At 41.0% G+C, this 434,378-nt stretch overlaps 2 protein-coding genes across 2 annotated transcripts; both read right to left on the reverse strand.

Moving 5' to 3' along the window:
• Positions 1-74,706: 74,706 nt before the first annotated feature.
• Positions 74,707-76,541, reverse strand: LOC126262992 (UPF0449 protein C19orf25 homolog). Its single transcript, XM_049959944.1, has 2 exons — positions 76,345-76,541; positions 74,707-76,188 (listed from the first exon to the last, which is right to left on the reverse strand). The coding sequence occupies exons 1-2, from the start codon at positions 76,481-76,483 to the stop codon at positions 75,956-75,958; spliced, it is 372 nt and encodes a 123-aa protein (XP_049815901.1). The 5' UTR covers positions 76,484-76,541; the 3' UTR covers positions 74,707-75,955.
• Positions 76,542-145,143: 68,602 nt separating this feature from the next.
• On the reverse strand, positions 145,144-378,915 carry LOC126262285 (peptidylglycine alpha-hydroxylating monooxygenase). Its single transcript, XM_049958803.1, has 10 exons — positions 378,737-378,915; positions 231,210-231,267; positions 223,832-223,919; positions 212,735-212,807; positions 206,452-206,584; positions 205,802-205,850; positions 186,102-186,247; positions 172,493-172,635; positions 151,947-151,996; positions 145,144-150,759 (listed from the first exon to the last, which is right to left on the reverse strand). The coding sequence occupies exons 1-10, from the start codon at positions 378,860-378,862 to the stop codon at positions 150,597-150,599; spliced, it is 1,029 nt and encodes a 342-aa protein (XP_049814760.1). The 5' UTR covers positions 378,863-378,915; the 3' UTR covers positions 145,144-150,596.
• Between the last annotated feature and the right edge of the window lie 55,463 nt (positions 378,916-434,378).

Genomic DNA, 434,378 nt, shown 5'->3' on the forward strand with positions numbered 1-434,378 from the left:
CTTTGTGGGGGGGATCTACAGCTACAGTAAATTGAGTATTGTAAAGAAAAATCAGTAGTTGGAAGCTTTTGTTCTATTAACATTGCACTTATAGTGCTACTTGTATATTGAGTCACACCACAACATAATTCCTTCTATCTGTATATATTCTGTGAAACTGATATTTGTTAATGTGTGTGTGTATATATATACACTCTTGTTGCAGAGTTATTTAGGCCATAAAAGGGAATTGTCAGGGTATATAAGCACAACAGATTTCAAGGTGGGCAAGTTAGCCTATATTCACAAGTGTAATAAAGAAAATTCTGTCTACTTACAAATTTGTGCCATATCTTGTAATATTGAAGATTTGTATCATAGAGCTTCAATGTAACCATTTTTAGTGGTATATACACATGTTACTGATTTGGTGTGTGCTATATATAGTGTGTACAATCTGTTGTATAGAAATTCCCAACAGTACCTTTTTGTCTTATCAAGATTATCTGTTAGTGTAAGATGCTATATTTATTTCAATTTGGATCACTACAGTTTGCCTACAACATGGAAATCTAGGTTTTGTTGTCCTTGGTTTCATTTATGTGCTTAAAGTTGATAATACTCTTATTTCTTATTCACTAGAATACTCACAAATGCTTTTTTTTTTACCGTCTTGTGAAATGGGAAGCAATTTATGTCCATTTCAGAATTCAGTTTTGTACTTAAAATATGATGATGTAAATGATTGCACACATCACTGAATGAGCCAGGTTGTCATTTTTACTGTTGATTTTGTCATTTGGTGCTAATGTTACCATAGTTCTTGCCATTTTATGTACAACTTTAAGTATAACTAACTAGAGTGTACATTTCAGAAAATAAATATTTGTGTACAATGGATTTCTTATTTTGAATTGTAGTAGCTGAGTGAAAGATGATCCTGTATATACTACTAAATATATTCCCAGTATGCAAGTTATATTGAAATGTTTGGTCAGTGATGATACAAAGCATTTGTAAAAAATAGTTCGGGTTCTATTGACAAGTGTGACAGATGTCACCGTCAAGTTTTTAACATGATGAAATTACAAATTTAAATATTTGTGTTATGTACAAAATGACCAACTCTGTAAGACCGGTAACAGCCATGTTACCAATCAAGTATAAGAGGGCAAACTTTCTGATGTGTACACTGTGATGACAAAAGTAATGGGATCCCTCCTAATATTGTGTCAGACCTTTTGCCTGGAATAGTGCAGCAGCTCAATGTAGCATGGACTCAGCAAGTCTTTGGGTGTCCCCTACAGAGGTATTGAGCCGTGCTGACTCTATAGCTGTCCATAATTGTGAAAGTGTTGGCAGTGCCGTGTTTCTGTTCAACGAATAGACGTGGTCTGATGACATGGTGCATTGTCATCAGTAACAATTCCATGGTTGTTTGGGACTGTTAAGTCCATGAATGGCTTCAAATGGTCTCCACGTAGTCAAACATAACACTTTCCATTCAATGTTCAGTTCAGTTGGACGAGAGTACCCATTTCATTCCATGCAAACACAGGCACACCATTATGTAGCCACCACTAGCTCGCACAGTATCTTCTTTACAACTTGGGTTCATGGCTTTGTGGGGTCTGTGCCACACTCAAACCCTACCATCAGCTCTTGCAAAGTGAAATCGGGAATCATTTGGCCAGGCCACGGTTCTCCAGTCATCTAGGATCCAATTGATATGGCCACGAGCCCAGGAGAGGTGCAGCATGTGATGTCGTGCTGTTAGTAAAGGCGCATGCATCGGTCATCTATTGGCATAGCCAGTTAATGCCAAACTGTGCAACTCTGTCCTAACAAATTTCATTGTATGTCCCACATTGATTTCTGTGGTTATTTCCCTCAATTTTACTTGTCTGTTAGCACTGACTACTCTGTGAAAACTCAACTGCTCTCAGTCGTTAAGTGAAGGCCGTCGGCCACTGCATTGTTAGTGGTGAGAGGTACTGCCTAAAATTTGATATTGTCGGTACACTCTTCACACCGTGTATAGTGAAACATTGAATTCCCTAATGATTTGTGAAACAGTGTGCCCCGTGCCTCTAGTCCAACTACCACTCCACATTCGAAGTTTGTTAATTGCCGTCATGTGGCCATAATCACGTTGGAAACCTTTTCACATGAACCACTTGAGTATAAATGACAGCTTCACCAATGCATTGCCCTTTTATAAGTTGTGTACATGATACTACTACCATCTGTATGTGTGCATATTGCTATCACAGATGAATTGGACTTGCGATTGACACTGAAGATGGAAATCTGATCTCATTTGACTTATTTGTGAATAAATAACATTTTGTGCGGCCACAGAGCACCAGGTATACAAAGAAAGCAGAGAAAGAGTCGTAAGGGTTTGGTGAATTTGCTATGGATATAATTAAGGCTGAGGCTGTCTGAAATACATACACTAAGTATTCTTCACCTTGACTGTAAATGAAGTATCACATGTTTGAAGAAAGGAAAATTTTCTGGTTAAAAACAGTAGTATGGCTGTCTCTTGTCATATTCTCTGCACATTCTGGAAAAAATAAGTTGGAGGAAAAATAATTGCAAGTAAAGACAAAATTTAAGCAGTACAAAGTTCATATTCCATTTAACAATAACAAAATAAAAAAAATATGTAAATAATCTGTTGAATTTTTGGAATGTGGAACATAACTGTGTGAATTAGGCGCTCAGTAAGCGTGCCACCACGAACCCAAAAGTCTGAAGTTTGATCCTTAATCAGTCCTAGAATTTCTTGTTTCAATTATTGCATCTCACTTCTGCAATGATTTGTTAAGATGTAAAATGCCAAGTTGCACCATGATTTGAAATTGACATTAAAATATAGGTTCCTGTCCAACCGGCTGGCTGTGAGAGTTCGAAGTTCATAGGAAGGCAAGAGTGTAAGACTCGATAGAACCACACCAAGTAAAATTAACACCAACTTTTTGAGTTGTGGAAGCTCTATGTAACTACCCTTATAACAATAATGTTCTAAAAGAACAAAAGACAGGCTTGGGAACATGAACATGACAAATTTAGTTTTAATGAGATGTGTCCAAACAGTTGAATGGTGAATAAGTAGCTTGAAACAGTTTGTTATGTTCTGTTTTTACTCTTTTTCTTAGAGCTGACTCAAAAACACCCCCCATGTTGTGGAGCAAATCATAGATTTATATTAATTGTACTTGAAAGGACTTAAGTAAATGTATTTATCAAATGTGGTGTGAGATATGGTTCTTCACCAGTTGGTTGATCATAGTTTCAGTAAACACCACTGATGCTCACATACTATGTAAATAGATCCTGGTCTAAGACTTGTGTGTTACTGTAAAAATAAGATAATTGGTAAATCCTAGAATTAACCGGTGAAACCTAAGATTTACCGTCGCAGTGTGGTAAAAGTCTGAAATTTCTCATTATATGCATAGATTTCAAACTTTTACCATGAGACATTCGTAAATCTTACAATTCACCAATGCAGACTGGTAAATGCAGGATCATAGGCTCCCAACTCTGTCATGCAGTCTTAGACAAGTTTCATTGTTGCCAATTTTGTGTTCGGATAAGTTTCTTTGTTGGCAATTATGAGTTCTCAGTCCGCTCACTGCTGTGTTGTTTCAATTAGTGTGAAGCATCATGCTTACAGTCATCTCTGTGACTCGTTTTAGTGGTGTTTCTCCTGCAGCTTTGCATCAGAATGAGTGATATTATGCATAACAGATTTTATGAACTTTTAACTGAATCAGTGAATAAGAAGGACATTAACAATTTTTATGTAACTGCTGAACAATATAATATTCCGTTAAGTGAAGTGGTAAACAAAAAAATTGTTTCCAATAAAACATCTGTTCACTACAGACATTTGAATCGATCTGATGTTCTCAACATCGGAGATAGCACTAGTGTCTGCTGGAAAAAAAGAAATTTGTTATTACGTTAGTTTTGATGAACTGTTTAACTTACTAAGTGAGACCCACATTTCTATAGGCCATGGCGGCCAAACACAGATGATTGTGGAACTGAATCGTAAGCACAAGAACGTGACTGTTGAATCAATCGTTACTTATTTGAGATCATGTGAACCATGTCAGAAAAAGCAATAAATATTGAAAAGGGATGCTGTAGTGAAACGTATCATACACAATGAAATGAACTCACTATACGAAAGTGACTTAATCGACACGCAGGCAAACCCAGATAATTAGTCAAAGTTCACACTTGGATATGAAGGGCATTTGGCAAAATTTGTTATCCTCCGCGCACTAACTTCCAAAAAGGCTGATGAAGTAGCATATCATCTTCTGGACATTTTTACAACCTTTGGTGCCCCCAAGTGTCCTTTATTCTGATAGTGGTAGAGAGTTTTATAATCAAATCTTTCAAAGTTTATGTGGTTTTTGAAGTGATATAAAGATAGCCCACGGGAAGCTGAGGCACAGCCAGTCTCAGGGATCAGTCGAAAGAGCAAATCAAGGTATCAAAAATATATTATCAATTTGTATGGAAGCAAATGAAACTTCAAAATGGTCTGAAGGGCTGAGGTTTGTGCAAGCAATGAAAAATAGGGCTTATCATGAAGGGATCAGATGTTCACCTTATGAAGCCATGTTTGGGGTTCCAATGAAATTGGCATTACGACCTCAGTTGTTCCACATGATTTTTAATACCAACACTGAAGAAGACTTGGGAACAATGTTAAACACCACTTCCACTGACTCACAGGAAATTGAAAATGACGGTCAAGGAATTGGTGCCAGTGAATCTAGTACTGGAACAGAAGGAACAGAGGTAGAAAGTGCAGCTGCAGCAAGGGAGGAAGCACCAGAGATGTAAGATTTGACAACAGTTAACAGTGAGACACCGGCATCAGCTGACGGTTGTGATGAGAAGCTGACAACTTCCAACAGTGTTAATAAAGTGAAACGGATCTGAGAAGCTGCCAAAGAAGGTCTTCAATTGCAGGTAAAGAACATGAAAGCAGCCTCATGCAACAAAATTCAAAAACCTTCAGTTGGACAGAATGCAAAAATTAAAGTACCAGATGTACACAGGGTAAAAGTTAATGCAAAATCTATAATAGCAGTAGTGTGATAAACATTCAGGATGATGAATTTTATCAAGTTGGTACCAAAGCTGGTAAACTGAGGTCATTGTACACTAGGAACCAATTTACATTCATCATCATCATCATCATCATTTAAGACTGACTATGCCTTTCAGCGTTCAGTCTGGAGCATAGCCCCCCTTATAAAATTCCTCCATGATCCCCTATTCAGTGCTAACATTGGTGCCTCTTCTGATGTTAAACCTATTACTTACATTGTGCAAGGAAAATTTGATCAATGTTGAAGAAGCAGCAAGAGAAGAAATTAGTCTATGGGAAGTGGTTGGCAAACAATCTTTTGTTGGAGGACAAGGATTCAGCAAGAGAAGAAATTAGTCTATGGGAAGTGGTTGGCAAACAATCTTTTGTTGGAGGACAAGGATTCAAAAAGTGCAGTTGCTTAAAAAAGTGTTCACCTAAAAAATGCTTGTGTAAATTGTCTCCCATATTATGTAATTTGAAATGCCACAATAGCCAGCCTTGTTGTAACAAAAATTAATGTTGAGAAGGTAACATTTTGTGCAACACTTTTCATTAATATGGAATATTGCTCATTATCATCACACTGGAATGAAAGAATGTTTAAAATACATAATTTTACAATAAATACAAAGTATTTCAATAAATTGCTAAGCTTATTTTTTTTAGTGAATACGGTTTCACCAGTTGGTATGGATACATGTTAAGATTTACCAACCTCTCTTGGGAAAAGTTCGAAATCTATGCATATAATAAGAAATTTCAGACTTCTACTGCACCGGCTTAGGTTTCACCAGTTAATTCTAGGATTTACCAATCATCTTACTTTTACAGTAACATATGCACTTCATTTTACAGGTGGTGTAATGTCAGAAGAAACAAGAGAGCTGGTATTTGTTTAACCAACTGCTTGAAAAATGGTCTTAAAAGTTTAAATTAAAGATTGCAAGTACTGACACACACAAAATGGCACACTGTACTAATGGAACAGTAGAAGCGCTTAAAAGTTTAAATTAAAGATTGCAAGTACTGACACACAAAATGGCACACTGTACTAAGGGAACATTAGAAGCGCCCACACACACACACACACACACACACACACACACACACACACACACAGAAGACAGCCTTGAGGGGCTGTGTCAGCTGAAGTAGTAGACAGAGAAGAGGCTGGAAGAGGGAGGGAGGAGCAGATTGGGAGGAGGCAACAGGTCAGAGGAAGAGGACTACAGTGAAAGGGTGTGGGTGCAGTGGGCAGGTGGAAATTAAAGCCAGGTGGATTACTGGAATGAAGGATGTATTGTAAGGATAACTCCTATCTCTGTAGCTAAGAAAAGGTGATGCTGAGGGAAGGATCCATATAGCATGGGTTGTGAAGCAGACATTGAGCTTGAGTATGCTGTGCTTAACAGTGTGTTCCACCACTGGGTGGTCAACTCTGCTCTCAGCCACAGTTTGGCAGGGGCCATTTATTCTGGTGGATAGCTGGTTGGAGGTCACGACCCATAAAATGCTGGGTAGAAATGGCAGCAAGCTGGTATATGACATGGCTGCTTTCGCAGGTTATACTGCTTCTGAGTGGAGAGGATAAGCTTGTGAAAGGACGAGAGTAGGACGTGCTGGGTGAGTGAATCGAGCAGATCTTGCACTTGGTTCTTCCATAGGGATATGACCCCTGTGGCAAAGGGTTGGGAGTGAGAGCCATAGGGATGGACCAGGATGGTGTGTAGGTTGGGTGGGTGATAAAATGCCACTTTGGTTGGGGTGGGAAGGATCTTGAATAGAATGTCCATCATTTCTGAGCATGGTGACAGATAATCAAGCCATGGTGAAGGATATGGTTGAGTTGCAACATTATGGGATGACAATGGGTGATGAGAGTGACACTTCTCTGTTACAGATTCTTGGGAGGTTGTGAGGGGTTAAGGCTTGCGTGAAGTAATGGCACAGGAAATGTTTGCAGTATGAGTTTTGGGGAGTGCCTGCTTTGGAGACCTTTGAAAGACATTCAGCATACAGGGTGTGAGAATTCTCATCACTACAGATATGTCGTCCACTGGTGGATGAGATGTGATGATGTGTAGGTTTCTGTAGGCACTGAAACACTGCTTTGGGAGGGTTCAGAAGGATTGTCTGTGCGTTTCCACGCATAATGGTTGATAGTTGAAGAACTGATGAAGGACATTGTTCTCTTGATCCTGTCTAGGATGATATTAGGTGATGAGGGGGATGCTGCTGTGTGGCTGGTTCTTGTAGGTGGTGGAAGGATTAGGAGTGTGTGAGGATATCGTACAGGGAATGTGTTTTCGGACTAGGTTTTGGGGATGGTGCCAAGACAGGCCTTTGCGAGATCTACAGGATATTGCTTGTCACCGCAGATATGCTGGGCATGGGTAGCCAGATTGTGTGGGAGCAACTTTTTGGCGTGGGAGAGATGACAGTTGTCACAATGCTGGTGTTACTGTGGGTTAGTGGATTTGGAACGGATAGTATTATCAGACAGGTGGGAGTCAACATGTTTCATTAACAACTGTAAAGTTACATTGCATCAGTTTCGGTTAAGCTATATTGAAACTAATGACTTCCTTTATGTACATTCCTTTCGAAAATGACCATTGCCTGAAATGTGTCATGAAATTAATAAAATATTTATGGTCCAGACAAAAATATAATTAAACTAGCAATCCATGCTTCTAGCACTAAAAATCTATGGCTTGACAACATGTCTCATCTCACGTAGCTGTTGATGGCCACTGTGCAGAAGGGTGTGATAAAAATTCAGAGAACAACATTAGGTAAGTGAATATCACCACTTGCATGTAACTTAAACTATTAAACCAGCACATGCAAGGAAAGTACTCAAGAGGCACAAGTTTTATTTTTTTCCATGTTTAATTGGCATTTGGAGTAATATCTTGTGCCAATGATAGGAGCTGCGAGCTACTGTGCTGCCCAGTTTTCCCAACTGGAGCATTGGGCTGGGACGAGCTACAGCCACTTGCTAGCTCCCTGATTACAATGTAAGTATGGCATGGTCCAACTGACCGCTACAGAATTTGGTGCAAGCTACAGCCACTTGCCGACTCCAGTGCCAGTCCAGCACGTGCTACATATTCTGTGTGACCTACTGCTGCATTTCCCAATGTAATATCGCTACGAAGCACCCTCTGCCATGCAACATCGATAGGATGGAACCTCTGTCACAGAACATTGGTCTGAAGCATCCTTCACTACATGACATCAGTTAGAAGCACCTTCTGCAACACAACATTAATAAAAAGCACCCTCTGCCACTCAGAATCAGTAAGGAGTGCTCTATATTATGCAGCATGGTACAAAGAACTCTGTTTTACAAAACATTGGTACGAAGCAATCTTTGCCATGCAACACTGGTAAGAAGCATGCTCTGCCACTCACCATGCGTAAGGAGCACCCCCTGCCATATCACATTGTCATGAAGCATCTGCTGTAATATAACAAGACCACAAAACACCATTTGCCATGCAACATCGGTACATAGCACCCTCCGTCACACACATTGATAGTGCAACCACCGGGGTGAAAGCTATATGGGAGAAGAGGCAACAAGCCAGGTAGTTCCTTCCAGACCACTAGAGGCGCTATGGGTCAAACGAAACTGCAATTGACCAATGAGAACTGTCCAATGGCGGTTATTGATATTGTATCGTCTTGCTCTATACTGAAGTCCACGGTTACAGTCGTCTTTGTATGTGTTTCATATTTACATACTACTCATCTTCATTATAAACAGATTTATTACTTTAAATTTCATAAAGTTCACTGTGGAACTGAAGAGTTTTCCTGCAAAAAAATGTCCACAGTTAATTCTAAGGTAAGACATTTAATTTTCAGTAAATAATCTCGTAGCCTATAAATGAAATGTATTCTCTTCTGTCATGAATGAAGCAGCGTGATTTCTGTTTGCTTACTTAAATAACTTTGATATGTCAGTAGTAGTTTTATTTGATGAAGAACTTTATGTTTTTCAGAATATTCAACACAACAAATTGACGTAGAAATACTCCTGTAAATTCCCTGTCTGTTCATCTGGATATTACGTCGGTTCAAGGGAGAAAGTTAGGAACAAGCATTTCAACAGGTTTCCAAAACTACTTCAAGGATTGCTTCTGAAGTGGAAAAGTGTTTGTAAACTGTGACCTGATGTGAATTGTGCCACTTATTTTATTTGTGAAGATCATTTTTTCGAGGAAGATTTTATGAATAAAACTAGGCATAGGCTAAACAGGGGTGAGTTTCCAAAACATGTGGTAGGTGTTCCATGTGAAATTGTTAATATCAGTAGTGAATCAGGTGAAACTGTTGCTCATAGTGAAATTTTTATTGTGTGCTTAACAAATAAAAAGTAAGTTTGTTTTCATTTCACTGTTTTTATCCACCTTTCCTATTTTTGGTACTTAATATTGATGTCTTCTTTTTTGTGTTGAAGCATTTACAGTGGTAAGATGTAGGAACTTTTTTAAGAAATTAATGGTCAGTAGTGCACGTTTCCTGGGCAATTACTCAGAAATTACAGTCCTGAAACATAGTTGCAACAAATTTTAGAGTTCTTCATTCAGTAATTTCGTTATGCACTTGAACATAAGAGGTCTGTCTGAAGGAATGATCAGGAAGCTTTATGATATAGAAATTTTGCTAGAAAGTGTGAAACAATCTGTGAAAGTAATATGCCTTAATGAACATTGGCTAAAATCTGAAAATATCAGTCTCCTAAATAAACTTACAAGTTATAAAGTGGCTACCAGCTTTTGTAGGACCAATGGGTATGGAGGCTCTTGCATATTAGTTCATTCCACGGTAGACTATGATATCAGACAGAATTTTAGCCATCTGAATGAAGAAGGCACATTTGAAAGTAGTTGTATAGAACTTAAAGAGTATAACACACTAATTATCAGCATATATCGCACCCCTGGGTACCATATAAGCTCTGTATTTTTAGAAAAGTTTGATACATTGCTACATAAATTAAAATGTGAGAAACTGTACAAGAAAGTGGTTATACGTGCTGACTTCAACATAGATGTAAGGACTGATGACAAATTTTCTTCACACTTAAAGAACCTGGCAGCCACAAATGGGCTAAATCTCAATTTCGATCAGTATACAAGAATTACAGCAAGCTCTTCAACATGTATTGACAATATCGTAAGTAGTTATAATTATTATGTAAAAGAAAAGTTTCTTCTAGATTTAGGAGTATCAGACCATAAAGCACTATTTGTATCACTACCGAAGCAAAATTCAGTCTGCACAACAAAAAGATGTAGGAATTTCAGTCAAGAAAATGTGGAAGTATTTTGCAAAAAACTAAGCCAAACCAAGTGGACAGTCAGCAAACACACTTCCACAAGTGACAATTACAATAACTTTTTAACTGAATTCTTGGGTATATTCAATGAATGCTTCCCTTTTGTAACAGTGAGGACCAGGTCCCAAAAAAGTAGATCCTGGGTAACAAAAGGAATTAGAGTGTCTAGTGCTACTAAGAGGAAACTGCATATGGAGGCAAAAGTAAATCGAAGCCCTCAATTTCTTAAGTATGTAAGCACATACAAAAAAACATTTGCAAAATAGTTAAACTAGCAAAACGTACTGCAAATAACGACTTCATTTCAAATGCAAAAAACAAATCAAAAGCTGTTTGGTCTGTTATAAAAAGTTAAGTTGGCAGTGAGGCAGAGAGAAAATGCCCTTCTAAAATAGTGATAAATGGTAGTGCTGTTACAGACCCCAGTGCCATTTGTGAATCATTCAATGACTTTTTCATAAACTGTAACAAATTTGGTGACTGTTCACCACCAAATACAAAGCCCAATATGACAGATAGCAATTGCACATGTTTTAAGTTTTCTCATGTTTCCATCTCAGATGTCATCAAAATCATAATGTCCCTAAAAAATTCAAAATCTGCGGGGTGGGATGAGGTCCCCACTGAAATAATAAAAATAGTCCGTCACAGTATTGCATATCCACTCTCTTTCATAATCAACAAATCATTTGATGAGGGATGTTTCCCAGATCGATTAAAATATGCAGAAATTCGGCCCATACATAAAAAAGGCAAACAAGATGAATTGGGCAACTATAGGCCAATCTCACTGTTACCAATTTTCTCAAAAATATTTGAAAGAGCTGCATGTGATCAGATTGAAAATCACAATTCATCTAACAGCATTATCTTAGGCAATCAATATGGTTTCAGAAAAGGCCGCAGCACAGTCCATGCAATAAATGAATTAGTCACAAAAGTTAGCAGATGTCTTGATGATAGAATGTGTGTGTCAGGCATCTTTTGTGACCTGTCCAAAGCCTTCGACACAGTAAATCATGACCTGCTTCTCCAAAAATTGGCACGCTATGGTTTTCAAGGCAAATCTCTTAGCTGGATGTCATCATACTTGGCAAACAGAAAACAAAGAGTACTTATTAACATCAATGGCAAGAAATTTCTCTCTGGCTGGAAAAACACTCTATTAGGTGTTCCATAAGGCTCAATATTAGGGCCACTGCTTTTTCTATATTATATTAATGATATGCCATGTCAGGTCCAGTCTGATACTATCCTCTATGCAGATGACTCAACAGCTGTAGTCTGTTGTAAAAATGAGGTAGACCTAATTCGTCATATTGAACAAACACTTGGGGAAATGGAGGCATGGGTCAAAAACAATAACTTGACATTAAATTTTACAAAAACAGAAATTGTTCATTTTACCACAAAACAATCTGCACAGTCTATAAGTGAAATAAGGTATATGGACAAAAAATTAGAGACAGCAGACTGTATCAAATTCCTTGGCGTGTTAGTCAATAAAAACCTGTTATGGAGTCGCCATGTGGACAACATACTGGGTCGACTGAATAGCCTTGTATATATTATGAATATCTTGTATAGTATTACTGATTTAGCTGTAAGAAAAACTGTATATAATGCATATTTTGTTTCAGTCATTAGGTATAGTATAATTTTCTGGGGGGTCTGAAAAAACAAATTTACTTAGAGCTTTTAGACTACAAAAAAGAATCATCCGAGCAATGGTGGGAGCAAGACCAAAGCAACACTGCAAACCTTTATGTGTAAAACTGGATCTAATGAGCATTCCAAGCATATACATCTATGAAACTCTCACTTTCACGAAAAGAAACCCACAACTTTTTGAGAGCAACTTCTTCTTGCATCAATATGATACTAGACATAGAACGAGCTACATGTTACCTACCCACCGTTTAAAATCATATGAAAAAACCCCATACTATATGGGCATGAAATTTGTAAATAAAATATGGAGAGATATGGATGACCCAAATGTAAAAGGTACCAAAAGAGACCTGGAAAAATATCTGAAAGATAAATGTTACTATAGTGTAGAAGATTTCATGAATGGTAACAATGCATTATAATTGTAATTAAAATACCTCTTTGAAGATGTTACACCATGTATATTATTAGTTTATTGTCTATTTTTAGTATTGTTATATATAGTGTAAAACTGACAAGTCACCTATGTCACAATCTTTGATTGTATAAGGCATGTTATGTGATAATAAAAATTGAATTGAATTGAATTGAATTGAATTCATTAACACTGTGACAAAGATTTCTTAATTGAACCTCTTTAACTGCCAATTATTCTCTTAATAATAGTGTTTTATCTTCCACTGACCCCACAGCTTATAAGATGTCAAAGTATAACATTATTCAGGAGTATTTGTGGTCCAATTTATATACAACAATTTTTATTTAGGTTGTGACAGTTATTTAGACTACAAGCTTGTTTTGACTTACTGTCAGTTTCAAGTGTTGCGTCTAGTTTTTGTAATGCACAAAACATCCTGGAGCTCTTATATGTTCATAGAAATCAATTTAAGTGTGTCAGTTTGCAAGTCTATTCTTGATGTTTGCACCTGACAGTTGCTGCTCAAGAAAAGATCATAGAAGTAGCGACTGTCAGGTGCAAACTTCAAGAATAGACTTGTAAACTGACACTCTTACATTGATTTCTATCAACATATAAGAGCTCCAGGATGTTTTGTGCATCATAAAAACTAGACACAACACTTGAAACTGACAGTTAGTCGAAACAAGCTTGTAGCTTAAATAGCTGAAGCTAAATAAAATTGTTGCAGCTAAATTGGACTACAAATATTCCTGAATAATAGGTTGTCACTGCTGTATTGCAGTGTGCTATAGCTGTGTTTAAATTATTTTATTATAGTATGCTAGCCAAAATAATTATGCAGTGTGCCCAGAAAACTGAGATAAGAAAATTAAAAGAAAAAAAAAAAAAAAACAGCGTAGATAACCTAGGAGGGATGCAACCCGCAATGTTTATCCTTTTTTAGTTCATCTCCAAACCACTAGAGGCACTGCTATCGGTCAGTGTTTCCCTCTTTTAACACGGGAGTTGCGCTTCTCTTTTTTTGTTGTTCTGTGAGTGCACCCTCTGCCATGCAATGTTGGTAGTACAAAACACCCAGTGCCACATAACATAGGTACCAAGCATCCTCTCCCGCATAAAACTGGTAAGAGATACTCTCTGCCACGCAACATTGTTGCTAAACATTGTCTGCCACGTCACACTGGTAACGAAGTACTGTGTGAGCTACTGAGGCAATCTGCTAGGCCTGCTAGATGGCAATTGCATTGCTTTCACAGTGGCAGGAGACTGTAATTTATCACAGTTCAGCAATCCACATAAATTATTTATGAATTATATACACAAACCTTTCACATAACTCAATCTATCTATTAGTGAAACAGTACCAAAACCCCTACAGTAGGTCCTGAAATTAGCCCAAATATATAGACAGAACTGTAGTTAAGGACTTCATTTTATATATGTACAGACAGAAGACAGATCATATATGTACTGGAAAAATATGTTCTAGGGAAAAAAAAAAAAAAAAAACAAATCCCCCCATGAAACTTGGACCTGGCCATTGATGGGGAGGCTTGTGTGCCTCAGAGATACAGATAGCCGTACCGTAGGTGCAACCACAACAGAGGGATATCCGTTGAGAGGCCAGACAAAGGTGTGGTTCCTGAAGAGGGGCAGCAGCCTTTTTCAGTAGTTACAGGGGCAACAGTCTGGATGACTGGCTGGTCTGCCTTGTAACATTAACCAAAACGGCCTTGCTGTGCTGGTACTTCAAACAGCTGAAAGCAAGGGGAAACTACAGCTGTAATTTTTCTTGAATGCATGCAGCTTTACTGTATGGTTAAATGATGATGGTGTCCTCTTGGGTAAAATATTCCAGAGGTAAAATAGTCCCCATTCGGATCTCTTGGCAGGAACTACTCAGGAGGACATTGTTATCAGGACAAAGAAAACTGGCATTATACGGATCGGAGCGTGGAATGTCAGATCCCTTAATCAAACAGGTAGGTTAGAAAATTTAAAAAGGGAAATGGATAGGTTAAACATAGATATAGTGGGAATTAGTGAAGTTCAGTGGCAGGAGGAATAAGACTTCTGGTCAGGTGACTGCAGGGTTATAAATACAAAATCAAATAGGGGTAATGCAGGAGTAGGTTTAATAATGAATAAAAAAAATAGGAGTGCGGGTAAGTTACTACAAACAGCATAGTGAACGCATTATTGCGGCCAAGATAGACACGAAGCCCACACTCACCACAGTAGTACAAGTTTACATGCCAACTAACTCTGCAGATGACAAAGAGATTGATGAAATGTATGATGAGATAAAAGAAATTATTCAGATAGTGAAGGGAGATGAAAATTTGATAGTCATGGGTGACTGAAATTCAATAGTAGGAAAAGGAAGAGAAGGAAACGTGTAGGTGAATATGGATTGGGAGTAAGGAATTAAAGAGGAAGCCACCTGGTAGAATTTTGCACAGAGCATAACTTAATCATTGCTAACACTTGATTCAAGAATCATGAAAGAAGGTTATATACATGGAAACATGGAAGAGGACTTGAGATAATACAAGATTTTAGATAGATTATATGTTGTTGTTGTTGTGGTCTTCAGTCCTGAGACTGGTTTGATGCAGCTCTCCATGCTACTCTATCCTGTGCAAGCTTCTTCATCTCCAAGTACCTACTGCAACCTACATCCTTCTGAATCTGCTTAGTGTATTGATCTCTTGGTCTCCCTCTACGATTTTTACCCTCCACGCTGCCCTCCAATGCTAAATTTGTGATCCCTTGATGCCTCAAAACATGTCCTACCAACTGATCCCTTCTTCTAGTCAAGTTGTGCCACAAACTTCCCTTCTCCCCAATCCTATTCAATACCTCCTCATTAGTTACGTAATCTACCCACCTTATCTTCAGCACTCTTCTGTAGCACCACATTTCGAAAGCTTCTATTCTCTTCTTGTCCAAACTGGTTATCGTCCATGTTTCACTTCCATACATGGCTACACTCCATACAAATACTTTCAGAAACGACTTCCTGACACTTAAATCTATACTCGATGTTAACAAATTTCTTTTCTTCAGAAACGATTTCCTTGCCATTGCCAGTCTACATTTTATATCCTCTCTACTTCGACCATCATCAGTTATTTTACTCCCTAAATAGCAAAACTCCTTTACTACTTTAAGTGTCTCATTTCCTAATCTAATTCCCTCAGCATCACCCGACTTAATTTGACTACATTCCATTATCCTCGTTTTGCTTTTGTTGTTCATCTTATATCCTCCTTTCAAGACACTGTCCATTCCGTTCAACTGCTCTTCCAAGTCCTTTGCTGTCTCTGACAGCATTACAATGTCATCGGCGAACCTCAAAGTTTTTACTTCTTCTCCATGAATTTTAATACCTACTCCAAATTTTTCTTTTGTTTCCTTTACTGCTTGCCCAATATACAGATTGAATAACATCGGGGAGAGGCTACAACCCTGTCTCACTCCTTCCCCAACCACTGCTTCCCTTTCATGCCCCTCGACTCTTATAACTGCCATCTGGTTTCTGTACAAATTGTAAATAGCCTTTCGCTCCCTGTATTTTACCCCTGCCACCTTCAGAATTTGAAAGAGAGTATTCCAGTCAACGTTGTCAAAAGCTTTCTCTAAGTCTACAAATGCTAGAAACGTAGGTTTGCCTTTTCTTAATCTTTCTTCTAAGATAAGTCGTAAGGTTAGTATTGCCTCAAGTGTTCCAACATTTCTACGGAATCCAAACTGATCTTCCTTGAGGTCAGCTTCTACCACTTTTTCCATTCGTCTGTAAAGAATTCGCGTTAGTATTTTGCAGCTGTGACTTATTAAACTGATAGTTCGGTAATTTTCACATCTGTCAACACCTGCTTTCTTTGGTATTGGAATTATTATATTCTTCTTGAAGTCTGTGGGTATTTCGCCTGTCTCATACATCTTGCTCACCAGATGGTAGAGTTTTGTCATGACTGGCTCTCCCAAGGCCATCAGTAGTTCTAATGGAATGTTGTCTACTCCCGGGGCCTTGTTTCGACTCAGGTCTTTCAGTGCTCTGTCAAACTCTTCACGCAGTATCTTATCTCCCATTTCATCTTCATCTACATCCTCTTCCATTTCCATAATATTGTCCTCAAGTACATTGCCCTTGTATAAACCCTCTATATACTACTTCCACCTTTCTGCCTTCCCTTCTTTGCTTAGGACTGGGTTGCCATCTGAGCTCTTGATATTCATACAAGTGGTTTTCTTCTCTCCAAAGGTCTCTTTAATTTTCCTGTAGGCTGTATCTATCTTACCCCTAGTGAGACAAGCCTCTACATCCTTACATTTGTCCTCTAGCCATCCCTGCTTAGCCATTTTGCACTTTCTGTCCATCTCATTTTTGAGACGTTTGTATTCCCTTTTGCCTGCTTCATTTACTGCATTTTTATATTTTCTCCTTTCATCAATTAAATTCAATATTTCTTCTGTTACCCAAAGATTTCTATTAGCCCTCGTCTTTTTACCTACTTGATCCTCTGCTGCCTTCACTACTTCATCCCTCAGAGCTACCCAGTCTTCTTCTACTGCATTTCTTTCCCCCATTCCTGTCAATTGTTCCCTTATGCTCTCCCTGAAACTCTGTACAACCTCTGGTTCTTTCAGTTTATCCAGGTCCTATCTCCTTAAATTCCCACCTTTTTGCAGTTTCCTCAGTTTCAATCTGCAGTTCATAACAAATAGATTGTGGTCAGAATCCACATCTGCCCCTGGAAATGTCTTACAATTTAAAACCTGGTTCCTAAATCTCTGTCTTACCATTATATAATCTATCTGATACCTTTTTGTATCTCCAGGATTCTTCCAGTTATACAACCTTCTTTTATGATTCTTGAACCAAGTGTTAGCTATGATTAAGTTATGCTCTGTGCAAAATTCTACAAGGCGGCTTCCTCTTTCATTTCTTCCCCCCAATCCATATTCACCTACTATGTTTCCTTCTCTCCCTTTTCCTACTGACGAATTCCAGTCACCCATGACTATTAAATTTTCATCTCCCTTCACTACCTGAATAGTTTCTTTTATCTCGTCATACATTTCATCAATTTCTTCATCATCTGCACAGCTAGTTGGCATATAAACTTGCACTAGTGTAGTAGGCATGGGCTTTGTGTCTATCTTGGCCACAATAATGCGTTCACTATGCTGTTTGTAGTAGCTAACCCGCACTCCTATTTTTTTATTCATTATTAAACCTACTCCTGCATTACCCCTATTTGATTTTGTATTTATAACCCTGTAATCACCTGACCAAAAGTCTTGTTCCTCCTGCCACCGAACTTCACTAATTCCCACTATATCTAACTTCAACCTGTCCATTTCCCTTTTTAAATTTTCTAACCTACCTGCCCGATTAAGGGATCTGACATTCCACACTCCGATCCGTAGAATGCCAGTTTTCTTTCTCCTGATAACGACGTCCTCTTGAGTAGTCCCCGCCCGGAGATCCGAATGGGGGACTATTTTACCTCCGGAATATTTTACCCAAGAGGACGCCATCATCATTTAATCATACAGTAAAGCTGCATGTCCTTGGGAAAAATTACGGCTGTAGTTTCCCCTTGCTTTCAGCCGTTCGCAGTACCAGCACAGCAAGGCTGTTTTGGTTAATGTTACAAGGCCAGATCAGTCAATCATCCAGACTGTTGCCCCTGCAACTACTGAAAAGTCTGCTGCCCCTCTTCAGGAACCACATGTTTGTCTGGCCTCTCAACAGGTACCCCTCCGTTGTGGTTGCACCTACGGTACGGCCATCTGTATCACTGAGGCACGCAAGCCTCCCCACCAACGGCAAGATCCATGGTTCATGGGGGAAGATAGATTATATAATGGTAAGAAAGAGATTTAGGAACCAGGTTTTAAATTGTAAGACATTTCCAGGGGCAGATGTGGACTCTGACCACAGTCTATTGGTTATGAACTGTAGATTAAAACTGAAGAAACTGCGAAAAGGTGAGAATTTAAGGAGATGGGACCTGGATAAACTGACAGAACCAGAGGTTGTAGAGAGTTTTAGGGAGAGCATTAGGGAACGATTGACAAGAATGGGGGAAAGAAATACAGTAGATGAAGAATGGGTATCTTTGAGAGATGAAATAGTGAAGGCAGCAGAGGATCAAGTAGGTAAAAATATTAGAGCTAGTAGAAATCCTTGTGTAACAGAAGAAATATTGAATTTAATTGATGAAAGGAGAAAATATAAAAATGCAGCAAATGAAGCAGGCAAAAAGGAATACAGACATCTCAAAAATGAGATCGACAGGAAGTGCAAAATGACTAAGTGGGAATGGGTAGAGGATGAATGTAAGGATGTAGAGGCATATATTACTAGGGGTAAGATAGATACTGCCTACAGGAAAATTAAGGAGACCTTTGGAGAACAGAGAACCATTTGTATGAATATCAAGAGCTCATATGGACAGCCAATTCTAAGCAAAGAATTGAAAGCAGAAAAATGGAAGGAGAATATAGTGGATCTATACAAGGGTGATGTACATGAGGACAGTATTATGGAAATAGAATAGCATGTGGATGAAGATGAAATGGGAGATATGATACTGCATGAAGAGTTTGACAGAGGTCTGAAAGATCTAAGTCGAAACAAGGCCCTGGGAGTAGACAACATTCCATTAGAACTACTTGGGATAGCCAGCCCTGACAAAAAACTACCATCTGGTGAGCAAGATGTATGAGACAGGCGAAATACCATCAGACTTCAAGAAGAATATAATAATTCCAATCCAAAAGAAAGCAGGTGTTGACAGATGTGAAAATTACCAACCTGTCAGTTTAATAAGTCATGGCTGCATAATACTAACATGAATTCTTTACAGACGAATGGAAAAACTGGTAGAAGCTGACCTCAAGGAAGATCAGTTTGGATTCTGTAGAAATGTTGGAACACGTGAGGCAATACTGACCCTACAACTTATCTTAGAAGATAGATTAAGGAAAGACAAACCTATATTTCTAGCATTTGTAGACTTAGAGAAAGCTTTTGACAATGTTGACTGGAATACTCTCTTTCAAATTCTGAAAATGGCAGGGGTAAAATACAGGGATCAAAAGGCTATTTACAATTTGTACAGAAACCAGATGGCAGTTATAAAACTTGAGGGGCATGAAAGGGAAGCAGTGATTGGGAAGGGAGCGAGGCAGGGTTGTACCCAATCACCAATGTTATTCAATCTGTATGTTGAGCAAGCAGTAAAGGAAACAAAAGAAAAATTTGGAGTAGGAATTAAAATCCATGGAGAAGAAATAAAAACTTTGAGGTTTGCTGATGACATCGTAATTCTGTCAGAGACAACAAAGGACGTGGAAGAGCAGTTGAATGCAATGGACAGTGTCTTCAAAGGAGGATATAAGATGAACATCAACAAAATAAAATGAGGATAATGGAATGTAGTTGAATTAAATTGGGCAATGCTGAGGGAATTAGATTAGGAAATGAGACACTTAAAGTAGTAAATGAGTTTTGCTATCTGGAGAGCAAAATAACTGATGATGGTAGAAGTAGAGAGGATATGAAATGTAGACTGGCAATGGCAAGGAAAGCGTTTCTGAAAATGAGAAATTTGTTAACATCAAGTATAGATTTAAATGTCAGGAAGTCATTTCTGAAAGTATTTGTATGGAGTGTAGCCATGTATGGAAGTTAACAAGGACGATAAATAGTTTAAACAAGAAGAGAATAGAAGCTTTTGGAATGTGGTGCTACAGAAGAATGCTGAAGATTAGATGGGTAGACCACATAAGTAATGTGGAGGTATTGAATAGAACTGGAGAGAAGAGAAATTTGAGTCACAACTCGACTTGAAGAAGGGATTAGTTGGTAGGGCATATTCTGAGGCATCAAGGGATCACCAAGTTGGTACTGGAAGGCAGCGTGGAGGGTAAAAATCATAGAGGGAGACCAAGAGATGAGTACACTAAGCAGATTCAGAAGGGTGTAGGTTGCAGTAGGTACTGGGAGATGAAGAACCTTGGACAGGATAGAGTAGCATGGAGAGCTGCATCAAACCAGTCTCTGGACTGAAGACCACGACAACAACAAATCTCATAGCAGTCATAATCTTGATTTATTTCTTCAGAGTGAAAGAAACAAAGAAGCAAGTACTCAGACCTAAGTAACCATGGACCCAAGAGATTTTTGAAGATGGTAAGAATAAAAAGGAATTTAATCCTTCTGCAGGCATGCCATTTTTCACAACATGAGCAGACACGTGCCGTAGTTTGTGCTCTTGTAAAGAGTAGCTGCGTTTATGTTACCAAGGTAAATATGTATGAGCAAAATCAGAGTGTAATCTTGGTTTAATTAGGCAATGTGGCTTCAGCTGCCAGGGACTGCAGTCGTGTGTGTGTGTGTGTGTGTGTGAGAGAGAGAGAGAGAGAGAGAGAGAGAGAGAGAGAGAGAGAGAGGGAGATATTTGCTGGCCAAAAGCTTATTTGTGACAGTCTTTTTGTTGCGCGTATCTTTGACTCAAAGCATTAAACAGAAAAGTTGCATCAGGTCTCTGTATCATCTGCCTATTCTATTACTAATTATCTTGTAGACAACTTGTTATTATACCCACGTATCACCAGTAAATTTTTAGTCTCTTCATAAAAATTAGTTTGTTTCAAAGGCATCGATGATGATGATGATGATGATGATGATGATGACGAGGCAACCTAAACACCCAATCCCTGGGCAGCAACGCTAGCCACAGACCACGAGCTGCGGACCAAAAGCATCGAAAGGCGTAAGATGTACAAATAACATTTTTACTTATCTTCATTTTCTCATTGTTTGCTGCAGTTTGTCACATCTAGGGGTAGATTCTTCACGCCGAAAATTTTTTAACTTTGTGAGTTCCAGATGATTAGATAAATTTTAAGTAAGCCTGTTGCATGATTTCTGATTGCACCTGTTTTTTATAATGCCGCATTCTTCTATATCATACTGACTTTACAATCTCCACTTACATGAAACAGAAATTTACATTGTTATTGCCAAATATAAAAACCACATCCAATTCCATCAGAGGCATGCCCACTACTCATACTCATTCTGTAGTACTAACAATATTCCAAAGAGTTTACAAAAAAAACAGTTTTCAAACTTTATTGACAAAAGGAGAATCTTCACAAAGTTATAACATTATTTTATAAATAAGTCCAGAAATAAATGTAATAATTAGCGTCAGATTGCATAATTAATAATAGGAATTTTAATTGTATCAGGTATTTCGTAATATGAAATATTTCTAAAAGCAGAGTGATTTTAACTGTACATACAGAGTTAGCAGACAACAATTGTAACAAATTAATTTCTCTTTATACATTTTAGCCTGAAATATAATGCATTATATACAAAATCATATGAAATTCATTTAGTTAAACAGCTGAGATATAAGATTCAAAAATATTCCTGGTATCGACTATTTCTATAAAGAAAGGTAATGTTAGAGGAGGGTGTCCTATTACAATATCCCCCTCACAAAATTTGGAAACAACATGTTTACAATATTTTGTGAAAACTATCAGGTTTGCCAAACAGTGTACAAAATGATGTCAAAAGATAGAATACTGGTGTATAGAAGTATCAGTTACATTACATATTACAGAAAACAGAAGAAAAATCTCTACTATACAAGTCATAATTTATACGTATATCAGGATATGGTATTCAGATTTTCAGATCTGTGGGACATACTGTCACAAGGCAATTGATACAAGGTCAAAACCACAATACCACTAAACTATAGAAATAAAAAAAGAGACAATGTAAATTACAAGAATTACAAATTGTAAGTTTACATCCATAGAATCAAACCTTCAAAATCTTCAGAAGAGAAGAGAAAAAATTCAGAGCCTTGGTGTACGATGTGTGAGCTGACTTAAAAAACTCACAACAACAGGCACAGACCAGAAGAATATAGTACATGTCTATACTAGTAAATGTCTTCCACACCATATGCTAACTGTCCATACAAACTAACCTACATACATAAAAGCCCAGAAGACTCATTTACAATTGATAAAAAAATATATATACTGATTTAAAGTTACATAATGTATTGGAAAGTCAATCATCCTACTTTGGAAAAAAAACATACATTTATGTGAAATAATACTGTCTTTAGCAGTCTTGGCTAACAATTGACAGGTATCAATCACAAAACTGATGTAGTTGACAGATGCTTGAATACATTACCCAGCACCTATGATCTCTTGTAAGTTGACTGGTCCAGCGGGATACAGCCATACAGCAGTCTGGAGAGTGGATCCATCCACTTCTTTCAGTTTCCTCCCTCAAGCTCTCATCACACACTTCAACGGATAGGTAACTTCCTGTCAAGCACTCACATCAAAACCGGAAACATTGTTTTATGACCTAAATATGCTGTTCAGTACCTTCTTCACATCACACGAGAACAAAGATGATGTGACTTACCAAATGAAAGTGCTGGCAGGTCGACAGACACACGAACAAACACAAACATACACACAAAATTCAAGCTTTCGCAACAAACTGTTGCCTCATCAGGAAAGAGGGAAGGAGAGGGAAAGATGAAAGGATGTGGGTTTTAAGGGAGAGGGTAAGGAGTCAGTCCAATCCCGGGAGCGGAAAGACTTACCTTAGGGGGAAAAAAGGACGGGTATACACTAGCACACACACACATATCCATCCACACATATACAGACACAAGCAGACATGGAAACATTCCACGTGGGAAAAATATATCTAAAAACAAAGATGATGTGACTTACCAAACGAAAGCGCTGGCACGTCGATAGACACACAAACATACACACATAATTTCAAGCTTTCGCAACAAACTGTTGCCTCATCAGGAAAGAGGGAAGGAGAGGGAAAGACGAAAGGATGTGGGTTTTAAGGGAGAGGGTAAGGAGTCATTCCAATCCCGGGAGCGGAAAGACTTACCTTAGGGGGAAAAAAGGACGGGTATACACTCGCACACACACACATATCCATCCACACATATACAGACACAAGCAGACATATTTAAAGACAAAGAGTTTGGGCAGAGATGTCAGTCGAGGCAGAAGTGCAGAGGCAAAGATGTTGTTGAATGACAGGTGAGGTATGAGTGGCGGCAACTTGAAATTAGTGGAGATTGAGGCCTGGTGGATAACAGGAAGAGAGGATATATTGAAGAGCTAGTTCCCATCTCCGGAGTTTGGATAGGTTGGTGTTAGTGGGAAGTATCCAGATAACCCGGACGGTGTAACACTGTGCCAAGATGTGCTGGCCGTGCACCAAGGCATGTTTAGCCACAGGGTGATCCTCATTACCAACAAACACTGTCTGCCTGTGTCCATTCATGCGAATGGACAGTTTGTTGCTGGTCATTCCCACATAGAATGCATCACAGTGTAGGCAGGTCAGTTGGTAGATCACGTGGGTGCTCTCACACGTGGCTCTGCCTTTGATTGTGTACACCTTCCAGGTTACAGGACTGGAGTAGGTGGTGGTGGGAGGGTGCATGGGACAGGTTTTACACCGGGGGCAGTTACAAGGGTAGGAGCCAGAGGGTAGGGAAGGTGGTTTGGGGATTTCATAGGGATGAACTAAGAGGTTACGAAGGTTAGGTGGACGGCGGAAAGACACTCTTGGTGGAGTGGGGAGGATTTCATGAAGGATGGATCTCATTTCAGGGCAGGATTTGAGGAAGTCATATCCCTGCTGGAGAGCCACATTCAGAATCTGATCCAGTGCCGGAAAGTATCCTGTCACAAGTGGGGCACTTTTGTGGTTCTTCTGTGGGAGGTTCTGGGTTTGAGAGGATGAGGAAGTGGCTCTGGTTATTTGCTTCTGTACCAGGTCGGGAGGGTAGTTGCGGGATGCGAAAGCTGTTGTCAGGTTGTTGGTGTAATGCTTCAAGGATTCCGGACTGGAGCAGATTCGTTTGCCACGAAGACCTAGGCTGCAGGGAAGGGACCGTTTGATGTGGAATGGGTGGCAGCTGTCGTAATGGAGGTACTGTTGCTTGTTGGTGTGTTTGATGTGGACGGACGTGTGAAGCTGGCCATTGGACAGGTGGAGGTCAACATCAAGGAAAGTGGCATGGGATTTGGAGTAGGACCAGGTGAATCTGATGGAACCAAAGGAAAATTTTCAATTCATGCGAATGGACAGTTTGTTGCTAGTCATTCCCACATAGAATGCATCACAATGTGGGACTGGATCAGATTCTGAATGTGGCTCTCCAGCAGGGATACGACTTCCTCAAATCCTGCCCTGAAATGAGATCCATCCTTCATGAAATCCTCCCCACTCCACCAAGAGTGTCTTTCCGCCGTCCACCTAACCTTCGTAACCTCTTAGTTCATCCCTATGAAATCCCCAAACCACCTTCCCTACCCTCTGGCTCCTACCCTTGTAACCGCCCCGGTGTAAAACCTGTCCCATGCACCCTCCCACCACCACCTACTCCAGTCCTGTAACCCGGAAGGTGTACACAATCAAAGGCAGAGCCACGTGTGAAAGCACCCACGTGATCTACCAACTGACCTGCCTACACTGTGATGCATTCTATGTGGGAATGACCAGCAACAAACTGTCCATTCGCATGAATGGACACAGGCAGACAGTGTTTGTTGGTAATGAGGATCACCCTGTGGCTAAACATGCGTTGGTGCATGGCCAGCACATCTTGGCGCAGTGATACACCGTCCGGGTTATCTGGATACTTCCCACTAACACCAACCTATCCGAACTCCGGAGATGGGAACTAGCTCTTCAATATATCCTCTCTTCCCGTTATCCACCAGGCCTCAATCTCCGCTAATTTCAAGTTGCTACCACTCATACCTCACCTGTCATTCAACAACATCTTTGCCTCTGCACTTCTGCCTCGACTGACATCTCTGCCCAAACTCTTAGTCTTTAAATATGTCTGCTTGTGTCTGTATATGTGTGGATGGATATGTGTGTGTGTGCGAGTGTATACCCGTCCTTTTTTCCCCCTAAGGTAAGTCTTTCCGCTCCCGGGATTGGAATGACTCCTTACCCTCTCCCTTAAAACCCACATCCTTTCGTCTTTCCCTCTCCTTCCCTCTTTCCTGACGAAGCAACCGTTTGTTGCGAAAGCTAGAATTTTGTGTGTATGTTTGTGTTTGTTTGTGTGTCTATCGACCTGCCAGCGCCTTTGTTTGGTAAGTCTCATCATCTTTCTTTTTATATATATATATATATATATATATATATATATATATATATATATATATATATATATATATATATATATATGAAAGAAAGATGATGAGACTTACCAAACAAAAGCGCTGGCAGGTCGATAGACACACAAACAAACACAAATATACACACAAAATTCAAGCTTTCGCAACAAACTGTTGCCTCATCAGGAAAGAGGGAAGGAGAGGGAAAGACGAAAGGATGTGGGTTTTAAGGGAGAGGGTAAGGAGTCATTCCAATCCCGGGAGCGGAAAGACTTACCTTAGGGGGAAAAAAGGACAGGTATACACTCGCACACACACACATATCCATCCACACATACAGACACAAGCAGACATTTTTTTCCACGTGGAATGTTTCCATCACAGAACATAATTATATAGTGTATCATAGATTTTTACTCAGTCAATAGATAAGACAAAACTTTAGAAATCACATCGTCTTACATACTACATTCCTGACAAACAAAACACAATTACATAGTCTTATAAATCTACAGACATAGTGTATATTTTCTTCTAGACTAGGGATCATTATGCATCCTGTTCAAAGCTCTTGTCCTCTATACTAAACATTAACAGTACTTGACATTTTACATATTTGCTTTGCTTACGAGTAGCTCCTCTTATCTTTATACCAACAATAGGCACTTCCACAAAAGTCTTACTATACTTAATCTTGTCTCTAAATTGCTCAGATATACCACAAATTGGGCTACCTGTATCAATAAAACAATTCCCTACCCACTGATCAATCTTAATCTTAATGTAAGGATGCCCAAAATCTGAACCATCATCTCTGTTACTAGACACTTCATGTAAAAGATTACTTTCTATTTCATCAAATGCTACAACCACACTGTCTTTGCAGGGTTTTATCAACTTTACTGGTATCATAGCATTACTTTGGTTACTCATGTTCTCAGGTAAAGACTGAACAGACTGAATGGATTCTATAGCACAACTAATATCAGTTATTACAGAATGAACAAAAAATATATTACTGTCAAAATTACATTCCCTGCTTAGATCTTCTTTCACTTCATTCCACCAAATTGGATACAAATTTTGACTAACCACAGTTAACTTACTCCAGACTCCACATTTATCTATGTTATCGTCAATCTGGTCCCAAACAAATTTCAGAAAGTTCTCACCTTTATTCTCTAGGCTTACAGATAACTCACCTTTACTGTTTGGATTATTACTCTAAATGACATTGATGAAAAACTGCTTTGATATTCCATGACTCTCACTTACATCGTCACATACACCACTTACCTGTGTTCACAAACAACTCTGAAACTTCATTATTCTTAAACTCCACAAATACCTGATACTTATCATCATATTCTTCCAAAATTACTTTATCAAAAACATCATTAACAATACAAGTCTCATCTTCATCAAAGTCACACATGTCACCTACATTCATTTGCAATAAGCTACCAGTCTCAGACTTACCACCCTAGTCATTTCACAGCTCTCATTCACATCTACATCAAAAATACCACCTAATTCAGATCCAATAAACTCATAATCCATTTTACATACATCAGTAACACTGTTTTCTGACCAAGAGAGGAAATCATTAGTACATACTACATCAAAATTCTCCTTACTCTCACATTCTGGTTTGTGATTATTACCTAAATCACTATAATTAAACAAAGTATCCCAAAACTTTTGATCAATACATAAATGATAAATCTGATATTACTTCTGTTCAACTACTGATACCTGTGCCACATTATTAACACTGTTATTATTGTCTAATTGCAAGTGTAAATTGGGGATCCTGTACTTGGTGTGTTTCCTCAGTCCAAAACTGTGGACCTCCAGTGAGACAGACTGCCATTTTCTGAATAGATATGTCTATGATTGTTCCTCCTATTAAATTGCCCATTGTTATTCCCATTATGGCTATTCTGGTGATGTGCAAAATTTCTGTCTCTATTACCACTTTGATCCTGATAGTAATTACTGTTATCTCTGTTTCAGTATTATTACCATTGTGATCCCTAACATTCCGTTTGTTATGGTATAGACTTCTTTCTATTGCTCCATCCAACCAGTCAACATATTGTAAAAATTGTTCAAGACAACCATCAGGTCTGTGTACTAAATCCCACTGCAATCTCTCTGGTAACCTCCTTTCGAGTGCATCAACTAATGTCATTTCATCAAATGTTTTCTCAAGGTGTGTTAGTTTCTTAAGTTGATTCTTGCAAAACTCTTTCAGAGTGCCGGTCCTATTCTTATAATTAGGGCCATTCAAAAATTCACTTTTAATTCTCCCCTGTTCAGCTTCAGAGCAAAATTTATTTAAAAAACTTTTTTCAAAACTTTGATATGTTTCCCACTGACTTAAACTTAGATTTATCCAAGATAGAGCTTTGCCTTCAAGACATTTTTAACAAATTTCATTTTTTGACTGTCACTCATGCCCAACACTAGACTTTCTCTACAGTGGTGCAGAAAATCCACTGGATGTAAATTTGTCTGATGGAAAACTTTTGATTGAAGTGTTGGACCACGCAATACCATTGTTTGAATACAGATTTTTGTGAGTACAATTTCCTGAACTGCTGAAATTTTTTGTTTTAGAACATTTACATTAGTTTGCTTACTGTTTTCAACATTTAAAATTTTTTGATCTAAACTACTGAAGTTCTGTTCCATTTTTCCTACTGCAGCCTTCTGTTGAACTCTGATGTCATTAACATTCTTTGTCTGTCACGCAGATTCACTTACTAGCTCATTTTCCAAAACAATAAATTTACTTTCTAAGACTTCAACTTTTTCATTCACATTTTTTAATCCCTCTGACAACCCATTTTTTTAAGCTCTATAACCTCATTACTAAGTTGGTCTCTTTGTTATGGTACCCTGTCCATTTAACTATTGTTTTCAGCCTGTTCAGTCTAATTTTTCCAAAATCAACTGCAAAATATCAGTTTTTACTGTCTATTTGCTGACTGATTTCACTTGTTTCAAACATGTCCTGGCTGGGAACTACAGCTTTCACTTATACGTCACTACTACCCTCGTCTCTGTTCATTTTGTTAGCAATCATATGAGACCTCCCTTGTCGTAGTTGTAAAGTACTCTTTCAATTGATCTGGTCCGTCATTGTTGGTAGTATCTTGTCATTATTGATATGACTTAGTTGAGCACCTCTCGGTCTTCTTTCTTTGAGTGACTGGAATTTCATATAAACTGCAACTGACACAAATCACTGTCCTTTCTTCTTCTGCAACAGACTTAACTTCATTATCAGTCAATTGATCCCAGATGATGCCCACAATTGTAATCTAACCCTCCCACACATCACCAGTAAATTTTTAGTTTCTTCATAAAAATTGATTTGTTTCAAAAGCATCGAAAGGCGTAAGATGTACAAATAACTTTTTTACTTATCTTCATTTTCTCGTTTTTGGTTGCAGTTCATCATGTCTAGGGGTATATTCTTCACGCCGAAAATTTTTTAACTTTGTGAGTTCCAGATGATTAGATAAATTTTAAGTAAGCCTGTTGCATGATTTCTGATTGCACCTGTTTTTTATAATGCCGCATTCTTCTATATCATACTGACTTTACAATCTCCACTTACATGAAACAGAAATTTACATTGTTATTGCCAAACATAAAAACCACATCCGATTCCATCAGAGGCATGCCCACTACTCATACTCATTCTGTATTACTAACAATATTCCAAAGAGTTTACAAAACAAAACAGTTTTCAAACTTTCTTGACAAAAGAAGAATATTCACAAAGTTATAACATTATTTTATAAATAAGTCCAGAAATAAATTTAATAATTAGTGTCAGATTACATAATTAATAATAGGAATTTTAAGTGTACCAGATATTTCCTAATATGAAATAATTCTAAAAGCAGAGTGATTTTAACTGTACATACAGAGTTAGCAGACAACGATTGTAACAAATTAATTTCTCTTTATACATTTTAGCCTGAAATATAATGCATTGTATACAAAATCATATGAAATTCATTTAGTTAAATAGCTGAGATAATGTTCGCCTATACAAGATTCGAAAATATTTCTGATATTGCCATTTCTATAGAGAAAGTAATGTTAGAAGAGGGTGTCCTATTACAAACTGCCCAATGGAGGGATTGTGCTGCTAGCTCATAGTTTGGGTCATTTTCTAGCAGGGATTATATATTTTTTCTCAACTAGTTCACTATTTATTTTATATAGTTGCTGCTCACTTGGACATATGACAACACAGTTTAATACTGTGTTAGGTGAAGCTATAATGAAGAAATAGGTAGGGACTTGAAATTGTAAAACAACAATGGAACGGTACAAGACAATGTTATTTGTTGATGGCATACTTTATACAGAGGAGCATCCGCTCAAGGGTTAAAAGCATCAGAGGGACTGAAAAGTAACAGAAGGGAGGGATGTAGAAAGAACTAAAGATGAAAGCAAAAGAAGAAATGAAATTACATTAGAGGGAGAGGACAATGTAATAAATAAAGTAAAATTAGGAGGGGAGGTGTAAATTCTAGAACCACTCAGCCTTATACCATCTCGAACACATGATATTCTAGATACGAGTGTGGGATGGTAAAATCCTACCTACTGCACGTCACATGTTTGTGTGTGCGGGTTTAAAATCAGTTGCAAGAAGACACTTTCACACTTTAAGTTGTTGGAATTTTAGAACGTGGTGACCTGTATGAAAGGATCGAAAAAAAAAGAAAAAGAAAAAGAAAAAAAAACAGGAATTTTCAGTCAAAAACGAGAAAAGAAGTTGATATGTGTTGCCATAGCAACCAAACATAATACAACAAGGGATTTACTCTGAGACATTGGAATATGTTCAAGTATCTAATGGAGCAAAATTTGAATGAAAAATGGTGAAGACATGAAAAATTGGCAACGATAAAACAGCAAAGAAGTTTTCGATGTATTTGTCTAAGAAGAAATACTCATAGAACGCCTCAACCAAGTAGATCCAGTGCGGGAAGTATACAGAGCTAATACACATTGCGAGGATGGAGACACAGAAACCAACATACATCTGATGCTGCCAGCACCAACTGCTGTTCACCGGTACTGATCTGACTCCATATACGCTCACCTATGCTACGAGAATTCTACGCCGGGTGAAAAACAAAACTTCATTACTTTAGTACGAAGTGGAACAAGACACTGTTGAGTAAACTTTATTTGTGTAGTTATCATATTTAAAGATAGTTTTAAATGCTTACAAGAACTAAAGCATACAAGAGTATGGAAAACATACAACAGGTTGGGGAAACTAAAGACCCAGCTATGGCCGTGAATGTTAGCAAAGAAGTACCTGGCTGGGCTGAGTTAATAAATTTAATTAAAGCTTAGAGTCTGCAATTAAATGCTGAAAGTGAGACTCTAAGGAAAGAGGTTTGGTAAATTTTCAGAGGAAAACTCTAAATATTCAAACGAGTAATTTAGATTTGTTAAACACCACAGTCAACTCTCAAAGCAAGGAATTTAGTAATCTATGGGAAAGACCTTGCCTAGTACAGTGGTGCGGGTCACCGGGTCACCCGCATCGGCCCCTATGCTCCTCGGAGTATGGGACCACACACACATGGGAAGGCATGGATGTTTTGAAGACTGAATTTGACGCCATAAGTACTACAGTAGAGAATTTAAAAATAGATTTAAAGAACAAGTTGACAAATACTTTGACTACACATATAAATCATATGTTTACTGACCTTAGTCAGAAACGGAATGATACCTTTCAGGATTTGTCAAAAAAGTTGTAACTTAACATTGAGAACAAATGTAATAATGTATAATCCAAACTTATTGAAAAGTTAGGCTCTTTTGAAAATGTGTACAATATTAACCCTTTGACTGCTGGAGGCACACGATCCACATGGCAGGCTGACGCGCTGCGGCCTGCACTGTCATCTGTATACTTGCACTAATGTGGCTGACCCTCGAGCTACCGCCTGGGGCGGAGCGCCCCTCGCTGCCCCACCCGCCCTGTGCTGAATATTTCTGCAGTGACTGCGACTCCACACGAAATATTGTCCCCTCTCATGCCTGATACAGAATACACGTAAATGCTCTCACTACGTAGTTCCCCTGCAGGTGAATTACTACAGAATCAAACTGTCTGGTAATATTATTTTCCGTCACCAAGAATGATATCTTGCTTGTAGTTTTCTTGCACTACTTTTGTAGATTATGCCGAAAGCAATGTGATTCGTTAGCTTTACATCAATAGTTTATTGTTCTTTCTTGGATACCTGTTTACAATGTCTGCATTTATCTATGTGTTCCTCACTGTACTAACTCAAGAACGAATGAAATAAGCCATGGATTATAGATTACTCCACATTATTTTTGTTGTTCAGAACATCGTATTACGAGGTGCATTCAAGTTCTAAGGCCTCCGACTTTTTTTCTAATTAACTACTCACCCGAAATCGATGAAACTGGCGTTACTTCTCGATGTAATCGCCCTGCAGATGTACACATTTTTCACAACGCTGACGCCATGATTCCATGGCAGCGGTGAAGGCTTCTTTAGGAGTCTGTTTTGACCACTGGAAAATCACTGAGGCAATAGCAGCACGGCTGGTGAATGTGCGGCTACGGAGAGTGTCTTTCATTGTTGGAAAAAGCCAAAAGTCACTAGGAGCCAGGTCAGGTGAGTAGGGAGCATGAGGAATCACTTCAAAGTTGTTATCACGAAGAAACTGTTGCGTAACATTAGCTCAATGTGCGGGTGCGTTGTCTTGGTGAAACAGCACACGCGCAGCCCTTCCCGGACGTTTTTGTTGCAGTGCAGGAAGGAATTTGTTCTTCAAAACATTTTCGTAGGATGCACCTGTTACCATAGTGCCCTTTGGAACACAATGGGTAAGGATTATGCCCTCGCTGTCCCAGAACATAGACACCATCATTTTTTCAGCACTGGCAGTTATCCGAAATTTTTTTGGTGGCGGTGAATCCGTGTGCTTCCATTGAGCTGACTGGCGCTTTGTTTCTGGATTGAAAAATGGCATCCACGTCTCATCCATTGTCACAACCGACGAAAAGAAAGTCCCATTCGTGCTGTCGTTGCACGTCAACATTGCTTGGCAACATGCCACACGGGCAGCCGTGTGGTCGTCCGTCAGCATTCATGGCACCCACCTGGATGACACTTTTTGCATTCTCAGGTCGTCATGCAGGATTGTGTGCACAGAACCCACAGAAATGCCAACTCTGGAGGCGATCTGTTCAACAGTCATTCGGCGATCCCCCAAAACAATTCTCTCCATTTCTCGATCATGTCATCAGACCGGCTTCTGCGAGCCCGAGGTTGTTTCGGTTTGTTGTCACACGATGTTCTGCCTTCATTAAACTGTCGCACCCATGAACGCACTTTCGACACATTCATAACTCCATCACCACATGTCTCCTTCAACTGTCGATGAATTTCAATTGGTTTCATACCACGCAAATTCAGAAAACGAATGATTGCACGCTGTTCAAGTAAGGAAAACGTCGCAATTTTAAGTATTTAAAACAGTTCTCATTCTCACCGCTGGCGGTAAAATTCCATCTGCCGTATGATGCTGCCATCTCTGGGACGTATTGACAACGAATGCAGCCTCATTTTAAAACAATGCCCATGTTTCTATCTCTTTCCAGTGCGGAGAAAAAAAATCGGAAGCGTTAGAACTTGAATGCACCTCGTACATCGTTTATAGGAGAAAGCGATATACAGATCATCTTTCATATTGCACTACAACATCGTAATTTACTGTGAGCAACAGTAAGAACAATTTTACTTCATGTCGTTAAATTTGTATTCTGGTGTGATAAGAAATTTCACACGGCCTACTGTCTGTGTCATTGAATTGCCCGAATATTTGTTGTGCTTTGTAATTAACCGATTATGCGTAATTTTGTTTCTTTGACGAAATTTGTACAATACTTGTGATTGTTGCACATAAGTATTCAACAGATTTTCCAACACTTGAAAGCTGTAAAATCTCTGTCTTTTTGTTAGCACATTAAATTCACTTACAGAGAAAATTCAAAGTCATGAACTGTAAATTTAGGTGTTATTTTTACACTTTGTGAATATGTTTCCCATCCTTCTTTTTGATCCGGGCTTTGGACTGGCATTGGCGAAGTTAAAAACATTTTTATTTTGTTTTTCCATTTCAAATTTTTTTTTTTTTTTTCCGTTTTCGAAGTTTTTTTCTAATAGCATTATTGTATTTGTTCTTTGCTGCAATTAGTAATTCTGTCTTGTGTGGTATTTTTCAAAACAGAGTATGGCACACAATGGCATCTTGCAAGTTTTACATTCGTACCTGCTTTCTCGACGCACTTTTTGTTTCCAGCAAACAATGCATCTACACGTTAGCGCACTTTTCTTGGATTGCTCACTTGTTATAATGTCTGGAAAATGCCTTCCCACAAGTCTTAGAGGATTATCATCAGAACACCTTCCTCTGCCAGCTTTTCTGCGCTCTAACGCATACGTTTCTGTAAGCTCCCTTACCAGTGAGAAATGAAACTCTGCTATCGCCATTTTACGACCTGTTAGTGATCTGTGTAGGACATGAGCATTTAAAACACACAGATCTACAATGTGAAAAAAGAACTTTTTATACCACTTCATTGTTTTCTATATACATCCGACAGAGCTAAGCAGCATATCAGAACAGTCAACTGCTCCCATATTCAAGTTATAATCTACGATGCTTTGTGGTTTCTTAATTTTCTCCAGTATTCCTGTCAATATTTCCTGTGTCAACCATTTCTGTGGTGTTACATGTGGTCAACATACACACTTCTCTTTTGTCACACCACTTAATAGCAAGCATTGTATTAGTACACATAAATTGAATATCTCCACATTCCAGTTTCTTCTGAAGTTTCAGCATATTGCGTTTGCTCTTACGGATAGTATGACATGCGTTTATCCCATGACTGTGAAGCCAGGCAAACAAGTCTGGGCTTGAGTACCAGTTATCGACGTAGAGGGTATGTCCACGTTCTAAATAGGGCTTCATAAGTGTAGCCACTATGTCACCAGTTTTCCCCAAATTGTGGAACTCAGTTTCTGTTGATGCCCCTGTATAAACAATGAAATCCAAGACATAGCCAGTCTTACAATCACATAACACAAATGTTTTTATACTGAATCTACTCCATTTCGATGGAATGAATTGTCTGAAAGATAAGCGTCCTTTGAATAATAACAAACTTTCATCAATGCAGAGTTTCTGATGTGTATTAAATGCAGAATGGAAAGCTGTACGAAATTTATTGACAATGTTCCTAATTTTGAATAATCTGTTAATCTGTCTCCTCCAGTATTGGCAGAGTTGTCACTGAAATGTAACATTCTCATAAGTAACAAAAAGCGGTCTCTTGACATGAGTTCACTAAAAATTGGCGTATTTAGAAGAACATCTCTGGTCCAGTATTCGCTAATTTTCAGTTTCTTCACGTGAGGCATCAGATGACAAACAGCTGTGAAACAATACATTTCTTCATATCCAGTATCTTTCCACTTTGAGATTTGAGAATGCACTGATTTGGGAGTGCATCTACATCTACATCTACATGATTACTCTGCAACTCACATTTAAGTGCTTGGCAGAGGGTTCATCGAACCACAATCATACTATCTCCCTACCATTCCACTCCCGAACAGCACGCGGGAAAAACGAACACCTAAACCTTTCTGTTTGAGCTCTGATTTCTCTTATTTTATTTTGATGATCATTCCTACCTATATAGGTTGGGCTCAACTAAATATTTTTGCATTCGGAAGAGAAAGTTGGTGACTGAAATTTCGTAAATAGATCTCGCCGCGACGAAAAATGTCTTTGCTTTAATGACTTCCATCCCAACTCACATATCATATCTGCCACACTCTCTCCCCTATTACGTGATAATACAAAACGAGCTGCCCTTTTTTGCACCCTTTCGATGTCCTCCGTCAATCCCACCTGGTAAGGATCCCACACCGCGCAGCAATATTCTAACAGAGGACGAATGAGTGTAGTGTAAGCTGTCTCTTTAGTGGACTTGTTGCATCTTCTAAATGTCCTGCCAATGAAAGGCAACCTTTGGCTCGTCTTCCCCACAATATTATCTATGTGGTCTTTCCAACTGAAGTTGTTCGTAATTTTAACACCCAGGTACTTAGTTGAATTAACAGCCTTGAGAATTGTACTATTTATCGAGTAATCGAATTCCAACGGATTTCTTTTGGAACTCATGTGGATCACCTCACACTTTTCGTTATTTAGCGTCAACTACCATTTGCCACACCATACAGCAATCTTTTCTAAATCGCTTTGCAACTGATAGCCTACTGGTCTTTGGATGACCTTACTAGACGGTAAATTACAGCATCATCTGCAAACAACCTACGAGAACTGCTCGGATTGTCACCCAGGTCATTTATATAGATCAGGAACAGCAGAGGTCCCAGGATGCTTCCCTGGGGAACACCTGATATCACTTCAGTTTTACTCGATGATTTGCTGTCTATTACTACGAACTGTGACCTTCCTGACAGGAAATCACAAATCCAGTCGCACAACTGAAACGATACCCCATAGGCCCGCAGCTTGATTAGAAGTCGCTTGTGAGGAACGGTGGCAAAAGCTTTCCGGAAATCTAGAAATACGGAATCAACTTGGGATCCCCTGTCGATACCGGCCATTACTTCGTGCAAATAAAGAGCTAGCTGCGTTGCACAAGAACGATGTTTTCTGAGACCATGCTGATTACGTATCAATAGATCGTTCCCTTCAAGGTGATTCATAATGTTTGAATACAGTATATGCTCCAAAACCCTACTGCAAACCGACGTCAATGATATAGGTCTGTAGTTCGATGGATTACTCCTACTACCCTTCTTAAACACTGGTGCGACCTGTGCAATTTTCCAATCTGTAGGTACAGATCTATTGGTGAGTGAGCGGTTGTATATGATTGCTAAGTAGAGAGCTATTGTATCAGCATAATCTGAAAGGAACCTAATCAGTATACAATCTGGACCTGAAGACTTGCCCGTATCAAGCGATTTGAGTTGCTTCGCAACCCCTAAGGTATCTACTTCTAAGAAACTCATGCTAGCACCTGTTCGTGTTTCAAATTCTGGAATATTCCATTCGTCTTCCCTCTTGGTGAATAAATAAAACCGATTCGTTTCGTCAGCTATATATTTCATCAGTTCTTGTGTAAAGAATAACATGAAAACTGACAGAACACTTGACTCATTCCCTATTTGACACACATGCCCCGACAGCGTATCATCAAATGCGTGATTAACTGGCTGAAAATCATTTTCTTTTGACTCAAATATAACACTAAGACGTGCTTTCTTCGTAGGCGTTTCACTATCACTTTCTGATTCTTCAAATTCAGAACAACTAACATCTCTTGTTGAAACATGAGATTGCTTTGACACCCCTGCTGACGTGGACAGTTTATGAATAGAGCTTTTGGACTCTGTGGAAGAACTATCACTTTCATCAAATCAAGTAGTTCACCCTCACTGTCGCTCCTCGTAAGAATCTCCATGATTTCTTCCTCAGTGCAACCACGACGTCTTGCCATTTTCCTTGTAAAATACAGGACGTGAAGAACACCGATGTAAAGTCCGATGAACAGTGAACTGTAGTGTGAAGCCTAGGCTCACAACAAACAAGCTAGCGGCCAGAACTGCGAAAGGCTACTGAGACATGTGACGGGAAGTCCGCTGTCCGAGTTATCTCATCATCGGCACTCAGGTAGCGGTGCACCTATACTCATCATCAGCGCTCAGGGGCAGGCAAGCGGGTGCGACTTAACTTGTCAACAGTGCTCAGGCGAAAACCAGCGGCCGCGACTATATTCGTCATTAGCACCCTGTGAGCGGCAAGCAGCACAACAAGTAAACTCGTCAACAGCAGTCAAAGGGTTAAATATAATGATGTGAGGCATGGGTTGTATACTTTGAAAGAGAGTGTAGAAAAGAGTAATGAATTAATTCTGATCATTCAATTGCAAATTACAGATGTCACTACACGCGTAGATAATGTAGAACGGAATTTCAAAGAGAAAATAGCCAATTCTGATGTTATAAATGTAATTAGCTTGGAGGAACAATTTGGGGAAATTATAGATTGAAAGGTTACCGAGAGAATAAAATCCAGGAATGTATCACCTATTCCTTCTTCCGAACTTAATGATACCAGGAAGTGTATGGACAACCTATGGAAAGAGATTCAGCTTATCCAGGATACAGCAGAAAAAAGAATATCTTCACCTAATGTTGTACTAACTAGTGAAGCTGTGATGGATTTACAATGGGGAGCTAATTCAGGGTTATCTAGCCAATTCCCTAAATTTAAGCCAGACGGAGATGTACATCCGACCCACTTCTTAAAAGGGTTTAACCAAGCATTACCAAAAACTAAAAGATTCTAAGAAGATTGAATTTGCTGTGTGGTACCTTCTAGGGGAAGCCTCAGAATGGGGCACAGTAAATATTGAGAATTTTTCCTCTTGGGAAGACTTTCAAAAGAAATTTAAAGAGAAATACTGGTCTGCCAGTGCACAAGAAAAGTTAATATCATATCCATGGGACCCAGGCGGAGTCATCTATCCCCCAGGGACGTTAACATTCTGAGTAAACGGCCGGAGTGACGACCGCCGAATCCCGAGTTGTTTATGGTGTTTCTTCCAAAATAGTTTTCCTGCACCAAATTCCTTTAAAATCCAAAACTATCCTATAATTTTACTGCTTAAAAAAACTGAATATAACCACAAAATAGAGACCAACTTAAGAGAATCTCAGAAAAAAAGTGATATCTAGATGAAATAAACTGAATAAGGTAGTGTATTTGTAGAAAATGTAATATGACTTGACTAACTGAACAATTGTTATACTGAAGTGTATAGCTTTTCTATTTTGTATAGAGTATTTTATACCTTTTATGAAATGTGATATAGATGGGAGGGTTTGTTTAAATTTTGAAAGGAGTGGGTATTGTAGCTAAAAGCTTGATTTACAAGAACAGGTAAATCATGACTAACACAAAACACACATCACACCTTTCAAACAACCCTCACAAACAAGTGTGCCTGATTCTTCTTCATTTGCCGTTTCCATAGGGTTGCTAGGATTTCCTTCGGGGACCTCAAAGGGTGAAGGTGGGACAAGTCCGTTGTGTAGGAGACGATTTAACACCAAACTTCCTCCAGCGTCTCACTCAAGTACCTGAGAGATAGGGATCATGGGGAGGAAGGTGGGAAGGATTTCCTGTCTTTGGGGCTATCTTCTTTCTCTTCTTTGATCGTAGCAACCACATCTAAATTTTTTCCTTTCTTACTTCTCATCTTGAGGACCTGTCTATCAAATATGTACTTCTAAACATTTAATTATATAAGGTAAAGCCTGTCATGGGGGAAAAGGTGTGTACATAGGGAATTATGCGCACATATGTGGGGAGTTATGATGGTTCTACATTGAATATAAATAAGGAGAGGTGCCCATACATAATGAACAACTATAAAATAGTAATGAGTAATGGATAAATAAGAAAAGGTGTGAGCAATGTCAGTGCAATAAAAACTCTGATGAACTGAAGGATAGTGGGGTGTAAGTAGTATATACAGACATAATATCTATTGAAAGTACAGGAGTTTATGAGTAGAGGAGGACTCTAGGGAGTGAATGATATATTAAAGAATTATAGCTTTACCAGAAGATACTTAATTATGCTTTACATAAAAATATAAATTAGGGTAATGAACTGCAAGGCCTACTTAGAAAGGATAAGGGGGGGGGGGGGGGGGGGCGTACCTGACATTCACTAAGTATAAAGGACAGACGTACCTAAGTGGAGACAGGACGATCTGTGGCCTCAAAAATAGAGATGTTTTGTAAGTGGCATACCTACCAGAATGGAAAGAGGAAGTCAACCCAAAAGCAAGGAATAGATGCTGATCCTAGGAGAAGGGGACAGTATCATGACAAAAGTCACAAATTTCATAGGAATTATTCTGGAAAGCTTAAATTCTATGAACGACTAGCATTATTATGTTTCGTGGAAGTAAATGAGCGTCAAAAGAATACTTTCATTTTGCCCAGAGTTCCTCCAAGCTACAACTAATTAAAATAGTACATACTAGGAAAAGGTAGTACAAAGAGATACAAATAGAAAATAGATTACTCATGTGTCATAAACATCTGAAGTTTTTGATTGAAAAAAGGAAATAAAGAAAAGAAAAAGAGTCCTCACACCTAAATATTAGTAAAGCTGACTAAAACCAGGAGTAAATGCTCATGTCTTAATAACAAAGTAAAATAAGAAAAGAATAGAGAAACAATAAGCAAAAGATTGCTCCAGAGAGCACAGAGAATTGTTATGGAAAGGAAAGATATGTATATAAACATATGTAAGAAATATATAATGTTAAGATATGAAATGTTATTATGAGTGATATTATGTGAATAATTATTATGTATAAAATATCACATGTTCATAATACCACTCAGCCTTCTACACACAATATTCTAGATATATGTGGCGGTCGAATGGCACTGACAGGTACCTGTCAGGCAATCCATAGATGTTTTAGTGCAAGTGTAAGGAAGAACCATGGAGTTTTTATGTCACTCTGTACTTATTGTGTCACTGACTATTATTATGTGAAACAAGAACAGTTGAAAAAGTACTCTTGTAGACTCTTGACTCAGCCTTGGTAGAGGCAAGATGTAGTTTCTGATTCATTTTAAGAAAGTCATGGCAGTCAAGCCAACTTTCTTTTAACTGTAACTCATTTTCAGCCTTGGTAGAGGCAAGACGTATTTTCTGATTCATTTTAAGAAAGTCATGGTAGTCAAGCCAAATTTCTTTTAACTGTAACTCATTTTGTTTCTAATGTTAGACGGTACGAGGTACTTACAGAAAGTTAGTTACATATGTATGCTGAAAGTGTGAATTATATTGTGCATGAAAGTCAAATACATCGTTAACTGACAAAAAGGAAAGTTTGTATGTCTATTCATTTTATAAGTAGAAAGAGTCTTAAAAGTTCCTGTACCTAACACTATTTGATGGAGAAGAAGTCAAGAGATTTTCCAGCAGTCAACTATCCTGTAAAGAAGAGGGGCTGCAAAATTCAAGTCAGTCACCTCGTAATGAAGTGGAATGTGGTTTGGGGAAATAAATCAGTATAACCCAGACTCACTCACACTCACACTTTAAGTTGTAAAAACGTTAGAGAGGGGAGACAGACTTGAGGGAAAAATGAAAAACTGTGGACCATATAACTTGAGCAAGTGATAAGCACAAGAATATGTTGGAGTGCACAGTCCTATCTTCAGAGTTTAGTGACTCAAGTTCTGGGTTTGAGGACTCAAGTGATCCATGTTGTGTATTATGCATCTGGTTCTCTTGAATGGAAAACTTCCTACCAAATGTCTGCAAGTTGCTAACCCCTTCCTCAAGTAAAAGCAAAGAAAAATCCTATGCCTACAACTTCCCACATGCTTCTTCTCCAGCAACTATCTTGCTTATCTTGGTCACAACAAACCATCCCTTTGGCAGTCTTCTCCCTCCCTTCCATCTTAACACTGAAGTTCCTATTTCCAAACCAATGAGAAGCACCTAGCATCATGACCCAGAACAACCTATGGCCTTTAATGCTTAAGTAAGTTACTCTGCCTGGATGTAACTTTATCAAGCCAGCTCTGAAATTGGGTCATCCCTTTGTGATATCCATCTCATACCATCTAAAGTTGCCTTTCATTGTCATCCTAATTTTTGCAACATTCTTGCTGAATTCTTGATATTCATACTTGAAAACTTCTTTATGCTCTCATCCACAACCAAATACCCCAATACCATTAACAATGAAAGCCAAAAAATGCTGTCTGAGTAATTTTTGGGGTAAGCTTCCCAACACTTGACTGAATCACCATGTGGAGAAAAAAAGGTGGACAGACCAGTGGAATGGTACCCTGTCTTTAATGGAAGCCGCCAAAGTGGTCACTGCCGAATTAAGCTCTTTGGTCAGGGCCGGTAGCATGGCATCCATAATGACTAAACCTAATGAAACTACACTTAAAGACTGCCCATGTGGAAACCATTCCAAACTCTTCACCAGTCATGTAGTAACCAACTAATACAAAAAAACTGATCCAAGTAACACAAATATGGCTTTACTCATAAACCTCTGGAGAATAATGGAAATAAGCCTCTCATGACTTCACACATAACAAGACAAAAGAATCCTACAGAAGGTGGAATGTAAGCAATACACAGCACAAGTGGTGTGAGCGATACACACTAAAAGAACATAAGAAGAATGAGTCAGTGGTGCTCTGTGTGTAGCTAGGTGTGAATCACCAGTAGACAGCATGATGGAACCGTACTATGTACACGCTTCCTGCAGGTGGCCTCTAGTGGCTGGCCTGTGCTGAAACAGATGGTAGTTGATTTACACACACACATGTAGCGACAATACACTTTGTGCACTCACACTCACATGCACCAGCAGCAGGATACAGCATCACCTATGTTGTTTCATTATGTATGTTCTTTTCTTGTGTGCATTTCAGTTATGTGTAGTACCACAGTGTACATAAGTAGATTTCCTAACATGTCGATCAAACTTCATAAAACCTCTTGTGCGTTACTCCTGATGACATCAATTCCATGAAAATGCCTAAAGATGGCTGATTAAATAAATAAATAACAATTTAGTCATATTGGTCTAAAACTTTTTAAGGTTTTCATTCCAAATACACTAGTGTTATTATTATTATTGTTGTTGTTGTTGTTTTTATCCCTATTGCCAAACTATGTCATGGAAACTCCAGTGAAGCGTTATAATGACACCTGTAATTTATGCATTCTATATTTTACTGAAATTGGGGGCACTGCATCAGAGGCCACATCAGTGGCAGAATACGCTGCTACCAATTGCTTAAATTTCCATCAGTTTTATCACCTTGCCTACCAGATGTGACCCAACACGTCACTGCATCCAAACTCAGAAATAATCCATACAATTTTTCACAAAAAAGTTAACAATGTTATGTGTTCTGAACTGGAACAAAGTGAAATATATTTTCCTGTATGTAATCTGCTGTCAGGATTAAAATATAGCCAAAATTTTTATTTAATTATACATCCATTATTTTCACCTTATACTGAAAACTAAGGTTACCAGAATGTCACCAACCAAAAAGAGATTACACAGAGAGAGTGTAAATACGTAATTTTGTGCCTTACATTAGTAGAATCTCAGAATAAATGCAAAAATATGAAAACAGAGTAGTCAGTGAAGCTTACCTAATGAACTGTCTGACACTACATATTAATCAATCAAATTACAGATTCATCTAAAAGAAACAACACCTGAAAATTGTATCATATAATATTTAAACAAAAGCTTGGTTACGAGAAAAATCTATACCTTTAATCATTTTTACTGCCAGATATACCACGGAGAAATGATATCTTTTCATCCATTCACCAATACAATTTCTTCTGTTTGGTTTCTAATTGTCAAAGCCCAAGACCCTATAATAAACAGAGACTTTTTTTAGTGAAGTGCCATGGCATTACCAAAGTAGCCACCTGTGGCTGATCATATTTGGCAACAAATTGAGGTTACTAGAACACAGAAAACATACTGGAAACCATCTTCCAGAACATAGATTGCTTGCTTGCTTGGGTTTTGCGGATGGCGGCGAGGCTCTTCCAGAACAGAACCGTAGCATAACTAGGGTACAGCAGCCAGGGGCACAAGCCTTGGGCACACTATTTCTGTGGGGTGGGTGGGGTGTGCAGTTTTGTGCAGGTGAAAGGGAGAAAGAAATATGCAATGTCCTTTTCCAAGGTATCATCCCAGAATGGAAACCATGTGTATTTACCAAGAATTTTCAGTTGTTTATAAAAACAAAATTTTTATCTACGACAGATGGAATGTTGCTAACAAAGAACCTAGATTTTAGGTTACTTTACAGATAAGCCAATCAGCATAGTCAAGATTTTGTATTCACATACATTGGATTCACCAACTAAGACATCAAGGTCCATCTTCACCTACACATATGGCCACACAACAGACCAATTTACTGCCACAACCGAGATTTCAAGGAAAGTGGGCACTAGCAAACTTGGGCCTAAAGTACCTTACTGGATGAACAGTGAGCTATTCATCAACTGTGTAAATAATCGCTGCAACCTGCAACAATACACACACACTTTAACAATCGCAGTACTTACTGGCCATCAAACAGTATTCTTGACTAGAGCAAAAACTGAAGTCCATGAGAAATAACTGAAATAGTAGGAATTGACACATGGATTTCCAGAAATTCAGTTCTGTCACTTGATAATAACAGGGGCAAAGTTCAAAGTATTCCACATTACACAGAACATAGCAGCACAAATATCCATAGGAAATCACTCAGAGTCTATTACCTGTACTTGAACATTGCTGACAAAGTCCTATGACAGTCTAACAAGATGAGATGAAAAATTTACAATTGTCCAGCAAAGTGAATGATTTCATGCTCAGAGCCCAGCAGCAGAGACAGTGACTTAGGACAATTTCTTCTCTCTCTTTTTGTTCCCAGGTCACCAGGCAGCACAGTGTGTGGAATGGTTGACAGAGACCAAATCCAACAACCAGGTCCAGTAGAACTTCCATACGCATTACAGAAGTATGCTACCATCTCATCTGATGATCAGACAGTGGTACACGTGGCTCAAGTAATCCAGTGTCATGAAGAAGACAAGTTCTGGAGATCTGGGCATGAGTGAGGCAGAGGAAGAGGTGCAACAGATATTTATCCAGAGCCAAACCAAATAAATTTGTTATGTGTCTCAACAGTTACAGCTTCTACCAACCCTGGTGCAAGGGTGCTACACAACAGACTGAAGCTTCATGCCTTCAAGGTGCAACTGCTGCGAGTGCTTCAACCCGATGACAGGCCAAAGTTTAAGGCATTTGTAGTTGAGATTCCGAGTCACATCAGTGATGACTCAGACTATTTGAAAAAGGTGATGTTTCACAACCTGCTACATGGTTGCGACCCCAAAATATAATAAATTCCCTTTATTTCACATCTATGGTCACAAATTTTTATGTCCTCAGACTACCAGTTTCAGTCTATAATGACCATCTTTAGATCTTCTTTATAAAAGCATGTCCTAATATGCCGGAACCACAGTGGCACCATCAAATGCTAAAAACAAATGTTTTGAACAGTAGTGCTGCTGACAATATGACTCTTATGTATACTATTATTTATACATGTTTGACAATGCTGGTGCTGATTTTGCATCTAGCATTTGACGATACCACTATGGCTCCAGTTTATCAGGACATGTTTCTATAAAACAGATCTGAAGACGGTCAGTATGGAGCGAAACCAGTAGTCTGATGACATGAAAATTTGTGGCCATAGATGTGGCATAAAGGAAATTTATAGGTGATTTTCACAGACGTAGCTTGCTTTCATGTATCTGTGAAGGTAAACAGACACAGTTGAGAGCATCTAGGCCTCTGAGAATCCCCACTTAGCATGGAAATTGTACGTGACAGTGCAAAGGTGAACAGTCCAAATGTGTGGTTTGCCTCACGACTGTGTGGTGAAATGTTTTTCTTTGCAGAGGTGTCAGTAATCTCAAGTGTTTATTTGGACATGCTGGAACAGTTTGCATTTAGGATGGTGACCCTCCTCACTGGACCTTGACTATTAGGAAGGCTTTGAACGACACACTTCTTGGTCACTGGACTGGCAGAAGAGAACCCATTTCCTGGACACTCGAGGCCTCCAGACATAATCCAATTAAATTTTTTCCTTGGGGATTTGTGAAAGATGCTGTCTACCAGATGCCAGTGTGGGACCTGCAAGCTCACATCAGAGCAGCAATTGCAAATGTTAATGATGATACGCTAGGCTGGACATGGGAAGAGCAGTAATGTCGTTTAGCTATCCTATGTCTACAGATGACACACATTGAGCTCTGTTAAATGGATACTAAAATTTTAGGTCTGTATGAACATCAGCAAACTGCACATTTCTACATATCTCCATTTCCAAAAGTTGTAAAGATCATTTCGAAATACCCTGTACTGCCATACTCACAGATGCCCAAGCAACTGACATGTATGGCTGGAGGTCACATAGTGTAGTTACCACCAACTTGGTGCAGCTGATAAACTTATGATGTCCACAATTTCTGTCACTGATGTATCTTCATCCACTGACAGCAAAGACACAATATCTCTCTTCTACAAGGATGCCTGGTTGGTAAACTTGCATGTGGTTAATGTGGCCAGCAGTATTAGTATTGGTGCAATTGCTGGTAATTGCTATGTAATGCTGGTATCTACCCATGGTGGTGTCAATTCAGAAGTGTTTTGGTGGATCTGGTGTGGTTGCTTCTACCATTTGCAAGTCTGGGCATATGAAAACTCCTCTGGTGCTGCAGCTTATAAGCTGGCTTCTGGGTCTGGTTGTGGTGTTTGTTGTGCTGCTGCTGGCAATTTCAATGGCAGGCACAGAAGCTCTTTGACATTGTATACGGCTGATACATTGCTGAATGATTCATGCCTGGGGTTGTACAGTGGACATTGTTGCCCTGGAGCTTGATTATGGTGCCTAGAAGCCAAAGAGATTGACACACACATTGACGAACAAGGACTAGATTTTGTTCTCTGAAGCTATGTCGGTCTCCTAGTGATGGCTAGTGTTTGTCTGGCTGTAGGAGATTAAGTGCTGTCCTTGCTTGTCTACCATGAAACAATTCTGCTGGTCAGTTTCAGCTGATGGATGCAGCCTGGTGCGCACTAAAAAGGTGGTTGATAGTGCCCCCCTCCCCATTTCTTCATGTGTATGGTCCTAGCTACATGCATCTTAAACATTTACACCGGATGTTCTGTTGAATCCCAGGAACAGGGATGGAACATAGCAGATGGAAGATGCTGGATGCTGTTGAGGGTATCTCTTTAGGGAGGCCTTCTATTGCAAAAATGTGGGCTAAAGCCAAAATGACAGTTTTTCCTGAGGTGGAGGGCATTACTTACCACACAGGGGAAACATGAATAGTCATCTGGTGCAACCATCCAAATACATCACAGATATAGTCCCATGATGATGGAGGCAGTCTCAGGGACCCCACAGTGGTAGGCAGGAATGCAACAGCTGGTGTGGAGCTGGCTGAGATGTAGTGCACATTTGCCAGTGTGCCACCGGTCTCATTATTTGGCTTTCAACATACCCCAGTGTTGCTGAAGGAGAAAGGCTCTGACTTCAGGGTTCTCACATGATCACCTTCTGCAGGTGATGATAACAGAAGTACTCCTTAGTGTCACCAACAGCCTTGCTGCAGTGGTAACACTGGTTGCCATCAGATCACCGAAGTTAAGAACTGTCGGATTGGGCTAGTACTTGGATGGGTGATCATCAGGTCTGGCAAGCGCTATGGGCAAGTGGGGTGCACTCAGCCCTTGTGAAGCAAACTAAGGATTTACTTGACTGAGAAGTAGCGGCTCTGGTCTCATAAACTGACATATGGCCTGAACAGCGGTGTGCTGACGTGTCCTTCCATATCCGCACCCAGTGACGCCTGCAGACCGAGGATACCATGGTGGCTGGTCAGCACTGTTGGGCCTTCATGGCCTGTTCGAGTGGAGTTCAGTTTTAGTACTTTAAGTTGGCAGTGGAGTGAGAATAGGCCTTTGGCCACCTGACAGCTTGGTCATAGCCTTGGTAGCAATCTTTAGCATGTGTAATCCTAAATACGCCAAAAAGATGTTCTTTAGCTGTCCCATCTGACACTTGTATAACTGTAAGGGGAAGATCTGTTAGTCAATTTCTTGGTTTGTCAACTATTTATCAACAGATCTGTGGTGAAATATCAAATGCTTCATCTGTGCCAACTGATTACCAGTATAATGTGTCTGCATTGGCATGGCAAGCCATGGATATATTAGTGCCTTCATGTTGGTAATTACTGTAATTAATGCTTAGGCACTGGGCAGTGCATTCTCAAAGGTTTGGTGATCAAGTGCAAATATTGTCAGCAATGGCTTATGATTAGTGACCAACTTGAATACTCTCCCAAGTAGATACTCTTGGAATTTTTGTATGCCTAGATGATGAGAAGAGCTGCCCTTCCACTGTAAGTAATTTTGTTGGCCAGATGATAGTGTTCTGGATGCAAATACAGTCGGACATTAAGATCTATCATTTGTGTAATGTCAACATATTGTTCAAATTCCATTGGAAGAGTCATCCATTGCCAGGATAAGAGGGCTCAAGGGGCACTACAACAGATATGACCAAAGACTGGATGGAATTCAGTGCAGAATGCTGTGGGTCACAAGAGTGTCGAGTTCCTTACAGACACTGTCGGCATAAGGTGTAGGACAAGCATGTGAGAGTCATGGAATGTATTCTGTAAACTTCAGGAGCAATATCTTCTTGGGAACTTACCTGTGTAGGTACTTAACTGACTAGTGAAATTTTTTCTGCTCTTTGATGCGTTTCTTCTAAGTCAGTGTCTCAAATTTTATGACCTTGATGTTAATGAATTCAGCTACAGTGCTGCAACATTTTCTTTTGCACATATTGTAACTGTCATACCATGTTCAGTTTAGTTTCTTATTTCAACAGGAAGTTAATGCTGTCCATATTTCTTGCACATAACATTGTTTTCAACATGAGTATTTTGGTGAGAATAACCCCCAAAAACTTCTAGAAACAAAATTATCTATGAGAAATCTGTATATTTTACCCTAGGGTTTTTTTAAGTTATTCACACAAACCACTTTCTTTGGCATTGCAGCGTCATGTCTTACAAGGAATTTGCAATACCTGTTGTATTACAGATCCTGAAATGAAAACAATACTGAGGCTAAATTAAAGTTAATTATTTAATATTCAAGTAAATATTGTATCAGTAAGAAAGTAGACCCAATGTGAATGCTGTTCTCATGCCCATTGTGAGTTAATTGCTGTCCTTAAGCTGCAGGAAATCACTCTGATTGCTGCCAAGCAATTGGAATCTGCTATGAATGGGTGTCTGGGGTGAAACACTAAGACATGCATACAGGGTGAATAAATGGTACGCCTTAGGAAAGTAGCATCAAGGATGGAACAGATCACCTAGTGCACTCTCTGTATATGCCTGGAGGCCTCATTCACCATGCTGTAGAAGCTATCTTGGAAACCACAGGGGAACAAGCTGCAACCAACACAAATTGTGGCACACAATGGAACAAACAATGCCTATCATTTGGGATCTGAAGTCAAACATGGATCATTCCAATCAGCAATATTGATTGTTCCCAGCACTGATTGAGGCCAAGTAATTGTACTGACCCAGACACCTCAACAATCTGTAACAAGCTACACTGTGACTTCCTGGACTTGTGCCATACTTTTAATTGGATCATTCTATCAACCACTGGCCTCTACCCTAGATGTCATCAAAAATTTTAGAGCAAAACCCCAGTTTGCTAGTATGAATGTTACCTGACCATACCACAATCGCTGAAGAATGTTTAATCATACACCAGTCAATGGGGAAAATTACAGTTTTGTTATCCTTGAAAACCCTACTAAATGCCTTCAATCTAGAACAGATAGTTCAGGAGCCAACTTGTAATAACATGTATGTCTAAAATCTTTGAGGATTTGCCTACTGAAACTGGTATCAGATATTATGAGGAAGTTGTAGCAACAATGATCACTGAAGTACAAATGACAGCTAAAACAGAAGATTTATATACTCAGTAAGTTACATAAAGAGGCAGTCATGTCACATCTCGAGGAGAAACTCGAAACATTACTTAAGGGCAGGAGCACAAAGAACTGTGTCTCAAGTTTGATAGAATCTTCTTCTTCTTTCTTCTTTTAGTGTTCAACCCCGAGGTTGGTTTGCAGCATAGCGCCATTCCTCTCTTCTATCTGCCTTCCTCTTCATTTCCATGTATGCGTTACATTCAACATCATTCATGACCTGTTGTATGTACGATATCCTTGGTCGCCCCTGCCAATTCCTTTCCTCAATAGCTCCTTCTGCTATTGTTCCAATAACGTTGTTGCGTCTTAGGATGTGCCCTACAAGTTTGTCTCTTCTTGTCTGGACTTGCCTCCACAGAGATCTGGTTTCCTGTACTCTTTTAAATACCTTTTCATTTGTTACTTTGTCTCTCCAGCTGATCTTCATCATCCTTCTATAGCACCCCATCTACAGGGCCTCTAGCCATCTTCTCTCTTCTCTTCCCATTGTTCAAGCTTCACATGCATATAGGGCCACACTCCAAACAAAAGTTTTATGACATATTTCCTTATTTTCTGGCTGATGTTCTTGCTGGTGAATAAGTTCCTCCTCAGATTAAATGCAATTTTGGCCTCTTGTATTCTGCTCACAACTTCTTTCCGTCTTCTCCCGTCCCTTATTATTTTGCTTCCCGTGTAGGTTAAACTCCTCTATCACTTCCAGCTCCTCTCTTCCAATTCTCATTCTCAGAGGTTCATATTCTGCTTCTGTACTGCATACCATCACTATAGTCTATTTCTTGTTTATTCTCATTCCATACTGATTGCATAGAATCCTATCCATTGTTCTGAGGTCTTCCTCAAGATCTGCTTTTGCCTCCTCGACTATAGCAAAATCATCTGCGTAACGTAGCACGTCTACCTTCTACCCATTAATTTTGATTCCCACCTCATTTGTTTCTCGAACTTGGTCCATAGCTTCCTGGATGTCATAATCGTTAGTCGTTTTACTCAGTGCTGAGTGTCATGACCTCATTTCCTCATTCATTCTTACACAGTTGAAACTTCAGACAGACGTCTCCATCCACAGCGATCTTCGGCCTTTCTTAATGTGATGTGAAGGGTTAGGCTGGTAATCTTCTTCGCTTCATCCGACAATCTGTTTGCTGCTTTACCACGTGGTCTTCTGCCTTCAGTTTTTCATTTCCTTCTCGAGATGTGTCCAAGGAACTGAAGGTATCTTTGGTTGACACGAGAAGATAACCTTCTTGTGATTTTAAGTTCTTCTATTATTGAAACATTTGTTCTTTTTTGAGCCCACGGTACACGTAGCATTCCCTGCCAACACCACACCTCTTATCACTACCTTTCACGGTCCAGGTCTCACATGCGTATAAGAATACAGGACATATCAGTGCTTCTACCAAGCGCATCTTCATTGCCTTGGATATTGCCCGATTCTGCCTGGATGTAAGCATTGAATATAACAGAGAGAGCACATCCTTGTCTTACCCCTTTTCTAATACTTGCTTCTTGTTCCTGGTGACAGATCCTAATCACTGCCACCTCATTCTTATAGAAACTGAGTATCACACAGATGTCTTTGTATTTCATTCCACTTTTCCTCAGCACTCTGGACGTCTCTTGTCAGATAACGTTATCAAACACCTTTTCCATGTCTATAAAGGCGATATAAGTTGGTTTATTTTACTGTAATTGCTTTTCAGTGTGGAGTCTTAGTGCCAGAATTGCATCTCTTGTTCCTCATCCCCCTCTGAAATCAAACTGACCTTCACTCAGCATATCATCCACCTTATTTTCAATTCTCTTCAGAATTATTTTTATGAGAATTTTTGATGCGTGTGATATTATGCTTAAAGTTCGGTACTGTTCACATCTTGTAACTGCTGCCTTCTTTCGTATAGGAACAATGGTGCGTTTCTGGAAGTCCGTGCTATCTCTCCTGTGTTACTGTAACGTGTTTAAGCAGCATCATTTTCATCCTGTTGCCAGCATTCTTTACTAGTTCTGCAGGGATGTCATCAATACCCGTTGCTTTGTTGTCCCGTAGTTCTTTTAGAGATCTGTCAAATTCTTATTGCAGAATGTCATCTCCCTTGTCATCTTCATCTACTTGCTCTTCTCTTCCTATTACCTCCTCCGAAACAGGTGTTCCAGCATACAACTCCTCAATGTATTCTTTCCATCTCTTTACCGTGTCTTCACTAAACAGCATTTTCATCTCTTTATTTTCTATTGTACATGAGAGTGTTGTTTTATGTTCATTAAAAATTTTATTTGTTATTCTGTATGCTAAATCAGTTCTTCTGTTTTGCATATTTTCTTCCACTTCCCTGCACATTTCCTCAAGAACATCTTCTTTTGCTTTCCTAGCTTCTCTACTGACTAAATTACTTAGTATTCTGTATTCAGACTGGCAAAAATGTCCTCTGTTCCGCAATATATAGCGTACTGTAACTATTCTGTGCATGCGTCGAAAACTTGATAGTTGAACCACACTGCCCGCCGGCAGCACCCTCGCTGGTGGAATAGCGGAACTCGGTCGCCCTCTGCGTTGCTGTTTGCCACTGCCGTTGACACACTCTGTCATCTTTGATTTGAGCAAATCGTGGAGATGATGGGATTCCATGCACTGTCCAGCTGGTAGCCGTTGTCACGGTTTAACAGATTTTCCGCCAGTCGTATTTCTACGGATTCTTTAATAATGGAGTCCAAGAAAGACGTTGCTGTGGAAAAAATCATTGTTTCCTCATACTCCATTGAATGTCCAGTAGAAATACAATGTTCAGCAATAGTGGACTTGCTTGGCTGCAAAAGGCAGGTGTAACGTTGATGTTCAGTGGAGCGTTCTTTCACGGTGCGTGTTGTTTGACCTATGTACGCCATACCACATTGGCACGGTATCTTCCAAATTCTGGCCTTTCGTAGTATCAGATTGTCCTTAACTGATTCCACAAGGTCCGCAATATTCGATGGTGGGTGGAAAACCACTTTTACCTGAAATTTTCGGAGGATTCTTGCTATTTTAAACGAAGTGTTGCCAACGAAAGGAAGAAAAGCTAAAGATTGTTCCGGCATGTTCTCCTCTTTATTCACTTCCTGCTTCTTAGTTTTAACTGTTAGTGCCCGGTTAATCTGACAGACGGAATACCCATTTTCGCTGAATATTGTCTTTAGATGGGCGAGTTCTTGAGGTAAGCTATCTAGATCTGAGACAGTATGAGCTCTATGAACAAGTGTTTTAAGCAAACTCATGGTCTGCAATGGGTGATGGCAACTCAATGCTTGCAGGTACAAATCAGTATGAGTGGGTTTCCGGTAAACTGAATGCCCTAGAGAACCATCATTCTTCCTTCGAACCAGGACATCCAAGAAAGGCAAACAACCATCTTTCTCTATTTCCATGGTGAACAGGATGTTGCTATGAATGGAGTTGAGGTGATGTAGAAACTCCATTAATTTATCTTCTCCATGAGGCCACACTATGAAAGTGTCATCCACATACTGCCAAAAAACTGTTGGCTTCAGGGCAGCTGATTCAAGTGCTCTATCTTCAAAATCCTCCATAAAAAGGTTGGCCACCAAAGGAGACAGGGGACTACCCATGGTGACACCATCAGTCTGTTCAAAATATTCTTGATTAAACATAAAATAAGTTGAGGAAAGAGTGTGCCTGAACAAAGCAGTGATACCAACAGGAAACATGTTATCACTCAGTGTCAGAGAATCTGCAAGAGGAACGTTTGTAAAAAGTGAGTCCACTTCAAAACTTACTAGAAGGTCTACACTGCTAAGACGAAGAGCCCCCAGTCTATTGATAAAATCAGCTGAGTTTCGTATGTGATGTGAGCACTTGCCTATGAAAGGTCTCAGTAAGGAAGCAAGATGTTTAGCTAAATCATATGTAGGAGCTCCAATGTTGCTCACTATTGGACGCAGAGGAAGACCCTCTTTATAAATCTTTGGAAGGCCATACAGTCTTGGAGGTACACAACCATGTGGTCTTGCATTTGTTTGCAAGAACAAGTACAGATTCTGCAGTAGTTGTACACTAAAAAAACAACTCAAAATTACAAGTATTAAAGTTATTAAAAGTCAAGAAACATGCATACAATGTCAGAAATCAGTAATTCCAATAACAGACTTAAGTTTATATGGAATGTAGCGAAATTAGAGACAGGACAACCAGCCACAGAACAGGATATCATTACTGAACTGAGTGGAATGGCTATAAATTATGAGTCACAGGTAGCAGATATATTTAATAATAAATTCTTAAAAATAGTGAAAAATAAAGGGACAAACAGTTCACAAGAGAAATCACAGCAGTATGATGAAAAAGCACAGCTCATAAAATTCAGTCATATGAATGTATCACCAACTTCTCCTTCCGAAATTAAGAAAATTATATATTCTCTCAAAAATAAAAGCTCATCTGGATTTGATGGTGTTTCCAACAGAGTACTGAAGATTTGTTCACATATAATAAGCCTTGTCTTATCTGAAACACGTAATGCATCACTAACTCAAGGCATTTTTCCAGATGTACTGAAATATGTTGTTGTTAAACCCCTCTTTACGATGGGTGATAAGAGAGATGACAGTAACTACTGACACAAGCACTAAGTAACAAAATAGTGTTGGAGGTATTTTCTGCAATCTATCTAAAGCATTTGACTGTGTATATCACAATATTCTCCTACATAAACTGAAAATTTGTGGGATTGATGGTACAGTTAACTGACAGATAATGTCATATGTAATTAAAAGAATGCAGGGAGTTACACTGACTAGATCAACCAATGTTCTACAGGGACATTATTCAGACTGGGTAGCAGTCAGTACAAGGTTCCCCAAGGCTCAATCTTAGGTCTGCTATTGCATGTCGTATTTGTAAATTATCTTCCATCTAACATAAAACAAGCAGAATTAGTTCTTTTTGCAGATACATTAGTACTTTAGTCAGTCCACGCATACATATGACAACAGAAGAAATGATAAACAAGGATCTTAAAAGTATCACTGACTGGTTTTCTGTGAATGTTCTCACCCTTAATTTTAAGAAGCCACAACATATTTTGATTCTGCATGTCTAGGGGTATTATACCATTAATAAGCATAACACATAGTGAGGACATATCTCAGGTGTCCATATAAATGAGAATTTAAACTGGAGAAAGTATATTTTGGAATTCCTAAAACAGCTTAGTTCTGCCACATTTGCACTTACAATCTGCAAATCTAGGAGAGACGCAAATCAGTAAATCAACATATTTAGTAATTTCATACGGAATAATGTTCTGGGGGTAACTCACCTTTAAGAAAGAAATCCTTTATTGCTTAAAAACGTGCTCTAAGAATAATATTTGGTCCTTGCCCACTATCATCTTGTAGACACCTGTTTCAGGAGTTTGACATTTTGACTACTATTCTACAATACATTTATTCCTTCATGAAGTTTGTTGTAAATAACCCACTACAATTCAAAATAAATAATGATGCTCATAATTACAATACCAGAATGAAAAAGACATTCATTACAACATATTAATGTTGTCTTTAGCACAAAATGAAGTGAGCAATCCAGCAACTAAAATTTTTGATGCTTACCCAGTAATATAAAATGTCTGTCTGACAACAAAAGTTAACCTTAAAAACTATCTGGAAAAGCTTCTGATTCAAATGAGTGAACAGTCTGTCACATTTATGTAATTGTTTTATTAGTTCCAATTACATGTTTCATGTGGTTAGTGCAGCATCAGACTAGAACAATAAAGAAATAATTAGAGCTTGAAACACGTGAATCTAGTGAACAGCAGATCTAATATCACTACAAGGTGAGTAAATTAAAAAAATTAAAAACTTAGTTGGTTGATTGCTGCAAATTATCATATAAAACAGCAGTGGAAAACATGCTTGCCATAAATTTCGAGTTAAAGGACGGAAACCCAAAAAGAGGTAAAAAGTTTGGTGTGGGGGGGGGGGGGGGGCACGCGCGCGCTCGCACACACACACAAGGGGCGGAGGATAAGGAGGTTAAATATAAAGGGAACCTTACATATTAATATGAAAGAATACAAAAGGGGACGTGGTGGGGTAAAAGAGGAACTGGGGCGATGCGAGGTTTGTGTAAGATAGAGGGTAATGTTATAATAAAGGAAAGGGTAATTTGTGGTTTTAGAGGAAAGTTTAGACTTGGTAAGATTGAAAGAAATGTGCCTTAAGAGTTGAAGGAATGGGGAGGAGGCGAGGGAGGAATTAATTTTAATAAAAAAGCTGGATAAGAGAGAAGGAGGGGATGAGTGGTAGTAGGGGCAAGGAAGATTTCATTTTGGAAAAAAGAAGGATAACATACACTATGTGATCAAAAGTATCCTCACATCTGGTTGAAAATGACTTACAAGTTCGTGGTAATGCTGCGTTTCAATATAGTGTTGGCCCACCCTTCGCCTTGATGACAGCTTCCATTCTCACAGGCATACATTCAGTCAGGTGATGGAAGGGGCGGAATGGCAGCCCATTCTTCATGGAGAGCTGCACTGAGGAGAGGTATCAATGTCAGTCGGTGAGGCTGAGCAAGACGTCGGCGTTCCAAAACATCCCAAAGATGTTCTATAGGATTCAGGTCAGGACTCTGTGCAGGCCAGTCCATTACAGGGATGTAATTGTTGTGTAACCTCTCTGTCACAGAACAGGTGCTTGATCGTGTTGAAAGATGCAATCGCCATCCCCGAATTTCTCTTCAAAAGTGGGAGGCACGAAGGTGTTTAAAACATCAATGTAGGCCTGTGCTGTGATAGTGCCATGCAAAACAACAAGGGGTGCAAGCCCCCTCCATGAAAAACATGACCACACCGTAACAGCAATGCCTCTGAATTTTACTGTTGGCACTATGCACACTGGCAGATGACGTTCACCAGGCATTCGCCACACCCACACCCTGCCATCGGATGGCCACGCTGTGTACTGTAATTCGTCGCTCCACACAATGTTTTCCCACTGTTCAGTCATCCACTGTTTATGCTCCTTACATCAAGTCAGGCGTCGTTTGGCATTCACTGGCATGATGTGTGGTGTATGAGCAGCCGCTCAACCATGAAATCTGGGGTATCTCACCTCTTGGCTAATTGTCATAGTACTTGCACTGGATCTTGATGCAGTCTGGAATTCCTGTGTGATCATCTGGATAGATGTCTGCTTATTACACTTTATGACCCTCTGCAACTGTCGGCAGTCTCTGTCAGGCGACAGACGAGGTCAGCCTGTACGCTTTTGTACTGTGCGTGCCCCTTCACGTTTCCACTTCACTATCACATCAGGAACAGTGAACCTAGAGATGTTTAGGAGTGTGGAAATCTCATGTACAGATGTATGACACAAGTGACACCCAATTACCTAACCACATTCGAAGTCAATGAGTTCCGCAGAGCACCCCATCAACATCTCACGATGTCTAATGACTACTGATATGGAGTACCTGGCAGTAGGTGGCAGCATAACGCAGAGAGTATGAAAAACGTATGTTTTTGGGGGTGTCCGGATACTTCTGATCATATAGTGTAGTATCACAAAAATGTTTGATTTGTTGTAATCAACTGCTCATTGAGACTGTGTTCAGCAGGCTGTTCACGAATTTCTAATTCTTCCAAAATTGAAAGCTTTTCGCCTTTGGGTGCATGGTCAAGGATTTGCAACTTATCTAGAGGAGGCTGATTATGCTTGATTCTCTTAACGGGATCGGAGAAGGAAGAGTTGTTTTTGATGGCACCCCTTCTAGCTAGAAGGTGTTCTTGAAATCTAGTCTTAATTTCTCATCCAGTTTGGCCAATGTATGATGAGGGGCACTGTAAGCACATGATTTTGTAGACCATGGAGTGGGAATGAGTCCTTCAAGAATCGTTAGCTGTGATAGAAACAATGTTGGATCTTACCATTAATTGTGATGCGAGATGCCTTTAATAGGTTCCACAACGAAACTTTGTCTCAAAATTTGGTAGAAAATCTGAAGAAATTCTGGTTGTATGTAAAGTACACAAGTGGCAAGATGCAGTCAATACCTTCGCTGCGCAGTGCCAATGGTACTGTTACCGACGACTGTGCCGCTAAAGCGGAGTTATTGAACGCAGTTTTCCGAAATTCCTTCACCAGGGAAGACAAATGGAATATTCCAGAATTTGAAACACGAACAGCTGCTAGCATGAGTTTCTTAGAAGTAGATACCTTATTAATCACTTGATACGGGCAAGTCTTCAAGTCCAGATTGTATACCAATTAGGTTCCTTTCAGATTACGCTGATACAATAGCTCCCTACTTAGCAATCATATACAACCGCTCGCTCACCGATAGATCTGTACCTACAGATTGGAAAATTGCGCAGGTCGCACCAGTGTTTAAGAAGGGTAGTAGGAGTAATCCATCGAACTACAGACATATATCATTGACATCGGTTTGCAGTAGGGTTTTGGAGCATATACTGTATTCAAACATTATGAATCACCTCGAAGGGAACGATCTATTGATACATAATCAGCATGGTCTCAGAAAACATCGTTCTTGTGCAACGCAGCTAGCACTATTCGTACGAAATAATGGCCGCTATCGAGACAGGGGATCTCAAGTTGATTCCGTATTTCTAGATTTCCGGAAAGCTTTTGACACCGTTTCTCACAAGTGACTTCTAATCAAGCTGCGGGCCTATGGGGTATCGCCTCTGTTGTGCGACTGAATTCGTGATTTCCTGTCAGGAAGGTCGCAGTTCGTAGTAATAGACGGCAAATCATCGAGTAAAACTGAAGTGATATCAGGTGTTCCCCAGGGAAGGGTCCTGGGACCTCTGCTGTTCCTGATCTATACAAATGAACTGGGTAACAATCTGAGCAGTTCTCTTAGGTTGTTCGCATATGATGCCGTAATTTACCGTCAAGTAAGGTCATCCGAAGACCAGTATCAGTTGCAAAGCGATTTAGAAAAGATTGCTGTATGGTGTGGCAGGTGGCAGTTGACGATAAATAACGAAAAGTGTGAGGTGATCCACATGAGTTCCAAAAGAAATCCATTGGAATTCGATTACTCGATAAATAGTACAATTCTCAAGGCTGTCAATTCAACTAAGTACCTGGGTGTTAAAATCACGAACAACTTCAGTTGGAAAGACCACATAGATAATATTGTGGGGAAGGCGAGCCAAAGGTTGCCTTTCATTGGCAGGACATTTAGAAGATGCAACAAGTCCACTAAAGAGACAGCTTACACTACACTCGTTCGTCCTCTGTTAGAATATTGCTGCGCGGTGTGGGATCCTTACCAGGTGGGATTGACGGAGGACATCGAAATGGTGCAAAAAAGGGCAGCTTGTTTTGTATTATCATGTAATAGGGGAAAGAGTGTGGCAGATATGATACGCGAGTTGGGATGGAAGTCATTAAAGCAAAGACATTTTTCATCGCGGCGAGATCTATTTACGAAATTTCAGTCACCAACTTTCTCTTCCGAATGCGAAAATATTTTGTTGAGCCCAATCTACATTGGTAGGAATAATCATCAAAATAAAATAAGAGAAATCAGAGCTCGAACAGAAAGGTTTAGGTGTTCATTTTTCCCGCACGCTGTTCAGGAGTGGAATAGTAGAGAGATAGTATGATTGTGGTTCGATGAACCCTCTGCCAAGCACTTAAATGTGAATTGCAGAGTAATCAGGTAGATGTAGATGCGAAAGCTACCTTCAAGTGATGACCTTTAAGAAGGTCTCCTAGAAAAGGTAAGGACCCATATATGGGCTCTTAAGTCCTGGACTTCGGATCAAAGTAGGTGTTATTTTTAGAGTTTTTTTTTTTTTTTTTTTTTTTTTTTTTTTTTTTTTTTTTGTATATTTGATCTACCAGTCTAGAATGGTATCCGTTGGTTCTAGCAATGTGTCCCAGGTTTGCAAATTTTTATCCAACAGTTTCTGAATCTAAGAGGAGCTCACATAAATGGTTGTCTATGTAATAAAAGAAGCTTCTTTTACAACTGAAAGGGTGCCAGTACGTCGAGTGGACAACAGTGTCACTGGTCGTGGGTTTTCTATAAACCCCAAAAGTGGTACAGTTACTGGATAAACTGAGTGTCCAAATCATTGGTGGAGCAATCTGTGGACATGGGTCAATCGTTAAAAACCAGTTTTGGATGGAGATGGCAAAGTTCATCTGTGAGGAGGCATACGTATCTGTCAGTGCACTCCTTATTAAAACCTCCCCTCACCCCTTCTTTCAATGCTTATGGCACCTTTCTTTCCACTTCAAAATGTTCCTCTACCAACACAAGTTTGCCTTTTGTTTATTACAAAATTACCCTCTACATTACATCATAAACCTCGTATCACACCAATTCCTCTTCCCCCCCCCCCCCCCCCCCCACTTTTCCCCATTCTTCCATATTAGTAATCAAGGTTTCCGGTATATTAACTACTTCTTTTCCCTCCTTCCACCCCCCCCCCCCACCCTCCTTTCACATCAGTTGTATTTCTGCTGCTCCAGGGCCATGACATGGACTAGTAACTCATGACAAGCATGTTTTCCACTGCCGTTTAACGTGACAATTGGGTCCCATACTTAACACTTCCAGCATTCAACCCAGTAAGTTTTTTAAATTTTTTTTAGTGATATTAGATCTGCTGCTCGCTGTATCCATGTGTTTGAGCTCTAATTATTTTCTAATTGTTCTAGTCTGATGATATACTAGTGATGAGAAATGAATAACTGGAACTAATAAAACAATTACATAATTTCAACAGAGACTGTTCACTCTATGACTCATTTATCTATTGTTGCTGCGTCTGCCACAATGGAGTGGAATGAAAAAGTATTTCACCAAGAACTCTTGCTATTCTGGAGAAGAACTTCTGTTATTGTAATGTATAAACAACCCTAGAAGAAGCGCAGGAAACAACATAAGTCTTTACTATTTGCCTTCTAACCTAAAAAAGGCCTTTGATACAGGGCCCACTGAAGCTATACAGAAGGTCTTAAAAAGTTTTTGCTCCCCTGAACATTTTGTCAAACTAATTCAATATTTCCATGATGACACACCTGGGCAAGTGCTACATCAGAATGAAACATAGGACGCATTCCCTATTACTAATGGGCTCGAACAAGGATGTGTCCTCGCACCAATGCTGTTTGCTCCATAGCAGGCTGCCATGCTTTATGAGCATGCTATAAACAATGGAGGAGTAGAACACAAATACAGATTTGACAGAGGGCTATTTAATCAGTCTAGACTGTACTCTAAAAGATTCACAAGTCTCACTCAGGCTACAGCACGTTGATGTAAATGCTTCTCCACATCCACAGAGCTGTCTGTAAATTGTTTCAGTACTGCATATAAACAACCAAAAACAAAGATACTAGCACAGCCAGCTCCCAGAACAGCTTTTCCAGATCTCAATATCTCTATTTCTAGCATGCCTTTGGAAAAAATACATCACTTCCTCTATCTAGGAAGTATATTATTAACTAATTGTTCATCGGAAAAGGCCGTGGAGAACAGGACGCATGCAACACATTTGGCTTTTGGACGTCTCCTACATCAGGTCTTCCTGAATAAAGAAATGTTGCAATATGCACCTGATGGTGTATTGAGCAGGTGTTGTTTCTACCCTGCTCCATGGTTGCGAAATGTGGTCACTATATTGCCATGATTTTAAGAAACTAGAACGTTTCAATCAACAGAAGCTTGTATACATTATGAATATCAAATGGGACGAATTTGTATCAAACAATATGGTTCTTGAGAGGGCAAAGACGTGAAGTATAGAAACCACTGTTATTGGGCACATCCGGTGGATGAGAAACAACAGACGTCCTCGACAAATTTTGTATAGTGGAGTGGGCACACGTTGAAGGCTCCGTGCTGCTCCTCTGAAGTGCTATAAGGACCAATTCAAGAAGAACCTAAAGAGTCTAAACACTGACCCAAGTAACTGGCACGCCAAAGTAGAAGACTGTAAACATTGGTGCACAGCTACTTCAGCTGCTGTCTCGTGTTTTGAGCAGGAATATCAGGGGCAGGAAAACGAAACAGTTGGAGGGGCAAACTTTGCCAGGTCCAACCACATCCTCCATCCTCTATTACGTGCAACATATGTGGCCACATGTTTCATGCCACAATTGATCTGCTAAGCCATCACAAGCATCTACATACCTGAACTGCAATGCAATACTGGAAATACAGGAAAAAGTGAAAACTCAGCTACGAGTATCAGCTGACGAATGTGTAAAAGGTGGTGTGTTGCAATTACTAACTCACATATTTATATTTAAAAAACTAACTAACCAACAAATGTGTTTGACTTATGAGAGAGCATCACAGAACTACGAGCCCTGAACTGTCAGGCTCTTGGAGATAGATGCAAATTATCTAGCTAAAGCCTAGTTACAAAATTTCAAGAACCAGTGTCAAGAGAAGAATATAGGGTAAAAGTGCACTTACAGTGTCGGTGCCAATTGGTAACAGTAGGAAACAGTTTATGCAGTGAATAATTGGAAGTGTAAACAACAAATCACGAGTCAGATGATTAGACAAGGTGGTGGAACCAACGAGAAAATGGCGTTCAATAACTGTCATCATGATTTCAAATGTGTGAAATATGTGGGAGCATGGAGGAATATATTCTGCAGACTGCTGTCATATAAAACAGAATATGATCACAAAGCTTAGACTGTACTCGGGGTTCCTGACAAACCACCATCTTGCAAATGGGGACATTCTGAAAATACTGCATAAAGTTTTGAAATGATCATGGGGCTACACAACAAATCAGTCTGTCACCACAGCCAGGTCTCCTCCAGTCACATTAGTCAGTTTTGCCAACTCACAACCAAATTGTTACATTTCAATGTAAAGAAGACCTCATTCACACTGTGCTGTAAATCAGTCTGTCACCACAGCCAATTTTCCTCCAGTCATATTTGTTTGCTGTACTAACTCGCAAAACATAATACTGGAATACAAAACAATACGCCAAGAAAACCTGTAACATTCCAAGAAACATACAATACAAGAAAGACAGGAGATTCAGTAATCAACATTACAATCCACAACAACCAGCTCAATAACTGTCAATCTCATGCTCTCTTTGTCAAAAACAAAAGTAATCAATTCATATCTTCTGCCAAATAGCATCATTAGATTCAGCAATGCTCATAGGCTACCTTATACTATCACCCAACTGGCAAACGTAAATTTATTGCCAACAGCAGTATGCAGTAGATGAGTCGCTGACACCTAAATGCACTTAGGCCAAATCTAAATACACTCCTGGAAAGCCCGCATCTCGTGGTCGTGCGGTAGCGTTCTTGCTTCCCACGCCCGGGTTCGATTCCCGGCGGGGTCAGGGATTTTCTCTGCCTCGTGATGGCTGGGTGTTGTGTGCTGTCCTTAGGTTAGTTAGGTTTAAGTAGTTCTGAGTTCTAGGGGACTGATGACCATAGATGTTAAGTCCCATAGTGCTCAGAGCCATTTTGAACTCCTGGAAATTGAAATAAGAACACCGTGAATTCATTGTCCCAGGAAGGGGAAACTTTATTGACACATTCCTGGGGTCAGATACATCACATGATCACACTGACAGAACCACAGGCACATAGACACAGGCAACAGAGCATGCACAATGTCGGCACTAGTACAGTGTATATCCACCTTTCGCAGCAATGCAGGCTGCTATTCTCCCATGGAGACGATCGTAGAGATGCTGAATGTAGTCCTGTGGAACGGCTTGCCATGCCATTTCCACCTGGCGCCTCAGTTGGACCAGCGTTCGTGCTGGACGTGCAGACCGCGTGAGACGACGCTTCATCCAGTCCCAAACATGCTCAATGGGGGACAGATCCGGAGATCTTGCTGGCCAGGGTAGTTGACTTACACCTTCTAGAGCACGTTGGGTGGCACGGGATACATGCGGACGTGCATTGTCCTGTTGGAACAGCAAGTTCCCTTGCCGGTCTAGGAATGGTAGAACGATGGGTTCGATGACGGTTTGGATGTACCGTGCACTATTCAGTGTCCCCTCGACGATCACCAGTGGTGTACGGCCAGTGTAGGAGATCGCTCCCCACACCATGATGCCGGGTGTTGGCCCTGTGTGCCTTGGTCGTATGCAGTCCTGATTGTGGCGCTCACCTGCACGGCGCCAAACACGCATACGACCATCATTGGCACCAAGGCAGAAGCGACTCTCATCGCTGAAGACGACACGTCTCCATTCGTCCCTCCATTCACGCCTGTCGCGACACCACTGGAGGCGGGCTGCACGATGTTGGGGCGTGAGCGGAAGACGGCCTAACGGTGTGCGGGACCGTAGCCCAGCTTCATGGAGACGGTTGCGAATGGTCCTCGCCGATACCCCAGGAGCAACAGTGTCCCTAATTTGCTGGGAAGTGGCGGTGCGGTCCCCTACGGCACTGCGTAGGATCCTACGGTCTTGGCGTGCATCCGTGCGTCGCTGCGGTCCAGTCCCAGGTCGACGGGCACGTGCACCTTCCGCCAACCACTGGCGACAACATCGATGTACTGTGGAGACCTCACGCCCCACGTGTTGAGCAATTCGGCGGTACGTCCACCCGGCCTCCCGCATGCCCACTATACGCCCTCGCTCAAAGTCCGTCAACTGCACATACGGTTCACGTCCACGCTGACGCGGCATGCTACCAGTGTTAAAGACTGCGATGGAGCTCCGTATGCCACGGCAAACTGGCTGACACTGACGGCGGCGGTGCACAAATGCTGCGCAGCTAGCGCCATTCGACGGCCAACACCGCGGTTCCTGGTGTGTCCGCTGTGCCGTGTGTGTGATCATTGTTTGTACAGCCCTCTCGCAGTGTCCGGAGCAAGTATGGTGGGTCTGACACACCGGTGTCAATGTGTTCTTTTTTCCATTTCCAGAAGTGTATTTCTTCAGGCTCCAGTGCATCATTCTCAAATGGACCATGCAGACAATATTAGATGAATTGCAGCACACTCAGAGGCATTTAAGCAGTCATTCTTCCTGCCCTCTACGTGCAACTGGAATGGAAAGAAATCCTAACATGTGATATCCTGTGCCACCTGCAGTTCGATAGACTGTATGTAAAAGCAGAACTGGCATATACCGGATGAAGCTCCATGTATGAAGTTCCTGGATATCCTGACGGATAATAAACTTAGCTAGCACCAGCAGGTGGATAAGTTAATCAGATTAGATTAGATTAGATTAGTTTTTCGTTCCATAGATCCGTGCTGAGGAGATCCTTGTGGATGTGGAACATGTCAATTTTTTTTTAAGCTGAAATAACAATACTAATAGTATGAATATATACAATACATCATTTGTCTCTATTAAAAAATTCGTCAATGGAGTAGAAGGAGTTGGCCACTAGTAAGTCTTTCAGGCTACTTTTAAACTGATCTTTATTTGTAACTAAATTTTTTATGTTTACTGGCAAATTATTGAAGATGAGTGTTCCTGAGTAGTGGACCTCTTTTTGAACTAAAGTAAGTGCTTTTAAGTCCTTGTGCAGATCATTTTTGTTCCTGGTATTGTATGTATGAACTGAGCTGTTTGTTGGAAAAAGAGATATATTATCTAGGACCAATTTCATTAATGAGTAAATATACTGAGAGGCAGTAGTTAGTATACCCAGTTCTTTGAAGAGGTTTCTACAGGACGTCCGTGAATTTACTCCACAAATAATACGTATTATACGCTTTTGGACTCTGAAAACTTTTGTTTGACTTGAAGAGTTACCCCAAAATATTATACCATATGACATTATGGAATGAAAGTAGGCAAAGTATGCAAGCTTTTTCATTTTTATGTCGCCTATGTCTGCTAACACTCGAATTGCAAATAGAGATTTGTTAAGGCGTTTCTGCAGTTCTGTGGTGTGCTCTTCCAAACTGAATTTATTGTTGTTGTTGTGGTCCTCAGTCCTGAGACTGGTTTGATGCAGCTCTCCATGCTACTCTATCCTGTGCAAGCTTCTTCATCTCCCAGTACCTACTGCAACCTACATCCTTCTGAATCTGCTTAGTGTATTAATCTCTTGGTCTCCCTCTACGATTTTTAACCTCCACGCTGCCCTCCAATGCTAAATTTGTGATCCCTTGATACCTCACAACATGTCCTACCAACCAATCCCTTCTTCTAGTCAAGTTGTGCCACAAACTTCCATTCTCCCCAATCCTATTCAATACCTCCTCATTAGTTATGTGATCTACCCACCTTATCTTCAGCATTATTCTGTAGCACCACATTTCGAAAGCTTCTATTCTCTTCTTGTCCAAACTGGTTATCGTCCATGTTTCACTTCCATACATGGCTACACTCCATACAAATACTTTCAGAAACGACTTCTTGACACTTAAATCTATACTAGATGTTAACAAATTTCTCTTCTTCAGAAACGCTTTCCTTGCCATTGCCAGTCTACATTTTATATCCTCTCTACTTCGACCATCATCAGTTATTTTACTCCCTAAATAGCAAAACTCCTTTACTACTTTAAGTGTCTCATTTCCTAATCTAATCCCCTCAGCATCACCCGATTTAATTTGACTACATTCCATTATCCTCGTTTTGCTTTTGTTGATGTTCATCTTATATCCTCCTTTCAAGACACTGTCCATTCCGTTCAACTGCTCTTCCAAGTCCTTTGCTGTCTCTGACAGAATTACAATGTCATCGGCGAACCTCAAAGTTTTTACTTCTTCTCCATGAATTTTAATACCTACTCCGAATTTTTCTTTTGTTTCCTTTACTGCTTGCTCAATATACAGATTGAATAACATCGGGGAGAGGCTACAACCCTGTCTCACTCCTTTCCCAACCACTGCTTCCCTTTCATGCCCCTCGACTCTTATAACTGCCATCTGGTTTCTGTACAAATTGTAAATAACCTTTCGCTCCTTGTATTTTACCCATGCCACCTTCAGAATTTGAAAGAGAGTATTCCAGTTAACGTTGTCAAAAGCTTTCTCTAAGTCTACAAATGCTAGAAACGTAGGTTTGCCTTTTCTTAATCTTTCTTCTAAGATAAGTCGTAAGGTTAATATTGCCTCACGTGTTCCAACATTTCTACGGAATCCAAACTGATCTTCCCCGAGGTCCGCTTCTACCAGTTTTTCCATTCGTCTGTAAAGAATTCGCATTAGTATTTTGCAGCTGTGACTTATTAAACTGATAGTTCGGTAATTTTCACATCTGTCAACACCTGCTTTCTTTGGTATTGGAATTATTATATTCTTCTTGAAGTCTGTGGGTATTTCGCCTGTCTCATACATCTTGCTCACCAGATGGTAGAGTTTTGTCATGACTGGCTCTCCCAAGGCCATCAGTAGTTCTAATGGAATGTTGTCTACTCCCGGGGCCTTGTTTCGACTCAGGTCTTTCAGTGCTCTGTCAAACTCTTCACGCAGTATCTTATCTCCCATTTCATCTTCATCTACATCCTCTTCCATTTCCATAATATTGTCCTCAAGTACATCGCCCTTGTACAAACCCTCTATATACTCCTTCCACCTTTCTGCCTTCCCTTCTTTGCTTAGAACTGGGTTGCCATCTGAGCTCTTGATATTCATACAAGTGGTTCTCTTCTCTCCAAAGGTCTCTCTAATTTTCCTGTAGGCAGTATCTATCTTACCCCAAGTGAGACAAGCCTCTACATCCTTACATTTGTCCTCTAGCCATGCCTGCTTAGCTATTTTGCACTTCCTGTCGATCTCATTTTTGAGACGTTTGTATTCCTTTTTGCCTGCTTCATTTACTGCATTTTTATATTTTCTCCTTTCATCAATTAAATTCAATATATCTTCTGTTACCCAAGGATTTCTACTAGCCCTCGTCTTTTTACCTACTTGATCCTCTGCTGCCTTCACTACTTCATCCCTCAGAGCTACCCATTCTTCTTCTACTGTATTTCTTTCCCCCATTCCTGTCAATTGTTCCCTTATGCTCTCCCTGAAATTCTCTACAACCTCTGGTTCTTTCAGTTTATCCAGGTCCCATCTCCTTAAATTCCCACCTTTTTGCAGTTTCTTCAGTTTCAATCTGCAGTTCATAACCAATAGATTGTGGTCAGAGTCCACATCTGCCCCTGGAAATGTCTTACAATTTAAAACCTGGTTCCTAAATCTCTGTCTTACCATTATATAATCTATCTGATACCTTTTAGTATCTCCAGGATTCTTCGAGGTATACAACCTTCTTTTATGATTCTTGAACCAAGTGTTAGCTATGATTAAGTTATGCTCTGTGCAAAATTCTACAAGGTGGCTTCCTCTTTCATTTCTTCCCCCCAATCCATATTCACCTACTATGTTTCCTTCTCTCCCTTTTCCTACTGACGAATTCCAGTCACCCATGACTATTAAATTTTCGTCTCCCTTCACTACCTGAATAATTGCTTTTATCTCGTCATACATGTTATCAATTTCTTCATCATCTGCAGAGCTAGTTGGCATATAAGCTTGTACTACTATAGTAGGCATGGGCTTTGTGTCTATCTTGGCCACAATAATGCGTTCACTATGCTGTTTGTAGTAGCTAACCCGCACTCCTATTTTTTTATTCATTATTAAACCTACTCCTGCATTACCCATATTTGATTTTGTATTTATAACCCTGTAATCACCTGACCAAAAGTCTTGTTCCTCCTGCCACCGAACTTCACTAATTCCCACTATATCTAACTTTAACCTATCCATTTCCCTTTTTAAATTTTCTAACCTACCTGTCCGATTAAGGGATCTGACATTCCACGCTCCGATCCGTAGAATTTATTATCAAGTTGTAATCCCAGGAATTTAAGACTGTCAACCTCTTCTATCTGCTCTTCTTCGTATTTTATGCATATGCTGGGTGGAAACCTCTTACAGGTTCTGAATTGCATATAGTGAGTCTTTTCGAAGTTTAATGTCAGTGAGTTGGCTTTAAACCATTTATCAATATCCATGAAAATATCACTAGCAGATCTTTCTAGAACTACACTTGACATACTATTTATTGCAATACTTGTGTCATCTGCAAACAAAACGAACTCTGCTTCTGGCAGTGTAACTGATGAGAGATCATTAATGTACACAAGAAAAAGCAATGGCCCTAAGATGGATCCTTGTGGGACACCACATGTAATTTCTTCCCATTCTGATGATGACTTAATTCACTAGTCCCTTGCACTGACACCCTTTGTTTCCTGTTGGTGAGGTATGACTTGAACCATTTTGCAGCACTGCCCGTGACACCATAGAATTCTAATTTACTTAAAAGGATGTTGTGGTTCACACAATCAAATGCCTTTGACAAATCACAGAAAATACCTGCTGCTTGTAATTTGTTATTTAATGAATTAAGTACACTTTCACTATAGGTGTAAATAGCCTTCTCGATATCAGAACCCTTCAGAAATCCAAACTGTGTTCTTGATAATATGTTATTTGTGGTCAGATGGTTGAGCAGCTGCCTGTACATTACTTTTTCTAAAATTTTTGAGAATGCTGGCAAAAGTGAAATTGGTCTGTAGTTTGATGGTATCTCTTTATCCCCTTTCTTGAATAGAGGCTTAACATCTGCATATTTTAGCCAGTCAGGAAATATCCCAGTTGTAATTGACTGGTTACACAAGTAACTGAGAATTGTACTAAACTCACAAGAACATGCCTTAATTAACTTTGTTGATATTTCATCGTACCCACTAGAATGCTTTGTTTTTAAAGATTTTATTATGGAAGTTATTTCTTTTGGTGAAGTGAGTGATATATTCATGTACTTGAAGCTATTTGTGAAGGCTAGTTTCAGATATTCAAGGGCATTATTTACTGATCCTGAAAGTCCCATTCTATCAGTAACGGATATAAAGTACTTGTTAAATAGATTTGCCACACTATGCCCATCAGTTACTAATGTGTCATCTACCCTTAGTGCTATTTGCTCCTGTTCCTTTCTGGTTCTACCAGTCTGCTCTTTCACTATATCCCATATTGTTTTTATTTTGTTCCCTGACATTGCTATCTTCTTCTCATAGTGCATTTGTTTAGACGTCTAAATTACTTTTTTTAATGTTTTACAGTATTTCTTGTATTTAGCTAAATCATCAGCATTGGAGCTATTCTTGGTCGACAGATACATTTTCCTTTTTGTCTTACAGGAAATCTTTATTCCTTGTGTAATCCATGGTTTTATTATAGACTTCTGTTTAATTTGAGTAACTTTTGGAGGAAAACAGTTTTCAAACATGGTACTGACATTGTTCATGAATGTATTATATTTTTCATTCATGTAATGAGCACTATAAACATCTTTCCAGTTCATATCTTTGAGCAGTTTTGTAAAACACTCAATTTTTGGTTGATTGACTACTCTCCTGTACTCAGATTTAGCAGTCTTGATAATATGCTTAGAATTTACATCTAAAACAAGGAGCTGCATGTCATGATCTGATAGTCCATTTATAACAGGTTTTATGATATGATTTTGTTCCTTTGATTTGTCTATAAAAATGTTATCAATGGCTCTCCTTGAGGATTTAGTGGTCCTATTTGGAAAGTTTACAGTGTGAGTTAGATTGAAAGACAACATTACTAACTGCAGTGAATGTTTACTGGAAGATTGCATTAGAAAATCTCTATTAAAGTCACCAGCAATCAAAATATCTTTGTTTCTTCCTGTTAAATAACCCAGAAGAGCTTCTAGACGATCTAAGAATAGATTATAATTTCCTGCAGGTGCTCGGTAAATAGTTATTATTATATAGGATCTGTTATGGAACTCTACTTCTGTTGCACATGCTTCTAGATGCTGCTCTAAACAGAATTTATTAATGTCAATGTTCTTTAATTTATGGCAGTTTTTGATAAATGTGGCAACTCCTCCTCCATCCATATCTACTCTGCAGAAGTAGGAAGCTAGCTTAAATCCTGAAACGTCTAACATATCTATATCAGTGGTCACTTGATGTTCAGAGAGGCAGATTATGTCAATTTGGTTAGATGAATTCATTTCATCGATACAAATGAGTAGTTCATCAACTTTATTTCTAAGTCCCGGAATGTTCTGGTGTAATAAAGATAACTGATACTGCATACTAATGGGATTGTAACTGCTTTGGCGAATATTAACTGGCAGTTTCTGATTACTTTCTGTTAAACACTGTTTAAATGGAGGCTGTATGATAAAATCTGACTCCTGTTCATCTGTTTTCTCAAACTGAGTGTGTCTGCCAATCTCTCTTAAAACTCGTTTTCTTTCCCCCTTCCCTATCCTAAAAAAGGCATCCCTCTGACACCTGTGACCACTTGTATTTTACCACTTGTGCCAGTGTCCCCCCTTAAGTTTTCTGCAATCAACCCAGACAGTTTTCCCTTCCCCTTCCTACTGAGGTGAAGGCCATGCCTAGTGTAGTCCCACCTATCGATAGCATCCACAGGAATAAAACCAATATGGGACCCTATATCCGTCCTAAGCAGCCACTCCAACTCCACGTTCACCCTCCCTACGGAAGAGTTCAAATGAGGCCGATCATGGCGTCTCAACACAGACACAAATCCCACACTCGTATGCTTCGTTGCTGATGCTATCTTCACCAGGTCACTCTCTATGGAATATTCAGAGTCTCTGTCAATGCTATTTCCCGGACCATCCACTATAACCACAGCATAAAGCACCTACATCCTCTGTTAGCTGACCCAGATCTGCACTAGGCTTGAAAAAGTTTGTGACCTTGTACTCTGGACCTAGATTTTCCTGCAGTAGTTGGCCAACACCTCTACCATGGGAACTACCTAACAACAGAACTTTCTTTCTCTTTACAAATTTCCCTACCTTTTTCAAGTCCTTGAAAGCTTGTTGTGCCCTTTCTACAGCTTCAGCTACATGAGGCTCATCCGATTCTGACTGAGGCAACAGGTCAAATCTATTTTCAAGATTTATGACAAAGCTGTCTGATGCTCTCCTTTGCCTGTTCCCCCTATTACCTGTTGCCACTTCCCAGCTCTGTTCGCCCTTCTCCCTCTTTAACCTGTCCACATCCTCCCTTGCCTTGTCTAGGTCAGCTTGAAGAGCTGCAATTTTCCCTTCCTGTTCCAGTATTTTCCTATCTCTACTGCAGATCCTACAATACCACTGTTATCAAAAACCTCAGTTCTGCCTGCTTTGCACTTGGAAATCAATTTCACGATGTTGACCTGCAGAAAGTATTGCCAGCACATTTCACTCAATTCTGTCCTCTGGCACAATCTTCTGAGGCATCACAGCTATGGTGAAAAAAATATTTATTGAATACGAGTATCCATAAAGTAAATATATCTAAAAACAAAGATGATGTGACTTACCAAATGAAAGTGCTGGCAGGTCGACAGACACACAAACAAACACAAACATACACACAGAATTCAAGCTTTCGCAACAAACTGTTGCCTCATCAGGGAAGAGGGAAGGAGAGGGAAAGACGAAAGGATGTGGGTTTTAAGGGAGAGGGTAGGGAGTCATTCCAATCCCGGGAGCGGAAAGACTTACCTTAGGGGGAAAAAAGGACAGGTGTACACTCGCGCACACACACACATATCCATCCACACATATACAGACACAAGCGTTGATAACCAAACATCTCAGTGGTTAGTAACAAGAGTGAACTCAGGATGAACTCTGCAATTCACAATCACAATTTTACAAGTTAACATAATTGTCATACAGACTACACATCACCCTCTAGGGATAAGAACTGAGTTTCATATTCTAATGCAAAGGGCTATATCAAGTTGTCAGCAGACATCTGGTAGGGGATTGAAAATCTCCAAATATTCAAAAACAAAGTAAAATGATAATTCATTACTCTGGAATGTAAATTCTGTGTAACTTTATTATTTGTAATGGGCACATCTTTATTTTGCCAGATGATAGTGGTCTTAATATAAATGTGTCATTTGAAGTATTATGCAATGCTGAGAAGCATTGAAGAAAGAGCAGTCGACTTTTTTGAGAGTGGCTGTTTCTTGTAACATAGGGTACATGCAGTATTCTAAAAGTAATAACTGTAATTACCAGTGGGAGATAATTAACACTAATTGTAATCTGTTGTTAGTTTACGTCACTAAAGAAGCCAGCAGTGGTAGCTTCTGCCTGCTAATGTATAACCTGGTGTGGCAACATGGATGGTGATTGTGGATGCCCAAACTACAGAAAACCTCAACAAACACTGTTACCATAAGAGCTGCAGTCACTAAAGCTACACTCTTTTATCAGCATTACATCAAGAGAGAAATGAACAAATGATACATAGGATGCATGCATCCCTGTATTCCAATATGTAATTGTAAAATATGTCACTGGATGGCTCCATATTGTTCATGGTACAATTTGACAAGTGCTACATCAATTTCCTAGCAATGGTGTAACTGAACTGACACTGTAACTTGGTTAATAAAACCATCAAATAAATTTAATGTCGCAACACACAACAGTCTCTACCCTGGCTCATGGTAGCATCTCAAAATATCATTCATCTACAAGCCGAGCTACAACCACTGTGCTACATTCTACGCGGGCATAACAGCCAACAAGCTGTCTGTCCATATGGTTTGCCACCGACAAACTGAGGCCTCGAAACAGCTGGACCACCCCGCTGCTGAGCGTGCTGCCCAACACAATGTTCTTTATTTCTATGACTGCTTCACAGCCTGTACCATCTGGATCATCCTCACCAACACCACCAGCTTTTCAGAACTGCACAGGTGAGGACTCTCTCTGCAATATATCCTACATTCCCGTAACCCTCCTGGCCTCAAACGCTACACAGACCCCTATTCCACCAATGCAGCCACAGTCTTTTTACATATCTCCTTTTCTGCTACCCCCCCACCCGCCCACCCTCCGTCTAACCTCCCGACTTAGCATAGCTGCCCTACCCTCTCTCCACCTCGTCTCTGTACACTACCCACTCCCACTCCCACAAGCAGCACTTTACTGTCCCCCACCCCTACCTTGCTTTCCCTGCCCCAGCCTCCTCCTTATCCCCCACCACTTTGCTGCTTCTCCCATCATGTGCTGCTGCTCACAGTCTGGTCCCCAACAGCCAGCGATTGTGGTCATACGCTTGCAAGTTGCATTTGCATGTTTGTGTATTTTTTCCATTTCTGACAAAGGCCTTGTTGGCTGAAAGCTCACTTTCTGACAGTCTTTTTGTTGTGCGTACCTGCACCTCCATTATATGGTGAGCAGCAACTACCCTTTTCATAATATTGAAATAACATTCGTGTGACACTTGTTTAATAATATAGGAAGTGTAATTAAATATCTTTCAGGTACTAACATCATTAGCATCATTTATGGCTTCATTTCCTCAGGAAAGGAGAGGGTACCATCTATAATCTGGCTAATGTAGATATCCATAGACTCATCCACAATGACTTCCCCCATGAACCATGGACCTTGCCGTTGGTGGGGAGGCTTGCGTGCCTCAGCGATACAGATGGCCGTACCGTAGGTGCAACCACAATGGAGGGGTATCTGTTGAGAGGCCAGACAAACATGTGGTTCCTGAAGAGGGGCAGCAGCCTTTTCAGTAGTTGCAGGGGCAACAGTCTGGATGATTGACTGATCTGGCCTTGTAACATTAACCAAAACGGCCTTGCTGTGCTGGTACTGCGAACGGCTGAAAGCAAGGGGAAACTACAGCCGTAATTTTTCCCGAGGACATGCAGCTTTACTGGCATGGAGAGCTGCATCAAACCAGTCTCAGGACTGAAGACGACAACAACAACAACAACAACATCCACAATGAACAAGGGAAATCACAAAAACACAAACGTCATTCGGTAGAGACTGATTTACATCCCCATTTTTCCTGAAAGCATCTTAGTAAGCACAGCAACTCTCTCAGTAGCAGTTTGACTAACATATGTTTTATCTACAGAACTACTAGTGATGTACTAAATTCAGCAAGATGTAGCTCAGATGTCACATGAAATGTTTCACTAGCTTTGGCTGTTGAAAACAAAAAAATTCTAACGGTCTTTATTTTTTTTCTTAACATACACAATTAATGGATAATGTGAAAAGTATGGTAGTATGTAAGTACCAAATGTGTGTGTTCAAAACTATTTACTGAGAATCAATGTGTCTGGTTAATATGCAATTTGCATCTTCCAGCAATCAATTTCACAATATCTATAACAATTTGACAATATCTATGACATGGAATATGTAAACTGGTTTACAAACACATTTTTAAATATCTGGCAACATACACTATTATTGGGAAAAAATATGTACACTACTACCTTCCGTAAATGAAGTTTTCAAATACAACAAAAAGATAAAGTTTCCTGCAATGCAATTTGCAAGCAAAGGACACTGTATAAACAAATACCACAGCTCTTTGATAAATGTTGCCAAAGGCTCCACATACTTGATTCTGCTCATTGTGATGTGAAGAGACTGGTAAACAATGAACTAGGGGTCACACTGGCCTGAAGCAAATCACAAAAGTATTTCTACCTAATGGCCTGTGCAACAACAGTTTGAATATTGTCTCAAGTACTTCAGATTGAACAATGGAAAATCAGGATGGAATGTAATAATATAATGAAAAGGATAGTTGCTACTCACCATACAGCAGAGATGCTGAGTGACAGAATTCACAGACAAAAAAAAAAAGAAAAGACTGTCACACAATTAGCTTTTGGCCAACAAGGCCTCTGTCAAAATTAAACATATACACACGCACTCACTCAAGCAAATGCAACTCTTTCACACACAACCACTTGCTACAGACTGTGATCATATGCATGTGGGTTGCATTTGCATGTGTGTGTGTATGTTGTGTAATTTAGACAAAGGCCTTGTTGGCTGAAAGCTAGTTGTTTGGTAGTGTTTTTGTTGTGTTTTTCTTCGACTCACCATCTCCACTATGTGGTGAGCAGCAGCTATTCTTTTAATTACATTGGCGCCTCAGATTGGCTCCATGAGCTACTATACCCAACCTTCATAGCTACTTGTACTGGAAACAATCATATACAGTTTCATATTACATTTCAATTACTGTACCCACATATTTATGTCTCATGAACAATTTCAAATACATCTCAGTTATTGAAACGCAACAACAGGTTGATACAGCAACATAAACACAAGCGAAATCAAATAATTTAAAACAAAGTCACACCAGCTAAAATTTTACATTTGGTGCACAAGAAATGGCACATCGCCGCTCACTGAACAGCTAAAATACATGGCAATAATAAGTGGAAACATTCACTATGCGTCAGGAAAACGGACTATTAATTCCAGATTAAAGACGCTGTCTTCCTTTTATTACAACTGCGGTATTCCAAGTTCACTTTAGCGCTTGTTGCGCCTGTTTCCGGATCTCTTCCGCTATTCGTTTCAATTCAGCGTCACAGATTTGAAGATTGTCATTTTGTTGCTCCAATGTTTTCACGTATTCGTGCAGTATATTATTTGTTTCCACAAAATTTTTCACCCGGAGATACAATTTTTCTGGATCATTTTCATCATCGCCAGCACCGCTGTCCTCTTCACTGTTTTCTATTTCATTCAGCAAATTTTCTGCGGAAATGAAAACGTTATTTTGAAAGGAACGTCTACCTTCCTCCTACGATCTGAGTGCAAGTAATCAAAATAATAAAACGTATTGCTCGCAGCTGCTGAAACTGGGTTTCACACTGCAAGACACCAAACAGAATACATCTTGAAATTCATTACCTAAAGCAAGTTTATTTCTCTGGAAAACAATGTCATCACTGTCCGAGTTATCTAGATCTGCTATTAATTGAGTTATTCCTGGGGGAGATGGTCGTGGAGGAATGTTTGGTTTCTTCTTAAACATTTCTGTCGAAAACATTGACACCCACGAAGACAATCACAAACGGTGCCTCCCCGTTGACTGTGTGTGTGTGACGGGCCTGAAGGCCATAGAGTAAATATCTCTGGAGTGAGCATTGCGTTCTGCGCATGTCAACATTAAACCAGGATTGTCACGTGTTTTCGGGACTTCGCTGTGCGTGTATGCTTTCTGCAGCGTTTGAAGTTTATAACATCAAGAGTTTTTGTTGTGTTTCGCCGTTTGTTGATAGTGTAATAGCGAGGGTGAAGTACTGTTGTTGCTACGGATGCAAAGAAAAATATGTGAAAGGAGGGATAGTAACTTTTCATGGGTACATACCATGTAGTTCTAATTATAGTTATCATATTAGTAAGAGACACTGTCTATGTTTAAAAATTTCGAGACGCCTTATAATTAAGGCTTGATTCTGTAGACCTATTTTTCTACGATTTTATGACTATAAAACATGTATTACGGCTTGTACAAAAGCTTACAAACAATCGCTTCCTCTCGTAAATTTACTAGTCGAACAGGAAAGGGAAAGGTTAGTTGTTTCAGTAAATACTATCCTCCATGCATTTATCAGTGACTTGTCGATTATGTATATAGATTACTCAGTCTACTATTTATTTAATAAACTGGGAGCAAGTACTTAAAATGCGTTAAATAAATACCTCAAAGTGCCACCAGTAAGAAAAATTGTGCTTTAGGTCGCAAAAAGGAGAAAATAAATACGCAGAAATACAAAAAAATGGACGAATTAGCAGGGATATAATCGCTAATGTGTGGCAAATTCGGTGTTTTTCGGACACTCGCAAAAGTACTAGCGTACTGTCAAGTCGTGTTGCAGGACTATCACTGCAGAAATAAACGTCACACTCTGTAATACCACAGTCTAACATAACAGTCGCGACACTCACTGCTGTAAAAGTTGTTATCGTTTGACAGATGGAGCGATACTAGCGCTTGAAGCGGCAGGTAAGGTGAACGTCAGACGCGTCGTAAGCATAATGTGTGTTTGCATCCATTTCCTACGTAATTTCCGAATTATTCGAGTTAGTTTCTTGCCTCCAAGAGTTTGTGTAGTATCAGAAAGCATATATGTTTCTAAAAATGATTCTAAAATAAGCGCAAGTATGGACAAAAACCATGAATAGAGTGGCAAGCTACAACACATTCGTGAAAAAACACTTGTGACATTGGACAGAATTGCAGCTTACCACGTTGATATCAAAAGAATATAAACACACAGATTCACATGTAAGAAGCACGGACGTGTACCTCTACATGCAAAAGCGATGGACAGCTCGTTTATCGTTCTGTAGGCCTACTGTGTTTGTCACTGTCGCCTGTTGCCACAAGTACGACCTTCATCTTTGTATTATTCTAAGTAGGACAAGCAACTGACAAATAGTGGGAGAAATATGCTGAAAACATTATAATGAGCTGATCACATTACATTTCACGAAAAACCAAATATTTGAATAATTTTCAAACAATCTGCCTGTAGGCACTTTCCTTGTCCCATAATAGTTTCGCTCGAAGTCTAGCAATCTGAACGTTCTGACACTTCACACGCTTTTGTAAGACACGAACAGCTGCACTTAATCTAACCACTTCATCGTCAAAGCAGGTCTGTGTTGATGATTCTCACGAATCTGGCACTAATACATGGAGAGTTGAACTGGCTGCTTCTGTGTCATAGGACTGTTTTACACCTTTAGATTGACTGTCGAGTCTTTGTGGCAGTTTCCTCTTCGTCAGTTGAGATGGCTTATTTGGAATGTCAAACTGCATTCCACACGAGTTTTTATTGTCTGCGTTCATGAACTGGTTTTGTTCGAAATGTAGCGAACAAAACCTAATATTATTATACAGGTAAACCGGGTCTTTCTTCAAAAGGTCTTCTCGTCTGCTATTAACTAGCCATTTTTTTGCTCCTAAAACGAAACATTCATCATTTATACACATACATTTGCAAGTGAATCCTAAAGGAAACCTAAAAAAGACAGCTGTGGTGTCTTCTTCCTATTGCTGCTGCAATTTATTGCGCTACGAACGCTCCCGATGGTAAAAACCATTGTATAAATCAAAATAAACAATCACTATTCGCTTTCACGATCGCGCCGAACTCACAGTTCAACCTACCGGCCGCTTGGAGCGATGATGGCAACAAAATCGAGGCGAAGTGTCGCGACTGTTATGTTAGACTGTGGTAATACTATAAAGTGCCGTATCCTACCGAAAAATACCAAAAATCGAGTGCATCTGAACCATGACAACTATCGCAAAGAAGCAGAATGTATTATCACTTGCCCTTAAAAGTTACGTAGCTGGTTTATTCCCGGTATCAAATGGATACTGTTAAAATGTCTGCGCAACATATATAAATAATCCACGACACGTACGAAAATAATCCGTCTATACTAGGGATGTAGTGACATTCTAAATATACAGGGCGCTATACGGACAAACACACAACGTCCCGAGAACACGTGACCAGGCCGGCAATGTATGTTCATGTGAATGCGGGTAGCATTCATTTCACGCTAGGTGAGGAGATGGCCTGCCTTCGACCATAGATAGTAGATACGTCGAAGCGGCCTGCACACACATGGAGGTATAAGGAGGGGAGATGCCATGACGTCACAAACTTGAAGCCGACAGAAACCGAGCTCCGCCATTGCAGTTTGGTCAGAAGACTCGTTTCCGATTGTGCTACTGTCTAGAGCTGCTGAAGGTTTTTTCATTTTAAAATGCCGGTTTGCGTTGTTTACGGGTGTACTAACCGTTGGAATAGTGCTACCAAGTTAAAAGGAATCACGTTCCATGCGTAAGTGGCCCCGTCCGAAAAATATTGTCGTTTATATTCGTGAGATGTGCGGCCTTGTTTACGTTTTGTGAAACTGTTTTCTTCTTATTTTATTTCAGATTTCCGATCAATGAAGCTCGTAGGGCTCTGTGGGTTCATATGCTTATTTTTCTTGACAAAACACAAACGATGTATGTATTTACAAATGAAATTTTGTATAAGTGTGTAAACGAGTAAGAAATATCATCCGGTATGTAAACTAGCATAGCTTCCGGTTCTGCTTTCAGTTTACATCGACACAAATACAGTAGAAGGTTATTTGAGTTTGAAAAGAGCTTTGTACACTGTTATTTTTCATCATTCGAAGTTCATGTCCAAAAGAAACACTTAAGTTAACGAGACCAAATCAGTTGTATTGCTGGGGCAAAAACGCATTAAAAACAAAACGAAAACACCTGAAAAAGCTATTCTGACGTTGTGTTATGCATGTAAACATTGTAACACTCATCATCTGAAATTATTTCGCAGACATAAAGTTAAATATGAAGAACAAGCAATTCTAACAAGAGCTCTGTCACTGTTTTGACCAATCAAACATGGCGGCCCACCGGCTTCAAACAGACGTACAGCAGACGGCCATAGTGCCATCTCCCCTCCTTATACCTCCATGTGCACACAGGTAAACGTCATTATGACGTTCCACGCTGTATCGATGACGTCAGAGGCCGCTTATCGACTTTCGTTATCGTTCGAGGCGCTAAATTTCTCTTTTGCCATTTTTGCAGGCGAATTAAAGGAGCAGCATATTATATCCTCAACTGATATATTCACTGCAGTTTTAGAAGCTATTGATGTCCTTACTTTCTTTGAAAATATGAACCTGCCAACTTATAGAACAAGTGAGCTCACAATACTTAGTCTTCATTGGGTGTTGACTGTGGTGTGGTGTTTTGCTTGAAAGCAAGTAGAATTTGGCTGTTGCTGTAGCTGTTTTCTGGAACAAGTCCCTTTCTGCGTCACAGATGGTACGAGCTCTGTGGGCAAGCGTGTTTAGCACTCGTTCCCTTTGTGACAAGTAATGACAGCTAGAGGTACTGGTCTGCGTGAGTTTTTTTCCGATACACGCTGTGTCCCAGTGTTCCATCTGGCTTTCTACGTAAAAAAACATTCAAGAATGGCAGCTGTCTGTTTTGCTTCACCCCTATGGTGAACTCAGTTTGATTGCGGATAGAGTTCAGATGTTGCAAGAAAACTTGAAGCTCATCTTTCCATGAAGCCAAATGACGAATGTATCATCATCATATCTGTAAAAGACTGTCAGTATTATGGTGCTGAGTCTAGTGCCTTGTCCTCACAGCCTTTCATTTACATGCTGGATTTCACAGGTGACAGGGAACTAAACACCCATAGGCACACCATCAGTCAGTTCATAGTAATGTCCATCAAAAAGAAAATATGTGGATGTGAGCACAAAACTGAAAAGTCTGATGAATGAGGGCCCTTTCAATGAATGAGGGCCCTTTTCAATGGTCCCAGCGATTCCTCTACTGGGGCTGTCGTGAAAAGTGACACAACGTCAAAACTGACCATGAGATCTGAGCTGGCTAATCTGAATTTTCGTGAACTGAGCCGAGTTCTTGGTGTGGTGCTCACATTTACCAACAAAAGGACTCAAAACTAACGTCGAATGTTTCGCAAGCTGGTATGTGGGTCCTAGAATTCAACTCATTCTTGGTCTAAGAGGTGAGCCCTCTTAGTATACCTTTGGCAGCCAGGAGAGCCTAGGTGGTCCGGCAGCAAATAGGGTCCCTTTTGTATAAGTACTTCGGAGAAGTTCAGTCTCCTTGCACTGCATCCGTCGTCATCGTCTTGTAAGCTGCGTTATCTAGGAATTTGTACATTTTCTCTTCGTATTCTGCGACTTTCGGTAAGACGATTATGTTCCCCTTACCCACTCGGAGGACGACAATGCCAGGACTGTCGCACAGAGAGCGCAGCGTGGGTGTTTCCCATCTGGAAATGTTATGCGTCAGCGGCGCGGACCTGGTGACAGTACAGCACGTTTTCCGCTGTATATCCTGCACCATATAAGGTGGTAGAGTGGAGGCAACTTGTTCTACTCTGCTGATGATTTCTGCGGCAGGTATTTCCCTGTAAGATTCATAATGTTCACCTAGCCTCTTCCTTTGGCTGTTCTGATGCTAGTCGGTTAAACTTTGAAGACTGTTTCATAGATGCATTTCATTGTGCCAACTCTGCTTGCATCCATGATGAACTTTCAACCCCCTCCCAAGAAATGGGGACAAACAAGGACGCCAGTTCTAGATGCAGGGCAAGGAGTTTGTATCCTATGGAGTCAAGCAGGCTGCGTGTTTCTCTGATCAGTCCATGCACTAGAGCCAGGCTGGCTCCTCTAGTAATTTGGTTCAGTGCTTGTGTCTGGATACGATGTACGATCTTGAAAAAGAGTGGCACAATGCGGATATCATGGCACCTTTCAAAAAGGCAAGTGCAGACAGAAGGCATTGTTTCTCTTTTCACATTTTATCAAGCTTCCCTCCCTGTAGAGGAAACTAATGTGTGTTCGTAGCTTTTCATGGCGAATACGCTGCTTGAAAGTCTCTTGGACATGCAGCCAGATTGACTGATCGTTGTAGAACGAATTTTCGACGGCGTAACGTGTCATCACCACCAGGTTACTCCAGCTGATGCTGTCCTGAACCAGTGGGTGCGATATATATATACCGGTAATCTTTGTCCTCCACTGACCTCGTGTATGGACCACATGATGTGCTGGTCGTGGAGGTGACGGTCCGCTTTCTGCCTTTGCCATGCTCAGTGTTCAAATACCTGCCTTTGGAGAATTTTCATTAACGGAGCCCACATTCGACTAAGCTGAAATCCATTGTTCTTATTGCTGAGTTTCTCATGTTGTCGGATGTAGATAGCCTCCTTGTACAGAGTCTCAATACTGGGGTGTGTTGTGCACAGTTTATGTATCTTCGTATTTCATTGTATGGTTGGTTTCAAGGCAATTTTCAGCAGCTACTGATTCTGTGGGCTGCTGGAAATTGGCGTGTCGTTTGTGTTCTGTACATCTTTCTTCCATTGTGTATGGTTTTCTGATGTATGCATTCCCGAACTTGCTCGATATGTAACACACTACAGAGTTCTGGAGCCTCAGGTCGTCTTTTACTATCCCTGAAAGGGATATTTGCTCTCTGCTGGCGGGTGGTACACACATGTGGTATTTCCTCATTATAAACTTATACCTATTTTTCACTATACGTTTCCTGTGTATGGAATGCAGCCTATTGGTTGGTCCTCTTTGGGTGTTGGCTTTGGTGTGGTCATTTGCTAGAAGTCAAGTCAATTTTGGTGGTCACTACAGCCATTTTCTAGAACACGTGTCTGAGGTGGTCCAGTTAGTTATGTCCTTTCTTTGTCAGAGATCATATGAGCTCTGTGAACCAGCGTGTTTAGCACTTCTTCCCTTTGTGATGGAAGTTGTCAGCTAGAGGCGTGTAGACACTGGTCCAAGTGGGTTTTCTTCTGATAGACGCCGCATTCCAGTGTTCCATCAGGTTTTCTCTGTGCTACCTAGGCTCTACAGGCTTCCAAAAGTACACAAAGAAAGCACACCTTCTAGATCAATAGTGAGTACAATAGGAGCTCCAATGTACCAGCTTGCTAAACATTTGACGTTAGGATCTGTTGGTCAGCAAACATGAGCAACCACATCAAGAACTCGGCTCAGTTTGAGGAATATCCATAGAAAGTCAGATTAGCCAGCATGGCTCTCATGGTCAGTCTCAACGTTGCGTCACTTTTCACAAGAGATCCACTGAAGGAGTCACTGAAACTTATTGAAAAGAAATTTGGGCCCTCTTTCACCAGACTTTTCAGTTTTGTTCTTATGTCCACATATTTTCTTTTTGGTGGACATTTCTATGAACAGACTGATGGCATGCGTATGGGTAGTCCTCTGTCACCTGTGGTGGACAATATGTACATGGAAGACATTGATGACAAGGCGCTAGGCTCAGTACAATTCAGACTGAGAGTCTTTTATTGATATGTTGATGATACATCCATCATTTGACTTCATGGGAAAGATTAGCTTCAAGTTTTCTTGCAATGCCTGCACTCTAGTCACAATCAAATTGAGTTCACCTTAGATGTGGAGCAAAATCGTTAGTTACCATTCTTGGATGTTTCGGTATGGAGAAAACCAGACAGAACATTGGGATACAGGGTCTGTCGAAAGAAAATCCACACAGACCAGTACCTTCACGCCTCTAGCTGTCACCACCTGCCATAAAGGGAAGCAGCGTTAAACACGCTGGCCCACAGAGCTTGTTTGACCTCCATTGAAGAAAGCATAAATCCCAAACTGAGCCACCTCAGTGACATGATAAACGACTATAGTGGCTACCAAATTAGATGCATCTTCAAGCAAAAGACCACACCACAGCCAACATGCGATGAAGACCAACCAAAAAAGGCAGCCTACATACCATGCCCCCAGGCAACATATCTGGAAAAATCGGTAGAATTTTACTTTGAGAAAATATCAGATGTGTGTATCGCCTGCCGGCAAAGACCAAATCTCATTTGGGGACTTACAAGACAGCCTGGACTCTGGAGATCTGAAGTGTATTACACACCATGTGACAGCAGGGATGTATACATTGGAAAAACCATTCACACAATTTAAGAAAGGTGCACAGACCACAAATGACACACCAACCGATAGCTGACCACAAAATCAGCAACTCCTGAAATCTGCCTTGAAACCAACCATAAAATTAAATATGAAGATGCAAAAATTCTGCACAACACTTCCCATCATTTGGACTGTATATACAAGGAGGTTACCGAAATCTGACTACATGAGAACCTCATCAACAAGGACAATGGATTTCAACTTAATCAATCATGGGCTCCCACATAAAAATTCTCCAAAGTAGCGCAGATGGAACACTGAGCACAGCAAAAGTAGAACACAGACGGAGGACCATCACTTGACTGGTGAGTGTAAGCTGCCCCAACCACTGAAGCCAGACTAACATGTGGCCTGTACATGAGCTCAGTGGAGAGCAAAGACGACTTGTATATCTATTGCACCCACTAGTCAAGGATGTGAGTCAACAGGAGTAACCGGATGACGCCAGCACATTACGGAGTCGAAAATTGGTTCTATAATGATCAATCCATTTGGCTGCATGCCTGAGAGACTTTCATGCAAGTTCAACTCTATTACCACATATATTATGAAATTTTCTTTTGAAAACGTAATTCAGATAGTGACAGTTGTAAAGTCTATTAGGCAGGACAGTATATTCATACTTGCATAAAAAATACACATGAAAGTTGTGGACATATGTGCATCATTAAACATTATTCAAAATATTCAGGAAAATGTACATTTCTACAACATTCCTAGGAGACTTAGAAAGTGATAGAAGTGAATATGTAAAAGTATGCAATTAAACTTATAAATGATACTTACAGAGTGTTCCTGCAAAAAAATTCAGATGAATCTAGTAGGAATTGACATGTTCTGGCAACTGCCCAAAGCAAAGGAGTGGGAACAGATATACGATTGTTATGGTTGATTTATTGCATGGGTTCATAAAATTATTTCTTTTGAAAAAATTGACAAGTAAGAAAATCATACTGAATATCACACAAGATTACTTTCAAAATGTAGGTGTTCCTGGGGCAATTCTTTCTGATAATGGGAATCAGTTCACTTCTAAAATATCTAAACATGTTATTGATGAGGAAAACATAAAACATATACTAATTTCCGTTTACTCTCTGCAATGTAGTCCAACTGAGGGATACATGAGAAAAAGAGTAGTAACTGCAGTAAAGATTATTCATACTGGACAGAACACATTAGTTGCTTTGAAGACTACTAATTACTTTACAGCCCTCAACTACTGGCTTTTCACCATATGAAACACTTTATGATGAGAATACTGCAGAGAGAGAGAGAGGAAATAGCCAACAAAACCATGGAATGGCATCATAGTAGGAGAAAACAGAGGCATTTCAATAAAGTAAAGGTCACACAAATTGAAATGGTGATCTTGTTCCAGCAAAAAGTTATTAGAAAATCTAAACCATTTATTGTCGAAATTTTTAAAAAATGACATGTACATTAGGCCATTTGAGATACTATAAAACTCTCATCCAAATTAGATTATCCAAGATGAGAGTGTATCCAAGATCAAAGAAAATTTATTAACTGAGAAATGCTACACAGCTAAAACCGTACTAGCACGCAAGGAATACTAATAACTGAAACATCATTTTCCTTGGAGAAGCATCATATATGGAGAAAACACTAAGATTGTCAGGATTTACATACTCAGAAGGATGCACTCATTGCTGTGTGTCACAGTGTCGCAAATGCAAGGGCCCAAGCCATGTGACATTTACTTCCTACTTTCATATTTATGATGACACATTTTCTCATGCTTATCTTTGTGTCTGTCTCAAATAACTCTTTCTACTAATAGCCATGTATGTGTCTGTCTTAGATATTCAGTATTACATAAATAACTAAGGATACAAAGTAGGATAAAGCAATAGCAGAGTAGATGAAAATAAAATATTTACTTTGTCCGTAATGTCAGATGGAGTAATTTTATATATGAAAGATTGCATGATTTGATATTACTTGCTGTAATTGTGAAACCATACACACATGTCCTGTTATGATCAACCAAGTGTTCAACTTAATTTATAAATGTTGGGAAGCTTAAATATATGGAGAGATCCATTCACAAAAATAATTGTTACTTACACAAGATGTTCTTAATGACAGCTTGCTGATATTATTTACAATCATGAAGTAATTATAATGAGTGTGTTGGTAACAGGTTAGTTGAGTTGCTGCAAAACAACAAAAATGAAGAAAGTAGAACACAAATAACTATTGAAGGTAATTCTCACTTTACTGAATATGTTGTAGATACCAATTCTGTAGAAGAGTGAGTCTGGCAGACTATTTGAAACATACATCTGTTATCAAATTTAGTTGTAATCTGTTGTACATTTTTAATTTTTAGTGATCAGTTGTATACTACACCCTGTCCCATTTTAAATATTTTATTGTTAATGTTTCATCTGAGTCGAGTGATGACTGTCTTTTGGTTTGCTACTACCTTCCGATGGCTGGATGCCAAGCCACGCATGCTGCAGACTCCCATTATTATTGCAGGTGTTGTCACGAATTTTTATCTCAGTCACTTCTTTCATAACGCTATCACAGGAACTGTTAGTTCATACACTATTGAGTAGTGCTGTGTAGATGTTTCCAACTTTGGTACATTGAGAAATCAGGTGGCAGAGGATGCTCTAGAAAACACACATAATTTTACTTTGATGAGATATTTGTTACAACATGGACTAGTATTTTCTGGGATGCCATCATAAAAGAATTTATTGTGATAAAAATTTGTGAAACATGCAACCTGCAGCTAAGCATGGCTTGGTCTCTGGTCATTGGAAGGTTGAAGCAGGGACATTGGGCCTATGATGAAAACATTACCTTGTATGGTTCTGAAGCAAGCACCAGTGATTTCACAGAAGGCAGCACGGTTATACACTCCTGGAAATTGAAATAAGCACACCGTGAATTCATTGTCCCAGGAAGGGGAAACTTTATTGACACATTCCTGGGGTCAGATACATCACATGATCACACTGACAGAACCACAGGCACATAGACACAGGCAACAGAGCATGCACAATGTCGGCACTAGTACAGTGTATATCCACCTTTCGCAGCAATGCAGGCTGCTATTCTCCCATGGAGACGATCGTAGAGATGCTGGATGTAGTCCTGTGGAACGGCTTGCCATGCCATTTCCACCTGGCGCCTCAGTTGGACCAGCGTTCGTGCTGGACGTGCAGACCGCGTGAGACGACGCTTCATCCAGTCCCAAACATGCTCAATGGGGGACAGATCCGGAGATCTTGCTGGCCAGGGTAGTTGACTTACACCTTCTAGAGCACGTTGGGTGGCACGGGATACATGCGGACGTGCATTGTCCTGTTGGAACAGCAAGTTCCCTTGCCGGTCTAGGAATGGTAGAACGATGGGTTCGATGACGGTTTGGATGTACCGTGCACTATTCAGTGTCCCCTCGACGATCACCAGTGGTGTACGGCCAGTGTAGGAGATCGCTCCCCACACCATGATGCCGGGTGTTGGCCCTGTGTGCCTCGGTCGTATGCAGTCCTGATTGTGGCGCTCACCTGCACGGCGCCAAACACGCATACGACCATCATTGGCACCAAGGCAGAAGCGACTCTCATCGCTGAAGACGACAAGTCTCCATTCGTCCCTCCATTCACACCTGTCGCGACACCACTGGAGGCGGGCTGCACGATGTTGGGGCGTGAGCGGAAGACGGCCTAACGGTGTGCGGGACCGTAGCCCAGCTTCATGGAGACGGTTGCGAATGGTCCTCGCCGATACCCCAGGAGCAACAGTGTCCCTAATTTGCTGGGAAGTGGCGGTGCGGTCCCCTACGGCACTGCGTAGGATCCTACGGTTTTGGCGTGCATCCGTGCGTCGCTGCGGTCCGGTCCCAGGTCGACGGGCACGTGCACCTTCCGCCGACCACTGGCGACAACATCGATGTACTGTGGAGACCTCACGCCCCACGTGTTGAGCAATTCGGCGGTACGTCCACCCGGCCTCCCGCATGCCCACTATACGCCCTCGCTCAAAGTCCGTCAACTGCACATACGGTTCACGTCCACGCTGTCGCGGCATGCTACCAGTGTTAAAGACTGCGATGGAGCTCCGTATGCCACGGCAAACTGGCTGACACTGACGGCGGCGGTGCACAAATGCTGCGCAGCTAGCGCCATTCGACGGCCAACACCGCGGTTCCTGGTGTGTCCGCTGTGCCGTGCGTGTGATCATTGCTTGTACAGCCCTCTCGCAGTGTCCGGAGCAAGTATGGTGGGTCTGACACACCGGTGTCAATGTGTTCTTTTTTCCATTTCCAGGAGTGTATAAGGATGGTAGCAACAACCAAAAACAGTCACTACTTGACAATGACTGACGAGTACTCAGGCAAAAGCTCATGGATTTTAAACCACTTGATGTGGCTGGAAGCTTGAGGAAATTTTATCATCAGTAGATGATCTCACCTTGAGATTTTGTGCACTTCCATTATTTTTTGCTGTCATGTGTGTGTCCACTTATGACATTATACACTCAATGAATTATTATTGGATCTTCATGAACTCAGTCGCGCCACACCTTTTGTGCTCTAATTGTTTGTCTGTTGGAAACACAGCTCACATTTATCCTTTCTTTACACTTAGAGAACTATGTTCGTTTATCAGCTAATCTCTATATTTCACAAGTTGAATACATGTGTGAGCAATTATATTACTGTTATACACTACACCAATGGAAAATACCTTTTTGTATACATCTATGTGAAGATTACAGAAGAGGTATGATTGCCAAACTAAACCATACCTGAGGTTCACAACCCAAACTTTACAGAAATGCTAATGTTTGTGGTTTCTGCTCAGTATATTACAATATATTTTTACTATATACAACCTATTTTATGTAACAACTGATCTAGAATGGGTTGTCACTAAACTGTTGGATGAGAAGAGGTAACTGAGACATGTGTGTCACGAGATGGCAAATGGAAGGGCCCCAGCAATGTGACATTTACTTCCGTCTTTCATGTTCCTGATGCTTCATTTTCTCATACCTACCGTTGTGTCTGCCTTACATAACTCTTTCTGCTCCCATAATTATCCCAGCCTCAACCTATGGTAACATGCTATCCCCACATTCGCCACCCAGCAGTTTCCAACCCCTCTGTCCTATCATCTCCTCCCCATTCTCGTCTCCCATACTTTTTATTTTCTGTCCTATGCCATCGCACTTGCCCATCTTTCCCCACTCCTCTCCTTTTTTCCCCACCTCCCTGGCCCAAAACCTCCTGCCACTGCACCTGTTGGCATTCTAGTGCCTGCACACTTCACCAGACAGCATTTGTCTCTCTCCCTACTTATACACTACTATCCCTTCCCCCTGCCCACCCACACCAGCTTGTGGTTGGCATCCCACGTGATAGTCTCAGTCCAGCCTGAGATGCAGGAGTTGGCAGTAATGTGTGATGTGTGCTTTCTTGTGTGTATGAAGTGTGTATTTTTGACGTTTGCTGATGAAGGCTGTGGCCAAAAACTTTACGTAAGTGTCTTTTGATATTGCCTGTCTGCAACATATCTTCATTCTACATTCTTAGATTTATGTTGACAAGGGATAACACTCGTTTCAAAATTCCCGCAAACGTGACCTCATTTTGACGCCACACACAATATCGACGACCGCATAATCGGCTATCACCTTCCGTTGGCATTCGACATGGGCCTCTCACAATATTTCATGTGCGCGTACTGGAGATTTCAAAAAATATGACATTCTTGGAATTATTTATTATAATTATTGCAATAATGAAATGTCATGTAATGATCTATCGATGGTTAATGCGTTCATATAAGAGTGCTGTCTTAGGAGTGAGATATTATAATCAATAATTTACAAATTAAAAATGAAACACACTTGTTTTATAATTTTCAATATGGGACACTGAAAATTTATCACAAACACTTCACCATTATCATTAAACATCACTTAATAATGCATCAACAATAAGAGCCTTCAATGTAGAATATTATAACCAAGAAGCGAGTCAAATCTCCCTTGGTTAAGTACTAGCATAATCAATGACGTCGTGGCTTCTGGAGTCGAAAGTTATTGGTCCGCATCCTCTTACACATATTTTTTTCATGGTAGCGTTCTTAACACATTCTGCTACTTTCCTATGAATTTGATACCAGTAAGTTCTGCAATACAGGATGTTGTTTACATTCAGTCTCAGCTGAGAACGAAGGATGAAGTAAATACATAGCAAGTCAACAACCTTCAGTTTTCGTAAAGATCTCGAATAATACTGAAAAATATAGCCAATTTAGTATCAGTTTATCTCTAATTTGGACTCCCACGTGGCTGTGGTGTCAACATATGACTGCGCGACCATACGGCAAGTGAGTGCGGCAGCATAATCAGCAGCAGTGCAGGGGCCTGCCGACAGCCATTCACACTCTGAATCTTCAAAAATTTTTGAATAAAAGACTCTGAGTAAAATGGCCGCGGTCAGCAGAGTAAATACTGTACAGTATATCTTTGATAGGAATGCAGTTAGACTGCCACCATTTGAAATTCATGAGTGGGTCTTTAAAGAACTCGGAATTTTAGAATATGATATATTAGGTATTAAATTAGATTTCATTCAGAATTCTGTGTTCATCATATTTAAAGATGCTGAAAATAGTGACAAACTCGTGACTGCAGGTGGCAATACAAGGAAACTAAAGCACTTTGATGGGTCTGTTAGTAATGGTGCTATAGTACATGAAGGCTATGGAATTCTGAATATAAAAGTTTGTGATATAGGTTTTGAATGGCCAGATGAGGTGATAGCATGGTACCTTAAACAGTATGGCACCAATCTGAATACTGGAAATGATAAATGATCTGGCACGTTCCCAGATCAAATCGACAGTGGTGTACAAAACGTTCAGACAGAATTAAATAGACACATTCCATCTTATGCATTAATTGAGGGAAACAGAGAGTTTATAAATATAGTGGGCAACCGCAGATGTGTTCCATTGTCATTTTACTAACCACCTGTGTAGTAATTGTACAAAAAGAGTACCAGTGTAGCTCCCCATGGGAATAAACCATATATTAGTGGATACAAGTGACATCACCAGTAGTTATGCACAACTCGCAAACAGGATGGTGGTGTACACTTCACTGCCACCAGCTATCTCAACTGTTGCTGTAGTGGATGAGACAACTAACAACTAACTCTGTGCAGGAAATGGCAATGGAAATTCAGAAACCAGTAACAGAATGTGAACAAACCACACAACCCTCAATAGAGAGCCCATCTGTGACTGCAAACCAGTAGTATGTTGACGAGAGTGCTGGCTCAAAAAGCATTGTCGAGTAAAAATTCCAGATTGCAAACCAAGAATCTAATTTCACAGCTTTCCCAAACAAAAAATCTCATTTGTCTAATTTGAAAAAACCAAATTCTCATTCCCTCACTTAAAAAATTTCTCTGATCTAATAAATTTTATTCGTTATAAATAAGAATCAACGAAACGCATTTGCCTATATTGAAAAATCTAATTATCATTTTTTCATTTCAAAATTTTCAAATATATGAAAATTTTTTTAAATTAATAAGAACAATCAAACCTAAAATCTCAAAGGTACATTTTAACTGTAAAGATTTTAATAAAAATAAAAATCAAATTTCATTCAGTGTAAATACTATGTAAACAAAAATGATCAACAAACTCGAACTATAAAATACTTAGAAAATTATAGTAAATCAAAGTAAGGGTTGAGTTATAAAGAATTCGAAAATTATTGTAAAGAAAGTAATTCTTCTAATGTAAGTAGAGAAGATGTGTTGGAATATATTGACTATTTTAATAACAAAGAAATGAAGAAGAAAGAACTAAGCTATAAAAATAAAAGGATAAAAGAACTTTGATCAACTGCTAAAACCGAAAATTTGAAGATTTATTCCGAACTTAATAAATAAAACGTAATCAATCTTGTTGTAAATCTTGTTGAAAATATTAATAATACCAATAACAATAATGTACTGAATAAATAACCTTTAAAAGACTTCTTCAAATATGTAAAATGAAAAAAAAATAAAAAATTATTCTAACTTAGAAAAAGTCAATAACTCGATCTTATAAAAAAATACTGAATGTAAAATTAATAATGATAACGATTTGAATAAAAAAATCCTTAAGTGTTCTTCGTAAACTATGTAAAACAAAAAATTTTAAAAGTTATTCTAATCTTAATAAACAACAATTAATCTATCTTATCAATTCATCTGAGAAAAATATTAATAATAAAGGTAAAGAGAAATATTTTCAAAAACTTGTAGTACAAGCTAAACAAAAAAATTCAGAAAAAATTTACTAGCTTTCAATTTTCAGGATGATGAATATTTTTTCGTATCAGCTAAACGCATTTATAGAATAGTTTCTGCTTTTAAATCAAAAATAACAATTTATAGAATTAATAATAATGACAAAGTCACTGGTCAGAAGAATTTTTTAAACAAATTAAAGAAGAACTAATCACAAAATTAAAAAATATTTTAAATCAAAAAAGGGCAATTAAAGTTAATATGAAATTTTATTGTAATTTTAAAAGACTAGAAGAAATACAAGAATTTAATTTTAAACTAACCAATCACGTTTTATTAAAGACAAATGATTAAGAAGATTATTATCTAAAATCAACAAAAAACTATTAACTGAAATGGAAGAAACGCAAAAGGAAAAAAATCTGGTTGGTCTTTCTCATGCAGATAGTTTCGAATTCAATGTTAATAAACACAATCAAATTTTTCGTTCTTCTTATATCGATTTACCTAAAGTAATTTAGGATAAAATGTCTATAATTAACATAAACAACAAAGACACAAAATGTTTTTTGTAGGCTGCAAATCTGCATTATACCCAAGGTAAATTTCAGAAAGAGTTAGTAATTATAAAAATATTGCATTAGAATTGGATGAAGTTTTTGTAAAAGAAAAAAATTAATTTTATCTGTTCAGTTAGTAGATATTCCAAAATTTGAGAAGAATTCAGGTTTTTTAATTAATGTTAATGCATATGGAAACAAAGAAGAAAAAGAAAAAAGTTGAATATCATCTTCAACATACACAAAATAATCAAGAAAACATCTTAAACATATTTTAATTCGAAATAACATAATTCACACTATTGTTAGATAAAAATCTTTCTTCGTTAATTAGTACACAATCAAGCAAAAACAATGGAATAATTTAGTTTTGTGATACATGTTTAAGATAATTTGATTCGCAAAAAAATTAGATGTTTATGAAAACAATTGTGAAGAATGTGAAGAAGTAAATATAGGTATGCCCTTTAAGGGTAAAAAAAATTTAAAAATTTAAATTTATCATTACGAGTGGCTTCAAACATTCATACATCTATCGAATGTTTATTAAAGGATATTCAAACTTCTCAGCCAAATCTTAAAACATCTTATATTAACACACATCAAAATCATTTACCTATTTCATTCAGTTATTATTTGAAATATTCCAATTGTAAGAATCCTGTTACGTATACAGTTAAGGATGCAGCAAAAAAATTCGGTGAAATGTTAAAAGAAGACTAAAGAGAAGCTGCTAGAATATATTAACGACATATTGCAATGAAAATGACTAAAGATGATGCAATTTAGAAAATTGTCATATTTGTGAAAAAGAATTTCCTTTTTGTGAAAATAGAGCAAGAGGTCATTGTGATTTAACAGGAAACTGTTGTGGAGTTGTACATGAAGACTACAATCTTAATTACCAACATCCTAAATTTATTCCAGTTTATTAAGTTGCTCATTTGTTTAGTAAAAAACTAGCAGTAGATAATAAAGATATTGATGCAATTAAAAATAATGGACTAAAACATATTAGTTTATTAAAAATCTTGAAGATGGATTAACTTTATAATTATTTGATACATTTAAATTTATGGGTTGAACAATTAATAAATTATCTTCTAATCTTAACAAAGAACCCTTTATAGAAACAGCAAATTGTCTTGAAGGTGAAGAATTGGATTAAATAATTAAAAAAGGAGTTTATCCTTACGAATATATGGATTGAGAAGAGAAATTACAAGAAATAAAACGAATGTTTTATTGGAAACTTAATCAAGATAATAATTGTGATGAAATTATAAAAGAAAAAACAGAGTTTGAAAAAATTTAATAATATAATTTAGACAAATCAAAAAACTATGTAATAAATCTTGTGTTTTAATTAAGCAGTATTTTCGCAAATTTGAGAGATACATGATAAAATCTTATAAACTTAATGTTTTTGGTATTTTACAGTTCCAGTGCTAACCTAGGATTTTGTTTTAAAAATGAAAAAATTTAATTAAATCCATTACATGATAATGGTATGATTTTATTTCTTGAAAACGGAATTCGAGGTGGTGTTTCTCAAAGTATTAAAAGATATGCAAAGTAAACTATCAAATATATAAAGAATTATACCGGAATGAGCATTGTAAATACCCACTCTTGACAACTGTGGCTCTGTAAATAGAAATATCTGTACCATTCTTATGACGTGACATAATTTTACAAGTTTTACAAGTAAAAAAAAACTTTTATTCCCTTTGCAACTGTCACAGTATTCCATGTCAAATCCATACCTTCCCTTATGGCAGGACATATCCATATTCTCTGTACTTGTCGAAACACACGCACACACACACACACATACACACATACACACGCACACACACACACACACACACACACACACACACACACACACACACACACACACTCACTCACTCACTCACTCACTCACACACACACACACACACACACACTTTATAAGCCTGATGCTCAAGGTGAATCTATGACATATCTGGTCTTACTAAGTTTAATACTTCGCCAATAACTGAATGTTGGCGACACGAAACAACACTGAATAAAAATCAGCGGTGGATGGACATATCTCGTAAGTCTTTCTTGCGAGTGGTACCTCTGTGTATTAGAAAGACAGGCGTAATCGTCTTACAAGCCGCTAGATGTTAAAAACACTATTGCAGTGACCATTTTACTGTCACAGTCAGTCTTGATTCTACAGGTGCTCATAAGTATCATTCATAAAATCCATGTTACAAACTATACAAACCTCATAAATCGAGGTGTGCCATTACCTCCCAATGAAGTAGTTGTTTCCACACAAATACCGCGACACTGAAGATAGATGGTGATCACCAGAGTGTATATTAGACGGTGATCACCAGAGTGTATATTAACATACCAACAGCGCAGTTACAAGTCCCCAATGGTGTAAGCTTGTAATAAAATAAGGAAATTAAGAGAGTGATTCAACTAAGGAACGTGGTATGCAACCGGTATTTGCAACTCCCTCATGCCGCTGATAGATATTTTTCCAGTATTTTTAATGCATTCTGTCTGGATGCCACGTCAGAGGTTCTGTGATATATCCACTGGGTTATAGGTGGACGATTGATTGAGAATGATCACACACAGTAGATAGTGTGCAATTGAGGTCTTCCGGAATGTACACAGGCTTTTCAGATCTCTAGTGTTACAGTTTCCAGTAGAAATGCTAACTGCAATTTGAAATCAAGTCCTTCCATTCAACCCATTGCTGCATTGTATCCTATGGAGAAGTCCTTTAATGATTACAGCCACTAGTGGATCATATGCATGGTACTCTTATATCTCGAAGTGAGTCACCCTTTTCGAACCTACGAGGGCTGGATGAAAAGTAATGCCTCCACCATCATAAACTGGGTTTGGATGGGAATGTATTAATAAATCAAAAGCAGAAATAATCCTTAAAATGTCATCTTTAATTACCAATATTCACTTTCCCACATAATCACCGGCCTATTAGATACATTTCTGCCAACAATGAACAAGTTTTCTGAAGCCATCGTGGAAGGAGTCGCCATCTGTTTCTGCAACCACAGTCTCACAGTTCTCTCAGTGTCTTCATCAGAAGCATAATGATGTCACCGCAGATCATGTTTCATTATTGGGAACAGATGGAAGTCAGACGGTGCTAAATATGCACTGTATGGCGGATGCCGCACAGTGGTGAGATTCAAGTCTGTGCACTTTCAATTCAGGAGTTAGCATCTGGAGTACCCATCATGCACAGATCTTCTGATAGCCAAGCAAAGGAATATTGTGATCCACACGTTCTTGTGAAATGCCGATGGTTGCTGTCACAGGATGTCCAACACTTTGTTTGTCACGCAGGTCAGATGATCCCACCTCAACATCTTTAAGCTTACTCGCCTAATGACTCACAGTACTCACATCAACACAATCACCATAAGCTGCTTTCATTCTCTGATGAATCTCCTTTGAGGTGACACCTTCTGCTGTCAAGAATTCATTGACTGCACGTTCCTTAAGTCGCATTGACTGACCGTCTGCGCAGGGTTCCATACTTTACACTGTAACAATAGAACTATTTAGTGCTAAGGCTTCCCGCCAACTGGAGCTGTAGAGAAGAGTCTACAGAACAAGCCAGTACCTGCCACATACCAATGCTGTCAACTGTTGAAGAGTCAACCCTCGTATCTGCTACAATAAAAATCTAATATGGCTTTATATTGGCCCTATGCATCTTGCAACTGCTCCTGAGACTCTGCCCTGCCATCCCTGCAGCTTTGTGCATGTGTTCGTTCCAATTTAGGTCGGAACTGAGCAGAAGTCAGAGAGAGTTATCTACCACATTCTGCAACCTGTGTAGAAACAGGACTGTGTTTTGACCATTTGGTGGAAATGGGAACATGTTGTCATAGTCATAACAACCATGCATGGTGTGTATGTATGTGTCAGTGCATGTGTCGTGGATGACCCCTGTGACTCGTTCTTCCCACTGGTTGACCCAACTTTGAACGTAGAACACATCTTCACACATAAAGCATAGCTGGTCCAACTTCGAGCCCTATCCCTGATGTGATGTGTGGTAGTTTCGCCTCAGAACATTGCTTTGGATATAATATATGGCAGATCCACACTCGTACAATACCTTCAATGTGGTATGTTGTGGATCTGCATCCCAACATCGCTCCAGACATCATACTTGTTGGCTCCACCTTCGAGCCCTATTCTGGATGTGGTGTATTGTGTAATCGAATCCCAATGACCCAACATCGCTCTGGATATAACACACGGCAGATCCACACTCAAACGTGAACTCGGGTCTACTGTAAGTCCTGGGAGCGATCCATGACACATTCACAGACCCAAACATTCAGAAAACGGAGCAAACGTGCTGCAACTGTAGAATATGTGGGTGTAGGTGACTGGATGCATTCGAGTGCACTGCTATACTGTGCTGCCCGACCAGTAAAATAGTGTGTTTGCGCTATGTGTTGGCAGCTGTATTACATTTACAAGCAATTTTAGAACATGGAAAGAAGGGATGTCATGATTGCATGGATAGAAGTGACATAAAATCCATAGAATTACGAAAAATGACGGAAAATACGTATAAATTGAGGGAAAATACACGGAAATGCGGGTAAATTGAGGAAGTACTTGCATGTCTTCTAGTTGACAACGAAGCACCGAAAACGCGGGAAACAGTCATTTGGTTTCATCGAGGTAGCTTTCTACTATATGTCTATTGAGGTAATAGTGGTACACACGAGTTGACTGCTGTCTTTGATGCTTTCCTGGAAAAATTAAGAACAATCTGCCTCTAAACTTACTTGTATCCTTGGATGGCAGTGAGTGGATGGAGTGATCGGTTGCAATGGAGTTATAACAAGGTACAATTTAATGGTAGTCTGAAGAGGGAGGAGGGAGATGTTGTTGCAAGCCATTTGACCATTTTTTTCCATTGTTCTGTCAGGATGCGTCCATTGTGTGACATAGCCTGCATTCGACTCATATACAGCTGCATGTTTTGTGTGTGACTTACGAGGACTGCCTACTTGCGATCGTTAACGGCAAATCTCTCGGTCATCACAGGACTTCCATCTCATGTGTCATGAAACGTGACAATCCTGTTTCGACACATTCCTCTAAACGAACGAAGATTTACGCAATGTACTCCATTCACCTGTCGCATCTTGACTATAAAAATCGAAACTTCAGTAAGTGAGATGATTCTAAGCTAGCGATAGGTGTTTGTGAGGCACTGCAATCCCCACGTAAACGTCTGCTTGACAGATGTCCTGTTTACAGAGTTGTGGCCGAATGACGTGTAACTTTACATGTCAAACGCCGTTGCTATGCTTTCATGTGTTTCCTTGTAAGAGGTATTCTCCGTTACTAACGATCATTTTATATAGAACTGATGCGAACATAGTATCATTTCTGGACCGTGATCGGATGTGAATATTGGACGCTATACACCTCTTGAAAGCTATATTGTACATATATCACACAGTATTGATGTTTTAAGGTTGTAGTTTTTTGCATTTTACAGTTTGTCACAATACTTATCGCAGAGAAACCTGCAAGAAGGATGTATGTCGTGTGCTGGAAATATATTTCATGCATTGGAATATTATCAGCGTTTCATTCTACATGACAAATACACCGGAAACTGCCACTATCTAACATTATAGCCTGTTTTAAGTTTAGAACCATGTAGCCTTAGGAGTGCATGTGTTTATGTTCTGTCTTACCAATACCTTCCTGGTACTGACCCCAGACACTAGAACAATACTTTATAATTGACAGTGTAGTTAGTTTACGTAAACTGCTTCGAACTCCATCCTTCTGAAGCTCCATTATGCATAAAAACCTTCCGCTTCCTGTTCTTCTAAACTGTTTGTTATTAATAAAATTATAAACAGCAGACCAGTTGCAATGGATAACGAAATTCTTTACCTAGGTTTCGACAAATATAAATTTGTCTTCTTCTGAAGGTAACCTAAGGGCAATGAACATCATAGCTTACATTAGAAAAGTATGAAACTTATAAGCCAAGAATAAATTTTAAGACAAATTAGAGAACTCTTGCATTACAGAAGTATGATAACGACAACTGGTACTTACAATTTTACATTAGTAAGGACTGATGTACCATCGCCGTTTATACAATTGTCAGCATAGATCCATGTGTCAAAAATAAAATATAGCCCTAGAATTAGGGTTTGTCAAGTTAATATAAAAGAGCACATGGATCTTGCAGAGCTCACAACTGACTGAGTGTAATCGGCGAGCGTAGTTACTCTGAAAACAGGGCAGGTGGCGCTCGTGCCGTGAAACATGTGCCAATTTGCGTACAAAGGCTCAGTGTAAATTACCAGTATTAATAACGTCCTTAGGTAGAGTAACAATAAAAGAAAGGAAGGAAATTAGTACTCCCGTTATAACAGTATGGGACCATTGGTACAAATAATGTAGTTATACATCAAAAAAGGCAGGTGGCACTTACGCCAAGAAAGTTATGCCCAGTGGCATATACAGCCAAAATATAAAAAATTACATTACTATATTAGTGAAACCCACAAATGGTATACATGTCAGAACTTTAAAATTGACAATAATGGCTCTTGTCAAGAAAGAATTACCAACACTGGTACACGATCCTGTTAATACACATTCACATGAAAAACAAAATTTTAGAGCCAGGCAAAATAACATAAGGGCCGATGTAGTAGCAAACGTACATCATGACAAAACCACCATTACATAAGGGGTAGTGAGCTTAAAGCACTGTAGGTGCATCATAGCTTCCTGAGGAAATAAACCACTAAGGTTACCAGCATTATTGTTATACCGTAAACAGTACAGGTTTAAAGCCTTCGAAAAATTGTCTACAAGCAAGGTTTAACTGGTCGTTCAGTATATTACCGTCCTTATGCTCAAGATGTTTGAAAATTTGTAACTCTTCCCACACATCTAATCTACGCCCTTTGTCTTCTCTGTGTAGGATAACAGTGTCTTCTAAATGTTTTGGCATATGACTGGCTATCAGGAGGTGTTCAGCAAAAGTAGAATTGTGTATATTCGCTCCTTTTTTACCTGATAGATGTTCTTTATATCTTGTTTTCACAGCTCTGCCCTTTTGACCAATATAATATGAAGGACAGTTGTTACAGGTTAGTTTGTAAAACCCTGAATTGGAAAACCAATCACCAGCGATCTCTACTGAATGTACAAGATTTCTCTTTACACTGTTATCTGTAGAGAAGGAAACGTTACAGTTATATTTTTTCACTAGAAGACGTTTTATCCTATATGATATATTGCCCAAGAAAGGAATAGAAACAAATTTTTTAGCTTCTTTGCTATCAGTGGGGAGATTGTTGCTCAAAGTCGAACAGTTTTGGAAAGTTTTTTTTTTTACTGAACATGTAGTCAATCATATTCTGATTGTACGCATTATTAACCGCAATCGCTTTGATGACATTCAATTCATTTTGTTGATCGGCAGTTGATAAAGGGGTAGTTACCATACGGTGAATGGCAGAATGAAAACACGCCAGTAGACTAACTATGTGATCGCCGTAAGCTTAGCAACAACAGTGCATCCCAATTTAAGTTATACAATATAGCACTGAAGATGGTCACTCAGTGACAGAAAATCGATTTTGCAATAGTAAAAAATATACGACCAATGCTGTCTCTTTTTTCAAGTCTGAATATTGTTGATCAATTCCTTGCTGTTTTCACCGAAAAATTATTTTCAAACATGAAAGCATCTTTAATTTTAAATTTTAAAATGGAGGCGCTTAGCGAGTTTGTGATGTGGGCTACCTATTCCATTCACTACAGGGCGAATAGGGTGATTTTGTTTGTGCAGTTTAAACTTACTTCTGAGCACAGGTGGTTTCGGGTTCATATTTATAAACCATTTCTTTTGGAAGTTATTGAACAAGCTGACAGAACTAGCTAAAGTACGCCGGATTTCTTTTTGCAATTCCGCAGTTGGATCTACAGTAACCTCAGTGATGTCATTGTCCTCAAAAATTTTACCGTCTTTTCAATATATTCATTCTTATAAGCCACGATAGCAGTGTTCCCTTTGTCACTCTTAGTGACTAAGGCGTTGTGTTCTCTCAGTTTACGATTTATGTTTTTTACTATTCTATATTCACCTTACTGAACATTAGAATGTACTTTAATTTATTTGTCCATTATCTTATTACTTTCGTAGGCACATTTGACTTGCTCGGTTTTCTCTAATTTAAGGGATTCCAAACCGATTTTAAGATCTACAATAAGATTACAGAGAACTGGATCATTATCGAGTTGAGAAGGCAAATTATATTTAAGGCGTTTACACTTAAAGGTGTTCTGAAACTAAATTCTATCGCTAACCAAAGTGTGGCCTCCCCATTGAATGAACAATTAGATAGTGATATGAAGAAAGGCCATTTAGCTCTTGAGACAATTTTTACTATGGTGCAATTTCTATGCTGACAAGAAGTAGCAATTAGAGGGCACGAAGATGTATACTCAAATTTTTTTTCAGTTGTTGGAACTCCGAAAGAATGACATACCTGTGTTTAAAGATTGCTTAGGGCGTTCACTGTATCAGTGGAGGTCCCATGATATTCAAAACGAGATCATTGATCTACTAGGAAAGTCTGTGTTGAGAAAGGTATTGGCTTCAATCAAGAAGATTAAACATTTTTCTGTTATGATTGACAAAACAAGTGATTCTTCGATCCACAAACAAGTGTCATTTTGTATTCGTACTGTTGATGATTCCTTAATCAACGAAGACTTTATTGGCTTATACCTTATCCCCAACACTGAATCACAAACTCTGTTAAGTATTTTAAAAGACGTTCTTGCTCATCTTGCTTCTGAAGAATTTCTAGAGTTTTTTGAAAAATTTTCTGCAGAGGACAAAACAGAGGCTGGTTACAAATGTGCAGGCTACCTTGAGTCAATATTACCATTCAAGACTTATTTCTTTTTATGTCTTTATTGCCATGCAATGAACCCAGTAGAGGATGCGAATGAAAAAATTCAATGCCCTCATCTAAGTGTTGCTGATCGGGAAAAAATATATGAGGGCTCGATTTGTATATGAATGGAAGTCGTGATAGTTTTGAACACTTTTGCGAATTGTGTTTAAAAGAAAAACCTTCACCAGTTTATGGTCCTTCGCTTCCTCAGAATCGAAGTATAGCAAAGAAGTAAGAAAACAACGAAGCCACCTCACTGTACACTTTCAAAACCCAAAGGAATACTACAAAGCTATTTACATTGACGTTTGTGAAATGGTGCAGTCTCGCATTACTGAGCCGTTTGCTTCAACTGGACTGAAACAGGAGATTGCAGTTGAACAAAGGCTTTTAGTCGACATAGGCGAAACAAATTTGGAAAAATCAACTAAGTTTTTCAAAAATGACCTAGACATTGAGAGGCTCCACTTGCACTTGAATATGTTAGCTGGTATCAATAATAAAAAAAACAACTGGTCTTAAAAAACATTTAAGATGTAAGAAAGTACATCACACAAGAGCCTGCAGTTGGAGAAACGTTATGTGAAGTAGTGAAGTGCATTAATCTTCTCCAAGTTTTCCCAATCACTGCAGCAACAGCAGAATGGTCATTTAGTGCCCTTAGACGTCTGAAGTCGTATCTCTGATCAACAATGGGACAGAAGCGATTGAACAACTTGGCTATTCTTCATGAAAACCGAGATGTTTTGGATGAATTCGATATCTGACCAGTCATCAACGACTTCATATTCAGTAATCCAGTCAGATTGTCGACATTTGCACCTTTCTACAGACACTGTAGCCCTAATAATGGCATCTAGAGCAATATTAGAAACCTTTATAAAATAGAGAATTAAATACATACACAATGTTAAATGTTCAGTTTCGAAATATTAGTACCGTTTTAGTACTGCATTACTATAGTACTGTATTAGTTATTTTCAAATACGTAAATATATTTAGGGTATAAGACCCAATTAAAACCCGCTATTTACATATTTTTTGACTGAAAGTATTAGGCATACTGTATTAACTTTATTAACTGTATTAATGCATTAACCTTGAGATATTGTTTTTATTTAATGAACCCTGAATCTTATTCAAAGTAAGCTTAAATTAGCTATTTCACTTATTAATCAAAGTGCTATTACTGTGCAACAGCAATATTTTATCTCTTATTCTTTTAATGATAGTTTATGATTTATTTAAATACAATTCCAGTATTTTCAGAGCTATATGTTCACTGCGCTGTAATAGTCTATAAGCATGATTATTACTGAAAATTAAATTAGCTTTTTAAGAAAATACCGTGCGTGTTTAGGTTTTGTTTCTTTTTTCAAAACCAAAAATTGTGTCAGGCTTGTCGAGTTTCGCAGAGTGTCGAGTTATTGAGAGTGCAGTTTTCGGGGTTCTAATGTTGATCATATCACTCTAAAATTCTTAAAAAAACTTTAAAACTCGCTGTTTTTCATCTAAAAATTAGAAAATTTTCCGAGGCAAGACCCCCAGTATGGGCCCCCAATATTTTTTGTAAGTCGGCGCCCCTGGTAGATGGAGATATAGATGCTTCATAAGCAGACGTGGAGGTTAATGTCCTGCATATATAACATTTTCAAAAGTTGATCTAAAAGCGAGACTTCCATTTTCGACATTTTGAAGACTCAAGAATGAAGTGCAGAAGCTCGTGTCGGAAGAGGATTGTACAAAGAATAGTAAACAAATGTGTCATAGTAATAGGAACCTCAGGAAAATTAGCTTTCGTGTATCCTGGGAAGCATCGAAATCGCAATATACCTCTAACACAAATAGATGGTTTTGACAACGATATTTTATAGCACTCTGTGTTTGAAATATGCATAAGAAGGGAATACCAGACATCACAAAAAATTGATACAGTTATGCCTGAGCAAACTGGCTTCAAATGTAGCGCTTCGTCAATGCAAAGAATTTTAAAAGACATTGGTTTCAAAAATGTTAAGAAGAGAGTTTGTAACTGAAAGAAGTAATATAGAAGCAGCACGTACCACATTCCTTATAAAGATGCACGATCCAAGAGGAGGAGGTAGTTCTACAGTTCATCTCCTTGATGAAAGATGGGTTAATCAGAATATCCCATGAATATGTGCTGGAAAATGAGAGATGGTACTCGCAATTTTAATGACCCCATAGGAAAAGTTTCTCAGATACTTATCTGCATAGTGGCTCTTCTGATTTGGATCCTAAGAGTAAACTTGTATTCAAGTCTAAGAACTGCAGTATGGTTACCTTTTGCAAATGAACGCTGTCACTTTCAAGAAGTGATTCACTGAACAATTCTTGCCATAACTCGCTTCGGTCATTGTAGTTACTACGCCAGTTATCATTCACCTGTTACAGAGAAAAGACCAAGTACGGACACCAGGAAAGGGGATACTGTGCTCTGACTGAAAAATAGAAATGCTCCGGACAATATAAGCCAGACTCGTGCTGAACTGCTGTAGCTCGTTAATGTATAAAAGTGACACTACAGAATGTACAGATCTGAGTTTCTTGCATCTAAATGTGGTCATACAGATTTACATTTATCCACAAATCACTGGAAGTATAGTACAACAGAACTGATTTGAGCACAGATTACCAGCTATGTGCGGAAAAAGAACGAAATATTGAAGGTAACAGACACTGGAACGCTTGTTTATGAAGCAATAGGCAGCATCCCTTCAGCTGGTCACACTTCTCAGCGGCACAGGGAGAAGAGGATGTATAAAAGCCTTGAACTTGTCTTACTAAATTTACAAGCAGATGGTTCGCAAATGGACTCAGATAGCAGATTTAAACTTTGAAACAAAGCAAAGTAATAATTTTTCTTGGTTTTAAAGACTCGTGATTTTAAACCGTTTTTGTCAACATATCGATTGCACACACAGTACACGAGAACTTCCTATGTTTTACTGATTAGAAATATGTAGTCTATGAAGTATTCAGACTAAAATGTTCAACACATTACCCATGGAGAAGTTAAGCTTTTCTGAGGGTGTTGTATGCTCTAATTACTTGCGACAATGCGACCGGATAAATTCATACAAATCTGCAATATTTTGAGAAGTAAGCCCCTGTAGCTTTCAAGGTACGAAATGGGAAACATCTTAACGTGAAAGGGGGGGGGAGGGGTTACCTGTCGAGATATCGGTGATTTTCGACTTTATCGGTGGCCATGTCGTGGTTAATTGTTTGTTGGTTCAATGGGTTTTAAATGCGTTCTCCCCCTGTAATATCGAAAAATTTAAACTCATAATACCTGCTGACACCGAAAAATGTGATAACATACTGACAATTTGTACAATAGTCTTTTCCACTAATCTTTGCTACCAATAGTTCTTTTTTACGCTTAGTGATTTACGTTGAATTGCACTGAGACACACCCACATATGCGCATTATACACATTTTTTAAAAATATGTGGAGTAGAAGCAGTTGTCAAACAAATATAGTGATTTCGGTTGAGTTTGAAGTTCATTTTGTTGTGTATTACATTTTTACTTATAATATACCCCTAATCGAAGTAAATGGCAATTATTGCAACCTTTTCGATGATCTTGTGTTTAGACAATTGCCGTTTTGAGAAAAATTGTACTTGACGTCTTCACATAACTGAGTCTTCTGTTCCGTAGTCTCTCAGATGATTGCTGTGGAGCAGTGGGCACAATCTTAAAGACGTGAAGTAAGATGTCTGTCCTGTAGACAACCAATCGAAATCGGTTTTAAAATGTGTTATTCTCTATAATATAGTGTAAAGAAGGCAAATAAACCTGACTGTTGTTTGCAGCAACACAGTTTGACAACACAGACTTTGTTTGCCCATTCTCTGCCGCCACGCATCGCAGACTTCATCTCCTCCACACATTCATGTCAATTCGCCTCGATGAGCAGAAGCACCGTCCTATTGACGCGGGCTATTCTATACCCTGATAAGAGTGCTAACCTCCTCGAATTGCGCGCATCTCGAGGAATCATGCACTTGGATGGGTGCAGGACAGCAGTTACGAACTTGGCACTCTCCATTCTTTCACGAGGCGGTCTACTTCTGGTACGTTTCAGATGAAATCGGTGACAGTGCTGCAGGGTGGGTTGGTCAAACACAATGAAAGCAGATTTTGCAACCTCTAACTTTATCCTATGAATGCGAAAAGGCTCTGTGACTTCATCCACATAGAGAAAGATCGTAAATTACACACTATACTCGAACCGCTAGAAATACGTGGATCACTGTCTTTTATACTTTGATGTATATCTTCGATAATTAACAATGAAAGGACATACTGTGCAGTCATTTGTCTACATTCCCAATGACACTCGCAGAGTAGAAGAGGGGCGGTTTAACGTTGATACAGAATCTGGGAAGCATGCTGCCGTATCATTGGTCGGTGTTGAAATCACAGTAATATTGCTAAAATTATTCACACTATCAGCTGTGATGCTTATTATTACAGTACATCGATGGTGTCTTCTCCATCCCATCCATCCACTGGTATGCTGTTGATTAACAAACACTAATTGACATCGCTTGTTTGAGACGGAGAGTCTTGGTGGAGGGGCAACACCTTATGGGGCCGGCTAGCACTGAAACAGTGATTGCTTACATGAGTGCAATATGAGGAATCAATCGAAATGGAACACACAGCTATCAGCTTTTTCGTCACTGTGAAAGATGAGTTTAAATGTAGAGGCCATCAATCACCTTCGGACAGCAGTTAGGAAACGCTCCACAACACTGCAAAACTCTTCCAGTTTCCATACATTGTGACTGTCTTTTATTTAAAATCATCCAGTGTGTGTGTGTGTGTGTGTGTGTGTGTGTGTGTGTGTGTGTGTTGTGGTAGCAGCAGCAACAACATTACTTACACTGTCCAACATCTAGTTTTCTTTGAGAGGCAATGGATCAGAACATATTAGTGTCTGTTTAGAACCTGACACAGACCTCAATGTCATGGCGGAAGAAAACAAAATGCATGCCAGTATATAAAGTGTGTCACAGCAGAAAGAAACAATGTTTAAAACAACGACATGGGGACACAGGGAGCCTCACTTGTGACTGATAGTCTGTGGCATATGGTCCTCCTCCTCCTACAGTATGTGCGTAGGCATTTGCACACTGGATCAATACCTGTATATTTAATAGGATCGCTGCACATACTCGATGCTGGCACACATACGGTATTTGTTTTCTGTATATCAGAAGAGGGAGATGCAGTAAAAATCGTATCAAGTTCTCTATTGGGTGAAGTTAGCAGAGCTTTTATAGTTAGTAATTTTTCTTTGTTGGATGGTACAGAATAACGATGATAGAATGTTTGGGTGATAGATATTGTTCAAATGGCTCTGAGCACCATGGGACTTAACTTCTGAGGTCATCAGTGCCCTTGATAGACAAGAATGTACCTTGATAGATGCAGATCTGCTTCGCACTGTAGTACTTGTTTGATGTTGAGTCTTCCTAATTTTCCCGATAAAAAACACCACCATAACTTTTCGTATTGTCTTTACACTACTTCATATTGCAGGAGTGTGCTTCGTTTGACGCTGACCTTACACATCGTACACGGTTGGCGGAGCTATGAAAACATGTTCCCATTTTCACCAAATGGTCAAAACATGGTCCTGTCGCACTAACTCAGCTTAGCCTGTTTCTACATAGGTTGTGGAATATGGTAGACATAGCTCTCTCGAACTTCTGCTCAGTTCTGACTTAAACTGGAACGAGCACATGCACAAAGGGATGGCAGAGCAGAGTCTGTGGTGCAGGGGCTATTTAAAACCACGTTGGAATTTTACCGTAGCAGATAGGTTCGAAAATTGTGACTCATAGGTTCGAAAATTGTGACTCATAGGTTCGAAAATTGTGACTCATTTCGAGATATCAGAGTTCCAAAACTATGATCCATTAGTGGCTGTAATCATTAAAAGACTTCTCCATAGGATACAATGCACGAATGTGGTTAAATGGAAAGATATGATTCCAATTTTCAGACAGCATTTCTACCGGAAAGTGTAACACTAGAGATCTGAAAAGCCTGTGTACATTTCTTACAACCTCAATCAGCATACCATCTACTGTATGTGATCATTCTCTATCAGCCATCGCCTATAACCCAGTGGATATATTGCAGAACCTCTGACATGGCATCGAGACAGAATGTGATAAAAATATGGGAGAAATATCTACCAGCGGCATGAGGGAGTTGCAAATACCGGCTTCATACCATTTTCCTTAGCTGAATCACTTTCTAAATTCCGTGACTTTATTATGAGCTTACACCGTTGCGAACTTGTGTAACCGCACTGTTGGTCTGTTAATATACACTCCAGCGATCACCGTGTGCTTCAATGTCGCGGTATTTCTGTGGAAAAACCACTTCATTTGGAGTTAATGTCATATCGCGATTTATGAGGCTTGTATATTTTTTAACATAGATATTTTTAGTCATACTTGCGAGCACCTGTAGAACCAAGACTGACTGTGACAGTAACATGGTCATTGCGATAGTGTTTTTAACATATGGCGGCTTGTAAGAAGATTGCACCTTTCTTTCTAAGACACAGTGGTATTACTTGCAAGAAAAACTTATGAGACATGTGCACCCATCGCTGATTTTTGCTAAGTATCGTTTCGTATCGCCAGCATTCAGTTGTTGGTGAAGTATTAAATTTAGTAGTAGGAGATGTGTGATAAATTCGCCTTGAGCATCAGGCTTAGAAAGTGTGTGTGTGTGTGTGTGTTCCGACATGTGCAGAGAAAATTGATATGTTCTGTCGTAAGGGAAGGTATGGATTTGACAGCGATTGCTGCAAATGGAATGAAACTTTTTTTTACCTGGAAAATTATGTCAAGTTATAAGAATAGTACAGAGAGTCCTATTTCCAGAGCCACAGTCGTCAGGAGGGGGTATTTCTGATACTTCGCTCATTGTTGAATGTCTTCCGATTGAGGCTGCAATCGTAAAATTTAATTGTAAGTACAGTGATCAAATATGTATGCGGCTGGTATCCTTGAACGATTCTGCCTGGAGGTGCATGGTGCGCGGTGGCGGTGGCCTGTGGTGGGAACGATTCACGTTTCTGGCTTATGGCAGGAGCCGTCTGAATGGAAAGGCCAGCTGGTGTACAGGAATGTAGCCGACCTAACTGTTTCATCCTCTAGACAGCTGAATAGTGAACTAATACCAAGTATGTGTTGGACAGCCTTCGTGATCGCATGTGTTCTCTGTGGAAATTTAAGACGATTCAATGTGCACATGTATTTGCACTGGCGCATTATTCCCTTTCATGTAAATTGTCGAGTTGACTGCATCTGCACATTTCCCATCTTTATTTGGTTGCCGAGCGGTTCTAGGCGCTTCAGTATGGAAACGCGCGACCGCTATGGTCGCAGGTTCGAATCCTGCCTCAGGCATGGATGTGTGTGATGTCCTTAGGTTAGTTAGGTTTAATTAGTTCTAAGTTCTAGGCGACTGATGACCTCAGAAGTTAAGTCGCATAGTGCTCAGAGCCATTCGAACCATTTTATTTGGTTGAGAAAACATCGATTGTGTTGTGTGCATGTAGCAGGTGACAGAAGGAAGGAAGACACATTTGCTCGTTCTCTAGACACGAGAAACACCTTAGTTGACTTCTAAATTATAAGGATGATTTGGAATCTGTTGTATCACCGACATCGGTATTCGCGATTGGAATTATCAGTTTCTTCGAGTTTTCATGTAAAGGTCTTCACAGGCGAGACAAGTTCCTCGTTCTCCGTGGTTTACAGCACGTTCCACCTCGCTGCACCTTGCTGCGGTTTCAGGTTTCTAGAGAAATAATTTCTAGTCCATATCTCCGGAATTATACTGTGCAAGTGATACTGCTATGCAAGCGATATCGCTTTGTGCTTGATATCGAGAAGTTTCAGGTAAATGGTGTGATAATCTCAGAGTCTGAAGATGGGTGTAGAAAGCAAGCAAGCAAGCAGATCAAGGTCAGAAATAGTATCACCTTTCTGTCAAGAGGAACTGAGACAGCCTATGTACAACAGTTCGGAGAGTGACCTGAAGGTGAATCGGGCCAGTGTATGTGGGGGCAGATGATCTGTGACAGTCGGCTGTGGTTGATAACTGCCCGACCTTGCAGGAAATATCTAGTGCTACGAAGAGTATATACGGTGCATGTGCTTATATTCAAGCTTTCTTTGACAATAGCACACCAGTGTAATTGAGGAAGTGTCTTTCCGCATTTGACAATCTGTAGACCACTTTTGCAGAGTTTAACTATCAGTGCAATATGGTGATCAGTACAAAATAGTTTTGCCAGTGGAAACTCTCAAGCTTCTCTAACATTGTCGAGAATCCTGATAGTAAAGAGGCTGGCATGTAGCTATTTGGATCATCCTTTTGCCTTTCTTGTATATTGGCACTCATTTGCTTTTAAGTTTTCTAGAAATGAATGTTTGAATAAACATTTTGCTATATCCAACAATGATTCAGTTGTTTACTCACTTCATCACATGACTGAATATTTATTTGTACCCACAGAATTCTTGGAGTTCGGTCTCTGAATGGCTTTTATGAGTTACTGTTTTGTAAGTGGATCCAGAAACACCGAGCTGACCATTGGCTGCCCGAATACATTTTCACCTTCAGGTTCCTGAAAAATAATTTCAGACTAACAATATAATCAAAAAGAGTTGCTACTCACCATATAACAGAGATGCTGAGTCGCAGAAAGGCACAGCAAAAAGACTGTCAGAAAGTTACCTTTCAGCCAACAAGACCTTTGTCAAAAATACACAACACACACACAAGCACACACTTAGAAAAACGCCACTCATACACACATCATTGTAGTCTCTGTGTATGTTGTCTATTTTTGACAAGGGCCTTTTTGACCACAAGCTAATTTCTGACCGTCTTTTTGTTGTGCTTTGCTGCGACTCAGCATCTCTGCTATATGGTGAGTAGCAACTATCCTTTTTATTATATTTTTATATTCCATCCTGCGTTTTCCATTGTTCAGTTTCACACTTTAAATTTTACAAAGTAGATATGAAAATGTTGAAGATATTAGTAATTTTACTGAGCTGGGTTTTATGTCTTTATTGACTGTCAGTACTTCAAAACTGTTTTGCTTTTATCCAGATTCCGTCACTTCATTGTGAGTATACAAAAACGACAAATATTATTCCAATTTTACTGTCTCAGTTTACATATGCAGTTTCATGTCAAACACCCATCAAATGAAGTGGGCATGGAAATATTGCATGAGGATGGGAAAACACCATATTTTTGGTGAAAAGATGTGAAAATATGTTTTTTCACGTGGAATCTAACTTTTTTTTACTGGAAATGAAAGCAATGAAGTGCTGTCAAACAGGGTCATTTCGAAAGGTTTTGTCATTATTTTGATTATAACATTCGTATATATTGTTAGATTAAATTGATTGTTATGGAAGTGGTAGGGTATATGTGTAAGGAATAAAATATCCCATAACCAGAAAGTGTATGTGCAGGTATATTTATCTGAGGCAGTTAAATAAAGTGTTCAAAGTCACCCCATGGATTGGGGTGATTTCGACCACATGTGTTTTTTAAATCTCTGTCCAAAGTTACAGTATACAAAGGGCGAATTCGAACAGTTATGCTTTTTATTTGTTTTTGGTGACATTTTACACATTTTAAGGTAGCCGTTTCTTACGAATAAGTGATATGGAATGATATAATGAATTTTATATACTACAGATAAGTTTTTATTTTGCAAGATTTTAAATAAAAATTTTTTATAGTTCTTAACTGAAATATTAGAAACAGACAGAAACAAACAAAGTAATTTAACAAAAAGGTCAAAATAATTTCTCTCACTCATCATTCTAAATTAAGTTGCAAACACTTTAAATAAACGATTGTCGTCGAGTCTAAAGCACATCTTCTCGAAAAATGAACATTCCTCTCTACTCAACTGGTGTGGGAAGTATTCTCGAAATTTGCAATTTTTGTATTGAGTCTTGATCGGGGACATTAGGAAACACAAATATGTTTTTACTATTCTCGTGCTGGCGCAAGAATTTCACACTTACTTCAGTAGCACCAACATTTGTGGCCACTCCAACTTACTGCCTTGTTTACTCCTTGTTTCCACGTTTATATTTGTACTCTGCAACAAGAAAAGCCTCTTCTTTCAGCAGTAAAACTTCATTGGATGATGTGTCGTTTTCACTTTCACTACTGCTAGAAGCACTGTCACTTGTTTCAGCACTGTTTTCTTTTCCTTGAAAATCTCGGCCAGTGATTGATTTTCCAGGATGAACGTCTAGTTTGCGGCGGCGGCGGAAGTTACGAAGCCTATCTGGAGGATAACGAATTTATTGGAGCATTTTTTCAAAAGTGGAAGACCATGCGTCTGCATTGCTTTGCTGGCTCTCCTCATTATCAGGCAATTTTCGTAAGACATGAGCTGGATCAAAAGGGTTTAGGCTCGTGGCACGAAATCCATGTTTTCCTTGGAGTTTGCTGAAATCTTAGTCAGTGTCTGCTTCAGAAGAGATGGGAAGGCATCCTTGGAAATGGTCCCACGAGTGTGTTTCTTCCAATCAGTTAATACCATGGAGGTAAAAATAAGAGTTGTCATTATGTGACAAACTTGAAGCCGACACAAGTGAATATCGGCCATGTTAGCTACCCCAAAACATTCGCTTCTGGTGGTTTGATTCCGTGTAGTCATGAAGTGTTTTGATAAAAAAATGCCGGCTTGCGTCGGTTACGGGTGTACTAATCATTCTGATTGTAGTCTAAGCTTTAAACAAATCTCATTTCATTCGTAAGTGGGCTTATTTAAGAGCTGTTTTCTTATGTATACTTGAAATTCTGATGCACTGTAAAGTTTTGCAGTATGGTTTTATTTCTGTGATTTGACTTTAGATTACCAATCAATCCAATGCGAAGAGCTCTCTGAAGATGAGCAATACACTTGGTTTTCATTGTATGGTTATTCCCAAGTAACCGACAAGTCCGGACAAGAAATATCCTGGAAATGGGGACTAACGTTTTAAAATGCGATAATTTAATATAAAAGTAATGTAACTATATGAAGTTAATTAAATCTTCAGTAAAATATGTGGAACACCTGTTACAGTTGTTAAATTATAAGTACTTAAAGGGTTACATATTAGTTAAAGCAAAGTTCCCTATCTATGTCCAGATCTATTTAGATTATTACATTAATTACTGTGTCGTTATGTCACCCTGTAAGTTGCTATTATTTGCCACACTGAATGTCACTTGGTAGGTACAATTTAAAAACAAAGCAGATGTGTAAACTACGATGGGCCTGACAATCTTATATTCTGTTCTTTTCCTTCGTAATTTAACGAATCTTTCCCTTTGGTGACATGACAGCTGGCTTGTTTACATCATCCCTGCATACATCTATGGGACACCAAAGGAGATAAGGTAAGTTTCTTGCAAACTTGAACACTGAAAATTTGCATTTGACTTGAAAATGCAACGAATACAAATCAGTGCCTCTAAACTATCAACCATTGCTTTTGGAGTTCTGCCTTTATTAGTTATCAACACAAACATAATCAAAGTGAATTGAAATGGATTACGAAAGCACACTTTTCTTAGCACATACTTCCCTTCTTGGTTATTCAAAGTGTATAAACAAAAAGTAATGACAGTACTGAGGCCAGAACAGTCATATTTTCGTGCCGTATTACTGTATCGAATACGCATTTAAGAGCAGAAAAACGTTTGAAGTTGAGTTCTAAAATAGTGTAACATTTACTATATAAAATAAATATCCCGTGCACACGACAGAAATAACGAACAAGAAGCAATTGTAAACACTCGTCTGCTAATGTTGTGGGGGATCCAAGATGGCGGCAGGCCCCTACCACTGACTTCAAAACAACGTAGAACCACAGTCTAACATAATTTTATACTGTGGTACAATGTAAGTCTGTAGCGCCATCTCCCGTTATTCTACCTTCATGGTTAATACTACTCGCCACGCTGCTTTCATTGGCCTGAAGAAGCTTACATCGAGCGGTTGGAGGAGGTGTGTGCTATTGGGGGGAAGGAGAATGAATGAAATATTGTTTGCTCACACTCTTCAATAACACGTAAAGACACGAGACTGGATAAGTTTTCTCCAATCATGACTGTTGGCCCGTTTTGCCTCTTCAAATAGGGCTCTGCATGGCTCTGAGCACTATGGGACTTAACGTCTATGGTTATCAGTCCCCTAGAACTTAGAACTACTTAAACCTAACTAGCCTAAGGACAGCACACAACACCCAGTCATCATGAGGCAGGGAAAATCCCTGACCCCGCCGGGAATCGAACCCAGGAACCCGGGCACGGGAAGCGAGAACGCTACCGCACGACCACGAGCTGCGGACTCAAATAGAGCAAAGCAATTGTAAAGAACCAGTCTTCAAATACTGGCAGGTCAAACCATCCACTTTTGTTCCTATTGAAATGGGTTCCTTGTGGTCCCCCTTCTTGCCACGTGTCCCACAAGTGCTCTATTTTGTAAAGGACGTACAGAGGAAGCAGTTTACCATCAGCACTAGCTGCCATCATTATTGAGACACTAGATTTTGATGAGTCCATCACTTTTTCAACATGCTTACTCCCTCGTTTCGTAATTATCTGCTGCTTGCCTGGATCATCTGACATGTTGGTTTCATCATAGTTGATCATGTTGCTAGGTGGAAGATTTTCCAGCTTTGCCTTGATGTTGGAGAAAAACATTTTAACAGTATCTTTGTTCACTTCTACACAAGCTCGTTTAATATTTTCTCTTAAGCGATCGGTAAGATCTTGTGACTGTCGTTTGTGGAATAAATGCACCCATTCTTCTCCTGGCAAATTATTACGAAATTTCTTGTCTTTCGGTCAGATTTATCAAGGTAGCCTTTAACTAAATATCTAATACCCAATTTAGTGAAGGAAAATTGGATCGTGTATTTGTATTTCTTTATTCATCCTGTAAATCGTGATTAAGCGCATATTTTGCACAAACAATACAGGGTAAGTCAGATTTTACATACTACACACAAGTTTACACATACTGTGGTTTAGAAAACAACAGTCAATCTAAGCTGAATTCTGGTAACATAATTATAAAAACAATAAGATGATTAATAGAAGCAGTGGTCAAGAAAGTACTCCTTTAGCTTACTTTAAATTTAGCTACATTTTGTATCTGTTTCATAAGGATGATATATAGTTACATAAAATAACGCCAGTATGATACATGCCTCCCCTACAAATTTTTGTGCTTACTCAACTGACGCGCAGGTACTGCTGCTGTCTAGGATTATAAAAGTGGAAATCGCAGTTACGCTTGAAGATATTTTCTTCTTTTGATATGCTTACTTTTATGAAGATTGGTGCTGTATAGAAATACAGTATAAACAAAGAAGGGGTAGTATACCGAGACTCTTAAATATTGGTCTACCTGAGTCTCTGCATTTAGCATATACTATTACTCTAGCTATCTTCTTTTTTTTAGCCTAAAAGTTTTTCTGCTACATGTGGAGTTCCCCCAAAAGATAATTCCATACATCAGTAGTGAAAGGATACTGCTGTGGTACATTGTAACCACTGATGCAAGACTTGTATTTTGTGAAAGGATTTTTATAGCATATGTAAGTGTATTTAACTTTCTATTTACTTTATTCATGTGTGTCTCCCATTTCAGGTTATCCTGGATATGTACACCAAAAATTTTGTCACATTCGCAGATGAGACAGTTTTTCATCAATGTTAAAAATTGGTGTTGCCAGGTGTGGTTTCTGTGAAGTGTGAAAATTGACTGACACAGTATTTCAGAATTTATTATTAGCTTATTTGTACTGAACAATTGTATTAAATCTTGTATTACGTCTGCAGCTGTTTTTAGTAGGCATGACTTATTTGGGATATTTGTGTCATTTACAAAAAGTGCTGTTGCTCCTTTAGTCGGTTTTTATGATGGATCATTGACACAAAGAATGAAAAGACTGGGCCCAAGGATTGATCCTTGAGGGACTCCATATGTGATTTTTTTTTGGTGCATTATTATAAAAATTAGAAATTGTGCGCTTTTCTGTATCTTTGTATTTAATATTACTGACCTGTTGATGATAATGCAAGTAAGAGTGGATCCACCTGTTTGTTAGGCCTCGTATTCCATAATTTCTTATCTTCAGCAACAGTATGTAATGATCAATTACATCGAAAGCTTTACTATGGTCAGTTAGAATTTCATCTAGGAAGGTAAAAATAGCTGACTGTGTTGATCTGCCAGTTCTGAATCCATGTTGTGAATCATTTATTATCATTTCTTTATTCAGGAAAGCTGTTAGTCCCCTAAGAAACAATTTTCCAAGATTAGATTAGATTATATTTACTTTCATTTCAATTGGTCCTTAGTGAGGAGGTCCTTTAGGATGTAGAACATGTCAGAGAAACAATAATACATGATAAATATTTACAACTGAAACAAAAAAGCTGATGTACCTTCCACAGGTCCCAAGTGGAATGATCATCTTTTTTTTAATGAACACTATATGAAAGAATCATTTTACAAAAACTCATTTTCTAAGTTCACATTAATGCACTGAATTTAAAATATTTTTTTAAAAATTTATTTATAAGGTAATAAACATACAATAGAACTACTACAATACTTTTTTTACAATGAACATATTAATGCACTGAAATGGTGCAGAAGTTAGATTGTACTTGTATATAGACACTGAGAAATTTATCAATGTCGTAGAAGGAGTTGGCCACCAATAAATCCTTTAGGCTTCTCTTAAACTGAATTTCATTGGTTGTTAAGCTTTTTATGGCTGCTGGCAAGTTATTGAAAATGTTTGTTCCTGAATAATGTGCACCTTTTTGTTCAAGAGTAAGTGACTTTAAATCCTCGTGAAGATTATTCTTATTGCTAGTATTGATTCCATAAATTGAGCTGTTTTGTTTGAAAAAGTGATATATTTTTAATGACAAATTTCATTAAGGAATAAATATGCTGGGAAGCAGTAGTTAGTATCCCTAGTTCCATAAACAGGCTTCTGCAGGATGGTCTTGAGTTCACACCACATATAACTCTTACTGCATGTTTTTGTACCCTGGAAACTTTAGCCTGGCTTGATGAATTACCCTAAAAAATAATCCAATATGACATTATGGAATGAAAGTAAGCATAACATGCCAGCTTTTTCGTTTTTGTATCTCCTGTGTCTGACACAATTCGTACTGCAAATAGAGATTTGTTTAGACACTTCAGCTGTTCTGTGGTGTGCTCCTCCCAGTTGAATTTATTATCAAGCTGTAATCCCAAGAATTTAACATTGTCCAATACTTCTATCTGCTTGTCATCGTATGTTAGCCATATAGTCATGGGACACCCCTTACAAGTTCTGAACCGCATGTAGTGTGTTTTTTCAAAGTTTAGTGACAAAGAATTGGCTACGAACCAGTGAGCAATGTCCACAAATATTAATCAGCCAATCTTTCTAAGACTATGCTTGATTTGCTATTTATTACAATGTTTGTATCATCGGCAAACAAAAAGAACTTGGCATCTGGTAATGTTACTAATGAAAGTTCATTGATATACACAAGAAAAAGTAAGGGCCCTAAGATGGAACCTTGTGGGACCCATGTTATAATTAGTTCCCAGTTGGATGATGCCTGATAGCTTAATACATGTCTCTTTCCTAATAACACCCATTGTTTCCAGCCAGAGATATTAGATTTGAACCATTTTGCAGCATTTCCTGTTAGCCCATAGTATTCTAATTTGCTTAAAAGGATATTGTGATTTACACAGTCAAATGCCTTTGACAGATCACAAAATATAACAGTTTTTTGTCTAATGAATTAACTACATATTCGCTGTAAGTGTAGATAGCCTTCTCAGTATCAGAACCCTTTAGAAATCTGAACTGCAACTTTGATAGTATGTTATTTGTGATAAGGTCGTTATAAACCCGATTGTACATTACCTTTTCTAAAATTTTTGAGAATGCTGGCAAAAGTGAAATTGGACGGAAATTTGTTGCTATTTCTTTATTTCCCTTCTTAAACAGTGGCTTAACTTCAGCATATTTCAACCATTCAGGAAGTTCCACTGATAAACGACTGGTTAGACAGATAGCTTAATGTGTTACTTAACTCAGAATCACATTCTGTAATTAACTTTGTTGATATTTCATCATATCTACTAGATGTTTTTGATTATAAAGATTTTATGATGGACATTACTCCTGCTGGGGTAGAGAGGGACAAATTCGTATTATGGAAGTTACTTTAAATGTCTGGTCTGAGGTATACCATAGCAGCATCTACAGAACCTGACAACCCCATTTTTTCAGTAACAGTAATAAAATGTTTGTTAAAAAGTTCTGCAACACTATACACATCTGTCACCAATGTATCATTTACTCTTAGTGCTATTTGTCCTTCTTCATGTCTGGTTCTACCGGTTTCCTTCCTTCACTATGTCCCATATCGTCTTTATTTTGTTATCTGATATGACTATCTTTTCCTTCTACTATATTTGCTTTGATTACCCTCTTGAGCTCAGATTTAACAGATTTTATATCCTGTTCAGTATTAATATTTAACAGAAGGAACTGCATGTCATGTTCTGAGAGGCCATTGATTATTGGTTTTGTAATATCATTTTGTTCATTGGACTTTTCCATAAAGATATTATCAGTGGCTGTTTGTGAGCAATTGGCTACCCTAGTTGGGTACTTTACAGTGGGAATTAAGTTGAAGGACGTGTTACTAACTCAAATAAGTTCATAATGGAGAGTCTTTAAGGAAATCTGCATTGAAATCACCAGCAACCACTATTTCTTTGTTTTTCGTTGTTAAATGGCCTAGTACAGCGTCAAGGTGGTTTATGAATAGATTAAAGTTACCTGCACGTGCTTGATATATACTTAATATTGTCGCAGAAGAAGCTGAGCAGCACCTTGGTGCAGTTGTTATGATACTAAACTGTTGCATGGAGGGTCGTGAGTTCAAAATTCACCTGGACTGTACAATTTAAATTTCTATATTTGGTTCGAATACATTCTATAAGTATCCACAAATGTCAAGATCATTGTACTGGAATGTTCTCTAGCCGTGTATATACTGTTTCTGTTCTGGCCGGAGGCAGTTCGCTCTGTGCTCTTGTATGTACAAGTGCTGAATAAGCCTTCGTTAAGTGAAGTTAGTGTTCGTCATTCATCTGATTACACCTTCTTCTACATAACATTATTATGGTGGAGGCGGTGGGTCTTGGAACTTGTGATAGCGCACATTGTCGACGACACAGTGGCTCCCATCAGGCTACGACAGAGCCCTTTACGTGGCGAGAAACCCGCGTTCAAGCCATATTCATCAGATCGTAATCTATCAGAATCAGAAGAAGAAGAAGAGGACATTACGGTGGCAGGAGCTGTGTAGCACGACATGAGACATCCTTCCGGGTTCTCTGGTGACAATGGCCAAGATCCAAACAAGTGGCTGAAGGTATATGAACGTATAGCTAAATTTAACAAATGCGATGACACCGTGTGTTTCGCTAACTTATTTTTCTATATGGAGGGCACTGCCAAGCAATCGTATGAGAACAACGAGGAGAAGTTCACAAGCCAGGAAGTATTCCAGGTGAAATTGCGCAAGTATTTCGGTGACACACAACGACCAAAGTGCAAGGCTGAAGATAAATTGAAGTGCAGGGCACAGCGTCCAGGAGAAACTACAGCGTCCTAAATTCAAGACATCTTGGAGGTGTGTAAAATAGTATATCCTGGAATGAAGGAAGAAGATGAGGTTACACATCTCATGTAGAGTGTTGCTGAGGATATGTATTAAGCCCTCCTCCTGAAGGAGGTTTTGACAGCAGACGACATCATAAAAGGTGCCAGTATATCGAGAAAAAGCATCAAAAAAGAATTACACACATGAAGTTTGAATGGCTTCCAAATGTCGTATTGATGTCTGTGATGGAGGAAGCAAATGATTTCACAAGTGTTCTTCATCAAATAGTGAGAGAGGCACTTGGATTGCACGGTGAGCAAAAAACTGAGACATTGAAAGAGGTCATAAGGGTGGAAGTGGAACAGACATTGAACCTAATCTCTCGTCCTTCATTTCCCTTTAAAACAGTGAAAAAGTCGAGACCCAGGCGGAGTTACGTTCCTACAATGCCGCATGAGGAACCTGTTTGGGCACCAAGGAAGACTGATGTCTGGAGGACCCAGGATAACCAACCAGTACGTTTCCACTGTGGACAACTGGGACATGTGGTGGGCTATTGTTGAGAAAGGTGGCAGTTATTTGATGATGCCTGTGCCAGAAGACAGCAGCTGACGCCAACTCCAGGATGACGAAGATGAACAAGAAGACGTGGGTGCAGGACAACGTAGGTCACCATCGCCGCAAGCTAGCTACTGGAGAGAATACACCCCACCATGCCAATCAAGGTCTCCATCGCTGTCTAGAAGCTCTAGCTGATCACCTAGCCACCGCAACATGGAAAACTAAAGGGTGAGACCTTCCTTGGAGGTGAGGCCACTGAAGAGAAAAATCCTCTGCTGTCGATCACTACAAAAATGATAGGAAACTACATCGATATCCTCATGGATGGCTGACTAGCCCAAGGTCTTGTGGACTCTGGAGCAGCATATTCAGTTATTTCGGAGAAGTGCCATCGCCAGTTGCAGAAAACCGTATTCAATGACAACAAAAAATCTCTGCTGAACCTGGCTATTGGGAAATCTGTAAAACCTACAGGAAGATGTACCATTTGTGTGGGTATAAGTGGCCATACACAGCACTTGGAACTCATTGCCTTACAAGATTGTAGTCATGACGTCATTCTCAGATGGGACTTTTTGAAAGCTTCTCAGGCAATTACAGATTGTGGTCGCTCAAAGATTATGCTACATGAGATGAGATACTGTGGAAAGGAAGATGTGCATCCGAGTGTGTGGAGACTATGTGCTGGATGAAGTAATCATTCCTGCAGTCAGTGCTAGAAAGGTAACTGTTACGTGTCGTGCCATGCATCAACCCATGGACCTTGTAGTGGAATGTAAGAGTAGCATACCACTGAAAAATAACTTGATCATCCCAGCCTCTGTCATCATTTAAGAACGGATTTGGTGAATTGTGGATAGTTAACTGTCGCCGAGAACCGCAGTCCATCCAAGATACATGTGTGTAGCCAACGCTGAGCTGTTAATTGAAGAACAGCTGAGCATCATAGAAACCTCCCATGCCGAGAGTCTGTGTGCGAAATTAGCGCTACCACTGAGAGACAGTGCTTCTAGTTCGACTATCACCAGATCTCACTAAGGAACAACAGAAGAAGCTACTTGCCATTCTCCAAGAATTCTCTGAATGCTTAATACACAGGTGAAGAGCAAATTAAACAAATCGACGACGATAAAGCACTGGATTAGCTCTGGAGACCATCAACCAATAAGCCAGAGAGCATACCATGTGTCAGCAATGGAATGTTGAATAATTCACGACTAAGTAGAGAAAATAATGAAGAATGACATCATTCAGACTTCACAGAGCCCATGGTCGTCACCAGTGGTCCTCATCAGGAAGAAGGATGGCAGTTGGTGCTTTTGTGTTGATTACAGGAAGCTTAAGAAGATAACAAAAAAGGACGTTTACCCTCTTCTACGAACTGACGATACACCAAATTGTCTGAAGGGGGCTAAGTTTTTCTCAACCATGTACATGTACTCAGGATACTGGTAGATCGAAATAGATGAGGCTGATCGAGAGAAAACAGCATTCATCACCCCTGAGTGCCTGTATGAGTTTAAGGTAATGCCGTTTGGTTTGTGTAATGCACCAGCAACTTTTGAATGGTTCAAATGGCTCTGAGCACTATGAGACTTAACTTCTGAGGTCATCAGTCCCCTATAACTTAGAACTACTTAAACCTAACTAACCTAAGGACATCACACACATCCATACCTGAGGCAGGATTCGAACATGCAACCGTAGCAGTCGCGCGGTTCTAGACTGTAGCGCCTAGAACCACTTGGCCTCAACTTTTGAATGGATGATGGATAATCTCCTGAGGCACCTGAAGTGGACGATGTGTCTTTGTTATTTAGATGACATTATAGTGTTCTCAGAGACATTTGATGAACACATAAAAAGACTGAGGGCCGTCCTTAAGTGTCTCCAATGAGGCAGACTGAAACTTAATTCAAGAAAGTGTCTCTTTGGAGCAAAAGAAATCAAAATAATTGGACACATTGTGTCAAATGAAGGTGTGCGGCCAGACCTAGAAAAGGTGAGATCTATAACGGAATTTCCTATTCCCAAAAGTATTAAGAGATGTGAGAAGTTTCCTCAGATTATGTTCTTATTACCATTGTTTTGTCATAGAATTTTGTATCAAATGCAGGCCACTCCAAGAGTTGTTAAAAGCTGATGCTAAATTTATCTGGGGTGGTGCTCAACAAGATTCTTTCAATGAGCTGCGAAATGCTCTGACGACTGATCCTGTACTTGGTTTATATGATGAGAGATCATCTACAGAACTACACACAGATGACAGAGGGTATGGAATTAGTGCTGTTCTGGTGCAAATTTTGGATGGAAAAGAGAAGGTTATAGCATATGCTTCTAGGACACAAAAGCCGAGAGAAACTACTCAACTACATAAAGAGAATGTCTTGCTATGATCTCAGCCATGTGCAAATTTCTACAGTTTCTCTATGGAAGGCCATTCACAGTTGTTTCAGACCATCATTCACTTTGTTGGTTGACAGTTCTTAAAGATCCAATAGGACGACTCGCCAGGTGGGCACTACGTCTTCAAGAGTAGTGTACAAATGTGGAAGAAAACACCAAGATGCCAAGTGTCTCTCGAGAAACCCTGTAGAAGACCATCAAGACTTTGATGAAGATAGTGACTGTCTCGCTGCACTCCAAGTTCTCTCTACTGAGCAGAAGAAGGACGCCAAGATATCTCAAATTATGCTTGCCTTAAATCAGTCACAGGATGTGAAAGGACAATTTAAGGTAATTAATGGATTACTTTGCAAGAAAAACTTTGATCCGTTTGGAAAGAAATGGCTACCACTGATTCCTAAACACATGTGCTTAGATGTTCTACAGAAATTCCATGACACGCCTGAGGCTGGACATTTAGTATTTATTAGGACATACGATATGATCCACAAGAGATTTTTCTGGCCAGGTTTATTTAGGAGTGTCTGTCACTATGTGTCGGACTGTTGAGAGTGCCAGAGGAGAAAGGCAGTTCCTCAGAAACCACCTGGCCACTCATACCAATTCCACCAGCTGAAACACCTTTCCAGCGTGTTGGGATTGAGTTCCTTGGGCGATTTCCAACACCTGCTAGTGGCAATATATGAATTATTCTTTGCACTGATTATCTGACATGCTAAGCCATTACAAAAGCTGTTAAAAGAGCCGAAGCATCCAAGGTAGCCAAATTCATCGTGGAAGACTTTGTATTAAAGTATGGTGCCCAAAGGTCATTAATTAAGGATCGAGGGAAAGTATTTCAATCGAATCTTGTGACAGAGATAAACCATCAGTGCAACAGTACTCAATCACATTATGACTGCCTACCATCCGCAAACTAATGGGCTTTACTGAACACCTTAATAAGAACTTGGCTGACATTATATCAATGTTGAGCAGAGCAACTGTGATGATGTGCTACCTTTCCTGATGTTTGCCTACAACACCGCCAAACAGGACACCACAGGATTTACGCCATTTTACCTGGTGCATGAGTGTCAGGCGACTACGACGATGGACACAGTGTTTCTGTTGCAGCCTGATGACATGTACGATGACTACATTGGCCAGGTGTTAACCAGAGCTGAGGAAGCTTGGCAGTTAGCTCGACTCTGCATGCTGCAGGATCAGGAAAACGGTTGCCAGAGGTATGGCACGACCCACTGTCCCATTGTCTATCAGCCTGGTGATCTTGTCTGGATCTTCACTCCTGTTCGGAAGGTTAATGTCTCTGAGAAGCTCCTCAGGCGCTACTTTGGACCTTATAAGGTTGTAAGACAGTTGTCTGGTGTTACTTGTTGAAGATTTTGACCCCGACACAAGACAACAAAAGATCAGAGATACGGTCCATGTCCTTTGAATGAAGCCCTATAAGGATCCTGCAACCCAGGGTAAATTCGAAGCTCCAGCGATAGGCAACAAGTGTAAAGGTGATGAAGAGTGTAGTGGCAAAAGAAGTTCTAAGAAGATCACCGCCAAGGCGAGAACCAGTCATCAGGAGTCCGAGTATGCAGGACCGATAACTCATTCCTGGACTTGGAGGACATAATGCCAAGATACTGTTCACTTAAGGAGGGAGCAATTTCGCAGAAGAAGCTGAGTAGCATCGTGGTGTTGAGGTTATGATACTAAACTGTTGCATGGGGGGTCGTGAGTTCAAAACTCACCTGGACTGTACAATTTAAATCTATATTCGGTTCAAATACATTCTAGAAGTATCCACAAATGTCAAGAATCATTGTACTGGAATGTTCTGTCGCCATATATGTGTTCTGGCCGGAGACAGTTCGCTCCGCGCTGTTGTATGTGTTAGTGCTGAATAAACCTACGTTAAGTGAAGTTAGTGTTCATCATTTATCTAATTACACCTTCTTCTATGTGACAATACTATGAAGGTTTTTTTGTGAAATTTTACATCTGTTGCACTTGCTTCCATATGCTGTTCTAGGTAAAATTTATGAATGTCTATGCTCTTAAATTTATGACAGTTCCTGATGAATGTGGCAACTCCTCCTTTCTCCAATTCTGCTCTACAAAAGTGAGATACTAATCTAAATCCTGTAACACTTAAAAGTTCTATACCAGTGGTCACATGATGTTCAGAGAGGCAGGTTATATCAGCTGGGTTTGAGGACTCTAATTCATCTATGCAGACATTAATTCATTAATTTTGTTTCTCAGTCCTCGAATATTTTGATGCAATAAAGATAGCTGACAGTTCACATTGACTGAGTTAAAATTGGGTAGAGTTGAAATTTCTGCTGATTGTTGAAAATCCTTAACCAATAGCTGTTTATGCTGATGTAATAAGATAGAATTATGTTTTTTGTTTCTTTCTCAAACTGAAGGTTTGTCTCAATCCTAACCTCTCTTAAAACTTGGTTTCTTTCTGTCCTTCCTACCCTAAAAAGGGTCTCTTCTGAACCCTATAACCACTGGTATTTTATCACTCATGACAGTGCCTCCCCCCTTTAACTTTCCTGCTATTTTCCCAGCCAATTTACACTTCCCTTTCCTGTTGAGGTGAAGGCCATGCCTAGTATAATCTCACCTATTGAGAGAATCAACAGGAACCACACCAATGTGTGACCCTGCACCCGACATAAGCAGCTGTTCCAACTCCAAATTAACTCTGTTGACAGAAGAGCTCAAATGAGGTCGGTCATGGCACCCAAGAACAGATACAAACTCAACACTAGTATGCTTTGATGCTGATGCAATCTTTGCCAGGTCACATTCTATACTGTACCCAGGATCTCTGTCAATATCATTACCCAGCCCACCCACTATAACCACAGTGTCTTCCTTAGTGAAATCTTTGCAAAGTGATCCTAACTCCTCTGTCACCTGCTCCAGACCAGCTCTAGGTTTAAAAAAATTGGTGACCTGGTATTCTGATCCTAATTCATCCTGCAAAAGTTGGCCAACACCTCTTCCATGGGAACTAAGTAATAAAAACACTTTCTTTCTCTTTACTGATTTCCCTACATTCTTACTTTTCAATTTGCTGCTGAAAGTTTATCGTGCCCTGTCTACACCTGCAACTGCTTGAGGCTCACCAGCTTCTCATTGAAGCAACAGGTCAAATATGTTTTCCACATTCACCATGAAGCTGTCAGACAAACTTCTAGGCCTGTTCCTCCTGTTGCCTGTTGCCACTTCCCACCTCTCTTTACCCTTCTCCCTCCTTAACCTGTCAAGATCTCCCATGGCCTTTTCTAACTCAGCCTGAAGGGCGGCAATTTTCCCCTCCTGTTCTAGAATCTTGCCAAAGCCTAACAACAGCTATGCAGGCCTATAGTTTGCAGCCTCATATTTGTCTCCTTTCTTGTGCAGTAGTGTTACTTTTGCTGTTTTCAGATTTGTTGCGCATATACTGCTCATGGATGACGAGTTGAAAATATCTGTCGATAGTTCTATGATATATACTGCACTTGCTTTGATGATAATATCTGGTATTTCATCAGTGCCTGCTGAATATTAATTGGGCACGGGTGGTCCGCGGGAGCCGGACCACGGTCAGCTCGACAGCGTCGTCGGGGAGCTGTGTCAGTAGCAATGTTAGCCGTAAAAAATCGTCCTTGTTTTGAGAAGTGTATATTGTCTTATCCACTTGTCAAGAAGCATTTGTTTCATATTCCCATTGCTTCAGCATTGATAAAGAACGTACAATGCATCTGCAACAACTACTTGGACAGTTGGATAAATGAAACCTCAACATTAATGTGGGAAATGCATTTCTGGAGAGAGACAGAGAGATAGAGATCTTACTTGGATTATCATGTGTCACACTCAGGAGTTCCACCAGCAGAGGAAAAAGTGAAAATAATCAGAGACTTTCCCCATCCTAAAATACTAGCAGAATAAAGTCATTTTTAGACTGGTGAATTTCTACAGACACGTTACCACATACTGCAGAAATCCAAACACTTTTATTTAATTTGTATAAGAATACCAAGAGGAAGGATAATCACCCTGTTACATAGACCAACAAAGCAGACAAAACATTCAAGAAGTTAAAGGAAGACGTCAGCGTGCTTGTCCCTGAACATACCTTTCCTTAATTGTGATGGTTGATGCTTTGGACTATTCTACAGGTACTTATTTACTCCAGTTCTGGAAAAGAACCACTTGGGTTTTTCTCCGTATCTTTTGCCGACATACAATGTACCTATTGGACCTACAATCATGAATGGTTGGCAGCATATTCAGTAGCCAAACACTTCCATTATCCTCTGGAAGTAGAGAGCCACAACATTCACAGACAACAAGCCATTAACATTTGCCTTTAGACAGTTCCCAGAAAAAATAACATCCAGGCAACTGTGCCATCTGTAATTTCTTAGTCAATTCACCACAGGTATCCTGTACCCTTCTGGAGGGAAAAATATTTCTGCCGATACGTTCCAGAGTTGCAGACATCATGCTGCTGGCCAGAATTTCAGATGAAGATATAACTAAGGCACAAAGTAATGCCTCAGAACTAGCCAAAGTGAAGAATTCAGACTGCTGTTCTTTAGCACTTGTAACAATATTTTTAACTTTTGGATCACAGCCACTTTCTGATAATTCTGCAGGTAAACTCAGCCCATATGTTCCTTCACCCTATCGACAAATAAGTCTTCCACATGCTATATGACTTGCCTCATCCTGGTATCAAAGGTGCAGTGGACATTATTTGACAGTGTTTCGTGTGGCCTTCCTTGTCACAAAGTGCACTGATGGAAGCCCACCCGGCTAGCCCCGCAGTCTAACGCACTGCTTCCCGAGCGGGAAGGCATCCCGGTCCCCGGCACAAATCCACCTGGTGGATTACTGTCGAGGTACAGTGTGCCAGCCAGCCTGTGGATGGTTTTTAAGGTGGTTTTCCATTTGCCTTGGTGAATGTTGGCTGGTTTCCCTTATTCCGCCTCATTTACACTATGTCGGCGATTGCTGCACAAACACTGTCTCCACATACATGTACACCATAATTACTCTACCACGCATGCATTTGGGGCTACATTCATCTGGTATGAGATGTTCCCAGGGGGGAAGAGGGGGGGGGGGATGCCACTGGGGGCTGAACCACACAATAAACTTGGGTTCAGTGTGGGGTAGCGGTGGGGTGGGTGAACTGCTGTGGCTTGTTGTGGGGTTGTGAACCACTGAGGGCTACGGTGGGACGAAGCCTCTCCATCATTTCTAGGTCCCCGATTTAATATACAACAGACTTATGGAAAAAAATTGCAGCACCAAAAAATAACGCATGTAGAGTAATGAAATTTCAGGAATACATTTGACTGGGTAACTTGTTTGTGTGATAAACACTGCAAGATCACAGGGTTAATTTAAGCATGAGATAAACCACTGCAAATGTGAAATGCTGGTAGATTAATAACCAGTGTAATCACCAGAAAGTTGAATTCAAGCATGCAAATGTGCCAGCATTGCGTTATACAGGTGCTGGATGTCAGTTTGTGGGTTGGAGTACCATGCTGTTGCACTTGGTCAGTCAATAGAGGGACGGGTAATGCTGTTTGTGAATGATGCCGAAGCTGTCATCTGATGATGCCCCACTTATGCTCGACTGGAGATATATACAGTGATCGAGCAGGTCAAGGCAACGTGTCAACACTCCGTCGAGCATGTCGGGTTACAACAGCCGTATGTGGGAAAGCACTGTCCTGTTGGAAAACACCCCCTGGAATGCTGTTCTTGAATGGCAGCACAAAAGGTCAAATCATCAGACTGACACACAAATATGTAATCAGAGTGCACGGGATAATGATGAGAGTGCTCTCGTTCTCATGCAAATTCGCACCCCACGTCCCAGACCGTAACTCCAGGTACAGGTACAGTGTGACTAGCGTGCATATAGGTTGGTTCCAGGTCCTCATCTGACCTCTTCCTAACCAATATACGGCCATCACTGGCGACAAGGCATAACAAGCTTTCATCAGAAAACACAACAGACCTCCACCCCTCCCTCCAATTAGCTCTCGGTTGACACTACTGAAGTTCCAAATGGCGAGGGTCTGGGGTCAGTGGAATGCACACTACAGGGCATATGGCTCAGAGTTGTCCTTGAAGTGACCGATTTGTAACAGTACGTAGTGTCACATTGGTGACAACGGCTCCTCAAATTGCTGCTGCACGTGCAATGTGATGCACCAGAGCCATACGCTGAACACGATGATCTTCCCTCTCAGTAATGCCGTGTGGCTGTACGGAGCCCGGACTCCTTGTGAGCGTACTTTCGTGTGACCACCACTGCCAGCAATCACGTATGGTGGCTACAGCCCTGCCACGTCGTTTTGCAATATTGTAGAAGGAACATCCAGCTTCTCGTAGACCTATTACACTACCTTGTTCAAACTCAGTGAGGTGTTGATGGTGGAGTCTTTGCGGCTTAATGGCAGGCATTCTTGACTAATGCCAGCTCAGCTTCACCTCATCTCATCATATATTTAAAGCAAACCTGATTTGCACCCTCTTAATGGTGCTACTAGAGCCACTCTTATGTAACTGGCATGAAATTTGAATAGACCACTTCTTCTAGTTGTAGAAACATGCCTACCAATCTTCATTTATGTCACACAATCCCTTCCCCATGGTGCAATTTTTTTCCTTCTATGTATAAAGATGTGGAAAAAGTATGTATTTGCTGTCAATGAACAAAAAATTTCAAAATATGTAACCACTCCTTGTGGAACTTTCATTGAAGCTGACATCACTTCTCACATATCCATGTTAATCTAGTTAATCTCTCAAGGCTTCACCTATCTCTTAATGGTTGAAAGGCTTACATGTTAGCTGGAGGCAGTTCCAGTGAAGGATATCTCTGCAGAAAGTGTTACCAGTATTATCATATTGCCATTGATTGCATGTTGTGGCATTCTAAAACTCATCACCACTGACAGAGGGCAGCAGTTTCATTGTCAATTGTTCACTCACCTCACAAAGATGTTAGATATTCACTACATCAAAACCGCTGCTTACCATTCTACATCAAACAGCAAAGTTGAATGGTTGCATCACAACATCAAGCCACCATTAAAAACGCGACTTTCAGATGACTATGTCAACAACTTACACACAATTTTAATTGGTTTCCATGCTTATGTGGTTCCAGAATATAACATTACCATTGCAGAACTAACTTACAGCATGAGCAGATTTCCAGCTGATTTCTTAGATCCTATACCAGTGGAATGTGGCATTTCAAGTTTCACTTTCAAGCAGCATATGACATTACCTAAATCAGTAAATGTCCGACATTGTGCTACAACATCTGTCTTTATCCATCCTGAATTTATGACCACTGTACATATATTCATAAGGCACACTGCACAGAGGAAATCTCATCAACCTATCTACAATGGACCATATCTGGTTCATTCTTAAAAACACTTTGTTGTTGAAACACGTAATGGTCAGTAAATGATCTCCATCAATAAACTCAATCCAGCCTTACTCTTGAAGAATGTGGACCCCAAATCACCCAAACAACCAGCTCCAGTCATCAATCCTCCAGAGTGTTATTTGCCAGTCCAGTGCACTTCATGTTCTGGTCAAACAGTGCACTTCCCAAAGAACTACCTCAGTGTTTTGACTGGGAAGGAAGTAGTATGTGGCAGTAACTGATACAGTGAAATAATATACACTGTTAAAAATAGCACTGCACATTGGAGCAATCTGTCTTTTGTCTGTTTATCGTTTCTACTGCAATATGACTACAAAAAATGTACACGTATTTATTGTAATTTTGTTTTGTGGTGCTAAATAAATATTTATTTCACTAAAATCACATCATCATACTTCATTTTTCCATTCTCAATATAATTTCAACATTTGTTCACATTCTGTTGACCGATAATCCTGGCTTTGTTCAAGTCTTTCTTTCTTTCTGTTGTGACAGTGCCACGATATTTAAAAGTGCCGCTACGTCAGTACGCGAACACGGCGATAGAGGCGCTCCGCAACTCGGCTGAGCGCGGGAGCGGCACCTAGCTATGAACGGCGCCGGCCACATGTCACGGCACGGAAGTCTAATGACAGATTTGGAGTAGGTAGCATGTAACCCGCTATTGTTCTACGTTTGTATATCCACGCAATTTATTAGTGATTAAAGGTTATAACACTTTTTGGCGACGAGGTCGGATATTTTTTTTCCTGCGTTGTGGAATTGTGTGTTCGTGTCGGGGCAGACATGGAACAGCTTATGCAAGCGCTCATTGAACAACAAACGCAGCTGACGGCTGCTATTCAGGCGTTGTCGACGTCACTTACTCATCGTCTGTCTTCCTCTTCACCACCTCCATTCCCTCCTTACGACGAGGCCGCTGAAGACTGGGAGGATTATGAGAAGCGTTTGCGGCAACACTTCTTGGCTTTCGGCGTTGTCGACGCTCCTATGTGTAAGTCGTTATTTCTATCTTGGATTTCCCCACGGATCTATCAGCAGCTATCTCAGTTGGCCCCTCTGCGGGAACCTGCCTCTCTGTCCTTCCAAGAAATGTGTGACTTATTGTCTACCTATTACCGAAAAAACACCCACGTCGTTGCCGCCCGCGTGGCGTTCTACCGGTGTCGTAAACAGCCCCATCAATCTTACCAAGCTTGGGCGGCGGAACTACATGGTCTGAGTAGGAAATGTCAGTTTGTCACGGACACTCATCAGGAGTCTTATGCTGATTCAATGGTTAGGGACGCTATTCTACGGCTTGCTCCTGATAAAGAAGTTCGGCAACGTGCCTTACAACTGCCAAACCCGTCGTTGTTGGAAGTTCTAAGCATCACTCAATCTTTTGAAGTGTCTCACGCTGCTGGTGCGCAGATAGACGCGTGGTGTGATGTAGGCGCTGTACAGACCACTTTCGACACGGACAATTTGCCTGTTTCACAGGGGAACGACGATGTGGCGGTGGTTCACTCGCGTCAACAACGTCGCGTTGGGCCGCCACGCTCGCAGCGAAAACAGCAACCACAGAAGCAGGTTCGTTCCACACTTCCTTCTTGTCCACGTTGTTTCGTACAGCATGACAGGGCCGCGTGTCCAAAAAGTTGGGCCACGTGTAATTCATGTAGGAAAAAAGGCCACATTGCTTCTGTGTGTCAGTCCCCTAAAGTTCCTGTCGACGAGGACGAGGCATCGGACATGGATGTTAACTGTGTGCTTTCTCAAACACATAAGTTGTTTGTTACTGTTCGTGTTCTGGATAAAGACATTCGCACGCAAGTGGACACTGGCTCTGCAGTAACTCTCATTAATTCTCGCACGTATTTGGAGTTGGGCTCCCCTCCCTTGTCTCCCGTTACGCGAAATCTGCGAACTTATAATAAGCAGAAAATTCCTATCGTTGGCCAGTTTGATGCTTCCACTGCCTACAAGTCTGTTGTTAGGTCCCTCACGTTTTATGTGGTGGATCATGCGGGCACTGAAAACCTGTTCGGTTATGATGCTTTCCAGTTGTTCGGGTTCTCCATTGATGATGATGTGCACCTCATATCTGAGGATATTCCGTATCAACAGCTGGATGGATTGTGTTCTGAATTCTTGTCCGTGTTCTCTGCTGGTCTGGGTCATGCCAAGGATTTTGAAGCCCACATTACTCTTAAACCTACAGCTCGCCCTAAGTTTTTTCCGGGCACGCCCTATTCCGATGGCGTTGCGTGCACCTGTCAAGGCTGAGATAGACAGGTTAACAGCTTCAGGGATTCTCCTTCCTGTTACCTCCAGCGAATGGGCATCGCCAATCGTGGTGGTTTCTAAACCAAACAGGAGTCTGCGATTGTGTGGTGATTTTAAAGCCAGTGTCAACGCTCAGAGCCTCATTGACACTTATCCTCTTCCCCGTCCTGAGGAGTTATTTACCAAGCTCGCTGGGGGCCGGTTCTTTTCCACACTTGACTTATCTGAGGTGTACCATCAGTTGCCGTTGGATGCGTCTTCCAAGGAATTTCTCGTCATCAACACTCCTTGTGGGTTGTATCAGTACCAGCGGTTACCATTTGGCGTCGCTAGCGCGCCGGCCATTTTTCAGCGGTTTTTGGAACAGCTCACGGTTTCTGTTCCCGGCTGCATCAACTACGTGGATGACATTGTTGTCACGGGGGCCTCCACTGAGGAGCACCTTCGCAATTTGCGTTCACTGTTTTGGGTTCTGCGTTCGGCTGGGTTGAAGTGCAATCTGAACAAGTCACAGTTCTTCCAACCCTCCATTGTGTATCTTGGTTTCCACTTGTCCCGTGAGGGTATATGTCCTCTACGTCAGCACGTTGCAGCCATTGCCGCTCTACCCCAGCCGTCTACGGTCAAAGAACTTCAGGCGTTTCTAGGCAAGATTGCTTATTATCACAAATTCATTCCATCCGCGGTGGCGGTGGCTCATCCTCTGCATCAGCTGTTACGCAAAAACGTCCCTTTCTGTTGATCCGACGTGTGTGAGCAGGCTTTTGTCTGCCTGAAGGCTCATTTGCAGTCGGCGCCTTGTCTTGCCACATTCCGTCCGGGTCAGCACTTGGTTCTGGCGACTGACGTGTCACAGTATTGCCTAGTGGCTGTTCTCGCCCATCGGTATGAGGATGGGTCGGAACGACCCATCGCCTATGCTTCCAAGACCCTCAACTATGCGCAACGGCGTTACTCTCAAATTGAAAAGGAGGCGCTCGCTATCATTTATGCTCTAAAAAAGTTCAGTGTTTTTTTGTATGGTTCCAAGTTTCACCTCATCACCGACCACAAGCCGCTGGTCTCTCTGTTCAGCCCATCGGCGTCACTTCCGGATAAGGCAGCTCACCGCCTGCAACGTTGGGCCTTATACTTGTCTCGTTTTCACTATGAGATTCACTATCGCCCCACGGCCCAGCACGCCAACACTGACGTGTTGTCGCGTTTGCCGGTTTTCGATCGAGATGAACTACTCTGTTTCCACATTGATGAGGCAGAACGTCGTGCGGTCGAGGGTTTTCCACTTACAGGTTCGCAGGTCGCGTCAGCTACTGCGCGGGACCGTCCTGCGTCAGGTGATCGGTTTTGTTCAACGGGGTTGGCCGGACAGGGCCAAGGGCCGGGCATCGGATCCCCTTCGCAACTACCATGCCTTGCGCCTTCGTCTGTCTGTTCGTGAGGGTGTTGTTCTTCTGGCCATGGATGGCGCATCTCCACGGGTCGTGGTGCCAGCCTCTCTTCGCAAAGATGTTCTCAAACTATTGCATGAAGGCCATTGGGGGATTTCTCGGACTAAGTCCCTGGCCCGCAGGCACGTTTATTGGCCCGGTATTGATTCGGACATGGCCCACATGGTCGCTGCGTGTGGTCAGTGTGCTCAACAACTGGCTGCACCCCGTACAATGCCCTCTCCGTGGCCTGATCCGGTGCAGCAATGGGAACGGATGCACGCTGACTTTGCCGGCCCCTTCCTCGGCACTTATTGGTTACTGTTGATTGACGCCTTCTCGAAGTTTCCGTTTGTTGTTCGATGTCCATCGCCCACCACTGCGGTGACGACGCTGGCTTTGTCCAAAATCTTTGCGCTAGAAGGTCTTACATCCACGATCGTCACGGACAATGGCCCTCAGTTCTCTTCGCAGGCCTTCCGTGATTTTTGTACTGGACAAGGGATTCATCATGTTACAGCACCGCCCTTCCATCCGCAATCGAATGGGGAGGTCGAGCGCCTTGTCCGCAGTTTCAAAAGCCAGATGAAAAAATTCCTTAGTGATTTTTCCACAGATGACGCTCTGTTGCAATTTCTGAGTTCTTATCACTTCACGCCTCTGGGTGATCGCAGCCCTGCTGAACTCTTGCATGGCAGCCAACCACGCACTCTACTGCACCTGCTTCACCCTGTCATGGTTAGCATGCTGGACTCGCATTCGGGAGGACGACGGTTCAATCCCGTCTCCGGCCATCCTGATTTAGGTTTTCCGTGATTTCCCTAAATCGTTTCAGGCAAATGCCTGGATGGTTCCTTTGAAAGGGCACGGCCGATTTCCTTCCCAATCCTTCCCTAACCCGAGCTTGCGCTCCGTCTCTAATGACCTCGTTGTCGACGGGACGTTAAACACTAACTACCACCACCACCATCACCCTGTCAGGCCTTGTACTGTGTCCTCTAGTGCGGGAAAATACTCGGTGGGCGCCGACGTGTGGGCACGAAGGTATGGATCTCGCCCTAAATGGATTCCAGGGGTGGTCAAGGCTCTTCGCGGCCGCCGGCTTTGTGAAATGTGTACAGACGACGGCATGGTTGTTCGCCATTGCGACCAGATGCGCCCACGAGTGGTGGCCACGCCGGTGCCACCGCCCGTTCTTTCGCCTCCACCAGCCCGAGAAGCCAGCCCTGTCGCTGCTGCCGATCTTCCGTGCGTGTTGCTGCAGCCGACGTCGCTGCCGCTTCCGAGTACGCCGGAACCGGCCCCAGTCGCGACGCCGCCTTCTCCGGGACCCATCTCGCTGGAGCACACCCCCAGGTCCACGACACCTATGGGTGCTGCTCCGGAGTTTTCACCCGTCATCTCATCCAGGAGGCACGTTCCATGCACAAGCTTCCGTCCTGGACATTTTCGACCATACTCTCGTGTTTCTCCGCGGGATCTTCTCAGGGCCTCCCAAGAGGCAATGGATGTCTCCGCACTGTCCGTGTCTCCAAGGAAGTGAGTGTTTTTCTTTTCAAGGGGGGAAAAGTGTTGTGACAGTGCCACGATATTTAAAAGTGCCACTACGTCAGTACGCGAACACGGCGATAGAGGCGCTCCGCAACTCGGCTGAGCGCGGAGGTGGCACCTAGCTATGAACGGCGTCGGCCACATGTCACGGCACGGGAGTCTAATGACAGATTCGGAGTAGGTAGCATGTAACCCGCTATTGTTCTACGTTTGTATATCCACGCAATTTATTAGTGATTAAAGGTTATAACACTTTCCTTTTGACAGCTCCTATTTTTGTAGATACAACACAATAAACCATGATGATAGGGATTACTGTTAACAGAGCTTTTGTTTCACATTCAATAATTTTAATGTTGTCGATTATGTTATCAGTGATTTTCTGGCTTTAATTAGTTGCTCTTGTAGATATATTTATTATTATTACACTTTAATGATACTTTTATCAGTGATTGGTTTGATTTCAATTCTGTACCTGTGACTATGTTTTAGTCTCTGCATGCTACATCATTTTTCATTGTAAACATCAGTATTAATTTTGTTAGTTGTTTTCACAATGTTATTGCCACTTGCATAGCTGTTTACATAGCAAATTAATTCCCTGCTCATTACCCCAGTAATTTCAAAGTTGACAGGATACATGTTGGCCAGAGACAGTTTCAGTGAAGGACATCTCTGCAGAAAGTGTTACCAGTATCATCCTATCACCAAGTATTGCATGTTTTGGCCCAAAACTCATAACCACTGATACATTTACAGTCCTCAGTGTCTTTCAGGCTATCAGTTTTCTAGTGAGGAGGTGTTGCTATTGACACATCTACTATTCTGTTTTGATCAGCAGAAATAACTGACCAGATCATAATATTTTATTATTAGATGGTAAATTTCAACCATTTTTAGCCCATTCTCACTAATGTGTAATACATCTGGTCGTTCACTCCAGAGCACTTCTAGTTTCTCCTTCTTCAGGTGCTCAATGTTTTTTTTGTAGAACTTATTTTCATTTTGATGAATGGGTGTTTCTGAAAATCTGTTGTACCGTACTTGAAGTTTGAGCTGTGCATAAGGTGCCCTCAGTAGTTTTTTTTCCCCCCATCTCTCTTCTCTTTTATTCACAGAGGCAAAAGTAAAATCTATTCCTAAGCAGTTTGGAACTGCTTGTACTCTTCGTTAACTCAGTTAGGCCAGTCATACAACAGGTAATTAATTTTGGTGTTTGATTACCATCTGCAAAATATGAGCACAAGCACTTTTCTAGCATATCCACATGATCATCCAAATTTTATTATCTGTTGGTCAAGACTGTAAGCTGAATAAAGACAAACAGTTTTCTGAGCCATTTCATTCTGCTGTGAATATGTCACAGCTTGTGAGATGACAAACCCCGCATTGATTTTCTTATTACCTGATGTTTCCTTGCTGGAATTACAAATATATTGACACAAATAGTTTTTGTGTTTTTAAGAAACTAGAAGCAATGTGACAATCTACAGATCCCCTTTAAGAAACTTTCAGCTATTTATGAGAAAATCTAGATGAATAACTGAACTGCCTGTCAGATAAGAAATTTAAAGGTAGGAGTTTGTGGAGATTTCAATGTACATTTCTTACACTTTGACTGTCAGCAACATAATCCTTGCCCTTTCTTAGAATACTGACCATTTTATGTCTTTCTATTTTTTTTATTGATAACACTAAACAACATTAACTGTGATAATAACCTTTTATGAAAGCCTGAAAATTCACCTACTGTATTACGTACTTCCAGCTTCTCTGAATATTTAGTTTTTCCTTCCATTTCTGTACACTATTCTACTTTCAGCAATTGAAAACTTACAATCTAAAACCATAATTATAAGCTGTTATACATTTTCAAATAACATAATGTTTTTCTGTGATACATTTTGAAACAAATCTCTTTGCAAATGACTATTTTGCACTAGCTGCACTGGTATATTGTGTCTTTCCTTGCAGCTTTTCCTGTTTTTGCATAACATAAAAAAATTGTTTCATTGTTCATGAAGAGAAGAATCATAAGAACAGAATGCAATTTTTTCAATGAATGCTTTATGAAATTAGAACAAGAAATACTTACTTGAAGTCTGATGCAATACTTCTTTCACAGTGTTGGGATCATCATGTGAATCGTCAGTATCATCATCCATACTGCCACTGCCAACAAAATCCTTCTCCAATTGAAGCCTTTTTATTGTTGGTTGAGGGTTTTATTTAGCTGCTTGCTCACTGCTTGTAGTTGAAGCTGAATCAGAACACTTCACAAGATCTGCCATCCGATGTAATATCTGATGTATTTACCTTTTTCTTTTACATCTGGTCACCATAGTTGATTCTCTTGAAGAAGAGGTCCTGCTCATTAGTGCCTCTGAAATCTCATGCAGCTGAGGAAAAGCTTGACTTCTTCACCTTCTGCAGCTGTTACTGGAGCAAACGAAGACTACTTCTACTCCTATTATAAAAAAGGCATGTCTACTACTGTTCTTTTACAAACATTTACTTCCATGAATGCGTGTATAAATCATAAGTGCAACTCGTGAATTAGTGTAGAACACAACTTCTCATGCAGCATATGCTTCAAAGGCTCAACTTGACCAACGAGATTACAATATATTTCATTTGTCACAAAACCATGTTGTTTGTTTTATTCATTCTTGGAGAGTGTGGTTGATCTTTGATGGTCAAGCCACTGCCCATCTGCAGTGCCAAAATGTAAATGGCCCGTCCACAGCAGATGAAACCGTTTATTTGTCATCACATCTTGCCACTTTCTCGTGTTCAACACTTCCCGTTTAATGTCTGAACACACGAAAACAAACATCTGCGCACAGTATATTATCCATGACTTACCCCCCTACTTAATATTATTCTGCCATGAATATCTTTTCTTGTACTACACAAGCAATGACACAGCTACCATAGGGTTGTGTGGGGCAGTGCCTTGGGGCTCTGAAGCTAAGGGACCCCTCAGCCTACATAAACAAATTATGAAAATGTTACGTAATATCTTAGTTGCATCGAGATTTTCATCATTTAACTTTTTGGACCCTGACCAACAAACTTCGAACGGCATGAAATGAAATCACAAAAATTTCTCCCACCTCCAGGATATAAACATAACAGGATGTATTGCTTGTCCACTAAGACATGAAACCTGCTGCCATTTGGGTGTTGTGGTTTGATGTCAAAGTTGCCATGGCTGCCAATCCAAGTAACAGTGAGCGGTGCTGAATTACTAGCAGTGGGTTTGACAGTATAGTGTGTGACAACATTTGAGTATGAAGTGTCTACAATATATTATTACAGAGCATTGATGCTGCAGCCTGTCATTTATAGCATCAAAAATGATAGGGACTGTGCACGAAATATGAGGCCTTGCAAAACACTGACCTTTTCTCTCCACATTTGCCAGGCCCTTCCTCTGCATGGTACCAGAATTCTCCAAGGCAGCGAAAGCCCAAGTTGTAGTGGAAAAGCAATAATACCAGTACGGCATGAAGGCTGGTAACTCAACTGTTTGTGTGGGGAATTCCCCTAAGTGAATGATTCTTTAATCATAGATCCTGTGACGAAGCAAGCTGGCGTTTTTTTACTTCCCCTCTTATTTTGCCACCTGCCTCCTTAAATTTGTTTTTCAATTTAAACTGGTTACCATTAACATAACATGAATATAATCTGCATTTTCATAAAAGAGAAAGGTTGGCCCTCAGTTTTAAAGAATTTAACACCAGGTCTAATTTTGTGCTTAGTTTTATGTATGTAATTTCTTTTCTAATTTATTTTGGCTATACCTAGTTAGTATCTTTCATTATAGGGTGAAATCAGTGACTGTTTTGTAACTTAAATTCTATTGTTGATGTATAAAAACAAATTAAATTCTGTACTAATTATAAACATTTGGAGGAACAACTAATAGTATTCTTGAAGGATCTATTTGGCTCTATTTGAAAACATGTTAGCAAAGCCAGCCCTTAATTAATTCCAAAGTAATTAACAGTTTTGTCAAAAGTATTGTTTTTGTAACAATATATGTTAATTTCATCATTTAAACAAATAATTTGGCCTAAACCTTGTAGTAGAAGAAACTATTAAAAAGAACCAATTTTTTGATGTATCAGTTAAGTTAATGAGTTAAGTTTTAACTGTAATTTCTGTAAATTTAACTTCGAACAATGTATAGTTTCAGTACCTATTATTGTGAGGATATATAAGGGCCCAATTTTTGGTCACGAGACGGTCAGTCCTCGGCCGAGTTTCAGACGAGAAACCTGGGTTGGTTAGAATAACAACAATGCTTCAACTTAACTGTGAAATAAGTGTTACAAAATTAGGCTTTGTGTTAAAACAATGACAGTGTCTGCTCCACACGTACCTTTCTGCTCTTCAAGAACTATGAACTTTGTGGTTAGGTTTTTACTGCTTGTAGATGTTCAATAGTAAACTGTTCTAGCAGTATGTGGATGTTCACCTGAAAACTATTAATGAGGCTTATCAAAAGTTAAACAATAGTGCACTGGCCATATTAAATGTGTATATGGGGGGTTGTGAACAGTGAAAGTAAACTACTGTGAAACGCAACTGTGCATCTGTTGGCTACATCACTTACAGTAGACAGTACTGCACTTCCACCCCCTATTTTTTCAGCCAGTATCACAATGAAGTATGTCAACACCGAGGACAATTAATGACGAAATAAAGCAGGAAATGTCATCACAATCCCAGTAAAGAGTTGTAACCAATTGCGCTCTGAATTTCATAAAAGAAGCTAAAACGTGGATCTCGATTTTGAGGACTGTGTTAGCAATCGGCTTGGCATCAGTGTAGCAAATAACAGCTCCAGTGGTGATCTGTATGGCTGTATCCTTCGGATTCATATCGACAGAGTTAACATATTCACAGATGAGTTAATGACGGTAAGTATTGCCTTCAGTGTCTACACTTGCTTTGCCTCTTCTTTTTCTGAACTGAAATGCTTACCACCAGGCTGTTACAGTGGGTATTTTCGAAGTTTTACCATGTTTCAATTTTTTGTCCTAAAATCAATTAGCATTTGCTGTTTTGTTGTTTCTCTGTTTGTCATCAGTTCTACAAATTATCTGCAGGTGTTCGCATAACTATGAGGTAGCTGGCACGGAGGTCCAGTCGGTGCAAATGTGCCGGTAATATTTGTGTAGTTGTGAGATTTTTTTGATCTAATCGGTGATATTACAGCACAACTTGTCTTATTATCGTCTTAACTGAGACTACTCGAGAGGGCATGCTTTAAGCTCCATGTAAACAACTGTCCAATGAGGTAACAGCAAATGTTTACATGAAGGTCATTCTTAACAACATATAAAGTCAGTGCACTGTAGTTTAGTGCAGTGCAGTGAATATTCAACTCAAGAACATGTTAGTAACCAATCATAAGGACTGTTTGTCTAGTTTGCAGTTTTTGTTGAAGTGAACTAAAATTGTGGATTAAAAAACGAAACTCAATGATGCGTTTAAGCAAAAAACAAGTGAGGAAAAAGAAGTGAGTAAACAAAAATTGATCAATATTGACAAATTATTTTACTCGTCCTTCCACAAGTACTTATGGCCCAAACATTTGTGTTGATTGTGACTCAATAATGTGGTACCTACTAAGAAGCCTAGTGAAGAATTGAAGACGATCCAACAATAATTGCTGTTAAAAATACCACTAGTCATGATGACGCCACTGATTGTGTCGACATCTGCATGGAATATGAAACAGGGAAGGAACTGTTGACCTATACACTCTTTGGAAAGGTAAATAAAACTTCCTATGACTTGGAAAATATCACATACAAGACATTGAGTGATAAAGAAAAATGTCTAATTATTGATATGGGATCATTACAGCCTTCAGGACCATTTTCTAAAGATCCCTACCAGAACAATAGGTGTTCTCAACATCACACCATCTTTCAGTTTCTAAGTATGGACCAGTTAATCGTTTTTGGTTGTGTTACTCCATATTTCTAGATACTGCCTGTTGTCAATCTTGCTGGTCGTTTGCTTAGCAAAGGAATAATGTATGGGGTATGGGTAATTGGAACTGGAAGCACTTATCAGACAGAATTAAAGAACATAGTTTCTTGAGTGGCCACACAGAAGCATGTGCTGTGTACAAAGTTTGGAAAAAGAATGATACTATCGACAAGGAAGTTGAAAATGAAATTCGTAAAAAATTTGAAATTTGTGGTAAGTTCCTATGGGACCAAACTGCTGAGGTCATTGGTCCCTAGGCTTACACACTATTAAACCTATCTTAAACTAACTTACTCTAAGGAACAACACACACAGCTATGCCCTAGGGAGGACTCAAACCTCCGACGGGAGGAGCCAGGCAAACTGTGGCAATGTGCCCAAGAGGACCTTTGGCAGATGTTAAAACAAGATTGATGTGTTACAAAAAAGATTTCGAATCATGTGAAACTGCTAAAAAATATGACATAGATCCAAACTTTCATGAAAAATGGCAAAAGAAAGTTAAAATATTTTGATGAACTAACTTCTAAACACCGATTTCAAAACAGGTAAGATATATTAAAAGTTACTATTTTCAAAAATGTGATAGATACATAGACAAGTAAACAAATGTTTACTAGCATGAATGCAATGTCTGTAATATTTAATTTCCTAACACCAATGTTTTGCTCACTGTAGATGAAGCAACTTTATTACAAAAATGTAATAAATTCCAAAGTAAGTGTTTTTATATAATGGGCCCCAATTTTTTGCTTCAGTTTATTAATACTTATCACCTTGTTCTACCTAAACTGACTCCAACATTGACTTTTCATCGACTAAGTAAGGAATTTATAACTACATATTACAGAATTCTCTACTGCAAATTTTTTTATTTTATCCAGTAGTTGTCACTTTTGCAACAACCAAAAGATCATTTAGCAAATTAAAAATAATCAAAACTTATTTAAGGAATAGTATTGGTCAAGTTCTACAGTGGCATTTGACACATAGCAATCGAAAACAAGGCTGCATTAAGTCTAGATTTTACAGATCTTATTGATGATTTTGCAAAAACTAAAGAAAGAGAAAGATTGTAAAATAAATTGTCAAAATAAAATTGTCAACTTTCTTTTATTGTCTACTTGTATTATTAACTATAATGTACTATAGCCACAAACACATGGCCCCTGCCTCTGACGCTTACCGAAAATTACCAGTTGGAAATGATAGCTCTAAACGAAATAGGGCTGATTGGTATGGCGCACAATAGTATGAGTCACAAATGACTCAGCTGTGAATGCCGTAGCTAAAGCGAGCATTAAATGTGATCGTAGTGAGTTGTTTAGTGAATTTCAAATCCATTTTTTGTGAGCTGTCTTCGCTGATTGTGATGGTAATTTATGAATTCTGCATAAGCAAGCAAGAGACATAATTTGCAGGATATATGCTTTCTTCAAGCGGAAAGCATGAACCTGCATGTACCGTAACTGTCGCTTGGCATCATCAACAATGCAATCCCCGTCCATCCCTTGACATGCACGAACCATCATCATTTATGGTTCAGACTACAGTTTAGTGAGAGTGAGTTGCTGGCACTGACAATAGCCTGCCCTCCTGCACCTGTGTGCCACCGCATAGTGATGGGCCAACTTGGATTTAAGCCAACCAAATTAACCGATTTGAAAGGTTGTGTAAACCAAGTCGGGACAAAGAAAAAAATTGAAATACCATTCAACACCATCTCTCTTTTGTGTCGGAGCAGATTACGATTCATTTCAGTTAACCAGCCCAAGATTTGCAGTTTCCAAACTGATGATTGGATATATATTGGTCACAAATGCAATGGATACTTCGTAGAGTGCAGTTTTTGGTCTTTTGGCTTGAAATTTTGTAGACAGACTTATGATAACTTTCAGTTCACATGAGTTAGTAAAGGTATAGATATCTGATTTAGGTTCGATCAGTGCAAAAGTGGCAGTGAGCTCCAAACTAGAGTGAAACAAACCATGTTCAAATCTGCTCAGGTTGTAACTTCTCTTAACACACTGTAACCATCTTTTTTCTTTTTTTTTCAGTTTTTAATCAGTGATTTTGTAGCCAAACGTCCCACCACAAGCATGAAAATGGCTACTGTGCTTTAACCCAAAAATTTAAGCCTTAATAGTGATGTCCCTTTCTACAATGTATGTAATCTCTGTATATAAAAGACAATGTCCCGACTAAAAAATCATCGCCCAGCCCAAACCACGAGGACAGAAACTTGAAATTTGCAGGTGTTGATCTTATGTCATTTAAAAAGTATTATGGGTAACTAAAATATTTCTATTTGCTGATGACACTAGCTTGGTAGTAAAGGAGGTTGTGTGCAATGATAACCTGGTTTCAAATAGTGCAGTTCATGACCTAAGTTCATGGCTTGTAGAAAATAAACTAATGCTAAATTGCAGTAAGACTCAGTTTTTACAGTTTCTAACACACAATTCAACAAAACCTGACGTTTTAATTTCACAGAATAGACATATGATTAGTGAAACTGAACTGCTCAAATTTCTACGTGTTCAGATAGGTAGTAAACTGTCGTGGAAAGCCATTGTTTAGGATCTCGTTCAAAGACTTAATGCTGCCAGTTTTACTATTAGAATGGCATATGAAGTGAGTGATCATTTGACATGAAAATTAGTCTACTTTGGTTATTTTCATTCGTTTATGTCATATTGTATTATATTCTGGGGTAACTCTTCTCACTCTAAAGGGATATTCTTGGCTCAGAAATGGGCAATAAGTGGTATAAGTTCACGAACCTCTTGTTGACCCCTGTTCACGAGTCTGGGTATTTTGACATTGGCCTCTCAATATATATATTCCTTACTGTCATTTCTTGTTAACAATATTAACTTATTCCCAAGAATAAGCAGCTTTCACTCAGTTAATACTCGGCAGAAATCAAACCTGCATTTGGATAGGACTTCCTTAACTCTTGTACAGAAAAGTGTGCGGTATACTGCTGCATCCATTTTCAATAAGCTACCACTCGAATTCAAAAATCTTAGCAACAATCCATGCACTTTCAAATCAAAACTGAAGAGTTTCCTCATGGGTCACTCCTTCTATTCTGTCGAGGATTTCCTTAAAAAATTAAGCTGATTCTTGTTGTATTGTTGATTGCGTTTACTTAAACTTATGGATTGACTTATTTAGATTCATAAATATTTCATTTTTATGTGTTATTACTTTTATGTTGTAATTTCATGTACTGACATGTTCCATGACCTTGGAGATTTGCTCCTCAATGTGGTCCTATGGAACCTGTCAGTGACTCAGAAAGGAGATCAGTCTGTGGCATCAAAAATTTTGATCATTTGCCCAAGTCTATAGCATAAAATGTCTTGCAAGTAGCAAAGCAAGTTTTAAATAAAAATATCTAAAAAATTAAAAAAACTTTAAGTGTAGTTGCACAGGCAGCACAGGCAGGACTAAAAAATGTCTTCATTAATGTGAACACTGATCATGTACATATGTCCTGTAGACTGACTTGTTCCCTATAAAAGAATCACTCAAATTATTTATGGATCATGTAACTAACTAATTAATTAATTAACTGGTTATTGCTTTTTTTGGACTTTTATGTATTTCACATTCTTCTTTGAGCGATCCAGTGTATAAATATCAGCCTAGGGGCTCAACTAGAGGACAGTCATAAGAAGAGTAGTGAATGAAATCTGAAGGTCGCAACTGGTTGTAGGACGGAGATGATGATGTATACATCAAGGGAGGTCAGAGAAATAAACAAAAATACAGGTATCAAAATAAATCATAGTTCTTTAATTTTTGAACTGATACAGTTTTGCTGCCAACAAAAATACACTATTTCCAAATAAAAATGTAACTTGAAAAGATTTTTTGAATACCTCATTCTTTAAGCATACTGACCTTATAATTGCTAAGAATATGTCATTTCTTTCCTCTTGGATAAAAATATGTAACTTCTCAGCACAGTACTTAAAATTACCATACAATGAAGATATCTGTGATATGTCTACTACATTTCCTGCACAATAGTGTTACTCCATAAAACTTATTTTAAGACAGTTCACAGTACAGTACAACATTGTACTAGTTGTTCACATCCATTTTAAACTGTAATTTGTAATAAAATAAAGTGTATTCCAAGAAATCCTTACATAGTGTAATTCTATTTGCTTCATCTGTAGCTACCATATTTATTTAATGATACAGCAATTATTTGTATCTATCTCTACAATACAAATATTCTTTTACATCGTGGTTTAGCACGAATTATGCTAAATGTTACTTCTATGGTCCTCTGGGGAAGGGATGGAAAGTACAACAAATATCAAGGAAGTTACGTGAATACAGAAAGATAAAACTACATGAATAGTAAAAGATGTAATTTTGGTACTGAAACCAGAATTTGAGAAAAAATTATAAAAAAAATTATATATATAGCATTATTTGTGTGAAGAGGATTACGAGGATTTTAACTGAAATACAGGTAAAATGGGAATAAGAAATATGAAAAAGAAAAACTCAATTACACTGCTGGCACACATTAACCACTGATGACAAATAATTTCTATATTACACCTGCTTTTAAGATTTCTCATTCACCAAACAGAGATTTGTTTAAAATGTCTTTTCATATTCATTCTTGCTCTGAAGAAAGCTTTTAGAGAATTCACATTTACTTTCAAGATGTCCTGTTGCCATTGTCATAAAATAACACTGCGAATCACAATAGCCACACTGTTCATTGGCATGATGGTTGCTGAGAATTTGGTGCAAATGCAAGAATGCGAAATTCACAAAAATATCTATCTGTAGCTCTGTGGGTACAGTGATCTCACACTTAATGCAGTCTTTGGTTTTTTATTCCTTTTTAAACACTGAAGATGATACCAATCAAAGAATATGGTTACAATTTCAAGTACAATTTTTATACTTTATTATTTGCCCAGCATGTTCCCATAGTAATGTATTTCATTTTCAAATGTGCATATGTCTCTTTGTAGTCTGTATATTACACAGTAAACCAGCTAGTTACGATCCAATGACCAAAATTAACCTACAGAAATACTACTGGACTTTTAATAATAAAAATCTTGTAAAAGTAATAAACAAAAGGTCGAGACAAATGATGACTCATCCACAGATGAATTATGGATCATAAATGCATAGCCAGAAAGTAGCACTAGCTTTGCTATGGCCATCTGTGCAATTTCCATTTTCATAATATGTGCAGGTACAATACATTGTAATATAAAGTGGGAGACAATATATTGGGCATTTTCACAAGTTGAAGATGATGACAGGAAAAAAGAAAGTAGGGGAAATATCTCACACTATAGGCACATAAAATATTTTTTCTGACAATACTATAAATTCCTTATCAGAAATTTCAAAAAACAATACACTAGTACAAAACCATTGTAAAACAAGTGATCAAAATACTATATATTCACAGAAAAGAAGTTACATATTATTTCACTGAAGTATACGTACAAAAGAGGTTATCAGTATCAGAGGTGGAACTTGTGCTTTCTGTATTGGTATTCTCTATATGCTTCACCACAAAATGTTTTTAGTAGAAACCTCACATGGTAGACACCAAGAATATGGGGAAATATGTAGCATTTAAAAAAATATAAGTAAATGGATTTCTAAATACCTCTGTATTGAGGATACACAGTCACCCAGTACAGTAATGCAAAATTAAGTTCCATGAAAGTAGTGCACATACCACACACTTTTAAGGTAAAGCAAATGCACAGACCTCTCTACCTTGCCATGAAACAAAGGCTCATTGTGGTGAGAATGAAAGTTTCTTTCCCAATACAACAATAAATAATCAGTGAATATGCTACCATTTAAACTCATGTAATCATCAGTTTCAATAGAGACAGCATCCTTTTAATAAATAGTAACTCTGGTTATCAGTTGGCTTTTATCTAGGATAAGTATAAATATGATTTAATATCTGTAGGCAATAAAATAATATGAAATTCAAACTGACAATTCATAACATTTTATATAAAAAACATACAAAACTGAATAACAAATTTATAACATATTTACATAAGTCCTAATCCAATTGACAAGTAAAAAAAATATGATTATTAGTAGTGATTTGGATTAAATTCCTAATCATGTATCAAAATGATCAAATGACTAGATAATTATTAAATCTGTTGCAGTTTCATGGAAATACTGATCACCATTTATGCTTTTTCAGACTATGGTTTAAAACATCCTTCACCAACTTGCTTTTCTTTTTACAGATATTCATGATACAGAAATAAAACTATTTTTAATGAAAATATAGTTTTGAATTTGTTTTATTATTTCCATATTACTATGCAGAGAAAATACAGATACATTGGAAAAATAAAAGTATGCTACATGTGTCATCAGACAGTATTTCATTACCTTAACCAGCCATATTAAAAAGCTTAAAAAACAAGCATCAGAGATGTCAGCTCAGAAATGGAAGTGCACCTTCATTCCCATTTATAGTTCTTTTAATGTAAATCGCAATTGAAATATTTAACATATAAATACTATGAAAGACAGAAGGGCAGTGTCTGCTTATCAACTGCAAGAAGAGGAATGATAGAAGCTGGTCTAGCAATCAGATAAATGAGAAAATGCAACTGTATTTCAAGTTTTTGAAACTTGGTGTTCCTTAATCGGAAAAAGTCATAATTTCTGGTGTTTGACCTCTGCTACAGCTATCATGTTTCAGACACAAGTGAGTAGACACCCTTCATCTATCCAAATACTGTTTATTTTCATTTGATTAATATTTGGAGAATGAGAAACAAGGAAATGATTGAAAAATTAGCCCTGTAAAAATAGCTCAATAGCATGAATGTGATAATCTGTACATAATGAGGACCACTTTGTCAGTAAAGAATGGAAAACAAGGCAAGCAGGTGATACAAAAGAGAGAGAAGTTGGAAGCATAAGGAAATGGAAAAATGATCAATAAATAGAAAATATAACATGTATTCAAGGAGAGAGAAGAGATTATAGAAAGACACAACAAAAAGGGGAGTTGGTAAACATTGTGCAGATTCATTATTGATTAACTACTGCAATGTCAGGTACATTCTAGAAATAACACCCACTTGAGAAATTCAAAGGAACCAATGCGTGAAAATGATTCTTGTGAAAATATATCTCTGAATTGCTAAACTGCTAGTGCAGCATGTTCAGTGACCAGATGACACTTTTTTCTTTATTGGTCAGTGACTGTTCATTGTATACGACATCCTGTGTATTGTCGTGTGTTAGATCAGTTAGTGGGATACAAACAGCAGATGATATATCTGGGTACATTAATGGCTGTTTACACTACCACAGATAATAAGGTCTGTGGGACTGGAGTACAAAGTGATGAACAAAAGCTAAGGCAGAGTCCACATATAGGATGCAAATATTTCAGAGTATGGATTAAAACTGAATATTATTTCGACAAATGCCTCCCATGCGCTACACAAGATTAAATACCAGGGTGGAGTGAAAGGGTGGTGAAAAATGAGTTACCTGCTGGAGATGTGGATGCCATTTACTTGAAAAGAATGTCTTTCTCTGAAACTGACTGATAATGATGAAAAGAAAGCCACCCTTCCAACTTGTTTGTCGACAGGAGCATTGTGATGATTGTTGCAATTAAATCTTTTGTGAGGCCGTCGGTACTGGTGACGGACTATGTACTGCAGTATATCTGATGTCAACACAGATGATATTCAGCATACCTTACTCATGATACAGAATGATAATTCTTTGGATTTTTGATGTATTTCTGTGAATAGATGTACTTATGCAATACAAGGAAGATACAGAAAGGTGTAACCTTTGAAGTGTTGAAGTGGTGTATTCAAAAGGAAAAAGTGAGAATAAAACTGCTTGCTCATGGTGAACTTTAAGGCAATGTCAGAATTAGTTAACTTACAAATACCTTTCACAGGTTAAGATTTTTAAAATTTCTGGGAGCATAACAGTTGTTTACCAAGTGACTAACAATATCCATTAATACATTTTAATTGGTGATGAGAAGTATTCATTGACTGTAGTCATCCAATTGATCCTGTCATGAAGGATCTGGATACAACAGCTGTCACAGTACTGGTAATGAAATGATAACGTATTTACTAGAACTATATCACTCCGTTCCTTTTTTCTGTAGTTACCAGCTCAATGTCTTACATTAAACGTGAACCTCTAAAGAGTCTTCCTTCAGAAAGTGTATCTTTGTAAGATGAAAATATTCCTCAAACACATTTTTGCAGTGTTTCTGGTATGAACATATATTTACTTTGTCAGCTCCTTCCATTCTTTCTTGCGTTTTACAGAGGTATTAAAACATCCAAGTATACACTCTTTCTTCTTTTCTTCATTCTTTACTTTTGCCTACCTTTCACTGCTCACTACATTCAAACTCTTCCTCCCCCACACCCCACCCACCTGCACAGGACTGCACATAACCTTGCTTCACACTGATAATCACATAATTAAAATCCAAGAAAACTAATAATTTAACTGAGATAGTTCTGTGCATACTTTCAATAACATTTACAATGATTTCTATTTCCTAAATTATGTAAAAAAAAATACATTGAATGAAGGTGAATATCACTGATCATTTAGGCTCAAGGCCATTTTTAAAATAAATAGAGAAATAAATTTTCATGTAATTGTTTCAGAGGGCATTGTATATGACAAGTTAGATTAAAAATGTTATTCTAAAAGAATAACAAAACTCTGTAGTGCATCTAAGTAATTTTATCTTTAAATGAATTGCAAATATGTGTAGCAGATCTCTAAATGTGTGGCTCCATAAATTATGCACAGGAATTCACTATTACTCTGGGCTGCTCTTTAAATATATATTCAAACAGTAGCATCTCATACTGCAGGTTTTGAGCAAAAAAAACTTGAAATGTTTTGCAAAATACTAGAAAATGTGAAAATGAAAGTGATTAATTTATATATTCTACAATAGAGGAATGAAAGTACTTGCTTTCATCTATTTTGTTATGAAGTTCCAAATGTAACACATTTACACTTTTCACTTTCAGTGCAGACAACCCTTCTGAAATTGTAAAAAATATTATGCTGCTGACAATGACGCTGATTGTGCAGGGTAGATAAAGGCTTACTTCAAATTCATTATCATTTTCCAAATACTAATACTTTCAGGTTTAGTAATACTCTATTCTTTTCTAATTAGCTTACTACAACTGGCTAGCATCATCTGGTATATTGTTGAGACCATCTGATTCACGCCAACTGTAGAGTGGGGGTCCAGAGCTGAAGCAGTACTTCTTTTCCAGTGGAGATCCATTTTCAACCCAATACATCAAGTAAAAGTTGCACATTTCATCCTCATTTGTAGCACTGAAAAATAATAAATGGTACACTAAGTTATTACAATCAAATATTATTATTCTTTAAATAGTTCCACCATCTCATTGTGCTACATCATTTCTCACACAGAAACCTAGGAATGTGTAACAATTACATTCAAGTTATTTTCATAAATTATAATACAATAATTACTATATTATTATCATTAATTCTCTGTCAGCACATAATTTCTTTCAAATGCAACCCATAAGATAGAAACAAATAGGTTTTTTTTCATGGCAGATTGTGTTCTTCACAACTTTTTTTTTTCTCTCTTGACTTCCTGAGAAACTTTTATGTCAAGGATATCTGAAATGCTTACATTTAAGGAACAACATATATTTAATTGTTGTGTTAATTAGCTAAATTAAATCTGAGGTAGTTCTAATGCATTTACAGCTATGGAAATATTAGTACACTTGTACCTATGAGATTGCACTTCTTACACTGAGGAAAACCTAGGTTTTATTTTGTTGCCATTATGAAAATATTAGTACATTTATGAAATTAAAAGTTTTGTATCACATCAGTATCCATGAAACTATTAGACGAATCTGTGAACTAAACTAATCTCATAACTTCATAGGCTTCAACAGTCACCATCAATCATTTTGAATATTAGGCCATGTCATTATGAGACACTAAAATAACTTTGCAGTCATTCTCTTCGGGACAACTAATTGCTGAATTCTAGTGACAGTCCTCTCCTACATACTGTCTTACTTCATTTGCCAGCCAGTTACTGATGTCACACTCTGGGATCCATTGGACAATTCAAAGTAAAGATTGCTACGGAGGGTGGCTATATGATATGGAAGTTGGAGAGAGGAATAGCTGATCATTCGGACCTAAAGTTGAGAGGTACCCATCTGTTTTAAAGGATGAGGAGAGATCATTTTTAAAATATTGCAATTTTTAATTTGATTGATCTTGTGGTGCCGATGAAATCGACTCCAACATCAATACGCATTCATCTTTGGACTCTAACCATTATCTTTGGCTGTTCCACCATAGTTAATAAACGAACTATTGCTAAATGGGTGTGATTATTGGTGTAACCAACCCGGTAATCCTCCTCAATCTTTAAGGAACAGTTTTTTGGTGTCACAGGCATTGTTAAGTTTTAACACTATGGTAACTATAGCTTGTACAAAAATTTATATACACAAGTTACTTACCCTATTTGAGTCCAGCGATTACGGTTGCTGTACATTGTACACCTGGCTGCCTGCAACATAATTAATTTCAACATTCAGTATAATGATATTAACTTATATGTTTATAATGTGTGTTCTTAAAGATAAACATTAAATATTATGAGAACTAATGACATGTAAGTGAGCCTATTGTAAATAAATTTTACATTTTTCTTTTCTACACCAATACCTAACCTGTTCATACACTTTTGCCTTCAGCCAAACAATGATTAATGCTACAAAGTAACTTCACAAAGTAAGTTATCCTTTATTATGGCAGGCCAAGTAACTTTTATTGAATGCTGCACTATACGTCATAGTGAATCAAACAATGGAAAATCCAGGATGGAATGTAACAATACTATGAGAAGGAAAGTTGCTACTCGCCATATAGTGGAGATGCTGAGTCGCAGATAGGCACAACAAAAAGACTTCCACACTTAAAGCTTTCGGCCAATGGCCTTCTTCAACAGTAGACATACATACGGACACACACACACACTCACGCAAATGCAACTCACACACACGACTGCAGTCTCTGGCAACTGAAACCACACTGCGAGCAGCAGCACCAGTGCATGATGGGAGTGGCGACTGAGTGGAGGTAAGGAGGAGGCTGGGTCCAGGTAAAAGGGGGGGGGGGGGGGATAGTATGGTGGAGATGGCAGATAGTGAAGCACTGCAGGTTAGGTGGAGGGCAGGGGAGAGGTGGGGATGGGGGGGGGGGGGGCAGGGGAAAGAAGTAGAAAAGGAGAGCAATAAATTTAAAAAACAGTAAATAAATAAATCAGGCAGGATCTACAGTCACTATTCAAATCCTTAGGCCCATCCCAGAAACTCAGCCCGGAGTCCATCTCTCTACTCACCCCTACCACTCCCCACACTCCTACCTTCTACATGCTTCCTAAAGCCCGAAAACCTAACCACTCACTGTGCTCCCACTGAGAGAATTTCTGCTCTCGTAGACCAACACCTTCAGCCTATTACCAGGAACCTACCCTCCTATATGAAAGATACCAACCGTTTCCTCCACCGACTCTTCACAGTTCCTGTCCCTTTACCACATGGTGCCCTGCTCACCACTACTGATGTCACCTCCCTGTATACTAACACTCCTAATACCCCTAGCCTTATTGTTATTGAACACTGCCTTTCTCAATGCATAATGGATTCCAAACCAACAAACTTCTTCCTGGTTGCCATGACCAACTATATCCTCACCCACAATTACTTGTCCTTTGAAGGGATTACCTATGAACAAATCTGGGGTATGGCTATGGGCACCTGCATGGCACCATCCTATGCCAACCTATTAATGGGTCATCTAGAGTAATCCTTCCTAAAAACCCAGAGTCCTAAACCCCTCACCTGGTTCAGATTCACTGATGACATCTTTGCTATCTGGGATTGAAGGTGAGGACACCCTACCCACATTCTTAGAGAACCTCAACAACTTCTCCCCCATTTTGCTTCATCTGGTCCAACTCAACCCAACAAGCCACCCTCCTAGATGTTCGCCTCCACCTCCTCAAAGATGGCTACATTAGTACCTTCATCCATATCAAACCTACTAACCACCAGTAATACCTCCACTTCGATAGCTGACAGCTGCCACCCATTCCAAAAAAAAAGAAGTCCCTTCCATACAGCCTATCCACCTGTGGTCATTGCATCTGCAGTGACGAACAGTCCCTCTCGAAATATACTGAGGGTCTCACTACCTGACCGTAATTATCCTCCCGACCTTGTACAAAAACAAATCTCCCGTGCCTTATCCTTCCAGCCTCCCACCATCTCCCAAAGTCCCATTGTCCCGCCACAGAGGAGCATTCCCCTCACAACTCAGTACCACCCAGGACTGGAGCAACTGAATTACATTCTCCGTCACGGTTTCGATTACCTTTCATCGTGCCCCGAAATGAGAAATGTCCTGCCCACTATCCTTCCCACCCCTCCCACAGTGGTATTCCACCATCCACTGAACTTACACAATATACTTGTCCATCCTTACACAACCCCTGCTCCCAATCCCTTACCTCATGGCTCATACTTCTGTAATAGATCTAGATGCAAGACCTGTTCCATACTTCCTCCCACCACCACCTACTCCAGTCTGGTCACTAACATCACCTATCCCATCAAAGGCAGGGCTACCTTTGAAACTAGTCATGTGGTCTACAAGCTAAGCTGCAACCACTGTGCTGCAGTCTATGTAGGCATGACAACCAACAAGATGTCTGTCCACATGAATGGCCACTGACAAACTGTGGCCAAGAAACAAGTGGACCACCCTGTTGCTGAACGTGCTGCCAAACATGATATCTTTCATTTCAATGACTGCTTCATGGCCTATGCCATGTGGATCCTTCCCACCAACACCAGCTTTTCTGAATTGCACAGGTGGGAACTTTCCCTGCAATACATTCCCGTAACCCTCCTGGCCTCAACCTTCGTTAGTCACTGTCCTGACCCACCCAGCCCCTTCCCTGCTCCCTTTCCAGCACTACACACCCATTATTCCATCATCACATCCAGTCTTTATGTATTTATTTATTTATTTATTTTTATTTTTTAATTTATTTTTCTCCTTTTCTGTTACTTTCCCCCGCCCCCCTCCCCACCCCACCTCTCGCCAGCCCTCCGCCTAACCTGCAGCACTTTACTGTCTGCCATCCCCAACATACTGTCCCGCCCCCTCCCAGACCCAGCCTCCTCCTTACCCCCCACCCAGTCGCCACTCCCAGCATCCACTGGTACTGCTGCTCGCAGTGCGGTTTCAGTTTGCCTGAAACTGCAGTCATGTGTGTAAGTTGCATTTGCATGAGTGTGTGTGTGTCTGTGTGTGTGTGTAGCAACTTTCCTTCTCATATTATTGATACTTCATAGTGAAGCAGATTACGATACTATTTTTCTACGCAGTCTCCAAGTGTCTGTAAACAGTTGTCAGAACTTTCTGCCAGTTGTTCAATTCCTCAACAACAGGTAAAGTTCCTTGATATTGGGGCTATATTCAAACTGCTGTGTGAATGTCCTCCCTGATGTTTCAGTTTGTGAAAAGGTGGAAATACCTTTATGCAAGATCTGGACTTGTTCATCAGCATCACCCATGTCTGTGGCGCCCTGGTAAAAGTGTTGCCAACATTTCACTATTGCTTCGCTTGACACTTCGTGTAATCTGTGCAGCATGAGAATTTTATGGTGACTTGTGCAATTCAGAAGTTATCTCTACAAAAATCTTACTGTCACATGTACTTCACACTGTGATGTACCTGCTATCTGTAGCACAGCCAACCTTTGTCTTCGGGAAACTCTGATCATTTACTCTGTTCTTACAACACACAACTCTTCTTGTCAATGGTCTTAGGCTGGAACAAAGTGTGTATTTTTTTCTGGTGTCCTAAGTACTTTAAAACAAAATTTAAGCACGCACTATTGCACATTCTTGATGTTAGTAAAGGTGATTCCTTGAGCAACCAAAATATATGGATGTATCAACAAAAATAATCAATTTTTGAAAATATAAGTAACTGGATAGATAAAAAATCTAATCACTAGGCAGCAGCAGCAGGAGAACACACATATAGAATATATTACAGCTTGCTAGCTTTTGGAGCCAGTGGCTCTTTCTTCAAGGGTTGAAGGGGAAGGATGAGGGGTAAAGGAAAAGGACTGGTGAGGTTTACAAAAAGGGATACATTTCAGAAAAGTTGCCCTGAACTCCAGATCAGGGGAGACTTGGCGGAAGGGACAAGAAGGAAAAACTTTTTCTTCCTTCTTATCCCATTCCCTCTGCCAGAAGAAAAAGTCATTGACTCCACAAGCTAGCAACTTTAATATCTTTTATGTGTGTGTTCTCCTGCTGCCACTTGGTGAGTAGAATTTTTACCTATCCACAATATACGGATGTCACGTAACAACAGGTCCTGGCTGTATGCTGGGTGTTAAAGGGCAGCTCAATGCATATTGGTCAATGTCATTTCTTTGGTGAAAATTTGTGCATTATCGAGAAGCAACACATTCTTACCAGGATAATGCACTTTGTAACAGGAAAGCAATCTTAGACAACTTGGTGAAGATCAATGTAGTTGGCAGAATTAATGGTCTGATGTCCCTGGAGGAAATTAACTAACAGAATGCCAGCACATCATGGCCATGACCACAGTAGAAACCTGATGCTCACTAATCGATTATTTTCATCCAAACTGCATCACTTTCCTCTATTTTTTCATAAAAAGCTTTTGAGAAATTACAGTCTAAGCAGCTTTCTGCTCTTCTTATAAATTTCAGAACCAAATGAGCTGGCACTTTACAGATAAGTTGCAAATGATTACTGAACACATTCACATGAATTGCCAGTTGCAAATGAGTTCATAAATGGTCAAAATGTTCTGCACACTTGCTCACAGTTTATATTCCATTTAGCAAATGAGGCATGGGGATTTGTGCTTTTTGATGCATCTGCCACATCCTTGCACTTTGAAGAATCACTGTTTTTTTAATAGTTCAATTTGACTTCATACACTTTGGGGACCCCTTCGCAATGGTGACAGCTCCTGCCACTTTCTAATTTGTTTTCCTCTCTCCTCCTCCTCCTCCTCCCCAGTACTGTACTATAAGTGACTAGATTTTTTTTTTACATAATTGCTGCTAGTGCTGAATGCAACAAGAATTTTCTGCAGTGAGCCTGTTTTTTAATTACTGATACACTCTTTACACCTAAGATTCTATAAACACTCCTTTGACATGCAAAGAAGCAAATTTAAAAATTTGCTGTCTGATCCATTCCATTTTTATACCATATGCAAACAATCTCAACTAAACCTCAGCAGAATCGGAATGCTAAATATATGTACATAATAAGTACCACACAATAGCAAAACACAGCAGCTGGCCATAAAAACTATTTCCTTTGATCTACACTGACACTACCATGGACAGGTGGTTTTTTCTTTCCAACATGTGTGCAACTTCCCATTTGAGGCTTTCCCAGTTAAGATCTGCTTGAATGGATTATGGGTGTTATGTAAACTGCACAATATTTCCACAAGACAGCTGCTCATCAACTTTGGGAGCTGCCGATGCATTGCTGCTGTGGCTTGCCAGTATATTTGGTGGCTTTCTAGATGAGAACAAGTACCAAGGAGTGAGGCTATAACAAAATTATAGACAAATCATTGAAGATTTTGACATCCAAAGCCACTTGCCAGAGAAACAGGCTGTAATCTTTGCATACACACGATTGGAAACATATTGCTGTAAGTCATGATCCAGTGTACATGTGCTGACAAGGTGTCTGAGCCCAGTTTGACTGGTGTGGCTTTGAACTCCCATCTGTGTAAATTCAGGTAAATGAATGCAATGAGTTTATTTTAATTCCACCCATTTATTTCTATATTTGTCATATCAAATCCCAAAAAATGACACTGTGGAATGAATATATCTGAGATTAGCTAATTATATATACTAAAAACTCTTCTGTGGTAATAGTTAATGGGTTGCATGATTTACTAACATGCCAGTAAATCAAATCCACTTACTCACTGAAAAGACAATATTCCAAATTTTAATGAATTGTGTTGGTACAACTACAAGTGATGAAGGAATGGGGTAGACAAGTACTAATTTGCTTGATTTTGCTGTAAGATTGTAGGAGGGTTGGCCAGGGGGCAGACAGATAACAATCCAACATCACACAACAGTCATTTACAGTGTAGTGTTGGTATGGTGGACTCACGAGAGTCATAGCTAATTCCATCAGTCAAATTGACAACATCTTCTTAGGCAGAAGCAGAAATCTAAACACAACTGTAAAACATATATTAAATGGTCTCTCAGACCATGATAGTCAGCTACTTTCAAATGAAGGTGTTAGCTCTCTTAGTAGGAACAATTCCTAAAGTAAGACTTTCAGAGTAATTAACACACCATCTATCAAGACCTTCTGTAATTTCCTACAAGAAGTTGATTGGACACGTTCGAGCTCTTTGAAAATGTTAATGATAAGTATAATGTTTTTCTAAATGAATTTATCTGCCTTTTTGAAGTGGCCTTTCCTAAAAGGACTGCCAAATTCAAACGTGAAACCTATTATAATAAAAACTGGTTGACTTGGGTATCAAAACCTCCTGCAGAAGCAAAAGGAATCTATATGCCTCACTCAAATACAGTTATAGTCTAGAAAAGGAAAAACATTACAAACTATACCACAATATCCTTAGAAAAATTCTAAGAAGGACAAAGAGTATTTCTATAAATCAGAAATTGATGTTTCTAATAATAAAATTAAAACCATTTGGGACATAATAAAAAGAGTAACAGGTAAAATCCCTGCTGCAGTAAACACCATAGGCATTAAAACAAATGATACCATTCATGAAAAAGTTTAAATAATTATCGACATTTTTAACAACCACTTTTTGGCGTCAGCAGCCCAAACTGGAAAAACATGTTCTGTTAATGAAGCCATGTTATCCCTTCAAAACATCATTAATAAAAAATCAAGCAGATTAAAATGTCTCCTGTCACAGTACATGAAATTTAGAACATACCTAAGTAAGGAGATGAAAAGCAAGAATTCTGTTGGCATTGATGGTATCTCTTCAAGATTACTGAAGGAATGCTATAAGCCAATAAGCAAAATACTGTGCCATATATTCAATGAATCCATACAGCATGGGATTTTTCCTGAGAGACTAAAGTATGTTATTGTCAAACATCTCTTTAAAAAAGGTGATAAAACTGACATTACAACTATCATTCTGTCTCCCTTTTAACAACCTTATCTAAAATCTTGAGAAATTGGTTCACAAAGCACTTATTGACCACCTCATTCATTATAAGGTATTAAACAGTAGCCAGTTTGGATTTCAGTGGGGTATATCAGCAGAATAAGCTATTTTCTTCATCACCCATCATATCTTAGAGTCATTTAATAATAAGTTATCTCCTGCCAGTATCTTCTGTGACCTTTCTAAGGCCTCTGATAGTGTTAACTATGAAATCCTCTTAGCAAAGGCTGAATATCAAGATATAAGTGGATCAGATGGTTCATGGATTAAATCCTAACTGGAAGAAAGCAGGTCATATTGAACGACTCTGAGGGGCACTCTGTGTCATCTAGCTGGTGCTCTATTCACTGTGGTGTTCCTCCGGGCTCTGTACTTGGTCCCATTCTCTTCCTCGTCTTCATCAGTTACATTCCCTTATGCACTAGCTTGAAAACTCATTTTACTCTTTTTGCTGATGACATCTCCATCCTCATAAACAAAACTCCCAAGCACAATCTTGAGGATTTGGCCAGTATTGTCTGTAATGAAGTACTTAATTGGTTTGATAATAATGGGTTATCACCAAATTTTAACAAAACCCAGTCCATTCATTTATAAGTAAGTAAAAAAGTGGAGGATCAATTAAGTATTAAATGTAATGGTAGTGAGTTAGTACAAGTCGAGTCATCCAAGTTCCTGGGTGTACACATTGACAGGAATCTAAAATGATCTGAACATGAAACTTCCTGACAGATTAAAACTGTGTGCCAGGCCGAGACTCGAACTCGGGACCTTTGCCTTTCGCGGGCAAGTGCTCTACCGACTGAGCTACCCAAGCACGACTCACGCCCCGTCCTCACAGTTTTACATCTGCCAGTACATCGTCTCCTACCTTCCAAACTTTACAGAAGCTCTCCTGCGAACCTTGCAGAACTAGCACTCCTGAAAGAAAGGATATTGCAGAGACATGGCTTAGCCACAGCCTGGGGGATGTTTCCAGAATGAGATTTTCACTCTGCAGTGGAGTGTGCACTGATATGAAACTTCCTGACAGATTAAAACAGTGTGCCGGACCGAGACTCGAACTCGGGACCTTTGCCTTTCGTGGCAAGTGCTCTACCAACTGAGCTACCCAAGCACGACTCATGCCCTGTCCTCACAGCTTTACATCTGCCAGTACATTGTCTCCTACCTTCCAAACTTTACATAAGCCCTCCTGCGAACCTTGCAGAACTAGCGCTCCTGAAAGAAAGGATATTGCGGAGACATGGCTTGGCCACAGCCTGGGGGATGTTTCCAGAATGAGATTTTCACTCTGCAGCGGAGTGTGGGCTGATATGAAACTTCCTGGCAAAGGTCCCAAGTTCGAGTCTTGGTCCGGCACACAGTTTTAATCTGCCAGGAAGTTTCATATCAGCGCACACTCCGCTGCAGAGTGAAAATTTCATTCTGGACCACAAAAACTACTTATTTTAGTTACTTCCATGCACGACTGTTGTGTGGCATAGTTTCCTGGGTAACCAGCCACTTTCAAAAAAACTATTCATTGCTCAAAAAGAGACTTATTGCGATAATGAATGGAGTCCAGCCTACACATTCTCATAGAAACCTCTTTAGAAAATTAGGGACACTAACAACTGCAAGCAATATATCTACTCCCTGTTATGTTTCATTGGTAAAAATGAGCACCTATACAAAACCAATGATTCACACCATACCCATGATACCAGGAGGAAGATGGATCTCCATTATGAATTAAAAAAACTTAGTATTGTACCGAAAGGAGTCCATTACATGAGCTGCAAGGTGTTCAATATTCTTCTACCATGACTGAAATCACATGTCCACGAGCTCCCCAAATTTAAACAACAGCTCAAACACTATCTCATAGATAATTCCTTTTATTTGGTCAAAGAATATTTCAATTATGTTAACTCTAATCAATTTTTTTCTTTTAATTAAAGCTGATATACTCTTGTTGTTGTTGTTGTGGTCTTCAGTCCTGAGACTGGTTTGATGCAGCTCTCCATGCTACCCTATCCTGTGCAAGTTTCTTCATCTCCCAGTACTTACTGCAACCTACATCCTTCTGAATCTGCTAAGTGTATTCATCTCTTGGTCTCCCTCTACGATTTTTACCCTCCACGCTGCCCTCCAATGCTAAATTTGTGATCCCTTGATGCCTCAGAACATGTCCTACCAATTGGTCCCTTCTTATCGTCAAGTTGTGCCACAAACTCCTCTTGTCCCCAATTCTATTCAATACCTCCTCATTAGTTATGTGATCTACCCATCTAAACTTCAGCATTCTTCTGTAGCACCACATTTCGAAAGCTCCTATTCTCTTCCTGTCCAAACTATTTATCATCCATGTTTCACTTCCATACATGGCTACACTCCATACAAATACTTTCAGAAATGACTTCCTGACACTTAAATCTATACTCGATGTTAACAAATTTATCTTCTTCAGAAATGCTTTCCTTGCCATTGCCAGTCTACATTTTATATCCTCTCTACTTCGACCATCATCAGTTATTTTGCTCCCCAAATAGCAAAACTCATTTACTACTTTAAGTGTCTCATTTCCTAATCTAATTCCCTCAGCATCAGCCGACTTTATTCGACTACATTCCATTATCCTCGTTTTGCTTTTGTTGATGTTCATCTTATAGCCTCCTTTCAAGACACTGTCCACTCCATTCAACTGCTCTTCCAAGTCCTTTGCTGTCTCTGACAGAATTACAATGTCATCGGCGAACCTGAAAGTTTTTATTTCTTCTCCATGGATTTTAATACCTACTCCAAATTTTTGTTTTGTTTCCTTTACTGCTTGCTCAATATACAGATTGAATAACATTGGGGAGAGGCTACAACCCTGTCTCACTCCCTTCCCAACCACTGCTTCCCTTTCATGCCCCTCGACTCTTATAACTGCCATCTGGTTTCTGTACAAATTGTAAATAGCCTTTCGCTCCCTGTATTTTACCCCTGCCACCTCTAGAATTTGAAAGAGAGTATTCCAGTCAATATTGTCAAAAGCTTTCTGTAAGTCTACAAATGCTAGAAACGTAGGTTTGCCTTTCCTTAATCTTTCTTCTAAGATAAGTCGTAAGGTCAGTATTGCCTCACGTGTTCCAATATTTCTATGGAATCCAAACTGATCTTCCCCGAGGTCGGCTTCTACCAGTCTTATGCATTACGATAGTTGAAATCATTATTAACATTACTATGTCTTTTATGTAGCTATTGAGATCTACTTTCATTTTAACTTTTTTAAGTGTAATTTTGTCTATACCTATTAATGCGTATTTTGTCTTATACCTATATCTCCTCTTGCAAGAGCGTTTTTTATGTGTTACTTTTGAGTGTTTTTTATGTGTTACTTCTGCATAATTTGTAATAATTTAACACATCTTACGTCCATGCAAATTTTAGTGATCTAAATAAATAAAAATAAATTTTATAATAAAGCTATAGCCTGTGCATATATGAAGAGAAATTCCCCTGAAGAGAGTTCAAGGCACTCCATCAATATTGTCTTTTTTTTTTTTTAAGGCAAATTTTTACAGTCATGCCAATACAATGCCTGCTCTTGCTACATCTAAACAGTTATTAAGCCAGGAAACCCTCAAACAACACAATCAATTAATTGTTTTGAACTGTTATGATCTTGTCCTTGTGGCTTTATTCCACACCACAGCATTAACAGTTATGGTACAGTTAGTTTAAGAGGTGGCCTAATACCCTTTCTGTCACCACCCCATTACCCCGGGATAGAATTTTTCTACCTCAACTGTCTGCCTATAATGTTACTCATAAGAAAATTTTCTAAATGTTTGTGAATCATGTAACTGAGGTGGGACTTGGACACCAAACCAGTATTCACCTGGTGGGATGTGGGAAACTGCATAAACCACTTCCAGGCTGGCTGGAACACCAACTCTCATGAATCAGCCAGGCATATTCTGTCAGAGTCCAGAACATCTTCTCATCCCATAAGCAGAGCTTTACGATGCTCTGCTACCCAGGTGGGTGTTTTTGACTGCAGAATATGAGAAAACTAAGGGACAGAGGGGTTGGATAAGTTAATTATGAACAATAAACAACACAGTGCAACACCACCTTTCCCAGCCATGGCAGTCTTAAACCTGATAGGACTTGATACACAAATCCTGACACTTAGTAGATGGAAGTTTATATTATTAGATGGAATTTTATACACTACTATTATTTGTGAAAACTGCTATAAGGCCTTGGGAGTGTCTTAAGGAAGGTAACAGTGCAATAATAGTTTTTATGATTACAGTAGATTACAGTACCATGATAATATTCAGATCTGATGCTTGAGTAACAAGGAAAGTTGTGTTATTTCATCATCAAACACATCAAGTCTTTGACATTTAGAAACACATAAATAAAAGCATTCTCATATTGGGAGATGCAACCCACCTACTGTGAACAATTCGTGCTCAACTGAATGGGCATGGACACCTAAACTGGTTTCACAGACTTTCCAGCTACTTTTTCCTTTCAGTGCTGCTACTGGATCAACAGAAAACTAGGGCATGACTACCCAGATAAGTAGAAAGCCTCCACAGTTTTTCACTGTTGGAAGATGACGATCTTGAGGTGTATGTTTCCCATTATGCTCTCCATATGCAAATACAGTTTGAGTAAGAAACAGTTAGAAAATGACTCAATGGATCATGTCACATTTCCACACGTCAATATTTGAGGTTATGAGCTTCTTGGAGCTTTTTAGATTATTCTTAGCACTCTCCTGGTTAATAAGATACCTGTAAATAGCAACTCTCATTTTCTTTCTGCTATTTCAGTTACATTTTCATTCACACTATGTTCCTTGGATGCATATTAATACATGAGTTGCTTAAGTGGTAATGTATTAAAGGCAACAATTGAATAGGTTTATAGATTTTCTTCCATTATCATGTTTATCTGGTAGGTGCCAGATTAGAGGGTACTGAAAATTTGTCATCACTGAAAGTTTGACATCATGTAAGTCAAATACACCACCACAAATGATAGCAAATATACTACTTACTCAGAATACTCCCAAAGATATTGCAGTACAAGTTTATGCCAAGGTGTTTGTATTATTTTTTCTAACTACTGTGCCAGACTTGTAATCAAATGCACAGTCAGCTGCTGAATCCCATGGGATTTTGAAGCAGAATGTCTGTAAGTGTCCTTGTTCAGGCCACATTTTGTCAAATTGACAAATCTTTCACGAGATCAGAAAGGACTGGTAATGTTAATTAACAAATTAATTGTTTCAAAAAGTGCAGATTCATGAATGGTTTACACCACCTAGGTTTACGGTAAAATGCAAAATGGACAATACAAGCTCTGCAGGGTGAGGTGTTTCTTCATAATGTGAATAGCACAACCATTCTGCACAAGTCAGTAGACCTTTTCTGCTGCCAAGAACTCCTTGCAGATAGTTTTTATGCCATAAAATTGGAGGAGAGTCACTTATTCATTGATTGTGTTCTGTAGATCCCATCAGGAAGTCAAGAATGTGGAGTAAACGATACATTAACAAAGGACATGAGAAGCACTGAAACTTAAACTGCATTATCAATCAACTTTATTATTATTATTATTATTATTATTATTATTATTAATCACAGTGCATGTTGCGCACCCCACCCCACCCCCCACCCCTTCCAACCTGCCCCAATGGATGATGAGTTGACATGTGCAGTATTGCTGCTGAGCAGTACATACAGAGGAGAATGGGCAGGAGTGTGTATCTATGCATTGTGCTATTGAAGTAGCTATACATTACACAAGAAGTACATTATGCAAAAAATAGTATGGAGGTATGGTGTAAACACATCTAAAAGTGTATAAGCTTTGTAATCATTACTTTGAACTTATCACACAGCACATATCAATAAATAAATGCATTTTCACAAATATGTGAAAGATCTGTAGTGACTGCTACACACATCATCTGCTATGGTTGTGCACATTATCTCCATTCACACTTTCCAGAAATGCAGTCATGGTGTGAGTTGAGTGTTTGTGCAGTGACAAATGAATGTTGTCAACTGCCAAGTTTGTGTCTGCCACTTGAAGTGTTGTGTGTGTCAATATTTACTTTATCTTTATTCTGTTCTTTTCTTGCTGTCCACCAACAAGTCATCTATAGCAAATCCTTCTTCCCTTTCTGTTATTTTGCATTAATGAAACTGTTCAAACCTATTCTCATTATGTGATTGAGCACTTATTAAGTATGGGTAGCACTAAATGATCTAATATTCCCATCAGTGGAGATCCTGACATAATCAGCACTGAGAAGACTGGTCCACAATAATATTGATTACAGAATGGAACCTTCAGCAGTATCATGATTGGCCATTTGCCTCCCACTGTTCTAGCCACATAATCCGGTTCTCTGATTCTCCCAGGATGGGGCCACATTTTGATAGGCCAGAATAACAGCAGATGTGCCTAAATTTGCATCAGTAGTGAGTCACCTTGATCAACACTACACTTCCAAAGTTCAGGATATACTCACGACCCCACTGTAGAGAATGCCTATAGAAGATTAAAGACTGAGCTTACTCATAGAGTTGCTGCATCATGGGAAGACTGTACCAAATAAGTACTGACTCAGGAAGACATAGGCAGTAGAATACCATCCCAGTACCTGTGTCACATCTACAGCAGAGTGAACATCTGAACAGTGGGTGACAACCTCCTGCACACACTATGGAGCAGCCGTCTGCCACCACAGCTAAAAGCTATTGTTGCATCACAGACAGAGATGTCTCTCGAAGCTTTTGCAGAACTAGTTAACCACATCCTAGAAGTTATTGCTCCAAATCAACAGGTTAGTGCTGGGACAGTGTAAGGTAGTAGCACATCCATGGCCCTTACTGTCTCACTTGCAGATTACAATGCTCTGTCTGCCAAAGTTGATGCACTGAGCACACAGACTGGCATGCTGATGTCACAAGGGGATCCTAGTTGCTATAGAGGAAGTAGCTATAAGTGATATAGGTGCTGTTCCTCGACTCAGTCAGTATCCAATGCTTACCTGCCAAGTTGCTGATACCACAGAAGATTCAGAGAGCAGTCTAAAAAGTGCACTAGCCCCTGCACCTACCCAAATGCAAACAATAGTTGATTGTAGGCACCACCAACTGCCCAACTATGTCCCAGTGCCTATTCATTACTGACAGGGTATCAGGCTGGAATTGTTTAATAGACACAGTTTCCAGCATTAGTATCCTGCCCAGAGCATCACTGCACTGTTGCAGCCTGTCCACTGTGTTTAGCTTGTCTGCTGCAAATTCAGGAATTGTGACATATGGCATGCAGCATGAAGAGTTGAATTTGGGGCTCAGTCATTTCACATTGGATTTTACTGTTGCAGATGAGGCCAAAGCAATTATAGGTGCTGGTTTCCTAGCTCACTACCAGCTCCTACCAGACATAGCAAATGCCCACCTAGTGGACAATATTACCAGACTTGTGGCCACTGGGGACCATCGTGAGAGAGTATGTATGACATCAAGGTCATACAAGTTGCAGATGAAAAGTACCGCCCACTGTTGCCCGAGTTCCTAACCTTAAGAAGACCTCCAGCTGTGCCACAGTGAATTTTGCATAATACTGTTATGCCTTCTACACCACTTGTTAGCAGCAGACACAGTGGCTGCATCAAAGACTGAGACGGCATGGAAAAAAATGGTTCAAATGGCTCTGAGCACTATGGGACTCAACTGCTGAGGTCATTAGTCCCCTAGAACTTAGAACTAGTTAAACCTAACTAACCTAAGGACATCACAAACATCCATGCCCGAGGCAGGATTCGAACCTGCGACCGTAGCGGTCTTGCGGTTCCAGACTGCAGTGCCTTTAACCGCACGGCCACTTCGGCCGGCAGACGGCATGGAGTTTTACAATTATTTATTGAACTTTCTTTCCAATTTCTCTCTCGTCATCACTGCCCAGCCCTGCGGATCCCTCCGCCTGGCTGCTGCTGTGTAGATTCTCTGACAATGCGCGCAACATGTGCCGCTGATCACACTCGGGAGCCTCAGGCCACCAGTGCTCTGCTGAAGCCAGGATGCTCTGTGGTGCTCTGCTGAAGCCAGGATGCTCTGTGGTCGAGATGAACTTGTCACCGCCCAGCATCCCAGTACAGGCATGCCCACAGAGCCGCATTGCCGTGAGATCAGCTGCCGACGCCTGCTGCACCGGCGGTTGGGAAGCCGTCAGTAGCGATGTCCGCGAGGTTCCGTCATGGACAGACCACGTGCTGTGGGGCCGGGTTGCCATGAAGCCTGGGCATCAGCCCCCGGCGGCGTCTGTGACCAAGACCGCACTGTGGCCAGTCCTGCTGCAAGTTCTCGCTGTAGTTAGTCAGCCACGGTGCCGACCGAACTCAAGCCGACCTCCAGAGCTGAAGTTGACATCTGGCGGCAAATGGATGATTCCTGCGAGCTGGAACAGACTTCCGGAATCGTCACCTATGAAGATTAAACATTCGGACTCAGACCACATCCGTCCTCAGATCTGAACTGCTTCCTAATGGCTTCTGTCTGTTGCTGCCTGTGCTCCACTATTTATATCCGGCAGGAGGATGTTTTTTACACTCGATCGTAGCCTTTTGTGATTACTCCCGCAGTATATTGCAGCATAACGTAGCGTGCTGGCCTCACTTCCCCTTACTCAGCGCTCTCCAGGCTTCGCTTGGCGCTCAGTCTGTGTGCGTCCTTGTGTCAGTCTGTTGGTAGACTGCTGCTGTCAGCAAGGCTATCTGTGCCTGCCTACTTCACAACACCTCGGTCACCGGCATGCCTCTATTTTGCCATTCTCCACTACGTGAAGCAATGCTTACTACATGTGGCCGCAACAATACAGTCTACCATATAGAAACCACAGAGCACCAAAAGCTTAATGCTCAATGCTGGCATCAGTTGCAGACTCCAGTAAGTAAGCCATTGGTGCAACCCTCCAACAATAGGTGGACTATATGCTGCAGTGGCTGGCTTATTTTTCACACAAGCTATCACCTTCTCAGAAAAGATGGAGCACATACAGTTGGAAACTTTTAGCCATATACAGACACTGACTACAGGCCCTTAACATATTCTCTCATGAAAAACTGCAACACTTGCTCCCTGCAGTAGTTGAGCCAATTGGAATTCATTAGCCAGTTCAGTATGGACATGCACCATATATCAGGCATCACTAATATAATTGTGGACTGTCTGAGAGGCCAGTGTCTCTCAGCCTGTGGACATGATGGCACTTGCAAAGGTGCAGCAAGATGATCCCGAGCTACATGCCATATTGCATGACACAGAGGAATTTAAGTTACAACTATCTGGTGAGAACATGAAATTTTATTGTGAGTTGTGACACAGCAAATCACACACTTTCTTCCCCATTGCATTTCGCAGCCTGGTGGTCGAGGCCTCACATAATCTTTGTCATCTTGTAGTCTGACCATCATTCAAGCTAGTATCTCAGTGGTTCGTGTGGCCAGGGATAGAAAGAGACAGCCACGAATGGATGAGAACTTGCCAGTGTTGCCAACTTTGCACAATCATTTTCCACATTCATTACCCGATTTGAGAGTTCCCAGATGCTTTTTCATGCTTTGCTCATGTTCATCTTGACATGGTCAGACTACTTTCTCCATCGGACGGCTGACCTTATATATTCACAATGACCAATAGACGCACACAATGGCCTGAGGCAGTAACAACAGACAACATCTCCACAGAAACACTAGCCAACACTTTCACACTGATCTTGTGAGTTTCAGCTCTCTGCTTCGTGTCATTTTTGACAGAGGCTGACAGTTCAAGACCGACTTGAACGCACAGTTGGCAAAAGTTCTGTAGCTACGTTCATCACAAGATGACCAGTTGTCCTTTGGCTAGCAACAGCATGGTGGAACTCTGGCACTGGACGCTGAAAACTGAGTTCAAGTGCCATAGGACATCTTGGACATCTGTACTGCTCACAGTCCTGTTGGTCTTACAAGCTACATACAAACCAGATATAGAGTCCTTGACAGCAGAGTTTGTTTATGGTAAGACACTGCCCCTGCCATGGGAGTTAGTTACTGGCAGCCTACTGTCAGAAATGGATGATCAACCACAGTTCCTTCTCAACTTATGGAAACATGTAAACCACAACAAGACTACAAAGGTCTCCAGACATGGTTGTCCAATGACTTTTGTTTACAATAACCTCGAAGCTGTTCACGCATCATATTATATACAGACTTCATCAAGCCACCACTGAAACACATACACACCCACACACACACACACACACACACACACACGCACACACACGCACACACATCCACACACACACAGTCATATAGTGAATGGAAAACAGGCCACTGTGTCTCTTAGCAGAGTGAAGCCAGCTTACATTTTCAGGGACATATCATCCACCTTGCAGTCAAGAGTTGCAACATCATGCAGATGTGACACCCTGACTTCCAGCCCTGCCACCACAACAAACTGACACAGAACCTATGTACGCCACCCACTCCATTATATGTCCACTTCCTGGTCTGCTTCAGAGAACTCCACTCTCTGCTTTCACCAAGGAGGCTCCTGCAGCAACCGCTGCACACATCAACTGCTGTGGTCACCCACATTAGCTATGATTGTGCCTTTCAGAGATGAAGTTTGGTGCAAGTTGGATGACTGTGCAGTGACAAATGAATTGCATCAACTGTCAAGTGTGTGTCCACTGCTTGGAGCACTGTGTTAATGTTTGTTACTTACTCCTTGGAGTTCTAACTCATTTACTTTATGTTTATGCTGTTCTTTTCTTGCTATTAATATAAAGCTGTATATTGACGAGTCGCTTAGAGCAACAGATTCTTTCCCTTCTGTTATTTTGGATTACTAAAACTGTTCAAGCCTATTCTTAGATTGTGAATGAGTATTTATTAAGTACAGGTAGCACTACATGATCTAATATTCCGGTCACAAGAAAAATCAAAGAATAAATATTTTTCCCTGATTCATTTAATATTCTTTAAATCAATAAGTGTCTTGCACTACACACTTTTTAAAGCTGCCTATGTTCTTCCTCAGGGATCAAGCTATCTCCACACCAAATTTCATCAAAAGCTGATAAGTGGCTTAATCGTGAAAACTTGACAGTTTCCTTTGCATTCATAATATTAGTATGGATAAAACTTTCAATTATGATATATATTTTTCTGTGTAATGATCTTGATGAAATAAGCCTGTACAGTGCCCAAGCTATGCTCAAGCTGCCTCTGAAAATCCCACGGGAACTCGATTTGAGTTTCCTCAAAGTAATGGGGCGGTGGCACAAATCCGATGGCATCCACATTCCAAGATCATACAAATGATGCAATTAATATATTAATTTATTTTCCCTTTTTTTATCTAGAAGGTCTACCTCAAGTCATAGTAAGACGCAATGGGTCACAACTGACATTGCAACTGCTTACTGAATGTTTGTCTTATAACAGAATTTTGAATGTTACAGCAGCTCCATTCCATCGAATTCAAGTGGACATTCAAGAGTGTGGTTTACACTTTTAAAACTTGAAATTCTCAACATGTGGCCGTAGTTGGCCCTTGCACTTAATACAGTTGACTTGATGAACTAAAAAACACTGGGTCGATGCACAGTACACCTTTGGTACACTGGTCTCAGCACACACCTTCAGACAGTTGTCAGGATGGGCATCTGCCACAGTGGTACAGAGCTCTGTAGCTGCTGCATGTTTGTGATCACAATGGACACTTGTCACTTGCAGTACTATTTCAGTCTGCTGTGACTGAGTTCCAGACCAATAGTTGTTTCATGGGGTTTCCAGTCAGCACAATACAGCAGTCAGCTTCCACTGTAGTTCATCATACAGCAGCAGGTACAGTTACCCCAACCTGCAGTTCATCATACAGTAGCAGGTACTGCTACCCCCAGCTCCATCCCCTCCTTTTCTGTCTACTGTTCCTACAATGTGTCGTCATGTTTACATTTACTGTTTATCTCATGTGGACCACTCAGCAGACATTGCAGTTAATGCTTGTGTCTTGTGTCCCACTTGATCTTGTTGCAGAAGTCCTTCACTGTATATGGTTTTACTAAATAAATGGCTGGAGGCTACAGCTCTACAGTTTGAATTGCATAATGCTTTTCAGTGGTTTCTATAGTCTCATTGAAAGAGGTATGTTCTACAAAACTATTTTTAGGTGACAGTGTTATTCAGTGATTCAGTCAGAGATTTTTTGTAGGCACTTGTCATAGCGTGGCACAAGTTTTTGTATGCATTCTTCATAGAAGGTTGCCACCTATGTATTCATCCATGTGGTAACATGTTCTTTCAGCTCATCATCATCACTGAAGTGTTGACCACCAAGGACAGATTTTCGGTGTAAGAAGAGATGAAAGTCACTAGGAGCGTGGTCTGGGCTGTACGGAGGATGATCAAATGCGTCCCAGTGAAATTCCTGTCAGAGTTGTTAGTTAACATTTGCCGTGTGAGGTCGGGCATTATCATGGAAAAAAATAACACCTTTTGACAGTAATCCTCAGCGCTTGTTCTGTATTGCATGGCGCAATTTCTTAATGGTCTCGAGTAACAATGTGCATTGATTGTTTGGCCTCGTGGTAAGAAATCAATCAGCAAAATGCCTTTTCTGTCCCAAAAAATGGTGCACATGACTTTCTGAGGTGTCAAGATTTGCTTAGGTTTAACCTTAGTTGGGGATAAAGAGTGCCTCCATTCCAGTAATTGCTGTTTTGTTTCAGGGGTGTCGTATGATACCCAAGTTTCATCCCCTGTGACTACCCAAGAAAGAAAACCATTGCCTTCTTCATTGTAGCATGTCAAAAACTGAAGTGCAGTGCCCATCTGGTACCCCCCCCCCCTCCAGTAAGAATTTTGGGTACCCAACATGAGCAAAGTTTTCAAAATTTCAGTTTTTCAGTAACAATTTCATGAATTACTGATTGTGAGATTTGCAGAACTTCCATAGCAAGGGCACTAAGTGTAAACTTATGGCTGTGCTTACTCTTCTCTTCAATTGTGTGAACCTGTTCATCAGTAATGTGCATTTGATCAAGTCCTTCATTGAACAGTCTGACCCATCTTCTAACCTTTGAATCCCTGATAGCATTTTGTCCATAAACCTCACAGATTTGCTGATGAATTTCCTTTGGTTTAACTTTCTTTGCATTTAGAAGATGAATTACAGATCTGATTTCACACGTGGAGGCATTTTCAATTATGGCTGACATTATAAAGAAGCACTACAAAGCATACGTCAGCAGCAGTGATCTGAAAATGGTGTACATGTCTTCTCCTCGAGTCAGAGTAACTGTTGTACATGCTCGGAACTGTGATCATAGTGCTGCCGCGGATAGAAATAGAAACTGAACTTACTTTGTGGACGACCCTCGTATATTGTGATTAAACAGAAGATTTATTAAAAAATCCAACATTTGAACAAAGGAGTGGGTGGGGAGGAAGTAATTCTCATCCCTTTATTAATTTAGCCAAATGAACAGCAATAAAATATTTCTTGAAGTATTTAGTTTCTTACACAGATAATCTGCTTTTCAAGAACTACTTATGCAACAATAAATATATCTGCAGAATGAAAAAAGGTGACTTGCATGCTACTAATCTTCAACACATGCAAAGCAAAATATACAAAAATACTTTCCCAGCATTCAGAACATCAATAAGAATTATTGTATATAGTTTACCAGTCTGTCACCATGATGTATGGGTTCTGTATTGACAACCGGGTAGAACATCTGTGGTGTGAGTGGATCACGCTTTCCTAGCAGGGTCCAGTGGTCTCTACCAGATGAATCTGCACGTACTCGATACCCTGACACAACACGGCCTGGAAAACAACCAATGGTCATAAGAAAACTTATATCTAAGACCAATGAAAACAACATACATTTTGACACGACAAAGGTTTTCATGACTGGTTACCTTATTTGCTGATGAATGTTTCAGGTTTTCAAGTCGTGGTCTACGAAATCTTTTTGTTCTTGACCTTTTGTTCACAGAGTCACTGAACATTTTCAGAGGTGCTCCTAAAACCACAAATTGAAGTTTTCTGAACCAAAATTTTACCTGCAATGACAAACTATTGTCCATGACTGAGCCATTCCACAAACATCTATGCTTGTCAATGTCAGAGCAGCCTTGCTGCAGTTGCTATTTGGCTTCTTTTCTATAGCCAAGCAGGAAGTGAAGCAGCATCAGCTAGTGCAGAATCTTAGCAAGCACTCTGCCTGGGAATGAAAAAGTGTACACACTCTCTGCTGGAGTGAGCACCAAGGGCAGTACCAAGCTGCAGGCAATGAGTATGAGTGACTGGATGTTTCCCTGTATCTCTGCTTTTTACAGAGTAAGGTGCCCTGGTGGATGCTATGCCTGTCATATTCTGATGTGACAGGATTTTGTCAGGAGGGTGCTCAGCTTCATTTGCACGTAGATACATAGCTGCTGTGCCAGTGATCACCGGAGTTGAAGTTATCTGTTAGCAGTTCTTCACCATGCATTCTGTTCTGGTAGAGGCTATTTAGTCTGTATTGTTTAGTCTGTATTCCTCTTTACTGCCACAGGATGGTACAGCAGTGCGATGGGTACATAAGGTGTGGCTCCTCAGTGTGAGTTATGTCACTTTGTAGACATTCTGGTTGACCAATGTGTGAGCAACATTGTTTTGGCTGTCACTGTGGTTTGTTACAGCATTGTCCTTTTAGCTGCATCCTTCCTGTCATGTTTGGGTCATTTGGTGGTTGAGTTAATGTTGTTTCCTGACATGTGCTGATGTTCTTGTTAAACTATATGTGTTAGTGCATTAATCTCTAGTATAATTGAGGGGCTTGTTTTGAATGCCTGCATTCTTTCTTGTTCATCCCCCCATTTTAAAATTAGCAATAAGTTTGGCTCGTCTTTCACTAACCTGTGCTTATAACCACAAGTCTTAAGTGATGCAAAGGGCTGTGACATTTTACTGAGAGAGTAATTTATTAAGCTTGCCACCATTTGATTGTTTATAATAGTTCAGAGATAGATTTTAACAGATGGAGCAATATATGTGAAAGCTATTCATCTAAGGTCAGCACCATTTAATTGTGTAAATTTTGGTGTGCCAATTGTGCCAACGATATTTCAAGAGTTCAGTATGTGCCAAATTAGCTGATCTCTATTTGTCATGTGTTGTTTTAGAGAGTTTTGTGCCAAAGATTTATTTTTAAAGAAATTGCTACCTATTTGTAAATGTCTTGTGATTCTTAAGGGGTAAGTACCACTTGTTGCGAAATTTCTGTAACTGTAACTTTAAATATTTGTCATAACATTCTTTGTTTTGAAACTGGTCATCAGAATTCAGTTCTGTTATCACTTTTGGTGAATGATTGTAACTTAATATAATGCACCTGAAAGATTACAGTGAGCCATATTTTTTACTACCAGTTGTAAGATGAAAGATTTGTTTTCTTATCGCCAAATGTGAAAAAACATCCAGAGATTAAAATGCATTATGATCAGTTACAGTGAAATTGCTGTTACAAAGAAGTGTGATGTACAGATTGCATTTTTTTAATAACACTGACATTAGTACAGAAAAACAACCACCAAGCTCCACTGCCCCACAACCACACTCCCTACTGGCACAATAGCTGGGCAGAGAACCCGTCAATCTATATAAACATAGAGATAATTTTAAAAGAAAAGAAGAACCACAAAACTTGGTGACATATGGATTGTATCGATAGATCGGTGTTATCTCTGACAGGTGATAGTTCAATAGAAAAGTTTCACCTTTGACAAGGATTGTCTCTGTTGATCACGATTCAGCTTCTACCGTGTCCCATTTTCGTGGTGTTTAAGTCACTCCCTGATGTTCAACCCATCAGTTAGCAAGACTAAGTGGAACCAGGACACCTCTGAAAATGTCCAAGATAGCTCTGGACCAAACATCAGGAACGAAAAAGTTTCATGGACCATGACATTACAATCTGACCAATTCACAAGCAGTTAATACAAATTAATTTAAGATACTGCAAAAGCTTGCGTTTAACAGAAACTCCCTGGAGTATTCATGTTTTAAGCCATTACCCATGTAATCCAATAAGGATTCGTGTTTTTGTACTATAGCTCTAGGAAAATATCACTACAGAAAGCATATAACTTACTTTCATGCAGTTGTATTACCTGACCAATTCAAAGATGGTGATGAGTAATTTCAAGCTATGGAAAATCAAGTATGGAGTAATGGAATAACAACATTATGAAAAGGACAGATTGCTACTCACCACAGAGAGGAGACATTGAATGGTAGACAGGTACCATGAAAAAGACTGTTACATACTATTCAGCTAACAGACTATGGTAAGCCCTTTATCAGAAATAGATAAGACAAAACCCTTACACATTCACACAAACATAAGAAATTTCAAGAACCTTTCAGAAATGATTAATACTAAAAGAGAAATATTTGCAGATGGTTGGGTGAAACTTGTGACACGCAGTGCACCAACAAGTGATGCTAACTGCTACACCACACCATCACAGTACACACGGCACAGCTTGCGGCATTGTTCCATCTCCTGGAGAAACAGTGACCCACTATTTTAGGCCACGCATGTGTTTGCATCTGCCCCCCCCCCCCCCCCCCCCACACACACACACACAGTGATCTTTCTGGAGTGAGTAAGGGGGTACAGAGGAAGCAAAGGTGGAAAAGGCGGTGGGGCGAGAGGGGGAGGGTGGTTAGCAAGGAGAAGATGTGCAGGGATGAGGGATGTAGTGGGGACGATATAGTGGGCTGCTAAGTACATCATTGGGAGGCTTTGCTGGGGGAGGGGAAGGCAAAAGGGAGAGGAGACAAGAGGAAAGGACTGACTATACAAGTACGCTAGTAGGATAGAAGCCGTGTGTAGTGCTGGAATGGCAGCAGGGGAGTGGCTAGGCAGATGAAGGATAGGGAGTAGTGAGGGCTGAGGCCAGGGGGGTTATCATTTGAATATGTTCCAGGGAGAGTTCCCACTGTACAGTTCAGGAAAACTGGTATTGGTGGGAAGAATTCAGATGGCGCATGCTGTGAAGCAGTCATTAAAGTGAAGCACATAGTGTCAGATGGACGTCTGCAACTGGGTGGTACAGCTGTCTCTTGGCCAAAGTTTGGAGGCCACTATTCATGAGAACATACAGCTTGTTAGTGGTCATACCAAGTCAAATGTGGCACTGTGGTTGCAGGTAAGTTGGTAGATCACATGGCTGCTTTCACAGCCAGCCCTGTCTTTGGTGGGATGGGACACACCTGTTGTAGGACTGTTGTAGGTGGTAATGGGACAATATATGGGATAGGTCTTGCATCTAGGTCTATTGCAAGCCATAGGGCAAGGGATTGGGAGCAGGGTGGAATAGGGATGGAAAAGGATATTGTCATGTCTTAATACAATCAAGTCCAAATCCAAAAGCAGGGTCATCAATGAGGTACAATACATCACTAAATGCACACTTCTTATGAACACCAACATACAGCTAGAAGAGAATTGGACAGCTGGTCAGAGCATGCTGTTATTTACACAGACATTGAATATTCCAGAATATACAAACATAAGATATTTCAATAACCTTTCAGAAATGATAAATACTAAATGGCAAATAATTGCAGACGGTTGGGTGGAACTGGTGACATGCAGCATGCCAGCCCGTGATGCTAACTGTGACACAACACTACATGCACCACAGGTTGCTGGATTGTTCCCTCTCCCCGAGAAACAGTGACTCACTATTTCAGAAGTTCTCATCTAGGATGACTACAGTGCCAAGGATATTGATCTTGTCAATGGTCCTCTTTATGACATCACTGGTGGGTCCTCACATTTTAATCATGTTGCCACATCTTCTTCATTATGATGACCATCAAAGATAATCCCTCCCATTAAAGTTTCATGGTTACATAACAGGTATTCAGTTTCCTTGAATGAGAAGCCCCCACATCAGTCTGTGCCTCTGGACTGCAGTAGGACTTCATATGGATGTGGACAGTATCTCTGCCCTTTTATCTTCTTGATGGAGGGTCATTCTTCTCAACTTTGTTTGTGACATCTGACAAGTGACAAAGGATATGCCACAATCCAAAGTAGCATTTAAGTAAATTTTCCAACAGTCCCATTTTCCACAGGGGTGCAAAAATTCACACCAAGTCTCCTGAGCTGTACCTCACCAGAAGGTGCTCTCAGTCTTTCTCTTAAGTGTCTAGGGTCCACATGCAAGCCAGCTGTCTTGCTTCTTCTGTCCTGGTATCATCTTGTTGAAATGGGAACAGTGTATCCGCTGTCGTTTCACTCTTGTGACTGTGGAGGAGTATGAATGGTGCGAAGACAGTAATGTCTTGCTTCGCTATGTTACATGCGAGTGCCACAACAGGCAGTGGTAGGCAGTTGTTACTTTGTGGGTGAAATTGCAGCGTGAAATTACCTCTGTTACTAGTCTGGACTGGAAAATTTTTCCACCATCACAGATCATCACACAGAGTGCTTCTGCTTCGAAATGATGTCTTCTACAAGGAACATTGCAATTTCTGGAGCTTTGGCAACAGTGCAGCTTTGGTGACAGTGTAGCAAGCTAGGTAGGTAGTCAGTGCAGACTTTTATCCATATATTTCATTTGTTGACTTTGGGAACCTTCCCTAGAGACCAATTCAGTTTCGGTGGAATGGCACTGCTGCAGATGAAATTGGTATCAGATGCACTGTTCAGCTGGCAGCATTCTATATGAGTGCTAGCTAATTTGTGTATGATCCCCTTTATTGATACAGTGTTTTGTCACTGGCTGATTGGTCTTTTCTTGGCTCCAGAATTGAAAGCATCAAAAAATTGCCATGGAACAGTAACATCCGCCGATGCTGTTCCTTGGTTAGGCCAGAGCCTATTGTATGTGGTGACAGTAGAGCATGATTCACGGATAGCACTAATCTGCCCTTACTGGACTTGTCTGGCTGTTCCTGTTCACAAACCTTTGGGAATGAGCTGTGGTTACTTGTAATGATTAGCGATGAGCCTGAATAGCTCTTTTCAACAGAAAAAAAAGCTTCAAAATTTAACTGAGCATCTGGAATGATGACTGGGACTTGTCTCATTGACAACAGCATGGTACCATAGTTTTCAATGGTACAAAACCGTCCAGAGCAATCTTTGTTGCTTGTGGGAACAGCTTCATCAATCTGAAGGTCTGATCTTCCAGTCTATGACTGCCTGTGATGCTTGCAAGGACTCCCATTTGAGAATAACATAATGATTACATTCTGTTCAAATGAAAAATTGTAAGACTTGTGTTCTGTCTTTTCCAGTTGTTCTTGCTGTACATGTTCCTCATGGCTGGACATAATTCCCTTTTGTGGCCTGTGGCACAGTCAATTTTATATCTCAGAATACAGTCTTCTTGAACTGGTGACAATAAGCACTTGATATTACAGGAAAAGATGCCCCTGAGTCGAGTAGCATCCAGACAGGCTGGCTGTTGATGATGATGTCAATGAGATTTACTGGCACCTTGGTGACTGTATTACATGGAAGACTTTCATCTGTGGCAGCCTCACCTCCATATATGGAGTTTTCCTCAACTCAGCAGCCAGGTGAGTGGCTGGTATCTCTATACAGGGAATGTGAATTGCTAAGGCATGTTGGGGAGTGATTTCATCCAGGGTACAGTGATGGGCTTTGTTTCAGACATTGACTATAACAACAATCATCATATTTCTCTGCATTAGTGTACAATGTGTCTATGGCATCCACAGTGGAAACCTAACAGTGTGTTGTCCTCTGTGCTCCAAATATCTGTTGTTCTGTGGGACATTATACCTGGTGGAGGAGTTGGTTGTACATATATTGGTTGGATGCTGGGTTGTCATTTGATGCCTGCAGCAAAAATCTAAGTTGGCCAAGTCCATTCATCTGGTTTGTTCAACTGGTGGTGGATATTGCTGCTAAAGATTGATACTACACTTCAGCATTCTTCATTACATCCTGACAAAAGGCATAAACATTCACAGCTGCCATCTCTTGCTTACTCAGACCAACAGTTCTGGCTGCCATAAACTGCTTTATTTCTCCTCTTGCTACCAGGTGCATGAGAGAGGTGAGGTTGTAGTGGGCTTCCAAAACTGCCACAAGAACCACATTGGAGAGTCAGTCAGACCTCTTTCATTTGACTTTCTCTGTTGGATTTCCTCTATTCACTGGCAACATTTTATGAATTCCTCTATTGTTGTGACATCTTTTACCAGAAGAGTGTGCTAAATGTCTTGTGTGACTCAAGTTAAACAATGGCAAGTCCAGGGTGGAACATTATTGTTATTCCTTTATCAAGTTTGAGACTTTGTTGGCTTCTGTCATATTCGGATTCATGATTTGGCATAGGGCCCAAGATTCTGTATTTACAACTGTGTCATTTCTCCTTGACATGGGACCTGTTCTTCAGTCATCTTTCCACTAAGTGGACTTTTTGCTGACTCACCAAATGTTTTCTTCTGTTTAGCCTGCAATTTGTCCCAGCTATTGATCTTCTCTTCATTATTCTCTAACCACTGCTTGGTTATGCCATCCGAGTAAAAGTACACATTTACCAGACACATCATATCATCCCACATGTTGTATTTAGTAACCCAGTGGCATCCTTTCAGCCATTTCATCATGTGGTGATCAGTATCTAGAGAAAACACTGATGGATGCCTGAAGTGCAGCTGACTTGTTGCAGTTTTGGAACCCACTGGGTTTCTGAATATCTGAAACTTAGGAATGATGTTTTGCATGTATCCTGGTTCATTTCCATGTATTCAATAGCCATTGCCTAATTGGAACAATGCTGATGCAGGTCTTTTGAAGGACAAAGCACCTCCACCAAACTATGTCACTTCATAACCACAATCAAGTCCAAATCAGACAGCAGGGTTTCAAATGAAGTACAACACTTAGCACTGTCAGCACATTTATTATGAATGCCAATGTACAGACAGAAAAGGACTTAAATCCTGGATGGGTCATTCTTCTATTTATGTTAGCATCAAATAGACCCACAAACAAATATTACCAACTTAAGAAATTTCAACAACCTTCCAGAAACAGTAAATAAGAAATGGTAAATAACTGATAATGGTTGAGTTTGAAATGGCAACTCACAGCACTCCAACCAGCAATGCTAACTACTATGCTCCATTGCACGCAGCACAGCTTGCGGCAATATCGTGTAGGTGGACAGTAGGTTGAGTGGGCAGTGGAATACCACTATGGGAAGGGTGGGGTGCATATTTAACAGTTCAGGACACAAGAGATAGCTAAAACTCTAGTGGAGAATGTAATTCAGTTGCTACATATGTGGTTGGTACCGAGTCACAAGAGGTGTGTTCATTTGTTGAAAGGCGGCAGTGGGTATATGGGGGAAAGTAGATGACTGGGGAGACAAGGCATGGGAGATGTGTTTTGGGATAAAGCTGGGAGGATAATTTCGGTATACAAAGACATCAGTAAGATTCTTTGCATACTTGGAGAGGGATTGCTTCTCACTATTGATTCACTATTGGCTAAGCTTGTACAGAAGGGGCTTCTTGATATGGAATGGGTGGTAATTGTCAAAGTGGAGGTACTGCTTGTGTTTCGTAGATCTGATTTGGATGAAGGTACTGATGTAGCCATCTTTAAGGTGGAGGTCAACATGAAGATAAGTGGCTTGTTGGGTTGAAGAGGACCATGTGGATCAAATGAGAGAGTCGATGTTGAGGTTCTGGAGGAATGTGGACAGCATGTCCTCAATCTTGGACCAGATCACGAGATGTTAACAATGAATGTGAACCATATGAATGATTGGGATTCTGGGTGGTTAGGAGAGATACCTCTAAATGGCTCATGAGTAGTTTAGCATAGGCTAGCACTATGTGGGTGCCCTCTGCTGCACTATGGATTTGTTTATTGGTGATGCCTTCAAATGAGCAGTTACTATTGGTGAGGATATAGATGACCATGGTGACCAGGAAGGAGTTTGTAGGCTTGGAATCAGTCTGGCATTGAGAAAGGTAGTGTTCAATAGTAGCAAGGCCATGGGCATTGGAGATATTAGTGTAGAGAGAGGTGGCACTGACAGAGATGAGCAGGGCAAATGAACAGAAACTGAAGCGTTAGTGGAGAAAATGGCTGGTGTCTTTTTATATGCAAGAGTAGGTACGGTTAATAGGCTGTGAGAGTTGATCCACTAGGTCAGAGCTTCTCTCTGTAGTGGCATAGTAACCAGCCACAATGAGACATCCCTCAAGAGAAGTGAGGGTGAGGAGAAAGATAAGACTTGGGGGAGATGTTCTGGGATGGACCTAAGGAAGTGAGGAGCAACCAGAGGTCAAACTGGATTTCTGGAATGGGATCACTAAGTCAGAGCTTTTAGGTGGGCGTACCTTTAGGTAGATCACATGGTTCATAGCCATAGTGGGGGAACCTTTATAGCCAGGTAGGATAATAAATTTGTGATTTGTTTTTCGGTGCTGGACCATAATTCTTTCTATAGATGTGAGATTGGTTTCCACATTGAGGCATTTGGGGAATGATGATGAGGCATGGTTCCAGGTTGGGAAATTCTGGAAAGTTAATAGGGAGTAATTTGAAGGTAGAGGAGATGGATCACAGATGTATAATGGAGTGAACTGAATGAGGTGGAGTTCAGTACTGCTTTTGGATTGAGTCTGATTGGTAGGGCTAGTTGCAAAAAAATGTTTCCACTGTAGGGACTGGGAGAACAAAAATCTTTAAGAAGCCAAGCACAATTTAATTTGTGAGTAAGCAAAAGGTAAGGCCTTTGAAAAGGACTGATACTTTTATGGAATGCTTTTGGATGACAGGTTCATGACTGTGTTGCAGGTCTGTTTGGGCTCTATGTTCTGTCCTTTAGCAGGAGGGAGTTTCTCAGGTAAATGTAGCATATCTGCAAGGCAGGGTTTGGCGGCTATGATGAGATGTGAGGGACATTTGATGGAGGCTCTTATAGTGGTGGTGGAAAGTGGTAGTCCAATGTGGTAGTATAATGAATTAATTGGACAGTTTTCTTGATTTGGCATGGTGCATACTGCTCTAATTCCTGGAGGATAAAGGTTTCAATTTAGGAGATGGAACACAGGAATTTGGGTTTGTAGTGCACGAGATTTGATAGATGGAGTGGAGATAGTGCAAAAAATTTTGGGCCTGAGTCACATCATTCTGCAGGACTAGATTGGTGGAAGCTATGGGATGACAGAATTTGAACAGAGAGAGATCATTGTGAAAGGGTGGGTTGCAACCAGAGATGAGTAATTTAAGAGTCACACCATTTAGGGTGTTTACATGAGCTAGGGAACAACACAGAAACAGTATGTGGGACTGGATTCTGGCTAGGGATAGGGAAAGTTCTCTGTATTGGCACAGACATAAAGAACAGGCATCCATGGTAAAGGATAACGTTTATTAATACATAAAACTATAAAACAATAAGTGGAAATATTACAAAAAACAAAAAAAACAAACAAGTTGAAAAAGCTGAAGTGTAGTGAAAAGAAAAGATGAACCCTGAGTAGGTACAGTGAAATGATGAAATTGAAATAAAAATCTGTGTGTAAGACCTGTATCACATAGTCCTGTCACAAGAATCTCATACTCCATCAAAGGCAGGGTCAGCAGCAAAAGCAGCCATATGATATACCAACTTAGCTGCAACGATCGGGCCAGATTCTACATGGGCATTATCACTAACAAGCTGTCTGCTTGCATGAACGGCCTCCATCAAACTGTCAAACAAGAGATAGTTACACCACCCAGTTGTTGAGCATGCTACCTAACCCAATGTGCTTCACTTTAATGACTGCTTTACAGCCTGTGCCATCTGGATTCTCCCCACCAAAACCAGTCTTTCTGGATTGCACAGTGGGAACTCTCCCTGTCCCCACAAGCAGCATTAGCATCTTCTCCCACCCTTAACTTTCTATTCCTCCCCCTCCTCACCCCATGCATCGACTGTGCCTGAGCTACTAATCTCAGCAAAGATCCTTGCTCACCTCAGATTCAGTCACAGTCAGGGCTTATCAAACACAGGTGACAGTGGGCCATATGTGTGCAAGTTGTGTTTTGCTTACATCTGATGAAGGACTTTGTCCAATAGCTGAGTAATATTTAGCCACTCAATACCTCATCCATGTGGTAAGTAGCAATGTATACTTTACATATTGTTGAAGAGCAGTTTGATGGGTATACCTACCCAGCATTGTGTTGTGTATACTATCTCCTTTCATGCTGGTGACACCACCATATCTTTGTGGCATTAACACTACAAAATAGAAGTTTTAGCATGCTATACAAAGTTAGCAAAATATATAAATGCTTAGCATAAAGTAGTAAATGAAAACACTACATGAACGAGTAGGGCAAGATCATGATAAGTTCTGCCCTCACCTCCTCCCTCCCACCCCAAAAAATGTAGCTGCTCTTATCTTCTACTAGGAACAACCTAAGGACAGGCACAATGTCATCCCACAAAACTACTGACAATGTTATAGCAACCAAAACATGGGGCTAGGCCACTCTTCAGAAACAAACTTGAGTCTGTATGCTACCAGACTGTAGTGTTGTGACAGATGTGCATGTTTGATGCCATCTAATGTCCTGAATGCTGACAGGCTCATTGTGAGAAGTGCCACTTGGAGTCCATCAGCATAAAAGCCCTCATCTACTGCTGAAGGTGTGGTCTAGCAGTAGGCATGGGCTTGGTCTAGCAGTAGGCTTGGGCTTCTATAAATTCAGCATTATATAATGCCAGTGAATGGCATTTCTGGGCATGGGTTCTCAATATGACCTCTACAATTCTATATAAGTAAAAGTACATGCCTAACTTCAGGATACATTCCTGACACAAAGAAGAAGAAATGTCATGGGCATGGGTACAAAAACACTAATTCCTTGTTAGAAAACTTTCTCAACTATTCGTCGTACATCCATAATCTACATCTACATCTATACTCCGCGAGCCACCTTACGGTGTGTGGTGGAGGGTACTTATTGTACCACTATCTGATCCCCCCTTCCCTGTTCCATTCACGAATTGTGTGTGGGAAGAACGACTGCTTGTAAGTCTCCGTATTTGCTCTAATTTCTCGGATCTTTTCGTTGTGATCATTACGCGAGATATATGTGGGCGGTAGTAATATGTTGCCCATCTCTTCCCGGAATGTGCTCTCTCGTAATTTCGATAATAAACCTCTCCGTATTGCGTAACGTCTTTCTTGAAGTGTCCGCCACTGGAGCTTGTTCAGCATCTCCGTAACGCTCTCGCGCTGACTAAATGTCCCCATGACGAATCGCGCTGCTTTTCGCTGGATCATGTCTATCTTTTCTATTAATCCATCCTGGTAAGGGTCCCATACTGATGAGCAATACTCAAGAATCGGACGAACAAGCGTTTTGTAAGCTACTTCTTTCGTCGATGAGTCACATTTTCTTAGAATTCTTCCTATGAATCTCAACCTGGCGCCTGCTTTTCCCACTATTTGTTTTATGTGATCATTCCACTTCAGATCGCTCCGGATAGTAACTCCTAAGTATTTTACGGTCGTTACCGCTTCCAATGATTTACCACTTATGAGAAGTACAGGTACAGAAAATATCAGGATACCACATGAAATGCTTTCTTACATGAAATGTTCAAAATGCTCTCCATTTATATGCACCAACCTGCCTTCATTTTGTATGCTGGGTGCACTGAGATAAAAAAAAGATGTCTCAGCTAAATTATTTACTATTAATACATATCCATTTCGTGTTAATATGTGAGTGGTTCCATCCACATAGTATCAATTACATAACATATTAGGAACAAGTCAGGCAATTTTCCAATAAAAATGTTCTATCATGTGCAGTAGGGTCCAAGGTTCAAAATTATTGCAATTTTAAGAAATTGTTGTTATAGTTATGATCTTCATCCAACTGAGGAAGAACAGGATTACAGATTACAGAAAGAGTATACATTTTCACCTACTACATGCACCAACCAAGCCCAATATCAAATGGCCGTACTACAAATTCTAGAAAACAGGAATTTGGTAGATGCAGCCAAAACTAGTTGCCTGAAAACCAAACACTAGAAAAGTTGACTGATATGGCAGCTGGACATTCTTTGAGTCACACCTACCTAGCTTCTGTATCCCACATGGGATTGCACAAGTGTTTAAAGTATTTTCATGCACAAGGATTAAAGGTCAATGTAAATTAATCCCAAACGCTAATATTTATAACTGAGAGCTCACACCACTCATGCGTAAATGAGGTATGCGGCATAGTGGCAGAGGAAGCAAACAAGTGTAAATTTCTAGGGGTCCATCTGAACTCAAACCTCCAGTGGATTAGCCACATTAACACTGTATGCAAAAAAGTCAGCAATGGGCTGTATCTTCTTAGTCAAATGTCCAAAATGGTGCCCACTCACACACTTAAAATTGTGTATTATGGGACAATCTATCCCCATCTTAGCTACTGTATAGAATTATGGGGTTGTGCTGCAGCATTACCTTAACAGAGTACTATTGCTACAAAAAATAGGGTTAAGGATTTCACATGGACTATACTATAAAGACTCTTGCCATGATGTTTTCAGACAACACAAGTACTCTTTGTATCTTTATAAATTAATTACTTTTTTTGTCTCACAGAAAACTGAAGTAACTAAATGTAGTGATATACATGATGACAACACCGGGTCCAAAGAGAATTACTACTGACAAAGAACAAGATTAAAAATGATAGACCAGAGCCCGTATACTAATGGACTGATATGGTACTCATATAATAAACTGCCAGAGTCCATGAGAAACAGTAACAAAAGCAATTCAAATCAAAACTAAAAGAATTCTTAGTTGAAAAGTGTCTTTATTCACTCAATGAATTTTAAATGGTTAAGTTTAAGAGCTGTAAATAATGCATAAAAATAATTGGCTGTATTAATATGTGTAAGATGTAATGTATTTTGACAAGCATCAATTTACTGTTTAATTACTACCTGTAAGACTAAGATCTAAATGTACTTTATGTTTGTAACTGTACCCGATTTTTGCAATAGCCATCATATTGATGACTCCATGCAAAAAAATCCAAATAAATAAATAAATATGAATCCTTGAGTGGAGATCATTTTCAAAAATTTTTGTAAATTAGTCATTTCCCTATAATGTTTATTACTTTTTGAACACCCTATATAATTTAACTGAAATTATTACTTACATTTTATGTCTATTTTATATATTAATTACAGTAGAAAGATACTAACTTCAGAGTTGTCTCTTACCTAGGCTGTGTGTATGAGTCCGATATGCGAAGGGATGTATGGTCTTCTTTTCCTTTATAACACAAGACGTCTCCATATATTCTACACCTTGTGGTGGTATAACACCTCCAGTGCCAAGCAGGATCACACCTGCTAGCTTATTCATTCTATAAAAAATTATATTGTAAAAATTTTCATACCATAATGCACAGGTGGATTGGCAAATAACATATTACTACTGTATGTACACCAAGAAAAGTGAAAACTGCAAATCAAAGTAGAAGCACATGGTGAAATATATTAGGTCCAAAATCTATGATAATGTCAACATCTAAAATTATAAGTGCCTCATAGCTTCCTGACTACACCTGGCTGACTTATTCCACCTTCCACTTCCTCAAAAACTTCCTCCACCTTCCATGAAACACATTGCTCCTGAATACCCATCCCATAACATTGTTATCAATCTTTCTGCCAAAACTCTGGCCGCTATAGAAGCCCCAGTGCTTCCTGAAGGCCTTACAATTAGCCCAAAACCTAAGTTTAACTATGCTGGACTTGTAAATGATATTTTTTCTTTTACTCGTTCTCTACAGTGGAAACATTTTCTTCGCTACACATGCTACTGACAACGACTATCCAAAACCCCACACAGAACAGTTCCAATCTCCCTCCAACTATCATCCTTCTCCCCTTCCATCCAGTTCAAATGTGTGTGAATTCCTAAGGGACCAAACAGCTGAGGTCATCAGCCCCCAGACTTATACACTACGTAAACTAACTTATGCTAAGAACAGCACACACACCCATGCCCGAGGGAGTACTCGAACCTCCGGCAGCAGGGGCCACGTAATTAATGACATGGCGCCTCTAACCATACAGCCACTCTGCACGGCCTTCCATCCAGTCATCCCTGGCAATCTTTCAAGACTTCTTCACTTCTCACCTGGCCTCACCTTTCTTTCCTAAAACCCCCTTAGTCAGTCCAGCATCACTCCTACAGAACACTCTGCTATCTGTGACCTGAAAAACAACCGAGGCCTTATCATCCTTGCCGCAGACAAAGACTCCACCATGGCCATGAATCATGGTGACTGTGTGGCTGAGTGCCTCCACCAACTGTCCCACACCTGTGCATACAAACCTTACAACTACGATCTCAAGAAGACAAACAGGACCTCCAGCAGCTCCTCAAGACCTTGCATCTACCCGAAAATCCGACACTGCAATCTATCTTCTTCCTCCTCACACCAGCAAGCCCACTCACTCCTACCTTTAATCTGCTCTACAAACACAGGTCTCTCTATTGAGCATACCATTGTGGCTGGATGCCATATTCCCACAGAATGAACCTCTGCCTTTGTTGACAGACTCCTCCAAACTATTGTCTGTAACATCCCATTCTTCCTTCACTGCCTTTCCGCAGCTCCTGTCCCATTACCAACAGACTCCTTGTTGGTCATTGTCGATGAGACATACTTATACACCAATATCTCCACTACTACTACAACTAGTCTCAACCTACTAACATTATTAACTATGGGAATTGCTTCTAGATTACTTTTTTTTAATGCACCTTAAATCATATTTTTTATGTATTAGGTCAAAAGTAGCTACATTGTTCTTCCTCTTAAACTACTCAGCTGTTGTGATCTATTTCTTACTAAACATTATTTTACCGATTTCGGTAAAAGTTATCAATTGTCCATATACTGGAATATTTAAAACCAATAGGAACATTAGTGTTAACTGGAGTTTACACCCCTGAGTGAAAAATATTTTGATAAATTATACAAGGAATGGCTAATAAGGTACTGTTGCTCAAAATTTAAATATCTTGGGGGGGGGGGGGGGGGGGGTCTAATTTCCTGCCTTACATCTTTTCCAGGAACTGGTTAAGTCTTTTAGCACTAGATGTATAACACTGATCTGAACCTAAGACAGGGATGCAAAATCTCTTTGGAATTTATTTTAATATCTAGTACTGAGGTTGAAAACTCGCTCTTATTAGTAATAAAAAAACACCATTAGAGAGCAAATATAAGACATATAAGTCTGGAGAGGCTTCTGCAAAATGTTCAGCTATCAACCACAGAAAACAGTCTTAGTGAATGCTTCTTTATAATAGATACCTTTTTGTTGTGCCTATCTGCGACTCAGCATCTCCACTATATGGTGAGTGGCAACTTTCCTTCTCACAATACTGGATTTTCCATAGTTCAATAGTTTTCTTTTGCTACCTATGATTGAGCCATACAGTAGTATTATGCGAAAGTATGTCAAAAACCCTGTGTACAGGTCAAAATAGTGAGAAAGATTTGTAACTGCAAACCAGGTAGAACTGATCTCTTCAGCTAACTTATTCTTGATTGTGCCACCTTAATCTTGTCCATCTATATTTCTAGGAATTTTACACACTTCTAGTGTATGTCCATTGAGTGCTTTTACAGATATTTGTAAATCAGTTCTAATTGTCTGGGACTGTAAATCAATCCCATTTATTTGGAACTGAGTAGTATGAGTTTATGTAAGATTACGAGTTAATGGTTTCATTGATTTAACAGTGGGTACTTGGTGAATTCATTTATGCATAAAACACAAGCTGTCGGAGACGGCAGTGATGTGTATGTAAGGTGTGCTTGCTTGTGTGTCAATGTGTGTGTATTCCCTATTTTGAAGAAGGCTTTGGCTGAACGCTAAATGTGTAACAATCTTTTTGTTGTGCCTGGCTGCGACTCAATGTCGTCTTTACAGTGGGTAGCAATTTTCTTTTCCTTATATTGTTGATATTCCAACCTGTTGTTTTCATTATTTGATGTAAACACATTTATTTGCCACTTTTTTCACCATTTATTTTTGTGATCAGATTGTTAGGCAGTACTGCTAGACAATGGGCTAATAACCCCAAACCTAGGCAACAAAAAATAATAATTCATGACACAAGGGGCAAATAAGTGTGCTTTTTCAATATTATTAATTAAATTGTTTGCTGTGAATTAGTTGTAATACTAGTCCCACTATTCTCTTGACTGCTTCTCACACATATATGTTTGGGCCCTTTGTCAGTCCTGTATTTCACATATGTATTCTGCTATGTGAAGTATGTACCACAAAATTTTAATTACTTGTAAGAAGCTGTCTATTCACTTGTAGGTATTTATATTTAGTAAGATAATTTAATTATTGTATGTTATTCATATTCGGTCTGCATCTTTTATATGTATTCTGCTATGTGTAGTATGTACCACCACTGTCATCTCTCATCACAACCCACCTTCTTTATATTTTGTCTATATATCCTATATGTATTCTGTTATGTGAGTTATGTACCACTACTGTCATCTCTCATCATACACCATCTTAACATAATTTTCAAATTGACTAGTCCTATGTTATGGTGTGCTTTGCTGTACAAATTGTATGTTCTATAGGACCAATAATAAATAAAAAATGATTGACTGATTGACTAACTGACCGACTGACTCAGTCAATCAATCACTCTCACATACACATCACATTTCATAAACCCCATATTGAGAGTTTTTAATGATGAGGAAAAAGTCAGTTTATACATTAACAGGCAGAAGCAGCCACTGCACGCTACTTCTGTAAAGTACACTAATAACAAATTATGCTCTGGCAGTTATGGGAGTTACTTCTAGGTTATTTCATATCTGTATATTAGAAGAAAAAGCCACTGCTTCTTCTCTTACATTACTCAGCTTCTGTTTTCATGTAATACTTCAAACAAAGCATTTAATTTACACATACTGTCCCCAGTTGTTGATATACTTTCAGAGTCAAGATCTGTTTAATACAAACATTAGAGTTGTTTGGAATTTACATCACTGAATCAAAGTGTTCTGAGAAATTTTGCAAGGATTAGCTAATGAGCTACTTTTTTACATTGTTTCTGAGCATTTGGGGATTTTTGATTTCCTGCCTGGTGTCTATTGGTTACATTTCACCAAAGTGTAAGACTCCATTCTGAAACCTAGAATGGGATGCATAGTCTGTATGGAAATTATTTCTAGTATTATGATAGTGAATTGTGGAGTTCATCCTAAATTTCCTCTTTCTATTAACCACAAATAGCATGACAGAGTGGGGGCTTGTATTGGTATGGGAGTGTTACACTCTAGTTCCCTGGAGAGGCTTTTTCAAGTTGTTCAGTTATAACTTCACATCATATTCCTACTATATGATTCTATAGGATAAATATTTTTGACGTTAGTTCCATTGGTTCAGATCGTGCCCTAGGGCAATACTCAGGAAATATGCATAGCATGCTAGCAATCTTGTCTGCAGATCAGCACAACGAGAGTGATTTCTAAGTGCAAAGTAGACATTATTGCGCTTTTTGGTTAGCTCATCCATGTGCTTTTGCCACCTCAGTTTATTATCCATCTAAATGACTAGAAACACATGGAACCTCAATCAATGTATGGCCATTCATCTCTAGTTCTGACCCCTGTAAGTCATTATTATCTGTTGGGAATTGGAAAATATGAGATTCTGAAAACTTAAGGGTTAAGCTATTTGCTGTTAACCAATTCGATTATTCTCCTGGTATGAATGTGTTTGTGTCCTTTATAAATATATTCATTGGGACACCAGCATGAGTAATACCTCTAACCAGAGCACAAACATGGTTGAGTTCAATATCCGGGTGGACCCCAAAGAAGTCGTTTCGGTTTAGAACCTTGTACCATGTGGCTGTCTTGTATGTAGGGTTATGAGCAAAAAGCAGTAATGTCTTATAAATATGTTGTCTCCACTATTGGTACAATCCTTGCACCTAATATGGAAAGCTACTACATTGGTGACCCACAGTTTAACATGACGGGGGAGCCATTTCATTCAGTATTGTGATAATACACAGTAACAGTGCAGCCATCTTGCATTGTTTGCACCACATCACCAGCCCCTGGAGGCCATACCTCAACAATTAGTGGGAGTGATGTGCATCATCAGTGTAATAACTGTCAATCAGTGCTCAAATACAAATAAATACAACCACAGATGTTGCTCCTCATAACAACACGTACTCTGGCACTTAACAATGGCCACCATCAAACAATCTACTGTTTGAGTTCATATAAGATTCAACGTCAAGTGCATCGGTTCACAATTCAGCAGGACAGGTCAGACTAAATATGAATAATAATGTGACTCCCATGCCAACCTCGTCAACCATGTTGCAAACACTGTTAGGAAAAACAACTGCTACATATGGCGTAGTGAAGCAGACCACACATTACCCAGATACGATTACCAGATTCACAACCATGCCATGACTGCTCCATGATACTTTGTCAGTTACACCATTTTGCATGACAACTTCAGTGCAACCACAACTCTGTCATACTTCAGTTCAGAGACTCAGGACACAACACAAGATGTCACTGTTCCAGCTGGAACAATCAGCACTTTGGTTTGCAACAGTAAAATGCACGTTTACTTCATTGAGAATTTTGGATAAGAACTCTCACTTTGTGACATTAATTTGCCACTTACTAGAGTAAGCTGAAATTATCAGTTATATCATCCCTGTGCTGCCCCAACAAAACAAATATGAAGTGACAAAATCTGACTTGCCCCAATGCTTGTTACTCACCACAGAACAACTGAAATAGGAAATAATGATGAACCAACCAACAAGATGTCATTCCAGCTGTAGCACTGGTTATGGACATTACTCTATGCAAACCTCATGCCAGACACTGCATTATGGAAACCGTGGATTGTCAAGCATCCTGCCCAGCTACAAGAAGCATTCAGTTACTAATGCAATACATTTTTCTTAAAGCAGTTTGGTTTCATTCAGGAACTAACTATTTGTAGTATCGTTCCCAGAACCGATCGCGGTCCTCTGGTTTGGAGCCAAGTGGAAGGCTTAAACCAGAGGCTCAGACGATTCTGCGGAGATCTGGGGTGCAAATTTATCGACCTCCGCTATCGGTTGGAGAAATGTAGGGTCCCCCTGAATAGGTCAGGCGTGCACTACACGCCGGAAGCGGCTACAAGGGTAGCGGAGTACGTGTGGAGTGCACATGGGGTTTTTTTAGGTTAGATAATTCCCTCCCTAGGCCTGACAAGATGCCTCCTGAGACACGGCAAGGTAGGAGTAGGCAAAATGCAACAGGGAATAACAATATTAATGTGCTAATAGTAAACTGCAGGAGCATCTATAGAAAGGTCCCAGAACTGCTCTCATTAATAAATGGTCACAACGCCCATATTGTACTAGGGACAGAAAGTTGGCTGAAACCAGACGTAAACAGTAATGAAATCCTAAACTCAGATTGGAATGTATACTGCAGAGACAGGCTGGACAGTGAAGGGGGAGGCGTGTTTATAGTGATAAGAAGTGCAATAGTATCGAAGGAAATTGACGGAGATCCGAAATGTGAAATGATTTGGGTGAAGGTCACGGTTAAAGCAGGCTCAGACATGGTAATTGGATGTCTCTATAGGCCCCCTGGCTCAGCAGCTGTTGTGGCTGAGCACCTGAAGGATAATTTGGAAAATATTTCGAGTAGATTTCCCCACCATGTTATAGTTCTGGGTGGAGATTTTAATTTGCCGGATATAGACTGGGAGACTCAAACGTTCATAACGGGTGGCAGGGACAAAGAATCCAGTGAAATTTTTTTTTTTAAGTGCTTTATCTGAAAACTACCTTGAGCAGTTAAACAGAGAACCAACTCGTGGCGATAACATATTAGACCTTCTGGTGACAAACAGTCCCGAACTATTTGAAACAGTTAACGCAGAATAGGGAATCAGCGATCATAAAGCGGTTACGGCATCGATGACTTCAGCTGTAAATAGAAATATTAAAAAAGGTAGGAAGATTTTTCTGTTTAGCAAAAGTGACAAAAAGCAGATTACAGAATACCTGACGGCTCAACACAAAAGTTTAGTCTCAAGTACAGATAGTGTTGAGGATCAGTAGACAAAGTTCAAAACCATCGTACAATATGCGTTAGATGAGTATGTGCCAAGCAAGATCGTAAGAGATGGAAAAGAGCCACTGTGGTACAACAACCAAGTTAGAAAACTGCTGCGGAAGCAAAGGGAACTTCACAGCAAACATAAACATAGCCAAAGCCTTGCAGACAAACAAAAATTACGCGAAGCGAAATGTAGTGTGAGGAGGGCTATGCGAGAGGCGTTCAATGAATTCGAAGGTACAGTTCTATGTACTGAATTGGCAGAAAATCCTAAGAAATTTTGGTCTTATGTCAAAGCGGTAAGTGGATCAAAACAAAATGTCCAGACACTCTGTGACCAAAATGGTACTGAAACAGAGGGTGACAGACTAAAGGACGAAATACTAAATGTCTTTTCCCAAAGCTGTTTCACAGAGGAAGACTGCACTGTAGTTCCTTCTCTAGATTGTCGCACAGATGACAAAATGGTAGATATCGAAATAGACGACAGAGGGATAGAGAAACAATTAAAATCGCTCAAAAGAGGAAAGGCCGCTGGACCTGATGGGATACCAGTTCGATTTTACACAGAGTACACAAGGGAACTTGCCCCCCTTCTTGCAGCGGTGTACCGTAGGTCTCTAGAAGAGCGTAGCGTTCCAGAGGATTGGAAAAGGGCACAGGTCATCCCCGTTTTCAAGAAGGGACGTCGAACAGATGTGCAGAACTATAGACCTATATCTCTAACGTCGATCAGTTGTAGAAGTTTGGAACACGTATTATGTTCGAGTATAATGACTTTTCTGGAGACTAGAAATCTACTCTGTAGGAATCAGCATGGGTTTCGAAAAAGACGGTCGTGTGAAACCCAGCTCGCGCTATTCGTCCACGAGACTCAGAGGGCCAAAGACACAGGTTCACAGGTAGATGCCGTGTTTCTTGACTTTCGCAAGGCATTCGATACAGTTCCCCACAGTCGTTTAATGAACAAAGTAAGAGCATATGGACTATCAGACCAATTGTGTGATTGGATTGAGGAGTTCCTAGATAACAGAACACAGCATGTCATTCTCAATGGAGAGAAGTCTTCCGAAGTAAGAGTGATTTCAGGTGTGCCGCAGGGGAGTGTCATAGGACCGTTGCTATTCACAATATACATAAATGACTTGGTGGATGACATCGGAAGTTCACTGAGGCTTTTTGCGGATGATGCTGTGGTGTATCGAGAGGTTGTAAGAATGGAAAATTGTACTGAAATGCAGGAGGATCTGCAGCGAATTGACGCATGGTGCAGGGAATGGCAATTGAATCTCAATGTAGACAAGTGTAATGTGCTGCGAATACATAGAAAGATAGATCCCTTATCATTTAGCCACAAAATAGCAGGTCAGCAACTGGAAGCAGTTAATTCCATAAATTATCTGGGAGTACGCATTAGGAGTGATTTAAAATGGAATGACCAGATAAAGTTGATCGTCGGTAAAGCAGATGCCAGACTGAGATTCATTGGAAGAATCCTAAGGAAATGCAATCCAAAAACAAAGGATGTAGGTTACAGTACGCTTGTTCGCCCACTGCTTGAATACTGCTCAGCAGTGTGGGATCCGTACCAGATGGGGTTGATAGAAGAGATAGAGAAGATCCAACGGAGAGCAGCGCGCTTCATTACAGGATCATTTAGTAATCGCGAAAGCGTTACGGAGATGATAGATAAAATCCAGTGGAAGACTCTGCAGGAGAAACGCTCAGTAGCTCAGTACGGGCTTTTGTTAAAGTTTTGAGAACATACCTTCACCGAAGAGTCAAGCAGTATATTGCTCACTCCTACGTATATGTCGCAAAGACACCATGAGGATAAAATCAGAGAGATTACAGCCCACACGGATGCATACCGACAATTCTTCTTTCCACAAACAATACGAGACTGGAATAGAAGGGAGAACCGATAGAGGTACTCAGGGTACCCTCTGCCACACACCGTCAGGTGGCTTGCGGAGTATGGATGTAGATGTAGATGTAGAGTCTAAAACAACACATTACACCATAGACTTTTGGCTAACATACCCTTTTTTTCAACATAATGTCTGTTGAATGTGATGGCCTTATGCCAACTTACTGAAAGAGCCTTTATGCCTGCTAAGTACCACTCTACTGGTCAACGTCAGAGCCAACATCTTGCTGCATTAATAACCTCGCCATCATTCATGTACTGCTTCCCACAGAGTGCACTCTTCTTTGGCCCAAACATTATGCCACATCTTTCATTGTGCCACACACCTTTGAGTAACCCAACTGGTGGACAAGCATGTTAGCACTACCAACAAAGACATCTACATCCATACTCCGCAAGCCACCTGACGGTGTGTGGTGGAGGGTACCTTGAGTACCTCTATCAGTCCTCCCTTCTATTCCAGTCCCATATTGTTCGTGGAAGAAGGACTGTCAGTATGCCTCTGTGTGGGCTCTAATCTCTTTGATTTTATCCTCATGGTCTCTTTGCGAGATATACGTAGGAGGGAGCAATATACTGCTTGACTCCTCGGTGAAGGTATGTTCTCGAAACTTCACCAAAAGCACGTACCGAGCTACTAAGTGTCTCTCCTGCAGAGTCTTCCACTGGAGTTTATCTATCATCTCCGTAACGCTTTCGTGATTACTAAATGATCCTGTAACGAAGCGCGCTGCTCTCCATTGGATTTTCTCTATCTCTTCTATCAACCCTATCTGGTACGGATCCCACACTGCTGAGCAGTATTCAAGCAGTGGGCGAACAAGCGTACTGTAACCTACAACCTTTGTTTTTGGATTGCATTTCCTTAGGATTCTTCCAATGAATCTCAGTCTGGCATCTGCTTTACCGACGATCAACTTTATGTGGTCATTCCATTTTAAATCACTCCTAATGCCTACTCTCAGGTAATTTATGGAATTAACTGCTTCCAGTTGCTGACCTGCTATATTATAGCTAAATGATAAGGGATCTTTCTTTATATGTATTCGCAGCACATTACACTTGTCTGCATTGAGATACAATTGCTATTCCCTGCACCATGCGTCAATTCGCTGCAGATCCTCCTGCATTTCAGTACAATTTTCCATTGTTACAACCTCTCGATATACCACAGCATCATCCGCAAAAAGCCTCAGTGAACTTCCGATGTCATCCACAAGGTCATTTATGTATATTGTGAATAGCAACGGTCCTACGACACTCCCCTGTGGCACACCTGAAATCACTCTTACTTCGGAAGACTTCTCTCCATTGAGAATGACATGCTGCGTTCTGTTATCTAGGAACTCTTCAATCCAATCACACAATTGGTCTGATAGTCCATATGCTCTTACTTTGTTCATTAAAGGAGTGTGGGGAACTGTATCGAATGCCTTGCGGAAGTCAAGAAACACGGCATCTACCTGTGAACCCGTGTCTATGGCCCTGTGAGTCTCTTGGACAAATAGCGCGAGCTGGGTTTCACACGATCATCTTTTTCGAAACCCATGCTGAATCCTACAGAGTAGATTTCTAGTCTCCAGAAAAGTCATTATACTCAAACATAATACGTGTTCCAAAATTCTACAACTGATAGACATTAGAGATATAGGTCTATCTGTTCAACGTCCCTTCTTTGAAAACGGGGATGACCTGTGCCCTTTTCCAATCCTTTGGAATGCTACGCTCTTCTAAAGACCTGCCATTAGTGCAGCAAGGTGCTCGATTGTGATTCATCTATCACCTCCAATGAGTGTGTCTGCATGTCCCAACATGCAGGAGTCACAGGTGTGTGTGGCCGGCTGGCACGCGTGATGTTGGACAGACTTGTGCAACCTTGCTCTGATGATGACAGATGCCTCGCCCAATGGCTCCTCCTGCCTTTCTTCACTACTGGCTCTCCATACACAGTCTGCAAGCCCCTATAATTATCTGCAATGCGCTGATTTTCACAAAAAGAAACCCCATGACAGTGCTTTGCTTGAAACACACGTCTATTACAGATGCCATTTTGAAGGCTACATATAGTGCCATCACCTATCGGAACTTCATGAAACTATAGGGGCAGAAGTGGGAATATTCGATGATATCTCATAACAAATTCCTAATTTTTTCAACCTGTGATGCATTACTTATTGAATGCCCACGATACAACTTGCCACAATCGCTCACGAGGCAGGGCCACTAGAGAAGGAGCTGTGCCTAGTGAACGGAATGTTCATGGTGCTACAACATAGACAACACATCAATGCTGAGGCCAACAACATTCCACACAGTGCTAAGGCTCAGTCTAACACCACAAACCTAGTCAGAAACAATGCACTGAGTGGCTCCACTGCCTCAAGGTCACAGAATTATTGATATCATGTGCAGTTTGGCAACACCACACTTGACTGCCAACCCTGCAGCGGTAGGTGCACAGGCCCACGCAAACTCGCCAAGCCACCAACTCTCAGGCATTATCCATGCCATCCCACTATTAGGTGGAAGACTCTATATATTTGACTGAAGCCACATGTAAATAATTCCTCACTGATACAGGGTCAGACATCAGTACGGTACTGGAGGGCACAATTGCAACACTACTGAGCACAACATCCCTACACCTCTGTACTACAAATGACTTGCATACCACAGAGCATGGAACACTAACTGTACCTGAGAACTAAGCTCAGATCAATGGTTTCCACGGACCTTCTTCATTACTGATGTGAGTTTATCAGTGGTAGCAATCTTCTTCCTACAGCACTTTTACCTTTTATCAGATTTAAAAGACGCAGCACTACTACATCATGACACCAGATGACTCCTCCTGGGGCTCTTCTCCCCAATACCTCCTCGTCCATCAAAAACTACCTCATGCCCCACTGGGTACCAGCATGACAATGACACATAACATCCTAAAGGAGTGTGTTACAAGGATGCAAGAACCTAATCATGACACACCAGCTTTCTCTGGACACCAGCAAATCATCAGATGCACTCCACTTCGACAACACAGTGCTACATCAGAGCACACATAACATTTTCTGCTGCACTCGTACATGTGCATGAGCAATGCGAGGGCCTTTTGCTCACCCTTCACACAGCAGATGTCAGCGTTACCTCCACTGCACCCACTCTGGCCAACCATGTGTCACCACCACTATGACCCACAGCTAAGCAGTTAATGAACCTAAGCACCCTCATCTCTCAGAGCATCAGATGAGTTTACCATTTCCCCATCCAATCCAGCACAAGTGAAAACAATGCCTCATCCACTACATTACGATGTACAGAATTCTCATTACTCTCAGTCTGCCAGTCCACCACAAAGCACACCAGCTACCACCCACACACTTACAGCCCACAAAAGTGGTTATTGATGAACTATTGCAATCATGGCAGCCCATGGGCTTCCCCAATAAAACTTGTACCAAAAAGAGACAGTTATATGAGACTCTGTGTCATTACAGAGCTCTCAACTCTTTAATGATACACAACAGTCATCCAATACCATGCATTCATGGCTTTACACACTCTCTAGTGGGCGCCACTATCTCCTGCATCCTTGATACCAGATGAGTTTACCTCCAAATACCCATGAGCCCAGATGACATCTCTAAGGTTGCAATAATGACACCATTCACACTTTATTTCCTATTCATGCCTTAAGGCTAAAGAATGCAGCTGAAACTTAGCAGCTATTCATTTGTGGAGTTCTCTTGATATTTGACTTTCATTATGCTTACCTGAAGGATATCTTAATATTTTCTACCACCCCCATGATCATGAACAGCATCTTTAACTATTTCTCACTGCCCTACAGACACTGGCATGGCCATAAATGAGGATGAATCCCAACTGTGAAAAGCCAAAATAACCTTTCTCAGACATGCACTGAATGCCTCAAGGGATAAAACCTTCCTCAGAACAAATGAAACTCATTAAACAGTTACCACTTCCACAGAATTACCATGATCTTTGGTGCTTTCTAGGCATCATAAATTTTTATAAGCATCTCCTGCCACACATGGCAGCAATACAAGACCCCCACCCTCGTCCGCCCTCCTGATTGACACATTCATCAGTCCAAATACGGAAGAAAAAAATTAGGGTGGGCCGACAGAATACAAAAAACATTCACAGTAGCAAAATTCTGCCTCACAAAACCAAACACTTTGCCCCCCCCCCCCCCCTCCACACTCTACGCACAGCTCACTGTCAGAACTGCTGCTACTCGAAATGGTCCACATTTGATAGTGAATTACTCACTGTCTATGAAGCTGTCAATATTTTAGAGAAGATATTGAAGGGAGACATGTTATCAATATGGATCACAAGCCACTTGCAGATGAAACATGGTACCCCTCAAAAGACATCAGTCTTCACTGCTTCTGTCATCTCGACCTTATTGTGCAATATACGACTGATGTGCACCATCTTCATGGCACCGACAACACTGTTGGAGCACCCAACTTCAGATCCTCCTCCTGATGCACCATCCTAGCTGCCCCAGTCTCCACCACTGCCTACACCACGCAAACCTCTGTACAGCCACCCCCATCATCCTCACCAATATTTGCACCCTACCATCAAGTGTGTGTGTGCACAACCCACCTGCATGACAACCCCCACCGACCACTGGTCTTCTTCCTGGTGCTCCAACTAAGGGGCCTGGTCTCTGTGTGGACACCAGCACAAGTAACACCTCTCACCAAAGAACACACACAAATGAGTGCAATATCTGGATGGACACCACGAAAGTCAGTTTGATTTAGGACTTTGTTCTGTGTGATGGTCCTGAATGTCAGGTTATGACCATTCATTGTAGTATATATGATGAAAGCACAACTTAAGCTGAGTTATTAAACAAATTTCCCAAAATTCCTTCACCAAAGAAGTCAAAATAAATACACCAAAATTTGAACTGAGAACATCTGCCAACATGAGACACAGTTTAAAGCATTTAACAAAAGCTAGTCTTCTTGTTCAGATAGCATACCAATAAGGTTCCTTTCACAGTATGCTCATACAATAGTCCCACACTTAGCAATCACAGCTGAAGACTGGAAACTTGCACAGTTCACACCAATACTCAAGAAAGGAAATGAGATTAATTCACTATTGTCTACTGACACACAGTCGGCACAGAGTCAGAAAATACTGAGCTTGTGAAACACAACTAACTCTTTATCTGTTCCAAGTAATGAGTGCTATTGGCAGAGGATCTCAAAATAATTCCATATTTCTAGATTTCCAGAAGTCTTTTGACACCACTCCCCACAAGAAACTTCTAATCAAATTGTGTGTCTATGGAGTATCGCTTCAGCTGTGTGACTTGATCCTAGATTTACTCTCGCTCAGGGAGGTCACAGTACCTAGTAATCAATGGAAAATCATTGAGTAAAACAGAAATGATATCTGGCATTCCCCATGTAAGGTCAAGGAAGACCTTGGTGACATTTTAAGAATTTTTCTTGTTTAGTTGGTAACATCCTGTATCAGTTTCTCTGTACAAAATACTTACAGAATTCAAATCAGCTGTTGTAACAAGATAGTTGAAAAAGTGGCTCAGTATAAAAACCTATAAAAACTGTGTGATTGTGTTCCATCATATCTTTTCAATGCCCAGATTAATTGCAAGCAAACATGCCACACGTTTGATTTAGTACAAGGACGCAGTTGTCCCTAGGGGAGAGATATTGGTGTGAAGAGGCCAACTTGAAAAAATAATTGAAACTGATTATATTCATGTCAAGCTCATAATTATTTGGAACCACTACACTGATCAGTGACATCCCTGATGAAATTTAACTACTTAGAGTGGTAATGATGGTGATGGAAAGAAATGATATGCAAGGTGTAACTGAAGTAGTCTAAAGTCTGGTTTACACGAAAACGAATTGAAGCAACACAAGCAAATGAACAACTGCAAATATTTCACCAATGTTCATTTCCATTCACTTGTATCTGAGCAAGTGGTTGTACTTGATGGAACGAAAGGGAACACAAGATAATGAGAATGACTTATGAATGCTGCATTATTGTTTTTTGTCACTGCTCATTAGCATACAAGATACACCACTATATACTTAGAACTGAAATGCAAAAGTTAGATATTCAATAATATTTTGCATGGCAAGCACACTGTTTTTGGCAAAGTAAGCAAAATGATATACAGGAAAAGAAATATTTAACACAAATTACTTGTGACCAATGGTTAAAGTTCACTTACTGTGCCTGCAGTTTTTACATGTGCTGCTGTTGGTAACACTATGATGACAATGGGAAATCAAGACAACCGATCGCAAGTGGTGCCGGTAGCCAATGAGAATGTCTTCCTTCATTTCGTTCACTTCATAAATACAGTTAGCTTCAAAAGTTCACTTTGAGTTTTCGAGTATTCATTGTAGCACACTAATGCACCTGCTGCTTTACACACTCATGCTGAATAAGCAGCAGTCATATTTCCAGCCTCACTTGTCAAAAATACTTTGCTGTTTTTTGCAACACAATTTCTGAATGTGAGGTTAGGCAGGAATCTAAGTGCACAGCTTATATTGCTGTGAGCAATGAAATGAGCAGCAGTAACTAAAAATAACTAACAGCAACATTTACGTAAAAGTTCACTTGCAAAGTCACACAATGTTATGTCATGAAAAAGCTGTTCACACTGCTACATTCTTTCATGGCTGCCAAAAAGTGAATAATTCCTTGTATTAATTTGTTGGGTCTCAGAAGTATTTGGCTGTTACTTCCAAAGATGTAGGAATTAAAGTTTTGATACTAGTATGCATGTAATGAAAATGCCATAAATCTTACAACAGCAAGAAATTACCAGCTAACTTTATTTATGAAGTGAAAGAAATGAGATACGACATTCTCATTGGCTATCAACATCTCTCCTCAATTGCTCATTTTTATCTCCCGTGATTCATTGCACCCTTACCAACAACTGCATGTCACAGAAAAACTGCCGACACCATAACTGCACTTTCACCATGATCAACATAACCTGAAGAAATCGTAGCATTTACATTCTAGTTATTAGCAACTGGGAGCATTTAAGTTAGCAATTGTTTCATATTTCAACAGCTGTTACACCTCAGATAGTTTTTTATGCCTGCAGTGATATATGTGAAGCACTTCCAGAATTTTATTTTAGTACACATAAGGAAGACAATGTCAATAAAATATGGTTAATTAAAAGTGAAATATCCCACTGACTTGTCACACAGGCTACATGATAAAAAGCTATATAGAACTTGTTAGAGTGCAGATAACATAATCCTGGGTAAACCATTTTTATTTATTATCGGAAATGTCTAACGTAACGCTGATACACCAACTACATAATTACAGCTACCACGAACATAAGCAATGATAATGATCAGGTATTTCATATATTTTATATATTTTTAATTTTAATCAGATAATATATATTTACACTCATTTACTTTCAAAGAAATTTGTTGTGCTTTTCCTTTCTTCAGTAAAAAGGATTACAAAGCTTTTGCTTATTCTCTTCGTCCCCACCTGATGCAACCAAGTAATGGAATTTCTCATCTTTCTCATGTCACCAGTTTGACCTTTAGTGCTTCAACAATTTTCTACCAGTCATATTTATTTTCCTTCAGGATTTGTGCTGTGGATTTCTTATATCCCAGAAGCACTTATGATATCTATCAGCAGCATTACATTTACTTCAGACCACTCCATCAATAATGCGACTCACATTAACAACAAAGCAGACAAGGTAGAAGACAAAATCTTTCTATACTGCCAGTGCTGAAATGAAGAGGACAAAACTTCCTTTGATGGTCTGCTAAAAGACAGACAACCAGCATAACACGAGTGAACGCAAACTGAATGTGACTGCATGCAGTTCATTTGCAGTAATCTACAGTTCACACCAGAGACAGTTCTTGCTGGATGATGCACATTTGCTTGTGTCCATTCTGGTGTAAACCAGGCCTAAGATCAATATCAGCCACACTTGGTATACATATGACTTACTACCAGAAAACAAAAATTTTTGCAAGACTAATATATCTCTAGGTTTGGGGTAGGGGAGAGATGGGGTAAAAATGTAAGCACACCTGTGGAAGGCATGAGAAATTTCAACCAACCTTGGGATATATATGGCTTAGTATCTGTGAAACACAGTACTACTGTGTAAGTAAATAAGTAATTGAGCAATTCCATGTAATTAGCTAGTATTTAGATAATAAAGTTTTGTGTTAAATTCAAATTAATCTATACTCTAAAAATCACCGAAGTACATGGCAGAGGGTATTTCACTATGTACCATGTATTAATATTTCTTCCTGTTCCATTTGTGTATGGATCGCAGGAATAATGATTGCTTATATGCCTTTGTATGCATTGTAAATCTGTATCATGGTCCCTACAGAAGCGATAGGGGGTTGTAGTGTATTCCAAGATGTATTCCGAGATGCCTCTCTTAATGCTGGTTGTTGACATTCTGTAGATAGGCATTTGTGGAATTGTTGGCATCTCTCTTCAAGTGTGTGGTAGGTCATGTTTTTCAACACATCGGTGATGCTCTCCCACTGGTAAAACAAACTTGTGACCTTACATGATGCCCGGTTTACTGTGACAGACTATATGATCATTCGATGTCATATACACACAAATGGTTATACGCAAGTATTTCATGGCCCGACTGATTCTACTTGTGACTCATTGATATTGTAGTCATAGGATACTATGCTTTTGCATTTTGTGAAGTACAAAACTTTTTGTATCTGAACATTTAGAGCAAGTTTCCACTGTTTGTGCTATTGATATCAAGATCTGACTGAATACTTCTACATATATTTTTTTATACAATGCTTCATTACAGATGTAGTAGCTGTATGATCTGTAAAATGTCTGAATCTACTATTAGTATCATCTTCCACCTCACTAATATAAAAAATGAACAGTAGCATGTGAACATCAGCATGTACTGACAGTTTTGACTTAGGGTAATCATACAATGGCTTCTAATAGGGGAATAAAGATAAAAAAAAAAGCTGAGGGTTACTCAGTGAGCAATGGAAAGATGCATATCATGAATTACTAGGAGAGGCATGAAAACAAGTTTGTTGCTGAAGAAGCAGTGCCATATTCTGGTGGTTTCCAGTGACTGGAGGGAGCAGTGTGGTGCTTGTGTGCCAGACTCCCACTCCAACTTTATTATTGAGGTTACATGGAGTTGTTTCACTGATCTTTTCAGGATAGCCGGCTGCGATTGTCTGCCCAACTTCTTCTCCGAAGATAAGATGCTGTTTTCAATGAATTTTTTATACTCTTTAAAGAACTCCGTACACTCAGGATACTTTTAAACCAATCTCACTATATTTTCACTTCCACAAACAAGACACCATATAAATGATTCATTTTTTGTAAGCCCAGCAATTAACGATTCAACAGATACTCTTACATACTTTATAACAATTACAATCTAGAAAGCTTTAGCAAGCGCACCATCCAGACCTCACGAACGTAAGTCAACAAGTAAGTGTCTTTTCTTTTCTTTAACAACATTCAGCAGTTCTCAATAATGACTGACATAGCACCATCATGGAGTATGGCACGTTTGCTCCTTGTGCTGGGCATGTAACTTCTGAGGCGAGCGCTGTGACTACCTGCCCGCGCCGATCAACTGTCTGATACATGCCAGTCCTGCACTCACATAATCATGGCGCAATAGACACAGTTCCACTTTCACACACTCATCTTTAAAATAACACATGTTCAAGACGGTGGAAATACGAGTGTCTCTAGAATTTACCCCGAAATTCTCGAGGCACTACAATGTGACCGATTCTGTCACAGTTTGCCACGCAAATACAAATCTGCACACAGCAACAGTATACTGTTATTGCTTATTTCATATATCTCCATGTTAGAAAGCAGTTCTTGATCCAAGCCTTTGGTTACTGGAAATGGACAGCATTTCAAAAGAATCTATTTGACAAGAATGAAATTAATTTCACTTGAAAGTAGAATATAAATGTGGAGAGTTGTTATTGAGAGTGATTGCCAGCTATCAGTCACTGCACTGACCATTGATTCTCTGCAGGTCTTCCTACTTTTCACTGGAGCCTTATAGCATTGCAGTCTTGCATTATCTGCAAACAATATTGCGGAGCTTCCAACACTCCACTTACGGGGTATTTCATTCTTTGTCAGATATGCATAATTTACAGACTTTACAATTGACTGTCTTTCTCATCTTTTCAACAGTAGGTCTCTTTCATTCTGTGGTCTGAGTGATTTACCTTCCTTTCCTCTTTAACATTCTGTAATTTATCCCTCCCTCGTATCTGAAGAAGGAACTAATAGTTCTGAAAGTTACTATAATGTCATCACTTTTACCTTTTTTGTGTTTCTATCAGCAGTACTAATCACTTCACCTAATGAAGGCAGGTGGTGGCCTGCAATTCTGCCTCATATTTATTAGTTTTCATGGTTTTTATTTGTCATTTGATTCATCCAACTGCAGAGTAAACCGATAGTGCAAACACAAATAATTTCACTTCTACTGGTAGACCATTGCATGCCCAATGTTACTGTCAACTTTAATTACAAACCCACTAAAACTGGCATATAAAACTATTATAGAATTTGGCATTATATAAACATTATTTATAGAACTTGTAAGTAAGGAGCTAATCTTGCCACAAAGAGGGAAACTAAGAAATCAGAGTACTCTGAAATTGCATAGTGCACCTAATCATGGAGAATGTAATCCACACAACACAGGAAATTCGGTTTAGACCTTTCAACGTCTAACTTGTACTTACGGCCTTTCAGTGTAGTGCAGGAATATACCAGAATCATCAGTGCTTCCATCTGTAAAACAAAACCAAAAACAAATCTTGGTCCTCTGCCTAAATAATTATACAATAGTCTCATTTACTTTACTACAAAGTTATCAGCCAAACTAAAGTTATTAACTACAATCCAGTTTGAGCATTTTGTATTGTCATTTGAAGATAATGAAATAGTGTCATCGTTTGAATTTCTGTGCAAAATACAGTTTTGTGAAAAATACAGGAAGTTTACAATTCTTAAACTTAAAATTATAAACTTTTCATGCCTACCTGTTACACATCATACTGAATATGTTACATACAAGTTTCACTATGCTTATTATACTGACCATCAGATTATTATCCAAAATTACATGAGAAGGAAAAAAACTCATTTTAGCTTATTAAAATTATTTGTATGTTACCAACTGCACAACCTTAAATAACTGAACTCATTTTCCTGTTAATATAAAAGATAAATGAGACTTATTTTCTGTTGGTAAGTATGTGTTTTTTTGCCTTTTACAGTGATATTTTCTTTGGTTTGATATTTTAACATTCTCTACAGATTTAAACATAAAATATGTTGATATTACCACTGTTCAAATCACACTGATAGTAAAAGTAAGGAAAAAACTTACCTTTAAATGCATCAATATGGGCATAATGCACCTGTAGTACAAGATACTGTATAGGGGATTTGCCACCCACTTTAAATCCAACTCCTTCTGGAAGCTCAAGTTTTGGAGCATCTCTAGCCCATGCATACAGGATCTGCATACATACCATCATCATATTAGTACCTGCTGCACTTATTTCAAATAATCTTTAAATGCTTAACATATTTGAATACAGTGTGAATAATAGGGTCAACAAAATGTCACATTACAACAGATAAATGCAAAATAATCTACCTGCAGGCTTTTCTTTTGGTCTCTAGCAACATTCACTAGCACTTCACAGTCACCTATGATACTACAATGATTTATCAACACCATCTATCCTTAAAAATATTCAAATACCTAACTACAGAATGACAAAGCTTTTAAACAATGACAACTGCAAGTATCCTCCCCACCAGTAACATTTTGTTCAAACTGACTCAGTTATAATTTGCCACAATTTCCTTTGGCAGATAGTTATGATCCTAAGGGTATCAGCAGAATAAATGTCATATCACTGACATCTCCTGCTACAGAAGTCTAGAATATGTTCTAAGTTAAATCATAATGACAGGTCTTGATCAAAACTGTATTCTTCATTACAACAAATATTATTGATAATAAAAGCAGTGATCATGAAAAATCCAATCTGCATTGTGCAAATGCAGTATTATGAAGGCTTTGGATCATTATCACTTCACTATTGGCATTTATTTATTTTCATAAATCTTTCAATATAGTGCTTCACTCACACATGACGATAAATTCCATGATAGTTAGAATAACTATATTTGCAATTAGATGGAGAAGTTCTTCATATGCATAACACTGCAAGTTATCCAGTTTGGAAGACTTGCACAACTTGGCAGAATTTCCAGAGATGACAATGATTTGTCAACTAACTTAACACACAATTTGTACATACAATCAGGACACCTTGACAGGGGCCCATCTTGATAGAAAATTTGTAAATTCACCCTAAACACCAAAATGCAGCAGGAATTTTTTTGTAGAATGTAATTAATAGATGCCCAAGACGGTGAGAAGTAACAATACACAACTGAAGACAGTTGTCATATAAATAGCAATGAGTAACAACATACTGTGATTTAAACTTTAATGACTGCAAGGACCTACCACTGCTTATCAACATATGTGGATCACAACATTCTACTTGGCAAACTAAACTGTTGCATTAACCCTCACTGGTTGCACTATTTTTTATAACACGAGTGAGTGCGCAGTGCAGTTTGTACACATGTAAAGAACAGCTCTGTTTATGTTACCTTGGTAACATACACTATGTGATCAAAAGTATGCAGACACCCCCAAAAACATATGTTTTTCATATTACGTGCACTGTGCTGCCACCTACTGCCAGGCACTCCATATCAGTGACCTCAGTAGTCATTAGACATCATGAGAGAGCAGAATGGCGCGCTCTGCAGAACTCACGGACTTCGGATGTCGTCATGTGATTGGGTGTGACTTGTGTCATACATCTGTATGCAAGATTTCCACACTCCTAAACATCCCTAGGTCCACTGTTTCTGATGTGATAGTGAAGTGGAAATGTGAAGGGAGATGTACAGCACAAAAGCGTACAGGCTGACCTTGCCTGTTGACTGATAAAGACCACTGACAGTTGAAGAGGGTCATAATGTGTAATAGGCAGACATCTGTCCAGACCATCACACAGGAATTCCAAACTGCATCAGGATCCACTGCAAGTACTATGACAGTCAGGCGGGAGGTGAGAAGACTAGGATTTCATGGCTGAGCGGCTGCTCATAAGCCACACATCACACTGGTAAACACAAAACAATGCCTCGCTTTGTGTAAGGAGCGTAAACATTGGATGATTGAACAGTGGAAAAATGTTCTTTTGAGTGACGGATCATGGTACACAATGTGGCGATCTGATGGTAAGGTGTGGGTATGGCGAATGTCTGGTGAACATCATCTGCCAGAGTGTGTAGTGCCAACAGTAAAATTCAGAGGCGATGGTGTGGTCATGTTTTTCATGGAGAGGCTTGCACCCCTTGATGTTTCGCCTGGTACTATCACAGCGCAGGCCTACATTGATGTTTAAGCACCTTCTTGCTTCCCACTGTTGAAGAGCAATTCGAGGATGGCGATTGCATCTTTCAACATGATCGAGCACCTGTTCATAATGCACGGCCTATGGCGGAGTGGTTACACAACAATAACATCCCTGTAATGGACTGGCCTGCACAGAGCTCTGACTTGAATCCCATAGAACATCTTTGGGATAATTTGGAATGCCGACTTCATGCCAGGTCTCACCAACCGACATTGATGCCTCTTTTCAGTGCAGCACTCCATGAATAATGGGCTGTCATTCATCAAGAAACCTTCCAGCACCTAATTGAATGTATGCCTGCGAGAGTGGAAGCTGTCATCATGGCTAAGGGTGGGCCAACACCATATTGAATTCCAGCATTACCAATGGAAGGCCCTACAAACTTGTAAGTCATTTTCAGCCAGGTGCGAGGATACTTTTGATCACATAGAGTATATGAGAAAAATCACAGTTTAATCTTAGTTTAATTAAAGAATGATAAAATAAACTTACATTATACAAGCTAAATCACTGTTTAATTTAACAATAATAAAATAAACCTTTATTATATCAGTCTGGTGCCATGTACAAGTGTTACCCCAGAGTAATCACACAATCTAAGCTTTAAACAGTGCAGTTGCATCAGATCACAGCCAACTGCTTATTCGATTGTAGATTGTCATATAAAACTGCATCATTGTGTGACTGTGCCACTAGCTAGGAATCCGGATCATTTTCTTGTATGGTTCATACATATTTTCTCACCTAGCTTGCTGTTTATTTTTTACTACTACTGCTCACTTGTACATATGGCAGCACAACTTATCACTGCCTTAACTGAAGCAATAATGGAGGAATAAGTAAGGACTCACAATTGTAGAGCAACACTGGAATGGTACAACATAATTTTATGGCGCACTTTATACATACATGTGCTCACTCGAGGGTTAATGAAATCCCTTTTTCTCTGATGAGACTTTACTTTCATAACAGAAAGCAAAGGGTATGATTAAGGGACTATCACAGGCATAAAACTTACATCTTCATCAGGAGTCACAACATTTGGAGTGCCACAAATACTGTTGTTGAGCCCCAGTTTTTAACCTGAATGATCTTCCAGTGTCTAAGGAGCAGTTCAAAAACTGCAATGTTGTTGATGACAAGCATACCAATCAAAGATGCAAACTCAGCTTTAGCAGACAGGGTTCAGATGATAGCTGAATGTGCCTATGTGTGGTTCACAGTTAACAGTTCTAGTCAGTCTCATATAATGTACTTTCAAACCAGCAATAATAACCTGTTAGCATCACAAGTAGACACTAATGGTCACACAAAATGAAATACACTGTATAAAATTCCTTGGGGTCCAGTTGTATAATAAGTTAAAACAGAGAGTACCCTGTATAAAATGGAAAGATATAGAATTGGGAGTTGTTCCTTAGAGTGGTTTAGGCTGTATCTCGCAAACAGCACCAAGCAAGAGTAATGCCTTCTCTAAATAGATCATTATTTCAAAATGTGTTCCACAAGATTCCGTTCTGTGTCCTATTTTATTTCTACTTTATATAAATGACTTGACTCTTAACGTAATTCACATTCAGTCGTATTTGCCAATGCTACTTCTGCCCTTGCTGAAAGCAGTTACTCTGAACAAATTCGCTCAGCTGTCACAAATCTGGTTCAAACTAAATGGATCGGACTGAATATTGGGAAAACACATTTTCTGCACTTTAAAATTACAAACTTTAAGGTAAACGAAACTCACATTAACCATCGAAACCAAGAACTGAAAGAAGCCGGTTGTGTTAAGTTTTTAGGAATACACCTGCATCCAAAATTTATCATGGTCTTGAAATATTAAGTGATTAGCAAATAAATTAAACAGCCTGACCTTTGCAATGAAGATTCTGTCATATTCAACTAGCATGGAGATGATAAAATAGTTTATCACAGCTATTTTGAGTCAGTTATAAGTATGGCATTATTTTTTGGAGTAACACAAGCAAAATGACTAAAATATTAAAATTACAAAAATATGTTGTTAGAAATACGCGTAATTCAAAACCGAAAAAAATCAGGATGCCCCCTGTTAAGCAATTTGAAAACATGAAGTGCTCCCTGTTTGTACATTTATAAACTAATTATTTTTGTATACAGTAACTCTAATTATTCATAGACAATAATTTGAAACATCAATACAGCACTAAGAGTAAGAGGAATTTGATGCTTCCCACTCATAGATTATAGCTATATACATAAATCCCAGAACACGTGGGCTTGAAAATTTACAATATTCTAACAAAGAAACAAATCCATAGCCTGGAGCTACAGCAACTGAAACAAAAGCTATGAAAGTAGTTAGTACATAAATGCTATTATTCTTTAGAAGAATTTCTGAATTATCTATTGTTTCTGTAATACATTTGAATTGTAATTGTAGTGTTGGTGAGGCGCCTGTACATTAAATCGCTGATTTAATTGTGTACATTATGGGAGAATATACAATCTGATTTGGATTCTGACATGATCTAGAGATAGGAGTCTTGGCTTGTTTTGCATACCCTCACTCCCTTCACTTAAAGTGAATAAAGTATTTGTTCAACAAAAGTGAACAGTAAGAATATTGTGTTAAATAGATAACCATTTCTCATGTAGAGGCTTTTTGAGGATCTTGGAATTCTTACAATTGCTTTCTAACACATTTACTCCTTAGTGGCTTTTGTTACTGATGATAAAAATCAGTTCCAGCAGAAATATGATTTACAGAGTCACAATAGAAAACAAACAAAAAAATAATAATATTCACTTTGCCTTTGTGGTGGGAAGATATTTAACAAGCTCCTGTCCAACATCAAGCAAGAAATTGGGAAATCCTATTCAAAACAAACTTAAAAACTTCCCATTAGACACTCTTTCTACTAATTATATGAATACCTACAGTTGGGGATTGAAAAGTTTTGTTAGATAGACGGCACATGACAGTTTTCATTGCAAAGCTGTATGGGTAGTAGTAATGCACTACAAATATGACTCAGCATTTACAGATGTACAGAGATAAGTTCTCCAAAGAAACATAATTTAATCAAGTAAACAGCAGACTGAAGATGCTGCAACTTTTTAAAAGAAGTTGTACTTACTTTCTAATTTACTTGAATAAATTTAGAGCAATATAATAAATGATTCATACAACCTACATTGAACTATTCATCAAAGTTACACTACCAGATTGGAGAAAATATAGAACAACAGGCAGCAAAGTGACCATGGATGAATTTGAATTTCAGCAATACAATCCAGGGTGTATTAGAGATGTAAATTTATTGCAGTAACAGGTGGCAACTGTGTGACTCAATATATTTACAAGTCATCTTTTAAATGAAAGAGGTTTATTCATTGTTGGACATTTTCTATCTTCTGCATCACAAAACAAAATGAACCAGCAACTGAAGAAAAGAAAGATAACAAAAAAGAATAAAAAAACATTAATGTGTGTAAGCATAATTTATGAAAGAGCTGAATAAGCTCATGCTGTTTTCTGTTACATATAGCTCTATTACATACATGATTATTTAATCTCTGGAAAAGGTAATAAATCATCTTGAATGTATGAAAAGAGAAGAAATCTTAAGTCAACCAGAGGGAGCACGACAACTGAAAACACTATTACCAATCATCAGGTATTTTATTTCAGTAGGTAAATTGCTAAAGAGTTTTTTAGGTCTGCATTTCAGTACTTTCTTTGTCAAAGCTGGTTTACTAGCTGATGATGCAAGTCTGGAATTGTATTTATGAATTTCTCAGTTCTGCTCAAATTCATCAGTGAATACATGTGCAGTAAGCTTATGATTAATACTCTTTAACTGTTAGAAGACACTTAGAATACATATATATTATATGAAAACCCATAGTTTGTCTGAATACTTGGTTTAAGTAAAGAGTCACCCCAAAATATTATACTATAGTACACAAAAAATTAAAATCAGTCTGATTTATAAGACCATAATCTCCTCAATGGTGTAACTATACTGTGATATACAAATAAGGGAAGAATAAAGATAATATTCCACTTCCCAGTGTCGTGTTAAGATTTTGCAGTACTATGTATAAACAGCTGTATGTAGAAATAAAGAGGTATTTGGTACACAAAATATATCATCACATATTTTATGACTAGCTTACTTGTGAGCCTTTGGAACATGGACTAGCAGCCTCCCAAGCAGAATCAGTTCCCCCTGTCATCTCACCACAGTTCCTGAAAAATTAAGCATGTACAATTAAAGTTTCAGAAACTGTAAGAACATGAAAATTCATAAAAAAGTGGGAATATTTTAAATCTATACAGTGTTTTTAAAAAAGTTACAACATAACGAAATGAGCTCAACAACTGCGTAAACTAAAAAGAACTGGATGATATTCATATGTCATTCAGACTGCCTTTAAACATTATTTATCATGGAGTATGGATTTAAACAGAAGCACAGAAGATGTACAATGGTGTCATCACTCACTTGATGTAACTATAAAGACAATAAATGAAAAAGCTCATAATATAATAGGAAACAGCTGAATGAAAGTGTATAATGGAGGTGATATTCAAGACATTTCAACTGAAGAAGTGCATTGTATCCTATGCAGAAATACATATTACATTACTGAGATGGTCAGTGGTACTGCAGGATGGTCCCTACACCGAGGTGACAAAAGTCATGGAATATGTGCATATACAGATAGATGTAGTATTCTGACATGATTATGGCTGCATGACGGGAATTAACAGAATTCGAACGCTGAACGATAGTTGGCGATAGAAGCATGGGACATTTCATTTCGGAAATCTTTAGGAAATTCAATATTTAATATCTACAGTGTCAAGAGTGTGCCAAGAATACCACATTTCACATATTACCTCTCATCACAGACAGTGCAGTGGCCAACAGGCTTCATTTAATGATGAAAAGCAGTGACATTTGCATAGAGTTTGCAGTGCTAACAGACACATGACACTGCATGAAAGGACCACAGAAATCAACATGGGATATATGATGAATGTATACACTATGACAGTGCAGTAAAATTTGGTATTAATGGGCTATGGTAGCAGACAACCAACATGAGCGCATTTGCTAACAGCACAATGTCACCTGAAGCTCCTCTCCTGGGCTCTTGACCATATTGGTTGGAACCTAGATGACTGAAAAACTGTGGTCTGGTCACATGAGTACCAATTTTAGCTAGTAAGAGCTGATGTTATGGTTGGGATGTGGCACAGGCCCCACAAAGCCAAAGACCCTGTCGACAACACACTGCATGCTGGTGGTGGCTCCATAATGTTGTGAGCAGAGTGTACATGTAACAGACTGGGTCCTCTGGTTTGGCTGACCTGATCATTGACTAGAAATGCTTATGTTTAGCTTCTTTGAGACCATTTGCAGCAAATAACAATGGAATTTTTATAAATAACAATTCAAACTGTCACTGGGCTACAATTGTTTGCAATTAGTTTGAAGAACATTCTGGACACTTTGAATGAATGATTTGGCCACCCAGATCACACACTTGAATTCCATTGAACATTTATGGAACACAATTGAGAGGTCAGTTCGTGCACAATATCCCACACCAGCAACACTTTCACAGTTATTGACAGCTAGAGAAGCAGCGTGCCCCAATATTTCTGAGAGGTACTTCCAACATGGTGGCCATTTTGAAAGTTGTCATATTGCTGCAACTCATTTTTTTTTTTTTTAATAATGGAAAGAGGGTCACATGACACATGAAGTAGATAATGTCTTATACAAGAAAAACAACAGTATCTTTCCTTTGAGTGTAGTTTAAGTCATTCTAGAATTATGACTGATCTCTCTTTGTTACAGGTGTGATGAATGAAGATGTTGCAACTGCCTTACAATCATACCATTGACAGCATACATAAAAAAAATCCAGCTGTTAACTATGAGCCCTGCCCACCAAACACAGCATTTTGGTGAGACTTCTTATTGAAGAACATAATATGTCAAATAATGCCCACTGAGGAGCTGACAGGGACTACTGCAACACTCAAATATAACTGGGAGGTGGTTCACCAAGTATGGCTTGTCACTTACATTGACTGGAAGTTTCTGTTTTGTCACTTCCTGCCACTTTCTAATCCACTTACCCATTACTGCCACATCCAACATTGCACTGGATGAAAATGTCTCATGGTCTACATAATTTTGCCAGTAAGGCACTGGTTGTTCACACCATTCGTAAGAAGGCTGTTATGTGGAGTGACCCTATGACTCTCCGACTCTATTGCCATTTGAAGCTTTCCCAACATAATAATTAATCTAACAATTCATGGATGTTATGCCAAATGGTGTGTAAACTGCACAATATTTTCATAAAGCAGCCGCTCACCATCTTCACATGCTGCTGATGCATAGCTGTTATGGCTTACCAATTTATGTACTGGCTCACAAGAAAAGCACAGACATCAGAGGGCTAGGGTATGTCATCATGGAAGACATCAATGTCCAGAGCATCCTGCTGGAAAATGAGCCATGGGCCACAAACATGGTGCAGAGAAAGTGTAGCTGTGTAGCTGAACTCAACATAGGTGCAGAGGCTATGTGTTGGTGTTCGGCTTAACTGTTCCGTCTTTGGTTCCCCATCTGTGTTACCTCCTGCATTCATTTTTCTGTGCCCAAAGATGCCTTGGTGCAGCCAATGCTGGGTCTCATGTTTTGCTGGGTTGAAATTCCACATCTCTGTAAATTAAGACTTTGGTTGGACATTGGGGGATAAGGGAATAAACAGCAAGCTCATCAGTTACTCATGCCAGGGGTACAGCATCTAGAGTTAGTGAAGTCTGCATCGAACATATTCTGATGATGAAAGTATACAGGAGTAGTAAAATCGAGGCATTCAGGCTATAATGATGCCAGAGCTGGGAAACAATTAACAGAAGTGGGCAGGTACATAGGTCAGAGTAGACTAAGGGTCTATCAGGCTGACCTGTAGCGAAAGAAACTCCACCTGCATCTGATCATTTTCAAACCGACTAAGGGTAAATTACCTTACAAAGCAAAGAATGCCTTCTAGTTGGGAGATTCAGAATGGTAAAAGTGGGAAGGCTAAAATGTAATGGGCATCAGTTGGACTGTCAACAAATGGGGAGGGGGAAGTAGATAAGGCAGCAGGTTAGTCTCCCCAGGACTCTGCACACAGTGGGAGCTGTTCCATCCCTGATCTATTACAGCCAAGGCAATAAAAAGCACTCAATATGTAACACTGCTACCCCTAAAATAGAAAAAAAGGTGCAGCAAACACAGAGGCAAACTACATTTACAAGCAATTAAAATACTGTAAAAGAGGAATGAAAGAGGCAGATGGCAAAGGAGGTAGGGTGAAGGGTGCCCCAGCCCAAGCACGCAGTGGGAGATGCGCCAATCCTAATCACTTCATCCCTGCCCTCAAGGCAGTCTGAAACTTTATATTTGAGAATAAGAACAAAATTCATGGAGAAAATGTGGAATCTGTGGAACTGTCCATGATTTCCCTGCCAATATTAGAGACCAAGAATTCAGAAGACCATGAAGAGCAAGAAGGGTGCATTGCACCAGAATATGAGATATTATCTGCAAGGCTCCAAAATCATGATGTGGGGGTGGCCTGATGCAAAATGAAAGTATAGGTTAGTCTGGTATCGGCTGATTCATAGGTGGCATAGGACAGTGGATTCCTTCTGGCAGGAGTGCCATGCACCAGTAGTTTCCTTGACAGTATGGAGCTTATTATACAAGGCAGTAGTTTACCACATGTTGTTCCATCTCTGAGTGAGTAGATGCCTCATTTGCACCCACAACTTCGAATTTGGGATCATCAAAACCAATAGGAGGGAGGGGGAGGGAAGGGTGAGTAATCACTTTTCTAGACAAATGATCGGCCAGTTTCTTTTCTGGGATACGTACACAATTCAGAATCCAGAGAACAACAACTGAACATGCAGTATGATTAAGGTCAGAGAGTAAGTCATGGGTGGCAGATATCACAGGATGACAACTATAAAAGTGATCAATGGATGATTGTTTAATAAAATACAATGAGATTACAAAGGTCATAGAACCTCCTAATACTGCACCGATCCTACTTCGGCAAGGCATAGTGCAGCAACTCTGTGTGGCATGGACTCAAGTTGTTGGAAGTCCCCTTCAGAAAAACTGAGCCATGCTATGTCTAGCTGTCCATAACTGCGAAAGTTGTGCTGACGTCAGATTTTGTGCAAGAACTGACCTCTCAGTTATGTCCCATACATGTCCAGTGGGATTCATGTTGCGCAATCTGGTTGGCCAAACCACTCATTCGAATAGTCCAGAATGTTCTTCAAACTAATCGTTGTGATCAGCTGAGATGGCGGATAGTCATCCATAAAAATTCCATACTTGTTTGGCAACATGAAGTCCATGAATAGCTGCAATTGGTCTCCACGTAGCTTAATATCCAGAGGACCCATTCCACTCCACGTAAACACAGCCCACACCATTATGGAGTCACCAGCAGCTTCCACAGTGCCTTGTTAACAATTTGGGTCCATGGCTTCATGAGGTCTGTGCCATACTAACCCTACCATCACATCTTAGCAACTGAAACTGGGACTCATCTGACCAGGCCACAGTTTTCCAGTCATCTATGGCTGAATCAATATTTTCACGAGCTCAGGAGAGGCACTGTAGGCGATGTCATGCTGTTAGCAAAGCCACTCCCGTCGGTCATCTGCTGTCATAGCCCATTAATGCCAAATTTCGCCACACTGTCCTAATGGATATATTTGTTGTAGGTCCCACATTTCTGTGTTGTTTGTGTGTTAGCACTAACAACTCTACATAAATGCTGCTGCTCTTGGTCATTAAGTGAAAGCTGTCAACCACTGCATTGTCCGTGCAGAGAGGTAATGCCTGAAATTTTGTATTCTCAGCACACTCTTGCCACTATGGATCACAAATATTGAATTCCCCAATGATTTCCAAAATGGGATGTCCCATGCATCTAGCTCCAACTACCAATCCACATTCAAAGTCTGTTAATTCCTGTTGTGTAGCCATAATCATGTCAGAAATCTTTTCACGTGAATCACCTGTGTAAAAGTGACAGTTCTGTCCTTTTATACCTCATGTACATGATACTACTGCCATTTGTATGTGTACATATTGCTATCCCCAACACTTGTCACCTCAGTGTACTGAGCACTGTTAATGGCGATCAACTCCGCAGTGAAACACTAATCTTCCCGGCAATGAATGTTGTTTCTGATTGCCAGGAGATGTAGAAACATATCTCATTCTATCCATGGGTTTAGAGCTGTCATTTTAAATGACAGTAGCAACCAGAAGCTCTTGGGAAAAAAACAGATGTCAAAAGCTCATGGATGTGGCAAACTTAAGGAGCACAGAATACATTGATCTTAGTACATCTTGAGGAGGTTAGGCAGAGGGCATTCCATCTGATAATCCAACCCAAGAGCAGAAGTCAGAGGTCAATCCACCTTGTATGCACAATGAATGTCTTATGTTGGATGGAGGTAAATTATTGGATGGTGACTGCATAAGTGAGCAACATTTGGGACTGTCACCTCTGGAAAGGAAAGGTTTCACTTTCAGCAAGGAGACTGTCTCTAGGACTAGTCTGGAACGCAACAGTGGCTATTAAAAAGCCACAGTGATGGACTGGGTCCAAGAATTTTGAAGCTGTAAGTGCTGCCGAGCTGTAAACCTGGCAACCACAGCCTATTGGGACAATAGGAGGGCCCGTTAAATACAGAGAAGAGTAGTATGATCCGCACCCAAAGAGAAGTGGACAAGGAAGCAGAGAGCATCAACTGACAAATACAGGGCAGCCAAGTCAGCTTTTTATCCAAAAACAGGCATAAAAAGTGAACTGCAACAATATTCAAGCACTGGGTACCTGTGTAGTGTACTGGATCATTGTGGACCACTGTTTGATAACTGAAATAACAGACCAGAGTTTTTGCAGGACAAACCTGGGAACATGGCAAAGAGTCCAAGTGGAGGCACATTGGCATTTGCTGGGGCTTTGGGGTGGGAGCTGTACCAAATGCAAAAGTTTTTGACGTACAGCACAACTGTGACCAGCGGCCCGACAGATGTCACTAGCACATTGATGGCATTGAAGAGTTTGACACTCAGTATGAATAATGTGAGACACCATTCTCCCGGTTCCCTGAAGAGCTGAGTGAATTACCACCTCCAACCCACAACAACTGGTGGGATAAAAACTGACACAAAAATCAGTAGGGAGCCTCAAAAGCCCCAACCATGCTAGTTAAGTAAAATATGTTGGTCCCAAGTGGTGTTGTAGGCCTTATGTAGGTCAAAAAATACTGCAGTGAGAAGTTCACATTACGAAAAAACATGTTGGATTTCCACTTTCAGCCTAACTAGATGGTCAGTTGTGAATTGTTCCCTCCTGAAACCACACTAATAGATGGACAAAAGGTCCTGCAATTCAAGAACCAAGCATTATCTGTAAGCAACCATCCTTTCAAGCAATTTGCAGAGTGCGCTGATGAGGCCAATCAGTTGGTAACTGTAAACAGACACTGGGTTTTTTCCTGGCTTAAGGATTGGGAGAATGATATTTGCGATTGGAAAAGGAGGACACTTTTGAGTCAAATACAGTTGAAGACACTGAGTAGCTTTTGTGTAACATTCAGATGCTGGATCATCTGATTATGAATTCAATTGGAGCCTGGGGCTGTATCTTAAGATGAGGAAAAGTCTGAAGGCTTAGTATATGATCTGGCTTGGTGAGTGTGTGAAACTTAAGGGAAGGATTTCAACTTGTCATTTCTGTATTATAAAGATAGCCAGTAAGAAGAGTATGCCACCACTGTCGCAAAGTTGATCACAAGGTGTTCAGTAAGAACCAAAATACTGGATCAAAGAGCATGCTGATGGACGAGACCTAGAACAGTTCTTGGTCTTTGATGGCCTAGAAGACTACAGAGCTTGGCCCACATCTGGGAAGAAGAGGCATACATTCTGAAGGAGTCATCACATCACTCAATGCATTCCTGTAATTCAACAGTGAGCCTTAGTGCACAGTCTGTTAAAAGTAAGGAAAGCAGCCTGTGAAGGATGCAGGGACCTATGGCGATCCTGGAAATCTGTTGGGAGACATCTTCCATGACCCTGTCAATGCAATCTGATAAATGGGGTGATGGTGACAGCAGAGGTATACATAAACTGCCAGTTGACTCTTCAAAGAACCTATTATGGCAATTGGTCCATTGGGCAGAAGCAGGTAAGTGACAAGATCTCTGAAAAGTGGTTACTGTCATAAATATCATTGCAAAGCGACAACATTGGGGGAAAAAGGATGAAAAGGCCGTTAGCCAAAGAGGTGCCATGAGCGGTACTGAAATGAGTAGGAGTACCATCATTGAGAAGGCACAGATTGAGATCACATGGAAACTGGTCAATGAAATGGCTCCTTCCAGATAAGGTGAGAGTTACTTCACCACAGGGTGTGGTAGCATGTTGAAATCCCCAAGTAGGAGAAAGGGGAGATGTGAAAAAGGGAGAGTAGGGATCTGTTGGATTAAGATGGACATATCAAAGGATGTAAGTGCCTTGCCTGGAGGTAAATAAATGTTACACATTTTGATTTCTGGGATAGTTTGCACTTGCACCACTATTGATTCCAACATGGTACGGAGGGGAATCCGTTCACTGACAACATCATTGCAAACCTACGTACACACACCACTCCAGTTGCCCTCCCAGGGTTAGTATGTGTCTGACCTACTGTACGGTAGCCACCAGGTGTTCGGAAATGCTCATCAGTGATGTGAGTTTCTTGGAGGGCAATGCGGACTGCAAAATAAGAAGAAACTGGGTGTTGCAATTCCAGCAGGTAACAGTAGTATCCATTACAGTTCCAATGGTTTGTCACATTAAGTGTGTCCCAGTTAGGTATGAAGGGGCCCAGAAGAACTAGTCATGTCTCAGAACCACTGTCTCTCACTGATGTGCATGGGACCATGACTCCACATGTAGGGAGAGCGTCCAGCACACAGACTGGTTGGTTGCAGGACCTCAACGGGCCTCCCGTAGCCAGCACCTGGCCATCACTGGCATTGAGGCAAAACCAGTTTATGTCTGAAAGCACAACTTACCTTTCAATGAGCCCTCACTTGACACCACTGGAGTCACAAAAGGCAGTCATTTGGGGTCAATGGAATGCTCACTACAGGGTGTCTGCCTCAGAACTGTCCTTCAAGTAACTTATTTGTAACAGTCTTTGTGGCATGCTAATGACAACTGCTGCTCAAATTGCTGCTGTAGATGCAGTACGATGCACGAGAGCCGTACGCTGAACACTTTCCTCTTGGTAATGCCACATGGCCTTCTGGAGCCCAGAAGGCCATGTGAAAAGTGAACGCACAATCAGTTTGTTCAAAGTACTTCTCATTAACAAGTTTTGATGTGGTCTCTTTGTTCACATGTGTGCCTCTGATGGATTTATGGTCACAAGACCATACATTCCTACGACCACTGCTGCCAGCAATTGTGTACAGTGGCTACATTCCAGCCATGTCTTCCTGCAATATTGTGGTACGAACATCCAGCTTCTCGTATCCCTGTTACACAACCTTGTTTAAACTCAGTGAGGTGCTGATAGAGGCATTTTTGCAGCCTTAATGGCAGTCTTGACCAACATCAATTCATCATGTTGAAGCTCAAAGGTAGCTAATGCTCATGACCATTATGTGTATTTAGAGCACACCTGATTTGCATCCTCATAGTGGCATTACTCACACCACTCATATGTGACTGGTGTGTAATTTGAACACACATCATCTTTCAGGTGTAGAAACATGCCTACCAACTTCTGTTTATGTTGTACGATTCCTCCTTGATGTTTTGATCTTTTTTCCATCAGTGTACTGTGTTATCCTTGAGACCTATTGTATGCCTCAGATGAAATGTACACCTCACTGCATAAGATTAAGTCATAGCTCCTGATCTGTCTTGAGGATAAGATCTCTGTGAGAGATACCTCCTTGTACCATATTCAAGTTTCATGTAGAGCAATCACTGGTAGGTCACACAGTTTTTCACACGTCTGAAGAGCTTGAGATCGTGCAGCAGAAGAGGCTTTAATCAATAATGATCCACGTCATATTTTTCTTCATGAGTCAATTTCTCTAAATTTATCCCATGTGTGTTAAAAAAAAATGGTTTTGTCACCATAATAATATCCTCACCCATTTAATACACACTAGGTATTTAACTAATTGTTTCACTCCCTCCACCCATGAGGGTAGTAGTCAGAGTAGGGAAAACAGTAGGATTATAGCAGTCCATGTTGTACCTGTCTGTTGTGATGGCTGAATCAGAATGGCCATAGTGCTAGTTCAATGTGATACATTTCTTGCATGAAAAGTCCACTCTGATACTACCTGCTCCGATTAAAGGTTCTCCCCATGGGTGCCACCCCACTACAGTAAGGCTATCTGGCACAACAGCCACTGTTGGGACTCCTGATGCCCCAGGAAGACGGGCATGGAGCTAGCAAACTCAGGCACTATAAGTGTGATCCCTGTGTTGTCAGGGGTCCTACCTAAAGGGTATGCAATGATCCCACCATGTCTGATTAGTTACCACATTAACTTTTGGCCATATATAAGACTAAGCAGTTAATGCGCACAGAGTATTGTTAACACAGTAGACCATAGGCGGTATTTGAGATGTTCTTTCACAGATGGTCCATTGGTCAACACTACAGAAAAAATGTTGAAAATTTTTCAGAAGGGGACCAAAACTACTTCAGCCAAATAGTGAGGTAAGCAAAACAAATTAAAATGTTGGCAAAAGAAAGCAGAAAAGGGGAAATAGCTGGATGAACACTGAAGGCTGCTACCATGAGAAGAAAAGAAGTAAGGATAGTCTGAGGCGGGAGACCGCAGCACAAGAAAGGAAGTAGGTGATGCAATAGTTTAGGTCATGTGAGTATAAGTTGTTGGTTATATGTAATTCAAATGCTTCTTTAATGATGGAGCCCCAGTATGTGGAGACAGATGAGGAGGTATTGGTCTCTCCATAGTTAACTATGTGTCCTATGTTATCACTGTGTTTAGCAACAGAAGATTTTTCTTGGCTGACTCAGTCTGGTGTGGTGCCTATGTTCACCACTTATGTATCTAAATTACAAAACATCTGGGCAATCTAAAATTTCCTACACTGGAAGGGGATTTAATATATTCCTGGTCTCCTTAGATCTAGGTCATCTTGAATGGAATCTAACATCTTTTATATTCACACCAGAAGGTAGAACATACTATGTTTCTTCAACAGCCTACTGACCTTAAAGGACATGCCACCCACATAAGGTAAAAAACCATCCTCATGGAATTCTCCAGTTCTGGCTGCTATTGAGGTTTAGTGCATGATGGCCGAAATGCATTGTGAATCTGCTTATTGGATTATCTGCTCTGGAAAAAGAACGCAGGTGGCAAGGCTCTGCTCATAAGTAATCTGGATCTAAGATAGCTCTAGCACTATGAACAACAGTCCATAATACACCACTGCATTCAGATGGGTGATGACAGTTAGTAGCTCCCAGGTACAGGTTGGTATGTGCAGGTCTACAAAACACACTGTGACCCAAGGAGCCGTCCTCTTTTCTACAAGCCATAACATCCAGAAGTGGGACATCTCCCAGATGCTAAGTGGAGGGAGATGTTCCATAAATGAAGCATTGCTGTCAGATGTGGCCATATCATAGAGTGTATCATCTAAATATCTCCAAGAACATTCAAGTTTAAAAAACAATGACTGAAATGCTTTGTCCTCCATGTGTTCTGTAAAAGGGTTACCTACTACAGGAGACAGTAGGCTACCAACAACAACACAATCAGTTTGTTCAAAGTACTTCTCATAAAGCAAGTTTGATGTGGTCTCTTCTTTCACATGAGTGCCTCTGATGGATTTACTACAACTCTTATGAGCTAAGCTTATCTCAAATTACTTTTTTTAAAAAAGGGATTCCTTTGGCAAGGTAGATCATGACAGCAGTTAATCAACATCATGCAGCACACAAGGCCTGTCTGTACAGTTATTTTTTATGTGTCTTGAGTTATCCTACATCTTCTCACCTTTCTTGCACAGGGACCTAGGGACCCACACAATGATTATGGAACTACTGGAGTAAAAATAAGCAAACAAGTCTGTAGCTTACACTGCAGTGGCATTTTTTTGAAGGATGCAAACTTACCAAACAGGCTTCTGTGATCCAGGCTCTGAGCATCCATACAACAACATGTGATGTGCTGTGGCCATCGTAGCATTTGGTTCAAATCCAACTGTTGACATAAAAGAACTGAATCAAAACCCTGACTATTTTGAGAGTAAAATACATGTATGTCACATTTATAAACTTAGGAATCACAACTGAAACAAAAGTAACTGAAAAAATTAAATGATTACTCTAATATATTATTTATCTAGAACATATGAAAAAGTGGGGGAAAAAAGACATTTTGACACTAAGTACACTGGGTTTCTCTAACAAAATTCCTCTAAGGAAATATACTACACACTCTTACAGGCACAGGTACACTAATTTTTTATCCAAACCATTATAACCACTGCCCATCATGAGATGAGATCGCTGGTGGCACTGTGGGTATGTGACACAGTAAGGAAAGCTTATAAGTGAAACAGAGCTGGATCAGCTTTGGTTTTTCAAAGAGTACTCTACAGCATTGGCCCCTTACTTAGCTTGCATTTATCACAAATCTCTCGGCCACTGCAAAGTCCCAAATGATTGGAAAAAAGTACAGGTGGCTCCTTTGTATAAGAAGGACAAAATTACAGACCAATATCCTGAACATCAGTTTGCTGAGGAATCCTTGAACACATTCGCAGTTCAAATATAATAAATTTTCTGGAGACCGCGAATTGGCATGGTTTTAGAAAGCATTGCTTGTGCAAGACTCAGCATGTCCTTCCCTCACATGATATACTGCAAACTGTAGATCAAAGGCAACAGGCATATTCCATATTTCTATATTTCTGAAAAGTGTTTGACACAGTGCCCCATTTGAGGCCTTTAATGAAGGGACACATATGTTAGAGCATAGATTAAGGAAAGGCAAATCTACCTTTCTAGCATTTGTAGATTTAGAGAAAGCATTTGACAATGTCGACTGGAATACTCTCTTTCAAATTCTGAAGGTGGCAAGGTTGAAATACAGGGAGCGAAAGGTTATTTACAATTTGTATGGAAACTATATGGCAGTTATATGAGTTGAGGGGCATGAAAGAGAAGCAGTGGTTGGGAAGGGAGTGAGACAGGATTGTAGCTTATCCTCGATGTTATTCAATCTGTATATTGAGCAAGCTGTAAAGGAAACAAAAGAAAAATTTGGTGTAGGAATTAAAATCCATGGAGAATAAATAAAAACTTTGAGGCTTGCCTGTGACATTGTAGTTCTGTTAGAGACAGCAAAGGACATGGAAGAGCAGTTGAACAGAATGTACAGTGTCTAGTAAGGAGGTTAGAAGATGAACACCAACAAAAGCAAAACGAGGATAATGGAATGTAGTGAAATTAAATTAGGTGATGCTGAGGGAATTAGATTAGGAAATGAGACACTTAAAGTGGTAGATGAGTTTTGCTATTTGAGGAGCAAAATAACTGATGATGGTCAAAGTAGAGAGGATATAAAGTGTAGACTGAGAATGGGAAGGAAATCGTTTCTGAAGAAGAGAAATTTGTCAACATGTAGATTTAAGTGTCAGGAATTCTTTTCTGAAAGTATTTGTACGGGGTGTCGCCCTGTATGGAAATGAAACATGGACGATAAATAGTTTAGACAAGAAGAGAATAGAAGCTTTCAAAATGTGGTGCTACAGAATAATGCTGAAGATTAGATGGGTAGATCATGTAACTAATGAGGAGCTACTGAATAGAACTGGGGAGAAAAGAAATTTGTGGCACAACTTGACTAGAAGAAGGAATCGGTTAAGAGGACATGTTCTGAGGCATCAAGGGATCACCAATTTAGCACTGGAGGGCAGCACGGAGGGTAAAAATCGTAGAGGGAGACCAAGAGATGAATACACTAAGCAGATTCAGAAGGATGTAGGTTGCAGTAGGTACTTGGAGATGAAGACGCTTGCACAGGATAGAGTAGCATGGAGAGCTGCATCAAAGCAGTCTCTGGACTGAAGACCACAACAATAACAACGAAGGAACAAACATCTGGAACAGGTTTCCAGATATGTGAGTCGCTCAAAGAACCCCGTGTGTTGTCCTCGACAGAGAGTGTACATCAGAGATAAGGGTATTATCAGGAATGCCTCAGAGAAGTGTGACAGAACTACTATTATTCTCTATATACATTAATGATCTGGTAGACAGAGTGGGCAGCAGTCTGTGGTTGTTTGCTGATAATGCTGTTGTGTACAGTACAGTGTACACTATCAACCTAGACACAGATCAGATTGTTGCGGCCCTGCACCTGCGAATGAACATCCCAAACAATAAAGCTCGTTGACATACTACTGCATCTATGGAAAGTGGATGAAGGATGGTGAAGCCACAAGTAGATGACAGACAACATGCTGAACATCCATGACTCGTCACAGAATGCCGACTCCAGGTGGAGGATTGGCCACTTAGTAAAGTGGCATAGGCGGTTATCCATGGCAGATCTAATAACTGAGTGCAGTGTTAGTACATGCGCAAGTGTTACAGAGCACACCATTCAGTGCACATTGTTGACATGGTGCATCACAGCAGATGACCTCTGCTTGTTCCCTCGTTGACCCAATGACATCGTTAATTATGACTACAATGGGCAAGGGACAATGGATGGTGGATCAAGGCAAATGTGCTGCCTGGTCATACAAATCACGTTTGTTACATCAGGTTGATAATCATGACCAGATATGCCCTCATGTGAGCAAACAGCTGCTCAGAATATGCATCACACAGTAGAGAAGTACTTTGCTATAGGGAACATTCACCTGGGCTTCTGTGGCACCTGTGGTGGTAAACCATGCACCGCAACAGCTGCAGAATATGTAAACATTATTGTACATCACCTGCATCCCTTCATGCTTTATGTCTTCCTGGATGGTGATAGCACTTCCAGCTGTACAACTGTCCATATCACAAGGCCAGAATAACGCTACTGCACTTTTAAGATAATGACAGTCAGCTCATGTTGATGTCTTTGCCACCAAATTTTCCTCAACTTAATCCAAGGGAATACATCTAGGACGCTATTTGGCACCAGCTACAAGCCTTCGGGCCATTTGCCCATAATTTATGGCAACTGTGCTGTCTATGCAAATACATCTGGCACCACATACCATACTTCTGGAAACCTACCAAGGGCTTGTTGAATCCATGCCACACACAACTGCTGTTGTATTGTGTAGAGAAATACATCATTAGGCAGGTGCTAATAATTTTTTGGCATATCAGTGTATTTACAAAAAATTACAGTACACAGAATCTGTTAACTGTAGTGTTTCTCAGACCAGAGTAAAATCAATCAAAAACATTTTTAACAGTGTTCTCATGATTCTCCATACAGAAACAAAGACCACTACTATCAAAGAAAAAAACAGCATTGTATTATGCATAACAATATTATTCTGTGAGTGGTTTTCTTCTAGTTTCCTTGTCATCCCTTTAACTTTAATGAGGCTATAAGTTTATGTGTACCTTCTGCTAATGTTCTCCTTTGATTCAAGTTCACAATGACAAGAAAGCCATTTGATGATAATGTATAGTCAACTACTGATCACTGTGAAACAGAACAACAATGTCAGCTGTGGTAGGATAAGCATCAGCCCCTGAATTTATAAACTGATAGTAAAGGTTGAGCTATAGCAAAGAATAGAGGACAACTGTCAATCTATGTTTTGTCTGGTGGTAAATGCAGTTGTTATTCCATATGAGTTGAACAGCAATCATGAATAGAAATGACTACAGCAGCAGATGCAGCTACATCTCTCCTGGTGGTTTATTATTGACTGTTTGTAGAAGAATAATTGCGAAATGACAAACTGAATGGACAAGTACAATGATGACTTGTTCCAACTTAGTGCAAGAAACAACAGTCATGGTAAATATTTGAACTGTTTAAGCACTTTCGAGGAGATTACAAACTGTTTTGTGAAGTTCAATTTTCATTTCATAAAACATGGAACTTTCAATACCTTACTGCCGTTTAATTTATAGTCAGTGATTTTCCATTTTTTTAAAATTTGTATAACTGTAACATGTAAATACATTTACCATACTGGATCTAGCACACACAGTAAGAGTTTCAGGAGCTGTTCCTAAAATTTTCCTGTATCCAAACTTGTTTGAAGTCGCAAGGATTTGCTTTTAATGAAGGCATATCATTAATTCTCGCATGATCTTCAGATCACTGAGAGTACAAATCTCTAATTCTTCATATTCTCAAGAGAATAGATCAATAGAAATCAAATAATTAACATTTCAAGAATGTGTGCTGATTGTGTATAAAGAAAGTTCTACCTACTACATTTTAGTTTTTCTATTGAGTCAATTTGTGACTTTTGGTAATCAGATTATTAACAATGTAAACTGGATATATTCAAGAGATCAAGTGGGACAGTATTTGTTTTTACTGAACCTAAACCTGCTTTTATTTTAACAAATGTGTTATACATGTGATTTTCATTTCACTTCCATGAAGACGTGTAATTGTAACTTGCTATTTTTTTGTATATGAATATTCATTTGTGGATAAAATTCTGGCTAATGATTATTGCATGGACTCTTGAATAAAATATTTTATGGTGATTGTATAAGGGAGAGTAAGGTTTTGCCTGTAAATAATTACCAATTATTCACATCAGAGGTTGGGATGACTTGCATTGTGAACATCAATTGGACAGTGGACAAATTTTTCCTTCCAATTTTTTTGGAAGGTCACTGTGCTACAAGAACAGGCTCCTGTTGAGGTGGCATTTCTTGGCCTTTCACAGGTCAGGATTCCACATTATTAGCCAGTTACGGAGTGCATACAGTTTAACGTGGGAATAAAACCACCTGGCACATTAATTGGGAAAAAAGTCTTACGGCTACAAAGTCTTTAATGTTGGAGGCCTTGGATCCCCAACTTTTAATCACTGTCATCATTGCCATCCTCATATAATCATCATCATCATCATCATCATCATCATCATCATCAACATCATTGGCTGAGAATTCTGGCTCATATACCAAACTCTTGGGACTCTGTGATTAGAAAAACATTGGCAATTACTGTGATAACAATTTCGAGACACACTGATTATAAACTTATCAACGCATGGAAGCATGCATTTGATAAAGAAAGAGTACAGACGAAGACATCTCATAGTTTACTGCATGATGTACATGGTGGTACTGTAACTGACACTGGACAAAGAGTGTGAATGTAATCTCTGGCCATCAAGGGTGCCACCTCAGCATACGTTATATCTATGATGTAATCTAGAAAGTCGGATGCCATCCTCTGTGCATAGAGGGAGAGACTCGCCCCTCTTTTGAGCTGGATGAGAAAAGCTACACTTACTGGGATAGAGGTCCTTTTGCATCAACTATTGATGCAGAATGACCGAGTCATCTATCTGCTTTCCATTCAGTCAGCACACCTAAGAAAGGCAATTTACCATCTTTCACCACCTCTACTGTAAATCTTATACCTAGATGTATAATATTATATCATCAGCTAAGTCTGTCATGAAACTGGCGAGGCTCTTCCTCTATGCACAGAGGATGGCATCCGACTTTCTAGATTACATCATAGATATAACGTATGCTGAGGTGGCACCCTTGATGGCCAGAGATTACATTCACACTCTTTGTCCAGTGTCAGTTACAGTACCACCATGTACATCATGCAGTAAACTATGAGATGTCTTCGTCTGTACTCTTTCTTTATCAAATGCATGCTTCCATGTGTTGATAAGTTTATAATCAGTGTGTCTCGAAATTGTTATCACAGTAATTGCCAAATTCTCAGCCAATGCTGATTGTACAATACTCTTGTGTTTAAGGTGACACTGGTATTCACTGACAATTGGCAGTAGTCCGTATAGACTGACCCCTGTTACTGTTGTCACACTCTCAAGGAACTCTCAGGTCAAGATTACCTTAAACAGGTCACATTTCTTTCATTTTTCTGGGTATCTGGAAACTTGTCTGATTCTTTGCCTATTTGGAACTCTACCTATCTTATTAGTCGTTACACCACAGAATCAAAGCTACTTTGTGTGTTGGTCCTCTTGGCTTGGTCAAATGGCACACTGTGTATGTTTCTTCAACTGTGTAGACCTAATATCATGGACTGAATACTCATTCTTTCTGAACACTGTATCAGATTATTAACCTTGGAGCTGAGGTGATTCTTGTCAGCACAGATCTCTTTTGAGCTGTATGAGAAAAGCTACACTTACTGGGACAGAGGTCCTTTTGCATCAACTATTGATGCAGAATGACCGAGTCATCTATCTGCTTTCCATTCAGTCAGCACACCTCTACTGTAAATCCTAGATGTATAATATTAATTTTGTCACATCACAACCAGAATCAAATTTGAAAGCATGTTCATTGATGAAGCACCACACTTAGCACTGAAATCACATTTATTATGAACACCGACATCATCAGAACAGAACAGAACTCCTGGATGGAGAGTTCTGCTATTTATACAAACATCCAATATTCCAGAATATACAAACATAAGAAGTTTGAAGAACTTTCCAGAACGGATAAAATGAAATAACAGGTATCTGCTGGTGGTCGGGTTTGAACTGGAATCCTGCAGCATGCCAGACAGGAATGCTAACCATTACACCACACTGCTGCTCATTACAGTATGGTTGATGAAGTGCCATGCAGCCAGATTACAAGTTTATCATCAACATATCCAAAGAAGCAGGATGGATGGAGGGGAGCTCTGTTTGACGCCCATTCTTTGAAAATCTCCACTGAAAATTATCTGCGGTTTGCGATGCATAACAATGGCTGTTCCATCAGTCATTTCATAATAATTTCCACCGTACAAGAAATATGTGCTCGTTACAAAGTCAGTAGTTTTAATATGTCCTTTACTAATACTTTTGTAAAAAGGGAGATCACATTGAGGCTGACCATGGCTTCGCTTGGGCCTATCCTCAACTACTGTATGAAACCTACAAATATTTTGAAGTTCTTAATACGGTGTTGCAGTGGCCGACTAGGTGATAACAATTTATTTAAATACTCCACCAGCCTCTATGTAGGAGAGCCAATAGAGCTAACTATTGATCTCAGTAGCAGGCACACTTCGTATTATAGGCAGCCCACTAAGATTAGTCATCAGTACTATTGGCTCTCCTGCATACAGACTGGCAACATATTTAAATATTTTATTGATTGACACCTATTGCAATCATCATAAGCTTAGGACTTTATCTGAATTTGATGCAGCAAGTTAACTGAGAACTTTATATCCAAAAAATCTTACTTTAAAACATGGACTGTACCTTCTGATTTGTAGTCTGACATTTGTCAAGTCAGTCATCTAACCAAATGCTTAACACTAATTTAGATAAACAATACAAAGAAATAGACTCACCAATATAGTAGTTCTTGGCTGGATCAACTTTTATTGGTGTGCACAGATAAAGTTCCGGCTGTGAAAAAAAAGAAAGAGGTTTTTATTACTTTCACCTATGAACAAAATCCATATTCCTGCCTTTTAAAATTTATAAAGCACCATCTATGTATCATTAAGATAGTTATGAATGGACGTTACATTATGAACAAAAATGTTGTGGACTATTGTCCACCTATTAATCACTTATGTTTTCTATATATGAAGGTAGTATCTGTTCCTGAAAGAACAGATACCATTGATGACCGCACAGCTTCTCTAGAATGAAATGACAAATCTTAATTAAAATAAATCTGTTCTTTTGGGAACAGATACTACCTTCATATATATAGTTAAAATAAGGCTACCCAGCCATTGACCTTCTTGTGCGAACGCACACGCTATGCCCCAACTCGTACGTGACTTGGTAGATTAATCTGCCATGAGTAATGAGTGTGATGGGCAAACATCTATTGGGTGCACTACGAATATAGTGGTGTGGATATGTTGGGAATGTGGTCTCACGGGGAGTGTGCAAGGGATAAGACCCTGCAGGCGCACTATCTTCTGGCCCCTTGGTGGCTCAGATGGATAGAGTGTCTGCTATGTAAGCAGGAGAGCCCAGGTTTGAGTCCCGATTGGGGAACACATTCTCACCATGTCCCCAATGATGTATATCAATAGCAGCTAGTGTGTTGATTTAATTATCACTTATGTTTTCACTTAGTACCATCCATATAGCAAACAGCAGTCAACAAGATACAATGCTGTAAGTGAAAGCACAAGGTTAATATTATGGTTTGAGCAGAGAACAGAAACAAAATTTCTGAAAGAGGTAGGTAGGCTGGAAAAGAGAAAAACTATGACAACAGGAAACAACAAAGGCAAAAAAGAGAAAATTTCATCAGGAAGTGAGGATCCAAATGAGGCCATGCCAGTATACCAACCTATCATTTCTCAGCAATCACCTAAAGATGGAAGAAGGTCTCGAACAGTTCACCCCAGCAAAGCTCACAAGGAGAATTAAATTCAAAGAGGAAAATGTAACCTTATAAAATCTCAGAAATGATTGCTTTTTAAATACCAATTGTTCCTGTATCACTCTCATGCATTCATCACACTTCAAGCAGTGCTACTCTTTTGCAACTATCATTTATTTCCGAGAAGCTGCAAACAATTATAAATAAATAAATGAAAAATAGGTAGTGTTGAGATCCTGGAGTGGCTATGTAGCAGTACTGAGAAGGTATGATTTGGAATATGAACTTGTGTCCATAAACATACCATTTCTCTGTAATGTGTAAAATATTAGGTAAGAGCACATGCATGTGTGACAATGCATTGGGAAGAAGCCCAATAATATACTAGGTAAGTGTAATTTGGGGGGGGGGGGGGGGGGGGGATGCCCGGCAGCTGTATCAGAAGAATTTTTTTCACCATGAAGTGCCATTACACAACCTCTTTGTGAAGTTTATCAGTGCCGTTAAGAAATGAGTACATTCACCACAGTCAGAACCAACAATGAAGCTGCAAGTCAGCTGTGTACTACTAGACTGGAAGAGGCTGTATGCCATGCAGTCAAAGGTGAAATATCAACAAGAAGCCAATTCATAAAACAAAGACCTGCTTTGGATAAGACCATGATCTGATATGCATGAACAATTGCTACATTTGTCTCATCTTTTAAAGGCATAGGCATGGGGTATAGTAGATAATTGCAATTTTCTCACAGGTACAGGGTAATTCACCAGACAAGATATTTTCAATTCCTGCAGTAGGAATGTTTGGATTGAGAAAAACTGCATGTAACATGCCCAATCCATTTTTCATAGCAATACAGTACCAGTCCCCAGTGAAAAATGGACCTTGCCAGGGTGGTGTGGGTTGTGCACCTCAGTGATACAGACAGCCATACCACAGATGCAACCAAAATGGAGGGCCGTCTATGGGAAGGTCAGACACCTGTCATTCATGAAGAGGGTAGCAGCCTGTTCAGTAGTTGCAGGGCCAACAGTCTAGAAATTAACTGATTTGGCCTTGTAATGTTAGCTAACACAGCCCTGCTGTCTGGTTCTATGGACGGCAGAAAGCATGGGGAAGCTATAGCCATTATCTTTTCACGAGAGGCATGCAGCTCTACTGTCTGGCTTAATGATAATTGTTTCCTCTTGGGTAAAATATTCCAGAAGTGAGAAAATCCTCCATTTGGATCTTTAGGTGATAACTACTCAGGAGGAAGTTGTCATCAGGAGAGACCAAGGCTGCCATTCAAGCCTGAATATGAAATGTCAGAGCTCTAAATTTGGTAGAGAGGGTAGAAAAATTTGAAAAGCAAAACTGATAAATTGAATATGACTATAGCGGGAATTAGTGAAGTGGCGTGGCAGGAATGACAGTACTTCTCATAAGGTGAGTATAGGGCTATCACTAGAAGTTCAAAGATACAAAGCCAATACCCACCACAGTAGAAAAGTTTATTTGTGAACTAGCTCTGCAGATAAAGGAGAGATTAAAAGAATGTGTAATGAGGTAAAGGTAGTCATACAGATTGTTAATGGAGACAGAAGTTTAATTATGATGGGTGTGTGGAATTCGTATTAGGAAAAGGAAGAGAAAGAAAAATAGGAGAACATGGACTGGGAGAAAGGACTGAAAGAGGAAGATGCCTAGTAGAATTTTGTACAGAGTATAATTTAATAATCTCTACTACGTCATTCAAAAATCGTGAAAGGTGGTTGTGTTGGGGAAGAGACAAGGAGCACTGGGTGGTTCACATTGATCGTATAATCTTAAGACAACTTTTGAAACCACACTTTAAGCTGTAAGACTTTTCCAGGAGGAAATGCAGGCGCTGACTATAATATATTGGTTATGAACTGCAGTTGAAGTGAAGAAATTAGATTAGATTAGATTAGATTAGATTTACTTTCATTCCAATTGATCCGCAGTGAGGAGGTCCTCCAGGATGTGGAACATGTCAGAAAAACAACAATACATGACAAATATTTACAATTAAAACAAATAAGCTAATGTACCATTCCACAGGTCCCAAGTGGAATGATCGTCATTTTTTAATGAACACTACGAGTAATTTTACAAATACTAATGCACTGAATTTAAAATAAAAAAGTTTTTTATTTATTTATAAGGTAATACAACTACTGTAATACTTATTTACAATGAACACATTACTGCACTGAAATGGTGCAGAAGTTAGATTATACTAACACACACACACACACACACACACACAAATTTTCAACGAACACATTACTGCACTGAAATTGTGCAGAAGTTATGTTGTACTTATATACAAATCAGTTGGTTTTACTAAGAAATTCATCAATGGAGTAGAAGGAGTTGGCCACCAATAAATCCTTTAGGCTTCTCTTAAACTGAATTTCATTGGTTGTTAAGCTTTTTATGGCTGCTGGCAAGTTATTGAAAATGTGTGTTCCTGAATAATGCACACCTTTTTGTACAAGACTAAGTGACTTTAAATCCTTGTGAAGATTATTCTTATTTCTAGTATTGATTCCATGAATTGAGCTGTTGGTTCGAAAAAGTGATATATTTTTAATGACAAATTTCATTAAGGAATAAATATATTGGGAAGCAGTAGTTAGTATCCCTAGTTCCCTAAACAGGCTTCTGCAGGATGTTCTTGAGTTCACACCACATATAACTCTCACTGCACGTTTTTGTGCCCGAAAAACTTTAGCTTGGCTTGATGAATTACCCCAAAAAATAATCCCATATGACATTATGGAATGAAAGTAAGCATAGTATGCCAGCTTTTTCATTTTTATATCCCCTATGTCTGACAAAATTCGCATTGCAAACAGAGATTTGTTAAGACGCTTCAGCAGTTCTGTGGTGTGCTCCTCCCAGTTGAATTTATTATCAAGCTGTAATCCCAAGAATTTAACACTGTCCACTTCTTCTATCTTCTTGTCATCGTATGTTAGACATATACTCTTGGGACACCCCTTACAAGTTCTGAACTGCATGTAGTGTGTTTTTTCAAAGTTTAGTGACAAAGAATTGGCTAGGAACCAGTGATTAATGTCCACAAATATTTTATTGGCTGATCTTTCTAAGACTACATTTGACTTGCTATTTATTGCAATGTTTGTATCATCGGCAAACAAAACAAACTTGGCATCTGGTAATGTTACTGATGAAAGGTCATTGATATACACAAGAAAAAGTAAGGGCCCCAAAATGGAACCTTGTGGGACCCCACATGTAATTAGTTCCCAGTTGGATGATGCCTGATAGCTTGATACATGCCTCTTTCCTAATAACACCCTTTGTTTCCTGCCAGAGATATAAGATTTGAACCATTTTGCAGCATTTCCTGTTATACTATAATATTCTAGTTTACTTAAAAGGATATTGTGATTTACACAGTCAAATGCCTTTGACAGATCACAAAATATACCAGTTGCCTGCAATTTTTTGTCTAATGAATTAAGCACATTTTCACTGTAAGTGTAGATAGCCTTCTCAATATCAGAAACTTTTAGAAATCCAAACTGTGACTTTGACAGTATGTTATTTGAGATAAGATGGTTATAAAGACGACTGTACATTACTTTTTCGAAAATTTTTGAGAATGCTGGCAACAGTGAAATTGGACGGAAATTTGATGCTATTTCTTTATCTCCCTTCTTAAACAGTGGCTTAACTTCAGCATATTTCAGCCATTCAGGAAATATTCCACTAATAAACGACTGGTTACACAGATAGCTTAATATGTTACTTAGCTCAGAATCACATTCTTTAATTAACTTTGTTGATATTTCATCATACCCACTAGATGTTTTTGATTTTAAAGATTTTATGATGGACATTATTTCTGTTGGGGTAGTGAGGGTCAAATTCATATTAAGGAAGTTACTTGAAATGTCTGGTCTAAGGTAACCCATAGCAGCATCTACCGAACCTGACAACCCCATCTTGTCAGTAACAGTTATAAAATGTTTGTTAAAAAGTTCTGCAACACTATACACATCTGTCACCAATGTATCATTTACTCTTAATGCTATTTGTTCCTCTTCATGCCTGGTTCTACCGGTCTCCTCCTTCACTATATCCCATATTGTCTTTATTTTGTTATCCGATATGACTATCTTTTCCTTGTAATATATTTGCTTTGACATCCGTATTACAGTCTTTAATATTTTGCAGTATTTCTTATAATGTGCTATAGCATCAACATTGGAAATGTTTCGGAGTGACAGATACAGTTTTCTTTTTGTTTTACAAGATACCCCTATTCCTCGAGTAATCCATGGCTTCTTTGTAGACTTTGCTCTAACCTTGGTAAGTTTTGGGGGAAAGCAGTGTTCGAATAAGGTAAGCACTTTATTAGCAAAAATGTTATATTTTTCATTCATGCCATGAACGCTGTAAACATCAGTCCAGTGAATGTCTCTGAGGAGTGTCCTAAAATAATCAATTTTTGGCTTACTGATTACCCTTTTGAGCTCAGATTTAACAGATTTTATATCCTGTTCAGTATTAACATTTAACAGAAGGAACTGCATGTCATGGTCTGAGAGGCCATTGACTATTGGTTTTGTAATATAATTTTGTTCATTGGACTTTTCTATAAAGATATTATCAATGGCTGTTTGTGAGCAAGTGGCTATCCTAGTGGGGAACTTTACTGTGGGAATTAAGTTGAATGATAGTGTTACTAACTCAAACAAGTTCTTATTGGGAGAGTCTTTAAGGAAATCTACATTGAAATCACCAGCAACCACTATTTCTTTGTTTTTGGTTGTTAAATGGGCCAGTACAGCTTCAAGGTGGTTGACAAACAGATTAAAGTTACCTGCAGGTGCTCGATATACACTTAATATTATGAAGGATTTTTTGTGAAATTCTAATTCTGTTGCACATGCTTCCATATGCTGTTCTAGGCAAAATTTATGAATGTCTATGTTCTTAAATTTATGACAGTTCCTGATGAATGTGGCAACTCCTCCTTTCTCCATTTCTAATCTACAAAAGTGAGATGCTAACCTAAACCCTGTAACACTTAAAAGTTCTATACCAGTGGTCACATGATGTTCAGAGAGGCAGATTATGTCAGCTGGGTTTGAAGACTCTAATTCATCTATGCAGATAGTTAATTCATTAATTTTATTTCTCAGTCCTCGAATATTTTGATGCAATAAAGATAGCTGACATTTCTCATTGACTGAGTTAAGATTGGGTGGAGTTAAAATATCTGCTGACAGTTGAAAATTCTTAACCAATGGCTGTTTATGCTGATGTAATAAGCTGGAATTATGTTTTTTGATTTCTTTCTCAAACTGAAGATTTGTCTCAGTTCTAACCTCTCTTAAAATTTGCTTTCTTTCTGTCCTCCCTACCCTAAAAAAGGGTCTTTTCTGAATCCTATAACCACTGGTATTTTACCACTCATGATAGTGCCTCCCCCCTTTAACTTTCCTGCTATTTCCCCAGCCAATTTACCCTTCCCCTTCCTGTTGAGGTGAAGGCCATGCCTAGTATAATCCCACCTACTGAGAGAATCAACAGGAACCACACCAATGTGTGACCCCGCACCTGACATGAGCAGCCGTTCCAGCTCCAAATTAACTCTCTTGACAGAAGAGTTCAAATGAGGTCGGTCATGGCGCCCAAGAACAGATACAAACTCAACACTAGTATGCTTCGATGCTGACACAATCTTCGCCAGGTCACACTCTATACTGTACCCAGGATCTCTGTCAATACTGTTACCTGCCCCACCCACTATAACCACGGTGTCTTCCTTAGTGAAATCTTTGCAAAGTGATCCTAAATCCTCTGTCACCTGCTCCAGACCAGCACTAGGTTTAAAAAAATTGGTGACCTGGTATTCTGATCCTAGTTCATCCTGCAAAAGTTGGCCAACACCTCTTGCATAAAGGTAGGCAATTAAGGAGATGAGGTCTGGATAAATTAAGAGAACTGGAGTTGGTTGCTGTGTTCAGCACAAGAATTCTCAATGACGGCAATCTGGACTCCTGCCCCTCTACACCCAAGAAGCTGTCCAAGGATGTCATTAAGCATCATCCACCAATCAAAGATTGTTTTCACCTCCCAGCACCGGAAGAATGAAGGAATACAGCTAAGGCCCTCATTAAAGAATCAACAATCTGCTAAAATCAGGCAGAACTTGACAAGATCAGAATTAGTCTGTGGGATTTCTCCTGACCACACATGGTCCCTCGACCAGTCAGTGCTCCCTGGAATTACTCAGGCCTATCAACAACACTACGGATCTCGCTGTGTCGATTCACGAGTTAAGACAGACTGTCACTGAAACACTGGTCACTGTGCTGGCACTCATTATCTCAGCTCTTCAGGAAGTCATCACAGGACTCTTCCACATTATCAGCTACACCACACAGACCAGTCATTCCCAACATTAGACACATGGCTAATATCACCTTTGCAAATAGTAATAGTGCAACATCTTCTATAAATTGAAGTAGTCTGAGCTTTTCCTGCACACCAAAAGTTACTGCTTTCAAGAGCTGAATAGTCAGTGAGACTCACTTGAAACTGTGATTAAGGGCCAATATTGTGAACTGTAGCCGGCCAGTGTGGCCGAGCGGCTCTAGGCGCTACAGTCTGGAACCGCGCGACTGCTACGGTCGCTGGTTTGAATCCTGCCTCGCGCATGGATGTGTATGACGTCCTTAGGTTAGTTAGGTTTAAGTAGTTCTGAGTTCTAGGGGACTGATGACCTCAGCTGTTAAGTCCCATAGTGCTCAGAGCCATTTTTGTGAACTGTATGTGTTACCACACAGATCGCCTTACTGCGGGCAGTGGGACAGCTGTCTATCTACTGAATTTGCTCCACCGCTATGCATGACAGATTCCTTGGAGATTGTAAGCAAAAATCGCTTATTGCTTAAGCTATGTTTAAGCGCGTCGAAATTTTTTTGGTCGTGGAGATTCTGAAACTCTCCACTCAACGGGCTGTGATTTCAACTCCAGTTCAGTGTCTCTAATCCACGTTTCATCAATAGCGACAATTCGGCACAAGAATCCTTAATCTTCACGTTAGAATCGTTATTTGAGCAATGTTGCAGTGTCATAGCGTTTCTGCTTCTCTTCAGCAATCGAACAGGGTGGGGCCCATCTCGCAGAAACTTTTATCTTCTTCAAATCAATTATCAGAATACGGAATTTTGTTGTTGGGGAAATTCTCGTGACATCAGAGAGTCCTCACAAGTCGCACTGCGATCTTCTTCAAGCGCATCTGCCACAAGTTTCATACTTCGTTCATTTGTTGACGTTTCTGGCTCTCCGGGTCTTTACCGACTACGCTCATACGAACACCACGAAAACGACTAACCGAACATGAAACTGTACGGTTCACTGTAAACTCACCACAAACTTCACTTAATGCACTGTAGATTTCTGGTGGGTTTTTGCCGCATAAATTTTCGGTCTTGATGTACGACCCCTCAAAAGTCGCAGTGCCCAAGACCCTTGAGTGTCCATTTCTGCCTTTCACCAATTTTATGTTGGAGTACCCACAGAAAAAAACAAAAACACATCTTGCTTCCTGTAACTCCCAGTTACTTCTGATGTAATTTTCATTGTTGTTGCATCGAACAATCCACAGTAATACCAACCTGTGCATATTTATCGAATGTCTCTCATAGTTCTGGAGACGAGCATGAAAAACAGTCAGTACACAGACTACTGAGTAATGAGTCTAAAGCAAAGCGTATGTAGGGCTGGAGACAGGGAGATGTTGAACGGAACGCATTTGGCTGTCAAGAGGGCAATGCGAGAAGCCTTCAACGACTCCCGTAGCAAATTACCTCTCACAAAGCCCAAAGAAACTTTGTTCATATGTAAAGGCTGATAGTGGTACCAACGTTAGCGTCCAGGCACACATGGACGAGACGGATTGAAATTAAGGGTAAAAAATGATCAACTCTGTTTTCAAATATTCCTTCACAAATGAAAATCCAGGAGTATTGCCCCAATTTAATTCTAGCACCTGTGCAAAGATGAGCGGTAAAGATATTAATGTCAGCAGTGTTGAGAAACAACTGAAATCGCTAAAATGAACAACGCTCCACAGTCCAGTGGAATCCCTGTCATGTTGTATACCGAATTTGCAGCCGAGTTAGTCCTCCTTTTAACCATAATACAGTATACCGGAGATCCCTCTAACGAAAGACTGTGCCGAGGAACTCTAAGAATGGACAGGTCAGACCCGTCTACGAGGAGGGTAGCAGAAGTGATTGTGACAGGTCAAAAGGGAATTGTGCAGGGCGGCGCAGTTAAAGTAGTCCTTGTAAGTACAAAGGAAATGCAATGAAATTACAGAAACGGAGACCTGAAAATGACTTAGCATTTATTTATAACGAAAAATACATTCATATTAGCCATTGAATGTGACCCCCTGTAACATCAGTATACAGCTGTGCACGTCTAAGGATATTCAAATACACCCGGCATAAAGTTCGGATATCGATGGCGGCAACTTCGCGCTGATGTCTTTCGGTTCCTGTATTGTGTGTGGGTTTGTTTCATAGATCTTGCTCTTCAAGTGTCCCCCCCCCCCCCCCCCCCCCAGGAAAAAATCACGTTATGTTAGATCCGGCGAACGTGGTGGCCACAAATATTTGCTGACAGTTCGTTCCTCAGAGAAGACGACAAGGACTCGTTCCAGGGATACCTTACACGTGTGGCATGTTGCACCATCTTGCTGGAAAAAGCAGTATTGTTTTTTATATTCAGTGAGTTGAGCAGAAAATGCATCAAAAATTTCCATAAATGCAACCGTGTTGAAGGTAGTGTAAAAAAAAAATCTGTCCAACGATGTGCGTTCAGTTACACCCCACCAAACGCCGATTTTTTTTAAAATTTATTAAAAAAAAAAAAGAATCATGGAGTGGTTGCTGACACACACCGTTAGGGTTCTCCGTTTCCCAGTACCTCGTGATCTGTGAATTCACATGACCGGAAAGTGAAACCAAGTTTCATCACTTATGATATAACGGAGAGAGTCTAATAAACCATCGTTGGTGCCAGTCGGAAACGTTTAGACTACTGCAACGGGCTTTTGAATGTCATCCTCTTAAATGCTGCACAATGGTCACGCGATATGGCTTCAAATTAAAAATTGAGCTGTCGTTCGCAGACAGTGTGAGCGATTTAGACTACTTTGTAGTGACCGGCCACGAGAAGAAGACTCGAAGGCCATCTAAAATCTAATTAATTGTTAAAAGTAATGGTATCCCCCATGCATTGTTTGGTAAATGGACCCTAAATCGTTTAACATCAGATTAAGTCAGTCGTGGTTGAACTATTCTTGGGGCAAAGTCGACATAGAACAGTTTGGATAAACTGTATTCTCAATACAGGTGATATGTGAATAATCATTGCCAGCTATATTAATGCTAATCGTAGCGGAATAGCAGCTCCTGGAGTGTAGAGTTAATTGGCTTTTTTTGTACATGTACTGATCGACTCTAGTCTAAGAACACGTAGTGCGAGTTTCCGCTTGCGAATTCTTTGTAAATGTTGACGTGGCAAATAGGAAAGGTAACGAGGGAGATACGGCTATTTGATACTGAGGAGTGGATAAAATATTTTACTGGAAGTGAGAGATCAGTGGTGCAACCTATATGATGATCAGACTCTGGCTAATGAGTCTTGATTGTAAATGGGGATCACATACTGATCTGAACGGTTCTCTAAATTCGTATTTGCGTTTCAGTTCCTCAAGCTCATTTATGGTTGAGTGTTTATATAATTCTGATACAACAGTGTGTCCGACGTGGAGAGTTATATAATTATGCGCTCACAGAGGATAGTGTGGTGCGTTATTGTCAAGAAAATAATTTATTTTCGCTTTGAGTAATAGGAACTTAGGGATGACTGGCATTTCGCTGACACTAATTTCGGAAAGTGATGATTGATCGTACACTATTAATTTCGCCCACTTATTGCCAATATTTTATCTAAATAGTATATTAATAATTAGTTAGAACCATTCACTTACGCACGTCAAGGTTTTACCATTAGTTACATTGTTTTGTGAGTGACGAGTGACTTTTAAAGAAGTAGGAGAAGACAGAGGGTCGTGATCAGCCAACATCCGATGATGCATATTCTGCCCGAATTGTTTAACTTGTATGGCATAAAGCGGTGGTGGAAGTAGGTTTTTTTTTCATATACGTATGTATTTTTTAACGTCGAATTGCTTTATTGTGCGTAAGAACTTGTTACTGGTTGTCACGGCTTACTACTGTATACGAAAGTCTAATAATGCCGAGGTATATTAAACTGAAATAAAGAAGTTCCTATTCAGTGTCAAGAAAGAACTGGAATCACCCCCACAAAAGAAAGGAGTAGTGAAAAAGATTCTCTCCCTAGAGAAATGCAAGTGAATTATTTGAACTGAAATAATAAAATTTAATTAAAGGAAATATTTTAAAACGAACGTAAACAGTCTCGCCCGCAAGAAACCGCCGGCCGCGGTGGTCTCGCGGTTCTAGGCGCGCAGTACGGAACCGTGCGACTGCTACGGTCGCAGGTTCGAATCCTGCCTCGGGCATGGATGTGTGTGATGTCCTTAGGTTAGTTAGGTTTAAGTAGTTCTAAGTTCTAGGGGACTGATGACCACAGCAGTTGAGTCCCATAGTGCTCAGAGCCATTTGACCCATTTTTTTTGACCCGCAAGAAACCTTTTGTTTTTGTGGTTATCGATTTCGGTCAGTTGGTGACTGTTTTCAGACCTCATACCGAAGGCCGCAGTGGCCGAGCGGTTCTAGGCACTTCCGTCTGGAACCACGCGACCGCTATAGTCGCAGGTTCGAATCCTGCCTCGGGCATTGATGTGTGTGATGTCCTTAAGTAGTTCTAAGTTCTAGGCGACTGAGGACCTCAGATGTTAAGTCCCATAGTGCTTACAAGGGAACCTCCCCATCGCACCCCCCTCAGATTTAGTTATAAGTTGGCACAGTGGATAAGCCTTGAAAAACTGGACACAGATCAATCGAGAAAACAGGAAGAAGTTGTGTGGAACTATGAAAAAAATTAGTAAAATATACAAACTGAGTAGTCCATGCGCAACATATGCAACATCAAGGAAGCTGTAGCATAAAGAGCGCCGTGGTCCCGTGGTTAGCGTGAGTAGCTGCGGAACGAGAGGTCGTTGGTTCAAGTATTGCCTAGACTGAAAATTTTACTTTCTTTATTTTCGCAAAGTTATTATCTGTCCGTTCGTTCATTGACGTCTCTGTTCACTGTAAGATTTTTAGTGTCTGTGTTTTGCGACCGCACCGCAAAACCGTGCGATTAGTAGACGAAAGGACGTGCCTCTCCGATGGGAACCGAAAACATTTGATCGCAAGGTCATAGTTCAACCGATTCCTCCACAGGAAAACATCTGATATATTCTATACGACACTGGTGACGGCATGTGCGTCACATGACAGGAATATGTTGTCGACCCACCTAACTTGTACACTTAGGGAATGGGTAAAAAGATTCTTCTACCTTGCCCGATTTAGGTTTTCTTGTGGATGTGATAATCACTCCGAAAAAAGTGATGAACACATAAGAGTTTGTCACATAAACTGAAAATAAAAATTTAAACTTTCCGCTAGAGGGAAGACTTGAACCTAGGACCTCTCGTTTGGTAGCTGCTCTCGCTAACCACGGGACCACGGCGCTCCGTGTCAACCATTGTCCTTGATATTGCCTATGTTCGCATGGACTACTCAGTTTGTATATTTTACTAATTTTTTTCATAGTTCCACACAACTTCTTCCGGTTTTCTCGATTGATCTGTGTTCAGTTTTTCAAGGCCTATCCACTGTGCCAACTTATAACTAAATCTGAGGGGGGGTGCGATGGGGAGATTCCCTTGTTAGAGCCATTTGAACCAGACCTCATTCCATGTTGGTAAGCGGTGGCGGTGAATGGAGCTCCACGAACGTCAACTGCAGTTGACGTTCGTTGGAAATAGTAACTGACCGAAACCGATATACACAGAATTAAAGTTTTCTTGCGGTCGAGACTGTTTATGTTCATTTTAGAGTGCTACGAAAAGTCGCTGTTCTCCACGAGAAATATTTCCAAAAATTATTAACGGAAATATCACTGAATGTTATTAGGCAGAGACGTTCTCTGATGCTATTATTTAATTGTACTAAGTAGAAAAACTAGTTTAACATCAAGGCTGAAATAATACCAGAAAATAATTTCTAACTAAAACAATGAAATATACAAATCAGTTCGTTTGTCTTAAAGTCAGGGGATAGAAAGAGAATAATGGTTAATTTGGAGGAGAAATTAGTGAACTCATAGCAAAGACAATTCTATTACGTAAAACAAAACAGACCATTTGTAGCGAGAAAACATATATCGCCACCAGTTACATTTCTTGACCTTTATGTCGACAGATATAATTTATGAAAATTTAGGTTTGTTGAATAAACCCATATGGTAATGAAGAATCGTAGGTGGAAGGTGATTGTTAGTTTTGTAATCAGTTGTAAAAGGTATTCTGATTCCACGTCACTTTGATGCAGGCAACGATGATACGAATGAATCAAATGCGCACATAGATGCACTTCATGACTGCCATTATGTAGGAAGGGTTATTTATTAAGACACGAGACTTTATCTAGGTTCCTAATATTTGTTAGGCAATTGCAAATACATACTGTGAGATTTACTTTGAGTTAATACCGAAAGTTTAGTGCGCGTAGCCCTATTCACTATATGACAGGAATTCAGTTTAATTAAGGGTATACTTTACTTGTGTAAGTCATAATAGTAGCGTATATATTGATGTCCTAGCTTCAATTGTAACGTTAGGATCTATTCAGAACTTCCGATTTTACACTTACACACAAGACGTGCAATAATTCTGGTATCTCTGATCACTGACGATTGAGATGCATGTGCGTACACAATTCTCTGTACGACCTTAATAACTTAGTAAGTAAAATCATCCTGAACTGGTACAGAGTACCCGTAGACGAATAATCAAATGAAACTATATGGTTCCAGAAACCTTTTAAGGTCTCAAACATCTATAATGTTCATATGCAGACTGAAGTGATGAATGAAAATCTGGACCAAGACCAGGACTCGAACCCAGGTCTCCTGTTCACTACACAAATGTACTAACCACTACGACACCCTGATGAAAAATCGGGGCATTTGTACACAATTTTGCCATGTGTAGTAGCTATTACCACACTGTGTTACACTGTAGGTGGTGACGTATAGTCTGCCACTTAGATTACAAGTGATGTTCCTTTTAAGAAGCTTATACTGTTATTATGCTTGGGCAATTAACCACTTTTTAAAGTTAATTCCACTCCATCTAAATCAGTACTAGAAGTGGCTTCCCAGGTAAGATCTGCTCCTTACTACATTGCTAGTAGTATTTGGCCACTAACAGCATATCTCTACTTAGAGTGCTAATGCGCTGTTTCCTGGACTCGGGTAGGCGCGCCGGCCCCGGATCGAATCCGCCCGGCGGCTTAACGATGGAAGCCGGGGTGTCGGCCAGCCTGCATGTGGTTTTTAGGCGGTTTTCCACACCCCACTAGGTGAATACCGCGCTGGTCCCCACGTCCCGCCTCAGTTACACGGCTCGCAGACATCTGAACACATTCGCACTGTTCCATGGATTATACTAGATGCAGACAGTTGTGGTACACTAATTCCATCCAGGGGGAAACGGGGTGGCGGCAGGCAGGGCATCCGGCCACCCCTTAAATTAACCTTGCCAAATCCGATTACCATGCTGACCCTGAGTCATTGCGGGAAAAAGGCACAAGCAAAAGAAAGAAAAGAAAGTATACTTACACTAGAGCACAAGGCGTGACTGTCTGTCAAAATTGTTACTTCTGCATATCAACAAAAGTAGTGACAGTTTACCACGCAAATACATAAGAGATATTCCGTCGCAGTGCGCGATCCAAAGAACTACCGTCCAAAATCATTGGGATCCATTTGCTGCTGCGCGGGATTAGCCGAGCGGTCTGATGCGCTGCAGTCATGGACAGTGCGGCTGATCCCGGCGGAGGTTCGAGTCCTCCCTCGGGCATGGGTGTGTGTGTTTGTCCTTAGGATAATTTAGGTTAAGTAGTGTGTAAGCTTAGGGACTGATGACCTCAGCAGTTAAGTCCCATAAGATTTCACACACATTTGAACATTTTCCATTTGTTATGGAATCTTACAGCACATTCTGAGCACAAACATAATAAGGTATCTCGAACAGAATAACCTTTTCCGCCAACCAGCATGGCTTTCGAAAACGATGATAATATGAAATCCAACTCGCACTTTTCGCACACGACATCCTGAAAGCCATGAATGAAAGCAGTCAACTAGCTGCAGTGTTTCTCGATTTCCGAAAATCATTGGACTCATATATATCTACGCTATTATCGTAAAGTACGATCGTATGGGGTATCAATCGAAATTTGTGAGAGGATTGAGGATTTTTTTGGTACGTAGGAAGCAGCAGCATGTTCTCTTGGATGGAGAATATTCTACAGATGTAGAAGTATCTTCAGGTGTGCCCGAGAGAAATGAGTTGGGAGCCTTGCTGTCCATGCTATATATTAATGACCTAACGGACAATATTAATAGTAACCTCGGCCGCTATCTGTAATGAAGTACTGTACGAAAAAAGCCGCGCAAATATTCAGTCTGATCTTCGTAAGATTTCAAAGTGGTGAAAGGATAGCAACTTACCTGAAATGTTAAAAAAATGTATTATCGTGCACGTCACGAAACGGAAAAAATAGTATTGTATGACTACAGTATGAGCGAGTCACTGTTGGAATCTGTCAACTTACACGAGTACCTAAGTGTAATACTAGAGAGGTATGAAATGGAGTGATCATATGACCATGACATCTGCAGAAATTTTTCCAAGAGGGAGCAAGAACAGAAACTTTCAGTTTTTATGTAACTAATTCCGTGAGTTCGCAACTGTGTCGTGCTCCAAGGACTAAATTTAACAAAAGGACCCAAAAATTTTTGTATCTCAGAAGACTGATACTTACGTACTTAATATTTTTATTAAGTACGTTACTTTGGTACCTTAACAGTACGTATTTTTCAATGGTACATGCAACGTACGTCCTACTATGTTATAAAAATGAATATGGATGCCACCTTTTTTATTCAAGGATGAAGGAAGTAATAAACTAAAACGTGATGCCTGATGCTGAAGTTTTACTGGAAGAACAGCGATCCTGTAATACGCTTTTTTTCGTCATCAGTTTGTGGGGGATATCAGTGAGACAGCTTCGTAAAGGTTTGAAATTATCACCTCTCAATGAGTAACTTATGACACCATTTCAAATTCGGTCAATAATTACGCGAAATATTGAAAATCAAATGTGTTGCCCCTGGAAGCTGTTGGACAGGCAACATGCAAGTGGGAAATGCACCATGAATCAGGCTAGCAATTTGGTAATATTGCTCTGTCCTGTCCTTTTAAAATGGATACAGAATCAGCAAGCCAACATGGGTTTCCCTTGTCTGGAAACAAATGGTAAACTGCTGTCATGATTCCATATTGCAGCAACGGCGTCTTTATGAGAATGGGACATATGACTGACACTATGTGGCCTCCATGTTTACAACTGTCGGAACCTGACGACGGAATCCGTTTGCCTCCCTGCAGCACGGAAAGGGCTGAAGGAGAAAACTACACAAAAACATAGAAGACGTACACTCATGTTCAGGAAAAACAGGACACCTTGAACAACTAGAGTTGGGACGTTCATGTTCACAGGACATGTACTTCACTATGTTCTGCAGAAATAATTAGCATTTCATTCATAGTAGTTCAACATGTGTCCTTTTGTTTAGTAGGCACAGGACCCTGATAACTTGTTCCATGTGTGATGGCATCGGCGCGAATGGCGTCCTGTGGTATAGGCATTCACGCTGCATTCACCTAGTTCCAAAGTTCATCTGTGGCGGTTGGAATTGGGTCACAGTGCTGCAACCAGTGTTTCACTATATCCCACACATTTTCTATTGGCGACAAGTCTAGAGATCTGGCGGGACAGGGCATAAGGCTGGCATTCTGTTATACCAAGAAGGCACAAGCTTGTGCAGCAACATATGGTCGTGCATTGTCTAGCAGAAAAATGGTGTATGCGGAGTTGTGGAGAATGGGTATGGCTACTGGTCGAAGGCTGTCATTCACGTAGGTCACCCTGGTCACAGTACCCTGAACATGTACCAACTGTGATTTGTAGATGTAGCCAGTAGCACCCCACACCATAAGGCCTTGTGTTGGAGCTGTATGTCTTGCGCAAATGCAGTCACTGCGATGCCGCTCCCCCTGTCCACGGCGAACCAAAATGCGGCCATTATTTTCAAACAGACAGAACCTCGATTAGTCCAAAAATACTATCTGATGCCATTCCTGTCCCAGTGACGTCGTTCCATACACCTTTGCCGTCTAGTGTGTTTCTGCAAAGGTAGGAGGAGAAGTGGACAACGTGCACATAACCCATGCCGCAATAAACGGCGATGGACTGTCACCCCCGATAGCGTACGTTGCGTTACACTGTTTCACTGTTGCGCCAAAGCTGAGGAGGTTGCAAATCTGTCCTGCAATGCCATTCGGATGAGGTGTCGATCGTATCGGGGGTGGATTGGGGGGTGCGACCTGATCCATCTCGTCGCGTTTTACGGCCTTCCGTAAACCATTCTTTACTCACCCGTTGCACTTCCAAAACGCTTTGTCCCACACGAGCAGCAGTTTCCCCGAATGGATGCATCATACCGTCTCATGCCAATAATGCTCCCTCTTTCACTGATTTGACGGAATGGTTTGCGCATACGTCTGCGAGGCATCCAGCACATCTACTTAAAGTCACACTGATCCTTACCTTCGGTTTACAGCAACGACGAGAGCCGCAGACCCATTTTACCGGTAGGTGGTGTTGCGCCATGATATCGATGTTTACCTTGAACCCATGGATCGACATGGTTCAAATGCTAATCATTTCTGCGGAATATACTAACGTACATGTCCTGTGAATACGAAAGTCCTATCTCTGGTCGCTCAAGGTGTTGTGTATTTTTTTCCTTTTTTTTAACATGAGTGCATTTCGGAATTGTTGTACAGACAGGAGTGATAAAATTCATAGGATAGCAATATGCACATATACAGATGGTGATAATATCGCGTACGCAAGGTATAAAAAGGTATATAAGGAATTGGCGGAGTTGCCATTTGCACTCAGGTGATTCACTTGAAAAAGCTTCCGACGTGTTTATGGCCGCACGACGGCAATTAATAGACTCTGAACAGAATGGTAGTTGAAGCTAGTCTCACGGGACATCCCATTGCGGAAATCGTTAGGGAATTCAGTATTCCGAGATCCACAGTGTCAAGAGTGTGCCGAGAATACCAAATTTCTGTCATTCTCTCTCACCACGATAATGTAGTGGCCGACGGCCTTCACTTAACGACAAAGAGCAGTGGCGTTTGCGTAGAGTTGTCAGTGGTATCAAACAAGCAACATTACACGAAATAACCGCAGAAATAGCAACACTGCATGAAATAACGCAGAAATCAATGCGGGACGTACGGCGAACATATTCGTTACGATAGTGTGGCGAAATTTGGCATTAATGGGCTGTGGCAGCAGACGACAACGCGAGTGTTTTTGCTAAAGTATGACATCGCCTGCAGCGCCTCTATTGGGCTCGTGACTACATCGCGTGAACCCTAGACGACAGGAAATCCGTGGCCTAGTCAGATAAGCCCGATTTCGGTTGGTAAGAGCTGATGGTAGGGTTCGAGTGGGGGAGCAGATCACATGAAGTCATGCACCCAAGTTGTCTTCTTGAAGACATTGCGCAACCTGCTGGTGGCTCCATAATGGTGTGGGCTGAGTTTACGTGGAATGGACTGGGTTGTCTGATCCAACTGAATCGATGACTGATTGGAACTGGTTATGTTCGGCTACTTTGCGACCATTTGTAGCCATACAAGGACTTTATGTTCCCAAACAACGATGTAACGTCATGTCACTGGGCCAGAATTGTTCGCATTTCGTTTGAAGAACATTCTGGCCAATTCAAACTAATTATTTGGCCACCCAGATCACCCGACATGAAGGGCAGTATGAATCGATAATTACCCTTGCTTACCCCAGTAAAAATGTAAATGTCGTGTGACTACGGTCTCCCGTCAGGTAGACCGTTCGCCGGATGCAAGTCTTTCGATTTGACGCCACTTCGGCGACTTGCGCGTCGATGGGGATGAAATGATGATGCTTAGGACAACACAACACCCAGGCCCTTAGGACTGTCGCGCTGACCACTCAGCTACCGGGGTGGCGGACTATCCCCAATAAATTTTGAAATTAGTGTTAATCCTCTGAAAAGTTATATTCCATGAAATATAAAGCTCTTCCTTCCCTTCCAATTTGTTCATTCATTTTTTTTCCATTCGCAATGAGCGTTTCCTTCATTTCGTGTTGTTCACTGCCACAGAACGTAATGCAGTGATCGTGAATTGCTCATTTCCTGTAATAACTGCACGTCATGATAGTACTGAACGCACACAGGACAGTCTCATGTAGCCTTTGTGGCTGGTCTAAACAAATGCGAATTTTCTCTTTCGTTTTAGTGCGCACTTTAGGAAAAGTGTAAACTGACATTAATAATCCATAGGAGACCAGAATGGAGTCCACAGATATTATAAAATGAATTTGGATATGTGTGTGTGTGTGTGTGTGTGTGTGTGTGTGTGTGTGTGTGTGTGTGTGTGTGTGTTTCCACACCTCCTCCTAAACAATTGGAGGAATTCAACTAAACCTGGTACACACATCCTCTACAGTAAGGCAACAGTCGCTGTGGGGGTAAGAAGCACCTGCCTAACGTAGTTCTGGAAATGTGACATCATAAACAATGATATGTGTGAGGAACAGACGCATTGTTCATGACGTTTGAATTTATTACTTCGTTTCTACCATCTTTGTTCAACACATTTTGCAGACAGTATCCATATCTGCCGCTGAACGTACCTACAAAATTATATCCTGGTACCGAACATAGACCGGCCGGTGTGGCCGTGCGGTTCTTTTTTTTTTTTTTTTTTTTTTTTTTGGGGTGCAAAACTGCTATGGTCATTAGCGCCCGGTCTGTGACATAGGAAACGGTAAAAAACGAAAATGGAAACCAGCAGCAATGTGAATGAAACTCAAAAAATTGGAGAAACTAAAAGCAGAAGGAAAGCTTAAAAATCCACTACAGAAAGGGGTTGGTTGTCCCAAAAAAGAGCTTCAAATGACTGACGTCATCTCACTGGCACTAATAAACTCGAGAACGCGATCGGCTGAGCGCGTGTCATCTGCTAAAATGGACGATATATCAGGCGACAGCTGTAGACGGGCGCGTAACGGGGTAAAATAGGGGCACTCAATTAAAAGGTGTCTTACCGTCCACAGCTGAGAGCAGTGCGGACAGAGTGGGGGAGGATCGCCGCTTAAAAGATGTCGATGGCTAAAAAGACAGTGCCCTATCCGGAGTCTAGTTAAAATTACCTCCTCCCGACGACGCGTTCGGCAGGAAGAGGTCCAAGCACAGGGAAGAGCTTTCACGTCCCGCAATTTATTATGGGGAAGTGTCGACCAATGTGCGTGCCATAAAACACGACGACAAAAAACACTCCGTAGATCGGCGAAGGGAATCGATCGAATAGCTGGCCGAAGAAGAGAGACTGCAGCTTTGGCCGCTATATCGGCCGCCTCATTTCCACAGATACCAACGTGTCCTGGGAGCCAGAGGAACGCCACCAAGACGCGCCCCAAGTGGAGCAAGCGCAGGCAGTCCTGAATCCGGTGGACCAGAGGGTGGACAGGGTAGAGAGCTCGGAGACTGAGGAGAGAGCTGAGAGAATCCGAACAGATAACGTACTGTATCCGCTGATGGCGGCGGATGTATTGGACAGCCTGGAGAACAGCGTAAAGCTCCGCAGTATAAATCGAACACTGGTCGGGAAGCCGAAATCGATTTGGGGTGTCGCCAACAATATAGGCACTCCCTACACCTAACGATGTTTTCGAGCCATCGGTGTAAATAAATGTGGCTTCCTTCATTTGTGCACATAGAGCAGCAAATGCCCGACGATAAACAAGTGAAGGGGTAACATCCTTGGGAAATTGACAAAGGTCACGGAGCAGGCAGATCCGGGGACGGAGCCAAGGCGGTGCTGTACCCCAAGTTGTCAAGAAGGTCGTGCGGTTGTAGGCGCTTCAGTCTGGAACCGCGTGACCGCTACGGTCGCAGGTTCGAATCCTGCCTCGGGCATGGATGTGTGTGATGTCCTTAGGTTAGTTAGGTTTAAGTAGTTCTAAGTCTAGGGGACTGATGACCTCAGATGTTAAGTCCCATAGTGCTCAGAGCTATTTGAACCAAACATAGTTCAGGAGATATGTCGTCATAAATACTGACATGCGTGGAAAACTGTCGCACCATGCTTCATGTTCAAGTTTATTACTTCGTTGCTAATAACTCTATTAGCAACATATTTCGCAGTCAGTATCCATATATGCCGCTGACCGTACCTACACAAATACATCATTGTACTGCGCATACATTGCCCTCTTATAGTTTGGAGACGTCAACTGATTATGGACACTGGAAAGGAAATACATTATAAAATTGCATTTTATTTAAGGCTGAATAACAAATACATTATTTTTGTTCTACCAAGAAGTAAAGGAAGAACCCATAAATAAGACTGAATTTTGTTATTTTCTAAATGTTTATTACGCTCAAACAGGACATCGGCAAATGTAACTTTTACATTTCAGGTTCCTCAAAATAATCACCCTTTGCTTTAATCACTGCCCTGCATACTCTCGGCATGCGACGGGTCAGTTTTGCCAGGTTTTTAATTGGAATTAGTCTCGATTCCCGCTGCAGAACCTCCCTCACTTGTGTCCCACTCATGATCCCTCGTTTTCGAACCATCTTGTCCAACTCATCCCATAGTAGCTCGACTGGGTTACAATCAGGGGACTAGATGGCCACTCCATAGTTCTCACAAGTCGGTATTTTGCGTCGGTGTCTTGCTGCAAGACAAAGCCTTTCACAAGTAGACGCAAACCTGATGTATGGCATGTCGCTGGAGAATGGCATGATAATCCTTTTGGTTCATTTTCCATCTGCTTTCACCAAATCTCGGGATTTATTCCTTCGAAAAAATCCGCATACCGTCATAAAATTCCCTTCATGCTTCACAGTTGGCATTACGCACTGAGGATTCAAGCGTTCGTGGGGAGAACGTCGTCCGAATAGAAGGCGTGTACTTCCAAATGTTTCGAACTTGGCTTCATCGGCGAACAACAGTCTTTCCCAGTCCGTTACTGCCCAGTGTTGGTGTGACGTATCCCACTGAGGCCTTGTTACCCGGGCGCAACAATGATTTCCTCGCTGCTACATAATCCTGGAGGTTTTTTTTCTGTCGGGCGCCGTCTCACTGTTAACTCACTCACTAGTGTATCCCTAGTTGTATTTAACTCAACAGTTAATTCACGGACAGTTTTGAATCTATTACGTTTACAGGTCACTACCAAACATTTTTCCTGGCGTTCTGTTATTTCCTGGGCGTTTCCTGAGCGAGGACGGAGGGTGTATCTCGATGCCGATGTATGCCCTTGACAATTCCGGTGATGGAAATAAGCAATTTTTTTTATATCTATCGGACATTATTGCTGTCTTGGAGGAAAGTGATTATCTTTACCCGTGAATCCTAACAAATCGGGCACCTTGGGTTTAAATGGTTCAAATGGCTGTAAGCACTATGGGACTTAACATCTGAGAGCATCAGTCCCCTAGACTTAGAACTACTCAATCCTAACTAATCTAAGGACATCACACACATCCATGCCCGAGGCAGGGTTCGAACCTGCGACCATAGTAGCAGCGCGGTTCCAGACTGAAGCGCGTAGAACCGCTCGGCCACAGCGGCCGGCGGGCACCTTTGGCCCATTTTCCGTTACTTTCGCTGCGCGTCCTACCTTATTTCGTGGCGTGTCCTAGCTTCATACAAACGGAATTACAACTGAACAGAACTAAGCAACGTATCTGTATACCTTCGTGACGTCTACTGGGGCCACTTGGCGTGTTCAGTAAAATGCTTGGACAGGTAAAGTCAGTTTATATGAAACTGAGCAGGTATGTGTATTTACAATAATTATCCGTAATATACTGTGTCGTCATTGATCGCTATTTGAGCATACTATTCTGTATTGTAACGAGTAGGTCAGGTAGGTCACTCCCATCTTTCTCCGTTGTAATTCGCAGGATGGAGGGTAGTGTAGTTCAAGAGATACGAAGTCATAAACACAGAGGAGTGTGAAATTGCCACACCGTGCATGAAGTTTTAATGTTATTCTTTACTGCTAAGATACTCGTACAGTTGAATCAAAGTACGGAAATACCTAACAACTGACTGCGCTTCGACAGCTTTCAACTACTACATGCAGATAGTGGCGGATACGGAAAAACCTGAAGGAGGGGGCACTAAAGATATCTTGAGTTACCTTTACTTTTACCGTAATAAAAAATAATTAAGTCACGTGGAATGTTTAAGAAAATTTTATTTAAACTGATTATACACATATACAAGACAATACCATCTTATGACATAAAAAGTTACAATTGTGGTTCTCTTCTTTAAATGATGAATTCTGTACACCTATTCTTCCGGCAGATTGGTTAATTACATCTGTGTATGTGTCAGCCATCTATGTGCAGGACATAAACGTATAAGATCGTTGACGCGGACGAGCGTGCGACATAGGAAAGTACAAATACTCGATAACTCGATTCAGTCGACTCGACTGACGAAAGAAACGAACGAACAGCGTGCGCGCTGACTGACGCGGGCGGCGCGGGTGACAATGCGGGTGGCCCCACAAGGAGGGGGGGGGGGGGGGGAGGCGTGCACAGACGGCTTCGGGAGAAAACAGTAGCAGTCTATAGACGTACGAAGAGACGTTGCCGTAGAGACGTCTACAAAATCGCGTTTTAGACACGCGAAGCACCTGCGCCCAGCATACAGAAAATGCCCGGAATCATGATTATACATTTGTACGTTACGCATGTTTCTTTGTATGAGTGGTTCATAATTTCAGAAGTGTTTTCACGAATACATGGAAACGAATTTATCTCGGTATTACACAAACAAACACAGTTCATTTTTTGTTTTGCAACACGTGTCACATACAATTTGACCACGATTAACTGACGCTTTTCACATTGCTGGCAGTACTGGAGAAAATCAGAATTAACTGCAATATATTGATTTGTACTGCCACGCGCCTCACCTCTGCGTTATTATAAGCACAACGAATGGATAATTGTGATAGCATTGGAGGAAGGAATATTTATTTCTTACCCAAGTATCATTTTGTCTTACTAGCAACCAGGCCTGCAACAACGTATAAGCGTGAAAAATTCATGAATATATTATCACTAGTGGTAATAATTAACTCAGAGGTATTTTCTTCACTTACGGTCATCATCATCATCATCATCTTCAACATCATTTCTTCACTTCCCATAATTCTGACACTTATTACACTGGTGTTTCACTTATTTACAAATTGCAAATTTTTACTTGTTAAACCATTTCTTACGCATGACAGTTGTTGCACCACCCCTCTCAACATAATATCAAAATGTGGATGCGGGATAGGGCGCCAGATATAGCACTCTCGTTGCGATCCAAATAACGTAGAGCCAGCACAGGGTATCTAGGCTCACATATAGACATAAACATTGCCCTCTTGGGCAACTGGTTCGCGCCGACGTAGTAGCAATGCACCTGCGCACCAATACTCACACAAGGACGGCAAGTTTCGCAACCCAGTGTAGGTCTGCCAGAGGCTTACGACTGAACTTTTCTTCTAGAAGAAATCTCGAGTGGAGCTGGTCGGACTGGCTGTGTTCCCTGTACGTCTGTCGTCGAAAGCCGCTCAGGTCTGCGGAAGCGTCTTGGTGTGCATTAGACTTCATTCATGTGTGGCCGAAACATTCAGACTACTAGCAGAAGTGCCAGAACATTCAGTTCTAGCTATGTGTAGGTCTGCAGTCGTAAACAAAGTACGAAACAAAGTAAACAATTACACCTTGCAACACCATCGTCATTTGCTCACAGCACAGTGCATACCCCTGTCAGAGTGACCAGTGACGTCGTTTACGCGAATATATTGTTGCTGAATAACTGCAAGGAAAACCAAAACGAATTTCATAAAGTTTCCACTTATATAATAGTATTACAGCATACAGGTAGATCCGAGGCAGTGAAAAGGAAATACGAATCCCATACTACGTGATTGCAGCTCTAATAATACAGCTCTGTATTCAGACACCACATGAATACGTAAGACAAGCATGTCAAATTGAGAGGCAGATTTCGAAAGTACATTACATAAAGGGATAAGAACAACAAATTTATATTTGTTAATGGTTGGTCGTTGGGAGGAAGGGGGGGGGGGGGGGAGAGGGCGCTAAACAGTAAGGTCTTCGGAGCCACGATCCAAGGTGGCAGAAACTACGGAGGGAGGACCACCACCAACATCACAGTCCTCAGTTCTGTCAACGAGAAACGAAATCGGGCAAACAACGAAGCAGAAAGAACATCGGGGCAGCAGGAAGAGTAAAGAACAAGTGGGGGGGAGGGGGAGTGAGGGGGAGGCGACCCATACGGTACTATACCATGATGGCAACCAAAGATAGAACACCCAGGGAAAAGAGGAACAAAACGGCACAAAAAAAGCAAAACTTAGGGAAAGAGGGATGGAGCGGACCTGGCCGGCTCAGAGGCAAGGTCTAAGGCCTCCCAAGCCAGCACCAATGAATGCTAACTAAGGAACTCCACTTCCAAAAGGAAATTCAGATACTTAAATCTGGGATGACAGATCACTTTTCTGAAGTAAAGTATTGACAGAAATAATCATGCAAGGTCATCCTCTAATATCCAGCAAAAGAAGGGTCGTAGGGTGTATTTATTGCTAAGGGTCCAAAGGTAATGACAGTTTAGTAAAATGTGGGTCACCATGTGGTGGGGGCCGGCAAATACAAAAGTAGGGGGGTCTCATTATGGAGCAAAAAACCATGGAACAACCTGGTATGGCCTGCCGGGATGGCCGAGCGGTTCTAGACGTTACAGTCTGGAACTGCGGGACCGCTACGGTCGCAGGTTCGAATCCTGCCTCGGGCATGGATGTGCGTGATGTCCTTAGGTTAGTTACGTTTACGTAGTTCTAAGTTCTAGGGGACTGATGACCTTAGAAGTTAAGTCCCATAGTGCTCAGAGCCATTTAGCCAACCTGGTATGGTCGATACAAAGATGGCAGGATATGCCTGAATCCTGCCAGGAGATGTGGAGGGAAGAACTCCACATGTTGGCAGGGTAGGGAGGTTTCCCCAAGAGTCATCCCAGGACTGAGTGAAAAGGAATTTAAAATGAAGCTGCAAAGCCGGCCGCAGTGGCCGTGCGGTTCTAGGTGCTCCAGTCCGGAGCCGCGCTGCTGCTGCGGTCGCAGGTTCGAATCATGCCTCGGGCATGGGTGTGTGTGATGTCCTTAGGTTAGTTAGGTTTAAGTAGTTCTAAGTTCTAGGGGACTGATGACCACAGCAGTTGAGTCCCATAGTGCTCAGAGCCATTTGAACCATTTGAAGCTGCAAATACACCACCAGAGGGGTCATCGAGAATGGGGATTAGATGGCTGCCCTCAGCCAGATGATTAGCAGTCTCATTATCCAGGATACCCATTTGGCTGGGAACCCAAAGGAAATCAATCGAACAAGCAGCAGCAGAAGGTCTTAGATGGCAGAGACCAAGGGGTGGCAGGAAAAATACTGGACAAAAGCCTGAAAGTTACTCTTCGAGTCTGTACATAACAAAACTTGGGTGAGGGAGGACCATTTAATAAGGTAAATGGCTCAGTAAATGGTCATCAGTTCCACAGTAAACATCTCACATGGCAGACAAGAGATTGTGTTCCAAGCCAAAAGAAGATATGAATTCATATCTCAAGTGATAGTTGGATTTAGAGCCACCTGTGTAAAAAGCAATGCATCCCAAAACTCCCTTAAGAGTAGGTGGAACTACATTACACCACCAGAACAATGGAGGCTTTTTGAACCTTGACGAGATCCATCCCACTCAGGCACAAAGGAACTAACCAAGGAGGAGGGGAACGGGGCTTTGGGGAGAGAACAAGGGAACAGGACAAAGAGTGAAGATGGAAATCACAGCAGAGAGAAGCGAGATGGATCCCAACAGGTAAATCCACCCAAGAGTGGGAAGCAGGTGAGGATGTACCGGATCCATGAATAGAATAGGAGGGATGAGCAGGGAATCGGCAGATAGTGATAGCACAGGTAACCAGGAGCTGGGACCACAGAACCATAAGAGGGGTGGGGGATCCTAGCGTCAACCAGAAGACTGTCGTTGGGGCTAGTGCAAAAGGCATTGAGGCAAAACAGATACCATAATGATGGACCGGGTCCAAAATGAGCAGTAAGGTAGGGGCAGCTGAGCCACAAACTTGAAAACCATAGTCCAAATGGGACAGAACTAAGGCCCTATAAAGGCACAGAAGAGTAACAATCTATGCACCATGAGGTGTGAGCAAGGAAGCCAAGGGCACTGAGTCTACACCCAATCTTCAGAAGGTGGATACGGAGCAACTAAGTAAGCTTGCTGTCAAAAAGAAGACCCAAGAAACGGAACTGCGAGACCACAGTCAGGCAGCAGGGGTTGAGGTAGAGCTCCTGACCAGAGTGGACTGTAGTACGGCGACAAATGCACCACCCACGAATTAAGGGGAGAGAATTGAAAACTGAGTGAGTCCACGTGGAAGCACGCCAGATGGCACCCTGAAGCTGTCACTCCACAGAGGCTACCAAGTGGGAACAAGCCGAGATACAGAAATCATCCACATACAAAGCAGGACTAGCCAATAGTCTGACAAAGAACCCAAGTACATTAATAGCAATGAGGAAAACGACACTTAATATGAAACCCAGTGGAATGCCGTTCTGCTGGGTCTGCGAAGAGCTGAGAACAGTACCAGCCTGAACTCTTAACGACTGGTGGGACAGGAAGTAGAGAATGAAAATAGGGAGAGGGCCCCAAAGACCCCACTTATGGAGTATAAGTAGGATGTGATGGCGGAAAGCCATGTCTTAGGCCTAACAAACATTGAAGAAAATTGCAACTAGATGCTGGTGATGAGAGAAGGTCTGCTGAACTGTAGTTTCCAACTGAAACATATCATCGATCAGAGACCATCCCTCCTGAAAGCTGCACTGGCAAGGAGACTAAATGTTATGAGAGTCGAGGATCTAACAGAGCCTAAGAGCCACCATCCGTTCAATGTCCCCTGCAAGTTATTTGGTAAGACTCATTGATCAGTAAATATTGAGAGATGATGGTATCTTACCAGGGTTAAGGACAGGGACCACAATACTACATCCCACCTTTGAGAGGGGAGGTTTTGAGGCACATGTTGTTAAAAACCTGGAGGAGATATTGTTGTGGGGGATTGAAGAGTTGAATCGATGGAATTGGGGCCAGGGGCTGAAATGTGGGAAAAGGAGAGGGTCAGAAGAAGTTCCAATTTAGTAAAAGCTTCACTGTAGTATTCCATCCAACAAGGGCTACAAAATAGGTAGGAAACTTCGGTCTGATGTTTCTGGAGTAGGAAGGTGGCCAGATAGGAGGCTAACGCAGAAGTTGGCGCAAAATGCGTCGCAAGGTGTTCCGTGAGGACCGACATCCATACAAAGGCCACCCAGAAGGTCAAGGCTCAGAACTGAATATTGCCATCGGCAATCTGGGAGGTTATGGACCAGAGCCCACACATGTGACCAAGGGACAGAAGAACCTAGGGAGCAGATACAGCGTTCCCATCACACGATCTTGTTCTCTTTAAGTAATGGGCTTTAGCGTGAAGGCGTTTACAAGTAATAAGCCCAGTGGCAGACGGGTGCCGGTTAAGGTGATGCAATGCTCAACGGCGATCATGTATGGCAGTGGCTGTGGCGATGGGAAGCACAGCAGCATAATATGATCATCAGGAAGCGGGAAGGCGACGAGAGAATCAATGGGAAGTGGTCACTATCGCAGAGGTCATCGTGTGGCGAGCAGTGTAATGAAGGGAGGAGGGGAAGTAAGCAAAATATCAGAGGCAGAGAAAGTGCCATAAGCTGCACTAATATCGGTAGAGGAAGCGTCATTAGGAAGGCATATGTCCTGGTCCACAAGCAACTGGTCTATCAGGTGGCCCTGATTGGATGAACAAGCACTGCCCCACATGGGGCGACAGGCATTAAAATCCCAGAGGAGAGGGAAGGGAGGAAGGGGATGCTGAATGAGGGCAGTTAGGGTAGCTGGCGTCGGTGGCCTGTCACAAAGATCAAGATCGAAAATTGAGACAGCAACGTCCAAATGGACCCAGACGGAAATTCTTCTAATGTGAACAAAGGAGGATGTATGTGCTGACAACATCCACACAGACGGACATGCAAACGCAAAGCATGGAAGTCATGAAGGGTCTGTGACTGAGCATCAGCAAAATGAGATTCCTCTAGATGATGATGCTGATGATGATGATGATGATTATGATGATTGGCTTGTGGGGCGCCCAACTGCGCGGTTTTCAGCGCCCATACAAATTCCCAACCTTTGCTCAGTTCAATCTCACCATATTCAACAATGATGATGAAATGATGAGGACAACACAAACACCCAGTCATCTCGAGGCAAGTGATTCCTGTAGAATGACACAAGCTGCAGAGTAAAAGGATATAAGGTACCGCAGCTCTTGCAATTGTAGAACTGATGGCCATTTATCGGGCACTTTGTTTTATTAAATGGTCCTCCCTCGCCAGAGTTTTGTTATGCACAGACTCGATGAGTGGCCTTTAGGCTATCACCCTGTGTTTTTCCCGCCACCCATTGGTCTCTGCCATCCACGATCTTCTCACCGATCTCGTGCATGCTGCTTGTATTGTTGATATTCTCTGGGTTCCCGACCATGAGCATGTCCCGGGTAAAAAGTTTGCCGATCGTCTGGCTGGGGTAGGGGGGAAGGGAAGGCAGGCCACCTACCCCTCGTTCTTCGTGACCCCTTCGATTGAGGATTTGCGGCTACACGTTCCTTTCCGCTCATTTGTGGGTCGATTCTTAAGGGGGAGGGGGAGGCACCCATCATCTAAAAATCTTTGTGCGATTAAGAGGACTCCAGCCACGTGCAGTTTTTCCTTCTGCCTCTCCCAGCGGGAATCTACCTCTGCTGTCTTCATATCTCCCATACAAGTGGAGCTATAGTTTTTCTCTATTCAAAAAATGGTTCAAATGGCTGTAAGCACTATGGGACTTAACATTTGAGGTCATCAGTCCCCTAGACTTAGAACTACTTAAAGCTAACCAACCTAAGGACATCACACACATCCATGCCGGAGGCAGGATTCGAACCTGCGACCGTAGCAGCAGCGCGGCTCAGGGCTGAAGCACCATAATGTCCTTGAAATGGACCTGAATGGAGGTTGTGGTTTGTTGGTGTGGGGTGGGATTATGACTGGTGCACTTACACCCCTGCATGTCTTTGACAGAGGAACTCTAACAGGTCAGGTTGTAACACCATAGCTCTAAGCTCTACTGATTTATTTCGCTTTTGTTTTATTTAATATTACATTGTTGAGCTTCTGTAAATATGTTTGATTGAATAGATAACACAAAATTGTATACTCCTTTCTTTGTACAAACTTTGAGTCATGGTCTGATTCTATGCGATGTAGTAATCTGTCGTTTAAACTCTTTGTCCCATTTGGAGGGAACTCAACTTACTGTATATAATTGTAATTTTGTGTGAATAATTTTTTGTAGAGATGTCAATATGTGTAAATGTTTTGTTTTATTTAATGAATTTGGTTGCTGTTATGTAAATTGCTGATCCTCACTTAGGGTTCTTAGTTAGTTTGTATGTAAATGGTGTAGTGGTTCCCCTCGGGAACGGAACTGTGTAGCGCGCGCAAATTGTGGTTGGCCTAGGTGGAAAAGGTGGAACTGATAGTCAGTCGGGGACGAGCCATCAGTCCATCAGTTGGGGACGAGCTACGAGTCCGTGCACTGCCATGTAAAAGATGCATATTGTGCTGGTTCCGAGAGAGGCTTTTCCTGCTTCTTTCCAAGGCCTCGGATGGATGGATAAATAGCTGGAACTATTCTGGAATTTGTATCTATCATCGCCACCAAGAAATGACAGAGTCCAGCAATTCTGCCTGCGAATCCACCTACCAACATGCAGTTGCCACCACGTTGCGCAATCACTGTAACGAAATACTATAATGATGTACAGTGTAGGATCAGCTTAATGGATGTGCTAATGTGCTGAAATATAAGGTAATTTATATCTGAATTTATGTACCTACCTTGATTTTTCTCCTCATCATAACACCTCTCAGGGTCCTCTCCGTTTGAACTAAAGTGATTACCGAGTGTCCTTACTGAAAGTACATTAAAGCCCAGTTTTCTAATTAATGCCCCCTTGGACATAGTAAAGAGAAAGTTAAAGTTAATGTGGCAAGAGAGTGAGTTAAAGTTAATGATGCTTGCTGAAATAATTTGCTTATTAATGTGTTGTTGCCAACTTCAAATTAAAATTTCTCAAGACTGAGGCTTATAGAGTTTTGCTTAGTAAATGATCACATTACTGCCTGTTGTTAATCGCAGAAAGTGAGTCAGTATCTTACATAAATGTTAATTTTATGTCTCACGGTAGTAAAAGTGGAAAACTGTATAGTAGGAAATTATATGTTCATGATTACTAAGTGTTTGTCTCTCTTGTGTATTATAAGGGCATATTAACAGTATAACAGGATCCACAGTTTGTCTAGTGTGCTAATGCGAGATAATAAATAACGGAAAGATCTTTAATTATGAAAATCATAATCTATTTATTAGAAAAACAGTGATAAGTAACCTGTTATAATTTTGCAAATAGTTTGTGCTGCTCCAACTGTTAGTTTCAATCTTATCGTAAACATATGAGTGTGTCAGAGTTCATTGCACTCGCGTGTGGCCAAGTATAGGTTGTGTTTATCCATTAAAGTTACTAATAACTATTTTCTTGAACGAGAATGTTAATCATTCTCTTGCCTAGTTAGGCTGGCGACCGTTTTCGTTATCCGTTAAACAGTGCAGATAGGCAATATTTTGTTTGTCACTGTTTAATTATTTACGTAATTCTGACTTTCATTTCCGATAAGCCACCTCCGTTAGGAATAACACGGTCAACATAACAAAATTCCTCTCAGAGGGTAACACTGCTCTGTTGCTTTATACCATAATTGCTATAACAAAATAGTTTTATTTCACAACCTGTTTCCAATTTTAAGGTTATGGTATAGCAGTAGCAGACAGGAGTGTTATAAGGTGTATCGGGACGTCATTTTGCACCAGTATCTCCGCCTTTTCAGGGGTGCAGTGGGTCCCACCTTCCTCCTGATGGATGATAACACATGGACCCACCGAGCTGCCATCGTGGCAGAGTACCTTGAAACGGAAGATATCAGGCGAATGGAGTGTCCTGGCTGTTCTCCAGATCTATACCCCATCGAGCACGTCTGGGATGCTCTCGGTCGACGTATCGCTGCACATCTTCAAACCCCTACGTCACTTCAGGAGCTTCGACAGGCACGGGTGCAAGAATGGGAGGGTATATCCCAGTAGCTGCTCGACCACCTGACCCAGAGTATGCCAACCCGTTGTGCGGCATGTGTACGTGTGCATGGTGATCATATCCCATATTGATGTCGGGGTACATGCGCAGGAAACAGTGGCGTTTTGTAGCACATGTGTTTAGGGACAGTTTTCTCAACTTATCACCAATACCTTGGACTTAACAGATCTGTGTCGTGTGTGTTCCCTATGTGCCTATGCTACTAGCGCCAGTTTTATATAGTGCCACGTAGTGTGGCTCCACATTCTACAATCAGCCTTAATTTATGAGCATGAGTGTACATCGATACTTCACAAGCCACCGTACGACACGTGGCGCAGGGTGCCCTGTACCACTTCTAGTCGCTTCCTTTCACGTTCCACTTGCAAATAGAGCGAGCGAAAAGCGGCTATCTAATATGACTCCGAATGAGCCCTAACTTCTAGTATTTTATTCGGTGGTCCTTCCCGCAGTGTATGTTTGCGGCAGTAGAATCGTTCGGCAGCCAGGTTCAAATGCCGTTTCTCTAAATTTTCTCAACAGAATCCCTCGAAAAGAACGTTGCCTTCCCTACAAGGATTCCCATTTGAGTTCCCAAATCATCTCCGTAACAATGGTGTTGTTCGAACCTATCAGTAACAAAACTACCAGCCCGCCTCCGAATTGCTTCGATTTCTTCCTTTAGTCTGACCAAGTACAAATCCCCAACACTCGAGCCGTACTGAAGAATAGGTCGCACCAGCGTCCTATATGCGGTCTGCTTCACACATGTACCACACTTTCCTGGAATTCTCCCCATAAACCGAAGTCGACCATTCGCCTTTCCTACCACAGTCCTCACATGCTCGTTCCATTTCACATCACTTTGCAATGTTGCTCCCAGATATTTAAACGACGTAACTGTGTCCAGCATGACACTACTAATGCTGCACTCTAATATTATGGGTTTGTTTTTCCTACTTATACGAATTAACTTACATTTTTCTACAGTTAGAGCTACCTGACATTCATCACACCAACTAGCAATTTTATTTAAATCATCTTGTCTCCTCGTACAGTCACTCAACTTAGACACCTCATCATACACCGCAGCATCGTCAACAAATAATCGCAGATTGCTGCCCATCCTGCCCGCACACTCATTTATGTACAGTCATGGAAATAAGTATTCATACAGTAGGTCAGAAGGTGGTGACAAACTACGATCGTGTGTTGGGATAGTAAATCACCCACAGCGCCGATACGAACAAGTATGGTGATGTAGCGTCAGATAACCTTGTTCTTGGTAATGAAGCTTCCCGTATGCCATGAATCTATTCTGGGAAAATAAAATATGTTACACTCCGCACGGTCTGCGACAGGGCAAAATGTATTCATACAGCGGACTACTTTCAACCAAACAAACGGCTGACGAAGCCCCGGAGTGCATGCCACACTTGCGTAGTCGTGTGGCGGCCGTGAAGCAACAGCACGTCGGACGTGGGTACCGTGGAACAGCAGAATGGGCCGCAAGGGGAAGGAAACGACCATTGAGGAACGAAACATCGTTGTCGCCCAATATCTTCAACACAAGTCGTATGCCGAAATTGCGAACATCATACGACGAAGCCGAGCGACTGTGCAATCTATCACTAAGCGATATAAGGACAGACATGTAGTAATAAACATTGAACGACACGGTCGTCCACAGAAGCTTACAACAAGAGAGTCCAGAATGCTACTAAGAATCATCAAGAAAAACCCGAAAACGACAGCGTCGGCGCTATCCGCATATGTACATGACCACTTCCGAAAGGACATCACTCCAAGGGCAGTTCGTACCATTCTCAATCGTTCGGGCTACAGAGCCAGGGTCCCGAGACGAAAGCCCTACATCAGCAAAAAGAACAGGAAGTGGCGGATGGAATTCGCGAAACAGCATGTATCCAAGACAGCAGACTTCTGGGATACTGTATTGTTTAGTGATGAAAGCAAATTTAATATCGTGCACAATGACGGTAGGATCTTGGTCTGGAGAAGATCGAATACAGACCTCGACCGAAACAACATTCAACCCACGATGAAGCAAGGAGGTGGTGGAGTGATGGCATGGGACTGTATGTCAGCCTCCGGTGTCGGAAAATTAGTGTTTGTGGAAGGTACCATGGACAGATTTGTGTATATGAACATTCTCAAACAGAACTTACAACAGAGTGTTGACGCCTTGGGTCTTCGTAGAAATTATTACTTCCAACAGGACAATGATCCCAAACATGCGGCGCAAATTGTCCGGCTGTGGTTGCTCTACAACACTCCACACACTCTTAAAATACCAGCTCAGAGTACGGACCTGAATCCCATCGAACACTTGTGGAGTGAGCTGGAAACACGAGTGAGAAAACACGACATCTGCAGTAAGGCCTCTTTGAAAGAGGCTCTCCTTCGAGAATGGGAAGGTTCAAATGGGTCTAAGCACTATAGGACTCAACTTCTGAGGTCATCAGTCCCCTAGAACTTAGAACTACTTAAACCTAACCAACCTAAGGGCATCACACCCATCCATGCCCGAAGCAGGATTCAAACCTGCGACCGTAGCGGTCGCGCGGTTCCGGACTGAAGCGCCTAGAACCGCTCGGCCACCCCGGACGGCGGATGGGAAGGTATCAAGCCGGAAACTACAAGAAAATTGGTCCATTCCATGCCACGGAGGTTGCATACGAAGTATTAAACATGTTCTGGCTTTGTTAGACGTGTCATTTTCTGTTGGTGTATGAATACTTAATTCCCAGTGCAGTAGAGAACTTGGCAGACGTTTTTGTATTTTGTTTTGTAAAAGCTTGTTCATTCTCGTTCTATATACCAGCATAGCTGCATTGGCGACTGGCCAATGTGTATAGTGCATATCCAATTAGTGTTTTTGGTTTCGTATTGTCAGTAAAGGCTGTTTCCTTTTCCACGCTCTAGTGTATGAATACTTATTTGCATTACTGTATACAGAGAACGACAGCGGGCCAATCACACTTCCCTGGGACATTCCTGACGATACCCTTGTCTCCGATGAAAACTTACCATTGACGACAACACAATGGGTTCTATTACTTAAGAAGTCTCGAGCCAGTCACATATCTGTGAATCTATTCCATATGGTCTTATCTTCTTTAACAGCCTGCAATGGGGCACCACGTCAAACGCTTTTCGGAAATCTAGAAATATGCCTGTTGCCCTTCCTCCATAGTGTACAGTATATCATGTGACAAAAATGGGAAGCTGTGTTTCGCACAAGCGATGCTTCCTAAGACAATGCTGATTCGTGGACGTACGCTTCTCGGTCTCAATAAAATTTATTATATTCGATCTGAGAATATGTTTAAGGATTCTGCAGTAAACGGAAGTTAGGGATACTGGTAACTTTGCGGGTCCGTTCTTTTACCCTTCTTATGTACAGGAGTCACCTTCGCTTTTTCCCAGTCGTTTGGGTCTTTGCGCTGTTTTTTTCATGTGACAGTTCTGCCATCTGCTTTGGCGAATGAATTCTGTCAAAAATTTGGGCAGTTCTACAATGCAGTATCCTGTTCACTGTTTCTATTTCAACACTTGAAATGAGAGTCGTGAGCGGGCACTGGGACACTATTATACTCTATCTTTCGCAGCTTTGTTTGACCGTTTCATCATTGGCAGGCTGCGGTATCAGTCAGGGGGCGTTATCTTGCGCCAAAATTTGTTTGGCGGTTCAATATGCACACTGCGATAGTTTATCGTGGTGTGACGCCAGGCTGGGCTCAGAGCAGCTGCAGTGTGTTTGCTTTTCGGTGTGGCCTGTTCTTTGCGCACCCTGACGCACGAAGCGGAGCCTCACAGCTGCTTACTAAGTGCACGTCTACGCTGCTTCCAGCCACACTGTTTACCCACAAGTATACTTTGGGCCAGGCGCTCCGTTCCTCTAGATACAAATCGCTGGACTGACGGTCCTGCCGTTTACCTCACCTTCCTTCACATACCTGCAGGAGACAGTTTGTCGGTGACAACCCAACCAGCTTTTCTACTATGGTTCGATTAAAATTACTTGACAGTTGGCGCTTGTCACTTGCCGATACAGTGTTGCCACATCGGCTGCCGGCTACCGCTCGGTTATAGGTGGCGTACGAACACGGCAAGTCACTTCACAAATTCGTCAGTGTGTAACGCGGAGAAATACTGGAAATGGCCGTCGGCGCGAGCTACTTCGGATTTTAAGAGACCAATCACTGAACTGGAGCAGACGCGTTTTGTAGCCTTGAACTTAAAACTTCTGTGCTAAGTTAACCACAACCTTGATACGTGCATTTTATCTGAAAAAAAGGCGGCCAACAATCTGGAGCAGAACTAAAAACACGATCGCTTTTATTATGGAAATTAAAGCTAACGTCCACGAGCAAACTCGAGGATGAAAAAATTCAGTGTCAGCGCAAAAAGGAAACTGATTTTTCGCTATCATTGGTTATCTCAAACTTATACTCTCACTGTCTATATGCGTTACCAACCAATGAGCATCCCTCGATTGCGCTTGGTTTCAGGTCGTAGGCGACACAAGCAGATTCCAGGTGAAGAAAGAATGACAGTAAGAGGAACAACAAATAAAAAAGTCAATACGATGAAAAGTGCCTGACAACGATATGAAAAAATAACATACGTTTTTGAGTGGGGTCCGCCTTTAGCAAAACACAACTTTGTTTTTTGTCCCAGACATGTTTCACTGTAGTTGCAGTATCAACAGCGGGTGTTTTCTATTGTTATGGTTGTTAAAAATAACGAAAGTTCTTTACTGTTTAAATACAAGCCGGCCGCTGTGGCCGAGCGGTTCTAGGCGCTTCAGTCCGGAACCGCGCTGTTGCTACGGTCGCAGGTTCGAATTCTACCTCGGGCATGGATGTGTGTGATGTCCTTAGGTTAATTAGGTTATGTATTTCTAAGTCTAGGCGACTGATGACCACAGATGTTAAGTCCCATAGTGCTCAGAGCCATTTTTAAATACAATCAAATATTAGTTTCTAAATCGTAATTACAGGTTTGTGAGGAGGACACAAAAAATTTTGCATTCATGCCTTCTTACCACATGGTGTGGTTTCCCTGCTGTATTACGTTTTTATAGTGTCTGTTTTTCTTAAGGCTCTGGCTCTGAGCACTATGGGACTCAACTGCTGAGGTCATTAGTCCCCTAGAACTTAGAACTAGTTAAACCTAACTAACCTAAGGACATCACAAACATCCATGCCCGAGGCAGGATTCGAACCTGCGACCCTAGCGGTCTTGCGGTTCCAGACTGCAGCGCCTTTAACCGCACGGCCACTTCGGCCGGCTTTTTCTTAAGGTTTGTCACCTGCAACTATATACAACTTAATGTAGGCAAAACATTTACCCAAAAATTACGATTTCTAAACTGTTGTGGCTATGCCTGAGATTAATAATTTATGTGAAAGGTTGTGTGTATGTGTGTGTGTATGTCTATTTACATTACGTTTCACTTACGGTTTCTTTTTTCATCATCTTCTTCATTGTCAAGTTCAGTGTCACTGCCTATCACCTTCTACTGTTCCACTGTCCGCCATCTTGTTATCACAGCTGACAGTGACAGTGACAACTCCAAACACAACTTGACAATGAAGAACATGACGAAAAAAGAAACCGTAAGTGAAACGTAATGTAAATAGACACACACACACAAAACCTTTCACATAAATTATTAATCTCAGGCACAGCCACAACAGTTTAGAAATCGTAATTTTTGCGTAAATGTCTTGCCTACATTAAGTTGTATATAGTTGCAGGTGACAAACTGTAAAGAAAAACTGACACAATAAAAACGTAATACAGCAGGAAAACCGCACCATGTGGTAATAAGGTATGAATACACAATTGTATGTGCTCCTCAAAAACCTGTAATTACGATATAGAAACTAATATTTGTATATATTTAAACCGTAAAGAATATTCCTTGTGTTTAACAGCCATAGCAATTAAAAAATCATTTATGAAGCTGCAACTGCAGCGAAACATGTCTGGGACAAAAAACTAAATTGTGTTTTGCTAAAGGCGGACCCCACTGAAAAACATATGTGCTTGTTAGAGCAAACACAGACAAAAGAGTTTCAACATCAAGATGATATGAAAAAATTAAATTTAAATGAATTAACTGAGTAAAAACAACAAACTCTTTTGATTAGATTTAGAAATAAAAAAATTTCGCTATCGTTGACGAAATCCGAATCTACAACTTACTACACGACAAATTAATGATCTAACCGTTGCGCTATGATGCAATACTGTGTTACCCACTTAGCCGGCCGGTGTGGCTGTGCGGTTAAAGGCGCTTCAGTCTGGAACCGCGTGACCGCTACGGTCGAAGGTTCGAATCCTGCCTCGGGCATGGATGTGTGTGATGTTCTTAGGTTAGTTAGGTTTAAGTAGTTCTAAGTTCTAGGCGACTGATGACCTCAGAAGTTAAGTCGCATAGTGCTCAGAGCCATTTTGTTACCCACTTATTTTTATGGTTAAATCGCGACAATGAAACGCAACCTTCAATAATTCGGCTTCACGTAATGTCGTTCAAAGCTTATCTAACGTAAGCAGATGTCTGTGACCGGCCGCAGTGGCCGAGCGGTTCTAGGCGCTTCAGTCCGGAACCGCGCTGCTGCTGCTACGGTCGCAGGTTCGAATCCTGCCTCGGGCATGGATGGTGTGTGATGTCCTTAGTTTAGCTAGGTTTAAGTAGTTCAAAGTCTAGGGCATTGATGACCTCAAATGTTAAGTCCATAATTAGGCCCGTTGCACACTTACGCGGATGGTCCGCACTCCGCGTTCCGCACGCGGTTGGCGGACCCGCGCCATGGTTCACACAGTCGGGCGGATGCGCGCGGTTGTGTGCAGTCGAGTGAGCGCGGTCTTCCCTGCACTGCGCTGGATCTCATCTGTGGTGTAACACATCGTTCTGTTTGATCGGATGTATAGAGATGAGCTCGCTGCAAGTAAAAGTCATTTCAGCCTATATGATATACAAAAAGAGAAATTCCACGCGCGAGAGACGGTTTTGGGTGCATCCTATGGTGGAGCAAAGACAGTTCGTCACATTGTATTTTGTACAGAACTACAATAAAAACACAAGGAAAATATGCGTCTTCTTACCACACTTTTTCCGATCTGCCTCGTTTAGACCTTCAAAGCCGAGTATTGTATTTACACAGACGTCTAGCCACGCCTTCAATCGCATTTCACGGTTCTTGTAGTCCCCATGCGATGGATCCCATATGTGATGCCTTCCTTCAACTTCGGCAATTAACATGTCTGTACCGATTTCAGAAGATATTCTGGAAACTTCTTAATTCACACCCACATTTACCACACTAGTCGAATGCTACGGCTGGAATGAGGTACTCTGCTTCTACTGCGCGCGCGGTATCCGCAGGACTGTGCACGCGCCAACTTGTTTCTGTGTGTTCAACTGACGCGGACGGTCCGCGGCGCGCAAGGGCTGCGCGGACGGCTCCGCCGATTGCGGACCGTCCGCGTAACTGTGCAACGGGCCATCAACCAGAACATTGTGACCACATAAGTAATAGCTGGTACGTTCACCTTTGTTACGGGTAACAACGGCAAAGCGTCGTGGCATGCAACCAATGAGGCCCTGGTAGGTCGCTGGAGGGCGTTGGTACCACATCCGCACACACAAGTCACCTGATTCCCGTAAATTCCGGGCAGGGTGGCGATGATGAACTCTGACGCCATGTTCAATCACATCCCTGATGTGTTCGATCGGATTCAGATCTGGGGAGTTGGGAGGCCAGCACATCAATTGGAATTCGCCATTGTGTTCCTCGAACCACTCCACACACTCCTTGTCTTGTGATACGGCTTTATAAATACTGAGAAATGCGACTGCCAAGGGAAACATGACCGTCACGAATGGGTATAGATGGTCTGCAACCAGTCTACGATACTCCATGGCCGTCATGGTGCCTTGTACGAGCTCCACCGGAGCCATGGGTGCTCACATGAATGTTCCCCAGAGCACAATGGAGCCGTCACCTGCTTGTCTCCGTCCCGCGATTACGAGTGGGGAAGGGGAAATCTTTTACGAATCGGTTTGGAAAATCTGTTAGAGGTTGCGTCACCCAGAAGGACACTCCAGGGAAAGCCGTACGTGCGTTAATGGCGGGTGAGGCAGCCAGTACGGAGTCTATAGGTGCCGTTGCTGTGCCTAAAGAGGGTTTCATTTAGATTAAGTACATAACGGTCTGTTTTGTGCCCGCTATTGACTGACGATATTTGCATCGGGCCTGGGTATCTGCTTTATTTTCAACGAATACGATTTAAGGAACATTACCAATCAGGTATTACATGTTGCAGCCGGCCGAAGTGGCCGTGCGGTTAAAGGCGCTGCAGTCTGGAACCGCAAGACCGCTACGGTCGCAGGTTCGAATCCTGCCTCGGGCATGGATGTTTGTGATGTCCTTGGGTTAGTTAGGTTTAACTAGTTCTAAGTTCTAGGGGACTAATAACCTCAGCAGTTGAGTCCCATAGTGCTCAGAGCCATTTGAACCATTACATGTTGCAGTTATTGTTCTGAAGTATTGCTGTACGGTAACGAAACCCCCCCATGAACCATGGACCTTGCCGTTGGCGGGGAGGCTTGCGTGCCTCAGCGATACAGATGGCCGTACCGTAGGCGCAACCACAACGGAGGGGTATCTGTTGAGAGGCCAGACAAACATGTGGTTCCTGAAGAGGGGCAGCAGCCTTTTCAGTAGTTGCAGGGGCAACAGTCTGGATGATTGACTGATCTGGCCTTGTAACATTAACCAAAACGGCCTTGCTGTGCGAACGGCTGAGAGCAAGGGGAAACTACAGCCGTAATTTTTCCCGAGGACATGCAGCTTTACTGTATGATTAAATGATGATGGCGTTCTCTTGGGTAAAATATTCCGGAGGTAAAATAGTCTCCCATTCGGATCTCCGGGCGGGGACTACTCAAGAGGACGTCGTTATCAGGAGAAAGAAAACTGGCGTTCTACGGATCGGAGCGTGGAATGTCAGATCCCTTAATCGGGTAGGTAGGTTAGAAAATTTAAAAAGGGAAATGGATAGGTTAAAGTTAGATATAGTTGGAATTAGTGAATTTCGGTGGCAGGAGGAACAAGACTTTTTGTCAGGTGATTACAGGGTTATAAATACAAAATCAAATAGGGGTAATGCAGGAGTAGGTTTAATAATGAATAAAAAAATAGGAGTGCGGGTTAGCTACTACAAACAGCATAGTGAACGCATTATTGTGGCCAAGATAGACACAAAGCCCATGCCTACTACAGTAGTACAAGTTTATATGCCAACTAGCTCTGCAGATGATGAAGAAATAGATGAAATGTATGACGAGATAAAAGAAATTATTCAGGTAGTGAAGGGAGACGAAAATTTAATAGTCATGGGTGACTGGAATTCGAGTGTAGGAAAAGGGAGATAAGGAAACATAGTAGGTGAATATGGATTGGGGGGAAGGAATGAGAGAGGAAGCCGCCTTGTAGAATTTTGCACAGAGCATAACTTAATCATAGCTAACACTTGGTTCAAGAATCATAAAAGAAGGTTGTATACATGGAGGAATCCTGGAGATACTAGAAGGTATCAGATAGATTATATAATGGTAAGACAGAGATTTAGGAACCAGGTTTTAAATTGTAAGACATTTCCTGGGGCAGATGTGGATTCCGACCACAATCTATTGGCTATGAACTGTAGATTGAAACTGAAGAAACTGCAAAAAGGTGGGAATTTAAGGAGATGGGACCTGGATAAACTGAAAGAACCAGAGGTTGTAGAGAGTTTCAGGGAGAGCATAAGGGAACAATTGACAGGAATGGGGGAAAGAAATACAGTAGAAGAAGAATGGGTAGCTCTGAGGGATGAAGTAGTGAAGGCAGCAGAGGATCAAGTAGGTAAAAAGACGAGGGCTAATAGAAATCCTTGGGTAACAGAAGAAATATTGAATTTAATTGATGAAAGGAGAAAATATAAAAATGCAGTAAATGAAGCAGGCAAAAAGGAATACAAACGTCTCAAAAATGATATCGACAGGAAGTGCAAAATGGCTAAGCAGGGATGGCTAGAGGACAAATGTAAGGATGTAGAGGCTTGTCTCACTAGGGGTAAGATAGATACTGCCTACAAGAAAATTAAAGAGACCTTTGGAGAGAAGAGAACCACTTGTATGAAAATCAAGAGCTCAGATGGCAACCCAGTTCTAAGCAAAGAAGGGAAGGCAGAAAGGTGGAAGTAGTATATAGAGGGTTTATACAAGGGCGATGTACTTGAGGACAATATTATGGAAATGGAAGAGGATGTAGATGAAGACGAAATGGGAGATAAGATACTGCGTGAAGAGTTTGACAGAGCACTGAAAGACCTGAGTCGAAACAAGGCCCCGGGAGTAGACAACATTCCATTAGAACTACTGATGGCCTCGGGAGAGCCAGTCATGACAAAACTCTACCATCTGGTGAGCACGATGTATGAGACAGGCGAAATACCCTCAGACTTCAAGAAGAATATAATAATTCCAATTCCAAAGAAAGCAGGTGTTGACAGATGTGAAAATTACCGAACAATCAGTTTAATAAGTCACAGCTGCAAAATACTAACGCGAATTCTTTACAGACGAATGGAAAAACTGATAGAAGCCGACCTCGGGGAAGATCAGTTTGGATTCCGTAGAAATGTTGGAACACGTGAGGCAATACTGACCTTACGACTTATCTTAGAAGAAAGATTAAGAAAAGGCAAACCTACGTTTCTAGCACTTGTAGACTTAGAGAAAGCTTTTGACAATGTTAACTGGAATACTCTCTTTCAAATTCTGAAGGTGGCAGGGGTAAAATACAGGGAGCGAAAGGCTATTTACAATTTGTACAGAAACCAGATGGCAGTTATAAGAGTCGAGGGGCATGAAAGGCAAGCAGCGGTTGGGAAGGGAGTGAGACAGGGTTGCAGCCTGTCCCCGATGTTATTCAATGTGTATATTGAGCAAGCAGTGAAGGAAACAAAAGAAAAATTCGGAGTAGGTATTAAAATCCATGGAGAAGAAATAAAAACTTTGAGGTTCGCCGATGACATTGTAATTCTGTCAGAGACAGCAAAGGACTTGGAAGAGCAGTTGAACGGAATGGACAGTGTCTTGAAAGGAGGATATAAGATGAACATCAACAAAAGCAAAACGAGGATAATGGAATGTAGTCAAATTAAGTCGGGTGATGCTGAGGGAATTAGATTAGGAAATGAGACACTTAAAGTAGTAAAGGAGTTTTGCTATTTAGGGAGTAAAATAACCGATGATGGTCGAAGTAGAGAGGATATAAAATGTAGACTGGCAATGGCAAGGAAAGCGTTTCTGAAGAAGAGAAATTTGTTAACATCGAGTATAGATTTAAGTGTCAGGAAGTCGTTTCTGAAAGTATTTGTATGGAGTGTAGCCATGTATGGAAGTGAAACATGGACGATAACTAGTTTGGACAAGAAGAGAATAGAAGCTTTCGAAATGTGGTGCTACAGAAGAATGCTGAAGATAAGGTGGGTAGATCATGTAACTAATGAGGAGGTATTGAATAGGATTGGGGAGAAGAGAAGTTTGTGGTACAACTTGACTAGAAGAAGGGATCGGTTGGTAGGACATGTTTTGAGGCATCAAGGGATCACAAATTTAGCATTGGAGGGCACCGTGGAGGGTAAAAATCGTAGAGGGAGACCAAGAGATGAATACACTAAGCAGATTCAGAAGGAAGGTTGCAGTAGGTACTGGGAGATGAAGAAGCTTGCACAGGATAGAGTAGCAGGGAGAGCTGCATCAAACCAGTCTCAGGACTGAAGACCACAACAACAACAACAACGGAAGAAAACATGTCACCTTCCCCGACTCCGAATCTGCACTCTCTCTCCTTTAAAAAAAAATTAAAAAAGTAAAAAAAAATAATAAAAAGACACCACGTAGCCCACGAGACAAATGCGTACGTCCGCAGCTCGTGGTCGTGCGGTAGCGTTCTTGCTTCCCACGCCCGGGTTCCCGGGTTCGATTCCCGGCGGGGTCAGGGATTTTCTCTGCCTCGTGATGACTGGGTGTTGTGTGATGTCCTTAGGTTAGTTAGGTTTAAGTAGTTCTAAGTTCTAGGGGACTGATGACCATAGATGTTAAGTCCCATAGTGCTCAGAGCCACAAATGCGTACGTAAACCAGATGGATAGGAATAGCAGTAGGGTCCTCATAGATTAAATTGGATTATAGCGCACAACGTTCTGGGCAACGAGATCGCTGACACACTTGCTACGGAAGTGGTGACCTCAGATACAGAAGGCTATACACACTTTCCAGCGGACGATCTATTACCGATTCACAGGAAGACGATTCGGACTGGGCGGTACAAAGAATGGCAAGCTTCTCAGACAACTAAAGGAAGACGCTATGCACGGATAACCCCTGTGATACCAACAAGGCCTTGGTACCAGGGGCTAACGTATTCAGTTTGCAGTACCATAGCGTGTTGAAGCTGAACCACTGTCGATTTGCTCAGCACCAGCATCGCTTTATGACTGCGGCCAAGTGGAAGGCACACATCACATTTTTTTGCACACATCAGTCGGTGGAATCTCACACCGAAGTTGATACGGAATTTTGTGAGTAAGAAATACTAGTTACCAACATACATGCCAACATTATTGGCATCTACAGGCTGCACAGTGTATAAATAATTTTAATCCTTTGTAACCCAAAGCGAAAAAGAGAGATGAATCAACTCCCGTACACTAAATAACTGGTGGTGGTGGTGGTTAGTGTTTAACGTCCCGTCTACAACGAGGTCATTAGAGACGGAGCGCAAGCTCGGGTTTGGGAAGGATTGGGAAGGAAATCGGCCGTGCCCTTTCAAAGGAACCATCCCGGCATTTGCCTGAAACGATTTAGGGAAATCACGGAAAACCTAAATCAGGATGGTTGGAGACGGGATTGAAACGTCGTCCTCCCGAATGCGAGTCCAGTGTGCTAACCACTGCGCCACCTCGCTCGGTACTAGATAACTGTGCAATCTCAGTATGTTACTTCAAGTTGTCTTTATTTTATGGTATCACCATTAGTGTGTTTTATCAATTCGCTTTTATATCTATACCAGTTGTATGTAATTATGATTTACTTGCGTGGATGGCTTTATGGGAAATACTCAAAGGCCAATAAAATAAAAGAAAAAAAAGGTGGGCTGCCTCACTAAACAGCACTCGCTAGTCTATGGCACAATTGTATATGTGAACTGACACGATACAAGTTATCGAGATTTTAAATGCGCTATGCTTTCTTTTTATTCTGTAAAAGTGAACCCGGCAATGCTTCATAATTGCTAAATATGTAAGGGAATTGGATATAAGACGTAATCTCCTTCTTCCCCCCCCCCCCCCTCTATCCTTCTCCCTATCTCTTTCCATCAGCTTCCCCCTGCTCCCTGTACATCTCTTATACCACACTTACTCTATCCCTATCCTCGTCCCTTATCTCACTGTCCATATTCCCATTCACCTTCTTTACATCTGTTTCCTCCCCCCTTCTCTGTCCGTCGCCTCCTCTCCCCTCTCTCTGACGTTATTTATTGCCATTACAAAGGGTACCTTGATATCGTTTGGAATCATTAGTAAACGGTGTATGAGAGAGACCTTTCCAGCTGCTAGATCTACGAGGATATAGCTTTAATCACAGTATTTCACATGGTTTTAATCTACGAACTGGTAGCTGATGAAATTTGCCATAAAAACGACTTTCCGGTTTTCAGTTAAAAATGACTGCGAAAAGGACAACAAAACTGCACATTTTCACAACAGTTTAGCATGTTCTTTCTCCCAGGTGGTTTAACAGAAAGTGTTCATTGTATAATATTCGATATGCCTCCAGACGCTGTCTATGCTCTTCGTCAGTCTCATTGATTGTACGATCTTTCAGTTGGCTTGCGTAGCACGAGTGTCGACCAACATTTCAACTCCTCACCGGTGGCATTTTTTTCCAGAGAAATAAACCAGGAACTGAGATCAATTCAGTCTTTGCAACGCATCAAAGATATCATTACTGATAACCACAGACACCGACATACACTACCAGACTGGCAAAGACGTAGCCTTTACTGAAGCTTGGTGAGGTAAGATGGCGGCGTCAGGAAGTTTCGTGTTGTACTAACACGATTTCCTGCAACGAAATAGCGTTGTAAGCTTTATGAGGTGGTTTAAAGAATTACTGCAACTGAGCATATATTTATGTACTAGTATCGTGTTATGAGAAGAACATCATGTTACATATTTACACGTATGAAGCAAACCATATAGTTTTAGTAAGAATAAAGACACTTGTTATCAACGACAAATAGCACGTTCTACTTACAGGAACACTTTCATAACGAGCATACTATTCGAAGGTAAGCCGAAGCTGGTCATAACTGGTTAAAAGCACGTCAAATCATTAGGGGAGAGTGAGGCACTCTGAACCACGGGGCACAATGAATCAGGTAGCATAATTTCAGTATAAGGTGGTAAATTACTTTTTCCTCTGTGCATATGTTGTCAGTATTGCTCTATTGACTGTCATTTGTTTTCTGCAGGATCTAGTTCCCGCCATTAGTGCTGTACTGGTGATATGTTAGTTTCGTGACAGTGAAGTAATTTTTGGAGACGTAGATAGATTGAATTTTGTTCAATCCTTTGTCACCAAATTTTAGAGAAAGTAGGTCATTGTAACAATATCAATACTGTATTTTAATGAAATAGATCTTAAAATATTAACAATGTTCATACATAACCTCACATGAGCTTTGTTTGAAATATGTACTGTTGGGGCACACTGAACCAAGCTCTTCCGGGGCACAATGAGCCATGGTTCGTTGTGCCCCAGGAATATTATAATTATCCAATACAAGCACTCTGTACTTTGTTTGCTTAGCATGAGTAAATACAGAAATTACAGACGTCCAGCAGTCCTGTTTTATATTATCACGTTTGAAGATGGTTCATTTGTACTGCAGGAAGACGGACAGAGGTAAAACTGATCATGATGTTATGCAGGATGCTGTACAGGATGTTCTCAATAAGGGTATGGCAGTTCGCCAAGCAGCTAAATCTCATTCAATACCTTACCCTACTCTTCGACGATATGTTCAAAACATTAAATGTGGTTCCAGTGAAAGATTCACACCAAACTACGAAAATGGAAAGGTATTTTCTGTGGAGCAGGAGAAAGAATTAGTGGAGTATTTGTTGCATTCTTCTAAGATATGCTTTGGTGTTGACACTAAAACATGCAGGCGCTTAGCAAGTGAGCTGGCTGTGAAAAATGGTCTGAAATATCCTGAGAACTGGACGGAGGGAATGGCTGGTGTAGACTGGTTCTATGGGTTCATGAAACGAAATCCCAGTTTAAGTATCTGAAATCCAGAGGGCTGCAGCTTATCCACATCAACATCCATTAATCGGTATTCTGTTTAGAATTTCTTCAAAAACTTGAAAGACCTTTACCAGAGATACCCTACTTTCGCTGACTGTACAAGGGTTTTCAATCTGGATGAAGCAAGTACCTCAACTGTACCAAATAGGCTTCCAAAGGTAGTGGCACAAAAGGGAAGTAAACAGATTTCTCAAGCTACTAGTGGAGAATGTGGTGTCTTAGTGACCACCTGTTGCATAATCAGTGCAGGTGGTTCTTTACCCTGCCCCCCAGCAATGATATTTCCTCGAGTACATTTTAAACAACATATGATAAGTAATGCAGCAACAGGCGCCCTGTGGTTAGCAATAAAGAGTGGCTGGCTGAATAGCGAACTTTTTGTGGATGTGAAACATTTCATCCACAAATTCAGTAGTAGCAAAGACAATCCTGCACTTCTAATTTTAGACAATCATAAAACCCATCTGTCAATTGAGGTAATAGATGTAGCAAAAGCCAATGGGGTGGTTATGCTAACTCAGGTTCAAGTCTATGGATGTTCGATAATTCCAAAATAAGTTACATGACTGTGTGCCTACAGATTTAATTATATGATTCACACATGGAATATATGTAAACATTATGTTTCAAGTACATTTACACTTACTTTGTATGCTAAATAGGTTCTTTCAATGAACGTGTTTAAAGTGGTTCATTGTACCCCACATGTGGGGCACAATGAACCATTTACCAAATTTTCTTCAAAGGTGTGCAGCTAAAAAACAATTAATGACAATGCAGTCATATAAGGCCATTTGATACTTGAATGATTAAACTGTAACATCTGTAGATCACAACTCTGTAACAACATTATTGCATGAGTAACACGAGGAAATATTTTTTATGGTTCAATGTGCCCCACTCTCCCCTAACCTACGTCTGTTAATAATAGATTATTGAACCCACTAAAATATAAATAAACTACTTAAATACTGCTGGTATTTCGGATAAGACAAACTGTAATGTAATTATTAAGGCTTACATACAATACAAAAGCAAAAACACCTAAGATGTTTCTAGTTATGCTTGCATGTTCCTTTCCTTGCATCTGCCGTCTGCGTGCGAAAAATTACAGGTAAAGACGACGCATGTATTGACCAGTATGTCAAAAATCTATAGGTCACGTAGTTTTATCACTTTATTCCCATTTCTTACGAGTATTTCATCAGTAAACAGACAGGTGTTTACACGCCCTTTGCGTTCGCCGCCATGTTGCTATCCTACACTGCTCGCCACCGTAAATGCAACACCCTGAAGGAAGCATCCGAATCAAGTGAAATTTACACCATGAGTTTGCAGCGATGAGATATGCAACTGATTAGAATTTCAGCGCAGACGCACATCACGCGCGCCTGTGGCGCCACCTCATAGCGCCATTTAAGGCTTGGCGATTTCGACGAGTGTACGTTCGGCACGTGTGTTTACCTTGTGGTTGTTTCACAAGACGATCAGTTATGCCTCGTAGACAACAGCGAACATCTTTTGATCAAGTATCCGAGTTCGACAGAGGAAGGATAGTGGCTTACCGAGATTGTGGATTATCATACAGAGAAATCGCTAGTCGTGTTGGACGAAACCAAACAACTGTAATGCGGATATGTGACCGTTGGATGCAGGAGGGTACGACGGACCGACGTGGTCGATCGCATTCACCTCAGTGCACCACTGCACGTGCTGATAGGCAAATTGTGCGCATGGCAGTGACGGATCGCTCAGTGACATCCCGAACCATAGCACAGCACATTGCGTCTGTAACGCATCATCCAGTGTCTGCGCGTACCATTCGACGCCGTTTACAGCAGAGTGGTCTGTCCGCAAGACGTCCATTGCTTCGTCTACCATTGACGCAGAACCACAGACGTCTCCGTCGCCAATGGTGTGATGACAGACGGGTGTGGACGGCAAAATGGAATGACGTTGTCTTTACTGACGAGGCACGCTTCTGTCTGCAGCACCACGATGGCCGGATTCGAGTGTGGAGACACCGTGGAGAGAGGATGCTGGACAGCTGCATTATGCACCATCACACTGGTCTTGCACCGGGTATTATGGTATGGGGCGGTATTGGATATTACTCTCGCACGCCTCTAGTACGCATTGCTGGTACTTTAAATAGCCGGCGCTACATATCCGAGGTGCTGGAGCCAGTTGTCCTTCCTTACCTTCAGGGCTCGGCCACAGCCATATTTCAACAGGATAATGCGCGACCACACGTGGCACGCATTGTCCAAAGGTTCTTCGTCAATAACCAGATTGAATTGCTTCCCTGGCCGGCTCGCTCTCCGGATCTTTCGCCGATAGAAAACATGTGGTCCATGGTTGCTCCACGAGTGACCCAGATTACATCCCCAGCTGCCACACCAGATGATCTTTGGCAACGTGTGGAAGCTGCTTGGGCTGCTGTACCCCAGGAAGACATCCAACGTCTCTTTGACTCAATGCCGAGACCTGTGGCAGCGGTGATCTCCTACAATGGCGGCTACTCTGGCTACTGATTCTGGCAGGAACCACATGTCACAGACGTCTGTAAACGTAATCATTTGATACTTGGTCAACATGTTATTTACAAAATAAATTTTGTTGTGCTACCTCTTGTCTTTCTTGGTGTTGCATTTACGGTGGCCAGCAGTGTACATTGCTGGCTTCAGTGACACCAATTATACTATATACGGTGTTGCCACTCTTGTAAAGTATGTCTGTGCTGATAACACTCTGAAATATCGCTTTTAAATGTAATCTTTTTCGCAAAATATTAATATTCAAAGCGGAATTAGTTGTGATGAAAACATGTGACAACAGAACTGTGGAACTAAATGTAACAATTTTTTATTCTGCAAATATGTGATAACAGAACTGTCAAACGGACAGTCACATTTCCCGACTTTTCCGGTGGATTTTCCAAAAATTTTCTTTCGCACAAACCGTGTTGTGAGAATTACGAATACCCCGGGAAAAAGTTGCCAAAACCCTCCAAGCCGTTCTGAACTGATGATCCATGCGGCTATTATTTATGTAGATACGGAATATTGTAATTATTTGTAAAAATACTACTTATTTGTTATCTGACAGATTCTGAAGAGTGTCCCAGACCACTCATTTGTCTGTGGAAACATTATTTCAAATCCAGAATGAATCTACGACTCTGCAGCGAAGTGCCAGAGTAAAATTGTGTACTGGAGCGACATTAGTTTCACGTTTCGCGGCGAATGACGAAATAGACAAAAAAAACAGTAGGTACAATTGTTACTAATCGATGTTAATACATGTTCTAGTCCTCTTCACATGGATACTGAACTAGCACGTCTGTTTGTCCGGCGGGCTAGATGCGATATTGGATTGCGACGATCAACAAAGCTACTTACCACGACTGGAACCGCGGATGACAAGTACCTCAGCATCATAAGTGTAGACACCTAGCGGCCATGCAACCCGACATCTCTCCTCGACCGCGCTATCGACTATGTGAAACCAGGTTAACGTCTTACTGGGACACACATGTCACCCCACACATTTACATCGTAAAAAACTACTTTCTGAACGTTCCGACCAGGATCAGTCTGACATGGACGATCTGTCATGTAATACTGGCATGCACTAAGTGCATAGAAGTACAGGAAGCACTATTCACACCATTTGTTGCAACGGATTTGCCCCTACCTACAAGTGTTACCTCTTTACTCTAAGGATTCCCATATAAGTATAATTTGATAGCGGAATACTTAAAAGAAGATGGCAAAAATTTAGAACCTACGTTTGTCTATGAAGACTCAAATTATAGTTCATTATTGTACTTTTGAAATACAATGCGTCCGCAAAGTCTCTCCACAGCGGCTCCACGTCTCTCGCCTTGCGTGGCGCGTGAGGTTCGCAGCATATTCACGTTGCTGTATACCAGGGACATTTCACCAAATCGTGTAAAATAATGGGTAAAATTATTGAATAAAAATGTGAAAATCAAATTCATCGCTATTTTTTTTTCGTGTGAAACACGTGTACTTTTACTTCAGGTCGTATTCCCAAGCAGCCTTTTCGGTTCCTAAGTGAGAATGAGTACACAGTTTAGTGCCAGAGAATGCGGCTTCTCTGATCGACTGTTTCGCAACAATACGGGGGTCGTTTGTGCGCCGGCTCACGGCGCTAGATGCGCTGAAACCTTTTACGCATGCGCGGAGCGAGCTTTGTCGAAGAAGCTCCACAGTCGGATTTATTATGTGAAAACGCTGCAAGTACTCCATTGGTTGCAATATCCTGTGGAAGTGGAATGACCAAGAAGCGTAAGTACAACGAAAGCTATTTAGAAATGGGCTTTATGGAGACAAAGAAGGGTAAAGCTCAGTGTGTAATTTGTGCGCGAGTCCTTCCGAACAGTTCAGTGGTTCCAGTTAAATTGCACCGTCATTTTGAAGGTACTCACGCGGATTTCCAGGCTAAAGACTTCGTTTTTTTCAAAAGGAAGAGCGCTGAACTAGCAGCTTCTCAGCATTTCATGAAAACTCATGCAAAAACAATTAATAAAAATTCATTAAAAGCTTCTTTCTGGTTAGTTACCGAGTGGCAAAAATAGGCAAAGCTCATACCACTGCAGAAAGTCTCATAAAGCCGTGTGTTAATGATATTGTTTCTTGCATGCTAGACGAATTGGGAACATGGCACGCGCATTAAGAAGCTTTCAGTTCCCATGAGTTTCGCCCTGAAATTTAAAGTTACTGTGCTCTTGACTGACGAGGGGTCCACCATGGATTTTCGACTGAAGAAGGGGTCCGCCAGCTGAAAAGGTTGGGAAGCCCTGCTGTATACGCTAGGGGCCGGGAATGGTTGGTTGGTTAGTTGGATTGGAGAGTAAAGTGACCAAACTACAGGGCCATCAATTCCTTTTTCCTTATGCAGATAGGTCTCGGATTAAAAACTTTCCCAAAAGGAGTCGGGAAAAGTAAAAAGGCGTAAAACTAACTCGGAACCACAATGAAAGAGGAAACGAAAGAAGCAAACCGAAAGGGGAAAACGTGCACTAAAAGGAAGCGGTTGAAGGTATTAAGATAATGTAGCAGATTTCGTGGGCTGACTGAGGCAAGAATAAAGAAAAGATGAGCCAGCCGCTCTGCAACACACTAAAATCTCCAGCCGAAAAACACAAGGCTAGAGAAACACAGACAGGGAAAGGACGAACATCAAGGCGAAAAAACAGCATAGAAACAGAGAGGAAGAGCTAAAATGGAGGGAGGGTGAAGGCCTGGGAGAGAAAGTCAGACGTGCACCCTTATACTCAGTGGTAAAATCTTCCCTCTCGGAGAAAACGTACAACTAGATTAGTCGTTGAGCCATTGTCTCTTAACACCGTAGGCAGTGTGGCGGGAAGGTTAGATCCGCCTCAGGGCTGCTAAAATTGGGCAGTCCAATAAGATATGGACGACAGTCAAGTGGGAACCAAAGCGACACAGGTGGGTCCTCGCAAAGTAGGAGGTCACCGTGAGTCAGCCAAGTACGGCCGATGCGGAGCCGGCAAAGGACAACGGCGTCCCTGAGAATGGCTCGCACGGATGACCTCCACACATTTGTTGTCTCCTTGATAGCGAGTAGTTTATTTGGTGTACTGAGAGTGCGCCTTTCGGCATCCCAGATCCTGAAACCTTTACGGCGCAAGACCGATCGGAGATCAGTCTCCTGTGTGCCGATCTCTTAGAGTAGCCTGTTTGGCCACCCTCTCAACAAGTTCATTTCCTGGGATTCCGATATGTCCAGGGGTCCAGATGAAGGCCACTGAATGTCCAATATTTTTGAGGGCTCCTCGATAGCCATCACCAAAAGATGGCGAGCGAAGCATTGGTTTAGAGCTTGGGGCTGCTGAAGGAGTCACTACAGATGAGGAAGGACTCACCTGCGCGGAAGCGGATATGCTCAAGAGCACGACATATTGCCACCAACTCTGCAGTGAAAACTGCAGCCATCCGGCAAGGAGCGCAGTTCAGAACGTCCAGCGTGAGTGTAAGCGCAGACAACGCGACCATCGACAATTGAAGCATCAGTGTAGACAGTTTTTGATTTCTGGAACTCGCCGCCTATACAGAAAAATTGGCGACGGAAAGCCTCAGGAGGAACTTAAACTTTTGGAGCTCGCGATAGATCCAGACCGAGCTGTGGTCGAGGCATGGACCAAATAAGTGTACGTGAGTGAACCCAGAGGAAAGGTGGCAGAGGGAAAGACTCGAGCTCTGTGAGAAGGGATCGGACACGGACTGCAATTGTAGTCCCCGATCTGGGCCGCCATTGTGGGAGAAAGGTCACCGTGTTCGGGAAAAGGAGAAGATAATTTAGATGTCGAGGCGAATTACGAAAGTGGGTGGTATAAAGCGTAAGCAGTTGTTGTCGCGTGATCCGCAATGGAAGAACACCAGCTTCCACGAGGAGGTTATTCACTGGGCTCATTCGGAAAGCTTCTGCCGCAAGTCGAACTCCACAGTAGTGCAGCAGCCGCAGTGCTGAGGGCGATGCTGAACCATACGCTAGGCCACCACAGTCAAGACGGGACTGCACAAGGGCTATGTACAGCTGCAGCAGTGTAGGGCGATCTGTACCCCAGCCGGTGAGGCTCAGGCATCGAAGAATGTTGAGATGCCACCAACACTTTTCCTTAAGCTAACGAAAATAGGGAAGCCAAGTTAAGTGGGCGTCGAAAACCAATCCTAAAAAGCGATATGTCTTCACTAAAGTAAGTAGTTGGTCGTCGAAGAAAGTTCCGGATGTGGGTGAACAGTACGGCAACGACGACAGAAGTGCATGACAAGTCTTGGCGACTGAAAACTAAAGCTTTGAGTGAGGGTCCATGACCGCGTCTTTCGTTTGGTTCTATGAAGACGTTCAGCCACAACAACGGTAGAGAAGCAAAAGGAAATACAAGAGTAGTCAACATATAAAAACGGTTATACAGAGGACCCGACCACCCCTGCAAGACTGCTAGTGACTGCAGTTATGTTGGGAGATGGAATCCAACATCATTACTATTAAAACAATGAAATGAATTATATTAATTGCAATTAAATAAACTGTTGTCAACAATCACACAGTAGGTGCTGGAAATGTTTTCCTCTTTCTTGACGGTATAGTTCAACACGTTTACATTTATTTGCGACCGTCTTTACCACTATCTCATGTGTAATCGAATGCTTATAATCAACTATCGCTGTCTTCAGTTCATTTGTTGTATTTGGGTTGTTTTGATAAATAAGTGTTTTCGCCGCAACCCATCGGAAACCGTCAGGCGGAGGTAGATCGACTGAGAGCGGGGGCCAGAGACCTTACATTTGTCTCTGAAGACTTCATGTAAAAGTCGTGGGGACTGACGTGTCGTATGAGCAGTAGCGTTGTGTTATTAGAAAAATGAATGATCTCATTTTCATTCAACAGGGGAATAAATGGATAAATTATCTGAGAACAATAGACATCGAAAGTGACGGTACTATATAAAAAGGTCAGCCCTACAACTCGTGTACCAGTTATGGCAATTCACACTCCGAGCTTCTCTGAGTGCAAAGGCGTTTTTCTTAAGGCGTGGGTTTTCTGTGTGTGTGTGTGTGTGTGTGTGTGTGTGTGTGTGAAATCTTATGGGACTTAACTGCTAAGGTCATCAGTCCCTACGCTTACACACTACTTAACCTAAATTATCCTAATGACAAACACACACACCCATGCCCGAGGGAGGACTCGAACCTCCGCTGGGACCAGCCGCACAGTCCATGACTGCAGCGCATCTGACCGCTCGGCTAATCCCGCGCGGCGGGATTTTCTGACGACCAAATTCGTGAATTTTGTGAATTAATGTAGCCTCTTAGGTGAAACCAAGCCTCGCCAGTGAAAAATGTTCGATCTAAAACACAAATTCCATGTCGATTAACAAATCGGTGAAACCATTCACAATACGCTATTTGTTTCGCATGTTCCATACAATGTAATTGTTGCACAGCAGTAATTTTATACGGATACATCCCCAGTTCTTTGGTTACGGCCTTGCCTGCTGTTGTACGAGGACTTTTAGCCTGTTGCAATAATGTCCTCACTGATTTTATTGGTCTCCACACCATGATGTCCGAAATGCTGTCAGCCTATCGTTCTGCTAAAATTGTGGGCCTACCAGTTTGTTGTTCATCATGAACTGAAACTGCTGTCTAGGATTTGCGATAATTCGTACAGTGTCGCGGATATTGAAATTAATAAGGAAATGTCTAAAATATACTCACAACGTGTAAAGATCATAGGCATACCCATCGTCCTAGACAAAATTTACTATTCAGTGAATATTGTCAATACTACGGTGAGCGAAAGGTGTCGAAGACGTGCTCCATTCATTTAGAACAAACTGATGATAAATGAAACTTGCATTTGCAGTGCCATGTTTTAAAAGTTGCCTGCATGTAAAAACAAAACTAAAAAAATGTTATAGTGGGAGGACGCTAAAAGTTTTTAAAGGGACCGGACTGGCGACAGAAAATTGTCACTGTTGACACAGCACTATGCAGATTACTATGTGTATTGTACCAGATGGCCCGGTTTTGGAAAAAAAAGCGGTCCGCACGAACAACAAACGGACTGGCTGATTGGCGGAACGGAAGCTCTCCATGTGAATAGTGTGACGTCATATATTCATGACTAGGAGCTCTGGTTCTTTTTTCTTTTTAGACGCAAGCAAATTTTATAACATGGCTCTGCAACCGCAAGTTTCACCGATCAGCAATTTTTCCTAAATGAATGAGCACGTCCTCGTTTCTTTCGCTCGCCATACTATCGACAATATTCACTGAATAGTAAATTTTGACTACGAGCGATGGATATGCCTATGATCTTACCGCTGAGTATATTTCAGACATCCCTTTATTAATTTTAACATCCACAATCTGTGGTGACACTGGCATTGCTTTTTAACGTGTAGATTGCGCCTCACGAGGCGGCTTTAGACTGCGAAACCGGTCGTGTTTTAATAAACAACAATTTAGCTGTTCGCTGAACTCTTCCTGTCATCATGCCTTTAACAGCTGCTGGTGCCCAGGACATATAACAGTTATTTCACATATCAGAGTTTCAAACAGGTCCTGAAAATAGTATATTGGTGTTTGCGGTTCCTTGCACGAAGTTTTTAAACAAGTGCTCTGTATTGTCACAGATCCACAAGTGGTGCAATTTGTTTGTTGCAACAGGATCCTAATGTTTCGATATCTTCGTTACACTAGTGTAAAGTTATCTTTTTTCCCTCTTCTCATCAGATTCTTTATTGAACTAGTCAACACAGCCAATTAGATACAATTTTGTAAACTGTAATTACTTACAACAAAAAAGAAAAAAATGTTTAAACTGAGTGCCCGCTGTAATTATGATACTCCAAACAATATCGTATGGGGTCCTCCACAGGAGTACCCAAGGGAATCCGTCACATTTCGTTTATACGATAACTCACAAAAATTTAACACGTTGACTGCGTCGAGGCGGCCAATACTCACAGCAGACGCCTGACGCGTTGACCTGGCCAGGAGGTGAAACATCTGTCTCCATGCGTGCGGCAGTCACTGTATTAAATCTTATTGAATGTCCTAAATACATAGAGACTAAAATTACAAATTATTTAAATCGGAACCACTGCATAGGAAGTTTGTACGGAAGGCAAACCAGAATATGCGTTTTACTAGCGGAACACTCAAATGCAGCACATCGGCTAAGAGACGTAATATACTACGATTGTCTGTCGTCTTCTAGATTATTGTTCCACGATGTGGCATCCTTACCAGACAGAATTGTCGCAGGACATCGAAGAAGTCGAAAGAAGGGCAGCCCGTTTTGTACTATCGCGAAACAGGAGGAGAGAGTCACGGATATGATGCACGTGCTGGGGTGGCAATCATTAAAACAATGGCGTTGTTCGCTGCGGCGAGATTTTCCACGAAATTTAGATCAACTTTCTTCTCCGAATTCGAAAATATTTTGTTGAGTCTCTTACATGAGAAGAAATGATCAACATAATAAAATTAAAAAATCGTAGGTTGCGTGTGTATTATTCCCTCGTGTGATAGGCCAACTCAGGTTTATGCCAAGCCGAGGTCAACCGAGTAAAAAGTTTGCGTAAACAGAGTAGGGACGAAAAACTTTTCGCTCTTTCGCGTATGCGCGGGTTACTGTTATACTCCCAAGCGTGATGGATACATCTTTCGGCTTAAATTTGGAATATAGGCTTGTGAAAAAGCTGAAACATGTTATAGACTATAGATTTTGACGGCTAGCGGGCGATTTGTAAGGTAGTCAAATTGCCGTTCGCGATTGCGTCCGCACTACAGGCCGAAAGCATGAAAATAGACTTGTGAAACATCTGAATTTCGCCGTATAAAATATGAAAGCCGTGGTCGATCATACTATAACCAAAAGCCAGCTCACGAGAATGATTGCGTACCACGCTACAGGCAGCAATTTTGGCTCTTTTGTTTTGAAATTTGGAAAATAGACTTGCGAACCATCCGAAATTTGCTGAAGAGATTTTGACAGCTGTCGGGGGAAAGTAAGATACATAAATTCCTGTTTTTATGACACCAGAAGTAAAGATTATCGCAACAGAAATAAATGTGACACAGCATTAAAGCCGGCCGTTGTGGACGAGCGGTTCTAGGCGCCTCAGTCCGGAACCGCGCTGTAGTTATGGTCGCAAGTTCGAATCCTGCCTCGGGCATGGATGTGTGTGATGTCCTTAGGTTAGTCAGGTTTAAGTAGTTCTAAGTTCTAGGGGACTGATGTTAAGTCCCGTAGTGCTCAGATCCATTTGAACCATTTGAGCATGACTGTGTACCGCGCTCTACAGGCCGCGATTTCGAGTCGTGACATTCTTGAAAAAAAAGAAATGGTTCTGAGCACTATGCGACTTAACTACTGAGGTCATCAGTCGCCTAAAACTTAGAACTAATTAAACCTAACTAACCTAAGGACATCACACACATCCATGCCCGAGGCAGGATTCGAACCTGCGACCGGAGCGGTCGCTCGGCTCCAGACTGTAGCGCCTAGAACCGCACGGCCACTCCGGCCGGCGACATTCTTGACATCAAATTTTGGAGGTGGTGAAACTCCCGGAATTTGCTGTAATGGTTTGTCGGCGATATGACGACAAACTTAATGCAGCCAAATGCATCGTCGTGTGTATGAATAGTTGCCGTGTCACGTGCCGCTTTTCCATAATATGCTCGTGAGACACATGGAATTTGCTATAAGGAGTTTGACGACGATCGTACGATCTGAAGGTAGTCAAATACACTACGCCATTATGAACAGTGTAAAGTTGCCGCTTATTCATCGATTCCCTCAGTCATTTCGTACTCACGACTCATGTAAGACGTAACGTTTCTTATTTCGTTAACGGTTACAAATATCGAAACGCGGTTTTCGGCAAATGTTAGAGCGTCTTGGACCACGTATGTTTTTGTGTGGTTAATGTTTGTAGCGCTAATATCAGCTGAGATATTGAAGTAGGAAGTTTTTTTTTAAACGGAACCGTATATTTTTTATAACTCCATTCGATATCTCTTGAGAAGACAATTACAATGGTATAGCATCAGTTACTATTGAAACCTGTCGTAAAAAATTCGAGGAATGTGTTAAGCCGGTTCCCACTAGAGCGCGGCAGCGCGGCGTGCGGCAACGGCAGCGGCAAGCGTTTTCCGCGTTGACGCAGCGGCTCGCGGAATTGGCGTTCCCACCTGGAAGCGGCAGACGCTAGCGGTAGCCAATGACGGACAGCCACTGAGGTACGGGCTGGGACCCACCGAAACGACCGGTGTGTTTGAATAACAATATCTTACACCTACATGAAGGAAAGACGAAGTTGGGTGAAGACATACCAATTTTTCATTTTCTGTACAATGTACTCTTTCACATATTTCATTATTCATGTTTTCTCATTTCAACATAAACAGATTTCATGACTACCGTTCATGATTGTTCACTATCCCCTAACACATTGAAACAATGTACGATAAAAGAGATTATTCAGATAGTTAAGCGAGACAAAAATTTAAAATGTGATACGGTAGCAGGTACACGAAAACAGTAAGAACACAAAGGCTAGGTGGAAGGGATGAAAGCGGAAGCCACCTGATAGAATTTCCCACAGAGCATAATGTAATCATCGCCAGCACCTTGCTTAAGAATCACGAAAGAATAATATAAATTTGGAACAGAGTTTTCGAAACCAGATTTTAAATTGTAAGGTATTTCCTGGTGCAGACGCAAACCTGACTGAAGACTGTCAATAGCAAGAAAAGCGTTCTGAAAAAGAAAATTTGTTCACATCGAATATACTGTAAATTCTAATGGTTGGATACTATTTTACAAAGGTATTTGTGTGGAGTGCACCCTTGTATGTAAGTGAAATGTGGACGATGAACAGTTCTGTCAAGAAGACAATGGACGCTTTCAAAACGTGGTGATCAATAAGAATGCTGAAGATTAGATACGAGGATCGTGTGACGAAAGAAGAAGTACGGAATTAAATAGAGGAGGAAGAGGAAATTACGGCACAACCTTGACAACAATAGGGGTTAGTTGACAGGACGTATTATGGGGCGTCAAAGAGTGAGGACAAAGTATTCTGATAATAATCATCTGTTGAAATGCTATTCTACTATTTTATCTATTACTGTAAGCAGCGAATTTACTCTTCCATGCACTCCTCCACAAAACATTTAAACCAAAACTGAAGTCAGCTGAACACCAAATCTTTCAACCACTGTCTGACAACTACTGGATTTACTTTCAACTTTCTATAATTATCACTGGCTAGCCACACATACATACAGATATAAAGAGAACAAAAATAAACAAACATCAGTTTTCAGCATATAATTCTGCAGATTGGCAACATGTATATAAACAAACCAGACAGGAAGGGACATGAGGTGAACACACTGTGGTTACGACTTCAAATCAGAGTTTTCGGTAAAACGTCTACAGTTAGTGACAGAAGAAAAAAGAGCGAACATGAAAATGTGCTTATGTGCCATAATCTAAGTTTTAGTTCAACCTCCAGCATGTGACCAGGTGAGGCGAAACGTATATGTCCGCCAAAATCTCGATTCACTGTAAGTAATCAGTCATTCACGTAAAAAAAGATGTGAACTGTTTTATAATCTGCAAGTATCACATATCAAAACAAAACTGAATCATTCTAGATTCCACCGAAGATGCCTTAAAGTAAAAGGCGAAACGCGTGTTGAATCAGTAAAGTTCACTGGATAAAGAAAAAAAAGTTTGTTACTTACCAAAGGAAATAATCAATAGCTGTAGATATTTAGTAAATTACATTTTATGACATACCAGCAAATTAGTTTCGGTTTAACTTCTCATTCCACATGCTATTAAATGCTGTTTAAAACAATTCATCTATCCCTTCTGAAAAACTGTAGTTACTTTCATATCTCGGTAGATAAACAGATTTAGGATATTTATCATGTGACGAAATACATGACTTTTCACAAGTTATCGTTTGCAAAAAAAACACGTTTCGATTTCTTGAACCGTTTACGGAATTTGCGATTGATACAACCACACGGTTTACGACGAGCAGGACGAAGTACCGGTCGCGCCGCGAGCAACCCGCGCGCGATCACGGCACAGCCCGTCCGCCGACATATCATTCAATATCTCGAGAACGGTGATAGCTATCGATCTGCTCTCACCTTTAAAAACAATTTCGATATGTTGACTAAATTTCATACGCAATAATGTATTGGCAGTGATTTGGTAACCACCCAAATCACATAATACAAATTTTGTCTTCCAAAAAAATAACTCTATCCTTTATTTAAGCATGTGTTCAAACTGTTTACCATGGACTGAAGGACACAACTGCAATCACCGTTCGAAAGAACGATGAACATATGCAATTACAGTGGGTGATATGGTAGAGCATGCACTGGCGATTCGACGACACATGTTCGTTTGGCGTAGTTGTGCCTTCGTCTTAGACTGCATCTTTGAGTGCTCCCCAAAGAAATAAACCGAGTGGAGTCAAATCGGGAGACCTCGCAGGGCATTTGAGAACAGAATTTCGTCCTATCCAACGTCCAGGATAGTTATTCAGTATTTGCGTTGCAACACGGGACGAGTAAGCTGGACAACCATTGTGTTGCAGCCACGTACACTGTCGAATATCCAGTGATACCTCTTCTAGAAGAACCGGCACAATGTTCGTCAGAAAGTATACATGCGAATGTCCATTTAGAGCGCCTGAGATAAAGTAAGGTTCCACAGTGTAATCTCCTACGATGCCTCACCATACGTTTACGCTCCACGGCCGTTGATGTTGCACCTGACTAAGCCAGTGTGGATTTTCGGCTGCCCAGTAGTGCATGTTATGCAAATTTACATTATCGTGGTTAGTAAATGTTGCTTCATCGGTAAAGAGCATATGTTGGAAAAACGCAGGGTCGTCTCTCGGTTGCTGAAGGGCAAATCGACAAAATTCTGCACGACGTTCAAAATCACGGTTGTAGAGTGCCTTATGTAGTGACGGATGATAGGGATGGAAATTGTTTCGATGTAGGATGCGAATGACACTCGTCTGGCTGATTCCACATTTCTTGGCAATGCGTCTCGAGCCACTGTGCGGATTCGTCTTCTTTATTGTTCTCTTTTTGACGACCAAGCAGCCTGCCGCACTAGCATCTTAATAATTCGTGCAATTGCCTGGCGCGTCGGACATTGGTGATACGGATAGATAGCCCTTTACCGCTGTACTGTTTTTACGGGATATTTCTTTTTTTTATATTCACCATATAAAAGTTGTATATCTAATATGTCCTCATTGGTGTACATATCGGCACGCAGCGAATGCTGAAGCAGAAAAGAGCGGCCTGCAGTGCACGCAAGTAAACAGAGAAATGTTTTGACGTTCTGAAGCCGGCCGAGGTGGCCGAGCGGTTCTAGGCGCTACAGTCTGGAACCGCGCGACCACTACGGTCGCAGGTTCGATGTGTGTGATGTCATTAGGTTAGTTAGGTTTAAGTAGTTCTAAGTTCCATGGGAATGATGACCTCAGAAGTTAAGTCCCATAGTGCTCAGAGCCATTTGAACCATTTTTTTGACGTTCTGACACAGCTCTCTGCTTGTCGGTGTTCGCACCGCAAATGCCGATCCCGGCCAAAACGCTCTCACATTCGAGGATGATTCTCGAAAATTTTTTACGACATGTTTCAATGTCAACATTAACACATGCTATAGCACAGTAACTGTCTTCTCAAGCGCTATCGAATGCAATTCTAAAAAAAGTATATGGTTCCATTTGAAAAAAAAGTCTTTGCTTCAATATCTCTGTTGATACCAGCGCTAAAAACATTAATCAAACAAAGCATATGTGCCCCACGACGCTCCAACATTTTCCGAAAATCGCTTTTCGATCTGTGTAACTATTCAAGAAATAAAAGGGTTTTTACGTCTTACGTGACTCACTCTGTATACATAGGCTTCTGCACTTTTAAAGATCTCCATCACTACGTTTACAAATGGTTCAAATGGCTCTGAGCACTATGGGACTTAACTTCTGGGGTCATTAGTCCTCTAGAACTTAGAACTACTTAAACCTAACTAATCTAAGGACATCACACACATCCATGCCCGAGGCAGGATTCGAACCTGCGACCGTAGCGGTCGCGCGGTTCCAGACTGTAGCGCCTAGAACCGTTCGGCCATTACGGCCGGCCACGTTTACATGCGTCACATTTTTCGAAAGATGAAAACCGAATTTCGGAAACCGTTTTCCGCTGTCGTGTTTACTTGTTAAAGTCTGAAGCGGATTTCCTAGCCCAGTTAACTATGGCGCCTGGAAAACAGCTGATAAAGTCAGCACAATCGCTACTTCTTTTCAATCAGGCGAGGTGTAAACAGCTTCAGTGTAATATTTCTACATATCCTTCACTGTACAATTTTTAAAAACAAGACGAAACCTGACAGCCCAAACACTTTTCAAAACCGGTTGTGTTTACATGGGATCGAAAATCGATTGCAGAATTGGAAAACCGGCAACCAGAAGCGGATTTGAGGAATCGATGTCGAAGTTCATTTACAACTTCTCGCGGCGTAATGAATAATCCATTAAATTTCGGGCATGCAGCCGCGCAAATAAAATTTCCTCTACTGATATTTCGGCCGCGTCAGTCTTGTGACTCGCTCTGAAGATGGCCGGACGATACGCGGCCGAAATATCAGTAGAGGAAATTTTATTTGAGCGGCTGCATGCCCGAAATTTAATGGATTATCGATGTCGAAGTGTTTACGTGGCCACCAAGAAACGGTAATGGGAAATCGGTTTACGAAATCCGGTTTTGTGAGCCCCCTTTCACGGGGTGAGTGAGTTACGTCCCGTTCTGTAGGTAAAGACTCAACTCAGGTTCAGTCGGCGCACGAAAACGTCATCGATAGCGATGACTGACTCGTACGCTTGAACACAACTCGAGTCTGAAATCCCCCCCCCCCCCATCCGAGTTAACCCGCTCTGATAACTCGAGTTGACCTCTTTCTATTCCCACGTGATATTTGAGAGTGGAATAGTAGAGAAATAGTCTGAAAGTGTTTCGTTGAACCCTCTGCCAAGCACTTTGCTGTGAAGCGCTGAGTAGTCACACACACCAAGATACCGGTTACATTCCTGGTCTCATACATATTTCATTTCTCACGTCTGTAGACTCGGCTGAAAGCAAGGGGAAACTACGGCCGTAATTTTTCCCGAGGGCATGCAGCTTTACTGTATGATTAAATGATGATGGCGTCCTCTTGGGTAAAATATTCCGGAGGTAAAATAGTCCCCCATTCGGATCTCCGGGCGGGGACTACTCAAGAGGATGTCGTTATCAGGAGAAAGAAAACTGGCGTTCTACGGATCGGAGCGTGGAATGTCAGGTCCCTTAATCGGGCAGGTAGGTTAGAAAATTTGAAACACTTTGTACAGAAAAGAGTCGAGGGACATGAAAGGGAAGCAGTGATTGGGAAGGGAGTAAGACAGGGTTGTAGCCTCTCCCCGATGTTATTCAATCTGTATATTGAGCAAGCAGTAAAGGAAACAAAAGAAAAATTCGGAATAGGTATTAAAATCCATGGAGAAGAAATAAAAACCTTGAGGTTCGCCGATGACATTATAATTCTGTCAGAGACAGCAAAGGACTTGGAAGAGCAGTTGAACGGAATGGATGGTGTCTTGAAGGGAGGATATAAGATGAACATCAACAAAAGCAAAACGAGGATAATGGAATGTAGTCGAATTAAGTCGGGTGATGTTGAGGGTATTAGATTAGGAAATGAGACAAAGTAGTAAAGGAGTTTTGCTATTTGGGGAGCAAAATAACTGGCGATGGTAGAAGTAGACTGGCAATGGCAAGGAAAGCGTTTCTGAAGAAGAGAAATTTGTTAACATCGAATATAGATTTAAGTGTCAGGAAGTCATTTCTGAAAGTATTTGTATGGAGTGTAGCCATGTATGGAAGTGAAACATGGACGGTAAATAGTTTGGACAGGAAGAGAATAGAAGCTTTCGAAATGTGGTGCTACAGAAGAATGCTGAAGATTAGATGGGTAGATCACATAACTAATGAGGAGGTACTGAATACAATTGGGGAGAAGAGGAGTTTGTGGCACAACTTGATCAGAAGAAGGGATCGGTTGGTAGGACATGTTCTGAGGCATCAAGGGATCACCAATTTAGTATTGGAGGGCAGCGTGGAGGGTAAAAATCGTAGGGGGAGACCAAGAGATGAATACACTAAGCAGATTCAGAAGAATGTAGGTTGCAGTAGGTACTGGGAGATGAAGAAGCTTGCACAGGATAGAGTAGCATGGAGAGCTGCATCAAACCAGTCTCAGGACTGAAGACCACAACAACAACAACGTCTGTAGACTAAATTACTTCTCCTGAGAGTCGAGAATGATGATCATTTTTTCAACGAACTGCAGTCGTTTACTCTCTTTTCCACAAAAATTCGAGTCTACGGTGATAACACATTGCACACGTCACTAATTGTTCTACGTTACACAACAGTGCTGCTACAACTTTACGGGTCTCCTTCAAGAAGCACAGAACGGGTTACCTGCAAGAACCACACCTAGGTGACGTAACTCAGCGGAAACTCTTCAGTACATTTCCACACTTTCACTGATTACCTCAGTCTGTTGCTACCTTTCTCTAATTATTACGCCTTGTACGGATGATTAAAGCGAACTTTGTTATGATGGACTACGAAGGTTCTCTGTTATAAACGTAAAACTTATCCCAGCACAGTTAGCATTATTCGATGTAAGATCGATTTCCATTCTTTTTTTCGATTTCATAAACTTCACCATTGGTGTCGAGTCGAGCATTGATCTTGCTACAGAGACCCAGTTTTGCCAGAAATCATGGTTGATCTATTTTATCCACTGCCCCGTTCCATCTAGGAGCGCTCGCCTTTTGTCGTCGCCACTGGCATAAATGTTCTAATTCGACTCTCTCTGTCTATCTCTGTGCGTGTGTTATATATACATATACGTGGATAGGAAATCAATCTGCATATCAAGTCATTTGGAGAATATGTATGATGAATGCTGGGCTACCGAGAGTACTTAGATCATAAAAGCGGACGCCAGACTCGTCTGCAGAAATATCAGGGACAGAAAACGTACGAGAGTACTCCAGCGCAATAGCACATATGTTTTCCGGTCATTTAGAAGTAGTTTGCCGATATATGAACCGCACGAAAATATAATATATAAAATACTTCATGAGTGGCGGACAAGACACACTAGTCCGCAAAACCGTACTGAAACTATTAGATGATTTTTCCGTCGGCGTTTGGCAGAAATATATATATATATATATATATATATATATATATATATATATATATATATATATATATATATAACAAAAAGTTAACTTCCTGAAACAATTTTTCTTTATATGCAAAACTGTTTCCGACTTTTAAGATTATCAGGTTCAAAGTGACTGTCGTAAGTGCAAATAAAATAACTTGGGACACGGGTGTATATTATATGATGCAGAAGATACGAAACTTAATATTATGAAGTTCATATGAAATATAGATTTCATACAAAATGGAATTCCTTTCACATTCCTTTCTCTCCTGCTTTGATCATCTCTAATGAAACACAACCACCTTCTAGTGCCATTCCTTCCTTCATATCTTCAATGGCTTTACACACCCTATCTGACGTTACTTCCCATTGTTGACTGTATCTTACTAATTCATCACTTTTGCTGAACTCCCCATTCTTGCAAGATTATCGAAATGATGTTAGTTCTTGTGCCGTCTGGCATCTTACCTGATCGAGAATACCCTTCTCTGCTTGGTTTTCTTCACACTATTTTCCCAGTTATTCCTCTTATCAAATTTTCATTGTGTTGTCTCATGTCCTCTGTAAGTCATTTACGAATAAACGTGTGTAATTCAGCATTTTCTGTCATGTTCCTGACATCATTTGCTCAGACCTGTCGCCTTCTTTTGAATAATTGCCTTCTTCCCTTTTAGTTTGTTTTTTCTTTCTTTTCTTAGGCCGATCATGACGCTAAAACAGTTATGCATATTTGTGCCACCCGTTTGAGTAGCTATCTTTTCCAGGTCACCGACTTATGTCATACTCCCCATCCCTATCAAGACCTTTGGCAGCTCCACCCACAATAACTACCCAATCCTCTTTCGTAAAATTCCTACATAACTCCCAGTCACCTGAGCCAACCCTGCACTAGGCTTCACGTTGCTGGTCACCTGGTACTCACTCCCGAACACTTTCTGCGGCTGCTGTCCTACCTAACATCGGAACCTCCTTCTTTCTTATTAGAATTTGCAACTGACTTAGGCTCCCTAATTGCTGAGGTCTGCTGCATGCTTACTACACTTAATCTACATGAGGTTCCTCTTCAGCAGAGTGGTGGTCAAATCTATTGGTAACACACAAAGTGCAACTATATATGAATATGTCGTTCTCCTAGCAGCCCTCTTGTCAACAGCCAGTTCCCATTCTCTAGCCCCCTTCCCTCTCCTCATCCTGTCTACTTCCTCCTGTGTGTTTTGTGACGGCACCTGAAGGGCACAGATCTTACGATCCTGCTCCTCTATTAACTTATTCTTACTACATATCCTGCAGTTCCAGGAAAGGATCTCACGCGCGACTGATACGGTCGCAAGTTCGAATCCTTCCTCAGGCACTGATGTGTGTCATGTCCTTAGGTTAATTAGGTTTAAATAGTTCTAAGTTCTACGGACGGATGACCTCAGATGTTAAGTCCCACAGTGCTCAGAGCCATTTGAACCATTTGAAGAGGATCTCACTAGAATGCCCACTGACTTCCCCACTATAACCCCCTCCCCAATGAAAACACTTTGAACAAATCTCAGACCGTAATTCACTACTCACAAACCTACGACAAATCCCACATTTCTCAATCATGGTAAAATTTTTACAGTTACTGAGAGAAAACTAAGCCATGTTTTCTACGTTCCGTTACTTCAACAGAACGATTTTAAGAATAACTATAGTGATCTCAAATTTAGTTCTGGGAACGTTTTAGTTATGCATGCGCTATTTCTTTGGTAGATACGATAACTACATTGAATCACGGAAACTAAAGTGAACTGTTGAACTGAAAGATTTGGGCGTTCGCCCACCATTTTAACGAGGACCGTAACATTACGAGCAGAGTCTTTCAACATAACACGCCAGTTCACGTAATAATGTTACTTGATCTATGATGGCCCTTTCCTCATCACCAAGAGCTGACAGTAATTTCCCAAACCAGCTTACGGCAAATTCCGGGATAGTCACTTTGAAGTGGCAAGGCTGATTTCCTTCCGCATTCTTCTCCGATCTGAGATTAGGCTCCGTCTTTTACAACCTCGTCAGCGAAGGGGCTCCAAGCCCTTATCTTCCTTTCTATATTCCTGCAGATAATGGTTAAAAATCTAACTAGTTGACACGAGAAACATTCAGAAAAAGCCACACATCTTGCCTAGTATCTAAAGACGCCACTTTTGAAACGCAATGAGAATCTCTAGGAAAGACTGGAATAACGCGGCCACATGTCAGCGATGGCACCCACGACATTGGAGTTACGTATCTGCGTGAGTTGTGCCAAGACGCCTCCAGTATACTCAAACTTGAACAGTCGTAAACGGCACGTAGAATCAAAATTTTCCTTCCTTGAAACTTGTCGAGCACAGCCATAATGAACTGAGGCTCCTGCAGATATTACGGGTTGTTAACGTAACGCTTACCGAGTGTCTGGTGAGTGTAGGGATATTACACTGGGTTTGACTCGTCTGAAGACGGTGAGTTTTGTGGATTCTGCTAGTCCACATAGAACCATTCATTGTAAGTGGGTCCAGTAGAAGCTATACTACAAGGCAATTAAAGGAATAACGACATTAGCTGCTAGTTTGCAACGAAATTAATTAATGGGGAAAGTTGAAAATTTGTGCCGGACCGGCACTTGAACTTGGATTTTTCCATTTCTCGCGAGCGGTCGTCCTGACCGCCTCGGCCATCAGGATACGGTCCCTGACCGACCCAAATTTCCAACTTAACCACGCGCTTCTGATGTAGTTCCTGGCTGATCCCGTAGGAGTTCCGGCTTGTTTGTGCATCTGCACGGAAAGGATCATTGGCCGTCTCGCCCTAATTATATGCATGTGACATCATGGCGACCGTCCGTGAGAAACAGAAAAAACCGGATTTGAGTCCCGGTCACAAATTTTCAACTTTCCCCTTTGGTTAATTTCATTGCTCACTACCCAATGTCGTTATTCCCTTGATTAACTGCCACTTAATGCTGCAGGATAAACGATAATGACTGTTCTTTCGGACATGCCCGAAAGAACAGACGCATATGGTGCGTAACATCGGAGGGCGCCTCTGTTCAAAGAGACAGCGATATGCAAGTACGGATGAGATTAGGTTTCCAGCCGCATCAAGTGGTTAAAATGCCACGAGATATCGACCAAGTAATCCTTGCCCACTGTCAACTAGAATGACTACTGATGGCCTGCCGGTACGCCCTCACACTCTCTTCTGCCGGTTGTGACGTCACTGGTGCTCCCGACATCGCCATATATGGGCACGCGCTCACTCGGTTCAATGCGCCCGCTTCTACCTCACGATCACCGGATTCTACGCTGCGCTGTGCTGCAGGTCGCCGCCTCTATCAAGGGTGATGTCAGTGATTTTTATTTCGATGCCTTCTTTAATTACACAGTACCAGAAATCGTTGGTAAGGTTTGTTTACGGGTGGCAGTAGATACGAGAGCAGACACCTACCTTGTTCCTAAGAATTACGAAGTTGTGTGTATGTGGGAGGGAGGGGGGTGATTTTTCATAAAGGAATGTTTCGTACGATTACAAGAGTGTAACGAACATCCTGCGATACTTTAAACTTTCTTGCCGTTTAACTGTATTAAATGATATTGCAGTCTCAGTTGCCGAGACAACAAAAATGGTTCAAATGGCTCTAAGCGCTATGGGACTTAACATCAGAGGTCATCAGTGCCCTAGACTTAGAACTACGTAAACCTGACTAACCTAAGGACATCACACCCATCCATGCCCGAGGCAGGGTTCGAACCTAAGACCGTAGCAGCAGCGCGGTTCCGGACTGAAGCGCCTGAACCGCTCGGCCACAACGGCCGGCCAGAGACAACAGGAGCCATTCATTTCAGCACTCGTGTTCCTCGTAGTTTATGGAACTAGAAGTCACATGACCTTACTTTTCTCCCAAGTTGTCAGAAGCCAGACGAATTTGCTGTTATTTTGCTTTGCTTTGTCACTTGGTATACCTATTACTTAGCCACTCTGCCCCTCAGTGGTTATTATTTTAAGGCGTTAAGAGGCAGGTGAGCGGGACTAATACAACTGAAGGGGACACCTATGGAAACAGATTGCTCACGAAAGGGTAGGTTTTGGATTGGAGTTCAAGTCTGGTGCAATTATATAATATGTTGCTGCATATGAAATTTCGCTGACATACTGCATTTTTCTTTAGACCTGGTTGGAGGTCTTGTTCTGTTACCAATCTCGAGAAAATTAATCTGACGTAGCAAAATCATTTGCGTTCGCACCGCGCCAGCGATAAAGCCAGAGTGAAGTATCTACAACGTTCCTCATGTTTCATAAACAGTTTGAGATAGCGAAATGAATTTTGACAAAGGCAAATGATAGCACACCAATGGGAGAATACTTTGCTGTATGGTTATTATGCAAAATTTCATTATCTACAGTATTATTCCACTAATTATGACTTTTCCGATGAATGAATTTAACTTTTAAGGGCCATCGATAGCTGGTGAAACAAGATGTTGTGGGTTTTGGAACAACATAAGTGAAGTAATTAGACGTTTATTTTGTACTGAAGATATCCTTTTTCATAAGATGCTGGCCTTAATTTCCCTCAGTTCGTCACTTAATAAACCACTGTTTCAGAATTCTCTCGCAGTTGTAGTTGCGTTTGCACAACATGTTTAAGAGGTGAGACTTTGGCAAATTAAGCAAATTTTAACACGGTGACAAGAGAACTGTGTAAGCTTTACTCAAAATTCCCCTCTCGTGACTCTTCTCTGAAATGGTTATCAAAGTGTAAACAAATCGCTGCATTTTCGGCTGAATTCTGTTTACATACTAACCAAAGAAGAGGTGACAAATCATGCTGAATGGTCACCATCCAAGTCTGGGCGTGGAGGGGCCCCGCTTAATATTTACCAGAAATGTGAGTGTAGGCTTCAATTTAGAACGGCATTTCCAATACAGCGCTCTGAGTGTGGGTGAACCCCGAACCACTGCCACCTTCCCCACGCTTCCCCAGCCGACTGCCGATTTAGCGGCCACAGCATTCTGCGCGCAATACTGCTCACATAACAGTTCCAGATTCGAGTCCCGATTCCGGCATACAGGTTTTATTAATGAGTGACATTATATACAGACACATAAATATAGCTTTCAAAGCTAACAATAATGAGTTACAATTTTTTGAAAATCAACAGTAATAAAATTCCGAGTATAGTCGTGCACTGGACTTTAACTCTGAGGTTCATTCAAATGAAACCTGGTCAGTGCAGCTACCTTTGCCTTACACGTAAGGCGGCACCATGTAACTGCGGGTGTGGTGGTGCCATCTAGTTGGTAGTTTCGACTGACGTGTGCGTACCGTTTGATGTTGGAGTAGGTGGTCATCCAAGTTATCGTCCACTACTGAAGATGCAGGCGAGTAAGCAGGAACAACGAGGGCGGCGGAGGGAATTGGAGGCCGTGAAATGCATTGATGCTCGTCCTGGACAGGCTCGTCGTGTCGTCACACCGGAAATCGTTGCGGAAGTGAATGCTTTAGTCTTGGACAACCGCAGAATCACCGTGGACGAGATCCATCAGTTACTGCATATTAGCGTGGGCACCGCCCACACCATAATACATCAACACTTTAACTGTGGGCGGTGTCGTGGGGTTTCCTACCGTGGGGTTTCCTACCGTGGGGTTTCCTACGAGCAGTGGCACACTAAACCTGTCAGAGGCCCGGGCCGGCAAAACAAATCGAGGCTCCCCTTGCTGCCCCCTCCCACTCTCCTCACCACACAGGGTTTATCCGAGAGTTTCAAACGCAAACGGAAGGAAGTCCCATATTGCTTATCATCTTCATTTTCTGTCATGATAATATACAAGTTATAACGTTATTTTACGTAACACTGAAAGTGACTGCTCTCGTAATCTCGTTACTATTATTTAATAGCTATGTTGCCCCTTATACGATAGAAATCATTACATGATTTCTGTTGTTCGAATCTATTATTTATGTTTCGCTACTAAGTCGGCAGAGCGAGCGGGGTGTATAAAAATGGATTCCTATTTCCCAGCCGGCCATGGTCGCCGAGCGGTTCTAGGCGCTACAGTCTGGAACCGCGCGACTGTCACGGTCGCAGGTTCGAATCCTGCCTCGGGCATGGATGTGTGTGATGTCCTTAGGATAGTTACGTTTAAGTAGTTCTAAGTTCTAGGGGACTGATGACCTTAGAAGTCAAGTCCGTCTACACAAAACTTCGTTCAGTGCATGGTGGAGGGTACGTTACTTACGGATTTCAACAAAAGCCACAGTGTTGCTCCGATATTGATGAAATTTTGTACATTTGATCTTCAAAACAAGGGGAACCTCACCGTCTACGTGAAATTTCATACGGTGTATGGCGGAGGGTGCCTTACAACAGAATTACACACCATTTGACTGATCAGCTTGGGAGTTGGCTCATGTATGTATGTTTTCGTGGTGAAGGCATTTACACAAGCCAAAGTATGCTGGATGGTTGGCCTACCTTTATATAAATTCAACATCGTCTCGTCAATGAGCATGAAAGTTGGCAGATATACGTATTTTTTCATAGACGGAGAAAGAGGAGATATGGCATGACGGGGGCGGAGGAGGAGATATACAGAGAGAGGAGAACTTGATGGTGGCGGGGAGGCGGGAGGAGGTGCACCCAGAGAAGTGAAAGAAGCAGATTAAAAGAGAGAGGGAGCAGCAGGTAAATAGAGAAAGGGGGAAGGTGATGAATGACTAATGGAACACTGTAATAAATACATAAATTAGGGGTGTTATTGTGAATTTGATGTGCTATTAGAAAAAGCGGAGGATGAGAGACGGGAAGATGGATGGAGAAGGAGAGGAGGAGGAAGTGTTGTGAGAGAGGGGTACAGATGGAGGAGATGGAAAGAGAGACGCATGGGCGGAAGTAGGAGGTGGATAGAGAGACGAGATAGGACTAAATGGGCAAGAGAGATGAGGGAAGAGGGGATGAACTGACATAAAACTGGGATGAATAAATATCTGGGCAACAGTTAGTAATTAGATAAAGATTTACGCGACAATGGGCGTGTTCATCTGAAAGAAATTACAGAATATTTTCCCATGGTTAGATGCGGCGTATAAAGTCTCGATAACTAGAGTGTTGTTCTTGATGTCTACAGATGATAAAATTCGTTGCTTAATATAGATGACTCCACCAAAGTTCATCTAGTTGGAATTTCATCTTTATAAAATGAACTACGTAATAATCAGCTGAAAAATGCTCCTGTTGGAGCACAATAAAGGCAAATATGATGGTGTTTAAAAGTCTCTGACAGAAAAGTGGGCAACCAGCTGTCTGATTCCTCATTCCGCCTTCCTCACCAAAAATTCTGGAAGCTTCACAGGACAAGTGACCATGTTATGTAAGAAATTTACCAAGTAAAATTTCAGTTTTGTTGAGTTAAAAATTCAATAAATAGCAGATTGTGTATTAGAACTTTAGAAATACCTTTGAGGACGTACTTTTGTGAATGAGATCCGCCAAATACAAATAATTAGTTTCGTATTAGATATATGACGAAACTCCAGAATCGGCAAGTTAATTTTGCGAAATTATTGATGCTGATCGACGACGACACTGTCTGAGAAACGGTAACAACATCTGCACTGAGGGTGAGCGACTGGGGTAGACAAGCAGTGTGGGAGGTCAGTTCGCAAACACCTCGTTAGGGAACCGGTTGTTCTGGACAGCTTCGCTACCTGCTGCACCCTTGTAGGAAACACCACGGTAGGAAACCCCACGTAGCCCTGTGGGCAGTGCGTTCCCCACCAGCTGACCGCCGAACAACGCAGTACTCGAATGGCGCGGTCTAAGTAATGTGCAACGTTATACTGAGGAGGAATACGGCTTTATATCGCGTATTGTCACAGGTGACGGAAGATGGTGTCACCACTTTGAACCGGAAACTAAGCGTCAGAGCAAGCAGTGGAAACATGCGACTTCACCACCTCCAAAGAAATCAAAGGCCGTGCACACCAGTCCTGGTAAGGTCATTATGTCTTTATTTGACCACATGGGCCCCACTGCTTGTCAGAGTCCTGGAACGGGGAACCACCATCATTGCCCAGCGCTATCAAGCCACTTTACAGAACCTTAGGCGAGCCATCAAGTCGAAACGCCGACGTATGTTGTCCAATGGCGTTATCCTCCTGCATGATAATGCCCTCCTACACACGGCCAATGCAGTGAAGACGATATTGCAGCAGTTTCGTTGGGAAACGCTGGAACATCCACCGTACAGTCCCAACATTTCACAGTGTGACTTTCATGTGTTTGGACCTCTAAGTCAAGCTATTCGCGGACATCGATTCACAACGGACGACGAAGTGTGTGATTGAGTACAGGCCTCGATCCGACAGCAGTTTAGTAGCTTCTTCGAGGATGGAATCGACCGGCTAGTGTCGCAATAGGATAAATGTGCCAACAGTTTTGGCGACTATTTTTGAGTATATTTTCTGTGTATAACTACATTTTTGAGTTAATACAATCGTTACTGTTACTTCACACTAGTGACCGGGTTTCATTTGAATGCCTCTTATAAAATATCATGAAACGTGAAGTGATTTTTTAGTTTCTGTGTAGCTAGGAAGTCTAACCACGTATTTCACAACGGTTTCCTGTGAACATAAATCTTGGAGGAGCTGGCTGGAGCACAGTGGATGTATTTATCTCACACCAATGTGTCAATCAACTGAAAAACTGTAGTCATTTGCAGTAGCATCACATTCTTCTTCAGTTTCAGAGCCACTAAATTCAATATCAAACTCACAAGGGAAACTCCTCATAGTAATCCCCTCGGATGTAGTGGTAAAATGGTCCATCAAAAACTAAACACAGATCAAGCATAGAAACAGGAAGAAGGTAAAGTGAGCGGTGAAAAAAGAAGCAAAATAGAACCAATGAAAGGTCCGAGCTCATGACGTGCAACATCGAGCGAAGTGCAAGAACCGCAGTATCGTGGTTGTGTGGCCATGGTGTGTGTGTGTGTGTGTGTTTTCACAAATTTATTTACTTCCCGTCCGGTCACTGATGTGTCTGTTCTCCTTCTGTAGACTTCGCAGTTGTCATACCATACATTGGTTATAGAATATGAGTTATATGGTTGCCGGCCAGAGTCGCCGAGCGGTTCTAGGCGCTACAGTCTGGATCCGCGCGACCGCTACGGTCGCAGGTTCGAATCCTGCCACGGGCATGGATGTGTGTGATGTCCTTAGGTTAGTTAGGTTTAAGTAGCTCTAAGTTCTAGGAGACTGATGACCTGAGAAGTTAAGTCCCATAGTGCTCAGAGCCATTTGAACCATTTAGTTATATGGTTAGAATACATTACCGTCACAAGTAAATAAGATGAATGGTGAGGGTAGGCGAGATGCCGCATAGACCTCTCACTGAAATAGAAACAACAAATAAAGGAATGTGAACTACGTTACAACAAAGTAATTGAAAAGTCAAAACTTCTAAAACGGAACGCAAGAGTCGTAACATGTGGTACTGTGTAGAACAAACAGGATGTATGTGCATCTTCTTTACACCTCGCTGTTGGAAACGGCCGTTACGCCACGAAACAGACGCAAGTTTGAATACATCGAGCAGATACGTCAATTACCGGAAGGACAGTTCCTAATGTTTTTAATTATGGGGCGTGAGGAAGAGTCGAACACGGATCTCCCCTTTTGCAATCCAACACCGTGACCACAAAGCCCTGGCGATTCAGTATCGCCCTGATGTGCACATGCTGATCTTAGACTGTCCACTGCTTCTATTTTGCTTCTTTTTTCATAGTTTAGTACACTTTCTTCCTGTTTTCAATTTTGATCTGTATCCAGTTTTTTACGAGCTATCCATTGGGCCATCTAACCACTATATCTCAGGAGGGGGGGGGGGGTGGGGGGCAATGGGGCGTTTCCCTTGTCAGGGTCACTATAGTCATCATTTTTTGAAAGCATTGTCTACACAACAATACACGAGATAGTCTGAAAGAGCTCGTTTTGTTGTTAAGTATCCAAAGCTGCACACAGTAAAGACAATATCTAGTGGTAACCACCTCGACCAAACACGACAGCCAGGCTACAAATGTAGTACCAGATGCTCTCTAGCAGCCGAACACGTGCTGAAACGGAGTTTTATTTTTTCTAAGGTCTTTTCTTAAGTTGTCCGAGTATGCTGGGTTTTTAAGTTTCTGTCAAAATAATGAAAGCGAGACAACACGAGGTTTTGTGTTAAGGGGTTAATCTGTAATAATGTTTCAAGCTAGCAGAAATTTGGAAAAGGAATTAAAATGCAGTGAAAAGAAATGAAGGCTTTATGGGTTGCTGATGAATTTTCATTTCTATCACAGACGGAAAAGAGCTTGGAATAGTTGCGTCTAGAACTCCAGAAAATAAGTTGTAAGATAAACATAAAGAAAACTAAAACTGCGGTAATGGAATATAATCGAAATAAATCAGATGACTGTCAGTGAATTAGTTTAGCATACGAGACACTAAAAGTACTAGAGACGGGCAGAATTAGAAATGATATAAAAACGCAGACTAACAAAAGAAGACAAAACATTACTGAAAAAGAGAAATACGTTGATATCTAATATAAATTTAAATGTTAAGAAGTCTCATCAGAAAATATTTGCCTACAGGTCAGCCGTTTACGGAAGTGGAAAGTGGACAGTAGCAGCGCAGACAAGAACAGAAGCTTTTGAAATATGGGTCTGCACAATAATGTTGAAGATTGGACGTATAGGTTGGATAAGAAATGAAGAGATATTCCATCCAATTGAGAAGAAAAATTTTTGGGTCATAAACTGACTAACAGTAAAACAAATTGTAGGTTGAGAGGACACATCGTGAGTCACACAGATATATTTCATTTGGTAACGGAAAAAAAATGTTCAAATGTGTGTGAATTCCTAAGGGACCAAACTGCTTAGGTCGTCGGTCCCTAGACTTACACACTACTTAAACTAACTTATGCTAAGAACAACACACACACTCATGCCCGAGGGAGGACTCGAACCTCCGGCGGGAGGGGCCGCGCAGTCCGTGACATGACGCCTAAAACCGCGCGGCCATTCCGCGCGTCTTGGCAATGGAGTGCTGGTAGAAGGACTGTAGGGCTTGACTACTGTAAACAGGTTCATGTGTTATTAAGTTGCAGAGGTGGAGAGGCTTACGCAGGAAAAACTAGTGTGCAGAGCTGCATCAAACCAGTCTTCGAACCGAAGGCCACGGCAACAATATCATATTGGGAAGCTGCCATATCACTAGCGCGTAGTGGCGAACAAATGACAGTCACTGTTGGGCTCGCTCGTTCAAGTGTTATGGCACTCGCACCGTGGCTCACATCATCTGCTAATTCTGTCAATTAGAAGTGCAACTTGTTGTTGTTGCGGAGGTGCTGAATCACCGACTTCCAGGATTCTAACGGGTGTCCGGAAAGTAAGGACGAATTTGAATTTTGCGCCATCTTGTCATATGACGGCCGGCAGGCGTCGTTTTTCACGTTTGTTATCTGCGATCCTTCCCATTGGTAGCCTGATAGCTGTTGTGTGGTGAGCATTGTTGTGCTCGTCATGGAGCAGATGACAAGCGAACAACGTATCCAAGTGATAAATAGTTACTACAAAAACCGTGAAAGTCCCACAGCAACCATTTGTGAATTGCGTGTGACACACTGACGTAATGCTGCTCCAACCGATTCATCAGTTCGGGGGTTGATCCGGAAGTTTGAGACCACGGGCTCTGTTTCAAACGTTAAGAAAACAGGACCACTGGGTTCTGTTCGAACTCAAGAAAACATTGCTGTCGTGCGTGACAATGTGACCGCAAGCCCCAGAAAATCGGTTCGTCGACGAGCTCAACAACTGAATTTATCGTCAAGTTCACTGCATGAAATCCTTTCAAAACATCTGAAAATGAGTTGAAGCCTGCAATTCATGGTAAGAGACATCGATTTGCTCAATGAGTCTTGGCTCGGCAACACTAGAACGAGAACTTCACAAAAGAACAATTTTTCAGATGAGGTGCACTACCACGTCAGTGGGTATGTCAATAAACAGTACTACAGAATTTGGGGTATTAAAAATCCGCGAGTGACAATGGAAGATGAGATGGTTCAAATGGCTCTGAGCACTATGGGACTTAACTTCTAAGGTCATCAGTCTCCTAGAACTTAGAACTACTTAAACCTAACTAACCTAAGGACATCACACACATCCATGCCCGAGGCAGGATTCGAACCTGCGACCGTAGCGGTAGCGCAGTTCCAGACTGTAGCGCCTTTAACCGCTTGGCCACCCCGGCCGGCGAAGATGAGATGCGTCCACAACGAGGTGTGGGCTCTGGGCAGGAGGAGCGATCGGCCCGTAGTTTTTTGAAAATGATGAGGGAGGTGCCGTCACTCAGATCAGCGACCATTACCGTTTTCTGATTGGTTTTTCCTTCTTACTGATGAAAATGACGATTTTCGGTTTCAACAAGATGGTGTGACATGTCACACATCTCGTGAAACGATTGCTCTGCTGCATGAAAAGTTTCCTGAAAAAATTCTTTCTCTACGTGGCAACAACGAATGGCGTGCCAGATCATGCGATCTTACGCCTTGTGACTTTTTTTGTGCGGATTTGTAAAATCAAAGATATCAATTGAAGAATGAAATTAAAAGGGTTACTAACGGGATTCCACCAGATTTTGTAAACGCTTCATCGAGAACTTCAGTGGACGCATGAGCGATGCCGCGCGATGTTGGATGATCATATGGAGCATATAATATTTCGTACATAATATCGACGGCAACGATATGGGCCTGTAATTTAGTGGATTACTCCTACTACCTTTCTTGAATATTGGTGTGACCAGTGCAACTTTCCAGTCTTTGGGTGCGGATCTTTCGTCGAGCGTACAGTTATATATGATTGTCAAGTATGGAGCTCATGCATCAGCATACTATGAAAGGAACCTAATTGGTATACAGTCTGGACCAGTGACTTTAGTTACTTCACTACTCCGATGGTATTTACTTCTACGTTACTCATGTTGGCAGCTGTTCTCGATTCGAATTCTGGAATATTTACTTCGTCTTCTTTCGTGAAGGCATTTCGGAAGGCTGAGTTTAGTAACTCTGCTTTCGCAGCACTGTCTTCGATAGTATCTGCATTGCTATCGCGCAGAGAAGGCATTGATTGTTTCTTGCCGCTAACATACTTCACCTACGACGAGAATCTCTTTGGATTTTCTGCCAGGTTTCGAAACAAAGTTTCGTTGTGGAAACTGTTATAAGCATCCCGCATTGAAGTCCGCGCTAAGTTTCGAGCTTCTGTAAAGGATCGCCAATCTTGGTGATTTTGCGTCTGTTTAAATTTGGCATTCTCCGAGTAGTTCGTGCTCCCGGAATAACTATAAATTATATTGCAAATTTCTTACTCAACTGGGCAAAGCGAAACGAAAAGTGCAGAATCGCGCTCGATAAATAGAGAAACGAGTCGCAGCTCACCAGCCAGGCAGCCATATTGCGTGCACGAATCGCATGCGATCCATCAGATTGCCTGGTACTTCCGTGCGTCCAGCGGTCAGCTACCCATCGCTGCGATTTGCCCACACACGTGCAGTCGACGAAGTGATCAGTCGCCCATGCGACGGATCGCTGCGATCTGTCGCTGTTACGTAGGGCCTTTTGGAATCACTCTGGGCAAAGTCCAGTCCTGAATGACGTTGCTCCAGGCCAGAATAACTGTTACTGAACGTAATACGCTGTTCGACTTACATAAAGGATGAGTAGGTACTTAGGGTTTCAAAATATAAGCAAAGTTTGTTTGTAACGCAATTCGCTGTTTTTCCTTTGAGTTATCAGAGTATTTGAGTGACTGTGATGACTCAAAGGGCTACTATAAATGATCTATTCGTTTCCGGAGTTCCGCATTTTCCAAACTTTAAAATGTACAAATTTGATAGGTGTGTGAATAGAAACGCAAACTCATCGAATTCGCATTGTGCCCACCAGTTAGCGTCACGAATGCAGTGCCTTGATAAAATGGCGCCAAAACAAGAAAAAATTGCGTGTGTTGGAATATGCGAGAACTTTATCTGTTACAACAATGCTGAAAGCATTCGGGAGCAGTTACAAAAATGTTCAAATGTGTGTGAATACCTAAGGGACCAAACTGCTTAGGTCATCGATCCCCAGACTTACCCACTACTTAAAGGAACTTTAACTTATGCTAAGAACAAAACACACACCCGTGCCCGAGGGAGGACTCGAACCTCCGGCGGGTGGGATTTATGAAAAGAGTTGTCAAGTAAACAGAGCATTTTACGTTGGTATCGACAATTTAGGGACACTGGTTGTTTCTGTAAACAGAAAAATACAGGTCGACCAAATGTGCCAGATGCAACCGTCGAGGGGTTAGGGAAAATTTTGTACTCAGGAAAAACAAAACAAAAAATCATACCGTACCGTCCGCATCTCTTGCAACAATTATAAGCGGAAGATTATGGTCTGTACTTCAACTTAGCGTCACAATGCAGCAAGCACTTCAAGATGAACATTTCGCCTCCAAGCTGTTATTTTACGATGAAGCGACCTTCAATTCATCTGGAAATGGCTGATCGCCATAATGTGAGTGTGGGGCACTGAAAATCCTCATGGAAACTGGCGCAGGAACGATATTCGCCGAAGGTTAATGTTTTCTGTGCAATGACTACTGCTTGTTCGTGTATCGTGTGACCATGGTGGCACTCGTAGAACATTTGTAAGATGCAAATTTCGAATTTTGTGAGTTTTCGTTTCTATTCGTGCATCGGTCATATTTGTGCATTTAAGACTTTGGAAAATATAGAGCTTTCAAAACGAATTAATCATTTACAGTAGCCCTATATTTCCAGTTTTACAATACAGTGCAATTCATTTTCCATTCAAGGTATAACGTGCGCAGCAGGGAGAGCTGTTCATTCCTTGGAATGCTTATTCGCTCACAAGGAGTGGCCCGCAGCGGTGTGATCGACTTTTTTTTAGAAACATCTATGCAGTGATGTACGTGATGCAGTGATGCAAGTTCCAAGGTATCACACCCTGCAGCCGTGGTGGACCCTCGATTGTGAGTAATCGACCGAAAGAAGAATTCGGGATTTCGAGTTATGTTCTACAGCCTTAAAAACTAAATGTTACACAGACTGATTGCGTTGTTAATTGTTATGGTTGCAGTACAAGGCTCATGTGAAAGATGTTGTGGCTTCGATTCTCATCAAGTGCTTTGAAAGTTTTTGTTCTTACATCTTTATCGAAATAACTGATCATTATTTTTATTCAATCACTTAGTTCAAATATTTTTTTATTCAGATTTATTTGTCACATCATTTCAGTGACCATTATAGCTTCTTCCGTTCTCTCATTTATTCTCACCATCAGCCTTTTTCCAATTGGAATCTTGACTGCGTTGAAAGTTTTTGTTGTTACATCTTTATCGAAATGCCTGATCGTTATTTTTATTCAATCACTTACTTTAAATATATTTTTATTCAAATTTCTTTGTCACATCATTTCAATGGTCGTTATAGCTTCTTCAATTCTCTCATTTATGCTTACCATCAGTGTTTTTCCAATTGGAACTACTGTGCAAATAAATTTATTTTTATTTTTTATCATAATATTTAAACTTTTTCAAATGCTTATCTGTCGGTTAAAATACAGAACGAAATAATCTATGTATATTGACTGTTCAATTGTGTCAAAAACGTAATTTTTGTTACAAGATGCACATTCTCTTTGATGGTAATAATTGTACAAACATTTAAGTCAAATTCTTATTGCACTATGGACAAATTAACGATAACGATGTTTTAACACATTCCACATTGCTACGTATGCGCCTCGACTATGCAGGTGCACTGTCGATTTTCAAGCGCAACTTCAATGAACAAGTACAATAACTAAGAAGGGCCTCAAAGGCGCATTTATAGCATCATTTTACTCTCCATATTTTTTACATTAGGAAAAATGTAACCTTATATATACGCTTGCATCGGTAGAGGTGTACCAGCATTCCCAAAAAACAGGTGAAACCTTCACCCGGAAAAAACTTTTGCATTTCTTAACATGATTTCTGATGTTTATAGTAAAGAAGATTTGGTTCGCAGGAGATTTTTTATTTAATATTTTATAAAATGATTACATATATTTATACATAATTCACTTTCAAGTGGTAATCCTGAAAGCACTGAGTCCTACGTTTCAGTTTTTGCACCACAGTGCGCTTTCTTTTTTTATCCGCTTGCCGGCCTCTTTCTTCCCTTTGTCGGAGTAAACTTTGCAATAACGAATAGTATTTACTTTGTTGGCAGTGGAGGGTACTTTTTCTGGAAAGTACGGGTAACACCGTCACTAAAAAGTTCAAAAAACAGTCGTAAACACCAGTTCCTCTTCGCAAACAAGTGGCTCCAGACGCCGACTGAAATACTGGAAGCTGAGGCTGTGCGCTCTGTTCCTGCCAGGCGTCAGAAAAGTGTTGAGTAAGAGCTATTGTCGGATGTCTTGCTGTAACATTTGTTGATCTTTGCAGCTTCTCATCTAAAGGAAAACCGTAATTCAAATTAGATAAACAGGAAAAAAAAGATAGTGTGTTTTCTTTATAAATTCTCCGTATACATTAGAAACAAAGCTGAAAAAAAGTAAAAACTACTACCCGATTCGTCACTTGAAACACTTTCTCACTCGTAATTACTGTCGTCGTCACTGGCGTCAATATCAGTCGTTTTCTCCGAATAAAATGTCCAGAACTTCATGATCCAGGAGGCCTCTAGCTGTCATTTTGGCTCAAAACGCTCGTATACAAACGCAAATTTACGGTTGCGCGCCAAGTGAAAATGTCGTCAAAGAACCGATCGCTATACATACATATACTCATACAGCTGATATACAGAACTCATCAACTGCTGCTGCGTCTAGTGGACAAAATATGAACTATTCTAGTTATCTTACAGCTGCCAGCCATGTAGCGAGATGAAAAACACCTTTCAGAGACCGCCAAAGCGGCGACCGTGCGGGATACGGGCGCCGTCCACATGGCAGGAACATGCGCGTTCGTATACCGCACGTGCATAGTGTTGAATGTGTTAAACGAAATAATTTATCATAAGTAAAACCGAATTGGACCACAATGAGGAACAGAAATAATGATTGTAATAACATGGACGAAATGAAGGATGATTAAATGGAACAAATTAAATCGATGTAAATACATGGAAACAATCAAAATGTCATGCAAAAAGATTCCAAATGGAAGATAATTATAGGAAGAAAAAATGAAAGCAACTAAAAAAGTTAATACGGCGACTAAAATTATGTGCCAAAGGAATAAAATTAAAAATATTACATTTAAATCATTAATTGAATAAAAATAACGATCCAAGTTGTTTCGATACATTTAAAAATAAGTTTTCAAAGCACTTTGTGAAAGTCGAATCCATGACCTCTTCCGTATGAGATTTGTACTATAACGATTACGCTACGCAACAGATACGTTTAAAAATTGTAGAGTATCGCGCGAAATTCAGAATTTTTTTCATCGATTACTCGCAAACGATGGTCCACGAAATTGAATGGCTGCAGACTGTTATACCTGGGAACTTACTCTACATCACCGTATAGTTCCCACCGCTGGGGACCTCTCCTCTTCAGAGCTGCGGGACTTTGAAAATTATAGGAATTACAGGTGTATATGCTGTCAGATGCAAATTTAGAGCCCCAGTAAGACCAAATACTGTATCCATTGCGCATTATCGGGGATTTTTGTTTTTGGTCTCTTTGTATGAACGGTTCACTCGAGCTAGAAAAGCAGAACTGTCATTACATACGAAATGAACGCTGGGGCCGGCCGGTGTGGCCGAGCGGTTCTAAGCGCTTCAGTCTGGAACCGCGTGTCCGCTACGGTCGCAGGTTCGAATCCTGCCTCGGGCATGGATGTGGTGATGTCCTTAGATTAGTTAGGTTTAAGTAGTTCTAAGTTCTAGGGGACTGATGACCTCAGATGTTGAGTCCTATAGTGCTCAGAGCCATTTGAACCATTTGAACGCTGGGGAATGGAGAACTGACGTTTACGTGTTACAGCTAATCTTTCAGGCGACTGAATAAGGGAATCGCCACAACCTCTGAGACCTGTGTTGTGGAGTATTTATATCAGTTGCAAAGTATTGTGAGTGATGTAGTGTCGTAAAAAGACAACTGGAGGTGACTATGAGGTCCAACAAGCATCTTAATGGTTTGACTTGGCTTGTCTATACCTGACGCTAAGCGTAGTTAACACATTGCTTTCCCAGTGAAAAAGGAGGCTAAAATCAGGAAAGGAGAAAAATGAGGTTTTCTTTGTCTCCATGTAGGGTGAACCCAAACTCCACCTACAAAATGTGGGTGGTTATTGAGGGATACTTTCTGAGTCCTTTGGCATACGGTACCTGTAGTTTCCCCAAGCTATTTACACAGTAACCGCATTTCTTACCCACTTTATGTATCTTAATTGCACTGAAAATATTCGTACAACAGTGCCAAGGCCGACAGTATGCGCTGTTGTCTTGTTTACAAACACACTTGCTCCAGTCAGTCACGGTACTTGTTGTTGACACCAAGGAGGCTCTTCACCCTCAAGCTTGCACTCAGCACTGCTCAGTTCCGTCTCAGCTTGTTCTTCCGAGAGTGTTGGTAGTACGATAACAATGATAAACGGCGTTATGAGTAGGTTTACTGATGACAGGTTGGCCAATATGCACCTTGGATTCATATAATTGATTCCACCATCTTCAGGGCAGGTGCACAATTACATTAGACCTTCTGCGGGAGTCTCAAAGTAGCGAGTGTGGAGGGCATGGACAGGGAGCGCGGATAGGTGGCGCTAGGTTGGCCGAGATACTCCGTGCAGTTGCGATATACACAGTGGCCGGATGACGCAATGGTTAATGCAACAGTCTAGGAAGTAGGAAATCCCCAATTCGAATTCTGGTTCAAAATAGTTCAAATGCCTCCGAGCACTATGGGACTTAACTTCTGAGGCCATCAGTCCCCTAGAACTTAGAACTACTTAAACCTAACTAACCTAAGGACATCACACACATCCATGCCCGAGGCAGGATTCGAACCTGCGACCGTAACGGTCGCGCGGTTCCAGACTGTAGCGCCTAGAACCGCTAGACCACTCCGGCCTGCTCGAATTCTGGTCCGCCACACATTTTCACTCCTCGCAGTTGATTCCGCATAAAGTAATGCTGCAGCTGACATCAATCTTACCATTTCCCTTTCCCTCCTCTCCACGTTCAGTTTGCATAACACCTCGTGTTTATCAAACATGACACCATGATGAGCTATTCACACAGCCACAGGAACCACATCACATTATTTTTGCACCTTTCCCTCCGGCATTATTCTTCGTTTTGTGTTTTAAGTTTCGATTCTTGCACATTACAGGCTGTTTTAATTGTTTTGAAAGTATACTCATAGAAACAAAAGTAATTGGGGTAACAACCTCAATAAATCTTAATTAAGTTATTGCTCTGTAATGAGCAACCGGATACCATGGGGCTCTGATACCGAAATTCCCCAAAAATAGCTCAGGAAAAGTTCCGAAACTGTGTCGGTAGAGTCTGGCTTCACTTCGTATATTGCCTCCCAGTTTTTTAGACATGTAGTAGATGATCTCAAGAACTGGGAGACAACGAACCAACGACAGGAAACGAATAAATAATTTACTGTTACGTAAACGGCTTACATCTTACAGCAATAATTTAGTCTGATAACTGCTAACAACGACTATCAATCTCAAGGCATCGGTTACAATAGCGCATGAAATTTTGCCGCTCTCTGAAATATCTCTGTTAGAGGGGATCAAGGCGGAGGGGGTCGGGTCATGACGCGTCCCTGCAGAAAACAAAAGCATCATAACTAAACACTATTTTAAGAAAATTAGGCTTATATTCAAACATTATAGTCATTTTAATTTAAATCGGTGACAGCTGTGGCACATTAAATGCGAGGATGAAAGTAGATATTTCTCGGAAGGGGGGGGGGGGAATGGGTGGGGGAGGGGGAGCGGAGGGGAAGGAGAAGACTCAAAACTGCACATCTTCCAGAACCAAACCCTGGATCCAAGCCTGCCTTGTTGCCCGTCATAACGAGACAAACAGTTAGGGCGTTATAAGCTAGTGTCTCTTCAGTTTTTACTGTGTTTCACACACACACACACACACACACACACACACACGACATCATTTAACTCTACACAAATAAGAAACACTGTGGCCGTAACACAAAGAGCGGTAATGCTTGGTAATACAGTAGGGTGTCCATTCGTCCCGTTATTCCTGGGACAGTCCATATTTCTTTCTAAAACGTCCCGCGGCCCCGAAGACTTTTTTGGGGACGCTCAAATGTGCCGCATTATTGGGATTATGCCGGGATAAAGTATTTTATGCCAACAATTTATTGCTCAAGTATAAACGTTAGGAAGCGCCGCTTTTACGACTTTTTCTATAATCTTTGTTTATTTGGCGTTCATATTAGGCACTATTGGTGGTACCGATTCTTGCTAAGTTGTATTTTCGATTGGTTTCGATAGTAAGAATTTCAATTTTCGTTGTGGTAAGCAGTGTGAAGACATAGTGGACACGGGATAATTTTAAATCTATGCTATCAATGCTCCATCACGCCAATATGAGAGTGTAATTTTGACAGCAATATGAAAGGCGAGTTCCCTCTTATCACTGGTAGGGGAGAAACTGTTGAATGTACGTGTATTTTCCTTAGCGAACTCTTTATGATCAGATGAAGAAAACACTGAAACAATGAAGGCTTTGCTCACTGTCAAAACAAGGTGTAATTGTATACTGTCTGCTCACTCTTATGACAAAATATCAAAATAACATGCATTTATTGGTTCAAATGGCTCTGAGCACTATGGGACTTAACATCTGTGGTCATCAGTCCCCTAGAACTTAGAACTACTTAAACCTAACTAACCTAAGGACACCACACACACCCATGCCCGAGGCAGGATTCGAACCTGCGACCGTATCAGTCGCGCGGTTCCGGACTGAGCGCCTAGAACCGCTAGACCACCGCGGTTGGCTGCATTTATTGATAAAACACAGAAAAGTGACAAGTACGGTGACAGTGCAGCACAATAACTGTAAAACGTCATTTGGGAGCGTATGAGTGCATGATACAAAGATAAACTTCTACATCCATTAAATTTTGTCAGTGCAATTTGTGTTCCCTTTTTCTCCCTTAATCGCCCCAGTTTTTTTTTTTTTTTTCTGAACGTAACAAAAATAAAATGAGCGTCCTAGTACATAACCAAAGCGCATTCGTTATTCATAACAGATGTCTCCATTTAATATACTTTCCGCAACTGTAGCTGACGACAGTTTAATCATTGAACTGTCATGTCTGCAGTGTGCTTTCTGCTACGTGGGCTATTGTATACGTAGTTTTTACACGTGCGATTTTTGTTTTCATCTCATGTCATTCTTTTTGTCTTTTCGTTTCTCGCAAGCAATGAATATTCCAATCAGATCAAGATACTTACGCATTTTCAATATTTTTCTTATCTTTTACAAATTTCCGAAAACATTGTTTTATGTGCATTTCTTTTATTAGGTTCCATAAAAGTAACCACAATAAGTAGAAGTAGTTAAGGGGAAGTCACATGGAATTGTACCTCCTGAGACAGTGAGTAGGAATTAAAAAATCTGAAGCAAAACTAGAGGACAAGGAGAAGGCGTACGTACAGTAGACCACATGTGCTCACTCTACACCTCTTTCAGAATCAGACGACAATGGACACTTTCACTTTTCTGAAGGCATCATGATATTGCTTGGATACATTGATACAATTCTGAAATTTTGCTACCCTGACAATGATGACTGAAGATGACTATTCTTGAAACGTCCTGTTCTTGCTCTGATGGAAGACTATTTGAAACAAATAGCGTTACTTCACTTTCCACGGATGTTCACGTATTCCGGACCAGGTAAAGAGTTGGTCCACAGACTAGAAGAACCAGGAAATACCACGCAGCAGACATAAAATCAACAGACGCAATAATATTACCCAGGAACCAGAAAAACTTGAAAATCGAAAGAAAAACACTGTGCACAAAGCAATAAAAATGCGTGCAAAAAATAAAGCGTACGGACAAAAAATATGTTAAACTTGAAAATGAGTGACTTGTGGAAGCTGACTAGTTTATTCTTTTCGATTATACATTCCCCAGATAACAGTTTCATCGATCTTCATTAAAATACACATGAATAATTATATTGTAAATTTTCTATGCATTATTGTTTGTATATGAGAAAACTGAATAAACTGATTTCACAATCTTTTCCGCGATTAAGGTGTAATTCAGATATCGTGTTCAATTGCAGAGAAAAACTAACTGTTGGTTGGTCCTGCGTTAGGCGAGTGAACAGTGTGGTGAAATAAAACTTTAAACTTCATGAAATGCAAAATTTGAAATAAAAAAATTAATCTAATTAAATGCCAAAAGAAACTAATTGTATGCTCAATGAAAACTACGAGGGTTGAATGAAAAGTAATGCCTCCACCTTCGTTAATTGGGTCTGGATGGGAATATTTTAATAATTCCACATAATCACCAGCCAATTGGATACATTTCTACCAACGATGAACAAGTTTTCTGAAGCCGTCACGGAAGACGTCGACACACTGTTTCCGCAACCACAGTCTCACAGTTCTCTCAACGTCTTCATTAGAAGCATAATGCCGTCCCCGCAGATCGTCTTTCATTATCGGGAACAGATGGAAGTCGGACGGTGCTAAATCTGGACTGTATGGAGGATGCCGTACGGTGGTGAGATTCAGTCTCTGAAGTTCTTCTGTGGAGGCAAGTGAAGTGTGTGGTTTGCCATTGTCATGCTGCAGGAAAACATTTTCCTTTTCCTTTCGGTCCCTCGTTGGCCGTAGTTTCAGAGTTCGCTACGTTGCGACGTAACGCTCTGAATTTATTGTTGTTCACGATCAAGGAAATCAACATGGATAACACCATCTGCGTCCCAGAACACTGCGCCCATGATTTTTCCAGCTGAGGGCTGCGTCTTGAATTTCCTTTCTGCGGCGAGTCTTTGTGTCGATATTCAATAGACTGACGTTTCGTCTCCGGGTCGTAATGATGTACCCACGTTTCGTCTCCTGTCACAATTGAACGGAGAAAGGCGTCACCTTCATTCTCGTAACGCGAGAGGAGTTCCCGGCAAATTTCAAGTCTGTGCGCTTTCATTTCAGGAGTCAGCATCCGGGGTACCCATCGTGCACAGATCTTCCGATAGCCAAGAAGCAATAATGTGACCCCCACGTTCTTGTGAAATGCGATTGTGCTTGCCACTTCTCTCTGAGTGATACGAGGGTTGTCCTGAATCAATCTGTGTGTTGTGAAACTCGGTGGTTGCTGTCACAGGACGTCCAACTCTGTCACGCAGGTCAGATGTTCCCACCTCAACGTCTTTACACTTACTCGCCCAACGACGCACAGTACTCACATCAACACAATCACCATAAACTGCTTTCATTCTCTGATGAATCTCCTTTGGGATGACACCTTCCGCTGTCAAGAATTCAATGACTGCACGTTGCTTAAATACCATTGGCCTAATGTCTGCGCAGGGTCCCATACTTTACACTGTAACAACACAACCGTTCAATGCTAAGGCTTCCCGCCAACTGGAGCTGCAGAGAAGAGAATACCTGCCGCATACCAAGGCTGCCAACTGATGAAGAGTTACAAAGGTGGAGGCATTACTTTTCAATCAACCCTCGTACAACTCAGAACCGACGTACATTATGAATGTTGCGTGTTCTGAAGTGCAATGTTTGACTTGGAATACCCACAAAAATAAATTACTCCTCTACTCCAATACTGTCCACTGAAAATTAACCCACTAGCTAGTACGACACCTGACAATACTGACTACACACTGCTCGAGAACGAGAGGTGAGGTCTTCCCTGAAATAAAAGTGACTTACGTGTTGCTCAGCATGCTATTTTGTGTCTTACGTATCGACGTTCCCGAAAACAAATGCAAACCGGGAGATGCAGCAGCTATGATAAGTAATTTTTTTTTCTTTTTTTTTGCTTGCCAGAAACAATTTGTTGCTATGTCTGGCGTCACACACGACAGAACACTTAACACTTTACTGTGAATCATGGAAATGGGTTTTACTTTAAAGAAAATAGTTATTTAGGAATCAAACTCTGATCATTGAACAAATTATGCAGAACATATGGAGACTAACAATAACAAAATTCTCTAACTACAAAGAAACTACGAACATACCTTTAAAATTCCTCCAGAATATTCTCCATCAATATAAAGAACAAAGAAGTATTATAACAGACTTTTCATCTCCATAATAAAGTATTCCAGATGATTTCTCCCGGGTTCACAAATAACAGATCTCGCCCCCCCCCCTCCCTCTCCGGCCCACTTCCACTCTCCCTGTCTCTCAGAAAAATGCAAAGACTCGCTGCTATGCCTCAAATTAGAATGCCCCAGCGCTGCACAACAGACTGGATAGCAGCCCAACCACAGGCAAAACTAAGCACAGAATCAAGGGACTTGTTCACAAGTCATGGACAACGCTCATTCATCTTTGTCCCAGTACAGTAAAAGTAAATTGTTTACAATAGCAGAAAATGTATGAGAACCTTACAATAAACCAGCTTATTTTTTGAGATAAAAATTTCTCAATGAAAATGACAGACTACTTAAAGTGCTAACTGCGTTGTAAAACATGCAAGGCATCTACTCATAGAAACTAGGATTGAAGGATTGACGTCTGTTTTTCATCTACGACTCACATCGGTTGCAACACACGCAGGCAGCGGAAAAGAAAATTCAAGTAAATGTAAATGTCAATACGCAAAAAAATGGCTCTGAGATCTATGGGACTTAACTTCTGAGGTCATCAGTCCCCTAGAACATAGAACTACTTAAACCTAACTAACCTTAGGACATCACACACATCCATGCCCGAGGCAGGATTCGAACCTACGACCGTAGCGGTAGCGCAGTTCCAGACTGTAGCGCCTAGAAACGTTCGGCCACCCCGGCCGGCAATGTCAATATGCAATAGCTTGCATAGTTATACTACACCCAATGCCGCTTTTTAGTGACACTTAAACAGTGTAGGAGATACCTGCAAACATGGTTTACGGAGTATTCAGTTATAATAACTGACCTGTACTTATCGGTGGCTTAAACAGTTAGTCCCAGACTACACATCCAGTGTTTAATGCCTGGTCGGGCTAAGCAGTCATTGCTTGTTTCATCTAAGGAAATGATTTGTTTACACGAAGAATGCCAAGTTGCGCTGTAGTTCTCTGTCCACGTTAAACGTTACATCCCGCAATAGATCAATGGGAGAGAGATTTCCAATGTGAGGCATATCACTTCCATTACAATAATGCCTTGTTAAGCATTACGTGTTCAAACAAAGCATCTGGTTTAATGGTAGCTTTACCTTTATCTAAATGCGATCGTTTGCCCCGATATGTCGCAGGTGTTAACACTCGATACGGAAAGGAGGCGGGATCGCTTTTTTGCATGGGCCGCGTATCTACAAAGACACCTGCTAGCTGCTACCCGGAAGCTCGTTTCCGTAGGCGGCGTGACCGGAAAGCAGATGGCCTCGGCAGCCACCAGCGACGGACTCGTAACGCTGTAGCCACAGGGAATGTATGATATGCGACCACGCCCTGCAGCAGCAAACTCGCTCCCGCTTATGTTAATGCCTCCAGTCTTGCAATATGTTGTTTGTTCTTTCCTGTGCGAACGTTTGCACAGTGGTAGCAAAACACGGACTGGCCGCTGAACATAAAGAAAATGCTACTAATTTCAGTTTGAAGATGGAACATCACACTTAACGGTGATGGTACTTCTGTAGATTACGAAACAAGTGCAAAGTTCCGAGGAATGAATACTGATTGTCACTTTAAGTGGTGCAAAGACACAAAGATACCAGTAAACACAATATCATCATCTTATGCTCTTTGAGACAAGTGCCTCTCAGTTAAATGCTACATCTGCATCTATCTCGATAACCTACTGCACCAGCCACCTTAGGGTGTACAGCGGCATGTACGGGGATCTATTAATAAGTAACGCAACACTTTTTCTCAGCCAATTTCGGTTGGAAAAATGCGAAACTTGTGGGACATCATGGAGTGTTCCTGCTTCAGGTCCTATAGTTCCATGAGGTTCCGATAGGTGGCGGCGCTATACGAGGGGAGTTTGAAAAGTCCGTGCTAAGTCCGAGAGACGGCATCACCGGCGCGTATCGAGGTCGTGTTTAGTTAGTAGCATCTTTTGAAAGAACGTACACCAAGTTTCAGCCATATTAGTCTATTGCTTTGTGTTTGGCATTCGTGTGAATCGAGGAAGTCGAGTGAGCGTCAAAAAATGGAAGAAAAGGAACTTCGTGTGGTGATTAAACATTACTTTATGAAAGGCAAAACGCCTCAGGAGACTAAAGAGAAGCTTCATAAACATTACGGTGACTCTGCATCTTTGATTAGAACAGTTTACAAGTGGTTTCAAAATTTTCGGAGTGGCCACATGGTCACAAGTGATGCTGAACGTTCTGAACGCCGTGTGGAGGTTACGACTCCAGAAATCGTTGATAAAATCCATGATATGGTGATGGATGACAGAAGAGTTAAGGTGTGTGAGATTGCTAGTGCTGTGAGCATCTCGAATGAATGGGTATATAATATTATGCATAAACATTTGGACATGAGAAAGGTATCTGCAAGATGGGTTCCGCGATTGCTCACGCTTGACCAAAAATGCCATCGTGTGAAGTGTTGCAAGGATAGTTTGCAGCTGTTCAGGAAGAATCCGCAGGACTTTAAGAATCGTTTCGTCACTGTGGGTGAAACATGGATACATTACTATATTCCTGAGACCAAAGAACAATCTAAACAATGGGTTACAAAGGGAGAATCTGCACCAAAAAAGGCGAAGACCATTCTTTCAGTCGGAGAGGTTACGGCGACTGTCTTTTGGGATTCGCAGGGGATAATCCTCATCAACTATCTGGAAAAGGGTAAAACTATTACAGATGCATATTATTCATTGTTACTGGACCGCTTGAAAACCGAGCTGCAAGAAAAACGCCGGCGATTGTACTCTACCATAGAGGGTTCAAATCAGCATCTACCGATCAGATTTTTGGTATTCTGTAGTTTCCCTAAATCGATTGAAGCAAATGCTAGAAAGAACCGAAAACCGATTTCCATCATCGACCTATACGAGCTTGTGCTTTAATAAGCTCTTGATAGCACGTTAAATCGCAATCTTTCTTACTTAAGCTGTTGGACCTTTCTGCAATACCCATAAGTCTTCAGTCATAAACTTAAGGAATCGCCTGCAAGCATTAATAGATTTTCAGCCGGCATGCCCCTTTCGCTGTTGTGCTCCTTGAAATACGTTTTATATTTAGCCCAGGCCAGTCCCATTCCATTCGGGTCACAGCTTTACAGCTGCACGCTGACTATCGCGTTGCTTTCCATTTTTACTGTTGCGTCACATCACGTGATATTTTGGCATGGTTATTTGGTCGGCTTACGGAACACAAAGCCTTCTTCCTCTTTTTTGCAACCATTCAACCATCTTTACCTTACTGCCGTTGACTATGAGCGACTGAGATGGTAATTTTGAGAGCATCGTCTCGTTTACCATATACGTCAAAGTTGCTCAGTTCGAACCCACCTTTATGATCTGGTGTTCAGGAAGTTTAAGCTATCGTGCCCCCCCCCCCCCCCACTTCCCCCCTCCCTGCCAGCTCTATTCCATCACCAGAACTCTTGCCGACAACATCTGAGTCGTTTATGCATGCGTTAAGAGACCTAGACAACAGATGGTACGATTACATACTGTATATCGGAAACAATAAGGGATCCAGACACAGAATTCTGCGATATACAATGCCAAATCATTTCTAGTTCCAAAGATTTATGGTTAAGCTCGGTGGCTAAGTGGGTAGTAGTCGAACTACAAATATAGAAGTGTGATGTTCAGTCCGTAGGTCCTCGGATTTTTTTTCTGTCACTTTTCCATCCTTGTATATGACTTGTGCTAATAGAAAGTACCAAATTACACACTAATCGTGTAGCTTCCATGGTGATGAAAGATGGTAGGGACGAATGCTCTCAAGAACTTCACGAAGGAAAGCCAATACTTTTACTCCCATCTCTTTGTTCTAAATGCTCACTTGTATTTACTGTTTTCTAGTTTACGTTCTATGAATTTGAAAGCATAATGGATCCTTCTTCATGTACAGGAATACAAGCCTGTATGTACTTCTGCAACTTACGAGAGTGGATGAGAAAGTAATGCCTCATGTACCATAAATTTAATAAGAATATGTAACAGCGGAATTAATACAGATCATAGCTTGAATTGTCCTCTACACAACTGTACTGTGCAGCATGCTGGGTAGTTATGATTAAGATGCAGCTACTTACAAAGGTCCAGTGTGAGCCGTAATTATCGTATGCGATTACGCGGAAACGATTTACGCTGAAAAAAGAATAGCTGCAATTTTGGCCTCAAGGTGCAAATCTGGTGCTGTGAACGCAAGAAAAACGTGTAGAAATGTTTCCACATGTAATGCATTAGAAGCGGACGTTGGCAGAAAAGGTCAAACAAATGAGAAAGGCACATTATTGAATTTATTATTAACTGATGCTTACGCACCTTTTTACAGTATGAGCACTGGAGACAACGACGATATGCTGCACCCGGCCTTCAGATCAGGCGGAGACCGAATGTGTCCCTGGTAAACGCATTCTTTTAGATAGCAAATCAGGTCGTTTTGCAGGTCATGCATCTGGAAAACCTCTAGACACAACACGTTCGTGGACGGTTGCGTTGCCGCGCGGTTTGAGTGTCCATGTCACGGAATGCGTGGCCCCTCCCGACGGAGGTTCGAGTCCTGCCTCGGGCACGGGTGAGTGTGTTGTACTTAGCATAAGTTAGTTTAAGTAGTGTGTAAGTCTAGGGACCGATGACCTCAGCAGTTTGGTCCCTTAGGAATACACACACACACATGTTGAACATTTTTTGACGGTTGCGTTAAGCAGATCCTTCACTAGGCGAACGACATGCGGTATTGCCCCATCTTACATGAAAACAGTGGTTTCCGAAGCAGGAATCAGATGCTGTTCAAGGAGGTCTCAACAAAATGCAGACGTCACGGTACACCTGACAGGCTCTCTGGGTGTATTCTATACAGGGTGGTCCATTGATCGTGACCGGGCCAAATATCTCACGAAATAAGCGTCAAACGAAAAAACTACAAACAACGAAACTTGAAACTTCCTGGCAGATTAAAACTGTGTGCCCGACCGAGACTCGAACTCGGGACCTTTGCCTTTTGCGGGCAAGTGCTCTACCATTTGAGCTACCGAAGCACGACTCACGCCCGGTACCCACAGCTTTACTTCTGCCAGTATCTCGTCTCCTACCTTCCAAACTTTACAGAAGCTCTTCTGCGAACCTTGCAGAAGTAGCACTCCTGAAAGAAAGGATACTGCGGAGACATGGCTTAGCCACAGCCTAGGGGATGTTTCCAGAATGAGATTTTCACTCTGCAGCGGAGTGTGCGTTGATATGAAACTTCCTGGCAGATTAAAACTGTGTGCCCGACCGAGCGCACATCCCCTAGGCTGTGGCTAAGCCATGTCTCCGCAGTATTCTTTCTTTCAGGAGTGCTAGTTCTGCAAGGTTCGCAGAAGAGCTTCTGTAAAGTTTGGAAGGTAGGAGACGAGATACTGGCAGAAGTAAAGCTGTGGGTACCGGGCGTGAGTCGTGCTTCAGTAGCTCAGATGGTAGAGCACTTGGCTGCGAAAGGCAAAGGTCCCGAGTTCGAGTCTCGGTCGGGCACACAGTTTTAATCTGCCAGGAAGTTTCATATCAGCGCACACTCCGCTGCAGAGTGAAAATCTCATTCTGGAACGAAACTTGTCTTGCTTGAAGCGAGAAACCAGATGGCGCTATGTTTGGCCCGCTAGATGGCGCTGCCTTAGGCCAAACGGATATCAACTGCGTTTTTTTTTTTTTAAATAGGAACCTCCATTTTTTATTACATATTCGTGTAGTACCTAAAGAAATATGAATGTTTTAGTTGGACCACTTTTTTCTCTTTGTGATAGATGGCGCTGTAATAGTCACAAATATATGGCTCACAATTTTAGACGAACAGTTGGTAACAGGTAGATTTTTTAAATTTAAATACAGAACGTAGGTACGTTAGAACATTTTATTTCGGTTGTTCCAGTGTGCCTTTGTGAACTTATCATTTCTGAGAACGCATGCTGTTACAGCGTGATTACCTGTAAATACCACATTAATGCAATAAATGCTTGAAATGATGTCTGTCAACCTCAATACATTTGGCAATACGTGTAACGACATTCCTCTCAACAGCGAGTAGTTCGCCTTCCGTAATGCTCGCACATGCATTGACAATGAGCTGACGCATGTTGTCAGGCGTTGTCGGTGGATCACGATGGCAAATATCCTTCAACTTTCTCCACAGAAAGAAATCCGGGGACGTCAGATCCAGTGAACGTGGGGGCCATGGTATGGTGCTTCGACGATCAATCCACCTGTCATGAAATATGCTATTCAATACCGCTTCAACCGCACGCGTGCTATGTGCCGGACATCCATCATGTTGGAAGTACATCGCCATTCTGTCTTGCAGTGAAACATCTTGTAGTAACATCGGTAGAACATTACGTAGGAAATCAGCATACACTGCACCATTTAGATTGCCATTGATGAAATGGGGACCAATTATCCTTCCTCCCATAATGCCGCACCATACATTAACCCGCCACGGTCGCTGATGTTCAACTTGTCGCAGCCATCGTGGATTTTCCGTTGCCCAATAGTGCTCATTATGCCGGTTTATGTTACCGCTGTTAGTGAATGACGCTTCGTCGCTAAATAGAACGCGTGCAAAAACATCTGTCATCGTCCCGTAATTTCTCTTGTGCCCAGCGGCAGAACTGTACACGACGTTCAAAGTCGTCGCCATGGAATTCCTGGTGCATTTAAATATGGTACGGGTGCAATCGATGTTGATGTAGCATTCTCAACACCCACGTTTTTATGATTCCCGATTCTCGTGCAATTTGTCTGCTAGTGATGTGCGGATTAGCCGCGACAGCAGCTGAAACACGTACTTGGGCATCATCATCTGTTGCAGGTCGTGGTTGGCGTTTCACATGTGGCTGAACACTTCCTATTTCCTTAAATAAAGTAACTATCCGGCGAAAGGCCCGGACACTTGGATGATGTCGTCCAGGATACCGATCAGCATAAGTAGCACACGCCCGTTGGGCATTTTGATCACAATAGCCATATATCAACACGATATCGACCTTTTCCGCAATTGGTAAACGATCCATTTTAACACGGGTAATGTATCACGAAGCAAATACCGTCCGCACTGGCGGGATGTTACGTGATACCACGTACTTACACGTTTGTGACTATTACAGCGCCATCTATCACAAAGCGAAAAAAGTGGTGCAACTAAAACATTCATATTTCTTTACATACTACACGAATATGTAATAAAAAATGGGGGTTCCTATTTAACAAAACGCAGTTGATATCCTTTTGTTCTATGGCAGCGCCATCTAGCGGGCCAACCATGGCGCCATCTGGTTTCGGCCTTCAAGCTAGACAAGTTTCGTACTTTGTAGTTTTTTCGTTTGACGCTTATTTCGTGAGATATTCGGCCCGGTCACTATCAATGGACCACCGTGTATAAAGAAGACGGATCGAGGATAAAGGTACTTGTAGATCCGCAGCTCACAGCCACATATGGTGGGTGCAATGGCTCTTCGTGCACAACTCGTGGTTTAACAGTATTCCAAATTCGGCAGTTCTTTATATTCATTGTACCCTGCAGCATAAAATGTGCTTCGTCACTCCACGGGATATTGCTGTCCCACATGAACTTCGATCCGTGCCAGAAACCAAAGAGCAAATTCGGAATGTTGCGGCGAATCATGAGTTTTCATTTTCAGAACCGTCTCGACCTTTCACGGGTACCAGAGTAAAACAGACCGCAAAACTTTTCCTACTGTTGACCGTAGGATGGACAATTCTCGTGACACTGCACGAACACTAGCATGGTCAATTACAGCAACAGCAACTTCGCCAGTACTTGGACCGGGGTAGGAAGCCTTCCTCTTCCAGGCGCCACACCAAGCACAACCGTGTCCTCGAGTTTCATTGTCAACTTCTTTAAACCATTTAATGACATCGGGCCTCTCCTCAGACATTCGGCGATTCTCAATGTAGCACTATAATTACTGTCATTCACATAAAACAGTTTCACTATCAGCGCGCGGTCTCTTCTCGATAGCCGTACTGCTCACTCACGTTACGGCTTGTCAAATGAGAGCATCGATGTCATACCCTCATATAAAGAGTGCACATCGCCAGATTTGCACCTGGTGGCCACAAAGAGAACTAATGATTTTTCCGGCGTACATATCTTCCGATTTAACCCATTAGCATAGCTACCAAGTTTTACTGCTGTACGATAATTACAGCCCGCACTGGACCTCCGTGAGTAGCTGCACTTTCATTATAACCACTCGGTACCACCAATCATTTGTACACAGCTGCGCCATCGTTTAAACAAGGCGTCAAAGCCAGTTTGGAAGTATTCTGCGTTTTGCTTCTTGACACATGATTTTAAAACTTTCTAACGTCATCCATGGAGAAAGCGTATGGGAATGCTGCAATGAACAGCAACACTGTGGGTGAAGGAGTTTGGTGACGGAGAAACGGACATCGCAGTTACACTGATGTGCAAGAATATTATGACCACTGTTCACCACGATGTTGAATGCCACCTGGTGGTTTTGCAGGCACGTGACGCAGTAAAGAAAGAATGTAAGCTGAAGAAAGACGAATGTAGTCATTACAGCGAAGATTCGACCCGCAGATGTGGAAATCCACTGATGTGGGCGCTTTTGACAAAGGGCACATTGTTGTGAGCTGGAAACGAGAATTTCTGAAGCGGCGAAGCTGGCCGGCTGTTGGCATACTGCTGTCGTGAGCACCTATGGAAAGTGGTTGAAGGATGGTGAAATAACGAGTAGGTCGTATGCTATTGGACAACTATGTCTCATCACAAAATGTAGAGATCGGACGATCCGAAACTGTTAGTCCAGGATAGGCAGCGATCTGTGACCACAGAGTAGAATGTTGGTGTAGCACAAGTGTTTCGGAGCACGCTATTCAAAGGCCGTTGTTGAACATGGAGCTCCACATCACACGACTCCTGTGTGTTCCTATGTTGATCCAACGACATCGTCAGTTATGGTTGCAGTGCGCGCAACGTCACTGAGTTTTCACTGTGGATCAGCAGAAACATGTGGCCTGTCGCATGAATTATATTTATGGTTGCACCAGGTCGATGAATGAGTCCTTACACGCCATCATCCAGGCGAATGGCTGCACGAAACGTGCACCACGCTACAGACGCAAGCTGGTGAGGGCAGAAATATACCATGGGGTACATTGAGTTGGGCTTTGATGGGGTCTGAACTATGTGAACATTACTGCGAACCATCTGCGGCGCTTCATGCTTGAAGTCTCCCCCTACAGCAATGATATTTTCCAGCAGGTTAACTGTCCGTGTCGCAAGGCCAAAATCGTGTTACAGAATTTTGAGGAGCATTATAATGAACTCTCATCGACATCTTGGTGAGCAAATGTGCCTGATCTGTACCAATTGGAACACACGTCGGGCGTCAGTTGTGTGCCTGTGAAATACAGTCCCGTAATCTGTCGGCCTTGCTTGACCTATGCGTAGACATCTGATGCCACATACTTCTGGAAACCTGTCATGGACGTTTACAATACATGTTAAGCAGAATCTCTGTTGTACTGTGTTTTAAATGTGGAACAGCACGCTATTAAACAGGTGGTCATAATGTTTTGGCTCATCGGTGTATAGCGCGCAGTGGCTTGTCGACACAATCTGTCGCAGATGACAGACCGATTCAGGAAGACATGTGCGTTACAGTTCACACTCAACAACCTTAAAAGCATTTGTTTTAAATGGATCAACATGCAAAACCCCGTATTATTCCAAACTGATTTTGATGCCTGCAGCCGGCCGATGTGACCGAGAGGTTCTAGGCGCTTCAGTCAGGAACCGCGCTGCTGCAACGGTCGCAGGTTCGAATCCTGCCTCGGGCATGGATGTGTGTGATGTCCTTAGGTTAGTTAGGTTTAAGTAGTTCTAAGTTCTAGGGGACTGATGACCTCAGAAGTTAAGTCCCATAGTGCTCAGAGCCATTTGAACCATTTTGATGCCTGCGTTCGACGATGGCGGCAATGTGTACAACAAATCCGTGGAGACTGTTGAACGGTAGTTTTGTGTAGAGGATAGTTCAGACTATGATCTATACTAATTCCGCTCTTATGTGTTCATTATTAATTTTTTTTGTGATACAGAAGGCATTACTACTGATCCATCCTCGTACTAATCCTAAGGAGTGCATAAGAAACTGCTCATACACCCAAGTATAGATAGTTCGACAAGCGCGATAGATGTGTGGGTGGGCACTGTATGTATTTCTTTATGGCTTCAAGATGGAACCATTTGGCTTTGAAACTGATAACATGTGAAATGTGAAACATTAAACACAGCTGCATAGGTAAAGAAAAGGAAATGAAAAGCATGGATTTAAAATAAGTCCATGATAAACTGTGTACCCCCCACCCGCCTTAGCTGATTAAGTCGGTTCAGATGTCGAAGGAAGTCAACAGCATACCACAACCAATAAATCCAAGGTTAATAAAACACTAAGCTGCTAGGCTGACAACTTCAGTTTTTTCATTGTTAACACTGCGACAAAACAAACAATTCACAAGAATAGAATAATCTTCATCGTTTTTCTCGGAATCATTCTAAAACACTGCATTTTACGCTTATTTATAGGTTTAATGATGTTATTGTCGATGGAATCGTCCTCAGAACCGTACCAACATCCATTACACAGTCATCCCGACATTCGTTCTCACTAGGAGCATCTGAGTAATCATCGTCAAAAACCTCCGAAAGTTCGAGATTTTCACTCTGCAGCGGAGTGTGCGCTGATATGAAACTTCCTGGCAGATTAAAACTGTGTGCCGGACCGAGACTCGAACTCGGGACCTTTGCCTTTCGCGGGCAAATGGTCTACCAACTGAGCTACCCAAGCACGACTCACGACCCGTCCTCACAGTTTTAATTCCGCCAGTACCTTGTCTCCTACCTTCCAAACTGCACAGAAGCTCTCCTGCGAAAGAACAGACACCATATCCATATTAGTATATAGTTCTGGTAACACCGGTCATGACCTTCTTCTTCTGTGCGGATGCACACATATTTCCCGAACTCTTACGGGACTCGGTAAGAATGTCTTCCACGAGTAATGAGTGTGTTGGGGTGGGACACTACGAATGTACTGTGTGGTCATACAACGTGAGAATGTGGGTCTCGCGGCAGGCGTGCGCACTATGCTCTGTGCCCTCGGTGGCTCAGATGGATAGAGTGTCTGCCAAGTAAGCAGGAGATCCCGCGTTCGAGTCCCACTCGGGGCACACATTTTCACCAGTCCCCGTTGATATACACTCCTGGAAATGGAAAAAAGAACACATTGACACCGGTGTGTCAGACCCACCATACTTGCTCCGGACACTGCGAGAGGGCTGTACAAGCAATGATCACACGCACGGCACAGCGGACACACCAGGAACCGCGGTGTTGGCCGTCGAATGGCGCTAGCTGCGCAGCATTTGTGCACCGCCGCCGTCAGTGTCAGCCAGTTTGCCGTGGCATACGGAGCTCCATCGCAGTCTTTAACACTGGTAGCATGCCGCGACAGCGTGGACGTGAACCGTATGTGCAGTTGACGGACTTTGAGCGAGGGCGTATAGTGGGCATGCGGGAGGCCGGGTGGACGTACCGCCGAATTGCTCAACACGTGGGGCGTGAGGTCTCCACAGTACATCGATGTTGTCGCCAGTGGTCGGCGGAAGGTGCACGTGCCCGTCGACCTGGGACCGGACCGCAGCGACGCACGGATGCACGCCAAGACCGTAGGATCCTACGCAGTGCCGTAGGGGACCGCACCGCCACTTCCCAGCAAATTAGGGACACTGTTGCTCCTGGGGTATCGGCGAGGACCATTCGCAACCGTCTCCATGAAGCTGGGCTACGGTTCCGCACACCGTTAGGCCGTCTTCCGCTCACGCCCCAACATCGTGCAGCCCGCCTCCAGTGGTGTCGCGACAGGCGTGAATGGAGGGACGAATGGAGACGTGTCGTCTTCAGCGATGAGAGTCGCTTCTGCCTTGGTGCCAATGATGGTCGTATGCGTGTTTGGCGCCGTGCAGGTGAGCGCCACAATCAGGACTGCATACGACCGAGGCACACAGGGCCAACACCCGGCATCATGGTGTGGGGAGCGATCTCCTACACTGGCCGTACACCACTGGTGATCGTCGAGGGGACACTGAATAGTGCACGGTACATCCAAACCGTCATCGAACCCATCGTTCTACCATTCCTAGACCGGCAAGGGAACTTGCTGTTCCATCAGGACAATGCACGTCCGCATGTATCCCGTGCTACCCAACGTGCTCTAGAAGGTGTAAGTCAACTACCCTGGCCAGCAAGATCTCCGGATCTGTCCCCCATTGAGCATGTTTGGGACTGGATGAAGCGTCGTCTCACGCGGTCTGCACGTCCAGCACGAACGCTGGTCCAACTGAGGCGCCAGGTGGAAATGGCATGGCAAGCCGTTCCACAGGACTACATCCAGCATCTCTACGATCGTCTCCATGGGAGAATAGCAGCCTGCATTGCTGCGAAGGGTGGATATACACTGTACTAGTGCCGACATTGTGCATGCTCTGTTGCCTGTGTCTATGTGCCTGTGGTTCTGTCAGTGTGATCATGTGATGTATCTGACCCCAGGAATGTGTCAATAAAGTTTCCCCTTCCTAGGACAATGAATTCACGGTGTTCTTATTTCAATTTCCAGGAGTGTATATCAACGCCCGTTAGCAGCTGAAGGTATTATACAATTCTAATTTCGAACCGAATGTAATCGCAAACGTGTGAAACAGGCCTTACTGAGTTGTGATACCCTCGCTAACAAAACTGACGAGAGAGGCCCTACCGTCCTCAGTTGCTTGCAGTTGTTAGTTTGAGTGCTTCCGTGGAGTTCAGTAGCACCGAAGTTGCCGCCATTTGTATGTCGTATACTTGAATACTGTTCGCAGTAGCAGCTATGGCTCTAATTCAGTACTGTTACTCATTAAAAGTAATGCAACCGCGATAATTTCAGTCGTGAACCATCAGAAATGCAAGGGCTTTCATATCGATCGGTAGGTGCGACGACACTAACCACGCACGCACGATAGTGGTTGGTACTGCGCCTGCCTGGGCTTCACTTTATTCTTTCTCATGGATAATAATCATTACAGTTTACCTCTACATCATACACTCTGATCATGGGCTGGACAAGTTAACAGAACTCTCGTCTATATTACAAAGTGTTACCTTTCCCTTGTTCTGCAGAAAGATGTTGTAACGTCCCCTTAGAAAAATTTAAAAAAGACAATGCTGAAAAACCTCTTACGTTATTTGATTTTCAAACAGCTGAGCAGAACTGGCGTACTCAGACATTTCCCTCTTTACTTATTCTGATCATCACTAAACTGACTTTCAAAAATCCCCACAAAAGAATGGCCTTGACTAACAATAACCTATACCTTTCATGAATCGCTTACCTCACAAAAATCTTCGTTACTCGAACTACTGCAATACAGCGAACGCCAATACTGCCAGATAAATAAAAGACTAACTACTGAAGGCACTAACTACTGATAGGCATAGTTAGCAAATGAAAGATTTTGATAGAGAACAAACAATGTATTTGCCTTAATAGTGTTCAAAAGTCATATTATATATATATCAGTTCATGATATCCAGTCTTACAAATTTCCTCTTTCTGACGGACACACGTCCATATCGTCTGCTCTCAAAACTCTGGCATCTCTGTCGCGACATCCACCACCTCTGGCGGCTCACCACCAACTGCGCAACGCTACGCGTTGTTCACATCCAACTGCCCAACACTACACAAGCGAATATTCCAACAATGCGTCCAATCAGCCACAGACTGCACACAGCACAGTCAGTGATTTTCATACAGAGCGCTACGTGGCATTACCAACATAAAAACCTAAACAGCCTACTTACAACGTTTGCTGTGTCAGGTTTGGGCTGTTCGTATGTGTGTAGTATCCGATATTTTAATGATAACAAGCGACACTGCATTGCACATAGAATTCCCCTGTTGCCTCCTACAGCCCTTCAATTATCTGCAACCCCTGCTAGAAGAGATGAGGTCCGATGCTGGCCACGGTTAAGACAGCAGAAGATTAGCAGGTAAGGTCAAGGGTATCTTGTAATTGGGAATCTGAAGCAGGGAACCATTTTAATTTCTACATCGAAGAAACATTGAGTGAAATAAAAAGAAGGTTTGAAAGTGGAATTAAAATTCGAGATGAAAGGATACCATTGATAAGATTCGCTGATGACATCGCTACACTCAGTGAAAGGGAAGAATAATTACAGGATCTGCTGAATGCAACGAACAGCCTAATGAGTACAGAATATCGATAGAAAGTAAATCGAAGAAAGATGAGAGTAATGAGAAGTAGCGGAATGGAGAACAGAAGGAAACTATCAGAACTGGTGATTATGAAGTAGGTGAAGGTAAGGAATTCTGCTAACTAGGCAGTAAAATAGCCCATGACGGACGGAACAAGAACACAAAGAGCAGGCTAGCACTAGCAGAAATGGTATTCCTGGCCAAGAAAAAGTCTACTAGCATCGAACATAGGCCTTAATCTGAGGAAGAAATTTTTTGAGAAATGTGTATTTGGAGCAAATGGACTGGGAAAACCGGAAAAGAAAAGAGTAGAAGCAAGCATGTGAGGTGCGGAGCTACGGAAGAATGTTGAAAATTAGATGGGCTGATAAGGTAAGGAAAGAGGAGGTCCTCCAGAGAATAGGCGAGGAAAGGAATGTATGGAAAACACTGACAAGAAGAAGGGACTGGACGGTAGGACATCTGTTACATCTCGGAATTACTTCTCTGGTACTAGAGGGCCGTGTAGAGTGTAAAAACCGTAGTGGAAGACAGAGATTGGATTACATCCAACAAATAATTGAGAACGTACGTTGCAAATGCTGCTCTGTGATCAAGAGGCAGACACAGGAGAAGAATTCGTGGCGTGCTACATCAAATCACTCTAAAGACTAACGACAAAAAAAAAAAAAAAAAAAAAAAAAAAAAACCGCACCCGTATCGCCACGTTCGTTCTTATGAAAGAGAACTGATGGTAGCCTCAACATCTACAGACGGATACACGTTGCTTTCTGTCATGCAGATACGATAGAAAGCACGAACAATCTGTGTGTATTTCATAATGCTTTAGCGAATTCGTTAAGATTTCGTAGTTCACACATTCAAATAATTAGCAGAGTCACAAAATATCCCGCTGCTAACGTCCCTCAGCTTCGTCTACATGTAAATGACGGTAGCTTAAGGTTCGTGGCACAAGGCCGCTGTTAGCTTCAGTGGTTTCCAGGAAGGCCAATTACCGAGGAGCACTGCAGCTCGAGTTCGCCGGACTGACACGTTTGAGGCGTGCGGTTACGTCATGCCAATGACTGGTACGGCGCAGGAAATCCCAGCCGGAACTGCTGTGGTTCGCGAACTGAGTCGCTTCCAGACTCTCTTGTGGCATTCGGTTTCCTCGGAGCCGCTAAAGAAGGCGGTCCAGCGGCCTAACATTGACCCAGATAACAGGCGAGAAGGGAAGGGGGAGAAAAGGGAGGAAAGAAAGGAAAGCAGCGAGAGCGGCCGACTGCCAGCCGCGGTACGTCACCCGGAAAGCTGTCTTGGTGACCGCCCTAGGACTCTTCCAGCATACGTATGGAAACTAAGTGTTAAGGGACATTGGACGCATTTACCAGAAGTGTTAGGCATCACGCCGATACGCAGGATTTTCAGGAGAGTAATGATCCAAACAAATATCACGACATAATCAGCCACTTCGCTTTCCTAATTTACGACGACGCGTTTTGGAGGCTTTGCTCAGTCGTGAAGTGACAGCCTAGTTGATGAACACTGCTTCCGGCAAACGAGGGTGTCTTAATATACACTATTGGCCATTAAAATTGCTACACCACGAAGATGACGTACTACAGAAGCGAAATTTAACCCCAGCAAGAAGATGGTGTGATATGCAGATGATTAGCTTTTCAGAGCATTCACACAAGGTTGGCGGCGGTGGCGACGCCTACAACGTGCTGACATGAGGAAAGTTTCCAACCGATTTCTCATACACAAACAGCAGTTGACCGGCGTTGCCTGGTGAAACGTTGTTGTGATGCCTCGTGTAAGGAGGAGGAATGCGTACCATCACGTTTCCGACTTTGATAAAGGTCGGATTATAGCCTATTGCGATTGCGGTTTATCGTATCGCGACATTGCTGCTCGCCTTGGTCGAGATCCAATGACTGTTAGCAGAATATGGAATCGGTGGGTTCAGGAGGGTAATACGGAACGCCGTGCTGGATCCCAACGGCCTCGTATCACTAGCAGTCGAGATGACAGGCATCTTATCCGCATGGCTGTAACGGATCGTGCAGCCACGTCTCGATGCCTGAGTCAACAGATGGGGACGTTTGCAAGACAATTACCATATGCACGAACAGTTCGACGACGTTTGCAGCAGCATGGACTATCAGCTCGGAGACCATGGCTGCGGTTACCCTTGACGCTGCATCACAGACAGGAGCGCCTGCGATGGTGTACTCAACGACGAACCTGGGTGCACGAATGGCAAAACGTCATTTTTTCAGATGAATCTATGGTCGCATCCGTGTTTGGCGACGTCGTGGCGAACACACATTGGAAGCGTGTATTCGTCATCGCCATACTGATGTATCACCCGGCGTGATGGTATGGCGTGCCATTGGTTACACGTCTCGGTCACCTCTTGTTCTCATTGACGGCACTTTGAACAGTGGACGTTACATTTAAGATGTGTGACGACCCGTGGCTCTACCCTTCATTCGATCCCTGCGAAACGCTACATTTCAGCAAGATAATGCACGACCGCATGTTGCAGGTTCTGTACGGGCCTTTCTGGATACAGAAAATGTTCGGCTGCTGCCCTGGCCAGCACACTCTCCAGATCTCTCACCAATTGAAAACGTCTGGTCAGTGGTGGCCGAGCAACTGACTCGTCTCAATACGACAGTCACTACTCTTGATGAACTGCGGTATCGTGTTGAAGCTGCATGGGCAGCTGTACCTGTACACGCCATCCAAGCTCTGTTTGACTCAATGCCCAGGCGTATGAAGGCCGTTATTACGGCCAGAGGTGGTTGTTCTGGGTACTGATTTCTCAGGATCTATGCACCCAAATTGCGTGAAAATGTAATCACATGTCATTTCTAGTATAATATATTTGAATACCCGTTGATCATCTGCATTTCTTCTTGGTGTGGCACTTTTAATAGCCAGTAGTGTACATATGCAGTCTATGCGTCTTCGTTGTGTGTTTTTCCTGAGAGTACTGCATTTGAGACTTTCAATGTTTACGAAATTTACTAAAGTGTGAAACAGTGATGCGGTGAGATTCAAATGCAGTACTCTAGGGGTTCAAAATGGTTCAAAAGGCTCTGAGCACTATGGGACTTAACATCGGACGTCATCAGTCCGCTAGAACTTAGAACTACTTAAACCTAATTAACCTAAGGACATCTCACACACATCCATGCCCGAGGCAGGATTCGAACCTGCGACCGTAGCGGTCGCACGGTTCCAGACTGAATCGCCTAGAACCGCTCAGCCGGATTGACCGGCTACTCCAGAGGAAAAGAAGGGATGTTAGCATGTGTCATGTTAGACCAACTGTGTGACTGGATTGAAAATTTTCTAGCAAACGGAACACAGCATATCATTCAACGGAGAGAAGACTTCAGACGTAAAACTAACTTAGGATGTGCCCCAAGGGAGTGTCACATGACCGTTACTTTTCACGGCATGCATAAACGATCTAGTAGGTAATGTCGGAAGTTCCATAGTGTTTTCGCGAATGATGCTTCTGTAACAGAGAAATCGCAACGCCACATAATTGTAGCGAAATGTAGGAAGACCTGCAGGGGATCTTCGTTTGGTGCAGGGAGTGGAAATTGATCCTGAACATAAACAAATGTAACGTACTGCGAATGCGTAGACAGGAATACCCTTTATTGTATCATTACCCGATTACAGAACTATCACTGGAAGCAGTTGCTTCCATAAAATATATTTGACTATGCGTACGTAGCATTTAAAGTGGAACGACCACGTAAAACTAATCGCAGGAAAGGCAGACGGCAGATAGCGGTTCATTGCAGCAATCTGCAGGAAATTTAGTCCATCAATACAGGAGATAGCCTACAAAGCCCTCGTTCAAACAGTATTTGGATATTGCTCGTCAGTATAAGATTGACAGAGAAAACCGGAGATCCGAAGAAGAGTAGCATGTTTCGTTAGAGCTTCATCTAGCAAGCACGAAAGTATGACGGATGTGCTCAGCGAACTTAGTGGCAGACGCTGGAAGAGACGGTATCTGTATCACATCACAGTATGGTCCGCTGTTAGAAGTTTCGAAGCCGTATGTTCCAAGAAGGGTCTTACAATATATTGCTTGCTGAAACTTCCTGGCAGATTAAAACTGTGTGCCGGACAGAGACTCGAACTCGGGACCTTTGCCTTCCGCAGGCAAGTGTTCTACCAACTGAGCTACCCAAGCACGACTCACGCCCCGTCCTCACAGCTGTACTTCCGCCAGTACCTCGTCTCCTACCTTCCAAAATTCACAGAAGCTCTTCTGCGAACCTAGCAGAACTAGCACTCCTGGAAGAAAGGATATAGAGGAGACATGCTTAGCCACAGCTTGGGGATGTTTCCAGAATGAGATTTTCACTCTGCAGCGCAGTGTGCGCTGATATGAAACTTCCTGGCAGATTAAAACTGTGTGCCGGACCGAGACTCGAATTCGGGACCTCGGGCAAGTGCTCTACCAACTGAGCTACCTAAGCACGACTCACGATCCGTCCTCACAGCTTTAATTCCGCCAGTAGGTTCGCAGAAGACTTTCTGTGAATTTTGGAAGGTAGGAGACGAGGTACTGGCGGAATTAAAGCTGTGAGGGCGGGACGTGAGTCGTGCTTGGGTAGCTCAGTTGGTAGAGCACTTGCCCGCGAAAGGCAACGGAAGTTTCATATCAGCGCACACTCCGCTGCAGAATGAAAATCTCATTCTGCATATTGCTTGCTCCTACGAATGTCTCGCGGAAAGACCATGGAGATAAAAATCAAAGAGATTGAGCCCTATCGTTCTTCCCGCATACCATATGCCGCACAGGGATAGGGGAAGAGGAAGTAACAGTGGAACACAAAGTATTCCCCGCCACACACCGCAACGTGGCTTCCAGAGTCTAGATGTAGAAGTGATGTCCCGTTGACACCGAGAGCATTAGAGACAGAGCACAAATTCAGATTGTTTCAAAGATGGGGAAGGAAATTGACCGCACTCTTTCAAAGGAACCATCCCGGAATTTGCCTGGAGAGAAATAAATAAATCATTGAAATTCTAAACCTGGCTGACCGGATGCGAATTTGAACCGTCGACGTCCCAAATGTCAGTCCAGTGCGCTGACGACTACGCCACCTCGCTCGGTCCTTAGGAACGTACCCAGCGAAGATGCACAGACTGCAGATATTTCGACATGGTTCGGTTCCTGGGAGCACTGCATCTAAACTGAATACCCTCAATCTGCTGCCTTACGAAACTTCCAAACCAGCCGTAAATAAAAAAAACTTCGGTGACAGTTTAAAAAGAAAGTCTTCTCAACGCATCGCACACGTACTCGATCGGATGTAAGTCTGGGGAACGGGTAGGCCTGTTCATTCGCCGAATATCCTCTCGCACCAAGTGCTCCTCAACCTCCGCGGTTCGATGCGGTCGCGCATTGTCACCCATAAAACTGAAGTCGGGACCGAATGCCCACCTGAAAATAAGCACATGCGGAAGGAATGTCACAATAACGTTGTCCAGTGAGTAAAGTGCTCAAAGATTTCGAGGGCAGTACGACAATGCTGAACGTAATCTCATATGGCGAGAACTGGGAACATGGGAACACTGGATGCAACTGGAAACCCGAACTTTGTCAGGTTGGTGGTAAAGGTGTTATGGAGAAGGGAGGCATAAATTACAGGGGCGTACTGACCTCCCAATCTTTGAACACGGTACACTCGAGGGTCAACGTTACTGTGACACTGTATTCCTTCCCCATGTGACTGCCTAATAACTACCATGTTTAATTTCTAAAATTTTAAAAATTATTCCATTCCATTGTGGCAGGGTAGTACAGCAACCAGTTTCGAATTATTTCAGAATAAAAAAGTTTTGGCTGCGAAATTATTTAATGTCAGTGACGCGTTTCACCCTTTTGGGACATCATCAGATTGTGTAAAAGCAGCTGGATATAAAACCTATCCGTCATATAACAATATAAAATGGACGCAACAGTAACACACAACTGTGCATCCATTTTCCGTTTTATATGGCTATATTACGGATGGGTTTCATACCCAGCTACTTTTACACAACCTGATGATGTCCCAAAAGGGTGAAACGCGTCACTGACATTAAAGAATTACGCATCCAAGACTGTTTTTATTGTGATCAAAAATTTTAGGGGCCGAAACGTACCTCGTCAACCGCAAAACCCCCTGGCCCCCCATCCCCCGCCCACCAAACACACATGTTTCGATGTTTGGAAAATTGTGATAATTAACTTACAATGCAAAATCATTTTTATAGAATACTGTTCTGAAATTCACGTTTTTAGAACAATTTTTTATTGTCAGAACAATAAAATCATAAGATATGAGAGACATAACTCTTGCTATCGTCTGTCCACGCCGCAGTGCTTATATGCTCCGTCTTTCTGCTCAGTACATATCGCCACAAATCGGTGTCTTCGTGACTATGACGTCATGTTTTCGACTGCTGTTAGCCGCAACGTTCAAACAGTAACTCTGCAGCGCTCGGTGAACGAGTGTCCTGTATTTATTAGTGACCATTTAGCAATGAATGCCGATGGAGATATTCCTGATCCGTCGGGGTAACGTACGATTCCAATGTCCCAAAGAGTTAGGAAAAACAAAACACGATGTGACATGAGACGTTTAGAAAGCGCTCTAAATCTAATTTGTCTTCTACTCACTGAGATGTAGTACATCTGAATTGATTTAAGTTCATATTCGTTACTACATATAAGCGACATAGTTGAACAAGAAGGTTACCGATATGTACCGATGACAACTTCGGAACGAAGCTTTGCATCACTTTGGTCATTCACTGTCGAGGGATGGCGGTTGTCGCTTCATCCGGTCTTCGGTTATATCGTTTATATCAGCGCCAGTTTAACTCGAGTGTTACAACGGTTCTTAATAACCGGTTCTGAAATAACCGATTGTCCGTTTTTCATTTCTATAATTTTCTATAATAAAAGTATCAATCGAATAAAGACTGAAAAATTTTAACTCCCTCAGTGCCAAGATACATATACTCAAAATATTAAATGCAGCGCGGGGTAGCCGCGCGGTCTAGGGCACCTTGCCACAGTTCGCGCGGCTTCCCTTGTCGGAGGGTCGAGTCCTCCCTCGGACATGTGTGTGTGTGTGTGTGTGTGTGTGTGTGTGTGTGTGTGTGTGTGTGTGTTGTCCTTAGCGTTTAAGTTAGTTTAAGTTAGCTTAACTAGTGTGTAAGCCTAGGAACCGATGATCTCAGCAGTTTGGTCCCATAGGAACTTACCACAAATTTCCAATTTAAAGTCTGTCCATCGTGCGCTGGTTAAATCGGGAAGCTGTAAATCATGAATCCTATAGATTCTAAATTTTTGAAGGTCTGCTCAAAAATGATTTTATTCCGGAATCATACAACTAAATGGACATTACGAATAGTCAATGCTAAAGGGCGATATTTCTCCGTTTTCAATGACTGAAAGCAGATAGCAGACACAGACAGCAGATCCGCTGCTTTCTATTTTTATTGTAATGAATGAACTGTTAAGTTTTCTCCTTATATTATGTCACAAGTTTGTTGTGGCTTCTTCCGTTTTTGATCTTTTAAATCTAATGGAGGAGCATTGTACTTCATTGATACTTTACGTTGTAAAATACTTCCATTCTGTAATACAACAGATATCCGGCGGCGACAGCAAGAAACCGCCGTATAAAACAGATCGGGCACGTCTTGCAGACCGTGTGTACACGATTAGCCCTAAAGAGACACACTGGGATGTTAAACACCCCAACAAATTTTATTTTTTCCATAGTTCCACATTTTAGCGAGAGGGAAATTTTGGTTCCACTCTAAATTCAGTTGGTACCATTGCCTACAGCCACTGACCATTGTCATTGTTTACCGCGCGTTCTCTGAGTCACCAGCTTTTATTGTTTTTCGCTTGGGGTGTCGTACACTCCAGTGTGTCGTTAACGTACTAATAGTGAGGTTTTAAATACCCCAGTGTGTCTGTTACATAACACTATTCTTATGGTGTGTTTAGTGTAGTTTTCGTGATAATATGACTTTAGGAAGTGATAGTATCAGAGACTTGCTCATGGACGAGGACAGCGATAAAGTGTTGAGGATATTTTTGGTGGTGATGCTACAGATGAAGATCCAGACTTTGTGTTTGCAAGAAAGTGACTTTTCAGACGAAGAAATCGCCAATGAAGAAGCTGACGCAGAACCACCACAAATTGAAAGTACCAGAAACTTAGTGCCTGGACTTTTGAACGCTTCAGTGCCACTTGCAACAGTTGAAATGCAGCTGCCCGCGTTGGAAGAAATGGACGTACGAGGGCAGTTCAATAAGTAATGCAACACATTTTTTTTCTCGGCCAATTTTGGTTGAAAAAACAGGAAATTTCTTGTGGAATATTTTCAAACATTCCCGCTTCGTCTCGTAGAGTTTCATTGACTTCCGACAGGTGGCAGCGCTGTACGGAGCTGTTAAAATGGCGTCTGTAATGGATGTGCGTTGCAAACAACGGGCAGTGATCGAGGTTCTTTTGGCGGAAAACCAGGGCATCTCAGATATTCATAGGCGCTTGCAGAATGTCTACGGTGATCTGGCAGTGGACAAAAGCACGGTGAGTCGTTGGGCAAAGCGTGTGTCATCATCGCCGCAAGGTCAAGCAAGACTGTCTGATCTCCCACGTGCGGGCCGGCCGTGCACAGCTGTGACTCCTGCAATGGCGGAGCGTGCGAACACACTCGTTCGAGATGATCGACGGATCACCATCAAACAACTCAGTGCTCAACTTGACATCTCTGTTGGTAGTGCTGTCACAATTGTTCACCAGTTGGGATATTCAAAGGTTTGTTCCCGCTGGGTCCCTCGTTGCCTAACCGAACACCATAAAGAGCAAAGGAGAACCATCTGTGCGGAATTGCTTGCTCGTCATGTGGCTGAGGGTGACAATTTCTAGTCAAAGATTGTTACAGGCGATGAAACATGGGTTCATCACTTCGAACCTGAAACAAAACGGCAATCAATGGAGTGGCGCCACACCCACTCCCCTACCAAGAAAAAGTTTAAAGCCATACCCTCAGCCGGTAAAGTCATGGTTACAGTCTTCTGGGACGCTGAAGGGGTTATTCTGTTCGATGTCCTTCCCCATGGTCAAACGATCAACTCTGAAGTGTATTGTGCTACTCTTCAGAAATTGAAGAAACGACTTCAGCGTGTTCGTAGGCACAAAAATCAGAACGAACTTCTCCTTCTTCATGACAACGCAAGACCTCACACAAGTCTTCGCACCCGAGAGGAGCTCACAAAACTTCAGTGGACTGTTCTTCCTCATGCACCCTACAGCCCCGATCTCGCACCGTCGGATTTCCATATGTTTGGCCCAATGAAGGACGCAATCCGTGGGACGCACTACGCGGATGATGAAGAAGTTATTGATGGAGTACGACGTTGGCTCCGACATCGACCAGTGGAATGGTACCGCGCAGGCATACAGGCCCTTATTTCAAGGTGGCGTAAGGCCGTAGCATTGAATGGAGATTACGTTGAAAAATAGTGTTGTGTAGCTAAAAGATTGGGGAATAACCTGGTGTATTTCAATGCTGAATAAAACAACCCCTGTTTCAGAAAAAAAATGTGTTGCATTACTTATTGGACTGCTCTCGTATATGGAGCGTTCAGGAACCTGAGCGACGAGGCCGAACACTAGCGAGGCATTTGATCACACACTTGCCTGAAGCGAAAGGACTGGCTAAGGATGTAAGTAGTCCTTTCTTCTTGGAATTTACTAATAGATAATACGATCTTAGGCGAAATTGTACTAAGAACAAATCAAGAAATAGAACGAGAAGTCCAAGAAATTAATATAAAACAAAGCTATCACGAGATTGTAACCAAAGAAGAACTTTTCGCATTTTTAGGTTTACTTTATTTGTCTGGGGTACAACGAGTTTGCCATGCAAATTTAGAAGACTGTGGTCCGTTGCTTTTGGATCATCCATTTACCGTTCAACTATACCTTTGAACCGTTTCAAATTTATAGCATCGTGCCTGCAATTTGATGACAAAGCCACAAGACAAGAAAGGCAATCGATAGACAAGTTTGCAGCAATGCGTGGTATTTGGGAAAAAATTGTAGAGAACTGTAAATCCTTGTATATACCGTCAGAGTACGTGACAGTAGATGAACAGCTTCTAGAATTTAGAGGTAGATGTTCATTTAGAGTGTTTATGAGAAACAAGCCCGATAAATATGGCCTGATCATAAATTAACTATGGTGGGAACCTTGAGGTCAAATAAAGCAGAAGTACCTCCATCGGCAAGAAAATCAAAGGGAACTTCTTACTTTGCTTTTGATAATGACAAGTGCTTGTTTCATATTCCGCACAACCTAACAAAAATGTTTTGTTGTTGTCTTCTATGCATCACAGCAAAGAGATTGACGAACCACACAAAAACCATAAGTTGTTTTGTTTTATAATTCAACAAAAGGAGGAACGGATTCATTAGATCAATTATGTCATTCATACACAGCAGGAAGTCCAACAGATGGCCATTACGAATGTGGTATGGAATGATGGACCAAAGTGATATAAATGCCATAGTCCTTTACAGTTTGCGGCCACAAAAGACAAAGATGAAGAGACGTAAGTTCTTAATGGAGTTACCACTTTCAATGATAAAACCAGACATCCAAGCAAAATTCGAAGTTCATACACTCAGACGAAGTATCTGTAACTCAATTTGTGAAATACTGGGTGTGCAAAATAATGCAGCACTGATTCGCCCACAAGATGATGGACCAGCTCTTCAGAGACGATGTAACTTCTGCCCCAGAAATAGAGACAGAAAAACAAAGACTAGATGTATTTCCTGCAAAAGGTATACATACGTGTGACGAACATCGTGTGAGAATTGAAAATGTTGGATAAGTATTGTCCAGGATAAGTCACACTATTGTTTACACCTTTGAATTTTGTTTTTTTATGTAAATATACTCTGTATTATATACTTTTATTAATTTATTATTGCCCTAAATCAATTACAAAAAAATGCAAAATTTACCATGCACATATGGTACAAAATAGTACATTAAAAGTTTTATTATATAATAATACATAGAGTATTATTTATAACGTAATAATTTTATACACACATAACAACAAGAACCTACAGACAAATAATAAGTAGTTGGGTAAATCGTGGTCGTGCGGTAGCGTTCTCGCTTCCCGCGCCCGGGTTCCCGGGTTCGATTCCCGGCGGGGTCAGGGATTTTCTCTGCCTCGTGATGACTGGGTGTTGTGTGCTGTCCTTAGGTTAGTTAGGTTTAAGTAGTTCTAAGTTCTAGGGGACTGATGACCATAGAAGTTAAGTCCCATAGTGCTCAGAGCCATTTGAACCACTTAGTTGGGTAAAGTAATATGTACTTATATGACAACAGACCGTTAAAATTAAAATTGGGGTGTTTAACACCCCGGAGTGTCTGCTGTGTTAGCATTTACTAAGTGTGTCTCACTAGGGGTATCATGTAACGGACTAACATACCACGCCACATGGTAACCGATACATTACTGTCTCAACAATTCTGAATCAATTCTTACACCTTGCGTTCTTAGCTCGATTTTGTCGGAATTGTTAAAAGAGCAGTGATTGCTGAAACGTTTTCTATAATAACGCAGTATGCGAAAGCAATGCAAATTTTACGAATAAAAATTACTCGTTCTTTAAAAAAGTTTATTTAAAAACGAAAAAATTTAACACTGCAGCTATGACTAATTGATATTTCGTTTTTTACCGTGTTATTCGAATGTTCAAATGTGTGTAAATTTCTAAGGGACCAAAGTGCCGGGGTCATCGGTCCCTAGACTTACACACTACTTAAACTAACTTATGCTAAGAACACACACACCCATGCCGCCGGCCGTGGTGGCCGAGCGGTTCTAGGCGCTACAGTCTGGAACCGCGCGACGGCCTCGGGCATGGATGTTTGTGATGTCCTTAGCTTAGTTAGGTTTAAGTAGTTCTCGGGGACTGATGACCTCAGATGTTAAGTCCCATAGTGCTCAGAGCCATTTGAACCAACACCCATGCCCGATGGAGGACTCGAACCTCTGGCGGGAGGGGCCTCACGATCCGTGACATGGCGCCTCAACCCGCGCGGCGCCGTGTTATTAGAGAAAAAAACACCAGTTATAACAGAGGCCAAACAAATACCGAAAAATACCGGTTATTTTGAACTACAATACTGGTACCGGTTTTAGCCACTCTGTTTCTCCCATCCCTAGCATTGTCAGGTTTACTGGTGCCGGCGCAGCTGCAAATTATATTTACGTTGCGATTTAATACACTAAATCTGCAGTGCCGCCTTGTTACAGTGAGTAGTACTTGCTAGGAGGTGAAATTAAGTCCTGAATATCTGGCGATAAGATGCAACACATGATTTCATGTCGACAAGTGACGCATGCGGCGCCAATTGCTCCGTGTTCTGTGCTCCGTAGCCGCATACCACGTGTTGCCGAGGTGTTGCCCTTAGTGCATTTGGCCTTTAAACGCGCGGGCGTTGACGAGCGTTCGCGTGTATTGACAACTCGGCACGCGAGGCACTGCACGCAGAGCGCCGACTGAAGGCTCGCTGCTTCCTTTGTGCATCCCGGGCACTGCCCTCCTGTAGCTGCAGCTCGCACTGTGCGCTGCACACTGCTCTCACTAGTTGATTCCTTTTATTTGTAATGCGACCGCAGGAAGAGTCGCGCTGCTGCTTCATGGAAGTTGTCGAGCTCCTCACGCAGGCGAAACGATGGATATACCGCGCACTTAACAGCAGATAAGAACGAGCCGAGTTAAGGACTTCTGTGGACAGTTCTTTTTCGCCGATAAGGCGTATTGTTCCTGTTCGGCTTTAACCGGCCCTTCGCCCTCCGTTTTACTGAATCTGCCTAGTCGTCCGGTCATGCATCGCTTTGAAAAGTACGAAATATCTATCCATTCCAGAATGAACTGCAATTGAGAGTGCGCTGTTTTGAAATTTCCTGGTAAATTAATACTGTGCCTCGGTACCGGGACTCGAACCCGTAACCATCCCTTCCACGATCATTGCCCTTACTGGCTGAAAATCCAAAGAAGTCTGACTAACCATCCTCAATGCTTCCATCCTCCTGCATGTCATCGTCATCAGCTGTTTGGCGTCCTGAACTCTTAACTCGTATTCGGTCCCCGTCTGCATACCCAGAATTACGTTTTCTGTGAACTCTCTAAGTCGAATGCAGTAGGCACCCGGCGGGTTCATTTGAGTGGCCACGGCCGATTTACTTACCCAATCCAAGTTTGCTGCGCCTCTAATGTCCTCAGCGGCGACACGACTTGAAACTTTCCTTCCTATCTATTTTGAATGACCAGAGCGAATTCAGTCACAATGTCTATTTTAAACTCTTAACAAATGGTTCAAATGGCTCTGAGCACTATGGGACTTAACATCTGAGGTCATCAGTCCCCTAGAACTTAGAACTACTTAAACCCAACTAACCTAAGGACATCACACACATCCATGCCCGAGGCAGGATTCGAACCTGCGACCGTAGCGGTCGCGCGGTTCCAGACTGATGTGCTTAGAACCGCTCGGCCGGCTAAATTCTTAACGACTTACTAATAATAATGGCGTGTGACGAGGGCCTCCCGTCGGGTAGACAGCTCGCCTGGTGGAAGTCTTGATTTGACTCCATTTCGGTGACTTGCGCGTCGATGGGGATGAAATGATGATGATTAGGACAACACAACACCCAGTCCCTGAGCGGAGAAAATCTCCGACCCAGCCGGGAATCGAACCCGGGCCCTTAGGATTGACAGTCTGTCGCGCTGACCACTTTTTTCCCCCTCAGTTTGTTCGTTATTGTTCGTTGAAATTGTTCGTAGCGGACGTCCCCTGACGCCCATTGAAGTTCATTATTGATCCATTCACTCAGTTTTTTTTATTACAGAGGGCAGCTAACCCTCTGACCAAACACGCTGAGCTACCGTGCCGGCTAACCACTCAGCTACCGGGGGCGGACAACGACTTACTAACAAGGGAACCTCCCCATCGCACCCCCCTCAGATTTAGTGATAAGTTGGCACAGTGGATAAGCCTTGAAAAACTGAACATAGATCAATTGAGAAAACAGGAAGAAGTTGCGTGGAACTATGAAAAAAATAAGCAAAATAAACAAACTGAGCAGTCCATGCGAAAGATATGCAACATCAACGAGAGTATAAGCTCAGGAGCGCCGTGGTCCCGTGGTTAGCGTGAGAAGCTATGTAATGAGAGGACCTTGGTTCAAGTCTTCCCTCAAGTGAAAAATTTACTTTCTTTATTTTTGCAAAGTTATGGTCTGTCCGTTCATTCATTGACATCTATGTTCACTGTAATAAGTTTAGTGTCTGTTTTGCGACCGCACCGCAAAACCGTGCGATTAGTAGACGAAAGGACGTGCCTCTCCAATGGAAACCGAAAACATTTGATCGCAAGGTCATAGGTCAACCGATACCTGGAAACACGTTTGATATATTCTATATGACACTGGTGACGGCATGTGCGTCACATGACAGGAATATGTTGTCGACCCACCTAACTTGTACATTTGGCGAATGGGTAAAAAGATTCTTCTACCTTGCCCGATTTAGGTTTTCTTGTGGATGTGATAATCACTCCCAAAAATGGTATGAAAACATAATAGTTTGTCACATAAACTGCAAGAAATCAATGCAACAGTTTCACAGTCGCACAGTTTTCCCTGTGCTCTGTCAAAACATATGTTTTTAACGTTTTCATACAACGTCCCCATACAACGGCGCAGTTACCTCGCATCGTACGGACAGACGGACAGATAATAATTGTCTGAAAATAAAAAAATAAACTTTTTAATCGAGGGAAGGCTTGAACCGAGGACCTCTCGTTCCACAGCTGCTCACTTTAACCACGGGACCACCCCGCTCCTCTGCTCACACTCTCCTTGATGTTGCATATTTTGCCCATGGACAACTCAGTTTGTATATTTTGCTTATTTTTCTCATAGTTCCACACAACTTCTTCCTGTTTTCTCGATTGATCTGTGTTCAGTTTTACAAGGCCTATCCACTGTGCTAACTTATAACTAAATCTGAGGGGAGTGCGGTGGGGAGGTTCCCTTGTAAGATGATTGTTACATATGGATGTCCGGGGCGTCAGGGGAGGGGGGGGGGAGGGGAGAGAGAGGGGAGAGAGAGGGAGAGGGAGAGGGGGAGAGAGAGAGAGAGAGAGAGAGAGAACCGCTGGAACTAGTAGTATTGCCGATATTTTTAAAAATATCGGGTATCCAGTACATCGATATTATATAAAGTTTCATTATCGGACCTCGATATAACGAAAAAGCGTCGATATACCGACGGAAAAGTATCTGCGTACCGGGCTATAAAAATTTAGGCTGAACATTGTAAATATACTACCAGTTTTAAAGCTGTATATTTAAGTACTGATTTATTATTAGATATTCTGTTCATCAACAAGCAAGCAGCCTGTCTATTCCCCTCAGGGCAAAATTTAAAAGAAAACGATGCCAGTTCAGGCTTGGCGATAACCACTTTGCTAACAACGGTAACTGCATGTTAAGTGGCGCAATTAAAGGTGTCCGATGGGTCCGTAGTTCCGTTTCGTCTCTTATATTAGCTTTGTCCGGAACACTTCATATCGACTTCCCCGTTTTTTTTTTTTTTTTTTTACATTTCTGCCAAAGCCGGCAACCTAGCAGTTGTTTCAAAATTGCGTGGTGAAGTTAAACGTTGCAGTTTCTGCTGGTAGCGCCAATTACGTCAGCATTTCTCCCCTCAAACGTCTCCGCCCACTGCAAAGACCAATATTGTCATTTAGATTTTTGTTCATCATTTGCAGCAACTGTTTTTGAAGAATGCCGACATGAAGAAATATCACACTACTTGCGTTAAAATTGTTCTTTACCGCAACTGGTGTGCCATTTCTTCACATCGAAAATCTTGTTATTCCATTCACACCACCACCCTCCCACTGCAATCGGACTTCTTCTTTGTGCCACATATACTTACTTCACACAGTCAAAGAGAGTGACTGGGTGGCATGAAAGCTCAAAAAGTATTACGCCTTCACACAGTGAAAGTAAAATTATGTTCTACTACAATTTCAAAAGAATAAATATTTACCCAAAATTACCAACAAATAACATAAAATAAAAAAAATCGGCACTCGATATTGTCATCTGGGCATCGACATCGCCGATATATAACGATATTTTTTGTATAAATATCGATATATCGACAATTTATCAGCAGCCCTAGGCTGTAACCCAAGTGCTGCGCGGAGATCAATGTTTATACGAAAGACATCGATATATCGGCAATTTATCGACAGCCGTAGGCTGGAACGTGTGTGCCGCGCCAGAGCTCTGCGAAGGGCTCGCCTAACCTCTGCCGTGTTGAGCAGCGACTGTTCGGATTGCGGCTCAGCACCAGCTACAACGAGCACATCGGGAAGCATGCCACGACGAATCAACGAAATGTATATGGAAGCCGACCTCCTAAACAACGAACACTTCTGTCATGTTTTTATAAAAAATTTTAATCTCGACAAACCACAAATTTTCAATCAAGAACCTCCCAGAGCAGTATTCTCATCAAACAGACAAAAGTTATTATCAATTCAGTCTGGGTGGATGTGTTTCATTCGAGTGTGACAAATGTACCAGACGCCACCTGCTGGCAGTAGCCTTGTGGACTGTATTATCCCTATATTACTGAACTTTCGTAAAGTTTACAATTGCAGTAGGACATAAAACAGCATATTTTGTATTTAATTTGTTATGTAACAAACCAATGGAGATCTAATCATAGTAATTAACTGATGCATAACCTGTAAATTATGACTTCCTTTGAATAAAATGTGGAGTAGTAAACTTTACGATGGTTTAGTAGCAATGGAATATTTTCTCCCTTTAGTGTTCTAGGGTTAACATGGATTCTATCAGACCAGTATTTTATCCTATCACGTAGCATATAAATTTTCTTGGTAGTTGGGCAACTTACTCTTGGCACCCGGTACTTTCAGGTACGTTCTGGTACATTGAAAGTTGGACGTCTATGATTCTGCTGTGTGTATACACAAACTCTGAGTCTGAGATATGATTATCGCGAGTAGTAGCGAGCGAGTGTTGCCGAGGAAAATCGGAAGGATGTCGGACGCAGAGTGCGGTGGAAAGAAGCCGCGCGACATGAGAGCCCGCAGCCTGCCGTGGTTCAAATGGCTCTGAGCACTGTGGGGCTTTACATCTGAGGTCATCAGTCCCCTAGACTAAGAACTACTTAAACCTAACTAACCAGCCTGCCGTGACCGTGCTACTAGCGCCGGAGGAGACTTTGGTATTAATTGAGGCTAGACCGCTGCTACTCGCGATAATCATATCTCCGACTCAAGAGTTTGTGTATGTACACAGCAGAATCGTAGACGTCCAACTTCAAATATCTAACGTTTGATGTGATGTGGTATAAAAAAATTACATATTTCGTGAGTATTTGTTGATTAGTTATTTTACTGTCGTCTACAATCTGGAGATAGATCATGTTGAACCGAAGCCCCCTTTTTAAGAAAAATGTTAATGCAATGAAGGTGGATAATAAAAAAATTTTATATAACCAGTGGTTGCGGGTTTTCTACAACAACAGTTACGTCAATTTTCGCATAGTCTGATCTTGTCCTCGCCACCCCTTAGGGAGCGATACAGAGAGAGTTTGTAGTATATTCTTAGATTCATAAATTCCCGAATTGGTTAGCGTCTATATTGAGTCATCTATCAGTTCAATTTTTTCAGCATCTCATTGAGTCTCCATACATCATCTGCATCTGCGTGATTACTCTGCAATTCACAATAAAGTGCCTGACAGAGGGTTCAATGAACCACCTTCAAGCTGTCTCTCTACCGTTCCACTCTCGAACGGCGCGCGGGAAAAACGAGCACGTAAATTTTTCTGTGCGAGCGCTGATTTCACTTATTTTATCGCGATGATCATTTCTCCCTCTGTAGGAGGGTGCCAACAGAATGTTTTCGCAATCGGAGAAGAAAACAGGTGATAGAAATTTCATGACAAGATCTCGCCGCAACGAAAAACGCCTTTGTTTTAATGATTGCCACTCCAATTCACGTATCATGTCTGATACTATCTCCCCTATTTCGCGATAATACAAAACGAGCTGCCCTTCTTTGTATTTTTTCGATGTCATCCGTCAGTCCCACCTGATGCGGATCCCACTCCGCACAGCAATACTCCAGAATAGGGCGGACAAGCGTGGTGTAAGCAGTCTCTCTAGAAGACCTGTTGCATCTTCTAAGTGTTCTGCCAATTAATCGCAGTCTTTGGTTTGCTCTATCCACAACATTATCTATGTGATAGTTCCAATTTAGGTTATCTGTAATTGTAATCCCTAAGTATTTAGTTGAATTTACAGCCTTCAGATTTGTGTGACTTATAGCGTAATCGAAATTTAGCGGATTTCTTTTAGTACTCATGTGAATAACTTCACACTTTTCTTTATTCCGGGTCAATTCCCACTTTTCTTTATTCATTGACCACTCGTGCTGCCCTTCTCGCATACATTCAGCATCCCGCCCCAGTCCTATTTGGAACGAGTCGCACAAACCTGAGCAATATTCAGCTGTAGAGCGAGTGCATTTCCTTAGTGTACCACCGACATTCTGCCACCTGCGGTACCTACAACTGAGTCTATGTGATCATTCTCTTTCATATCACTACAAACTTTTACATTCATGAATCCAAAATGAGATTTTCACTCTGCAACGGAGTGTGCGCTGATATGAAACTTCCTGGCAGATTAAAACTGTGTGCCGTACCGAGACTCGAACTCTGCCAGAACGTTTCATATCAGCGCACACTCCGCTGCAGAGAGAAAATCTCATTCTGGAAACATCCCCCAGGCTGTGGCTAAACCATGTCTCGGCAATATCCTTTCTTTCAGGAGTGCTAGTTCTGCAAAGTTCGCAGGAGAGCTTCTGTTAAGTTTGGAAGGTAGGAGACGAGGTACTGGCGGAAGTACAGCTGTGAGGACGGGGCGTGAGTCGTGCTCGGGTAGCTCAGTTGGTAGAGCACTTGCCCGCGAAAGGCAAAGGTCCCGAGTTCGAGTCTCGGTCCGGCACACAGTTTTAATCTGCCAGGAAGTTTTTTTACACTCATATTTGTAGCAGTTGGCTGATTCCCAATGTGACTCGTTTGTATTGCAGTCATAGAACACTATTACTTTCTTTTTGTAAAGTGCACAGTTTTACATTTCTGAACATTTAAAGCTAGTTGCCAGCCTTTGCATCACTTTGAAATCTTATCAAGACCTGAAAATATTTTTGCAGGTTTTTCAGACGTTACTTGGTTACAGGTAACTGCATCATCTGCGTGCAGTCAGATCAGTATTAACATTATCTGCAAGGTCATTAATACACAACGTGAATAGCAATGGTCTAAAGACAATGACTCTCCGCCAAAGATAAGATGGCGCGTCCTCCCTTAAAAAAAAATCCTTAGTCCAGTTTAAGTTTTGCTTGATACTCTTTACCATCGCACTTTCGACAACAAGACAGTCGGGGTTTCGAGTTAAATGCATTTAGAAAATCAAGTAATACTGCAACTACCTGACTGCCTTAATCCATGGCTTTCAGTATGTTATGTGTGAAAAATCAGAGTTATGTTTCGCATGAACTATGTTTTCCGAGTCCACACTGATTGGCATGGGGGAGATCATTCTATTTGAGATACCTAACTACGTAGGAACTGCGTATTTTCTGAAATTCAACAACTTCGTATCAAGAGCACTGGATAGTTGTTTTGTAGACCACTTTCGATATCCTCCTTGAAAAGGATGTGTTCCTCCAATGACTAGGCATGATTTTTTCTTCGAGGCCCTATGGCAGATTGTAGTTACAATGGGAGCTAATGCAGCAGCAAATTTGTTACAGATTAAGGGATTCCATTGTACCCTGGAGCTTTGTTCAATTTCAGCTGTTTCTCAGCACCGCTGGCGTCAATAACTGTGCCACTTGTCTTTTCAGTGGCGCGGATTTAAATTGGGGCAATATTCGTGGATTTGTCTTTGTAAAGAAACCTTTGAAGCTAAGAGTTCGGCATTTCTGCCTTTGTTTTTCTACGCTCTGCTTCAATCCCTGTCTCGTCCATGAGTGCCTGGACACTAACTTTGGTTCCACTAAGAACCTTTAGAAATGACCGCTGATAGAAGAGGCAGCTTACAAAAGCCTCGTTCGCTCGATTCCTGTACACTGCTCGTCAGTTTTGACCCTTACCAGGTAGGAGATAGAGGAGATTCAAAGTGGAGCAGTAGACGCGCACAGCACGACGGCAAAGTTTGCTGCTGGAATTACAACATCGTGCGTTCCTGGAAAAGTAAGGCGCTCATTACTTGTACCAAAGTATACCTCACGAAATGACCATGACAGAAAAGTCAGAGAACTTCCGAGTTCATACGGGGACTAGTGTGGGAGGCGCTCTATTCATTTCTTTTCTTTTTTCATATCATACTTACAAAGTAACTATTGACCCGCTCCGGCTTCCCACCAGGAGCACTAAGTGTCTACGGCCTGACAACTTTTATATAATATGTAGTCACGTACACAAACCTTCTTAGTGAAGCAGTCTACCTATTTGTGAAAGCCGCATCAAAACCCCTACAGTAGTTCCTGAGATCAGCATTCGCATACGGACAGGAAAACGCGGTACAGGGACTTTTAATTTATAATATATATATCATAGAAGACAGTCTTTAAATTGCAAAAGTTACTACTGCGCAATCTTCCTTGGCATTTCCCTTCCATTAATATCATTAAATCTTTTCTTCTTGGGAAAACCAAAATAAATATGAGGCTGATTCAGCTAGAAACGTTCTAGTTATAAATTGGAGTTTGACTATTTTCCTTCAGTACACAATGGAGAAAGTGAACTGGCTTGCTCCCACTTCATAAGATAAAATGATAAACTTGGTCCAACGTTAATGGACACAAAAGTCTTTCTTAAAATGAAGACTACTGGAAGGCTCCAGAGCAAGGAACCTAAGTTGGCTTATGCAAACCATTTAGCTCTTCAGTCACACAAAGCATGTGGTACCGTGAGTAACGTTAATATTCGGACGCAGATTTATACTTCAGAGCATCTACATTTTATTCTCAAAAAAAAAAAAAAAAAAATCTTGTAAATAACAGCAAAAAACCGTATCAACATAACTTTAATGATACAATTTAAATAAAACTCTGACCTATTTTCACGTTACTAGTGCTTTTTACGTTACTACTGCTTCCCACACATTCTCAATAGGGTTGAGGTCTGGTAACTGAGGTGGTGGTTGTAAGACTTTCTTCCAATTGTACAACAAATAATCCCGCACAGTGCGACCCCAATGTTTCGGGCCATTGCCATGGTAAAACTTGAAGCTGTTTGATATCCCCATTTCTCAGCACTTCAGTGAAAACTTTAAAACTTTTTTTATATGTTAAAATAAACATATTTGTCCATAATACTGTGGATGATGACTAATTCACCCGGTCCATATATATATATATATATATATATATATATATATATATATATATATATAGAGAGAGAGAGAGAGAGAGAGAGAGAGAGAGAGAGAGAGAGAGAGACGAAACTGTTACAGGCATGCGTATTCAAATACAAAAATATGTAGACAGACAGAACACGGCGCTGCGGTCGACAACGCCTATATAAGACGACAAGTGTCTGTCGAAGTTGTTAGATCGGTTACTGCTGCTACAGGTTATCAAGATTTAAGTGAGCTTGAACGTGGTGTTACATTCAGCGCACGAGCAATGGGACACATTATCTCCGAGGTAGCGATGAAGGGATTTTCCCATACGACCATTTCACGAGTGAACCGCGAATATCAGATATCCAGTAAATCATCAAATCTCCTGCATCTCTGCGGCCGCGAAAGGAACGGGACCAACAGCGACTGAAGAGAATCGTCGAACGTGACAGAAGTGCAACCGTTGCGCAAATTGCTGCAGATTTCAATGCTGGGCCATCAACAAGTGTCAGCGTGCGAACCATTCAACGAAACATCATCGATATGGGCTTTCGGAGCCGAAGGCCCACTCATGTACTCTTGATGACTGCACGACACAAAGCTTTACGCCTCACCTGGACCCGTCAACGCCGACATTGGATTGTTGATGACTGGAAAGATGTTGCCTGGTCGGACGCGTCTCGTTTCAAATTGTATCGAGCGGATGGACGTGTACGGGTATGAAGACACCCTCATGAATCAATGGACACAACATGTCAGCAGGGGACTGTTCAAGCTGGTGGAGCTTCTGCAGATGTGGGGTGTGTGCAGTTTGAGTGATATGGGGTCCGTGATACGTCTAGATACGACATTGAAAGGTGCATCCATTCATGTCCATTGTGCATTCCGACGAACTTGGACAATTGCAATAGGACAATGGGACACCTCACATGTCCACAATTGCTACAGAGAGGCTCCAGGAACACTATTCCCTACTTTAAACACTTCCGCCGGCCACTAGGCTCCCCAGACATGAACATTATTGAGCATATCCGGGATGTCTTGCAAAGTGCTGTTCAGCAGGGATCTCCACCCCCTCGTACTCTTACGGATTTATGGACAGCCCTACTCCCGACAAGAATACTGACACTTCCATACTTGCAGTGGCTTAACATTTGTTAGTTTAAATTCTTCATTCTTATTCTGCCACACTATCTTCATCCACTCGACGTAAAAATGTTAAATTTACTGTCGGTGGCAAAAATGACATCGTTCCATCATGTTCCTTCCTTCGTAAGAAACTCTTAAACGAAGTCCAATCTCTGCTTTCGATTCTGTTAATTCAAATGCGATTTCCTCCTAGCCGCTCTTCCACTGCACACGCTATCTTTCAATGCTCTTCGCATCGTTTGAGAATGTACCTTCTTTCCAGTATCGTTTAGCTCACTTGCTAGTTTGGGTGCGCTGAGTGCAACATTCTTCTTTATACGTCGTAATGAATTCCTCGTGTCCTGTGCATCCTACATTTTTGATTAGTGCTTTTGAGGCATAGAGTCTACACGGTCCTCGTTTCTGAACATCTGACGGTATCTGCTACAGCGCTCTTGCTCATGATGAGCGTGGAAACAGTTTGTCTTGTGATTTATCTTTCGCGTTATGAAAAATCACAACTTGTTGTACATCAGAGCTGGTATTACCTTTGCTTGGCATTGTACCGTCTTAACAGTTGACCGCGCTTGTAAACAATCACTGCCTTCTAAATGGTTCAGATGGCTCTGAGCACTATGGGACTTAACATCTGAGGTCATCAGTCCCCTAGAACTTAGAACTACTTAAACCTAACTAACCTAAGGACATCCATGCCCGAGGCAGGGTTCGAACCTGCGACCGTAGCGGTCGCGCGGTTTCAGACTGAAGCGCCTAGAACCACTCGGCCAAAGCGCCTAGAACCACTCGGCCACACTGGCCGGCACTGCCTTCTAACTCAGAGTAAATAACATGGCGTGGACGATTAAAACAAGTGCTACACTGCCGTCTGTCCGAATGTTATAGTAATGTGAAAATCGAATAGATTTTTATTTAAATATTATTTAACAACTGCTCTAAGTCGTGTAAAAAAAGAGTTCGTACTACGGTTTTCGGGACATCTACCTTAAATAGTATTTTATTTTTCATTTTGTTTTGTTAAGAATAAAGTTATGATGCTTGCTTACGCTCTCTCTCTCTCTCTCTTACTCTCCTGGCTCCACAAACCGCAGTCGGTTTTTGGCCTCATCAAATAGCCTATTCTGTCTTCAGCATCTTCTTTCCTTGTTCCCAGCACCTGGAGATCATTCGTAACCTGGTCTCTCCATCTCATTTCCGGCCTGCCTAGAGATCTTTGTTCTTCCGGTTTATTCTCTGAGACTTCTGTGAGTAAAGATCCCTGCTCTCTTATATAGACGTGGCCGGCCCACCTTAGTCTTCTTGTCTTAGCTTCCGCAACTTTATCTGGTTCATAGTATAGCTCCCTGTTCTTTCTTTTCCGCCATTCTTCTCCCTCATAGATTGGTCCAAATATCTTTAGCAGGATTTTATTTTCAAAATTTTTTATCTTTCTCTCGGTGTATTTATCTATTCTCCACATTTCTGCCCCATATAGTAATACTGGTCTGATTACAGTTTTATATATTCTTACTTTCGTTCCTCTTGAACAAATTTTAGATGACAGTCGTTTGTATGATGCTCTGGATGCAGCTTTGGTCCTCGCCTCTATTTCTTGCTTCTCATCGTTTTTGTTGTTTACTACACGTCCAGTTATTTAAATTCATCTACTTCTTGAAAAATTTGGTTATTAAACTGCAGAGTTTCCTGTCTTTTTGTTCTGTAATTTCTTTCTACCCTCATGAATTTTGTTTTCTCATCATGTGCTTCTAATCCAGCTTCCTTTGCTTTTGGAAAGAGTGTTTTTGCCAGTATTTTAAGGTCATCCGGATTTTCGGCGATTAGTGCTACGTCATCTGCAAATGCCTGTACATTTATTTTCGTTTCTATTTTAATTCCCTCTTCTGCTTCACTTGTTGCGTCCAGCGCTTCCTGTATTACAATGTTGAACAAGAGGAGTGATATTCCGTCTTCTTGCCTCCTGTTTTTATGTCAAACGCCTTGGAATATTCGCCACCCATTTTCACTACTCCTTTCGAGGCTCTCAGCATCACTTTCACAAGATTTATAATCTTCTTCAGTATTCAGAATCTGCATTTTCGCCCCCAACTTATCTCTGGATATACTGTCACAGGATTTCTTAAAATCAGCAAATAGTATTGCCATTGTTTTGTTGAACTTCAAATATTTGGATATGGTTTCTTTCAGTATGAATATCTGGTCAGTACTTGAACTATTCTTCGTAAATCCCGCTTGTTTCTCATTTATTATCTCTTTTAAATATGGTTGGGATTTTTACTGGAGGATCTTGGAGAACACTTTATAGGCGGTGCTAATTAATGAGATGCTACGAAGCAAAAATCCTCGTGTCCGGATATTAGCGTTCGTTAAGTGGTGCATACGAATTGTTTCCTAGCACAATGGACGCCCTCGCGGTAAGATATAACATGAAAAGATTAAATTAATCTTATAATGTATATTTTATAGGAGAATAAGTGCCTATATGAGCTCTTTATGTACATGGGTGAAGTGTAAGTGCAGAGCGTTTGTGAGATAGAATGCTTCACCAAGGACGCCACTACGCGTATCAAAGGAATATGAATTCAGAATCTCTTGTACTACACTGATGCTGAAAATCGTGAGAACCCAACAGTTAAAGCCTAAGGCAGACAGTCCCATGTCGTGTTGTTGCAACGCATCTCCCCCCCACTTAAAGAGAAAGACGCCGCTGTAGACACAGAAATCAGGCGGGCTTGTTCCAAAACTTTTCGTCTCAGTGATGCGGACCCGTTGCAGGTCATCAACTTGTGACTCTCTTATCAGCAGGCCCACTTGCCCGCGTACTAAACATCGACACAGGGCGCCTACAAACAAGTGTATACTTCTGTCTACAACATATTCAATTGATTTATTTTATTTCCTTCTGACTATACTATCGCAATTTCGGATTTGTAGCTAATTTCATCTGATTCCACAATTAACATACACACTTCAGCATTACAACATTACATCACGCCGCGAAAAATCGTACCGATTACACTGTTATCGTAGTTTACCTTTTAGACATCAGTTACAGTGGATGTGGCTCAAACAAAAAACCGTGCCCAGTTCTTGGAAAAAAGCACAGGTCACATCCGTCTACAAGAAGGGTAGTAGAAGTGACCCACAAAACTACCATCCAAATTCCTTGACATTAAGAAAAACTTACAATTACTACTGGGTGGGATTATTTGTGACCGGGAGAATAAGAATTCTTCAGAAAGTTTGCACTCTTTATTACCTATTAGTTAATAATTTACTCTTCTATGTAACATACAATAGAATATAGGAAACATGACACCAGTAAAGACAAGAGACAAGAATGACAGTACACATTTCTTCAAACCTTAGGTCCCAGCATTTTTTTCTGCCTAACGTTACTAAAGCTTTACACGGCATGCTTTCCTTTCTGCGGAAGGATCTATTACCTTATTAAAGTTCGTCAAACGTTATGCTACATGAAAAATCAAAATGTCATTGTCTAATACTGAAAAAGATGTTGATACTAACAGTAACCAAGACTGGTGTGGTTTCTCGACTTCATTAAGTCTATTTTAACACTGTCTGTTAGGTAAAACGAAATAGGCCTTTCTAATATTGCAGCAGTTGTAACAAACGCCAAATAAGTGAGATTGTTTTGGCACAAATGGTCATTTGTATCTACCTCATATACATAAATAACATTAGAGAGCCGCGCGGGGCAGCCGCGCGGTCTGGGGCGCCTTGTCAATGTCCGCGCGGGTCCCCCCGTCGGAGGTTCGAGTCCTCCCTCAGGCATGTGTGTGTGTGTGTGTGTGTGTGTGTGTGTGTGTGTTGTCCATAGCGTAAGTTAGTTTAAGTTAGATTAAGTAGTGCGTAAGCTTAGGGACCGATGACCTCAGCAGTTTGGTCCCATAAGACCTTACCACAAATTACAAAAAATTTTCAAACATTACAGAATATAATTCATGAAGTACCAATATCAAATCCCTATTAGGCCTATTACAAGTAAAAAGTTTTATTTTAGGAAATAGTTTCACATGTCAATTACTTGCCCCAGTTTCTGAAGCATGAGATCGAAAAGTAGTAGTAGTACGAAGTTTTTAAATGAATCTGGATTCGTGATATTCTTCCTTATAAACTGTATGACGTCCCCGTTTCATCTCCTTCCTCGTTCAAACAAACGATCTCGTCATCACTAATCCTGTAACTATTCCTACCATTGTCAAAACTTATTCTCCGGTTAACTTCGCTAAACCTGCCAGAATCACCAGTTCAGTTATCCCGCGTTTATTCTCCGGTTGAGCGTTATTACATGTTCGTACAACGCGTTTCCCGCGCTATTTCGAGAACAGAACTGATGCGGCTGCTGACCGGGACTGTACAACTGGCTCTTAGTAGTGTCAAAAATTTCTGTTAAAATTTCATTTTCTTGGATACACCAAGAAGATAATATGTAATCTTTCTTACCTGTTAGTCGTTTATTTCCATTCTGGTGGTCTCAGTCTAAGGATTTCCCTAACAATTATAACAATGTTTATCAATCGCTCACCCAATCAACCGCACAAACAAACAGCGATTGGCATTCGCCTTTTCGGGTTTATTCGGCTCAGCTCGTATAGCTGCGTCCCCTTTTGCCTGCGGGAAAGCTTTTGGTTTCTTGATGCGACGGAGATTCCCCTGGCAGACACATCACGTACACTATGCATGCATTCAAAAATCAACTTACGATTAGTTCAGAAATCAACTTAGAATGTGTTGAAAATGTTCAGAAAGCAACAGGGATGTATTTCAAAATCTTGTGAACAATCGATAGATCAACGTGTGCTGGATGCTAGGTGCTTTGTGAAACAAGGTTTTTTCCTTTAAGAACATTAATTTGGTGCCCCCTGAAATTGCCAACCGGGGTTTCTTCCTCCTCGGTTTGCACGCTACACAATTTCTGGAGGGTCTTTTCTTGATGGGATTGTGGAAGGAGGGGGGTGGGGGGGGGGGTGGGGGGGTTAACCTAACAAAACCTGAAGAGGATTGCTTATAACTCGCAAAATATCGAAAGAAATCGAGTGTGTTGTACAACACTTTTATAGATCGCTTTCTCAGCTTTCCAATGTCATGCCATATATTAACAGAGAAGAAGAAACACTAAGAAGAAACTGTAGATGCTCGGTCCGTCTGACAGCCGGGAATGTAATAACGAACATGAATCCTGCGACCGTCTGTGAGCCGGCTGTATAAGCCAATGAATTAAGGTTCGCGAGGACAAGATGAGAGAAATTACATTCCGCAGAGAGGCATTTAAGCAGTCATTCTTCCCACGCTCCACACGCGGATAGAACAGGAGAAAAAAATATACTACGTGGTACAACTGAAAGTACTGTCTACCATGCACTCGACAGAGGTTCGCAGAGTGTAAATGCAGATATATTCATAACGAAGCTAGGAACATTAGAGATGGAGATCAAGTTGTGGCAGCACAAGGATAGGAAGGGAAATCCGCCCTGTCATCAAATGAACAATCCCAGGATTCGCGTAGATCCATTTAGCGAAACCAAAGGAAACTTAAATGCAGATGGCTGGAGAGCACTTGAATCCGTTCCACCCGTACGCGAATCCTGAATCTTAATCATTGCTCGGTATTTCTCGACAGCGTAATGGTCCAGTTCGAACCATTCTCTGTGATGTATTTACTGTTATGCTGTCAGGCATGACTGCAACTCATTCACAATATTTGGAAGATCTGGAAAGACAAACACACAAGCTTTAGGTTTTTTTAAAGGCTCTATCAACTAACTGTAGATCTGATCTCAGATTCCACACGAACTATGGGGGAACGCCGAGCGAGTGTGGCGCCGTCGTTAGCACACTGGACTCGCTAGCGGAAGGATGGCGGTTCAAGCCCCATCGGACCAGATTTAAGTTTTCCGTGATTTTCATAAATCGCTTAAGGCAAATGCCAAATGCCGGGATGGTTCCTTTGAAAGGGCACGGCCGATTTCCTTCCCCGCCGTTTCGTAATCCGAGCTTGTGTTCCATCCCTAATAACCTCAATGTCGACCGGACGTTATACTCTAATCTTCCTTCGTTCCCTTTTGTCTGGGAAAAGGATAGGAGGTAGCTCGTTGAGGTGGTATATTAATAAAAATTCCCCATCGGCGCAAAGGCTACACATCTCTTAAATACAAGAGTGTGACGGGAAAATGTTTTCGGAATGTTCTTACGTAAGAAAAGGAAAATACAAACAATTTCTAGTTAATGACACATGCACTCAAGAAACTGAATACAGGACTTTGTTGCGACTCAGTATTCGGTCTGTTACTGGAAGGTATTCAGTATGCCGTTTCGTTACACTTGTGAAAAAAGAATAACAAAAATGGCTCTGAGCACTATGGGACTTAAATTCTAAGGTCATCAGTCCCCTAGAACTTAGAACTACTTAAATCTAACTAACCTAAGGACACCACACACATCTATGCCCGAGGCAGGATTCGAACCTGCGACCGTAGCAGCAGCGCGGTTCCGGACTGAACCACCTAGAACCGCTCGTCCACAGCGGCCGGCAAATAATAACACGCACGGCTTTTTTCATAGAGGACACCTCAGCATGAAGAATGGTGAACAACGTTTCCTGAAGCCCCTTGCGCAAGCGGAAAAAGTAACAGAAAATAACGCAGAAGTAATAGAAGCTACTTATTTACAGTTGCACTTTTATATCTACTACTTGATGAAGCGGCATTGGTGAGATACAAGAAGGAATAGACGCTGAAGACTTCACCTAGTTCAAGAGAAATCAGATGTTCGGCATTACATCTCATTAGCTTTTACTGTATGCGACGCAAGATAGCATCATTAACTGGCTGTCAGGCCTTTTTCCTGAAATAAGTTTTGCATAAAAATATGAAAATAATTTTGTGGTAACAGAATGGAGTTAAGTTGCACGGCCGGCTGCGATGGCCGTGACGTTCTAGGCGCTTCAGTCCGGAACAGCGTGACTGCTCTGGCATGGATGTGTCCTTAGGTTAGTTAGGTTTAAGTAGTTCTAAGTTCTAGGGGACTGATAACCTCAGATCTTGAGTCCCATAGTGCTCAGAGCCATATATTTAGTTGCACGCCGAGTAAACAGCATCAGGTACCGGATGGATGATTAAACTTTCCCTATTTAGTACGTTATAACACGGAAACTAATTACCACACATGTACCAAACTTGGTAACATTCATGCCCAGAGTACGGGATATATGATTTCCACGCACCACCGTCCAGTTCCAACTATGGCCACTAGGTGCCGTGATCAGTCATCGTGATTCACAGTCTCACACACTTGACGAGCCGCAGTGTACTTGTTGACGTGTCAACATTGCTTGTACAAAAGGAAATCTCTATTATCAGAACAACAGTAATGCTGCAGCTGCACTTCGAGAATATCGCCAGCTGAAAGGATTACGTACAGGTCCTCTTTCTCCACCTGCTGTGCGGAGCATGATGATGAAATTCGAATCAACTGGAGAACTGAGAGTCCCTTCGGGAAGAGGCCGACGACCGGTTGCACCACAGGTGGTTGATGAACTCGCTGTTGCTATGGTAAACAACGCTGCGCGCAATTTTCGTCCGTCAGGTAGTGCACGGGCTGTGCCACGACAGTTGAACTTCCAGTAGTCCACTGTACGGAAGCTGTTTCGTACCATTCACAAATGGTATCCGTACTAGATCCATATTGTACGCCGGCCGCGGTGGTCTAGCGGTTATAGGCGCTCAGTCCAGAACCGCGCGACTGCTACGGTCGCAGGTTCGAATCCTGCCTCGGGCATGGATGTGTGTGATGTCCTTAGGTTAGTTAGGTTTAAGTAGTTCTAAGTTCTAGGGGACTGATGACCACAGATGTTAAGTCCCATAGTGCTCAGAGCCATTTTTGAACCATATTGTACAGCAGCTTGCACAACAGGACGCACAACGTTGTCTTGACTTCGCTCCCCATTTTCTTGCAAGGACTGAAGTTGACGAGGACTGCCCTGGACCATTCTATGGACAGACGAGGCTCATTTTTCTCTGACGGGTGAGGTAAACACGCAGAACTGCCGAGTGTGGGGCTCTTCACCTCCAGTCACTCTATATGAAGTTCGTCTGTATGTTGAACGTACCACCGTATGGTGTGGCTCCACGGCTAGGTTCATCATTGGCCCTTTCTGTTTTGAACAGGCTGACGCCCAAAGACCAAAGACGTGGAGTGTGACTGGCCAGCGTTACTCCGATATGCTTCGTCATTACATCATACCCGCCTTACAGGAGGGAGACGCATTGGACGCCACGGTTTTCATGTAAGATGAGGCCCCATCGCACTTCGCTTGTGAAGTTCCTCTGCTTCTCCGAAACAAATTTGGAAACGTCAGAATTATCAGCCGATCGTTTCCAAATTCTTTGACCTCACTCGCTGTGATTTCTGGTTGTGGGGCTACCTGAAGGACAGGGTTTACCAGGGGAACATTCACACGTGTGCTGATCTGAAGCGCAGCATATCGGGAGAGGTAACCAGCATACCTACGGACATGATTCGTTCTGGTGTGCAGAATGCAATCCTGCGCTTTCAGACTCTTCTGGGCACTGATGGGCGCATTGTTGAGCCCCTTTCGTAGCAGTAATGGTACCGGAATGTAATGGTATGATCTACCGTAACAGCACATTAAAACTGTTTCAATTGATTCTGCATTATTTCTCTTCCCCTTGTCCTTGACATTAATGCTACCAAGTTTGGTCCTCGTACAGTGATTTGTTTCCGTGTTGCAACGTATTACACTACTGGCCATTAAAATTGCTACACCACGAAGATGACGAGCTACAGATGCGAAATTTAACCGACAGGGAGAAGATACTGTGATATGCAAATAATTAGCTTTTCAGAGCATTCACACAAGGTTGGCGCCGGTGGCGACACCTACAACGTGCTGACATGAGGAAAGTTTCCAACCGATTTCTCCTACACAAACAGCAGTTGACCGGCGTTGCCTGATGAAACGTTGTTGTGATGCCTCGTGTAAGGAAGAGAAATGCGTACCATCACGTGTCCGACTTTGATAAAGGTCGGATTGTAGCCTATCGCGATTGCGGTTTATCGTATCGTGACATTGCTGCTCCCGTTGGTCGAGATTCAATGACTGTTAGCAGAATATGGAATCGGTGGGTAATACGGAACGCTGTGTTGGATCCCAACGGGCTTCGTATCACTAGCAGTCGAGTAGGCATCTTATCCGCATGGCTGTAACGGATCGTGCAGCCACGTCTCGATCCCTGAGTCAACAGATGGGGACGTTTGCAAGACAACAACTATCTGTTCGAACAGTTCGACGACGTTTGCAGCAGCATGGACTATCAGCTCGGAGACCATGGCTGCGGTTACCCTTGACGCTACATCACAGACAGAAGTGCCTGCGATGGTGTACTCAAAATCGAACCTGGGTGCACGAATGGCAAAACGTCATTTTTTCGCATGAATACAGGTTCTGTTTACAGCATCATGATGGTCGCATCCGTGTTTGGCGACATCGTGGCGAACACACATTGGAAGCGTGTATTCGTCATCGCCAAACTGGCGTATCACCCGGCATGCTTGTATGGGGTGCCATTGGTTACACGTCTCGGTCACCTCTTGTTCGCATTGACGGCACTTTGAACAGTGGACGTTACATTTCAGATGTGTTACGACCCGTGGCTCTACCCTTCATTCGATCCCTGCGAAACCCTACATTTCAGCAGGATAATGCACGACCACATGTTGCAGGTCCTGTACGGCCCTTTGTGGATACAGAAAATGCTCGACTGCTGCCCTGGCCAGCACATTCTCCAGATCTCTCACCAACTGAAAACGTCTGGTCAATGGTGGCCGAGCATCTGGCTCGTCACAATACGCTAGTCACTACTCTTGATGAACTGTGGTATCGTGTTGAAGCTCCATGGGCAGCTGTACCTGTACACGCCATTCAAGCTCTGTTTGACTCAATGCCCAGGCGTATCAAGGCCGTTATTACGGCCAGAGGTGGTTGTTCTGGGTACTGATTTATCAGGATCTATGCACCCAAATTGCGTGGAAATGTAATCACATGTCAGTTGTAGTATAATATATTTGTCCAATGAATACCCGTTTATCATCTGCATTTCTTCTTGGTGTAGCAGTTTTAATGGCCAGTAATGTAAATAGGGAATGTTTAACTACCCGGTATATTAAACCGCTCTCCTGTCGAGAAATAAAGAGCAGGAAGGCACGATTTCAGCGAAATACATCAGCAGCATGATAAGAAGGCGACACAGTCTTTGAGATGGCACCCAGGAAGAATCATGCGAAGATACTCTTTTACAATCGGCTTTCGTTCATTTGCAGTTCATGCTCGCGCTTCTTTAAAATAGCTCCTGTCTGAAAGTCAGAAGTGATTATGCTACTGCAGGCGACATGAAAATAATTATGATGCATCTGCTATAATTCCTCACTTATTTCGCCAAACTCCACGGAGGCTTTCAGTTATACTTTGATGGTCTTGAAATCCAGAAAAGATGGCAGAGAAATCTCTCGCCCCAACCTGGTTACTGATTCCATAACGAAAAGGTAGCTCTGTGACAGGGTACGTTTAACTGAACTCCTTGACATTCTGCTCACAACTTTTTCCACTAACCTCATGAGATGCATAACGTCTTTCTCTGGTACTGTTTGACCGCAGGCAAAACATGTTTTCTCTGTGCAGCGCACCGTGTTCCAAATTGTGAAAGGACAGCGTGGCTTGCGTATTCTGTTCAGATTGTCAGCCTGGCTCGAAGGGTCATTTCAAGTTCAGACCGCGCGCGCACAAAATAATTTAGCATCTACATCAATATTCTGCAAGCCACCTGGCGCCGTGTGGTCGAGGGTATTTACGGCACCACTGACTGATCCCCCCTTCTCTGTTCCACGCGCAGGGAGCGCATGGAAACAATGACAGATGGTAAGCTTCGATGTTAGTTCAAATTTCTCGAATTTTCTCGTTGGGGCCATTTCATAAGATGTGCCGGGTGATCAAAAAGTCAGTATAAATTTGAAAACTAAATAAATCACGGAATAATGTAGATAGAGAGGTACAACTTGACACACATGCTTCAATGACATGGGGTTTTATTAGAACCAAAAAATTACAAAAGTTCAAAAAATGTCCGACAGATGGCGCTTCATCTGATCAGAAAAGCAATAATTAACATAACGAAGTAAGACAAAGCAAAGATGATGTTCTTTACAGGAAATGTTCAATATGTCCACTATCATTCCTCAACAGTAGCTGTAGTCGAGGAATAATGTTGTGAACACCACTGTAAAGCATGTCCGGAGTTATGGTGAGGCATTGGCGTCGGATGTTGTCTTTCAGCATCCCTAGAGATGTCGGTCGATCACGATACACTTGCGACTTCAGGTAACCCCAAAGCCAATAATAGCACAGACTGAGGTCTCGGGACCTGGGAGGCCAAGCATAACGAAAGTGGCGGCTGAGCACACGATCATCACCAAACGACGCGCGCAAGAGATCTTTCACGCGTCTAGCAATATGGGGTGGAGCGCCATCCTGCATAAACATCGTACGTTCCAGCAGGTGTTTATCAGCCAGGCTGGGGATGACGCGATTCTGTAACATATCGGCGTACCTCTCACCTGTCACGGTAGCAGTTACAAAACCAGAATCACGCATTTCCTCGAAGAAAGAAGGCCCGATAACGGTATATGTGGTAAATCCAACCCATACCGTGACTTTCTCGTCGTGCAATGGAGTTTCCACGACAGTTCTAGGATTTTCGGTAGCCCAAATTCTGCAGTGGTGGGCGTTGACAGACCCTCGGAGCGTGAAATGAGCTTCGTCGGTCCACAACACGTTACTCAACCAGTCCTCATCTTCCGCCATCTTTTGAAACGCCCACCCCGCAAATGCCCTCCGCTTCACTAAATCGCCAGGTAACAGTTCATGATGCCGATGGATGTTGTACGGATAGCATCTGAGGGTACGCCTCAGTGCCAACCAAACAGTAGTGTACGGAATGCCGGTGCGACGTGCGACTGCACGAGCGCTGACTTCCCCGCGCATAGACGAACCCGCTACAGTCTCCATTTCTTGCTGAACTGTCTCAGCAGCATTACGCGTTGTGCTCGATCGGCCACTACGGGGTATCGTCTAAACAACCCGTGGCTTCGAACTTCGAAATCATTCTCGCCACAGCTGCATTTGTCAACGGACCTTTACCCGTTCGAATCCCCTTCCTATGGCGATAGGATCGTAACGCTGAACTAGCACATTCCCCATTCTGATAATACAGCTTCACTAAAAGCGCATTTTCAGGTAACGTCAACATGCTGCGACTGCTGGCGCATCTGATTCTCTCTCTCATTACAGCTCCTTTTATACACGATTGTCATGCGCAGTCACTGACGTTTTGCTGTCCAGCGCCATCTGTCGGACATTTTGTGGACTTTTTTTTTGGTTCTAATAAAACCCCATGTCATTCCAAGGACATGTGTCAATTTTTACCTCTCTATCTACATTATTCCGTGGTTTATTAAGTTTTCAAATTTATACTGACTTTTTGATCACCCGGCATGTGGGAGTAAATAATCAGTTGCCCGCCACTTCCCGGAAAGTATTTTCTCGAAATCTGAATAGGAGATTTCCCTGTAATCCACAGCGCCTCTTGTAGCGTCTGCAACTGGAGTTTGTCGAGCATCTGTGTAACGCTCTCGCCCGACTAAACGACACGTGGCGAAACGTACCAGACTTCGTTGAGTCTTCACCTCTTCTGTCCGTCCTACTTGGTAAGGATCCCATATTGACGAACAATAATCGAGAATCGTTCGAAAAAGCGCCTTGGAAGCTACCTCGTTGGGAATGAGGTACATTTCCTTAATATTCTACCTATGAATCACAGTCTGGCATCCGCTTTTGGTGCTATTTGTCTTAATGCGGCCACTCGACTTAGGGTCGCTCTGGATAGTTACCCCTCGATGTTTTACGGTAGATACTGTTAGCAGCAATTTGTCATCAATAGCGTAGTTATGCAGTAGTAGATTTCCTCTATGTATGTGCAATATGTTACATTTATTTACGTTCAAGATCCAATGCCTGTCCCTGCATTATTCATCAATCCCCTGTGGGTAATTTTACAAACCGATACTGTCTTCTGGCGTTGCTAATTTCTTACAGACAATCGCGTTATCTGTAAATAGTCTTAAAGAATTGTCAACGATTTCTAATAGGTCATTTATATACATTGTAAGCATTAACAGTCTTATCACGCTTCCTTGGGGTACGAAGGAAATTACATACGTCGATTTTGTTCCGTTCACAGCGACATGTTGAATTCTACCTGCAAGGAAGTATTGAACCTAGTAGCAAATCAGGTCCTATACTCGGCATGCTCGTATTTTTCCACTAAACGGCAATGCGGGACGGTGTAAAATGCACTGCTGCATTCCACGGCATCAACCTAAGCGCCGTTGTCTACCGCACTATGGATTTCATGGAGGAACAGAGCAAACTGATTTTCGTAGAAATCTGCTTGCGAAATCCATGTTTGTTTTTATAGAAGAGGTTTTAGTTCTCCAAAAACGTCATAATACTTGAGCATAAAATATGTTCCTTAATTCTACAACAGACCGACGGCAACGGTATAATCCTATATCTTTGCTGTAACGAAGGATTTCTAATCTGTCTATTTCGATTTTTATCTTTCATTTCCGATAAGTATCGGAAATAAAACCCAAAAACCGAAATAAGGATTCTCGACGGACTTTTTTTCATAAAAATGTCTCTTTTACTCCACGTGCTTCGTTTCTTTCACCTCTATACTATACTCCTCGTACGACGCGTCCCATAAACATCTGCAGCCTTTAAGACTGGTCCACGCGCACCGTTTTGTCGTCAGTCCTGCATGATGGTGCCAGATTTGTCAAATAAAACGTTACGTGTGGACGAAAGTGTGACAGTCTTATATGAAATGAATGAAGTCTGAAAGACTGGTGGGCTGGAGCTTCGTATACGTGGAAGGAAGTCTACCGACAAGTATCTGCAAGTAGACGCACGTCAGTCTTATCGCTCAAACCTAGCTCCGCTGCCAATCTACTACGTGTCAACGATAAGGCCGAAACAAATGTACCACTGGAACTCCTGAACACATATAATTGGCATCACCAACCACGAAAGTGCGATATGAATTTACAAATCGATTTGTTTCACCATAAGGGAAAGTCGAATGGCAGTACAGACGTCTTTAAAATTTGGAATACTGTTATCGAATACTTCATTGTACAATAGACAAGAGGTATAGCTTCATGGGCTTCCGGCATGATGCAGCTCAAAGCTAGTTTCGAAATTATAGTTGTAAATTCGACGTCCTTGCAGTTCCTGCCAGTCGCTAAAAATCTAAGCGTTGTTGTAGGTCCCTCGTGGGAGCTGATAGACGCCCTCATGACACTGTCTTCCTTTTCAATTTCTGGGTTTACAAGCGCTAACTGTTCCGGCGTAAGCCGGCCGCTGTGACCGAGCGATCTAGGCGACTCATGACCTCAGATGTTAAGTCCCACCCATTTGAACCATATTTTTGTTCCGGCGTAACGACAAGCGCCAAGCGCCGGCACGAAGATCAAGAACGTAACAGCACAGAAGGCTGTGGGACGACGTCAGCCAATAGCACGCTGACTGGGACGACACCACGAGAGGAGCGGTCCCTATACTAAGAGAATATAAGCGCTGCTCCAGCTAACCTCGGCCGCACTAGAAGACAAGCCGTGATCCAAACGATTTACACCTGACTTGTGATCTGTATTAATGGCTTGCATGGAAATTGTACGCATCGAAGGACATTGATTATTTGCATGTCGCCAATTGCTTGCGACTCCTCTTTGTAAAAAGGCAAAGTTAAGTATTGTCAATTCAATTGGCTCTAAGCACTATGGGCCTTAACATCTGAGGTTATCAGTCCCCTAGACGTAGAACTATTTAAACCTAACTAACCTAAGGACATCTCACACATCCATGCCCGAGGCAGGATTCGAACCTGCGACCGTAGCAGCAGCGCGGTTCCGGACTGAAGCGCCTAGAACCGCTTGGCCACAGCGGCCGGCATTGTCAATTCAATTCCATTAATACGATTTGCTTGAATTGTTGTCTAGCTATCCGAGAAAACAGCTTCCTAGGCACCCTATAGTACGCGACTGGGCAGGATCCCACACTAACGGTTTACAGTATGTTTCTATGTCCATACGTAAGTAATTGAGCGTTCTCGTTCCTGCCGTAGTTCTCGGAGAAAATTCACGTGGCAGAATGTCCCTCTCTTCAATAACGAATCTCGGGACCATCGTGAATGAAGTACAGACTTTCTCTTCTTGTTCAGTTTAAGAATACACAGTGCAGCTGTCGTCACTAACAGTGTTTCCTCCATGATGATTTCGGAACGACTAAGCAAAAAACTGAGCGGAACTTTGAATGGTTTAGCTGTACGGTTTGTGTTAGTCGTGCAAGATCATGCAAGACTGACGACAAAACGTTACATGTAGACCAAGCTATTAAATGTCTCTAGCCGTGTATATTAAAATGGCATTTAATCCCGTGCGCGTTGACATAAGACGAACTTTGGTCGGGCGGTTGGCACGAAGGCGCTACACACGGCTCAATTTTTTGGGTAAGTTGTGGTCAGACGTCGGGTGGAGTTGGTGGGTCGGCTGTCAGGTGGCCCTACCCGACCGACATCCCAACAACGAAAGTTGGTCGGTCTGCTGGTCTAAGCAACTTCAGACGTCCAGTTTGTCGGTCGATTGGTGCGTGTGTAGAGGGCCTTTACAAACACCACTACAAACGCGTTTGCATCGCGTAGATATTGTTGGGTACTGTGTAGTTCGATGCAGTCGTCTCAGTTGCCACCTGGAAGGAAAGACGCAGTTCTGTTGAATTGTACCCGGAGAACCTAGGGGCCATAATTCGTAATTAGCGGCCGACAGTTGGTGTTGACGACAGGCGACTACTACGAGACTGAAGATAGCAGCTGACTGTTTCGAACAAGACAGTTCGGCAGGCAGCTTCCCGTCCCGACAGTCCTGGTCGCCACAAAGTGACAATGCGTGCAAGATCCAAGCTTTGAATTACCCTTCCAGGCATGTTAGTAGATCGACCAGCGTACTCAAGCCGCAGTATCTCGTTCATGCCCTGGGACACAGCAAGCTGTACCGATTCACACTGAGAAAGCAGATTTACTTTTCCCCGAATTCCACAGGTAACCCTACATACTAATTTGTTGTAGTAAAATGAGTACTGAAAAAGATTTACAAAAACGCGCAAAGTATGTAGTTCATGTACGTGGTGCAAAACTTTCTCTGGGCGGTTTCTTTTGCCATACATGCCCCTCTGGTCTGCCATTCAACAGCATTTGTGCAGCTTGGAAAATATGGTGAGTATTACAATACGTTAGTTGGTCCAGTCTTAGAGTACTGTCCGTCTGTTTGGAACCTTAACAGTTGGGTCTGATTCAAGAGATTGAGAAGGTCCAAAGAAGAGCGGCAAGATTCGTGACTGGTACATTTAGCCATCGCGAGAGCGCTACAAATCTCATAGAAAGTTTGAAGTCGGACACACTTGCAGATAAACGGCGCGCTAAACGGAAGGGGCTGCTCACGAAATTCCGAAATTTGATCTTCGCCGAGGATGATCATCAACTTTCAAATCGAGCTATGATCACTATTCAAAGATAAAGGAAATTAGATCTCGTACTGAGGCGTTCAGACAGTCGTTTTTCCCTCGCGCGATCCGCGAGTGGAACGGAGGGGGGGGGGGGGGGGGGGAATAAGACTTTGGCGCGAATTGTGCCCTCCGCCACACACCGCTTGGTGGCTAGTGAGTATATTATGTAGATGTAGACTATTGGTAGACTGAGCTTTCAACTGTTGCGTTAGTTGTGCTCGGATAGCTCAGATGGTAAAGGGCTTCTCCTGTTTTGCAGGTTCCCTTAACACAGAACATATGCGCCGCAATTCATAGGGGTGCCTGGAAGAAACAGCAGCTCCATATCCTCAGTCTCTCCGGTTCGTAAAGCGACAAAGAATGCCTTTCATAGGTACGAAAATAGCAATTTGAAATGGACACCGATACGCAAAAACTAAGTAACATATGATTAGTCTACGTGCAAATTAACAGAAAACTGAGTTTCAACAGCAATCAGAGTTGCTATGCAGAAATTTTTTTGAAGATGAATATGCACCCTAGGCGGCTTCCTCCACTAGCGAAGACCTCTGCAGCTGAATAATGCCATCTGGCAGTTCTTGAGACCTCTATTACCTGCGATCGTCCAGTGCGTGGCAGTACTGTTCGAATCTGTAGAAAAATTGTGATTTATATTAAATCGGTGATAAAAATATACATTTCTCTTTTTCATTGATTTGTGTCTAGTGAAATACTACAGGAATCTTAGTCTACTCTACAACCATATGTTGGGAGCTGCGCTTGAGTTTCAAATTATCAAAACACATATTATTGTAAGCTTTGGTCTTTGGAAGTTACCGTTGACTCCTGCAAATGTCTCAAGAATGTATGTTGCCCGGAATTCGCTTTCAGTTGTAGCTGCAGCGGTACCATATGGTCAATGGTACTTTGAAAGGCCAAAGTCAGACAATGGAGACTTTGTCTATATGACCTGACTAAACACAATAATGGACTGTTTGTCGGCGTCTAGTAACCGAGCACGGCAGTTACTTTCCTTAAAGGAAATAAGATACACAGTTCAGCCTCCTTTCAGCATCATGTTTAACAAAGCGGAGTACTACCTCCCCTGCTTAAGGATAGGGCGGGAAAACGGTTACGTCCTATTTAAAGGAACCATCCCGCCGTTCACCCATACTGATTTCGAGAGACAACGAAAACTTTAATCTGAATGGCTGAAGAGAGATATGAAATAAGCGTTTCGTGCCTTAACCACTGGCCACCCAGTTCGGTATCTGATACATCTGGAGTTGGGAGAAAACATTTTGATCTAACTCTTCAACAGCTACATTTACATCTGTTTGTACTTCTGTGTCAAACGTGAATATCGCACCCGAAGAAGTTTTCTACACTCACCAAGTGATAGCGACTACTAGACTGAAGAAGACAAATGAGTTGGGAACATATAGCGGCCGAACATTAGTTGTGCCACGAGAAAAGGCCTGTTAAATAAACTGTTTTTATACTCCGCGGACCGATGAATTAACGGGTTTGAACTGTTTGTTCACGCTCACATTCAGGCATCTAACTGAATGTTGGACAGACTCTCAAAGTATAGCTCCATGCCGACAGCAGAAGTCTGTTGCAATTATGTCATTAGTGAAATGCTTCCAGTTCCGCGCGCAGATAGGAGCGTTGTCAGCAAGCACACCACTATGAAGTTCCTAGGGTCTTTGCAGTCTAACCCTGCAATGAGACGAGTGGTTCTTGGAAGTGGCAGATTTCGAAAATTCCAGCTAACAATTTCTTAACCTTGAAAGTGGAGTAACAATATGAGTCGCAAACGCCAATGCTCCACACTTGAATCTTTAATGTCAACACGTACGAAATAACAGCAATGATGATCTGCATGAGTTCCACAAGCGCAGTGACGAATGTATCCTTTAGTTCCAGTCATTTGCTGTATCGCTTCAAAAACACAAGGGCGAGTGAACTGAAATGTTACCCTCGTTTTGGCGACATATGGTAAGCGTTCCTGGTATTCTGCATTTTAACAATTAGCTGCACTGAGTTCCTGAATACCGGAAAGAGCACTCAAGCGAATAGACTCTCCCTCTTCCTTACCACCTGGCAGGTGGGAAACAGCTGTCAACGGACTTCCCCCACCACAAGCACTGTAGTGTACACTTACCGTTTTCGGCGAGACGTTCGGCATTAGGAGAGGATACTTCTCGACTTTATAGCCGGCAGCATGTCTGGTGGTAAGAACGCCAAGTAGGTAGGCCACAAGGACCAGAGGCAGCCCTCGTTTCGACATGTTGCGCTCGTCTTAACAGCGCCTACACCCCGTCTCCCACTTCACAGCTTCGCATTGAGCGGCCGACTGAAGAAACGACGCTGGCGGCATCACCGCGGCCACTTGCTCGTCCTGCCATCTAGCGGATTTCGTTTGCACCAGCGCGAACGGCAGCGAGCGGCGCGCACAAAGATGTATTGATTGCACCTGACGCTGATGACAACCGCTGTAATAATGACGGCATTATTAAATGCGGCCCACCGTAACACCTGGTGATGACGATCGAATCTATCACTTGTGTCTGCTGAACGACCTTTTATTACAGCGTGTTACCTAAGGCAGTTTTCAGGCGACAGATATCAGCCTTAAACTTCGCCGTAACACAGTTTCTCAACTTTTTAGTATTCGCGACCCAATTTTCGTCACAATTTTCTTGCCCCTCTCCTCCCCAGCACCCATCCTCCCGACGCTTTTTCTGATACGATAGCAGTAAGGTCCACTACATTGACAAAACCAGAATCGATGGCTCTCTATTGGTCTGTCTTACAGGTAGCGCGCGAAAATACTCCGAAGTTCTCTGAACTGCTGAAGTAGTAGTTTTCATGGAGTTCATGGCAAGTGGGGAAATCAAAATACAATTTAGTAATAAATCGCTCCTTGAATTTTGGGCAGGTGGATTGATGAATTTTCTGAACTGGAAACAAGAATATTACGTATGCTACCCTACCTTCGTGAAACCGCATTTTCTGTGTTGGCTGCTTTCAGTCCTTGGCCACCTCAATACCGTCTCTGGACTACTGTCGACTCTCGACCATCTACATATCACTGTAATACGTCGCTATAGCAACCCCCCCCCCCCCTCCCTCTCCAGTCGCTCCTTTCTGAATGTGGGGCATGAAGTTACTCTGCGCAGAACCTTGCTGCTGTTTCCCCTTCCCGGCCATAAAATCTTCTCCTGGAAACCTGGTGCGCGTGGAATCTCTGGAAACGCAGGATAAAATCGACGTCCAGCTCGGAAGAACGCCCACCTGTGAAGTCTGGTCAAGGATCGAGGTCTCACGTTATGCGTAGCCACTCCGACGATCGGTGCCCGTGGTCTTGGTTGCTGTCCACATGGTTGCTGTTGACTGGTGTGTAGGGGCGCCGAGGTTCAACTTTACTCCCTGCCCGCATCCTCATCTCTACCAGCGCCTAAACTGCGTGATCAACTGGCTTCTCGTCCTCCCTCCTCTTGATGCGTATGTGAATTACCTTTTTCATCGTTTTCAAAAACTATCGCACTATCAGGTGTCAACGCCTTTCCACCACGTTCAATGCCTGCGGTTGAGTGTGCCGTCGTCTTCTTGTGTCACGTACGCTGGTAGTAGCCTCTCTATAGATACTGTCCGTCGCTGAAATTTGCAGGGCGATAAGATCGTAGTTGGCGGCCGATACCGTCCCTTATCTGCCGCTTTTTGCATCTGGATACCCGCATGGTTGTTCGCACTTCTTAGGCTGCGTTCACAGCGGCCCGTCGCTAGAGTTCGTTCGATAACATCGTCCGACAGTGTGGTCACAGTGCGTCCGATCTCCTTCTTCAGTTTTTGGCGGGGTCAAGAAGGTTAGGTTAGGTATGGTTAGAATGTATTCTATGTACGAACTAGATCAGATTTTAACCTCTTAGGACGAGATGCCTTCCAAAAAGCCTCTGTCCTGTTTCGAAGATAACAGGCGAGCACCGTATACTCTGTCCTCAGTTATCAGAATAACCAGACAAGTTTTATGAATATATGGGATGAAGGGAAAAATCTGTTACATACTCTATCTGACTTGTGGTGGCCTTGAAAAGCAAGTTACAAACCCTATGTTTCGCCGTATTTATTGTGAAGAGGTACTTCAGTTAACATTCAATGATTGTCATCTGTGAACGTGTGAAAGACGAGCACAAGGTTTAGCACACAGTCTAACATAACATTCGCGACACTCACTGCTGTAAAGTTGTTACAGTTTGACAGATGGAGCGACACTAGTGCTCCAAGCGGCGAGTAAGGTGAACGTCAGATGGGTCGTAAGCATGTTTGTTTTGCATCCATTTCCCACGTGATTTACGAAATATTTGAGATATTTTTTGCCTCCAATGGTTTGTGTAGTATCAGAAGGCATACATGTTTCTAAAAATGATTCTAAAATAAGCGCAAGTATGGACAAAAACCGTGAATCGAGTGGCAAGCTTCAACACGTTCGTGAAGAAAAATTGTGACGTTGGATAGAACTGCAGCTTACCACGTTGATATCAAAAGATTATAAACACACAGATTCACACGTAAGAAGCACAGACAAGTATCGCTACATGCAAAGGCGATCGACAGCTCATTTATCGTTCCGTATGCCTACTGTGTTTGTCATTGCCGTCGTCTGTTGCCACAAGTACGACCTTCATCTTTATATTATTCTAACAAGGGAACCTCCCCATCGCACCCCCCTCAGATTGGCACAGGGATAGGCCATGAAAAACTGAACACAGATCAATCGAGAAAACAGGAAGAAGTTGTATGGAACTATGAAAAAAATAAGCAAAATATACAAACTGAGTAGTCCGTGTGCAAGATATGTCACATTAAGGTACCTGTTCACTGAGGAGCACCGTGGTCCCGTGGTTACCGTGAGCAGCTCTGGAACGGAAGGTCCCTGGTTCAAAGTTCGAGTGAAAAGTTTTAATTTTTTATTTTCAGACAATTATCAAAGTTCATGCACTTACACATGATCAACTTTGCTCTCCAAAATTCCAGGAAATGTTCAGATTTGCTTGGACACATGCAGGATTTGACGGTCTAACACGGAAAAACTTGAAAACGTTAAAAACGTTTGTTTTGACAGAGCACAGGGAAAACTGTGCGACTGTGAAACTGTTGCATTCATTTGTTGCCGTTTATGCGACAAACTCAATGTTTTCATCACTTTTTTGGGAGTGATTATCACATCCACAAGAAAATCTAAATCGGGCAAGGTATAAGAATCTTTTTACCCATTCGCCAAGTGTGCAAGTTAGGTGGGTCGACAACATATTCCTGTCATGTGACGCACATGCCGTCACCAGTGTCGTATAGAATATTTCAGACGTCTTTTCCTGTGGAGGAATCGGTTGACCTATGAATTTGCGATCAAATGTTTTCGGTTCCTATTGGAGAGGCACGTCCTTTCGTCTACTAATCGCACGGTTTTGTGGTGCGGTCGCAAAACACAGACACTAAACTTATTACAGTGAACAGAGACGTCAATGAATGAACGGTCAGATCGTAACTTTGCGAAAATAAAGTAAGTAAAATTTTTGCTTGAGGGAGGACTCGAACCAAGGACCTCTCGTTAGGCAGTTACTCACTCTAACCACGGGACCACGGCGCTCTTCGTGTTATATAGTCCTAGATGTTGGATATGTTACACTTGGACTACTCAGTTTTTATATTTTGTTTATTTTTTCATAGTTCCACACAACTTCTTCCTGTTTTCTCGAGTGATCTGTGTTCAGTTTTTCAAGGCCTATCCACTGTGTCAATTTATAACTAAATCTGAGGGGGGTGCGATGGGGAGGTTCCCTTGTAAGTGGGACAAGCAACTGCCAAATAGTGGGAGAAATATGTTGAAAACATTATAATGAGCTGATTACATTAAATTTCATGCAAAACTAAATATTTGAATAATTTACAAACAATCTGTCAGTGAATAACGTGCTAACAAAATAGTGTCATCACACGAAAGAAGCTAAGTGACTAACAACAGAAGTGAATGAAATACATACAAAACATTACGCTTTTGTAAGACACGAATAACTGCACTTAATCTAACCACTTCATCGTCAAATCAGGTCTATGTTGACGATTCACACGAATCTGGCACTGATACATGGAGAGCTGATTTTGCTGCTCCTGTGTCATAGGACTGTTTTACAGCTTATGGATTATCGAATCTTTGTGGCAGTTTCCTCTTCATGGTCAGTTGAGGTGGCTTATTTGGGGTGTCGAACAGTGTGGGTACTGCATTCCACATGAATTTATTATTGTCTGCGTTCATGAACTGTTTTTTTTTTTCGAAATGTAGACAACAAAACCTAATATGATTATACAGGTAATCTGAGTGTTTTTTCATAAGGTCTTCTCGTCTGCTACTAAAAAGCCATTTCCTGCTCCTAAAACGAAACATTAATCATTGATACACATGTAGTTTGCAAGTGAATCCTGACGATACAGTTTGGTAACTTGATCCTTAGGAAACGTAAAAAAACAGCTGTGGTGTCTGTTGTTGCTGCAATTTATTGCGCTACAAACGCTCCCGCTTGTAAAAACCATTGTAGAAATCAAAATAAACAACCACTATTCGCTTTCACGATCGTGCCGAACTCGGCAACAAAATCGAGGCGAAGTGTCGCGACTGTTATGTTAGACTGTGGTTTAGCATAAGATACTCCGAACACCTAAAGCACTGAAAGGTGGAAAGGTGAAAATACATACCGTCCACCACATTTACAAAACCATTTCATATAACAGAATCTCTATCTCACTGGCATTTAAACGCCAGTAAGCAGTAAATAAAAATTTGTAGACAGGCATGCCAACGTACCGCAATCCAAAGAAGATCCACTACAGGAACCACAAGCATAAGATACGCTACCCTTCAGACCTGAACAAATTTTTTTTGGCGTTATAGTTTACGCCTAAAATTTACAATACAGATTTTGCCTACTTGTGGCTTCCAGTTAACGTGCGATTTCAGTCCATAGATTCCGAACTATATGCCGATTATGATATTTTCATTCTCAGGATGCCACAACCTCATTCTTTCTTGGACTAAATTTATCAGACCGCTACGATCGCAGGTTCGAATCCTGCCTCGGGCATGGATGTGTGTGATGTCCTTAGGTTAGTTAGGTTTAAGTAGTTCTAAGTTCTAGGGGACTGATGACCTCAGCAGTTAAGTCCCATAGTGCTCAGAGCCATTTGAACCATTTTTTAAAATTTATCAGTTTCTCACAGTCTATATTTCTTGGGTGAGAACGTTGGTCAGTTTGACCGAAGAAAACAAACTGATTTGAATTTCACCGATTATCGTCCGAAGTCTGTACGTTCGGGCGATGGTATCGTCTACAGTGTGACCGCGCACGTTATGGCGTACTGATTTGAAAACATCGGTCGTCTTCGGCCGATGTCGGTCGTCGGCGGAATCCATCGATATCGGTGACCCCAGCCTCATCAGCCCGCTCCACCGAACCTGCTGTGACACGAACACCACGCTACCGAATTATTCCTGCTCGTATGAGGCTTGCGATCGTCTTGTTGAGAAAACTGTGCTTCCCTCGGGCGCCCACTGGCGATGAATTCTTCCTCTGACATGGTGAAGCGGCGCTGTACGAGGCTCGCGGGCGGTCGCCGCACTGCTTCGCACTGGGCTTCAGCAGGCAGTCTCGGACGAAACGCGGCCGTGACGACACAGCAGGGGCCGGGCTGGGCCTCGTGCGGAGTGCGAGGGGCCGCGTTGCGCTCTCAGCCCTTGAAGTCAGCCCGGCCCACGGGCTGACAGCGCACTGCTCCCCACTGGGCAATAGACTGTCGGACGAAGCGAGGCCGTGACGTCACTACGCGAGTCAGGCTGCTCCGCACAGTATTCTGAAGATGTTTACAATAATTTTACCGTTTATTCCCACAACTGGGAAAACATACTTTAATTTATGTGATTTTATTTCACAAATTAAATTTTACTGTTACAATTTAATCAAAACTACACGTGGTGGGTGTCGCCTCTATAATTAGAGCTATGTTGGGAAGAACGTTTCGGTCAACACTCGCAACTCGGTGACGTAACTACAGCATCTACACGGCGCTGCCATGTCGTAAGGCTCAGCTTAATCTTTATTACCATTATCTACTACTCTACTGGCGATTGAAATTGCTACACCAAGAAGAAATGCAGATGAAAACGGGTATTCATTGGACAAATGTATTATACTAGAACTGACAGGTGATAACATTTTCACGCAGTTTGGGTGCATAGATCCTGAGAAATCAGTACCCAGAACAATCACGTCTGGCCGTAATAACGGCCTTGATACGCCTGGGCATTGAGTCAAACAGAGCTTGGCTGCCCATGAAGCTTCAACAAGATACCACAGTTCATCAAGAGTAGTGAATGGCGTTTTGTGACGAGCCAGTTGCTCGGCCACCACTGACCAGACGTTTTCAGTTGGTGAGAGATCTGGAGAACGTGCTGGTCAGGGCAGCAGTCGACATTTTCTGTATCCAGAAAGGCCCGTACATGACCTGCAACATGCGGTCGTGCATTATCCTGCTGAAATGTAGGGTTTCGCAGGGATCGAATGAAGGGTAGAGCCACGGTCCGCAGCTCGTGGTCGTGCGGTAGCGTTCTCGCTTCCAACGCCCGGGTTCTCGGGTTCGATTCCCGGCAAGGTCAGGGATTTTCTCTGCCTTGTGATGACTGGGTGTTGTGTGCTGTCCTTAGGTTAGTTAGGTTTAAGTAGTTCTAAGTTCTAGGGGACTGATGACCATAGATTTTAAGTCCCATAGCGCTCAGAGCCATTTTGTAGAGCCACGGGTCGTAACACATGTGAAATGTAACGTCCACTGTTCAAAGAGCCGTCAATGCGAACAAAAGGTGACCGAGACGTGTAACCAATGGCACCCCATACCATCACGCCAGGTGATATGCCAGTATGGCGATGACGAATACACGCTTCCAATGCGCGTTCACTGCGATGTCGCCAAACACGGCTGCGACCGTCTTGATGCTGTAAACAGAACCTGGATTCATCCGACAAAATGACGTTTTGCCATTCGTACACCCAGGTTCGTCGTTGAGTACACCATCGCAGGCGCTCCTGTCTGTGATGCAGCGTCAAGGGTAACCGCAGCCGTGGTCTCCGAGCTGATAGTCCATGCTGTTGCAAACGTCGTCGAACAGTTCGTGCAGATGGTTGTTGTCTTGCAAACGTCCCCATCTGTTGACTCAGGATCGAGAAGTGGCTGCACGATCCGTTACAGCCATGCCGATAAGATGCCTACTCGACTGCTAGTGATACGAACCCGTTGAGATCCAACACGGCGTTCCGTATTACCCACCGATTCCATATTCTGCTAACAGTCATTGAATCTCGACCAACGGGAGCAGCAATGTCACGATACGATAAACCGCAATCGCGATAGGCTACAATCCGACCTTTATCAAAGTTGGAAACGTGATGGTACGCATTTCTCCTCCTTACACGAGGCATCCCAACAACGTTTCATCAGGCAACGCCGGTCAACTGCTGTTTGTGTATGAGAAATCGGTTGGAAACTTTCCTCATGTCATCACGTTGTAGGTGTCGCCACCGGCGCCAACCTTGTGTGAATGCTCTGAAAAGCTAATCATTTGCATATCACAGCATCTTTTTCCTGTCGGTTACATTTCACGTCTGTAGCACGTCATCTTCGTGGTGTAGCAATTTTAATGGCCAGTAGTGTGAGTTTTTACTAATTTTAGCATACCAAAGTTTCTGAAACTACGTACAGTTTTCGTAGTATCTGAAGCTGGAATATGACGAAATCGATTGTAAGAAATGTGACCTCTTATTTGTATTTGGATTGAAAAAAACTGTAATTACTTTTCCATTGCTGGTGTCTGTCGTTGCGCACTCGCAAAAATTTGTTTCTTTTGGCGAAAGTTTTAGGTTTGGCTCCGTGTGTACATAAGACTTTTAAGTAATGATCATTTTTCCAATGTTGTATGCATTACGATTGGTTGTTTGACGTGAGGGGAGCGGACCAAACGCCGAGGTAATCGCTCCCATCGGATTTGGGAAGGAGTTCGGCCGCGGCCTTTCAAAGGAACCATCCCACCATTTGCCTGAAGCGATTTAGGGAAATAACAGAAAGCTTAAATCATGATATGTGGCGGAGGGTACATTCGGTATCACTATCCCCTCCAATCCTGTCCCACTCGCGAATACTGCATGGGAAGAATGATTGTCGGTAAGCCTCGGTATTGGCTTTAATTTTTCCAATTTTCTCCTCGTGATCAATATGCGAGATGTATGTGGGGAGGAAGTAACATGTTGTCCGACTCCTCCTGAAAAGTGCTGTCCCGAAATTTCAATAGTAAATCTCTCCGTGATGCACAACACCAGTGGAGTTTGTTCAGCATCTCCGTAACGCGCTCTCGCCAGCTAAACGATCACGTGACGAAACGCGCCGCTCTTCGTGGGTCTTCTCTATCTCCTCTATCAGTCCTACCTGATAGGGATCCCATATAGATGAACAATACTCAAGAATCGGGCAAACAAGCGCCTTATAAGTCACTTCTTCCGAGGATGAGTTACATTTCATTAAGATTCTTCCGATGAATCTGAGGCTGGTATCTGCTTTTCCCACTATCTGTTTTATGTGGCCATTCCACTTAAGGTCGCTCTGGATAGTTACGCCTAGATATTTTACGGCAGACGCTGTCTCCAGCTGTTTTTAATTAATAGTGTAGCTGTACAATAGTGGATTTCTTTTCCTATGTATGTACAGTATGTTACATTTATTTACGTTCAGGGCCAACTGCCAGAGTCTGCACCATTCATCAGTTCTCTGCAGGTTTTCTGCAAATTCCTGCTGTCTTTGCCGGCCGCGGTGGTCTAGCGGTTCTGGCGCTGCAGTCCGGAACCGCGGGACTGCTACGGTCGCAGGTTCGAATCCTGCCTCGGGCATGGGTGTGTGTGATGTCCTTAGGTTAGTTAGGTTTAAGTAGTTCTAAGTTCTAGGGGACTTATGACCTAAGATGTTGAGTCCCATAGTGCTCAGAGCCATTTTGAACCTGCTGTCTTTGGTATAGACAACTGCATCATCTGCGAATAGCCTTAAAGAGCATCCGACGCTTTCTACTAGATCGTTTATATATACTGCAAACAGCAACGGTCCTGTCACACCTCCCCGTGGTACTCCGGATATTACCTTTACATCTGTCGATTTTGCTCCGTTAAGAGCGACGTGTTGAGTTCTATCTGCAAGAAAGGTCTGAATCCAGTCGCAAGTCTGCTCCTATACAATGTAAGCTCTTATTTCTTCCATTAAACGACATTGCGGGACGGTGTCGAATGCCTCACTGAAATCAAGGAACACGGCATCAACCTAAGCACCGTTGTCCACTGCTCTGTGAATCTCATGGAGGAACAGAGCGAGCTGAGTTTCGCAGGATCTCTGTTTGCGAAATCTATGTTGATTTTTATAGAGGAGATGTTCATTTTCCAAAAACGTCATAATTCTTGAGCACAAAACATGTCCCACAATTCTACAACAGATTGACATCAACGATACAGGCTATAATTGTGTGGATCCGTCTTACGGCCTTTCATAAAAACGGGAATGACGTGCGCTTTTTCCAGTCGCTAGGTACCTTTCGTTGCTCAAGCGATCTACGATAAATTACTGCTAAAAAAGGAGCAAGTTCTCTCGCATAATCCTTATATAATCTTATAGGAATCTCATCTGGTCCTGAGGCCTTTCCACTACTAAACGATTGTAGCTGCCTTTCAATTCCGCGTTCGATTATCTCAATATCTTCCATTTCGACATTCATACGACGATTTTTAAGGTGGGACAGTGTTACGATCTTCCAAGATGAAACAACTTCGGAAGACTGAATTCAGTATTTCGGCCTTCTCCGCTATCTTCCGTTTCGGTGCCGGTGTGGTCGCTGAGAGAATGAATAGATGTTTTGACTTACTTACTGATTTTACAAACGACCAACATCTCTTAGGGTTTCTACTCAGGTCGGTTGACAACGCCTTACTTTCAACATCATTGCTGACTTAAGCTCTTCTTCGCTTCGTTCAGCTTTTGCTTGTCAGCTGGGTTTTTACTTCTCTTGAATCTGAGATGAAGTGCTCTTTGTTTATGCAGCGCTGTTCTAACACGGCTCTTACACCATGGTGGATCTTTCTTTTCGTAACGTACTTGCCTAGGGCATACTGAACGATGCCTTTGAATGTTTTCCATTTATTCTCCACATCTTTGTCCTCATCACCGAATATTTGATACTGACTGCTGAGATATTCTGAAATTTGTATCCTGTCACCCTTGCTGAACAAACATATCTTCCTACCTTTCTTAAAATCCTTTGTAGGACCCTTCGTCATAGATGCTGTCACAGCCTTATGATCACTCATAACTTCCTCTTCGTTAACTGATTCGATAAGTTCAGGTCTGTTTGTTGTCAGAAGGTCTAAGACGTTACCCTCAGGAGTTGGTTCTCTAACTACCTGCTCAAGGTAATTTTCGGACAAGACATCCAGAACAATGCCACACGAACTCCTGTCTCTGGCACCAGTTTTGATGGTATAACACTTCCAATCTATACCTGGCAAGTTGAAGTCATTCCATATTACAACTGTATGATCATGAAAATTACTAATGATATTCTGCAAGTTCTGTCTGAAGCGCTCTACAACTACAGATCCTGACCCAGGTGGTCTATAAAACCATCCGATCACCATTTTTGACCGTTCTTTGGTACTCGATTTCACCCAGATTAATAAAATATGTAACATAGGAAATATCGATGGAATGTGAAACGAAGGTAATCTGGCCACAATTCGACAGTAAAAGTTGGCCTAAATTATTGTTAAAGGAAGTTGAATCGATATGCGTTGAAAAATTCTTTGTTTAAGAAAGTAGAGGCAAATACGTTTGGTCATGAAAATGCGTCGACGAATTCACTGCTGCAGACAATAGTCAAGGATATTATTTTGGCTTTATTTGTGACTTGAGAGACTGTACATGAGATCTGCGTCGGTATTTATCAAAGAAAATTATTTTTACTAACGACTCTGCCCCAAACCATCGACAAACATATCCGGATGCGTGTTCAATTATCTTCTTACTACAGGGTAGAACTATTATTAATTTCATTACATGCGTCTGCAGCTGTCATTCAATAACTGCTTTTATTGCTTCGATGTACATAGTCATTCAATAATACGTTTCCTCTCTTTCTCGGGTTTCGTTATCTTTTTCTGGGGTTGTATTCCTCCCATACATAGGCTTATTCATATAATTTCACGTGCAATCTAGGGCGTATCAGACAGGGTCTATCTTCCTTTCTCAACGTATTGAGATCTTGTGTGTTATTACCCACAAACAGACTTATTATGTCTGAAATCTTGGAGTCTCACTTTGGAGTTTAATCAAAAGCAACATCCAACTTTGCAGAAGCACTCGTAGAAAAACTGCCATTCTGTTTTTTGCCACGTATTGCTCCTTAGTTCTTTGCCATCTTTCCTCACATCAGCCATTTTATTACCTTCCCTAATGATACTAATAGCCTCGGCCATTTTCATGCACACGGTTCAAGCCTTTTTAATTTCTGTAATCAAGTTGGCGGCAGTTGTACGAGATTGTGACGTCTTCATAGTTCTAAAATAGATACTTTGTAACACAGCTGCTCCAACACAATTAGTAGCAGTCGTATTGTGGTGGACGCAAGTAAATGAGGGGCGAATTGTTAAGGGGCTCCGGAAAGGCTCAAAATCATGAACAGTTCAATTTTTACTTTTTTGCGTTTTCTGAATCTGCAGACTATTACCTTTTAATAGATATATAATTTATTCAATTCCGAAGACTACAACTATTTTTAAATTTTTTTTGAAATGTGTTCTACATGGGCGTGACCCACTGTGGCGCTGTTAAACTGCTGTCAAATGGTGTTGTTATTAACGTCCGTGTTCATCAGGTACATTTTAGTGATGTGAGATAAAGTATGTGTTGTGGCTAACCTGTGATGGTTCAATATATATCGCTGGTGTGATTGTCGATTGTTTCATGTTTACTTACTCTGTCGTTGTCTCGAAAATATTCGTAATTAATTCTGTTTCTTGAGTCTCTGTTTTGTTGAAGTATAATAATGAGTAAAAGTAAAGTTATTAGAAATCCTCTGAAGGCTTTTAAGAAAAGGAGAAATATTGGAAAGCCAAGGGTATATGTTATTACTGTAAACAATAAAGACAATGAAAATCCCCAACATAGCTTGTGTCCCAAAGAAGAAGACAGTTGGTGTAAATATAACAAAGGATTGCTAACTGGTGAAGTGTACACTCATAAGCATAGTCTGCCTCATGCAATAATGGAGGTGATAAAACCTATTTTCAGAGACTTAGCAGCACCTGAACTGTTGAAAAAGTGTATTCACGGAAAAACTCAAAACCCCAATGAAAGTGTAAATAGTGTTATATGGTCGAGAATCCCCAAGACTGTATTTGTTGGAATAGAAACACTTCACTTTGGTGTGTATGATGCTGTTGCGACTTTCAATGATGGCAACATTGTAAGGTGCAAGGTATTTAGAAATATGGGAATGAAGATAGGTTCTAACATGGTACGAGCGATGCTTGCTTTAGACAAGGAACGCCTTCGGGCTGCAGACAGGGCTGTAAAGAGTCTAGAAATACAAGCAAGAGTAAACAGGAGGAGGAACAAGAGGAAGCTGGAGGAGGAGTTTGCAGAGGATGAAGATAATCCATCCTATGGACGTGGAATGCACTAAAAAGTTAATCCAATCTTTGTCGCTCGATTCCCAAAACTTTTATTTTCTCATACTAATTACATGTTTTCTAAGGATCTTCCAAACATATTTGTTTCAAACTTTCAGTAAATGTTACACAGTACCTTCTGCATAATTTAACACAGTCTTTTTCCAAAAAACTGTATATTTTTGAATATATAAATAAAAAATTGCAAAAAAATGTTGTGAATTTTCATTACAATTGAAAAAAAATCATCTTTAATAACTGAACTAAAATTTTGTAAAATCCCTGTGTTAAGCTGTGTTAAGTTGTAGCCCATATTCCAATAAATAATCTGTAAAAAGTTCAACTTCCTACCTCAAATACTTTATGAGGAAAGATGTAATTTATAAGCGTTATTTTAACATTGCGTTCCGGAGCCCCTTAATAAATTCTAGGAACTCGTTTACAAAAGTTCGTATTTAATCTTTTGCAAAGGTGTTTTGTCTGAAAACGGTTCAAATGGCTCAGAGCGCTATAGGATTTAACATCTGAGGTCATCAGTCCCCTAGAACTTACAACTACTTAAACCTAACTAACCTAAGGACATCAGACACATTCAGGCCCGAGGCAGGATTCGAACCTGCGACCGTAGCGGTCACGCGGTTCCAGACTGAAGGGCCCAGAACCGCTCGGCCACTGCGGCTGGCGTTTTGTCTTATTATGCGTCAAATAAAAGTGGCTGTACAACAGACTTTCATGTTTTTCTTGCTACAGAGAAGATGAGTGCGGAAATTGCGAGTGCTCGAAAGGAAAAGAAACTATGTCAAGAAAACTGGAAATAAAAACTAATGGCTGGTGAGTACAGAAGCACACAGCTTGATCCAAATCTCAAAAGTTCAATTTGGTCAGTGTTTAAGCCTATAGCAGATGGTGATGGTAACAGTGTTTACTATGTTTATTCGTGGAGTGCAATGAACTTTACTTGCATGCTAAAGGACCATCTGACACATCGCATGTTTCACGCCATTCGTGTTTGTCTAAGAAACAAGTGGCATGTGTTGACCAAAAACACCTTCCCAAATCTGACTGCGCTGCTACTGACAAATACGTGGCTATGTGTGCATGATATCTGAGATCTCATAAAGCTATTGGAGCTGAAGGATTTTTGGATCCAGCTCAGAGATTAGTCGACACTGCAGCGACTTACCGAAATGTGTCCGCAGAACCTATTATGCCTCCTAGAGGTGTGATACATGCGATTGCAGTCTTTCTCGGCGTATTCCAGTGATGAATTCTTCTCGGGTTATCGGCCACCATTCGGCTGATAACCCGAGAAGGATTCATCAGTATTATGCCTCACTCCACGACTGTCTCATGATGCTTCACAGAAAAAGTGAAAAGCCTTAGAAAGGAAATTATTCCTGATTTATTACGTTAACGGAGGTTTATGCGCGGCGACCACAGATAGATAATATGAACATGTAGCGCAAAGAGAAATCATTACCTGACAAACGCAGTTCCCTATTTTGTTATTGGGATCTCAGATCACGCTTCTTGTTTACAACCCGTGTTCCAGACATGTCTAAAACAGATGAAAGTATCAGGAAGGAATCGTTGAGATGATTTATCTTAAAGATGTAGCTTTTACGACTGTCCAAGGTACCAATATTATCGCTGCTCTTCGTGGATATTTTAGACTGAATTGTTCCTGTCACATGCTGAACACAGTGCTAAGAAACACGTTAAATGTGCGATAAGTCACCCAATTGCCCGCTATTTCATTTCTTTCTGACCTCAGTGAAGGACCTTGTGATATTTGCAAAGCAAAGTTGCCTTGTTCGTAACCTAGATAAACACTGGAGGAAATAAACGACATTCGCTGGAACACTCAATTTCCCATGCTTGAATCGATGCAAAGGTGGTACTCGGTATTATGTAAAAAGCTCTCTGATAAATGAGAAACAGAGAGAATAGAAGGATTGACATCATGTTGACGAAAAAACTGATTGCCGTTCTGAGGGTATGTATGCAGTCGTGCTTTTATATTAAATGGTATTCGTAAACACGTAAATTGTTGCAGTAATTATAAATCAGGGATTTTTCTTGCACTTCTTCAAGGTCACCTCAAAAGAACTGGAAACGGAAAAATCAGCTACACTGCACCTCCTGTTGCCATGGAAGATGACGCTCCTGAAACACTTAAGTAAAGAACCTCAGAACGGTGAAGCCTCTGAAATAAATTTGCGGCGAATCCGCCTGAAAAATGACACCACGAGCTGGCACTTTCCTGTGGGCAACATTTTGCCATCTGAAAATGACGTCTGAATCACAGAGGCGTGAAGTGATTGGAGAGATAAAGCATACAATTCACGAACTAGTATATCAATAACTGTGACTGAGCAGTCACAAAAGGACACTTTCTTATGAAGCGTCGTCTACAAAACAAAACAAAATTCGGTCGCAGAAAAGACGCCCGCTTCAGGTATATTCTCACATGAAGAATAGTCGAATATACGTGAAATGTTTGTCAGTCTGTCCAGGTAGAACCTGAGAGCAACTTTGGCAGAGTCTTCAAACGCTCAACTGTAATTCAAATATTTTTAAGAACGGAACATTCGGTTTTGTTGTCAGTAGCATTTTTACATTTAGATGGTTTGCCAAACAGTATACTAAAGTCTTGGTTTTACCACCATGAACAAAAAGTATAGAAGTTTGCTTTGTGGGCAGGAGATATTGACGGTCATTCGACACCAAGAGATGAGTTTGATAGGTACTTAATCCAGAATTGTAAATTGGTCGGAAATGTGACCTATTATTGGAATGGAAACGGAGAAATGTTTCCAGCTCTCCAGAAGACCGCCAGAAAAATTTTATGTGCACAGTCATCCAGCTTTGCACCAGAGAGAAATTTTAGTTCTCCTGATTTCATTCCACGTGCGCGGCGGTCACTTTTGGACGCGGACAATGTTGATGCTCTTCTCTTTCTTCATAGCAACTCCAATATCAGAGAAAATTAATGAAGGTATATGTTGTAAATGTTTTTACAGACCACGTTTTGTTTTATGTCCTCTGTGAACTGGTTATCGACTATTGTATCTGTTTGTCTTTTAGCTTTCATTCATGCAAACTATTCTCAAATTAGTGTTGATTTATTGCAGCCAAATAAACGAACCTGTTTCTTTGTGAAATATTATTGCACTGTAGACGTTATGCTGGCAGTTACATCGCATCCCAAGTCATCCTGTTTTGATGTTAATGTAGTGACATATGTTAAACATGACAACGCTTAATTTGAATAATAAGTTGACACAAAATAGTACTGTGGATCCGGAATAATGCCATTTTCCTGACCCCGCCGGGAATCGAACCCGCGAACCCGGGCGCGGGAAGCGAGAACGCTACCGCACGACCACGAGCTGCGGACATTTTCAGTTTTCTTTTGCACAAAAACAAAATGGTTTGACACGGTAATAAACCGATTCTCAGGAAAATTAGACATTAAGTATCTACTTTAAGGCAGTCGCAACAACACTCAGAAGTTTTGCTCTTATTTCTGTTTATTTGTTCGATCCAGCAGGATAAACAATGCTGCTTTTTGGCAGATTGAGGTACTACCAGTGTCAGAACATTTCATTGTACTGGTCTATTAGTTTTCGGAGTCGAAACCTAATTTACGCGTCTAATGCCCGAGAAATCTTTGCGAATGCAACACAGCGTTTTGATTATAATGAACATTTTTAAATATCGTGTAGGGCCCCCGCGCGCATGCAGAAGTGCCGCAACACGTGGTATGGACCCGACTAATCTCTGAAGTGGTGCTGGAGGGAATCGACACCACCAGTCCTGCAGGGCTGACCATAAATCAGTAAGAGTACGACGGGGGGTGGGAGGGGGGGGGGGGAATCTTCATGTCTGGGGAGTTTGGTGGCCAGCGACCAGCAGAAGTGTTTAAGCGCAGAAGAGTGTTTCTGGAGCCACTCTGTAGCAATTCTGGACGTGAGGGGTGTCACAATGTCCTGTTGGAATTGCTCAAGTCAGTCGGAATGCACAATGGACATAAAAGGATGCAGGTGATCACACAGGATGCTTACGTCCGTGTCACCTACCAGAATCGTACCTAGACTTGTCAGGGGCCCTATATCACTCCAACTGGACAGGCCCCACACCATTACAGAGCCTTAACCAACTGGACACGACCCGCACCATTACAGAGCCTTCACCAGCTGAAACAGTCCCCTGCTGACATGCAGGTTCCATGGATTCATGAGGTTGTCTGCAGACCCGTACACGTCCATCCACTCGATACAATTTGAAATAAGACTCGTCCTACCAGGCAAAATGTTTCCAGTCATCAACAGTCCAATGTCGATGTTGACGGGCCCAGACGAGGCTTTGTGTCATGCAGTCATCAAGGGTACACGAATTGGTCTTCGGCTCCGAAAGCCCATATCGCTGATGTTTCGTTGAACGGTTCGCACGCTGACACTCGTTGATGGCCCAGCATTGAAATCTGCAGCAATTTGCGGAAGGGTTGCACTTCAGTCACATTGAACGATTCTCTTCAGTCGTTGTTGGTCCTTTTCTTGCAGAATCTTTTTCCGGCAGCAGCGATGTTGGAGATTCGCTGTTTTACCGGATTGCTGATATTCACGGTTCACTTGTGAAATGGTCGTACAGGAAAATCCCCACTTCATTGCTACCTCGGAGATGCTGTGTCGCATCGATCGTGCGACGATTGTTTAACACCACGTTCAGAATCACTTAAATCTTCACAACCTATCGTTGTAGCAGCAGTAACCGATCGAACAACTGCGCCAGACCCTTGTCTTATAAAAGCGTTGCGGAAGGATTTTACGTCTGTCGCGTTGAACGATTCTCTTCACTCGTCGTTGGTCCCGTTTTTGCAGATCATTTTTCCGGCCGCAGCAATGTCGGAGATTTGATGATTTACCGGATTGCTGATAATTACGGTACACTCGTGAAATGGTCGTACGGTAGAATCCCCACTTCATCGATACCTCGGAAAAATTTTTGAAAATTTGTGGCAAGTTCCTATGGAACCAAACTGCTGAGGTCATCGGTCCCTAGGCTTACACACTACTTAATCTAACTTAAACTAACTTACGCTAAGGGCAACACACACACCCATGCCCGATGGAGGACTCGAACCTCCGAGGGGGGGGGGGGGGGGACCACTTGAAGCGTGGAAAGGAGCCTGAGACCGCGTAACACCGCGCAGCAACTACCTCGGAGTTTCTGTGTCCATCGCTCGTGCGTCGACTATAACACCACGTTCAAACTCACTTAAATCTTGATAACCCGCCATTTTAGCAGCAGTATCCAATCTAACAACTGCGCCACACACTTGTTGTCTTATATAGGCATTGCCAACCGCAGCGCCGTATTCTGGCTGTTTACATAGCTCTGTATTTGAATACGCATGCCTATACCAGTTACTTTGGCGCTTCTGTTTATTAGCACTTGCGTGTCAACACTTAAAAAGCAAATAGCATTTCAAAACTTGCTTCGAATATATGGTTGAACAATTATTTATTAGGATACATCGTGTAAAATGAAACTATTTTAGCATAGAAAAATATTTCGGACCCGTCAGTTTCGTGTTACACGCTTTTCACGGTTTGAAGGGAAATCCATCTCTGAGAGGAGGTAACAGCAGGTATAGGATGATAGAGCTCGATACGTAGCGCAGAATGTACAGGGTGGTCCATTGATCGTGACCGGGGCAAATATCTCACGAAATAAGCGTTAAACGAAAAAACTACAAAGAACGAAACTTTTCTACCTTGAAGGGGGAAACCAGGTGGCTGCCATAGGTTAAACGGATATCAACTGCGTTTTTTTTAAATAGGAACCCCCATTTTTTATTACATATTGGTGTAGTACGTAAAGAAATATGAATGTTTTAGTTAGACCACTTTTTTCGCTTTGTGATAGATGGCGCTATAATAGTCACAAACGTATAAGTACGTGGTATCATGTAACATTCCGCCAGTGCGGACGGTATTTGCTTCGTGATACATTACCCGTGTTAAAATTGACCGTTTACCAATTGCGGAAAAGGTTGATATCGTGTTGATGTATGGCTATTGTGGTCAAAATGCCCAACGGGCGTGTGATATGTATGCTGCTCGGTATCCTGGACGACATCATCCAAGTGTCCGGGCCGTTCGCCGGATAGTTACGTTATTTAAGGAAACAGGAAGTGTTCAGCCACATGTGAAACGTCAACCACGACCTGAAACACATGATGATGCCCAAGTAGGTGTTTTAGCTGCTGTCGCGGCTAATCCGCACATCAGTAGCTGACAAATTGCACGAGAATCGGGAATCTCGAAAACGTCGGTGTTGAGAATGCTACATCAACATCGATTGCACCCGTACCATATTTCTATGCACCAGGTATTGCATGGCGACGACTTTGAACGTCGTGTACAGTTCTGCCACTGGGCACAAGAGAAATTACGGGACGATGACAGATTTTTTGCACGCAATCTATTTAGCGACCAAGCGTCATTCGCGAACACCGGTAACGTAAACCGACATAATATGCACTATTGGGCAACGGAAAATCCACGATGGCTGCGACAAGTGGAACATCAGCGACCTTGGCGGGTTAATGTATGGTGCGGCATTAGGGAGGAAGGGTAATTGGCTCCCATTTTATCGATGGCAATGTAAATGGTGCAATATATATGCTGATTTCCTACGTAATGTTCTACCGATGTTACTACAAGATGTTTCACAGCATGGTAGAATGGCGATGTACTTCCAACATGATGGATATCCGGCACATAGCTCGCGTGCAGTTGAAGCGGTATTGAATAGCATATTTCATGACAGGTGGATTGGTCGTCGAAGCACCATACCAAGGCCCGCACGTTCACCGGATCTGACGTCCCCGGATTTCTGTCTGTGGGGAAAGTTGAAGGATATTTGCTCTCGTAATCCACCGACAACGCCTGACAACATGCGTCAGCGTATTGTCAATGCATGTGCGAACATTACGGAAGGCGAACTACTCGCTGCTGAGAGGAATGTCGTTACACGTATTGGCAAATGCATTGAGGTTGACGGACATCATTTTGAGCATTTATTGCATTAATGTGGTGTTTACCGGGAATCACGCTGTAATGGCATGCGTTCTCAGAAATGATAAGTTCACAAAGGTACATGTATCACATTGGAACAACCGAAATAAAACGTTCAAACGTACCTATGTTCTGTATTTTAATTTAAAAAACCTACCTGTTACCAAATGTTCGTCTAAAATTGCGAGCCATATGTTTGTGACTATTACAGCGCCATCTATCACAAAGTGAAAAAAGCGATCCAACTAAAACATTCATATTTATTTACGTACTACACGAATATGTAATAAAAATGGGGGTTCCTATTAAAAAAAAACGCAGTTGATATCCGTTTGACCTATGGCAGCGCCATCTAGCGGGCCAACCATAGCGCCATCTGGTTTCTCCCTTCAAGCTAGACAAGTTTCGTTGTTTGTAGTTTTTTCGTTTGACGTTTATTTCGTGAGATATTTGGCCCGGTCACGATCAATTTGATAGGTCGCCCAGCCCATCCCAGCCGAGTGCTGCGGCATACAGTGCGGCCGCGTCAGCTGAGGAAATCGGAACGTGGGCGGACAGAGCTGCGCTGTGGGCCGCCGCAAAGTCTCTCAAGGTTGCAAACAATTTGTCGTGTTCTTTTTTCGTCCCTACACGCGCGGCTTAAGCTTTCAACTCTCCTGTGCTGCCCTCACGGGATATATCCTCCGATGCCCCATTAACTGCAGCGCAGTTCCTTTGTACTGGTGTTGCTGGTGAAAACTGCAAGATCGCGTCAGTCTTTTTCCTCTAATTCTAACAGCAACAGATTATCGTGGGCTACCTTCACTAGTTCGTTATTTATCGGAAGACGGTTGAGCCAAATGATAGGTAATGTTTCATCCGAATATGAGCTATGTCCTGTGAAATTGTGTAAATGTCGTAGTAATTCTGACGAGTACGATCTCATACTAAAGACGCTGCATTCGTTGCTCCTTGGACGTTAGCAAGCGTTTAATTACTGTGTCTTTGAAAGTTTCACAAGACTGCTCAAGAACTAGCTTCGTGATGTCGGCTTGCGCTACCTTCACTAGCTTTCGGTCCGTGTTGGAGAAAATATAGCTTAACTTGTCGCTGTCATGCTGTCGACCGTCGTCATCCACATCCACGGTAAATCGTCGCCATCTGTGTAACGTTGAAGTGAACAGCGCGTTAAAAATTATTTCTGCACTGTTAAATTCGTTTACTAGTTAGTAATCACATTCAGGCAGATTCGTAGTTGACAATATTGTAAGCCAAATCACGAAATCGTCTGTACTTGTCGCCCTTGTGTCAGAATGTTCTAGTGCGTACCCAGGAGAGAGCGGTACCTAATGCTACTTCCACGGTAAATGACGAAATAATTTTAAGATTTCGCATCAAATAGCTGTGAGTTCACTTGCTACTTTTCAATATCCATTGTATGTTCTGAGTTCTTTCAACTGGCCTTAAACGGTTACGTCTGTGTATTTAGATGGGCAGGATGTCAGTTCGGTTTGTGAAGACTTTTTCCCACATGTTTTTAAGCAGTTTATTTGTAAGGTAGGTTATTAAAATAGCTACCTGTGGTGTCACCGCCAGACACTACACTTGCTAGGTGGTAGCCTTTAAATCGGCCGCGGTCCGCTAGTATACGTCCGACCCGCGTGTCGCCACTATCAGTGATTGCAGACCGAGCGCCGCCACACGGCAGGTCTAGTCTAGAGAGACTCCCTAGCACTCGCCCCAGTTGTACAGCCGACTTTGCTAGCGATGGTTCACAGTCTACATACGTTCTCATTTGCACAGACGACAGTTTAGCATAGCCCTCAGCTACGTCATTTGCTACGACCTAGCAAGGCGCCATATTCAGTTACTATAATCTGAACAGATAATATTGTGAATCATGCACCGTCAAGAGCGACGTTCATCATTAATGGATTAAAGTTAAGTATCAAACTAATTACGTCCGCTTTCTGAATTATAAGTCCTTGGCATGTTCCAGACATCACGTCAGTATAGTCTTTCCCTCCTCACGCCAGCCTGCGTGAGCTAAAACGCGTGCATTTCGGCCTCCAATCGTAACACGGTGTTGGCTCTTCTGCCAACACAACACTACCAACCACTAATTTAAAGATGTTTTTGTTTAACACGTATTAATGTTCCTCTCCTTTACCAGTTTCGAACTTTTGTTCATCATGAGATGTTGCATTACAGGATGAACTGCTAATTAGATGTGAGCTGTGCCCTATCATGAAAATATATTAACTGATAAATAACCATAAAGGAAATGAATATAAATAAAATTTCGAAGTTTCTTACTAGCTGTTTAGTACAATTGTTGTTGTGGTCTTCAGTCCTGAGACTGGTTTGATGCAGTTCTCCATGCTACTCTATCCTGTGCAAGCTTCTTCATCTCCCAGTACCTACTGCAACCTACATCCTTCTGAATCTGCTTAGTGTATGCATCTCTTGGTCTCCCCCTACGATTTTTACCCTCCACGCTGCCCTCCAATACTAAATTGGTGATCCCTTGATGCCTCAGAACATGTCCTACCAACCGATCCCTTCTTCTGGTCAAGTTGTGCCACAAACTCCTCTTCTCCCCAATCCGATTCAGTACCTCCTCATTAGTTATGTGATCTACCCATCTAATCTTCAGCATTCTTCTGTAGCACCACATTTCGAAAGCTTCTATTCTCTTCTTGTCCAAACTATTTATCGTCCATGTTTCACTTCCATACATGGCTACACTCCATACAAATACTTTCAGAAAAGACTTCCTGACACTTAAATCTATACTCGATGTTAACAAATTTCTCTTCTTCAGAAACGCTTTCCTTGCCATTGCCAGTCTACATTTTATATCCTCTCTACTTCGACCATCATCGGTTATTTTGCTCCCCAAATAGCAAAACTCCTTTACTACTTTAAGTGTCTCATTTCCTAATCTAATACCCTCAACATCACCCGACTTACTTCGACTACATTCCATTATCCTCGTTTTGCTTTTGTTGATGTTCATCTTATACCCTCCCTTCAAGACACCATCCATTCCGTTCAACTGCTCTTCCAAGTCCTTTGCTGTCTCTGACAGAATTACAATGTCATCGGCGAACCTCAAAGTTTTTATTTCTTCTCCATGGATTTTAGTACCTACTCCGAATTTTTCTTTTGTTTCCTTCACTGCTTGCTCAATATACAGATTGAATAACATCGGGGAGAGGCTACAACCCTGTCTTACTCCCTTCCCAACCACTGCTTCCCTTTCGTGTCCCTCGACTCTTATAACTGCCATCTGGTTCCTGTACAAATTGTAAATAGCCTTTCGCTCCCTGTATTTTACCCCTGCCACCTTTAGAATTTGAAAGAGAGTATTCCAGTCAACATTGTCAAAAGCTTTCTCTAAGTCTACAAATGCTAGAAACGTAGGTTTGCCTTTCCTTAATCTTTCTTCTAAGATAAGTCGTAAGGTCAGTATTGCCTCACGTGTTCCAGTATTTCTACGGAATCCAAACTGATCTTCCCCGAGGTCGGCTTCTACCAGTTTTTCCATTCGTCTGTAAAGAATTCGTGTTAGTATTTTGCAGCTGTGGCTTATTAAACTGATTGTTCGGTAATTCTCACATCTGTTAACACCTGCTTTCTTTGGGATTGGAATTATTATATTCTTCTTGAAGTCTGAGGGTATTTCGCCTGTTTCATACATCTTGCTCACCAGATGGTAGAGTTTTGTCAGGACTGGCTCTCCCAAGGCCGTCAGTAGTTCTAATGGAATGTTGTCTACTCCGGGGGCCTTGTTTCGACTCAGGTCTTTCAGTGCTCTGTCAAACTCTTCACGCAGTATAGTATTTCCCATTTGATCTTCATCTACATCCTCTTCCATTTCCATAATATTGTCCTCAAGTACATCGCCCTTGTATAGACCCTCTATATACTCCTTCCACCTTTCTGCTTTCCCTTCTTTGCTTAGAACTGGGTTTCCATCTGAGCTCTTGATGTTCATAGAAGTGGTTCTCTTATCTCCAAAGGTCTCTTTAATTTTCCTGTAGGCAGTATCTATCTTACCCCTAGTGAGATAAGCCTCTACATCCTTACATTTGTCCTCTAGCCATCCCTGCTTAGCCATTTTGCACTTCCTGTCAATCTCATTTTTGAGACGTTTGTATTCCTTTTTGCCTGCTTCATTTACTGCATTTTTATATTTTCTCCTTTCATCAATTAAACTCAATATTTCTCCTGTTACCCAAGGATTTCTACTAGCCCTCGCCTTTTTACCTACTTTATCCTCTGCTGCCTTCACTACTTCATCCCTCAAAGCTACCCATTCTTCTTCTACTGTATTTCTTTCCCCCATTCCTGTCAATTGTTCCCTTATGCTCTCCCTGAAACTCTGTACAACCTCTGGTTCTTTCAGTTTATCCAGGTCCCATCTCCTTAAATTCCCACCTTTTTGCAGTTTCTTCAGTTTTAATCTACAGGTCATAACCAATAGATTGTGGTCAGAGTCCACATCTGCCCCTGGAAATGTCTTACAATTTAAAACCTGGTTCCTAAATCTCTGTCTTACCATTATATAATCTATCTGATACCTTTTAGTATCTCCAGGGTTCTTCCATGTATACAACCTTCTATCATGATTCTTAAACCAAGTGTTAGCTATGATTAAGTTGTGCTCTGTGCAAAATTCTACCAGGCGGCTTCCTCTTTCATTTCTTAGCCCCAATCCATATTCACCTACTACGTTTCCTTCTCTCCCTTTTCCTACACTCGAATTCCAGTCACCCATGACTATTAAATTTTTGTCTCCCTTCACTCTCTGAATAATTTCTTTTATTTCATCATACATTTCTTCAATTTCTTCGTCATCTGCAGAGCTAGTTGGCATATAAATTTGTACTACTGTAGTAGGTGTGGGCTTCGTATCTATCTTGGCCACAAGAATGCGTTCACTAAGCTGTTTGTAGTAGCTTACCCGCGTTGCTATTTTCCTATTCATTATTAAACCTACTCCTGCATTACCCCTATTTGACTTCGTGTTTATAAACCTGTAGTCACCTGACCAGAAGTCTTGTTCCTCCCGCCACCGAACTTCACTAATTCCCACTATATCTAACTTTAACCTATCCATTTCCCTTTTCAAATTTTCTAACCTACCTGCCCGATTAAGGGACCTGACATTCCACGCTCCGATCCGTAGAACGCCGGTTTTCTTTCTCATGATAACGACATCCTCTTGAGTAGTCCCCGCCCGGAGATCCGAATGGGGGACTATTTTACCTCCGGAATATTTTACCCAAGAGGACGCCATCATCATTTAATCATACAGTAAAGCTGCATGCCCTCGGGAAAAATTACGGCCGTAGTTTCCCCTTGCTTTCAGCTGTTCGCAGTACCAGCACAGCAAGGCCGTTTTGGTTATTGTTACAAGGCCAGATCAGTCAATCATCCAGACTGTTGCCCTTGCAACTACTGAAAAGGCTGCTGCCCCTCTTCAGGAACCACACGTTTGTCTGGCCTCTCAACAGATACCCCTCCGTTGTGGTTGTACCTACGGTACGGCTATCTGTATCGCTGAGGCACGCAAGCCTCCCCACCAACGGCAAGGTCCATGGTTCATGTGGGGGGGGTTAGTACAATTACATTCGGTAAATGTATCTTGATAGCTCTGAAGACTTGTGCTAAATAACTATTATTCAGTTTCCATATTTTATTCAACTTCATTTTCTTTATGAATGATTACCAGTTAATATTCTTTTGACAATGGGGCAACATAGCACACAAAACAACCCACATCTAATTAGCAGTTCATCCTGTAATGCAGCCATCTGATGATGTGCGGAATTTGAAACCAGTAATAGTAGGAACAATAAAAGGTGTCGAACAAAAAGTCTTTAAATTAGTGGTTGATAGCTGTTTTTATAATACATCTTATAGTACAGACTCGGCGCTTTCACAAGTGTCAACTACTGTCAAAATATCTTTTTACTTATTCATCTTTAATAACAAATAATTGCCTGCCATAATGACAACCTTTCTGGTGCTGTGAGGAGGAGGAGGTGGGGGATTAGGTGTGCTGTGTCCACGGTGGAGCTTATCACTATGATTCATTTTTAAAGAATGAGCATTACGCATTACAGGAGCTTCCAGATATGCATTTAATTTGTGGAGAAACTGTGTTTTTGAAATCAGAGAGAACTGGCCAAGGTCCTCGAGAAGCAACTATTCGACCAGTAGAATTTGACAAGATCATATTGGACTGTATGGGAGAAAATTCACCAACAAGAACTCATCAGTTTCCTGCCAACTGCATATATTGAAGGATACAGTACTGGTGAAGCAAAGAGTACAGTTGTGCCATAAACTATGTGCACAACCAATTACACTCATGTCAAAAACAATGTGTGCAAACAATGGGAACAAATATAATTGCGTATGCTTCCGCGGCCAGAGTCAACAAATGCTCCTAAAACCAGAGTGCAGTTCCGTCGATGGATTACGTTGCAGTGCGTTCACTGAGTCTGGCAGTCATCACTTTGAACAATTGCTGTGAGCATAAGTTGTTCCTCTGTGGTGTGAATAACTGATAACAATACAAACATTCCATTTGAGAAGGATTGATACTACCCGCCACATAGAGGAGGTGATGAGTCTCAGACAGGCACAATAAAAAAGAATACAAAAAAATTTAAGCTTTCAGACAAAGTTCTTCCTCAGAAGTACAACTCTCGCACATTCACACAGCAACAACAACATATACTACAGGTACTGTCTCTGGGTGCTAAGGCCCAATTGCGACTGCATCTGATGTGAGCAGCAATCTGCAGGGTGGATGGTGGGGTAAGCAGGAGGCATGTGACAGGGAGGGGGAAGGATGGCAGGATAGGGTTTGGGGAAGAGGCAAGTGCTGCCTGTGGGGGCATGAAGGGACACGGTGGGCACAGGATAAGGCCTTTAGGTGCAGCATTGGCAGGCTGTGCTGGGATAAGAGGGGGGGGGGGGTATTGTAGATAGGGGTGGAGGGGGCGGAGGAGAGGCAAGAAGAAAAGAGGAATGGGCTTATAAGCACACTGACAGGGTAGAAGGCGTGTGTATATACTGTAGTGGGAGCAGGGAATGGGATAGGCAAATGGAGGGCAGGAACTTGTGAAGCAGCTGGGTTGTGGGAACGATGTATATGTTGCAGGGAGAGTTTCCAACTGCACAGGCAGTGAATCAGTGATTGAAGTGAAGCACATCGTCTTGGGCGGCATGTTCAGAAACTTGGCCACAGTTTAGTTGTGCCCATACATGTAGACAACTTGCTAGTAATCATGGCCATGTAGAATGCAGCACAGTGGTTGCAGTTACGTTAGTAGATCCCATGGCTGCTTTCACAAGAAGCCCTGCCTTTGACGGGCTAGGGGATGCTGGTGACAAGACTGGAACATTTGGTAATGGAGGGATGTGTGGGACAGGTTTGCATCTGAGTCTATTAAAGGGATACGAGCTAGGAGGCAAAGGATTGGGAGCAGGGATGGAATAGGAACAGACAAGGATATTGCATAGTTTGGGTGGGTGTCGGAAATCACTGTTGGAGGGTTGGGGGGGGGGGGATATTTCTCATTTCAGAGCAATCAGAATCCTGGCAGAGAATGTGATTCAGTTGTACCAGTTCTGGGTAGTGCTGAGTCATGAAAGGGATGCTCCTTTGTGGCCAGACAGTGGACATGTCAGGGATAATTTGTGATTAGGGAGACAAAGCAAGGAAATTCTGTTTCCGACAAATTGGGGAGGGTAACTTCAGTCTGTGAAGGTCTCACTGAGACGCTTGGCATATTTGGAGAGGGACTCCATAACACTACAGATGCCACGATCACAGGTGGCTATTCTTGTATGGAAGCGTCTCCTTTGCATGGAAAGGATGGAAGCTGTCAAAGACGAGCTATTGCTGGTGCTTGGTAGTTTTGATATGGATAGAGGTACTAATGTAGCCACACTTGAGGTGGAGATGGACTCTGAGGAAGGTGACTTGTTGGACTGTGAAGAACCAGGTGAAGTGAATAGGGGAGAAAGTGTTGAGTTCTGAAGGAAAGCGGGTAGGGTGCACTCAACCTCAGTCTAGATCATGAAGATGTCATCAGTGAATCTGAACCAGATGAAGGATTTTGGACTCTGAGTTGTTAGGAAGGGTCCCTCTAGATGGTCCATGAAAAGATTAGCATAGGATAGTGCCTTGCAGATGCCTGTTGCCTTACCATAGATTTGTTTTCGGTGATGCCTCCAAAGGAGAGGTATTTATGGATGAAGATATAGCTGACCATGGAGACCAGGAAGGAGTTTGTAAGTTTGCAGTCTGTTGGGCATTGGAAAAGGTAGTGTTCAGTAGTGGCAAGGCCATAGGCATTGGGGATGTCAGTGTAGAGCAAGGTGGCATCAGCACAGGCCAGCAGGGTAAGGGAACAGAAACTGTGTGTAGTCAGTGGAGGAAACGGTTGGTATCTTTTAAATGTGAAGGTAAGTTATGGGTAACAGGCTGAAGAAGTTGATCTGAAATGGCAGAGATTCCCTCTGTTGTGGCGCAGTAATCAACTAAAATGGTGCAACCTTGGTGGTCACATTTATGAAATTTAGATATTGTGTAGAAAGAAGAAGGATGGAATGCAGGGAGTGATGAGAGTGAGGAGAAAGATAAAGTTCAGTGGAGAGGTTCTGGCATGGACTTAAGAATTTGAGGAAGGACTGGAGAACCTACTGGACTCTAGACTAATGGACTGGGGTCACTGTGGCAGAGCTTGTAGGTAGATGTATCTATATCTGACAGCTGGCAGAGGCCTTCCTCCACAGCGGTGTGGCCTTTGTTAGCAAGTAGGTTATAAGGTCGTGATCAGTTTCTAGATGATGGAATGTGGTTCTTTATGGATTGAAGTTGGTTTCCACGTTGAAAGATTTGGGTATTGATGGTGGGGCAATGTTCGAGGTTAGGAAATTCTGGAAAGGTAACAGGGTGTGAGTTTGGAGCAGTGGAGGTGGACCACAGTTGGATGATAGGGTAAACTTAGTGATGGAGGATTCAGTATTGGTTTTGGATTGAGTCTGATTGGTAGGGTTAGTTCCAAAAATGTGTTTCCACTGCATGGGCCAGGAGAAAAAGTCTCTAATAAGCTGAGCATGATTTAATTTGCGAGAGCACAAAAAGTAAAGCATTTGGAAATAACTGATTCTAATATGGGACTGAGGCTTTTGGAGGACAAGTTCATGACTGCATGAGACTCTGGGTTCTCTATGGGGCAGGAGAGAGTTTCTAAGGGTGTGATACACGCAATAGGTCTGCAGGGCTTGGCTTGGGGGGGTGTGAGGGCATGCAGGGGGAGGTTTGATGAAGTGGTTGTTGTGGTGGACAGCAGTAGTCTAAGGTGGAATATGTGCTGGCGTTATGCGTACTGTTCTAGTTCCTGGAGATCATGGGTTCCAATCTAGGAGATGGGATGCAGAAATTTAGGACTGCAGAGTAGGTGAATTTTATGTGTGGAGAGGAGGTAGTGCAAGGATTTTTTGGACTGACTGATATGCTTTTGCTGGACTGGATTGGTGTGGGCTATGGATTGACGGAATGTGAAGAGATGGCGGTCATTGTGGAAGAAGGCGTTGTCACCAGAGATAGGTAATTTGATGGTAAGGCCATCTGGGGAGATTCCGTGAGTTAGATAACAATGCAGAAAAGGTATGTGGACTGGGTCCTTGCTAGGGATAGGGCAAGTTTTCTGTACTGGCGCAGATAGTAGAAGCAAGGATCCATAGTGGAGGATGAAAACGGCTAAAAGCATGTAAAATTACGTAAAAATACATGGGAAAACCATAAAAGAACTAAATGGATGACGTATAGAAAAGAAAGATGAGATCTGGATAAGTAGGGCCCACAGTGAAAACTGAAAAGGAAGTAAAATCGACCTGAAAACGGAATGAGATCAACGTGAAAAATGTAATAAATAAAAAGACGATAGTATAGTAGGGTGCAGGCGAGTGGTTCAAATGTTAAAGAGAGAAGGCAGTAGGTGAAAATTTGATTAAATGTCAGTAAGGTACGTGCTTGAATAGGGAATCTGGGGCTTTTCCGTCCTATACTTCCCGCTATTTAAAAATTCAGTTTTCATTACCACCCATTACTTTCTTACTTTCTTATTATTACATTACTCAGGATTCTGTATCATCCGCATAACTTTGATCCAAGGAGTTTCGGACAGCCCTATACAAGGACAACCAGCGAGTATTCAGAACCCATTTTATTAGTCTTCGCATGTTGTCAAATGATTTGTCTTGTAAGTGTAAATATGTTCAGCTGAATGGTGCTTTTTACAGCATCAGTAACATCAAAAAATTATAATTCCCTTGAAGGTATCTTGACAATACCAAAACTAATATCAGGCTGATCAAGCCATGGAGAAGCAATGACAAGTGGAATGTGTCACGCAATTCGTCCCAAGTCAAAAATTAACACTGTGCAGAATGAGCCAAAAGCTATGAATACGAAGATTTTGATCAAGTGACTGTTTGTTGTTGGCTCATGTCTGAAATGACAAAATTTCATGCACAACATTAATTCAAATCACCAGCACTGATTCTCTGTCAACTTCCGTATTGGAATTGTAGGTGTGATACCAAAGATGACTGAGTGTGTACCTCTTGATTTGTCAGGGCACTAGGAAAAGAAAGAAACTTTGTTAAGTACGAGGGTTGCCCAAAAAGTAATGAACAGCGTTTTTTCTTCAACAATTCTTTATTGAACGTAATGAGGATTACATACACAGAATGGTGTTTTATGTACACATCCCATTTTTCCATGTAATCTCCATCCCGTTCTATGGCCTTCCTCCAGCGCGAAACAAGGGCGTGTATGCCCTGTCGGTACCATTCCCTGTCTTGGTGGCGGAGCCAGTGCTTCACTCTATGAACCTCCTCATTCTCCTCAAAATGTCTTCCACGATTGCGTCTGTTGTCGCGAATGACATCATCAGCACGCTGCAACATGTCACGTGTGGCAGCCATGGATGGTCTCTCCGACTGCTGCAAATCGTGGAGCTCCCACGAATCGCCTTCTAATGACCTCACCCTCCGTACCCAGCGACTAATTGTACTTATGCCGACAGCAGATGCTCCATAGACTTTTCTCAAGCTTTTTTGAATATTCACCACAGTTTCTTTCTATGCAGTGAGAAATTCTGTGACAGCATGTTGCTCGCAACGCCATTTTGAAACTTTCCTGCAGCTACGCTATCTGCCGGAAAGGACGGAAATTCACTCAAGAGACTTGGAATAATACAAATGTAACGTTTCGCATTCGTAGCTTTGCTTTCGGCTGAGAAAAAAAATGCGGTGCATTATTTTCTGAGCAACCCTCGTAGTATAAGACAACACACAGGCGTGGTGTTGGTAGGCACCAGGAAGGGTGTCAGAACATAGCGACAGCTAACCAAAAAGTGGCCGGGCTGTAACTGTTGGCGAGAAAAACCACCCCAGTGTAGGCTTGACGTACCAAGGTCACTGTAACCAGCAGAAGAAATACATACGAACCAGCCAGAATGTTTTGGAAACAATTCGCACCTTATGAAGACCTTTAGAAGAGTGGCCAGCACAGTGGAATTTGGTACCATGTGTTAGAAGAGTCATTACCTGGAAGCAGTTGAAGGAGTAGCAGTAAGACAGCCAAGTCTCGAAGTCACTTCAGAGTGACACTTCCATGCTGCTGCAGTAAGACTATGAAAAATCTGAGTTCCATATATTGTAGCAGAAACTACAAGAGAAACCAGCAGAACTTCAGCACCAGCAACGCACAGAGTTCAGGTAAGTGACAACAGCAATAGTTTTAAGCCTCTGTGTATAACATTGTATTAATGTAAGATGTCTTTAGGCAGTAGTTTAGACGTTAGAGTCATCAGTGTAAAAGATGCTCTTGTATTACTAAATAAGCCATTTTATGAGGCTAAATCCGAACATAGGGAGTTTGTTGCTATTTCAGTATATCAGGTCTAAAATTACAGGAGAAGCTAGAGCGAAATAACCGTCTGTGATAGAATAAATAATTGGGGGAAAAGGTAAAGTTGCATGGCACGAATGGCTGGGAGATCCAGAATAACAGGTCCAGCTGCTTATTTGGAAAGGTTTTTGTTATCTTTGCGTCTGCAGGCACCTTTCCTTCCAGAAATATGAGAGTCGCATGGGTAAGAGTATGTGTTTAATGTGACTCTAATATATATATATATATATATATATATATATATATATATATATATATATATATATGTATACACTCCTGGAAATTGAAATAAGAACACCGTGAATTCATTGTCCCAGGAAGGGGAAACTTTATTGACACATTCCTGGGGTCAGATACATCACATGATCACACTGACAGAACCACAGGCACATAGACACAGGCAACAGAGCATGCACAATGTCGGCACTAGTACAGTGTATATCCACCTTTCGCAGCAATGCAGGCTGCTATTCTCCCATGGAGACGATCGTAGAGATGCTGGATGTAGTCCTGTGGAACGGCTTGCCATGCCATTTCCACCTGGCGCCTCAGTTGGACCAGCGTTCGTGCCGGACGTGCAGACCGCGTGAGACGACGCTTCATCCAGTCCCAAACATGCTCAATGGGGGACAGATCCGGAGATCTTGCTGGCCAGGGTAGTTGACTTACACCTTCTAGAGCACGTTGGGTGGCACGGGATACATGCGGACGTGCATTGTCCTGTTGGAACAGCAAGTTCCCTTGCCGGTCTAGGAATGGTAGAACGATGGGTTCGATGACGGTTTGGATGTACCGTGCACTATTCAGTGTCCCCTCGACGATCACCAGTGGTGTACGGCCAGTGTAGGAGATCGCTCCCCACACCATGATGCCGGGTGTTGGCCCTGTGTGCCTCAGTCGTATGCAGTCCTGATTGTGGCGCTCACCTGCACGGCGCCAAACACGCATACGACCATCATTGGCACCAAGGCAGAAGCGACTCTCATCGCTGAAGACGACACGTCTCCATTCGTCCCTCCATTCACGCCTGTCGCGACACCACTGGAGGCGGGCTGCACGATGTTGGGGCGTGAGCGGAAGACGGCCTAACGGTGTGCGGGACCGTAGCCCAGATTCATGGAGACGGTTGCGAATGGTCCTCGCCGATACCCCAGGAGCAACAGTGTCCCTAATTTGCTGGGAAGTGGCGGTGCGGTCCCCTACGGCACTGCGTAGGATCCTACGGTCTTGGCGTGCATCCGTGCGCCGCTGCGGTCCGGTCCCAGGTCGACGGGCACGTGCACCTTCCGCCGACCACTGGCGACAACATCGATGTACTGTGGAGACCTCACGCCCCACGTGTTGAGCAATTCGGCGGTACGTCCACCCGGCCTCCCGCATGCCCACTATACGCCCTCGCTCAAAGTCCGTCAACTGCACATACGGTTCACGTCCACGCTGTCGCGGCATGCTACCAGTGTTAAAGACTGCGATGGAGCTCCGTATGCCACGGCAAACTGGCTGACACTGACGGCGGCGGTGCACAAATGCTGCGCAGCTAGCGCCATTCGACGGCCAACACCGCGGTTCCTGGTGTGTCCGCTGTGCCGTGCGTGTGATCATTGCTTGTACAGCCCTCTCGCAGTGTCCGGAGCAAGTATGGTGGGTCTGACACACCGGTGTCAATGTGTTCTTTTTTCCATTTCCAGGAGTATATATATATATATATATATATATATATATATATATATATATATATATATATATATATATATATATATCTTGACCACCCTAAATAACTGTTTGTCCAGATGCAAATTACAAAATGTTTCAAGCAAATGTTCTTTAGCCGTCAGGGGCACATCAATCATGGATTGTCTTGGTTGTAGCTTTGTTTTTTACAAAGATATGAACAGCGGCACGATTTTTTAAATGGCACTCTGTATTTTTTATTCGGTAATTCATTTCATCTCCTAAAGACCTATTCAAAATGTATCAGCGTACCATTCACTGAAACACAACGTTATTAATTACATAACACAACATTGACGTTGACGCTCCCAGCGTTTAGTGCAGGTACTTGGGGTAATGGAACACATCCACGTGCTGACGTTGACAGAGGACAAATGTAAACATAAGTAGAATACACACCCGTCATTCCGTCAACCATCGTCAGTTGAAGAGTTGTGTGATGAGAATGTACACCAACGAAGAGAAGGTAGAAAAGCTACTCATCTATGGGGAATGTAAGTTAGCAGAACAGTAATTTCTTACGTATGGGTACATTTAGTACAGTAGTTTAGTCCTTTTAAATCCTGTTGTGTAGAGTAGGCATACAGTAAAGGCTGTCCTTCCTACAAACTGCATCGACATAACGTTTCTTTTGTTGTTGTTGTTGTTGTTGCTGAAGGTAGGAGAAATGCTACGCAGGCAGCGGAACTGTACAGAGAGCGATATCCTGACAAGAACCCACCTTCCCGACGGATGTTTTCTCGTCTTGTTGCAACGCTTCAGGAAACGGGAAGTTTCAACCCAAGACAACGTAATCGTCGTAGCACTCGCACAGACGAAGCTGCCGAAGTTACTGTTCTCACTTCCGTTGCCATGAATCCACGTGTGAGCATACGACAGCTTGAACACGAGACTGGCATTCCTAAAACCAGTGTACATCGTATTCTCACATGTCACTGGTTCCAGTCTTACCACCTACACCTACATCAAGAACTGCATGGGAATGATTTCCAGAATCGCTTACAGTTCCGTCAGTGGGCACAGCAGCAAATCCTCGCCAACTCGAACTTCTTCTCCAATGTTCTATTTGCCGATGAATGTTCCTTCTCAAACAAAGGACAGGAAAATACAAGGAACATGCATTATTGGTCCAGCGACAACCCACGATGGATTAGATGGATTAGACAGGTGGAACATCAGCGTCAATGGAGAGTTAACGTCTGGTGTGGGATGCTTGGTACTACAATTATTGGCCCTTATTTCATCAATGGTAGTCTAAACGGCACAGCGTATGGCAACTTCTTCAAACGAATTCTTCTTCCTCTTCTAGATGAGGTACCGCTGAGAATCAGAATGCTTTTGTGGTATCAACACGATGGATGTCCAACACATAATGCCTAGCGTGCATGTCGTTTTCTAAACCGAAGGTATCCTGCCAGATGGATTGATCGAGGACGAACAGTTACTTGGCCTGCTAGGTCTCCTGATTGAAATCCTCTGCACTTTTTTTCTTTGGGGATGCATTAAAGACGTTGTCTATCGCGATATTCCAACAACTCCAGAGGACATGCAGGAACATATCGTGCTTGCTTGTAATTCTCTTCAGCAGGCAACACTGGAAGCAGTAAATAACTCTTTCATTCAACGAGTGCGCCAGTGTATCGGTGTCCAGGGTCACCACTTTGAGCACCTTTGAAAGTTCTACTCCTGGGCAATGGTACAGGTGAGTCGAAGTCAATTTTTTTATGTTTTTACTTGGTTTTCCTTTGTTTTATGACAACTTCAGCAAGTGGACGAGTTTGTGATCCCGGGCTCAAAGTCAGTGTTGTGTTATGTAATTGATAACGTTGTGTTTCAATGAATGGTACACTGTGATACATTTTTGAATAGGCATTTAGGAGAGCAAATGAATTACCGAATAAAAAATACAGGGTGCCATTTAGAAAAGTCATACCGCTGTTTATATCTTTGTAAAAAACAAAGCTACAACGAAGGCAACCATGCTGATTGATGTCCCCCTGACGGCTAAAGAACATTTGCTTGAAACATTTTGTAATATGCATCTGGTTCAAATCAAATGGCTCTAAGCACTATTGGACTTAACATCTGAGGCCATCAGTCCCGTAGACTTAGAACTACTTAAACCTAACGAACCTAAGGACATCACACACATCCATGCCCGAGGCAGGATTCGAACCTGCGACAGTAGCAGCAGCGAGGTTCTGGACTGAAGCTCCTAGAACCACTTGACCACAGCAGCCAGCAATATATGAATCTGAACAAACAGCTATTTAGGGCGGTCAAGATAAATGGGACACTATATATATAATGTGTGTGTGTGTGTGGCGGGGGGAGGGGGGTGGAGTGTAGTGTCATGTTCGTCTTGGAGATGATGAGAGAACGGAGAGGTTGAAAGCTGGTGCTAGCACATAGCCTACCTCTCTGAAATAGCACCAAGGGGGCTGCCAAGCCTAACGTCCCCATCCGACAGACGGATCACCGCCAACAGTGTTGCATACCCTCACTTCATGAAACACTCCAGAGAGGTTTGGAACTGAATCCAGGACATTGGCGCAAAGGCTGGTGATCAGGGGCTTTATGCCACTACCCCTCCTGCCTTAAAGTAAAAAGTAAAATTATGCATTGTACCTGGACAGTCAGATATCCAAATACTGGCCACACCCTACAGTGCTTAACTTCGGTGATCTGACAGGTACTAGCAAATCCACAGCAGTTGACACTATTGGGAACAAGTCATGGTAATATTAGAAGAAAATTATTTACATGAGTTCACCATTTACTTTTACACCTGTAGGGTGTTCCTTTCCAGACAACACTCATGGGAAGCAGCTGCTTGATGGGAAATCGAACAGATGAATTATGGAAATCATTAAGAGAGTGACAGGGGCGGCACAATTTCAAGGAGCATTAGGACTGGTATGAGTGGTAGGACGCGCTTGCTTCATACAGGGCACAGCAAGCGAAAGGATTCAGACAATTGTACAAAACTGGGGAGAACAAATTAGCTTAGATAACACATTGGAAGTGGCATTGCAAGAGGAAAACGTGTTAGCGTCCATGGAAGATAAGTGTCAGTTACAGATAAGGAATCGTGAAGAATTTGAACATCGAAGTAGTACAGGAGGAAAATGTTATAACTGTGGGCAGAGGTGTCACGTGTCTAGAGACTGTGGGAAGCCAACGTGTAGCTATAACCATGAAAATAGAAGAAGCCAACAGGTCCCAGAACTTTTCTTATCACTGCCATAAACCAGAGCACATGGAAGCCGAATGTGAAACAATAACTATTTGTGAAAAGTGCAAAAGATGCGCTTATCAAGAACGGGACTGTAAAACACTGAAATGTTACAGGTAAAATCGATATGGGCTCATTAGATCCCAATGCAATGAGACATTGCTAATCGTGTCCCTCGAGGGAAGACGATGCTTTTTCTCCAAGGCGCTATTGCGCAAATTTAGAGAATCAGCATTTGAGGCTAACTGCAAAACAATTCCACTGCCGTCAACGTAGATTTCGCATTAGGACCTTAAAGATAAGATGTTAGGAATTAGTGCTCGTATGGCGGCTTTTAGATACTCGTTTTCCCTCGCTCTATTTGCGAGTGGAACACGAGAGGAAATTACTGGCTGTAGTGCAAGGTATCCTCCGCGACTCACCATAAGGTCGTTTGCGGATTTTGTACAATGTGCATATGTCGATGTAGACTGTAGAACACTAAGCAGTCACATGGTACCAAGACGAAATGGCAAAAAGTTAGAGTCATAGACTGCAAAGTAAGAAATGAAATTATGATATTATGAGGGGCACATTGCTACAAATTAGGAAGGCTGTCACAGTTATTAATAGATATCAGGTCACATAAAAGCCTCAGAGAGGAAGAAAGGCTCGTGAAAGAAGCAATGATCAGCAGGAAAGATATGCATAGATTAAAGGGTGTGACACAAGGTACAGCCCGTGACAGAATTCGCAAGCCCCTCGCCTCATCATTGTGCTGAACTGCCCATCTTTATTTCATACTGAAGAGCGAAAGAAACTGGTACACCTGCCTAATATCGTGTAGGGCCCTCGTGAGTACGCAAGCGTGTCGCAACACGACGTGGCGTGGACTCGGCTAATGTCTAAAGTAGTGTTGGAGGGAATTGACACCATGAATCCTGCAGGACAGTCCATAAATCCGTGAGAGTACGAGGGGGTGGAGATCTCTCCTGAACAGCACATTGCAAGGCATCCCAGATATGGTCAATAATGTTCGTTTCTGGGGAGTGTGGTGGCTAGTGGAAGTGTTTAAACTCATAAGAGTGTTCCTGCAGCCACTCTGTAGCACTTCTGGACGATTAGGGTGAGGCATTGTCCCGTTGGAATTGCCAGAGTCCTTCGGAATGCACAATGGACATGAATGGATGCAGGCGATCATACAGGATGCTTACGCACGTGTCACGTGTCAGAGTTGTATCTGGACGTATCAGGGGTCCCACATCACTCCAACTGCACATGCCCCACACCATTACAGAGCCTTCATCAGCTTGAACAGTCGCCTGCTGACATGCAGGGTTCATGACGTTGTCTCCGTACCCCTACACTTCCATCTGCTCGACACAATTTGAAACGAGACTCGTTCTACCAGGCAACATGTTTCTAGTCATCAACAGTCCGATGTCAGTGTTGGCGGCTCCAAGCGAGGCGTAAAGCCTTGTGTCGTGCAGTCATCAAGGGTACGCGAATGGGCCTTCGGGTCTGAAAGCCCATATCGACGATGTTTCGTTGAATGATTCACACGCTGCCACTTGTTGATGGCCCAGCATAGAAATCTTGCAGCAATTTGCGGAAGGGCTGCATTTGTGTCACGTTGAACTGTTCTCTTCAGTCGTCGTTGGTCCCGTTTTTGCAGATTCTTTTTCCGGCCACAGCGATATCGGAAATTTGATGTTTTACCGGATTGGTGATATTCATGGTACACTCGTGAAATGGTCGTACGGGAGAATCCCCACTTCATCGATATCTCGGAAATTTTTTTGGAAATTTGTGACAAGTTACTATGGAACCAACCATTCCAGAGGGAGGACTCGAACCTCCGACGGGGGGAGCCACGCGAATCGTGCAAGGAGCCTGAGACCGCGTGGATATACAGTGTGGCCACTACCTCGGAGATTCTGTGTCCATCGCCGGCCGAAGTGGCCGTGCGGTTAAAGGCGCTGCAGTCTGGAACCGCAAGACCGCTACGGTCGCAGGTTCGAATCCTGCCTCGGGCATGGATGTTTGTGATGTCCTTAGGTTAGTTAGGTTTAACTAGTTCTAAGTTCTAGGGGACTAATGACCTCAGCAGTTGAGTCCCATAGTGCTCAGAACCATTTGAACCATTTGTTACAGGGAAGTATGCAAATATAGGAATAGTTGTACATACATAACAAAACCCAACTAACAAATCGTCCATTACCACAATTAAGAAATGCAACTGACAAAAGCAGAAAAAGCAGGCACTAACAAATCTGTAGTTCAGGAAGTTTTTCACCTTCACATCTACGGGGCACTGAAACAAGGTAGTGGCAAAGCATATGGGAAGAAGGTGTCCTAGGATTTCTTTACTGTGTACGTGAAATCTATTCGCAGCTGTGAATATGGACAGCTATCAACTGTATAATGGAATGACAACTAAGAAAATTTGTGCCGGACCAGGATGCGAACTCGGATTTCCCGCTGATCGGGAGTGGTCGCCTTACCGTTTAGCTGTCCGTGCACGACTTGCGGCCCGACCCATACCTCCGTATATTGTGAACCATGTGTCTACAGCCTGTACTCGTACATCCATTACGTATATTCCTGTACAGGGAAAGTCATTTGCCTGGTGTAGGCGGATTAATACGACATTGCAGTGCCTGTGTTACGCAATGTTGCATCGTAATTCGAAATAACACAAGCACTGCAATGTCGTATTCTTTGCTGCCTGCTTGTGACTCTTTCACAGAAGAGGTAAAAATCTCGTCACGAGTGAGATTAGAACGAAAACTAACGCAACTTCTACGCTTGAAGGGCAAACACTTAACCGCTATGCAAGCATACAACTTCATCTAACATCGCTCCTTTGTCTCGATGATGGCTAAGACTTTTTCAGCGTATATGGCGAAGTAAACTGCAGTTCCCGTTGTAACGAGCTTCCTGGAGTCATAAAAGTGCTACCTCTGTGTCATCCCTGAGAATAATTCAGAATATTGAATCCAAATGACAAGAAAACATCACGTTTACCACGATAATTCTGAACCAACCAGGCAGTCACATACTTGCCAAACGTATTCCACAACGTTGACTTGCGACAGGCAGGTTGCAACTGCTCAGCCTTTGTGAATCTTGAGCTAGTTGGAACAAGGAAAACTCAGTCTCCGAAGACGTGGTGTTGCCGGTTGCTACTTCATTCACCGAGAGCAGAAATACCTACTGTAGACACGTGAGTTCTATTCGCACTTCTGTAACTGTGGTTTGGGTCTAAAGTGTGGTTACGAATAATATTCAGATGCATCGACTGCAAAATGAACATCATAAATAAAGAGCAGGGAAAATAATTTTGGCGGATCTCCTCTTCCGTAGCTGTCCTAGACAGTGTTGTTTTTCTACCTTAAGTGAACTGCAAACTGGAAAATTCATTAACTGGAAGTAGTTCACTTTTTAATCATCACCAGACGCTGTTAACATTATAAGTAAGTGACAATGATATTAATATCACGAAAAAGAAGCAGTTGTGATGAGAATGTGAAATAAGAAACAAAAAGTGTCATCAGTAATGTGTCGAATATGTCACACTTCACTAAAACTGTCACTTATTCCGTAAAATTCAAAGAGACAAAAAATATCGTCTAATCGTAAGGACTACAGTACCTTTGCTGATGATGCTTCGTCAAAAACGGTGAAAAGCGCCTGATGAATGAGCTTTCCCGTTTTCAGACAGCTTAAGACAAAGAGGAACCAAAGTGACAAGAAAATATTACACTAGGTGAGAGTGAGGCGGAATTTCTATGCACTATCTCGCGGTTGGCGCATTATTGCTCAGTTTACTCCTCGCTTGTTTCACACTAACGACAGTAGTGTAGTAATGTGGTTTCTGACATTATTTTCTGGCGTGCTGATCTCGTCGATGACGTTTTTGGTGAGTTATGGGATTTCCCTACCCCCTCCCCTCGTCACAGAGGTCAACTGCGCTATGCATAAAATGGCGCGAAATTCGAATTTTGGCAGGAAATTCAAATTTTAGTGGGAAATAAAAAAAATAGCCTAATTGTGCTAGTATGTTCCCTTTGGAAGTAGGACTGTTGTTATAAGTATAAACTGAGGGGAATTCAAAATGGTTCATCGTCATGCTGGCTGACATGGAATACTGGGACAGATAATGACATCAGAAACCAAGACTTGGAATATGAGCACCACCGTAACTATGTCGTCAGAATCCAAGATGGCTGACCTGGAATACAAGATGGCGGCTGGGGCATACTCAAGCAGCACCATGACATCATAATCCAGCTCAGACATTTTGGGGTATTTGTGACAGTGTAGAATTTCCGCATACTGGCCTAGACATGAGATACTGGAACATACAGGCCCAGAGTTGAAATACTGGTCATGGATCTATGAAGTCAGAACCAGCTCAAATCTTTTGGGCTTCTTCTTCTTCGCAAATGGTCACTTAGGACCACGCATAATCAACATTTGTTGGCCTTCCTTTTCGCCCAGTATCCCTTCATAAGCAACGAATGGGCTAGCTTTCACTGCGTAGACCACGTATGTCAGTTAGTTTTTCTCTCTTCTTCCTCAAAACCCTGCGTGTTTGTGATTTTTCTGATTTCATTTCTGTCATGTAGATTTGGAGACCCTAATTCTCTCAAGTCTTTTTCCATCTGTTTGTACCAGTTCGGTCTTGTAGTTTTGTTCTTTAAAAATGTATGGATTTTGTGAGTTAACCTGTTTAGTCCATTCTTTCTAAATGTCCAACGACTTGGATTCTTCTCATGTGCATTGTGTCTGTTATTTTGGAGATATTATTATATATTTCTGCATTGGGTTTTGAATAATGCACACCGTCTTTAGTTCTTGGTCCTAGGATTTTCCTCATTATTTTACGTTCTTTCACTTCTAATTCCCCTTTTAGTGTTCTGTGTTGAAGGTTTAGTGTCTCAGATGCGTAGAGAGCTTCGGGTTGTGTACACTGTTGTGTAGTGTCGTATTTTGTAGTTCCACGAGAGACTTTTTGTTGTAAACGTTTTTTGTTAACTGAAACGCTGTCTCCATTTTCTGGACTCTTGATCTGACAGATTTCTTTTCATTACAATTTTCTGCAATCCATTCGCCTAAATGTTTAAATTCTTTTACTCGAGAGATGTAGTTATTACCAATTTTGAGATCAGAAGGTGCATCTTTGTAATCCTATTTTTGTTGCCTGCTCTTGTAATAATTCTAGCTGATTCTGTGCATCGGTAATGTCTTTTGGGCTATTTTTATAACAGAGCAAAATACGAGCATACTGGTCCAAACTTGAGATACTGGCTCAGTCCTACCCTCACCCCCCCCCCCTCCGAACACTACAGGGCCACTGCCTCACAGTAACTGATGGGTCCACACTAGGCCGCCATCACCCCATGGTCAGCATCCCCTGCAGTCAGTGTGCACCACGCCAGCCACAAGTGCGTAGCCCGTATAGGGTGCTACTGCCATTGCCGAGCTGTAGGCACTACAGCCAATGGATACCACTGCCACACCTGGTATTCTCTCTGCAGAACTATTGTTATGTCCACCCTCTGTCTGTCTGACTTTCAGGTATATGTGATCAGTTTTCGACAGTTTCGGCCCCTCCTTACACAAGTGACACAGGTAATGCAGAGGGCCTATTGGAAAAAAACTGAACATTTGATGCACGTGTCTCTGCTTATAGTAAAGTATTTGAAGTGTAAATGCATCCCTTCTTATAGAAAAGACAAGTGCAATACAGAGATAACTGCACATTGTGTGTTTGTGTGTGTGTGTGTGTGTGTGTGTGTGTGTGTGTGTGTGTGTGTGTGTGTGTGTGTGTGATTGTGTGTTATGACATGGTTGAATGAAGGAAAACAAATGACTATAGTTCAAAAGATAGATTTATCTGTTTGCCAAAATAGATGGTGATTGGTGTAACTACCAATTTTATGTGTGCGCTGCTTCATAGTTTGTGCATGAAGTTTGCGCTTGGTTCAGCCACCATAGGCCACCTTAGTAGTTAGATTTTGTAGGTTCTGGACCACTGCACCAATCTTATAAAAAATAAAAAATTACTCATTAACACTCGCAATTTTTTATTTTCCATAAGATTGATCTAATGATCCAGAACCAATAAAATCTAACTACTATCCCTTTCACCTAATAATAATATTATATAATAATAACTATAATAAAAAATCATTTATCTTACATACATTTCCCATAGGTGAATGTAATGTAAATAAATAAATAGGGTAATTAACGATTATTTTTTAAAAAAGCATTTTATAACATTTTCTTAGCCCCAAAAAATGTCCTACTTCCGACTTTTGTGAAAAATGCGTTTTTTAAAATTGTTTTTAAAACAAATTTTTATATCTTTTACTTAGCCCCAAAAAATGTCCTCTTTTTGACTTTTGTGAAAAACGTGTTTTTTAAATTTATATTAAAGAATAAGTATATAAAATTATTTATTTTCTGCTTTAGCAGCCATAAAATTATTATGAGCTGTTTGTAATTTTTTTGAGATAACAGTTATTTACAGTTTTACCACATTTACAAGTAACTTAAATTTTACTATGTTCCTTGCAACATTCTTTACATACATATTTATATCCACCTGTTCGATATTTTTTTTTATGAAATTTGTCAATACTTATTTTAATCATACATTCACTACACTGTCTTAATTGTGGCTTGGCACTGCCTAAAGACTGCTTTCCCTGTCGCTTAGTGTTGTTCATTTAAAGAATATAATTTTTTTTCACTATCTGAAGATTGCAAAACATCCAACACAATGTCCTACACATGTTCAGTGTTTCGGACTTCTCTGACCTTATGTACACAGCGCTACATGAAGACTAAGTTCTGAATTAACAAAACTGCTTCTTTTATTTGGGATGTTTTCATAGGCGAGTGTGTTGGATATCTTAGCCAAATGGATAGCACTTTCCACACAAATACGTTATAATGACCTTTGATATGTGCACTCTCATTGGTCAACGATTGTGTGTAGTTTGGCTGAAGTAAAGGAGCTTCAAGAATGTATATATAGTTGGAGTTCTACTAACAAAGTATCTTCTAAAAATTAACTTCTTCAACAATTTATTTAAGGCTCAAATTCATTATTTTCTTAACATTATTCCATTTTAAAATTGGAGAACAAGACTGAACAATTGATTAATGTGATTTGAACAACAAAATTAGAAACAAAAAATAGAGAAAATTACATCTAAAGTGAAGTATGATGCCAGTTATTTTCAATTGAACATACACCAGTGCCATCTGTTGACAGAATTTGGAATGTAGTTGGTTCGAACTACTTTTCACAAATGTCTCTACAGGTCTCAAAGTACAGCTCGAAACACATAAAATGCAACAAGTGGATAGCTTGAAACATATAAAATGCAACAAACCCAATTTTTTGTTTTAAAATGCAACAAACCCAATTTTTTGTTTTAAAATGCAACGAACTGAATTTTTTCTTCAAATACGTTCATCCCATACTCACAGCAGGCCATATACCGAATTTTATCAAAATAACGTAATAAACAAAAAAGTTGATTTTCATGCCTCAGCACTTTTTGACTTTACATTAAGTGACGATTTCTCAGTCAAATATTAACCTATTTTAAAAATTCAAAGTGCTAACATAATCTACATAAAAAGAGCTATCTACAAAAAATATAATAATGCAACAAGTGGATAGCTTGAAACATATAAAATGCAACAAACCCAATTTTTTGTTTTAAAATGCAACAAACCCAATTTTTTGTTTTAAAATGCAACAAACTGAATTTTTTCTTCAAATACGTTCATCCCATACTCACAGCAGGCCATACACCGAATTTTATCAAAATAACGTAATAAACAAAAAAGTTGATTTTCATGCCTCAGCACTTTTTGAATTTACATTAAGTGACGATTTCTCAGTCAAATATTAACCTATTTTAAAAATTCAAAGTGCTAACATAATCTACATAAAAAGAGCTATCTACAAAAAAATATAATAAAATACATCGGAAAATATTTACAAAGAAAGATACTAAAATTTTCAGTTCTTATTTTTTCTATCTTTCTTAAAATGTTTCAGAAATGTATATAAGCAAGAAGTTAACACTTTTATAAATTTTTTAAGTTTCGCATTCATTGATATAGAAACAAATGTTAATAATTAAAAATTTTCAGTAAGTAATCTATGTTGTGCATCGTATGTTGGATTCTTTTTGCCATACATAATTACATAAGCAAGTGTATCATTTGGAATTTCATCATTAAAAGTTGCACAAAGTTTCATAGTAGTTTTCTGTGTAGTTAGAACACTCTTTCTGCGTCTCATATTTATTACATAAATTGGATAATTATTTATAATACTAAATGGACTAATTTCAATATCTGATTTTAGTAAATTAATTCTTTTAAAATCAAGAAATGCATCATATGCTTTAAGAAAATTATTTGGAGGATTAATATTCCACATTTTTTGAGGAAAAACTTCATTTCTACCATTTTTAAATAAATATTCTGTAGTTTAACATGATCAAACAATGACGAATCAACTAATTGATTATTTTTACGATTTGTTTGAAATGTAACAAACATGACGTATGGCATATGAAATTCTGTAGAGTTATAGTAATTTGTGATATCTAATTCAAAATTGTTTTTATCAGATAATCTGGCAACTTCTTGTGTTTGAAGTTCATAAAAGAAATAGGAATTTTCGGATTTTTAAGAATAATTTCAAGTTGTTCAAGTTCATAATTTGGTTCATATTTAACTACTGGTACACGAATTTCCATATATTCCATAATAATTTTACCTTCTTTAGGGAGAGTATCTTTTATGTCAATTCCAGCATCATTTTTATCAGACCAATGAAGAATTACGTCTCCAGAAGATGAACTATGTGTAAAAATTACAGTTAAATCTCCTTCCCACATGATTTCTTTATAATCTTTAAAAAATCCACCAAGCAGTTTCTTTTACAATTTATTTTTCCTGTATTGATTATATGTCCTTCTAAACTTATTTTGTCAGTAACAGATGAGGTTAGATGAAGTAAAACAGATGAAGAAATAAAAGGATGTACAATTCTAGATAAAATAATATTTCCTTTCTTTATCGTTATAAAATCAAACAGTTTTGCTACATAATTATCAATTAATTTTTTGTTTCATTTTCCATCATAAGTTGGATAATCTGTGCCATCATTTCCAATAATAGTAAAATTCATGTATAATTGTGCATGATTTGGATGAAGCCAACCATCACCAATATTTATTTCAATTTCTGTATCTTTGTTAGGAACATTTAAATTATTTTTAGTTTTCTCATTCACAGGGAATGAATAGAACTGATGACTTTCAATTTTATTCATGATGCAGGCTCAGATTGTTTTAGCAGTTACTTATTAATTAAGGAAAAAATTTATTAGCGTCAGCAAAGCAGACTTCAGTCTGCGACTAAGATATTTCTAAAAAAACTGTTACAGTAGCACCATTAAAGTCAGTTAAATTATCATTTTCATCAGTTATAGTAACTTCTAAATCTTGAATTGTACCAAAAATAGGAGCATTAACAGGATATTTTGGTCATAAATTATAGGTCCACCAAATTTTGCATTGTGTTTAAATGAAGCAATAATATTAGTTTCTTTGTGAAAATGATCATCATGTTTTACATACATTCCATCAGCAAGATTAAAATTAATATTTATTAATTGAAGAGGAATTATTTCAGGAACATCTTTAGTTACAGTTTTTCATTAGGTAAAATAGTTTGATTACTAAAACCAACTATATCCATATGTAATAACAATTCTGTTTAAAATTTCATCTGCTTTAATATGTATATTAGGCTTTTTCGAATGAATAAATTTTTCTAAATTTTAAAATCTATATTGACCTATAGGAATTTCTATAGTTTCACCATCACAATAAAGTTTATTATTTTTTGTTGTAATGTTTGGCATTAAAAACCAACTAATGAAGCATTAGTACAACTACCACGTATTGGAACAGTTAATCTTTTTCCAAGTATTGAAGATTTATCCCTAATTCGAAATAATCTACCAATTTGACTACTGAAAAAAATTATTAAATAAATGAATGAAACAGATCGGGAATGTAAAGTAAGAATTCCAGAAAATAAGTTCGAAAACAAACATGGTAAACGTTTACCAAATTCTATTAGATGTGGGATAACTGGACCAAGTGGTTGTGGAAAAACAACAGCAATGATTGATAATAATATTTTAGCTCCAGGATGGTTAAATTGTAATAAAATTAAACATTTATATATTTATTTAAAAAGTTTAGATCAACCGAAATATCAAGAATTTATAAAACAATGTAAAAAAATTGAAGATAAAATTTATGAAAATATTGTTAGTTTTATTGAAAATTATTAAGAAATTATCCCTTTAGATTAATGTGAAGATAATTCAGTTGTGGTATTCGATGATTTCATTTTAGAAAATGAAGATATTGTAAGAAAATGTTTTACTAGAGGCATACACAAAGGTATAGATTGCTTTTATTTAGCTGAAACTTATTCGAAAAATCCTAATCAGGTAGTTAGAGACAATGTAATTTTTTTAAATATCTTTAGACAAGATGATACAAATTTAAATCATATTTATCATGAATTTGTTCGTGGAGAATTAAAGTTTGATAATTTTAAAGAAATGTGTAGTAAATGTTGGAATGATGACTTTGGATTATTCACATTAGATTTATCTAGAAAACCAAATGAAGGTAAGTTTAGAAATAAAATACAACATTTTATAAATCTTTAATTATTTTTATCTATAATAAATGGACACTTTAAAAATTGATATTACATATCTATTAGACCATGATGATGGAGATTTACCTGAACATAAAAATGAATTTAAAGAAGCTCTTGGTTACTTTAAAAAATATGAAAAATCACAAAAAGTAGAGTCAATTTATGGTCAACATTATATAAATTGTTCATGGTCTAACAATAATGCTAAATGTGGACCAGACACTTGTGGTTGTTATTATTATGATAAATGTATAAGTAAAATACGTTATCTTATTAATTTTTATAAACATAAACATTAAACATAAATGTAAACATAAACATTAAACATAAACATTAAAAGTTAAACATAAATGTTAAACATAAACATAATTAATGTCTCCTTAATAAATGTTTGCAAAGTGCGATAAAAAGCTGTTAAACAAGATGAACAAAATAAAAAGAAAGCTGAAAAATGAAAAGATCAATTAAAGCTTTGGAAAAAGAAACCAATATAAGACTATGAAAAATATAAAAAGGAAGATGAAACTGTTATTGATGTTATTGAAAAAGTAAAACAAGGTATTGAAGGATTAGGAGATAATGTTCTGAAAGCAATTGAAGAAAATAGAGAAGTTGAAAAACAAATGATTTCGTATCTTCATAATATAGAAGATTTTGGAGATTTATCACCAATTAAACCATTAAAAGATTGGTATGATAATATTCCTGGAAAATATGATTGTACATAAAGTGAATCAGAAATTCAAGATGTATTAAATAAATATCAACAAGTAGTCATCAAAATGAAAATAAAAAGATAAATGAAACTAAAAAGATAAATGTTAGTGAAAGAATGTTAAAGTATATTAATCATAGTGAAGACAAAGTTTTTGGTTTAAACCTGTTGGCATATTTAAATATGTTGGTAATTTACCTGTTGAATGCAGTGGAGAAAAATTAAAAATTGGTGAAAAAACATATGACGGTACAGAGGGATTAATGAGACTTCTAACTGAAAAACAAATTAGAATAGATCATATGAATGAAAAATTCGATGGCGTAGATTTATCAAATTATGCAGACATATTATACAATTCAGGTGCATTGTATTCTGATAATAATCCAAATAAAACAAGATCAAGTTAAGGTAATAAATATAAATACTTAATAAAATAAATTGTTAATGATTATTTTCCAAACTTAAGAAGAATTTCAACTATAGATTCTTCAGATTTTAGTTCTCCAGAATGAAAAAGTAAAGGTTTAATTAAGAAATAAACAGATAAATCAACTGAATATTTTTGGATGAATGATCTTAGAGAATTAATTGATAGACTAGCAGTAATTCATGGTGAAGAAATAGCTGGAAATAAAAATTATCATAATGAAAAAGTTAGTATTGCACAAATGTTAACAAATAAATTTAGTGATTTTATAATTGATATCCAAAAGGAATTCCATATTTAATTAGAGTTTTAAATAATCTTCCACATACATTTTGGTAAAGTGATAAATATGGAAAAGGATTAGTAAATAGTTTAATTAACAAATTGCCATTTGAAATGCATCTTTCATTGTTATAATTAGTGTGGTTCAGATACCAAATCAGAAGAAAGATTAGCTAAAGGTGATAAAGGTATAAATCCATTAGATGAAGCTTGTAAAAAACATGATATGGGTTATAGAGATAATACAAATTTAGTAAAAAGACATGAATTTGATAAAGAACTTCAGTTAGCTGCAAAAGAAAGAATGTATGCAGATGATGCTTAATTTGGTGAAAAAGCAGCAGCAGCAGCAGTTAGAGGAATAATGTATGGAAAACGAAAATTAGGTATGGGAATTAATGTTGATGAAAATGGTTAGGGATTATAAATTTAAAAAATCTTTATCAAATTTTAACTATTTAAATGGATAACATTAGAATTGATTATACTTTGGCAAAACAAAACCAAAATCAATTAAATTAAAGTTAAATAATGAACAATTAAATGCAATTGAATCATTTTAACAGATGTTCAAAAAAGAAAGAAAGAAATAAAGTTGGTGGAAATTTACTTATTACAATAGGTATTCCTGTTGTTAAATAAATATTTAATAGTTAACAAAAAAGAACGATGGTAAAGGATTAACACAACATGAAGGCGGATTTTTACCATTATTATTAGCTGCATTCCCAAATTTAGCAACAATTGGTTCTTAGCTGGTGGATCTGCAGCAATCGCAAATGCAGTTATAAACAAGAAGAAAGCTGATAAAGAATTAGAAGAACAAAAAAGACATAACTTAGAAATGGTAAAGAAAGCTGGAACTGGAATATGGAAAACAAAAAAAATTTTGAAAAAGTAATTAATAAATATCGTAATAGTTTAAGAAATTTTGACATAGAAAAACTTACTAAACAATTAAAAATTAATCACTTTTGTGGTGTATATATGATTGATGAATTACCAAATAAGCCTTTTAAAATTGAATGTGGTATAATTAATTTCGATACATCTGATAATACAGGTACACATTGGATTTGTTACTATATAAATGAAGATAAAAATTTTGTTTTTGATTCATTCGGTGGTAATATACCAAAACAATTAGTTAACTATTTACAAAAAAATGAACTATATTACAACACCAAAAGAATACAAAATTTTGATGAAATAATATGTGGTCACTTTTGTCTAATTTGTTTTCAAATTGCTTTGTGAAAATTTTAATTTTAATGTTTTTTAGATTTAATAAATGCCCATTTTTGGAAATAAGATTCATTTATTTAAACGAAGTCAACATGTAGTTAATACCTCTACATTAGATCTAGAAAAAATTAAAAATATAATTAAACAATTTGATCCAAAGATAACTAATGCAATTAAACAATTTTAAAAAGAATTTAGTGCTATTTTTAAAGTAACTAAAGGATTTATTGGTTTTAAAAATAGAAGACTTGTTAATGTAAATGATCCAATTGATGCAAAAGATGTAGTTAACAAACAATACTTAGAAAATGATTATGTTACAAAACCTGAATACACAAACAATTTAACTCAATTTAATAATTATTTTACTAAAAAAGAAATTGAAAAAGCTTTTTCAGATTATTTCACGAAAACAGATTTAACTCCATACTTAGAACAGTTAAGAAATCTTAAAGAAAAATTATATGACAAACAAGTAACTGAATTTACTTTTCCAACAGCTAATGAACTAAAAATCTATCAATGTGATAATCCTTTCATACTTAAAAGAATTATTGTTCTTGGTAATAATACAAATGGATATTTAGATTTTGATGAATTTGAAGTAACAGTAAATGTAGGTAATAAGGATTCTCAAATAAATAATAATAATCAATCAATAATGGCACACAAATCAAGCTTTTTATTTGGAGAATTAAAAGGTTCTGTTAAAGATTCTCTTAAAACTTTTCCAATTGATGTAAAGTTAATTATATTTGGTGAAACAATGTAAAATTTAATAAATTTGTTATATATATATATAAATGGAAACTCATACTTCACATGATTATCGTATTTATTGTCTAAAGTGTAAAAAGTTTACCGATACATATAATCCGCATAGAGTAACAACTAAAAATGAAAGACAAAGAATTGAAGGTCTTTGTACAGTTTGTAAATCTGACAAGAGTAAATTTGTTGAAAAAATTTTGTAAGTGCTGGTGAAGGCTTAAAGAATATTTGTGAAAATATAATTAATGAATTACATAAACCAATGAAAAAAATTTTAATAGAAGAAATGTTGTCTTTTTTAGTACAGATCAGGGCTTCCCAACGTTTTCGCCTGGCGGACCTCTTCATTAGTCGAAAATCCATGGCGGACCCCTAGTCAGTCTAGAGCACAGTAACTTTAAATTTCAGAGTGAAACCCATGCGAACTGAAAGCTTCTTAATACAAGTGCTATGTTCCCAATGACCACCCCCCCTCCCCGAAGTATCAATAATCTTTGGTTTAGAGATGAATGAAAACAACTTGAAATTAACGATCCAATTTGAATTCCCACTGTACCCTTACACTTACTAGTGGATTTACTCCCTTTGTTCAGCACACTATAGCCTGATTAAAATTATTTGGTAATGACATTTCACACGTTGGAGCTGCCTTCCTCCAAGAGCAATCAACGTCATGTCCAAACTATTTGCTGTTGACAAGTTACCGCTTGTGGTCTGTTCACTTCCAATGTTTGGCTACTGTTGTGTAAGGAGCACGCATATTTTGTAACAGTCATGTGTGTGTGTGTGGTTTTTCGTGAAATCCGAAGAAAAATGTTCAAATGTATGTGAAGTCTATGGGAGTCAAAAATCGACTTATTAGGTAGTGCACTGACAAAGCAAGTTTAACATACAGTATAATGATGCCTGGGGCCGCATACGTGCCAGCTAGAGGTGTGATAGGTCGACAAAACTCTCTCCACGCATGCGTAAAAGGTTTCAGCGCATCTAGCATTGTGAGCCGGCGCACAAACGACCCCCATATTGTTGCGAAACAGTCGATCAGAGCAAACGCATTCGCCGGACTAAACTGTGTATGCATTCTCAGTTAGGAACCGCAAAGACAGCTTGGGAATACGACCTGAGGTAAAAGTACACATGTTTTTCAGGCGAAAAAAAATAGTTATAAATTTGATTTTCACATGTTTTCAATAATTTTACTCATTATTCTACACGATTTGGTGAAAGGTGTCCGCGGAACCCCTAGAAAGAGCCAGCGGACCCTTAAGGGGTCCGTGGAACACATGTTGGAAAGCCCTGGTATAGATGATTTATGGCAAGCTGATTTAGTTGACATCGATTCAGGTAATTTAAAAAGTATTTCTAAAATACGTAAAGGATATAAATATTTATTGACTGTTATTAATGTCTTTTTAAATATGCTTGGGCTGTTGCTATCAAAGATAAAGAGCTAAAAATATAGTTGATGATTTTCGAAAAAATTTTATAGATAGACGACCAAATAATTCACAAACAGATAATGGTAATCAATTCTATAACAAAGAATTTAAAGGATTAATGAAAAAATATAACATTAATCATTATTCTACTCTTTCAGATTTAAAAGCATCTGTTGTTGAGCATATTAACAGAACACTTAAAGAAAAGATGTGGAAGTCATTTTCTTTACAAGGAAATTATTAATGGTTCAATTTAGTTAAAGGTCTAATTGATGAATATAATAAGACAAAACATTCTACAATAAAAATGAAGCCAATAGAAGTAAATGAAAAAATTTAAAAATAGGTAACATTGTGTCTAATGAGCAAGCTAAATTTAAAAAAGGTGATAAAGTTAGAATTAGTAAACTTAAAGGTCATTTTGAAAAAGAATATACAGGTAATTGAAGATGTTATTCATTCTATAAATGAAATTTTTATGAACAAGATCTACAGAAAACGAAATACCCAGATGTATACTTAGTTGAAAAAGTTTTAAAAAAGGAAAATAATAAATTTTATGTTAAATGGTTAGATTTTGATAATTCAAACAATAGGTGGGTAAATGAAGATAAAGTTATTTTATAGTAGTTCAGTTTGATTAAGATTAATTACATCATGAATCAATTGTTCTTGTATATAGCTATCCAAAATATTGAAATAGTTCATATGACAGTCAATCCTTAAATTTTATTTCACTCTTTGAAACAGATTTATTAAATTAGTATTATAATACAATCTTAACATTTCATCACAATTTGGATGTCTGTCTTCGATATTATATAGTTGATTCTGTAAAAGTTTACGTTATGTTCTAATGACATAATAATCATATTGACATTCATAATCAAATAATTTTAAAAGAATGAATGTTGGCCTTAAGTTTTCATTAATTGTTTTAGGAACTACATGTGGTAATAAATTATTAATTTTTTCATTTCTTTTACCTATTATTTCCGAAGCCATATTAACTGTTTCTCTTAAGTTTTCGATTTTTTTATCCAATTTACGTATTTCATGTAAAGATTGTATTTGATATTTACAAGCATCAATTATCTCTTTTTTAATCTTATATTCACCATGTTTTCTAATTGATGGTAAAACTTCATGCATAATCCATCTTTTAAATTGTTTAGCTTGTTCTTTTTTAGATGAAAGATCAAGAGAATATAATCCAGGCTCATTAATAAATATTGAAGGCTTTTCATTACATTTAAACCCTGGCAATTTACCAGGCTTAGATAAATGTTTATATTTTACTTTATCATCAATATCAACATGTATTATAATTGTAGTATCTTTATACTCTAATATCTGTGCAACGTCTTTTGTTTTAAACCATGGATGATTTTTTCATCAATAATCATAAAAACATGTTTATTGTTGTATGTCGGCTTGTTGTTGAACATATCTACAATCGATTCCATTTAATAGAAATATTAGGTTTGTGAAAAATAATCATTATGTGAAATTTGTAGTTTGTAATTATGATTAAGTTAAATTGTAAAAAGAAAATAGCTTTATGTATTATATTATTTTTTAATTCTATTTAAATGAAGATACTTCTGTTATTACTGTTTGTGTAGCTGCACCAGGCTTAGAACTACAAAAGAACAAGGTACTTAAATATTTAAAAGATATTGGTTACTTAGATATTTCACCAAAAAATGAACTAACGCTAGTTATTGATGAATTATTAAGAGAGTCATTAATGTTATTTCAACTAACACTGGTGAATTAAATAAAGAAACGTTACGTTTTATGAACAAACCAAGATGAGGTGTACGAGATTCATTTGATAGTTACAGAACTAGTATGTATAAATGGAATGATAAGAATATAAAATGGGATTATAAAGGAGCAAATAAAAGAGTATTGGAATCAACAAATGCAGCTTTTAGTTTATGACAGAAATATATTGGTATTCAGTTTATTCATGATATCAATGATCCTGATATTTTAAATACAGGTACAATACGAATACATTTATATGAATTTAATGGTCAACGTGGTCCAAAGGAGTTAGATGGAGATGTAAATGTGTTAGGTCATGCTTTTTTTTTAAATAGGAATAATGATCCATTAGAAATAAACGGGTAAAGAAGAAAACTGATATTTCGAAATTGAATGAAATAAACCAAAACATCGAACAAATCTATTTGTAGTTTTAGAACATGAAATTGGTCATGCATTAGGTAAGGAACATTCAGATGATTTTGAATCGATAATGTATTCTTATTATAATGGTTCACATTTAGAATTATCTCAAGATGATGCTATTGCTATTCAAAGGTTATATGGAACACAAACAACAACTACTACTACTACTATGTCACCTAAATCAATTGAACCAATGGAATCATTATGTGAACTTACGAAATTTGTTCATCTACTATTTGTCAATGGAATTGTGCATATTTTTCATAATAAGTGGATTTCGATAAATGACAATAAATTACAATTAATAACTAATTGGTTAACATTTTTACCACAAGGTTTACAGAAAGTGGATGGAATATATCAAAGACATAGAGTTGAAATTTTAATTTTTGTAGACCATTTTTTATATGGTAGATTTACACACATTACAATTAGTTTCAGGATATCCAAAGTCTATAACTACTCCAGAATTATTTAAAAATTTTTTATTAAATGGTGTAGTAAACACTTATTCAGGTAGAACATTTTGTTCTTTAACGAATATTTTTATGTAGAATTAGATGAATGTACATTTACATACAAATCATGAGGAACTATAACTAGAAAATTTGCAGGATTACCACCAAAAATGAATTCTGCGTTTAGATACACAAATGGTTTGTTGTATTTTTCAAAGACGATACATTCTATGAATACAGCGAATTTACAAAAAAAATAGTTAAAGCTGGTACAACTGATTTATCTTTATTTGATATTGATTGTCATAAAACATCTGAATTAACTCCTAAAGTATTAAATATATTGAAAAATACAGTACAAAAATTAGAGATTTTAAATTTTTATAAATCTAATAAAAAATTAAGGGTTGTGAAAAAGATATTGATTGTCCTATTTGTTTAGGTGATGAAAATAATAATCAGTTTGTTAAAACAAGCAGCAAGCATATTTTTCGTAAAGAATGTATTCATAAATCGTCAAAGAAAAACAAAATTGTCCACTGTGTAGAAGTATTATTAAAAATAAAGAACCAACATTAAAATATATATTAGCTTCACTCGATTCTATAGCATTAACTACAAGATCTTTTGAATGTTTATTTGATAGAAATTGTCAATTTCGAAAT

The sequence above is a fragment of the Schistocerca nitens genome, chromosome 6 (assembly GCF_023898315.1).
Source record: "Schistocerca nitens isolate TAMUIC-IGC-003100 chromosome 6, iqSchNite1.1, whole genome shotgun sequence".
NCBI classification, from domain to species: Eukaryota; Metazoa; Arthropoda; class Insecta; order Orthoptera; family Acrididae; genus Schistocerca; species Schistocerca nitens.

Bases quoted from the DNA above. Each gene is read 5' to 3' on its own strand.
- LOC126262285 (XM_049958803.1), bottom strand. From the start codon at position 378,862: ATGTCGAAACGAGGGCTGCCTCTGGTCCTTGTGGCCTACCTACTTGGC. The intron at 151,997-172,492 runs GTAAACTATATA...ATTATGTTGCAG, and splicing joins TACATCATGGTGACAGACTG to GCAGCCAGGTGTACAATGTA. The intron at 150,760-151,946 runs GTAAGTAACTTG...ATTATTTTTCAG, and splicing joins AATCGCTGGACTCAAATAGG to TGCTACAAATGAGGATGAAA.
- LOC126262992 (XM_049959944.1), bottom strand. From the start codon at position 76,483: ATGTTTTCGACAGAAATGTTTAAGAAGAAACCAAACATTCCTCCACGA. The intron at 76,189-76,344 runs GTAATGAATTTC...TCATTTCCGCAG, and splicing joins GAGAAATAAACTTGCTTTAG to AAAATTTGCTGAATGAAATA.